Source organism: Pseudophryne corroboree, chromosome 1, assembly GCF_028390025.1.
Source record: "Pseudophryne corroboree isolate aPseCor3 chromosome 1, aPseCor3.hap2, whole genome shotgun sequence".
Classification (NCBI taxonomy): Eukaryota; Metazoa; Chordata; class Amphibia; order Anura; family Myobatrachidae; genus Pseudophryne; species Pseudophryne corroboree.
The window spans coordinates 974,454,914-975,031,629 of record NC_086444.1 but is presented as its reverse complement, the minus strand read 5'-3'; the positions used below and the strand labels follow the sequence as shown (position 1 = coordinate 975,031,629).

The 576,716-nt window shown below is 44.5% G+C and overlaps 1 protein-coding gene, 1 long non-coding RNA gene and 1 pseudogene across 2 annotated transcripts; 1 reads left to right on the top strand and 2 right to left on the bottom strand.

Annotated features, from left to right (window-relative positions):
* Positions 1–136,106: 136,106 nt before the first annotated feature.
* DCHS2 (dachsous cadherin-related 2) lies at positions 136,107–538,964 on the bottom strand. The gene is made up of 20 exons (XM_063920517.1): positions 536,055–538,964; positions 335,982–336,173; positions 313,052–313,283; positions 232,870–233,106; positions 219,007–220,011; positions 214,177–214,364; positions 207,450–207,549; positions 202,486–202,643; positions 191,346–192,186; positions 188,652–188,891; positions 180,311–180,445; positions 174,271–174,480; positions 170,677–171,537; positions 167,625–167,735; positions 165,984–166,195; positions 164,621–164,772; positions 158,449–158,579; positions 151,133–151,419; positions 143,264–143,402; positions 136,107–140,622 (listed from the first exon to the last, which is right to left on the bottom strand). Exons 1-20 carry the CDS (start codon positions 538,368–538,370, stop codon positions 138,014–138,016), a joined length of 10,356 nt encoding a protein of 3,451 aa, XP_063776587.1. The 5' UTR covers positions 538,371–538,964; the 3' UTR covers positions 136,107–138,013.
* Positions 239,445–239,563, bottom strand: LOC134933316 (5S ribosomal RNA; annotated as a pseudogene).
* LOC134920408 (uncharacterized) lies at positions 447,308–455,119 on the top strand. Its single transcript, XR_010177465.1, has 4 exons — positions 447,308–447,425; positions 452,628–452,685; positions 453,258–453,316; positions 453,917–455,119. It is a non-coding gene; the product is annotated as an uncharacterized LOC134920408 (long non-coding RNA).
* Positions 538,965–576,716: the final 37,752 nt, after the last annotated feature.

Here is a 576,716-nt window from a genome sequence, read left to right as displayed (position 1 = left end):
ACAGCAGGCTACCCCGCCACGAAGATTATCGTCCGTATGTTCTGTCCCCCACTCCAAATTTTGGACACACCTCCAAGACGTCATCCACACTTCCCTCATCTTGATTGTGAGTATCAAACTGAAATAAATGTGAAAAATTTCAGAACGTAATCAAAATATTTCATAACCGCATTAAGTCAAAACACATCAAAAACTTAAATACTTACCGCAGTAAGTAAAAGCTGAAATGGAATCCAAGCTAAATGGCCTTGTCCACATCCAGTAAAGATATGTATGTCCACTTGAGCCATACAGTATGACATTGTGTGTAAGATGCTGCAACAAAAAAGCATGTTGTTTGTAATGCAAAAAGTAAGGTTGTTTTTCCAAATTTCACATGTGTGTTTGAGGTAACATTGCAAAATACGTTATAAAAAAATTACTATGTTTGTTTGAACAAAGCTATAAGGTAACACATTATGTATTCCAATGTGTTTTTATGGTGGAGTATGTGTGAGCTACAATAAAACTAAAGTGTTTGCTTTCACAATTAAGTAACCAGACACATTTGCCACAAACAGGCATATGTATGTATTTAAGCTATGAGTGATGATGTTGCTAGGCAGAATAGTTGAAAGCAACAGTGAATGACATGTGTTCCATGTGTAGTGATTTGTTTACATTTCTCAAACATATGGATAGCTAACGAAGATTTGTTTAACATTTCAGCTTCTAGTCCTGGGAACAGCATCCCTCCGCAACAACACCAACACAGTGACACGGAGGAGACAAACATCTTAGAAATGCAGCCATTAATGCAAGGAATGAGCCCCCCAGCACCTGTGAGTACACCACCACAGCAAAGCACACCACCACCACAACACAGCCCAACAACACCAGGAACACAAGGCCCTGATCAGGTGTTTTGGTCCATTTGGGCTAGACAGCAGGCCACTAATGAAGATTGCCTGCGTAAGCAGACACAAATGTTTGCAAGCCTACCATCTCACCTCAGAAGAATATCAAGAAATCTGAGTAGACAAAATGAACAAACAACCAGAATAGGCAATACCATGGAACTCATGCGTACAGACATTACACAGGTCATGGGCAACTTACAGCGCATAATGGAAGAACAGCACAGACAACAGCAAAGTTATATGAGCATTTTTCAAAACAATCAAAAGATTAATGAAAGTTTATTCCGAAATAGTAGACAATCAAAATGCTGCTACACGTGAACTCAATGCCACCCTCACTAACCTGAATGAAACACTCAGATGCATGCACCAACAGCAAACAAGCAGCAGTTCTGGTACGACTACTCCAAATATCATGCCAGTCTCATCACCACCAAGACGCTCCACCAGAGCACGACAACATGACAGTGCTAAAGGCAAAGGGCAGGACAAGCAGCGACCAAAAAACACTTGAAAAAAATACAAGTTAGACATTTGTGATAAGTAACTCAAAATAGTTAGTAAGTGTATTTTTGGCAAAAAATATATAACACTTAGCTCCTTGAAATTTTTTTCAACATCATTAATTATAAGTGGTACAAACAATAACATAAAATTTGTACGCACATTTATTCTTTACCATTTTTTTGTATTGGAGGAGTGAAATGTTGATGGAGCCACACATACATGTTAGCAGGAAGTAAACTGACCACTTGATTTTTTTCTAATCATTACTCTTTCTAGATTCCAATCATTCTCTTTTCCTGCAGACACAATAATTGCCAGCCAGACAGAATGTCTTTAGCAGGAAGTAAGCTGACCACTTGATTTTTTTCTAATCATTACTCTTTCTAGATTCCAATCATTCTCTTTTCCTGCAGACAATCCAAATTACAATGTTATTGATACATATTTTAGCTTTCTTCTCTATACACCATTACAAGAAGAACACAATTGAGTTGCATAAAAAGTTTGTAATATGTTTGCTTTGTTTTGTTTTAAAAACATTGACAAAATGAATGTCAGTATTGTTGGAACATGTTTGTGTATGTTAAAAATTAGTAAGAATGTTTTTACACATGATGTTGAAACAAACAAATATGTACTTTTACAACAAAAATCAAAGCATGTGTATAATAATGTATATGTGTGGCAAACTGTGTATTTACTTACACATCATCAAGTTTACAGCATCAAACATTAGGAAATAAATTATTCCTGATTACAGTAAGTTTGTGTGTCTTAAATATGATGGTGCATCACACATAGGGGCACATGTATTCCTCAAGGCTAACATATTATATGTTGAGGAGTGTTTTTTGGGAACACAGGTTCTCAAACTCGGCCCTCAGGAACCCACACAGTGCATGTTTTGCAGGTTTCCTCACAGAATCACAAGTGACATAATTAGCTCCACCTGTGAACCTTTTAACATATGTCTGTGAGTAATTCATACACCTGTGCTTCTACTGGTATACGTGAAAAACATGCACTGTGTGTGGTCCTGAGGGCCGAGTTTGTGAACCTGTGCATTAGGACGTTACACACAATGATAAAGTGAAATACTAAATGGATTATGTGGGCTTGTAAGAAATTAGCACTGCAAGTTTACGATCACTTATCCAGACTTAATGCATGCCACTCATAATCTGTTGTTTTGAGTATAAAAATACACACAATACACATGCGACATTTGTTTTTCATAAAGCGAGGGTATGTTTGTTTGTGTCAAGGAGACAGACACATTCTGAGTAATGGTTTTGGGAAAAAAAAGGCAAAACATCAATTTATGATTACACAACAAATGAAATAAGCAAAACAAACTTACCTTAGAAATAGCGATTGATGATCTCTTGCCTAACCTGCCTCCCTACATCTGTACTCCAAGTATCACCAGATGTCTCCAATTCCTCTGTTTGCTGGCTGCTTTCTTCCTCCTCCTTCTTAACATGTGGCAGATGTTGTTGCAAACACATGTTATGAAGAAAGCAGCAGCAGAACACAATTTGAGTCACCTTGGAGGGACTATACAACAAAAGGCCACCAGACTTATCCAGACACCGAAACCTAGATTTCAGCACACCAAAACATCTTTCTTTCACATTCTGCGTGGACTTATGTGCATGATTGTAATTGTGTTCAGCAGGGGTATCAGGTCGGGACAATGGAGTTAGAAGCCAAGAGAAACAGCCATATCCTCCATCACCTAAAAGACAGATATAGTAACGTGATTCATGTTAAGATACAGCAACACATAAGTAACACACTGTGGGGCAGATGTATTAACCTGTAGAAGGCATAAGGAAGTGAAAAACCAGTGATATGTGCAAGGTAATAAAGGCAGCAGACAATCTGTTCCTAAATGTTCATTTACATATTGGAGCTGATTGGCTGGTGCCTTTATCACCTTGCACAGATCACTGGTTTCTCACTTCCTTATGCCTTCTACAGGTTAATACATCTGCACCTGTATTTGGAAAAAGTATATGCAGGCCTACACATATCAAATAACATACCCAGCAGCCATCCATCTGGCATCCGTCCTCAAACTTATCAAAGAGGGATGACTGACTGAGGATGAAGGAGTCATGGCAGCCCCCATCACAAACCACCTGCACATTTGTGGAGTGTTCGAAATGGCGATTTGTATATATGTGCTGCCTGCCCCTAGGTGGTCTCAGCTGAATGTGTGTGCAATCTATGGCTCCAAGCACATTGGGCATGCCAGCCAGCTCATAGAAATCTACCCTGACGACATGCCACTGAGACTCCTGGGTAGAGAAGCAGATTGAGGCCTCGATGTGGGGCTGCAAAACAGACAACACCTGTGTGAACATTTTAAAGAACAATAAACATGAGATTTTAGGACAGAACTGGCCACCGAGAAATTAAAACAAACACAAAACAGAAGAGGTCGTTAGGTATACATCACCTGTGTTAAGATTCTTGAAAATGAGGGCTGTGAGATTCCTATGACATCCCCAGACACAGCCTGAAAGCTGCCAGTAGCCATAAAGTGCAACACAGCCAGGAGTTTGTGCAGGCCTGAGACAGGGCGAGAGCGTGCTGTCTCAGGGTCTAGGCCCAGTTTGACAAGGTCATACAGACGGAAAATGTTGTTATGATTTAGATGGAACATCTGTATGACCTTATCATTGGACAATGCGTTCAAGTTTAAACGCCCCCTAAAAAAACGAGGCCTGCGCAGCCTCCGCGGAACCTGTACAACCTGCTGACCATGTTCAGTTTCTTGGCCCTGGGTACTTACAGGCTGATGTCTGAGTCTAAGGAATCCCACAGCACACAAAAGATCACTGGCCCACAGTCCTGCTGCCATTTCTGAGTGTAGGTGTATTGAAATGGGCCTAACATCCTTTTATTCAGGTGTGAGTGATTTTTTATTTGCAACACATGTAAACACGACTGAAAAAAGCAGGTCTATTTTTTTTGCACTCAGAGACTAACACCCAAATACGAATGAATAGTGAATTCCCGTATTCTATGTAATAACAGCCGCGTTTGACCGATGGTCTATTCATTCGTATTTGTGAACGTTGTCATTCAAACCATTACGAATAGTCCAAACACTGCCGAGATTGGTGCTTGGTGAATTCCCGGATTGGGACTTAGAAAAAAAAACACAAATTGGACAAACTCGGATTCTTAGTAAATACTGGCCATGGTAGGGTCAATTTTTGTTGGGAGCCAATTAACCTACCAGCATTTATTTGGAGTGTGGGAGGAAACTGGAGTACCCGGTGGAAACCCACACAAGCATGGGGAGACTATACAAACTCTGCACAGATAAGGCCATGGTGGGAATCAGACCAATGACCCCAGTGCTTTGAGGCAGTAATGCTAACCATTATACCATCCGTGTTGCCATATATATAACTTTTAAGAATAAAATTAAAACAGTATGTAGAGATAAGTCTCTTTATTAAATCACAATAATAATGTCAGAAATTCTTTTATTATGGTAACAAACCATGCCCCCAAAGAAACCATCAGGTGCAGAATGTAAAAAGATGAGGCAAGAGAGAGAGAGAGCAGGAAGCACGAAAGCTTTCCCAAAATTTTCAGAAATGGCTCGCAAAGTCAGATAGCAGTGCCGGTGATGTTGCAAGAACCTCTAGAGCAGAGTCACCACTGCCAGAGATTTCTGATTTAGGAGAAGATGTTCAGGAAGAATTTGATACAATAATTGTAACTGCTGACAAGGGTCACAATTTAGATATCGACACTGATAGCACAACCATTAGTGAAACGGCTGAAATACGTCCACTTAATTTTAATGATCCACATTCATGGCCTAATATAACAGATAAAGTGAGGTGCGATTTAGTAAAACATGGACCAGAGCAACGGAAAGATGCAGATTTCACCCTCTCGACCACTAGTGATGGAAGGCGATTTACTCGTGACTGGTTCTTTAATACTCTACCTAACGGTGAAATAGTAGAGCGATCATGGCTAATGTATTCTGAGATGCAGAGAGCTGTCTTTTGTTTTCCATGTATACTTTTTGGAAAAAGATCCCAGTCCACTTCAAGTATTGCAAATCCTCAGAAAGGCTTTTCTGATTGGAGGCATTTGAATCCCAGAATAGAAAACCATGAAAACTTGCCTGATCACCGTCAGAATGTCTTAAATTGGAGAGCCTTACAGATAAATTTGAAGATAGGTCATGGAGTTGACAATGAACTTCTAACTGCTATTGCGTCCGAAAAACAGAAGTGGCGAGAAGTTTTAAAAATAATTCTTCATGCAGTAATCTTCTGTGCCACAAACAATAGAGCTCTTCGTGGTTCATGTGAGACATTTGGCCAACCCAACTCGGGAGTATTCCTTAACTTCCTCAATGCCATTAGCCAATACAATTCTGAGCTAGCAGGTCATATTAAAAAACATAAGAAAGGCAGTGTTAACTATTTTTCACCAGCCATCCAAAATGAATGCATTAACCTCCTTGGTAACACAGTGAGACAAGAAATTATCAAAAGAATAAAAGAGGCTAAATATTATTCGATTATCTTTGACTGCACCCCAGACACTGCACACAAGGAACAACTGTGTGAAATAATAAGGTATGTTAGGATTTCAGATGGAAAATTCAGCGTGGAAGAGAGCTTCATAGACTTTATTGAAACTACTGAGAAAACAGGCAGTGGGCTTGCTGCTGAAATAGAACAGAAGCTTTGCAAGGATTGTTTAGATACAAGTAATATTCGTGGGCAGGGTTATGACAACGGAGCAAATATGGCAGGAAAATATAATGGTGTGCAAGCACGACTGGCCGAAGTGAACAATCTGGCTAGATTTGTTCCATGTGCTGCACATTCGCTCAATCTAGTTGGAGTTCATGCTGCAAGTTCCTCTGTGGAAATGGTGTCATTCTTTGCAACTGTTCAAAAAATCTTTACTTTTTTTGTGAGTTCAACAGCTAGATGGGACACAATGACCAAAATTCTCAAAGTAACACTCAAAGGTCATAGTACCACCAGATGGTCATCAAAAGCTCGTGCTGTGAAATCATTAAGTACCCAGTTGCCAGGGGTTCTGCAGGCACTGCACCAAATAAGCTATACCACATGTCTAGAAACACATTTCACAGCCAATAGCCTGATACACCGTATTGATTTTAAATTCATTTGCCTTCTTATTATGTGGGGTAAAATTTTAAATAATATAGACTTCGTCAACCAAGCATTGCAAAAGAAGGGATTATCAATTGACCGAGCTGCAACACTGACAGGTGGACTTTTGAATCAACTACAGAATATGCGTGAAGAAGGGGTTGATACAGTAGTGAAAGAAGCAGACGTCATTGCTCAGTCAATAGATCTTTCTCCAGAATTTCCTATGAAGAGGCAAAGCAAGAGAAGAAGGCTTGATGATGATGAAGCTCCAGATGAAGGTTTCAACATGACCACTGAGCAGGTTTTCCAAAGACTTTTCTTTAAAGTAATTGATACTTTGATTGCACAACTGAAGTGGCGTAATGAAACCATGATGGAAATCTCTACTGATTTTGAATTCCTTACTGGGCCTGCCCTCTCAAACATGCCACTAAATAACATGAAAAAATGTGCTGCTGACTTGGCAATGAAGTACTCTAATGATCTGAGTGTATCACACATTGTGTTAGAGATAGAGAGTTTTAGCTTTCAAGCTGTTTCTATCCTCCCAGATTGTAGCAAAGCAACACCAGAGGAAATTTTGAACCTTATACATGACTGGAATCTAAGTTCTACATACCCCAATATCGATATAGCTCTGCGAATCTTCCTGAGTATTCCTGTAACCGTAGCATCTTGTGGACGGAAATTAAAATTAGTAAAGAACTACTTGAGGTCTTCAATAGGACAACAACATCTTTCAAATTTGGCTATTCTCTCCATTGAACATAAAATTACAAGTGTCATTAACTTCGATAGTGTGATAGATGAGTTTGCAGGTATGAAGGCTCGGAGGGCACCTCTATAAAGCCAACTTTGCTAACTAAAAGAGATAATTCCACTGTTTAGTATGCATGCTATTAATATATGTTATAACTGCATATTTTTTTAATTTGTTTTATAACTTCATTATGATCAATTTACTGGTCATATTTTCAGTTGTCTTCATTTCTATTTCTGAGATTTAAAGATTCACAGTTACACGATTACCATAATTGATAAAACCATTTACAGACATTACCCACTGTTAGCCATGCATTATACCAAGATTTATCTGGACATTGCTTTACTAAACGTGCCAAGTGGCTTATCCCCTTTACGTGTTAATGTGAGTGTTTCTGCAAGTGTTTCTTTTTCTAGGGAGTGACTTGACCTTATTTTAAGAATAAAACAAGGAAAAAGATAAGATGAGTGTGAACACTGCCACAATATCAGTGGTCATGGTCCCCTCCAGTATTAAAAGCAGTAATTTTAAAAAATCACTTGTGGGGGGGGGGGGGGGGGGGCGCCGATGCCATTTCTTGCACATAGCGCCAAAATGTCTAGTTACGGCACTGGCTGGAGCTGCAGCTTCACCCGCCCCATTGTTAATCCAGCCCTGGGTGGGGTGTTTTCAATCTGAAATCTAAATTGCAGTGTAAAAATAAAGCATCCAGTATTTACCCTGCACAGAAACAAAATAACCCACCCAAATCTAACTCTTACCCCAAACTGCCCTTCTCGACTTCCAGACACAGAACTTCTTTTCTTACGGGAACCTTTCCTGCCATCTCAACGCAGCGATCCGGCCTTGTTGTCCAGACCAGCTAGGGGAAGAGAAACACTAGTCACCGAGTATCACTCTTTCCGCAGGGAGGAAAAAGGACACAACGGGGGTGGTGGGGACTTTCACTGGTTAGGTGAAAATCATCACTGGCCCTGAGGTCTCAGCCACCCAATGGTCACCTATTGGCACTTGCGCACCAGGTGAGGGCGGACCTCACTAGGCCTAGTGAGGTCCTGCAAACCAGTGTTCAATGTGGACCAACACGCAAACTCAGAGGGGAATACTCACACAGCCACTCTTGTCACCTTGCCTGTCTCTGCTCCTGGAGAGAAATGGACAGCAGCCTCCCTACAAACTAGCAAATAGGCTAACCAACTAAACTGGCCTATTTTACTACAAAACTCTGAACAAATCTAACTTTGGTAAACGGCTGCAACTGTCTTCAGCTAACAGAGCATACACATTCAAGGGGACAACAGTAGGACATACAACACTGGGAGTTACCTTTAAACTGGTTTGATGAAGGATCCTGCCCGTTCGTGCCGACTAACAAATGCCTGTACTATACCCCCGGGCGTATGTGCGAATTGGGCTTCCTGACGTGAACAGCCATCCACCTCAGGTTTACAGGATGGTAGGGTCTGTTGGGCGGGAACGTCTCTCCACAACCTTCCCGATCCCAAATGGAGTACAGAACGTGAGGGCTAGTCAGCCCTTCACACCCAACCAGCAACTGGCCTCGAGCGAGCTACCTCACAGCCCACTCGCTGTGGGGACCAAGCCAGAGGGGCTCTGTACTATAGGCCCGTTCCCAACTGCAAGGGCCTTGCTGTGCATGCTAGAGCGAGGTGATTCTGACCCTGCGCACAGGCTTAATGCCTACCCAACAATGGAAGTGTTATCTTGGCCTAATGCCAAGATTACTAATTCAGATTTAGCCCCCTTTTGCTTCTAACTGTCCCTCAGGCCTAATGCCCGTTTGTGCCCACAGGCCTAGTGCCTGCCTAACAATGGAAATGTAATATTGGCCTAATGCCAAGATTACAAATTCAGATCTGCCCTCCCCCTTTTACTCCTATCTGCACCACAGACCTAATGCCTGCCTAACAGGGAAACAGCAATCTTGGCCTAATGCCAAGATTACTAATTACAATGTGGTGGCCCCTTACTCCTAGCTAACACTCAGGCCTATTGCATGTCTATGCCCAAAGGCCTAATGCCTGACAACCCGTTGGTCTAGGGGGATCTGAGATAAGTGGTAGCGGTCCAAGGGCCCTTACCCTGACCATTGGGAGAGGCTGCAACGGGGTGCTTCGTCAGCTCTTTTGCATCCCACACACTGCAGCACTCTTCGCCGGTCTTCTCCCGCTCGCGGCTCTTCTCCTGCTGCTGGATCTTCTTCCGCCACTTCTGGAGCTCTTCTCTGCTCCTACTCTGACGCTGGACTGAGCTCCGCCGCTGCTCAGCGTCTAATATAAGACGTTGGGAGGAGGTGGAGCTATGACGCGACAGACTCCCATTGGTCCATCGCGGCAAGCACTGATTGGCCCGCGACGGCTTCCTATTGGACGCCAATCCGCGGGCCAGGATTGGCTCACGGTTGGCGCCAGATTCAAAATCCTGGGCGCTGACTGGAGAACCCTGAATCCTCTCGGATACAAGCCCCTCCATAGCCATGCCCTGTCACCGTCTCGCCATCCACCGTGAACAATCGCCGGGATCAGCCGCCTGCCTCACACATGCACCTAAACTAAAAGTGCGAGGAGGAGAAAATTGGGTCCACCCTCCTCGAAAACACTAAGCTGATCTCTGCATGTGCTCTGCTATAAGGTGAGTGGACAGGGCTATGTTGGGGGGGTCAAGTAGAAACGGCGGTCATCTCTTGGCACTGGGGGTGGGTAGGGGGTGGGATTGCTGCCCAACAAAAAGGTATTTCTGACTGTGGGAGGGGTGGATATATTTAAAATAATACATTAAATGTATTGTGACACACGGGGAGGGGGACCACTAAACAGTGGGGGCCCATTAACACGGGGTGAGGGTGGTGGCTAGGACATTAGGTTCTATTATCACTAGGGGGTGGGGCTTGATAATGCTGGTAATCTTTTTACACCGGGGGAGCTATCTTTGATGGGGGGGGGGGGGGGTGGAAAGTAATTTTTTTTATAATAGAGGCATATGGCAAAACACCCCCTAGTTGTATTTTTTTTTAAATAATATATTTAAATATATAATTAAAAATACTTTTTAAACTTTATTGAATAAAAATAGAATATTACAATTTCTAAGCTGTTTTGGAAGAAAAAAAAAGTCAGTTAAATGGTCAATAAGTACATTGCTGCTAATCTAACCAAATGATCAGAAAACCAGAAAGATACAGTAGGTATTTATTGCTGCTTTTTTAAATTATGTCTCACAAGCAGAATAATTGCCTTCTCCTGCAGTCATATTGTGAATCTCTGTGGTGCACAGTGTAAACAGCGTGCAATGATAGAACATATTTTCTTAGGTTTTAACTAGGCTGTGGATGGAACAAACCTGACCAGACGACTCCAAAAACTCGGAAAGTTTGTAGGAAGTGTTATTGGTAGATCCTATAGGCATTGATATATGTGCCAGCAGTATGTGATGGAGGTCAGTCCACATGATAAATAACTTTACCAGGTTTTTAGTTTATTACAAGGGCAGAACAGATTTGCAGGATGACACAGGGTTTAATAGGGTAGGTAACATAGTATCTGAGGTTGAAAAAAGACAATTGTCCATCGAGTTCAACCTATTTGTGGTCTCCTATGCATGATGATTTTACTAAAATTTCTGACTGATGCTGCTGTCAGCCGTTACATTTTATCCCTACTTATAGTAACTATAATGCATGACTATGCACCATACCCCTGGATATCCTTATCCATTAGGAATTTATCTAACCCATTCTTAAAGGTGTTGACAGATTCCGCCATTACAACTCCGTCGGGCAGGGAATTCCAAACATGTGTTGTCCAAACAGGTATGTACAACAGGTACACAATGCACATAAACAATGGATGTACCAGATACAGTCAGTAATGTATAGGGTGTGCAGACATGGGAGCACACACCTGTGTGTATAAATACAGTGGTGGCAATAGAGTATGCACACACTGGCACATAATTTATTTGTAGCAGTATAGCAGTGCTGATATAATGGAAAAGACAGTTACTGGCCTGAGTAATGCCATCTCTCCATTATGGAGACTCTCAGGTCCTTTCTCGATGGCTGCACAGTAATGCATAAAGGTCGGAGGTCACACCTCTGGCAGTGCTTGTGCTTAGGGCAGTCAGGTAAGGAGACAGTGGTGTGTGCACTCCCTTATCACACACACCCTCACTTACGGCTGGTCTCAGGTTACATCAGTAGTACAAGACATTCCAAATTTTTAATGCTTCATCTGTAACCAAAAACATAACAGGATATAAACAAACAAACAAATATAACGCATCCACATTTTAAATATATTCCTGCCTAAATTTTTGTAAAAAGGTATTCAGCACATGTGACGTCAAGCTTTGGTTAACATATCAGCAAAATTCTCCTGCCATGTACTCCGCTTCAGTAGTAGACAAGGCAACAGTAGTTTTGCTGTTGTAGCTAGTAGTTTTGCTAGCTGGTAGTCATACTATGGAGTCTATGGTATGTAGTCATACCAGTTATTAGCGAAGAGGGAAGATCACCTTTGTCTTCTATCAGTAGATCTACTAGTTGGAACAAAAGTATACAACCAAAGCAGTTATCTTATCTTGCTCGGACTTCACCACAACCTGAGCCAGAATCCTTGAAATGTTGGTAATGTGTGTGCAGTTTTGAGGGTGAGCAGAGTACTGTAAACTCTAGTGGTTATTGTGTAGGCAATGACCAGTCCAGTAGCTTAAGCAGGCTCTATGGTTTATTGTGGCACAAGTTAATGTACAGCTGTACTCACTGTTACAATGGTTGGATTAGTAATGTAGCGGAGCAGGGGTGTAGGCAGCTCACCTTCTGGCGTCTGTCTTCTCCCAAGGTAGTGGTGCAGGGCTCTGGAAAAAGCGGTTATAGTGTGGTGAGATCACAGGGCTCAGGAGCTAAGAGGAGGGCAATTGTCATGCCACCATGTCGCTCATACTCAGTGGCAAGATTGTGCCGCATATGCGCAGATACACTATCAGTGGTCATCTGGATTAGGGAATGAGGATAGGAGGTTACAGACCTCCATTCTGCTCTCACTAAGCCTCCCCAAAGCCTGGTTGCGGGTAATGGGGCCTCTCTTCTCCTGTCCCTAACAGCAGCCACTGAGAGCTATGAAAGGGGGCAGGACCTCCGCTCTCCCTGTCTGCACAACCATGCAAAAAGATATCTAAAGAGATTATAATAAAGATAGTTGCAAGGATGGGAATGCTTAAGTTAGGCTGTGGAAAGACTAGGCTAATTTTTCAATTTAAATCATAATTTTAGGTATTGTTCTCAGAAATATGGTAAACCTTCCACAGAATGAATTGTCAAGTATTGTCAGAAGACACCTCTGTGGGCCTGTCTAGGACCTGAACCTGCAAGGCATGTGCACTCAAGCCTGCAAATGGTACAGCCAAATGGTTCAGCCATGCATTCACCAATGCCAAGCTGCCCCTAAGCAACACACATGCCACGTTCTCCTAGTAGTGCGGCCTGAAAGATCTCCTGGAGGCCCTGATTCTGAGTTATATACCCCACACCAGAACAAGTATTACAGAAGGTGTTATAGAACAGTTACCACAAAAGGAACAATTATTTTAGGAAAATGTTTTCTCTTGTGCCCTATGTTTTTATAAGTGATGGGCCTACAAATCATCCAGCATATGTGTTACGTTTATTAAATCCTGATCAAAAGAATACATTTGAGAATTTTTGTGGAATGATAATTTGTTTTAAAAGCACCTGAAATTAGTTATGATTTTAAAGTCCAATGAAAGATGCAAGTTACTTATTGCCAAAATAGGAAAGAAAAATAGCTCAATTTGCTACATGTCCATCATACGTAATGCACTATTGTTTTATTGCTACATACAGAGTGGACAGAAAAACATTTATATTTAAAACAGTCTATAGTTATATCACTTCAATGTGCAGTAAAATAAACAGTTTTAAACCATGTGTCCTAAGACAGAATGTCAGCCTTGCCAAAAGCGCATTCTCAGTGTCTGTTCCATAAATGTGCTGTTTAATTTGAAGTCAATTTTAAATGCAAAAGTAAACAACTAGAGAAAAAATTGCAGCTGAACTGTACTACTTTAATAAAGGCAATAAGCATGAAAATTGTTCAGTACACAAAGAAAAATGTTCATGGACAGTGGAAATTAAAACAGCCTAAATACACACATTTTAATTTATTAAAAATGCTTTTAATGTCTCCAAATAGTCTATTTTTAATAACATCTCTTGTAGACAAACCGATTTTACTGCTTTGTATAGATTTTCAAAACTAGTTCAAGAACAAGCACTCTGTCACAAAAAAGTACCTCAAACCCGGCATCAAAGTATATTGCATGACTTGTAGTTTACACAGCGGTGTGGCTAGGTTGGGGGGCATGTGTGGCATTTGCCCTAAGTGACAGAGGGAAGGAACCACAGCAGCTGCATTCCCATGGAGGGTGGGGATAGAGAGCTGCATGTTCATTGGTTTCTCTATAATGGGTACAATGTGTGTGCTGCACATGGGTCCCTGGATCCAGGGGGACCCACACTGCACACACTATAATGTTTTATTACTTACCTTTACCGAGTCCTGCATCGGAGCTGGAGCTGCGCTAAAAAAAATCACCGGCAAAATTTGTGCCGCACATGGGCAGTAGGAATTTAGGCTTTGGAACATGGCATGCGCCATGTTTCCGGAGACCTGCGCATGTGTAGTAGACTCTGGCACAATGCCAGAGTCTGTTATACAGTGAAGAGGAGAAGGCCCAACCAGAGTCTGCACGCAGGCCCCCTCCTCTGTTAAAACGTCCCTGAGCATGTTGTTATATACTCAGAGGAGCCGTGCTTCTTCTGCATGGTCCCTGTCTCCCCTGTCTATCTCTTCAAGGGCCCCAATGCCTCACTCATAGCAGCAGCCTGTTGGGACCACTTGAGAGACTGCCGCTGATGATGATGCTCTTGATCACAGTGGCTGCGACAGAAGAGAGTGAGAAGAGAGATCTGCAACAGGTAAGTGGTGCGCATGTCCCTTTAAGAAAATACTTACAGGTCCGCATCAGCACACAGGGAGAGTGCGGCACAGCAAGAGTTAAAGCAGGGACCCTAGTCCGATCACATGGTCTTGATGCGGACCGCTGATTGGGCTGGGGCAACCTGGGTGGAGAAGAGCCTTATGGAAAGAAGAAGGAAGTGTGTGTAAGACAGGAGGTGCACTAGGAGCAAAGCGGAAGCTGAAGACAAGTGCCAGCCATGGGATGCTGGGCGGTGAGAGCAGCGCTGCAGGAGTGCTGGGTGAGCAGATGTTGAGATGCCGCAGCCAGAGACCGGGCACCACCAGGCCTTAGGAGAGGCGTGGACACCGTGGGCATCTTGTGACTGTGAGGAATCATTAAGGACTGGCACAACAAGTGAAACCTTCGCTTAGAAGGGTCTGAGTGAGTACATGAGTGACTAAGTAAAGCCCCGGGCAATTTTGATGCCCAGTTTAAGACACCATTATCACCAGCTGTGCAGTCAAAAAGGCATGGACAGCATAGCGCCACATTCCATTAGCTAAACACCTCAATGCCACATTCCACAAGCTGAACTCTGCAAAGAGATTAATAAAGCAACTCTCCCCCTCCCACATTGAGACTGTGAGAATATTTAAGACTGAGTGGTGTTACAAGTGCAATGCAGACATTCATTATGGAAGACTGGGTTTGTGGCAAGTTTAAATAAAGCCCTGTAAACAGGAAAGAGACAGAGTTTGTTCCACTATAAAGACCCTTATTGCTGATTGAGTTGAATCTGTCAAGAGACACTAGCATCCTTTTGCTTGCTATAGTACATCCTTTTTGGATAGAACTGTGGACATACATTTGTGTGCCAATCTCCCATTGACACATTGTGGCACTGCAGAAGTATAATAGAGCTCCAACATTTATTGCCAATGAAGACTGTCACACATTGGCTAGGTAAAACTAGAAAATTAGTGTTTGCTATTGATAAATGTGTTTTTCATTACTTTTCTCATCACCATATTATAGAATGAGATTACAATTATCTTATGCCAATTTTTGTGATTCTAATTAATATGTTCAACTGTGATTCCAATGATATTCTGACATTCTTATGTGATTTAAATTAATTGTCTTTTGCATATTAAGTGCTCCTTTGTGGTGTGAACTGTATCCAATTGTCTACTCTTTGCTCATCTCTTATGCCCCAATTCTTCTTTTTGTATTATTATTCAAGTTTCATGCCAGTTAACCAATCTTTGATCCAGAGTTCATTGCAGCACAATAAAAAGACATCCTGTTTGAATTGCTGACTCACTCCTGTTTCGTATCAATCTCTCTTACCTTTCTGAAAACAGTACTACAGGACAAGGTACTGGGAGAAAGATTGCAGGGGAGAGGTCCGTCACATAGCCGCCCAACACCTGTGATACCTCTCTCTCAACCACTTAGACATACCCGCCAACCCCGGGATCTTACAATTATGGTAGATAATAGTAATTATAATGGGATAAGGGGTTCCTAAGATAAAGGGATGTTTGTGAGACTAGGGGTGAGAGGATCCTTACTACAATTTCTATGGATTTACATAAAGAGATCCAATATTTGCTGTGGTCCTACAATATGCCCAAATGCAGAAAGCTTTACTTTAAGGAGCTTTTGCCTAATAGGCAATGCCTTCTATAGACGGCAATGCCCATGGCAAAAACTCCCCAGAAAGTGACCTGAAGGACCCTTTACTGGTACCTGTGGTCTACACTGGAAAAGCTGTTCAGACAGGTGTTCATCTACAATTTATTTATTAAATGAATGTAGCGATCACGTCTGCGAATAGTCACAGCCTAGCATGCCATGCAGGAAGCCATGTTGCAGCATCCTGCATGGCAATAAAGATGAGCATGGCTACATCTGTATACTGGTGTTAAAAGATGCCAGTATTCATATGAATAGGGGCTGGATGTATTGCTACTTGATATATCTCACCCTGAGGGAGATAATTAGTGGTTTAATGTACATACTGTATAAGGAATTCTTAGATGATGTTGGAGCTAATTTATAATGGAGAATATGTATGTAATTATTGTAGAGGGGTAAATTATATTACATTGGATGGGCTTGTTATGATGATGTTAAATTAGGTAATACTATACTTCTTAAAAAATTATTGTTTAGGGAATACTGTAAGGTGATCTCTCTCTGTATTGTATGACAGTGACACTCCTTTGTATTATGGTGGTCATTGATGGTTTAAATTTTGTATGGTAACCCCTGACTGATGCTCTTGGCATTATATGGCAGCCAATGATGACTTCAGTATTATATTGTGGTCTCCATGATGTTCTCTGCATTATATTGCTGTCACTAACATTCTCACTGCGATGCACTATACCAGCATTTTTCAACCGTGTGCCACCAGAGTCAGAGATGCACGCTCTAGTGTAGAGCTACTGCTGTAAATTCATCTATTAATTTTGGGTAGCACTGGTCTCTTCCTGGTGGCCCTGACCTATGCAGACATGGTGGTGTGACATCATAGGTCATACAAACCGTGTTGCTGGCCCTCAGTGCTGTGACTGAGGCTCAGAATATTGGCTATTGCCAGGTGCTGCAGCAACTCCCAGTGCTGAGGAGTTGATACAGAGTCCAGGGAAGACTGAGTTACTGAAAGGTAGGGGAAAATGTGTTTTAGTTTTTTCATGTGGGGGCCAATGTGTTTGGGTTTTTTCCTCTTGGGCAATGTTTGTGTTTTTTTCCCATGGGGGACTTATTGTGTGATGCGGCAAAATTTTTAATCTTGTTCGGTTTGCTGAAAAAGGTTGAGAATCAGTGCTCTTTACTGTATATTTCATGGCAGTCACTGTGATGTTCTCTGTATTATTTTATGATCATTTAGGAGGAAGTGGGGGGCGGGGTCGAGCTGAGTCTATGCAGCGGGTTTCAGAATGCCTAGCTCCTCACCTAAGGCTGTATCAGCAAGTGCATACACATTTGCATGATGCAGGGGATGACAGCACGATCTAACATGCCAAGTTGCATTCAGCAGCATGGCATCATTAGAAGAGATGAGCGGTATCGGATCCCCGGGAACCAAACCTACCCGAACATTGCAATCTGAGGTGGGAACCGAGTTCAGCTCAGGACTTCCCATCTTATTTGGATCCCAAAGCGAGGCCAAACATCATCTTCCCGCTGTCAGATTCTTGCAGGTTTTGGATTCTGTATAAGTCCATCTGCACCATACTCACTCCGGCTGTGGAGAGTGTACTGGATGGATGTGTCCGTCTCCAGTACTGTGTTGTCTGGCATGGCATGGGACAGGTGCGCTCTCTGTTTACTGAGTCTGAAAAAGAGGTGCTCTCTCTTTCTGCTGTGTCTGAAAAAGGGGTGCTTTGCTCTATCTGAAAAAGGGGTGCTTTCTCTGCCTGCTGTACCTGAAATGGGGATCTGTCCATCCAACCAGGGGCTCTTCCCCAGTGTATAATTTAAATAATAAAAATTAAAAACGAAAAGCCTAAAATTCTAATTATAAAATAAAAAAAAAATTTGTTTAGGCTGTACGCCAGTGTACTATACATTTTTTATTTTAAGTACTGTGACACTGCTGGTCAGACCACAGTATATTATTTACTACTCATACACGTATTTCAATGGTGAGACCGTCTACAGATGCCCCACCTGCATTCCAGCGTTTACAGATGCTGACAGTAGACGTCTCAGTCCTTGCACATCTGATGCAGAGATACAAACTAGGGAGAACTTTGTAGCGGCATTTGCCAAAAGTCGCAAATGGAAGACCAATAAAAGATGCAGATAAAGATGCTGCAGTGCCCGACTCAGAAGCAAGTCCTATATATTGTTGCAAATTAAGTAGTTTTGGAGGTAACTAAGTAAAACACATTCAGTACAGTAGGTTTGTATGTATACTATATTTTACCAAGTATTTGATTTAGTAAATTAGAGTGAAACATTTTCCCTTTATTTAAAAGTAACGGTTGGGATTATTGTGATTTAATTTCCTTTTTTTTAACCTTTGTTCCAAACAACATTAGTGATTTCAGTAGCCCATGCCAGACTTTTTGGACTTCAATAAATACATCTTAATATTTTTGTTGCAAACACTTTCAATACTTCTCTGTTTGGTTGAAGAAGCCTTGCTTCTCTGCTGGGGCATGGTCTAGTTGGCAGTCTCAGAAAATAAAGCCACGAGAAGGTTACTTCAGCTTGCATCCACTCCAACCATCTCACACATCCTCACCTTCAGGGTATTACATTTCCATAAACTAGACTTAACAAAACTAGACTGATGTAAAAGAAGACAATTTAGGGTACGCGCAGCTCAGTGTGTGTTTTTGTCACTTTAGGGGAGATGTATCAAGCCTTGGAGAGCGATAAAGTGGAGTAGTTGCGCAAAGCAACCGATCAGTGTCTAACTGTCATTTCAAATAATGTGCTACATAAGAAGGTGAATGGTTGCTTTGCACAACTTCTTTACTTTATCTCAAGGCTTGGTACGGCTCTGCCTATGTCTCCCATTCTATGTTATTGGCAAATACAGCATTGTTTCCAGTTGACCACAAACTCCCCTAGACAATGGTTCAGATCATGACTGCAATAGCAGAAGTCTGCCCAGTGACATCAGCCTTTCCTACCAAGTGTGTGTGAATCTGAGTGCACACTGTATCAGATAGCAGCTACCAGCAAGAAAAGACAGGCGTCTTAATATGCCGTGGGAAAATGTGTGTGCTTAGAAAGCTCAGATCTGTCTTCTACTGTTTATATTATCTATATGTATATTTTTTTTATGGGATGTTTAACTTTTTCCTTAACGATTATGGTATTTATTTGATATAAATATGTTTGATACAGAAACCTTATTCAGCTTTTCCCAAACTTGGTTTTCAGGAAAACCTAACCTAGCATGTTTAGAGATCTCCTCAATATCACAAGTGAAATAACTAGCACCACCTGTGGATCTTTAAAATGTGTCCACCAGTAATAAATAAACCTGTGCACCAATTAAGAGATCTGGAAAATGTGCACTGATAGGGGTCCCTAGGGACTGAAATATTTCCATAAACTATAGTATGTATAGTGTAATTATTAATACCATAATAAATACTATACCTTGTTTAGTAAGTAGGGATTCCAATGTGTACATATATGTCCAGGGTCAGTGCTAGATTCTTCTGTTGCTCCTCTAGATTACAATGTTCCACAGGGGATGCAGTTAATTTGCCAGCTGTCGGGATCCCAGCAGCCAGGATACCAACACCGGAATCCCGACAGCCGACAATCCCAACAACCGGAATCCCATCTCACAGGGGCTATTCCCATTTGTGGGTGTCCACGACACCCACAGAGTTGGAATAGAACCTGTGGCGAGCACAACGAGCCACCGAGCCTGCAGCATGGTGAGCGCAGTGAGCTTGCAAGGGGACTCTTTGCGATCGCCCCGCTGCTGGCATACTGGCGGCTGGGATGCCGTTGACAGTATACTGACGGCTGGCTGCTGGTAATTCATACAAATCCCTTCCACAGAGCAGGGAACTTGAATTGCGGAATGGTGAACACATCTAGGGAAAAAGAACATCTTAACAGAGGCTTTGGCGCTAATGCAGTTGAAAGCAAGTCAGTTTTGTGAGTAGGTCTTGCCTGTTTCTGCACTGCGCATGCTTCTTAGTAGAGCATATGCCTCTTCAGATAATACAGAGTTGCAAGCAGTGGTGCCGAGAGAGGGGAGGAGAGTGTACAAGTTACCCGGACCCAGTTCTGATGGAGGGGCCCAGTGAGGGTCCAGTAGGGGCCCAGGCCCCCTCCTCCTTACCTGCAAGCAGCAGCTGCAGCTCTTCTCCTGGCAGTGTGGTCATGGAGGTGCTTAAAATACTATTTTTATCAGTATTTTTTTCTAAGGGTACATAACCACAACTCCTGTTATTAGGCCACGCCCCTTGGAAAGTACCTGGGCCCAGCCCGGCTCTTAACTTCCCTGGTTACAAGTGACTCTGTCATAACTCCACTTACGGCTGAAGGGGGTTACACTCTGTGGTAAAGTTTAGTGAGAGCATGCTGATTGTGTGTCAGCAGAAAAAAAGAGTTGTGCGAATTCAGTGATCTTACTGTTTTCAGGTAGATCTCTTACACCACAGGTAGGGTTGATAATTATGGCATCTAATTAACCAAGCCCCCATTACTACCCATCCCCCTACAATCCATTCATTACTATTGGGAAGTAGGTACCAGTGAGGGTGAGGTACAGATGTGTCCTCATACATCTTGCCTCAATACGCCACGCAGCAAAGCCTGGGGCAAGTGAGCTGACAGGTCCTGTGCAACTCCGTTAGCGTAGGGCATCTTTTATTGCAGAAGATGCTTCTTATTCATATTGCAATGTGAATAAGACGCAAAAGCAAACTCTGCTTAACAAAATGACTTGCGGCATGCCTATATTCTCCGTGCATCTGCGGTTGCATCTGCATAAGAAATGGTGCATTACAGTGCTTTCTAAGAAAACTCTGTAGCATATAATTTCATATACAGATACAGCCACCGTCGCACACAGAATATAGGCATGCCGCATATCACTTTAATTAGCATAAGCTGCTTGTGCATCTTATTTACATAGTTTTGCAAATAAGACGCACTGTAATGAAAAAAGACACTCGGCATAACCAAGTCCCGCCATGGTATGGCGTGTATAGAAGGGCTGTTTAACGTGCAGGGAGGATAGATTTAAGTGAACACAACTGTAGTATTCCCAAAATTGAAACCAAAGATCGGAGGTACAGAGTGGAGCGGTACTGATTGCCTGTGCCAGGGCTTGTTTTTGTGGCCTTGGACATCCATGGAGGCAGGGGAGTGCCCTGCAAGTGTTCACTTACTGTATGCCAGCAATCATGTTTTGAAGTAAAGTTATTTGTTAAACTCTGTTTATAATCCTTGTATTCCTGCAAATAATCAAAAACAAATGAGAATTTCATAATGGAGCATCTGACTATGGCCCTCATTCCGAGTTGTTCGCTCGCAAGCGGATTTTAGCAGCATTGCACACGCTAAGCCGCCGCCTACTGGGAGTGAATCTTAGCATCTTAAAATTGCGAACGATGTATTCGCAATATTGCGATTACACACCTCGTAGCAGTTTCTGAGTTGCTCCAGACTTACTCGGCATCTGCGATCAGTTCAGTGCTTGGCGTTCCTGGTTTGACGTCACAAACACAGCCAGTGTTCGCCCAGACACTCCTCCGTTTCTCCGGCCACTCCTGCGTTTTTTCCGGAAACGGTAGCGTTTTTTCCCACACGCCCATAAAACGGCCTATTTCCGCCCAGTAACACCCATTTCCTGTCAATCACATTACGATCGCCAGAACGATGAAAAAGCCGTGAGTAAAATTCCTAACTACATAGCAAATTTACTTGGCGCAGTCGCAGTGCGGACATTGCGCATGCGCATTAAGCGGAATATCGCTGCAATGCGAAGATTTTTTACGAGCGAACAACTCGGAATGAGGGCCTATGTTTTGGGGTCATTTTAAACATGAGGTCAAAATACTTTGTATGTTTTCAGTACCTTTAAAAATTCCATTCATTGTCAGAATAACAATTAAACATCTATGAAGTTGCAATAACTCGAGCATAAAGCACATGACACAAAAATATGTGAAAATTAGCAGAACTGAAATGTTGGATTTTTTTGGCATATTACTCAGGGTTCTGCCAAATACTAACAAAAGGTCATGCAGAGGCAGTTAGAGAGAAAAAATATTTCTATATAATATCAATATATTGATGAATAACGTAAAAGTATTCCTTTTCATAAGAAGTTATATTTAAGACACGGGACACATTTTAAATCAAAAACATACAGTAGTCTCAAAATGCGCCCAAATACATCTAAAATGGAGATTAGATCCAATTAAGCAAATTAATTCAACTTAATTTGCTTTGAAGTGGATTTTATCATTTTATCAATATTGTATTAACACCAAATAGGATTTTGGTACTCCTAACTAATGAGAGTCACCCTGTTTACAGAGAAGTCAGCAGTCTTGTTATTATGCCACATATTCTAGCAGAGCGTAAACTGGTAGAACAAGTTGTATGGGATAGATGTTTATATTTTGTATAAAAAGGTCTTTATTAAGCATTACTTTTTATTTCTACCGTATATATACTGCTCAAAAAAAATAAAGGGAACACTTAAACAACACAATGTAACTCCAAGTCAATCACACTTCTGTGAAATCAAACTGTCCACTTAGGAAGCAACACTGATTGACAATCAATTTCACATGCTGTTGTGCAAATGGAATAGACAACAGGTGGGAATTATTGGCAATTAGCAAGACACCCCCAATAAAGGAGTTGTTCTGCAGCTCCTATGCTTTCTGGCTGATGTTTTGGTCACTTTTGAAAGCTGGCAGTGCTTTCACTCTATTGATAGCATGAGACGGAGTCTACAACCCACACAAGTGGCTCAGGTAGTGCAGCTCATCCAGGATGGCACATCAATGCGAGCTGTGGCAAGAAGGTTTGCTGTGTCTGTCAGAGTAGTGTCCAGAGCATGGAGGCGCTACCAGGAGACAGGCCAGTACATCAGGAGACGTGGAGGAGGTCGTAGGAGGGCAACAACCCAACAGCAGGACCGCTACCTCCGCCTTTGTGCAAGGAGGAACAGGAGGAGCACTGACAGAGCCCTGCAAAATGACCTCCAGCAAGCCACAAATGTGCATGTGTCTACTCAAACGATCAGAAACAGACTCCATGAAGGTGGTATGAGGGCCCAACGTCCACAGGTGGAGGTTGTGCTTACAGCCCAACACCGTGCAGGACGTTTGGCATTTGCCAGAGAACACCAAGATTGGCAAATTCACCACTGGCGCCCTGTGCTCTTCACAGATGAAAGCATGTTCTCACTGAGCACATGTGACAGACGTGACAGAGTCTGGAGACGCAAATGAGAACGTTCTGCTGCCTGCAACATCCTCCAGCATGACCGGTTTGGCAGTGGGTCAGTAAGGGTGTGGGGTGGCATTTCTTTGGGGGGCCGCACAGCCCTCCATTTGCTCGCCAGAGGAAGCCTGACTGCCATTAGGTACCGAGATGAGATCCTCAAACCCCTTGTGAGACCATATGCTGGTGCGGTTGGACCTGGGTTCCTCCTAATGCAAGACAATGCTAGACCTCATGTGGCTGGAGTGTGTCAGCAGTTCCTGCAAGATGAAGGCATTGATGCTATGGACTGGCCCACCCATTCCCCAGACCTGAATCCAATTGAGCACATCTGGGACATCATGTCTCACTCCATCCACCAATGCCACGTTGCACCACAGACTGTACAGGAGTTGGCGGATGCTTTAGTCCAGGTCTGGGAGGAGATCACTCAGGAGACCATCCGCCACCTCATCAGGAGCATGCCCAGGCGTCGTAGGGAGGTCATACAGGCACGTGGAGGCCACACACACTACTGAGCCTCATTTTGACTTGTTTTAAGGACATTACATCAAAGTTGGATCAGCACATTCAGCTATGTAAAGAACAAAGTATTTAATAAGAATATTTCATTCATTCAGATCTAGGATGTGTTATTTTAGTGTTCCCTTTATTTTTTTGAGCAGTGTATGTATATATATATATATATATATATATATATTGGTCAGGCACACCACCCTCTCACAACCACTGTGGGGGTATATTAACACCAATGTCCAATCCTGCTGTTTAGAACCGCAGGTCCTCACACCATCAGCCACCTTATGGAAGCTGCAGCACGCTGGGGCCGCGTCCGCCCTGTAGGAGCAGAGGGGCTAGCCGGATCACCAACAAACAGCGTCGCCTGGCCATACCCTAATGCATTTCATCATTGGAGTTCATCAGAGGGCATGGCTTCAGTGATGCTGTGACCAGTATTAATCATTAGTCCAGTAGAGGCTCTTGCCTTGGGCAAGCAGGCTTTTTGCCCGGGGCGCCGCTATCACGAGGGCGCCGCCGCCGCCGTGGCAAGAGCCGCTTCTAATCTACCCTCCATCTCCACTCCCCAGCTGCAGCGAGTGCCGAGTGCGTCCGCTGCAGCCAGCGTCGCTGACTGATGCTAGAGGTCAAAATTGACCCCTAGTGTCAGTGCGGCTCTGCTATGGAAGAGACGTCATAGCGTCTCTCCCATGGAGAGGAGCCGGCGCCCGGAGACAGCAGAGGCAGCGCTCCAGAAGCAGGAGCGAGGCTGGTAAGTGTTTTTTTTTAGGGATTCAAAGCGCCGCTACTACAGGGGGCACATACTGGGGGCACAGCTACAGCGGGTACATACTGGGGGCACTGCTACTGGGGGCAAATCAACTGGGGGCACAGCTACAGGGGGCACTGCTACAAGGGGCACTGCTACAAGGGGCACAGCTACAGGGGGCACAACTGCTAGTGGCACAACTACAGGGGGCACTACTACAGGGGGCACTACTACAGGGGGCATTGCTACAGGGGGGACAGCTACTGGGGGAAAATTAACTGGGGGCACAGCTGCTGGGGGCAAATCTACAGGGGGCACAACTACTGGGGGCACTACTACAGGGGCACTGCTACAGGGTGCAAATCAACTGGGGGCACAGCTACAAGGGGCATTGCTACTGTGGGCACAGTTACAAGTGGCACAACTACAGGGGGCTCTATTAAAGGGTGCACTGCTACAGGGGGAACAGCTACTGGGGGGAAATTAACTGGGGGTACAACTACTGGGGGCACAACTACTGGGGGCACAGCTACAGGGGGGCACAAGTACAGGGGGATAACTGTGGGCATGCCCCTTCCCTATGAAGAAGTTACGTCCCTTCCCTCTGAAGAAGCCATGCCCCTGTTTTGGGGTACGCGCACCAACTGTATTTTATCTTTGGGGGAACAGGAAACGTTCGCCCTTGGCGCCACAAGGTCTAGAACCGGCCCTGCATTAGTCCATAGCCAATTACTGAGTATCAGCCCTACCGATTAGCATGCATAAACAAACTAGTGCTTAGCTCTAGCCCATTCACAAATGAATACTGAAGTGTAAATACTTCACATTAAAAACAACGGATGTAACATACAGTAGTAGAGCACTTGGCTCACAATCTCGTCACTGGAAAGTGTCAGTTGCATCACCAATTTAGGATATGAATAGCTGGACACTAGCAATATAATAATAAATATGCAAAGCTTGCGAGCAGGGCCTTCCTACCTCTGTCTGTCTGTTTTTACCCAGTTTTGTTCTATTACTGTTGTTCTAATTGTAAAGCGCAACGGAATATGCTGCGCTATATAAGAAACTGTTAATAAATAAATAAATAAATAAATAATAAAATAACATAAATTGATTAAATTGATTAAATCTATTACGTCAATCTAATGGGGTCACCTAACTGCACCACCGGATTGGCTCACAGACTCCCATACCTATTACAATGTTGCTGATGACATAAAATGTAATATAACAAAATGTATTTACTCTAGTATAATTTCATTTACTGTAATATAATTGACCCTACCTATACCACATACTTTAAATGGCACGCACATTGTTTGACTGACTCAGCTCCTCACATGAAGCAGCAACTCTCCATTTGTGACTAGTTAGATCTATTTTAATTCTCTATAAAGGGTTTAGGGGGACATTTACTAAGCAATGATAAGAGTGGAGAAGTAAGCCAGTGGAGAAGTTGCCCATGGCAACCAATCAGCACTGAAGTAACATCTATAATTTGCATACTATAAAATTATACAGAGCTGCTGACTGGTTGATGGAGCAACTTCTCCCCTGGCTCACTTCTTCGCTCTTATCACTGCTTAGTAAATGTTCCCCTTAATCTCATATCCTTCGTTTAACCATCTAGGGTATAGGGTATTAAATGTTAGTATCCAAAAGGTCTTTCTTTTCATAAAGTGATTTATCTCTAACTCTGCCCCCCCCCCCCCCCCCCCCCTTTATTCTGCAGAATTACCTCTATTCCCTAAAAATTCAGCCCATCTGGATTAGCACAATAAAAAAGCTTGAAGTGTCTTGGCAAACTATGATTCATGACTCCATTCTGATATTGCACAGAGGTGGAACTAGTGCCAGTGCAGCCTGTTCATTGCATCGGGGCCCACCACAGTGAAGGCAGCAGGCATTACAATAAGTCTCGCTGACTCATTAAATGCTGCCACCAGCAATGAGCCCATCCGCCCTCTCAGCTCCTCCCCCTGCACCACTTGAGGAGCCTGTGCAAATTCCGATAAAAATGTTTTTGTCTCCATAGTTCATATACAGCAAATATAAGTATGTATGTCCCAAGAAAAAGTATATTTATATACAGTACATATAGTAATTTTTGGCTTGAGGAGCCTGCACACTGTACGCGCCGAGTGTCAAGTATCTTTCTGTTTTGTTTATTGCTCCTCTCCCTGATGTCACATCGAGATAACCTATACCTCAGTTTCTTTCCAGGCCGCTAAGATATCCAATAGTGTAAATGTGATACAAATTCATCCAGTAGGTTTTGCGTGATGTCGGAACAAACAGATAAACAGAGACAAAAACTCAGAAAAATTTTTTTTGTCTCCATAGTCTATACACAGTCCCAAGGAGTATATTATAAACACGTACTGTACATCAGATAAAGCATGTAAACAAGCCATTACCAAATCATTTGTTGCTTGGCAATTATTATTAGTATTATTTTTATTATCCTTTATTAATATGGGGCCACAAGGGATCCGCAGCACCTAATTACAGAGGACATAAACAAGTAACACTCGACCTGGCTCACTGGGTGTTCTCTATTTAGGTAAGTGGTTTTACATTGTTAGATTGTTCTGACGAAAGTTTAAATTAAAACCGAAACGTTAACCTGCTTCATTGGTGCTAGTCGCCTGAGTAATTTCACCTTTAAGAGACCCGTGAGTGCCGCCGCAGAACCTCTTTGTATATATATATATATGTGTGTGTGTGTGTGTGTAAAAAAAAAAATATATGGCCTCCATAGACCGACAGTGCAGGCACCAAGATCCCCCCCCCCCCCACACACACACACACATACATATTTAGACAGCACAAAGGCACCAATCCCCTCTCCCCTCCAAGAACTGATAGCGCACAGGCACCACGACCACCGCCTAACTACTCCGCCACATACCAAGTACACAGGCTGGCACCATGATCGTTCCTCACTATCCCCCCTCACCCACCTCGGTCCCCGCGCTCATGCTGGTCAAGGAGAGGTTGATTCATTATTAAATACCGGCACCCACCCCCAGCATAGACACATCCCTTTGCTGCTCTGAAGCCAGTGCTAAGGCAGGGAGTCTAGATAAGGAAGACTGCTCCGCCACCATGCACCTGCCTCTCACCTCTCAAGCTCCACCATGGGAGATCAGCTTGAGAAGAGCTGCTTGGAGTCCCCCTAATGCCAGCAGCCAGCCTCTCAGTGTGTAGATGAGACAGCTGCTGCAGCCACATGGGGAGCGTCACACTGCCTGAGGCTCTGAGCTCCGGCATGCGCAAAGTATAAAAAAAGAATAATAAGCAGTATGCTGCTGCACAATGATCGGCAGCCAGTGGAGGTTTCTAGGTACAGTACTCAGAAACCCACCCTGCGTGCGCGTATGCTCTCTCTCCCTAACACTCTCTCTCACCTTGCTCCTCACTCCCTGACACTCTCTCTCTCTTGCTCCTCTCTCTCTCTCTCTCTCTCTCTCTCTCTCTCTCTCTCTCTCTCTCTCTCTCTCCCTCTTCCTAATACTTTCTTTCAAACACACTCTTTGTTTCTCTCTCACTCCTGCTCCCCTAAGGGGAATTGTAGTGGCAGTGCATGGGGGGATGTTTGGGTATGGGGTCGAGGTGGGGGAAGGAGGGCAAAGATATATGTGTAATGGGCCCCTATATTTTTGTTGCCAGGCCTGCCTGCTTCCCAGAGGTCCCAGGGGCCAGCCTCACCTACACGATGGTGCTTGCTGGTGCAATGCTGCAGTCCCAGGCTCCTCCTTCCTCCATCCCCATCACAGCACCTCTGTCAGTGGGACTCCCGGCCTCCATCTTCATGGTGCGACCTCCTCCCCACCGTGGTGCTGCCTCCTTTTAGTCCACATAGTATCGCCTCCTCCTCCCTGGTCGCCCCACACCGAGAGGCGCCAAAATGAGGATCTGTCTTGCCCCCCCCCCCCCAACTTATAAATGTTCTGACGCTCTTGTGTGTATGGAGGGCCCAGCAATCACAGCACACTCAGCGGCCAGTCTCCTTTGTCGGCTCACAGAAGGCAACTACCCTGAATAAAGGACTGGCAGAGAGAGGGTTGCTGTGGAACTCAGGAGGAGGTGACTGCCAGCAGCTTAGTGCCCAGACTGTAGAACAGTCTCTCGATAAGTCAGTAGCAACGCAGGAACCATACTGAATTTTCGGCCTGCTTCTCTGCCCACAGACAAGTCACCCACCTATCAAGAAGAGGAGAGGGTCTGCATGCCCAGCCACTGACGTCTGGGGAACTTTGCTCTTCCAGGTACTGAGTCTCGCTGCGATGATTAGTTGCAGACAGGCACCGTTGGAGCAGGCAAGGGTCAGCTTGCTTAACTAGATGCAGGGGGAGGGCCTGGCTCTGGATTCAGCCAAAGCACTGTAGCAGCCGCCTTCCCCCCTTCACCTTGTACAACTACGCCCTTGATTTTCATCCTGCCCACTCCCCATAGATAAGCATATCGAAGCATTATGACATGGGGGTGTATAATGGTGGAGAGTGCTTGGCTCCTCCCCCATCAACAACCTCCTGCAGCATCTCTTGCTCACAAAGTAAGTACAAGTATGTGTGTGTGTCACACCCTCCTGTAATTCCACCTCAGTGTCCCTGCCCGTATCCTCCCTCGTAATTCCCTCTCAGTGTCCCTGCCCGCACACTCCTGTAATTCCCCCTCAGTGTCCCTGTCAGCACCCTCCCTGTAATTGCCCCCAAAGTGTTCCTGATCTCAGCCTTCCTGTAAGCCCTCCACCTCATTGTCCCTACCCGCACCCTCCCTGTAATTCTCCCTCAGTGTCCCTGACCTCAGCCTATCTGTAACTCTCCCCTCAGTGTCCCTGTCAGCACCCTCCCTGTAATTGCCCCTAAGTGTTCCTGACCTCAGCCCTCCACCTCATTGTCCCTACCTGTACCCTCCCTGTAAGTCTCCCTCAGTGTCCCTGACCTCAGCCTACCTGTAACTCTTCCCTCTGTGTCCCTGGGTGGGGGAGGTGAGGGCGCCAGTTCCTTACTTTGCCAGGGGCACTCAGACCCCTAGATACACCCCTGCATGTGTCCTATAATATAAATATATTTATATGTACCTATACTGTACATGCATCCAAGGAAAAACCCCACCCTTACGAATCCTGTGTTTTCTCTTGTTTTCTTGCTTACAATCTTATTGAAATGTATTGATATCTTATATTTGAACACTAAAAATTTATTTTCAAATGGAGCATACTGTACAAATGTCTGAAGGACGGTAGGTCAACTATAAGTAGCTCCAAACCCATTTGCGTAGTGTACAAATATAATTTCTCAGCTATTGAACCAAAAGTTATTCTTGCTTGTAGAAAAGAAGATACAATTTGTTTTCGTAGCTAAAAAGTTAATACTGAAAAACTGATGGAGCCTACATCGGACTGCCTCACCGGTGATGTGCTTCCAGTCCATTTATGCCAAACTGAGGTGTAGCTAGGCGCCACGGTGCCCGGAGCAAGTGTGTGTTTCAGCACCCCCCCCCCCCTGTACTGACCACTCCACAGAGATGAACTCCCCCAAACTCTCAATGAAAATAACATACCAAAATTTGCCCCCCCCCCCCCCCGACTTGATATTCCCCCCAGTGCCTCAATGAAAATAATACCCTAGAACTGCCATGCTAGACCTGATAATCTCACTATGTTACAATCCCTCAGGCTGCTTCGGCATAGCTCTCTCTGCCTCTCAGGCAATTCTGGGACATTATTTTCATGTTTCAATGAAAATAATGTCCTAGAATTGCCTGAGGGGCAGAGACTGCTGTCCCACAGCAGCCTGAGGGGCAGAGAGCAGTGCTTCAGCAGCTTAAGGGGCATAGAGAAGTGCTGCAGCAGCCTGAGAGGCAGGGCCGTAACTATGTGTGTGCCAGGTGTGCCTGGCACACAGCGCAGTCACCCTGAGGGCGTACTTGCCCGCATCCCCATTAAGGGGGTCCAAAGCCTGCGGCATTGTAATGAGTCAGACTGACTCATTACAAGCCGCCAGTGTGTGCTGCCGCCAGAGCGACCATTGAAAGGGATCCTGATTCTCGCTGCCCGGCTGCCGGCTCCCCCCTCCTGACCCCCGCTGCCCGACTCCTGCATGCAGAGGCAGGCTGTCCGGCTCTCCTCTCCTAACCCCCGACTGCCACATGCAGAGGCAGGCTACCTGCCTCCTAACCTCCACTGCCCGGCTCCCGCATGCTGAGGCACCGCACGCTGAGGCACCGCACGCCGAGGCAGCTGAGAGGCAGAAAGAAATGCTGCAGCAGCAGCTGGGGCAGCAAGTGGTGATGCAGCCAGGGCAGAAAGAGGTGCTACAGTAGCAAGGGCAGAGAGAGGTCCTGCAGAAGCCGGGACAGAAAGAGGCGCTGCAGCAGCTAGGGAAGAGAGAGCTGTTTCAGCATCTGACGTAGAGACATTTGCTGCAGCTTCCAAGAAAGAGAGAGGTGCTGCAGCAATGGGGGCAGAGAGTGTTATAGCAGGACAGAAGTAACCCTGCTGCACAGCTACAAGCAGACAGTGAGACATATAAAGAGGGCAAGCATTGCTCTGGCATATCGGCTGTCAGTGTCTCCTGCTGTCACCCCTGGCCTGCCCTGTTCCCTACTTAGTCTCTGAGTCCGAGTCAGTGCTCCTCCTCTACCTGCTATGCGACTACCAGTACAGTGGCCCGTGGAAATGGGGGGTGACAGGCGGCAGCGCGCCCTCTACCTTTTTCAGCGCCCGGAGCTCGCGCTCCACCGGAGCCACCCTCGCTACACCCCTGATGCCAACACAGTGTTTAGAGGCATCTGGTTCTCTACACTCGCACCTGCCAGGTGCTTCTAAACATTGTCCCAGCATAAATGAACCAGATGACGGTCCCCGGTGAGCAGAGGCGGATTGGCCATAGGGATTACAGGGAAGATCCCCGGTGGGCCGACGTACCCGTGGGGCCTGTTTTGTTTGAGGACATGTGGTCCTTTTTATAGACATAATGAATAAGATGCAAAATAATTTGCATATATGAAAATGACTTTGCCACTTAGCCTGTGATTGCAGATGATCTAGTGTATGCTCTGCCTGCCTGCTTGACTGACATATAAGATTGAGTGAATAGTGATTGGGATACGGTTGGTGTAATAAACAAGAAAATATATCTTTCTAAATAATTATATAGTTTCCTAAATTCTAAAGGTGTATCATATAATGTGTTCATAATATTTAATTTTATTTCTTTTTAACTTCCCCCTTGATGCTGGACAAGCCCACTATCTGGAAAGTCTTGGGGGGAGGGTGCTGCTGCCATGGCCCATGGCTAGACCTTACACCTCTGGTGCTGCCCATGTGGGGCCACTAGTACAAATTTTTCCAGGGCCGCTTTTTGTTCCCAATCCGCCCCTGCCGGTGAGTCAGTCTGATTCTGGATGCATCATGCAGCACTGACATATTAAGACAATGTTACTGCACAAAGTGTAAAATCAGCAGCTACGACGGGGCGTGGCTTGGCACAGCATGGGGTAGGCAGCAGGCTGCTGTAGCTCCCTATTCTTCATCCTTGAACCCATCCTTAACCCCGGTGTTTTGGGAATTCACACTCATCTGCTGCTGTGTGAACCTCTTCTGCACCCCCTGAGACGTCTGGCGCCGCTGTGCGCCTTTTATCTGCAGAGATTTGGACATTGTGGAGGGACCTGCCCGGCCCGCAGCAGCGCCTTCTGCCCTGCTTGTGACGTCTCCCTGCACAAGGTACTCTCCACTCCCCTCTCTGTGGTGCTGGGACACATGCTCCATTATTAACTGCTGCTGGCAATTACAGAGGCCCGCTGCTTCCCACCCAGTGTGCTGCAGTATATATGTTTATGCCTGGGCCCTGCATTGGGCTGGTTGCCTGAGTCTCTCTCAACATATTTGGATTACAATTCTAATGTGCTGCACTGCCTTCTATGAATACTGACTGTGCCCTGTTTATCTTGGATCCTGTTTGATCACACTCAGGGGTGCATTTTGTGTTTCTTAATTCCCTGAAGCAGCTACTGTACTCCAAGCTTCACTATATAAGACTTTGCCACTCTCTTTGTGCTTATTTACTCTTTTTTTCCTGGAGCGATTATTCCTCCTGCAGTAGTATGGGAAAAACCGGCAATGCTGCTGCCACTGCTGCGCGCTTGGAAAGATTTGCTAGAAATCCACGCGGGCCGACACCCCCGCGTACCCAGGCTACACCGCCTCCCTCACCGCAGCACGCTTCGGAGGAAACCTCTGTTACTGATGTTATGCAATCCACACAGCAAATTCTGCAAGCCATCAATACGTCTGAGACGAGGGTGATGGACAAGATCGGCCATTTAAAGCCTCTATCCGTGGCTCCCTTATTAAAAGGGTGGCTGCTATTAAAAGGTCTAGTAGGGAAGAGGAATCCCGCCTTGAAAAAAATGTGTTGTCAATTAGAAGCCGAATATATTTTGCACAAATCCCCCTCCTTGCATGCTAGCTGGGAGATGGCCAGATGGGAGTGGACGACGTTTCTTTTAGATAAATCCAAGCGTCGGTTATTGTTCTCCAAGCATTCTCTATACTCACAGGCGGAGATTGGGGGTAGTTATCTCGCCTTCCTATCTAGGGAAGAGAAGGGTAGTTTTTCTGTCCAACAGGTGTGTGATCCCCAGGGTGTTATGAAGTACCCGTGCCCTGATATTACTGAAGTATTTTTTGATTACTACTCTTCGCTGTACGGGTCTAAAGTGTCTTATACAATGGATCAACTGAGAGACTATCTCTCCCATATACAATTGCCCCAACTATCTCCGGAATCTGTTGAATATTTGGATTCCCCATTCACCACTGAGGAATTAGATGCTGCTATAGCATCGTTACCCAATAATAGGGCTCCCGGGTGACGGAATACCCATTGAATTGTACAAACGCTTTAAAGAATTCTATACACCTTATTTGGTTGAACTATTTAACACTTTGTTTGACTACGATTCTTTGCCCCCCTCGATGTCTGAGGCTATAATAATAGTAATTCTTAAGCCAGGTAAGGACCCCACCTCCCCGGACTCCTATCGCCCTATCTCCCTATTATCTACAGATGTAAGAATTTTGGCTAAAATTTTAGCTGTTTGTTTAAATAAAGTTGTTACATCTATTGTCCACTGTGACCAAACGGGTTTTATGCCGGGGAAGTCTACGGCACAGAACCTCCGAAGACTCTTTTGCCATCTGCAGAGAGGGGACAGGTCCGAGGCGGGGGCAGTGGTGGTGTCCCTGGATGCTGCCAAGGCCTTTGACTCTGTAGAATAGGGGTACCTGTGGGAAGTGCTTCATAAATTTGCGTTCGGTCCTAAATTTGTTCGGAGGGTCCAGTTGCTCTATTCTTCCCCGGCTGCTCGTGTTTCAGTCAATGGTCATGTGTCACGACCCTTTTCACTGGAGAGGGGTACGAGGCAGGGCTGCCCACTCTCTCCGGCCCTATTTGCCCTTGCCATTGAACTGCTAGCTAGTTGCATACGTATGTCCCCGGACATTGTAGGCATTAAGGTTGGGAGCCATGTTGATACTATCGCACTATATGCTGACGATATGCTTTTATTTCTTAATGATTCTGAGAATTTGTTACTCACTATGTTGCAGTTAGTTAGTTTTGGAACTTATTCTGGTTTACAGATAAATTAAAACAAGTCCAATATCTACCCCATATCTGGTGTTCTCCCTGATGTGACGAACTCCTCTTGCCCGCTGCAGTGGCACCAGTTTAAATATTTGGGGATTTGGGTCTCTCCTTGTCCGCAGGACTATGTTGCATTAAATGTGGAGCCTGTGACACGTAATTTTAAAAAGAAGGCTCACCTGTGGAAGAAGCTTCCTCTCACTGTGATGGGCCGTATTAATTTATTTAAAATGTCTATCCAACCCAGGTATCTGTATGTGCTGCAACATTCTCCTGTGTACATACCTAAAAAAGTTTTTTCCTCTATTGACAGCGTATTGAACTCTTTTGTTTGGGAAGGCGGGGTGCCTAGGGTGGATATGAAGGCCCTGGTTAAGTCAAAGTTAGATGGAGGTCTTGGCCTCTCTAATTTGAGACTATACTACTTGGCCTCTCAGCTGGTTTACCTTTCTTGTTGGCTCCTGGATGCAGGTGGGGACACATTGTTGGGGTTCTATGCCGAGTGGGTGGAGTCTCCTCTCTCTCTACTTCATTTTTTGCTATCTGGCTCTACTCTCTCTGGTCTTCCCCCTATTCTTAGACAGGCTCTTCTGGTCTGGCGATTGGCGCACACCTTTTTTGACTGGCAAGACATTGATACTGATATACCCCTGTGGTTTAATGCCTCTTATAGGGAGCTACTGCTCCTATCCTCGGATACTTTATGGCCGGATGGGAGTTACAACATTTGCTCAGCTTTATGATAATGGTATTCTTAAATCATTTGAGTGGCTACGTGGCGACTATGCTGTTGCTAATACTGCTTTTTTTCACTACCTCCAGCTGCGTCATGCACTGCAGGCGCAGCTGGGTACGGCCCCCTTAACTATATCGGTGTCTCCAGTCAAGAAATTGCTCCTTTCGTTGGGGTCCAGGGGACACATATCTCTGATTTATGCCGCATTGAATGTGCAGGTTAATTCTCATCTGTTTGACTCCTTGAAATTTAAATGGGAAGGTAATATTGGCGATCTCTCCAATGAACAATGGATACAGATTTTGGGATCCATTCGTTATACCACCCCGTGTGTTCGATATCAGCAGGTATATTTTTATACCTTACATAGAACATATCGTACCCCAGTAATGTTGTATAGTGCACATCTTCGCTCTGATACCTGCTGTCTGAAGTGCAATGGGGAGGGTGCTGACTTTTGGCACCTATTATGGTCATGCCCAAGGTTGGCACCATTTTGGGCTGCAGTTTGGAATGATATTGTCCTTACAGAACCATCATTGCCAGTAATGAACTCTAGATTGTGCCTGTTCGGGTTAGACCTTGAAGAGACGCATTCTCTGGTCATATATCGTTATGTACTATGCTTAACCACTCTGGCAAAAGTCTTAATAGCCCGAAAATGGTTTTCCCCTGAATTACCCAATATATCTCATTGGCGGGCTCTGGTCAATGTGGTTTCTGGCCATGAACGAGCAATGTTTAGATCTAGTGACATGCTGGTTAAATACTCTAATAAATGGGATAGATGAAATACGTCAGCCCTTGGAGTGGGTGGGACGTGATGGAAAGGGGAAGGTATCCTGTGTAATGCATACTGTAGCTAATATGGAATGTGATATTATGCCTGTTTGCTCTGGGGCGGTGCGGGAAGCATGGGGGCTTTAGAAATGACTCCTTATTGTTGTATTGACTTTATATATGCGATATGTTGCCTGCTACATGTCATATCTTGTTTAACAGATATACTGTAAATCCAATGTCATTGATGTTTTTGATATACTATTTTTTGTACTTGACCGGTTTGTTGAGCTAGGTTTAGCTGCTGTATGTTTTTTTTTTTTTTGTATATGTAAAACACTATCAATAAAAAAATTACTGAATTTAAAAGAAAAAAATCAGCAGCTACAGTATGTCTAGAAGCAAAATGGTTAGTATGATTAGCTGGCGCTTGTAATACAGATGCCGGGATCCTGATTGTTAATAAGCCGACAGGGGTGAGTAAGGTTAGTTCCCCCCTCTCCCCAACCCCATAACCCTCCTTCCCCACAGCCTAACCCTTACCTTCCCCCTTGGTGCCTAACCCTCACCTCCCATAGATGCCTAAACCTAACCCCCCATACCCGCTGACTAAACTTAACCCTACCCCCCCCCCCCCCGCAGCCTAACCCTAACCCTCCGAGGGTGGTGCCCAAACTTAACCCCCTTCCCCGCAGCCTAACCCTAACCCCCCGGGACACAGCCTAACCCTAACCCTCCCCCCACAGCCGTAACCTAACCTTCCCCCCCTGCATCTTACCTGGCTTGCGGGATCCCGACTGTCGGCATTCCAGCGCCGGGAAGTTGTACGCTTCTGGATGCCAGTGTCGGCATTCAGAAGGGGGTTGGTATTCCGGCGTCAGTATTCTGACTGCCGAGATCCTGACTGCTTCCTCTCCTTTGCATTGAATGCCAGCATAAAAAAGTAATATGGTAAATGGTAAGAGAGATATGTTATATGTATATTAAATAATGTTAAGGAAAGTTTGGGTACGTGAATTAAATGGAGAGGGATGGTGACACGGGGAAAAGGTCGCATGTGGCAGTATTAGCTGTATCACCAGCCCTGATTACCATAGATTCAGATGATCATTTCACTCCCATGTGACCAACTTTCTCTGTACCATGTGGACCCCTGATGAAACTGTGCTTCTATTCAGTATTATAAGCTTCTATGAAAACTCATCTGTGTAGTAACAAATACTACATTTAAATCTGTACTATTGGATGTATAAATAAAATCACTGAACCCAATTGTGTTTTATCAAATCCACAACATGACATTTTGAAAATGTTTCCATTCACAATTACAGATATGTATATCAACAGATGTTTCGAATATATAGTGTATGTGTATATCACCAATTGCAGCTAAGTCATCTGTTGGAAGTCAGCGTTGACGCAATTGGTGAAATTATGCAGTTTAAGTTATATATCTGCTTTTTGTAAACATATGTTTTTCCTTGTTAGTTATTACGTTTCTTAGACACTGTCATCAGCCTCTGCAAGGAAATAAATTGGAAAGTTGATCATTATGGTAAATATATTTACTTCAATTTTATACTGTGGTCAGAGATATATACATAAGAGGCTCCATTTCAAGTACAATCTCTAATATGTTCATTTTAAGACAAATTCCTTTAATTAAGTTGTCATGAAGCTAATGTGTGCAATAAATCCTTTTGTTATCTGTAATCCTGTACTGTAGAATATAAATCTCTTAGATCTTGTTGAAATTATTCTCAGAAATCAGCTTTACTTAGAAATGAATCTCTGGAAAAACAAAACCTCACACGTTTTTGATATTCAAATCTAAATTCACTGGGGTGCAAAATGGCTGACTGAAAATAAGTGTCCCTGGCGCAGTTTAATAAGCTTGGAGAAGTGATAAAGTGGAAGGTGATAACGCACCAGCCAGTCAGCTCCTAACTGTCATTTTTTCAAACCCCGTCTGTAACTTGACAGTTAGGAGCTGATTTGCTGGTGTGTTATCACCTTCCACTTTATCACTTCTCTAGGCTTAGTACATCTTTGATACTACTAAGCACAGGAGCCTAATATACAGACGGGTCCTCCGTTATCTTGACTGTTTCTGCACCTAGATGGAGGTTTAGTCACGCCTAGGTGATAGCTTAGCTTGCTGAGTTTAATCACGGATAGGTGCGTTGAGGCGATACTAGATACTCAGAATGCATTACACATCTCCACCACTGGGTGGCTAATGCTCCACTAATCCAGTACTTTAGATCGAATAGTGGCGGATTGATTTACAGCTCTGGCAAATGGTCAGTGACGACTGTAATGTTAATAGATGGTGACCAATGGTCAGACGGAGAGAGTTAAAAAAAAAAAGTTTATACAGACACAAACGAACATGTTAAAACACTTGTGTATGCAGACGCAAGATTGTGTATGCAAACGCAACTAATGTGTGAAAGGAAGTATGTACAGTGCATAAATACCGTGCTTTTGAAATACTTATATGAGCGTCTGAGTCCCCTAAGGCATAAACCAACACCAGTGGGAAGGGGTCACTCTTTGCAGTACTTTTACACATGAACTTGTGAATCTCTCATGAAGCATCGTGGGCTAGCGATGAAGGCTCCCACCTTCCACGTTGAGAGTCCCGGGTTCGAGTCCTAAAGGGCCAACTTTTTTTTATGTGTTCCCATGACATTCACTTTATTATTATTTTTTTTCTCTGTTATACATTCAATGGAAGGGTGCACACAGGTTTCACATGAATCAGAGTAAATCTGCAGGAGCGATTCTTTACGCTATATACAAATACACAGCGGTAATGAGTATAAATTAGTGTATTCTGACGCAACTAACTGAGCAACACAGTACTGTAGATCGTCTGCGTTTGTGTATTGTACATGACCTGAACTCCCTCCCTGTCTACTGCATGACCTTTGCAGGCTCCCATGTGCATAGACCTCACTTATCCCTATCGCCCCTGTGTATTTTAGCTAGGGGATTGTGACGCTCCTTCAGCATTGCCCTGTGGCCTGTATAACTTATGCCGTTGCTTGCTCCAAAGCCAAGTGGTGCCAAGAGGTGGGGGTTCATGGGCGGTGGCCATTTTTTCAGTTTGCTATGCGATCGAGTTCAGTGTATCATTATGTGCATAGACCTCGCTTATCCCTATCGCCCCTGTGTATTGTAGCTAGGGGATTGTGACGCTCCTTCAGCATTGCCCCGTGGCCTGTATAACTTATGCCATCGCTTGTTCCAAAGCCAAGTGGTGCCACGAGGTGGGAGTTCATGGGCAGCGGCCATTTTGTCAGTTTGATATGCGATCGAGTCCGGTGTATCGTTATGTGCATAGACCTCGCTTATCCCTATCATCCCTGTGTATTTTAGCTAGGGGATTGTGACGCTCCTTAAGCATTGCCCCGTAGCCTGCAAAATTTGTGCTGTTACTTGCTCGATAGTCGAGTGCCTCCATGGGACAAGGAGTCACAGGCGGTAGCCCTGCTACAGAATTGTATGTGTACCGTACGGTGCATAGAACCTTAACAGTAGAAACGCTCCTGCAGCTTTGCCCTGTTTTATGTAAAACTTGTGTGCACACTTGTATTGAATGTGAAAGTATACTACAGTACGATAGGTATAAAAATAAAAAAAATAATCAAGTGTCTGGAAGAAACTAACATGCATTCGTACTTTAGGAATCGAACCCAGGACACTAAGTATAGGAAGCGGAACACTTCACCACTCACACACTTCGCCACCGACAGATGAATAAATCCATTGGTTTTGATTATGCTATAATGGCTACGGGATTAGGACACTAACATACAATATCCCTAACATCAATAGGCAACAATGTACTTGTAACATGTCCATTTGCGTCTGTGTACACTATGGGTTTTATGTTGCTTTGTCTGCGGGACTTGGACGCTCACATATTCCTAAAGTACTATAAATGGACCATATATGCTGTACTATTTGCGTCTGTACTGTATATACTGTATTTAATAATGTAGCGTAATGAGATGCTGTACATACGGTATGCAGCGTAATGAGACGTACTAGTAAAGTAGTTCTCACTATGTATTTCAGTATTGTATTTTACGGGAGACCACACGCATGCGCAGTGGTGATTGTAAAAAGCGACATATGGTGGATGATCGTAGGTATTACACGTAAAGGTAACGTCAGATGCTCTGTGTGCCTCTGTGCGATTAGGCACACCTCTCTGTGACTAGGCGCACCTCCCTGCGCCCTGGTACGCTGTGTATGCCTGATCGTGACTAACGCCTCAGCCAGTCAAGATAACGGAGGACCCATCTGTAGGAGTTAGCTCCCCCAATACTTGTGCTGCCACTATCCATGTCTATGAAAGCCATTTTGCCATAATAATGTAGTGGTACATTCACCAACACTGATATCGCCTGCGCACAGTGCAGTCCAAATGCATCTTGTGTCCTCATACACTAGTATTGTGAAAATTGATTGCATAAGCATTTAGTTTACTCTTTTATTGTATTGTATTAATGGGTTGGGTACGAAATACCAGCAGGCAGGATCCCGATAGTCAGGAGACTGACAGCGGAATCCCAAGAGCCAGAATTCCAGCACAACCCAGTAAGCATTTTTTATCCTATCCCTAATCCTAATCCTACCACTAACAATAACCCACCACTCCCGCGGCCTAACTATACTCCCCCTTCTGCAACCAAACCCTAACCGCCTTCTGCAGCCTAAACCTAACCGCCCCCCGCTGCCTAACCCTAACCACCCCCTCTGCACCTGAACCCTAATCGTAACTTCCCCCACCCGTGCTGCCTTAACCTTCCCCCCCCCCCCCCCCCCATTCTCCCCAGTGCCTAAGCCTAACCATGACCCCTGTACTTACCTTCCGGGATGTGTCGGTATTCTGGCTATTGGAGTCCCGCTGCCGGTCTTCTGACTGTTGGAATCCCAACTGCCAGCATTAATACCTGCTAAAAGTACTATAGCTGAGATTACAGATATGAGTCTATTTTAGTAAATCTGTGCCAGCTCTGCACAATTAGACACTACAATATTTGCACTTTCTAGCTTGCAACATTGCTTGAGTTGCATCAGTTAGTATCAGGCCATTGGGGAACAGCAAATTGCAAATGAGTCCTCAAGTTGTCAAAGGCATTGAGGTCTAGGCTAGTATATTTTAAAGTTTTTTTTAATGTGTTTAAACTAGAGATGAGCGGGTTCGGTTTTACTCGGTTCTCAAAACGGCATCTAATTGGCTCACGGATGTCACGTGTTTTGGATAGCCAATAAGATTCGGTTTTGAGAACCGAGTAAAACCGAGTAAAACCGAATCCGCTCATCTCTAGTTAAACTGCTGCAACGTGGTTTATTCTGTAGGCTTTGGAATATTGTCCTGTTGATGTTAATCTTCTCCCAATTCCACAGTAGCTCAGTTTTCCTTGTCTAAATCTTGCTCCATGCATTTTGGTCTTCCAGTACTTCACTTGCCCACCCACCAATTATGATGGTCTCCTTGATGTATATCAAATGTATCTTTAGCACAGTGCATCTTCATCATTTAGCAGTTTGCTTGTTGCATAGACCAAAGAATTAATCTCAGGCACCAAATAGTTCAAACAGTATATACTATACATCTTTATTTGACTTGCACAAGTCTCATCTTTATGCAATGTCATACTTAGCAGCAGCTGATCAGATTAGAACAACATCTGTAATATATATTACCCACTATGCGTTTATCAAGTGGAAAAATCAAAGCAGTGGTACTGTATTACAAGACTGACTGAACAGAGTGGACCGCTAGAACAGGAAACAGGGTGAATGGAAGATATTAGCAAAGACTTGCTTTAGTTAAACTAACTTGCTGAGAATCGCCCAAGGCAATTAACTGCTTTGCCAAGGGGTCTAAGATTTACAATTGCATTACCTTACAGTTTTGTGGTTTTTTGGAGCTTTGATGTTTTTGAAGAAGACAAAAACAACACTATGGGGTAAATTTACTAAGATGGGAGTTCTTTTTAAGATGGGATGTTGCCCGTAACAAACAATCAGATTCTACTTCTCATTTACAGTATCTAGCACCTTCTAGAATATAATATCTGGAATCTGATTGGCTGCTATGGGCAACATCCCATTTTATATAGAACTCCCATCTTAGTAAATTTATCACATATATGTCCCAGAATGCAGCTTCCTGTATATTGCCTACATGGAATATCAGATTGTGTTGTTCTTTTAACAGAGCCCTGTTTTCCTGATGCTGCAAGAATACATCCTTAGTCAAGAAGAAATTTAAAAGGGTGGTGGGAGGAGGCGGGGGGAGCTCGACATAAGTAAAAAAATACAAACTGAGATACAGGTGCACTACATACCCGAAACTAACTTTTTGTCTTATGTATGTACAGTATTGAGTAGAGTTCAGTAGTAGCACACAACAAGTTACTGTATAAAGAGAGTGCTACAATAAAATTCAAAAAGGGCTCTGCAGTCTTAAGATTGTCCTTTACCGCTAACTAGAAGCAAAATATTGTGGCTTTATTCTATTATTTATACAATATTCAGTATATACACAAAGTAGTGTGGAAATATGCACCATATATTGAACTAAATATCCTGAAATAATAATAGTGTCACTATACTAAAAATAAATAAGGGTACGCTCAACTGAGAAACTTGTCTTTCAGTCTTCTGTATGAAAATGCATCATCAGTATGATAGTTTGTACTTTATATAAAAGAAGAGACATGTATTGCATTATGCCATATTGTCCAGAATGTAATGGGAGACGATAACGGCAAAATGTCCAATGTTTGCGCTATAGCGCAGCGCTGTCTATTTGTCACCCTGCTGGATTGTAGATTGTAAACAGTACTGTACATCCACAGGCATCTGGTATGATTCTACTCTTCAAGCTCCTCTGCCAGCAGCAGCTCTTCCAGAAGCTGCTGCTGGTTGTGGAGCCTGGAGACAGGCAGAATCTTCCCTGGTCCTGAACAATAGCTCTGGTCGTGGGACCCCTGAAGTCAGGGAGGTCCGGGGGTACTTATTTCCCGTGGTAAATACAAAGGACTATGGGCCCTCAAACAGTCTATCCCAATTGTACAGGTTAAGTGACACAAACTACAACACAGTTAGTTTGGTCTCCCCCTATTCTAGCAATCAATAAAAGTTATAACATAACCTTAGAGATGTATTATATTTCTCAAAGATTGGGTTCTGGAGCATATGTGAAATATCGTAGACTAATAAAGAAATACTTTATTTTTTTACAAAACTATTACAATATTTAGTTACAGAAAAAGAAACAAGAGTTACAAATTACATAGGCAAGCGTGTTGTAATTTCAAACAAAAAAGAAAACCTTTACATGATATAAATCAGGGCTTATTCTGTTTGGGAGGAACAGCAGGAAATGCAGATACAGGCTGAGATTTTGTAGTCACATTCCAACTCGCACCTTCTCGCACTTTGAGAAGGTGCAAATTGGCACCGCAATTCGCAAATGTAATGCAGTACGAGTTTTTTGTTAAAAACTCTACCTGCTTGTGAGGTCTGGCGAAAATACAGATCTGAAACCTAGTGGTTAAATTTGCACCTTGTAATGGAAGACCTCAATTAACCCTGTGGTCTACTATAGACCGCAAGGTTCCCACCATAGACTGCAAGGTTCCCACCGTAGAGTCTACTACAGACCGCAAGGTTCCCACCATGCGATCCTCCATTATAGCCTATGCGCCCCGCCTGATTGACAGGCCGGGAGCACATAGCCAATCAGGAGAGCACTATGACGTGTTATCTACTGCTCTTTAACACTTTACTTGCTGTGGTTTGGTTGGGCTGGCTTGGGGGTGTCTCACACCCTAGACTTGAACCTCTAGAATGTTAGTACTTACCTGATGATGAGGTTACTTGGACGCGGTTGATAAGCCCAAAATTATGCAAAGAACCTCTCATTTAGTTGCTAAATTTATTAATCTTTCTGTGTGCAACCATTTCTTGTTTATATATTTTTTTTAAATAAGCATTCTTCATTTTTGGTAAATAAAGTGTTTCTTTGTTTAGTTAAGTAATATAAGCTCGGGTAACACAATTTGTAGAGGTTGTGAGGCCGCTTGAAAATGCTACAAATTATAATTAGTTGCTGAAACAATCAGAGCTGGATTAAGGCTCCGGGAGGCCAGGGGCACTAAAGAGCAGGAGGCCCCCATGGACTAAAATAAAAGTTTTTTTAATATATATATATATATATATATATATATATAGTATATCCAGGTCCGGCACTCCGCCTGTATAGCTGGGATACTTTGCCTGGGTGCCTTCTATGAGAGGACAGCACCTCTCCGATATACACACCAATAGTAGCAGCACTCCAGGACAGCAGAACAATTTCAGAATAACTGTGTTGTTTTATTGCATATTATCAACGTTTCGGGGTGTTACCCCCGTCTTCAGGATAATATAACACATTAAACAAGTGAAATTTATATCTTACCGTCCTCGGTCTTGCCCGCTGCGACTCCCGCCCGTCCACTAGGCCGTCATCTTACGCACTTCCGGTCACGTCACCCGCTACTTCCGGAAGTCGCGTCGCTCGTAACCCGTGGCGACAGGAAGTCCAGGGGAGACGCAAGGAGCAGTTTCCATGCCAACATAAACAACTGTGTGAAAAAAACGTAAACAATTAAGAGATGTACATCAAGACATCATATTAGTGCCCAACAAAACAAATCAAATTTATGTGCAGTCATTTGAACCGTTCCTCCTTATCTCTCCTATTTTGTGTTGCTCTGTGCTGTATAAACCATTATATATAAAAGTTATAGTGGCTCGTGAACCATTCCAATAACAATAAAATATTAATAAAATATCTACTTTATGTAGGTGAATACATTGCTTTGCTTTACTTTACCAGTATATCTACATAAACCTAAATGTATATTTATTATGCAATCCAGAATTACAGTCATCTTAAGTAACTTCATCCAATCAGACCCTATTTGTACCATCCTATTATAGCTATTGTTTGTAGTCCTACTTTAAATCCTACTCCTCCTTAGATTGTTAGATGTATTATATTAAGTTTAGTTTATCTTTTTATAAAAAGCAGGACAACCCCATGGATTCATTGAGACCCCTGGGTACCATCGTGTCCAACCTATGGATCCATTGGGCCTCAATTTGTAATAATTTTCTTTGTCTGTTTCCTCCCCTAATGGATACAGGGACATGGTCCACCACTATATACTTCAGTGATGCCACTCCATGTTTCTGCATTGCAAAATGCCGGGCCACCGGCTGCTCACTTTTACCTGACTGTATGGCAGCTCTAATGGCCGTGCGGTGCTGTGCCATCCTCTCTTTAAACTGCCGTGTGGTTTTACCTACGTATTGTAAGCCACATGGGCAAAACAATACATAAACCACAAATCTGCTGGTGCATGTTAGTGGCCAACGAATTTTACATTTTTTACCTGTGTATGCATGGGTTACATACGTCCCCACCTGCATATATCCACACGTGGTGCATCCTAGGCAGCGATAGCAGCCATTTTTACGTCCTAAGAAAGTTGTTTCTGGTTTTTTAGATTGAAAGTTAGTAATGTCAGTTTTGACCACCATATCCCGTATATTACGGCTAAGGGTATGGCTAGGCAACAGCCGCGTCCCATGTAATTCTGTTAGATCGGGGTCAGATGTTACCATAGGCCACAGTCGCTTTACTCTGGTGACCGTTTTCTTACTCAAAGTATTATATTCATTGACCCATGGGATGATTCCGCCCATTTGTTTTTTGTCCTTAGACCTCAGTAGCTCTGTTCTCTCTATGCCCAGTGCCCTTTCTTTAGCTTTTATTAGTTCTTTAGGCTTATACCCTCTCATAATAAATTTTTCAAACATTATTTGCAATTGTTTTTCTGTCTCCTCTGGGTCATTTGTGATCCGACATACCCTCAAAAACTGAGAGTATGGCAGACCCCTAGTGGTCGCTACTGGGTGAAAACTGTCTCTTCTAAGGAGGGTATTCCTGTCTGTAGGTTTACTGTAAATGGATGTGTATATACGTTGATCTACAATTTTAATCTCCACATCCAAAAAGTTAATACATTTTTTATCCATGTTATAGATTAGCTTAACCGGACTATTAGTGGCATTGTGTGTCTCAATAATCCCTCTCAGATTTTCTTGTTCACCACTCCAGAACACCAATAAATCATCTATATAGCGATGATACACAAAAATGTTGTTAACAATATCATCATTTTCAAAAAATAACTCGTTCTCAACTTGCCACATATACGTATTGGCAAAGGCCGGGGCCACCGCCGATCCCATGGCACACCCGGTCCTTTGCCAATAAAAACTACCGTCAAACAAAAAGTAATTGTGTGACAATGTGTATCTCAGCAATTCCAAGAATATCTCTATCTTAGGTCCTGTGTATAGTGGGTTATTAATCAGCAACCTTCTGACTGAGTTGATTCCATCCTCATGCGGAATGCACGTATATAGACTGGCCACATCTAGTGTGGCCATTGATATTGTATCAGGGATGGAACCCAACTCACTCAGATGTCGCAGCAGTGCTGACGTGTCCTTAAGGTGCGTCAGTTATTCTGAAATTGTTCTGCTGTCCTGGAGTGCTGCTACTATTGGTGTGTATATATATATATATATATATATATATATATCAGGCTTGATCCAGCACTCCGCCCTCTGCTATAAATTACCTTGCTCTGTTGCCCTATATTTTGAAGTGTCACTCCATAGATATGCAGTATATGCAGGCAGCACTCAGAGACTTGTAGCATTTATAAATGCTGTGTTTACTGACGAAGGGGACTCGATCCCCGAAACGTTGAAATAAACATTTCACAGTTTTATTCACTAAATACTACATGTCTCTGCGTGCCACCTGCATTGCTATATATATATATATATATATATATATATATATATATATCACGGGGCGCCACACACACAGAGGTGCAGGAGGTGCGAAGTGTATCAATCATAGGGGAATGGGGGCACAGGGTATCATAAACACAGGGGCATGGGGCACACAATGCACCACACATGGGGGAGCACAGAATGTTATGCATACAGGAGTAGGGGGGACACAGGGTGCCACACACACACACAAAGGCAGCGGGCACAGGGGGCCACACAACAACATGAGGGGGGTAGATGGTGCCACACACACACAAGGCAGGGGGTAGAGGGACCACATATAGGGTTAGGGGGCAGGGAGGCACAAGGTGTCATACACACACACACACACACACACACACACACGGGCACAGGGGGCACTCACCAGGGTGAGGGGGTAGATGGTGCCACACACACAAAAGACAGGGGGTAGAGGGGTCACACACAGGGGGTTGGGGAGGGGGCAGGAGGGCACAAGGGGTCATACACACACACATGGGGGCACAGGGAGCCACACACCAGGCTGAGGGGGTAAAGGGTGCCACACACACACACACACACATAAGGCAGGGGGGTACATGGCACCACACACATGGGGATGGGGAGCAGGAGGGCACAGGGCTCTCTGATCACTCACCGTTAATGAGGCCCGTGGACCCAGCACAGGATGAAGAGGAGGCTGGCGGCTGGAGGATCAGAGTGCTTGAGCCAATGCAGCACTTGGCGCCGCACTGTAGTGTGAGACCGGAGTCGAGGAAACTGTCTGGTGAAGGCAGCTGCTGGAGGAGGGAGGGTGGCGGGGCCGCTGAGGAGTCAGGCATCTCAGATCACCGGAGGGAAGGAGGATGGAGAATGCTCTGTGTGGTGAGAGATCTTTGGCGCACGGGTGGGGGGTGGTTGAAGTGGAGAGGGTAAATGCTGTGTAGTTGTGTGTGTGAGGGTTTCATGCTCATTGCCAGGGTTTTCATGCTCATTGCCAGGGGTCTCATGCTCGTTCCCAGGGGGTTTCCTGCATATTGACATGGGATTCATGCTCATTGCCACAGGGTTTACATCTGGGATAAGAGTGAGATCCTGGACAGGCATGTGTGCCAGGGGTTGCCATGACCTTATCTAAGCCATTTACTTATCCATATAAACTACTAGCTGTTCTACCTGTTCTTGGCACAGGAGTTTCTGTAAAAAGTGACAAGACCATTTTTGTAGTTTATTAAATTCTACCCACCGGAGGTGCAATCCACATTTTGATCCAATTGACCATTTAGGCGTTATCGTTCAAGTAACGTAAGCCACACATCAGTAATGACGTCATTATGTCAACCCCCTGTTCATTCCCTTAGGGGAGGTTTTTTTAAATTCTAATTATGCAGTTTTCGTATTTCCCACCTGAAGAATATCTATGTTAAATTTAGGGATGAGTGGGTTCGGTTCCCCAGGAACCAAATCCCCCAGAACATTGCGATCTGAGGCAGGATCCGAGTCTGCCTTACTTAGGTATCAAAGTGAGGCCGAACGTCATCTTCTCGCTGTTGGATTCTCGCGGGTTTTGTACTCTATATAAGTCCCGTGCAACGGCGCCATCTTCACTCCGGCTGTGGAGAGTGTACTGGATGGACGTGTCCATCTCCAGTACTGTGTTGTCTGGAATTGGGTGGTATGGGGTGGGTGCTCTGTCTACTATATCTGAAAGGGGTGCTCTCTCTGTCTGCTGTATCTGACAGGGGTGCTCTTTTTGATTGCTGTATCGGAAAGGGGGCTCTCTCTGTCTGCTGTGTTTGAAAAATGAGTGCTATCTCTGTCTGCTATATCTGAAAAAGCGGTGCTCTCTCTGTCTGCTGTATCTGAAAAAGGGGTGCGCTCTCTGTCTGCTGTATCTGAAAGGGGTGCTTTGTCTGTCGGCTGTATCTGAAAGGGGTGCTCTCTCTGCCTGCTGTATCTGAAAGGGTTGATCTGTCCGTCCATTCAGGGGTTCTGCCCCAGTGTAAAATGAAAATAATAAAAGTTAAAAACAAAAAGCCTAAAATTATAATTGTGGGTCTTTTTATTATTGTGCTATACCCCAGTGTACTATACGAGTTTTATTTTATTTTCATAAGTACTGTGACACTGCTGGTCAGACCGCAGTATATTATTTCCTACCTATAAACGTATTGTGCGATGCTGACGTTGAAGTCAACCGCAGTGTGCAATTATTATATATATTTCTGACTCATTTGTGCGACACTGTAACCGCCGGTGTGTGATATAGTAACATAGTAACATAGTAACTAAGGTTGAAAAAAGACAATTGTCCATCAAGTGCAACCTATTTGTGGTATCCTATGCAATGTTATTATAGGACTAGTTGTTTTTATGTTAGGACTAGTTATATTAACTATAATGCGTGCCTACGCACCATAACCCTGAATATCTTTATCCAATAGGAATTTATCTAACCCATTCTTAAAGCTGTTGACTGAGTCCACTGTTACTACTCTCTCAGGCAGGGAATTCCAAACACGTATTGTCCTTACTGTGAAAAAACCTTTTCGCCTCAATGTGCAGAAACTCCTCTCCTCTAACCTAAGCGAGTGACCACGTGTCCTCTGTGCTGATCTTATAGAAAACAGGTCCCTTCTGAGCTCTGTGTATTGACCCTTTATATATTTGTAGATGTTGATCATGTCCCCTCTTAGTCTCCTCTTTTCCAATGTAAACATGCCTAGCCTTGCAAGCCTTTCCTCGTATTCCAGTGTCTCCATGCCCTTGATTAGTTTAAAAAATACTTCTACATATTTCTGATTCATTTGTGCAATGCTGTCAGTAAAGTCAACTGCATTGTGTAATTATTATATACTAGGTGCTTCATCGCGCCCTACAGGCGCTCTTCACACCGTTGAAAGGTGCTACGCCCCCTTAACCCCTGCACGCCTTGCTGCGGTTCAATATTTGTATGAGTGGATAGAGGGGATAGAGAGACGCGGGGCGGTAGGGAGGGGATAGATAGAAGGGGGGCGGTAGGGAGGGGATAGAGAGACGCAGGGCGGCAGGGAGGGGATAGAGAGACGCAGGGCCGTAGGGAGGGGATAGAGAGACGCAGGGCTGTAGGGAGGGGATATATAGAGACGCGGGGCGGTAGGGAGGGGATAGAAAGACGCGGGGCGGTATGGAGGGGATAGAGAGAAGCGGGTCGGCAGGGAGGGGATAGAGAGACGCGGGCGGTAGGGAGGGGATAGAGAGACCCGGGGCGATAGGGAGGGGATACAGAGAGGCGGGGCGGCTGGGAGGGGATAGAGAGACGCGGGGCGGTAGGGAGGGGATACAGAGACGAGGGGCGGTCGGAGGGGATACAGAGACATGGGGCGGTAGGGAGGTGATACAGAAACGCAGAGCGGTAGGGAGGGGATACTGAGATGCGGGCGGTAGGGAGGGGATACAGAGGCATAGGGAGGAGGGTATAGAGAGAGGCAGGGCGGTAGGGAGGGGATATAGAGACGCGGGGCGGTAGGGAGGGGATAGAGAGACGCGGGGCGGCTGGGAGGGGATATAGAGACGCGGGGCGGTAGGGAGGGGATAGAGAGACGCGGGGCGGCTGGGAGGGGATATAGAGATGCGGGGCGGTAGGGAGGGGATAGAGAGACGTGGGGCAGTAGGGAGGGGATAGAGAGACGCGGGCGGTAGGGAGGGGATAGAGAGACGCGAGGCGGTAGGGAGGGGATAGAGAGACGCGGGGCGGTAGGGAGGAGATATAGAGACGCGGGGCGGTAGGGAGGGGATAGAGAGACGCGGGGCGGTAGGGAGGGGATAGAGAGACGCGGGCGGTAGGGAGGGGATATAGAGACGCGGGCGGTAGGGAGGGGATAGAGAGACGCGAGGCGGTAGGGAGGGGATAGAGAGACGCGGGGCGGTAGGGAGGGGATAGAGAGACGCGGGGCGGTAGGGAGGGGATGCAGAGACGCGGGGCGGTAGGGAGGGGATAGAGAGACGCGGGGCGGTAGGGAGGGGATAGAGAGACGCGGGCGGTAGGGAGGGGATATAGAGACGCGGGCGGTAGGGAGGGGATAGAGAGACGCGAGGCGGTAGGGAGGGGATAGAGAGACGCGGGGCGGTAGGGAGGGGATAGAGAGACGCGGGGCGGTAGGGAGGGGATGCAGAGACGCGGGGCGGTAGGGAGGGGATAGAGAGACGCGGGGCGGTAGGGAGGGGATAGAGAGACGCGGGGCGGTAGGGAGGGGATAGAGAGACGCGGGGTGGTAGGGAGGGGATATAGAGACGCGGGTCGGCAGGGAGGGTCCCCAGTGAGGAAGCTGATGAAGAGAGGGGGGAAAGTAGTGGAGGGGGAGGGCACCAGAAGAGGAGACTTGTGTAAAGTGGCGAGCAGACATAGAAACAGTGGGTAGGATGGCCGGAGGGACTCACCGTTGGGGCTGTGGGCGGCTGCTGCAGGCTGGTAAACAGTACAGTGTCCAGAGGCGTCACTGGGTCAGCATTTCAGCATTACTGTTACACACATCCCCCCCCCTCGCGGCCGAAAAGGGGGCGTGGCCTGCCGTGAAAGGGGCGTGGCCTCGCGGGTCTGTTCTCTCTCGCTTCGGGGGTGTTTCCAGCTTGCCTGTAGATGCTGGCAGCCCCCGGAGACTGGAGTGTGTGTGCCGGCTGTGTGACAGGAGGAGAGTGCTGCAGGAGATGACGTCACTGCAGCACTCGCCTCCTGTCACAGCAGGAGAGCTGACAGCGGGATTTGTGCGGAGGAGGCGGCGGGTCTGTGTACACGGCGCAGGGAGGGCTATGAGAGCCTTCTCCTGCGCCACCCGTCCCTCCTAATGTGTATGCCGGGGGCGGCATCAGCTGATGGGTGGGGGGAGGGGAGAGAGAGAGATGGACAGGCAGCAGGAGCAGAGACTTGCTGACTCCGCCCACCGTTGTGACTCCACCCAGCGTTACGGGCACAGAGTCACAGATTTAGACAAATATATAGGAGATATTTCGGACTCATTTGTGTGACACTGTAACCACCGGTGTGATTTAAAAAATACTTCTACATATTTTTGACTCATTTGTGCAATGCTGTTGGTGAAGTCAACCACAGTATGTAATTATTATATATATTTTGACTCATTTGGCGACACTGTAACCACCAGTGTGTGATATAAAAAAGAATATGTATTTTTGACTCATTTGTGCAACACTGTAACCACAGTGTGTGATATAAAATATTATATGAATATTTTGATTTAAATTAATATTTTGTGCTGTGTCATCCAATTATACATCCAGGGACTGCAAGCTGCTCTGTCCATCTAGGGGTGTTCTGTCATTCCACCCAAAATAAAAGACATCTGTTTTTATATTTTGTGCTGTATCCTCCCAGTATACATCCAGGTGTGCTCCGTCCATTTCAGAGTACTGTGTCTGTAGCTCATATTCTTATGTTATACTTATTGTCCTATTTTCATAATTCTTCTTATCACCACATTGTGATTCTTTCAAATAAATATTATTAATAATAATTATAAATTAATTACATTTTTATTAAACTACTATAAATAAACTCTCCACACTTGTATAGTGATCCTTCTGCATATCAAATATGTCTTGAGGAACAGAAGAATTTGATCCAAAATAAATGTAATTAAATAAATTAAATCTAAAATATTGCATTTTTTTATTCTTCTTTGCCTTAATCATCTTTTTGTGAACTGAAATATTAAACCTTACCTAATACTTTTTTTTTGTAAATACATTCTTTTTTAAATATTTTGTCCTCCCAGTATGTACATCCAAGGTCTACTGCTGCTCCGTCCAGCTACCTCGGTGCAACCTTTTGGCCTAAAATGAATAAAAACAATAATAAGATGTGATGTGTTCTCAATAGACTGGAAATGAGTGGAAATTAATGTTATTGAGGTTAATAATACTGTAGGAACGAAATTTCCCCAAAATTCTGTGATTGTTACTGTTTCTATGATTTTTTTCAACAAAATACCGATACAAAACTAAAACCTACAAGGGCGGTTTTGGCAAAACCAATACAGATCCAAAACACGAAGGAGATCCAGATCAAAAACCAAAATACAAAACACAAAAAATGGCCCGGCACACACCCCTAGCTAAATTTCAGCTTCCTAACATATCAGGAAGTACGAAAATAGTGATGAGTCAGTCAGTGAGTCAGTCAGTGAGTGAGTGAGAGAGAGAGAGAGAGAGAGAGAGAGAGAGAGAGAGAGAGAGACAGTAAAAAGGGACAGGACCATTTTTGGAGTTAATGAAATGCTACACACTGGAGGTGCAATCCAAATTTTGATCAAATTGTCCGTTTGGGCGTTATCGTTCATGCAATGCAATCCACGCATCAGTAGTGACATCATTATATCAACCCCCTTTTCATCTTCTTAGGAGAGGTTTATTAACATTCTAATTCTAATTACATAGGTTTCCTATTTCCCACCTGAAGAATACCTACTTTAAATTTCAGCGTCCTAACATATCGGGAAGTAAGAGAATTAGTGATGAGTCAGTCAGTCAGTGACTGAGTGAGAGATATGGTAAAAAGTGACAGGACCATTTTTGTAGTTTATGAAATTCTACCCACTGGAGGTGCAATTCAAATTTTTATTTGATTGTCCATTTGGGCGTTATCATTACGCAATGAAAGCCCGCATTGGTAATGATGTCATTATGTCAACCTCCTTCTCATCCCCTTAGGGGAGGTTTATTAAAAGTCTAATTATGCAGTTTTCCTATTTCCCACCTGAAGAATACCTATGTTAAATTTCAGCTTCCTAACATATCGGGAATTAAGAGATTAATGATGAGTCAGTGAGTGAGTGATTGAGGACTTTCGCTTTATATATATATAGATTACAAGACATAATAAAACAACATTTGTACTGTGTGTGAGTGCATATTTTTCATAATTTACCCTTTTTGTCTACTAGTTTTTGTCTTTTCATACAGCAAATTGACAAACGTGTCTGTAATTGGTTCTTGCAACTGTTAATCCAAGTACCTAAATCAGCCATAAAAGCAGTGTATTCTTCTATAAAAAAAAATCTCCTGGTACTAAGTTAAAAGGTACCAGCAACACACCTAAACTAACCTATGGCTTGCTGAACGTCCTGTGGTTGGGTAAGTATCACCCCAATCTATTAAGTAGCAGGAGACAAGGATTCTGGGGAAACAGGTTCCAGGCAGTAGTGTAAAAACTAGGGATGAGCGGGTTCAGTTCCCTAAGAACCGAATACCCCCCCCCCCCGAACTTCATGTCCTGAGCCCGGATCCGATCCCAGCTCGGGACTTCCTGCCAGACTCGGAAACCAGAACGAGGCAAAACGTCATCATCCCGCTGTCGGATTCTCACGGGCTTTGGATCCCATATAAACAGCAGCAGATCACCACCATTTTCACCACGGACTTGGTGAGTGAGGGGGACAGACCTCTGTCTCTCTGCGGGTGGTGGCGTGGCGCTCTGTTGGGGTGCTGCTGCAGTCACTGTGGTTTATCTGTGCTGTGTTAGGGGTGCTATCCTGGCTGTCCCTGCTGTCCTGGCTGTCACTGGTGTTACTGCCTGGTGCTGTAGCTGTACATGTGTGTTGTTGTCCTGGCTGTCACTGTGTGGTACAGGGGGCAGGGGCACTGTGAAATATTGTGATGCTGATGTCTTAATAACATTACACTGGCCCTGTCTGCTAGAAAAGTTTGGGTGCAGTTAAAAATTAAAAGCACACTGCTCCTGTATGCTGTAAGAATACAGGGGCGCTGTGAAAATAAAGGGGCACTGTTCTCTGTGCTGTAATAATAAAGGGGTGCTGTCCTGTGAAATGGAGAACAACAATTTGGAGGAAAAAATTGGAAGATCAGAAATCACTTCCAGTTCATAGTGCTATAACTGAAGCTGCTGCTGCTGCCACAAGTCATGACATTGACGATGCAATTCCATCAACGTCATCTGTTAAGACCGATGCCCAATGTCATAGAGGGGGTGTAAAATCCAAGAAGCAAAAATGAATAATCAGAAAAAAAAAGAAATTATCTTATGAGAAACGTAAACTTGCCAATATGCCATTCATGACACGAAGTGACAAGGAAAGGCTAAAGCCTTGGCCTATGTTCATGACTGGTGGCTCAGCTTCTCATGAGGATGGAAGCCCTCCTCCCTCTAGAAAAATAAAAAAAATTAAGCTTGTTAAAGCACAGGAAAAATCAACTATGCGTTCAGAGATATCACAAATTCCCAAGGAGAGTCCAAGTGTGTCCACGGTTGCGATGTCTAGGCCTGACCTTCCCAACACTGGATGGGAAGAGGTGGCTCCTTCCACCATCTGCACACCCTCTGCAAGTGCTGGAAGGAGCACCCACAGTCCAGTTTCTGATATTCAAATTGAAGATGTCACTGTTGACGTACACCAGGATGAGGATATGGGTGTTGCTGGCGCTGAGGAGGAAGTTGACGATGAGGATTCTGATGGTGATGTGGTTTGTTTAAATCAGGCACCGGGGAAGACAGTTGTTGTCTGTGGGATGAGAAAGCCCATTGTCATGCATGGGCAAAATACCAAAAAAGCTACCTCTGTGGTGTGTAATTATTTCTCCACAAATCCGGATAACAGGTGTCAAGCCGTGTGTTGCCTTTGTCAATCCATAATAAGTAGGGGTAAGGACATTAACCACCAAGGAACATCCTCCCTTATACAGCACCTGCAGCACATTCATCAGAAGTCATTGTCAAATTGTGAAACTTTGGGTAAGAGCGTAAGCAGTCCACTGACACCTAAATCCCTTCTACATCTTGTACCCAAGATCCTGCAAGCCACACCACTAACTCCCTCAACGTTAAGTTCCTCCTCAGTCAGGAACATCAGTAGTCCTGCAGGCCATGTCACTGGCATGACTGACGAGTCCTCTCCTAACCAGGATTCCTCCGGAGGATCCCTGAGTGGTACGCCTACTGCTGTTGCCGCTGCTGTTGTTGCTCCTGGGAGTCAATCGTCATCATAGAGGGGGAGTCGGAAGACCACTTGTACTACTTCAACTAAGCAACTGACTGTCCAACAGTCCTTTGCGAGGAAGATGAAATACAGGTATGACAGCAGTTATCCTGTGGCAAAGTGAATAACTGAAGCCTTGACATCTATGCTAGTGTTAGACGTGCATTCGGTATCCATCATTAGTGCAGTGGGATTTAGACAATTGATGGGGGTAGGGTGTCCCTCGTACCAAATCCCATCTAGATTCCACTTTACTAGGAAAGCGATTCCCGGACCGTACAGGGACATTAAGAAAAGTGTCCTCAGTGTCCTGAAAAATGTGGTTGTACCCAGTGTCCACTTAACCATGGACATGTGGACAAGTTGAGCAGGGAAAACTAAGGACTACATGACTGTGACAGCCCACTGGGTAGATGTATTGCTTCCCGCAGCAGCAACAGCAGCGGCACCAGTAGCAGCATCTCTCAAATGCCAGCTAGTTCCTAGGCAGGCTACGCTGTGTATCACTGGTTTCCATAAGAGGCACACCGCTGACAACCTCTTACGGAAACAGAGGGACATCATCGCACAATGGCTTACCCCACTTAGACTCTCCTGGGAATTTGTGATATTGGACAATGCCACCAATTTTGTGCGTGCATTACATCTAGCCAAATTCCAGCACATCCCATGTTTTGCACATACAATTAATTTGGTGGTGCAGAATTTTTTGAAAAATGACAGGGGTGTGCAGAAGACGCTGTCGGTGGCCCGAAAAATTGTGGGCCACTTTCTGCATTCAGCCACTGCGTGCCGAAAACTGGAGCGACAGCAAACACTCCTGAACCTGCCCTGCCATCACCTGAAGCAAGAGGTGGTAACGAGGTGGAATTCAACACTCTATATGCTTCAGAGGATGGAGGAGCACCAAAAGGTCATTCAAACCTATACATCCACCTACGATATAGGTAAAGGAGGGGGAATGCACCTGACTCAAGTGCAGTGGGGAATGATTTCCGTGTTGTGCAAGGTTCTCAAACCCTTCGAACATGCCACACGTGAAGTCAGTTCAGACACTGCCAGCTTGAGTCAGGTCATTCCCCTCATCAAGCTTTTTATAGAAGCAGCTGGAGAAACTAAAGGAGGAGTTAAGATGGAGCGATTCCGCAAAGTATGTGGGACTTGTGGATGGAGCCCTTCATTTACTTTGCCAGGATTCAAGGGTGGTCAATCTGTTAAAGTCAGAGCACTACATTTTGGCCACCGTGCTCGATCCTAGGTTTAAAGCCTATGTTGTAGCTCTCTTTCCGGCAGACACAAGTATGGTGAGAAAATTGTCAACTCAAGCGAGTCTGGTGAGAAAATTGTCAACTCAAGCGGAACGTGACCCGTCAATAGCTCCTCCTTTATTTTCTGCCGCAACTGGGGCTGCAAGGAAAAGGATAACATTTCCTAGTCCACCCGCTGGCGGTGATACAGGGCAGTCAGGAGCAAGTGCTGACATCTGGACCAGACTGAAGGACCTGCCAACGATTACTGACATGTCTACTGTCACTGCATATGATGCTGTCACCATTGAAAGAATAGTGAAGAAGTATATCGGTGACAGCATCCAAGTAGGCATGTCAGACAGTCCGTATGTATACTGGCAGGATAAAGAGGCAATTTGGAGGCCCTTGCACAAACTGGCTTTATTTTACCTAAGTTGCCCCCTTCTCTCCAGTGTGTACTCCGAAAGAGTGCTTAGTGCAGCCGTTAACCTTGTCAGCGATTGCTGTAGGAGGTTACTTCCACAAAATGTGTAGAAGATGATGTTCATCAATATGAATTATAAATTCATCCAGGAAGACATTTACCAGCAATTGCCTCCAGAAAGTACACAGGGACCTGTGGTGGTGGATTCCAGTGGGGATGAATTAATACTCCGTGAAGGGGGTAAGGGATCAGAGGATGAGGATGAGGATGACATCTTGCCTCTGTAGAGTCAGTTTGTGCAAGGAGAGATTAATTGCTTTTTTGGTGGGGGGATTAATTGCTTCGTTTTTTTGGGGGGGCCCAAACAAACCAATCATTTCAGCCACAGTCGTGTGGCAGACCCTGTCTCTGAAATGATTGGTTTGTTAAAGTGTACATGTCCTGTTTATACAACATATGGGTCGGTGGGAGGGCCCAAGGACAATTCCATCTTGTACCTCTTATTTTTTTCTTTTTAAAAGTGCCATCCTGTCTGCCACTGCAGTGCCACTCCTAAGATGGGCCAGGTGTTTGTGCCGCATACATGTGTCGCTTAGCTTAGTCACCCAGCAACCTCCGTGCACCTTTTTTTTCTTTGCATGATGTGCTGTTTGGGGACTACATTTTAAAAGTGCCATCCTGTCTGCCACTGCAGTGCCACTCCTAGATGGGCCAGGTGTTTGTGTCGTCCACTTGTGTCGCTTAGCTTGGCCATCCAGCTACCTAATTGCACCTCTTTTTTTCTTTGCATTATGTGCATTTGGGGCCTAGTTTTTAAAAGTGCCATCCTCTCTGACACTGCAGTGCCACTCCTACATGGGCCAGGTGTTTGTGCCGCCCACTTCTGTCGCTTAGCTTAGTCATCCAGTGACCTTGGTGCAACCTTTTGTCCTAAAAATAATATTGTGAGGTGTTCAGAATAGACTGGAAATGAGTGGAAATTAATGTTATTGAGGTTAATAATACCGTAGGATCAAAATTGCCCCCCAAATTCTGTGATTTTAGCTGTTTTGGGGGTATATTCAATTAGGGTCGGATCCATTCCGACATGCATTTGTTGGAATGTATCCGACAACCCCTGTTCAGTCCCATCTCAATTCGACTTTAAAAAAAGTTGAAATGAGATGAGACCTGTGAGCAGAGGAGAGGGGGGAGACCAGCGGGGAGAGCCGCGGGCAGACGGAGGAGAGCAGCGCTGCAGAAGGATGTCTCACAGCCACCAGAACTCACGGCAGTTTCCACCTGGCTCCAGCAAGCGTGACCTCACTTGCTGGAGCCGGGTGGATGCTGCCGTGTGACACATCCTCCTGCAGCGCTGTACTGTCTGCCCGCGGCTCTCCCCCATCTCCCCGTGGCTCTCCCCCCTCTCCTCCTCTAAGGTCCCTCATCTCAATCCGAATTTTTTTTATTCCTGTCGAATTTGGCCCCGTTTCCCTCAAGAGTACGTGAATCGGCAGCTATACCGCCGATTCACGTACTATTCGACAAGTCGAATTCCCCGACTTGTCGAATAAAAATAGCGGGGACTGAATAGGACGAATCACGATTCGACCTTAAAAAGTCGAAAACTGACTGTCTTTATGACAGACGGCAGCTTTCGACCGTAATTAAATATACCCCTTTGTTCCTTTGTGTGTTTTTTCAAAAATCATCCAGATCCAAAACCAAAACCCGAAAGGGTGTTTTTGCCAAAACCAATCCAGATCCAAAACCATGAGCGAGGATCCAGATCCAAAACCAAAACACATAACATGAAAAGTGCCCGCTGCACATCTCTAGTTAATACACACCAGCGATGATGGTAGAAGAACCTCTTGTTTCCAGTCCAGAAAAAAAACAACAGTTGCCTGTACTGGGTACCATTGAGTTTCAATGAGTACCATCAGAAGAAAAAGCATTGCATGAAAGTAATGCATCAGGCTGAGTTCATGCAACACATAATACTTACAAAAAAATGTCAATGGCATTTGCACTGAAATCTAAAAAAGTTAAAAACATTCACCATCACATATTATGTACAGTGTTAACTGTATACATTATTATAACATTATTATACCTGGACTAACATGGAAATAACCAGCTATTTTAAATCATCTTTTGGAAACATTTGTTTTAATTTAACAGAATAAATTCTACTAACTGGTGTCCTGGAAACCTGGTATAAAAGCTATTTAAATGGTTTTCAGTTTGGGAGGCCTTCATATTAAATTCTGTTTTCCATGTATATTTCATTCACTTTGTAAATGTGCCTCATGTGTAAATGTAAAGAGATTTTAGAATTAATGCATGTTACAGTCATTTGCGGTGAATCGTTAATCCCAAACACAACAGGTCGGCCTGTAAAATATAGATTACTCCGGCACTGTTGATCTAGTCCACTAATATATTATACGACTTTGCAGTTATAATCTTGGCATGCTATCAACAATACAAAGCAGACCCAAGATTACTGATGTAGGTTTTTGCCACAGGAATGTTGGGGAAAGATTTTGAAAACAATCTACAAAAATTCTGTCTTGGTCAGGTTTAAAGACCTGGGAATCGGATTTAATTCCGTACATTTAGTTGAACTATTGTTACATTACTTGTTATAGTTGTTATAATAAGATCTGTATATTAATTGCTGTACTGTATGTGAAATGTGGGGTAGAAATAGAGCCTGTGACTGAACATTGATGTGCCAGTGGGTGTAGTGGACATGCCAACGTACATGATGTTAGGGTTAGAGTGCGGGAAGGGAGGGTTGGGATTAGGCTGCGGGGGGGATGGTTAGGGTTAGGATGCAGGGGGTTAGGGTTAAAATACGGGATAGGAGGGTTAGGGATAGGCTGTGGAAAGGGAAGGTTAGGATGCGCGGGGGGCGGGGTAATTTAGATACCCCCACCTGTCAGGGTTTTGGCAGTCGGTGTCGGTATTCTAACCGCTGGCAACCTCACTACTGGTATCCTGTAGCCAACCCATTACGTAACTTTTGATGTTTTCAACAGAAAATTATTTAAAGGCATTCTGGTAATAGTTAAGATCCAATTCATTTTGTGTATTATTATTATTTATCTTATTTTTATTTTATTTTTGCTTATGCACAAGCTTTAGGTGTAGTATTTATAGTTGGCATCAATTACCAGGTTTTAATTACTATATTTTTTTAGTATTTGTTGAATTTCACTGCACATCTGCTAACAGGTTCTCAGTTTATGGCAGTAGGATATGCAGTTATAACTTATTATAATGGTCTGGCCCAGCGTGGCCTAAGTTTTGTAGTTAAAGTTAAAAATTAAAAGGGGCCCGATAAAACAACATTACATTGATAAAACTAATTTAAAGCTTCTGCACTGTGAAATAATAGTATCATAGGACAAAATGTCAGGGTAGTGTCTTTTACCTACTATACAGAACAAAATTGCGTACAGCTCTACCCCATTATGTTTAATGGAACCAACATTCTTCTTCTAGCTTCCTACATAACATTTCCAAAACTCATGCAATTAATAATTTTTATTACTCAGACAACAGAGTTGAATAATAGGAAAATACATGACAATAAATGTATTTAGTAACCTTCATAGTCACTGCCTAGACTGAAACAAATTTCTATTTCTTTGTCTCGCACTGATGCATGCTATTCATGTGTCAAGCTTGGGGGGGGGGGGGGGGGGGAGAACATGTTTAATCTGTCCTTGATCATCCAGAAGCGATTAGATTACCCGCAGATTACTACAACTAAAGGGCCCTACACACTTGCAGATTACTGAGTGATATGAACAATCTCGTCCATATTAGCATGCAGGGCTATTGGGCCGGGTGACGTCAGGCAGTGAAGAAACTTCACTCCCCCCATCACCCCCCACCCCCTGTCGCTGGGTCGTCCGTTGGCAGTATCGGCCGGCGGGCACCTTGGCCAATGTGTAGGGCCCTTTACTGTGGCATGGAAGCAGGGGCATACTGTATGCACATGCCCGCACACATTTGCATGCACATTATTTGCAGCAACACGTTTGCTGGATGAACAAGGACACATTTGTAGATCACTAATGCCAAACTCACTGAGGGTTGAATGTAATGAAGTTCGAGTTGGCCGGGGCCCGGAGGTGCGGGTTTCTGGACGAACTGGACGTTTTTTTAAAGTGGCAATCATTTATAAGTTATAAAGGGGTAGAGCTTCATTACATCCGGCTGCGAATGTCAGGGAGCCTCCCTGAAATAGTAGCAATCTCCCTGACTCCCTGAAGAGTCTAGAAATGTTCCTGATTGCAACTTACCCCCATTATATAGCTGTTATATACTTGGGAAAAAAAGAAATCATTTATATATAAACTGAAATGGGATTATCAGTGCTATTTTCCTGCATTGATTATAAGGAACAATGATCACTATGGTAACATGCATTTTCAAATAATGTTTCTCATGGCCACTTATATGGAACCATGGGCCTGATTCAGGTCCGGTTGGCAAGAGGGTTATATGATTGACAGTCTGCAGCCATTTGGGGGCGGGAATTGGGCAGCGATAGTATCTACCTCCCAAAACAGAGGTGTGTCGCCTTCGTGTGAGTGCAGAGCCCAGATTTCTTAGCCTCAGTGACGGAGCTGCAGTTGCAGGTCTGTGTAACCTCACAATTTACTCAGCCAGCCAATGTTGTCACAGGCGGTCCTATGCTGTGTCCTCGGATGCAGCAGTCACAGGCGGTCCTATGCTGTGTCCTCAGATGCAGCAGTCACAGGCGGTCCTATGCTGTGTCCTCGGATGCAGCAGTCACAGGCGGTCCTATGCTGTGTCCTCGGATGCAGCAGTCACAGGCGGTCCTATGCTGTGTCCTCGGATGCAGCAGTCACAGACGGTCCTATGCTGTGTCCTCGGATGCAGCAGTCACAGGCGGTCCTATGCTGTGTCCTCGGATGCAGCAGTCACAGACGGTCCTATGCTGTGTCCTCAGATGCAGCAGTCACAGGCGGTCCTATGCTGTGTCCACGGATGCAGCAGAGGATCACACATGCATTCGGGAGGTGTCTACTTATACCAGATATCTGTCTCCTGCTGCATTACCATATGTTAACCGCTTCCAAGTAAGCCGCAGCAATGCTGTTTCCATCTGAACCTGAATCACTTCCCATGTGTTAAGATTAATGGCCATATTTATCAAATCTGTTTTTGTGTTAAAAATCTGTTCAGAAGGCTTTATCAGATTTTGTCTCTTTTTTTTGTATTTTATCGCATCGTTATCGCACAATTTTGTCTGCAAGTTTTATAATTATCGTAAATTGGAACATAATTAAAAAAACTAATTAGCATTTTGCGAACTTTAGTTTCTAAATAGTTCTTTTCCTCTCAAACAGTATTTCTAGAAAAACAATGATATATATTGTTTTATTTATTTGCATATTTCTAAATATATTCTAGAATACTCATAGATTTTTAGATATTTTTGTTATTTAAAAAAAACAACAACTATATATTGTGAATCCAAAGGAATCCTTAACCCATATTTTTTATATATTACAGCGGATCGATGTAAACAGAAGTAAATCAGTAGCACTCTAGGATCACGTATTAATTTTCTGCATTCTTTGCAACATTCAACTTTAACATGGTCAAAGGAGAGCTTCACGTATTTGGGAGTTAAGATACAAGATACGTTTATTCAACCTTTATTCTTTAAACTATATGCCTGTATTTAAAGAAATATTGGATGAGCTGGAGGGATGGAAAGATCTACCCTTTTTTCTGAGGCTATCCTGTATGATTAAAATGGTTTCCTTTCCTCGACTTATCTCCCTTATCCAAGCCTTCCCTTTGTTCATAACATTAAAAGACATACAAAACATAAATGGAACATTCAGAAAATTTATATTGGCATGGGAAAAGGCACAGAATAAGTCTCTTGAAATTACAGCAAAATAAATCAAATGGCACAGTTGGATTCCCTGACATACAATTGTATAATATGATGATGTTGAGATACTTGTCTGATTGGATTCATGATAGTGACGCTTACGTAAACACTTCCTGGAAAGAGGATTCTTGGAGACAGGTAACCTAATCTCTTTTCTTCATCTCCATGACCAGGAGATTACAGCACACATACTGTATGGGATAACCCGTTACAGTGGAATACAAGAAAATATGGCACATAAAGCTTGTATGAGCTCGCATAAATCCCTATTTCTACTAGTGATGTGCACCGGACCTTTTTTTGGGTTTTGGGTTTTGGTTTTAAATTCGGTTCCGCGGCCGTGTTTTGAATTCGGACGCGTTTTGGCAAAACCTCACCAAAAAATTTTTGTCGTATTCGGGTGTGTTTTGGATTCGGGTGTTTTTTTCAAAAAACCCTAAAAAACAGCTTAAATCATAGAATTTGGGGGTCATTTTGATCCCATAGTATTATTAACCTCAATAACCATAATTTCCACTCATTTCCAGTCTATTCTGAACACCTCACACCTCACAATATTATTTTTAGTCCTAAAATTTGCACCGAGGTCGCTGGATGGCTAAGCTAAGCGACACAAGTGGCCGACACAAACACCTGGCCCATCTAGGAGTGGCACTGCAGTGTCAGGCAGGATGGCACTTAAAAAAATTTGTCTCCAAACAGCACATGATGCAAAGAAAAAAAGAGGCGCACCACGGTCGCTGTGTGACTAAGCTAAGCGACACAAGTGGCCGACACAAACACCTGGCCCATCTAGGAGTGGCACTGCAGTGTCAGGCAGGATGGCACTTCAAAAAAATTGTCCCCAAACAGCACATGATGCAAAGAAAAAAAGAGGCGCACCAAGGTCGCTGTGTGACTAAGCTAAGCGACACAAGTGGCCGACACAAACACCTGGCTTATCTAGGAGTGGCACTGCAGTGTCAGGCAGGATGGCACTTCAAAAAAATTGTCCCCAAACAGCACATGATGCAAAGAAAAAAAGAGGCACACCAAGGTCGCTGTGTGACTAAGCTAAGCGACACAAGTGGCCGACACAAACACCTGGCCCATCTAGGAGTGGCACTGCAGTGTCAGGCAGGATGGCACTTCAAAAAAATAGTCCCCAAACAGCACATGATGCAAAGAAAAAAAGAGGCGCACCAAGGTCGCTGTGTGACTAAGCTAAGCGACACAAGTGGCCGACACAAACACCTGGCCCATCTAGGAGTGGCACTGCAGTGTCAGGCAGGATGGCACTTCAAAAAAATTGTTCCCAAACAGCACATGATGCAAAGAAAAAAAGAGGCGCACCAAGGTCGCTGTGTGACTAAGCTAAGCGACACAAGTGGCCGACACAAACACCTGGCCCATCTAGGAGTGGCACTGCAGTGTCAGGCAGGATGGCACTTCAAAAAAATTGTCCCCAGACAGCACATGATGCAAAGAAAAAAAGAGGCGCACCAAGGTCGCTGTATATATACTGGTGGTCACTGTCAGCAAACTGCAAAACTAAAATGCACCACAGGTATAGAATGTAGATGGATAGTATACTTGACGACACAGAGGTAGGTACAGCAGTGGCCTTCCGTACCGTACTGCTATATATACTGGTGGTCACTGTGTCAGCAAACTGCACAACTGAAATGCACCACGGATATAGAATGTAGATGGATAGTATACTTGACGACACAGAGGTAGGTACAGTAGTGGCCTTCCGTACCGTACTGCTATATATACTGGTGGTCACTGTGTCAGCAAACTGCACAACTGAAATGCACCACAGGTATAGAATGTAGATGGATAGTATACTTGATGACACAGAAGTAGGTACAGCAGTGGCCTCCCGTACCGTACTGCTATATATACTGGTGGTCACTGTGTCAGCAAACTGCACAACTGAAATGCACCACAGGTATAGAACCTAGATGGATAGTATACTTGACGACACAGAGGTAGGTACAGCAGTGGCCTTCTGTACCGTAATGCTATATATTATATACTGGTGGTCAGCAAACTGTGCAAAACTGAAATGCACCACAGGTATGGATGGATAGTATACTTGACGACACAGAGGTAGGTACAGCAGTGGCCTACTGTACCGTAATGCTATATATTATATACTGGTGGTCAGCAAACTGTGCAAAACTTAAATGCACCACAGGTATGGATGGATAGTATACTTGACGACACAGAGGTAGGTACAGCAGTGGCCTTCTGTACCGTACTCCTATATATTATATACTGGTGGTCAGCAAAATTATGCACTGTACTCCTACTATATACTACACAATGCAGCACAGATATGGAGTGTTTTTCAGGCAGACAACATATACTGGTGGTCACTGGTCAGCAAAACTCTACACTGTACTGCTCCTCCTATATAATATTATTATACTGGTGGTCCCCAGTCCCCACAATAAAGCAGTGTGAGCACAGATATATGCAGCACACTGAGCACAGATATGGAGTGTTTTTCAGGCAGACAACGTATACTGGTGGTCACTGGTCAGCAAAACTCTGCACTGTACTCCTCCTATATAATACAGCTGCTCCCCAGTCCCCACAATTAAGCAGTGTGAGCACAGATATATGCAGCACACTGAGCACAGATATGGAGTGTTTTTCAGGCAGACAACGTATACTGGTGGTCACTGGTCAGCAAAACTCTGCACTGTACTCCTCCTATATAATACAGCTGCTCCCCAGTCCCCACAATTAAGCAGTGTGAGCACAGATATATGCAGCACACTGAGCACATATATGGAGTGTTTTTCAGGCAGACAAGGTATACTGGTGGTCACTGGTCAGCAAAACTCTGCACTGTACTCCTCCTATATAATACAGCTGCTCCCCAGTCCCCACAATTAAGCAGTGTGAGCACAGATATATGCAGCACACTGAGCACAGGTATGGAGTGTTTTTCAGGCAGACAACGTATGCTGGTGGTCACTGGTCAGCAAAACTCTGCACTGTACTCCTCCTATATAATACAGCTGCTCCCCAGTCCCCACAATTAAGCAATAAGCACTGCAGTAGCACAAATATTATTAATAAACGGAGAGGACGCCAGCCACGTCCTCTACCTAACATTTCCAATGCACGAGTGAAAATGGCGGCGACGCGCGGCTGCTTATATAGAATCCGAATCTCGCGAGAATCCGACAGCGGGATGATGACGTTCGGGCGCGCTCGGATTAACCGAGCCATACGGGAGAATCCGAGTATGCCTCTGACCCGTGAAAAATGGGTGAAGTTTGGGGGGGTTCGGTTCCGAGGAACCGAACCCGCTCATCACTAGTTAGGAGCCGATTGGCTGGTGCTTTATCACAGTGATATTTATCACTTTTCAGGCTTAGTACATCTCCCCCTCTGTAATGTGTATGCCCCCACTGTTTATAAAAAACAGTTCTTTATGAACGTGCTCACTGAGCTCATACCTTATATGAACGAAAATTTGATGGTCTGCAGGGATTTTAATCTTGTCTCTGATAAGTTTTTAAATAGATCTTCACCTCCCAAACCTTCCTTTTCACTGCCTAAATATGGCATACCTCAGCTCACTTCTCAATTATTGTTAGTGGACATATGGAGGGCTGCCAACCCTACTGTTAAAGAATTTACCTGTCTGTCCGCTGCTTATGGGACCCTATCCAGAATAGATTATTTGCTGGTGTCACAGTCTCTGTTCACGAGAGTTTCCTCGGTTGAGATAGAACCGATTTCTATATCTGACCATGCAATGCAATGGTTTCTTCTGCATATTTCTGATGAGCACCCCTCGCAATTCTCTTGGCGCTTCCCCTCCCATCTTTTGACTTCCCCTGAAATTAAAAGTATGGGGGTAATTCCAAGTTGATCGCAGCAGGATTTTTTTTAGCAGTTGGGCAAAACCATGTGCACTGCAGGGGAGGCAGATATAACATGTGCAGAAAGAGTTAGATTTGGGTAGGTTATTTTATTTCTGTGCAGGGTAAATACTGGCTGCTTTATTTTTACACTGCAAATTAGATTGCAGATTGAACACACCACACCCAAATCTAACTCTCTCTGCACATGTTATACCTGCCTCCCCTGCAGTGCACATGGTTTTGCCCAACTGCTAAAAAAAATCCTGCTGCGATCAACATGGACTTACCCCATATGTTAGTGGAAAGTTGGAAGGATTATTGCTCTCACAACCAATCGCAGGCTACTCTTAACCCTCCACTATTCTGGCAAACGGCGAAAGCGGTAATACGTGGGGATATTATATCATATGTCTTTCTAAGTTAATACTCCCTAAATCTAAAGGAGGTCTCAACCTCCCAGATTTTAAATGTTGTTCTATTTCAGTATTTTTTAGATATGCCAGCGACTGGCTTCTGGAGAAATCCACTTATACAGATGCTTTATTGGATAAGGCCATTTTTGCCCCATATTCCCCTTCGGCAATGCTTCATCTTAAAGCTTCTGATATCCCTAAGCAATTTTATTCACATGTCATCTTTCACGATACATATATTAACTGGGTAAGCCTACATAAAAAACTAAAAAGGGACTTCAGATTTTCCCCATATCTCCCCCTATGGGGTAATCCGAACTTTATCCCATCTCTTCACAATCCTTCTTTTCAAATTTGGGAACAGAAAGGTATTGCTCTCGTGAACAGAGTCTTTGACCCAGGGGGATATGTTCTGCCCTTCCAGGACCTTCAGCACCAATTCTCTCTACCTAATAACCATTTTTACCTATACCTCCAGGTAAGACACTACATACACTCCCTCCCTATCACTGTCCCTCTAACTATTGAACCACATATTATTCTCCAAGTTTTACACTATAGCTCTACTACTACGTTTAGATTAAAACATCTTTACTCACATTTGATTGAAAGCAAGGTACATATTCCTCAATATTCTCAACGTCTTCTGACTAACTGGTACACTGTCATTCCGTATCTCATAACCCCACAGGAGAACATACTACAAAAATACTGTGATTATTCCAGACATTTACAATCAGCTTACCTTCTGGAAACTCATTTCAGATATTTACACAGGGCATATATTTCTCCTGCCCAGAGGAAATATATGGTTCCTCAGGAAACTGTGAATTGTCCTAAATGCTCGATGTTAAATGCACACTTATTTCACTGTATCTGGGAATGTTCTAAAGTCAGGCAATTTTGGTCCAAAACGATTTGTTATTTGAATACGTTACTGGATGTATCCTTATCACCTATACCAGAAGCTTGCCTTTTACTCTGTTTTTGACAATTGGGGTTTGGATACTAAGGCCCCTAGTTGCATTCCATTTCTTGTAACTTTATTCACTTTGGCTAAAAAGTTGATCCTGATCCACTGGATCAAGAAGTCTGCTCCTACAATTCATGAACTGAAGTCTCGACTCCTCCTCCTACTTTCTTTTGATATGCGAACTTTGATGATAAACCCAACTCTGCCTTTGCCTACATTTCATAGACGCTGGGACTTCTTCATAAGATCCTTGGACGAGGACTCGAGAAGTACAATCTCGGGTTTCTTTGGGCTTCAGGAATGGACGAGAGTCAAATCTTATCTGTCCTTAGATGCTTAAATAATGAACCCTCAATGCACTAACACTTTCCTTCTTTTATAATCTCCATATTTACTCCTTTGTGTAGGAGTTGGTATGATAAAAATTGATACAGACATCTTTTGACATTTACAAAAAGGTTTATAAACTAATTGTTTGGGTGCTCCCCAAATTATGTGGTATTCATATATTTACTGTGCTTCTCTTTCTATTCTATTTCTTCCTAGATCTTTATCTTTTTCCCTGTAATTTCTATCCCTTCTGTGTACGTCCTGTCTGGTCTTGTTGGTTTAGTTTGGTTTATTTGAATGTGTGACCATAATCTGCTATTTGGGGTTATTCATCTTGTTCTTAGGATGTGATAACTGGATATGTACTGTATCTGAACCCTGCTTATGCATCCATGTATTATCTTGTTATAATAACATCCAATAAAATTGTGTTAAAAAAAAGTCCATTTTGCATAAAATCATACACATAGGAAATGTGGTATCACAGTCTCCACAATTTGACAGATAAATCCTTCTCCCGACTTCTTGTTAGGAAGGTCAGGGATCACAAATATAAGAAAAACTGAATGCATTTCATCTCACGGTAAGACTTCATCAGGGGTATAGCTTCAAATGGGAAGGAAGTGAACATCAACTCATGTGTGCGCTATAAGCACTTAGGAACGGTCTGTGAAACCTGGGATTCATTATCCATATTAATAAATCCTGATTTCACAAATTAGTGAAAAAATAGCAACACATAGATCACATTAGTTAGAAGGGAGTCCAAAAAGTGAATTTCCACCCCTTCTTATGGTGATAGTGTTCCTCCTGTATCTCCTACTGTTCTGATGTGTCAGATGTGGATACATCTTGGCTAACCATTGGCACGTTCCACCACGGCTACACATGATACATACATGCACCAAAATTCAACTTTTTCTTCACCAAGTTTAATGTTAATGCCAAAACTTTGTTTTCCATCATAATAATCACTGAATGAAATCCACTGTTTTCATTCATGTTTATTTACCCACTTTTTATTACACTGTATTTGCACTGAGGTGTCAAATTATCAGCATCCCAACCAGGGTCGTCTTTTCATATGGGCCCAATGGGCACTTGCCCAAGGGCCCCAGGAGTCTAAGGGCCCTAGGCTTATAGCTGATGGTCCCCTTTTTCCAGGAGTACCAGATTTTTTAAAATCGACAGCGGGGAACCGGAGATATATGACTTCAAAGCAGTGGTCCCCATCCAAGCCTGTTAATTGCTCTTCCCAGCCAGATATCTCAGGTTCTGTCTGACATTTTTCTGAGGGTATACTCCAAAAGTGGACACTGGCAGCTTGTTTCTACTATGCCCAAAATCAGAGATATCAGGCTTTCAGCAGATTGTACCTGCTCCAGCTCCACATGCCTGGTATGCAGTTTTATATTTTCGTCGGTGGATTGCTCTGGCTCCTGAACTTTGATCCCCAAGTCCCCAGTACCTCCTGAAAACTGAAACTGACTAGTTGTTTACCCATTAAAAGCTAAGAAATCTATTTCCAGAAACTGGAGATATCTGCAGTCAAGCAAGCTACCCTCCCACCGGAAAATGATGAATATTAAGCCACTATCCACCCCTCCTTTGCGTATTAAACACCCCCTACCATAATGGAAGTCATACACCGGGGCCCCATTATTCAGCCCAATGTCCCCTCCTACAGTTTAGTGTTCTCCCTCCCGCCCCATCTTCCACCATCTGTGCAGTAAAGGAGTAAATCAGAAGTAACTGCTCCAGATCCTACATGCTGAGTGGAAGATAGAACACCCCCTACCACCTGCGGGACATCAAAGCTGCCGCTGATAGCACCCCCCCACCCATACCGCTGGAGGATGGATAGGGGCCCCAATGCATTGCTTTGCCCAGGGGCCTACACTGCTCTTAAGATGGCCCTGATCCCAACAGATCTTGAGAAGTATTTCAACCTTCCTGCAGCCTAACCCTAACCATTCCCTTCCCGCAGCCTTACCCTAACAGTCTTCCCCAGCAGCCTAACCCAGACCATCCCCCTAGTGCCTAACCCTAACCCCAGTACTTACTGTCGGGATTCTGACCATCTGGATGTTGCTGTCGGTATTCTGACCATCTGTATTCTGTGTGCCGGGATATTAACTACATTCCTTGTGGCCTATGTCCGCCAAACATGGATGGAACTGCATGTGTCCACTGATTCTTTCCTGGGGTTTAATCGCATACTGTAATTTTGGGTGCTAATATTGTGCCCAGATCGCAGTGTAAATATGATTATTGATAAATTAGCCCCTGTCTGTATACTGTGTTGTGTATCTGCCTCAACAATTTTATGTATTTACATGAATCCGGACCAACTCTCTCTCTCTTTCAATATATTTATATATATATATATATATATATATATACTGTATAGATAGATAGATATATATATATATATATATATATATATATATATATATATATATAGACAAATTGGAGAGCGCACTGGTCAGTAGTATAAAATACAAATTGACGAAGTCCCGTGGTTGGACGAAACACGTAGGGGCATGGTTTAGACGTGGACGCTGTGACATCATCGGCCAAGACCAGGGCGGACACTGAGCAGATACCGCTGTGCAAACGGAGCGACTAAGTTACAGCTACACATCTATGCTGTTCATTTTAAACTTCAATGTATGTAAGCTGATTTTACAAGTAAAATTTGTATTTTATACTACTGACCAGTGCGCTCTCCAATTTGTCTAATAGTTCTTTTACTACTCCGTTGGCTTGGAAGGGATTGAGGCGGCACTTGGGCAAAGTTTTCAATACTCTGGATTCCTGAGGCATTCATGCGCAAGGACTGATTTGTTTGTATATGTAAATATATATATATATATATATATATAGAGATATATAGATAGATAGATATACAGTATATAGATATATATATATAGATATATAGATATATATATACTGTATATACATATAAATAAGGCAATTGGACCTGCACTTACCATTCCCCTCTGTTGGTTTGCCATGGTGTCATCTGGAACAAGTGCTGATACTGCAATATATTCCAACAAGCAGCGGCACTCAGAGACAATATTATTAAAAAAATGCTGAAAAGCGTGCTTAATACATCATACAAAAGGCCAACGTTTCGGGGCTGTGGCGCCCCTTTGTCAAGGTGATAAAACAAAGGGGTGCCACAGCCCCGACATGTTATGTCTCAAACACTTTTCAGCATTGTTTGATAATATAGTCTCCGAGTGCCACTGCTTGTTGGAATATATTGAAAGTATATATATATATATATATATATATATATATATATATATATATTTATTTATTTATTTTTATTTTTATTTTTTTGTAGCAGTATGAATGTAAATTGCACTACTGACACAAGGATTTGGTGTGGAGTTGGAGGGATCCACCCACTCAGGGAACAAATTGAATTTATTAATTCAATTTGTCAATTAATAAGACGTAAAGTATACAATGTATATGATATAAACCATCCATGGCTTAAATAACACAAATCATGAAAACGTTATTCTCAACAGATTGTATAATAAAATCGTCCGACAATAATAAAACATGATAAATTGGACCTATTTATTTTATATATATTTTTTTATTGCTTTAGATCAATACTGTATAATGCAGTGGTTACAAAAAAAATTTGAGTCACGGTACTCTATAGTATCATAAAAAAAAATTACGGAACCTCTAGGCCAAAAGTTTCTTATTGAAAAATTCAGAAAAAATATAAAATTAAGTAAATTGTGTTTATATTGTATGTCATCCTTAAGGGCCCCACCCACTATGTGATCTGCCGCCAAGCTGCCCGACGGCGGATACGGCCGACGGGCAACCCGGCGGCGGGGGGGCAGTGACGGGGGGGAGTGAAGTTTCTTCACTCCCCTCGTCACCCGACTCCATAGCAGTACATGCAAATATGGACGAGATCGTCCATATTGGCCTGCATGCACAAGCGACGGGGCACCAACGATGAACGAGTGCGGGGCCGCGCATCGTTCATCACTGGTGCCTCCACACTGAAAGATATGAACGGTATCTCGTTCATTAATGAACGAGATTGTTCATATCTTTCAGTAATATCACCCACTGTGTAGGGCCTATTAGGTTCAGTAGTATGGTGAGGGACAGGATTCACTTTTGTTTTTCCACATATTTTATGAATGTAAGTCAAAAGCACTGGTTTTGTCTATAACATTGACCGTAAATAATTTGAGTAGGCCCTGGACCACCAACACATACGCATCATAGCCCCTGTAGTAGCGCCGGTTATACGCATAATAGCCCCTGTAGTAGCGCCAGTTATATGCATATTAGCCCCTGTAGTAGCGCCATTTATACGCATAATAGCCCCTGTAGTAGTACCGGTTATATGAATAATAGCCCCTGTAGTAGAGCCGGTTATATATAATACCCTCAGAAGTGCCCTTTATACAAATTATGCCCCCCCTCCCACACACAAACACATATACACACATACACATAGATACACACACATACATACATACACATAGATACACATACACACAGATACACACCCATACTTTCTCACACACTCTCCTTCAACATACCATCTGGCTGGCAGGATCTTTAGCAGTTTCTATCCTCCTCCTGCAGCCTGGTCCTGTGTAGCTCTGCCCCTCTGCGCTGTGTAGCCCCACCCCCTTTTTGGCCAGGACATGAATGGACACTGCAGGGGGGTAGGGGGAAGCTTCAAGCTGCCGGCGCCGCGGCCTGTCAAACTGTGTGACAGGCACAGCAGCCGGCAGCAGCAGCAAGGGGCCCAGGAGCAACACAGGGATGCAGAGCAGGGCGAGCACCTCTTCAGCCTGGCACCTATCTGCTTTGCATCCCTTTGCTGAGCGGGTAGCGCCGAGCCTGGCTACAGATATGATAATGCAGCAGGAGGCGTCTGATGTAAATAGACACAACCTGCATGCATTTGTGATCTATGCTACATCATAGAATGCAGCACTGGATCACTTGCGACATCATCAGCTGGATGAGTGACCCATGAGGTCACGCAAGCCGGCCACAGCAGCTCCTTCCAAGAGGCCTGGAAATTTCAATTGGATATGGAGATCCTGGCCTTGGCACTCCCACAAAATGGAGGCATCACCTACATTTTGTGAAATGGCTGCTGTCAATTTCTTGATGTCTGCAACTGTAGTGTTACCGACGACGCAGGACCAATATGGCACATGTGAAGCTTAGAAAATCTTTTCATAATATTTGTTTACAAAACATCCAGTTAATTTGAAAAGCACACAGAGGGACAGGGAGGCCAATTTATTTTTACATTTTTAAATATGTCCTGCATATTTCCAGTACACACTAATTTTGGTGGGATAATATCAAATTTGAATTATTAGTCTAAAGTATTAAGGACAGACAGCATTAGTTTTCTCCAAGATCTCCTATGGTCCCTCTATTTTCTACAGTAGATGCCGCCCTTATAGCTTTATATGGCCGGAAGCAATCGTGTCAACAGAGATGGACTGGGGTTGTGAAACAGCCCAGGCACATATCTACAAGCGGTCGTGGCCATGGCTTATGGGGGCCTGGCTACAGTTCATGGGGGCATGGTCACAGCTTATGGTGGGAATAAGTCACAGAGGCCTGTCCTCACAGCACAGCCCCATCTCTCTGTATGCTCAGTGTCCAATTAGATCACCAGGAGAATGCACTGCTCAACCAGTCCCTGTCTAAACTGGCCCATCAGTCAATCAGGCCTTCTGGCATTTGCCAGAAGTGAAAGATTGACAGTCCAGCCCTGCATGTCAGTTTTAGTTTGGCCCTTGCACCTTTTGCCATTCGGAGATGGTTAAAGAGACTGCCAATGTGGTTTCTTTTCTCTGAGCATATCTCAGACATTTGCTCCTTTTTTGAGCCCTGTCCCTGTGTGTGTTGTTAGATACATTGCAAGGGTATAATTGCAAACTGCAATGCTGTTTTGGGAGATAATATTGTACCCTGATTGAAAAATTTGTCCTCGCCCCCCCCCCCCCCCCTGCCCCACACACACACAATTAGAGACTTACAGAAATGTAATATCCATGTCCCTCCCTCCCATACTTTATAAAGGACAGCATGTGCTTAAGGCGGGCAACGCAAAATAGGGGTGTGATCTCACAAGGAAGGGGCAGGGACAGACAATAGTACTTCCAATTCAAATTAAGACACATAGTAGCACCATTTTATTCACATTACAAAGCACATAGTCCCTGATTAACATTACACCACATACAGTAGTAGTGTCCCTTATTCACGTTATGGCACACAGTAGTGGCCCTTATACACATAATGCCATAATAATAGTGCCCCTTATACACATTATGTCACATTAGTAGTGCCTCTTACACACATAATTCTTGTGCCCCCAATGCTGCCACAGTGTACTCACAGGAAGCAGCGTCAGGCACTCAGCAGCGCAGAGACACAGCCCTAGAATGAGTCTCTCCAAAAAGGCTGCTGCTGATCTCCAGGGAACAGAGGAACAAGTGATGGGCTTCTCCAATTAGAGCTCAGCACATGTTCTTCTCGCCCCTCGGCACAGTCTCATCTGAATTATTTTCCCGTGGTGCATTGCCCCAGTCCTTCCCCGAGAATTAGCAACAGCAGCAGTGGACTGAGACTAAAGAACCGCACATGAGGGGGCCTGCTGCCTGCGCTACTGCCTGTCATACAGTTTTACAGGTGCAGCAGCAGCAACAATGGACAGCAGGCTAGAATGGGGAGAGTGCCTTTTTTGCCTGCCACCTCCCTGCTTTGCATACTTTGCTGAGATGGTTGCACTGGCCCTGGGGTCCCCCCCCCCCTCTCTCATTCCTCCCTGCTAGGTACAAGACAGTTGCCCCTCAAATTTGGGGCATGTACCCCCAGGATCGCCCTAGTTGAGACCCTGATCCTACCTTTAAATCTCATTTGCCATGAGCTCTAAACTGTAGAATGCTTAACAATCTGGAGAGTCGTTAATTTAACAGCAGCACATCTACCATTGACTACTATGAGTGATGTGGTTAATCTTAAAAATGAGCTCATAGCTAATCTATGGCTACTCCTTTATACACTTTCAATTTTTTTACATAATCCCAAAAGGTTTATTTTTGGGGACTGTATTCTAAATAGTCAAGTGAAACAGACCATGATAAATATGACTAGAATTGAAATGTAATGCACTGCACTCAGTGGCGGAACTGTGGGAGGCAGTGGAGTCGGCTGCCGCCGGGCTCCTGGCCGCAAGGGGGCACATCTCCTCCACTGTCTCCCGCTGCCTGAGGACCGCGCTGCTATTGCAGACGGAGGAGCTGTGTCAGTGACACGGAAGCTGCCTCCTGTATTTACAGAGAGCTGGCACTGGCTGCAGCTAGGGGGAGCTCCAGAGCACAGCTCCTCCCGGGCCCTTCTAGTTAAGTAAGCCAGCCGAGGGAAGCTCTCTGCTCCTCCGTGCTCCTTGAGCCTGATGATAGACAAAGGTAGGCACTGTGTGGGGGGTGGGGGAGAGGTGGATTTGGGGGGAAGCACTGTGTTTTGTGTGTGCTTGTTTTTAAGTGAGGTGTGTGTGTGTGTGTGTGTTTTTAAGGAAAGTTGTGCATTCAAGTAAAAAAGGCGTGTGTGTGTGTGTGTGTGTGTGTGTGTGTGTGTGTGTGTGTGTGAGTGTGGGAGTGGCATGTGTGTGAGAGGCATGTATGTGTGTGTGTAAGTGAGAGGCATGTATGTGTGTGTGTAAGTGAGAGGCATGTGTGTGTGTGTGTGTGTGAGAGGCATGTATGTGTGTGTAAGTGGGAGGCATGTGTGTGTAAGTGAGAGGCGTGTGTGTGTAAGTGAGAGGCATGTGTGTGTGTGTGTGTGTGTGTGTGTGTGTGTGTGTGTGTGTAAGTGAGAGGCATGTGTGTATGTAAGTGAGAGACATGTGTAAGTGAGAGGCATGTGTGTGTGAGAGGCATGTGTATGTAAGTGAGAGGCACGTGTGTGAGAGGTGTGTGTCTGTGTAAGTGAGAGGCACGTGTGTGAGAGGTGTGTGTCTGTGTAAGTGAGAGGCATGTGTGTGAGAGGTGTGTGTGTGTAAGTGAGAGGCGTGTGTGAGAGGTGTATTTGTGTGTAAGTGAGAGGTATGTGTGTGAGAGGAAAGGATTAAAGGAGGCATTTGAGCATTTCTACAGGACTATGTACAGAGCACACACCTGGTCTGGGTACACACTACTTTATAAATATATGGAGGGGTGTTCGTTCTGAGTGTGTGTGTGTGTGTGTGTGTGTGTGTGTGTGTGTGTGTGTGTGTGTGTGTGTGTGTGTAAGTGAAAGGCATGTGTGGGTGTTTAAGTGAAAGCGGCATGTGTGTGTGTTTTTAAGTAAAGGAGGTGTGTGTGTGAAAGCGGCGTGTGTGTTTAAGTGAAAGAGACGTGTGTGTGTTTAAGTGAATGAGGCGTTTGTGTGTTTTTTTATATATATATAGTGTTCACGCTAGGTGTCTTTCACAGGGCGCTGCGCCCTGCCCCTTAGACAGCTGAATCCCGCCCTGCCCGCTTTTTGTGCGCCCTGCCGTTTGCTGCCTGCCGGACCCCGCCACGCCGCCGGACCCAACCGTGCGCCGCCGGACCCGGTAAGCACATGAGAGTCCCCCTGGGCTAAATTAACCTTGTAAGTATTTTGCAGCTGTAAAATTCAATCTCAGTGCTCTCTACCTGGTGCAGTGTGCCTCAGTGCTCTCTACCTGGTGCAGTGTGCCTCAGTGCTCTTTACCTGGTGCAGTGTGCCTCAGTGCTCGCTACTTGGTGCAGTGTGCCTCAGTGTTCTCTGCCTGGTGCAGTGTGCCTCAGTGCTCTCTACCTGGTGCAGTGTGCCTCAGTGCTCTCTACCTGGTGCAGTGTGCCTCAGTGCTCTCTACCTGGTGCGGTGTGCCTCAGTGCTGTCTACCTGGTGCAGTGTGCCTCAGTGCTCTCTACCTGGTGCAGTGTGTATAATGTGCTCTATCTGGCGCAATATGTATAACGTGCTCTACCTGGCGCAGTGTGTATAGGAGGTTCTACCTGGTGCAATGTGTATTAGGTGCACTACTGTGTGGTGTAATGTGAATTGCCACTATTATGTGGCCACGCCCCTTCCCCACAAAACAACGCCCCTAGATTTTTGCTGCGCGCCTTCGGCGCGCACTGTCCATATTTTGGCCTATAGGAGTGGGAGCACCAAGCATTATAGTATGTACCTAAGTTTGGCCATCTAACTTAAAAATGTGCCCTCCCGAATAGAAAAATGTGCCCTCCCCGTGATCAGCACCCTGCCCTAAAAAAATCCTAGAGTGAACACTAGTTATATCGGCACACCGCTGCGCCAAAGCATCTCCATCGAGACCCGCTGGCGGGTGAGGGAGCACTGTAGGTATACTATAATGGTATGCTGGTGTCTGATTTATTGTAATGACTGACTTGGTGTGCGTCCACTTTCTATGTGTATCTATATTACTATTGGGAAAGGTACCTGAGCACGCTGCTACTGTTCACCCTTAGTGCCGGATAGCTACATATGGTATGTGTGTGTGTATACAGAGCCGGCCCTAACCAATATGATGCCCTAGGCAAGATTTTGTCTGGTGCCCCCTAGCACCACGCTAGTTCCGCCTCTGACCCTGCACCCCTATCCCAGCACCATCACCCCCCACCCATAGCAGTCCTTTTTTTGTTTTCCTACCCTCTGTAATTTAAATAAGAACAGTGTGCACATTCGGCGCACAGCCCAAAAAGGTATGTGTTTTTGCTGGCAAGGGGCATGGCCACACAATAGTACCCCCAATTCAAATTATGCCTCACAGTAGTGCAACTTTATTCACAATTTATCATACGATAGTGTCCCTTATTCACATTACATAACACAGTAGTACCAATTTACCTTATATACGTTACTTCTCACAGTAGTGCCCTTCATTAACATAACATCATGCTGAATTGCTCTTTATTCACATTACACCACACCATATTGCTCTTTATTCTCATTACACCACACCATATTGCTACTTATTCACATTACACCACACCATATTGCTCTTTATTCACATTAGACTACACAGTAGTGCCTTTTTTATACGTTACGCCACACAGTAGAGCACCTTATATACATAATACCACACATTGGTAATGCATTTATACACATAATACCACACAGTAATGCCCCTTACACATATTACACACATTATTAATGTCCTTATAAACATAGTGCGCCTTACACATTATGCCAACCCTTATACACATCATTTCCCTTACACATATGCCGCACATTGTTAATGCCCTTATACACATAATGACACACATAATGTCCCTTACACATATGCCGCACCTTATTAGTGCCCTTATACACATAATGACACACATAGTGCCCCTTACACATATGTTACACATTATTAATGCCCTTATACAAATAATGACACATATAGTTCCTGGCGTGAGTCAACTGGCAGCTCTGCTAACGTTGGGTGCCTATTTTTTATGAAAATGCATCTTATTTGCATTGCTATGTGGCTATGATGCACAAGCAGCTTCTGCTGATTAAAATGATATGCAGCATGCCTATATATTGTGTGCGACTGTGGCTGTATCTGCATACGAAATGCTGCACACAGAATATAGGCATGCCGCATATCATTTTAATCAGCAGAAGCTGCTTGTGCCCCTAGGCATACCAGATGCCCTAGGCAATTGCCTAGTTTGCCTATGCCTAAGGCCGGCTCTGTGTGTATATGTAGGGGGCACCAACATTTATCATGCCTGGGCGACTGAGACGAACTTACGCCACTGACTGCACTATAATAATAGACATACCTGTAACTCTTGTAGTGTCTTCAAGTTCTAAATCACAGATGGCTCCATATGGAGATAAATTTAATAATTAATTTCACAATCTTTAAGCTTCATTAAATATTATCAAGAGTCAAAACACAAATTTCTGAAGACTGTGTATCTTCATGGAGCTTTAACATTTTGACATTTTTAGCTACTTTGTTTGTGCTTTTCTCAGTAGTAGTTTCTGAATTTTTTGGGACAATAGTTTAAACTCCATAATCATTTTTCTGTTGCTTGGGGGTATCAAATATGTTTTGTTTAGTCAAAACAGCGAGCATTCCTTGTTGAGTCAATAAAATGTCTCTTTGTGTTTAATTGATGTTTTTGAAAATATCAATTAAAACATCATATAAGTTACAAAACTTGGTAAATATATCTGATTATTTTTTAAGTCTGATAAAGTGACATTAATCGAATTCAGTGAGCTTCCAATTTTTTTTTGCTATTAAAAAAAAAAGTATGATAAGCATTTGGTTGTGATTCTCAGGAGTGACTTTATAGTAGCCAAAATACTGTGCAGGTCTAAAGACCATGGGGTATATTTACTAAGATTCGTAATTTCCGAAAATAGGTCAAAGTTCAATCACGAATGACATCGAGAGTGTAAAACTGCAACTTTTTGAATTTATTACGATGGATTTACTAAGCTGTCGTATTCGTGTTTTTCTTTTCTTCCGATGTCGATGTCATTCGTTTTTTTTTTCCTAATTTTACGGCAGTGATTAGCAAAACACTGCCGTTTTTTTTTACAATCAATCTCGGCCGGATCTGTGTGATCCGTGCTGGGGTTCTTTTTATTTTTTATTTTTAATTAAACAATGTAAAATCCCCCCAAAAAATGCGTGGGGTCCCCCCTCCTAAGCATAACCAGCCTCGGGCTCTTTGAGCCGATCCTGGTTGCAGAAATATGGGAAAAAAATGACAGGGGTTCCCCCATATTTAAGCAACCAGCATCGGGCTCTGCGCCTGGTCCTGGTCCCAAAAATACGGGGGACAAAAAGAGTAGGGGTCCCCCGTATTTTTAAAACCAGCACCGGGCTCCACTAGCTGGACAGATAATGCCACAGCCGGGGGTCACTTTTATACAGCGCCCTGCGGCCGTGGCATCAAAAATCCAACTAGTCACCCCTGGCCGGGGTACCCTGGGGGAGTGGGAACCCCTTCAATCAAGGGGTCCCCCCCCCCAGCCACCCAAGGGCCAGGGGTGAAGCCCGAGGCTGTCCCCCCCCATCCAATGGGCTGCGGATGGGAGGGCTGATAGCCTTTGTTGTAAAATAAAAGATATTGTTTTTAGTAGCAGTACTACAAGTCCCAGCAAGCCTCCCCCGCATGCTGGTACTTGGAGAACCACAAGTACCAGCATGCGGCGGAAAAACGGGCCCGCTGGTACCTGTAGTACTACCACTAAAAAAATACCCAAAAAAACACAAGACACACACACCGTGAAAGTATAATTTTATTACATACATACACACATACATACATACTTACCTTATGTTCCCACGCAGGTCGGTCCTCTTCTCCAGTAGAATCCAAGGGGTACCTGTTGAATAAATTCTACTCACGAGATCCAGGGGTCCAGGCTCCTCGGCAAATCCAGGGATAATCCACGTACTTGAATAAAACAAAAAAACGGTTGCCCGACCACGAACTGAAAGGTGACCCATGTTTGCACATGGGTCACCTTCCCACGAATGCCAGAAACCCACTTTGCCTTCTGGCTAAGTGGGTTTCTTCAGCCAATCAGGGAGTGCCACGTTGTAGCACTCTCCTGATCAGCTGTGTGCTGCTGTCCTCACTGACAGGCAGCACGCGGCAGTGTTACAATGTAGCGCCTATGCGCTACATTGTAACCAATGCTGGGAACTTTCTGCTCAGCGGTGACGTCACTTTAGGTCAACCGCAGGGCAGAAAGTTCCCACCATTGGTTACAATGTAGCGCATAGGCGCTACATTGTAACACTGCCGTGTGCTGCCTGTCAGTGAGGACAAGAGCACACAGCCGATCAGGAGGGTGCTACAACGTGGCACTCCCTGATTGGCTGAAGAAACCCACTTAGCCAGAAGGCAAAGTGGGTTTCTGGCATTCGTGGGAAGGTGACCCATGTGCAAACATGGGTCACCTTTCAGTTCGTGGTCGGGCAACCGTTTTTTTGTTTTATTCAAGTACGTGGATTATCCCTGGATTTGCCGAGGAGCCTGGACCCCTGGATCTCGTGAGTAGAATTTATTCAACAGGTACCCCTTGGATTCTACTGGAGAAGAGGACCGACCTGCGTGGGAACATAAGGTAAGTATGTATGTATGTGTGTATGTATGTAATAAAATTATACTTTCACGGTGTGTGTGTCTTGTGTTTTTTTGGGTATTTTTTTAGTGGTAGTACTACAGGTACCAGCGGGCCCGTTTTTCCGCCGCATGCTGGTACTTGTGGTTCTCCAAGTACCAGCATGCGGGGGAGGCTTGCTGGGACTTGTAGTACTGCTACTAAAAACAATATCTTTTATTTTACAACAAAGGCTATCAGCCCTCCCATCCGCAGCCCATTGGATGGGGGGGGACAGCCTCGGGCTTCACCCCTGGCCCTTGGGTGGCTGGGGGGGGGGGACCCCTTGATTGAAGGGGTTCCCACTCCCCCAGGGTACCCCGGCCAGGGGTGACTAGTTGGATTTTTGATGCCACGGCCGCAGGGCGCTGTATAAAAGTGACCCCCGGCTGTGGCATTATCTGTCCAGCTAGTGGAGCCCGGTGCTGGTTTTAAAAATACGGGGGACCCCTACTCTTTTTTCCCCCCGTATTTTTGGGACCAGGACCAGGCGCAGAGCCCGATGCTGGTTGCTTAAATATGGGGGAACCCCTGTCATTTTTTTCCCCATATTTCTGCAACCAGGATCGGCTCAAAGAGCCCGAGGCTGGTTATGCTTAGGAGGGGGGACCCCACGCAATTTTTTTTGAAAAAATAAGCACTTTCCCACCCCTTCCCACTGATATACATGCACGGATCTCATGGATCCGTGCATGCCTATCCAATCACGAATAAAAAAAAAAGGTCTGGTTTTTTTTAGCACTTTTTTACGAGTTGTAATTTTTCACGGCAGTGTTTGTTCTTTTTTGGCTTTGCACTTCTTAGTAAATGACCGAGATTCATACTTAAACAGCCGCGTTTTGACCGATGGTGTATTCATTCGTAATTTTTTACCTGAACTTGCAAAAAATTACGAATGCCCTCATCACTGCCGTGATTAGTGTTTAGTAAATTACCGAGATTAACCGAGATGACACTTTGAAGAAAAAACGGCATCTCGGTCAAAATCGGGAGCTTAGTAAATATACCCCCATGAGCCAAAAACCCAGGTCACGTATGTGCTTCACATCCTTTATCCTCTGGCAAGTGTACTCCTGTTTCTGTGCTCAGATAAAATAAAGATAAAGATTATACAATGCCATAGCTTACACCTGATAAGAAACTATACAGTGTCAATGGACTTGGGGCCTAATTCAGATCTGATCGCAGCAGCAAATTTGTTAGCTAGTGGGCAAATCCATGTGCACTGCAGGGGAGGGGGAGGCAGATGTAACATGTGCAGAGAGAGTTAGATTTGGGTGGGGTGTGTTCAAACTGAAATCTAAATTGCAGTGTAAAAATAAAGCAGCCAGTATTTACCCTGCACAGGAACAAAATAACCCACCCAAATCTAACTCTTTCTGCACGTTATATCTGCCCCACCTGCAGTGCACATGGTTTTGCCCATTAGCTAACAAGTTTGCTGCTGCGATCAGATCTGAATTAGGCCCTTGATCAGCTTATGGGAAAATATGTGATAAGCAGTAGAATAATTATAGATCAAATGCATTGTTTTGTAAATTATTTCACTAGACACAAACTTCAATATAGTTTGCAAAAGCTTAATTCTAAGACCATGAAAAACATGATAAAGTGTATCATCATTATAATAAGAATTTTTGAACTTTCAAATTTGTTTGCTTCTGCATAATCGCCTGAAACTTTTTTATTTATTTAAATTTAAAGTTTCTCGGATTTATTGCAGGTAAGAAAGATCCAGACATAAAGAGCAAAATAGAAATTGAAGGCATGATCAAAGGTCTTAAAGACCATACAGGTCAGTACTGAAACACGGAAGGACTGATGCATGATGAGTACTTCACTAGTTTACTTAGGGGAATAAATGTATTGGAATCCAATTTTGCAGAGGTCCGGGATTTTCGGAAGAGATTGACAGTATTTTTAAAGCATCAATCATTTACCAGGTTGGTTTTGCCCTGTAAATGATTGCCGCTTTAAAAATACTGGCAATCTCGGCCAAAATCCCAGACCTTGACAAACTCTTAACTATTATATTTCTCCCTGAGGTATCTTGCATGATTTTGCTTTGCTTATGTTGAAGAAGCAGGCTTGCACAATTCTGTCACTTATGCACCTGGTGAGGTGAGATGGGGTAAGGAAGGGGCAATCTAACATAGGGAGTTAGAGTCAAATTATAGATTTTATAGATTATATACCTTATTTTGTGAAAGCAAGTCCAGACAGCTAACAAGAAATGTATTTCCGTCTATTGCCAGTGGGTGACCATGGAAGGCTTGATATTTCCATGTCATCAGAAAACCCTAGATACCTCGGTTGAATAGCCTGTATCAGCGAGTCCATACTATAATATTTCCAAACGTTTTAGACGGTGCTTTAATAGGCTATTATAGGTATTAGAAAATTCGTTTTGATAAAGCTAATGTCAGAAATCAAAGTCACTGTTGATAATGTCACCTAGAAGAGTATACGTGGCCTGATATACAATGTCAACATATTTGGTTAAATAAATGATTAAATGTTTTGTCTGACCAGATTACCACTTAGTATCTGTTATAATTATTAACAGGTTGCAAATTGAGAGCAGGATATCATCTGTGTGTAGAGTTATTTTACAATTGTATGCGCCTGCAGGGATACCGCAATATCTGGGTTAAGTGAAATCCTTTTGGTAAGCGGCTTAATCGCAAAGCAAAAATAAATTGAGAGAGACCAAAAATGTATCCAGTTTGGGATCTAGTATCATATTGAAGTCATCTGCTTAGATTATGTGACCCTAACAGGGATGTTTTAGCAGTATTGGTGATAGTTGAAAACTGCTGGCCAGCATGTTATTTTATTTATCTATATATTTTTAATAGTGAAATTACAATTGGTAAAATTGTTATTGAATAAATCGTTTTTAATTATTTACCGGCTCTGTATAGATTCATCAGGTATCTATCATGAACACATGAGCGCTCCTCTCCCTTTTCTTTTGTCTAGCGATTGCAATTTCTAGGGGTATATACAGCCCTTTGAGTGAAGCGAACGTGAGTTCTGATGGATACTCTATTTTTATAATTGGTCAAATACAGACACAGGCGCTTCATTTTTCTCTTTTTTGGTTTTTACAATTGTATGCGCCTGCAGGGATACCGCAATATCTGGGTTAAGTGAAATCCTTTTGGTAAGCGGCTTAATCGCAAAGCAAAAATAAATTGAGAGAGACCAAAAATGTATCCAGTTTGGGATCTAGTATCATGTTGAAGTCATCTGCTTAGATTATGTGACCTTGTGTATTTGTCAATAGAAATAGATACTGTATGTGAGGACGAAGAAGTAGGCAGCCTATCTATAACAGCAAGAGTCAAAAGAGTCGAAAGCTGGGTACACACTTTGTGATGTGTACCCAGATGATGCGACGGGCGGCAGGAGCCGACATACACACTTGCCGATGCCAGGGGCGTTCAAGTGACAGCGGTGGCCATAGTTAGCGATGTCTTCTGTTGGCCCTGCAGCAGGGCTGACCAGAAGACATACTGTAGCTGACGAACACGAGGGCGCTAAAATTGAAGATACACACTCACTGATGTGGCTAATTATATCGTTCCTATCTGTAGCGGAATGATATATCAGCTGATATATTGCTAAGTGTGTACCCATCTTAAAGTAATTATAAATTATGGCAGTGTACTCACAACTATGTTGAATCTCCCCTAAGATTGTCCTTGCAGGGTAGAATATGGTAGTGTGAAGTGAGCCTTCTGAGAAAGCAATGCCATACCGTAATATCATTTTTTAAGTGCTGAATAGAGGCTTAAGCATTTTTAAGGTAAATTTAACCCATTCACATTTAGAGCTATTAATGTACATCACATTGAGGGTATGGGGACTGGAAATCTCTATTAGACGGTTCCATTGGTGGCAGCAGAATCAGCATAAGATTGAATAGACCAAAGGCAAATTGTCTGAGAGAGGGCATCATATTGCTGTGGGTGAAGTATGTTGGTCAAATAAGTAAAATTTGGAGGGATAGAGAGAAAATGCTGTTTAGTTTTGAGGCTAAATACATGTATAAAGGATAGGTGACAAGAAATTATAACTGGTGTTCAGGTGGAGAAGATTGAGAAGGGAACAGTCCCAGCAAATACTGATCACCAACAACTTCCGCCAGGGGCGGATTGGGAACAAAAAGCGGCCCTGGAAAAATTTGTACTAGTGGCCCCACATGGGCAGCACCAGAGGTGTAAGGTCTAGCCATAGGCAGCAGCACTCTCCCCCAAGACTTTCCAGATAGTGGGCATGTCCAGCATCAAGGGGGAAGTTAAAAAGAAATAAAATTAAATGTTATGAGCACATTATATGATGCACCTTTAGAATTTAGGAAACTATATAATTCTTTAGAATCACTATTCACTCAATCTTATATGTCAGCCAAGCAGGCAGACAGAGCATACACTAGATCATCTGCAATCACAGGCAAAGTGGCAAAGTCATTTTCATATATGCAAATTGTTTGGCTCTTATTCATTATATCTATAAATAGGACCACATGTCCTCAAACAAAACAGGCCCCGTGGGTGCGTCGGCCCACCGGGAATCTTCCCTGTAGAACCTATGGCCAATCCACCTCTGACTTCTGCAATAAACAGGAAACCTACTTGGAGTTATATAAAACTTGGTTAGATAAATCCTTAATAAAAGCAGCTTACTTAAAGATATCTCAATAAGAAATGTGGTAGACAGAAGGATGAGTCTGAGGCAACACAATTATGAGATTTAATTATAAACAAGACGGTGGAAGGACAGATGTCAGATGTCAGAATCGACCAATTTTAAAGGGTGACTGTGCTTTTAGACAATTGAGGGGGACGGCATGAAGCTGCGTTATGGGTATTAGTGGTATCAGTGTTATGTGCTGCTGATACCACTTCTCTCCCATGTATTAATGAGGAGATGTGTTGGCAATGACTATGTGCCCTTGTCTTTATTGCCGCTGCTATCTAACAGATAGCACACAGATGTATGAACGGTCAGTGCCCCACCTCAGCACTGGAGATCTTGTGATGCTTGCGAGATCTCGCTCATACCCAGTGGAGTCGGACAGGAAGCGAGGCACAGTGCATCAGTACTATGCTGATGTGCTGTGGGGTCTTGCAGGCATCACCAAAGGGAGGAGTTTCATTCCCCCACTCTGGCAGATGAGATGTTAATACAAGGGGGTACCCAGAAGAAACAGGAATCATGTTCTAGAGGGCAAGGCACTTGTAGTATGGGCTTTCGCCGCTAGTTGAATGTTTGCAAAACCTTTCTGAGCCAGTATCTCCGCTGAAGTTGCGGGGGAAGGTAGCGTTTGACTGCAGTGATATTTTTCCAACAAGTTTTTCACTCTATTGCCTATTTTTAGTGAAGTCAAATGGGAAAACAATGCTCATATGTTTCTTTAATGTGAGAGGGATTGTGCACTCCCAGGGTCAAACTGTCAACCAAAGTTTTTATTTGGAAGTTTCCAAAAGTTTGCGTCACGATTTGAGGAAAAAATATCCCGATGTGTGGCGAACAGGTGACTGGTTTTCCATCATGAGAATGCACTTGCCCACAAAGCAATTTTGAACCAAAAACGTCATGACACCTTTGCCTCACCCACCGTATTCACCCGATCTCACCCCATGCAACTTTTTTATTTCTTCAGATGAAGAAAAATGTTTTGCTGATATTGAAGAGGTGAAACACAAAACGTCAAAAGTACTAAAAGGCATCAACGAAATTGAGTTTAAAAATTTTTTTTGAACAATGGAAAAAACACTTGGACAAATGTATTGATTCAAGTGGAGAGTACTTTGAGGATGACTGAAGTTTAAAAATGTACAAATAATTAATTAATAAATCATTAATACCTGTTGCTTTTGGGTACCCTCTCATACAAATCATCAGTGCTGCTTCATGCTTCACCTCAGCACATCTCCTCCAGGGTAGTTAAGCAAGGTAGACTATAGGAGGAAAGAATATGCAGTTTATAAAACAGTCAGAGGATAACTTAAAGGAGTATGAGTATGGCACCAACTTCATATCTGCAATTACAAAAAAAATACTGTAATCAAACAGATTTTAGCCATGGGACTCATAGTAATCAAAGAAGAATATAAAGTTAACAAGGTGGTCACAGCTCCATATGGCTTCTGTAACATGTAAAGGAAGGTATGACTTTACACAAGTATACAAACTTTTGACTTAAAGCTGCTGTCAGGGTAGGGTTTTTGAGAACTTTGCAAAGCCAAAGAGTAGTGAACGTATTCTATTTGAATAATGGGGCTTTTAACATGCAGTACTAGCAGGTGCTGGATCTTGAGATGGTCTACCCGGATTTGATGCTATTAGTCTAGCGGGATGGACTTCTTTGCCAGGACCCAAAAGTCTCTGCCTTCTGTGTTAGCACAGCGTAAGGCTGATTAGGAAAGAAATATGAACTAGAAGGCAAGCTGCTGAACAATTTAGGAATAAACTGAACAAGGGTCTTTAAATGGTAAAGTATAGGCACAAGGTAGGAAGCACAGGCAATCTGAGGATGTAACACTGGAGCGAAGAAATGACAAAAACTCTGCCTTGGAAGTATAGCTGTTTGAAGCTCATGAGGCATGTACAGTAGCACTAAGAATCAGTGACATACAGGAGGTAGCCTAGTGGATTCCCAAACAGTAAACAGATAGACTGTATGAACAGCACCAGTTAATAGAACACACAGGCAATCCAGAAGCTACAGTAAAGATCAGATTCCAACCATGAACATGAAGAATTTCCAGTGAAATAGGAGAACAGTTAGCCTGTCTGTGCTGAGGTACTGCATGGTAGTTAAAGCTTGGTCAGCTCACCAGAGCATGCAAGACTGTCATTTGCTGTGGGTATGTTTCCAAGATGGCATTCCTCACGTTCTCAAGTTGCAAGTAGAGTGTGGGGAAACACAGGTGTCTATGTCTGACCGGATCCAGGAAGAAGCTCTGCTATGGGAGAATATTGCAGAAGACAATTGCTTATGATTGGAAATTCCCATTCCAGATATTTTCACAACTTATCATACTGTACCTCCCAACTTTTGGAAAGCAAAGGAAATGGTCTGGCCCTCCTAATTGCCACAGTATATCACTGAAAGCATCTGAAGAAATGTAGGGAAAAGAGGAAATGGTGGGTAACAGAATTTTAGGCAAACATCAATGTCAGACAGTTATGCCCCTGTACCTTTTCCACAATTAGCAGAAGGTTTGTCCATTAACTGTTCTGCCATCGATGGCCAAAGACTTTTTACCTTTGATGGAAAGCCATTGATGGACCACACAAGCACAATGCATGCATATGCACAGACCATGAAAGTTTAGGGAACTTACCACAGCTTCAAAACTCACAAATCAGCACTTAACCATCCAAAACCCTATTCAAGCTCTAATGGCATAGACTAATTTGCACTACAGTAAATTAATATAATAAGCTACAGGCTTTCACCCAAGGACCAAGAGCATGGTTAGGGGATGTCAGTTGCTCTAGCTAGTGCTATCACTAAAAGTGAGTATGGAAATGGATACTGTACTGTAGATCAGGTGAAGACAACATGTGTCATTACCGGTACTGTGGAGCTGCAATGAGCTCTTGACATTTTGCCAGTTTACAGGCCTTTGAATGTCAGTGAGGCAAAACTTTGTGATACTTCTTCCAAGGTTTCAGTGCAAAAAAGACTAAATGAAGATGTTAAATATATTATTATGATAAGTAGGTTTTTATAGTAGTGGTGAGTTGTATCTGAATTTCTATTTCTTCCAGATACAGTACTGTATGTGTTAAATGAACCTATATTTAGAGCCAAATATAATAGACTACAATTTGTGATAGACAGCGCAATTCTGGCGAACAGCTGGTGAGGGAGCCCACTCGTAAAGATGCAATATTAGACTTAGTACTTACAAATAGTGACAGAATATCTAATGTAAATGTGGGTGAAATGCTGGGATCCAGTTACTATCATGCAGTGTGGTTTAGAATAAAGACAGAGGGCCAAATGTAATAGGGTTTGTGTACACAAAGAGCTCTTCTTCATGAATGCTGAGACCCACGTGAGTCCTGTCATTAGGAGAGCTGTAATCCAATTGGCTGTGGACAGGCAGACTGTCAATCAGCGCTTCCACTATTGACTTCAATGGTGGCAACCGCTAGGTTATTAGGGGTCAGCCTAGTGGTTCTGCATTGAAGTCAGTCTGGCCACTCTCAGCCAATCAGTGTACTGCTTCTATAGAAGTGGCCGCTGATTGGCTGGTGGCTCTCTTAATGACAGGACTTACATGGGTCTCGGCATTCGCAAAGATGAGTTCTATGTGTATACACATAGTGCTCCATGTGTCCGGCATGGATGCGATTTGTTTGTTTTTAACCCCTTGGATGTCTACAAGAACCAAAGAGGACCTATATACACCGAGGATAGGCGAGTATGGATTTTTCCCCCCCTCCATGTAGCTCGATTCTACTGGAGAAGAAGGTTGAACATTCCAGGGACTAGGTGAGTATACAGTATGTAAGTGTGAATGCATGTGCATGTATGTATTAAAGTTATACTCTCACAGTCTGTGTCTGTCTTATTATTTTATTATTTCTTTTACAAGGGGACTATAGGTACATGTAGGCCCTTCAATGCCCCACATGCTGGTACCTGTAGTTCTCCAAGTAGCAGCATGTGGGGAAAGTAGTCCTCCTGTATAAAACAATATTATTTTCAAAATCAAACTGAATGCTATCAACTCGGCACCCACAGCCCAGGGGTGCCGGGGATATCCCCGGGTTTCAGCCTAGACATTGTCCTCTCTGGGGGGGCCAGGCTGTACTGACTAGTTAGGAGGGGGTTAATGCTTCAGTCACATGACCCCATCAAGTGTGTCCCATGTCTGTGACATTACCGCCCCTGCTAGTGGAGCCTGCTGCTGGTTCTAAAAGTACGAAGGACCCCTACTCATTTTGTTCCTCATATTTTTAGAACAAGGACTGGTTCAAGAGACGGTGTTGGTTCTTAAGATACAGGGAAACCACACATTTTTTCACCGGTATTTTTGAACCAAGACTAGCTAAAAGAGCAAGGGCTGGTTATGCTTTTGGGGGGGACCCCACACCGAATTTTGTCTGTTTTTTTTAATTCTCATTCACACAGAAGTATGCACAAATCTCACTGATCTGTGCATGTTTCTGTCAAACTCTTACCTTTGAATAACACTTGCTTTAAAGGTGCGAGTTTACACACAAAAACTTGCATGGACTCGCATATATAATAGCCTCTTACTCTGTAATTTGCAGGCTATTACATTTGCAAGTTGCAGGACAAACTCACCCCTTCAAACTGTTTGAGAAAGTGTGAGTCTGATCCTGCAAAAAAAATTGCACCCGATTACATTTGGCCCAGAGACCTACTCATCTTACACAAAAACAAAGGTGTTAGATTTTAGGAAGGCTTAATTTCTAGAGATGGAAAAATGTGTAAGCGATTCTTTGGCAGAGGAACTTGAAAGGAGTGCAGAGAGGTGTAAATATTAAAAAGAGCAATACATTTTGCACTTTTTAATAATAAACCTTTGTGTCAAAAGGGTTAGAAAAAGCACAGTGGAAAAGGAAGCCAGTGTGGTTTGCGAAAGAAGTAGCAACTAGCAAGTATTGTGAAAACAAAAAGATGGCCTTTCAGAAATATAAGAAGACATACTGTACAGTAAAATAATGAAAATAAAGAGGTGTATCAGAAGAAGGATAAAAGGTAGTCAGATGTGCAAATGCATAGGCTGAGAAGAAAATGGCCCAGTCAGTAGGTAAAAGGGGCAAAAAAAATTCTGGGTATATAAGTGAAAGAGAACAATAAAAGGAGGGATAATAAGACTAAAGACAGAGAGTGGGAATCTTGTTGCGAGAGACAATGTCATAGCACATCATCTGAATAATTATTGTTGCTCAGAATTTACTACTGAAAGAGAGGGGAAGGGGACACAATTAAGTTGCAAGTATTTTCTTAAAAATTAGTTAGATACAAGTACATTTATAGGGGAGAAAGTCTTAACAGAACTCTCAAAACTGAAAGTGGATAAATCAATGGGGTCAGATGGGATACATCCAAGGATACTAAAAGAGCTTAAAGGAGTGTCGGAAGCACCATTAACAGAATTATTCAACCAGTCACTAACTACAGAAGTAATTCCAGAGGACTCGAAAATAGTGACTGTAGTTCCACAGCACAGAAGTGGAAGCAAGGAAGAGGCAAGTAACAACCAAGACAGTGAGTATTACATCAATAGTAGGGAAATTGACGGAAACTCTTAAAAGAAAGAGTTGCAGAATATCTCAAATCTAGCAACTTACAGGATTCCAAACAGCATGGATTTACTGGGAGGAAATCATGTCAAACATATCTTATTGATATTCATGATTTGGTGACTAAAGTAATATATCAAGAGAAGACCATAGATCTAGCTTATCTAGACCTTTATAAGGCTTTTGACACTGCCCCACATTGCAGACTGTTAAATAAACTTGAAAGCCTGGAATTGGATTCTAAGATGGTAGAATGGATAAGATCTTTTTTGCAGGATAGAAAACAGAGATTTGTAGTAAATGGAGTGCATTCTCAAGAGGGAAAGGTTACCAGTGGAGTACTCCAGGAATCTATACTTGGACCAGTGCTTTTTAAAATCTTTATTCATGACATTGCAGATGGTATTGAAGGGAAAGTATGCCATAGTGCAGATGGCACAAAGGTATGCAACAGGGTAGACACACGAGGAGGGGTAAAACATATGATTGATAGACTAGCTAGACTGGAGGTAAGGTCAAGAGCGTGGCAACACAGTTCAATGCCAAAAAATGCAAAATCATGCACTTGGGCTTCAAAAATCCAAAGTCTAAATATAGTATTAATGTCACTGTAATGGAAACTGCTGAGGAGGAAAGGGATATTGGTGTCACGATTTCAAGTGACTTAAAAGCAGGGAAGCAATGTAACAAAGCAATGAGGGAGGCAAGTCAGATGCTTGGTTGCATAAGAAGAGGAATCAGTAACAGAAAAATGAAGTGCATGGTCTACACCTCAAAACTTACCAGGAAATACTAAAAGATCTTAACATGTATAATTTGGAGTAGATAAGGTAAAGGGGGACATGATAGAAACTTTCACATTTAACAAGGGCTTTAACAAGGTACAGGAGGGAGACATTCTTCAAAGGAGAACACAAGGACATGTGTTGAGACCAGAAGGAGGTAGTTCAGGGGAAATATAAGGAAAAATTACTTCACAGAATGGGTAGTGGACAAGTGGAATAGCCTTCCATCAGAGGTGGTAGAGGCAGAGTAAAACAATTTAAACATGCATAGGATAGACATAAGGATATCCTTACAAAGAACTAAGGGTCTAACAGGTTTTGAGGTAACGATAAGAATAAAAATGGGGCACACTAGTTGGGACAAGTGGTTCTTATCTGTCATAAAATTCTATGGGGGGAGATTCAAATGTTTGAAAAGTCAGTTGGGAGTCTGTTTTTCCTATCTAATAGACAGGAAAAAACAGACACCCAACCGACTTTTCAAACATTTGAATTTCCCCCTATGTTTCTATTAGATTTAAAGGGCCAATAGTTTGAAGGCAAAACAAGACTTTAAACCAATTGCTGCTTAAATCTAATAACTACCTCGTGGGCTTTAGACATCTGGTCCTAAGCGTTATTCTAAGTGCACTTGAAGCAATTTAATGGATATTGGAGTTCTATTCTATTTTTTATTTTTCCCTCAATACTGTATGTCGAATGCTTAAAAGACAAAACATGTAAAGCTAAAACAACAGTACATAACAATAAATGCACTCAATGTTTTTTTTATTGCTGAACATTTACATTTTAGGCATAATTATAATTTTTAATACAAATTTTTATTTGCAAATGGTACCAGTATCTTTGTTGAACTTATTGTATGTATCCTATATGGTATATACAGTCATTTTTATATCCAGTTTTCAGAGAACTGTTTACTGCAAATACAGTAGTTCAGAAAGGATCATGGCTAGCTTAATATTTCAGATGCAATTGATACACTAGTAATCTGCACTGTGTTGTTCTTGGTAGAACAAGCACTATTCATAAGTTTACAGCACATTTAACAGTACTGAAAGAACCAGACACGATGTGCTGAGTTTGCCTTTGTGGCCAAAGGATGATGCAGAGGGCCACACAGAGTTTATAATGTTTGCAAACACATAGCTTGTAGTCTCAGCTGTTGGTCACTTCTTTTCTTTAAAGTGTCCAGAAGTATAGATGGGGAAAATCTGACAAAGAGAAAACTGTCAATTGCTTAGTTAGTAACTGTAAGTACTTGGAACATACTGAAAAGCTGCAAGCATACAATATAACAAGACCAGAGGTTTTATATATATATATATATATATATAGTACATAGAACAAAGCAAGGACTGGCACTCCTATAATCCATCCGGTATATGATGCCCAGGTGCCAGTAAATGATGAAACAGTCCAAAAAGAAAGATACGGCACTCCAAGACTGGTATAACATACCCTCAGGCAGCAGAAGACAAAAGCTGACAGCGCAGCATAGTAATGTCAACGTTTCATTTAATTACTTACATTTCGTCAGGACAGAATCAATATATATATATTATTATATACACTGCTCAAAAAAAAGGGAACACTTAAACAACACAATGTAACTCCAAGTCAATCACACTTCTGTGAAATCAAACTGTCCACTGATTGACAATCAATTTCACATGCTGTTGTGCAAATGGAATAGACAACAGGTGGAAATTATAGGCAATTAGCAAGACACCCCCCAATAAAGGAGTTGTTCTGCAGGTGGTAACCACAGACCACTTCTCAGCTCCTATGCTTTCTGGCTGATGTTTTGGTCACTTTTGAAAGCTGGCGGTGCTTTCACTCTATTGGTAGCATGAGACGGAGTCTACAACCCACACAAGTGGCTTAGGTAGTGCAGCTCATCCAGGATGGCACATCAATGCGAGCTGTGGCAAGAAGGTTTGCTGTGTCTGTCAGCGTAGTGTCCAGAGCATGAAGGCGCTACCAGGAGGCAGGCCAGTACATCAGGAAACGTGGAGGAGGCCATAGGAGGGCAACAACCCAGCAGCAGGACCGCTACCTCCGCCTTTGTGCAAGGAGGAACAGGAGGAGCACTGCCAGAGCCCTGCAAAATGACCTCCAGCAAGCCACAAATGTGCATGTGTCTACTCAAATGATCAGAAACAGACTCCATGAGGGTGGTATGAGGGCCCGACGTCCACAGGTGGGGGTTGTGCTTACAGCCCAACACCGTGCAGGACGTTTGGCATTTGCCAGAGAACACCAAGATTGGCAAATTCGCCACTGGCGCCCTGTGCTTTTCACAGATGAAAGCAGGTTCTCACTGAGCACATGTGACAGACGTGACAGAGTCTGGAGACACTAAGGAGAACGTTCTGCTGCCTGCATCATCCTCCAGCATGACCGGTTTAGCAGTGGGTCAGTGATGGTGTGGGGTGGCATTTCTTTGGGGGGGCCGCACAGCCCTCCATGTGCTTGCCAGAGGTAGCCTGACTGCCATTAGGTACCGAGATGAGATCCTCCGACCCCTTGTGAGACCATATGCTGGTGCGGTTGGCCTTGGGTTCCTCCTAATGCAAGACAATGCTAGACCTCATGTGGCTGGAGTGTGTCAGCAGTTCCTGCAAGACGAAGGCATTGATGCTATGGACTGGCCCACCCGTTCCCCAGACCTGAATCCAATTGAGCACATCTGGGACATCATGTCTCGCTCCATCCACCAACGCCACGTTGCACTACAGACTGTCCAGGAGTTGGCGGATGCTTTAGTCCAGGTCTGGGAGGAGATCCCTCAGGAGACCATCTGCCACCTCATCAGGAGCATGCCCAGGCATTGTAGGGAGTTCAAAAAGGCACGTGGAGGCCACACACACTACTGAGCCTCATTTTGTCTTGTTTTAAGGACATTACATCAAAGTTGGATCAGCCTGTAGTGTGTTTTTCCACTTTAATTTTGTGTGACTCCAAATCCAGACCTCCATGGGTTAATAAATTTGATTTCCATTGATAATTTTTGTGTGATTTTGTTGTCAGCACATTCAACTATGTACAAAGTATTTAATAAGAATATTTCATTCATTCAGATCTAGGATGTGTTATTTTAGTGTTCCCTTTTTTTTTTTGAGCAGTGTACATACCTGTAGATATAAAATATATGCACAAAAATATTTATCTGTATCTATCTATCTCTCTATCTATCTCGCACCCCTTCCATGTGCAGTGTGGTGCAAGGTGCATTTGTGGTGATACACCTTCCAAACTGTCGAAGTCGAAAAATATTTCAGTACACACATCACGTACAAACTACACACAGATGGCCTCCGTCCGCGTACTAGTTCTGCCGTGCGTGCACATATTCACAAGTTGTATGAGTAATTACGGTAGTATTTGTGATAGCATGGAAAAGCCATAAAAACACATTACAGATTTAATACACATAGTGCACGATTTACACATAGTCAGCATGCAACACACCAGCGAGTTACACTTGCTTAAAGGGTATAATAACAAAGGGATTCACCTTTATAGGATATGAAGGGACAGAATAAGGTTAGGAGGTGGTGTTTGGTATCCAGCTGTAGGGTATTTTTAGAGCAATATTCTGGTTTTGGTTTGCGGAAGATCGCAGGCTCCTGTGCATAGTTATGTGCAGGAGCAGAATATTAATATCAACTGTATTTACTGTACTCCTGATATTCGGCGGGAACCCAGTGGAGACCAACTGCAAGTGCACCTGGACCAGACATCACCCACCTATTCAAACCGACCTATGACCTCTCCTGTACTGTAAATGACCATCCCAGTGACCAATAGATGAAGAGATTACAGTTTCCATTGTGTTAGGTTTTGGACAAATGTATAAAAAGCCAGCTGCAGGCCCGGTCACACACAATCTCTGAAGGTCATCTACCTTGATGACTGAGGACCGAACCGAGAAGCGCAGGCAAACAAACGTATGTACCATTGACTGTAGCCTTTTTCTTTTATTGTATTGTGTTATTGTTGTAACCCCCTGCTAAGTAAAATAACTGTTGGTGGGTTGGACCCCAACATAGTTTTGAAATACAATTGGTGTCGTGTCTCTACAGAAAAACACTGTGTATTTGTGTGAGCTGAAAGTAAGAGTGAGTCTATTGAACCCCGTGAATTCGGGATCCCGTCGTTGGTACACCAAGTAAGTGGAGGCTTGGCGACTTGAGGTGGCTGACTCACGCTGAATACAGATAGTGAAGTACGCAAATCGTGAGGAGATTTGCAGAGGAGCGTAATAGGGAATTGTGCATTGTGAAATATTGAAGTAAAGGTTTTTTAGTTATGCTCCGGCTGAGGAGCGCAGCTTGTATATTCGACTCCAGTGGTCGTAGAGCGGATAGGTAACAAGTACCTATATGCTGTGCGATTGGACCGTGCGTTTGTGGGTGCGATAAATTATGCAACTTGATACCCTAGTGCAAACTTTTTGCACAAAACCATGGTATCATTAGCACCGCATAAAGCATACGCAAGCGTAATTTGTGTATAAGTGTATAGGGAGTTTTCGCTGGTCTCTCTCAGGAAAATCTCCAACGGTAGATATTCACGGGAAAAGGTAAGTCACTCCTAAAAACATACTGTGAATAGAAGCCAGTTAGGCGCCCTAAGTTGGGTACATTGCCTTACACTATCAACAGTGTATCGTAGTACTGGCCAAAGTGGGCAAGAGCGGGTGAAAAGCGCTCAGAGAACTTTCACCATCTGCTTGCATTGTGTATTTTGGTGGTGTTCGTGGGAAAGGACTCACAATGGGAGCCAGTTGCTCAAGTAAGAGACGTATGGTAGCCGGGGTTCAGGCTGAAGAGCCGCGGCCCAAGGGGTCAGCAAGGTTTATTATGTGTGGGAAATATGGTCCACACGCTGAAGCTTATTGTGATGAATGGGTACGTATGACTGACAAAGATAGGACATCATTCCCTAGGATGGGCAGCTTTGAACCAGAGGTACTGCAGCATGTAGGTATTAGAATATGTCTGATCAAATCTAGAAAACAAAGGATCAGACATAACGATTGTTTAAATCTGTGGCAACAAGAGGGGAAGGTGCAGAGGGAATTGGCTCGCACAGCAAGTTCCAGACCTAGCAGGAATGTGGACATGAGCACACCATTACCGACACAAGTCGAAGGGGAGGAAATGGCTACAATCAATGATAGAAAAGTGCAGAATCAATGTGTTAAACTTAACCCTTGCAAGTTATATCTTGTTTTGAATTCTCTCCAAGGTTATAGGTCAAAGAAAAATGATGCATCCATCCCACTCTCAGCCCTCATCCAGGCAGTCGCCTTACAGGAAATTCAGGTGGGCCCTGTCCAACCAGTAAGAGCAGTAACAGTATCCCCCACTGAAAGGACTGGTGAGATCACAGACATCGGTTGCCTCATAGACAGGTGGGAAGGACCGTACCAATTCTTGTTAACCAGCACAACAGCATTAAAGGTCGCCAAAAGAGAGACTTGGGTCCACTCGTCCCACTGCAAGAAGGTTGCTGACCCGGAGAAAACTCATGACAAAGAGCAAGGTGAAGAGAACCTCGTATCACTAGAGTGTTTGTTCCGGGAAACCTGAGAGGCAGGACTGTTGAACGGCACCTGAGTGCGGAGAGCAACAAGATCAAGGACGGTTGTCGCACCATTTTCTTTTTTCACCCCCCCCCCCCCCCACTGCATTTTCCTTTCTTTTCTCCTCCTTATTTTCCTTCTTTCCTCTAAAAAAAATGGATCTATCACAAGAGACTGCATTTCGGGTTCTGCTAGTAATACTGTTTTTGCTCAGGACAATTTGTTTTGGTAAGGGTCCCAGAGAGGTCGAGCAAGGATCTGAAATGGGTTCTGATGGCGAGTACGAATTTGTAGGATCTCAGGAGCAGCACATCACTCAAGTAAATGCTAGTATCAGTAATCTGGTAGTCATGGAGCTCGGAGGCAATGTAAGGGGTTATTGTCTGATGAATATTGTATTTGTAGATATTGCGAGAACATAGACGAAGATGAGTGCATCCAGAGATGTCAGTCCAACATTAATATCGATATGGACCGACATCCGTTGAGTGATTACCATTCATTAGTGGGTAAGGTCTTAAACCAGACAGAATGCTGGGTGTGCTCACAGGTACCTCAAGGACAGAGTAAGTCGGGATTAGTGCAATATCCTTTAATGTTAGATGAGGTACTCGAATTACGGGGTGGGAGACCGGTGGACAAGAAATTCAATATATCTAGGCCCCCTAGCTTGAAGCTCCACCAGTAGATAGATCACTAATATGCTTTAATGTCTCCAATTTCCGAAAAACCCGGAAATTGGGAAGTAACCTGGAATAACGAGACAATTATTATTATTATTATTATTATCCTTTACTTATATGGCGCCACAAGGGTTCCGCAGCGCCCAATTACAGAGTACATAAATAATCAAACAGGAAAACAGCAACTTACAGTTGATGACAGTATAGGACAAGTACAGGGTAAATAAACATAGTTACATCCGCAGATGACACTGGAATAAGTATCAGGTGGCAGAAGACTGATGGATTTGGTGCAGTTGAAGGTTATTAAAGTAAGAAAGGATAAGCACATGAGGGAAGAGGGCCCTGCTCGTGAGAGCTTACATTCAAAAGGGGAGGGGTAGACAGACAGGGGTGACACAGATGGGGTACATAGAGAGCGTAGAACAGAGGGTTAGGATGAGATTTGGCTGGGTTTGGTGAAGAAGTGGGTCTTGAGAGCCCGTTTGAAGTTTTGTAGAGAGGTGGAGAGTCTGAGGGGGAGAGGTGGGGAATTCCAGAGAAGTGGTGCAGCACGTGAAAAATCTTGGAGGTGGGAGTGCGAGGAAGTAATCCGTAGACAGGAGAGTCGGCGTGCATTAGCAGAGCGAAGAGGACGGGTGGGAGTGTAAAGGGAGATAAGGTCAGAGATGTAGATGGGAGAGAAGTGGGTGAGGGCTTTGTAAGCAAGTGTGAGAAGCTTGAAATGGATTCTGAAAGGGAAGGGGAGCCAGTGAAGGTCTAGTAAGAGAGGAGAGGTGGACGTAGTGCGTTTGGTGAGGAAAATGAGCCGGGCAGCAGCATTGAGGATAGATTGGAGTGGAGAGAGGTATCTGTCAGGAATGCCAATCAGGAGCAGATTACAGTAGTCCAGTCTGGAAATGACCAGTAAGTGGATAAGAGTCTTAGTAGCATCCTGGCTCAGAAAGGGTCTGATCCTGGAAATATTTTTTAGATGAAAATGGCAGGTTTGTGAGAGGTGCTGAATGTGTGGTTTGAAGGAGAGGGAGGAGTCAAGGATTACTCCAATACAGCGCACTTGGGGGCTAGGGGAGATAGTAGTGCCATCAATAGATAATGAGATTGTAGGAGGTGAGGTTATGCGGGAGGGAAGATGATCAGCTCGGTCTTAGACATGTTAAGTTTAAGAAAGCACTGGGACATCCAGGAAGAGGTAGCAGAGAGACAGTTGGAGATACGAGTGAGGAGAGCAGGGGAGAGGTCTGGAGAGGAAAGATAGATTTGGGTGTCATCAGCATAGAGATGATATTGGAAACCAAAAGAACTAATGAGCTTACCTAGTGAGGACGTATAGAGAGAGAAGAGAAGAGGACCAAGGACAGAACCTTGGGGTACCCCTACAGTTAGTGGAAGTGAGGGGGAGGTGGAGTCATGAGAGGAGACAGAGAAAGAACGGTCAGAAAGGTAGGAGGACAGCCAAGAGAGGGCAGTGGAGAGAGGTATCTGTCAGGAATGCCAATCCAATGGAGTGAAGAATTTGCAGTAGGAGAGGATGGTCCACAGTGTCAAAAGCAGCAGAGAGATCAAGTAGAATAAGTATAGAGTAGTGTCCCTTAGATTTAGCAGCATGGAGGTCATTGCATACTTTTGTAAGGGCAGTTTCAGTGGAGTGGAGAGGACGGAAGCCAGACTGGAATGGGTCAAGCAGTGAGTATGAGGAAAGAAAAGAAGAAAGGCGGTTGTAGACAATACGCTCAAGGAGTTTGGAGGCAAAAGGGAGGAGAGAGATGGGTCGGTAGTTGGAGAGAGTGTTTGGATCAAGGGTAGGTTTTTTAAGAATAGGAGAGATGAGTGCATGCTTGAAGGCAGAGGGGACAGTGCCTGATGGGATAGATTGAGAAGGTGGGAAAGATGGGAACAAGCAGAAGGAGAGAGGTAGCGGAAGAGGTGGGAGGGGATAGGGTCAAGTGGGGAGGTGGGGAGGGGACAGGAACGAATGAGGGCCATGACTTCCTCTCCAGATGCATTGAAGAAAGATGTCAGAGTAGGTGCGAGGGATGGGGAGGGTTGGTAAGGGATGGGAGAAAGCTGGTTACTGATGGTCTGGTGTGATGTGATGTCCTGACGTATGGAGTCAATTTTGGATGTGAAGTAAGTGGCAAAGTCAAGAGCAGAGAGTGAGGAAGGGAGAATAGGTGAAGGTGGGCAGAGGAGTGAGTTGAGAGTGGCAAAGAGGCGCCAGGGGTTGGAAGACTGGGAGGAGATGATGCTCTTGAAGTATGACTGTTTAGCAAGAGAAAGGGCAGCACTGAAGGATGAGAGCATAAGTTTGAAATGGAGGAAGTCTGCCTTAGAGCGTGATTTCCTCCAGTGTCGCTCAGCAGTACGTGAGCATTTTTGCAGATATCTGGTGCATTTGGTGTGCCAGGGTTGAGGTGTTAATTTGCGAGGGTGAATAGTGGTTGGTGGAGCAACAGAGTCAAGAATAGAAGTAAGGGATGCATTGTATGTGGAAATGGCTTGTTCAGGGCATGAGAGAGAGAGAATAGGAGAGAGAAGTGAGTCAAACAGGGAGGAAAGGAATGTGGTGTCAATAGCTTCAATGTTACGCTTAGTGATGGTATCCTTAGGAGGTAGAGATGGGAAGTCGAGAGAGATAGGTTAAAAGAGAGCAGGTGGTGGTCAGAGAGGGGAAATGGGGAGTTGGAAAAATCAGAAATATCACAGCGGTGAGTGAAGACCAGATCCAGTGAGCTCCCATTAACATGGGAGGGTGAGGAGGTCCACTGGGAGAGACCAAGTGAAGAGGTGAGGTTAAGGAGTTTAGAGGCAGGGGATTGTGTGGGGATGTCAATAGGGATGTTGAAATCACCTAGGATAATGGAGGGAATGTCAGAAGAGAGGAAGTGAGGAAGCCAGGAAGCAAAGTTGTCAAAGAATTTGGAAGCAGTGCCGGGGGGGGGGGGGGGGGGGGCGGTAAATGACAGCTACTCTAAGATGGACTGGTTGGAAGAGGCGTATGGCATGGACCTCATATGTAGAGAATGTAAGGGATGGTTCTGGTGGTATTAGTTAGTAGGAGTAACTAGAAGGTAAAAGGACCCCAACACCACCCCCATGGCGACCCCCAGGTCGGGGTGTGTGTGTGAATGTGAGGCCCCCAGCAGAGAGAGCAGCAGGAGAAGTAGTGTCAGAGGGTGTAATCCAAGTTTCAGTAATGGCTAGTAGGTGTAGGGAGTTGGAAATGAAAAGGTCATGAGTGGGGACCAGTTTGTTACAAACAGATCTGGCATTCCAGAGGGCACAGGATAGGGGGTATGAGTTTGTGGGAAAGATGTGAATGAGATTATCAGGGTTGCTGTAGCGATGAGGTGAGATTAACTTTGAGGGCAGGGATGATGAGAGAGTAGTGATGGTACGGGTGCCTGAGCTAGGAGGGGAAACTGCTGGAGGTGGGCAGGGAGGGAGGTCAGTGTGATGTGGATGGGGGTATGGGGAGGTGACAGGGAAGGGAGAGAGGGAGCAGGGCTGAGTTGTGGGGTAGCAGGACCATGGGGCAGAGGTAAATGAAAGTGGGATAACAGGAAAGGAGGTGGAAGGAATCAGAGGGATGAAGGGGAGACAGAGGAGGAGGTGTAGGAGACTAGGGTGGAAGGATAAAGATACATTATTAGGTAGACACTGAGTGATGTGGGGAGTATAAGAAAGCCTTGACATAGTGTTAAGTAGGTAAATAGGTTGAGGGAAAGTGGAAGTAGGAGAGGAGACTGTAAGGGAACCCGAGCAGAAGGATTTCAGAAATGCAGGTGAGAAAAGCAGTGTAGGCTCAATGGGTGTAGATTTAGTATGAAATGAGTCAAAAGCGTAGATAAAGTGGGTGCAGAAATGTATTTGGGCTGTAAGAAATGAAAGGATTGTGAGAGGGTTAAGAAGCAATGGTAATTCTGTTAGATTTTTTAAGTGTTTGTAGATGAGAAGATTAACTCACAGTTGTCCCAAAGAAGATCTTTGTGATCCTGATTATGGATGGAAACTTGATCTTACATATGTTCATTTATAATGACCTTCTCACACAGAGCTGATAGGATACCTATTGACTCTGAACTTGTACGCAAGATAACCAACAGTGGGAGGTATTTTCGGTATAGGTATACACGTGGGAGCAAGACCATGTGGGTTGGAAAAGTATCACCAGGGTATTGTGCCCACATCATCCAGCCTGATACTTGTACTGAGCAGATGAGAGAATTAGGGATTGGTTTCTTTACCTGGAAAATTTGCAATATGGTGTTGTTACATTTTGTCCACTATGTTCTCCCAGATGATGCCTATTTCATATGTGGGAGGAAAGTGCACAAGTGGCTCACTCCGAGCTCTGAGGGATTGTGTTACATTGGAAGGGTACTACCAGAGGTCATGACCTTAGAGCACAATAAAATTAAAGACATTCACCGCAACGCTCAGACTCCTTATGCTCATACCCACTATGAACACATCATCAAGAGACACCTCATAGATAGGGCAGAGCACGCAGCCTCCGATTTGATCCACGAATCCACCGGGATTCAGTTCCTACTCACATTAGATATCACCCGTACTGCCAGAGGAACTATAAATTTTAGGTACATCCATGCGCTTGCGAACTTGATAGATAATATCACTGAGATGTATGATGACACCTTTAGGTATACGTGCAGGGAGTTACAAGCCTACAAGATGGAGTTGGTCCAGCACAGGATGGTCCTTAATTATATCACGGCTGTGACGGGTGGGTACTGTGTCACTTTGGCAACTCAATATGGTGTGAAGTGCTGTACATACATTACGAACAGCACTGACGACCCCACAGAGATCATCGATCAAAGGATGGATGAGATCTTGCAGTTGAAGGGGGAGTTCCGGAGGAGACACAATCTTACCTTAACGGCTGTGGGTAATGAATTGACCGGCTGGGTCTCATGGCTAAACCCACTCAAATGGTTTTCTGGATTAGGCGAGTGGGTGCAGAATGTAATTGCAAGTGTAGGAAAGTTTCTCCTGTGTATCCTGGGTGTCGTCATAATTATTGGTTTGATATTTAGGTGTGTTCGAATTCTGATTCGGCGCAAGCACAGCACAAATATGATGAGTCTAAGGAGTGAGGGCGTTGTTACAGCAGCAGATTTGATTTATGATCCATCCATAGAGACAGTGTTATGATAAGGATTGCAAATGAATTCCATGGCCTGTTTCACCATTTTTCTCTGTTTCCCCCTTTACCCAGAAACATCCAACCGGAAAAGATGTCAGCCCTACCCAATGTTTATGTGAATGCATTTTTATATATGTGTCTTATCTTCATCTCAACAACCTCCAGTTAATGGCACACATAGTCGACAGGTGATATCCACATATAATAGCACTCACATATGTTCCCCCTCCATGTATCATCAACTAAATGTGCTCCCCATTTGTTGGTATTAGAAGACGAAGAGGCGAGGGATTAAAAGCCTTTGCCCGAACGAAGCTCGGTAGTGTTTGTTTGCCCAAGTACAGACCCTTAATACGGAATAAGAAGGATTTTAATGTATACTTCGCAATACCTCAAAGCTTATTTAGAACATATACGGCACGATGATACATGCCCCTCAGACATTGATTCATACATACATGCTTTTTACTATCCCAGTAGGCTATACATTTCCCACCTACAACTCTCCCTCGATCATCCACAGTTGTATATATTGTGTAGATAATATTTTCTGTTTAGTAGTAAAGTGTAGCAGTTATTGATGACTGCCAAAGGGTGGACTGTCGAAGTCGAAAATATTTGAGTACACACATCACGTACAAACTACACACAGATGGCCTCCGTGCGCGTACTTGTTCTGCCGTGCGTGCACATATTCGCAAGTTGCGTATGACCACTCAAGCGGTCCTGCGTATTAGCGCGTGGTATGAGTAATTATGTCAGTATTTGTGATCGCATGGAAAAGCCATAAAAACACATTACATATTTAATACACATAGTGCACGATTTACACATAGTCAGCATGCAACATACCAGCGAGTTACACTTGCTTAAAGGGTATAATAACAAAGGGATTCACCTTTACAGGATATGAGGGGACAGAATTAGGTTAGGAGGTGGTGTTTGGTATCCAGCTGTAGGGTATTTTTAGAGCAATAGTCCGGTGTTGGTTTGCGGAAGATAACACGCTCCTGCGAATAGTTATGCGCAGGAGCAGAATATTAATATCAACTGTATTTACTGTACTCCTGATATTCGGCGGGAACCCAGTGGAGACCAGCTGCAAGTGCACCTGGACCAGACATCGCCCACCTATTCAAACCGACCTATGACCTCTCCTGTACTGTAAATGACCATCCCAGTGACCAATAGATGAAGAGATTACAGTTTCCATTGTGTTAGGTTTTGGACAAATGTATAAAAAGCCAGCTGCAGGTCCGGTCACACACAATCTCTGAAGGTCATCTACCTTGATGACTGAGGACCGGACCGGGAAGTGCAGGCGAACAAACGTATGTACCATTGACTGTAGTTTTTTTCTCTTATTGTATTGTGTTACTGTTGTAACCCCCTGCTAAGTAAAATAACCGTTGGTGGGTTGGACGCCAACATTGTTTTGAAATACAATTGCTGTTGTGTCCCATTTCCTGCTATGGTTTAAGGTGTATTTCTATCACACATGTAGCTGCATTGTGTTCTCAGCGTGTCCGTGTGTGTGTGTATGCACTGCGTGTACTTTGTACGTCCGTTGCGGCATGAGTACGCAAAGTGCGTACAGGGTACGGGCCTTTGTACGCTAACTGTGTAAAAAGTACGTAGGGTAAGGATTACATACAGCGGCCGCAGCGGCTCGAATTTAAGTGTATTAGGGTATTGCTTTCGTCCTGTAAAATAATCAACATTCACAAAACATAACACAAAACTACAGTATAAGCATACATTAACATATAACATAGGGGTTATGAGGACAGGACTATATACAGTACATGCAGCAATAGTTCTTGGTTGTCAGACAATCTCTTTTAAAAATAACTCTTTATTTCCCTGACCAGCACATCACTTTTAGTACAATACAAATATGGTAACAGTCAGTGGTGGTTCTTTACTTGATTGGTTTGTAAATAGGTGCATGTGAGGGATCACAATACTGGGCATATGCCCAAATTAACAAGCATCCGTCTTCTATGGACTACATCAGCTTTAGCCCCTAGATGCGAGGTAGAGTTGCCTTGACAGCAGGGGAGTGGCTTCACATTTGACGCTCTCTCTGCTATCACAGTCAGGACTGGCAGCCCCAGGGGCGAAAACACCTTCTCCCGGGACTGCCTGTCTGGTTGTGATCAGCAGAAAGCATTTCCAATGGGCAGCCCTGCAGTCCCTAGGTATAATCTGCCACTGACTACAGCACACTTTCATTACTCCTACTCCATTTTAATATTACATTTTCTACGTAAGCACATAAGGCTCCCTATAGCCATGCACAATGCTGCCTTGTTTTGTGGCATTTCCTCTGCACTGTGAGGTTTAATCCTACTCTCCTGTTAGCACAATGCTGCACAGTGACTCCACATCCCCCCCCAGGGGCAAAGGATTTACAAGGGGGAGTTTCCATGTGTGTGTGTAAATTTAGAGAGAGAGAGAGAGAAACAAAGAATTCTTATGGGAGCTAAACCACCACAAATATCATAGAATATAATAAAAAATTATTTATTCATAAAATTAACAATAAATACTATAGCATTATCATAAAAACGTCCATGACATAGATAGATAGAAATTCTTACTGAAGGTCATATACACCAATTGAACAATAGTACATTAATTTGCAATGATCTGGTGAGTTGAAATTTGATGATATCTGCTATTAAGTAAGATATTAATTCTTCAACCAGAAAGTTCAGATGTATGATCTATTCCACAAACTCGTAGAAATCCAACGCGTTTCATCCGTTAGGACTTCATCAGGGGTTATAATCAAATATCTATATTTGCAAATTTAAATGTCCCATCCAGACAATGCCGTGGAAATAAGCAATATTCAAATGGGTAAGATATCAATTTGGCTTCACCAATATATATCAATATACACAATGAATTGGATTGCTGTGAATATTTCCTTTTTAATACATCAGATTAAGATTCACAAATCTAAGTGAGAGTGCGAACCAAAATGATTCAGAGGCAAGACAGTGTTCTCCCTTAGAAATAGCTCAGGATTCACCTCACAGCTATCAATCGGGTTCACTGCCACTTTGTTAGCAGGAGGATGTCTTTATGCACTTATGACCACCCTGGCATGATGAGTGTACATTTATCTACATGATCCTCTGCTTTGTACCTTTTTTTGAATGGACATTTTACACAATATGGAATTCTGAATGTTTTAATACTAAACACGTTTTCTGCAAGCAAACAGGAGGTGCTGGCTCCATTATTTCCTTTATTTATATATATATATATATATATATATATATATACACACACATGTGTATTTGGGATGTAGTCGGGATCCCGGTGGTCGAAATCCCGGAGGACAAAATCCCGACACCGGAATAATGACCACCAGAATGTCGGCAGTGGCACCACAGCTATTCCCTCTCCTGGAAGGGGAATAGAACCTGTGGCAAGCGCAGCAAGCCACCGAACCCGCAAGGGGCTTCGTTGTGCTCGCCCCACCATCTGCATTCTGGCGGACGGGATTCCGGCATCGGAATTTTGACCACCGTGACTTCGTCCGCCGGGATCATTTACCCAACGCTCACGCATGTGTGTATATATATATATATATAGAAGGTGGTCGAAGTGGAAATTTTGAAGTGGGGGTATGCAAAAGTCAAGGACGCAAGTATGCGCGCCAAACAGAAAAGTGGGTGTGGTCACCCAAAAGGGGGCGTGGTCAACCAAAAGGGGCGTGTTCAGTGTAGTAGAACCCCTTATCCTATCTAGTACTGGTGCCCCTTTCACCTTATAGCACATGGTACGAGCCGAAATTCACATTATAGCACATGGTACGAGCCGGAATTCACATTACAGCACACTTAATGAGCCGAAATTCACATTGTAACACACTGAATGAGCCGAAATTCACATTACAGCACACTTAATAAGCCGAAATTCACATTGTAGCACACTGAATAAGCCGACATTCACATTGTAGCACACTGAATGAGCCGAAATTCACATTGTAGCACACTGAATGAGCCAAAATTCACATTATAGCACACTGAATGAGCCAAAATTGTGACAGCAGAGACAGCCAGAGTGACAACAGGGAGAGAGAGTGACGACAGGGAGAGAGAGTGACGACAGTGACAGCAGGGAGAGAGAGAGTGACGACAGTGACAGCAGGGAGAGAGAGAGTGACAGCAGGGAGAGAGAGACTGATGACAGGGAGAGAGAGTGACGACAGGGAGAGAGAGTGACGACAGTGACAGCAGGGAGAGAGAGAGTGACAGGGACAGTAACGAGAGAGAGAGAGGGTGAGAGCAGGGAAACATTACCTAACTTATTTGTTGCGGCTGGTGGCTGGCGGCGGTGAGCGGTGGACGGCTGGCGGCGGTGAGCGGCATGCGGCGGGCGGGGGTGAGCGGCAGGCGGCGGGCGGCAGGCGGCTGGCGGTGGCGGGGCGGCTGGTGGAGGTGAGCGGCTGTAAGCGAGTACAGCGCTCTACACAGCCGCCGGCCGCCGCGCAGGGACGGGAGGATAATGTGCAGCAGGATGGCCACTTCCCTCGCCTCCTGCTGCACTTCATTTCCGGGTCAGTGGAAGAAGTGGCGGTATACCATACCATCGTATACCGCCCACTTCGACCACTGTATATAGATACATATATTGCATACATTATTAATACCACATAAAATATAGTAGAAGAACTCTTACATGGTTTAGGTGGCTGTACTAAAGTCAGAATATTGAAATAGCTTCTGTTGTGAGGCTTTTGTAGAAAAGATACTAATATCACCACCAAAATGGCGCTGCCCATACATTTATATGGACTACATGAAAATGGCCACCGCTGTTTTCCTCATTTAAGTAGTCTATAGAAATGTCCTATAGTGAGATATATATAACAGGGGAAGTACAGTACCATTCAGAACTCCTTCCCACAGGTCCGAGAATCACGGCAAAATGCAGCGAGTGGGCGTGGCCTAATTTCGGGAGGGGGCAGAGCTACGATCGTGGGCTTCAGGAACACGGTAAGCACACACAAAAAAACACATTTAGTCCATCAGGGGGGGTTCTGGGTACTCGGAAACCCTCCATGCGTGCGCCTCTGCGCCCCCCCCCCCCCCCTCCCCGCTTCTTTTAATGGCAAATATTCCTCTATCTAGGTACTGTACTCTAACTGGGTAGCTATGTATCCAAACATACTGGTGGCTGTAATTGCAGCAAAATGTAGCTCTACAAAGTATTAAGTCACGGGTCTGATCACTTACACCATTATTTTAATTTTTCATTTTTTTTAATTAATTTTCTAAATTGTTGCCTTATATTCAGATTTTTCATTAGTTGAATGTTGTAAGACAAAGGGGTATATTTACTAAGCTCCCAATTTTGACCGAGATGCCGTTTTTTCTTCAAAGTGTCATCTCGGTTAATCTCGGTCATTTACTAAACACTAATCACGGCAGTGATGAGGGCATTCGTAATTTTTTGCTAGTTCAGGTAAAAAATTACAATGAATACACCATCGGTCAAATTACGCCTGTTTAGATATGAATCTCGGTCATTTACTAAGAAGTGCAAAGCAAAAAAACACAAAACACTGCCGTGAAAAATTACAACTCGTAAAAAAGTCCTAAAAAAAACAGACCTGCTTTTTTTTTCCGTGATTTGAGATGCATGCAGGGATCCATGAGATCCGTGCATGTATATCAGTGGGAAGGGGTGGGAAAGTGCTTATTTTTGCCAAAAAAATTGCGTGGGGTCCCCCCTCCTAAGCATAACCAGCCTCGGGCTCTTTGAGCCGATCCTGGTTGCAGAAATATGGGGAAAAAAATGACAGGGGTTCCCCCATATTTAAGCAACCAGCATCGGGCTCTGCGCCTGGTCCTGGTCCCAAAAATACGGGGGACAAAAAGAGTAGGGGTCCCCCGTATTTTTAAAACCAGCACCGGGCTCCACTAGCTGGACAGATAATGCCACAGCCGGGGGTCACTTTTATACAGCGCCCTGCGGCCGTGGCATCAAAAATCCAACTAGTCACCCCTGGCCGGGGTACCCTGGGGGAGTGGGAACCCCTTCAATCAAGGGGTCCCCCCCCCCAGCCACCCAAGGGCCAGGGGTGAAGCCCGAGGCTGTCCCCCCCCATCCAATGGGCTGCGGATGGGAGGGCTGATAGCCTTTGTTGTAAAATAAAAGATATTGTTTTTAGTAGCAGTACTACAAGTCCCAGCAAGCCTCCCCCGCATGCTGGTACTTGGAGAACCACAAGTACCAGCATGCGGCGGAAAAACGGGCCCGCTGGTACCTGTAGTACTACCACTAAAAAAATACCCAAAAAAACACAAGACACACACACCGTGAAAGTATAATTTTATTACATACATACACACATACATACATACTTACCTTATGTTCTCACGCAGGTCGGTCCTCTTCTCCAGTAGAATCCAAGGGCTACCTGTTGAAGAAATTCTACTCACCAGATCCATGGGTCCAGGCTCCTCGGCAAATCCAGGGTTAATCCACGTACTTGAATAAAAAAAAAAACGGTGTCCCGACCACGAACTGAAAGGGGACCCATGTTTGCACATGGGTCACCTTCCCACGAATGCCAGAAACCCACTTTGACTTCTGTCTAAGTGGGTTTCTTCAGCCAATCAGGGAGTGCCACGTTGTAGCACTCTCCTGATCAGCTGTGTGCTGCTGTCCTCACTGACAGGCGGCACACGGCAGTGTTACAATGTAGCGCCTATGCGCTCCATTGTAACCAATGCTGGGAACTTTCTGCTCAGCGGTGACGTCACTTTAGGTCAACCGCAGGGCAGAAAGTTCCCATCATTGGTTACAATGTAGCGCATAGGCGCTACATTGTAACACTGCCGCGTGCTGCCTGTCAGTGAGGACAGCAGCACACAGCTGATCAGGAGAGTGCTACAACGTGGCACTCCCTGATTGGCTGAAGAAACCCACTTAGACAGAAGTCAAAGTGGGTTTCTGGCATTCGTGGGAAGGTGACCCATGTGCAAACATGGGTCCCCTTTCAGTTCGTGGTCGGGACACCGTTTTTTTTTATTTATTCAAGTACGTGGATTAACCCTGGATTTGCCGAGGAGCCTGGACCCATGGATCTGGTGAGTAGAATTTCTTCAACAGGTAGCCCTTGGATTCTACTGGAGAAGAGGACCGACCTGCGTGAGAACATAAGGTAAGTATGTATGTATGTGTGTATGTATGTAATAAAATTATACTTTCACGGTGTGTGTGTCTTGTGTTTTTTTGGGTATTTTTTTAGTGGTAGTACTACAGGTACCAGCGGGCCCGTTTTTCCGCCGCATGCTGGTACTTGTGGTTCTCCAAGTACCAGCATGCGGGGGAGGCTTGCTGGGACTTGTAGTACTGCTACTAAAAACAATATCTTTTCATTATCACAAATGGCTATCAGCCTCCCCATCCGCAGCCCATTGGATGGGGGGGGACAGCCTCGGGCTTCACCCCTGGCCCTTGGGTGGCTGGGGGGGGGGCCCCTTGATTGAAGGGGTCCCCACTCCCCCAGGGTACCCCGGCCAGGGGTGACTAGTTGGATTTTTGATGCCACGGCCGCAGGGCACTGTATAAAAGTGACCCCCGGCTGTGGCATTATCTGTCCAGCTAGTGGAGCCCGGTGCTGGTTTTAAAAATACGGGGGACCCCTACTCTTTTTGTCCCCCGTATTTTTGGAACCAGGACCAAGCGCAGAGCCCGATGCTGGTTGCTTAAATATGGGGGAACCCCTGTCAATTTTTTCCCCATATTTCTGCAACCAGGATCGGCTCAAAGAGCCCGAGGCTGGTTATGCTTAGGAGGGGGGACCCCACGCAATTTTTTTTAGGATTTTACTTTGTTTAATTTAAAAAAAAAAAAAAAAATACGAACCCCAGCACGGATCACACAGATCCGGCCGAGATTGATTGTAAAAAAAAACGGCAGTGTTTTGCTAATCACTGCCGTCAAATTAGGTAAAAAAACACGAATGACATCGACATCGGAAGCAAAGAAAAATACGAATACGACAGCTTAGTAAATTAGTCGTAATCAATTCAAAAAGTTGCAGTTTTACACTGCCGATGTCATTCGTGATTGAACTTTGACCTATTTTCGGAAATTACGAATCTTAGTAAATATACCCCAAAGTATGTAAATAAGTTCGATTTAATTTTCTAGGGTATAATATGACAGAATGTAAGGATGTTGATTTTCTATAGGCACAGTACCGCATTGCTGGCCAGTCAGGGCTCCTTCTGCTCATGTATAACCCAGGTCACACAGGGCGGGGCACTGCATCAGGAACCCCAGTCTTCCAGGTGCATATTCATTCAAAATAAAAACTATAAATGAAAAAATAAAAACAACTGCTGTTACCCTGGTGATAGGATTGGGGGTCCTGCAGCACAGGCACAGACTATCCCCTTGATAAGTTTGCAGTAATCAGCTTCCCAGGGAGACCTCAGGAGATCTCACTTCATACCATGCTAGACCCAGGGGGGTAGCCAAAACTTTGTGGGCCCCATAGCAACATTTTGAAGGGGCCCCCGTCCCAATGCTTCTAGAGAGACACTTCTCTGCAGCAGTTGTTAATTTTATGCCCTATAATAGTGCTCTAGTTTATTTTCTGTACCATAGTAGAGCCTTATTTAATGTTATGCCCCATAGTAGTGGCCTAGTTTCTTTTATGAATCGCAGTAGTGCTTAAGTTCACCCTATGTCACATTTCAGAGCTGCCAGTACACATTATGCCGCACAGTACCGCCAATTCACATTATGATAATATATAGTGCTCCCCGCTGATATTGTGCCTCATTGCAGTGCCCCGGTTCATATTATATGACATTAAAATGCCCTAAAGTTCACTACAATGAGCAGGTCCAGGGGCATACCTAGATATATTGCAAAATCACTGGAATTATACATCCAAATCACTGGAATTAAATGGAAAAATCTCGGTGTCGCCTGCCTAGTGAAGTGGAATCTAGATGGGATTTGGTACTGGGGACACAATATCTACATCAATTGTCTAAATCACACTGCACTAATGGCGGATACCGGACGCACGTCTAACACCAACATAAGTGTCAAGGCCTCAGTTATCAGGGCTTCCATCGTCATGTGAAGCTGAACCACTAGCCATGAACATAGGCCAGGGCCTCAGCCATTCCTTGCCACTACGTGTCGCAAATGGCATATTGGCAAGTTTACGTTTCTCCTCAGACCATTTAAATTTCTTTTTTTGGGGTATTTTTACTGAACTTTGGCTTTTTGGATTTTACATGCCCTCTACTATCACATTAGGCATCGGCCTTGGCAGATGACGTTGATGGCACTTCATCATCTATGTCATGGCTAGTGGCAGCAGCTTCAGCACTAGGAGGAAGTGGTTCTTGATCTTTCCCTGTTTTATCCTCCAAATTTTTGTTCTCCATTATTTTTTTGGCGTTAGATAATACAATATGCTGCACAGGAATGACTTATGGCTGATGGCCAGGACACTACCACTGGTCTGATGCAGCACAACACAGCAACATTGTAAGGGACTTGTTGTTGTTGTAATTACCACACTACCACTGGTCTGATGCAGCAAAACACAGCAACACTGTGAGGGACTTGTTGTTGTTGTTGTTGTTGTTGTTGTTGTTGTTGTTGTTGTTGTTGTTGTTGTTGTTGTTGTTGTTGTTGTTGTTATTATTATTATTATTATTATTATTATTATTATTATTATACTGTAGCAGTGGACATATAGCAGCAGCGTATACCACTGTGACTGCCTGGTCACTGGAATGACTGATGGCCAGGACACTACTACTGGTCTGATGCAGCATAACACAGCAACACTGTAAGGAACTTGCTGTTGTTGTTATTATTATTATTACACGGCAGCAGTGGACATATAGCAGCAGCGTATACCACTGCAACTGCCTAGTCACTGAAATGGCTGATGGCCAGGAAACTACCACTGGTCTGATGCAGCACAAAACAGCAACACTGTGAGGGACTTGTTGTTGTTGTTGTTGTTGCTGTTGTTGTTGTTATTATTATTATAATACTGTAGCAGTGGACATATAGCAGCAGTGTATACCACTGTGACTGCCTGGTCATTGGAATGACTGATGGCCAGGACACTACCACTGGTCTGATGCAGCACAACACAGCAACACTGTAAGGGACTTATTATACAGCAGCACTGGACATATGGCAGCAGGGAACATCACCACTGTGAATGATCACTGGACTGACTGATGCACAGGACACTAGCACTGGTCTGATGCAGGACAACACAGATAATTATACAGCAGCACTGGGCATATGGCAGCAGATGATACCACCACTGTGAATGGTCACTGGACTGACTGATGCCCAGGACACTACCACTGGTCTGATGCAGGACAACACAGCAACACTGTAAGGGGCCTCTTATACAGCAGCACTGGACATATGGCAGCAAAGGACACCACCACTGTGACTGATGCAGCACAACACACCACCACTGAACTGATGCAGCACAACACAGCACCACTGGACAGCACTGGACATATGGCAGCAGAGGACACCACCACTGTGACTGATGCAGCACAACACACCACCACTGAACTGATGCAGCATAACACAGCACCACTGGACAGCACTGAACATATGGCAGCAGAGGACACAAGCACTGTGACTGGACAGATTCAGCACAAGCCACGGACTGAGAGAAGGAGACACGTCCTCTCTGTACACTCTACAATGCCAGAGTGAAAATGGCGGGGACGCGCGGCTCCTTATATGGAAACCAAACCCCGCGAGAATCCGACAGCAAGATGATGAAGTTTTGCCTCGTTCTGGTTTCCGAGTCAGAAGGGAAAACCCGAGCCTGGCTCGGAACCGGACTCGAATGGTGAAGTTCGGTACGGTTCGGTTCTCTGAGAACCGAACCCGCTCATCCCTAGCAGAAAGGCATGTGAAGGAAAAGCTGGTGGGCAGGGAGGCATGTGAGGGAAAAACTTGTGGGCAGAGGGGCATGTGAAGGAAAAAGCTGATAGACAGGGAATCATGTGGGGGAAAAGCTGATAGGCAAGGAGGCATGTGAGGGAAGGGAAAAGCTGGTGGGCAGAGAAGAATTCAAGGGAAAGCTGATTTAGAATACGCACTATATGTATTGTGCATGCATACCCATACAACACAGTGCCTTTGAATAAGTGTCTAAAACATACAGTATTTGAAACAAATTATTAAATTTTTAAATATTAATTTTGGATCCTCCCCACCTCCAGATACCCTGTGTTAGCCTCTGGGCAGCAACAGAGTGTGGACAGAATTCTCTGTCATTTGGGCTGCAGCCATTCCAGCGAGGAACAGGTAAGAGTAATTATTGTATATAAGCGTATATGAGTCTTGAGCGGTGGAGGGGTACTAGACTGAAGCTTTGCCTAGGGCATCAAGAAACCTTGAACCTGCCTTAATTAAGGTGCTTGCACTATGGAAACAGATTGGTATAGTCACACACTGAAAAATCAGCTTAGACCAGTGGTTCTCAAACTGTGTGCCATGGCACCAGGGCCGGCTCCAGGCCTACTAGCATCTTGAGCGAGAAAATTTTGAAGTGCCCCCCCCCTCCCCCATGCATGCGCGCTCCTGGATAAGTGGGCATGGCCTTGCAACTTCATATTATCAAACTATAGATAAATATATTTTCACACCCCCTCTACACACACACAATTAGCAGCCTTACACATAACAGTCACAGTAGTGTTCCTTACACATATTGGGGTATATGCAATTGCGGTCGAATTGCCGCAAATGTCGAAAAACGGGGCATTTTCGACACAAAAAAATGATTCGACAATGCAATACAGTACTTTTTCGACAAAAAAACGGCCGTTTCAAATTCGACTTTTTGCAATTCGACAGTTGGCAAATTTGACATGTCTGCAATGGTAAAAATGCGGCTTTTCGACAAAAGTATATTCATTTGAAGAATGTCGATTCGACAACAGTGCTTTTCGTCAGTCATTCCGTCAATTTCAGTCCGCCTCATTTTGCTGGCGGGATCTAATAAAAAAAATTAAAAACATGTTTTGTTTTGTTTTTGTTTTTTATTGCTAATAGCATATCTATTTATATTATAAGGTATTATCTACTTGGTTTGTCTATTAGGAGCCACAAGTATTATTTATATATTTTTTAAAAGAATATTTTTTTTTTTTTTACTGACTAAAATAATATGGAGAGATCAGAGCATGGTTTTCAGTGGGAAGGGGTGGGAATGGGTTAAAAATCATGAAAAAAAATGCGTGGGGTCCCCCCCTCCTAATCATAACCAGCATCGGGCTCTTTGAGCCGGTCCTGGTTGTAAAAATACGGGGGGGGGGGGGGGGAATGACAGGGGATCCCCCGTATTTTCACAACCAGCACCGAGCTCTGCATCCGGTCCTGGTGCAAAAAATACGGGGGACAAAAAATGTAGTGGTCCCCCGTATTTTTAACACCAGCACCGGGCACCACTAGTCAGAGAGATAATGCCACAGCCGGGGGACACTTTTATATTGGTCCCTGCGGCCGTGGCATTAAATCACTAACTAGTCACCCCTGGCCGGGGTACCCTGGAGGAGTGGGGACCCCTTAAATCAAGGGGTCCCCCCCTCCAGCCACCCAAGGGCCAGAGGTGAAGCCCGAGGCTGTCCCCCCCATCCGAGGGCTGCGGATGGGAGGCTGATAGCAAAGTGACAAAATAAAGAATATTGTTTTTTGTAGCAGAACTACAAGTCCCAGCAAGCCTCCCCCGCAAGCTGTTACTTTGAGAACCACAAGTACCAGCATGCAGGGGGGAAACGGGCCCGCTTATACCTGTAGTTCTACTGCAAAAAAATACCCAAATAAAAACAGTACACAGACACCGTGAAAGTAAAACTTTATTACATACATGCACACCGACACACACATACTTACCTATGTTGACACGCCGACTCGGTCCCCTTCACCAGTAGAATCCATGGGTTACCTGTAAATAAAATGATACTCACAAAAATCCAGTGTAGATCTGTCCTCTACTTGTTTGTAATCCACGTACTTGGCAAAATAATAAAACGCAAAACCCGGACCACGCACTGAAAGGGGTCCCATGTTTACACATGGGACCCCTTTCCCCGACTGCTGGGACCCCCCGAGACTCCTGTCACAGAGGGTCCCTTCATCCAATCAGGAAGCGCCAAGTCGTGGCACTCTCCCGATTAGCTGTGCGCGTCTGAGCTGTCAGGCGGCGCATATCACTATGCCGCTCCATTATAGTCAACGGTGGGAACTTTGCGGTCAGCGGTTGACCGCGAGTAACCTCAACCGCTGACCATTGAATATAATGGAGCGGCATAGTGCTATGCGCCGCCTGACAGCTCAGACGCGCACAGCCAATCAGGAGAGTGCCACAACGTGGTGCTCCCTGATTGGCTGAAGGGACCCTCTGTGACAAGTACGTGGATTACAAACAAGAAGAGGACAGATCTACACTGGATTTTTGTGAGTATAATTTTATTTACAGGTAACCCGTGGATTCTACTGGTGAAGGGGACCGAGTCGGCGTGTCAACATAGGTAAGTATATGTGTGTCGGTGTGCATGTATGTAATAAAGTTTTACTTTCACGGTGTCTGTGTATTGTTTTTATTTGGGTATTTTTTTTGCAGTAGAACTACAGGTACCAGCAGGCCCATTTCCCCCCCACATGCTGGTACTTGTGGTTCTCCAAGTACCAGCTTGCGGGGGAGGCTTGCTGGGACTTGTAGTTCTGCTACAAAATACAATATTCTTTATTTTGTCACTTGGCTATCAGCCTCCCATCTGCAGCCCTTGGATGGGGGGGACAGCTTCGGGCTTCACCCCTGGCCCTTGGGTGGCTGGTGGGGGGTACCCCTTGATTTAAGGGGTCCCCACTCCTCCAGGGTACCCCGGCCAGGAGTGACTAGTTAGTGATTTAATGCCACGGCCGCAGGGACCGATATAAAAGTGTCCCCTGGCTGTGGCATTATCTCTCTGACTAGTGGAGCCCGGTGCTGGTGTTAAAAATACGGGGGACCCCTACGTTTTTTGTCCCCCGTATTTTTTGCACCAGGACCGGATGCAGAGCCCGTTGCTGGTTGTGAAAATACTGGGGATCCCCTGTCATTTTTTTTACCGTATTTTTACAACCAGGACCGGCTCAAAGAGCCCGAGGCTGGTTATGCTTAGGAGGGGGGACCCCACGCATTTTTTTTCTTGATTTTTTAAACACTTTTGTGCTGTCCATGAAGTCGAATCCAGGACGCACACTATCGTCAATTGGTCCGTTTTTCGACACGGGGACTGTCGAATCCGTTTTTTATTGAATATGTCGAATTCGGGTCCCGGCGGGAGGGTGTCTGACTGTCGAATTGTGTCGAATTAAAAAACGGTCGAATTCCAGCCGGAAATCGACCGCAATTGCATATACCCCATTGTCTCCAGTATAGTGCCAGATACACATAATGACCCCAGTAGTGCAGTGCCAGATAGACATGATATGCCCCCCAGCAGTGCCAGATAGACATGATATGCCCCCCAGCGGTGCCAGATAGACATGATATGCCGTGCAGCAGTGCCAGATACACATATGCCCCCCTAGTAGTGCCAGGTACACATGAATTGCCCCCCGCCCCCAGCAGTGCCAGATACACATGATATGCCCTGCAGCAGTGCCAGATAGACATGATATGCCCCCCAGCAGTGCCAGATACACTTGATATGCCCCCCAGCAGTGCCAGATACACATAATATGCCCCCCAGTAGTGCCAGATACACATGATATGCCCCCCAGCAGTGCCAGATACACATGATATGCCCCCCAACAGTGCCAGATACAAATGATATGCCCCCCAGCAGTGCCAGATACACATGAAATGCCCCGTAGCAGTGCCAGATACACATGATATGGCCGCAACAGTGCCAGATACACATGATATTCCCCACAGCAGTGCCAGATACATGTATGACCCCAGTGCCAGATACATATATGCCCCCTGTGCAAGATACATATATGCACCCACACAGTGCCAGATACATATATGCCCCCACAGTGCCAGTTAAATATATACCCCCAGTGCCAGATACATATATGCCCCCAGTGTCAGATACACATGTCCCCACAGTGCCAGATATGCCCCCAGTGCCAGATACATATGTCTCCACAGTGCCAGATATGCCCCCAATTCCAGATACACATGTCCCCACAGTGCCAGATATGCCCCCAATGCAGTGCCAGATGTGCCCCCAATGCCAGATACACATGTCCCCACACAGTGCCAGATAGGCCCGCAATGCAGTGCCAGATATGCCCCCAATGCCAGATTCCCATGTCCCCACAGTGTCAGATATGCCCCCAATGACAGATACACATGTCCCCACACAGTGCCAGATATGCCCCCTATACAGTGTCAGATATGCCCCCAATGCAGTTCCAGATATGCCCCCAATGCCAGATACACATGTCCCCACACAGTGCCAGATATTCCCCCAATGTAGTGCCAAATATGCTCCCAATGCCAGATACACATGTCCACTCCCCACACAGTGCCAGATATGCCCCCAATGCAGTGCCAGATATGCCCCCAATGCCAGATACCGTACACATGATATGCCCCCCCTCCAAGTGCTGCTGCCTGTTCTTGAGGGTGGGGAGGAGAGTTCAGCGTGCGCCTATCCTGCCCCTCAGTCTCCGGCGACCGCTGCAGTGTCTAGCTGCAACTAGGCACCGGTCCACGAGCCAATCAAAGCTCGCAGTCCAGCAGCCAATCAGGAGCCTCAGCTGCAGGACCGCAAGCTCTGATTGGCTCACGGGCCAGCGTTGGTTAGTGGCGAGGGTGGTTACTTACATGGAGGACTGTGATACAGTGCACGTCTCTGCTAGGAGCAGGGCTGCCAAGAGAAATTTTGGGCCCCGGTACAACAACTTCCTGGGGCCCCCTGCCCCCACTGGAGGGGCGTGACCACAGCATGCTGAGGGCATGGTTACTCCCTTTTTTGTGGGGGTGTCTAGCACATCAGAAGTACCCACTGACAGGAGCATGGCATGCCTCCTAGCCAGGGTAGTAGAGAGCCTGGCTGGGCCCAAATACTTTTCAGGGGGCTTGGCCTAATCAAAGAAGGCATGGACCTGGCCCCCCACTGGGCCAATAAATCAGACCTGGGCCCACTGGTTAGGAGGTGGACGCTGCTGCTGCTGTAGGGATGGCTCCAGGCTCCAATATGGCAGCGAGAGCTAGCGGCGCCCATTAAGTGTGGCGCCCTATTCGGCCGCTCTATTCGAATGTGCTTGGAGCCGGCCCTGCGTGGCACCCTGGGGTGCCCCGGGACACTTGAAGGGGTGCCCTGGGTTGGTGGCTCAGGACAAATTAAAATTATTTCTGGTCAATGTAATAGGCAAAACCAGTGCTGGTGGCTGCCAGTCATAACATAGGTGGACAAGCAGAAGCATATGCAACGTCGTGTTGTACGGGTACAAAGCGGATCGTTGCTGAGCGATGGATTTTATGAAGAATCCATTCGCACAGCCGATTGCAAGGAGATTGACAGGAAGAAGGCGTTTATGGGTGTCAACTGACCGTTTTCTGGAAGTGTTTGGAAAAACGCAGGCGTGTCCAAGCGTTTGCAGGGCGGGTGTCTGACGTCAATTCCAGCCCCGGACAGGCTGAAGTGATCGCAGCGGCTGAGTAAGTTCAGACCTATTTAGAAACTGCACAAACTGTTTTTGTACTGCTCGGCTGCACAAGCGATCGCATACTTGCAAAGCGAAAATACACTCCCAATAGACGGCGACTATCTGATCGCAGCGCTGCAAAAAATAGCTAGCGAGTGATCAACTCGGAATGACCCTCTCAGTACAAAACTTTTGGCCTAAGGGTGCCATGAAAAAAATTCTAATTCTCTAGGGTGCCGTGATTCCAAAAAGTTTGGGAACCACTGGCTTAGACCAATAATGACTATAAAAATGGCCATCACCTGCATTGCATTAACAACTCAAGATCCAGAAATAAAGGTGAGATCACTATGGGGGTCATTCCGAGTTGTTCGCTCGTTGACGACTTTCGCAACGGAGGGATTAAGGCAAAAATGCGCATGCTCATGTGCTAAGTATTTTAGCACAAAACTTAGTAGATTTACTCACGTCCGAACGAAGAATTTTCATCGTTGAAGTGTTCGGAGTGTGATTGACAGGAAGTGGGTGTTTCTGGGCGGAAACTGACCGTTTTCTGGGAGTGTGCGGAAAAATGCAGGCGTGCCAGGATAAAAACGCGGAAGGGTCAGGAGAAACAGGGGAGTGGCTGGCCGAACGCTAGGCCGCCGCCCTCTGGGAGTGTATCTTAGCTTAGCAGAATAGCGAACGAAAGATTAGCAGAATTGCGAATAGAAAATTCTTAGCAGTTTCTAAATAGCTCCAGACCTACTCACAAATTGCGATCAGCTCAGGCCGTTTCGTTCCTGGTTTGACGTCACAAACACACCCTGCGTTCGGCCAGCCACTCCCTTATTTCTGCAGACACTCCCGCTTTTTTTCCTGGCACGCCTGCGTTTTTCCGCACACTCCCAGAAAACGGCCAGTTTCCGCCCAGAAACACCCACTTCCTGTCAATCACACTCCGATCACTTCAACGATGAAAATTCTTCGTTCGGACGTGAGTAAATCTACTAAGTTTTGTGCTAAAATACTTACCGCATGCGCACTGCGTACCATGCGCATGCAAATTTTTGCCTTAATTGCTCCGTTGCGAAAATCGGCAGCGAGCAAACAACTCGGAATGACCCCCAATATTCACTTGGGATGGTGCCTTTCGTGTTCTCTAAATATTTACCAATTCAGTATTTACAATCCTCCAAAAACTCAAAATTTTTGAGGTCCATGGTAGTATTGTAGTAACTTTTCCATGAATAACAGTCATTAAAGTTCTTAATAGAATGAATGAACTGCAATAAGCCACAAATCTTGAATGATGATAGTGGTGACCTTATGTATACCATTGCTTGATGGGTTTCAGTCTGAGGGCCAGATTCAGGGATGGATGCAGAAGAGACAGCAGCTCTGACTGGCATGTGCTCTCCATGAACATTGGTCATCTGCTTCCCACTGTCTTCGGTGCACCCAGAAAAGAGGCCAACACACTGACTTTTTTTGTAATGCTGCCCGTCAGGGCCGGCTCGAGGCATGTTCGACTCGAGCGGCCGAGCAGGGCGCCACCCTTAAAGGGCGCCGCGCGCTGGCGCCGCCGTGTCGGAGCCAGGAGCCGGCCCTGATCTCCCCTGCTGTCCTCCCGCTGTGTGCGCTATGCGGCGCCGGCGTCTGATGTCAGACACCGGCGCCGCACAGCGCGCACAGTTCTGTGTCAGACAGCGGTGCGCACAGCAGCACTCCCCCTCCCTCGGCACAGCAGGTACTGGGGGGCCTGGGGGCATATGTGGCACTGTGGGGGGCATTTATCTGGCACTGTGGGGGGGGCATTTATCTGGCACTGTGGGGGCATTTATCTGTGCACTGTGAGGGGGCATTAATGTATCTGGCACTGTGGGGGAATTTCTGGCACTGTGGGGTCATGTATTTATCTGGGACTGTGGGGGCATATCTGGCACTGGGGGGAGGCATTAATATATCTGGCACTGTGGGGGACATTTATCTGGCACTGTGGGGGCATTTATCTGTGCACTGTGAGGGGGCATTAATGTATCTGGCACTGTGGGGGCATTTCTGGCACTGTGGGGTCATGTATCTATCTGGGACTGTGGGGGCATTTCTGGCACTGTGGGGTCATGTATATATCTAGCACTGGGGGGGCATTCATGTATCTGGCACTGTGGGGGGCATTCATTTATCTGGCACTGTGGGGGGGGCATTAATGTATCTGGCACTGTGGGGGGCATTCATTTATCTGGCACTGTGGGGGGGCATTAATGTATCTGGCACTGTGGGGGGGCATTTATCTGGCACTGTGGGGGCATTTATCTGTGCACTGTGAGGGGGCATTAATGTATCTGGCACTGTGGGGTCATGTATCTATCTGGGTCTGTGGGGGCATATCTGGCACTGGGGGGGGGGCATTGATGTATCTGGCACTGTGGGGGCATTTATCTGGCACTGTGAGGGGGCATTAATGTATCTGGCACTGTGGGGTCATTTATCTATCTGGGACTGTGGGGGCATATCTGGCACTGTGGGGGGCATTTATATATCTGGCACTGTGGGGGGTATTTATGTATCTGGCACTGTGGGGGGCATTTATGTATCTGGCACTGTGGGGGGCATTTATGTATCTGGCACTGTGGGGGGCATTTATATATCTGGCACTGTGGGGGGCATTTATGTATCTGGCACTGTGGGGGCAATTATGTTTCTCGCACTGCTGGGGGGGCATGTCATGTGCATTTGGCACTGCTGGGGGGGCATGTCATGTGCATTTGGCACTGCTGGGGGGCATGTCATGTGCATCTGGCACGGCTGGGGGGCATGTCGTGTCTAGCTGGCACGGCTGGGGGGCATATCATGTAGTGTTCCCATGTCTCAGTGCAATACCTGGTGCAAAGTGTCTAACGTGCTCTGCCTGGCGCAAAGTGTCTAACGTGCTCTGCCTGGTGCAAAGTGTCTAACGTGCTCTGCCTGGCACAAAGTGTCTTAACGTGCTCTACCTGTCGCAGTGTGTATAGGAGGTTCTACCTGGTGCAATGTGTATAAGCTGCACTACTGTGTGGTGTAATGCGAATTGCCACTATTATGTGGCCGCGCCCCTTCCCCACGAAGCAACGCCCCTACATTTTTGATGCGCGCCTTCGGCGTGCAAGGTCCATGATTTTGAACGGGGCAACAAGCATTACAGTATGTACATAATTTTTCCCTTCTAACTTAAATATGTGCCCTCCCAAATGCAAATTGTGCCCTCCCCGTGATCAGCACCCCTGCCCTAAAAAAATCCTAGAGTGAACACTATCATGTGTAGCTGGCACTGCTGGGGGGCATATCATGTGTAGCTGGCACTGCAGCAGGGCATGTCCTGTCTATCTGGCACTGCTGGGGGGTATATCATGTCTATCTGGCACTGCTGGGGGGCATGTCGTGTAGCTGGCACTGCTGGGGGCATGTCATGTGTAGCTGGCACTGCTGCGGGGCATGTCATGTCTATCTGGCACTGCACTACTGTAGATATTATGTGTAGCTGGCACTATACTGGAGACATTGTGTGTAAGGAACACTACTGTAGCTGTTATGTGTAATGCTGCTAATTGTGTGCGTAGAGGGGGTGTGAAAATATATTTATTTCTCTGACGTCCTAGTGGATGCTGGGAACTCCGAAAGGACCATGGGGAATAGCGGCTCCGCAGGAGACTGGGCACAACTAAAGAAAGCTTTTAGGTCACCTGGTGTGCACTTGCTCCTCCCACTATGACCCTCCTCCAAACCTCAGTTAGATTTTGTGCCCGGCCGAGGTTGGATGCACACTAGGGGCTCTCCTGAGCTTCTAAAAAGAAAGTATATAATTAGGTTTTTTATTTTACAGTGAGACCTGCTGGCAACAGGCTCACTGCAGCGAGGGAGAAGAAGCGAACCTACCTGCTTGCAGCTAGCTTGGGCTTCTTAGGCTACTGGACACCATTAGCTCCAGAGGGATCGACCGCATGGAACTGGCCTTGGTGTTCGGTCCCGGAGCCGCGCCGCCGTCCCCCTTACAGAGCCAGAAGCAAGAAGAGGTCCGGAAAATCGGCGGCAGAAGACATCAGTCTTCACCAAGGTAGCGCACAGCACTGCAGCTGTGCGCCATTGCTCCTCATACACACTTCACACTCCGGTCACTGAGGGTGCAGGGCGCTAGGGGGGGGCGCCCTGAGCAGCAATAAAAACACCTTGGCTGGCAAAAATACCACAATATATAGCCCCAGAGGCTATATATGTGATAATTACCCCTGCCAGAATCCATAAAAAAGCGGGAGAATAGTCAGCGAAAAAGGGGCGGAGCTATCTCCTTCAGCACACTGGCGCCATTTCTCCCTCACAGCTCCGCTGGAAGGAAGCTCCCTGGCTCTCCCCTGCAGTCTACACTACAGAAAAGGGTAAAAAAGAGAGGGGGGGGCACTAAATTTAGGCGCAGTATATATAACAGCAGCTATAGGGGACATAATTCAGTTAGTCCCTGCATTATATAGCGCTCTGGTGTGTGCTGGCATACTCTCACTCTGTCTCCCCAAAGGGCTTTTGTGGGTCCTGTCCTCTGTTAGAGCATTCCCTGTGTGTGTGCGGTGTGTCGGTACGGCTGTGTCGACATGTTTGATGAGGATAATGATGTGGAGGCAGAGCAGATGCCTATAGAAGGGATGTCACCCCCTGCGGGGCAGACACCTGAGTGGATGGACTTATGGAAGGAATTGCGTGCACGTGTCGACTCCTTACACAAAAAATTTGACGACATGCCAAATGCGGGACAGCCGGCTTCTCAGCTCGTGCCTGTCCAGGCGTCTCAAAGGCCATCGGGGGCTCTAAAACGCCCGCTACCTCAGATGGCAGACGCGGATGTCGACACGGATATTGACACCAGTGTCGACGACGATGAGTCTAGTCTAATGTCCACTAAGGCCATTTGTTGCATGATTGAAGCAATGAAAGAGGTGTTACAAATTTCTGATATAAACCCAGGTACCACTAAAAAGGGTATTATGTTTGGGGAGAAAAAACTACCCGAAGTTTTTCCCCCATCAGAAGAATTAAATGAAGTGTGTGAAGAAGCGTGGGCTTTCCCTGATAAAAGATTGGTAATCTCTAAGAAGTTACTAATGGCGTTCTCTTTCCCGCCAGAGGATAGGTCACGTTGGGAGACACCCCCTAGGGTGGATAAAGCGCTCACACGTTTGTCTAAAAAGGTGGCACTACCGTCTCCGGATACGGCCGCCCTCAAGGAACCTGCTGATAGAAAGCAGGAGGCGATCCTGAAGTCTGTATATACACACACTCAGGCATTATACTTAGACCAGCTATTGCGTCAGCATGGATGTGCAGTGCTGCCGCTGCGTGGTCAGATTCCCTGTCAGAAAATATTGACAAGAGGCTTATGGACTCGCCAGTGGACAGGGGATGCAGATTCAAAAAGGCACATGGAAGTTTTGCCTTATAAGGGTGAGGAGTTATTTGGGGATGGTCTCTCGGACCTAGTTTCCACAGCAACTGCTGGGAAGTCAGCATTTTTACCCCATGTTCCCTCACAGCCTAAAAAGGCGCCGTTTTATCGGGTACAGTCCTTTCGGACTCAGAAAAACAGGCGTGAAAAGGCGGGTCCTTTCTGTCCAGAGGCAGAGGTAGGGGAAAAAGGCTGCAACAAACAGCAGGTTCCCAGGAGCAAAAGTCCTCCCCCGCTTCTTCCAAGTCCGCCGCATGACGGTGGGGCTCCACAGGCGGAGCCAGGTACGGTGGGGGGCCGCCTCAAAAATTTCAGCGATCAGTGGGCTCGCTCACAGGTGGATCCCTGGATCCTGCAAATAGTATCTCAAGGGTACAAACTGGAATTCGAGGCGTCTCCACCCCACCGGTTCCTAAAATCTGCCTTGCCGATTACTCCTTCAGACAGGGAGGCTGTGCTAGCGGCAATTCACAAGCTGTATTCCCAGCAGGTGATAATCAAGGTGCCCCTACTTCAACAAGGACGGGGTTACTATTCCACACTGTTTGTGGTACCGAAACCGGACGGTTCGGTGAGACCCATTTTAAATTTGAAATCCTTGAACACATACATAAAAAAATTCAAGTTCAAGATGGAATCGCTCAGGGCGGTTATTGCAAGCCTGGACGAGGGGGATTACATGGTATCCCTGGACATCAAGGATGCTTACCTGCATGTCCCCATTTACTATCCTCACCAGGAGTACCTCAGATTTGTGGTACAGGATTGCCATTACCAATTCCATACGCTGCCGTTTGGACTCTCCACGGCACCGAGGGTGTTTACCAAGGTAATGGCGGAAATGATTATACTCCTTCGAAGAAAGGGAGTTTTAATTATCCCGTACTTGGACGATCTCCTAATAAAGGCGAGGTCCAAGGAGCAGTTGTTGGTGGGAGTAGCACTATCTCAGGAGGTGCTACACCAGCACGGTTGGATTCTGAATATTCCAAAATCACAGCTGGTTCCGACGACACGTCTACTGTTCCTGGGTATGATTCTGGATACAGTCCAGAAAAAAGTGTTTCTCCCGGAGGAGAAAGCCAAGGAGCTGTCATCTCTAGTCAGAGACCTCCTGAAACCAAAACAGGTATCGGTGCATCACTGCACGCGGGTCCTGGGAAAGATGGTGGCTTCTTACGAAGCAATTCCTTTCGGCAGGTTCCATTCCAGAATCTTTCAGTGGGACCTGTTGAACCAATGGTCCGGATCGCATCTTCAGATGCATCGCCTAATAACCCTGTCTCCAAGAACCAGGGTGTCTCTGCTGTGGTGGCTGCAGAGTGCTCATCTTCTAGAGGGCCGCAGATTCGGCATACAGGACTGGGTCCTGGTGACCACGGATGCCAGCCTTCGAGGCTGGGGGGCAGTCACACAGGGAAGAAACTTCCAAGGACTATGGTCGAGTCAGGAGACTTCCCTACACATAAATATTCTAGAACTAAGGGCCATTTACAATGCCCTAAGTCAGGCAAAATCCCTTCTACACCAGCCGGTACTGATCCAGTCAGACAACATCACGGCAGTCGCCCATGTAAATCGACAGGGCGGCACAAGAAGCAGGATGGCAATGGCAGAAGCCACAAGGATTCTCCGATGGGCGGAAAATCACGTACTAGCACTGTCAGCAGTGTTCATTCCGGGAGTGGACAACTGGGAAGCAGACTTTCTCAGCAGGCACGACCTTCAATCGGGAGAGTGGGGACTTCATCCAGAAGTCTTCACGCTGATTGTAAATCGATGGGAACGGCCACAGGTGGACATGATGGCGTCCCGCCTAAACAAAAAACTAGAGAGATATTGCGCCAGGTCAAGGGACCCTCAGGCGATAGCTGTGGACGCTCTAGTGGCACCGTGGGTGTACCAGTCAGTTTATGTGTTCCCTCCTCTGCCTCTCATAATAAGGGTACTGAGAATAATAAGAAAATGAGGAGTAAGAACAATACTCGTGGTTCCGGATTGGCCAAGACGAACGTGGTACCCGGAACTTCAAGAGATGATCTCAGAGGACCCATGGCCTCTGCCGCTCAGACAGGACCTGCTGCAGCAGGGGCCCTGTCTGTTCCAAGACTTACCGCGGCTGCGTTTGACGGCATGGCGGTTGAACGCCGGATCCTGAAGGAAAAGGGCATTCCGGAGGAAGTCATTCCTACGCTGATTAAAGCCAGGAAAGATGTAACTGCAAAGCATTATCACCGCATATGGCTGAAATATGTTGCTTGGTGTGAGGCCAAAAAGGCCCCAACAGAGGAATTTCAACTAGGTCGATTTCTGCATTTCCTACAAGCAGGAGTGACTATGGGCCTGAAATTAGGCTCCATTAAGGTACAGATCTCGGCTCTGTCGATTTTCTTCCAGAAAGAACTAGCTTCACTACCTGAAGTTCAGACGTTTGTGAAAGGAGTGCTGCATATTCAGCCCCCGTTTGTGCCTCCAGTGGCACCTTGGGATCTCAACGTGGTGTTGAGTTTCTTAAAATCACATTGGTTTGAGCCACTTAAAACCGTGGATCTAAAATATCTCACGTGGAAAGTGGTCATGTTATTGGCCTTGGCTTCAGCCAGGCGAGTGTCAGAATTGGCGGCTTTGTCATGTAAAAGCCCTTATCTGATTTTCCATATGGATAGGGCGGAATTGAGGACTCGTCCCCAGTTTCTCCCTAAGGTGGTATCAGCTTTTCACTTGAACCAACCTATTGTGGTGCCTGCGGCTACTAGGGACTTGGAGGATTCCAAGTTACTGGACGTAGTCAGGGCCTTGAAAATTTATGTTTCCAGGACGGCTAGAGTCAGGAAAACTGACTCGCTATTTATCCTGTATGCACCCAACAAACTGGGTGCTCCTGCTTCTAAGCAGACTATTGCTCGCTGGATTTGTAGCACAATTCAGCTGGCGCATTCTGCGGCTGGACTGCCGCATCCTAAATCAGTAAAAGCCCATTCCACAAGGAAGGTGGGCTCATCTTGGGCGGCTGCCCGAGGGGTCTCGGCTTTACAACTTTGCCGAGCTGCTACTTGGTCAGGGGCAAACACGTTTGCAAAATTCTACAAATTTGATACCCTGGCTGAGGAGGACCTTGAGTTCTCTCATTCGGTGCTGCAGAGTCATCCGCACTCTCCCGCCCGTTTGGGAGCTTTGGTATAATCCCCATGGTCCTTTCGGAGTTCCCAGCATCCACTAGGACGTCAGAGAAAATAAGATTTTACTCACCAGTAAATCTATTTCTCGTAGTCCGTAGTGGATGCTGGGCGCCCATCCCAAGTGCGGATTGTCTGCAATACTTGTACATAGTTATTGTTTACTAAAGGGTTATTGTTGAGCCATCTGTTGAGAGGCTCAGTTGTTTTCATACTGTTAAACTGGGTATAGTATCACGAGTTATACGGTGTGATTGGTGTGGCTGGTAGGAGTCTTACCCGGGATTCAAAATCCTTCCTTATTATGTCAGCTCGTCCGGGCACAGTGTCCAGGCTGAGGCTTGAAGGAGGGTCATAGTGGGAGGAGCCAGTGCACACCAGGTGACCTAAAAGCTTTCTTTAGTTGTGCCCAGTCTCCTGCGGAGCCGCTATTCCCCATGGTCCTTTCGGAGTTCCCAGCATCCACTACGGACTACGAGAAATAGATTTACCGGTGAGTAAAATCTTATTTTATTTATGGTGTGATAATATGAAGTTGTGGGGCCCCTCACACTTTTTCAGAGGCCACGCCCACTTTTCCGGGAGCGCGCATAGAGTATGGGAGGGGGCGCTTTTACATTTTCTCGCACAGGGTGCTAGCAGGCCTGGAGCCGGCCCTGCTGCCCGTTGCCATGCCTTCCAAATGGCTGCAGCATGTCAATCATGGCTTAGGTGGCAATGCAACTGTCTTCACAGATGAAAACATCGGCGATGTACATAATCCATCGGGTTTGAGTACATCACTGAATCTGGCCCTGAGTGTGATGATCACAACATGGTCATACCCTGGTGAAATACTTAACAGATCATGTGCCCACTGTTTAACTTATGCACCTGTGACCTGACTGATACAGTACTTGAGAAAGGCTTATCACGTGACATTTGGAGGTATGAGGGGTCATCTCCAATCTCAGTTAGTAGGACCTCAAGCATGAATTATAGTTACTCAAGAACATAAAAGGTATAAAAAAGCAGTCTTACAGTTATTGTGCATTAAAATTTCATATAAAAAAGAGTAAAACCAATACTGTCTAATGTTTACCTGTGTGATGATATGAGTCACAATATGATTCTTCCTTCTCACTGAAGATCCAGGATAGAGGCAAAAGCACCAGTGCCAGCAGCACAATGAGAAAACAGCAGCACTCCTCGCTGTACACACAGATAGTATACGTGGCTAAGAAGTGCATACTTTACATAATATCTACCTGGCTAGAATTTTCTGCTCTCTGAAATAGGATAGTGACCTGTTGGTGAGCCCTACATTTGCACTAGCCATCTGCACTACTACTGGCACAAGGTAATATCTAAGCACTGTGTCCCTAAAACCCATACCCACTTTAGATTACTTTTCCCAAATCAGTCCTGTCCTATACCTATAGCAAATAGCACCCCTCTTTCCATACCTATTACATAAAGCAGAGAGCCCTGGGAGGTTAAGCCTCAGTTATTATTGTTGTGATACACAGGGCAAATACAATTATCCTTATTTCATGCAGGAACATACTGCCGCTTCTGCATGTAGCACATAAAACCTTTGTTTGCGATTTAGAATTGAGCCACAACATGTATCCCTTCCAGCTCTAAGGGGCAGATTCAATAAGCAACAGAATAACTTGTGCTGTCTGTTTCCATGAGTAGAGTACCTAGAGCTATTCAATTTTAGACTCACGATCTGGGCCGTAACTAGCCAGTGCAAGAGCGATGCCATCCCAGAGGATGAAGGGCTCTGGGGGGTGGCACCATCGCTGCCCCATGGTCCTTGTATCTGGCTAGCAGGGAGCTTGGAATGGCACCCTGCACCCACTATCACTCCAAACATGTACGCTGCAGCCTGTAAGCTCCCTGGAGTATTCTGAGGATGCTCCAGGCAGTGTTTTTCATCCTGGTCGGCTGGCGACCCCACTCCTTTGGCATGACATCATGTGTTCCATAAACCATGTTATTGCACTACGTGTGTCAAAACGCAAACAGCCCCAAGTCAGCAGTTAACGCTTATTTTTTTTACTCACACCCCCCAGAGGTTCTATCCATTGTTGGCAATCTAAACTTTGGAATTATATTTTTTTCCAGTGTTCAGCTGTATATCAAGTGCTTGGGAGTTCCATGGAGTGTATATGGATTCATAGAGAAGACACATTACAACTATCCTAGACTGGGTGTGGAAAACACATATTGAAATTCTCTGCACATCTGTTCACATGAAGGGCACACGTCTAAATTTACACCATCAACTAATTATCGGTTCTGTACTGTGTGATGTAAGACTGTGGAAATTTGAACAAATGCTTTGGATGCCACATAAAATGAGGATTTACTGCAGTGAAAAACGGGTGCCTGGAAAAACATTAGAACTAATCCCTTTGTTACTGTACATTATGTAGGAGAGTGTCTCTGTGGCAGGGATTCAGCATCTACTGTATGAATGCTGTGCTTTATTACCAGGAAAGCAGTCCAGAGTTCAGTTGGTAAAGTGTGTCTCTATCCTTTACTGTGTGCAATGCAGCCAGGCAGGGCTGTTTCTAGACAATTTGGCTCCTGGTGCGAACAGTAAAAAAAATGTGACCCCCTAGACATTTTAAAATGCGCAGGAAAAGACTACCTTACACCCGAGTTTTTGACCCTGCACCAACAGACCGCGGCCACCACAGGAAAAAAAGGGGGTGTTTAATGCTCATTGCCAGGGGTTTCATGCTCTGGGTGTCATGCTTGTTGCCAGGAGTGTTTAGTGCTCATTGCCAGGGGTGTTTAATGCTCGTTTCAAGGTTTGTGTAATGCTCATTGCCAGGGGTTTCATGTTCTGGCTCATGCTCGTTGCCAGGGGCATGTAATGCTCATTGCCAGGGGTGTTTAGTGTTTGTTGCAAGGGGTGTGTAATGCTCATTGCCAGGGGTGGAGCTCGCTGGCACCAAAGGACAGTCCCTGCAATTACCAGCTCTCCCTCCTCCCAGCCATAGTTGCTGGGTGGAGTATTGTGAAATGACGCGGTTGCATTGTGAGATCACTATGCAACCACGTCATTTCTCGAAACTGCACCCAGTGAGTGAAGTACTATGGCTGAGTGGAGGGGGAGCCGAGAACAGCAGCATTCAAGTGCTGCGGCGGGTGCCATGTGCAATCGCACGTCTCACCCGCTACTAGAAACAGCATTGCAGCTGGGGACCACTCTCTCCTTCCCAAGGCATAAGGAGCAGACATGTCACTAATCTATATCCATCCATGATGCTCAGTCATTCTCTAGAGTTTTAATATAGTTACAGAACCTTGTTTTAGTAGTATGTGTATCTCTTTACTGTATGTCATTCCATGACATGAGCCATGCTACAGTGCCTCACCAAAAATAATAAACAATATAAGCTAATTCAGAGGTGGACGCACAATGTCTTACCTCTGTGCACATGTTCAAGACACTGTGCATTTGTTCTGATGTTTTCCACAGGGAGACGCAGCTTACAGTTGCATTGAGCTTCATGGAAGATACCATTTCTGGGTAGTAACTGGGGGGTTAATAGTCACAGGCAGTCAGGCAGTCTGAAGACGCAGCTATACTGACACCAGTGGCCATAGTCACTCAGACATAGGCAGGTCCAGTGGTGCGCCGGTAGTGCAGATTCATGGTGCAGTTGACGGGTGTCTCCTCAGGATGCCCAGTGGCTGCAGCTGCGACTATCTATGAATCACCCCTTATACAGTATGTTCTTTTATAATAATAATAATAATAATAATAATAATGATAAGAAATAACAAAAATAATAATTATACAAGTTTTATAAAAAGTGTTTATTTTGGCTTAAAATGAAAATCGCTTTGGAAACATGTTATTTTAATACATTTATTTCGATCTGAAAAAATAGTTTTCTTTTTTTTTTAATTTCTTCATTTTAGAGTTTCCTAAATGCAGTGTAACTATCAAATATAAAACAATAACACAAGTAAATGCCATTACATTTACAGCCTGTAAAAATGCCCCACCCAACATCACAAAAAAGAGTCCATGGTGGAATTCTGCAATTGATTTTTAGAAAATTATAGGCATCAGATCTGGATTGGGCACCTTTGCCACCCAGGTGGTGCTGAGCTACTGTACCAAACTCAGCCAGTTAGTAGGTGAGGTTTAGTGAGCAGTAGGGAGATGTGTCAGCAACAGCTGGGGTGCTGAGTGCTGCCCGTTCCTGGATTACTGTACATTAAGCACCAATAAAACAAACAAGTTGGATCTAGTCACTGTATCTGAAAAGGGTACAATTAATACTAATAAGAGGTAACTTCATACTGTACAATCATGTAGATTTGAAAATTATATGGTATTTCCATTTTATCTCTCCATCCAATATATCCTGCTAAGACATGCATTACTGTATTTTCCTTCAATAACATTGATTAAAATTGGACACTTTTAAAATGATCTTGTTCTGTTTTATATTTGAAAAATTATATTTTCCATCTTTAGTTTTGCTGCTTAGCTTCTTTTTACATGTCCAACTTTGAAAGTTTTCAGGGATTTGGAGTACAGACAGACTTATGTAATAATGCACATACTGTATGGAGAAAGTCTTACAGATGTGATTCATGGGTAAAGGATGGTTCTTGGCGTCTTTATTTTATATATTTTTTTTAAACAATTACTATTTTGTATAGTCTGTTAAAACTATTCAAATAGGTGTAAAGTTTTGGTTTCCAGTAAGTAAGTTTTATAAAATAAGTCTTACAGATGTGATTCAAGGGTAAAGGATGGTTCTTAGTGTCTTTATTTTATTTTTTATTTTTTAAACAATTACTATTTTGTATAGTCTGTTAAAACTATTCAAATAGGTGTAAAGTTTTGGTTTCCAGTAAGTTTTATAAAATATGTCGATATGTCTGAGAAATTGTAGTCATGTATCCACAGGGATATGTTTATAATGTGCTATATACTGAGTCATATCCCTAAAGAAGCGTGTTTTGGGAAACGAGCAGGGTACAAGACGGTTTCTGCTGTACAAGTCTTCATTAGTGTTTTGCACCATGGTAGATTACAAAGAAAAATTTGGTGTTGACATTATTTGTGTTTTATAGCGTACATCATTACAACTGTGATGAATTAAGAAAATGGACAAGAAGGATATCCTCGCTGCCTAAGGTAGAACGCCTAGCCTATGTAATATATTTATGCCTCAAAAGCAATTTTTAAACACTGGTAATATTGGGTTATCCCCTTCATCTAACACAGGGGTTCTCAAACAGTATTAGATAAAGGGGTGCCCTGGGTTTGTAGTCCAGGACCAATTCAAATTATTTATTGTCAATGTAATAGGCAAAAACCAGTGCTGGTGGTTGCGAATCATAACATATGTGGACAAACAAAAGCAAATCTTGTCCCTCACCACACAATTGAACCCAAGAATAATATATACATTTACTTAATTTAATTTAATATTTCTTTCTAAATTTTTCAGAAAGTTTTGGCCTAAGGGTGCCGTGAAAAAAATTCTGATCCTCTAGGGTGCTGTGATTCAGAGAAGCTTGAGAACCACTGATCTAATAGGTACTGCATCCAATCTATTCCCCTTAATAGTTTTTGTTGGGATTTGGGGCCCTCACCAATCAGAGTGTATTTAGAAGCGTATATCCTCTGTTTTCTGCAATTACCATAAAGCCTGGTTCTCTGCAGATCACCATCGGTGCTGTTTGGCTCACTATAAAAGGGGAGGGGAAAGCCTTGTATGTGAGCGCTGGAGCCCAGCAAAATATTATCATTGGTGGAACATCCTTGGGAGGGACCAGTGGCGTAAGTTTGTCACAGTCGCCCGGAGGCAAGATAAATATTGGTGCCCCCCTATTTCCTATATTGAGATAAATATATGTATGTATGTGCGCATGTGTGTATGTGTGTGTGTGTGTGTGTGTGTGTGTGTGTGTGTGTGTGTGTGTGTATATGGAGTGTTCTAAAAAAAAATTATATACTGTATTTATACATTTAATTGTCTTTTATTTTAAATCACACATTTCTTAGCAGTCATACCCAGGATTAGAACCCATGATCTGTTACACTGACAGCAGACACTTTACTGATGGAGCTATTTACTCCTGTAGAGGAAGCATGAGAATTCTAACTAAATGAAGATACGTGTAATTGTCAGAGAAGTATCTTCATATAGTTAAAATTCTCATATTTCCTATACAGGAGCAAACAGCTTCATCAGTAAGGTGTCTGCTTCCAGTGTAATAGATTGTGGTTTCTAATCCTGGGTATGACACTTGTAAAATGAGTATATTCCGTATAATAAAGAGGGTGTGATTTGTAAAGTGCAGGGACCAGTGAGGAAGTCGGCCACTGAAAAGACAGCAACAGCTGTCAATTAACTTAATTCAATGGTGTCACAGAATGGGAGGAGAGGTGCCCCCCTTCAGAGCAGGAGCCCGGCGGCAGATGACTCCGTTGCCTCCCAGAGTTCTTCCTCTGGGAGGGACCCATTATTGTTTTTACTACTATTATTGGGAAGGGAGGGGATTCAGGGGAAAAAAACAACCCAACTAATATTTAAGAAAACGGCAGAGATACTCCGATTTTTTCACAGTTATTATGTATCTCTTCCAACCATGCCACATGGTATGCGTAATACATGTAATAAATCATTTGCATGTTGTGCACAATAAAAAAAATATTAGAATTTCCTGGTGTAATGGTGTAAGAACTTCTCCATCAGCATAAGACCCATTTCCACAGGGTGAGCACCATTCCCAGCTGCATTTAACCTGGGCCAGATTTACATTGTTTGCCCCCTTTTACTGTTATTCATTGCCAAACTTCCAGCTTCCTACCCAACGTAGATTCACAGGGTCATCAAGTTTCATTTTCCTGTTTCTAAAAAATTAATTTATTGTATTAGTAATTAAGCTTTTTATATACAAGCTGCTAGGCCTACTTAGGTAAAAAAAGAATAAGACCAGATGATGAAACAGTAGCTATCGCTGCAAATCTGGTACTGTAGGCCCCTATGAGACCTTACCACAAATCAGGCTTGAGTATAAAGATATCACATTAGTGCCAGGGATGGCTAAAGAAAGGAGAGAGCCTATGTGCAGGCTCTGTACGGGCCCCCTCCTCTCTGGCAGCAATCACAACACTGTAGACTCTGGCTTTGTGCCAGAGTCTACTGCGCATGCACAGGTTTCCTGGAACATGGTGCCCGCACCTTGTTCCCAGGGACATATCTACTGCACATGCACAAATCACCATGAAAATGTCCGCCACACCATTTTCCCAGTGTTTTATGTCTGCAGTTTCAGCTGCTGCAGGACTTCGGGAGGGGTAATATAATTATGTGGGTACAGGGTGTGCAGTGTAGGCCCCCTGGACCCAGGGGCCTGTGTGCACCACACATCCTGCACCCATTATAGATAAGCCAATGGCTAGTGCTGTGGAGTGTGACATTTCTTATTACAAACCACCCAGTAACAATGCTGTCTATGGGGTAGATTTACTAAAGCTTTTAACAATGAAAAGTGGTGGTGTTACCCATTGCAACCAATCACATTCTAGCTATCATTTCTCTATTGCATTCTAGAAAATGACAGAATCTGATTGCTTACTATGAGCAACACCTCCACTTGTCTGTTGTAGAAGCTTTAGTAAATCTATCTACCCCATGTCTAATGACCATTCTCTGAGTTATTGATTTAGTTAAAGAGATTTATAATTAATGCAGAATTACTTGATAATGTCAGTTATACTTATGGATGAAATTATGTATCATCTACACTATGTACACAATACTGTAAGGGAGTTCATAAATAAAATATTGTTACATTCTAGTATCAGTATATAACTATATGCTGGTAAGTACTGGCCTGTAATTGAACTTACTGATTGCACAACATGTCCATGCATGGTAAGAGCTTGATATTTAGGGAATCATCAGTACTAAAAAGTAATTTGTAACTACAAAACAAAATGTCTTCTTGCAACCAAACACAAAAGCAGAGCAGTCACCGAGTTCAGTGTTTTTGATTGGCTTAAATGTACTGTGTACCAATGTAGGTAGCAGATATGTTACAACCGAAACACAATGAAGAGTCTTTATTAGGTTAGACATGCCTTATTTGGTCCACACAAATGCTTGTAGTTGGAACTATCTCATGTTTCATACCTGAAACTCTTGTTGTACTAGCAGTTCTTCAGACAGAGCAGGCACTGATGATCCATTAACTCCTGTGTCTGAACGCACAGGTGAGGTTGAAGGAGTGTGGACCGTGAGCATAGACAGAGAAGGTGAAAATGTTGGGGTCATAGTTGAGGGCTGACATGCCAGATTAGAGAAAAAAGGGGAGCGGGGATATTTTACAAATGTTTGTCTTGACATTATAGTTGGCATTCGAGGTGGAACGGCCCTAATCCCGGGCTGTGCCACAGATGTGATTAGTGGGGGAGGGAAAACAAATGGCTTCTTCTTAGGAACATGCCTGTGCATCTTTTCATCTTTAAGTCTTCCAATATCACAGAAAACAGAGGAAAGAGTCTGAAACCTGGGCTCCCAACTAAGCAGGTAATCCCAATTATAACTTCCTCTCAAGTCCTCGTCAGAGGCTACTAAAGATGCCAAAGACCCATATCTGGATTGGTATGTCATGGGAACATAGATGTAGTCCTGACTGCTGTCAGGCAGTGTGTTTTTGTCCTTTGGATTGTTTTGCTGTATTGGTGGTGCTTCCTTTTTGCAGTTATAATACGCATGATGCTCTCCTTCTCCATTTTCCTCCTTGAGGATCACTACACTCTCTGTGCTTTCTGACCCGATCACCACATCTGTTTCATCTGATTCACATGAGAGCAGATCAGAGTCTCTTGGAATTCCAGAGTCTGGAACTCTTGAGGCTCTTTCACTCAGAACAGAGCCAGATTCTTTTCTAATAGGGTATTCATTGATCATCTTTATTTCTTCATCTTCAGCAGTTTCCCCTTCTGTCGAGCCGTGGCCACTCGAGTCTGAATTCCTGCATTTGTTCCCAGTGTCTTTCTTTTCTCTAATGCCAACTAAGCCCAGCCACTCTGATGTATCTGGAGCTAAACTGCTCTTGATATTTTCATATTTTGGACATTCATCAGACATGCAGTTTTTAACATTTGAATTGGGAAGTGCAGGAATGGCAGCCTCTTTTATCCCACAAGTATTTACAACATCTTTTCGTTTAAATCTTAAAATAATTCCAATAAGGCTTATGGCCAGTAGTAAGAAAACCACAAAGCAAATGCTGAAACTGATGGAAAGTATGTTTGCTGACATTCCATAATAACCTTCTAATGCTGTTGAAATGTTAACTTGAACAGTACAGGTTGATGACCTTGAGTCTAACCTTGGGCTTTGAGCTTTTACCACTAACTCAATAATGTCAGAATTTTTATTAGTGCCACTTCGTATCTTATAAACACTTCGAATTAAGCGTATAATCCCACTTGTTGTATTGATAGAAAAGAACGGTGAGGGCTTTTCAAATAAATAATGGATGACTCCGTCAAGGCCTTCATCATTGTCTGAAGCTACCACTGTGCCAACAGTTTGTCCAGGTTTGTTTTCTTGTGGCAAATCAAAAAGATATTGAGACTCATGAAATACAGGTGAAAACTCATCCTGCCCTTTAATGTCCACATACACTAGAACACAGGCTGTGGATTCACTTCTGTCTTTCACCTGAACGACAAGGCAATATCTTTTTTGTGTCTCATAATCGATTTTGTGCTTGGTATAAATATCCCCAGTCAACGAATCTATAAAGAATCGATCTTGATGTTTGGGCTCATTTAGGCACACAGATTGAATTGAGTAACTCAAGACACCAAACAGCCCTGAATCTAAGTCAATGGCACTAGCTGTGCATACTGGTGAGAAGGGAGGCACATTCTCATGGAGACTGCAACTAAGACTGTTAAAGAGGAACATTGGTGCAAAGTCATTTTCATCCAGGACAGTGATGAAGAGTTTTGAAAATGACTCATGTTTTTTACTTCCCAGACCATCAGTAGCCTTTAAAATTAATGTATGTGTAATAACATTTTCATAATTCAGAGGCTGTGCTAACATGACAGTGCCATTTTGTGAATCAATTGTGAAAATGCCTTCGGGATTCCCTGAAACGATACTGTACATAATATCCGCATTCTCTCCACTGTCACAGTCAGTGGCTAATACATTGATAACTTCACTATTTATCGGATGATGTTCTCTCACGCTAACATGGTATTCCGTGTTTTCAAATATTGGTGGATTGTCATTGCAATCAAGAACAGATATCCAAACAGTGGCACTGGAATTTAAAGGAGGGGACCCTCGGTCAGAGCCTGCTAAACGTAAGATGTGGGTGGTGTTTGTCTCATAGTCCAAAATGCCATTTAGAACTAGTTTTCCAATTACTATAAAAGGAGGCTGAGAAAGAATTCCAATGCTTTGTACACTGAACAGATTGTGTGAATTTCCACTGACAATAGAAAAGTCAATAAATGCATTTTCACGTGTCCAATCCATATCTGTAGCTGTGAAGATTAGAATGGTCTCCCCAACTGCAGTATCTTCGCTTATGCTGATCCGGTATATATCCTCTGAAAATGTGGGTGCATGATTATTCACATCATGAATCTCTAGCTCAAGAATGGTAGAAGAGGACAAAGCTGGAATGCCGTTATCCTTGGCTTCTATCAAAATGGGAATCACTGTACTCTTCTCCTTCGTTCCCACTGGCACTTCAGTATGCACTGAACCTGGTAGAATCACAAGAGAAGTAATTATTGCTACTATAGTCATATTATTATTAGTACCAGTTATTAATATAGCACACACAGCCCCAGTGGAGCTTACAATCTATATTCCCCATGTACACGCACACACATTCATACTAGGGTTAATTTTGTTGGGAGCCAATTAACCTACCAGTATATAACCGGAGTACCCAGAGGAAACCCACGCAAGCACAGGGAGAATATACAAACTCCAAATAGTTAGGGCCGGGTGGCAATCAAACACATGATCTCAGTGCTGTGAGGCAGTAATGCTAACCATTACACCATCCGTGCTGCCATACTGCACATGTTATGATGCAGGTGGAATAGAAAAATGTTACATTTCACAGGTTGTGTAGTTTAATGCAAAATACGGCCAGCTCATGTTTTGCTGCAGCTCAGTAAATTTTCACCTACAGTACTATTAGCCCCAGCAGTTTAGTATAGGGTTCTGTGTGTGATGTTCTTTAATAAACTGTAAACAGCAAAATACAAGTATAAATGTGATTCAGAAAAAAAACTTTTTTGTAGTGTTCACAAGTTTATATTCTGTATTGTAAACACTGCATACAGCTACTATTACATTTGGATCTTTGTAATTGAAATAGAAATTGTCATACATACTCTTATCCACTATTATCTGGCTATTACTTGGTAAAAATCAAATATTACTTGCATTGCACAGGTGCTACAATATGTCTAAAAGGACTTCTGTACTCTACTCAGGATGTAGTTACATTGCCAGCAGTCGGGATCCCGGCAGTCAGGATACCGACGCCGGAATCACGACCCCCGACAATACCGCCAACCGGAATCCCAGCTAACAGGGGCTATTCCCACTCGTGTGTCCATGACACCCATAGAGTGGGAATAGAACCTGTGGTGAGCACAACGAGCCACCGAACCCACAGCGTGGTGAGCGCAGTAAGCCCGCAAGGGACTCTGTTATGCTCGCGCCCCCTCTGCCGGCATCGGTATGCTGACCACCGGGATCCCGGCTTCTGGTATCCCGTACTCAATGCCTCCACTCTCAGGTGGTGCTGGAGTTGGATTTGGCGCACTTAGGGGGCCGTTTTAGTTTGACGGGATGGAAGGGATGGGCTGCTTGCAGAGACGCAGAAGTCTGTATAGTAGCTGGTGTGTAGTGCACGTGTGCTGCTGCCCTACTGGCCACTGCTTTCACTATACACACTCTGTAACACACATTTACACAAATGTCTGTATTCTATATTTTAATATAAGATACAGGAGTCACTTATGCCAAAATGTGTCTATATATCCTAATCTAAACTGTTAAAAAATACAGCTCAAATTGTTGCAGATTAGATATACATAATGTACATATATCTTACCTATTTATTGTTATCCCCTACAGCAGCGTCTGACTGGGGCATGAAGGGCCCACCAGGGGATGTAAGATAGGGGCCCATGCTTAGGGGTGTGGCCATCCACCACAGAGGCTTGGCTAATAGTGATTGTATGAGTTGGGATTTATACATAAATATAGTAAATCATGCTAGTGCATGCATGATAATGTTGCAGATTAATAACAGCAATACACTGTAATGAATACACTATAGTCATGTGAAGTGTAATTCAAGAGTACAGTCTAAAACCTGATCCACAGAGGAGAGTGTCTGCTGCAGAGGACATGCAGGTGGCCAGTTCGTGGAAGAATTGCTGCATCGAGCAGAGGGACAGGGACCATGGGCCTAATTCAGTAAGAGTAGCAGATTCTGCATTTTAGGAGAATCTGCTACTCGTGCAATCACATGCTGGCGGATGCCCATCGCAGGGCAAGGCCGCCAAGCATTCTACCCGTCACCCACCAACTGTGATCAAGCTCTAATTGCGATCGCGCCATAATAGAGCATGGTCGCAGAAACTATGGAAGCCTCCTGCCAGCGCAGCCAGGCTGCCCCCAGCATGTGATTGTACGAGTAGCAGATTCTGCTAAAAAGCCGCCATTTTTTAGATCAGAATGGATGCATCTGATGACATGCAGCCACCTCGAAAACACCACCAACACGCCCCCGTTTCCCCCGCACCTCCCCGAAAACGCTCCACCCTCGGCCCGCAAAAGCCTTTGCCTGTCAACCAGGCAGAGGCGTTCGCAGTTAATGCAGGCCGACCGCATTAACTGCATGAGCACGCACAGTATGGGACCTGCACATGCACACATGGGTCCCGTCACTTGAATTGCGGTCACATTGCGTTTGGGTGTTTTTTGTTTTTTTATAACCAATAAGGTTCAAATTCTTTGATACAGTTTTTTGCAAGCATTTCGGAATTCAAGTCTTAGCACTATGGCTATGCCAAACGATTTTTTGTGTTAACTGTAATAAGGTGCCGGTTGTACAATTCAACATAAATCTATTAGCACTGGACTGTTTTATTAAACATATACAACTGTACATCATTGATAAAAAAAATATTTTTAACTTAGCCATAAATATGGCAAAGTCTCCATTATGCAGCAATTTCACTAAGCAAAGTTCACTATATAGGACTGATTACTTGAAGCAGCCTTACACTAGTGAAGCAGCCTTACACTAGTGAAATTCTAGAACTTATTTAATGCAAATATGTTCCACATTGAATAGAAGTAAACATATTTACATACCAGTGGTTGGATTAATTATAAATCCTTTAATTGGTGAAATAATTCTGTAAGAAACAGGTCCGTACTTCCCAGAGTCTCTGTCTGTAGCAGATATGCTAATGATAAATGTATCAGATGCAGTCAGCTCAGGTACTGTTACCTTCAAGAAAGGAAGAACAAAGTCAAGTAAGATTTTAGCATGTGTCATCATTCACTCATTGTCTGAAGGTCCCAACAAATAACTAAAACAAGGCACACAGTTCCTCCAGTGTTTTTGTTGCAGATCTATGCATGGGTTTAAAATATTATATTAGCAATATCGTAATGCTGAGTGCCTAAGTGAAATCTTACACTAATAAAAGCAAGGCTTCAAACACTATCCCTCTGTCTATATTGGCTTCGTGTAAAGCCGCAGTTGATATGCCATTGTAAATATACCAAGTGTTCCACATACCTTCATCTGTTTGATTGACCCTTGTAGTTTTTAGAACAATTTTTGCTGCATTAATAAAATATATATACTGTATATATAAACTGTACCGCAGGTGGTGGTGTGCTGGTCTTCCGTTGTTTGTCCTATGCGGACCTCCTGCGGTACAGTTTATAAATTAATTTCTTAACCTGGCACCCTCTGCTCATTTATATATATATATATGTATATATAAATAAAAAATATAGTGCATGAATCGGCACTCACCCCAAATGTTGCAACATGCCCAGGTGCCACCGACACTTATTTTCCCTCGTGGGGGTCCACGACCCCCATAGAGGGAGAATAAAATAGTGTGGCGCGCGTAGCGCGCCACCGAGCCCGTAGCGTGGCGAGCGCAGCGAGCCCGCAAGGGGCTCATTTGCGCTCGCCAAGCTGTCGGTAAGCCGGCGGTCGGGCTCCCGGCGCCGGGATGCTGGTCGCCGGGAGCCCGACCGCCGGCCACCCGTAGTGAACCCTTCCCAGCATGCGGCGGCACTCAAGGACTTCTCTCAGCAGGCAGACCTACCCGCTGAGAGAAGTCCTTGAGTGCTGCCGCATGCTGGGAATATGGTTCATATATATATATATATATATATATATATATATATATAAATACACCATCTCCTTTGTCAACATTTCAATGCCTAAATGCCTAACAATTTCAAATAACGTTGAAACGCTGACAAAGGAGATGGTGTTTGTGTACTGCTTATGTCCCTGAATGCCGGCACTTCTTTTGAATTACATGACTGCCAGGATTACTATGCTGCCAGGGGGGGGGGGGGGGGGGCAAGGAGGCACCAAGTTTTTATCTTTCCTTATCTACATTGCACCATACAGTAGTGTCCCCCCTTATTCACATTACACCACACCATATTACTCCTTATTCACATTACACCACACAGTAGTGCCCTCTATATACGTTATGCCACATAGTAGTGCATCTTATTCCCATTACACCACACCGTATTGCTCCTTATTCACATTACACCACACAGTAGTGTCCCCCTTCATTCACATTACACCACACCATATTGCTTCTTATTCACATTACACCACACAGTAGTGCCCCTTATTCACATTACACCATACCAGATTGCTCCTTATTCACATTACAACACACAGTAGTGCTCCTTATACAGAACATGTTATGCCACACAGTAGTGCATCTTATACACATAATGCCTTACAGTAATGCCTCTTAGACATTAAGAAACACTTTAGTAATACCCACATAGACATAATACCATACAGTAATGCCCCTTAACATTATGCCACTTATTAGCGATGCCCTTATACACATATTGCCACACAGTAGTGCCCCTTACACAATATGCCACACATTAGTAATGCCCTTATACACATAGTGCCACACAGTATTGTCCCTACACATATCCATATATTATTGCACCCCAACCAGTTTGTCTATGCCTAGTTTGTCTATGCCTAGGGTCGGCTCTTAACAAGCCTCAATGAGCCATAAAATATTTGTCTGTGCCTGCATATGCTAACTATGAATAATAGAACTCATAGCAAACAAAAGGTGCAGAAAGTGTTATTTGCATATGTTTAACTTTAACATGATAATTCAATAGGCTAATATAGTAAAATTCAAATGCTATTTACATTAATCATGTATCATCTTAAATGATTATTATAATCATCTAAAATGATTATTATTAGTAAACTGAAATGCAAGTAAGAAAATAGCATTAGTACTTTATTAAAACACTAAGGGCTATTTGCAATGCTAAAAATGTGGCAATGCAGCAATTTGTTATGCACCTATTTTAAATCATGACACATAAATAGTTTCACTCCCTAAAGAGCAATTTCATGGTCCATCTGTGAAAACACATTTCCACAATCGTTGCAGAAGTTTTACTCTGATTCCAATGTGCATGGTTTGCAAAAGTAAAAAATGTCACATGAACGCATCGCCAACTACGCAGATTGGAGCTCGTCCATCATTAAATGGAACTTCCCTTTTATCTACTAAAACTTTTCTCACTTGAATCTCTTCTGTGACACTCAAGGACATGGATAACCTTTATTTTTAGTCTCATATTTTCATTTTTGAGTAGACTACAGCAATCCAGACCAGGGAGTTATGATCATGAAAGTACAGATATGTATAAGCACTGTTACAATGGAAGGAGACTGGTAATGGAAATATATGTGTTTTACACTTTGTGGAAGTACACACATGTGAGATGGAGAATGGAGTGGTCCTGCCTACAGCCATAGATCTTAGTGCATATTTTCCACATGGAGCAGCACAAATGACCATAACAAAAATCGTCAATTTGAATCCTATGTTTATGTAAGCTCTAAAGCGGTGACTGTTTTTGTAACTTTTAAACCTCATTACATTGGCGCACTGAATGTGTGGCATAACATTGTAGATAATGGACCTCACAGTGCATGCTACTGAAGCCAGCTTTGCAGATTGGGTGGCATGTTGCTTTATGGGTTCTCCTGGCACAAAGGCAGGTAGTACCAAGGCTGGAAGCAGGCTCCAGTTCTAGAGCTTGCGGCGCCCTACGCAAACGTTTCCTCCCATTCTAAACAGGGACAGTGCGTGCCAAAGGCACACGTCAACAATGTAGTGGCGTAGCCACAGAATAGTACCAATTCACATTACACTGCACGGTAGTGTCCGTCAGTGATATTACACCACATAGTAATACCCCTTATACACGCCAGGTAGAGCCCCTTATACACATTGCACCAGGCAGAGCCCATTATATACATGTTACACCAGGTGGAGCCCCTTTTATACACATTACTCAAGGTTAGCCCCTTATACACATTACACCAGGTAGAGCCCCTTATACACATTGTGCCAGTTAAAGCCCCTTATACACGTTACAAAAGGTATAGCCCCTTATACACGTTGCCCCAGGTAGAGCATCTTTACACATTGCACCACGTAGAGCCTCTTATACACGTTATACCAGGTAGAGCCCCTTTTATACACATTACACCAGGTAGAGCCCCTTATACACATTGCGCCAGTTAGAGCCCCTTATAACGTTACGCCTGGTAGGGCCCCTTATTCACATTGTGCCAGGTAGAGCCCCTTATACACGTTACGAAAGGTATAGCCCCTTATACATGTTGCCCCAGGTAAAGTGCATCATACATATTGCGCAAGGTAGAGCCCCTTGTACACATTATGCCAGGTAGAGCCCCTTGTACACATTATGCCAGGTAGAGCCCCTTGTACACATTATGCCAGGTAGAGCTTCTTATACAGATTGCACCAGGTAGCCCCTTATACATATTGAGAGCTTCTCTCTCTGTATGTATATCTATATCTAGAGAGAAAAAGAGAGAGAGTGTGTGTGTGTGTGTGTGTGTGTGTGTATGTATGTATATATATATATATATGTGTGTGTGTGCATTTGTGTGCTGTCCGCCCTACTGCCTGTGTCCCCGTCACTCACCATCTGGCCATGGCAGTAGGTCCCCCCCACTCTTGCGTCACTTCGTCCCAGTGGAAGTGAGTAGCAGGGGGGGGGGGGTTGAAGGGTGGCCAGAAGGGGAAGGTGTGCAGGGGATGGGCAGTGGGAGTCAAGGTGCGGGCAGCAGGAGGTAGCAATCGTGGTGCAGACTTCGGGCAGGTGCATGCAATTCAGATGGCGCTGGCAGGGGGATTGCGGCCGTGCCCTCAGGCTGCAGCACCCCGGGTGCCTGCCCTGCTAGGCCGGAACCTAAATTGCCTGGAAGTCTCACTTTACAAGGCAAAAGGAAATGAGCAATTCATATTCAAAATGGACATATCCATGAAAAGAATTACCATTTCAAACAGACCTAACATCTAATATTATTAAAATAAAACTATACTAATTACATATACTATGGGGTACATCTATTACTAATTATTATAAAATGTGATGGTGTCCGGGTCATTTATGATTCCTTATAGCCACGTACGGCATCAATAAGAAATCCTTCTTCAATTCTATCAATGAGCTCATATTTTGATAGCAGCTCTGATAAAGACTGTCAAAGCAAAGAGCAGAACATTGAAGTTATAGCTAGCCTATCGTTATCACTTAACTATACAGAGGCTCCCGGAGAGGGATTGGAAGATCCTCTAGGGATCCCCTATAGGGAGGTGTTATGCCTCTATAGGGAGGATATAGTGTTAGGTACTGCAGCAGAGTGGAGTCCCTTGCCTTGGGACTGCATGCATTAATCAATACATAACCAAACTCCACTATTTATTATATGCTAAGCTGTATGATATCAGTAATGCTAGAGATAGTGCACCTACAACACCCCCCTTTTCTCTATAGGGACAAAGTAGCTGAAGGCAACAGGGCAAATCTCCGGAAAAAGTAATCAGAATAATGAGGACTGCAATCTGCTCCATTAGTCATCCTAATGCAGGGAATGGGCCAGATGCATCATTGCTTGGAAAGTGATAAAATGGAGAGTGAAAAAGCAGCAGCCAATCAGCTCCTAACTACCATTTTTCAAACACAGCCTGTGACATGGCAATTAGGACCTGATTGGCTGGTGCTTTGTCTTTCTCCATTTTATCACTCTCTAAGTGATGATGCATCTAGCTAAATATCTTTAAAAACTCTTGCATTAGGCTCTTGTGGAATAGCCAAATACCTGATTTTTAGGTAAAAGAAATAAATAGGCCCCTTTATCTTTTGCCAGTATCAACAGGGATTCAACTGTCACATCCAAAACAGGGGAGAACATATGCTAATGTACTGTAGAACAAGCTCCCACCATATTACTCCAAATTTAACCTGTTTATGGGAAAAGAAGCAACACCAGTGATCAGAATAGGCAAACAAAAGTCAACATTATACTAAAATGTTTCAGTAAGTGTTCTTATTGATCATCTGTAATTCAGATGGACAGTGTATCCATGAAGAAGCAAAGACATTACTAATATTTCATTATTTTGGTTATACTATATTTTTGCTTTAACACTGCAATATAGCAATATAGCTGGATACACACCTAGTCGATCCCTGGCTGATTGCGTTAAGCGTTCCCAATCAGCCGAGCAGTATGTATCCAGCCTTTACCCCTGTAATCCCTTATGACATGGATGGGGAACCTTTGGCACTCCAGCTGTTGTTGAACTACACATACCAGCATGCCCTGCTGCAGTTTTGCTTGGCCATGCTAAAACTGTTGCAGGGCATGATGGGATGTGTAGTTCAACAACAGCTGGAGGGCCACAGGTTCCCCACCCCTGCCTTATGCGGTGACAGCAGCATCAGGGAGATAAGCAGCTTCTCTATGGGGATTGGGAGGTCGGCTGTGCTGTACATAAGATGTGAACTCTTGGCCCCAACCATTGCATGAGCGTTATAATCCATTTAACAGTTAACCCTCCTGCATCGGTACGGAAAACTCTCCTATACAATCATCGACCATTCACCCAATATCAGGAAAACAGGACAATGATTGTATAGGTGTCAACCCAGCTTAAGATAGGTTCAACATTACTAGTAATAGATCTAATTCAACGTTTTTGGGACAGTTTATTAGCTCCTAAGGACGTTGTTAGTTAATATTCATGACTGTATCTGCTCATAAGCTCAAGTCACAAATTAAACTTTGGAAACAAAGCCAAACATATACAGTATATAAACAGAATGTCCACCTTCAGTGGTTTCTTAAACAAGCCTCCCACTTACCTTATCACTGGACAGCAGTGACCAATCCTCTATTGTACCCTGAAATATAGTATCAGTCCCAGGTACTATATTCTAAAGGCATCAATGAAATAATCATTGAAATAGGATGGAATTATTGAAGTGTGAACTGCCCCTAATTGGACACAGTCTTGTTTTGTTCTCCAATTATATAGGTTTCACATTCTGGAGATTGAGGAATGGGTGGTAGGATGTCGTGTTGTAACTGTGAGGAACCCAGGAAATTAACCCCTGCCATCCTTGTAGTCAGCAGGTGGGAGAGGTTTTTAATACAAAACCCAAGTTTCCCATTACATTTCTATGCTGCTGCACATTAAAAAGTTATTGCGGTTGGCTTTTTATTCTAATTGAAAGAAATATCAATTGTAATTGAACTTCTGCATCTGTTTCATTATTTTACAAATGTAGGAAGAACAAGTATAATGAATGTACCATTTAAAATGTTTCTTTTTCATAAGTACAAAACTCACGGTTCATTAAAAAATTTTCATTGCACTTACAAACTTCTGTATGCAATTAAGTCATCAGAAGAGTACATGTAAGGAAAGTTCTCGCATGACCCATTAGTCAAAGTATGGGGTCCATATGAGGCAGAACATGTGGGTCAGCAGCCCAGTAATGAGACAGTCAAAACTTGACATTATACACAATTAAAAAGCAGTATTGATGGTCATAACATTTATATTTAAATTGGCCTCTCATGTAACATTAAAACATCCTGTACAAATTAATTGAAAAAAAAAACTATAATCAAAATGTTTTAACAGATACTCCACAAGGATGCAGTTTCACTTTGCATTTTTGTAATACACTTGTACAGTATGTGCTTGACTGAAAGGTTACATATTGGATCTTGAGTAGTTTTAGACTTCTTATATAATCTGTTTTAAGAGAAAATACAAAAACATAAAGAGGCCTATTTATCAAGGCCTTCAGCTACGGTAATCAAGCCTCTACATTATTACCACCAAACTAAGTAAAAATACTCTTTATTAAGTCTTTAAGTATTGGAGAGCACTGCAATGAGTTTGTTAATGTGCTATTTATCAAGCTCCAAAATCTAAAGATTTTCAGTGATTGACTGTGGGTGTTAATTCCATCTTCAGATGGTGTTAGCTTGTTCTTTCCTATTGATAGAGCTCGTAGACATACACACATGTCCATTAACACAATAACCGGAGGAACTGGCAGCATACACTTTCATAGCTTCCATTAGTGGCAAAAGCAAAGGCTTTAGGATTCTTTTGAACTTCTGCTTATTTCAAACACAGCCTGTGTCATGGCAGTTAGGAGCTGATTGGCTGGTACTTTATCGCCGTCGACTTTATCTCCATCCAAGGCTAAGTAAATAGAACCCATAGTCTAAGAAAATGTACGTGTTGCCTGCTATAGGCCAGTATGCTGTATGATTTGGACTTGTGCTATGAATTTATATTGGGTTATGACCTGCTTAAATTCTGATTGATTTTCAAGTCTAGGAACTCAGTTGATTACAGATAATTACACTAGACTGCCAGGGCCTATCAGTGTTCCAGTCAGGTGATGAACAAAGGAACCTTTGTCTACTCAGAAACTGTTAAAAATGCAATCAATCTTATTGTATCTACTAAACATGATCACTTTTTTATTATTCTCTGACTCACATACTTTGGCCTATTGGAGGTAAGCCTGGTCCTGTTACACCTTTTATGCATTGTTTTACTTTATAGCTTTTCCTATGCTTACCTTATATGATTCTTTAGTAAATAAAGGTGGATTATCATTTATGTCTAAAACCACAATACTGAGCTCTGCTTCAGTCAGGTGTAAGGAATCAGAGGCCTGAATCCACAGGTGATGTTGAGATGTCTCCTCATAATCCAAGAAGCCAATGAGAGTTAGAACTCCAGAGTATTTGTCAATTGCAAATTTCTCCCCAGGGTTTCCATCTTTAGTAAAACTGTATGAAACATTTGGCATCAGATCCACATCATTGGCTGATACACAAACTATAGTGTAACCAGGAGAAGAATCTGAAATGCCATAGACAACCGTTAGTTCATTTATCTGTGAGATTCAGGAGAATACAGAAAGCATCAAGGGGGAGATTCAGTTCTCTGCCTTTTGCCAGTATGATATAATGTTGCATACATGACAGTAGATTATAGTACAGTAACATCACAAATTATCAGCCATTTTAAGGGAATACATACGTGTGACCAGTGGCAGGAATCCTGGCTGTCATGATCCTGACAGCGGGAGCACAGGCCACCAGTATGCCGGCAGTGGGGTAAGCGCTAGAAAGACCATTGAGGGCTCGCTGCGCTCACCACGCTGCGGGCACGGTGACTCACAGCGCTCATTATAGAGGAAAAAAAGTCTGTGGCCCCAGTATTCCGGCGGTGGAATTTTACCGCCTGTCAGGATTCTGGCATCGGCATTGTGACTGCCGGTATCCCGGCAGGTAGTTTCGTGACTGCCTCCCATTTTAAAGGATGCAAAGTGCCTGCGTCCCACTTTTCTGGTGCCATCAGCTTTGGTCATTACTAAGAATACAAAACATGCTTGTAATAGAAAGCAGCTGAGGCACTAATAGCTTGTTGGCAGCATACAGAGCTGTCCTTATCTACATCAATGCATATCCCTCATCGTATTAAAGGTGCAGGCTGAATTCTTCTTTACATGCAGTAACATAAATAAATGTCAGATTTTTGGGCATATTATGAGTATGTGTACTGTGTTCAATTAAAGTTTTTTTAAGCATGCTTATAATCACTTTTCACCAAATGTGTTTTTTAATAGAGATGAGCGGGTTCGGTTATCTGAGAACAGAACCCTACCGAACATCACTTCCCGGGCATGGATCCAAGCCCGGCTCGAGTTTTCCCGCCTGACTCAGAAATCAGAACGAGGCAAAACATCATCATCCCGCTATTGGATTCTCACGGGTTTTGGATTTCCATATAAGGAGCCGCGCGTCGCCGCCATTTTCACTCCAGTCCTGGAGAGTGTAGCGAGAGGACGTGTCTCTCCCCTCAGTGTCTGTCTGCGCGGGAAAGTGGTGTGGCGACCAGCTCTGTCTTATATGTGTCATTCCAGTGCTGTCTTGTGCTGCATCAGTCCAGTGGTGGTGTCTTTTGCTGCATCAGTCCAGTCACATTGGTGGTGTCCTCTGCTGCCATATGTCCAGTGCTGCTGTATAAGTCCAGTCCATTGCAGTGGTGCTGTGTTGTCCTACATCAGTCCAGTGGTGGTGTCTTGTGCTGCATCAGTCCATCAGTCCAGTCACAGTGGTGGTGTCCTCTGCTGCCATTTGTCCGGTGCTGCTGTATAAGTCCAGTCCATTGCAGTGGTGCTGTGTTGTCCTGCATCAGTCCAGTGGTGGTGTCTCTGTGCTGCTGTATAAGTCCAGTGGTACTGCCATATAAGTCCAGTGACACTGCCGTATATGTCCAGTGATACTGCCGCATATGTACAGTGATACTGCCGTATAAGTCCAGTGATAATGCCATATAAATCCAGTCCAGTGGTACTGGCGTATAAGTCCAGTGATACTGCCGTATATGTCCAGTGGTACTGCTATATAAATCCAGTGGTAATGCCATATATGTCCAGTGATGCTGCCATATAATATATATAATTCCAGTGATACTGCCATATATGTTCCAGTGATACTGCCATATATGTCCAGTGGTACTGCCCTATAAATCCAGTGGTACTGCCCTATAAATCCAGCCCAGTGATACTGCCGTATATGTCCAGTGATACTGCCATATAATTCCAGTGATACTGCCATATATGTCCAGTGGTACTGCAGTATAAATACAGTGGCACTGCCGTATAAATCCAGTCCAGTGGTACAGCCGTATATGTCCAGTGATACTGCCATATATGTCCCGTGGTACTTCCATATAAAGCCAGTGATACTGCCGTATATGTCCAGTGGTACTGCCATATAATTCAAGTAATACTGCCGTATAAATCCAGTAGTACTGCCGTATAAATCCAGTCCAGTGGTACTGCTGAATATGTCCAGTGATACTGCCGTATATGTCCAGTGGTACTGCCATATAATTCCAGTGATACTGTCGTATAAGTCCAGTGGTACTGCCGTATTAGTCCAGTGATACTGCCGTATATGTCCAGTGATACTGCTGTGTAAGTCCAGTGATACTGCCATATAAATCCAGTCCAGTGGTACTGCTGTATATGTCCAGTGGTACTGCCATATAAATCCAGTGGTACTCCCGTATAAATCCAGTCTAGTGGTACTGCCATATATGTCCAGTTATACTGCCATATATGTCCAGTGGTACTGCCATATAAATCCAGTGATACTGCCGTATATGTCCAGTGGTACTGCCATATAATTCCAGTGATACTGCCGGATATGTCCAGTGGTACTGCTGTATAAATCCAGTCCAGTGGTACTGCCGTATATGTCCAGTGATACTGCCGTATATGTCCAGTGGTACTGCCATATAATTGCAGCGATACTGCCGTATATGTCCAGTGATACTGCCGTATACATCCAGTGATACTGCCGTATAAATCCAGTCCAATGATTCTGCCGTATAAGTCCAGTGATACTGCTGTATATGTCCAGTGGTACTGCCATATAAGTCCAGTGATACTGCCATATAAATCCAGTCCAGTGGTACTGCAATATAAGTCCAGTGATACTGCCGTATATATGTCAAGTGGTAATGCCATATAAATACAGTGGTCCTGCTGTATAAATTCAGACCAGTGGTGCTGCCGTATATGTCCAGTGGTACTGCCATATAATACCAGTGATACTGCCGTATATGTCCATGGTACTACCGTATAAATCCAGTGGTACTGCCGTATAAATCCAGTCCAGTGGTACTGCTGTATATGTCCAGTGATACTGCCGTATATGCCCAGTAATACTGCCATATAAATCCAGTGATACTGCCGTATATGTCCAGTGGTACTGCCATATAATTCCAGTGATACTGCCGGATATGTCCAGTGGTACTGCTGTATAAATCCAGTCCAGTGGTACTGCCGTATATGTCCAGTGATACTGCCGTATATGTCCAGTGGTACTGCCATATAATTGCAGCGATACTGCCGTATATGTCCAGTGATACTGCCGTATACATCCAGTGATACTGCCGTATAAATCCAGTCCAATGATTCTGCCGTATAAGTCCAGTGATACTGCTGTATATGTCCAGTGGTACTGCCATATAAGTCCAGTGATACTGCCATATAAATCCAGTCCAGTGGTACTGCAATATAAGTCCAGTGATACTGCCGTATATATGTCAAGTGGTAATGCCATATAAATACAGTGGTCCTGCTGTATAAATTCAGACCAGTGGTGCTGCCGTATATGTCCAGTGGTACTGCCATATAATACCAGTGATACTGCCGTATATGTCCATGGTACTACCGTATAAATCCAGTGGTACTGCCGTATAAATCCAGTCCAGTGGTACTGCTGTATATGTCCAGTGATACTGCCGTATATGCCCAGTAATACTGCCATATAATTCCAGTGATACTGCCTATATGTCCAGTGGCACTGCCGTATAAATCCAGTGGTACTGCCGTATAAATCAAGTCCAGTGGTACTGCCGTATATGTCCAGTGAATCTGCCATATATGTCCAGTGGTACTGCCATATAATTGCAGTGATACTGCCGTATATGTCCAGTGATACTGCTGTATACATCCAGTGATACTGCCGTATAAATCCAGTCCAGTGATACTGCCATATAAGTCCAGTGATACTGCTGTATATGTCCAGTGGTACTGCCATATAAGTCCAGTGATACTGCCATATAAATCCAGTCCAGTGGTACTGCAATATAAGTCCAGTGATACTGCCATATATGTCCAGTGGTACTGCCATATAAATACAGTGGTCCTGCCGTATAAATACAGTCCAGTGGTGCTGCCATATAAATACAGTGGTCCTGCCGTATAAATACAGTCCAGTGGTGCTGCCGTATATGTCCAGTGGTACTGCCATATAATTCCAGTGATACTGCTGTATATGCACTAAAAATGGTAAAGTGACTCCTCCCACTTTGGCGCTAATCCAATGCTACACTTTTTGCAGGAACTTCTATTTTCTCAATAAAATGTAATGTACCGGCTTGATGTGAATAAAATATAAATTTAATACTACACAATTATTAAAAGTGAGACAAAAACAGAACCCAACATGGGAAACAGAGTCCTACCAAGATGATAATCGGAGCTGCAGGTGTTATGAATGCAAGGTATTTCCCGGGAACAATACCCTGCATGTGGCTCCGTCAGGCGTGTTCCCCAGTGGTCCCTTTCACAGTCAAGGATGTCCAGAAGCACAGGAAAGTACTGGAAAGCAGGTGCCGACGCGTTTCGGGACATCAAAGATACAGCCTTGAAAAAGGGACTTTGATGTTCCCGGGAAATACCTTGCATTCATAACACCTGCGGCTCCGATTATCATCTTGGTAGGACTCTGTTTCCCATGTTGGGTTCTGTTTTTGTCTCACTTTTAATCATTGTGTAGTATTAAATTTATATTTTATTCACATCAAGCCGGTACATTACATTTTATTGAGAAAATAGAAGTTCCTGCAAAAAGTGTAGCATTGGATTAGCGCCAAAGTGGGAGGAGTCACTTTACCATTTTTAGTGCATTTTTACCGTTTGGAGTTTGTAGGGAACTCCCAGACTACCCCCAGGCCTGCACAAATCCTTACAGCGCAACCATCCACCTCTATTATTCCTTTTTTATACTGCTGTATATGTCCAGTGGTACTACAGTATAAATCCAGTGGTACTGCCGTATAAATCCATTCCAGTGGTACTGCTGTATATGTCCAGTGATACTGCCATATATGTCCAGTGGTTCTGCCTTATAATTCCAGTGATACTGCTTATATGTTCAGTGATACTTCCGTATAAATCCAGTCCAGTGGTACTGCCGTATAAATCCAGCTTAGTCATACAGCTACCTCATTGCACCTCTTTTACTTCTTTGCATGTTGTGCTGTTTGGGGTCTAGTTTTTGAAAAGTGCCATCCCGTCTGACACTGCAGTGCCACTCCTATATGGGCCAGGTGTTTGTACCGCACACTTGTGTCGCTTAGCTTAGTCATACAGCTACACCATTGCACCTCTTTTACGTCTTTGCACGATGTGCTGTTTGGGGACTATTTTTTTAAGTGCCATACTGTCTGCCACTACAGTGCCACTCCCAGATGGGGCAGGTGTTTGTGCCACACACTTGGGTCATTTAGCTGAGTCATATAGCTACCTCATTGCACCTCTATTACTTCTTTGCATGAAGTGCTGTTTGGGGCTTAGTTTTTGAAAAGTGCCATCCTGTCTGCCACTGCAGTGCTACTCCTAGATGGCCCAGGTGTTTGTGCCGCACACTTGTGTCGCTTAGCTTAGTCATACAGCTACCTCATTACACCTCTTTTACTTTTTTGCATGATGTTCTGTTTGGGGCCTAGTTTTTGAAAAGTGCCATCCTGTCTGCCACTGCAGTGCTACTGCTAGATGGGCCAGGTGTGTTTGTGCCGCACACTTGTGTCGCTTAGCTTAGTCATCCAGCGACCTTGGTGCAACTTTTAGGCCTAAAAACAATATTGTGAGGTATGAGGTGTTCAGAATAGACTGGAAATGAGTGGAAATTAATGTAATTGAGGTTAATAATACCGTAGGATCAAAATTACACCCAAATTCTGTGATTTTAGCTGTTTTTATGTGTTTTTTTAAATCATCCAGATCCAAAACCAAAACCCGAAAGGGTGGTTTTGGCAAAACCAATCCAGATCCAAAACATGAGCGGGGATCCAGATTCAAAACACAAAAAGTGCCTGCCGCACATCTCTATTTTTTTACTTTTGCTTTTTAAGGCACAATTAGTAATGTGAACTTAGAAAGACTGTGAGAGATCATTGTGGAAAGTACATGCTACTATGGGGGTCATTCCGAGTTGATCGCTAGCTGAAAATGTTCGCTGCACTGCGATAATGAAAAAAAAGGTACTTCTGCGCATGCGTATGCGGCGCAATGCGCACGCGCGATGTACTTTCACAACGACCAATGTAGTTTTACACAAGGTCTAGCAAAGCTTTTCAGTCGCACTGGTGGCCGCAGATTGATTAACATGAAGTGGGCGTTTCTGGGTGTCAACTGCCCGTTTTCAGGGAGTGTTCGAAAAAACGCAGGCGTGCCAGGAAAAACGCAGGCGTGGCTGGGAGAACGCAGGGAGTGTTCGTGACGTCAAAACAGGAACTGAATAGTCTGAAGTGATCACAAGCGCTGAGTAGGTTTTGAGTTACTCTGAAACTGCACAAAATTATTTTGTAGCCGCTGTGCGATCTTTTCGTTCGCACTTCTGCTAAGCTAAAATACACTCCCAGTGGGAGGCGGCATAGTGTTTGCATGGCTGCTAAAAACAGCTAGCGAGCGAACAACTTGGAATGACCCCCCGTATCTCTTGTAAGGAAGAGGATGTAAGAATATCTTACACACAGGGCTGTTAAGGGGTGTGGCCAAAACCAGGGAGGTGTGACCATGCCTCCTCAACAAAAAATTTAGGAAAAATAGCATGTGCGGTGGCTGCACAAGGAGACATTTGTCCCCCTTAACAGCTGACCCAGGCCCCTCCATCAAGCCTGGGCCTGGGTAATTAGTACCCGCTCCTTCCCTCTATCAGTAACTCTACTTATAAGTTGTAAATTATCTGAATTTATTGGATGTAGTTGGCATTCAGATATACGTGTTCTCGGCGGTCAGAATACCATCGGTGGAATCCTGAACTTAAGTATGCCGGGGAGGGTTAGGGGTAGGCTGCGGGGGTAGGGGGAGGGTTAAAGTTAGGCGGCAGGGGGAGGAAGTGGCTGCGGGGGTGGGATGGTGGCTGAGGAAGGGCTAGTTTAGTACAACTCCCCTGTCAGGATTTTAGGCAGTTAGGATACCAGTGTCGGTATTCTGACCGCCGGCATCCTGACTGCTGGTATCCCGTACCCAACCCGTATTTATAGCACTGTGCAACAATACACATTGTTTGTCCAGAAACTTACCTTCAGGAATGAACACTGCTTCCAAGGGAGGTATAGTAGGTGCATTGTCATTGATATCCACAACTGATACTGTGACTAAAGTTGTTGCAGAAAGACTAGGAGATCCCCTGTCAGTGGCCTGAAGGACCAGTCTGGAATTGCAAATACATGGTCATTGGAAATAATCCTAAACAACACCAGTCAGACAGGTCATTTACAATGCACTGTACAATAATTTGACAAACTTCAAAGGAATAATCCACACCACTTTTTTATTAAGAATTTTTGGTACATTGTACAAACTGGCCCAGGAAAGGAAATCATTTTGCAAAGTATAACTTTAAAAAAAAAGTGTTTTGGAGAAAAAAAAAGTGTTTTGGAGGAAGGTTGGTAACATCTTTAGAAGAATCCATTTTTTTGATTGCACACTAATTGTAGGATTGAAGGATGTATATCTGGACCAAAGTATGACCTACTGTGCAAGCAGTTCTGGACTGCAGAGGCCAATAAGCAACAATATGTAACAATAAGAATTTATTATACTTACCATGCCTATTTGAAGAGAAAATTGGGCAATTTCCTGAGAAAATTTGTTCCATATGTATCAAAAGAAAAGTGTTCCATAAAAATGGGTGGAATAATGTTTCTGTACCACGCTTGGTGCAAAAATACTGTTCAGATGCTTGCCTAGTTTTGTATTGCTATTTAATGAAACCCTTCATTTGGTCTTGACTACAAACGGTACTTGTACTTAAGCGTGCCACTGAAAAGCTTAGATGATTAAAGCAACACAAGGAAGGTCTACAAATAAATGTACACATATATTACCATTGGAAACAAAATGTTATATGTGCACTAGATAAATGCTTCTCAAATTTATACTGAACACATGGGATCTTTTTAGTTTTGCTTTGTCCTGTTAAATTTTATTGACTGCTTTGTAAAAACCAAAAAATGTAAAATATGTTAACAAAATACGGTTCATTTAACATTATTTTGCCAATCACTTCATTTGGAGGAGTTCTAATACAAAACATCTCTTCTTATTGTCAAGGGATCTGATTTTCTGGGAAGCGGTATCAATACCTGACAGCTTCACACAACTGGGGGTGAGAGGTCAGTTTCTAACTAGCGATCAACACTAATGCACCCACCACTGGATATCGCAATGAAGCAGCTCTTTGCCAGCATTTATTAACACCAGTTCTTTCCTCTACCCACTGTCCACCCTGAAATAAAGATCTGTGTTTGATTTCATAGTAAAAATGAGAATTGTGAGGAGTGAAAAAGCATTTATACATCCTATATTCAGCAAAGCTCAAACTAACTGTTAACACTATTGCTGCCAAATGTTTAAATCTCACAGGCAATCAATGATGGTTCATGGAATCTGATCAACAGAAAAGAGAACTTTTGAAAAGCTGGTGCGAACTGCGAAGTTTTTAATTTTAAGACCAGGTTTAGAGAGAATGGGCCTGATTCAAAAGTGGACACAACTGAGCAATTATTTGCTACTGCACATGCACAAAAAGCCCTGATAGCTCCTATGGTGCATGCATTCCCCTGACTCTACGCAGAGACTACTGTTGCATATAGAGTTGCTGGTATTAGAACTGGTGGCACAAAACCATGGCCATTTCTGGGTGGTGACTGGGAGATGGCCTAAAGTGAAGGCATAAAAGGCAGTCTCATAGGTAGGTATGTGTGTCAGTGACATGGCTGCATTCCCAAATGCAGATACGCAGCCACAGAGGCCATGTTTAGAGGAATGTCAGAATGAGACACTGTACCTACCATAGGCTGGTGAAAGTGGTGATGATGTGCCAATGGTAGAGTGTCCAGAACCACCAACGGGGATGCACTGTCCAAGTGCAATGAAAGTGGACGTCTCAGGGCTGACACAGTTGGTGCATGCTAGTACACAAGGGAAAGGCTAAAACATATGAACGCAGCTAGGACTACGCAGAAAGTCGCAATCCGTCATGTATTAGATCCACCTCAATCAGTATCTCATTGTCTAAATCCATAATATGTTTTCTTTGGTAAGATTTTGGATATGACTTATTGTGATAGGATGGAGGGAATGTGGACAGAGGCCAGAAAGAAGAATCATAACCTCTCTATAGTGTTTTCTGAGCACAATAATTAATGACTTGTTATTTCTAAAATACCACCTCGGGGTTTCAAACATATATGAAAGTATTCTAAATGTTGGACAAATATGTAAAAGGGAGACTAAAGGTCCATACACACTTAACGATATAATGAGCGACGTCGCTCATTTCCCCCCTCCTTGAGCGACGTCGCTCATTATATGGTTAAGTGTGTATGCCGCCAGCGACGATCGATGCGCGGCCCCGCGGGTCGGCAACGATCGTCGCTGTCGGTAGGGCATGCATGAAGGATGTGGACTGTCGTCCACGACCTTCATGCAGGGCTGGCGGGGGCGTGACGTCACTGAGCGATATGAGCGGTCATATCGCTCAGTGCGTACAGCCGGCCGCCGACTGGCCGGCCCGGGAGGGGGAGACGTTAGACAATGTCGCTCACAGAGCGACATCGTCTAATGTGTATGGGCCTTAATAGACTATTTCACGTCTTGTAAAGTGCTCATTTTCCAATATTATAAATGTCTTCCTATTCCCTTGCTGTTTTATCTGTTAGGTTTAACAGTTGTTGTTGTTGTTGTTGTTGTTGTTGTTGTTGTTGTTGTTGTTGCATTATTAAACCTTAGCACTCAAGATTCATTTTAAATAGTATTTTGTCTCCAAACAAGTGATAGAATGTTGGAAGTGGAATCCTGGAGCTGACACTGCTCACATCTTCGCAACAGGATGGATGGCTATTTATGAACTGCGACTTTGATGACAGTACAAAATACAAATTATTAATGCTTTGCAATATTTCTTTTACTTCTGGCATTTTCAAGAGAATGGCCATCTAAACTCAAGGTGGGTGGAACAGGTGGCACGTTAGTTTAGCTGTGTATACTGCATATGAATATGTCCAAACTGAAAGCAGAATTTAATTTGGTGCAATCAGCATTTGCGTCAACTTATAGCAACAAATCAACATTGTTTTTGATTGCTTCGCAAGTAAAATGAATGTTTTATTAGTAAGCAGGTTAGAAATAAACTGTTTTATAAAAACATTAACATTTTATATATCTTTATGATTGACAGTAACCAGTTATTCTATGATCTTAAGACCAAATGGCATGATTTCTGCTTTCATCAGACAAAACTGTAGATAAATGACTATCATTCGAGTGCAAAAAGGTTATCCAAAAATAACCATACCAATACGAATATTTAATCAAAATTATTTTTACTAAAATAGTATGAAAAAGAGTGTTTTCATACCATTTCCACATTATTTTAGTATCTGCTGATGTATTAAAGGGTTCTTGGAGCAGTTTTCTTGAAAAACGATTCCAATCACCGTAATTCACATATTTTAAGTAAGCAGATCGCATTTCCTGAATGCAAGGTCTGTGTGTGTGTGTGTGTGTGTGTGGGGGGGGGGGGGGTTTATTCAGGCGCTTCTCTGAGCGTAAGCAGGCCTCAAATGACACTAGGCTTCCCCGTGGAAAAAATGGATGTGGTTGTGTCATAAGAATGGCGCTACTCAGTGAAAACCAAGATGGTGACGGGATGGTGCACATATTATTAGAATATGACATCAGATGTATTAAAATATCTTATTCAGTGGACAAATGGTCATATATATGATAGCAATGTTACACAGAAGGGGAGTTTAAGCCTTCAAAAAGAGAAGACGTACTCCACCTGTGTTAACAAGAAGATGGGCGGATGGACACATTTGCTACTCGTAGAAGCCTAGGAGTCAGATGCAGGGTATGCGGTTACTCTGCATGCACCACAGCATCACCTGTAGCTCCTCCACACCGGTTGCGGTATGCTCCACCTCCCTAAGAGTACTATTTCTTGTAATTAGTTTTAAAGAGTGCCATCTCTTTTAAAAAATGTTTTAACTGTCATTCTCTGGGGGTGGGGGGGGGGGGGAGGGGGTGTTGCTCTGACCCCAGCTTTGTGGCCTAAATAGACCACTACCTGATCACTGTAAAAAAATTGTAAAAAAAAATACTTACAGTACCTGCACCCAAGGATCCAGTGATCACTGAGTCTCTCCTCCGGTCAGCTGCTTGCTGGGCTCCTGCTGTGTGACCCCCGACCAGCTGCTCTATGCTGTAAACTTAGCTGCCGGCGCTGACCGGAGGAGAGACTCCCTGATCATCGATCACCAGGCTGGTAAGTATAAGCGGAGGAGAAAAGGGGGGGCGGATTGTGCTAGCCATCAGCTCATGCATGGACACCTTCTAACTGCGGATTCGCAGGAACAGAGCTTTCTCACAAGTTCTGTTCCTGCATGCGATAACTGATAACATCCTTGTGATGTATTCAATTATCTGCATCTGAAATGTGGATGATAAATATGCCCCTAAAATTTAAAAAAATGTACTCTATAACAGTGGAAAGCTGCCATATTAACTGTCTGGCTTATCTTTATAAAATTCAATTAATTATTTTAGAAAATAACAGTAAGTCAAATCCATATAATTTGTCGTATGGATCAATTAAAGAAAATTTCTAACTATTAGCACTTTGGCTGTATGGAACATGTGTGTCTTATAGATATACTGTACAACACTTTGGCAGGGCCATTGACTAATGGCCACAAACTGTACAATTACTGCAGCACACATTGTGAGTGGTCCTAAAACTATGCTCAGGAGCATAACATTCACCGTCGTGCCAACAGCAAAATTTGGTGCCATAGGGGCAATGGTTCTCCATCTGCATCGGAGGGCCCCAAACTGCCCATGCCTGATAATCATCCAAGCAATATAAATGAGATCATTACGAGACACGCTGGTCATTGCAGTTGGAAGATGGCAGCAGATGGCCACAGTCGCCTGTATGTGAAGTCTGTAAGCCCTATTGACCCGGGAAGTGGTCCAGCTTATTGGCCCAAATAAACAGAATACCATTATTATAGCAAATATATATTACTGTACATGCCTCACTATTGTAAAGATGCCAGGGTGCTTAGGCTGGGTACACACTTGGACAACAGTGCCTCTGTCTGACGGAACTAACAACCATGTGACCGATTTTGGCAAGCATACACACTTAGTCACATGATATGTCTGGCCAGATATCACACCTACTACGTAAGTTGGCTTTTAAATTTCCAATTGTGATGTCATTGTCAGCGGTACCTGCCGCCAGAATAACGGGTCGGTCAGTTGCTGATACACAGAGGCAGATGTGCTGTTATATCAGCATCTGCCGTTCTACAGGGCTGTGAGCAATGCCGTTCACAGACATATCAAGTTTACAAATGAGCTAATGCACTTAATGAGATAGCGTTCATCAGCTGAAAGAATGATATATTGCATAGTGGGGCTAATACAGACCTGACTGCTGCTGTACGTTGTCGCACAGCAGGCGATCAGGTCTGAACAGTGCATGCGCAGGTGCCACAGTGCGCCGTTGCATGCTAGAGATGCGATCGGCATCTCAGCCCAGCGAATGTCTCTGCCTGATTGACAGGCAGAGGCATTCGCTGGGCGCGAGGGGGCGGGCCGGCGGCATTGTGCTGCCGTTTTGGGGGCACGGTCCAGGCAATGCAGGTGTGCCCGGACCGTGGGGGGGGCCTGCCGCGGCGGCTGCGTGACGTCAACACTTAGCCGCTGCGTCCCAGAGAGCGGAGCGACGGTTGGTAGCTCGCTGCTACCCTGGGAGCTACTCTTCAGGGGAAGGAGGGGGGGCAGAGCCAGACATGCGGGGAGGACTAGCCCTGTGCTGGGCGTCCCACCGCATGTCTGTGAAAGTGATCGTAGATGTGCTAAATTTAGCACATCTACGATCAAGTCTGAATCACCCCCAGTGTGAAGCCAGCATTACCCTAAAGAAAATATCAAGCTCCAATTATCTAACCACATTTTTACAATACTGTAGCACATACACTGCATTCTTTTAAAATTAAAATGGAAAAGGTTTAGAGCATCAGAGAAAAGTCTACAAAAACATTAATATTGAATATAAAATGTTGCTGTTGTACAAGTACATAATAAGCCGTTTTAATAATCTACATTAATAAATATAAAAATATTTATTCTACCAATTAGCACAATCTTAACATGTTGCAATAATACTGTTTAACAAACCTGTAGGAGGCTTTTATTTCCCGATCCAGGATAGCATTTGTGGAAATAATGCCCCATCTGGAATCAATTGAAAACGCTTTATTTTCATTGCCATCCACAATAGTGTAATCTACCTGACCATTTAGCCCACTGTCTGCGTCTGTGGCAAAAACCTGTAAAACAAATGAATATAAGGCTGTAAGTTGGAAGTCTGGAAATTACAGTGTATTAAATATATGGAAGCAGTGGGAAGCATATTTACAGTTCTTTCATGTAGCAGGTGAGGGACGTTTCCACTCAGTATAATCTTTTACTATTTTATTCAGGACTGTTTAATTAGAGCTAATATACCAAATAATGCCATCATTTATTGGTATCTGAACAGCACCTTCTACACCCTCGTTAGTAATTAACATACATATTTACATGCACTGCAAACAGGATGTAGTTATGTGACCGTCACAATACCGGCACCTACATCCCACCCACCCACAATCCACATCACCCATAGAGTGAGAATAGAACCTGTGGCGAGTGCAGCTTGCCACTGAGCCCGCAACGTGGTGAGGGCAGCGTCCCTGCAATGGGCTTCATTGCGCTCGCCCCTCCACCCCCACTCCGCCGGGCATCTCGGTATGGTGACCAGCGGTCGGTCACGCGTTACACACCCCTGCAAACATACTGAACACACTGGCTGCTCCAAAACCCAGAGAGCACACTGCAATAAAATACACTCCTATCATTTAGATTCCACACACACACCAGGCAGGTCTGTTTTGCAAAAAGGTAACTGTAATTATTCACTTTCAGGATATGGTAGGAAAATGGTTTTGGCTTTTTGAAATACAACCGCTGGATTTATATGTTTTAAATAATCTACCAAGTCTTTAAAATGTAAGTGGCAACCGCCAGCAGAAAATTAATAAATTTGTGGCATGGTTTTATGCCCAGAATATTAATAATCTCATATTGTTTCCTTCAGTTTTAATGCTATAAATCAAAAATGTCTGAATATCAGTAGGAAAAACTATTTCACATCGGGGGAAAAATCCATGTAATAAGCCATGGTTATCAGACAGTTCCATGGTTATCAAAAACAGTTAATAAAAAGTGTAACCAGCACGCATTTCCACATGTAGCCATGCTCATCCAGCCTGCGGCTTGCATCGACTGCGACTAGCTTGGCCTGATGTGTGCGCCCGCCGCTTTGCGCATGCATCTAGATGCAGCTTGGCATGCTAAATCGCACCTGCAGCAAGAGTGCCCGTGCGGCCATGTCGCAGGGTGGATGAGCATGGCTACATCTGTAACTTCCCTTTAGCGCCCATATTTGCAGTGCCACAAGCCTGTCTGTGAGAAGGATGCCTTTCCAAAGTTACTTTACCTGGATAACAAACAGATTGTAGCCCTGACCTTCCAGAACCGAAGTCATGTGATTGTCTTGGTCAAATACTGGGGAGTTATCATTCTCATCTTGGATTATCATGGACACTCTGCAGTATGCCACAGAAACGCTGATTTCAGCAGAAATTATGAGATTCATTTTATTTGTGAATTCAAAGTCAAGCAGTGATGGCTCTTGTACTGTGAGTTCTCCTGTAAGGTGAAAAGTATCATACTGTACAGTATTCAAACACAAAATAAAATAGACATTGATAACAACAGCAGAAGCCTTTATCCCCAAACCCTTTTACACCAGCCCAGTTGTGGTATTTGCATGACTGGGTTAGGTAAATTTATAATTGCTGGGTAAGTTTGTAGCTACCATAGGTGCAGAGAGTACAGCTGCTATGAGGACCAGAGCTGGGAGGGGCCCACCTTCCCTGTGAAAGCTATATGCGCTACAATATATACATTTTTTACCATTGGGTAGTACATAGGAGCCCTTACAAACTTTTTTCCTAGGGGCCTGCAATATATCTAGGTATGCCCCTGAACCTGCTCATTGTAATGTGGTATAAAATGAACTGGAGGGCATTGTGATGTTACATAATATGAACTTGGGCACACTGTAATGTGGCACAATATGAAGTGGAGGCACTATAGTGTGGCATAATATTAACTGGGTGCACTGTAATGGGACATAATATGAACTGGGGGCACTGTATGTCATAAATTCATAATGTGAATTGGGGGTACTGATGTTGCATAATGTGTACTGGTAACCCTACAATGTGACATAATGACCATTAATGCACTACTATGGTTCATAAAATAAATTAGGCACTACTATGGGACATAAAATGAACAACTGCTGTGGAAAGGTGTGACAGGGGCTCCTTCAAAATGTTGCTATGGGGCCCCACACTAGGCTCTGCCCTCTCCTCAAGCACCTCAGGATTCCATATATTAACCTCCCCATGGTAGGGACAGCCATCAGTGGACTGTCCATTGATGGTTGCCATCAGTGATAACCATCGATGGCACATGAATCATATATGGTAGACCATCAATGGTTTACACCACTCAATGTCCACAGCTGGCAGCTGCTGGCTGGGTAGAACTTGGCAGGCTGCCGGTGGCAGGGCTAAGTGTCGTGACCAGGAGGGAGGGATTAAAATATATGGTTCCATTCAGCCATCGATGGCAGAGAAACACTGTCTCATTGTCATCGATGGCAAAACCATTGGTAGCTAGCCACTGATGTTTTGCAACTATCGATGGTCGATGGCCTTCCCTACCACATGCTACCCACCTTACTAGGAAGTGGGCGGGATGAGGAAGGGGTGCCAGCTCTTCCAAGGCTTCAGGGTACTACCAAAAATCGTGTGTCTCCCACAAGGTCCGGGAGAGTAGGCAGGTATGGGTATATTCATAAGGTTTCAATAATTAGATGACAACAAAGAAAAATCTATTTGTGGTACAGTACATTGTTACATATGTAATCCAGTTGAACTAAAATAATGTCTCTTTATACTGTGTATTCCAAAAACAACTCTCTGTAACAATTATTTTTCAGAAATGAACAGCATGGCATAAATGAATCCAAACAAATCCTTTTACTTCCTTTCCAATAAACATTTACCTGTTTCAGAATTTAATATAAAGGCCTCTGTATCTCCACTGATTAACCTGTAGACTACGGTTCCTTTGTTTGGCTTCCGCTGTTCGGCTTTTACAGTTACCACTGCCGTTCCTATTTTTGAAAACAGATAATATTTAATGTAGTAAGATACACTGACACATTCTAGAATTTTAATGCAAATGTAGCAAAGTGATTGTAGTGTATGTCCAAGGAAGCTAGATCTGTGATGTCAACACTTGTCTGTGATTTAGAAAGTTACAGATAACATAAGTATGTAGACAAATAAACATATAACATACTGTATAGACAAATAAAACAGGTAACAAAACAGCTAATGTAGAAAGAAAAAAATAAATCTTTACTGCATAATGAAATATTGGCCCCATGTGTAAACCATGAAATGTAGTGACACATCAATGCCATCATAAACAGACACAAGTTTTGTCATACAGCAACACAATATTTCACATGGCTTTTTTGTCACAGCAGTTATGAAGTACAGCCATAAGCTCTGAAGACATAAATAGATAATGATGTGTATATGTCATTGCATTCCACAATTTATTTGTTTTTTTTTAAAGATCAAGCATTTTGCAATAACAATAGCTGCAACTTTCTTCAGTGTTGTTTTATAATTTTATATTTATTTTTGTTGTAGCCATATAAATCACTGCCTCAAGTTGTCCATGTGTTTACCGAAACAATGCTTCATGGGATGTAGTTACAATGCCGCCGGATGGGATCCTGGCAGATGACATACCGATGTAGGAATCCCAACCGGCGGCATAATGCCGGCATCAAAATACCAATGGAGAGTGGGATCCCGGCATCAAAATAACGATGCCAGGAATCCCAAATGCTCTTTTAGTGGGATGCGCTTGCGTCCTGAAGTGGGAATGGGATGTTAGGTTCAGGCATTATAAGGGGGATTAAGGTTAGGGTTCAGGGACAGGAAGGGGGAGGTTAGGTACTGGGGAGGGGGGGTTAGGCACTTACAAGGGAAGGTTAGGGTTAGGCAACAAGTGGGGAGGGTTAGGTTTAGGCAGCAGGGAAAGGAGTGTTAGGGTTAGGCACCCACACTGGAGGGTTAGGGTAGGGGCAAGGGAGGGTTAGGGTACTTTTTGGGGGGCTGTCAGTAGTCTGAGGGTCAGGATGCCACTGTTGGTATTCTGACCGCCAGCATCCCATCCATCTGTATATCATACCAAATCCTACTACATCTCATGTAACATAGAGCCGGATTAAGGACCTCATGTACCTGGATCTGAATAATGTCAAAGGGGACGTCGGAATCCTGACACCCAACATTATACCAGCAGCCAGAATCCAGACTTCCGCCCAGATTCCCACTCGGTTGGAAGGTCCATGCCACCAACCAAGTGGTTATAGAACATGTGGCGAGTTAAGTCTACCACCTGGCTTGAGGCACAGCGAGCCCGCCAGGGGACTTGCGGCCTCGCTGACGGGATTCTGGGAGACAGGATGCCATTGCCGCAATACTGACAACCGGCATCCCGTCTGCCTGTATTTCATACCGGATCCAACCAAAGGCCTACTGTCAGGGCTATAGAGAGCAATAATGGGACTGTGTGAAGGAGGTGGCATGGGTAAATCTCAAGGGCAAGGTCATGCACACCTCCCAAATTAGAATGAAGTGTGTGACAATAAGGAGGGGGGTATTCTTCCCCCTGCACAGTTGGTAGAACCATACCCAATGGAGCCAAGGGGTGCAGGTACTAATTATCTGGGCCCAAGCTTGTTGGATCTGTACACCCTCCCCCTACTTCTTACTTCCAGCCTGCAGCACTGCAGCCTTTCTTGCTAACCCAGCACATGTTCCTGTGTCTCATTGCATGGGCAAATACAGGATTTCAAAAGGGGGGATTTCCAAATACATTCCTCAGTTTTCTACTCTGCTGAGCATTGGAGCAAGTGCAGGAGTCTGGGGAAGTGGTAGAAGAACCTGGTACCAACCCTAGACATATATGTACACACTGGTCTTTTATACAATGAAGATAAAGATGGTCTATAGATAGACTGTATCAAACATATTTAATACAAACAACGTAAAGTGGTCAGAAAAAGGTTAAACATCCCATAAGATATAAATACACATACATAATAGAACCTGTAGGAGCTGCACTTTGTAAACACATATTCTCTCTTCTTCTTCGCAGCTACTCTCTGGTCTGATGCACTGACACACTGTATGTGTGGATCTGGTCCTGAGCGCTCATATCCACACACAGCAAACTTGGCAGAAGAAGTTGCTACCACGGGCATATGCAGTAGCTCCACTCTGTCCCTCAAACTGCATGTTGTGTTTTATAATATTGTTATTGTGGTCATAATTTGAGCTGCTGGCCAAGAAGAGGGGTGTTTCCAGGCAACTTTTACCCCCCCCCCTGCATTTATCTGTGCAGTAGTCACCGCCCCTGCCCCCATCAGGCTCTGTTCCTGGCTGACAGATGCACAGCGTTCCCCCTGTGCTATAGGTTTTTCACGTTTTTAAATGGGGAGTGACCTGTTTTAGGCCACCCTGCAATACCGTGGCTGGACAGGCTGTCTACAGCCCTGCCTGTACCAGGCCCTTTAAACAAGCCAGGCCTGGATAAATACCTGCTACCTACTCCCAGCACTCCTGCCTCTTGTGAGAAGAAAATATCCATACCAGTGCTGTGTGGGTGCAGCCTGTGACATGTCTCCCTAAATACATAAAACTAGAAAAATTGCATATTGCTAGAAAAATCGAGGTAAAATTTTAATACTCCACGACTCATGACCAATCATGTGCTCAGCTGGACTTCTGGTCATCATCATGCTGCCATGATGATGGGCCTATTTTTAGGTGGAGGTTTGGAGTTGCAGTCCTCTCTGCTCCATTGTTAATCTGTCAAAGGTAACAAGTTTTTACAAACCATGAAAATGATACAAATTTTATTGGTCTATTTACAGTTAATTAGAATGCACTACTAATACTAGAATGTATACTCATGTGATGAGGAAAATGTGTGCCTTGCTATAGTGTCCTTATACAAAATCTGAAATTTACCTGTTTCACTGTTTTCCAAAATGATAACTTCATAGACAGCTTGCACAAAGGAAATGTCTTTTTCCAGGCCTTCTAGGTCAACTGTCACAAGACCTGTTGATGTCCTGACTGGGTCTCCGAGATCTGAAGCCTCCACTCTGAGAACTCCACCCCTGAAGTAATCAGACGACAACGGCATCTGAAGTTGGATCTCTCCTGTTTCCCGATTAATATGGAAGAGTGGGTCAGGTGTAACCAGACTATACACCACTGTTCCGTTCAAGCCTAGATCCAAATCATTTGCATGTACAGTAGTAATAGAGGTATTAACCAAGGTTTGAGGAGAAATGAGGACTTGAACAGGATCCTCTAAAAAAGATGGCACATTATCATTGATGTCTTCAATATGCACCACAACTTTGGCGGTGGAACTTTTTGGGCCATAAATGCTACAGTCAGTAGCCATTGCTCTGAACACATATTGGTATTTGCTTTCTCTGTCTAAAGCTTTTGCAGTCACAATGCTTCCATTTGTTTTGTCTATAGTGAAAACGCCTTGCATGTCATCGATCAATGAGTACTTCACTTCACCATTTAGGCCTTCATCTATATCAAAAGCCTGAAGGCTCAAAACTGTTGATCCAACGTGTAAGTCTTCTCTCATAGATGTGCGGTACTGGCTCTTGGGGAATGTAGGTGGATTGTCATTTACATCTAAAACCTTAATGTGCAGTTTGGCTGAGGTTCTTTTGCGGGGACTGCCCAAGTCATGGCATTCAACGATAATGGTAAAGCTGCTGACATCCTCTCTATCTAAGGTGCGGGTGGTCCAGAGCTCCCCTGACGTGTTATTGATGGCAAAGTATCCGCCCGTGTTTCCACCTTCAGAAGGAAAGAGACATAAAGCAAAAACTGACACTAAACTACAGGCAAGTGGAAATATATATTATGGTAACACCATGCAAAATGTGTTCATTCAGTAATAACATGAAGCGTTTCTGCTTGTACAGCCAATGTTTAGTGTCTCTGGCATATGACTGCTTTCTGATTGAATTTAGCCTGTCTTTAATTTAAATCAGTGGGTGGCACTGACAGTAAATACAGAATGCCTTATCCATTACAGAAAAATAACTTTGCCAGATGTGAGTACTTCTTTGAATCTGACACACCTTATAAAATATATAACTTAATGCAGTGGCACTGAAAAATTCCAAGCGGCTCTTTGTTACACACACCAAAAGCAACAACTGGTGCATTGTTTTTTGGCTGCAACACTTGTCATGATATCAAAAATGCAATTCCACTACTTTAAGGGTACATTCCCTTAACTAAAGTTAACAGATTATTTAGTAAATATGGGCCTAAACTATTATATTCCGCAAAGCTGATTTAATTTATTAATATGGTGAACATACCATGAGAATGATGGTTGTTTTTTTAATATATTACAAAGGTATAATTGAAAATCACTCTACAATGTACAGTAAACTCTTGCAAGCAGGACACTCTCTCCCACAGTGCTTTCTATGTATGTAGATTATACTTACAGTATGTCATTATGTACAAGGGTGGATCAGTAAGTAAGGTAACAAGACCTCTCACATGTGTAATGTTCTCTATTTCAGTCTAATTATCCACCAGGCCAGAGCAGGTAGACCACTGCGTCCCCTCACGGCCATTAGACTGCACCTCATATCAGTCATACTTTCCCAAAATCAGATGTAAGATGGCGGGGCTGGCGGAAACATGGTCACACATAGAGGTGCATAGTGTGGTCAGGTTTCTGCGTCTAAATGGCACATCAACAGCTGGAACTCAAGTTGGCACAGTATGAGTGATATGAGACGCAGTCTAAAGGCAGTGAGGGGAAGCAGTGGTCTACCTGCTCTAGCCTGGTGGGAAATTAGAATGAAGTAGAAACATTACACAGGTGAGAGGTCGTGCTACCTTACTTATTGAATCACCCTCATATATTGATATATTTATACATTTCTGAATGTGTCTATAACTCTCCTTTTTGAGGAGTCCTGTATATTACATCCACTATGTACAGATTTATCATCCGGCATCTTTGTCACGATCTGTTCGCAGGGCCGGTTCCAGGACTTCTGACACCCCGGGCGGCATTAGGGGGCGTGGCTTCATACAGGGGGCGTGGTCAGTTACGCCACCTGTACTGTTGTAGGATGTGCGGTGCGCGATGACGTCATCGTGCACCGCACAGCAAAGGTCTAAGCTAAGCGTCTAGTTCCCTTCGTGGAGAGGACCTTTGCTGTGCGGTGCGCGATGACGTCAACGCGCACCGCACATCATTACAGTGAAGGTCCTCTCCAGGAAGGGAAATTAGACGCGTAGCGTCTAGTTTCCCTTCAGAGCGGGCAGCCCACGAAGGGAAACTAGACGCGTAGCATCTAGTTTCCCTTCACAATGGACAGCGGGACAGCGGGCCGCGGCAGCGGGGGGCACCACAGCAGCAGCGGATCTTGCCATGTTGCGGCGCCCTCCGGAAGTCGGCGCCCCGGGCAAAAGTCCTGCTTGCCCGTGGCAAGATCCGCTACTGTCTGTTCGCATGTGCAAATGGATCATGGCAGCGACTAGTCGCACCTGGCTGCGTTTGCACGGTGCTTTCCTATGGAAGTGGGTGTGTACACCAGTTCCTGCGCACAGCTGCGGGTACACTATTCGCCGCAATCAAGTCGTGTTTGCCACGAATAGGCACACAGATGAGCTAGGACTCCTCTGTACAGCACTAGGGAACCCTTGCCGTGCTTTATATAGATATCAATAATCTCAGTAGCATAGAGGCTAGAAGCTGCACCTATGTCACTGTTGCAAGCTGTACTGGCTGTGTGAGCTGCTACGGTGGACTGGTCGGGTGAGCTGCAAACGGTTCCTTTCTGTGGAATAGTCCGGATCTGTTCCATTTAGAGGGCTTTCGTGTTAGCTGCGGTGTCCCCAGGCTAAGAATTACGTCCACCATTTATATAGTTATATGCTGTTACTTGTTTTATTTATTGTGAGTGTATAGTTGGAATAAACACCTTGATTTTATTCTTTGGCAATATTGCACTATGATCTTTCTTTCTATTTGAGATCCATCATCTTCTCCAAACGGCTGTGGCATTATAAGGAACTATTACTGCCTGAAAGGTTCTTCATATATTGAAGCTAAACCGTGGTGTCATCTTTTCCTCCATTGAAGAAGGATAAAAGACTATTAGGATATGTATGTGTTTGCGCTTATTTGAGAAAATATTTTCCTACTTTAAGCTGTACTATTGACAAGCAAGAAAAATAATGCTAATACAGTAGTTTCAAATATAATGTTCTAACACCAAAGAATGAAACATTAAGAACAGCATTTCTGAAAAGGCATTTACTGCATAAAAGTGTATTACTGTATAAGATCTTGCTAGTTAGTTTTTAACTTTTCAAATATAAAACTTTAAAAGTGGTAAAATTTGTTTTTATAATAAAGTATACTTTAATACAAAATGTAACGTGCAACGGTCCTGTAACGCTAACTATATACTAAACAGATCAGTACTGGCAAAATCCTGCGTGCAATGTTTATTTAACATCTGCTCAGACAGTTTAGCAAGTATCATTAATTACCAATTATTTGGAAATGTACTCTGCCATTGTTGCTAGCATCCTTGTCTACAGCCAATACTTTGTGAATTATTCCCAGATCCTGGTTTTCTGGGACATGAATCTCAGCCACAGGAAGTAAAAGCTCAGGAGCATTATCATTCTCATCCAGGACTTTGCAGACAATGGTTGTTGAACTGGAGAATGAGGGGGATCCACCATCTGTCACTAGTACTAATGATGAAGAAATGACAGTAAATGCTCAGTCAGCTTAGCTGTGAGGCACAGTATGTAACCAAGCACTAAAACATAATATAAAGCATTGACTGTAAGCATGCATGCCAAATACATTGTACAACTGGAACACTTCAAATATTGGGCCTAATTTAGATCTGATCGCAGCAGCAAATTTGTTAGCTAATGGGCAAAACCATGTGCACTGCAGGGGGGGCAGATATAACATGTGAGAGAGTTAGATTTGGGTGGGGTGTGTTCAAACTGAAATCTAAATTGCAGTGTAAAAATAAAGTTTGTGCAGTTTCTGAGTAGCTCTGGACTTACTCTGCCACTGCGATCACTTCAGCCTGTATGGTCCCGGAATTGACGTCAGACACCCGCCCTGCAAACGCTTTGACATGCCTGCGTTTTTCCAAACACTCCCAGAGAACGGTCAGTTGACACCCATAAATGCCCTCTTTCTGTCAATCACCTTGCAATCGGCTGTGCGAATGGATTCTTCATAAACCCCATCGCACAGCAACAATCCTCTTTGTACCCGTACAACGTGCCTGTGCATTGCGGTGCATATGCATGCGCAGTTTTGCAGAGTTTTAACCTGATTGCAGCGCTGCAAAAAGTTGCTAGTGAGCGATCAACTCGGAATGACCCCATGGACAGATCACATGGATATCTGTAAGCATTATTCTTGCAGTACCATGCATACACACATGGACGCATTGCTCTGTCCATCGACGGAGAACTGTTTCCGAGAAATGGGTATTTCTGAGTGGCGACCATTCAATCACACAGAATTGATCCATCTCATGTCATGGGCATACTGTATCTAGAGCGTGTAGGCTACCTTCTGTGCTCATTTGTAGTGTGCCCACACACATGGCAACTTTCACACCTAGCATGGGATGGGTCAGGGGTGTATCTAGGGGACTGAGCGCCCCTGGCAAAGTAAGGAACTGGCGCCCCCGCCCCATGGACACAGAGTGGGAGCTGCAGGGAGGGTGAGCAAGCAGGGACACTTAGGGGGCATTTTCACATAGGGTGAGGGAAAGGACACTTAAGGGGAGATGCAATGAGGGGGAGAGTTACAGGGAGGGCGAGGGCAGGGACACTGAGAGGGAGTTACAAGAGGCGGCGAGGGTTGGGACCCTGAGGGGGAGTTACAGGAGGGGGTGAGGGCTGGGATGCTGAGGGGGAGTTACAGGAGGGGGTGAGGGCTGGGATGCTGAGGGGGAGTTACAGGAGGGGGTGAGGGCTGGGATGCTGAGGGGGAGTTACAGGAGGGGGTGAGGGCTGGGATGCTGAGGGGAAGCTACAGAAGGCAGTGAGGGCAGGGATGATGAAGGCAAATATGCTGAGGGGGAATTACAGGTAGGCTGAGGGCAGGGACATTTAGGGGGAGTTATAGGGAGGGTGAGGGTAGGAATACTGAGGGTATATTGACTAAAGTAGACAAAACACACTTATCAGGACCTCTCTAGCTGTGATGACACTACAATTCTCAGCACATCTAGTTGACAAAGTGTGCTGGGACTTGTAGTCTCAACACAGCTGGACAGGCAGTCAGCGATGTAGTTGCCCATATGGCCCTCAGACTTCTCCATACAGAGGGCCACCAGATTACAGTATGTAGTAACCTGTGTGTGATCTGAACTGTCAGGTGACACCATGAAGTGCAGCTACCGCAGGGATCAAACATTGTATAGCTGACACTGTGGCTTGCATTTGGCAGACTGTGTGGGACTGCTGGGAAGGGGATCAGAGGAGGACGAGGAGGTGCTTCCCTATCTACCCATACTCTGAAACTCTACGGATAAATCCGCCATCGTGACTGTGGTCACCCACAGTGCAGATCTAGACACAACTTTATTGCCCCCCCGCACAAAAACAAAACTATTTTTGTGCTGACCCATAATATAGAATATAATGTGCTCTCCCTGCCACCGTCCTGACTTCCTGCATTTTACTTCATCCAGCCCCATGGCATTTCCCTCCTCAAGCAATCCCTGGATCTCCTGGCTTCCCACCTGAGCATTACAGGGGAGGGGAGGGAGGGTTTCGGTGCTGAGAAGACTTGGTACCACTGGTTAAAGGCTGCAAGGTTCCACCCCCCCTTGTTTGGAAGATTTGTCAGTAGATTTCTGAATGTTGAGAGGACTAGTGTGGATAAAACGAGGGAGAGCGAACTGTGCTGGGGTAGGAACTGATTCTCAATAAAGGAAGGGGGGGGGGGTGGACTAGGCCCCACAAGTATAATGGCCCATGTACAAAAATAGGGGATAGCAAAAACCAGAACACCCAGGGGATGCAGGGCCGACCAATTAGTGGGCCATCAGAGAAGGGGGTGTTGGGGTGTAGTCCTCAAAAAGGAGATCCAGAGAAAATGGGTAAGCAGACCCATTGGGGCTTGAAGGGGAGAACAATAATGGTTATAGATGGAGCAGGGAGTCACAGGTAAGGGACACAGAAAGGTGCAGTGTGTTGTGGAGGTGAGACAGGGTAGAGAGCAGCAGGAGCTGGGAAGGATCGTATAACTCAGGGAGCAGCTGACAGATAGCACCTCACCCCACTGCAGGACTGCTTGGCCGGATGAAGCAGAATCACCTCCAAGAGTCACAACGTGGATGGCGGCGGCAGCTCTTCTGAAAACACTGGGCACGGACAAACCTGCAGCTACAGTGTCCAGGAGCCAGTCCGAGCGTGGAGCAAGCGAAGGTACAGTAGGGACCGGTGGTCACATGCAGCGGGTGGGTGGGCAGACGTACTCTAGGTCCTAGTTGGTCACATCCACGGGAGGACCAGGGGCCGTCTCCAGAGCCGCAACAAACGGGGAGATGAATGGAGCCACTGATGCAAAAAGCAGCATTCGCTCTAGTTGATTGGTAGACCACGCCCCCTCTATCTCACCTGAGCATTACAGTCGCTCCTCTCCCTAGCCCCTAGTGGGAAATCCACTACTGCAGTCACGGAGAGTTTTACACTTGAGTCCTGGCTGCCGGAGCATGCGGCATGAGAGCTACTGTTTGATTCTACCCCTTGGCCGCGGGTGGCACCGCCAGGTGGCGCCCCCTTCTCGACTGGCGCCCCTGGTGAGTGCCATCCTGGCCAATGGGTAGATACACCCCTGGGATGGGTATAAGTCCCAACACTAATTGTGACAGCTGTGACCGCGAATGAAAATCAGTTAGCAGGCCGGTCATCCACATGCAGATTGATGGATGTTTGCCATAGATGGGCAGATACTCACATTATCACATTAACAAGCAAACTGCTGTCACCAGAGGGGAATGTGGCCACAGGTGCATCAGACGCAGTATCAGGCCCATAGTGCACCTGCTGATTAGGTTTCTAGTGTGACAAGTGTATTTGTAACTATAAACCAATTGATAAAGCATGTTTTATATACACAGAAGTACAGATGACTCCTCTTACATCTTTACTCTGTGCGCTACAAGTCGCGTTACACATAATGTAATAGGGCGCACAGCCAACTTCTGCTGATTAAAATGATATGCAACATGAGTATATCCTGTGTGTGACTGTATCTGCATACAAAATGCTATGCTACAATGTTTTTGTGGCATTTTGGATGCAGATAGAGCTGCAATTACAAACAGGATATAGGCATGCTGCATATCATTGTAATCAGCAGGCGCTGCTTGTGCATCCTATTACATTACTTTGCATTTAAGACACATTTTTGCAGAAAAACGCAAAAAGACACTCTGCACTACTGAGTCCCACCACGGTATGGCGCGACTTCATGGGCTGTTTAGCGTGACAACAACAAGGATGTAAGAGGACACATCTGTACACCACCATACACATTCAGCTGCAGTGGCAAAGTGGCTATATACTGTATGCCTTTATATGGAAGTAAGGCAAATTGGCAATATACTGTATGCCTTTATACAGAATTTACGGAAAGTGACTATATACTGTATGCCTTTATATGGAAGTAAGGCAAATTGGCAATGTACTGTATACCGTTTTATGGAAATAAGTCAAAGTGGCAATATACTGTATGCCTTTACATTGAAGTAAGGCAAATTGGCAATATACTGTATGCCTTTATATTGAAGTAAGGCAAATTGGCAATATACTGTATGCCTTTATATTGAAGTAAGGCAAATTGGCAATATACTGTATGCCTTTATATTGAAGTAAGGCAAATTGGCAATATACTGTATGCCTTTATATTGAAGTAAGGCAAATTGGCAATATACTGTATGCCTTTATATTGAAGTAAGGCAAATTGGCAATATACTGTATGCCTTTATATTGAAGTAAGGCAAATTGGCAATATACTGTATGCCTTTACATTGAAGTAAGGCAAATTGGCAATATACTGTATGCCTTTATATTGAAGTAAGGCAAATTGGCAATATACTATATGCCTTTATATTGAAGTAAGGCAAATTGGCAATATACTGTATGCCTTTATATTGAAGTAAGGCAAATTGGCAATATACTATATGCCTTTATATTGAAGTAAGGCAAATTGGCAATATACTGTATGCCTTTATATTGAAGTAAGGCAAATTGGCAATATACTGTATGCCTTTATGTGGAAGTAAGGCAAATTTGCAATATCCTGTATGCCTTTTTTATGGAAGAAAGGCAAAGTGGAAATATACTGTATGCCTTTATATTGAAGTAAGACAAAGTGACTATATATTGTATGCCTTTATATGGAAGTAACGCAAAGTTGGCTATATACTGTATGCCTATATATTGAAGTACCGCACATTGGCTATATACTGTATGCCTTTATACTGAAGTAAGGCAAAGTGATAATATACTGTATGTCTTTATATGGAAGTAAGGCAAAATAGTATATACTGCATGTCTTTATATGGAAGGTTTAGAACAATTTTTTCTGCTGTACAAAGATTCTGAGAACATTTGTTTGTTTCAGTTCTAGCTTCTCTACCTGGATCTGCTTCCCTTGTTCTGTATCCTATCTTTCTTTCTGCTTTTATCCTGGATTTTTTTTCTGCCAATCACTATTGCATAAGAACTGACTACAGTATACAGTATCTGACAATTCTAACTGTCTGTGTAGAGATTACAACATAGGGGGAGATGTAGCAAGCCTTGGAGAGAGATAAAGTGGAGAAGTTGCCTAAAGCAACCAATCAGCTCTACTGTCATTTATCTGGCACAGTCTTTGAAATGACAGAAGCTGATTGATTGATTGATTGATTGATTGATTGATTGATTTGGGCAACTTTTCCACTTCATCTCTCTCCTAGGCTTGCTACATTTCCCACATAGCCACAAATGAACCTGCCTTCAAGCATTCTGTTCTCTAGAACTAATGGGCCCTACACACTGGCCGATATTTTGAAAGATATGAACGATCTCGTTCATAAATGAACGAGATCTCGTTCATATCTTTCAGTGTGGAGACTTAAGCGATGAACGATGCGCGTCCCCGCCTGTGCATGCAGGCCAATATGGACGATCTCGTCCATATTTGCCTGCACGTCTATGGAGCCGGGTGACGGGGGGAGTGAAGAAGCTTCACTCCCCCCGTCACTGCCCCCCCCCGCCGCCGGGTCGCTCGTCGGCCGTATCGGCCGTCGGGCACCTCGGCCAGTGAGTAGGGCCCATAAGAAAGTGAATCACCACTAAAATAAATGTCTGTGGGGGAGTGGGGGCGGGGTGTTAGGAGCCTGGATGGGCCTGTAGCTGTGTAGCAGCCATAACCTGCAGCCTTTCATATTATAATACTGTATTGTGAAATGCCTATTGTTTAAAAATAGCTTTCCTACAGTTAGAGCAAATGGTCATTAACAGCTGTACAGGTGGTCAGTAGAGTTCTTACCTTTAATGGTAAAATGATCCTGTTTCTCTCTGTCAAATGTAGCTGCTGAAATTAACTCTCCAGTCTCAGGGTTAATCCTGAAAAGCTCCTGTGCTGGGCCTGGCATGATGTGATAAGTAAGCATAGAGTTGATTCCTGAAAAAGAAAACAATACACATGCAAGTTGTCCTGCGGCAAACTGTAGTTTCTGGATATTACAATTTATCTGTGGTGGAGAAGTTGCAGAAAAGCACATAGAAATCTTATAGGCCCTACACACATGCCGATTTGTTTGAAAGATATGAACAATCTCGTTCATAAATGAATGAGAACTCGTTCATATCTTTCAGTGTGGAGGCCCCGCGCTCATTCATCGCTGGTGCCCCGTCGTCTGTGCATGCAGGCCAATATGGACGATCTCGTCCATATTTGCCTGCACTTCGATGGAGCCGCGTGACGGGGGGAGTGAAGAAACTTCACTCCCCCGTCACTGCCCCCCCCCCCCGCCGCCGGGTCGCCCGTATCGGCCGTCGGGCACCTCGGTGGCGGATCGGCATGTCTTTAGGGCCCATTAGGGGCTAATGTATAAAGCAGTGAAAAGAGTGGGCCAGTGGAGAAGTTGTCAATAGCAACCAATCAGCTTTGAGGTAGCACTTGTCCATTATACGGTATAAAATGATAGGTAGAAGCTGATTGGTTCTATTTTGTTTACTTAATAGATGCTTTCTAAATTAATCTATGGTTTAATATAAAAAAATTTTTTTTTAATTATTTCAGGAAGAGACCTGATTGGTCCTACTTTTGAGAAGGACTATTTTTTTTTTCTTTCGTCTTATTCCCGCAATTTACGTAGTTTCAAAATAATATTTGAATACATATCTAATAAACATTATTGTTTTAATATATCTTAATATTAAAGCATGCATCTAAAAAGAGGTTTCTTTGTTTTTGCGCTCTTGGAAAAACTCTTCCATTGTGGGCCTGTTGCCAAGTTTGTGGCTACAAATGAAATAATGCTGCCAACCTGAATACAGTAAACCTTATCTACAACAGCCACATTCTCTTGGAAACATTATGCAAATTGACTTGCTCAATAATTACAACTAATTATAAGATGAACAGACTTGATTATTCAGGCCGTATTAAAACTTTAACAATGTTTATAGCGCAAATAAATTAATTTTAATTGGCTACATAATTATCATACATGTTTATTAAAAACCTGGTAATAAAAAATGCTGACCACATTTATTTTGTTTTCTACAGAGGATGAAACGGACATTGCGCTATATTAAAAAAACTGCAATTTTTCCTCACATACAACAATTCACAGGATGACCAATTAACATAAATATAAATATTTTTATTTAAATGGCCTTTTCTATAGAAGTCCCCCTTGTTTACTCTGCCATCCCATTTTTTGTCAGTCGGGCAAATATATGGTTGCATATCTGATGTGCAGATGACCTCTGTGTTTGGATCAGCAAAGGAGTCTACTTGTTCTTGATTTGAGACTTATCCCTAATGACTTATATTTGCAATATTTGTAGATAAAAGATAATATTAATGTGTTATTTGAGTTGTGATCAGTTTTTTTTGGACAACATCGGAAATGTTCATGATACAATTGTGATCTTGTGGGATGGTTTGCTTTTGGGTATATGGTTCAAAATTTGAGCTTGAGCAGGACACATTCAAATAAAGGACACGTGTTGCCTGGTCAAACCTAAATGTACACAAATAATAGTATTTTCAAATATCAACAGATAAGATTATTCTGTTCAGGGTTGGAACAGTGGGGGACACGTACTAAGCAGTGATAAAAGTGGAGAAATGAGCCAGTGGAGAAGTTGCCCATGGCAACCAATCATCTGCTCTGTATATTTTTAAAGTATGCAAATATAAATGTTATGTCAATGGTGATTGGTTACCATAGGCAACTTTTCCGCTGGCTCACTTCTCCGCTTTTTTCACTGCTTAGTACATGTCCCCCAGTGTCACAATTACTATACTGTACAATAAAGCAATCAAACATGATTGGTCCCGCTCTAAAGGCACAATTTCTAATGATTTTATTTAGGAACAGTGTTCTAGGGGATTGAGTTCGGGTGACCAGCATTTGGGATCCCGGCTGTCACCATACTGCCACCGGGATACCGATGCCGACTGTCGGTCTCTGAATAGTCCGGTATCCTGGCGTTGGTATAGTTACCATCGTTCTCCCGACCGCCGGTCACATAACTACATCCCGTTCCAGGATGCTTCCTCCTGTAATTTCCCTCTGTCTAATACAGTTCAGACCGTCCCTCCACAGTGACTGTGTGCTAAACCAGCCTCCTCTCAGAGAATGTGTGCTAAGTAATATCACAACATAATTGTTAAGTGAATTTTCTACATACTTATCTACATTGAGGGGTATATGCAATTGCGGTCGAATTCCTGAAAATGTCGAAAAACGGGACATTTTCGCCCAAAAAAAAATCGACAATGCAATTCAGTACTTTTCGTCAAAAAAACGGCCATTCCAAATTCGACTTTTTTAAATTCGACATTTGTCAAATTCGACATTTGTCAAATTCGACATTTCTGCAATGGCACAAATGTGGCATTTTGACAAAAGTATATTCAATTGAAGATTGTAAATTCGACAACAGTGCTTTTAGACAGTAAATTCGTAATTTTCAATCCGCCACACTGTGCTGGCGGAATCTAATAAAAAAATGTAAAAACATGTTTTTTTTGTGTTTTTTTTTTTATTGGTAATAGCATATCTATTTATATTAGAAGGGATTAGGTACTTGGTTTGTCTATTTAGGAGGCACAAGTATTATTTATATATTTTTAAAAATATATATATATATTTTTTTAATGGAATGGGGTAAAAATCAGAAAAAAAAAATGCGTGGGGTCCCCCCTCCTAAGCATAACCAGCCTCGGGCTCTTTGAGCTGGTCCTGGTTGCCAAAATACGGGAAAAAAATGACAGGGGATCCCCAGTATTTTAACAACCAGCACCGGGCTCTGCGCCTGGTCCTGGTGCAAAAAATACGGGGGACAAAAAGAGTAGGGGTCCTCCGTATTTTTTTACCAGCACCGGGCTCCACTAGCTGGACAGATAATGCCACAGCCGGGGGTCACTTTTATACAGCGCCCTGTGGCCGTGGCATTAAATACCCAACTAGTCACCCCTGGCTGGGGTACCCTGGAGGAGTGGGGACCCCTTCAATCAAGGGGTCCCCCCCCCAAGCCACCCAAGGGCCAGGGGTGAAGCCCGAGGCTGTCCCCCCCATCCATGGGCTGCGGATGGGGGGCTGATAGCCTTGTTGAAAATGTATGAATATTGGTTTTTGCAGAAGAACTACAAGTCCCAGCAAGCCTCCCCCGCAAGCCGGTACTTGGAGAACCACAAGTACCAGCATGTGGGGGGGAAACGGGCCCGATGGTACCTGTAGTTCTACTGCAAAAAAAATACCCACATAAAAACAGGACACAGACACCGTGAAAGTATAACTTTATTACATACATGCCAACACACATACATACCTATGTTGACACGCCGACTCTGGCCACGTCTCCAATGTCGACGTCCGGGGTACCTGAAAATAAAATTATACTCACCTGATCCAGTGTTCAGTTCTTTTATTGTAATCCACGTACTTGGCAAAACAAAAAAACGCATTTACCCGAACCAGACGGATTGAAAGGGGTCCCATGTTTACACATGGGACCCCTTTCCCCGAATGCAGAGACCCCCCGTGACTCCTGTCACAGAAGGTCCCTTCAGCCAATCAGGAAGCGCCACTTCGTGGCACTACCCACAGCCCCAAACACTAACCCCCCCCCCCAAATACCAGGACCTGACAGATCTCTGTGCAGTTCATGCACTGCACCACCCTTGCACTTAATAGCTGTATGAGCCCCTCCTATTGGGTCACAGCACACACTCCTCTGATCCTTAGCCTTAGTCAGGTGACTTAAGAGTGCATGCTGAACCTCGGTTGACAGAGCTCAACATTATTAGTTGATGAGTACAGGATGGTGCAGTGCATGTAACACCGCAGTCAAGAGCGTGGCTACCATAGGTGCAAAGACTGCAGTTGTTATGGGGCCCAGAACTGAGAGGGGAGAGCTAAGAGCTCCTTCAAAATGTTGCTATGGGACCCATAAAGTTCTAGCTACACCCCTGACCCCAGATGAACTGTAGCAGACTGGCGGGTCTGTGGGAGGGACCAGTCACTAGAAAGTAGAACCGATCAATTAGTGTTGAATGAACAGAATACATACCATTTACCAGCGGACGGGATGTCGGCTGTCAACATCCCAACTGCCGGCAGCGAGGAGAGCGCTAGGAGTCCCCTTGCAGGCTCACTGCGCTCGGCACGCTACAGGCCCGGTGGCTCGCTGCGCTCACCACAGGATTTATTCCCACTCTATGAGTGTCGTCAACACCCACGAGTGGGAATAGCCCTGGTGGGTCAGTAATCCGTCTGTCGGTATTGCCGGCCTTCGAGATTTTGGCGTTGTTATCCTGAAGGATCCCAACAGCTGTCACTTTAACTGCAACCCGAATAAACAATAGACCTTGCTGGCATTGAAAAATGTGTGTGTGTGTGTGTGTGGGGGGGGCGGGGGGAAGGGTCTTCATGTCAAGGTGCCATCAGGTTACCACATAATCCGACCCTGTTTGCGAAAATGTAAGCACAATTCTTACAAAAAAGCAGGTGCAAATTTAATGGACCATAGGCAAATGGAGGGGGGTTTCCATTTGGCTAGAAACTCCCCATCCCCACAGCCTGGCTAGCGAATCTGAGAGACATGCTGCATGATCCAGCATGCCCGGCTGATCGATATTTGCGGATCGGTAGCCCGCATACACGCTGCAATTATCAGGCGGCCGCGGATTGGCCAGATAATTGTAGCACGCATGCCCAGCAAAACAATTTACAATAAGCTACATTTCACTAACATATTGACAAAATACTGCTGATAAAATAGTAATATGTGGCCAATGCATGCTTGTTTAACATTACCTTAAATCCAAAAAACACTGTTTGGAACTAACTATCACCTCACTTTGCCACAAACAAAAATGACACAGATATTGTAATTTGTAACCAATAATTATATGCGGCATAAATTTTTTTAAATCGTAATTTTATTTTCAATGATTATTCTCAAACCCTGTGAAGTGCTAAAACTGAGCTTTGCCATCAGTGTAATTACACATTTATTGACTGATAGCATCAAACAGTGCTGGCTGTCCGAAAAAGATCTTGATAATAATATTATATTAGTTTTCTTTATAATTGCTAAGATATTAATTATGTTTGTCTTAATACAAGTTAATTATTCAGATATAGTACTGTAGTTATACCTGTTAAGATAATTGGTTCATAAACCAACTAAATACAGTATATGATGTTAAAATGAATGAGTTAATTAAGACATAAATAGGCAAATAAAATCTTATACTCAAGCTTATAGTACAATTATGTACGTTGCAAATGTCTAAAATATGTGTGTTATAATATACAGTAAATTATAATGCAAGCAGTGATAATGGCACATAGTAAAACACAACCATGTTTGCACTGCACTGCTTGTTGTAAAAAGACCCAACTGTGCTTTAAGCAGTGTTTTTACATCTCATAAGTGTTATTAATTAGAATTACTGTGAGGTTCCTGTTTTATAGTTAGTGGTTTGGTTTCACAGAAATGTATTTTTTGGAGAAGTGTATTGTAAGACTGGACAACAGTGCCACTGTGTGGACAAAAATAATATAGCCACAACAATGCAAAGGAATCCAGTTTTCTTAATTACTGTAACATAAAATTTGCCTTGTTCAATTATGATCAATGTAAAAATAATTTCATCTACCAAACAACATTATTTTTTAATTCATATAATATTTACAGTGAGTTTAGTGATAGGTGAATAATGAGTGGTGACATAAGCAAAAAGTAATGAAAATGCAGACATTTCAGATTGCAATGAGTGAATGTCTATCCAGAACCATCCAACCCCCAAAATGTGACATTATGATGTAGTGAAAACCGGGAAGGGCCAACAGGGCCAGAAAGAGCTGAGCTGAGCACTAAGAACATCCAAGCATCTTTGTGATGGCTCTCTAGGCTGCAGGGTTCCACCCTAACCATCCTTCATATCAAATACATGGGTCACAGGGTAGAGAAAGAGCTGCTAGGCCCTGGGTGGTGGTACCACTTGCACCCCCTTAGATATGGACCTGTTTCCATCAGTACATTTCTTAGCTGTTACTTATGCACAGAGTTGTTGAGATTTGTGGACTCTGAAGAAAAAAAAACGTCTTGTCCAGTTGCAGTGTAGTTGTGAAAGTGAAGAGCTCATGAAATTACAGTGACTATATATAATAAGATTATAGTGATCGTGATAATCAAAGCATATATCTGGTCATGTCAGCTTATACAGCCTATAAAAGGGGCAGACTAGTTGGGCCAAGTGGTTCTTATCTGCCGTCACATTCATGTTTCTATGTTTATACATGGCACTGTCAAAAAAGTACATATGTGCACGTGCAGCTCCGATTGCTCAGTAACTTGTACAGGGTAAGCAGCAATGCATTTGCCAGTGGGGAGGGAGATAAAGGCAGTCCCTGAGTATCCTTATCCAGCTCATTACAAATGAATTGTTGTCAGGAACGTGACTGTTTTGTGCAGTGCATAGTAGATCTGGTGACATAGCCTCACACAAGGAAATAACACGAGACAACTTATTCTGGTAATGAGCCACACATTTAGATGCATCTACAGAAATTTGCACGCACTCACTGGCACACACAAACCAATAAGGCAAAAACGTCAGTGCTCTCCAGTAGTTCTCCAACACCTACAACCTTCCACACAAGCACTAATAAGAGTCATACTTTAAATAAGAGTCAGACTATAAGTCAAATTCCAGCCATAATTTGTTGCCAGAAATTGTCCTGGGGAAAATGTTTAGGGTGGCAGTAATAACATGGTAATGGTTATGTATGCATTATGTGCACAAATGGATAGTTGGGATCACCTAGCAACAAAGCTCGGTTACACCGTCATCCCTAATCCGATATATGTAAAGTCATTATACTAGTTTCCTTTGGGATAAAATAACACCTGACAAACAACATGGCAGTTCCAAAAATAAAATAATAACATACTAATTACACATCAGCGTTGTTGGATTTGCTGACAGTGGTGAACATGGTGTTCATTGTAACTGTTCTAGGACTAAAGATATGTCTGATTACAGTTGTTAAGTATAAACTGTAATTTCCCACCGGCTACTGTACAGTACACTCATTTTTTTTTTTTTTATAACACCAAACCATTGTTGTCAGCCATCACTGCTGCAGTAATAGGCAGAATGAAAAGTACAGTAGGAATCATCCTAGAGCACTGTCCATAAACCTGCACTTATCAAAAAGATAGCTCTAGAAATGATGATCTTAAAGTTTGTGGAATGTGTCCTATCAGGAACTGATTATTTGTGCTGAAAACCCTAACATTTAGCTCCATATCCTCCAGTCACTGTGTGGTGTGGTGCAGCCTGCCACTCCCATAGAGACTGACAGTTCATGTGCAGAGAGGGAAACAGGATCCCACATAGCAGAGTGAATAATAATATGAAAGCAGATTTTTATTAAATAGATGTTGTGCCATGACTTGCAAATTTTGAGCCAAAGCTCACAGGATTGTGGCAAACAGAGTTTGTGGGGCTTCACATATACTTGCAACTATGTATCTGTGCTCATGCCATTCCACAGATTTGTTGTTTTTGTACAAAGTTTTTAGAACAGTTTCATCAAAGACCTGAGTGGACAGAGCACGCCAAGCTCAGAGGGTAAGAATGCCAGGAAGTGTGTGACAAATGAGGTGGCATGGATCACATTACTGTTCTTAAACTTTGGTACTCTCTGTGTCTTTAAACATGTTTTGAACTGCACAAAAGTACACTCTACAGCCGTGATTCCCTACCTCGGTCCTCAAGGAACAATAACTGTCCAGGTTTTACTGATATCCATGCTTGAACACAGATGGTTAAATCAAAATAACTGTGGTACTAATTAAGTGTGTACAAGTATGGCTATCCTTAAAACCTGGACTGTTAGTGTGCCTTGAGGACGTAGTTGGGAAGCTTTATTGTTTTCATTTGCAGAGTACATCAATTGCATTTATAGGGTGGAATTCAATTGTTTGAAAAGTCGGTTGGGTGTCTGTTTTTTCCTGTCTGACTTTTCAAACAATTGAATGCCCCCCATAGTGTTGAATTTAAGAATCCCTATAACAACCGTACTCCCTCCCACAGTCTTCATTATAGATTGCATAAGAAAACTGAGGTACTGTACCTGAATCACTGTCCTCTGCTTCCAATGTCATGATATGTTGCCCAGGCTCTTGGTTCTCAGGAACTGCAGTTTCATACAACATTTGCTTAAATATTGGTGTAGCATCATTTACATCGATGACTCTGACTGTCAAGGTCTGCGTTGCTGAGAGAACTGGAGTCCCGTTGTCTGTGGCCAATATGGTCAAAATATAAATTTCCTGAATCTCCCGGTCTACTATAGACGATAAGGTTATCCATCCTGAAGAATTCAAGTACATAAAAAATATCGCATAAATGTGTTAATTGTCATTTGTTGCACAACCTGAGAAAGTAAAAATGTATGGGAGCAAAGATTATTTTCCTTATAAACCTATAGATTACATACAAGTAGCACCTGATTCAGAGGTGTCGGCAATGTCAATGTCAGACGCAGTAAAGTGATTTTCTGCTAACGTGCATCTAAGTTGCACTGCGCGCGCGTTTTGGTGGTGTCCACTCAGGGTCACAGCTGCCATTTTAGATGTACACGCGGTGAAGTGTATATAAAATGTAGTGGGTGTTCCTGGGCTGTGACTGGGAGGTGACTTAGCACACACGCAGAGACGGTCCATCATATGGGCATGGTAGGGGAGTGTTGGTGAAAGTGGGACAGTACACAGATACTACACTGCTCACACAGGAGGACACACTCAGATGGTGCTGGGCCACTTCATTTGGAATTGGGGCTTTCCGGGACAATTCCATTTTAAATGACACTGTGTAATACAGCTACACTTTGTATTGTATGCAAGCCAACACCTATGGTACTCACTGACTGGTGGAGCTAGCAATGATAATATATTGCAAATGCAATGTGTATTTTTAACCTGCAATATTGTATATGACAGTGGTATGTGACTGTGGTTATTGTCAAGAGTAGGGATTTCTAGAGTTAAAGGGATTGCTATGTGGAGTTTAGAGAGTCATTTGTGCAAAACGTGTGTCAGCTGTTGCTACAATTCCTTTCACTAACGTGATATTTATATTATCAAACATGGATCTTCACCAATGTTTATCGATATTTTCACGTCTTGACAATTTTCTATTCTTCTATGTTCTATCTAGTACTGAGATTATTTTAGTTCAAACACTGGGGTCTATGTACAAAAGCCTTGGAGAGAGATAAAGTAGATAGAGATAAAGTACCAGCCAATCAGCTCCCAACTATCATTTTTTTCAAACACAGTCTGTAACATGGCAGTTAGGAGCTGATTGGCTGGTACAGTACTTTAACTCCAACCACTGTCTCTCCAAGGCTTAGTGGATAGATTCCTTAGTACATAGACCCCTCTGTTCCTGTTTTATTGCAATTTGAAGTAATTGTGTAAAGGCTACTTTCCTACATTTGTAGCTGCTACTCTTTGTTATTCTTTTTATAGTTCAAAGGGCGCCAGTAATTTTTCTATATTTAGTAGAAAAATACCATACACAAACATTGTGTGGCTAATACTAGCTGAGGATAAAAGACTAGAGGTGTTGGGGTGAGGGTTCCTGAATCAATCTCTGGTGGACGGAAGACCGGGCCCTTGCCCTGAGGCCCATACATATTCAGGAGGAGGCTGTGTCGGTATGTAACAGAGAGACTGTGAGAGGGAAGTCGCCACATGGGCATCACTTGTACTCCGCCCACACAAAATATGTGCACCAAAAGGGGTCTTACACTTGTATACATAAGACATAAACATCCAGAGCAAAGTATGCTCTCTGCATAGGAAGTACAGCTTTGCTGACATTGACAAACACTATAAAAGCCCCCAGACAAACAAAAGTATTGTTATAGTATTTTTACAATAGACAACACTTAAATAGTAAACAGTACTTATACGGGTACCACCCACTTGTCATTTTGGATTAAGGATGACTAGGAAGGTAAGTGCCCTCCTGCCTGTTTTGGGGCTGATGCAGAGTTGTGAGAAAAATAGGTGTGTGTTACACATAAGAAACGTACTCTGATAAATAGCATAATGTAGAACTGTGTCATTTCCTGCTGCATACACCTCTGTATCAGTAGCATATGTCTCTGGTGTACCACTAGTCATCATCATCACATGAGCTTGCCCCATACTAGATGAAATAGATACTTTGCCTACATGAGGACAACCTGTCAGAACCCTGTGCTGACTCTCCAATCATAACTGTAGATGCAGTTGGAAGGTTGGAATTTGTATTCTCGTATCTGTGAGTGCTAACTTTCTGAGCATGTGCAGTGAGAATGTGTGCCATATATGCAATGCAAACAGGTGTTCCGCATCAGCCTGTTTGTCTGTATGTTGGATATCCTGGGTATGAGTACCCCAGGCCACAGGGTAGGAGCTCCCCCACTGTCTGGCATTTCTCTTCCCTTAATATAAATGTATTCAACCAGTAAAATACTGTACAGTCAGAAAACAGGTTGGTAAACCGTGATACTGCCTAGCCATTCACACCACATCTAGTATCATTATTTGATTATAATACTGTATTTCCATAAATTAAACCCAGATGTGTTAAGTTTTACCATAGCCAAGGCTTGGTCTTGGCAGATGTAGGATCAGTTATAAGTGGGAACATGGATCATCTTAAAAACTGTCTTCAAAAACACATTTTCCTTTTTCAACTACCAATTTGCAAGTGTATTCACTGCCATATTCCTTTCCAAAGAAAATGATCTCTCTTGAAAAATTAAGTATAATACCTGTTGCTTCGTCCAGCAAAAAAACTTCCTTTGTATTCCCATCCATGATTTGAAATGTTATTTTTCCATTCCTTCCCTCATCCGGATCCTTAGCCACTACACGATGGACGGGTGAGCCAATTTCTGCATCCTCCATTACCGAAGCATCAGGCAGTGATAGAAAACTTGGACTGTTGTCGTTGACGTCTTGAAGGATAATCCGAGCAGTCAGTGAACAGTGTCGGCGATGTGTTATGTTAGCTGCCTGGTCAGTTGCAATCACTGTCAGAGTAAATGATTCTACTGTTTCTCTGTCCAGCTCTTTGTCTGTAGTCAAGAATCCATCCCATTCATGAATTAAAAAAGTATTTTCATTTGTACCATCTGTATTTAATGAATATTTAATCTTGCTGTTTGCTATATTCCCATCTCCATCTTTGGCCTTAAATGTATACAAGACAGTCCCAATAGGTACATTTTCTTCAATGCCTATGACAACAATGTGGTCAAGAAAAACAGGATAGTGATCATTTCCATCTTCTACCTCAATCTTTAGGATGATAGAGTGGTTTTGAGGACGTCGCTCATTATAGTCTTGTATACTGAGGTGTAACATGTATTGGGTGTTTGTTTCATAATCTAGTGGCCTGGATAGGTATATATCTCCAGTAGAACTGTCAATGGCAAAATGGCTGCTGTGCTCTTCTTCAGATATGCGGTAATGGAGATTCGTACTGGACAACAACCTATCTCCATGTGACTTCACTGAGCCAATCACTTGTGCAGGTTTCACTTCCTCTGGAACCTTCAAGGTCTTTACTTCTATATTGTCTTTAAGTTTCTCTTTAAAAGTTGAAATGACCTAAAAACAAATGCATCACATTATAACTTATAATGGAATTATTCAAATATTAATGCTACATCAACATCATACATTTAGAATTGTATTTAGCCCTGTAGCACACCATTCTCAGCTGATAAAACCCCATGTAACATAACACCTGTGACACATTAGTTGGGGGCATTTTGCCAGAGGATTTAAGCAGAGAATGTACAAAAGGAGCACATTTTTACACTACTGATAGGGCAGGCCTGCCCAGATCAGGACATTCCATATGGATTATGTGCATACAGGAATAATGCTCATTATGAATCACCTGAGGCACTATAGACATACCTCCCAACTTCGTTGTCTTCTAAAAGAAGGCACAGCCTCGGAGGGTATGGGCATGGTCTCATTTGAAGGGCGTGCCCAGCGCTCTCCGAGCAGTTGGGCAGCCTCCAACTCCCCTCCCCATTGTCTGCTTTGCAGAGCAGAGCAGCAGGTGATCAAAGTAAAAAGCACTCTATGGGGCATATTTACCAATGTGCAGGTTTTTTAGAAGTGGAGATGTTGCCCATAGAAACCAATCCGATTCTAGCTATTATATTCTTGAAGCAGCTAGATAAATGTTAAGTAGAATCTGATTGGTTGCTATAGGCAACATCTCCTCTTCAAAAAAAATGCACCTTAGTAAATATACCCCTCTATCTGGAAGATTGTTTGTTATAAAGAGTTAGTTTACTGTGGACCCAATGACTGCATCCCGTTATGAAAGGTTCTCTTTGATATATAATGAAGGCAAGCTCTCTGCACTTTCTATTGGAAAACAAGGCCTCTGGGAGCTTTGTTAACTGTCTATAGGAAAATTCACCTTACCAGATCCCACTCCGACAATGCCAGCATGTTTCCTCCGCTAAGTTGTATCTTTTCATAAATACTGCCCCATGTGTGGCTAAATATTTAGGGGAAAAGATAAATCATACCGTGTGCAACTATTTAGAGTTCATTATTCTTTTAATGCAAATCTTAAATGATGTCTAATAAAAACATTCTATTTCTCACTTCTATACAATTTACACCGCAATAGCTCATTTCTTCTCATTTGTGTTATTGTTATGTTAATAAAAATGTAAGTTGTGTAACTGCTGTATACTGTATTGTGCTGCTTGCTCTGTACAGCATTGCAGGAGATGCTGCCATCTCATATACTTGTCATAATTATAAGAAAAACTATTTAAAACTAACTATAAATCTAGGTTAATTTTGCCTTTGACTGAGTGTGTTTTGACTGATTAAAGTGTAAAACTGCAATTTTTCAATGATAATGATAATGGTTACATAAATGATATATAACCACATAAATAACTATGTGTTACTTTCGCTGTTTCAATAAAAAGTGACATTGAGTTTGATGCCTCAGCAGCGTCTGTGTCCTGTCATCCTTTAAGAGAAGTGAAGAATAAAAGCTGTCAGCAGACAACCACTTGCAGTCACGCAGCAAGGTCATCTTAATCCTGCCACATTGGCTTTATGCAGGCATCTCATTGATACTCTGTATGAGGCTATGAGCAGCTATTAGGCAAATGATATGCATTTCCCTGCATGATACTAACCTAAGTGGCATGGCAACAATACAGTGTGCTGTGTCTCTATGGTAGTCTATTTTGTAACAAACATAACATATTTAGGCTCTGTTACAAATTCAGTTTATTGATCTCTGCCAAATAAGTCAACAGCTTCCCCTTTGCACAATTCATTTCTTGCTATTTATTAAATCCCACAATGTTAATTTAATACACTGAGGAAGTTACACTGCAACAAATAAATGACCTCTATGCCTTAGGAGTAAAGCATTATAAACATAGATGGATCACCGAGAAGATGAATATGTTTTATACAACACGATTGGGTCACAGAGTGGCATAGTGGCACAGTGGTTAGCAGTACTGACCCATAGCACTGAGATATTGGCTTCCATTCTCTCCAAGACCCTAACTGTGTGAAGTTTTCATGTTCTCCCTGTGCTTGCATGGGTTTCCTCCAGGTACTGTGTATGTGTGTGTTTGTGCATTTATGTGTGCGTGCTTATCTGTGCATGTTATAGGGAATATAGGGGGGAATTCAGACTTGATCGCAGATGTGCTAAATTTGGCTTGCGGTCATTAGGTCGACAAGACTTAGGCCGACAGTCATTAGGTCGACCACTATTGGCCGACATGCAGTAGGTCGACATGGTCACTATGTCGACATGGTCATTAGGTCGACATGTAATAGGTCAACATGGAAAAGGGTAGACATGAGTTTTTAAAAAAAAAATTATAATTATGAACTCTTTCATACTTTACGATCCACGTGGACTACGATTGGGAATAGTAACCTGTGCCGCGCGCAGCGGTAGTAGAGCGAGGCACCTTGCCGAAGCATGGCGAGCAAAGCGAGCCATGCGAGGGGACACGGTGCACTAAATGGGGTTCCCCATCACTTTACGAAGAGAACGACACCAACAAAAGTAAAAAAACTCATGTCCACTTAGTACATGTCGACCTAATGACCATGTCGACCTAGTGCATGTCGAACATTGACCTAATGACTGTCGACCTAAGTCTTGTCGGCGGCAATACTTTTGTACCTGAAGAGTAGCACCCTACCAGCGCAACTCTTGCGCGCTGGCAGGGAGCTACCCATCGCTCTCTGGGTCACGCTGCCGCGGCCCGCCCCCTGCACAGTCTAGGCACACCTGCGTTGCTTGGACCGCACCCCAAAAACGGCGGCCCAACGCCACCGGTCCGCCCCCTCCCATCCAGCGAACGCCTCTGCCTGTCAATCAGGCAGAGGTGATCGCTGGGCTGAGATGCCGATCGCATCTCTGGCATGCGCAGTTCAGACCTGATCGCCTGCTGTGCGAAAACGCACAGCAGCAATCAGGTCTGAATTAGCCCCATAGACTGTAAGCGCCATTGGGTCAGGTGTGAAAGACCAATTGTTCTCTGAAAAGCAATGCAGAATAATAAGAATTTACTTACCGATAATTCTATTTCTCATAGTCCGTAGTGGATGCTGGGACTCCGTCAGGACCATGGGGAATAGCGGGCTCCGCAGGAGACAGGGCACATCTAAAAAAGCTTTTAGGTCACATGGTGCGTACTGGCTCCTCCCCCTATGACCCTCCTCCAAGCCTCAGTTAGGTACTGTGCCCGGACGAGCGTACACAATAAGGAAGGATCTTGAATCCCGGGTAAGACTCATACCAGCCACACCAATCACACCGTACAACTTGTGATCTGAACCCAGTTAACAGTATGATAACACAAACGAAGTAGCCTCTGAACAGATGGCTCACAACAACAGTAATAACCCGATTTTTGTAACAATAACTATGTACAAGCATTGCAGACAATCCGCACTTGGGATGGGCGCCCAGCATCCACTACGGACTATGAGAAATAGAATTATCGGTAAGTAAATTCTTATTTTCTCTAACGTCCTAGTGGATGCTGGGACTCCGTCACGACCATGGGGATTATACCAAAGCTCCCAAACGGGCGGGAGAGTGCGGATGACTCTGCAGCACCGAATGAGAGAACTCCAGGTCCTCTTTAGCCAGAGTATCAAATTTGTAAAATTTTACAAACGTGTTCTCCCCTGACCACGTAGCTGCTCGGCAAAGTTGTAATGCCGAGACTCCTCGGGCAGCCGCCCAGGATGAGCCCACTTTCCTTGTGGAATGGGCCTTTACAGATTTAGGCTGTGGCAGGCCTGCCACAGAATGTGCAAGTTGGATTGTACTACATATCCAACGTGCAATCGTCTGTTTAGACGCAGGAGCACCCAACTTGTTGGGTGCATACAATGTAAACAACGAGTCAGATTTTCTGACTCCAGCTGTCCTTGAAATATATATTTTTAATGCTCTGACAACGTCCAGTAACTTGGAGTCCTCCAAGTCGCTAGTAGCCGCAGGCACCACAATAGGCTGGTTCAAGTGAAATGCCGAAACCACCTTAGGGAGAAATTGAGGACGTGTCCTCAATTCTGCCCTGTCCGAATGGAATATCAGATATGGGCTTTTGTATGACAAAGCTGCCAACTCCGAAACTCTCCTGGCTGAAGCCAGGGCCAACAGCATGGTTACCTTCCATGTAAGGTATTTTAAATCTACCGATTTTAAAGGCTCAAACCAATGAGATTTGAGAAAATTTAGAACCACGTTCAAATCCCACGGTGCCACTGGAGGCACTATTGGGGGTTGTATATGTAGTACACCTTTGACAAAAGTTTGTACTTCAGGCACTGACGCCAATTCCTTCTGGAAGAAAATTGATAAGGCCGAAATTTGAACTTTAATGGACCCCAATTTGAGGCCCATAGACAATCCTGCTTGCAGGAAATGTAAGAATCGACCCAATTGAAATTCTTCCGTTGGAGCCTTCTTGGCCTCACACCACGCAACATATTTTCTCCAAATGCGGTGATAATGTTGTGCGGTCACTTCTTTCCTGGCTTTAATTAAAGTAGGAATAACTTCCTCAGGAATGCCCTTCTCTTTTAGAATCCGGCGTTCAACCGCCATGCCGTCAAACGCAGCCGCGGTAAGTCTTGGAACATACAAGGTCCCTGCTGAAGCAGATCCCTTCTTAAAGGTAGAGGCCACGGATCCTCCGTGAGCATCTCTTGAAGTTCCGGATACCAAGTTCTTCTTGGCCAGTCCGGAGCTACCAGTATTGTTCTTACTCCTCTTTTCCGTATAATTCTCAGTACCTTTGGTATGAGAGGCAGAGGAGGGAACACATACACTGACTGGTACACCCACGGTGTTCCCAGAGCGTCCACAGCTATTGCCTGAGGGTCTCTTGACCTGGCGCAATACCTGTCCAATTTTTTGTTGAGGCGAGACGCCATCATGTCCACCTTTGGTTTTTCCCAACGGTTCACAATCATGTGGAAAACTTCTGGATGAAGTCCCCACTCTCCCGGGTGAAGGTCGTGTCTGCTGAGGAAATCTGCTTCCCAGTTGTCCACTCCCGGGATGAACACTGCTGACAGTGCTACGACATGATTCTCCGCCCAGCGCAGAATCCTTGCAGCTTCTGCCATTGCACTCCTGCTTCTCGTGCCGCCTTGTCGGTTTACGTGGGCGACTGCCGTGATGTTGTCGGACTGGATCAACACCGGCTGACCCTGAAGCAGCGATTTTGCCAGGCTTAGAGCATTGTAGATCGCTCTTAGCTCCAGTATATTTATGTGAAGAGACGTCTCCAGGTTTGACCACACGCCCTGGAAGTTTCTTCCCTTTGTGACTGCTCCCCAACCTCGTAGGCTGGCATCCGTAGTCACCAGGACCCAGTCCTGTATGCCGAATCTGCGGCCCACTAACAGATGGGCAGTCTGCAACCACCACAGGAGAGACAACCTTGTTCTCGGTGACAGTGTTATCCGCTGATGCATGTGCAGATGCGATCCGGACCATTTGTCCAGCAGATCCCACTGAAATGTTCGTGCATGGAATCTGCCGAATGGAATCGCTTCGTACGAAGCCACCATCTTTCCCAGGACTCTTGTGCATTGATGTACTGACACAGTTCCTGGTTTTAGGAGGTTCTTGACAAGTTCGGATAACTCCCTTGCTTTCTCTTCCGGGAGAAATACCTTTTTCTGAACCGTGTCCAGAATCATGCCCAGGAACAGCAGATGTGTTGTCGGGGTCAATTGAGATTTTGGAAGATTTAGAATCCACCCGTGTTGCTGAAGCACTACTTGTGTTAGCGCTACACCGACTTCCAGCTGTTCTCTGGACTTTGCCCTTATCAGGAGATCGTCCAAGTAAGGGATAATTAATACGCCTTTTCTTCGTAGAAGAACCATCATTTCGGTCATTACCTTGGTAAAGACCCGAGGGGCCGTGGACAACCCAAACGGCAGCGTTTGAAACTGATAATGACAGTCTTGTATCACGAACCTGAGATACCCTTGGTGTGAGGGGTAAATCGGGACATGTAGATAAGCATCTTTTATGTCCAAGGACACCATGAAGTCTCCTTCTTCCAGATTCGCTATCACTGCTCTGAGTGACTCCATCTTGAACTTGAATTTCTTTATGTACAGGTTCAAGGATTTCAGATTTAGAATAGGCCTTACCGAACCGTCCGGTTTCGGTACCACAAATAGTGTGGAATAATACCCCTTTCCCTGTTGTAGGAGGGGTACCTTGACTATCACCTGCTGAGAATACAGCTTGTGAATGGCTTCCAAAACCGACGTCCTTTCTGAGGGAGACGTTGGTAAAGCAGACTTTAGGAACCGGCGAGGGGGAGACCTTTCGAACTCCAGCATGTAACCCTGAGATACTATCTGCAGGACCCACGGGTCCACTTGTGAGTGAACCCATTGATTGCTGAAAATCTTGAGTCGACCCCCCACCGTTCCTGAGTCCGCTTGTAAAGCCCCAGCGTCATGCTGATGGCTTTGTAGAAGCCGGGGCGGGCTTCTGTTCCTGGGCAGGGGCTGCTTGCTGCCCTTTCTTACCCTTTCCTCTGCCTCGCGGCAGATAAGACTGTCCTTTTGGTCGCTTTTTATAGGAGCGAAAGGACTGCGGCTGAAAAGACGGTGTCTTTTTCTGTTGGGAGGGGGTCTGAGGTAAAAAAGTGGATTTGCCGGCAGTTGCCGTGGCCACCAGGTCCGAAAGACCGACCCCAAACAATTCCTCTCCTTTATATGGCAATACTTCCATATGCCTCTTGGAATCCGCATCACCTGACCACTGTCGCGTCCATAAACTTCTTCTGGCAGATATGGACATCGCGCTTACTCTTGATGCTAGAGTACAAACATCCCTCTGAGCATCTCGCATATAAAGGAAAGCATCCTTTAATTGCTCTAGAGTCAATAAAATACTGTCCCTATCCAGGGTATCAATATTTTCAGTCAGAGAATCCAACCACACTACCCCAGCACTGCACATCCAGGCTGAGGCTATTGCCGGTCGCAGTATAACACCAGTATGTGTGTATATACTCTTCAGTGTAGTTTCCAGCCTCCTATCTGCTGGATCCTTGAGGGCGGCCGTATCAGGAGACGGCAACGCCACTTGCTTTGATAAACGTGTGAGCGCCTTATCCACCCTAGGGGGTGTTTCCCAGCGCGCCCTAACCTCTGGTGGGAAAGGGTATAATGCCAATAACTTCTTGGAAATTAGCAGTTTTCTATCGGGGTTAACCCACGCTTCATCACACACGTCATTCAATTCCTCTGATTCTGGAAAAAATACAGGTAGTTTTTTCACCCCCCACATAATACCCCTTTTTGAGGTACCAGCAGTATCAGAGATCTGCAAAGCCTCCTTCATTGCCGTGATCATATAACGTGTGGCCCTATTGGAAAATACGTTTGTTTCTTCACCGTCGACACTAGATTCATCTGTGTCGGTACCCGTGTCGACTGACTGAGGTAAAGGACGTTTTACAGCCCCTGACGGTGTCTGAGACGCCTGAACCGGTACTAACTGGTTTGCCGGGCGTCTTATTTCGTCAACTGACTTTTGTAATGTGCTGACATTATCACGTAATTCCATAACTAAAGCCATCCATTCCGGTGTCGACTCCCTAGGGGGTGACATTACCATCATCGGCAATTGCTCTGCCTCCACACCAACATCGTCCTCATACATGTCGACACACACGTACCGACACACAGCAGCCACACAGGGAATGCTCTAATCGAAGACAGGACCCCCTAGCCCTTTGGGGAGACAGAGGGAGAGTTTGCCAGCACACACCAAAAGCGCTATAAATGTATATAAACAACCCTAGAAGGTGTTGTTTACTATATATGCGCTCTTAATATATAAATATCGCCAATTTATGCCCCCCTTCTCTTTGTTACCCTGTTTCTGTAGTGCAGTGCAGGGGAGAGACCTGGGAGCCTTCCTCACCAGCGGAGCTGAGCAGGAAAATGGCGCTGAGTGCTGAGGAGAATAAGCTCCGCCCCTTTTTCGGCGGGCTTTTCCCCGGTTTTTAAGAAACTGGCCTGGGTTAAAATACATACATATAGCCTTAATGGCTATATGTGATGTATTTATTTTGCCACTAAAGGTAATTATATTGCTGCCCAGGGCGCCCCCAGCAGCGCCCTGCACCCTCCGTGACTGAGTCAGTGAGCCGTGTGACAACAATGGCGCACAGCTGCCGTGCTGTGCGCTACCTTCAAGAAGACTGAAGAGTCTTCTGCCGCCTGCTTTCCGGACCTCCGTTCTGCCGTCTCTTCAGCGTCTGTAAGGGGGATCGGCGGCGCGGCTCCGGGACGAACCCCAGGCTGACCTGTGTTCCGACTCCCTCTGGAGCTAAGTGTCCAGTAGCCTAAGACTCCAATCCATCCTGCACGCAGGTGAGTTGGAAATCTCTCCCCTAAGTCCCTCGATGCAGTGATCCTGTTGCCAGCAGGAATCACTGAGATTGAAACCTAAAAAAAAACTTTTCTAAACAGCTCTTTAGGAGAGCCACCTAGATTGCACCCTCTCGGACGGGCACAAAAACCTAACAGAGGCTTGGAGGAGGGTCATAGGGGGAGGAGCCAGTACGCACCATGTGACCTAAAAGCTTTTTTAGATGTGCCCTGTCTCCTGCGGAGCCCGCTATTCCCCATGGTCCTGACGGAGTCCCAGCATCCACTAGGACGTTAGAGAAATGGGTATGCTATAGAAATAACGGTTAATACATACAATGTCTACAGAGTTTGAAGAGGGAGGGGGGATAGTGCTCTAAACCTCTGTTAATGCCCCTTGCAAACTGTCTGAGCCTTCCCATGGTGCAACGTGACATGCATGCTTTTCTTAGAGCAGGGAGGAGGGGGTTGCTGAGCACATTCCCGGTCTGATTCTGAGTTGCATGCAGTCTGAATGCTGATGTTAAAGGACTGCAAATAGAAAGCTAATGCAACTATACACAAATCCTAAAGGTATGCATCAATGCTAACACACCGCTCAACTTTTGTCCCACATAGGAGAGCAGCCATCAGCTAGTGTTCCCCCCAGGCATTTTGCATGACAGGGTGCAGGTGTGCTAAGGGCAGAAGGTGCGTGCATGAAAAGCAGATGCGGGAGGCCAGGGAGGTGCATAGCCCTGTCATCACTAATGGGAGCAGGCCGCCCCCCTCAACGCCACTAATGGGGGCATGCCGGCCCTCTCAACGTCACTGATGGGGCATGCTCCACCATGCGGCGTCACTGATAGGGGTGATCTTGGCTTCCCCCATCCTCTACCTACAGAACAGATGTGTAGCTGCGGCATCCTGTTAAAACAGCATAGTGTGAACACTAATCATCATCCACACTTACACTTATTCCATGCTAGATGTAGCCTGAATTTGGCGTCCAGAATGCATGCGCATGCGTAACTCAGGCCCATGACACACTCCAACACTTCCACAAGATGATTCTCTAGTGTGCATTCACACTGTTTCCACCCCGATACCACCCAGAAGCGCTCATTTAATGCATCATGGTATTTTGCAGCAAGGGGGTGGGGCCTAATCATACCAATAGTCCAGCCCTGCCCCCATCAACATCCACCTGCATATCCCCTCTGGGCTTTTCCTGGAGAGGAAACGTCAAAAGAAAGAAAATATAAAGAGAGATAAAGTGGGGAAAGATAAAGTACCAACTAGGGTGGCCAATCCTGGGATCAGGATGGAAGGGATTCCGGGATTAAGGCCAAAAATCATCCGGAATTCAATTCCCGGGATTGAAAGCTCCAATCCCCGGGATTGTGGGATCAAAACCGGGCAGCTTGAGCGTCCTCAGGACGCTCAGACGCTGCCCGGCTCCTTCTATCTGGCTCCCCCTGCGCAGCGTGACGTGCAGTCACAGGTCACGCTGCGCAGTCAGCCGACCCCCGCTGACCCGACGCTGATCCTCCGCTGACCTGCCGCTGATCACGTATGTGGGAGGGGCGGGGCAGACAAATAGGAAAAAAACAATCCCGGGAATCCCGGGAATCCCGGCATTGACCATTTTTCAGTCCCGATACCCGGGATTGAGAAAATGGGCTGGGATTGCCCTCCATAGTACCAACCAACCAGCGCCTGTCATTTCTTCAATCACAACCTGTAAACTGATAGATTGGTACTTTATCTCTCGCCTCTTTATCGTTCTCCAAGATTTGATAAATCTCCCCCTTATTTACAAACAATGGTTAAATGTGCAAAACTGAGCTAAACCATAGCAGACAGCAATTGCCATTTATCTGTCCATAGCACAATGGAATCAAACATCTTACTGATTGCTATGTGTTTAGTGTAGATTTGCACCTGCGTGCAGTGTTAGTAAACACCCCTCCTTGTCCGTACCTGAACATTAACAATGACATATTCCTGCAGAGGAGGGACTCCTTGGTCAGTTGCTGTGACAGATAAACGGTACTGTGATCTTTGGGTTGCTGACAGAGTCTTAGTTGTCCATATTTCCCCACTACTAATGTCAATAAAGAAATGATCCAGATTATCATCTGCAAAGAGAGTAAATATTACTGGAAATGCGGTAAACAATTATTGGCTAAAATTTCTGGTATGTACCTAAACAATGTAAATAAAATGCAGAAATAGTATAATAAACTTTTAAGTTGGAACTAAACTAAAGAGGAGCACATAACACAAAATGAAAGAAGCTCCAGTGTGACTGGCTAGTTAACAGCAGGATATCCAATGAGGAGGTGACTCTTACACACAACGCCATCACACAGCAATTTTCCAAACATGTGATGTCACACCACGGGGGCATGGCCTCCTGCACCAGGAAGCAGGTACGTGCAGTGAGGTAAATGGCTGAGGAGGTACTGGCTAGTACCAGAGCCATATTTGCACACACTCGTATATGAGCCAAAGGGTTCATGTGGGCATTATACATAGGTGCAGCAGTATATACATGTGGGCATTATACACAGGTGCAGCAGTATACACATGTGGGCATTATATACAGGTGCAGCAGTATATACATGTGGGCATTATTCACAGGTGCAGCAGTATATACAGTATTGCTGGAAATTTGGTGAGTTTTGATCAGAGATGTGCAGAAAAGGTAGGCAGCAGTGGCACTGCTTCCCCTGTCATAGAAATATTACCCCAGAGTTTTGACTATAAAAATGATTAAAATAATAATACAAAGATATTTCAAATATATTTTTTAATTTTTCATGTACTTTATATAGTTCAAACTCTTGTGTATGCGTTAGTATGACAGGAAAGGCTCTGCCTCACCTTACCACACGTCACTGCCAGGAAAATTACTGACTGGGGCATCCTAAGAACGCTCCAGGTGACTTGCAGCAGCTCTACTGTCTGCAGATTGCCAGGTGCTGCCTGTAGCACAGTAGCAGTAACATCCCCAGGGCCCTGTACCTGGCCATGGCACCACTTGCACCCCTCCAGTTACAGCCCTGCTAGCACAGCAGATGCATATGCACTACAAAACACTGGGGAGATTTATACCCTGCACCCGTCACATTTCTATCACTTAGAATGCAGGGCATGATATGAATAAACACTCACTGTTTCTTTGAGAAGATATAAGACACAGCTAATACAGAGCAATACATTACTATCCAATAATGTATTGGTTCCGGGATGGTCACCTGGAGCCCCCGAGGTGGCCCTTTGTGGTGCGCCCGTGAGAGAGTCGCCGGTGATGCCCTCAAGCATGGAGCCCCGGCGAGCACCTCAGGAAGCGGGCGCAGAGGAGAAAGAGTGCCCCTCAGCCTGCGACCTGGAGACCCAGCTCCTAGAAAGGTCGGGCAGCTCCCACGGGACAGCCAATGGAGAAGGCAGCGTGGAAGCCCCTGCCCCGGTGAGTACTAGCAGCGGCCCCCAGCCTAGTGATTGCCCATCCCACAACTCCAGCTCCTGTAGTCGGGGTGCGGCAGCGGCCCCTGGGAGCTGCGGTGCGAAGCTGGCCCCCTGTGGCACTACCAGGAGATACAACGGAGCAGAAAAGGCCCACGTGGCATGGGACAATGACCGGCGGGTGTCCCGCAACCAAACTCCCAGAAGTGGAGCAGCGACAACCCAGGATGGCATGCTGGCCCACCCAGGATGGACTGGGCATGCCCCAACAGATGCGGCCAGAACAGCTGACAGGGTGCCCGAGTGGGACCCCCAGCGGACTTAAGGGCAGAACAGAGCACACAAGAGGTGTGGTACCCACAAGAGGGGCTGCCGTGCTGGGGCCCTAGTCAGGTGGAGATGCAGAGGCCACCATTCTGCTCTTCCAGCAATCCTACTTTCAAACACTCAATCCCTTGCGAACAAGATGGATGAGCTATCCCTGCTCATGAGCGACGCAAGGTCAGGCACTGCTGGGTCATCCATCCTATGCTTCACTGAGACATGGCTGGACGACCTAATTGCAGACTCCACACTGTCACTGCCGGGCTACAGCCTCTTCAGGGCCAACCGTGATAAGGACCTGATCGGAAAAACCAGAGGCGGTGGCATCTGCTTATACATAAATGAAGGGTGATGCTCCAACGTTACGATCCTAAGTAAATCAAGCAGCCCACAATTGGAGACGTTCATCATTAACTGCAACCTGTTATACTCCCACCAGGAATTTGCCTCAACAGTACTGGTGGGAGTGTATACCACCCAAGCAAGCGCAAACGATACAGCAAGTCAAGTGCCATACCAGGGAGGGGCGAACCCTGGACCACTGCTATACCTCCATCAAGACAGCTTACCAGTCCATCCCCCATGCAGCCCTAGGCCTCTCCGACCACTGCATAGTCCATCTGCTCCCCACATACATCCACAAGCTGAGGACGGAAAAGCCTGTGGTCAGGTCCGTCAAACGCTGGACAAGCAAAGCTAGGCTGATGCTTCAGGCATGTTTTGACTGCAGAGATTGGAGGGTTTTTTAAACTTCTGCTACCGACCTGGATGACCTGGCTGATACAGTGACATCCTACATCAGCTTCTGCGAGGACACATGTGTGCCAACAAAAACAGTCCGCACCTTCAATAACAACAAGCCTTGGTTCAACTCCCAGCTCAGGAAGCTTCGTCGGGCCAAGGAGGAGGCATACAGCAGCGGGGACAGGGTCCTGTACAAACAGGCCAAGAACTCCCTGACACGCAAATTCAGGCTGGCTAAAAGCCGATTCTCCAACACGGTGACTAACAACCTTTCGGCCAACGACCCTGTGTCAGTTTGGAGAGGTATGCAAGCAGGGCCGGTTCTAGGGCTTTTTGCGGCCTGGGCGGGAAATAGGGGGCGTGGCTTCATACAGGGGGCGTGGTCAGTTACGGCCCCTGTACAGTAGTAGCGCCGCTGAAATGCAATGCGGTGCGCGATGACGTCATCGCGCACCGCACAGTAAAGGTCCTCTCCACGAAGGGAGTCTAGTTCCCGACACAGCAGGCAGCGGGCAGCACAGCAGTACCGGATCTTGCCATGGTGCGGCGCCCTACGGATGGCAAAAGTCCTGCTTGCCCGTGGCAAGATCCGCTACTGTATGCAAGCCATAACCAGCTACAAGAAAACCCGAAAACCCTCTGTCATGCAACAGGAACTGGCGGATGAACTGAACAACTTTTACTGCAGATTTGAGAAGTAGGCCTCCTGTCCCAGTCCTACCCCTGTCCCGGGCAAAGCTGACCACCCACTCCGCTGTCCTGGTCTCCACTCCCAGGCACTGCGGGTGGATCAGAAAGAGGTAGAAGGAATGTTTAGAAGGGTCAAACCTAGGAAAGCCACAGGCCCAGACGGAGTATCGCCATCTGCCCTGAAGAACTGTGCTGTTCAGCTCGCCCCCATCTTCTCCAAGATCTTCAACACCTCACTGGAGACGTGCAAGGTTCCCATCAGCTTCAAATGTTCAACTATCGTCCCGGTTCCAAAGAGCGCAGCTGCAAAATACCTAAACGTCTACAGGCCGATCACACTAACATCTGTGGCAATGAAAGTGTTTGAACGGCTGGTTCTGAACCACCTGAGAGAAGCAACTAACACCCACCTAGACTCCTTGCAGTTCGCATACCGAGCGAACAGGAGTGTCGAGGACGCAGTTAACTTGGGGCTGCAGACACTGTCTGCCGTAATGTGTAAAAAGGGTACGCTGTCTGCCGTAATGTGTAAAAAGGGGACGCTGTCTGCCGTAATGTGTAAGAAGCGGACGCTGTCTGCCGTAATATGTAAAAAGCAGACGCTGTCTGCCATAATGTGTAAAAAGGGGACGCTGTCTGCCGTAATGTGTAAAAAGGGGGACTGGCTGCCGTAATGTGTAAAAGGGGGCTCTGCCTGGTGTAGTGGCACTACTGTGCGGCGTAATTTGAATAATGGAGACTACTGTACACCGTAGTATGAATTGGTATTATTTTGTGGCCACACCCATTCCCCATGAAGCCATGCCCCTATATCTATCTTGCATGGGGCGGGGGGGGGGGGGGGCGCTAATGCCGTTTCTTGCACATAGCGCTAAAATGCCTAGTTACGGCACTGTGGCTAACGCAGTGGTGAGGCAGGAACAACCTTGACCTAAATCCCCTCAAAACAGTTGAGATGGAGGTGGCTTCAGAAGGAAACCCAATGCCATGCTACCACTCGTAATAGCCAACAGCGTGGTTTCATGGGTCGACTCCTTCAAATTCCTAGGGTCAAAAATTTCCTGAGACCTCAAATGGGGACCCAACATAAGAACTGTCGTAAAGAGGTTCGTGCAGCGGATGTTCTTTCTGAGACAACTCAGGAAATTCAACATCCCGCAGAAGCTGCTGCTCATCTTCTACACAGCGGTCATAGAATCGGTCCTATGTTCCTCGATCACAGTCTGGTATGGAGCTGCCAATGAGAGTGACAGACAGAGGCTGCAAAGGGTGGTGAGGACAGCTGAAAAGATTGTTGGGGCTGACCTCCCTCACGTCCAGAAATTATAGCAGTCAAGGGTCAGGGCAGACACTACAGGTCCATTCCTGCGAAGTCGACCAGATACATTAAAAGCTTTTTCCCACTAGCTGTACACCAGCTGAACAACATATAAGAAGTCTAACATGTATGTCTAATATGCTGAGTCTATCATACAGAAGCAATGTGCAGTATGAACTCATACGTGTAATGTTTGTAATGTATGCTACGTTTTCCCCCCCACTTATGCTATGTATTCCCCCTTCATGTTGCGGCTTGGCAATGCACTGTACCGCAAAAAATTCCTAGTGTGTGTGAGTACACCTGGCCAATAAAGTTGATTCTGATAAGAAATCACTGAGAACTTTTTCAACAAAACAATATGGAATACAGTAACAAAACTTTTTTTTTTTGTGTTTACCGGAGGTCAATGAATACAAAACTGAGCCATTATTGGCAGCATCAGGATCCTTTGCATACACCGTAGTCACCAACATATGTCCTGGCTGGCCATCCGGAACCTTAGCACAAAGACAACACAAGTTTAAGTGAAGGACACAAAAATAAGAACATTCTGTATAAACAATGGCAAAAGCTAACCTAGAACAAAGTATATGAACTTGTAAATAATTATGAACACTGAGGTAAAATGGAGGTAGTAATACACATTATAGACAATGACTTGCACACTCTAGTGTTTACTGAACTAGAACCTTTCTGTTTATCAGGTTATACACACTTGTTCGGTCATTTTAGAAACACGTAAAAATAAACCACAGGACACAGTATTTAAAAATGACTGCTCTCTTTTCAGAATTAGAAGAATCCCTGGTCAGATGTGGTTCTTGCTCATTGTAATAGGATGAGTCAAAACAATTATCAGTTGAACTCTGTTGTCCAGAGTTATGTTGTCAAAACAACAAAGTTTCATTAATTGTGATACACTAAAATATTATCTTATATCAAATTAAGATTGAATTAAAGAACTTTATATTACATTATAGTTGACTGACCTAACATTACTGTATAAACTGTCGTTAGTGTGGTGGCATTGACAACGTCTAGCTATCTTAATTTATAGGAAAGTAGAAGATACTGTTAAAGATATAGCAGACTAATTCATTACACACAAGTATAGCAAGATTTAAATTGAAGAAGACTTTTGAAGACTGATTTGCACTCTCTATTTTGGGCAAAAATCATGCATAACTGAATGCCAGGTGCTGTCAAGCACAGGCACATAGCACTGTCATGACTGCTGCCTGGCGGGAGCTGTGCCCAGGAGAAGCAGAAGAGAAGAAGCCATATGAAAGGTGTCGTGATCCATCACATTATCTGTTCTTAAAATATGGTATTGTTAAGGTTGTATGTTATATGTTGTATCAATATATATTCTGTATGGAAAATTGTATTTTTCAAACTGTATGTCAAATTTTAATTTTGTAATTAACAAAGTAATTGAACTGAGTCCCATCTCGCCTCTGCTAGGAAGTGTATATTTACTATACACAGCAGGAGGTCATGTGTATCTTCCTAACCATCCCCAATGAGGACACATGATGTCAAATTCTTTTGATGAAAAGTCACAGAGATTTCTTGAGAAATGCATCTGGTCAGACAAATCTCTTTCCTGACCAAGTCCATAAAACGTCCCACAATCTTGATCAATCACAGATCTTAAGGGGGGAACTCACTGAGCGATAATCTAAGCAATCTGACTAGATTGCTTAGATTTTAAGCATGATCGCTCCGTGTATAACCCCACAGCGATAGCGCGCGTCGCTATCGCTGGTGCTAGATTGGCCTGCATGCAGGCTCAATCTAGCAGATCGCTCATTTCACCCGCTGGGTGAAATGAGCGGCCCCCTCATCCCCGTCCCCCCGCACGCTCAGCACACATCTCTCCCCAGATCTGCCCGTGAATACGGGCCTTAAGTCTTCATATAAAATGAAGCAAGGAATTAAATTGTCCTGCGCTTATAGCAGAGAAACCCAGTGTTACCAGAACAAAGAAGCCTATTATACACACACAGGCCACAATCCAATTTGTTATCGAAGGAGATAAAAAAAGGTGAGGGTCAAGATGCAGGATTTGAGAGATAAATATGTCTCTGTAGCTGAATTCAGGGTGAGTTTTTTTGGAGGACAGCCACACGTTGAGAATGCCCCTAACTTTTTGCCTTTGCAAAACCTCCTGCAACAGAAACCTAAGGTTTTTGTAGTATGTTCTGAGACGTTATTCCTATTTTAATTTTCTGAAATTATCGCTACTGTAACCTGTATGTTATTCTTATTAAATCTTTTATTAACTATAAACTCTGGGGGAAAAAATGGATTAAAATCCATTAAATCTAGTGTATTCTCGGTGTTGTCATTGAACTTTCATATCTGTGTGGCTCATGTTACCTGTTTCGTTGACATATTAATAATTGTGTATATAAGTAGAAGCAAAGGGCTACCTAGTGTCATATCACTGAATGTTTCCCTTTTGCTGGTGGCAATTACCGTGTCCAATTAACCGTAAATTCTGAAGGAACCATAAATCACTGAGGGTGATTTTCAGATTGACGTATCTGGAGAATCGGCCAGCCAGTTGTGACAAAAGATTTGAGTCATGGCAGACAGAGCCGATCAAGAGAAGCCTTGAGTGCGCAAACGAGGAAAGTGAAATAGCGCAGGGATTCAACAGAACATGTGTGCAAGGATGAGAGAGGAACTAATGGGGAGGCGATGATAACAATACATAAAATATGGGGGTGGTATAATAAAGGTGACAATATTAAAAAGTAAAATAAAAGTGGTACATAATATACTTTATAGATATAATATAACATTTTATACTATTTATATTATATTCTTTTTATATCTCATTCAAATAACATATTGGGTCATATTGAATTAGCTGTGGTCAAGGGCGTAGCTACCATAGGTGCAGCCAGTGCAGGTGCTATGGGGCCCAGAGCTGAGAGGGGCCCAACTTCCCTGTCACAGTTACATGTGTTATATACATTTTTCGCCATTGGGTTGTATGTAGGGGTCCTTTCACACTTTTTCCTTGTTGCAATATATCTAGGTATGCCCCTGGACCTGCTCATTGTAGTGTGGTATAAAATTAACTGGGGGGCATTTGAATTTTATATAATATGAACCGGGGCACTATAATGAGGCACAATATCAACGGGGAGCACTATATATCATAGGGCTAGATGCATCATTGCTTGGAGAGTGATAAAATGGAGAAAGAAAAAGCGCCAGCCAATCAGGGCCTAACTGCCATGTCAAAGGCTGTGTTTGAAAAATGGCAGTTAGGAGCTGATTGGCTGGTACTTTTTCACTGTCCATTTTATCACTTTCCAAGCGATGATGCATCTGGCCCACAATGTGAATTGGGGGTACTGTGCGGCATAATGTGTACTGGCAGCTCTGAAATGTGACATAGGGTGAACTTAAGCACTACTGCGATTCATAAAAGAAACTAGGGCACTACTATGGGGACTAACATTAAATAAGGCTCTAATATGGTTCAGAAAATGAACTAGGGCACTATTATAGGGCATAAAATTAACAATTGCTGCAGAGAAGTGTCTCTCTAGAAGCATTGGGACGTGGGCCCCTTCAAAATGTTGATATGGGGCCCACAAAGTTCTGGCTATGCCCCTGGCTGTGGGGATGACGCCGCAAATAATTGTTAGTGCTGACTTATTGAATTAGCTGCAGGAACCCCACAAGCTAATTAAAAGAGGCAGGCTTTTTCCTTGCACTTTTAGAAGCTGCAAGGAAAAATCAGCATTAAAGTGCAAATTTTGCAGTATTATACAGGTTGAGTATCCCATATCCAAATATTCCGAAATACGGAATATTCCGAAATACGGAATTTTTTGAGTGAGACTGAGATAGTGAAATCTTTGTTTTTTGATGGCTCAATGTACAAACTTTGTTTAATACACAAAGTTGTTAAAAATATTGTATTAAATGACCTTCAGGCTGTGTGTATAAGGTGTATATGAAACATAAATGAATTGTGTGAATGTACACACACTTTGTTTAATGCACAAAGTTATAAAAAATATTGGCTAAAATTACCATCAGGCTGTGTGTATAATGTGTATATGAAACATAAATGCATTCTGTGCTTAGATTTAGGTCCCATCGCCATGATATCTCATTATATACCATAATGAGATATCATGGCGATGGGACCTAAATCTAAGCACAGAATTATTCCAAAATACGGAAAAATCCGATATCCAAAATACGTCTGGTCCCAAGCATTTTGGATAAGGGATACTCAACCTGTACTAAATGGGGGTTTATTATATTTGTTACACTAAAAGTGGCATAGATTGTTATCATAATCTGTAATTATTATTATTATTATTATTATTATAATAATAGGTGAATATTATAATTCTACTTAAACTACTGCAACACAGATGATGATGATGATGATGATGATGATGATGATTATGATGATGATGATTGGACTAAAGGGGACAGATAAAATGTTTTAGGCAGGGACGTGCAGTCAGGGGAGGCAGGGGAGGCAGTGCCTCCCCTGTGATTAATTATTAAAATAATACAAAGAAGATACTTATGACACAGATTCTGTGTCATAAGTATTTTATTTATATTATCTTAATAATTTTTCCATTTAAATGGCTGATGAAATGTATTTTGCGGCACCGAGAACGGTGCCTCCCGCTCTCCATTGTGATCGGCCGGAAGCAGGGGGCGGGCAGGGGGCGGGGACAAGCAGAGGGCTGTAAAAGCCCATTGAAAAAACTAATGGAAGCGGCACCTGTCCAAGTGCCGCTAAACAGCAGGGGCGTGCTTTCAGCGTATCTGAAAGCACGCCCATCACTGTGACACCACCTACTAGCTCGAAGCTCCTCCCCTCTCCCATGTCCCATTCCCGCTCCACTCCTCACCTGCCCCCGGCTCCCACGGCTCACAACCGCCCGGCTCCCGTATGAAAAGCCGCAGCTCACAGCGGCCCAGCCGCCCGCCGCCGCCAGCCCGACTCCCGCCCCCCGCCCCACTGACAGCTAACCACCGCCCGGCTCCCCCATGAAACGCCGCAGCTCACAGCGGCCCAGCCGCCCGCCGCTGCCAGCCCGGCTCCCGTCCCCCGCCGCACTGACAGCTCACCACCGCCCGACTTTCAAATGAAAGGCCGCGGCTCACAGCCGCCCAGCCGCCTGCTAGCCCGGCTCCTGCCCCACTGACAGCTCAGTCTGGAACAAACGGAGGAGAGTGTCAGTGTGGGGACATGTGTGTGTGTAAATGTGGCTGCGTGTGTGTGACTGTGAGTATGTAGATATGTGGCTATACATGTGTGGCTATTTGTGTATAAGTGGTATAACGTGTGTGTGTGTGTGTGTGTGTGTGTGTGTGTGTGTGTGTGTGTGTCTATTTGTAAATGTGGCTGGTTGTGTATTTTTATATATGTAAGTGTGTGTATGCGTGTATATGTGTCTTTGTGTGTATACCTGAACTGGGCTGAGTGGGGGGGGGGGGGGGGGCAATATGATCTTTTTCGCCTCCGGGCGTCTGGTATTAACTTACGCCCCTGGCCAGCCGCTCACCGCCGCCAGCCGCCCGCTGCTCACCGCCGTCAGCCACCAGCCGCATCAAATGGCGGTCAGAAGGACCTTATCGCACCAAAGGACTCCTTATCACCGCTGCTGCCCATGGGTGCCTCCGCCGACCACATTCAGGTAATGTTCCCCTGCCGTCACCCTCTCTCCCTGTCGTTACTGTCCCTACTGTCACTCTCTCTCTCCCTGCTGTCACTGTCGTCACACTCTCTCTCCTCCTGTCGTCACTCTCTCCCTGCCGTCACTCTCTCTCTCCCTGCCGTCACTCTCTCTCTCCCTGCCGTCACTCTCTCTCTCCCTGTCTCTGCTGTCACTCTGGCTGTCCCTGCTGTCACAATTTTAGCTCATTCAGTGTGCTATAATGTGAATTTCGGCTCATTCAGTGTGCTATAATGTGAATTTCGGCTCATTCAGTGTGCTATAATGTGACTGTTGGCTCATTCAGTGTGCTACAATGTGAATTTCGGCTCATTCAGTGTGCTACAATGTGAATTTCAGATCATTCAGTGTGCTACAATGTGAATTTTGGCTCATTCAGTGTGCTACAATGTGAATTTCGGCTCATTCAGTGTGCTACAATGTGAATTTCAGCTCATTCAGTGTGCTACAATGTGAATTTCGGCTCATTCAGTGTGCTATAATGTGAATTTCGGCTCATTCAATGTGCTACAATGTGAATTTTGGCTCATTCAGTGTGATACAATGTGAATTTTGGCTCATTCAGTGTGCTACAATGTGAATTTTGGCTCATTCAGTGTGCTACAATGTGAATTTCGGCTCATTCAGTGTGCTACAATGTGAATTTCGGCTCATTCAGTGTGGCATAATGTGACTGTTGGCTCATTCAGTGTGCTACAATGTGAATTTCGGCTCATTCAGTGTGGCATAATGTGACTGTTGGCTCATTCAGTGTGCTACAATGTGAATTTCGGCTCATTCAGTGTGCTACAATGTGAATATCGGCTCATTCAGTGTGTTACAATGTGAATTTCAGCTCATTCAGTGTGCTACAATGTGAATTTCGGCTCATTCAGTGTGCTACAATGTGAATTTCGGCTCATTCAGTGTGCTACAATGTGAATTTAGGCTCGTACCGTGTGCTACAATGTGAATATAGTACATAGATCAGGCACTATAGTTCTAATAAAATGAGGGAAAAAACACAACGACCAACTTTAGCAACAGTTAAAATTAGTCCTGAAAATAATACAGTGTAGGAGAATACAAACAGGTTGAACTCGATGGACATATTGTCTTTTTTCAACCTCAGAAACGATGTAACTATGTAATTTGAAATTACGACTCTCCAGTTGATTACCACACCTACCCAATGGCTGATCACGCGGCTCCTGCCATTGAATTTCCCTAGAGGGGTGTTTATGAACCAGTCTGACACATGTTTTGTACACTACACTACAATACACTACAACTGTTATTCCTAATGTATACTTGTGTTCCCAAGTGCATATACATGTTCTGGCCACTAGATGGTGGTCAGCAATCATGCACTGAATCATGTACTTGCTGTTTGCTGTTCAGTAATCAACAAACCTTGACATGTAGCTGCTTTCCTGGTGGCAGCTGTGGGAAGTATGGCTTGTTGTCATTAAGGTCAGCGACTGTGATGTAAATTGCGGTTGTAGCATTACGACGAGGCGTACCATGGTCTGTCACTTGCACAGTAAGCTGGTGGTGTGTTTTCTGTTCACGATCTAAAGCTGCAGCATTTATCAGTTCTCCTGCGCAGTGTATAGAAAGTCACAATGTTAGAACATTTCACATTTGGACATCTTATGATTCATATTCACTTTACCTTACAATTTTAGCTCCTTGTAGCAAATAGATGACACAGATTAATCAATACATGTAAGGTATATGTTTAATTTGTCAGCTGGCGGGATCCTGGCGGGTTACCGACGCCGGAATCCCGACAGCTGGCAATGCCGACAGCCAAAATCCTGGCGCACAGGGTCTATTGTCACTCGTCGTGGGTGTCCACGGCACCCATAGAGTGGTAATAGAACCTGTGGCAAGTGCAGAGATCCACAAAACCCGCATAGGGACTCTTTGAGCTTGCACTGCTACCGGCATACTGGCGGCCGGGATGCCATTGCCAGTATAGTGACGACCGGCATTCTGGCCGCTGGAGAATCATACTGAACCCGAAAGTAATAGTAATATCAACGCCGAGTGTCTGAATTGAAATTTGAGCAAAAGAGCAGACACAATACTAGTAGCAATATATACATATAAAGCCAGAGAAGCTCATTCTCACTGCCAATCTGGGTGTAGTATGTTATGCCGGCTGTCGGGATCACGGTGCCCATCCCGACCGTCGGCATGCCGGCAGCAGGGCGAGCTAAAAAGAGCACCTTGCGGGCTACACGCGCCACGCTATTTATTCTCCCTCCAGGGGGGTCGTGGACTCCCCAAGAGGGAGAATAGTTGTCGGTATGCCAGCTGTCAGGATTCCGGCGCTGGTATGCTGAGCGCCGGGATCCCGACAGCCGGCATATCAAGTGCCACCTGCAAATCCTGAGCAAGGTTTTACTATGCAGTCCCTCTTATCATCCTCACTTTGTTTTACTTTTATCCAGCTTCAACTGTATGTGCATTATTTGTTACAACTATATAACCGAACATACACAATGATGTCATTTTCTGACATTGACATTGAAAGCTGAAATGCTTTTCTTTGTGCTTGAAAAGTCAATCAATATAAGTTTATACAAATAAACATTATCAGGATAATTAACATATGATAAAAAGCACTTGTGAATACTTAAGTATGTTAATTAGTTTTGTATTAGTACAGTATGGTTCAATAAGGATGGCTACAGCCAGGATTGGCCTGGAGATTAAAGATGCCGTTTGTGGGTTCCAGTAATGACAACTACTCAATAATAAACAAATGAACAGGAAATAAAGTAACTGGAATACAAAGATAATTTGTAAAGAATAGCTATACATATAGTAAATGATCAGATAACTAAACCATGGCCGAGTTATGGCATGGTTATGCCTTGTAAATGACTGCCCTTTAAAAAAAGTCTGAGTTCAGCCGGCATCCTGCACGTCAGCCGAAAACTCGGACTCCCTTACATCCAACCCATAGTATTTAATCTAGAAGTTTTATCCCTTGTGCTTTTACGTCTCTTACTTACTTCTTTTCAATACGCCCTTTGACGGCACCAAATCCATTGGTTTTCTGTCACCCTGATACTTATATCAGTGCTGTTTACTGATGCAGCTATGTTTATATACCCTGTACTTGTCCTATATTGTATTGAACTGTAAGTCACTGTCTTCATGTTTTCCTTATTTGTTTACTCTGTAATTGAGCGCTGCGGATCCCATGTGGCACCATATACAGATTGAGTCACACTCATTGAGCGTGGCTGCATCGCAGGTGTGGGCGAGCGGCAATGAGCGTGGCTGCATCGCAGGCGGGAGCAAGTGACAATGAGCGTGGCTGCATCGCAGGCGGGGGCGAGCGGCGTGCCTTGGCCCGTCTGCGCCTCAGACTGCCGCCAAGTGTACACAGATGCTCCCATTCAAAGTGAATAGGGAACGTGCGCGTCTACGATGCACACGCGTCCCATTTATTCCCGGAGGTGGGCCCCGTCGTAGACAGAGCCACTATTAGCGTGGGTATATCTGAAAATAAATGATAATAATAATCATTTAAAAAAAAAGTTTCTCACTTGTGAGTACATCACTTGGCATCAGAAACCTGATCAAGTTTCTTCTGAGTGCTAGATTAAAATAATGCTAACTTTTAAAATATTAAATTTTACATGTATTTTCCAGCTTACAATCATCAAATACATATTTACATTCAAATATTATTTTCAAATCCTAATTGCCCCACTGAGAAAAGCCAGAAGACCATCATTATATTCATTATTTCTATTTATTTTTCATGTTTGATACTGTACATTGTTTTACGTTATGTGACTAGAGGTTATTTTGGTTGAATCTGCTCATGCAGATATCCCCGGTTTTGAAGTCGGTGGGTTTTGGAAATACTATAGAATAATAGATCATGAGAAATCACACAAGTGTACAGAATATGTCAGGACAATGCAACCTGTACTTGTTCCTGATTATATTAGTGAGAACAGGGCTACATGTGATGGGCAGTGTCATAGTGGAAGGCAGAGGTCAGAAACATACAGTCACAGACTGACAATGAAAGTAGCAGGGTCCCTCGCCTGCTGAGATTAGTGACATAAGACTTCTCTCAAACAAATGCAAACTTATTCAGCAAAATCGTGTTATTAAAATTAGTATATATAATCACTTTGATGCATTTAATATATTTGTTGTTCTGTTATTATTTCATAGCTAATTTTGAGAATTAAAATCAGAATTAATTTTTTCTACTTTTTGACCATATTTCTCATAAAGGGGGAGATGTACTAAGCCTTGAAGAGTGATAAAGTACAAGTCAGCATCTAACTACCATGTTACAGACTATGGGGTCTATGTACTAAGCCTTGGAGAATGATAAAGTACAAATCAACCAGCTCCTAACTGTCATTTTTCAAATACATCCTATAACATGGCAGCTAGGAGCTGATTGGCTGGTACTATCTCTCCATTTTATCTCTCTTTAAAACTTAGTACATAGACCCATGTATTTGAAAAATGACAGTTAGGAGCTGATTGATTGGTAGTTTACCCCTCTCCACGTTATGGAGAGGCTTAGTACATCTGCACTTATGTGTTTCAGGAAGGAAAAATACACGGTTTCTAAGGAGCATATTCATCATGAAAAAATTGTGAAATGAGTTACTGTACTTTAGTTTTCAGTTCTCATTCTATCATTTCACAATTCTTTTGAGATTCACTATGCCCCCATCATATAATTATCACTTCCGAAATACTGTACTTCTTAAGAAGACAGATTTTCAGAAGTGTAAGACTTTTCTCCTGCTTGTCCATTACAATGAACAGCGCTGATCTGCTGTCCATCCCACCATCCCCCCACCCGATGTTTGCTTCCTCCGGAATCCTCACAAGCGGCTGCTCCGGTCACAAGCAGTTTCCAGTGCAGCCTCTCCTACCCCACATCCCATACGCCCTCCGGCATCCTCACCAGCCTCTTCCCCCCGCCCACGGCAGTTCCAGTCACAGCAAATTCACAGAGGTTCTGAAAATAAAGCATTTTCGGAACTTGATGAATATCACAATTTCTACACCCCCATACTTAAGTATGGGGAGTGTGGAAATGATCGTGGTATGACTGTAACAAGGAGATATTAGTGATATATCTTTTGTTACAGCCTTGATAAATGAGGCTGACACTTAAAACTGAGAAATAGCAATTAAATAATTGCAAAAAAAATCTGCCCCTAATATGTCCCTAAGTAATAATTCAAAAATGTAAACTATGAAATACTGAAATATAGTGAGGTCATCCTACATAGGAAGCTGACATGTCTGATACTCTATCCAGTACTTTGACGTCACTCTCTCAGGATTCTCAGAAGTCCCAGAAGTGTAAGGGTCACATTCAGGGGTATGAAGCAGCCCAGGTAATGTACAGATGGGTTCTTATTCACCTAGCAGTTTTACTCCATACAGCCAACATGCTTGGTATGACTTTTCCAACTAGTAGCATTTTGTACTGTTTCCTACAATTTGCATTGTAGCGGCATTCAAAGCCACTCACACTGCACCAGGCACACCAGGTTATTCCTTTTATCGCAAAGGAATTGGTATAAAGCTTAACCATAACAATATGTGGCACAAGGCATGACGCGGTCGTTGATATCGGAAGTCTATCTTTTGCCTTTTATACCCAGATGAGTGACTTTGTTGCATAGAGAGGCCACATAAAGTGCCAGTGCCAGTGTACCCTTACATTGTACTGTTGTCACATTAATGATGCAAATAAGATGCATATTTTCAGAAAAAGTTGCTCGAGTCTAATGCTGCCCATACATCTAAAGATTTATTGTCAGATCTGGCTGGTTGGAATGAAAACCTGGTAATGGATGAGAGCAAATGACAACATTCGATCTCATCCACAACCAGGTTTTCATTCCAACCAGCCAGATCTGACAATAAGTCTTGAGGTGTATGGGCAGCTTTAGTCGCAAAGTCTGCGGCATGCAAAACAGGTGCAATTTGGGAAAAGGTGTATGTGGGCACATCTGTATAATGTTTGCTTGTATTGCAAAAAAACCTGGGTGTCTGCAGAGGTAGGTTTATTCCAATTCTTAATTGTGTAATAATGGAAAAGGCACAGCCCAGGTTAACTCTTGAAAACATATGTTAATGTCAGATGCTTGTGGGTGCAGATAAATTATCTAGAGAAGCTTTTAGCACATCAGATAACGTAGTAACAGAAATGTACAGTATGTAGAACATTACCTGTCCCGGCGTTTATTTGGAAATAATTTTCTTCAGACAGGAGAAAGAATGACAGCTGTCCATTTATCCCAGAGTCCCTGTCCAATGCTGTAATTATGCCAATCACACCATGAGGAGTAGGACTTTCTACAACAGTGAAGAAATGGGCGTGCTGATTGAAAGTCGGGTAATTGTCATTTATGTCCACAATGTTCACAAATACTGAAGTGGTGGCAGTTTGTTCCTCTCCATGATCACTGCTAATTGCCACCACAACCAGATTGTATATATTCGTTTTTTCATAATCCAAAGAACGACGCAAGAAAATCCACCCGGTATTAGGGTGGATTCCAAATGTGAGAGACTCAACAGACAGCAAAGAATAATATATTCTAGACTGCTGATGTGAGCCCTCATTATATGCTTTCACCTGAAGGATTTCCGAATTTATAGATAAATCTTCACTGACTTCAACTTGATGCACCAAATTTCCAAAAGTCAAATTATTACCCATTTCTTGCTTGGTGACACTAATAGTTAATGTAAGAAGGGAACTTAAGATAGGATGTCCATTATCCTCAGCCATTATAAGAAGAATATGTTCACAAACCATTGTTAAAGTCTTATTGAGATACAAAATGCCAAGGTTAGGGTCAATGAGAAACATGTCTTGCTTTTCACTTGCAATGCTATAGGAGATGAGTCCATTGTATCCGTTGTCAATGTCTTCTGCTTTAGCAATATATAAAGCACTGTCAGGGCGGGTGGTCTGATATATGCTTATTCTTTCATCTTCCCTTGTAAAAACAGGCGGATTGTCATTAACATCAGTTACGGTAATGGTGACCTGAGTGCTGCTGAAGACTGGAAAGCTACCTAGCTGCGATTGAACAGTGAGGATAAAAACGGGTTGAGACTCATGATCCAGCTGTTTTTTTGTTGTAAGGATCCCGAACTGGGAGTTTATGGAGAACATCTCATGCAGATCACCAGATAATATCCTGTATGAAATGGGCTCCACCGAATCTTTAAAAACAAAGTACAACAGATGTAATTAAAATAATATACATTTTAAAAAAAGCTATTAAAATTTAAATAATCTGCAAAATATCAGATACCAACAGTGGATTCAGTCTAAAGTTGTTAAAATATAAATTTCTCCGGTGAATGAGTATACAGTATGGTAGAAATATGGATCATTGTATCTCATGGGACAGCTAAACACTTATTTGTATTTTACCACATTGAAGGTATACTGCAGCAGAAGACTTTATGGCCATGCTATAAAAATGATTTATACAGAATCAATTCCAATCACAGAAACCTATGTTTTTGCCACTGATTGAAATCCGTATGGTAATTGCTAATTATGTATGATTTACAATGGCAGAAATGGAAATCTTAGCAAATAAAAAGATGTGTACTATGGTGTAATATTTGTCCTTGGAAGTTCATTGAAACATGGATAGGATCCTGTATAATCATCTGTTGTAATCATTACAAAACAGTGTTCCTTATGGTATTCAAATTGGAGATGGGACATAGTAATATCTTCCAGCTATGTTATAGTTTCCAAATGAAAACAATCATTAATACAAGTCTGGAAAGCATAAGCTGGTAATGTTCTATATGTACAGACTCCTACCAGAGTAACTGGAAAAAATACTTCTTGCTTTGATAGATGGAGATTATAAATCTTGAAAAACTGCTAAACTGACACTACAATAAATACACTATTATTACACTATATATGCAGTATGGGCTCATTAGAGTGGAACTGCATAAGCACAGCAGAAATGCATACAAAATATGTTTGTATATAGTTGTTTACACATCAATGAATTATGTCTCCTTATGCCTGGAGAGGCAAAAAGGGGGCTGCAGAGAGAGATAATAGTAGAATGAGTACAGCAGGGGTGTGTTATCATAACTGAGGCACCATAAGAAGAGGATGCTTGAGATCCGTCCAAATAAATGAATATAGGTATATAAGTATGCTTATGTGGACCTTCATCAGGGTGTAGCCAGGGGATGTGGTTAAGATGCCAGCTGTTGGGAAACCTGACACTCGTCAGAACGGGTTCACTACGATATGCCGGCGGTCGGGCTCCCGGCGACCAGCATACCGGCGCCGGGAGCCCGACCGCCGGCTTACCGACAGTGTGGCGAGCACAAATGAGCCCCTTGCGGGCTCGCTGCGCTCGCCACACTACGCGCGCCACACTATTTTATTCTCCCTCCAGGGGGGTCGTGGACCCCCACGAGGGAGAATAAGTGTCGGTATGCTGGCTGTCGGGCTCCCAGCGCCGGTATGCTGGTCGCCGGGAGCCCAACCGCCGGCATACTGAAGACCACCCGTCAGAACATCGATGCTATGTATAGCTGGTAGGTTAGGGTTAGGGTCAGTGGGGCGGGTGGGATTAGGTTTAGGCGCCACCAGGCAGGATTAAGTGTTAGGCTACTGGGAGGTGGTAGGGTTAGGGTTAGGCACTATCAGGGGGAGGTTAGGTTTAGGCACTAGGCTGCGGGGAAGGGGTGTTAGGGTTAGACACCACCAGGGGAAAGTTAGAGTTAAGCATTAAGGGGAAGGTTAGGGTTAGGCTGTGGGAAGGGAGGGCTAGGGTTAGGGGATAGGGGACAGGGAGGAACATACTTACCTCGCCCCTATCAGGATTTCAAACATCGGGATGTCGGCGTCTGTATTGTGACCTTCAAAAAGCCGCTATAAGGCCCACAAAGATCTTGCTATGTGTTCAGTATGTTTGACCTCCAGACAGGATGCCGGCGGTCACAATACAGACGCCGACATCCCGATGTTTGAAATCCTGATAGGGGCGAGGTAAGTATGTTCCTCCCTGTCCCCTACCCCCTAACCCTAGCCCTCCCTTCCCAGATCGTAGTGAACCCTATAAAATTATAATATTTGCTTAGTTGATAACACTCATTTTATTTTCTTTACTCTTTAAACATATTTCATTGTACTGTATTTCTCTGTGTTCTTTTAGCTTTTACATTTTACTGAGCACTGGGCCTAATTCAGACCTGATCGCAGCAGCAAAATTTGTCTCTAATGTGCAAAACCATGTGCAGTGCAGGTGGGGCAGATATAACATGTGCAGAGAGAGTTAGATTTGAGTGGGCTGTGTTCAAACTGAAATCTAAATTGCAGTGTAAAATTAAGCAGCCAGTATTTACCCTGCATAGAAACAATATAACCCACCCAACTCTCTCTGCACATGTTACATCTACCACACCTGCAGTGCACATAGGGGGTCATTCCGAGTTGATCGCTCGCTAGCTAGTTTTAGCAGCCGTGCAAACGCTATGTCGCCGCCCACTGGGGAGTGTATTTTAGCTTAGCAGAAGTGCGAACGCATGTGCAGCCGAGCTCTGCAAAAAAAGTTTGTGCAGTTTCAGAGTAGCTCTGAACCTGCTCAGCGCTTGCAATCACTTCAGCCTATTCGTGTCCGGATTTGACGTCATACACCCGCCCAGTGAACGCCCAGCCACACCTGCATTTTTTCAGACACGCCTGCGTTTATGCAAACACTCCCTGAAAACGGTCAGTTGACACCCAGAAACACCCCCTTCCTGTCAATCTTCTTGCGCCCGTCAGTGCGACTGAAAACTTTGCTACAACCTGTGCACAACCACAACGGGCTTTGTACCCGTACGACGCGCGTGTGCATTGCGGCCAATACGCATGCGCAGAAATGCTAATTTTTAGCCTGATCGCTGCGCTGCGAACAATGGCAGCTAGCGATCAACTCGGAATGACTCCCATGGTTTTGGCCATTAGAGAAAAATGTAGATGCTGCGATCAGGTTTTAATTAGGCCCACGATGCGTTATATGCACCAACCAATAAAGAGCTAATGATGCTACCCACATAAGATCTCATTAGTTACCACTCGGGGACACAGCACAGTGTGTACTGTAGAGATGAGCAATGTTGATCCACAATTTCACGCAAATCGAATTTTGCTGTGAAACAGATCATTTCAGCAAAATGTAGAGTTACAACTATATGCTTTTATTTTGTAATTTCACATGTACACAGCCATAAATACAGAATTATAAAACAGCCAATTTTTCTTCCCTCTAATGCTGGCCATACACTAGGATGACCAGCAGCATCCGATCCGATTCTGGTCACAATTTCCATTCAATTCCCCTGAGAGCTCTGGACACACAAATTGGGGTTTTTGGACACAGAATGTGCATATGATGAAGCATACGATCTATTGAGGGATCGAATGCCTCACAAAAAGCATGTGACTACCTTGAAAAAAAAGCCACTCAAAATGATGCTGATCAAACGATCCATCGAGCGATCCATCGTATGTGTATAAAACAAGGTATGATGTGCATACGTATTCGATTGATAATATGGGCTGCATGTATGATTGTTTGATGCGACATTCGACCTGGGGGTCGCGCATGTCATCGTAATTGTACACAAAACATGCGCGATGTGCACACTATTACATTTGTACGTGATATCGTCCTAGTGTATGGTCAGCATAAGCTCTCAACTTGCCCAACCACTAAAAATCTTCACCGGTTTTCCACTAAGAGCAGGCTTGGTGCCTCTATGGTGGTTGGGCTGATGATGACAAGGCTAAAAAGGTGCCATCCCCAACCAAAGATTCTAGCCATGTGCTAAACTATGCAGGGGGGGCTTCCTGGTCCCTTGTGCTGTAGTGAATGGGGTGCTTAAAAAGATCGGGACACCTAGTAGGAACATTGGTGGTCAATACGAGTTGTTCACTCGTTAGCAGTTTTTAGCAGCCGTGCAAACGCTATGCCGCCTCCCACTGGGAGTGTATTTTAGCTTAGCAGAAGGATCGCAGAGCGGCTACAAAATATTTTTGTGCAACTTCAGAGTAGCTTCAGACCTACTCAGCGTTTGCGATGACTTCAGACTATTCAGTTCCTGTTTTGACATCATGAACACGCCCTGCGTTCGCCCAACCACGCCTGCGTTTTTCTTGGCACTCCTGCATTTTTTCGAACACTCCCTGAAAACGGTAATTTGACACCCAGAAATGCCCTCTTCCTGTCAATCACTCTGCGGCCAGCAGTGCGACTGAAATGCTTCGCTAGACCTTGTGTGAAACTACATTGTGCCGTTTTTTTGCCTGAACGCTGCGCAGCGAACGAAAGCAGCTAGCAATCAACTTGGAATGACCCCATTGTCACCACAAAAGACCACATGGCCTGAGTCCACTATATCATAGTATAAAAATACACAAATTATCCTGAATAACTTTCATTGACAGTTATAATGGCATGAATGACATAGGCGAATAGGAACAGCACTCCAAGCAGGAAAATATGCATAAAAATATAGAAGTTTATTTGCACATAAATAGTAACATTTCCGATCTGTATTAGACTCTATAGCAAGCTGTGTATATAGATATTTAATTTATTCAAATAATATTGTGGTAAGCCTTCTCATGTTTCTAATTTAGAACAATGGAATTAGATTGTCATTTAAATTATACTGTAGATATAGTTATTGTGGACAACATTGCGGAAATGCAAACATCTGCAGGATATGTGGGAACCTTGTAGCTAAATTCCAAACATTACAATTCTTTTCAGAGTACAGCATACAGTTTGTTAACTCTGGGGTGTAATTGTGCACTCATCTTTTTGTATAGAGTCATTTCTATCCTGTGCTTGGTTTTTGTAAAATTAAATGTTTCATGCATTCATAAACTTATATGAAATATTTAAATAGCTTGGGGGTGGACTAGCATGGACTGTTTCACCATGTAAAGCGCAAGGAACTATTCAATGACAGACTCAGAAACAACCCGCCCAGGGCCGGCTCGAGGCATGTTCGACTCGAGCGGCCACGCAGGGCGCCACCCTTAAAGGGCGCCGCGCGCTGGCGCCGCCATGTCGGAGCCTGGAGCCGGCCCTGATCTCCCCTGCTGTCCTCCGGCTGTGTGCGCTATGCGGCGCCGGCGTCTGATGTCAGACGCCGGCGCCGCACAGCGCGCACAGTCAGACAGCGGCGCGCACAGCAGCACTCCACCTCCCTCGGCACAGCAGGTACAGGGGGGCCTGGGGGCATATGTGGCACTGTGGGGGGCATTTATCTGGCACTGTGGGGGCATTTATCTGTGCACTGTGAGGGGGCATTAATGTATCTGGCACTGTAGGGGCATTTCTGGCACTGTGGGGTCATGTATCTATCTGGGACTGTGGGGGCATATCTGGCACTGGGGGTGGCATTAATGTATCTGGCACTGTGGGGGACATTTATCTGGCACTGTGGGGGCATTTATCTGTGCACTGTGAGGGGGCATTAATGTATCTGGCACTGTGGGGGCATTTCTGGCACTGTGGGGTCATGTATCTATCTGGGACTGTGGGGGCATATCTAGCACTGGGGGGGCATTAATGTATCTGGCACTGTGGGGGACATTTATCTGGCACTGTGGGGGGCATTCATTTATCTGGCACTGTGGGGGGGCATTAATGTATCTGGCACTGTGGGGGGGCATTTATCTGACACTGTGGGGGCATTTATCTGTGCACTGTGAGGGGGCATTAATGTATCTGGCACTGTGGGGTCATGTATCTATCTGGGTCTGTGGGGGCATATCTGGCACTGGGGGGGGGGCATTGATGTATCTGGCACTGTGGCGGCATTTATCTGGCACTGTGAGGGGGCATTAATGTATCTGGCACTGTGGGGTCATTTATCTATCTGGGACTGTGGGGGCATATCTGGCACTGTGGGGGGCATTTATATATCTGGCACTGTGGGGAGTATTTATGTATCTGGCACTGTGGGGGGCATTTATGTATCTGGCACTGTGGGGGGGGCATTTATGTATCTGGCACTGTGGGGGGCATTTATGTATCTGGCACTGTGGGGGACAGTTATATATCTGGCACTGTGGGGGGCATTTATGTATCTGGCACTGTGGGGGCAATTATGTTTCTCGCACTGCTGGGGGGGCATGTCATGTGCATTTGGCACTGCTGGGGGGGCATGTCATGTGCATTTGGCACTGCTGGGGGGCATGTCATGTGCATCTGGCACGGCTGGGGGGCATGTCGTGTCTAGCTGGCACGGCTGGGGGGCATATCATGTAGTGCTCCCATGTCTCAGTGCAATACCTGGCGCAAAGTGTCTAACGTGCTCTGCCTGGCGCAAAGTGTCTAACGTGCTCTGCCTGGCGCAAAGTGTCTAACGTGCTCTGCCTGGCGCAACGTGCTCTGCCTGGCGCAAAGTGTCTAACGTGCTCTGCCTGGCGCAAAGTGTCTAACGTGCTCTGCCTGGCGCAAAGTGTCTAACGTGCTCTGCCTGGCGCAAAGTGTCTAACATGCTCTGCCTGGCACAAAGTGTCTTAACGTGCTCTACCTGTCGCAGTGTGTATAGGAGGTTCTACCTGGTGCAATGTGTATTAGCTGCACTACTGTGTGGTGTAATGCGAATTGCCACTATTATGTGGCCGCGCCCCTTCCCCACGAAGCAACGCCCCTAAATTTTTGATGCGCGCCTTCGGCGCGCAAGGTCCATGATTTTGAACGGGGCAACAAGCATTACAGTATGTACATATTTTTTCCCTTCTAACTTAAATATGTGCCCTCCCAAATGCAAAATGTGCCCTCCCCGTGATCAGCACCCCTGCCCTAAAAAAATCCTAGAGTTAACACTATCATGTGTAGCTGGCACTGCTGGGGGGCATGTCATGTGTAGCTGGCACTGCAGCAGGGCATGTCCTGTCTATCTGGCACTGCTGGGGGTATATCATGTCTATCTGGCACTGCTGGGGGGCATGTCGTGTAGCTGGCACTGCTGGGGGCATGTCATGTGTAGCTGGCACTGCTGCGGGCATGTCATGTCTATCTGGCACTGCACTACTGTAGACATTATGTGTAGCTGGCACTATACCGGAGACATTGTGTGTAAGGAACACTACTGTAGCTGTTATGTGTAATGCTGCTAATTGTGTGCGTAGAGGGGGTGTGAAAATATATTTATTTATTTATAGTGTGATAATATGAAGTTGTGAGGCCCCGCCCACTTTTTCAGAGGCCATGCCCACTTTTCCGGGAGCTGTAGAGTATGGGAGGGGGCGCTTTTACATTTTCTCGCACAGGGTGCTAGTAGGCCTGGAGCCGGCCCTGAACCCGCCAACAGCTCTGACACAGCAGTTAATGTGCATCTCTGCTGGATCCCTCTGGAAGTGTGAGCTATCTCAGTTATCTCAGTGTTAACTGCTATCTCAGGGTTGACTGCAGGTCTCTAATACCCATTTAACACAGCAAAAATAACCCAATATAGACCCGGTATACTGCCGAGTCAACACGGGTAGCTATGCGGTGTAAAAGGAGCCATGACGAATTCCTGAGTCGCCTGTCCCGGTAATTCAACCCGGGAATAAAGCAGTGTTATTCCTGAGTTAAAAAACGGGTCAGGTGTAGTGTGAACAGGTTGGCGCAGAGATGATCTCATCTCCAAGCGCCGCCCCCAATGACGCTACGGTCCCCACCCCCGATGGAAATTGGAAACCCGACCAGGCATATTGCCGGGTCATGGAAGCCAGTGTTAGGGTCCAATGCCGGGTCGCACACAGGAACCTGTTTCCAATTCCCAGGTGCAGTCCAGCATTTGCGATGTGAAAGGGGTATAATTGACAAGCCCCAGGCACTTTATATGGGGGAGCAGGCTGCACAAACAGGGGCATAGCCATAATTTCAAGGGCCCCATAGCCACATTTTGAGGCCCCTCCCCTTTTTACTTCTAGCAAGACACCTATCTTTATAGTGGTTGTTGATTTTATGAACCATAGTTTTTCAGAATATGCCACATTGTAGTGCTGCCAGGACACATTATGCCTCAGAGTGCCCCTATTCACATTATGCCATACAGCATCCCCAGAACATATTATGCCACACTTAAGTGTCCCTAGCTTATAATATGCCACACTGTAGTGCCCCTAGAACTTAATATGCAACATTGTAGTGGCCTCGGTTCGTATTATGCCACACTGTAGTGCCCCTTCAGTAGTTCTTAAAAAGCAACATTCTAGTGGCCCCAGTTCATAGTATACCACATTCTCTTGCACCCAGTTCATATTGTGCCATACTGTAGTAGCTACCAGTTAATACTGTGCAACATTACAGTGCCCCCTACATGCACCGAAAGCGTGTGGCTGAAAGGGGTGTAGCTTCCCAAGAAGAGGCATGGCCGACTTCATTACTCCAGGGGCATGCCAAGCATTTTCAGAGATGCCGGGATGCCCCAGAGAGTCTGTCTGCACTGCAATCTCTTCCTCAGTGACAGGAGATGGGTGCTTCAGATAACATCACAGTACAGCACCTGGCTCACTGTCACTGCAGAGGAGCTGGCATTTCGATATCACCCCTTCCAAGGGTGACACCCAGGTGCAGTCCGCACCCCCTACACCCCCATAATGACACCTGTGCCCCTTGTTCATGTTATGCCATTCAAGCCAGGCACCAGGCCGGACCAAAATGTTTAGCAGGTACTTCTGGGAACTTGGTATATAACTAAATGCCCTGGTCCAGAGTCTTCTAAACCTCTGGTCCCCAAAGCAATGGCATCCCCTTGTGTGGGCACTATAGCACAAGTCAACAGGCAAATAACTGTATATGCCCCATATATTTTGAATATTTTGTTTTCCTTTGAATTAGATGGACTTTTTTGCTTTCCAGAATATTTACAATTTAATTTTACATGTAGGTAAAGTAAATTCTTATACTGAAGAATTGAATCTATTTCATACTGACGTTGAAGATACAGGTTAATACAGGAGATATGGTGAGACTGTGAGTGTGAGGGGTAAGGAGGTTGTGGCGTGGGTTCAGGAAGGATTAGTTGGAGAAACTGGAGATGGAACAGAAACATGAGAACATGAGATTCAGGTAGTGTCCATCACTATGTTGGGAGACGTCCTGTGGGACAACCCAAAAGATGATGTAAGTCAGAGACGTTAAAAGCAGTAGTGTCAGTAGGGTTGATGGCCTCAAGTATGAGAAGGTAGGTCAGTATATAGGAAGTAAGAGTGCCAGACAGTAAAGCTGACAAGGAATTAGGAGACTGAGGGGTCTATGTACTAAGCCATGGAGAGAACTAAAGTGGATGGGATAAAGTACCAGTCAATCACCTTCTGCCATTTTACAGGGTGTGGGGCAGATGTGCTAAGCCTTGGAGGGTGATAAAGGGGAGAGAGATAAAGGGACAGATGTATTAAGCTGGAGAAGTGATAAAGAAGTGATAAGTGGAAGGTGGTAATGCACCAGCCAAGCTGATTGGCTGGTGCATTGTCACCTTTCACTTATCACTGCTTTATCACTTCTCCAAACCCAATCCATCTGCCCCAGTGTACCATCAAACACAGCCTGTAACATGGCAGTTAGGAGCTGAGTAGCTCGTACTTTATCTCTGTCCACTTTATCTCTTGCCAAGGCTTAAGCTGGGTACACACTGAGTGATATGGTGTCTGATCCAGCAGATAGGACAGACATATAGCTCACATTGGCACATATCATATCACTGTGTACGCCCGATATGCGAGTGTCTGCGATTACTAGCGAAGTCGTCAGGTATGATGTGCTAACAATATTGCTAGTGGCAACATATATTCTAATGAAGGATGTAACAGTGATCTTTCCGTCCTTCGTTAACATCGCTCTATGGGGGTCATTCCGAGTTGATCGCTCGCTAGCAACTTTTTGCAGCGCTGCAATCAGATAGTCGCCGCCTATGTGGGAGTGTATTTTAGCTTTGCAAGTGTGCGAACACAAAAAAGATTCTTTGGCAGTTTCTGAGTAGCTCTGGACTTACTCAGCTGCTGCGATCACTTCAGTCTTTTTGGTCCCGGAATTGACGTCAGACACCCGCCCTGCAAACGATTGGACACGCCTATGTTTTTGCAAACACTCCCAGAAAACGGTCAGTTGACACCCACAAACGCCCTCTTTCTGTCAATCACCTTGCGATCGTTTGTGCGTATGGATACTTCGTTAAAGCCATCGCCTAGCACCGATCCTCTTTGTACCCGTACGACGTGCCTGCGCAATTTTGCAGAGAATTAACCTGATCACAGCGCTGCAGAAAGTTGCTAGCGAGCGATCAACTCAGAATGACCCCCTATGTGTGTACTCAGATTCCGACGGTCCATCCATCCCATTTCTATCTATTTTCAATCTATTTATGTAATATCTATCTATCTATCTATCTATCTATCTATCTATCTATCTATCTATCTATCTATCTATCTGTCTATTTATATCTGCTTTATATTATTCTACCATTAATTTGTCATTTACATATTTTCATTACATGCAGCTGATGATTACAATTCGCACACTGCACCTGCACTATAAATAATCCACAACAGGACAGTTTCTTACTACTCACAATTTATTTTGCAGACTGCGCATTTGGAAAGAGCAGCTGAGCATTCATTCCAGTTAAACTATGCAAGCACAGAGTTCTAGTTCTGACCTTTTTTTAAAGTAAAAACCTTGTCAAAATAAGTAAAAACTCACAGCTGCTTATGTAAGGAGGCTACTTCATTAATCATTGAATGCTTTCTAAAACAAAGCAAAAAAACAACAACCAACCCCCTCCAAAAAAAACCCAACATAAAATAAAACAACAACAACAACAGTAATAATAATAATAATAATAATAGTAATAGTAATAGTAGTAATAATAATAACTTGGAAAGGAGAGGAAATAGTTGATAACAGATACTTCATTACAAATTTTGGATTCAGGAGAAGGATTTAAGGATTTTATCCACTTTGTAACACAAATCAAAACCACCTCACTACATTGAGCATAGCAACGCAGAATCAGTACTAGTGAATTCAGCTAAATGGAAGTTCTGCTCACAATGGTTTAGTAAGAGAAGAGAGTATACATTAATAGGTCTCAGTATGACTATACGGCTGAACATGTGTAGCGCCTATGGGGGTCATTCTGAGTTGATTGCTCGCTGCCAATTTTCACAGCGCAGCGATCAGGTGAAAAACGGCATTTCTGCGCATGCGTATTCCCCGCAATGCGCACGCGCGACGTACGGGTACAAAGCTCTTTGTGGTTGTGCTCAGATTCTAGCTAAGTTTTCCTTCGCACTGGCGGCTGCAAGAAGATTGACAGGAAGGGGGTGTTACTGGGTGTCAACTGACCGTTTTCAGGGAGTGTTTGCAAAAACGCAGGCATGTCTGAAAAAACGCATGCGTGGCTGGGCGTACACTGGGTGGGTGTATGACGTCAAATCCGGACACGAATAGGCTGAAGTGATCGCAAGCGCTGAGTAGGTTCAGAGCTACTCTGAAACTGCACAAACTGTTTTTGTAGAGCTCCGCTGCACATGCGTTTGCACTTCTGCTAAGCTAAAATACACTCCCCAGTGGGCGGCGGCATAGCGTTTGCACGGCTGCTAAAAGTAGCTAGCGAGCGATCAACTCGGAATGACCCCCCATGTGCGGTGTAAAAGGCAAAGGGTAATTACTCCAACTAAAGAATATTCAAGTATGGAAATTAAAAAGGTTGAGATCAAAATAAACCAGGTCACTGCAGAAAACCTATGATGTATGCTGATCAGGACCTAAGACATGTACTGTCTCTATTCTGTTGTTTTGTAACTTCAGTACATGTATTAAGAGAAGCTTCACAATTGTGTTGGACGTTCCCTATGAGGTTGGGATTTACAAGTGTGATGAAGAGGTGATCGCACCATTAATGCACCTTGAGGCAATGAGCAGAATTTCTGACTGTGGAGTGAAATGCCTTTCCTTAAGCCAGTGGTTCTCAAACTGTGTCCTAAGCACCTTGGGGTATTTGAAAGTGAGGTCCCCATAACAGATAGCAGACTTGTGTCCTTATAATTTCCTAATCTTAAGGGGGGTACACACAGAGAGATCCGTTCTTAAAATCTAAGCAATCTTGCTAGATTGCTTAGATTTTAAGCACGGATCTGCCGTGTGCATGCCCTCCAGTGATAGCGATGCGCGGCCCCGCGCATCGCTATCGCCGATGCTAGATTGAGCCTGCATGCAGGCTCAATCTAGCGGGTCGCTCACTTCACCGTTGTGTGAAGTGAGCGGCCCCCCGTCGGCTTTCCCCCTCGCTCAGCACATCGCGCTGTGCTGAGCGGGGTGAGAGATGTGTGCTGAGCGGTCTGTGTTAAGATCGCTCAGCACACTTCTCTCCCGTGAGTACTCCCCTTAACATCTAGAGCAGGGGTGCAGCTTCCGTGCAGTATCAGTGATCTCTGCTGCAGATTTAAAGTGGCAGTAATTTAAAAGGTAAAACCAACTGGTTTCGTCTCTTATTTTTTTGCAATCTGTTTTTTATTAGAAATAACACATTGACATATTTGTATACAAGAAAAGGTGGTATAAAGGTTTCCTTTTTTTATTTTAAAGTACAAAGCCAAACAAAAAAGAATTCTAAAGAACACATAGAAAAAGGAAGAAGAATAACAAAATAGCGTGGATTAATGTTCTCGGACAAAAATGTAACCACAGGTCAAATGCTATGTACAGAGATCAGTAGGACAAAGGTTATTCAGATTACCATGCAAAGTATGTATAGTATTGAAGTATTAAAAACACTGAACCAATGAACCACAGGGAAATATATGGAAATTGTCCTTATGACTCTTCTCTAATCCTGAAAGAAATTACATAAGAAAGGATCGCAGCACTATAAACACACAACATTCGATGCAGTTATTATTATATTATATATTTACACTATTGTCCTCATTTTTTTATTTATATGAACATGTAAAAATCAAGCACTACACTTAAATTTCTATATTTAACACGTCTACTGCAGTCACATTGCTGATTGTTGAGAACTGTAGATACTTACTTAAAGGTTCCCTGGCCTTCACTGTACCAACGGTACTTCCCTGCGGAGCATCCTCAGCAATAACAAACGTGTAGCGTGATTTCTCAAAAATTGCCGGTGCCACAGCGGTCTTTAAAATGTTTACAGTGACAGATGCATTCACAGCAGATGTAAGACCACCTTTATCCCGAGCACATACAAAGATGATCACTTGCGAATCTTCCAAATGATTCAGAGCGGAGATCAAATAGATGATTCCTAAACATGAAAAACACACTTATAAATAACACATTATTATACATAACATAAGAAACCATGTCTGAGCATTTATAGGAAATCTTGCTCAACCTATCACATTTTCTGTCCATTTTGGACTAGTAAACCGAAAGTGCAAGTTGTTTCAAGTAGAAGTGAGTCAAGAAAAAGACACAATAATGGGGGTAATTCCAAGTTGATCGCAGCAGGAATTTAGTTAGCAATTGGGCAAAACCATGTGCACTGCAGGGGAGGCAGATTTAACATGTGCAGAGAGAGTTAGATTTGGGTGGGGTCTGTTCAATCTGCAATCTAATTTGCAGTGTAAAAATAAAGCAGCCAGCATTTACCCTACACAGAAACAAAATAACCCTCCCAAATCTAACTCTCTCTGCATATGTTAAATCTGCCTCCCCTGCAGTGCACATGGTTTTGGCCAATTGCTAACTAAATTCCTGCTGCGATCGACTTGGAATTACCCCCAATATAAGGAACTGCGCTGATGTTCTGTACAAGATGTCATTCAGCGCCAATTATATTAACTTTTCTAAGTGTAAAGAAACGTTTACAAATATATTTGTTCATGTCCCAAAATACTTTTTTCATTTTGAGCCAACTGGTATTTTAGGTTTAAAATAGAATGTTCACATTTGAATTTATTGCAGTATATTTTAAAGGAATTATTTAAAATGTCTATGTTCTAAAAATGGTAAAAATATTCCAACTGTCATGACGGGATTGGAGATGATTTAGTAAAGTGCAGTAATTGTCCAATTAACCTTTTAGATATATTTTAGCTATCTCTCCTTTGGGCCTAATTCCAATGTGTCAAGCTTTGCAAATTGAACCATAAAATATGTTTCCAAAGCAAGTGTAAATTCACATTATTATGATTTATAAGTATATTTCCATTGGATCTAATGAAATACAATTACTATAAGATGCACTTTATTTTTTTTTATTAGAAAAAGACATCATTTCATGGTGTATTGAAAAAGTCTTTTAGACACTGAATACTAAACGTTGTTTTGAAGATCAGGCCACTTACAGCCAAGATTCTATCAGACAGGAGGCAGATGGCCAAATGAGACCAACAGTTTGTCACCCAAACTAACCTTAAAATCTAGTAGACAAATTATTTAACAATCTTTAAGATGCAGCTGAACTGAACAGGATTAGTAAAGATCCCTATGAGCCCTATTCCTAATACTGTTTCCATCAGCACCGACAATAACATAACATAAAACGGAATTACTGTGCAATAAGCTGAACACAAAAGTTAATGACAATGAGGTACGTATTAGGACAAGTGCATGGGACATTCTATTTTTAAGGATTAAATAGGTTTGAGGATACCAAAAGGTAAAAAAGTGGCAGACTAGATGGGCCAAATGCAGGATTCGTAATGGTGGGTTTCCTTCTGCGTGTGTATGTGTATATATACATATACATATACACACACACACATCACATATACTGTACATATACACACACTTAGAACAAATACACAAATAAATATACACGCACTTAGAACATATACACACAAACACACATACATAACCACAGCAACACACACACATAGAATACATACATACACCCAAACACACACCATGGAACACATACACGCACATAGAACACATACATATACACACAAAAACACACATACATACACAGACATAGAACACAATAAACACACAGTTACACTTACTATTGCTGCCTGAGGGTTCCAGGAGCAGGAGGATGTTGATGGGGGACAAGCAGGGTCACACTTTTTCATTAGACCCCTCTCCCACTGCGTAATACCGCTATTCGCGGGTCAGCGGAAGGGGGCAGAGCCAATACGATGCAATTCTAGGAGAATTACATCATATTGGCTCCGCCCCCTCCCACTGAACCCGCAAATCGCGACATATCGCCACAAGGGGGCAAAATTGAAAAACAAAAACCGTTTTTGTCCATTGGGGGTGGGTGGATTCTGAGTACTCAGTGCACTATTGGGGCTAAGTGGTTCTTATCTGCCGTCAAATTCTATGTGTCAATTAAACATTAAAATATTCTTACAAAGAGTTATGTATACTGTATTGAACTGTAATATGGTTCTGAACTATTTGTAAAAGTATTCTATTTGGGGAATTCAATTGTTGCTCTGTTCGGGTGCACACAGCTGCTAGCACTGGCAGGGACGTATTAAGCCGTGTGGGGGCTCTAGCACTTAAGACAAGGGGAACCTGGGGGGAAGGGGGGTATATATTAGATTGTCATGTATATTACATTTAAACCAATAGTGTATATTTAAATAGTTTAATAATGCCTACGTACATAGGCGGATCCAGGAAGGGGCACTTGGGCCCATGCCCCCCCCCCCCCCCCCGTCGTTTCTGACTTCTTCTTTTTTCAAAAGGAGAACATCAGCAGCACTACTGCTATTTCCGTCAGAAAGATTTGCTAAAAGAGCAGGCAGGCACTAGGACCCACTGCTGCTCTAACAGCAAATCCGTGTGGTAACCAATGGGGATGCTGGAGCTGCCCCTATCTCCCCCACTGCCAGCCAGCCAGAGTCCAGCCCAGGCGCGGGGTTCAAATGCCAGCATCGAGTAAGACTGTTACTTATGACGGCGCAGAAGGCTTCATTAGCCCTCACTGCACTGCACAGTTTCCCAGCGCTTCCTCCTCCACTTCATTTACCACCATGCTAGGTGCAGTCAAACTCAGCTCAGCTTTGAGAAGGCGGCCCGTGGGATTGTGACAGAGCTGTCCTGCTAATGTCTTATGCTGCTTGTTGGAAATCCAGCTGGCTGCTTCTGCTAATCAAAGATGGGCAGTTCGTGTCCTGCAGTCTAAGTCTCACTGCAGTGCCCAAAACAAGGTATGCTGCACCTGCCACCACCAACTAAAAACTATAATAATTATATTGTGCTGGGGTGACTTCCAGGCTCCCATACCTAATGTAACAGGTGACCAACATTTCAAGGCCCAATCAGCCTTTTCATCATGGTGAAACACTGGCAATAAACCATGATGCGCTCCTACAGCCAATCATTACCTGATGGCGTATTCTGTGAGGCCACGCCCCCTGTGATACCACTCCTCTTATCTGGGAGCACACGTGCCTTAGGTGTATGTAAATATAACTATTACTGTTCCCCTATCACGGTGCCCCCCCTTTCATTTTCTTCTGGATCCGTCCTTGCCTGCGTATTGTTTACATTTCTACCTAATTGAGAGACAACTATTTTACAAAGTTTTCTTGTAGTGGAAAAAAAGACAACTTAGACAACTTAAACAACCTTAAAATACACCTAGAAAAATAAAATCTAGCAAAAATACAGTAGCAGCAGCCTCTGTACTACTTACACACTGGGACAGGACTCAGAATGACTCTGTGTGTGTCTCTCTCTGTAGACCAGAATGTTCTATTAGAGAACGGGTTACACAGGACCCAGACACCCAGACAGGGAAGAGGAAAAGTTTGTATCCCTGGGTCACTTACAGCTCTCTCCCCTCTCTTATCTCTTCTCTGGTCGGAAGCTCCATTTGTAGCTCATGAAAACTGATACTCCCGTGTCTCTGCCTGCATACTTTCTGTCTCGCATTTTGGCTGCCTGGTTCTGCTGCTGCACAAGAGGGAGACCTAGTGATGTCAGTGTGCTCTGGCCAGGGGGCCCCCTGACAGTGGGGGGCCTGGGGTACAGTGTCCACTACGCTTCCCCCAGGGACTTGCAGTGAGGCAAATAGCTGAGGAGCCAGTGGTTAGTACCAGAGCCAGATTTACACACAATATATGAGCCCAAGGGTTCATGTGGGAATTATACACAGGTGCAGCAGTAGCTATATACTGCTGAAAATTTGGTAAGTTTTGATCAAAGATGTGTAGAAAAGATAGGTGGGAGGGGGGGGGGGGCTGCTTCAACTGTCATATACTTTTTACTGCAGAGTTTTGGCTATAAAAATTATTAGAATTATACAGAGGATATTTCTGATATATTCTTTGTATTTTTCATATACTTTATATGGTCAAAACTCTGGCTTATACTGGAGTATCAAAAGGAAAAGCGACCAGGCACTGGTGTATGATAGATTACAAAAGAATTGTGAGAAACCAAAAGTGGACAATTATAATTGCTGGAAAGGGAAATTAAAGCCTTTCAATTGTAGTCCCTATTGGTGGTGCGCCCAGAGCTAGAAAGTACGAGTACCGACAAGGGGAGAGAGAGAAAGCTCTTGTGTGGGCGCACTCTTATGAAAAGAAGAATTATCATTCAATTATGAAAGGAAAATTAAAACGTATGTTTATTAATCAAAATTAAAAAGTTACCCCTCTGCGATCCAAAGAAAAGTGTGAACATAAGAAAAATGTGAGAAAATATTAAAATGTTCTGGTCTGTTTAATCACACGAGAAGGATTAGAAAGGCTGCAGACACCTGATAGTCTGACACCCGTTTCTCCTGACCAGGGCCGGCAACAGAAATCTTGGGGCCTGGTACACTGATATCTATGGGGGCCCCCCATAACCGCCCTCGAGCTCCCCCCTTCCTCATCATCCCCTCCTCCAAACATCCCACCCCTGCATGTGCATATAAGGTAGCATAAATATAAGAGGTAGAAGATCATGTATAAAATCTGTATTTAAGATGTATATAAATGTGTATATATATATATATATATAAAAATGTATAATTGTGTATAAAATGTGTACCAATTAAGTGAAAATATTAAAATACGTATAAATGTACTAACAATGTTTAGGCTCTTAACACAAAAATTTGGACTGCAGCCCCCATGTAATGTGGCAAACTTTCCCTATCTTACCCTACAGACGTCTTCTCGTACCCCATGGAGAGATGGTTCAGCGTTGCAGATCTCACTTTGTGCGCTCTCTGTGTGACAGTCTGACTGCCCTCAGTTAGATGTGCTCACTCCAGAGGCTCCCCCCAGAAATGAACTGTGCCCGATGAAATGCGGGGTCCGCTGTGTTGGTATTCTGCTGCAATACAGGTGTTGGTGCCGTCACTATAGTGGCTCCCTCCAGCAGTAGTTGTACACAGTTCCCATGCTGTATGGGGTCCGCTGTGCCTGGTTCCTGTTACCAGACAGGTGGAAGTGCCGTAACTGCTGTGACTCCTTTCAACAGTGCGGATCCTCAGCGGCACCGAGCAGTACTAGTACAGATCAGGATGACACGGCAGGGCATGATGTACAGTATACATAATAAAACTGTAATAGAAGGGGCATTATTTTTTGGCAGGCAGGTTGCTGTGTCGGTTGTGGTGCTCCTACATGTGGGTATAACATGGTGCACACTATGACCCGGGATGGTACTGAGTTATATCATCCACTGTAATGGAAGGGGCATTATTACTATTAATATTATTACCAGGCAGGTTTCTGTGTGGCTTCTGGTGCTGCTACATGTGGGTATAACTTGGTGCATAGTGTGCACCAAGTTATACCCACATGTACAGTAGCTGCACCAAAAGACACACAGCAATTTGCTTGGTAATAATAATAGTAATAATGCCCCTTCCATTACAGTGATCTGATATAACCCAGTGCCATCCCGGGTCATAGTGTGCACTAAGTTATACCCACATGTAGCAGCACCACAAGCCACACAGCAACCTGCCTGCCAAAAATAATGCCCCTTCTATTACAATGTTATTATGTATACTGCACATCATGCCCTGCCGTGTCATCCTGATCTGTACTAGTACTGCTCGGTGCCGCTGAGGATCCGCACTGTTGAAAGGAGTATGTACAGCTCAGGATAACACTGTATGGCATACAGCAACAGCAAGAGACAGGGGATGGGCAGGGCCTGGGCCACAGCGCAGCGCCCCGACGCCTGACGTCAGCACCACAACGGGCCTGGACCAAGTGACAGGGTAAGGGGGGCCGGGGGAGAATGTTGGTGCGGCCGACAGCATTAATTAATTTTTTTAGTTAATTAGCGGCCGAGAGGAGTGGGTAGTTTAGACAGCATTAACAGGTGCTGCGGCTCGTTTTTTTTGCGCCTCTGACCCTTGGGGCCCCTCTGACCCTTGGGGCCCGGGACGAGTGTCCCCTTTGACCCCCCCTGTCGCCGGGCCTGCTCCTGACCAGTACAGATATTCTGTATTAATGAGACCAACCAAGGAGGTCAGTATTGTGTCTTAGAGGACCACTTAGATTGGGTTAATACTAAGCAATTAGCTATTCACCCGTTAATCCATTTTACACAAATTGGAAATGTCTATGTTGGCGTGACCTGAACGCTGGTAAAGGTAAAGAAAATGTTAGAAAGAACAAATAGTGGTGATACTGCTGTTGGTGTTCACCCTTCAAAAGAAGGGGAATAGTCCCTACTCTACAACACCGGGTATTCCCAGGGAGTCTCCTCTCAAGGTACTGACCCGGCCCGACGCTGTTTGGCTTCCAAGATCGGACGAGATCGGGCATTAGCAGCGTGGTATGATAGTAGAGAGGCTATCTACCAATGAGAGTGCACCTATATAGGAATGGTAAGAAGAAGACATTTTAGAAAAGATGAGGCTATTTAGTGTGTGGATCCGCTTTCCACGTTAGGCAGGGTAAAACAATTGCCACTCAGTGGCGTAGTAAACCCTGGATCGTGGATGAGAGTCCACAGAAAAATAGTGAGCAATGGAAAAGAGAAGAAAGAAATATAAGAAGGATTTTATGCTGATTCGGATTCAGCTATTGGGAGGTGTCCCTGGGGAGAGACCAAATCGCAAAATATGAAGCGTCAGGTGAGTTTGTGAACCCAAACATAAATCACATATACATTCCTGTTGTGCAAAAGACACTCATGAGTACAGTGGCAGAAAATCATTACTTTGGGTAAGGGATGACACCAACCTATCAAGTGTACCACACTAAAAAAATTGAACAGTGTGCAACGAATAGGTCTAACCTGCAATCTATAGGATTAATAGGCTGTAATATGCACAGAAAATCCCAACTGCATAGTGTGCAGTATTGTTTGGTGTGCCCAGGGCGATAGGCACATATAGCAGAGGTAATTCAAACCTAAAGAAATATATATATGAAAAAATGATACTCAAAGTGTCAGGTTCAGGAGACAGGTGGCAGTAAACAATCCTCCAAGGAAGGGTCTCATTGTAAAGTCCGTGGAAAACGGATCCCGGAAGTGAACAAGCCCGGACGGGCGAAACGCGTTTTCCACGGACTTTACAATGAGACCCTTCCCCCTGAGAATCTGTTATCATTAAACAAATGTCCTATTCATTATAGCAGCAAAGTTAACACTAAAAGCAAATAAAACATAATTTACTAACTACTGTTAAAATCAATAGTAAAATATGTCCAGTTGCAGGTTTACTAATTGCATTGAATCATGTTGGGGGAGATGTATCATATATTGTAGAGAGATAACGTGGAGAGAGATAAAGTACCATTTTTCAAACATAGCCTGTAACACTTCAGTTAGAAGCTTATTGGTTGGCAATTCATCTCTCGCCTCTTTATCTCTCTCCAATTAAAACATACTGCCTGTGCATAGCATATATAAGCCAACCATCCTTTATAATGCATACATTTCAATATTTAACAAAATTAAATAAATAATGCATGCTGTATTTGGTACAGGACTGTTACATACTGTTACTATAGATTAGATAATACAAATAACGGGCCCGATTCAGTAAGGATTGCAAATTCTGCTAATTAACAGAATTTGCAATCCTTTGGATCAAAAGCTGGGGGCTGCCCATCGCAGGGCAAGTCCGCCCAGCGTGCTGACGGCTTACTCCCCCCCCCCCCCCCGTGATGAAGCAGAAATTGTGATCGCATCGCAATTTTCTGCTTCATTGCACAAATTAGGGATGCCTTAGCTGCCATGATCCCGATCTCGACGGCTGCGTGTGACGTTGTGCAGCCACCGCGATCACGCCCCCGCCACACCCCCGTTCACGCTGCACCACCGCCCCCTGTTTGGTCGCCTCCACCCCCGCAACGTTCTGTCTCCTCCCTGGAAATGGAGCGTTGCCCGCCCACCCTGCCCCATGGCCGCCTCTGCTGATTGACAGGCAGAGGCGATCACATTTCCTGCACCCCCCCACCCCCCCTCCCCAGCAGAAAATGCAGGCACATGCACAGGTCAGGCGCTACACATGTACCTGCATCTTTTTCTCATTTTTTGCAGTTGGATCGCACACTGCGATCAAAACTGAATCAACTCCAATGTCTTTAAGTTAATTATTTGCAAATAATTATTAATTCCCACTAAAGAATACAATCAAAACATTTTGTTATTTTGTAGCTAGCGTTGGGAATCACTATCCTCTTATTTGTACAATAATTGTAGTGAGAATTGAATGCTTAACCTGAAAACTAAGGATTTCATTCAGGATTTGCTATTCAGTGTAACTCAGAATAAGGGATTCATTATTATAAATTTCAGTTTTCACATTTATTTAAAAAATAAAAATAAAAAATAAATAAAAAACAGGATAAAGGGAATGCTGAGACAAATACATTTATTACCTTGCCATTATATGAATGCTAGGACTTTGCTCAGAAAGCAATCTACAGTAGATGTTGGTTACTGCATTCTGCTGTAATTACATTAAAGTGATTCCCTCATTAAGTTAATCACTTGGATCAATAACTTGTCCTTCAACTTCTTCCCCACTCTCCCCTCTCCCCCTCCCAATCAGATCCTCTCCTCCTAATCCAGCATAACATCAGTTACCATAACTAGCACCAGAGCAGTTTCTATTTTTCCATTGTCCTAAACCCTAAATCTTTACCTTGGCAGAGTAATTGTCACTGGAACACTACAATTACATATACTACTGTAGTTGTTTGTTTGAGGGTTGTTATTTATGTTATAGATACATACAGAACTGCATACTACAGCCCACCCTTCTGGCCACAGCTCTGCTCTCAGAAGAATAGTGCTGGGTACTTTTCTGAGAACACCAGAGTCCAACACAGGGAAGATCAGATTGGGCTGTTATATACTGTTCTACGTGGTCAGTTCAATTAGATACGCATCTGCAAAAAGCACACTCACATCACAAAACTTTGCATACATCGCGTAAAGCACACACCTGCACAATGAGAGATTCAATTAGAAATGGTGTTTTGCAAGACTTAAACCGGGTACACACTAGAGCAGGCATGTCCAAACTGCGGCTCTCCAGCTGTTGTGAAACTACATATCCCAGCATGCCCTGACACAGTTTTGCTGTCAGAGAATGCTAAAGCTGTGTCAGGGCATGCTGGGATGTGTAGTTTCTCAATAGCTGGAGGGCCACAGTTTGGACATGCCTGCTCTAGAGTGATGTGGGTACAATATGCAGTTTCCTAATGACATATTGCCTACATCGCTTAGTGCACAGGTTCTCAAACTCGGTCCTCAGGACCCCACATAGTCCATGTTTTGCACGTCACCTGTAGATTTTTATAATGTGACAGTTGGTGATACACAGTGCAGCTGCTGGGTGACATAGAAAACATGAACCGTGTGGGGTCCTGAGGACCGAGTTTGAGAACCACTGGCTTAGTGTGTACGGGAGATTGCTCGTTCCCACGGACGCTAGCGATGGACGCTTGGTTGTATGTTATGCACATAACACTAAGCATTGAAAAAGTTTCTCCCATCAATACATCTCTACAAAACTGACCAACATTACATACCCCATTTCTGAGCTTTTTAGCTAAATTCACCTGAAAACTGACAAATTTCTACTATTTAAACCCCCAAGTGCACAATTATTAATTAGGAGGGGTGCACCAGAGGTTCTGTACTGTGTCCCAACATTTTTACCATAAAATAAAGATTATCCCAAACTTGTCAGCTGCTCAGTGTGCACAACAAAACTGTGAATTTGCTGTGAAAACATTGCAATAGCACATTTGGAATTAAATTGCAAAGGCAATTCCTTGTTTGAAATTGCTGTGATAAGGTCTTGCAGTTCCCAACTTGCAGCTGAGACGAGTGAAACTTTGGCTTTGTAATTGGTGTGTACAGTATACAGTATCTCAATTTCTGCAAGTCTAAATGATGCATTGTGGAATATGTTGCATACAGGTGTTGGTGGACAGATTGCTACTGTAATATTACCTCAAGATGGTATTAACTCCTTTGCTGCTGAGGGCTCTCTTACCCTTGTGCTGAGGTCATTTTCCAACACTATTGCTCATCACGTTCCAACAGCTACATCACTGATTTATTAATGCAGCACACAAACAAATTATTCCTATTTATTTTTCAGAAGACTTTGTATGACTATTAAGGTTTTTACTTATTCTAACATGTATAGTCATTTTTTTTAAACAAATGGACAAAGAAGTGTATTTTATTAATAAATGAGGCCAATTGCGTATCTAGAGAGGAGGGGACCCGTGTGCTGTCTCCGTGTGTGGGCCCCCTCCTCTCCCGTAGCCAGCAGCGATGTTAGTGCTCTGAGTGCTAGAGACTCTAACACAGTGCCAGAGACTACAGCATTTGCACAGGTCTCTGGAAAAATGGCGCGGCGGACATTTTCTCAGAGACCTGCGTATGTGCTGTAGACTCTGGCTCTGTGCCAGAGTCTTTAGTCTTTCTTACCGCTAACAAGAACAGTGAGTGCTTCCGGCTACGGGAGAGGAAGGGGCCCACACACAGAGACCGATGGACACGAGAAAGGTAAGTATAGAAGAAATGGGTGCAGTGTGTGCGGTGTGGGCCCTCTCTGGACCCAGGGGCCCATATGCACCGCACACACTGCTCCCATTACAGATATGCCACTGAATGAGGCCTAAAAGATGCAATGTGTTTAGAAGGGTAACTTCAGTAGAGACTGCATGGGAAGGGAAGGAGAACTGCAGGAGAGGGTGGTAGGAGGTGTGATCAACGTTACAACCAGAATGGCACGATCGTTCACGTGACTGCCGGCATCCTGGCCGTCGGGATATCATATCACACACAAAGTACTAACCAATTAGTTCCTGTCATTTTACAGGCTGTGTTTGAAAAATGACAGAAGCTGTCTGGTTGGTATTTATCTACAACCTTTGCTAAATCCACCCCCTCCAAGAAAAAAAATTATTTTCAAATAGAGGACCTAGGGGGACATTTACTAAGCAGTGATAAGAGCGGAGAAGTGAGCCAGTGGAGAAGTTGCCCATGGCAACCAATCAGCACTGAAGTAACATCTATCATTTGCATACTATGAAATGATACAGAGCTGCTGATTGGTTGATGGGGCAACTTCTCCACTTGCTCACTTCTTAGTAAATGTCCCCACTAGAATCTTAGCTAACACATGAAAAAAAACTCACTCCATTTCAAGTTTTATGCTTAATGACAAATATTCGTATGTGAGACTGAAAACGATTCAAACTGTATATTAAAATATACTCTGTATCAAAAAAAACATGTACATGTAAAGCTGATCAATTCTGGGCACCACACTTTATAAGCACTTTTGATACTATTCACTACATGCATGTAAAATAATAGTGAAAACTCTCAAAATAAGCCTATTTCCTTTTTGAGCAACATTTTAATTGTGTGTCAAAACTTAACAACAAAGCAAATAAACATCTGTTTTTGTTTTAGTAGAAAAAAGTTTTGTATGTCTAACTTTGTCACTATAAAATATTAATTGTAATATTCAGAATGCAGATGAAATTAATGCTCATAATATTTTGAAGTTCTCATTAAAGCTTTTTTTTTAATTGTGATAAACTGCTAGCAGCAATACTAGTATCATCATTGCAGTGTTGTTGCTTTTTGAACCTAAGTTAATTAAACGGTATAATTGTCATGCTTTTTAATCAGACATACACATGCATGCTGAATCCTTTGCCTAATTGACAATCAGCTTTCCATAGATTATGTTAAGGAAGGATGCGGGAATAAGTGTTTTGACGTTTCTAAGTACTATGTTTTGCTTGTGTTTTATTCCATAATTCTTCTTTCCAATCACACTGCAATAAAAATGTATCCAGGTAAACAAGTCGGGATATTTTTTTCCCTCAGACGTAATGTGCCATTTTTGTGACAGTGAAAAAACAGTGGGTTGGTTTTAGAAGCATGCCCAAGGTCAGGAGCTTATTTGTACCTTTGATGAAATAATACAAAACAGCATGTTTTTTGGCGTACTGAACTGTAACCAAAGTCGTGTAGCTATCATCTAACGTCTTCAGCTGTTTCTTATTAAATACATCATATTTTTGCCTAATGGAAAAACAAGCAGGATCAAGCACTCAAGTTTTGAGTTAAGTTTAGCTTCAAAACATATCCACCGCAAAGGTTTATATATAACTCAAATATTTAAACGAGTCATGCTGTGCCAAGTGATCTTATTATAGAACGCCATTAACAAAAGTAAAATATAAATAAGCCAATGTGTTTGTTTCAAACTTTTTATGCATCAAAAGCCCAACACACATTGAATAAGCCAATTGTTCGGAAATGACTCTCAAAGGAACAAGATCCCCGAAGGAGTACAGCAGTCCTTCTACTAGAGAACATGTTATCCTGCATTACGTTCATAGGGGGTAATTCAGAGTTGATCGCAGCAGCAAATTTGTTAGCAGTTGGGCAAAACCATGTGCACTGCAGGGGAGGCAGATATAAAATGTGCAGAAAGAGATAGATTTGGGTATGGTGTGTTCAAACTGAAATCTAAATTGCAATGTAAAAATAAAGCAGCCAGTATTTACCCTGCACAGAAACAAAATAACCCACCCAAATCTAACTCTCTCTGCAAATGCTATATCTGCCTCCCCTGCAGTGCACATTGTTTTGCCCAACTGCTAACAAATTTGCTGCTGCGATCAACTCTGAATTACCCCCATAGTCCTCTACTAACGTCTAAGGAGAGATATCAATGCTTGTGCATTTAAAATACCATTGTTCCTAGCAATATGACATATGCCTACAACAGCATACATTTAGCTACATTTGGGGCAGATTTATTAATGGGTGATATCCTTGCTATCATTGATAAATGATAAATCAATGATAAATGGTGCTCAATCAGCTCATAAGTTTGATTTTTCAAACACGTGACAGGAACTGATTGGCTGGAGCATCATTTATCATTTGTAATGATGACTGTTAACAAGAATATCACTTGCTGATAAATCTGCCCACTGTTGTGTTTTATGAATATGGTTTATTCACCAGAATATGGTTTATTATTGTTAGCTGGAAAGGGATAGTGATCTCCCTACAACTGTTCCATCTGAGCTGAATGTTGTGGATATTATATTATTTAAATGTATGCATGATAGGAAGATTCATTGCATGGGGTTACACTGCCCAGAAGGGTAAACCTCGGTGAATAGCAATGAGCTATTGGTGTATAGGTGGCCAATGTCACAGATAGGTATTCTGTGATAGATGCTTTTCCAAAATGTCTTCAAAATGCAATATCTACTTTAAATAAACACAAATAATAATGTTAAGAAGTGTAGGCGAGCTCTTAAATTCTAGTACTTATTTGTCAGGTAGTGTGGTTGACTTGACATTTTCCATTGGGTCTACATATGTGGCCCCCTAGGTTCCACCTTTATCTTTGAGAAACTCCTATTCACACTATAAGATTGGAGAACCAATATTGAGATTTCATGCAGACTCTGCCTGTTCCACTGCAAATCTCACCGCAATTTTTCTTACCTCTGTTTATAAGGTGACTTCTTGTAAAGAATCAACTTGTGCAGCTTTAACTTTATATTTTGCTTAACCTTTATATTTTATGTTCAAATTTAATTAAAAGGCTGAAGGCTTAATGGGTTTTCCATAACAAACATACTGTATTTCCTTTTTTGATAATCATGCTTATGTCTGTATCCTGTTTATTCTATCAATTGTACTATTTACCATTCCCATGATGTAACGTTTCTGCATAAACCATCAGACCATCACATGAAATTATCAAACATATTCAGTCAAGCCATTCCCACGGATATACCTATGCCGTTTTCTGTGCAATTGTCTCTCTATCACAATTTAGAGAACGGTATCAAGCAAGTGCTTGCTGATATTTGTAATTTGTATAAAAATATCTAAGGAATTAAGCAATATCTCATTTCAATTTTAACCACATGTTTTAAAACTTTCCTTAAACCACATGTTATATATGGTCGTGACAAATGACAGCGATCCATTAATAAATCACATACATAAACAGTTATGCATATGTCACAGATAGTGATTCCTACAAGCATACACTGTCTAAACTTGATATGAACAAATGTCTAACGCTTACAAAGTTTTCAAAATGTTAGCAATGTGCCTAAAGAGGAAACTCAGAGTAAAGTCACTTGTTTAAGATGACCTATGAACATAACGAGATGCAGTTAAATTGCCGGCAGTCGGGATCCCGGCGGTCAGGGTACTGACACTGGTTTCCTGATTGCTGACAATGCCGCCAGCTGGAATCCCGTCTTACAGGGACTATTTCCACTCATGTCCACGACAACCATAGAGTGGGAATAGAACCTGTGGCAAGCGCAGTGAGCCCCGCAAGGGGCTTTCTAGCGCTCACTCCGCTGCCGGCATACTGACGGTTGAGATTCCGATGTCTGTATACTTATGGCCGGCATCCCGACCATTGGTAATTCATACCGATCCCAACAGAACCGATATCCCATTATTAAAGTAATGTAAGCAAAGATGGGCGGTATGTAATGCCGCCCGAGTTCGGCGGCCGTCCGGTATGCTGGCCGAACTCGGATGTTTTTTTAAAGGGGCAATCGTTTACAAGGCAATACCATGCCTTGTAAGTGATTCTCCTTTAAAAAAATGTTCGAGTTCAGCCGGCATCCCGCATGGTCGCAGAACTCAGTCAGCATTCCATCCCGCCTGATGATGTATTTTTCATGTAGTTGGTATAAACAATAGTTCCAAAATCGAATACGCTTTCCTTTTTCCTTGACGTATTCTTTGAAATGTTAGGCAGCTGGCAAAAGAAAATGAACTGCATCTTTATGGGCATAGGGGTCATTTTGCAAAAATAGCATTTCAACCTGATCAAAACAAAAGCCACAATAGTGGTTCCATTCTTTGATTGTATGTCTACTGGCTATCCCCATTACCGAGACACTCATGCACACTTCACCTGGAGTCTGGTATTAGTAGAAGAGGAGAAGAATGTCAAACCTGTTATGTTAAACAGTGGCATTATTATACGTTGGCTGCAGAAAACTTCCTATTTTTCCATCAGAATTTGGCCTTAAGAGTTCCATGTGGAATTCCCTTTTTTGGTTTTTATATATATATATATATTTGGAAAACATTTCATGTGAGAACACTAGAAGCCATTTTGTGTGGGTTCCAAAATAGTGGATTTCAGGACAAGGCAACTTGCAGCAATATAACAGGAAAAACATTGTTTTATACTCAAAATGTTTTTCTGTGAATTGTCTTTCAGATTGGATTAGAAGTAACTGACCTTAAAATAAACCCAGTCATCTGGTCAGACCACTACTCCCTTTGGTTCTCAGTTGCGACCCCTCAAATAAGATCTCTGCCCGTGGCGTTGACCAGGTATTGTCCAAGGAGGGGTATGACTCCCCAGGTTCTTGCAGCAAATCTGGATCTCTCTGCTATACTGGGTGCCTGTGAAGATCCCTGTTCCTTAGTCCGTTATTATAATAGGGATATTATGGCTGCAATTGATATTATCGCCCCTGTGCGTATAAGACCTCGTTAACCACAACGTCGAGCTCCCTGTTTCGACAACAGTGTTAGTAAGCTCAAGTAAAGGGGGCGTAGACTGGAAAGACAATGGAGGAAGACTAACCTAGTGGATGACAAAATAAAACTAATAAAGCATAACAAAGAATATCAATCGACAATCACCCGTAAGAAATCACAGTTCCTGTGAAATGAGATCACGGCAGCAAACTATAGGCCAGCTCAACTTTTCCGCACAGTGGAGATGCTTTGCAAGCCATCATGCCTGCAGACTGATGAAACTCTCTACCAGGCAAGATGCAACGAGTTTGCAAACTTCTTTGCAGATAAAATATCCACCATCCGGGCTGGAACCTCCACAGTGCCATCAAAGGAGTGCCAAACTACAAAGCCTGCCAATTTAAGCCACCTGCCTACATGGACCAGCTTTGACCCAGTGGATGTAAAGGACATTGCTGAGATTGCTCGGATTTTGCGTCCCACCACCTGTGATCTGGACCCTGCCTCAACCAAGCTTCTAATAGGTTGTATGGATATAATTGATCCTGTCTTTTCAAAAATTGTTCAATGCTCTTTACAGACAGGCATTTTTCCTGGACCCCTAAAGGAAGCAATTGTTAGACCTCTTCTTAAAAAACCTAATTTAGATCCCGACTGAATGACCAACTACAGACCGGTATCAAACCTTCCTTTTCTAGGAAAGGTTATTGAGAAAGTGGTTGCAAATCAACTGGAAACCCGCCTGACAACCCATGATATTTATGATCCATTCCAATCAGGATTCAGGAGAAGACATAGCACTGAAACAGCCCTGGTATGTGTGTTAAAACTTAAATGATCTTCTGATAGCAAGAGACAGAGGTGACCGTTTAATATTAATCCTTCTGGATCTCTCTGCAGCATTTGATACCGTGGACCATGGGTTTCTGATTAAGCGATTGATACATTTTTGTGGACTGGATGGCACAGTCCTGAGCTGGTTCAAATCATTTCTCACAGGCAGGTTACAGAGAGTATCGTCTGGAGTATACTCATCACCATCAGTGCCATTGCCATGTGGTGTCCCACAAGGTTCTATACTATCTCCCATGCTTTTTGCAGTATACATGCTCCCGCTGTGTGAAATAATCAGGCGCCATGGCCTGGTCTACCACTCCTATGCAGATGATACACAACTGTACTTGTCCTTTGCTCCGGTCACTGATAACCCAATAGCAACCCTAAATGGCTGTCTAGCTGAGCTCCAGGAGTGGATGAGTGCCAGTTGGCTGCGACTGAACCCGGATAAAACAGAGGTCCTTATGATAGGACTGCAACATCAAAGGACAAGAGTGCAGCATAGCCAACCAACTGGACTTACACTCGGGGATTCAGAATTACAAACCACTGATCGTGTGCGAAATCTTGGCGTTGTCCTGGATGGTGCTTGACACTAAAACATCAGATATCAGCCGCAATCAAATCCTCATTCTTTCACCAGAGGAACATAGCCAGAATCAAGCACTTAATTCCCTCAGATTATCTGTCAAAAGTCATACATGCATTTGTATCATCTCGATTAGACTACTGTAATGCCCTCTACCTTGGTCTCCCAGCAAAAGAATTGCACTTACAGCTGGTGCAAAACACAGCTGCCAGGCTGTTAACCAACCAGCCCCACTCTAGCCACATAACACCCATCCTCTACTCCCTTCACTGGCTGCCTGTAAGATGGCGAATCATCTTCAAGATTGGCTTACTGAGTTTCAAAGCACTACATGACCAGGGCCCAAGGTACCTGAAGCAGCTTCTGATTCCATACTGCCCCATTCGATTACTGCAATCTATAGATGAAGGACTTTTAGCAGTACCTAGAATCTCCCGTAATTCATCTGGGGGTCGAGCTTTTAGTCATGTGGCACCGACTCTATGGGACTCACTGCCCCGCACAGTGCGAGAGGCCCCAACTAAAGAATCCTTCAAAAGTAGACTCAATACTTTCCTGTTTACTCAAGCATTTTCATAATGTCCCTTTAGTATCTACATGCTCTGTATTTTATGAAAAGCTGTTCTGTACTTCATTACTTTCTGTACTATATTATGCTATGTATCTGTTAAGCGCCTTGAGTCCTACTGGAGAAAGAGCGCTATAAAATAAAATTATTATTATTACATGTACAGTAGAAAGTGTTGTTTATTCGCATAGTATACAGCAAGTTGTTATCTAATACAATGGACATTACAGTGCTCCACACATTCATGCAAACATATAACATCACCTAACATTTTTAGCACTTTTTCTCCACCAAGGACACTTTCCGCCACTCCCCCTCCTCCAATCCATTTCTCCGCTCAGCTCTCCTTTTTCCACCCAGCTCTATCATTTGTTCTATATGCTCTCACTCCCTTATTTTTATCTCCTTCACAGCACTCTCTGGTATATATTTACTAAAGTGTGTGTTTATAGAAGCACATGTGTTGCCGATAGCAACCAATTATATTCTAGCTATTAACTTCTAGAAAGTGCTAGATAAATAAGTAGAATCTGTTTGGTTGCTATTGGCAATATCTCCACTTCAATAGACCTGCTCTTTAGTAAATATACCCCTCTGTCTCTATCTCTAAAATCTCTTTTGACCAAATTATGGGGGTAATTCCAAGTTGATCGCAGCAGGATTTTTTTTAGCAATTGGGCAAAACCATGTGCACTGCAGGGGGGGGGGCAGATATAACATGTGCAGAAAGAGTTAGATTTGGGTGGGTTATTTTGTTTCTGTGCAGGGTAAATACTGGCTACTTTATTTTTACACTGCAAATTAGATTGCAGATGAACACACCCCACCCAATCTAACTCTCTCTGCACATGTTATATCTGCCTCCCCTGCAGTGCACATGGTTTTGCCCAATTGCTAACAAAAATCCTGCTGCAATCAACTTGGAATTACCCCCTTTGAGTCTACTTGCATCATGAAGATAAGCAAGAAAACTAAAGTGTAGTGTCCCTAAAACACAGACAATTTTGCCATCGCACTCATTGCAATATTTGACTCAATTATTCCTCTAATAGCGCCAATAGGGCTTTATTTAGTTTCCTACGGACCTGCGGCGCAAAGCGCAAAGTACCAGTGTCCAACGGTCTGCAACAGTGGATGCTAGGCAGCATTGCACTGTCAGTGATTGACAGTCTGATACTGTTTGGGGAAAGCATCAGCCTCCGTTTAAAAAAAAAAGGGGGCATGTTGTCGCTGTTGCGGGGAAAGAACGAGGCCAGGATCTTTGTCGGAGGACAATGATTTCTTGGCCTCTTGGTAGCACTTGTGGCGGACAGCTTGCGTGACTCCTTGGATCACGCAGCTGGTCGATGGTGTTGCATATGATCCGATACTGCATCCTTAGATGCAGCTCAGATCAATAATGTATCAGGAGGCGTGACGCCCCCTGCTTCATTACCATATTAGTGATGTCACTGCCGCTTCCATGTAAGCAGCAGCGACAGCAACTCCAAATACATCTGAATCAGGCCCATAATTCTTGCAGATTCACATCCGTTTTTCATGAAAGATGGGGAACATTGGATTAATGTTTAAGACAAAGATATGAAAAAGTAAAGTCTTACTGTGTGCAGATTCTTTTTATGGTCTCTGCCAATGGGATATGCAGAAATACTGATAACCAATCTTCAGGGCCGGAGCAAGATCTCTCTGCACCCTAGGCAAACCTTCAGCCTAGTGCCCCCTAACCTGCTAGTCCCACACACACCACCTGAATGGGAGATAGCAGGTGGCCACTAAGGGGGCTGTGGTGAATTGCATCATTATACATACATACACGGACAGAATACCGACAGTGGCATCCCGAGCACCATAATAACGTAATTTTACATTAAATGAATTAACCTTACTCCTTATCCTATCCCTCCCTCCCTGTAGCCTAAATACTAACTTTCAGGATCCTGGCTTTCGGGATTCTGGCATCGGTGTCAGGATTCTGGAGCCAGTATTTTAAAACACCAGCATCTGGACCACCGGGATGCCATCTACATCCTGTAAAATTGTATGTGTTTAGATGTGTATACGCACAGACATACATATATTTGTATGCTCCTTATTGTGTTCAATCCCCCCATCTTTAAGTTCATTACTGACCGCATACAGAGACATCCTTCAGTTTTTTGCTAGATGAATTGAGTGGTGCCCTCCAGTGGACGGCGCCCCTAGGTAGCCGCCCAAAGCTGCCTAATGGTAGAGCCGGCCATGCCAATCTTTCAAAAACATAATATTCCCAGCAGCCAATAATAGCTACCGAGTTGACTTCTCTGTTTCTGCTGCTATCACAACAATAGCTGTACACCTCAACCTGCTGCCTAGATTTCCTTGACTCTGAACTGTCCTTTGTTCCCCACATTCAGTCTGTATCCAAATCTGGTTTAATACATCTAAGAAATAAATGCAAAATATGCCCATATCTCACACAATACCCTGCAAAAACTCTAATTCATTCTGTCATTATTTCTCACTTAGATTATTGCAAAAGTCTCCTTACTGGTCTTACCCTAAACAAGTTTCACCCTACAATCTATTTTTAAATGCAGCAGCTAGACAGATATTCTTTGCTAAATAATCTACTGCTGCTCCGCTCTGTCAGTACATACATTGGTTTCCTGTTTTGCATTTAATACAATATAAAATACTTACACATAAGACTATCAACCAATCTACAACAACATACGTCGCTTTGTTTATCTCAAAATATCTCCCAGTTTGACATCTCTGCTTTTTGCAAAATGTTTGTCTCTCATCCACACTCATCACCGTCTCACATCGATGGTTGCAAGGCTTTTTGAGAAATGCCCTTCCATGCACAAGACTTTCTACTAGTCTCCAAACCTTCAATGACTGCCTGAAAATTCACCTCTTCAGACAAGCTAATCAAATTCCCAGAAACACCTACAGTACATAACCTCCAAAAGCTGTCCTACCCAATTACTTACTCTCCACACTGTTCACACATAGTGTTCTCTTTATACACTTACACATCCCGCTGACCAATACTGCTGTGTGTCTGGTTCATACTGTACAACCAACCAGGAACCTCCGTCTGGAACAATATGCAGTATGTAGCACTTATGTATCTTTAGATTAAAACCTTGCGAGCAAGGCCCTCTTACCTCTTTCTCTGCATGTTATTTCTCTTGCCTGTTTTATTACCGTTTTGTTCCCAATTGTAATATCATTGTACTGGGCTTGATTCAGAAGTGGACAGAGATGCACATAGCACAAAGTGTCGATATTAGGTACTATGCGCACATGCAGGATCTGTACTGCACATTAGCAGTACGGGTCTGCAACGTCTGTAGCAGATCGGCTGAAGACTGCCAATGATTTACAGTCTGTTGTCATTCGGGTGTTAGAGTGGGCATCTAATTGGAGCCATTTCCCAAAACAGAGTGTCATCTCCATTTTGGGGAATTGACAAAGCTAGCATCTTTGCTGAAAGATACACTGTTCTCTCTGTTGTATCTGCGATGGCTGTCTTACGTAACTCTATGGGGGTCCGAAGATGCAGCACATGGAAGAAGGAGGCATCAAACACCTCCTGTTGCATGAACATATCAGTGATCCCTGCAGCTTCCATGAAAGCAGCAGCAATTTCACCTCCGTCCAAATCTGAATCAGGCCCAATAGAATATGCTACTGCTATATAAGTAACTGTTATTAAATAAATCACCAAACTCTGCGGGGTCCATACGGAGTGTACCCTCTTGAGCCCTAGAAAGAACCATGGGAGGAGCTACTGTGATTGGCATGTATAGCACTGTTTCGGCCATTTTGTTTTGCACTGCAGCCATGATTTTACATCCACGGTACTCTATTATTGCTCATGGGGACAACTGGAAACTCCCACTAAGTGCACACTTAAATCAAGGCATATAATACTAGCACATAGGATTTTACTCTTCATCTGTTTAGAGCTTCATAAATGAGGCGCTGCCTGTGTAGACTTCATTTCAATAATCCCTCTTTTAGCTCACTTAGAACTCTGTTCAGCACACAGTAAATCTAGGAGTGTGATGGATACACTTTAAAGAAGTTGCTGAAAACTAAAGCAATTTGTTATTAAACTATGCGAGTTGTCCAATTCTAAGTACAAAACCCCCCTCACATCTGGCCGCCCAAACCAACACTCCACGTTCCATTACTCTTTGTTGTTTTGCCTTTTTTCGACTCTACATTTTGTGAGCATCTTTTTATATTCAAACAACTATTTCAAAGTGACAGTCCTGTTTCTTCTTTTCTAGCTGTATGGAATTGTAACAAATGTGACCATGTCTACTACAAGTCATGCAACATAACAATTTATCACTTGTAATTAACATTCCTTTACTTATTGCAGTTCAATGTGCTAGTAATTAAATATGAAATAGTGTGTTTTAAATCATCACAATGGTAATATAAATAGCATAATGTTGCATGAAATGTTACTCGTTAGAAATTGCACAATGAAAAGTTATTTTCCAAATGTGTTTATTGGTGAATATATTTGGGAAAACTCACAATTCAGCACTGAGTATTATTATATATTTTATTAGGGAGACCTTGGTTTTCTTTCATCTGTGACAAAATATATTTTGTTTTAGACAGCTGGTACTATATTTGTAATTGTATGTCCCTATGTACCAGGGTTGCACTGGTCCACAGGGGTACAGGTGATATATATTAGAGATGAGCGGGTTCGGTTCCTCTGAATCCGAACCCGCCCGAACTTCAGGTTTTTTACACGGGTCCGAGCAGGCTCGGATCTTCCCGCCTTGCTCGGCTAACCCGAGCGCGCCCGAACGTCATCATCACGCTGTCGGATTCTCGCGAGGCTCGGATTCTATCGCGAGACTCGGATTCTATATAAGGAGCCGCGCGTCGCCGCCATTTTCACACGTGCATTGAGAGTCATAGGGAGAGGACGTGGCTGGAGTCCTCTCCGTTTAGAGAAGAGAGAGACACAGTATTTTCGGGGAGCATTATTAGGAGGAGTACTACTGTATACTACTATACTACTTGCTGAAGTGATATATAGATTAGATAGTGTGACTGTAAGTGTATTATCTGACTTGTGGGGGAGACACTGACAGTGGGGAGCAGTTAGAGTCTGAGAGCAGGACTCAGGAGTACATATAACGTACAGTGCACACTTTTGCTGCCAGAGTCAGTGCCACACTGCCATTGTTGTGACCACACTGACCACCAGTATAATAATATATTTTGTGATTGTCTGCTTAGGCCTCGGAGTACTAGTTGCAAGTTGCAACGTGACCTGTCCTGAAGTGACCACCAGTTTAATAATCAATCACCACCAGTTTAATATATATATATATATATATAATTGTATATAATATATATATATATATATAATATTGTATACCACCTACCCGTGGTTTTTTTTTTTTTCATTCTTCTTTATACATACTACTATAGTAGCTTACTGTAGCAGTCTGCGGTGCTGTGCTGACCTGACAGTGTCCAGCAGGTCCGTCATCAGTCATTACATAATAAATATATATAGTACCTGTCCGGCTGCAGTACTAGTGATATTATATTGATTTCATCTCATTATCAATAATTTATCATCCAGTCTAGACTCTATATTAGCAGCAGACACAGTACGTTAGTCCACGGCTGTAGCTACCTCTGTGTCGGCACTCGGCAGTCCATCCATAATTGTATACCACCTACCCGTGGTTTTTTTTCTTTCTTTCTTCTTTGTACATACTACTATAGAGTATAGTAGCTTACTGTAGCAGTCTGCGGTGCTGCTGAGCTGACAGTGTCCAGCAGGTCCGTCATCAGTCATCATTACCTAATAAATATATTATCTACCTGTCCGGCTCCAGTACTAGTGATATTATATATACATATATATATTGATTTCATCTCATTATCAATCATCCAGTCTATATTAGCAGCAGACACAGTACGTTAGTCCACGGCTGTAGCTACCTCTGTGTCGGCACTCAGCAGTCCATCCATAATTGTATACCACCTACCCGTGGTTTTTTTTTTTTCGTTCTTCTTTGTACATACTACTATAGTATAGTAGCTTACTGTAGCAGTCTGCGGTGCTGCTGAGCTGACAGTGTCCAGCAGGTCCATCATCAGTCATCATTACCTAATAAATATATTATCTACCTGTCCGGCTGCAGTACTAGTGATATTATATATACATACATATATATATTGATTTCATCTCATTATCAATCATCCAGTCTATATTAGCAGCAGACACAGTACGTTAGTCCACGGCTGTAGCTACCTCTGTGTCGGCACTCGGCAGTCCATCCATAATTGTATACCACCTACCCGTGGTTTTTTTTTTTCTTTCTTCTTTGTACATACTACTATAGAGTATAGTAGCTTACTGTAGCAGTCTGCGGTGCTGCTGAGCTGACAGTGTCCAGCAGGTCCGTCATCAGTCATCATTACCTAATAAATATATTATCTACCTGTCCGGCTGCAGTACTAGTGATATTATATATACATACATATATATATTGATTTCATCTCATTATCAATCATCCAGTCTATATTAGCAGCAGACACAGTACGTTAGTCCACGGCTGTAGCTACCTCTGTGTCGGCACTCAGCAGTCCATCCATAATTGTATACCATCTACCCGTGGTTTTTTTTTTTCGTTCTTCTTTGTACATACTACTATAGTATAGTAGCTTACTGTAGCAGTCTGCGGTGCTGCTGAGCTGACAGTGTCCAGCAGGTCCGTCATCAGTCATCATTACCTAATAAATATATTATCTACCTGTCCGGCTGCAGTACTAGTGATATTATATATACATACATATATATATTGATTTCATCTCATTATCAATCATCCAGTCTATATTAGCAGCAGACACAGTACGTTAGTCCACGGCTGTAGCTACCTCTGTGTCGGCACTCGGCAGTCCATCCATAATTGTATACCACCTACCAGTGGTTTTTTTTTTTTCTTTCTTCTTTGTACATACTACTATAGAGTATAGTAGCTTACTGTAGCAGTCTGCGGTGCTGCTGAGCTGACAGTGTCCAGCAGGTCCGTCATCAGTCATCATTACCTAATAAATATATTATCTACCTGTCCGGCTGCAGTACTAGTGATATTATATATACATACATATATATATTGATTTCATCTCATTATCAATCATCCAGTCTATATTAGCAGCAGACACAGTACGTTAGTCCACGGCTGTAGCTACCTCTGTGTCGGCACTCGGCAGTCCATCCATAATTGTATACCACCTACCCGTGGTTTTTTTTTTTCTTTCTTCTTTGTACATACTACTATAGAGTATAGTAGCTTACTGTAGCAGTCTGCGGTGCTGCTAAGCTGACAGTGTCCAGCAGGTCCGTCATCAGTCATCATTACCTAATAAATATATTATCTACCTGTCCGGCTGCAGTACTAGTGATATTATATATACATACATATATATATTGATTTCATCTCATTATCAATCATCCAGTCTATATTAGCAGCAGACACAGTACGTTAGTCCACAGCTGTAGCTACCTCTGTGTCGGCACTCAGCAGTCCATCCATAATTGTATACCACCTACCCGTGGTTTTTTTTTTTTCGTTCTTCTTTGTACATACTACTATAGTATAGTAGCTTACTGTAGCAGTCTGCGGTGCTGCTGAGCTGACAGTGTCCAGCAGGTCCGTCATCAGTCATCATTACCTAATAAATATATTATCTACCTGTCCGGCTGCAGTACTAGTGATATTATATATACATACATATATATATTGATTTCATCTCATTATCAATCATCCAGTCTATATTAGCAGCAGACAAAGTACGTTAGTCCACGGCTGTAGCTACCTCTGTGTCGGCACTCGGCAGTCCATCCATAATTGTATACCACCTACCCGTGGTTTTTTTTTTTTCTTCTTTGTACATACTACTATAGAGTATAGTAGCTTACTGTAGCAGTCTGCGGTGCTGCTGAGCTGACAGTGTACAGCAGGTCCGTCATCAGTCATCATTACCTAATAAATATATTATCTACCTGTCCGGCTGCAGTACTAGTGATATTATATATACATACATATATATATTGATTTCATCTCATTATCAATCATCCAGTCTATATTAGCAGCAGACACAGTACGTTAGTCCACGGCTGTAGCTACCTCTGTGTCGCCACTCGGCAGTCCATCCATAAGTATACTAGTATCCATCCATCTCCATTGTTTACCTGAGGTGCCTTTTAGTTGTGCCTATTAAAATATGGAGAACAAAAATGTTGAGGTTCCAAAATTAGGGAAAGATCAAGATCCACTTCCACCTCGTGCTGAAGCTGCTGCCACTAGTCATGGCCGAGACGATGAAATGCCAGCAACGTCGTCTGCCAAGGCCGATGCCCAATGTCATAGTACAGAGCATGTCAAATCCAAAACACCAAATATCAGTAAAAAAAGGACTCCAAAACCTAAAATAAAATTGTCGGAGGAGAAGCGTAAACTTGCCAATATGCCATTTACCACACGGAGTGGCAAGGAACGGCTGAGGCCCTGGCCTATGTTCATGGCTAGTGGTTCAGCTTCACATGAGGATGGAAGCACTCAGCCTCTCGCTAGAAAACTGAAAAGACTCAAGCTGGCAAAAGCACCGCAAAGAACTGTGCGTTCTTCGAAATCCCAAATCCACAAGGAGAGTCCAATTGTGTCGGTTGCGATGCCTGACCTTCCCAACACTGGACGTGAAGAGCATGCGCCTTCCACCATTTGCACGCCCCCTGCAAGTGCTGGAAGGAGCACCCGCAGTCCAGTTCCTGATAGTCAGATTGAAGATGTCAGTGTTGAAGTACACCAGGATGAGGAGGATATGGGTGTTGCTGGCGCTGGGGAGGAAATTGACCAGGAGGATTCTGATTGTGAGGTGGTTTGTTTAAGTCAGGCACCCGGGGAGACACCTGTTGTCCGTGGGAGGAATATGGCCACTGACATGCCTGGTAAAAATACCAAAAAAATCAGCTCTTCGGTGTGGAAGTATTTCAACAGAAATGCGGACAACAGGTGTCAAGCCGTGTGTTGCCTTTGTCAAGCTGTAATAAGTAGGGGTAAGGACGTTAACCACCTCGGAACATCCTCCCTTATACGTCACCTGCAGCGCATTCATAATAAGTCAGTGACAAGTTCAAAAACTTTGGGTGACAGCGGAAGCAGTCCACTGACCAGTAAATCCCTTCCTCTTGTAACCAAGCTCACGCAAACCACCCCACCAACTCCCTCAGTGTCAATTTCCTCCTTCCCCAGGAATGCCAATAGTCCTGCAGGCCATGTCACTGGCAATTCTGACGATTCCTCTCCTGCCTGGGATTCCTCCGATGCATCCTTGCGTGTAACGCCTACTGCTGCTGGCGCTGCTGTTGTTGCTGCTGGGAGTCGATGGTCATCCCAGAGGGGAAGTCGTAAGACGACTTTTACTACTTCCACCAAGCAATTGACTGTCCAACAGTCCTTTGCGAGGAAGATGAAATATCACAGCAGTCATCCTACTGCAAAGCGGATAACTGAGGCCTTGGCATCCTGGGTGGTGAGAAACGTGGTTCCGGTATCCATCATTACTGCAGAGCCAACTAGAGACTTGTTGGAGGTACTGTGTCCCCGGTACCAAATACCATCTAGGTTCCATTTCTCTAGGCAGGCGATACCAAAAATGTACACAGACCTCAGAAAAAGAGTCACCAGTGTCCTAAAAAATGCAGCTGTACCCAATGTCCACTTAACCACGGACATGTGGACAAGTGGAGCAGGGCAGGGTCAGGACTATATGACTGTGACAGCCCACTGGGTAGATGTATGGACTCCCGCCGCAAGAACAGCAGCGGCGGCACCAGTAGCAGCATCTCGCAAACGCCAACTCTTTCCTAGGCAGGCTACGCTTTGTATCACCGGTTTCCAGAATACGCACACAGCTGAAAACCTCTTACGGCAACTGAGGAAGATCATCGCGGAATGGCTTACCCCAATTGGACTCTCCTGTGGATTTGTAGCATCGGACAACGCCAGCAATATTGTGTGTGCATTAAATATGGGCAAATTCCAGCACGTCCCATGTTTTGCACATACCTTGAATTTGGTGGTGCAGAATTATTTAAAAAACGACAGGGGCGTGCAAGAGATGCTGTCGGTGGCCAGAAGAATTGCGGGACACTTTCGGCGTACAGGCACCAAGTACAGAAGACTGGAGCACCACCAAAAACGACTGAACCTGCCCTGCCATCATCTGAAGCAAGAAGTGGTAACGAGGTGGAATTCAACCCTCTATATGCTTCAGAGGTTGGAGGAGCAGCAAAAGGCCATTCAAGCCTATACAATTGAGCACGATATAGGAGGTGGAATGCACCTGTCTCAAGCGCAGTGGAGAATGATTTCAACGTTGTGCAAGGTTCTGATGCCCTTTGAACTTGCCACACGTGAAGTCAGTTCAGACACTGCCAGCCTGAGTCAGGTCATTCCCCTCATCAGGCTTTTGCAGAAGAAGCTGGAGACATTGAAGGAGGAGCTAACACGGAGCGATTCCGCTAGGCATGTGGGACTTGTGGATGGAGCCCTTAATTCGCTTAACAAGGATTCACGGGTGGTCAATCTGTTGAAATCAGAGCACTACATTTTGGCCACCGTGCTCGATCCTAGATTTAAAGCCTACCTTGGATCTCTCTTTCCGGCAGACACAAGTCTGCTGGGGTTGAAAGACCTGCTGGTGAGAAAATTGTCAAGTCAAGTGGAACGCGACCTGTCAACATCTCCTCCTTCACATTCTCCCGCAACTGGGGGTGCGAGGAAAAGGCTCAGAATTCCGAGCCCACCCGCTGGCGGTGATGCAGGGCAGTCTGGAGCGACTGCTGATGCTGACATCTGGTCCGGACTGAAGGACCTGACAACGATTACGGACATGTCGTCTACTGTCACTGCATATGATTCTCTCAACATTGAAAGAATGGTGGAGGATTATATGAGTGACCGCATCCAAGTAGGCACGTCACACAGTCCGTACTTATACTGGCAGGAAAAAGAGGCAATTTGGAGGCCCTTGCACAAACTGGCTTTATTCTACCTAAGTTGCCCTCCCACAAGTGTGTACTCCGAAAGAGTGTTTAGTGCCGCCGCTCACCTTGTCAGCAATCGGCGTACGAGGTTACATACAGAAAATGTGGAGAAGATGATGTTCATTAAAATGAATTATAATCAATTCCTCCGTGGAGACATTGACCAGCAGCAATTGCCTCCACAAAGTACACAGGGAGCTGAGATGGTGGATTCCAGTGGGGACGAATTGATAATCTGTGAGGAGGGGGATGTACACGGTGATATATCGGAGGATGATGATGAGGTGGACATCTTGCCTCTGTAGAGCCAGTTTGTGCAAGGAGAGATTAATTGCTTCTTTTTTGGTGGGGGTCCAAACCAACCCGTCATTTCAGTCACAGTCGTGTGGCAGACCCTGTCACTGAAATGATGGGTTGGTTAAAGTGTGCATGTCCTGTTTATACAACATAAGGGTGGGTGGGAGGGCCCAAGGACAATTCCATCTTGCACCTCTTTTTTCTTTAATTTTTCTTTGCGTCATGTGCTGTTTGGGGAGGGTTTTTTGGAAGGGACATCCTGCGTGACACTGCAGTGCCACTCCTAGATGGGCCCGGTGTTTGTGTCGGCCACTAGGGTCGCTTATCTTACTCACACAGCTACCTCATTGCGCCTCTTTTTTTCTTTGCGTCATGTGCTGTTTGGGGAGGGTTTTTTGGAAGGGACATCCTGCGTGACACTGCAGTGCCACTCCTAGATGGGCCCGGTGTTTGTGTCGGCCACTAGGGTCGCTTATCTTACTCACACAGCTACCTCATTGCGCCTCTTTTTTTCTTTGCGTCATGTGCTGTTTGGGGAGGGTTTTTTGGAAGGGACATCCTGCGTGACACTGCAGTGCCACTCCTAGATGGGCCCGGTGTTTGTGTCGGCCACTAGGGTCGCTTATCTTACTCACACAGCTACCTCATTGCGCCTCTTTTTTTCTTTGCGTCATGTGCTGTTTGGGGAGGGTTTTTTGGAAGGGACATCCTGCGTGACACTGCAGTGCCACTCCTAGATGGGCCCGGTGTTTGTGTCGGCCACTAGGGTCGCTTATCTTACTCACACAGCTACCTCATTGCGCCTCTTTTTTTCTTTGCGTCATGTGCTGTTTGGGGAGGGTTTTTTGGAAGGGCATCCTGCGTGACACTGCAGTGCCACTCCTAGATGGGCCCGGTGTTTGTGTCGGCCACTAGGGTCGCTTATCTTACTCACACAGCTACCTCATTGCGCCTCTTTTTTTCTTTGCGTCATGTGCTGTTTGGGGAGGGTTTTTTGGAAGGGACATCCTGCGTGACACTGCAGTGCCACTCCTAGATGGGCCCGGTGTTTGTGTCGGCCACTAGGGTCGCTTATCTTACTCACACAGCTACCTCATTGCGCCTCTTTTTTTCTTTGCGTCATGTGCTGTTTGGGGAGGGTTTTTTGGAAGGGACATCCTGCGTGACACTGCAGTGCCACTCCTAGATGGGCCCGGTGTTTGTGTCGGCCACTAGGGTCGCTTATCTTACTCACACAGCTACCTCATTGCGCCTCTTTTTTTCTTTGCGTCATGTGCTGTTTGGGGAGGGTTTTTTGGAAGGGACATCCTGCGTGACACTGCAGTGCCACTCCTAGATGGGCCCGGTGTTTGTGTCGGCCACTAGGGTCGCTTATCTTACTCACACAGCTACCTCATTGCGCCTCTTTTTTTCTTTGCGTCATGTGCTGTTTGGGGAGGGTTTTTTGGAAGGGACATCCTGCGTGACACTGCAGTGCCACTCCTAGATGGGCCCGGTGTTTGTGTCGGCCACTAGGGTCGCTTATCTTACTCACACAGCTACCTCATTGCGCCTCTTTTTTTCTTTGCGTCATGTGCTGTTTGGGGAGGGTTTTTTGGAAGGGACATCCTGCGTGACACTGCAGTGACACTCCTAGATGGGCCCGGTGTTTGTGTCGGCCACTAGGGTCGCTTAGCTTAGTCATCCAGCGACCTAGGTGCAAATTTTAGGACTAAAAATAATATTGTGAGGTGTGAGGTATTCAGAATAGACTGAAAATGAGTGTAAATTATGGTTTTTGAGGTTAATAATACTTTGGGATCAAAATGACCCCCAAATTCTATGATTTAAGCTGTTTTTTAGTGTTTTTTGAAAAAAACACCCGAATCCAAAACACACCCGAATCCGACAAAAAAAATTCGGTGAGGTTTTGCCAAAACGCGGTCGAACCCAAAACACGGCCGCGGAACCGAACCCAAAACCAAAACACAAAACCCGAAAAATTTCCGGCGCTCATCTCTAATATATATATATATATATATATATATATTATTTTTTTTCAAGGGGCCCAGCCTATGCACTCTCTAATGGTCAGACAAACCAATGTGCTGGCTGGCCACACCCCCTCTGGAGACTGGCCACACCCATAAACATGGGCCCCTACCACTGTATTTCCCTCAGTGGGCCCTTCATGCCCCAGTCCGACACTGCTATGTACTACAACTCGGTTATTCAAAAATGTACTGTAAACAACATTAGTTTCATACAGTCTGTTTATCAAATAGAAATAGGAGTTGTGTCGCCACCTGATTCCTTATAATCATCCTTTTTGGGGATGGTATCGGGATCCCGGCGCTTGGGATGCTGGCAGTCAAAATACAGACACGGCATCCCGCCGCTCAATATCCCGACACGAAGGGGATTAGTAGACTAGCCCTTATCCCCAACCCCCCTAATCCTCCTTACCCTCAGCCTGACCCTAACCCTCCCACCCCTGCAGCCTAACCCAAACCCTCCCTGGTGGTGCCTAAGCCTACTCTGTTGGGATGCTGCCGTTAGGATTCTGACTACCGGGATCCCCAACAGGATTCCATTTCTTGATGTAGTGTTCTGGATAATGGCCCTCATTCCGAGTTGATCGGTCGCAAGGCGAATTTAGCAGAGTTACACACGCTAAGCCGCCGCCTACTGGGAGTGAATCTTAGCTTCTTAAAATTGCGACCGATGTATTCGCAATATTGCGATTACTAACTACTTAGCAGTTTCAGAGTAGCTCCAGACTTACTCTGCCTGTGCGATCAGTTCAGTGCTTGTCGTTCCTGGTTGACGTCACAAACACACCCAGCGTTCGCCCAGGCACTCCCACCGTTTCTCCGGCCACTCCTGCGTTTTTTCCGGAAACGGTAGCGTTTTCAGCCACACGCCCCTGAAACGCCGTGTTTCCGCCCAGTAACACCCATTTCCTGTCAATCACATTACGATCGCCGGAGCGAAGAAAAAGCCGTGAGTAAAAATACTTTCTTCATAGTAAAGTTACTTGGCGCAGTCGCAGTGCGAACATTGCGCATGCGTACTAAGCGGATTTTCACTGCGATGCGATGAAAAATACCGAGCGAACAACTCGGAATGAGGGCCAATGTGTCTGACATTGGGATATTTGTGCCTGGTTTATTATTGCGCAGTTAAGTTGTGTTATTGGAAACAACATCATTACTACGATCAGATATTGGTGCGCTATGTGTACCATTAGCTTGGGGTCTATTTTTACATCATTGCTTTGTGGCCATAACTGTAATTATGGAATTTCTCATATCCCATGGCTATAGCCAACATTTCTTTCACAATTTATGCATAATTAACCTGTGGTGATATTAATTTTGGGCTTCACCCTTCTGTGGAATTCTATCCCCTCACTCAGGGGTATATCTACCCATTGGCCAGGATGGCACTCGCCAGGGGCGCCAGCCAAGGAGGGGGCGCCACCTGGCAGTGCGACCCTCGGTCAATGGGAGGAATCACTTAGTAGTGGCATCTACTGTGCTGGAGGATCGCACAGTATTCAGGAACAAGCGCCGGTGTTCGGCACCGCAATGCACTAGTGAAGAAAGTGAAAATAAACTACAGTTACCAGCAGCCCTTGCTATCGGGAGCTCCTGCAAGCAAGGGTTGCTGGGAGCTGTAGTTTACTTTCACTTTCTTCAGAAAGTGTGGTGCGGTGCGGGAGTGTGGTGTTCCTGTCTACTGTGCGACCCTTCAGCCCAGGTGATGCCCAGCTCATCACACTAGGTATACATATTACGGATATGTTCTTTGAGGGGAGAGGACTATATGCAGGGGGGGAGACTATGGATAAGTGCAGGGAGGGGGGAGACTATGCCTATGTGCAGGAGGGGAGACAATGGCTATGTGCAGAGAGTGGGGAGACTATGCCTATATGCAGGAGGGGTAGACTATGGATATGTGCAGGGAGGGGGGAGACTATGCCTATGTGCTGGGAGAAGAGACTATGGATATGTGCAGGGAGGGGGGAGACTATGCCTATGTGCAGGAGGGGAGACAATGGCTATGAGCAGAGAGTGGGGAGACTATGCCTATATGCAGGAGGGGTAGACTATGGATATGTGCAGGGAGGGGGGGGACTATGCCTATGTGCAGGGAGGGGAGACTATGGATATGTGCAGGGAGGGGGGAGACTATGCCTATGTGCAGGAGGGGTAGACTATGGATATGTGCAGGGAGGGGGGAGACTATGCCTATGTGCTGGGAGGGGAGACTATGGATATGTGCAGGGAGGAGGGAGACTATGCCTATGTGCAGGAGGGGTAGACTATGGATATGTGCAGGGAGGGGGGAGACTATGCCTATGTGCTGGGAGGGGAGACTATGGATATGTGCAGGGAGGGGGGAGACTATGCCTATGTGCAGGGAGGGGAGACTATGGATATGTGCAGGGAGTGGGGAGACTATGCCTATGTGCAGGAGGGGAGACTATGGCTATGTGCAGGGAGGGGGGAGACTATGTCTATGTGCAGGGAGGGGGGAGACTATTTATATGTGCAGGGGGGAGACTATTCTTATGTGAAGGGAGGGGGAGACTATGCCTATGTGCAGGGATGGGGGAGACTATGGCTATGTGCTGGAATGGGGGCTATGGCTATGTGCTGGGGGAGACTATGGCTATGTGCTGAGAGAGGGATGGAGACTACGGCTATGTGCTGTGAGGGGTATGGAGACTACGGCTATGTGCTGGAAGGGGGATGGGGACTACGGCTATGTGCAGGGAGGATGGAGACTATGGCTATGTGCAGTGATGGGGGAGACTATGCCTATGTGCAGGGAGGGGGATGGGGGCTATGGCTATGTGCTGTAATGGGGGATATGGCTATGTGCTGTGGGGAGACTATGGGCTAGATGCATCATTGCTTGAAAAGTGATAAAATGGAGAGTGAAATAGTACCAGCCAATCAGGTCCTAACTACCATGTCACAGGCTGTGTTTGAAAAATGGCAGTTAGGAGCTGATTTGCTGGTACTTTTTCACTCTCCATTTTATCACTTTCCAAGCGATGATGCATCTGGCCCTATGGCTATGTGCTGAGAGAGGGATGGAGACTACGGCTATGTGCTGGGAGGGGGATGGAGACTACGGCTATGTGCTGGGAGGGGGATGGAGACTACGGCTATGTGCTGGAAGGGGGATGGGGACTACTTCTGTGTGCTGGGAACAGAATGGAGACTACGGCCATGTGCTGGGAGGGGAATGGGGACTACTTCTATGCTGGAAGGATGTGGGGACTACGGCTATGTGCTCGGGACAGGAGGTTATCTACAGTACCCATTGGCCAGGATGGCACTCACCAGGTGCAATGGCCGAGGAAGGGGCGCTTTCTGGTGTTGCCACCCTTGGCCAGGGGGTGGAATCACTTAGTAGTGGCAGTGCCAGGGCAGGTGGCTCACACAGCAGCCAGGAGCTGGCACCAGTGTTCGGCACTGCAATGCACCACAGTGAAGAAACTCAAAATAAACTACTAGAATACTATCCTTAATATATCACTACATTACCACTACTAGGTAGTGAGCAGAGATACCTTTTCATTGCCATTAATATTTGATTATACCCCCTGGCTTCGGGTGGCATCGCCGGGTGGTGCCCCTCCTTGGCCGCGCCAGGCACTGCTGATTTCTCCACAGTGTGACAAGGATTACTACTGTGAAACATAATTTTAATTGGGAGTACTATTGTGTGGTCATGTCCCTTTCCCACAAGATCATGCCCCTTTTTTGCACATGAGCCTTCCCTATTTCAAATATGGGAGCGCCAGTCTCTTATTTTGCCAGGGGCGCCCGGACCCCTAGATACACCTCTGCGCCTCACTCACCAAGACTTTCCTCTAGCCTCTAAATTTTCAAGTATTCCGTGACAACTTACCTCTTCACGTAAGCTTGTTGTATTCCCAAACTACCCTTTTATCTTCCCTAGGATAGTCTATGAGAGCACCACCTACACAGTTCTATGCATTTTCTTTCTGTATAAAAATAACCTTGCAAACCCTAAACTGACATAACAGTGTGGCTGGATTCCATACCACCTAGCGCTCTTTCCCAATGCAGTCTGGCTGGACCAATATGCAATATGTAGTACATTACCTCATGAATCAAACTACTACATCCCTATGAACTATAAGCTTGAGAGCAGAGCCCATTCAACTCTCTGATTGGCTGTTATTACCCAATCTCATTTTATTACTACGACTGTTCACAATTTTAAACACTATGATATATGATGGCTCTAAATAGCTAAAAGTTAATAAATAAAACTGACTTGCCTTCTGTAGTGAACAACATTGCCAGTACTCTTTGTAATCTATCCAGTTGTGCCACTGTTTACCTGGGTTTGTTGGAGGGACCCTGCGGGGGCCTGGGACAGTTGCTGAGAGGGGTACTATTCCCCCCTGAGGCATGTAATGCTCTCCTTAGCAGTGCACAAAGTAATTTCCAGCTTTTTTAAAGGGGCAAAGCCACAACTGCCATATCTGGTCACGCCCCCAGTACCCAGGCCCTGTATATTATTCACTTGAAGCACACAAAAAAAAAAAAAATATCAAAGACCATTCATATTACTTATGATTGCTTGGTTGTAACTTGACAGTATCAAAAAGTATTATCCCGTGATGTTTTACGCCTTCACTATAACCTGTTTCATATTAATTAAATGCTTATCGTATAGCATTAAATAGCTATAACAAAATTCTAAAACATTATAGAAACACCACACACTTATCAGTTAACAAGCTTTAGGTCATATGATGATCTGTTCTGTTTGGTAATAACTTAGAGGCCTATTTATTAACATTATTTTTACAAAAAAAATGTGAAAGTATCACTGAAATATATTAAAGGGCTTTTGGAGCAGTTTTTGGGAAAAATTGCTCCAAATCCTTTAATTCTCTCCTTTTTTTTTTTTTAGTAACCCACATCACATTCCTCATACTTATAATGTGGCTGAATTTACTAAAACAATAAAAAAAAAAATACCGCAGTGTGCTCTGTGATAATTACGCCAGCTCAGGCTGGCAAAATCACAGGGCAGCAGAGGCGTAACTAGGGCAGGGCGAGTGGGACACGTGCCCTGGGCGCCTTGGCAGGCCCAGCAGAGGGGGGCACCACCGGCGGCCAGGGCATCATGCCCCACTCGCCCCCCTCACGCTGCAATGTGAGGGGAGGAGAGCGCAGCGTCTCTCCTGCCCCTCAATGTCCTCACTGCCTCGCGGCGCTGCGTGTGTCCGGTCTCCGCCCGCGTTAGCCAATCAGAGCTTGTGGACCGGCTCCTGATTAGTTGCTGGTCCGCGAGCTCTGATTGGCTAACGAACCGGCGCCACATAGCCGCCGCCGGAGACCTGGAGCGTTGAGGGGCAGGAGAGGCGCTGCGCTCTCCTCCCCTCACATAGCAGAGGCAAGGAAGCGGTGAGTGACCGGAGGGGGGGGGAGGGTCTTATATCTGGTACTGTGGGGCATGTAACTGGCACTGTGGGGCATTGTTACTGGCACTGTGGGGCAATGTAACTGGCACTGTGGGGCATGTATCTGGCACTGTGGGGCATGTATCTGGCACTGTGGGGCATGTATCTGGCACAGTGGGGCATGTAACTGGCACAGTGGGGCATGTATCTGGCACTGTGGGGCATTGTAACTGGCACTGTGGGGCAATGTAACTGGCACTGTGGGGCATGTATCTGGCACTGTGGGGCATGTATCTGGCACTGTGGGGCATGTATCTGGCACTGTGGGGCATTGTAACTGGCACTGTGGGGCATTGTATCTGGCACTGTGGGGCTTTGTATCTGGCACTGTGGGGCATTGTATCTGGCACTGTGGGGCGCTGTATCTGTCACTGTGGATCTGGCACTGTGGGGCAATTGTGTATCTGGCACTGTGTAAAAAGGGGACTCTGCATGCGTACTGTGCAAAAATTGAATGAAGCTGTGCTAAGAGACGACACAAGGGGTAGGTGATAGTGTGCTGAGAGGTGACACAGGGGGTAGGTTATAGCCCTGTTGGCACGCCCCATTTTCAGTGGCCACACCCCTTTTCGTGTGTGGCCACGCCCATTTTTCAGCACGCGCACATGCTTCTCTTAGGGTTTGGGGGGGGGGGGGGGACGCCACTCTTCATCTTGTCCTGGGCTCCGAAAACCCTAGTTACGCCTCTGCGAGATACCTACTTTTGCACAGCTTTCTCTGCCCCCTCGCAGAGAAAGCTGTGCGGGGATCGGCCAGTATGATCAGCTATGTGTGTCCGATGGACACACCAACTGATCACTTGTTAAAAAAACAAACAAAGAAGTTTAAAAAAAATAAAATAAATTAACAGTCCAGGGAACCGGTGATCGGTGCTCCTGTGCAGGCTGCCAGGCACTGGGTCCTCCATGTGCTGCACTGTGACCCCGGTGCAGTAAAGTGACGCTGCAAAACTGCAGATCACTTTACAGCACCGGGGGTCACAGCAGCGCACAAGATCCGGTGCCCGGCAGCCCTGCAGGAGCAGCGATCGCCAGCTCCCTGGACTAATAAGTATACCTGGGAGGGAGGGGGGTCCGCGGCACGTGGGGGTAGTCACAACGAAGGGGTTGACCCGACGGCGGTTGTAGCGGCGATGTTGGCGGTGGCAGTGCAAGCACAGCAGCACATAAGGGTATTTTTACCAAAAAAATACCCCGATGATGCTGCGGATTGTCATCGCAGGGACAGAGCTTGCTTGCAAGCTCTGTCCCTGCATGCGATAATTGATACATCCGTACAATGTGATCAATTATCGCAGTGTGGATTCGGGCAATTTAATCACACCACGTCCGCATCCTTGGAAAAATAGGCCCCACTGTCTTTTTATATTTCTGTGTTTGTTCCCAATTGCTGTGGAGTATTCTGGTGACATATAAATACATGATATAAATAAATGATGCATCTGCTATACCATATGCATCGTGTTGCCTGTTGTGTCAGACTTCATACTGTAGGCATTTCTATGCTGTGCAAGCTAACCTTCTGGAGTGAATAAACATCTGGTCCTGCAGTAAGGTCATGAATTCACATTGTTTTTCAGATTGCTTTGTGTTACACAGCACAGGGGCATGTTACATACTGTAAAACATATAGGGGGACATTCCGAGTTGTTCGCTTGCAAGCTGCTTTTAGCAGCTTTGCACACGCTAAGCCGCCGCCTACTGGGAGTGAATCTTAGCTTATCAAAATTGCGAACGAATGATTAGCAGAATTGCGAATAGACACTTCTTAGCAGTTTCTGAGTAGCTCCAGACTTACTCGGCATCTGCGATCAGTTCAGTCAGTTTCGTTCCTGGTTTGACGTCACAAACACACCGAGCGTTCGCCCAGACACTCCTCCGTTTCTCAAGCCACTCCCGCGTTTTTCCCAGAAACGGAAGCGTTTTTTCGCACACACCCATAAAACGGCCAGTTTCCGCCCAGAAACACCCACTTCCTGTCAATCACATTACGATCACCAGAACGAAGAAAAAACCTCGTAATGCCGTGAGTAAAATTCCTAACTGCATAGCAAATTTACTTGGCTCAGTCGCACTGCGGACATTGCGAATGCGCATTAGCGACTAATCGCTCCGTTGCGAGAAAAAAATAACGAGCGAACAACTCGGAATGACCCCCATAATACATTTAGAAATTAAATTAGTTTTACTCATATCTTCCGTTTCACTGCACTTCAGGCCACCACCCTGCAACAGTCCTTCTGGTAGCCACAATGAGCATTATGGGGTCTATTTACTAAGCATTAAATGGAGATAAAGTGGACGGAGATAAATGACCAGCTAATCAGCTCCTAACTGCCATGTCATAGGCTGAGTTTGAAAAATGACAGTTGGTAGTTGATTGGCTGGTACTTTATCTCCGTCCAATTTATCTCCATCCAAGGCTTAGTAAATAGACCCCTAAGTCTAGTTTTCCTACAGGCAAATGTATTTAACCAATAAGTGCCTGGATAATACCTTGTTATATCAAACACAGGAGAAATTCCAATGGTAAAGTTAAACAACAATTGGTCCAGCAATTACGCAACAATTGATCCACATTTTCCAATCCTGAAATGGCAATTATTTTGAAGACTTAGCAGTTAGCACCTCTATTACCTGGGCGGCTGGGCCCATTGTTGGCAAAGAGTGGCAAATTACTACACAGTTGTGTTTGTTGTTTGTAAGGGCCATGCCAGCCTGTTGCGTAACTATGATATGGTGGCTTTTGCAAATATTACTATTGGATAGAATTACAGCTGGTGAATGTCTGTTTTGAGAAAAACACAATAGGAAAACAATGTGGGAAATCTCAAAAGCTTATAGAGACAGCACAGCTGGTTGGAGCACTTCAGACACTGTTAGTGCCTTGCCAAAACAGAGAAGAAATCTCTGAGCTATTCTTATTCATGATAGGGATGCCTTGTGACAGTTGGAGATAATTCTAATAATATTAGCCTATTGTTGCCATGCTGCTGAGTAAACAGCAAATTAAGTTAGTTGTTGGTTTTTATTTTTTTATTTTAAATAGAAGTATAGTAATTTCAAAACATCAAATGGTTTGTGCTTTGTAGGTTCACAAACGTATTTGATGATTTATTTAACTGTTGAGTGCCTCTAATTGGATACCATCTGTGTGTGAGTGTGGCTGTATCTGCATATGAAATGCTACGTTACAGGGATTTCCTTGAAAACAATGTAACATAGAATTTCGTAAGCAGATAAATCTGCATTCTTACACAGGATATAGGCATGCCGCATATCATTTTAGTCAGCAGAAGCTTGTGCATCCTATCCACATAGCGATGTGTTTAAGATGCATTTACGGCAAAAAGACGCCCAACGTTAGGAGAGCTGGCCTGGAACTGACTGCTCACTCATGCCAGGCATCTTTTGATCTCTCGGTGCATGCACAATGCTATCATGTCATACAAATGAACATGCCTTCTGGGTTCTCTTCCCCCAACCAAAGCCAGCATGAGCAAATTAATTTACATACAGTAGTGTACCAGCTGTGTTGTGTTTGTCATTTACTGAGCAGTATACCCAGTTTGTGAAATCAAAAGCCTCACTGGGAGTGGGATCAGGGGTAGGGAAGGCTGCCTATTAAAGCAAGAGGGAGGTCTGTGAAGAACTACAGTAAATGCAGTATCATAAAGATAACACTCTCATAATTTGAAAAGCCACACCTGCATTGTATATCTGTGTAAAAAGTAGCATTTACGGCTTTTTTTAAATTTCCCAAAAACAGTTCTGTCATGCTTCATATACAGACTCAGACAGGCACACATATATACAGTCAAAATTAGAAAAAGCTTTGAATGCTAATGAGGCAATACGGATGGTGTAATGGTTAGCATTACTGCCTCACAGCACTGAGGTCATAGGTTCTATTCCCACCATGGCCCTATCTGTGTGGAGTTTGTATATTCTCCCCGTACTTGTGTGGGTTTCTATCGGGTACTCCGGTTTCCTCCCACAATCCAAAAATATTTTGGTAGGTTAACTGGCTTCCAAGAAAATTAACCCTAGTGTGAATGTGAGTTATGAGATAGGGAATATAGATTGTAAGCTCCACTGGGGCAGGGACTGATGTGAATGGCCAAGTATTCTCTGTGAAGCGCTGCAGAATATGTGTGCGCTATATAAATAACTGGTAATAATAATGCTAATTTTTACACAGATATAGTCACAGTGTGACTTTTCAAATTACAAGAGTCTTATCTTTATGAGTCTGAGTTTACTGTACTTCTTCCCAGTCCTCCCCATTGCTTTAAAAGGCAGCCTACTCCCTCCCTTTCCCTGTGAGACTTGGGATTTCACTTACTGAGTGTAATGCTTAGTAAATGACAAACACAGCATTGCCAGTCCACTACTATATGAATGACTCGTGTTGTCATTTACTAGGCAGTTCATGAAATCATAAGTGTCATGGGAGTTGGGGAGACTGTCTATTAAAGCAATAGGGAGGCCGGGAAAAAGCACAGTTAACTCAGTCTCATGAAGATAAGTCTTTCATAATTTGAAAAGCCACACTTGTATATCTGTGTAAAAAGTAGCATTCACAGCTTTTTTTCTAATTTTGACTATAAATCTGTGTGCTTGTCTGAGTCTGTATCTGAAGCATGACAGAGCTTGTTTTGGGAATATTTGAAAAAAAAAATGTGAATGCTAATTTTTATACAGATATACAAGTGTGTCCTTTGTGAAAATTAAACCCTAGCTCACGGGCCATTGGTGATACCACTATGTCAAGATAGCCACGGAGACAGATGACTGACACCTGCAATTACATATTGATGTTGCTTTTTGCAATTTATTTTATAGAGCTGTGTTTCCCAACTCCATTGCTCATTGTAATGATAGTTTTCTGTTAGAGAGCTGTGTAGAACTCTGAACTGTGCTTTTCTTTGTGTGCATCGGAGATGCTGCACAAATCTTTTTCTGAGTTCACATTTCTACTGTAGGGATCATCTAAAAAAAGTAGTTCTAAAACTACAAGCATCATTTGACTTTACAATGGAGACTTCACACATGCGCAATGGTGGTTTTCAAAAGCGATACCTGGTGGACGAAAACCAGTATTGCACCTGCCAGAGACTAAATTCATTACACTGTGACCTTGACAAGGTGCAGGCAGATGTAATGCGACTAGTTTTACGTACTACACGCCACATGGAGGATATATGAGCATGGATACTGATTAATTTAGACTTTTCTTTTTTCCCTAAATATACAATACTGCTAGTTCACTCTCCTTTTACCATTATATTTAAAGTGTCAAGTCATAATTATTATTTATTTATTTATTTATTATGCTTTGTTTGTAGAGCACCACAATATTACAAAGCATTGTAAAGAGAATATTTAATTATTTCTTTCAGTCATTCTGTATTTTAATCACATTGGTATACTGTATGTGGAGTTATGCTCATGAATGAAAAGGTACAGAATGATATTTGTAATGTGTAAACCTTTTGTGTACCTAGAAAGCCCTGCATCCCCCTATTAAATCAGGAATAATTGAATTTATGACTTTTCATCACATTTTATCAATTCCCTTACTTAATCTTGTGAATAACTGTACATACTATGGCTGTCTACAGGATGTATGCAGGAAAAAACATGTAAAGAAGAGTGCATTTACATGAATATGTTCATCTGGATGCAACACAAGATGCATTTAGCTGTACAACTTTAGCATTTGCACCAAATGAATATCAGTCATGCAAATGTGTATACTCACAATAGCGTAGCGATAGCATAGACTAGAGGGGCGGGATGTAGTAAAGTCTGAGTTCGGCGGGCATGTGGGATTTTTTAAAGGAGCTATCATGCACAAGGTATGGTTTATCCTTGTACATGAAATAAGTCAGAGTTTGGCCAGCATCCCGCATGGCTGCCAAACTCGATTTACACTTTAAAAAACCGTCCGAGTTCATCCGGCATCCTGCATGGCTGCCGAACTCGGAGTTCATTACAGCCCGCCCGAGATGTGCTTTGGAAGTGTTAACAGTAAATGCCGGAATTACATTATTTGTACACAATAATTATGTATCATAAGAGAAAATTTTGTCTAGACAGTTATAATATGTGCAAAGGTCATATTTTCAATATAAAATCTAATTAAATATAAACACAACTACAAAATATACGGTAAGTACAAATTAAATTAAATGCAAAACATATTTTCTTTTCCTCTTAAAAAACCCCAAATGGAAAACTTCTTTAATACAGAAATCCAAATGTCTCAATCAGGATTGTATCTAGAGAGGAGGGGACCCGTGTGCAGTCTCCATTTGTGGGTCCCCTCCTCTCCCTTAGCTGACAGCGCCGCTGTTAGCGCTCTGAGCACTAGAGACTTTGGCACGGTGCCAGAGTCTACAGTGCATGCGAAGGTCTCTGTAAAAATGGCGCAGCGGCCATTTTTTCGGAGACCTGCGCATGCGCTGTAGACTCTGGCACTATGCCAGGGTCTCTAGTGCTCATAGCGCTAACAGCAGCGCTGCCGGCTACGGGGAAGGAGGGGGCCCACACACGGACACCGAAGGACACCAGAAAGGTAAGTATAGAAGATATGAGTGCAGGGTGGGCCCCCTCTGGACCCAGGGGCCCCGTGTGCACCGCACACACTGCACCCATTATAGATACACCACTGGTCTCAATTTAGTAATACATAGCCTATAAATGGTGCAACTTCATATAATTCAGCACAGCACTAATGATTTTTAGGTGTTGTCATTCGAGGGGTAATTATGATGATAGCTATCATCATTGTATTTATTTGTGCCAAACCACTGACACCAGCAAGAGATATGACTCTTAATAGATGCATCTGTTGATGAAGATGACATTACTGTATGTGGTATGCTTCCTTGTCCCTTCCTCATGTTCCACCTCTGAAGCTATAAGAAGATGTAAATGTAAGATGTACAAATATCTTGGTACGGATATATATACACTGCTCAAAAAAACAAAGGGAACACTAAAATAACACATCCTAGATCTGAATGAATGAAATATTCTTATTAAATACTTTGTTCTTTACATAGTTGAATGTGCAGACAACAAAATCACACAAAAATGATCAATGGAAATCAAATTTATTAACCCATGGAGGTCTGGATTTGGAGTCACACTCAAAATTAAAGTGGAAAAACACATTACAGGCTGATCCAACTTTGATGTAATGTTCTTAAAACAAGTCAAAATGAGGCTCAGTAGTGTGTGTGGCCTCCACGTGCCTGTATGACCTCCCTACAATGCCTGGGCATGCTCCTGATGAGGTGGCGGATGGTCTCCTGAGGGATCTCCTCCCAGACCTGGACTAAAGCATCCGCCAACTCTTGGACAGTCTGTGGATGGAGTGAGACATGATGTCCCAGATGTGCTCAATTGGATTCAGGCCTGGGGAACGGGCGGGCCAGTCCATAGCATCAATGCCTTCGTCTTGCAGGAACTGCTGACACACTCCAGCCACATGAGGTCTAGCATTGTCTTGCATTAGGAGGAACCCAGGGCCAACCGCACCAGCATATGGTCTCACAAGGGGTCTAAGGATCTCATCTCGGTACCTAATGGCAGTCAGGCTACCTCTGGTGAGCACATGGAGGGCTGTGCGGCCCCCCAATGAAATGCCACCCCACACCATTACTGACCCACTGCCAAACCGGTCATACTGGAGGATGTTGCAGGCAGCAGAACGTTCTCCTTGGCGTCTCCAGACTCTGTCACGTCTGTCACATGTGCTCAGTTAGAATCTGCTTTCATCTGTGAAGAGCACAGGGCGCCAGTGGCGAATTTGCCAATCTCTGTGTTCTCTGGCAAATGCCAAAAGCCCTGCATGGTGTTGGGCTGTAAGCACAACCCCCACCTGTGGACGTCGGGCCCTCATACCACCCTCACGGAGTCTGTTTCTAATCGTTTGAGTAGACACATGCACATTTGTGGCTTGCTGGAGGTCATTTTGCAGTGCTCTGGTAGTGCTCCTCCTGTTCCTCCTTGCACAAAGGCAAAGGTAGCGGTCCTGCTGCTGGGTTGTTGCCCTCCTACGGCCTCCTCCACGTCTCTTGATGTACTGGCCTGTCTCCTGGTAGCGCCTCCATGCTCTGGACACTACGCTGACAGACACAGCAAACCTTCTTGCCACAGCTCGCATTGATGTGCCATCCTGGATGAGCTGCACTATCTGAGCCACTTGTGTGGGTTGTAGACTCCGTCTCATGCTACCACTAGAGTGAAAGCACCGCCAGCTTTCAAAAGTGACCAAAACATCAGCCAGAAAGCATAGGAGCTGAGAAGTGGTCTGTGGTCACCACCTGCAGAACAACTCCTTTATTGGGGGTGTCTTGCTAATTGCCTATAATTTCCACCTGTTGTCTGTTCCATTTGCACAACAGCATGTGAAATTGATTGTCAATCAGTGTTGCTTCCTAAGTGGACAGTTTGATTTCACAGAAGTGTGATTGACCTGGAGTTACAGTACATTGTGTTGTTTAAGTGTTCCCTTTATTTTTTTGAGCAGTGTATATATATATATATATATATATATATATATACACATTCTGTTTCTGCAAAAATGTGTATGTAATGCAATTAAAACAGATGTACTGTACATGTAACTGTACAATGGTCCACAGAAAATTGCTAGCTACAACTCACTTTGCCCAGATCTTTCTGTAATGCAAAACAAAAATTACGGTTTGAAAATAAACAACTTTTTGCAACGCAAACCTGTACAGTATGTGTTTAAGCAAGAGAAGCAAAAACAGGTGTGTTACCTCAAGTGTGATATGATGGTCTTTTGCACTGTGTTTCGTAAATAAATCTTAAATGTGAAGGGGTTTTCTAGGTTCAAACCATATTAGCCAGAAAGCTGGCAAATGTGGCTCAAACTGATAAAATATACAATAAAGTAATTGCTCATTACACTTGTACAAATTATACAGTAGATGGATATAAAATGCAGGATACCAGAGATCATTTATATAATTAGTCATTATCAACTTTATGGGCCTGATATACAGTAGAATAAATGCATATTTTCAGGGCCGTAACTAGGGATTCAGTATGATATCCCGGCTGTCGGGATCCTGGCGGTCTGGAGGCCAACGCAGGGATCCCGACAGCCAGACTACTGGCGGTGAGCGCAGTGTGTTCCCTCGTGGGCTCGCTGCGCTCTGGGCCCGGTAGCGACCTCCGGTCACCACAGGGTTATACTTCCGCTCAGGGGGTGGCGCAGATCACCACCCGAGTGGGAATTCTGGGTGGGGGTCAGGATTGCGACCGCTGGTATTTCACTGGTGTCAGCATTCCAGTGTCAGTATCCTGACTGCCAGGATCTTGGCAGCCGGCAACCTGAATGCCTGCCGTAACTAGAGTAGTGCAGACGGTTCCTTGCACACCGCACATTTGGTATACGGGCACACTGTCAGCACTGACCCTGAATGGCCGTATGTGGAAGTGCCAACAGCGGCAGCAATGAGAGGTCAGCGTGTGTTCCTGGAGTGGTCCACCCCCTGTCCTCCTTCCGGGTACAGGAGGTGGCTAGTGCTAGTGTTAAGGAGAATGTAGCTATTATGTGGGTAGATTGGTGTTTAGGGGAGGGATGGACACACACACACTAACGATGGCCATCGGTGGGAGCAATCGATAGCACCATTAATGGCTAACATTGATGGTATGAAACCATCTGCTAGGGAACATCAATGGTTTCACCCACCGATTTTCATCCCTTCTTTACTAGGGAGTAGGATACTGGCCAATCAGTGACTGGGGTGGGGCTTCATGTGCGTCAGAAATGGAGCTATATGCTCTTTGTCCCGACACAATGTAGAGGGGAAAAAAACATCAATGGCAGGAAACCATCTGGTTCTGCCCCATCAATGGCTAAAGTATTCAACATCAGCTATAGACCATCAATGGTTTTGAATCATTGATGGTTGATGGCCATCCCTAACACACACACACACACACACACACACACACACACACACACACACACACACACACACAGATCAGTGGTTAGGGGCTGGGACGGAGGGACATGTACAGACACATACATACAGACACACACACACACACACACACACACCCACACACTCACACCATTTGTGGGGGAGAGAAATAATGAAAAGGAATGAGTTATAGAGGCTCTACCTGGCATAATGTGTATAAAGGGATCTTCTATGGTGTAACATGTATAAGGTGCTCTTCTGTGGTGTAACTTACAGTATATAAAGGGCTCTTCTGTGGTGTAACGTGTATAAGGGGCTCATCTGTGGTGTAACTTACAGTATATAAGGGGCTCTTCTGTGGTGTAACTTACAGTATATAAGGGGCTCTTCTGTGGTGTAACGTGTATAAGGGGCTCATCTGTGGTGTAATGTGTATAATGGGACTGCTGTGCAGTGTAATGTAAATTGGTACCTTTCTGTGTCCATGCCCCTATATTTTTGAAGAGCATGCACTGTCTCTATTTTAACTATGGGGAGGGGAGGCACCAACTCTCTTTCTGGCAGTGCACCAAAATGTCTAGTTAAGGCTCTGCATATTTTATTAAAATATATCACATATACCAAAAATTAGAGGGGAGAACGCACCCCTCAGTATTTGCACTCCGCGAGATTTATTTACTGTATATCTTTCCGAGGCCCCAATTGTATTATTTGCACGTTCTGTAGTCAGTACAGTGCGTTTTACTGTTAATTAGTGGCACTAACGGTCCCAGTGGCTCAGTGCTACCAGGCATTTTGGCACCCATAGTATTACAAGTGACAGCATGCCTAAATAGGTAAGGGCTGCCAGGATTACCTGGGACCTGTAATATCACACACTGGAGCACTATTACCTACTGTTTTACTTATTACCCTAACCTCCAATGACATCAGCAAGGTTGAGAATAACCTAGGGTCATGGGGATGGTTTTCACTAGGATGGGGGAAACATTTATTATTTATGGGCTCCCTAACGCATGGGAATTTATCCCTGTGCTGGCAAAGTTGAGACTGGTTCACACTTTTACACAGGCACACTATGCTGCAGGCCTTTCTGTTATAGTGGGACCATCTCAGCCTGGTATGGCTGTTGTTCCCCTGTATTTACTCTAACCAGTCCAGGATGTGAGCACTTGGTGAGACTTTTTTTTTGCAGAGAACACTTCGGACCCCCCACCTCCCATTATTTATTTGTTCATTTTTATATTTATTTTTCTTGACAGTCATCATCAAGTTAATACCCTTCAATCGTATCTCCACACAGTCACATTCTTATACAGTATTCTGAGCTTTATGTATCTTAGGGGTACATTTACTAAGCAGTGATAAGAGCAGAGAAGTGAGCCATTGGAGAAGTTGCCCATGGCAACCAATCAGCACTGAAGTAACATCTATAATTTGCATACTATAAAATGATACAGAGCTGCTGATTGGTTGATTGGGAAATTTCTTCACTGGCTTACTTCTCCATTCTTATCACTGCTTAGTAAATGTACCCCTTAAGATACAATACAAAACACAATTTTGCAACCTGTAATTTATGTGTATGTTTATGCCACAAAACTGTGTGCAACTGTAAACGAGGCGCTTATTGTATAAGTCTTGTTTTAACAGCATGCAAAACATCACTGATCTCTGCACTACCACTTTATCAAATTATGACACATTATTTTAATGGTATACAATGCTCACTGTGCTTAGTAAGTAAGATGAATCATATAGTAAGAAATACAGGGGGAATTAAATTGTTTTTAAAGCAACAAAAAGTGTATGGTCTCCCATTGTTCAAATTCAACTGTTTTGTGCACCCTTTAATTATCACAATTATCACTGCCAACAAGACTGGGTTTTACAGTGTAACGCGGCAAAACCCGACTAAACTAATGGGCGCGATGGGAAAAGTGTGTATAGGTGCCCAAACAGTTGACTTTTCACACATTTCAGCTCACCACATCCAGGGGGTATGAGCTGAAATGTGTCTACCGTGGATAATGGGAGTCTGATCAGAGCAACAACTGAATAGCTCTGATAGACACCCAATAGTTTAGATGCCCATTAAAACAAATGAATTTACCCTATAGAACGTGTTTCTAAATTACAACCAGCAGAGAAACACGGTTGTACTTTGCACATTGGGGGTAATTCCAAGTTGATCGCAGCAGGAATTTTTTTAGCAATTGGGCAAAACCATGTGCACTGCAGGGGGGGCAGATATAACATTTGCAGAGAGAGTTAGATTTGGGTGGGCTGTGCAGAGCCGGCCCTAACCAATATGATGCCCTAGGCAAGATTTTGGCTGGTGCCCCCTAGCACAACTGCTGGTTCAGCCTCTGACCTTGCACCTCTTTCCCAGCACCATCACCCCTCTCCCATAGCAGTCCTTATTTTGGTGTTTGTACCCCCTATATATTAAATAGGAACAGTTCTCACATTTGGCACACAGCCCAAAAATGGGTGTGTTTTTGCTGGCAAGGGGCATGGCCACACAATAGTAACCCCAATTCCAATTACGCCACACAGTACTGCAACTTTATTCACATTTGATCATGCGATAGTGTCCATAATTCATATTACATCCCACAGTAGTATCACTTTACCTTATAAACGTTACTCCTCACAGTAGAGCCCCTTATTCACATTACATCACACTGAATTGCTCCTTATTCACATTACACCACACCCTATTGCTCTTTATTCACATTAGACCACACAGCAGTGCCCTTTCTATACGTTACGCCACATAGTAGAGCACCTTATACACATAATGACACACATTAGTAATGCATTTATACACATAATACCACACAGTAATGCCCCTTACACATATGACACACATTATTAATGTCCTTATAAACATAATGCGCCGTATACATTATGACAACCTTTATTAATGCCCTTTTACACATAATGTACCTTACACATATGGCGCACATTATTAATGCCCTTATACACATAATGACACACACACAGTGCCCCCTACACATTTGCTGCACATTATTAGTGCGCCTATACACATAATGACACACATACAGTAGTACCCTGTTACACATATGCCGCACATTATTAATGCTCTTATACACATGACACACACAGTGCCCCTTACACATATGTTGCACATTAATGCATTTTTACATGAAACACATAATGCTTCTTACACATATTCTGAACACTACTGCACAATCAACCCACTCACATGCATACAGCACTCAAACTGCCACTAACACTGTTACCTCTGCTTGGATACAGATGTGTCCTCATAAATCTTGCCTCAATGCTAACGTCTGGCACCTTTTTTTTATGAAAATGCATCTTATTTGCATTGCTATGTGTTTAGGATGCACAAGTAGCTTCTGCTGATTAAAATGATATGCAGCATGCCTATATACTGTGTGAGACTGTGGCTGTATCTGCATATGAAATGCTGCACACAGAATATAGGCATCCCACATATCATTTTAATCAGCAGAAGCTGCTGATGCCCCTAGGCATATCAAATGCCCTAGGCAATTGCCTAGTTTGCCTATGCCTATGGCCGCTCTGGGGGTGTGTTCAATCTGCAATCTAATTTGCAGTGTAAAAATAAAGCAGCCAGTATTTACCCTGCACAGAAATAAAATAACCCACCCAAATCTAACTCTCTCTGCACATGTTATATCTGCCTCCCCTGCAGTGCACATGGTTTTGCCCAATTGCTAACTTTCTTGCTGCTGCGATCAACTTGGAATTACCCCCATTGTCAGCTGTATATAGCAGGAAACATTTTTTTACCAGGAACAAATTTTCAAAACCTATTTTTTCTATTGCCTTACTAAATGATATACTACTGTATACACTGGTGTATCTATAATGGGTGCAGTGTGTGCTGTGCACACGGGCCCCTGGGTCCAGAGGGGGCCCACACCACACACACTGCACCCATTTCATCTATACTTACCTTTCCGGCGTCCATCGGCGACTGTGTGTGGGCCCCCTCCTCTCCTGTAGCCATAACAGCTGCTGCTAGCGCACTGAGTGCTAGAGACTCTGGCACAGTGCCAGAGTCTACAGCGCATGCGCAGGACTCCGGAAAAATGGCACGGCGGCCATTTTTCTGAGTCCTGCGCATGCGCTGTAGACTCTGGCACTGTGCCAGAGTCTCAGCACTGAGAGCGCTAGCAGCAGTGGTGACGGCTACAGGAGAGGAGGGGGCCCACACACGGAGTCTGCACACGGGTCCCCTCCTCTCTAGAAACGCTGCTGACTGTATATATACACAATGCACAGCTATGTCCGGATTGATACATTTAATTTTAAAAAGCTTTTTATTAGAGTCAATTTTAATTTCCAAAAATAGGCATGTGAGTAATGTTGCTGGACCTATTCCTACCTTTCAAAATGTATGCTCGTCACTAAAATATTTCCTGATAGACAATCGTAACTCTAGAAATTTTAAATGCTCACAATTGAAGTAGTGATGTGCACCGGACATTTTTCGGGTTTTGTGTTTTGGTTTTGGATTCGGTTCCGCGGCCGTGTTTTGGATTCGGACGCGTTTTGGCAAAACCTCACCGAAATTTTTTTGTCGGATTCGGGTGTGTTTTGGATTCGGGTGTTTTTTTTCAAAAAACTAAAAAACAGCTTAAATCATAGAATTTGGGGGTCATTTTGATCCCATAGTATTATTAACCTCAATTACCATAATTTCCACTCATTTCCAGTCTATTCTGAACACCTCACACCTCACAATATTATTTTTAGTCCTACAATTTGCACCGAGGTCGCTTGATGGCTAAGCTAAGCGACACAAGTGGCCGACACAAACACCTGGCCCATCTAGGAGTGGCACTGCAGGGTCAAGACAGGATGGCACTTCAAAAAAATTGTCCCCAAACAGCACATGATGCAAAGAAAAAAAGAGGCGCACCAAGGTCACTGTGTGACTAAGCTAAGCGACACAAGTGGCCGACACAAACACCTGGCCCATCTAGGAGTGGCACTGCAGTGTCAGGCAGGATGGCACTTCAAAAAAATTGTCCCCAAACAGCACATGATGCAAAGAAAAAAAGAGGCGCACCAAGGTCGCTGTGTGACTAAGCTAAGCGACACAAACACCTGGCCCATCTAGGAGTGGCACTGCAGTGTCAGGCAGGATGGCACTTCAAAAAAATTGTCCCCAAACAGCACATGATGCAAAGAAAAATGAAAGAAAAAAGAGGTGCAAGATGGAATTGTCCTTGGGCCCTCCCACCCACCCTTATGTTGTATAAACAGGACATGCACAATTTAACGAACCCATCATTTCAGCGACAGGGTCTGCCACACGACTGTGACTGAAATGACTGGTTGGTTTGGGCCCCCACCAAAAAAGAAGCAATCAATCTCTCCTTGCACAAACTGGCTCTACAGAGGCAAGATGTCCACCTCATCATCATCCTCCGATTCCTCACCCCTTTCACTGTGTACATCCCCCTCCTCACAGATTATTAATTCGTCCCCACTGGAATCCACCATCTCAGGTCCCCGTGTACTTTCTGGAGGCAATTGCTGCTGGTGAATGTCTCCACGGAGGAATTGATTATAATTCATTTTGATGAACATCATCTTCTCCACATTTTCTGGAAGTAACCTCATACGCCGATTGCTGACAAGGTGAGCGGCTGCACTAAACACTCTTTCGGAGTACACACTGGAGGGAGGGCAACTTAGGTAGAATAAAGCCAGTTTGTGCAAGGGCCTCCAAATTGCCTCTTTTTCCTGCCAGTATACGTACGGACTGTCTGACGTGCCTACTTGGATGCGGTCACTCATATAATCCTCCACCATTCTTTCAATGGTGAGAGAATCATATGCAGTGACAGTAGACGACATGTCAGTAATCGTTGGCAGGTCCTTCAGTCCGGACCAGATGTCAGCACTCGCTCCAGACTGCCCTGCATCACCGCCAGCGGGTGGGCTCGGAATTCTTAGCCTTTTCCTCGCACCCCCAGTTGCGGGAGAATGTGAAGGAGGAGCTGTTGACGGGTCACGTTCCGCTTGACTTGACAATTTTCTCACCAGCAGGTCTTTGAACCTCTGCAGACTTGTGTCTGCCGGAAAGAGAGATACAACGTAGGTTTTAAATCTAGGATCGAGCACGGTGGCCAAAATGAAGTGCTCTGATTTCAACAGATTGACCACCCGTGAATCCTGGTTAAGCGAATTAAGGGCTCCATCCACAAGTCCCACATGCCTAGCGGAATCGCTCTGTTTTAGCTCCTCCTTCAATGTCTCCAGCTTCTTCTGCAAAAGCCTGATGAGGGGAATGACCGGACTCAGGCTGGCAGTGTCTGAACTGACTTCACGTGTGGCAAGTTCAAAGGGTTGCAGAACCTTGCACAACGTTGAAATCATTCTCCACTGCGCTTGAGTCAGGTGCATTCCCCCTCCTTTGCCTATATCGTGGGCAGATGTATAGGCTTGAATGGCCTTTTGCTGCTTCTCCATCCTCTGAAGCATATAGAGGGTTGAATTCCACCTCGTTACCACCTCTTGCTTCAGATGATGGCAGGGCAGGTTCAGGAATGTTTGGTGGTGCTCCAGTCTTCTGTACGCGGTGCCTGAATGCCGAAAGTGGCCCGCAATTCTTCGGGCCACCGACAGCATCTCTTGCACGCCCCTATCGTTTTTTAAATAATTCTGCACCACCAAATTCAATGTATGTGCAAAACATGGGACGTGCTTGTTTTTGCCCAGATGTAATGCACGCACAATATTGCTGGCGTTGTCCGATGTCACAAATCCCCAGAAGAGTCCAATTGGGGTAAGCCATTCTGCGATGATCTTCCTCAGTTGCCATAAGAGGTTGTCAGCTGTGTGCCTATTCTGGAAAGCGGTGATACAAAGCGTAGCCTGCCTAGGAACGAGTTGGCGTTTGCGAGATGCTGCTACTGGTGCCGCCGCTGCTGTTCTTGCTGCGGGAGGCAATACATCTACCCAGTGGGCTGTCACAGTCATATAGTCCTGAGTCTACCCTGCTCCACTTGTCCACATGTCCGTGGTTAAGTGGACATTGGGTACAACTGCATTTTTTAGGACACTGGTGAGTCTTTTTCTGAGGTCTGTGTACATTTTCGGTATCGCCTGCCTAGAGAAATGGAACCTAGATGGTATTTGGTACCGGGGACACAGTACCTCAATCAAGTCTATAGTTGCCTCTGAATTAACGATGGATACCGGAACCACGTTTCTCACCGCCCAGGCTGCCAAGGCCTGAGCTATCTGCTTTGCAGCAGGATGACTGCTGTGATATTTCATCTTCCTCGCAAAGGACTGTTGGACAGTCAATTGCTTACTGGAAGTAGTACAAGTGGTCTTCCGACTTCCCCTCTGGGATGACGATCGACTCCCAGCAGCAACAACAGCAGCGCCAGCAGCAGTAGGCGTTACACTCAAGGATGCATCGGAGGAATCCCAGGCAGGAGAGGACTCGTCAGACTTGACAGTGACATGGCCTGCAGGACTATTGGCTTTCCTGGGTAAGGAGGAAATTGACACTGAGGGAGTTGGTGGTGTGGTTTGCAGGAGCTTGGTTACAAGAGGAAGGGATTTAGTGGTCAGTGGACTGCTTCCGCTGTCACCCAAAGTTTTTGAACTTGTCACTGACTTATGATGAATGCGCTGCAGGTGACGTATAAGGGAGGATGTTCCGAGGTGGTTAACGTCCTTACCCCTACTTATTACAGCTTGACAAAGGCAACACACGGCTTGACACCTGTTGTCCGCATTTGTGTTGAAATAATTCCACACCGAAGAGCTGATTTTTTTTGTATTTTGACCAGGCATGTCAATGGCCATATTCGTCCCACGGACAACAGGTGTCTCCCCGGGTGCCTGACTTAAACAAACCACCTCACCATCAGAATCCTCCTTGTCAATTTCCTCCCCAGCGCCAGCAACACCCATATCCTCATCCTGGTGTACTTCAACAGTGACATCTTCAATTTGACTATCAGGAACTGGACTGCGGGTGCTCCTTCCAGCACTTGCAGGGGGCGTGCAAATGGTGGAAGGCGCAAGCTCTTCCCGTCCAGGGTTGGGAAGGTCAGGCATCGCAACCGACACAATTGGACTCTCCTTGGGGATTTGTGATTTAGAAGAACGCACAGTTCTTTGCTGTGCTTTTGCCAGCTTAAGTCTTTTCATTTTTCTAGCGAGTGGATGAGTGCTTCCATCCTCATGTGAAGCTGAACCACTAGCCATGAACATAGGCCAGGGCCTCAGCCGTTCCTTGCCACTCCGTGTCGTAAATGGCATATTGGCAAGTTTACGCTTCTCCTCAGACGATTTTAATTTTGATTTTTGGGTCATTTTACTGAACTTTTGTTTTTTGGATTTTACATGCTCTCTACTATGACATTGGGCATCGGCCTTGGCAGACGACGTTGATGGCATTTCATCGTCTCGGCTATGACTAGTGGCAGCAGCTTCAGCACGAGGTGGAAGTGGATCTTGATCTTTCCCTATTTTATTTTTAACCTCCACATTTTTGTTCTCCATTTTTTAATGTGTGGAATTATATGCCAGTTTCAATAGCAATGGCCTACTACTATATTTACTGCGCACAACTGAAATGCACCACATATATGGATGGATAGTATACTTGATGACACAGAGGTAGGTACAGCAGTGGGCTACCGTACTGCTATATATAGTATACTGGTGGTCACTGTGTCAGCAAACTGCAAAACTAAAATGCACCACAGGTATAGAATGTAGATGGATAGTATACTTAATGGATGACGACACAGAGGTAGGTACAGCAGTGGCCTACCGTACTGCTATATATAGTATACTGGTGGTCACTGTGTCAGCAAACTGCAAAACTAAAATGCACCACAGGTATAGAATGTAGATGGATAGTATACTTAATGGATGACGACACAGAGGTAGGTACAGCAGTGGCCTACCGTACTGCTATATATAGTATACTGGTGGTCACTGTGTCAGCAAACTGCAAAACTAAAATGCACCACAGGTATAGAATGTAGATGGATAGTATACTTAATGGATGACGACACAGAGGTAGGTACAGCAGTGCACTCTGAACTGTACTCCTCCTATATAATATTAATTATACTGGTGGTCCCCAGTCCCCACAATAAAGCAGCACACTGAGCACAGATATGGAGTGTTTTTCAGGCAGACAACGTATACTGGTGGTCACTGTCAGCAAAACTCTGCACTGTACTCCTGCTATATGCTGCTCCCCAGTCCCCACAATTAAGCAGTGTGAGCACTCAGCACAGATATATTATGCATCACACTGAGCACAGATATGGTATGGAGCGTTTCTTTCAGGCAGAGAACGGATAAAAACTGGTGGTCACTTATCAGCAAAACTCTGCACTGTACTCCTCCTAACAGCTGCTCCCCAGTCCTCCCCACAATTAAGCAATAAAGCAATCAACTTCAACAATAAACGGAGAGGACGCCAGCCACGTCCTCTCCCTATCATCTTCAATGCACGAGTGAAAATGGCGGCGACGCGCGGCTGCTTATATAGAATCCGAATCTCGCGAGAATCCGACAGCGGGATGATTACGTTCGGGCGCGCTCGGGTTAGCCGAGCAAGGCGGGAAGGTTCGAACCTGCCTCGGACCCGTCTAAAAAGGGTGAAGTTCGGGGGGGTTCGGTTTCCGAGAAACCGAACCCGCTCATCACTAAATTGAAGTCACAGCTGCAGGGCCGGCTCTACCATTAGGCAGCTTTAGGCAGCTGGCTAAAGCTAGAGGGCACCACTGAATTCATCTAGCAAATAACTGAAGGATGTCTCCAAAACCAAAACCACGCTTTCGTGTTTTGGTTTTGGTTTTGGATCTGGATGATTTTTGTTTTAAAACATAAAAACAGCTAAAATCACAGAATTTGGGGGTAATTCTGCTCCTACGGTATTATTAACCTCAATAACATTCATTTCCACTCATTTCTAGTCTATTCTGAACACTGAACACCGAGGTGGCTGTATGACCAAGCTAAGCGACACAAGTGTGTGGCACAAACACCTGGCTCATCTAGGAGTGGCACTGCAGTTGAAGACAGGATGGCAGATTTAAAAAATAGGCCCCAAATAGCACATTATGCAAAAAAGAAAAAGAGGTGCAATTAGGTAGCTGGATGGCTAAGCTGTGCGGCACAAACACCTGGCCCATCTAAGAGTGGCACTGTAGTGGCAGACAGGATGGCATTTAAAAAAAACTAGTCCCCAAACAGCACATCATGCAAAGAAGTAAAAGAGGTGCAATGAGGTAGCTGTATGACTAAGCTAAGCGACACAAGTGTGCAGCACAAATACCTGGCCCATCTAGGAGTGGCACTGCAGTGTCAGACAGGATAGCACTTTTCAAAATCTAGGCCCCAAACAGCACCTCATGCAAAGATGTAGAAGAGGTGCAATGAGGTAGTTAAGCGACACAAACAATTGGCCCATCTAGGAGTGGCACTGCAGTGGCACACAGGAGGGCAGATATCAAAAAAAGGCCCCAAACAGCACATGATGCAAAGAAGAAAAAAAGGTGCACCGAGGTTGTTGTATGACTAAGCTAAGCGACACAACCACCTGGCCCATCTAGTAGTGTCACGCAGAGGCTGAATGTCGAGAGTGGGCCGCAATTGTTCTTCAGCACGCCCCTGTCATTTTAAAAAAATTCTGCAATTGGTGGACTTATATGGCAGTACCCCAGGACTAATACAGCAGTACCCCTGGACTCATATGGCAGTGTCAGACAGGATGGCACTTTTCAAAAACTAGGCCCCAAACAGCACCTCATGCAAAGATGTCGTAGAGGTGCAATGAGGTAGCTGTATGACTAAGCCAGCAACACAAACAATTCCAACTGAAATTATACGTCCAAATCACTGGAATTATACATCCAAATCACTGGAATTAATTGGCAAAATCACTGGAATTAATAATTATACGTCCAAAACACTGGAATTATACTGCAAAATCACAGTAATTATCCGTCCAAATCACTGGAATTAATTGGCAAAATCACTGTAATTAATAATTATACGTCCAAATCACTGGAATTAAATGGCAAAATCTCGGTATCGCCTGCCTAGTGAAGTGGAATCTAGATGGGATTTGGTACCGGGGACACAATATCTCCATCAATTGTCTAAATCCCACTGCACTAATGGTGGATACCGGACGCACGTCTAACACCAACATAAGAGTCAAGGCCTCAGTTATGAGGGCTTCCATCGTCATGTGAAGCAGAACCACTAGTCATGAACATAGGCCAGGGCCTCAGCCGTTCCTTGCCACTCCGTGTCGTAAATGGCATATTGGCAAGTTTACGTTTCTCCACAGACCATTTAAATTTCTTTTTTTGGGTATTTTACTGAACTTTGGCTTTTTGGATTTTACATGCCCTCTACTATCACAGTGGGCATCGGCCTTGGCAGATGACGCTGATGACATTTCATCGTCTATGTCATGGCTAGTGGCAGCAGCTTCAGCAATAGGAGGAAGTGGTTCTTGATCTTTCCCTATTTTATCCTCCAAATGTTTGTTCTTCATTATTTTTCTGGAGTTATATAACACAATATGCGGCACAAGAGAGCGTACCTCTACACCTCACAGGGCAAACCCTGTAAAAATTATTTGGATTAAATATTAATAACCCCTTTATTTGGAGTAAATAATATACAGCACAGGACAGCACCATGGCAGTACCCCTGGACTGGATTTATACAGAATTATATGGATTTATATGGAATTATACGGCAGGATTACTGGAATTATACGGCAGTGTCACAGGAATTATATGGCAATATCACAGGAATTATACGACAGTATCACGGGAATTATACGCCAGTATTCAGAGAATTATATGGCAATTTCACAGGAATTATACAGCAATATCACAGGAATTATACGCCAGTATCCCGAGAATTATATGGCAGTATCACAGGAATTATACGGCAATATCACAGGAATTATATGCCAGTATCACGGAAATTATACGACAGTATTCCAAGAATTATACGGCAATGTCACAAGGATTATACGCCAGTATCACGGGAATTATACGCCAATATCACGGGAATTATACACCAGTATCACGGGAATTATACGGCAGTAACACTGGATATATGTCAGCAGAGGACACCACCTGGTGTCTGGTCACTGGACTGATGCTGCACAAGACACTGACTACAATGGACTGGACAGCACAACACAGCACCACTTTATACAGCTACACTGGATACATGGCAGCAGAGAACACCAACACTGTGACTGGCTGGACTGATGCAGCACAATACACTGACTACACTGTACTGGTCTGCACAACACAGCACCACTTTATACAGCTACACTGGATACATGGCAGCAGAGAACACCAACACTGTGACTGGCTGGACTGATGCAGCACAATATACTGACTACACTGGACTGGACAGCAAAATACAGCACGTCTGGGATGTCTAGTCTAACATGTCAGACATGTGGGGAAATCAGCCACCAAACCAAATACAGGATTCTAGACAATAAAAATCTATATTTCGAAACTGATTTTTATTTTTTTTACATTTTTGATGTGTTTTAATAAAATGCATCAAATAAAGAGTCCTGTGGACATTGTTGCCCGGATGGGATAAATCTAGGCCTTAAAGCACCCATGTGCCTAGTGATGCTACCTGAAGAGGGGAGGCACAACAGGTTGTCTGACCCTGTCCCCCTGCATCACAGATGCTGATCCATTTATTATGTAGCACCAGTGGGGGAGAGGGGGGTCATGGGAATGAGCTGTGGGAGAGGTTGGGTCTACCTGCTGGAAGGCTTTGGCTTTTGGACCAGCCAGGTCCAGCTTTCATGAAGGGGATGAAGTCTGAGCCTCTCCTGTCACTCCTTGCTGGGTAAATCTGCAGCTATGCTCAACTGCCAGTGACCGTGGAGGTTGAGGGCAGTTGTGAAAGGGGCAGCCAATAATGTGGTGATTAGGGGTGACTTGACCCCTAAATCAGCCTTTACAAGTAACAAATTCATAGTGACACTAGCTGCCTTCCAGAATTATTCAGTGAAGAGACTTTGAACATTGTTGGACTGATTGGTTATCAGTCATCTGCAGTTCATTTTCACAGATGGAAGAATGAACTCTTGCGATGCTGATGAAATATTTGTTCAGAACGGGATTATCATCATTAGCACTCAAATACACCAGTGGTGCAAAAGATGTGTTGGAGATATGTTTCAAGAATAACTTCAAAGCATACAGTTACAAAAAAGAATTGCAAAGAGTATATGATTATTTAAAAGGACACACAGATTATAGACAATTTCAGAGGAAATAATAAGGATAAAACAAAGTTCAGCTTTCACTTGCGAATTGAACAATGTCCGGGTAAGGTTTCCCCTGAAAGTAGTTTGACTTTTGAGCCATCTGGCTTCCTTAAGCAAATGACACATGGGGGTATATTTACTAAGCTCCCGATTTTGACCGAGATGCCGTTTTTTCATCAAAGTGTCATCTCGGTAAATCTCGGTCATTTACTAAACACTAATCACGGCAGTGATGAGGGCATTCGTAATTTTTTGCTAGTTCAGGTAAAAAATTACGAATGAATACACCATCGGTCAAAACGCGGCTGTTTAAGTATGAATCTCGGTCATTTACTAAGAAGTGCAAAGCAAAAAAACACAAAACACTGCCGTGAAAAATTACAACTCGTAAAAAAGTCCTAAAAAAAACCAGACCTGCTTTTTTTATCCGTGATTTGAGATGCATGCAGGGATCCATGAGATCCGTGCATGTATATCAGTGGGAAGGGGTGTGAAAGTGCTTATTTTTGCTAAATAAATTGCGTGGGGTCCCCCCTCCTAAGCATAACCAGCCTCGGGCTCTTTGAGCCGATCCTGGTTGCAGAAATATGGGGGAAAAAATGACAGGGGTTCCCCCATATTTAAGCAACCAGCATCGGGCTCTGCGCCTGGTCCTGGTCCCAAAAATACGGGGGACAAAAAGAGTAGGGGTCCCCCGTATTTTTAAAACCAGCACCGGGCTCCACTAGCTGGACAGATAATGCCACAGCCGGGGGTCACTTTTATACAGCGCCCTGCGGCCGTGGCATCAAAAATCCAACTAGTCACCCCTGGCCGGGGTACCCTGGGGGAGTGGGGACCCCTTCAATCAAGGGGTCCCCCCCCCCCAGCCACCCAAGGGCCAGGGGTGAAGCCCGAGGCTGTCCCCCCCCATCCAATGGGCTGCGGATGGGAGGGCTGATAGCCTTTGTTGTAAAATAAAAGATATTGTTTTTAGTAGCAGTACTACAAGTCCCAGCAAGCCTCCCCCGCATGCTGGTACTTGGAGAACCACAAGTACCAGCATGCGGCGGAAAAACGGGCCCGCTGGTACCTGTAGTACTACCACTAAAAAAATACCCAAAAAAAGACAAGACACACACACCGTGAAAGTATAATTTTATTACATACATACACACATACATACATACTTACCTATGGCCCCACGCAGGTCGGTCCTCTTGTCCAGTAGAATCCAAGGGTACCTGTTGAATAAATTATACTCACGAGATCCAGGGGTCCAGGCTCCTCGGCAAATCCAGGGTTAATCCACGTACTTGCCAAAAATAAAAAAACGGTGTCCCGACCACGAACTGAAAGGGGACCCATGTTTGCACATGGGTCACCTTTCCCCGAATGCAAGAAACCCACTTTGCCTTCTGGCTAAGTGGGTTTCTTCAGCCAATCAGGGAGCGCCACGTTGTAGCACTCTCCTGATCAGCTGTGTGCTCCTGTCTTCACTGACAGGCAGCACACGGCAGTGTTACAATGTAGCGCCTATGCGCTACATTGTAACCAATGATGGGAACTTTCAGCTCAGCGGTGACGTCACTTTAGGTCAACCGCAGGGCAGAAAGTTCCCATCATTGGTTACAATGTAGCGCATAGGCGCTACATTGTAACACTGCCGTGTGCCGCCTGTCAGTGAGGACAAGAGCACACAGCCGATCAGGAGAGTGCTACAACGTGGCACTCCCTGATTGGCTGAAGAAACACACTTAGACATCAGTCAGAGTGGGTTTCTGGCATTCGTGGAAAGGAGTCCCATGTGAAAACATGGGGCCCCTTTCAGTTCGTGGCTCGGCTTTCCGTTTTCTTATTTTATGCAAGTACGTGGATTACCCCTGGATTTCCCGAGGAGCCTGGACCCCTGGATCTCGTGAGTATAATTTCTTCAACAGGTACCCCTTGGATTCTACTGGAGAAGAGGACCGACCTGCGTGTGAACATAAGGTAAGTATGTATGTATGTTTGTGTGGATGTATGTAATAAATCTTTACTTTCACGGTGTGTGTGTCTTGTCTTTTTTTGGGTATTTTTTAGTAGTAGTACTACAGGTACCAGCGGGCCCGTTTTTCCGTCGCATGCTGGTACTTGTGGTTCTCCAAGTACCAGCATGCGGGGGAGGCTTGCTGGGCCTTGTAGTACTGCTACTAAAAACAATATCTTTTCTTTTACAACAAAGGCTATCAGCCTCCCCATCCGCAGCCCATTGGATGGGGGGGGACAGCCTCGGGCTTCACCCCTGGCCCTTGGGTGGCTGGGGGGGGGGACCCCTTGATTGAAGGGGTCCCCACTCCCCCAGGGTACCCCGGCCAGGGGTGACTAGTTGGATTTTTGATGCCACGGCCGCAGGGCACTATATAAAAGTGACCCCCGGCTGTGGCATTATCTGTCCAGCTAGTGGAGCCCGGTGCTGGTTTTAAAAATACGGGGGACCCCTACTCTTTTTGTCCCCCGTATTTTTGGGACCAGGACCAGGCGCAGAGCCCGATGCTGGTTGCTTAAATATGGGGGAACCCCTGTCATTTTTTTCACCATATTTTTGCAACCAGGATCGCCTCAAAGAGCCCGAGGCTGGTTATGCTTAGGAGGGGGGACCCCACGCATTTTTTTTTATTATTTTACAGTGTTTAATTAAAAAAAAAAAAAAAATAAACCCCAGCACGGATCACACAGATCCGGCCGAGATTGATTGTAAAAAAAGTCGGCAGTGTTTTGCTAATCACTGCCGTAAAAATAGGTAAAAAACCACGAATGACATCGACATCGGAAGAAATGAAAAACCCGAATACGACAGCTTAGTAAATCCATCGTAATCAATTCAAAAAGTTGCAGTTTTACACTGTCGATGTCATTCGTGATTGAACTTTGACCTTTTTTCGGAAATTACGAATCTTAGTAAATTTACCCCATGCTGTACAGTTTGCCTGGTTAATATACCCCTTCTGTCATGCTTCCTATTTCACAGAAAATGGATGCTTCCTCTTCAGGTATGATTGCTTGACCTTTTATCAAAATAGTGTTCTTATCAACAAATGGGGATGACACTGTGGGCAGCCTGAAATATGACATAGTCACAGGGTCTCATCTTCTGCTTCCTGCTCTAGAATACTGTATAAACCGTTTTAGATTTTAGATCACCTACAAGTGTGAATTTCTATTTTCCATTCAGCCCCCTGCTAGTCACACCACTTACAGACATCCGGAAAGTATTCACAGTGCTTCACTTTTTCCACATTTTGTTATGTTACAGCCTTATTCCAAACTGGAAGAAATAATTTTTTTCCCTCAAAATTCTACACACAATACCCCATAATGACATGAAAAAGTTTTTTTTGCAAATTTAAGAATGACGTCACACGCAGTCACTGCGATCTGGGATGTGGCGGGTAGCCGCCTGCCAAGGGCAGCTAGGCTGCGCAGGCAGGGAGCTACTCGCCGGTGCAAAAGTATCGCCGCTGTGCAATGCTTTTGCACCCGTGCGGGGGGAGGGGCAATGCCAGACATGGGGGCGGACTAGCCCTGTGCTGAGTGCCACCCCTCCCCCCCCCCCGCATGTCTGAGAAACTGATCGTAGATGTGCTAAATTTAGCACACCTATGATCAGATCTGGATTACCCCCCATATGCCATCCTGAATGTAGTGTAAATGGGTAAGACATGCCCATACTGCCCCTTTAAGCTGTCCTACTTAGTAAATAAGTATACAGAATTAAAAATAAAAAAAGTCATAGGGTGGGATGCAAGTTCGGCAAGTTTGGCAGCCATGCGGAATGCCAGCCAAATTTGGACTTTTTTTAAAGGGGCAATCACTTGCAAGGCAAAACCATGCCTTGTAAGTGATTGCCCTTTTAAAAAATGTCTGAGTTCGGCCGGCATTCCGCACGACTGCTGAACTCGGGTGGCATTACATCCCGTCCATAGTGGGTTTCTTTTATTATTCTACTAAGTTGACTTTCATCAAATGAGAGCTTATAGCCAATCAATGAAAATAATAAAATTAGGTGGATGGCGGCTGCTACCGTTGTGCCTTGGGGCACCCTTACCCCTAAATTTGCCCCTGGCTACAGAACATTGGGGGTCATTCCGAGTTGATCGCACTGTAGCAATTTTTTGCAGCTGTGCGATCAGATAGTCGCCGCCTATTTTAGTGTATTTTAGTGTATTTAGTATATTTATAGTTTTTGTGCGGTTTCCGAGTAGCTCTGAACTTACTCACTCAGTCACTGCGATCACTTCAGCCTGTCAGGTCCTGGAATTGACGTCAGACACCCGCCCTGCAAACGCCTGGACACGCCTGCGTTTTCCACAGCACTCCCAGAAAAGGTCAGTTGCCACCCAGAAACACCTTCTTGCTTTCAATCACCCTGCGATCGCCGCTGCAATCGTTTTTTTCGTAAGGTCCCACGCTGCCCGGCGTTTCCCGTTGCCAGGCAGAGACGTTCCTGCGTATTGCGGTTGCGGCGCATGCGCAGTTCAGACCCAATTGCACCACTCCAAAAAAAATGCAGCGTGCAATCGGGTCGGAATGACCCCCATAATGTCTTGGCAATATTATGTCTGATTTTTGTGAATAGCCTTTGGTAGCAAGCCATGCTTTGCAGTTTGTACCATTCACTGCTGCTATCTGTGTTACATTTCACTTTAAAAGTCCATATGCAGCCTATGGCTGTTTTCCTGGCTGCTAAGTCTGGAAGAGCCTGGGTATGGTTATCATGCATGAACCTTACTTCTGCTACAGCTACCTTTATCCATATGTTTTCCTCCACTTCTGAAAGCTTAGGTATGTCTGTCCAGGGTTACGTTCGCGTATTTAGTACTTGCTTTGTATGAAATACATATAGGCCCTCATTCCGAGTTGTTCGCTCGCTAGCTGCTTTTAGCAGCATTGCACACGCTAAGCCGCCGCCCTCTGGGAGTGTATCTTAGCATAGCAGAATTGCGAAAGAAAGATTAGCAGATTTGCGAATAGAAATTTCTTAGCAGTTTCTGAGTAGCTCCAGACTTACTCAGCCATTGCGATCAGTTCAATCAGTTTCGTTCCTGGTTTGACGTCACAAACACACCCAGCGTTCGCCCAGACATTCCCCCGTTTCTTCAGACACTCCCGCGTTTTTCCCAGAAACGCCAGCGTTTTTTCGCACACTCCCATAAAACGGCCAGTTTCCGCCCAGAAACACCCACTTCCTGTCAATCACACTCCGATCACCAGAACGATGAAAAATCCTCGTTATGCCGTGAGTAAAATACCTAACTCTTAAGTAAAATAACTAAGCGCATGCGCTCTGCGAACCTTGCGCATGCGCAGTAAGCGACTAATCACAATATAGCGAAACTCGGCAACGAGCGAACAACTCGGAATGAGGGCCATAGTACAAGCAATGTATCTTTTTTCTACAATGCTTAATGCCTTTGTTCAGCATCTGGTGTTGACTGTATCTTGCTTTGCACTTCACGGCAACTTCAACCATTTATTGAGAAGGTGTATGGTTGGATTATTCCATGGCAGTTTTTTTTCTTTTATTTATTTTAATGTAATCATGACACAATTTTCATGTCTTCAACAAACATTATTCTGTTTCTTATGGCTGCTTACAGTACTATCTTTGGATTCAGCATTCTTTGGACCCTTATACAATATTTGCTGAATTCATTAAGCATCCCTTCTGTGGCCCAATTTTAGCAACTGAGTTCCTCTTCTGGAATTAAAAGGAATGCTTTATAATAAAACATCTAAGGCTAAATGTAATAGGGTGTGATTTTGGAAAACGGGCGATTTTTGCAGCAAAATCGCACGTTTTCTGAAAATCGCAAATGTAATAGCTTGCGATTTTGCTAAAGATCACAAGTTTTGAACATATACCAAAAATTGCAAATGAAAATTCACATCCAGATGTTTTTCATTGAAAACAATGAAAATCACAAATGTTATAGGATGCGATGGTTTGCATATATATATATATATATATATATATATATATATATATAAAAAATGAAAAATTATTAATTCAGCCTACTAGATAAAGAGCTTTGTTTCCTTATAAAATATTAAGAGTGATTTAGTCTAGAAATGCCTTTCACTTCTGTTTTTCTGTTTTCCCTTTACCTACATACTGTATTGAGGCACTCTGTACAACATTGATGTATAGTTAATTTTCTACACTAGTCTTGTTTTTTTATTAAACTAGAAATTCATGTAAATCCAGTTATAATTGATGTATAAAATGTATATGTAAGAAAGCTGTAACTTAGTAGCTTTGCTGCTGGTTACTTTGACATCACACCTAGCCTGTGACATCACTAGCCTGTGACATCACAATGCTTCTTCCTGTAACATTCTATCTACAGCTGCAGAAGTTTCCAGTTACAATGCAGGGTGACAGGTAGGAGGAGGTGAGTCCTACATAGCAGGTTATGATGGAGGGGGGTAAGGAAGACAGAGTGCAGTATAGTCAGCTGAAAGGCAAGACAAGATAGTCAGAACAGGGAATATAGGTACAAACACACATTAGGAGAAGCGCAAGAAGGAATTACATATTTAAGAATACAAATGTAGCATTAGAGAAATAAAGAGGGCAGTGGATGCAGATAAGTCTCTATGAGGCAAGATCTTGCTTTGGGATGAAAAAGTAAATAAAATAGATAAATGGCAAATTGATACATTTGAAAGTATGTTGTTTGGTTTAAGGAAGATTGGGAAAGTGGTTGACTCATGGACATTTTATTGTACTTAAAACTAGTACGAGGCTTAAGGATAGTCTTGTGTTTTTTAGAAGATCATCATCTGGCAATGTTCTGGCAAAAAGATTTGCAGAGTGTCTGGTGACCGGCAAAGAGATCTGCAAAGTGTCAGTTGAAGACGACGTGAGGGGTTGCAGTGTCAGCAAGGACTGGAGGATAACATGTAGGAGGTAAGTTCCCATACTTATGTAATTGTGTGTGTGGTAGGGGGTATTGGGAGCACAGTACAAAACAGAGACTATGGTGGGGGAGAGCAGACAATACAAGACAGGCAGATGGAGTCAGCTGAGTATAGGACATAGGCAGATGGAGGCAGCTCAGTATGGTGTGGGGGCAGAGGCGGTGCTAGGGTGTTCGCCGCCCCCTTGCAAACTATAAATTTGAGCCCTCCCATACTTTGTAAAGTGACAGCAAGCAGCTTAAAAGGGGTGTGGCCTCCTAAATAAGGGATGTGGCCACACAATAGTACTACCAATTAAAATTACACCACACAAAAGCACAATCTTATTCACATTATACAGCAGTAGTGCCCCTGATACATAGTACGCCACATAGTAGTATCCCTTATTGGCAGTACATCACACAGTAGCACCCTCTAGTCAGATTAGGCTACATAGTAGTGCCCATTATACACATAATGCCCACAGTAGTACTGCCCCTTACAAAAAATGCCCACAGTAATAGTGCTGTTTATAAACATTATGCCCACAGTTGTGCCCCTTATATGCATGTCAACAGCAGTAATGCCCCTTATACACATGATGCACTTAGTAGTTGTGCCATTTATACACGTAATGCCCTCAGTAGTAGTGTCACTTATATGCATAATGTCCACAGTAGTAGTGCCCCTTATATACATAATACCCACAGTAGTAGTGTTCCCTATACACATTATGCACACAGTAGTAGTGCCCCTATACACATAATGCCCACAGTAGTAGTGCCCCTATACACATAATGCCCACAGTAGTAGTGCCCCTATACACATAATGCCCACAGTAGTAGTGCCCCTATACAAATAATGTCCAAGTAGTGGCCCTTGTACACCTAATGACACACAGTAGTGTCCTATATACATAATGCTTTATACACAATACCCATAGTAGTGCCCCTTAACCATAATGACCAAAGTAGTGCCGCTTATACACATAATGCCCACAGTAGTAGTGCCCTTTACACATAATGCCCACAGTAGTAGTGCCCCTTACACACATACTGGCCACAGTAGTAGTGTCCCTTACACTTAAAGCCCACAGAAGTAGTGCCCCTTATACATATAATGTCATTTCTAGTATAAAGGATAGTTATAGTAGCTCTATAATTATGACTGTAACCTGCACACTGTGGGTATTGTATGATACTAACATGGTCCTAGTACTAGGGAAGATAAAACCTGGAGCCGATAACTTGGGTCTCTATGAGACAGGATCTTGGTTTTGAATGAAAAAGTCAATAAAATAGATAAATTGAAAATAAATAAAATTGAAAGTACATAACAAAATGTAGTAGTACAATTATACACATAGTATGTCTGACCAAGAAATTATGGTTGTTTAGATCATCATCTGGCAAAGTTCTAGCAAAGAGATTTGCAGAGTTTCGGGTGACCGGCAAAGAGATCTGCAAAGTGTCAGTTGAAGACAACGGGAGGGGTCGCAGAAGCAGTAAGAACTGGAGGATAACATGCAGGAGGTAAGTTACCATACTTATGTAATTGTGTGTGTGGTGGGGGGTATTGAGAGCACAGTACAAAACAGAGACTATGGTGGGGAAGATTGGACAATACAGATCATGCAGAAGGGGGCAATTCAGTATGGGACATACAGATGGTGTGGCGGCAGGAGCGGTGCTAAGGTGTTTGGTGCCCCCCTGCAAATTATAAATTTGAGCCCTCCCATAAAGTGACAGCTAGCTGGCTGAAAAAAAGCAGTGTGGTCTCACAAAGAAGGGGCGTCACCACACAATAGCACTCCAAATTCAAATTACGTCACACAAAATCACAATCTTATTTACATTACACTGCACGTAGTGCCCCTGCTTCATAGTACGTCACATAGTAGTGTCCCTTATTCACATTACATCACACAGTAGTGCCCGCTAATCATGTTATGCTACACAGTAGTTCCCATTATACACATAATGCGCACAGTAGTAATGCCCCTTACAAATAATGCATACAGTAGTAGTGCTGCTTATACACATTATGCCCACAGTACTGCCCCTTATATGCATAATGTCAACAGTAGTAATGCCCCTTATACACATGATGCGCACAGTAGTAGTGCCACTTATACACATAATGCCCACAGTAGTAGTGCTGCTTATACGCCAACTGTCCACAGTAGTAAAGCCCCTTTTATGCATAATTCCCACAGTAATGGTCCCCCTTATATAAACATAATGCCCACAGCAGTAGTGCCCCCTATACATATAATGTCCACAGTTGTAATGTCCCTTACAAATAATGCACACAGTAGTAGTACTGCTTATACACATCATGTCCACAGTAGTGCCCTATTATATGTATAATGTCAACAGTAGTAATGACTCTTATACACATGATGCGCACAATAGTAGTGCCACTTATACACATAATGCCCACAGTACTAGTGGGGAACCTATTTTTTTCTGCTCGTTTCCCCTAATGTCAAAACTTGAAGAGCTGTACCGCTGGAGATAGCAAACTGGGTGACCTTTTTTTATCAATGAACTGGGGGCAGATATATTAACTCACATAGAGGATCCCATTTCAAAGTGACTGACAGGAAGTTGGCATTTGGGGTGGTAACACAGGTGGCTAACTCTACACAGGCATGTCATTTTTTTTCAAACACCTTTCCGTGCATATGTATAAATTACCCATTGCGACCTGTGTTGATGCTGGAGAGCCCTCAGTGTCTAGGAGACTTGCTCAGCCTACAACTGCTCAGACTCACTCAGGGTGGACTGCAATGCAATGTTTTTTCATCTTTTCCCCTTAGTCTACACAGCAGTTGACCTTTGGCAAGTATAGGCAGGTATAGGTAAGTAGTCTACCCCTCCCATTAGCCATAGCTCCCATTGGCGTTCGGTTTAGGCTGCGGGTGGGGAGAGGTTGGGGTTAGGCTGCAGGTAGGGTGGGTTAGGATTAGGCAGTGGGGACAGAGGTTAGGATTAGGCATCTCCGTGGGAGGGTTAGAGTTAGGCACAAATGGGGAGGTCCGTTTTAGGCTGCGGACAGGGAGGGTTAAGGGGGTGAGGAGAGTGGATAACACCCCTTACTCACCCCTGTTGGTGTTTTTTGCACCGCGATTCCGGCATCAGTATTACGACCAATAGGATCTCGTGCGCCGGGATATCATACTGATCTCCCTATTAGTACACCTCTTAATGCCCAGAGGGAAGGGCAATTCTGAGGCTATGGTTCCCCAGAGGTTTCACCCCAAGGGGGATTTTCCTCTCCTGCGTGCTGAAGGATGACTCTTTGTGAGTCCAGAGGTGTAGCTTTTATGTCATAATGAGTATCAATCTCATGCCCGTCCCTGCAATGTATAAGAAGTAAAATAATCGCTAATGCAGTCACTTTATTTCTGTGTTTAGACCCCAGCTGCGCTACTTCACATGTGCATTCGTCAGACTGCGTATGTGAGAGCAGAAAGTAATGCAGAGGGATCCCAAGGATCCTTCTCCTGGGAAAAATTGCTTAATGAAGCCCACAGGATACAAACGTCATTTAGAAATGGCATTAGCTGCCGGGCCAAGCTCAGAAATGCTTCACATTCTGGAGTTTGCTGAGTTTCGCAGTTTACCAACTTCCGTAGAAACTTTTGGTGGCTGCTTTGCAATCACATTAGGAGGAATGCAGCAGGTATCTTCAATATCTATTGCAGCCCCCAATACATACATTCAGGGGCTGTTTAATATTTGTGGGCAGCCTCTAAAATCGACTGTTTTCTGAGATGTCGCGCAAATATTATTTGTTAAATATTCTTCATAATAAATTTATATTTTAGCATATACTAAAAAAAATGTATGCATTAATTGACTGAGTTTCTGTTCTTTATTGCATGGTAATTTCACAGCGTCTGCAAATTATTACTGATATGACTGTTACTCTACTGTCCTGCTGGTGCTCCTGACCTGCTGTATAGCAGCTATACATACTGTATATTTTATATACAGCACTCTTGGGCAGATGTATCAAGCCTTGGAGACAGAGAAAGTGGAAATGTCCAAAGCACCCAATCATCTTCTGTCACTTATCCAGCACAGTGCATGAAATTATACCTGTAGTTTGAAGCACCATTTGCTTTGGGAAAATACCCAACTTTATCTCTCTATGTGGCTTGAGATGTCTCCTGGAAAATATCATGTCTCCCTTTCAATTAATTAACAAGTTAACTTAATAATTGACAATGTCTTTGTCTTGGAAACAGGGTAAGAAATTCATAGTATAAGATAATGTTAAAAAGGGTTTCCATCTTCCGATAACTTTCTAATGGCTTGTCAATACCCTCCTGGTACATTTCTTTGATTTATCATTCACGTTTCTTCTATGCCAGACAAGGGTGTATTGGGAACTTAAAATGGCCCTGGCAAAAATATGAAAAGTGGTCTCATGTAGTGGCCTCAGCAGAAAGATTGTGTCACAGTGGGTGATCAGACCAGTAGGTGAGGCATTGTACTGGTAGGCAGAGTCAGCACACCAGGGTGACAAGTAGACACATTAAATGATTATTACTACTAAAATGGCTCATTCTGACTGGAGTCTCATCCATTACATAGAAACATAGAATTTGACGGCAGATAAGAACCACTTGGCCCTTCTAGTCTGCCCCTTTTTATCCTTTAGGTAATCTGAACCCTTTTTGAACCTTAATTCTTTGTAAGGATATTCATATGCCTATCCCAAGCATTTTTAAATTGCTCTACAGTCTTATCCTTTACCACCTCTGATGGGAGGCTATTCCACTTGTCCACTACCCTTTCTGTGAAGTTTTCCTTAAATTTATCCCTGAACCTGCCTCCCTGCAGTTTCAGTGTATGTCCTCGAGTTCTAATATTCCTCTTCCTTTGAAGAATGTTTCCCTCTTGAACTTTGTTAAAACCCTTGGTATATTTTAAAGTTTCCATCATGTCCCCCCTTTCCCTTCTCTCCTCCAAACTATACATGTTAAGATCTTTTAGCCTTTCCGGGTACGTTTTGTGATGTAGGCCATGCACCATTTTAGTTGCCCTTCTTTGTACACTCTCTAATGTATTTATATCCTTCTGGAGATATGGTCTCCAGAACTGGACACAGTATTTTAGATGAGGCCGTACCAATGACCTATACAGTGGCATTATTACTTCTTTTTTCCTACTACTGATTCCTCTGGCTATGTAACCAAACATCTGACTTGCCTTTCTCATTGCTTTGTTGCATTGCTTTCCTGCCTTTAAGTCACTTGAAATAGTAACTCCTAAATCCCTTTCCTCCTCAGTAGTTTCCATTATAGTACCCTTGATACTATATTTAGCCTTTGAGTTTTTAAGACTCAAGTGCATGATTTTGCATTTTTTAGCATTAAACTGTAGTTGCCACATTCTTGACCATTTCTCAAGCCTAGCTAGGTCATCAATCATTTGTTTTACCCCTCCCGGTGTGTCTACCCTGTTGCAAATCTTTGTATCATCTGCAAAAAGGCATACTTTCCCTTTAATACCATTTGCAATGTCACCAACAAAGATATTAAAGAGAACTGGTCCAAGTACAGATCCCTGGGGTACTCCACTGGTAACATTTCCTTCCAAAGATTGCACTCCATTTACTACAACTGTCTGTTTTCTATCCTGCAACCAGGTTCTTATCCATTTAACTGTTTTGTAATCCACCTCCACGCTTTCAAGTTTATTTAGCAGTCTGCGATGTGGGACTGTGTCAAATGCCTTACTAAAGTCTAGATATGCTACATCTACAGCTCCCCCTTGATCTATTATTTTCATCACAGAGTCAAAAAAGTCAATAAGATTTGTTTGGCATGATCTCCCACCAGTAAATCCATGCTGTTTTGGATCCTGTAAGTTGTTTGATTTAAGATATTCCACTACTCTTTCTTTTAATAATTTTTCCATTACTTTCTCTACTACTGATGTAAGGCTTACTGGTCTGTAGTTACTTGCTTCTTCCTTGCTTCCACTTTTGTACAGTGGAACTACATTTGCTCTTTTCCAGTCCTCTGGAATGGCACCTGTATTTAGTGACTGGTTAAATAATTCTGTTAATGGTGCCACCAGCACATCTTTTAGCTCTTTTAGTATCCTTGGGTGTATTCCATCTGGCCCGATTGCTTTTTCCACTTTTAGTTTTGAAAGTTCTGTTAGGACCTTCTCTTCTGTAAATGTAGTTTCATCTACCTTATTTTTCTGAATGTCCTTGCAGCTTAACTGTGGCCCCTTCCCTTCTCCTTCTGTAGTAAATACGGAGCATAAATAATGATTTAGGTGATCTGCTATTGCCTTGTCTCCCTCCACCAAATTTTCACTCTCTGTCTTAAATCTTATTATTCCTCTATTTGATTTTTTCCTTTCATTTATATACTTAAAAAAAGTTCTGCCCCTTTATCTACTGACTGGGCCATTTCTCCTCAGCTTCTACCTTTGCACATCTGATTACTTTCTTAGCATCCTGCCGTCTGTCAAGATACACCTCTTTGTCGTTATTATTTTGAGTCTGTTAGTGTTTCCTAAAAGCCATCTTTTTCACACTAGTTGATACTTCTTTTGTGAACCACATTGGCTTCCTTTTCCTGGTGCTTTTCCTAACCCTTTTGATACAAAGGTCTGTTGCCCTTAGTATTGCACTTTTCAGGTTTTCCCCATCTCTCCTGCACTCCTTCTAAGTCCCTCCAGCCCGCCAATTAATCACTTAAACATCTCCCCATTTTTGCAAAGTCAGCATTCCTAAAATCCAACACCTTTGTTTATGTGTGACAGGAGTTGGATCCTGTCTTTATACTAAACCATACTGCTTGATGATCACTGGATCCCAGGTGCTCACCCACATATGTGTCTGATATGCTGTCACCATTTGTAAGAATTAAATCTAATATTGAGTCTTTGCGAGTGGGATCCCTCACCAATTACATAGTAACATAGTATTTGAGGTTGAATAGAGGCAAATTGCCCATCGTGTTCAACCTGTAGAGGTGCTCCCTGTAAGGAATTTAGAAATTTGCCACTTGTAGCTGAACTAGCAAAAGACCCCTCCCAATTTACATCAGGTGAATTAAAGTCTCCCATGATTATGACTTCTCCCTTTAAAGCAATTTTAGTGATGTCCAACAATAAGTTCCTGTCCAAATCCTGCTCCTGGCCTGGTGGTCTATAGATCACCCCAGTGCGAATAATATCCTTCTCCCCGGTTTCTATGGTGACCCAAAGGGCCTCAGTTTTGTCTTCAATATTTTGTATTAAAGTAGAATTTATGCTTTTTTTCACATACATTGCTACCCCTCCTCTGATTCTTCCCATTGTTAAACACCCACTGGTCTCGCATTTTTCCTAGCGGTGTAGAAGAAAAAAGAAATCACAATGTCTCTGTCTACCATTCCAGTGAGAGATACTGTATTCAATACAAGGAGCATCCCAGTGACCACCATACAATGCTCATAGCAACCAACCAGGTGATAGCTAGAAGCTCATTCATTGCAATGGACAACAAACTCTTTAGAAGGTTTGCTACATCTCTCCCTTGCCCAGCTGAGCACATATCTCGCACTTATGGTAGTGCCCAAATCTCAGGTTTTCTCTCGCACCTCCATGTTGTAATGAAGGTAGGACACGATGTGACGTTGGAGTTCCTGAACTGGCATGGTTCAGATTAGGCCAAAGATAAAAGAAAAAAGTCATGTTACAGAACAGTGTTATTAGCTAATAGGGGAAGATATTTGGTTACACATATAGAGCCTGATTCTGAGATTTACATAAATCGCTGCTGTTTAATGATCTGCACATGAGCAGGCACCGCACTGCAAATGTGACGATCTGGTCTTGCAACATCATGAGTAACCTCAGGGTTACTAGATGTCCTATGTGCACGCAGATGATCCCATGCTGCCCCTTCAGATGCAGCAGCGCATCACAGAATCCTGGGTTACTTTTTTACTTAATACACCTCCTGTAGCTTTTGCATAATTCTGCAGAGGTGCCATTAGCGTTCACCTCTGAATCGGCACCATATTTATATAGAGGCAGGGGCGTGATTAGAACTTTGTGGGTCCCATAGCAACATTTTTTAGGGGACCCCACCTCAGATCTCCAGAGGGAGAATGGCAGCGGGGACATAGAGACAGAGAGAGTGGCAGCAGGGACAGAGAGAGAGTGCCTGCAAAGATATAGGTACATAGTTAGGCAGCAGGGAATTAGGGGCAGAAAGAGGCCGCAGGGGCATAGAAAGAGAGAGAGAGGCAAAAGGGACGTAGAGACAGGAAGAGGCAGCAGGGGCATAGAAACAGAGAGGCAGCAGGAACGTAGGGACAGATAGAGAGGCAGCAGGGACATAGAGACAGATAGAGGGTCAGCAGGGATTTGTTGAGATACAGTTGGGACAAAGTGAGAGGCAGCAGGAATGTAGGAACAAATAGAGGCAACAGGAACATAGAGACAGAGAGTGGCAGCAGGAACACAGACAGAATGAGTGGCAGTAGTGACACAGAGAGAGAGTGCCAGCAAAGACATAGGGACAGAGATAGGCAGCAGAGATGTAGGGACATAAAGGGAAAGCAGGGGCACAGAAACAGAGAGAGAGGCAGCAGGGACATAGGGACAGATAGAGAGGCAGCAGGGATGTATGGACAGAGAGAGGCAGCAGGGATGTAGGGACAGATAGAGAGGCAGCAGGGACCTAGGGACTAATAGAGAGGCAGAAGGGACGTAGGGACAGATAGAGGCAGCAGCGACGTAGGGACAGATAGAGATGTAATTGGGCCCCAAGCTGCGATAAGCCTGAAATACAGCTGTAATATACCAGAGTACCACACAATAGAACAGCACCTGACAAGTGTCCCCTATGTGCAGCCCAGGAACTTGATTGGGAACCTCCTGATTCCGCAGCCACCCCCAATTCCCCCATCACCTTGAGCATGTGCCCCTTTTTACCATTTAGAGCCTCCCACCCCTGGCTTTACCACTGATGCATGTCTATTTGCATGTACATGTCCATGCACTTGTTCATTTGTGCTGAGTTTCACCTGCTCCATTACTGTTTTTAGGCAATTTACTGTATGTGTTGCATCTTATCAGCTTGATGTTTAATGGGATTCCATTTGTAGCAATATAATTTACAGACCAAAGTCCACCTTCCGTACTAGGCACATACAGCACTATCAGTGGTGGAACTCATGAGTGGTGGGCTCAGGTGCCAAACTATAATTTAGTCCCCCCCCCTCCTCCACCCAAACCCAAGTTCACAATATGCCACAAGGCATTTGGTGACTGTAGAGGCAGAGGGTGACAGCATAAGGAAGGGGGAGGCAGAGGATGACAGGGAGAGACAGTGGGTGAAGGGTACAAGCACATTGTTCTGCTCAGTGCAGAGAATAGGAAACCTGTTCCTTTGGTGGGAGGAGGGGGTGCACCCCCCACCCCTTGTACTTTACTATGTTTGGCACTCAGTCAGGAAGACTCTGACAGTGCCAGTTACACTAGTTGTGGACTGCTTTAATTCATAGACAGCAGTGAATCAGAAATAATGTACAGCTGCTTGTAAATTAGGCCAAATGGCACTTCTGGTAAATGCCAGAAGGGCCGATGGGCAGGTGGGCCGATCCGCTCACAAAGAGAGCCGGGAAGGCCACTCCCAGCTCTCTGTTTTCGCCCCCCTGCCGCCCAAAGTACCTGTTCTAACTAAAATGGGGCATGCCGTGAATCCTCACCCCAAGACTCATGGCACGCCCTCGTGCACCGTGTCTGTGTGCCCCCTGCCCCCCTCCCGTAGTGTGCATATCAACAAAATGGGGGTGTGCCATGAGTCCACGCCTCCCTGACTCGCAGCATGCCCCCTGCACCATGCCCATGCACCCCCTCCACCGAGCACAGACCCACCCACCCTCCATGCTGAGCTCGAGCGCACTTGAGAATGCCAGGCCCCAGTCCATCCCTGGCTGTGATCATCTGCACTGATAGGTGGCAGGGCTCCTCTGTCAGTCTAGCACACATAAGGTCAGCCCTGTCTTCCTAAGGTAAGGGGCAGGTCACTCGGGCAGTGGGGCCCACTCTGCTCTCTGCACTGGGCCATTCATCCGACATTGCTCAAAATTGTCTGCGGGGTGAACAGGGGATAACTCATTGCTGGTCTGTGCAGCAGTGGGCCCCTTACTCCTTAGGGCCCCCAGTGCAATGCACCTGCTGCACTAATGGTAGTTCTGCCTCTGAGCACTATACAAAACCTATAACATACACCAGTAGTAATTATACATTTAGGACAGACACAATATCCAGTAGAATTCTAATATATCCGGCTCCTCTATTGGAAACTTTTGGCTAAAATCTCTTGGTATCCAAAGTACTGTAAAATCAATGCTATTGCAATCTAGCATTAAATTATATGTTTATGTATATGAACCACAATTACATCACCATCAGTCTGGATAATATAAATGGTAATTAGGAAGAATGACGGAAATATGGCTAAAGAAGAGTAAATTATGAGAATTATGCTTAAATGATGAAAATGAAATAAGAGTATGGATGTGCTCCTGGGCATCAGTCCATTTGTGTATTACTCATTCATATGATCAGATAATAACATGTCCAAGATTATCTCTCCATGTCAAATCACTTTTACATTATAAAGCCATGTAGACTGATCACTTCTAATTATATTTAAGGAGGTTTCACATCAAATTGACTTTTTGAATTTTTTGTCTTGCACATGTTCTGCTGAAACATTTACTAAATGCATTTTTTTATCCTTCTAGCTTCTTCCAGTGCTTTTCAGCCATGCGTTTATATCACCTAGCAGAAGTGTTATTTCAGGAGGCCTAGGATACAAAATAGCTCTGATGCACTTTCTGCATAGCATACAGCTGTATCCAAAAAGCCACTTTGGGCCAGATTCAGTGGCATTCGCAAGCCATAATCTATTTTGTTGCTCACATAGTTGAGCAATTGCAAGTTGGTACTACACATGCGCAAAAAATTCAGCAAACTCCTATGGCACATGTGTTACCCCGAGCGTATGCACAAAGGCGCTATTGTGTGTGGGTCCAATGGTATCAGAAGTCGATCAGTAAAGTGACCGGCATTCCTGATGGTGACTAGGAGGTGAACTGAACTGAGCGTAAAAAAGAATCCATCTCCATATCTGGGTGTGTCATGGTAGTGTCATGATATTACAACTCACATTCCTATCAATTTTATATTTCTTTATTGTTTGTCATCTCACTTATTGCTCACTTTCAAGTTTTAGTTTTGTTTATTTTCTAAATATGTTTTAAGTAATTTCAGTTACGTTTTATCAGTGAAAAATCTGTATGTTGTGTATTAGTACAGCCATTAAAGACATAAACAATAGTCTATAATAAAATCAAGTGCTGTTAAAATCGTGTTAATATGCAATGACAGTTGGTGCGAATGTGACCTCTGACCCCTCCAGTGCTGAAAGTAGGGTGGTACGGAGTACCATTAAGAAATATGGTGGTGGTACCACCAGCCCACCACTGGGGCATAATTTATAAGGGCCATTTTTGTGTGCGGTACATAAAATAGTGTCAGTGGCATAACTGAGTGTGGCATAATATGCAATAGGCATTACGGTGTGTGGTATAATATGCAAGGCATTACGGTGTGTGGCACAATGTGTAATGGGCATTATGGTTGTGTGGCATAATGTGTAATGGGTGTTACGGTGTCTGGCATAATGTGTAATGGACATTATGGTGTGTGTGGCATAATGTGTAGTAAGCATTACTGTGTGTGGCATAATGTGTAATGGGCATAATGGTGTTTGGCATAATGTGTAAGGGGCATTACGGTGTGTGGCATAATGTGGCCATGCCCCTATTGTCATGTAGCCACTCCCCTAGTTTCGTGTGACCATGCCCCCTCATGGGACGCCCATTTTTACTATCAGTACCGCTAAGGAAAAATTTCTACTTGCACCACTGGACCCCTCCCACCTGTGTCAGTGATTTTACTTCCAGAGAGTTCCAGCATAACAGGCATTTCTCTGTATGGAGGGTATCCAATTAGCCGTGATATCACGGTTTTGAGATAAATTATAGCAAATGCAATAATTTGGTATGCTAAGAGATAAGTCTCCATAGGGAGGCTAAAAATGTCGGGATTTGATTATCCCGGGATACCCCCCTGAATGACTAATTAGGCACTTAGAGGTTTTTAATTATTTTTAATTAGCCAATAATGACATGTCATTTTTGGGGTCAAAAAAAATGCAAAGTGAAATTGGGGTACATGGTATGGGGCAGGTTTATTGGGGTGCTTTATGAGAGAGACAAGTGTTTTTAGACTTGCAGGTGGAAGTAATCTATCTGTTTCTATTTTTTTTAAAGTACCCTAAAATAAATGACCCAAATTTACACTTATACCCATTTTTATGTACCCCAAATGTAATGAAATTTTTTTCCCTTTAAAAAAAATGCATATTTGACCCAATTTAATGACACCAAATACTTTTATTATGGCCACTATTTAATGTCTATGTTTTTGTATGCTAGTTTGGCTGTTTTGGGGGTACAGGCAGATTTCCCCACATTTTCCTATACTTATCTCAGCTTTGCCATCTAGAATTATCGCCCGAATCCTGTTATCGCCGTTCTGGAAGAGGATAGGTGCGATAAACAGGAAAGTGCATGCTGCGATAACCCAATTTTTCGGGTGATAGGTGTGATAACATTAGCTGCTATTGCAAATAGCATTATCGTGGCTAACTGGATGCCCCCCCTATATAGGGAGAGGAGTGGAGGAAAGAGAGAGGGGATGTAGTTAATATCCCGGCAGTTGGGATCCCGGTGTCCGGGATACCTACGCCGAAATACCGATAGCTGAAATGCCGACAGCGCTCGCCACTGCTATTTCCACTAATGGGTGAGCCACCGAGCCCGCAGCATGGCGGGCGCAGTAAGCCCGCAGCGCGGCAAGCGCAGCAAGCCCGCAAGCAGACTAGTAGCGCTCGCCCCGCTGCTGGAATACTGGCGGGTGCAATGCCGGTGTCGGGATATTGACACTCGGCATCACATCCGCCGGGATTTCATACCCAACCCAGAGAGAGAGAGAGAGAGAGAAGAAAAAAAACAAAAAAAACAAGCAACTTTGGGGAGAACAGCTTTGAAAATAAATAATCAAGTTAATGTTAATTACCTGCAGATGAGTCAATAGTAAACATTGATGTTTTATCTCCAGGTATAAGTTCATACAACACTTCTCCAAATATCCCTCCATCTCTGTCAGTGGCTATGACATTAGCAATCTCCGTGCCTGGCTGTGTGTGACTGCTGATGCTTGCCACATAAGTTGTAGTTTCAAAAACTGGTGCATTGTCATTTATGTCTTCTATATCGACTCGAACAAAAGCCTGAGCGCTTAGGCCACCCTGTTAGAGAAGAAATGAAAGGACAAAGTGAAAAAAAAACCCACAAACCTGTGTTGTCTTTCATTTAAAACAAAATGTATGATGTAAAGCAATGATAGACAAAGATTTGCATTATTTAGAGATACGTTCAAATGGTTGGTAATCTGTAAAAATGAAGACCATTCAAAATAAGTTTTTGTTCTTCCTCCTCTGAGTATAATACTCTACTTTCTCACACACTGGCAGATTTGTACACAGCTACAGCAAGCTGCTATTGTCTCATTAACACCACTTATGTAGCAGCACTAACCTTACTGGCAGGGGTGAAACAATGCTGGGTCACCCCTATCTCTGAGGACCTTGCTGCCTCCCTCCTGGCGTCATCTCTACACTCAGTGAAAGAGCAGTGGCCTTTTTTAAATAAATGCTCAGAAAAGGATCCTGCACTCATCTATTGTGCGTAGAGAGGAGGGAACGGGACTGGAGAATTACATAGCCAAGCAGGGCCAGATGCCCATCGGGCTCTTCTGGCAAATGCCAGAATGGCGGATGGTCTGATGGGCCGGTCTGGCCAGTGACTGGCTGGGGCCTGGTCATGCACTGGTCCTCCTCTGCTCACTGGCAATAACTACTTGCTGTGTGGTCTCTCAACCAACAGGGTATGAATGTGTCGTTGATGCTCATTTGTTTACAGATAGCGCAGCAATCATAGGAAGTCTTCAATTAGCCTGATACAATACAGTTATATTTAGATCAAGTGCTAATGCGAATGTCTTTTGTCAAAGGGGCCTACTCATCATATGGTGCCACTTGGCCCCAGATACTTAAGTGTCCAACTCACTGTGAGTAGTGCTAATAAATACATTACCGGAACAATTCAGTATTGCTCCGGTGTGGGGACAGCTGCGCCGATAAGCAGCTGTCACTAAAATCCCTTAACAATGCTACTACAGTAGAAGTGTTACTTATCGGACTGTGCCAGTTTCTCTGCATGGGTGACCTATGGTCACGCATGCGCACAGCTAAAGGTTGTGCTTTGTGGCAGCAGCAGATGGATCACTCTTTGCAACCACAGAAATCCCATAGGAAGGAGCGTGGCGCTGGGAATCAATGTTATTCGAAGAAGCAAATCCTCAATCATTGGTCAACAGGTGAAATGTGTCTTCAAAACAGACAATTTATGGAAGAAGAAGATCTAGTAAAAACATTCAGATATCTTTTTACATTTTTAAGTACATACATACACAACAAAATGTAATGGCTGTATTGCTGAACTATATGTTTTTAACATTTGCATAATAAACAGGTTTGGTTTGTAATAAGTTGGTGAGACAATGGTCATATGTGCCAATCTAAAGAAGAGTAAACTTGATATATCACTTATAAAAATAATTCATTAGTTATTTAATTCTAGTGGTTTTCCAATGAATGTCAAAGGGCATTCCTCTACTATCCACAAATATATTTGTTGTGCTGCTGAACTAAAGTTGCCAAAAATCACTGACCAGGATACACAAGGAAGGATCTCAATTTATTCTCTTTACATTAACCGCATCTATCACTTCGAGGATGCCAGCACGTTCTCCTTCTTTACATTCTGCTCACCAACTGCATTTGCACGGTTGTCCTCAGATATTATTATTTGCAAAATTAGTTACTTGTTTCTGCAGTTAACTGATATGTCTACAGATACAGTATGTCTGATTGATCAACAGGCATAAGCTACACATCAGTAATCTGAAAATATTATCAATATCTATATAAGACTTGATTTTAAAGGACTTTGGAAATGCCAATCCATTCCAGTACAAACACATGTAATGTTTATATTGTCTGCAGAATGCCTTTACACTTCATTAAGAGATTTAATACAGTTACAAATATGTTCTCAAAAAATAAAATATAATTTTTTTTCAACTACTGTGGTTATCCTTAGTAAGGCAAAGGACGTCTTTAATCAAAATCCAATTAGGAGAATGATATGATAATGATACTTGAAACCTAAAATACACATAACATTTTAGTTAACCTTTAAAATAAATAAATGCTTGGACTTCTCTAAGGGGGTAATTCAGACCTGATCGTAGCAGCAAATTTTGTTAGCAGTTGGGCAAAACCATGGGGGTAATTCCAAGTTGATCGCAGCAGGAATTTTTTTAGCAATTGGGCAAAACCATGTGCACTGCAGGGGAGGGAGGGGGGGGGGCAGATATAACATGTGCAGAGAGAGTTAGATTTGGGTGTGGTGAGTTCAATATGCAATCTAATTTGCAGTGTAAAAATAAAGCAGCCAGTATTTACCCTGCACAGAAATAAAATAACCCACCCAAATCTAACTCTTTCTGCACATGTTATATCTGCCTCCCCTGCAGTGCACATGGTTTTGCCCAACTGCTAAAAAATTTCCTGCTGCGATCAACTTGGAATTACCCCCCATGTGCACTGCAGGTGTGGCAGATATAACATTTGCAGAGAGAGTTATGGGCCCTACATACATGACGATCCGCTGCCGAGCTGCCCGACGGTGGATACGGCCGACAAGCGACCCGGCGGCGGGGGGGCAGTGACGGGGGGAGTGAAGTTTCTTCACTCCCCCCGTCACGCGGCTCCATTGAAGTGCAGGCAAATATGGACGAGATCGTCCATATTGGCCTGCATGCACAGCCGACGGGGGACCAGCGATGAACGAGCGCAGGGCCGCGCATCGTTCATCGCTGGAGCCTCCACACTGAAAGATATGAACGAGTTCTCGTTCATTTATGAACGAGATCGTTCATATCTTTCAAAAAATCGGCATGTGTGTAGGGCCTATTAGATTTGGGTGAGTTAAATTGTTTCTGTGCAGGTTAAATACTGGCTGCTTTATTTTTACACTGCAATTTAGATTTCAGTTTGAACACACCCCACCCAAATCTAACTATCTCTGCACATGTTATTTCTGCCCTCCCTGCAGTGCATATGGGCCCTCATTCCGAGTTGATCGCACCAAGCAACTTTTTGCTGCTGGTGCGATCAACTAATCTCCGCCTATGGGGGAGTGTATTTTAGCATAGCAGGGCTGCGAACGCTTGTGCAGCCCTGCTATGCTAAAAAAAAGTTTCACACAAAACAAGACTAGCCTGGACATTCTTACCCTGTGCGACAGATCCAGCGATGCAGGTCCTGGCTTTGACGTCAGACATCCACCCTCCGTTCGCCTGGACATGCCTGCGTTTTTCTTACCACTCCCGAAAACGTCTGGAAACGGTAAGCATCCACCCCGGAACGCCTCCCGCCTGTCCATCTTCTTGCTATCGCCGCTGCAATCAGATTTGTCGCTGGCGGCATCGTTGCCCGGCGATGATCGTCACCAGGCAATGACACACGTGTGCAATGCGTCCGCCACGCATGCGCATTTCTGACCCGTTCGCACCGCAGCGAAGAACCGCTGCGTGCGAACGGGTCGTAATGACCCCCATGGTTTTGCCAACTGCTAACAAATTTGCTGCTGCAATCAGCTCTAAATTACTCCCTATGTACTGTACGTTGGAAACCTAACTGTAAGGATCAATTGCATTCTTGCATTGTGTGTCTTGCATGTTGTATACTATGATTCATGTTTGTCCTACTATAAGCCAGTTTACAAATGTTGTCTGATTTCTTGTATTATTTCTTATTTTATTGCTTATTCTTATTTTTCTGTATTTTGCTTATTGGACCACTGCATTACATGTGTTTTCATTGAGACTTTATTTACCCACTGTATGGCACTGTGGAACTTTGTGGTGCCTTAAGAATAAAAAGTCTAATAAAAACATATCAAAATATCTGCCATGCCACATTTTGTGAAGCAAGATTGCTACACCCTCAAATGTGTATTTTTTTAAAAATGAGTCAGTTGAATTTAAGTCAACATGAAAATACTGTAATTAAGAGTAAGGGAATGGTTTTTAGTAAAACTTATTGATGTACTTCACCCTTAATTTTCAACTAATTTATATTACCAGCTGTTGTGAAGTCCAAATAAATAATGGATATTAAAAATAATGCCAGCTATAAACTCCAGCACATAGGTCTGTCAATCAGTTATTTCCCATGTAGATGTTCTTTTAGCTCTCTTCTAGTAAAACCAGAATTAACAGAAAGTTGATTAATCTCAAATACATCACTTCAGTTTGAGTGTCACGATGAGCAAGAGTCATCAACGCTTATTACGCTCCTGTCCCTAACTAGCCATGTTCAAGTGGTCAAAAGACCTGCTTAACCAATCTGTGTCAATTGCCCATATAGCCACAGGCCTGAATTAATTTATCTCTAATAAGCAAAGATTGAATTAAAAGGGAGATGCCCAGTTAAGTTTCAAAACAAGAAGTGCATAAAGATTATGAATTAAAACTAACTGAAATGTAGGGAACATTGTGTAATCACATATTTTCCATAATAAAGTGTATAAATTAGAGATGTGTGGTTCGGTTCTTCAGAAATCTGAATCCACTGGAATTTTGTGGATCCGTACTGAACCAAAACCCAGTACGAATCACCCAAGGAAGTCCATTACGAAACGAGTCCCAGTTCGGATCTTCCCGTAGTTCGGAATTCAGATTTTAAATATGGATTTCAGGTTTTCAATTGCAAAAACTACATGATTTTAGCAGTCTTATCACTTTTTAGCAATTATTAATTATTGATTTTTTACTGAACAAAAAAACGAATCCGAACCAAAACACTTGAGGGTGATCTAGCCAAAACCAAAACACAATGATGAATTAGAACCAAAACCTAAACATGGAGTTCCATGCACACCTCTAGTACAAATGGCTTAAAAGCGAAAAAAAAAAATTATATACAAATGTGCAGGAGGTTATACTAGTGTGTCTCTGTGAAGTATCAGAGGAAAGTTATATAATGGAAAAGAATTTGGATTAATATTTGACCCAACGGCACCTTTTATAAGCTCCCAGGGACCTGGGAGTTTTTACTGCTACATACAGCCTCCTCAAGCCTGTTTTTTACTCTGCATACCCTGGCCAGCTATATTTGTTAGTGGTGCTGGCAGTGAATAGGTGCTGCGGAGTCGGTGAGCCGGTTTCCTGGCTCCCATGGATTGCGGCCTACTCACAGCCCTGAAGCCGGGGCCTCAATTTCGGATCCCCCCGCCTACGCGGTTAGCTCCCCCGGGACGTCGGAGGAGTCTTCTTGAACCTTGGCCCCTGCCAGGGGCCCCTCCAGCCAGCACTGTAGATCCTACCTGACAGTGGAGGTGACCCGGGACCTGACTGCGGCCGGCCCGGGTGCTCCGGTTCTCTGGCGGCGGCCATCTTTGTTTCTGGAAAGCAGAGAGGGATCCGACAGGAGCCCGGCGGAGGTGTCCAGTGGCGTTCAGGTGCGCTCGGCCCAGCGCCCCAGCCTGCCTGAAGTGACCACCCCTCCCCTCTTCCCCTCCTCACGAGCTGTGTATGGGCGGCCGCTCCCTGCTGCTGCGGGAGCTCCGCCAGCTCAGCTGCAGCCCCCCCTGTCTGTGTTCGGCGGCTCTTTAGGGTTGCCCCCCCCCATGCCCCTGGAGTCTCCCCCCGCTGCCCTGCACCCCACACAGCACCTCCTCCCCGTGCGAATATTGTTGGCTTGGCCGCGCCCCCCCCAGTCTACATTCAGCGACTCTCTGGGGCTACCCCACGTGTCCCTGTGGTCTCCCCCCGCTGCCCCGCTGATCTCACTGCACCCTGCACAGCCTTTGCCCGCCACCTGTGGCGAATACTGTCTGGGTGGGGGCCTTTCAGCTACGGCTCTCTGTCTATCTGAACCACATCTCACTACTCAGGGCATTGATAGGGTACCATCCGGATCTGTATAAGCCGGATTTGCGGGGGTCCTTCTGCTTTACCCCGTCCAGGGCTGGTCACATGGGGCTTTGCAGACAGGATTTGCTTGCCACCCACCCTTGCGCCCCTTGTTTAACGAGGCCTCCTGCCGCCTCCATTTCCCCCCCCTAAACTGATTGGCGTACCGTCCCCTTTCGGGGCCCCCTGATATTTTGTCACAACCGGCCAGCGCTGCTACCTCATGTGGTGATGCTCCGCTTTGAACTCTTGTTCTCTACTATCTTGCTAGGAGCCATCTGATGGCCGTTTGAGACCAGGTCGCGGGGAGTTACTGCTCCCCAGGAGCCATGCTGTTATATGTATCTCACTGATCCTGACAAATCCTCAGCTAATTGCAAACATCCTCTTGCTGTCCCCCCCCCCCCCCCCGGAGTATGGGGCGAACCTCGAAATCCTCTAGACGGAGCAATAACAACCAACCTCAAAAAGTCACGAGGTCTCAAACGGACCTGAGGCCTTTTCTACATCCTACGACCTCCCCACAGATGGAAACCATTGATCTCCCCGCCCTCCGACATCTCCTTCTGCCTCCTCGATCTCAAATCCGGCTGATGATATGGCAGACTCTGCGTCACCGGGCGGCCGTGATCTCCGGGAAATCCTGACCTTCATGAGGTCCCTTCCTACCAAGCAAGACCTTCAAGACACTATTAGGACTGAGCTTGCCTCCATTAAAAGCGAAATCTCACACCTGTCTGATCGCTTGGTGAATCTGGAAGAAGACCAGGAGGCTAACGTTTCCTGTATGTCCTTGATGAGAGACTCCATTCTCGCTCAATCCAAGGAAATCCGTGCCTTACAGTCCGGAATGACGGAAATCGATAACAGGGGCAGAAGGAATAACATCTGCATCCGTGGTCTTCCGGAGGACGTCCCCCAGTCCGGATTAGTGGACGCTCTGACCAAGATATTTAATAAACTCTTGAATAAGGATCCAGACAACGTTATTACTTTTGACAGAGCCCTCAGGCCGAGAGGCCCCTCCACTGACCGACCCCGTGACGTTATTTGCCGGCTCCATTATTTCGCCCAGAAAGAGGAAATTATGTCCAATGCCCGTCAATTGGACGGTATCGACTTCAATGGCTCTGACATAAGCCTCTTCCTGGTACACGCTCCAGCAACGGAAATCCTTGAAACCCCTAACGGACGAACTATGAAAACACCAGCTACGTTACCGTTGGGGTTTCCCTTTTTAACCTCCAACAAGCCTGTTCCTCTGGAAAATGGTACGCCCTGTCTTCCCACGCGGACCTCCCCTCGTTCTGCTATTCACTGGGTCTGCCTCCGATGGTCATTCCGGACTGGGAGTTCCCTCTCCCTGATGTTCCTCTCCCTAAATGAGCTCCCAACTCACAACCATGGCACGAGGTTCGGGGCGCCAAGAAAAGAGCTCAGTCGACTGCTTCTTCCTCCAAGACTGACTTGCTGTGAAGGACCCTTCTGTGTGATTTTGTTGTCCCTGCTTGTTCTACATTTCTAGGGACTCATGCTGCTAACGCAGTGTTGGAGGGTATTTTTTCCCTTTTCTGAAGAGTTTTCTCATATACCTTGTGTTAAATTTCTAGCTGCTGACGGATGTTTTTGAAAACTGTTTCATCTGTTTACTTATGCAGGCCGCCGGGTGGTGAGGGTTGTGGATCCTCTGCTGCCCTTTCCGCCCGCCGGCTATTCTTCTTATTGCAGGTTTTGTCTCCTTTCTTTTGTGTCAGTTCCAGACTTGTTTTTCACCGTGGTTCCTTATGCGGTTCACTCCCGCTCCCCCCCCATTAAACCCACCTTTGGCTACATGCCGGTAGGGAGGCTGACATTGTTACGGCTCAGTCTCTCTCCTGCGGGTCTTTTGCTGATGTTATTACATTGTTATTGTATTTTTTTCTTCTTTGTCTCTTTTTCCATGCTTGTTCTTCCTTCTCCCCCTCCTTTTTCTGTCCACTTACGGTTTTATAGGGATTCATTTTACTTCACGCTACCATGAGTTCATCGGGGAAGATTAAAGTGCTGTCCCTCAACGCACGTGGTCTCAACACAGCAGAGAAGAGATCTAGCCTTCTACGTCTGCTGAGATCTGAAAGAGCGGATGTTGCACTAATACAGGAGACCCATTTTAAGGTTGGAACTCGTAACCCTACTCTTACGAATCGCTATTTCCCCACAACATACTATAGTAACACCCCAGGCAGCAAATCCAAGGGAGTGGCTATTGTCTTTTCTAGAGACTTGCACGTTTCTGACGTCTCCGTGCACAGGGTGGTACCGGGTAGGCTCCTCCGCTTGACTTGTACAATCTTTGAGCGTATGTTCACTTTTGCAGTGATTTATGCCCCAAACCAAGCCCAATCGTCTTTCTTCAATTCCCATCTCCTGAGGTTAGACTCATTATTCCAGGGTGTCACTGTTTTGGGTGGGGACTTCAACTGGACATTAGACCCTAGCATGGACACGTCATCCCAAACCTCTAGATTTATTGCATCCAAGTATCGCCGTGTCAAACATTTACTCCACACGCAACAGTTGGCTGACTCTTGGAGGACCCTTAACCCCTCAGAACGTGACTACTACTTTTATTCGCACCCCCACCGGGTTTACTCCCGTATTGACTAATCGTTCCTTAGCCATAGACACCTCCCGCTTCTCATAGATGCCAGCATTGGCTCTATCACATGGTCGGACCACGCCCCGGTGACTTTGACTTTGGACCTCCCTCACGGTCCCCATAAACAATGGACCTGGAGACTTAACGAGTCTCTTCTTTACGATGCACTTTGTAGAGATGCCTTAGATAGGACTTTGGACGAATACATTGCCACAAATGTTACAGATGATGTCTCCCACCTAACTGTGTGGGAAGCACATAAATGTGTACTCCGCGGCAAATTGATATAACTGGGCACTTACAAAAAGAAACAGAGGCAAGCCCTGATCTCTGGTCTTCTACTTAAGATCCATGACCTCGAGACCTCCCACAAGGCATCAATGTCGGATGAGACCCTTGTGGAGTTACTAGAAGCCCGCACACAGGTGAACAAACTCCTCTCTGATAATATAGTCCATTCCATCCGTAAATGCAAACAGAAATATTATCAATGGGGTAATAAACCTGGCTGAGTCCTGGCTCATGTGTTACGTACCCAATACTCGGCTTCGTTCATTAGCTCAGTGAAGGACGACAGAGGAATCCCCAAATTCAAATCACCTGAGATTGGGGCTTGCTTTGCACGATTTTATGCCTTGCTATACAACCTAGAGAAAGCTCCCTCAGATGCAGACCCCCATTCTTCACTCCAAAACATAAGGGACTATCTGAAATTCATAGATTATCCCGTTCTCCCGCCCTCGAAGCTCGGTTTACTAGAAGCCCCTTTCACTGCCCATGAACTAGATCAGGCCTTCTCCTCTATGCCTTCCGGAAGGAGTCCGGGCCCTGACGGATTCACTATAGCATATTACAAGGTGTTTAAGGATAAGCTGATCCCCTTACTCTTTCGAGCGTTTAACTCAATTGCATCTGGTTCCCATTTCTCTCGCGACTCTCTGGAGGCCCATGTTTCGGTGATACCGAAGCAGGGCAAAGACCCTTCGGTCTGCTCTAGCTACAGACCCATTTCCCTCCTAAATGTGAATCTCAAACTCTATGCTAAGGTTTTGGCAAATAGATTAAGTGCGCTGGTCCCCCTCTTAGTTCACAACGACGAGGTAGGATTTGTTGTTGGCCGAGAGGCTAAAGATAACACAACCAAAATCCTCAACCTCATCCATTTAGCATCCCACAGTTCTACCCCTACTATGTTACTATCCACCGATGCTGAAAAGGCATTTGATAGGGTCAGTTGGAAATTTATGAAATCACTGTTGGAGCATATAGGCCTGGATCCCAATGCACTTACTTGGATACTGGCCCCTTATGACTCTCCGACAGCGAGGGTGCGCGTAAATGACACCTTATCTGTCCCATTTGCCATAAGCAACGGCACTAGGCAAGGCTGCCCACTATCTCCATTGATCTTTGTGCTATGTATTGAAGCGCTGGCCAGAGCTAATCGAGCCAACCGCGCTATCAGGGGTTTTGCCGTGGGAGATGGTGAATATAAGCTAGCCCTATTTGCCGATGACCTCTTAGCCATAATTTCCCATCCCACTGACTCTTTACCGCACTTAATGAAGGAACTTGACCTCTTTGGACAGCTTTCTCATTTCAAAATTAATTATTCTAAATCCAGCGCTCTTAATATTTCCACCCCTGCAGAATCCGTCACGGCCCTTAAACGTTCTTTCCCTTTCTCATGGCAATCTTCCCACATAACTTATCTTGGTGTTTAGCTGTCCGCTAATGAGTCCCAGCTGTTCTTGTGGAATTATTTACCTCTTCTACAAACTATTCGGAATGACTACTCTAGATGGAATATGAAATATCTTTCTTGGTTTGGGAGGATAAATATAGTTAAGATGAATACCCTCCCTAGATTGCTGTATGTAATGCAGGCCCTCCCGATCCGCATCCCAGAATCCTGGTTCCGCTCTATTTCACTTTTGATCCAGCAGTTTGTCTGGCAGAGGAAGAGACACAGGCTTAAACGCTCCCAATTAACTAACTCAATTGAAAATGGCGGTCTCCAACTTCCTGATATAAAATGTTATTACCATGCCATTCTTTTGAGTAGAATTATAGACTGGACAAGAAACAGCAAACATAAGCAATGGGTGGAGCTAGAGGGCCTGTACGTGCAGCAGTTCCCGGAGATATTCCCCTGGCTCCTCTCCTTCCCAAAATTGTCTCTCCCCCATCCTACTATATCTCCCACGCTAGCCGCCTGGAAATCGCTAAGGGAACTTCCTTATATCTCTTCCAAATTCGGCCCTTTGACCTCCTTTCTGGCCAACCCTGATTTTGTTCCGGGTGTTAACCCCGCCCACTTCTCATGTTGGGCTGTGGCGGGACTGTTCAGGGTCAGTCAGATGGTTTCACCGACTGGAGTCAAACAATTTTCAGATTTGAGGGACTTTTGGAAGTTCCTACAAATACGATATTTATTGGTGACTTCGGAGCGCCGTTAGAGAATTGACTCTATTTGAGAAACTTTGTGTTGCTGCCCTTGACCCGACCCACGCCATATCCACCCTGTACAAAATTGTTTGCCATACCTGACCTATCGCTACTCCATCCTTTGCTGTGGCCTGGGAGAGGGACTTGGGCATTTCGCTGTCGTCTAGGGACTGGGAAAACATTTTCTTGAAAACCCACACGAGTTCTGTTTGTGTCCAGATCAGGGAGACTCAATATAAAGTGGTGACACGGTGGTACAGACATCCCTCCCTCCTTCATGCTATGTTTCCCTCCTCATCAGGCCACTGCTGGCGCTGCTCTTCCACATCAGGCACCCTTCTACACATTTGGTGGACATGCCCCCTGATCCAACCCTTTTGGCAGGAGGTTATACACATTTCACAGGTTATTCTTAAGACTCAAATCCCGCAAGACCCAGCATTCTGGCTTATTAATCACTCCAATATTCCAGTGTCCCGACATAAACACTCCTTGCTAAAACACTTAAGTAATGCAGCGCGTGCTATAATCCCGGCCATGTGGAGGTCCCACCTCCCTCCTACGAGTCGTGCATGGTTGACTAAACTAGACTACTTCATGAGAATGGAGGACCTACTCCTCTCATCGATAGGTAAATTTCGTGAATTTAATTCCACGTGGTCCCCCTGGCTAGAATACAAGGCTTCTCGAGCCTACTTGGCCACTCCCTTGGTTAATAATTAGCTTTCCTATCTCTCTGTTTCACATTGCTTTCTAAGTGGTTCCTCTTATTTCTCTCACTCCCCCCCCCCGTTTCTTCTCTTTTCTCTTTTTTTCTTCCTTCCTACTGCCTCTAGCCTCTATCCCTGATACCTGTCGGCTTTCCGGTTTTGCTTTTCTTCTAGATTTTTATGTTTCACATATTTGAAAACACCTTTTATTGCTGCTGCACATTGCAGCCTCCACGCAGACATAGTAAGACCCCCCTGCATTATCTCATTGGAGCACTTCTTGCTCCTCGGATGTTCTGCTCTAATTGCCTGCCCACAGGATATATATTGCCTTTGAAGGTCTTATTCTTTTCTGCTGGTTTGTTATCTTTTCGCCAGACATCTGTACAATCAGATTTGTGTGTTGTAACTTTATTCGTGTAGGTGTTTCTATATTTGTAATTATATTTTTGTCTTTCTTTCTTTCTTTGTTCATGTCTTCTTAAAATACTTAATAAAAATTGATTATACTAAAAAAAAAAAAATTTGACCCAACAGAGTTCCCACCTAGTAGATGTTTACTCCTCTGTATTAGTATCTACACTGCCCCCTGGGTTAATTTGGTAATTTATCAGCTCTAGGAGGTGTGTGGCGTCGTGGGGAACACTCTTTGCATGTAAAGGTTGATGTGTAATCAGTGGGGAAGGGTGCCAACGTAGGAGTAGCAGAAAGAATGTATATTTCAGCCATTGTGGTTAACAGGTAGACTGTGGTTTGCTGAATATTCACTTGTAGCCCCCAGACCTGTGCCTCACTCTTTCTCCTAAAGGAAGGTCAGCACACATGTAACAGCCACTACCCGAGGATCCCCGTAAAATACAGGTATTGAGTTAGTGTCTGCATATTGAAGGATATTTGGTATATTAAAGTAAACCTGTCTCCAGACTTGTTACGCTTCATGTAATAATAGCATAAATGTGATAAATTAAAACATAACTGAATATTTATTTTAGTGACATCTACTAACCTTCTGTCAGCCCTAGTAGACCATTAATACTGCAATTATGCATACCTAATCCTCAGTGGTATTACCATGAAGCCTTACTATACTGTGCTATATTACAGAGGGCACCACGCCAACACTCAACCACAGCAATGTCTAGCACTATGATACTTCTAGGTACCGATAGACAGGACCAGATGGCAAGGGATGGAGATAGAGAGAGGTGCAGGAGGTAAGTAAGGGAGAGAGCGGTAACAGGACACATGAGGAAGGAGAGAGGAATTACCTGGGATGGACAGAGGCACATGGTAAAAAAATGTATCTAAAATTAATTTCAAAAGCTTCTGGGGTCTAGCGGATATTCAGGTATGAGCGAGTCATATCAAAGCAAATGAATATATAAATATATATATATATATATATATACATATATATATATATATATATATATATATGTATATATATATATATATAAAAGAAGTAAATGGGCATCAGCGACCAATGGTGTCAGATGTAAAGGAAAATATGATATAAAAAAATTCAAATGTGAGTTTATTCTAGATAAAACCAATATTAATGATAAAAATTACAATAAAAAGATGCAAACCAGACTGTTTGGATCTAACAAAATATTATAAACACATTATATAAATGGTAGTTCAAAAAGGTATTTTCTAAAAGTAAGAAATAAAGTATATAAAGTGCATAAAGTAAGCTCTTAGCTTGAGTATGGAGGTCAGTCTAGGGAATGATCATGGATTGATCATGGACTGATCATGAATGATCAGGTTACCTCCATGATCATTCCCAGCCTAAGATTTCAATTTTAATGGTAGCAGCAGGGAGAAGAAAAATCTTATAAAAAGCCAGCCTGATAGGCCCTACACACTGGCGGGGGAGGGGGGGTGCAGTGACGGGGGGAGTGAAGTTTCTTCACTCCACCCGTCACCCGGCTGCATTGAAGTGCAGGCAAATATGGACGAGATTGTCCATATTGGCTTGCATGTACAGCCGACGGGGGACCAGCGATGAACGAGCGCGGGGCCGCACATCGTTCATCGCTGGAGCCTCCACACTGCACGATATGAACGGTATCTCGTTCATTAACGAATGAGATCGTTCATATCGTGCAGTCATGTCGGCCAGTGTGTAGGGCCCTTTACTGTTTGCAGACAGGCTGCTGAGACACAGGGCTCCACATGCCGCCCGGGATCAACCCTCCTCCTTCTTCTCTCTGCTGTGCAGCCTGCACGCCCAGCCAATGACTGAGCCGCAGGCTGCTGTTTCACTGCTGTCCTGTAGCACTATAAGGCGCCGGCTCAGTCTGTATGTACAGTGGACAGCAGGGACCGCAGCACCGTAGATCAGATCGGATCTGCGGTGGGCAGCAGGGGGGCATTTTGGAAAGGGTTCCCGGTGTACTTACCCCCTGGGTCCCTGCCTTATTCCGGCTCTGGGAGTACCAGAGGGACACGGCAACTGAGGACAGAGGCAGAGGCTCCCAACTAGTTGGGTGATAAGTGGCGGCTGCTGCCCCTGGGCTGTAGCTCCGACCACACATGAGGGGAGCCTATCAGCACAAATAAACATACACGTGATGTTGTATGTAATATATGTGCTGGCTTGTCTTACCCAGGGTCAGCATCTGACGATGTGTGTATCACTGACCTGCCAGCTGCCAAATAACAGGAGACATCAATCTGCTTGTCTATCGTCTTCTATAAGCGTGCCCACCGACTCCTGTGAGCCATAGGGAGTCAGGGGCGGGTTTACAGAAGCTGATAGACAAGCACAGTGATGTTTCCCATGCATCAGCAGCCAACAGGTCAGTCACAGTGATACACACAGCAGTGGCTCTGTTCTTTGGGTAAGGCAAGCCAGCAAATTTATTACATACAACATCACATGTATGTGTATATGTGCTGACTGACTACTCTCTGCAATGTGTGGTTGGAGTTGTAGCCCAGGGGCAGCAGCCACCACTGGCGATAATTGTTACAGTGTAAAAAGGTTTCATAATTTCCCCCAATTGAATTACTGCCACACTTTTCTCCAGTGAAATGGGCGAATCTGCCCTCATTTTTGAATCCTCAAATTTGCGATGATGTGATTCCTGGGGACACAACCTTTGCACTCCCCACCTCTCTTGGGATCTCCTAGGCGGATAGTCTCCAAAGTTGGTAAGTATGGACCTTAACTGAATCACTCCCACTGCAGTTCTTCTATATGCACACAGTAGCTGTATTCATGGTATCACAAGCAGCTATTGATTGCGCCACTGAGGACTGGTAGTGTTAGTAACCATTGTCATATAACAATAATATCCTCACAATGTACTGTACACTTCAATGCTAAGAATAGTGCAGTGTAAATTATTACAAATTAGCTTCAAGCGAACAACATTTATTTATTGTACAGAAAAGCTTTGTGTATAAAATACACATTGAAAAAAAAAACATAATTTGCAGAAAACAAATTAAGAATATATATCATGTGAGCCATTAATTTCAGAATTTTTTTTTTCCATTTGAAATGAAGCAAGGATAAAATCCTCTTAAATGGTACCAATCAGCTGCCAGACAAGGGCATTGTGGCTTAAATTAAAATATGTACAAAATTGATGCTGTTGCGGTGTTAATGCATTTTGTGGTAGTGATCCAAATTCTTAGTAAAATGGATTAAATCTGTCAAGTTTTTGGGTTTTGACATAGTGAGTTTGCATTGCAGGACACTGATTTATTATGTTTTACAGCAGTGTTTGTTCACTCCTCCATTGTTTAGACAGCTGTTTGTAGAAGATAATAATTTTACCAGCAAGGCCAGCATGAAAAGTGCCAACCAGTAATTGGTAATTCTGTGTCATATAAAGAGGGTATGACAATACTGGAAGGCAGTTCAGAAATGTACCTACAAACATAAATATGGCACTTTACTGTAATGCGGGTGAGATGTACTAAGCTTTCAAGAGTGATATAGTGGAGAGAGATAAAGTACCAGCCTGGGACTGATGTGTGATATGTAGAACTTTGTGAGCCACATAGCAAAATGTATATATGGCTCCTCAGCCCAGGTCTCTCTAGTGCCAGAGGAGGGGGATACATGTCAGCTCAGCAGTTGGTGGGTGATGTTATGTCAGTAGAGTGGGTGGGGGGAAAACATGTCAGCAGAGTGGTCCGTGGGACTGGGGTTGACAATTTCAACAGAGGGGGTAAGGTGTACTGGGAAGACTTTATATCATCAAATGGAGGGATGGGGAGTATGGTACTGGGGAGAGCCGGGGTCAGCAGAGAAAGGGAGAAAAGTGGTAGCCTGGGGAGACCCAATGTCATCAGGGAGGTAGGGGGGCAGGGGAGATATATATCAGTAGATGGGTGGGGGACAAGCAGGAGTATGCATGTCAGCAGGGGGAGCAGGGTTATTGAGGAGATATCTCAGTATGAGGGGGGCTGGTGAGAATGCTGGGGTATTGGAGCCATCTTCCAGTGATGACAAAAATGAGATATAAAGTACCAGCCAATCAGTGTCTAACTGCCATGTTACAGGCTGTTTTAGAAAAGTGACAGGAGCTGCTTGGTACTTTATCTCTCTCCACCTTATTTCTCTCCAAGTCTTAGTACATAGACCCCTATGTCTCTCTTCAAGGCTTAGAACATCTGCCCCTGTATCTGGTACCCTTATTGTAACAAAAAAATTTGCAGTCCCCAAGAATGTTGCACCCTTCATTTAAAAAATGGACAATGGCCCATAATTGTGGAACGGCACCTGTTCAACACATTCAGCAAGAGGCTACAATGCTTTAACATGTGTGACACAAGGAAGAAATTAATGTAAGGGCGATGAATGTGTATGTGGAGATTGTAGAGAGCATTCTAACACCATTAAGTTTAATAACTTTTTTCAAGCCATCTAGAGACAATAGATACTGATTTGTGTCCAAGCACTCAGTGTAACATTTTAGTGGGGTTCACTATGGTATGCCGGCGGTATGGCGAGCGCAAATGAGCCCCTTGCGGGCTCGCTGCGCTCGCCACCCTACGCGCGCCACGCTATTTTATTCTCCCTGCAGGGGGGTCGTGGACCCCCACGAGGGAGAATAAGTGTCGGTATGCCGGCTGTCGGGATCCCGGCGCCGGTATACTATGCGCCGGGATCCCGTCAGTCGGCATACTGAAGACCACCCATTTTAGTAGATCCTAGTATCCTGTTGCCAAACATGAGGGGTACCTTGTAAATTTAACACAAAAGTAGAGTGTACTGAGTATATGCAATAAGAGATACAAAGATGTATATTTTTCTATTTTGTTTTATTTCTGATATAAATTATGTTGTGTGAGGGTGTCTTATATTTGTGGAATTTTGGAAGAAACCTTTAAGCAGTTTTGTTATTAAAGCTTAAAGTTAAGTCTAGGATTCCATTTTGGTGGAGGCTGATTATCAGGACCTGGGTTAACGCTACAATTCCAATTATTTAAGAGTTAATTTGTGGTGTGCCATCCAAAAATATGAATCCTTATTGCTGCATATCATGGCAATAAGGTTCCATCTTTGATGGAATGTATTAATCTAAATTGGCAGAACATTGGCGCTGAAAAGAGCCCATTTGGGTGACTAGTAAGAAGTAAAGTGCTCACATATATACTTTCAAGTTTAGACCTCGATCAAGTTACTGCGCATACGTGGCTTTCCACCTGTGCAATGCAAGGATGATGCAATGCACATCGGGATTACCTTCAGCCCACTGGAGAGGGATCGCAAGAAGGTAATGGGCTAATGTTATCTGAAGATGGTGTTAACACACAAGATTTGCAAACCACTTAACTGGCTAATATGTTTTTTTATTGAATTAGGTCTAAGACTTATCCAACACGATTTTATTGAAAAAAAAAAATTAAACATAACATTAAAATCAAGGTTTTTTTTTTTTTAAAAGGTGATATCTTGATAAATCGATAATCAGACATCGCAACTCGCAACTTTACATTTCCCAGAAAGAAGCATTATATACACTGAGTGCTGCATAATTTACATTTCCCCTGTGGCTGCATGGCGGGAAGATACAAGGAAGGGGCCGGAACCGCCTTCTGGGATTGGTAGCTGCTGGAAGATATCTTCCAGAAACCATCCACTGGCCATTTCTGACTGGTCATATTAGATGCGACCATGTCAGGGAAAGCCCAGCCTGGTGTGGTTGCATCGTTCGTATGCCTCTCAGCACTCCTCGTGGCATATGTGTCATATGCAGACGCACTCCCGGGTCACAAACCCTGAAGTCCCCAAACCACAAAGGACAGCACTCATTGGAAGAGGAGAGGAACACACTTGCATGCAGGAGGCATCTATTTATACCAGATGCCTCCTGCTGCATTACCGTAAGGATCACTGCTGTTCCATGGAAAAAGCAGCATTGCTTAATACAGGCCCACTATTCTTAACTGTGTTTATTATACATGCAGACGCATGGTTGTGGATTTTCTGGCTGCCCCCACTGGGAGGGAGTAGTCTGGTAGGCATAGCTGGGGCAATTCAGGGTGTGTGTCTTGGTTTAGGAAATGGAGGTGGGGCAAGATACTGAAAGGACGCATGACCACATCATTGTGGACACGCCCCTGCTATACATTGCCGAGATTACTGGCACTGTACAGCTGGGGTGAGGCTAAAATTATGTGATTCAGCGTGAATCGAGTAATTGGCCACCCACTTCAGTCGGTAATTGGCCGACTGGGTGGTGGTTGTTGATGAATCTAGAGGTTAAATGCACAGACCTTAATATTAACCACCAATACAGCACTACATTTACTTTCCCTACTGTGTTCACTCTGCTCATCTTACTGACGTGGTAGTTATTGCCATCAGGATTGGTAGAAGACAGAAGACTGCAGCATAAAGTACAATTAAGGCTCCCATAAATCTGCGGCAGATTGTTGCAATTTTTCGGTCCCTGATGCCTGGGTCGGGAGATTGAGAATATTAAACGTGTTGAATTGTCTGAATAGCCAATCCCAACCAAAAATCAGAATCAGCAAATCAGGTAATTTCGGCATTTAGAATTTCCCAGATTCCCCTACTGATCACGATCCTCAATGGCCGATCCTTTTTTGATAGGTGGATCGAGTTGGCTCTGGTAAGTAGGGAAATGGTTGCCTAATGTATGCCTGTTTAGCTGTATTCTACAGTAATTTATATATGAAAAATCCAAAAAGGTATATGCATCTGTGATCAAAACAGAAAAGTGATGACAGTAAATACTGAATTACCCCTCTGGCCAGATGTTGGTCAGTATTTGGTCGCTTAGTTCTACTCTTTGGTGTAGGTGTTATTATAAGCATGACATTACTCGTACACTATATAAATGTGCATTTTGTGGTAGCTAGACACTGCTACTGATGATCGAAATGATAAAATATTCAGTATTCCTAGTTTTGATTTATCTGTTAAAAAGTCTTCTGGCACTGTACCAGAATACCAGCGCAATGGGATATGGATTTTGTGTCATCTGAATTCCTAAAGCATTATTGAGCAGTGATAGGTTCAAGGATCTGCTCTCAGGAAACAAACAGCGGGAGGTTAAGAGGCTATGGTTCAGAATCAGATCACTGCAATGAGAGAAAGAGTAAATGTGGCTCATTTTCCATGCTGCTGAGCACAGAATGTAAATCACATTGTTTCAAATGAAAATATCTTAAATTACACATTTCACATTGTTATTTACAGATTATTACATGTTCTACCTGTATATTGGTTAACAAACACAACAAGTTTCCGTGGAAACACTGTTAGAAAAGAAAATGCAACAATTTGTGGGTGGGGATAAATAATAGCTATGGAGAGCAACTGTCCTAATTAGCAGGCCTACAATGGGGTGGGCTTTCATCCCAAAGTGGGTATTTCTGTAAAGATACCGCCAGGTTTGGGGCAGATCACAATGGAGTTTGGCCCAGCCAGTGGCAGAGTTTATTTGATCCCAATTTCAAGAGTCTACATTTTCAGAGATATGATAAAGTGCAGCTTAGTTGTATGGAATGGTAATAGACAATACGGTGGCCAAATTGCAGAGAAGCCAGTTGAACAATAGAGTGACGTACTGTAGGCCAGGCTAAATATTAAAGGCTTTCCTTCATGCCAGACAATATAGATTCCTGAGGATCCAAGTATTCACAAAGCATAAATTCAATTGCTAAGTCTGTGGGGTAGATGTCTCTTTGCACTACAAAGGCTTTCTTATGCATTTACATGATGGTGATGTCTAAGAAGTATGGCAGCCGTACACGTACTGTCACAATGGGGCTAATTAAGACCTGATCGCTGCTGTGCGTGTTTGCACAGCAGCGATCAGGTCTGAACTGCGTATGTGCCGGAGCCGGGTAAGGGTTAGGTACTAGGCAGTGGTTAGGGTTAGGCTACAGGGGCTGGGGTTAGGGTAGGCACTAGAAAGAGAGTTAGGGGTTGGGATTATGGTTAGTGATGGGGGGCTGTATCTACCAGAATGCTAGCACATCTGACGACTCTACGGGAACTGACAGTCACATGACTGCAGGGACTTGGACACGGTCACATGACTATGACTGCCGGGACAGTTGGACACGCTGCTGCCGACGGGAACAGATAAGTTATCTTTGGGCCACCAGGGATGATATGGTGACATTACATCAGTCTCTGCATACAGTAATAGAATTCAACTTTATGAATGTTGACATATCATACCGAACAACTAAAAAAAAAAAGCATATGATGGGCTAAATTGTGGCACAGAGGTCAGCACTGTTGATTGCAGCTCTGGAGCCAAGGGTTAATTTCCTACCGGGCAGTCTGTGTAGTGTGTTTACAGGGGTCTCCTCTGGGAGCTCTTGTTTTCTGCCACACAAAATATATCTGTAATTTAATTTGCTTTGGATGATATTATCCCTAGAGAGTGTGGAATATAGATAGATGTTGGGGAATATAGCTTCCATCTCCACTGTGGACAGGAACGCATATGAATGGTTACTTGTATTCTCTGTGTAGCAAATCATGATACATTGACGCTATATAAATATACAAATCAAGCATGATCTGCACTCACAAAGTTAAGCTACAGTAAGTTATATTGTGTATACTGTACACTCAGGGAATGTTAGCTCCTGGTATTGTAATATAAATAAATCTGACCATTTATACCAGTCAAACATGGTCAGATCCCTCTTGCACTACAATATGAGTCCAAAAATGTAATTGCTCTGGGGGCTCAATGACAGTGGGACACATGTCAGTTTTATGACTGATAGAGCAGTACATGTCCTCTTCAGTACAGTGCTCATTTACCTTTATCTAGCACCCCCAGCAGCCACACCCAAATACGCATTGGAAACCCCACAATAACCAGTGAAAATGTAATAAGTTCAGAGAGGTAAAATATATAAAAAAAAATGAGATGCAAAAAACAGGTATTGATGCACGCAAGAACATATCTGGTAGGTATAAGCGCTGACAAATACTTGGCATCTAAATTGTTTTCCTATAGGAGATTATATTGCCATACAGCTGATATGTTGGAAACTCTGGTGTAACCCTGCACTGGAATAAAATTAAACAATGTTATATGATTTCTGATGTCTGCATATGATGTGTTCCATTATGTAAAATGAAGTTCTGCATTTTGCCTACGGTTCTATTTACATTGTGTTATTGTTAAACGTGTGTGAAAACTGGCACTTACTGTACATTTACAATATAATGTTTTTCCCATCACCAGAAGTCACTTGTAACCATGTTACAGTGACTGATATATCACATTTATATTTCTTGAAAATATGATTTCAGATGTTCCAATATATAAAAAATGCACATATGTACATGAATCATATGGATATATACTGTTTCTAGACAATTTGGCTACCGGTGCGAACAGTAAAAAAATGCAAGGGCACGTCAAAGGCGCGCATGCCCAAAAAGGGGGCATGGCCTCTCTGAAATGGGCATAGCCTTGGTGCAAGGGGCATAGCCTCGCAAGAAAAAACTACCTTACACCCCAGTTTTGTACCCGGCACACTCAGACGTTGGCCACCACAGGAAAAAAAAATCCTGATTCATGCCCCTTACATTATTTGTAATTTGTCCTCCTTATAGTAATGCCCCTTACACATTATGCCACACACCACAATGCCCCTTACACATTATGCACTACATTGTAATGCCCATTACACATTATACCACACACCGTAATGCCCGCTACACATTATGCACTACACCGTAATGCTCCTTACACATTATGCCTCACACCATAGTGCCCATAACACATTATACCACAAACCGTAATGCCAATTATACATTAATCTATACATTGTAATGCCCCTTATAACATTATGTGCCCCTTACACCTTATTAGCTGCTGATTCTAAACAATGCAATGAGGAGACATGTGCATGTGTGTATAATAGGCAGCAGAAACATGTCAGACTCTTACTCATCACAGTGTGTTCCAGCAGAGCAAATATACACTGTGCATCCTAAATAATGTATGCTCTGTATCATCAGCTGTTACTATATTACACAGGGCTGCCACTAATTTCATTTTATACCCATTGCTGCACCCAGCTAACTCCGCTCCTCACCATATTTCCCATGTAGGATGGACTTTGCTGCTAACCACACAGGCAGTTCATTTGGTTTTTTTCCTCCTGCTCTCTCTCATTGCACAATGGGGAGGAAATCCAGTCTGTACTCAGTCTGTACTGTTACTAGAGGTACAGTACAACATTGTTAAATGGGGCCCATAGTACCAACCAATCAGCCTCTGTTATTTTACAGGCTGTGCTAAAAAAGTGACAGTTAGAAGCTGTTGTGTACCTTATCTCTCTCCAGTTTATCTATCTCAAACATTTAATAAATCTCCTCCTAATGGAGAGACATATCAAACCTTTGAGAGAGATCAAATGAAGACGTTGCACATAACATCAGCTTCTAACGGCCATTTCATAGGTTGTGCTTGATAAATGAAGGTTAAAACCAAGGCTAGATACAGCTGCCCTTGAAGCTTTTACTGCATTATCAACTTATAGCACTTTGTTGGAGACACACAGAAAACATCTCCACAAGTCCTGAAGAGTAGTATGAAAACATGGTTAGTGTAATCAGCAGTGACAAATTTACCTCATCCTGTGCTTTTACAAGAAGATCATAGCTCCCAGGCTCTCCCTCCCTGTCAATATCTTGTGATACACAAATACGTCCAGAATCATGTTCAATCCAGAACTTCTGAGACTCTTTGGAGTAGTGAATTCTATTATATAGGGAGTAGTGAACTTGTCCAAAAGAACCAGAGTCTGCATCTGTTGCTTTCACCTTGAATGAAAGAAAAATCATTAGTACACATTGTTACATAAATTATATATATTGTTCCCTATGTATTAAATCACATATAATATGTGTGAAGCACTATCCATTAAGTATGTTGCAAAGTAACATGCTTGTTGTACTGTAATGAATTGTTATATAACCTGTTAAACTGCCTGCAGGTGGTGCTATATTCTTTGTAACCTACATTTATTTAAAGAGACGAGCAATAAATAGACAAGCAAACGTATTCAAGCATAGGACATTGGCCCTCATTCCGAGTTGTTCGCTCGCTAGCTGCTTTTAGCAGCATTGCACATGCTAAGCCGCCGCCCTCTGGGAGTGTATCTTAGTATAGCAGAATTGCGAACGAAAGATTAGCAGAATTGCGAATAGAAAATTCTTAGCACTTTCTGAGTAGCTCCAGACTTACTCCTACATTGCGATCAGTTCAGTCAGTTTCGTTCCTGGTTTGACGTCACAAACACACCCAGCGTTCAGCCAGACACTCCCCCGTTTCTCCAGCCACTCCCGCATTTTTCCCTGAAACGCCTGCGTTTTTCCGCACACTCCCAGAAAACGGTCAGTTTCCGCCCAGAAACACCCACTTCCTGTCAATCACTCACCGATCAGCAGAACAATGAAAAAGCTTCGTTATGCCGTGAGTAAAATACCTAACTTTTGTGTAAAATAACTAAGCGCATGAGCTCTGCGAACTTTGCGCAGGCGCAGTAAGCGACTAATCGCAGTATAGCGAAAATCGGCAATGAGCGAACAACTCGGAATGACCCCCTTTATGTCTAGAAAGCTATCATTTCCTCTTTTTTTTCTTTTTTTTTACTTTGCTAACTGTATTTTTTGAATTTATGTGAACAATGGAACAAACTGATGCATGTCTAAAAGCTGTTTTTATCTACATACGAAGGACTGTTCTTTGAAGTATATTTGTTCAGTATAATAAATGATAGCAATGGGTACTTGGCAGGGCCGTATTAACTTATCATACCCATATCAATAGTCACACCCCCTGCGGAGGCGTACAATAGGTCCTTCATAAATTTCAGCTCCAGGCCCATCAGGACCTTAATCTGGGATTGGGACTTGGAAGTATAGCAGTACAGTTATTGATTATGTAAAAACGTTGTCCATGCTTTGCCGTGGCATTGTAGTAAACATTCAGGGGCTGATGTAAAGCTGAACGTACAGCCAGGGCCGGCTCTACCATTAGGCAGCTTTAGGCGGCTGCCTAGGGGTGCCAGCCCCTGGAGGGCGCCACTAATTTCATCTAGCAAAAAACTGAAGGATGTCTCTGTATGCGGCCTCTTCCTCTTACACAGCTGGCTGCTGCTGCGGGTCTAATCAGAAGCAGCCGCTGCTATCAGGCTGTACCACATAGTTTCTCAGCACTTCCTCCGTGCTGACACATGTAACATCAAGTCATGTGACGGCACATAGGAGGTGAATGTAACTATGGCTCCTGAGGGGCGCCCCCACAGCCGCACCTCCTAGCCTGATGCATACCTCCCAACATGACCCTCTCCAGGAGGGACACAATGCTCTGCTTCTGGACTTTTCTCTTAATTTAAGATTGCCGGCACCTATTTTGAACAGGTTAATGGATAAGAAAGGTGTTTCAGCACAGGTGATGGCAATCATAAATGAAGAGGGAAGTCCAGGACCATAGCATTCTGTCCCTCCTGGAGAGGGTCATGTTGGGAGGTATGCTGATGCACCTCCTCTAGGCCCCTGGATCCTGGCACTCCAGCAGCAAGCAGCACCTGTCTACATGTCTGCACCCAGCAGCATCACTGTAATCATTGGCGTTTCTATAATGGGTGCAGTGTGTGCGGTGTACACGGGCCCCTGGGTCCAGGGGGGGGCCACACTGCACACACTGCACCCATACATTATACTTACCCTCCGGAGTCCCGCAACGGTGTTACTGCTATGCGGGCGCAAATCACTCCGAAAATGGCCGCCGCGGCCATTTACGAGTGATTTACGCATGCGCACTGGAGGTGGCAACGAGGCGCGGCTGCCATGATACCGGAGACCTGCGCATGCGCAGTAGACTCTGGCATTATGGCAGAGTCTACTACTGCCAGAGAGGAGGGGGCCCGCGACGGAGGCTGCACATGGGCCCCCTCCTCTCTTAAAGTGCCCCTGGCTGTAATGCTGCTGCCGCTTGTAAGAGGAACCATGTCAATTACAAGGGAAAACAAGGAAACAACTTTTAGGTAAGCAACCCATGGGGTTTTCTGCGGGACCACAGACAGTGCAGATCTTACAGCCTGATGTAAAGAGCATAATAGGGAAAGCAGAGGCACTGGGGCACAATGCAGTACATAAGGAGGAGGAAGGGGGGGTAAGTAATAAACTTACATCTCTTCTCCGAGAGGTGGTGATGACGGTGGTGGTGGTGGTGGTGGTGGTGATGTTGGGGGTTTGCAGGTTAGGGGGCGCTAGGGTGCAGAGAGACCTTGCACGGGCCCTGCGTACAACTGTTTTTTGGAGGGAATTTTCCATTCATTTATTTGCACTACACGTGCCTTAGATTGGAAAACAATAAGGAGCATACAGATATATGTATGTATGTACTTTTGTATTTATACACATACAATTAAATATCCCCAGCAGACCCCCATAAGCAGATGCAGTGTGTGTATATATATATATATATATATATATATATATATAATATTATTATTTTTATTTTTTATCCCGGCTCTCAGCAAAAATGGGAAATTGGTCTCAGTGTTCTGTGCAATTCAAAACATGCCAGCTGGCGTGTATAAATAGGCAGAAAGAAGGATCGTCACTCAAGGATTTGAAAGTGAAAGTTTATTGTGAACGAAGTGACAAACTTTTGTGACCTTTTTTACTTTAAAAGTCCCTTAGTATTGTCCTTTTTCTCTGTATATGTATAATGATGCAATTCACCCCTGCCCACCTAGTAGCCACCTGCATCTCCCCTCCGAGAGGTTCTGGTGACGGTGATGGTGGTGGTGATTGTGGGGGTTTGCCGGTTAGGGGCACTGGGCTGAAGCTTTGGCTAGGGTGCAGAGAGACTTTGCACTGGCTCTGCGTACAGCTGTTTCTGGAGTGAATTTTCTATCCATTTATTTGCACTACACGTGCCTTAGATTAGATTTCAACCGGAAATAGCGGACAATCTTTGCAATTTTAGGCCCAGATTTATGAAGCCTTGGAGAGTGCTAAATTGCACTGTGATAAAGTACCAACCAAGCAGCTCCTAACTGCCTTGTCACAGACTTTGAAAACTAGCAGTTAGAAGCTGATTGGTTGGTACTTTATACTGTGCAATTTATCACTCTCCAAGGCTTCATAAATCTGGGCCTTAGCTTTTTGTCCTATTTTAGCAATCTTCTAGTCACTGAAAATTGTGTGATCTGCTTTTATTATGTGTATGCATGGGGATCTAAATATGTTATACAGGTTGAGTCTCCCTTATCCAAAATGCTTGGGACCATAGGTACTTTGGATATGGGATTTTTCCGTATTTTGGAATAATTGCATACCATAGTGAGATATCATGGTGATGGGACCTAAATCTAAGCACAGAATACATTTATGTTACATATACACTTTATACACACAGCCTGAAGGTCATTTTAGCCAATATTTTTTATAACTTTGTGCATTAAACAAAGGGTGTCTACATTCACACAATTCATTTATGTTTCATATACACCTTATACACACAGCCTGAAGGTCATTTAATACAATATTTTTAATAACTTTGTGTATTAAACAAAGTTTGTGTACATTGAGACATCAAAAAACAAAGGTTTTCACTATCTCACTCTCACTCAAAAAAGTCCGTATTTCGGAATATTCCGTATTTCGGAATATATGGATATGGGATACTCAACCTGTATTATTAATTAAGACTACAGAAGCTACTCAGGGTAAGGCACAACAAAACAGTGTATTTAACCTCTGTGTTTCATAGCTGAAAATTTACTATATCATTTGCTTCAGCACAACACACAACATAGAACACTATTTGGTTTTAATCACCATACTTATGTAGATAAGACTGTTTCTATCATACAAAAGATATACAACAGTCTGTATCCAATGTTGTTCTTGTATCCTGAGTTGCACAGTAGGCAATGTAGATTTATTATACAACCACATGTACATCAAGCTTTTGCACATATGGCAATTATAAGCTCTTGTTATCCTTCTATCTTTGTTCCTGTTATTAGAATCCTTATCCTTTAAATACATCAGTTCTTAGGGGATCTTAGCATCTGTGGAGTTGAAACAAATATTGCAAATAGCATAAAACTGTCAATAAAAGATTAAGCAACAGGCACTTTGAGTCTGTTCTTCCCACCCAACTGCTAAAATGGCAAAAGGTTTAAAGGGGAGTGTGAGGTAACACAATGTCGTTTTGAAACCTAAGGTATTATTTAATGATTAAAGGTTGGAGGTTTTATACCAGCAGTGCTGGGTAGAAATCTACAGTAGCTAAGGGATACAATGCAATATGTAGGTTTAACTTGGTAAAGAAGAAAACTAGCAATGTATTAAAACAAAGATAATATTCTATATTTTGGAGACTTTTTGTGTATCGTTGTATTTAAATAATATCTTTAATGGTAACGCTATATGGTTGCATGTTACAACATACTTTCATACTGTGTATATTCCAGGGTGTGTTGTGAGCTTTAGCCCTCTGTGCTGTATCTGGTATAAAAGACCTGTGACAGATCATTGCTGCACTGCATGGCGTGATGTGGATAATATAAAGCCACGGGGCTGTAGTATTGGCATAGGAAAATATATACTGACATAGAGACTATTAAGGTACTATGGCACGAGTAGGAATGGCATGATATCATTATGCTAGCATGGGGTTGTAAAGAAATACAACTGAAGTCGTATAATTGATGACTTCAGTGGTGAAAACAGGTTGTTTTCGCGATTTTTGCAGATGTTGTTTATCGGGCAATTCAATTGCAGCCTGTTTTTCTCCCGTAAAAATTGACCTGTTTTCACGCAAAAACACAGGGATCCAGGGTAAGTTTCCAGTTGTAAAGCACAACGGAAGTTGTTGCGCTATTAACTGTTAAGAAAAAAGAGAAAAAGAATGTCTGTTTGTTGATGCACAAGAGATAATTAAAAATTAACCATTAAAAATGTAAAAAAAAAAAATAATTATCTCTTGTACGCCAACAAAGAGACATTCTTTTTCTCTTTTTTCTGTACAATTCAATTTGTCTCTGGTGGCACCCCCGAATATCCAGTAGGAGATAAATGATTTACTGAAGGATATTAGTCGGGGTTTCTCTCTAAATTAATACAATTTACATTCAAAGCTGGTGCAGAGCATTATTCCATTTTCCCCATCCCTACTATGATAAGAAACTGTTAATAAATAAATAATAAGTTTACAGATTCATGTGTTTCCGGGCCGGTGCAAACAAATCCCCAATAGTGCCGGCCTATACTGAAATCTACTGTAGTTACCTGTACTTGCCTGTCAGGGGATCATTGTTATAAAAAATAAAGGTCACTCTCCTTTCGTAATGAGAATCTTCAAAGTATATTTACTAGTGATGATCGGGTTCGGATCCTCGGGATCCGAACCCGCCCGAACTTCACCTTTTTTTGCACGGGTCCGAGCAACTCGGATCCTCCCGCCTTGCTCGGTTAACCCGAGCGCGCCCGAACGTCATCATCCCGCGGTCGGATTCTCGCGAGATTTGTATTAAATATAAGGAGCCGCGCGTCGCCACCATTTTTCACTCGTGCATTGGAGATGATCGTGAGAGGACGTGGCTGGCGTCCTCTCAGTTTCTATGTTCAGTGGGCTGCAAATATCTGTGCTCAGTGTGCTGCAAATATCTGTGCTCAGTGTGCTGCAAATATCTGTGCTCAGTGTGCTGCAAGTGCAAATATCTACGTTCTCTGCCTGAAAAACGCTCCATATCTGTGCTCAGTGTGCTGCAAATATCTGTGCTCAGTGTGCTAATTGCTTTATTGTGGGGACTGGGGACCAGCAGTATTATATAGTAGGAGAACAGTGCAGAGTTTTGCTGACCAGTGACCAGTGACCACCAGTATATACGTTCTCTGCCTGAAAAACGCTCCATATCTGTGCTGCATTGTAGTATATAGTAGGAGGACAGTGCAGAATTTTGCTGACCACCAGTATAACTATATATATAGCAGTACGGTACAGTAGTCCACTGCTCTACCTCTGTGTCGTCAAGAATACTATACCATCCATACCTGTGTTGCATTTCAGTTTTGCACAGTTTGCTGACCACCAGTATATAATATATAGCAGTACGGTACAATAGACCACTGCTCTACCTACCTCTGTGTCATCAAGTATACTATTCATCCATACCTGTGGTGCATTTTAGTTTTGCACAGTTTGCTGACCACCAGTATATATATAATATATAGCAGTACGGTACAGAAGGTCACTGCTCTACCTACCTCTGTGTCGTCAAGTATACTATCCATCCATACCTGTGATGCATTTCAGTTTTGCACAGTTTGCTGACCACCAGTATATAATATATAGCAGTACGGTACAGTAGGCCACTGCTCTACCTACCTCTGTGTCGTCAAGTATACTATCCATCCATACCTGTGGTGCATTTCAGTTTTGCACAGTTTGCTGACCACCAGTATATAATATATAGCAGTACGGTACAGAAGGCCACTGCTCTACCTACCTCTGTGTCGTCAAGTATACTATCCATCCATACCTGTGGTGCATTTCAGTTTTGCACAGTTTGCTGACCACCAGTATATAATATATAGCAGTACAGTACAGTACAGAGGCGGAACTACCGCCAGTGCAAACAGTGCGTTGCACTGGGGCCCGCCTCTGTCCAGGGGCCCAAAGCATGTAATGAGTCAAACTGACTCATTATATGCCGCTGTGCGTTGCGGGCAACCGCTGCCCGCAGCGCACAGCCGACCGGAGAGAGGAGAGGAGCAGCGGTACGGGGGAAGGAGGAGGAGGGAGGTGGAGGGCGGAGCCGCAGCAGTTCTTCCGAGAACAGCCTATAGTGAAGCAGAGGGGCAGCAGCAGCAGCGCCTCCACCAATAACACAGCGCTGCTGCGGCTCCCTCCTCCACCTCCCTCCTCCTCCTTCTCTCCTGCCCGGGAATCGTCAAGCTGCACCGAGGAGCCTGAGCCTGCGGAGAGGGTAAGTATAATTCTGCTTTCTTTCTTTCTGTCTGTCTGTCTCTTTCTTTCTTTCTTTCTTTCGTTCTTTCTTTCTTTCTTTCTTTCTTTCTTTCTTTCTTTCTTTCTTTCTTTCTTTCTTTCTTTCTTTCTGTCTTTGTTGGGACTGCCTGCCACAATGTGTAAAAATGGGGGACTGCCTGCCGCAATGTGTAAAAAGGGGGAATCTGCCTGCTGCAATGTGTAAAAAGGGGGAATCTGCCTGCCGCAATGTGTAAAAAGGGGGAATCTGCTTGCCGCTATGTGTAAAAATGGGGAACTGCCTGCCGCTATGTGTAAAAATGGGGAATCTGCCTGCCGCAATGTGTAAAAATGGGGAATCTGCCTGCCGCAATGTGAAAAAGGGGGAATCTGCCTGCCGCAATGTGTAATAATGGGGTCTGCCTGCCACTATGTGTAAAAATGGGGAATCTGCCTGCCGCTATGTGTAAAAAGGGGGAATCTGCCTGCCGTAATGTGTAAAAAGGGGGACGCTGTCTGCCGTAATGTGTAAAAAGTGTGCGCTGTCTGTCGCTATGTTTAACAAGGGCACGCTGTCTGCCGTTATGTGTAAATAGTGTACGCTGTCTGCCGCTATGTGTAACAAGGGCACGCTGTCTGCCGTTATCAGGGCTGTTTCTAGCCAATTTGGCTCCCAGTGCGAGATTTAAAAATGCGCCCCCCCATGACATAAAAAAATGTGCCCCCCCCCACACACACACACACCTAGATGGAAAAAAAAACGTGAGCGTGCACTCGGCAAGGGGGCATGGCCTCATCTAAATGGGTGTGGCCTAATTTAAATGGGCATGTCCTCGTCTGAAAAGACTACCTCACAATCCAGTTTTTGACCCTGCTCCAACAGATCACGACCACCACAGGAAAAGAAAAATTCTACCATATTAAGCCCCACACAGTAATGCCCCCTGCACAATGTTTTGTCACACACCGCAATGCCCTTGATACATTAAATCCCCACACTACGGCAGGCAAGAGTCCCCATTTCACACATTACGGCAGGTGTCCCCATTTTACACATTGAGAGAGAGAGAATACTTACAGAGGCGATTACCGCTCTTCGGCCCGCCTCACCAGTCGCTCCTCGCGCCGGCCTTTCCCTCTTCCTAACTTGGATCCCCTTCTGTACTCCTCTCGGGGGGGGGGGGGGGGGAGTTTCGCGGAGTGACGGGGTTGCGTCGTGACGTAACGACGCAACCGCGTCATTCCGTGAAACTCCGCCCCCCGAGCGGGTTACTCGGGGAGAAATAGGAGGGGGAAGCAGGGAGCCACAGTTAGTGCCGCGGCGGGCGCCCAGTGCGGTTGCACTGCTTGCCTGCCCCAAGAAACGGCCCTGGCTGTTATGTGTAAAAAGGATACGCTGTCTGCCGTTATGTGTAAAAAGTGCACGCTGTCTGCCGCAATGTGTAAAAAGGGGTACGCTGTCTGCCGTAATGTGTAAAAAGGGGACGCTGTCTGCCGTAATGTGTAAAAAGAGGAATCTGTCCGCTGTAAGGTGTAAAGGGGTCTCTACCTGGTGTAGTGGTGCTACTGTGCTGCGTAATTTGAACAATGGAGACTACTGTGCACCGTTTTATGAATTGGTATTCTTTTGTGGCCACACCCCATCCCCACGAAGCCATGCCACTATGTATTTTTGCGCGCGCCTGCGGCGCGCACTGCCCCTTTTTTCCATGCAGGGGTGGGGCTCCGATGACGTTTTTTGCACACAGTGCTAAAATGTCTAGTTACGGCACTGTTGCTAGGTATCCATTTCTCTGGCCCTGAGCAGGTCCCCCTCACCAGATCCTCTCCAGGGGTGAGGGGGTGGACTTGGATGGGATGTGGGGGGGGGGGCAAAGCATTTTGTCGCACCTGGGCCCACCTCTCGCTAGTTCCGCCACTGGTACAGTAGGCCACTGCTCTACCTACCTCTGTGTCGTCAAGTATACTATCCATCCATACCTGTGGTGCATTTCAGTTTTGCACAGTTTGCTGACCACCAGTATATAATATATAGCAGTACGGTACAGAAGGCCACTGCTCTACCTAACTCTGTGTCGTCAAGTATACTATCCATCCATACCTGTGGTGCATTTCAGTTTTGCACAGTTTGCTGACCACCAGTATATAATATATAGCAGTATGGTACAGTAGGCCACTGCTCTACCTACCTCTGTGTCGTCAAGTATACTATCCATCCATACCTGTGGTGCATTTCAGTTTTGCATAGTTTGCTGACCACCAGTAAATAATATATAGCAGTACGGTACAGTAGGCCACTGCTCTACCTACCTCTGTGTCGTCAAGTATACTATCCATCCATTCCATTCATGTGGCAGACCCTGTCGCTGAAATGATGGGTTTGTTAAAGTGTGCATGTCCTGTTTATACAACATAAGGGTGGGTGGGAGGGCCCAAGGATAATTCCATCTTGCACCTCTTTTTTCTTTAATTTTTCTTTGCATCATGTGCTGTTTGGGGACTATTTTTTGAAGTGCCATCCTGTCTGACACTGCAGTGCCACTCCTAGATGGGCCAGGTGTTTGTGTCGGCCACTTGGGTCGCTTAGCTTAGTCACACAGCTACCTCATTGTGCCTCTTTTTTTCTTTGCATCATGTGCTGTTTGGGGACTATTTTTTGAAGTGCCATCCTGTCTGACACTGCAGTGCCACTCCTAGATGTCCCAGGTGTTTGTGTCGGCCACTTGGGTCGCTTAGCTTAGTCACACAGCTACCTCATTGCGCCTCTTTTTCTCTTTGCATCATGTGCTGTTTGGGGACTATTTTTTTAATCTGCCATCCTGTTTGACACTGCAGTGCCACTCCTAGATGTGCCAGGTGTTTGTGTCGGCCACTTGGGTCGCTTAGCTTAGTCACACAGCTACCTCATTGCGCCTCTTTTATTCTTTGAATCATGTGCTGTTTGGGGACTATTTTTTTAATCTGCCATCCTGTCTGACACTGCAGTGCCACTCCTAGATGGGCCAGGTGTTTGTGTCAGCCACTTGGGTCGCTTAGCTTAGTCACACAGCTACCTCATTGCGCCTCTTTTTTTCTTTGCATCATGTGCTGTTTGGGGACTATTTTTTTAATCTGCCATCCTGTCTGACACTGCAGTGCCAGTCCTAGATCGGCAAGGTGTTTGTGTCGGCCACTTGGGTCGCTTAGCTTAGTCACACAGCTACCTCATTGCGCCTCTTTTTTCTTTGCATCATGTGCTGTTTGGGGACTATTTTTTTTAATCTGCCATCCTGTCTGACACTGCAGTGCCACTCCTAGATGGGCCAGGTGTTTGTGTCGGCCACTTGGGTCGCTTAGCTTAGTCACACAGCTACCTCATTGCGCCTCTTTTTTCTTTGCATCATGTGCTGTTTGGGGACTATTTTTTTAATCTGCCATAAACTGACACTGCAGTGCCACTCCTAGATGGGCCAGGTGTTTGTGTCGGCCACTTGGGTCGCTTAGCTTAGTCACACAGCTACCTCATTGCGCCTCTTTTTTCTTTGCATCATGTGCTGTTTGGGGACTATTTTTTTAATCTGCCATCCTGTCTGACACTGCAGTGCCACTCCTAGATGGGCCAGGTGTTTGTGTCGGCCACTTGGGTCGCTTAGCTTAGTCACACAGCTACCTCATTGCGCCTCTTTTATTCTTTGAATCATGTGCTGTTTGGGGACTATTTTTTTAATCTGCCATCCTGTCTGACACTGCAGTGCCACTCCTAGATGGGCCAGGTGTTTGTGTCAGCCACTTGGGTCGCTTAGCTTAGTCACACAGCTACCTCATTGCGCCTCTTTTTTTCTTTACATCATGTGCTGTTTGGGGACTATTTTTTTAATCTGCCATCCTGTCTGACACTGCAGTGCTACTCCTAGATGGGCCAGGTGTTTGTGTCGGCCACTTGGGTCGCTTAGCTTAGTCACACAGCTACCTCATTGCGCCTCTTTTTTTCTTTGCATCATGTGCTGTTTGGGGACTATTTTTTTAATCTGCCATAAACTGACACTGCAGTGCCACTCCTAGATGGGCCAGGTGTTTGTGTCGGCCACTTGGGTCGCTTAGCTTAGTCACACAGCTACCTCATTGCGCCTTTTTTCTTTGCATCATGTGCTGTTTGGGGACTATTTTTTTAATCTGCCATCCTGTCTGTCACTGCAGTGCCACTCCTAGATGGGCCAGGTGTTTGTGTCGGCCACTTGGGTCGCTTAGCTTAGTCACACAGCTACCTCATTGCGCCTCTTTTATTCTTTGAATCATGTGCTGTTTGGGGACTATTTTTTTAATCTGCCATCCTGTCTGACACTGCAGTGCCACTCCTAGATGGGCCAGGTGTTTGTGTCAGCCACTTGGGTCGCTTAGCTTAGTCACACAGCTACCTCATTGCGCCTCTTTTTTTCTTTACATCATGTGCTGTTTGGGGACTATTTTTTTTATCTGCCATCCTGTCTGACACTGCAGTGCTACTCCTAGATGGGCCAGGTGTTTGTGTCGGCCACTTGGGTCGCTTAGCTTAGTCACACAGCTACCTCATTGCGCCTCTTTTTTTCTTCGCATCATGTGCTGTTTGGGGACTATTTTTTTAATCTGCCATCCTGTCTGACACTGCAGTGCCACTCCTAGATGGGCCAGGTGTTTGTGTCGGCCACTTGGGTCGCTTAGCTTAGTCACACAGCTACCTCATTGCACCTCTTTTTTCTTTACATCATGTGCTGTTTGGGGACTATTTTTTGAAATGCCATCCTGTCTGACACTGCAGTGCCACTCCTAAATGGTCCAGGTGTTTGTGTCGGCCACTTGGGTTGCTTAGCTTAGTCACACAGCTACCTCATTGCGCCTCTTTTTTCTTTGCATCATGTGCTGTTTGGGGACTATTTTTTTTAATCTGCCATCCTGTCTGACACTGCAGTGCCACTCCTAGATGGGCCAGATGTTTGTGTCGGCCACTTGGGTCGCTTAGCTTAGTCACACATCTACCTCATTGCGCCTCTTTTTTTCTTTGCATCATGTGTTGTTTGGGGACTATTTTTTTGAAATGCCATCCTGCCTGACACTGCAGTGCCACTCCTAGATGGGCCAGGTGTTTGTGTCGCCACTTGGGTCGCTTAGCTTAGTCACACAGCTAACTCATTGCGCCTCTTTTTTCTAATGCCATCCTGCCTGACACTGCAGTGCCACTCCTAGATGGGCCAGGTGTTTGTGTCGGCCACTTGGGTCGCTTAGCTTAGTCACACAGCTAACTCATTGCGCCTCTTTTTTCTTTGCATCATGTGCTGTTTGGGGACTATTTTTTTTAATCTGCCATCCTGTCTGACACTGCAGTGCCACTCCTAGATGGGCCAGGTGTTTGTGTCGGCCACTTGGGTCGCTTAGCTTAGTCACACAGCTACCTCATTGCGCCTCTTTTTTTCTTTGCATCATGTGCTGTTTGGGGACTATTTTTTTAATCTGCCATCCTGTCTGACACTGCAGTGCCACTCCTAGATGGGCCAGGTGTTTGTGTCGGCCACTTGGGTCGCTTAGCTTAGTCACACAGCTACCTCATTGCGCCTCTTTTTTCTTTGCATCATGTGCTGTTTGGGGACTATTTTTTTTTAATTTGCTATCCTGTCTGACACTGCAGTGCCACTCCTAGATGGGCCAGGTGTTTGTGTCGGCCACTTGGGTCGCTTAGCTTAGTCACACAGCTACCTCATTGCGCCTCTTTTTTCTTTGCATCATGTGCTGTTTGGGGACTATTTTTTTTAATCTGTCATCCTGTCTGACACTGCAGTGCCACTCCTAGATGGGCCAGGTGTTTGTGTCGGCCACTTGGGTCGCTTAGCTTAGTCACACAGCTACCTCATTGCGCCTCTTTTTTCTTTGCATCATGTGCTGTTTGGGGACTATTTTTTTTAATTTGCCATCCTGTCTGACACTGCAGTGCCACTCCTAGATGGGCCAGGTGTTTGTGTCGGCAACTTGGGTCGCTTAGCTTAGTCACACAGCTACCTCATTGCGCCTCTTTTTTTCTTTGCATCATGTGCTGTTTGGGGACTATTTTTTTGAAATGCCATCCTGCCTGACACTGCAGTGCCACTCCTAGATGGGCCAGGTGTTTGTGTCGGCCACTTGGGTCGCTTAGCTTAGTCACACAGCTAACTCATTGCGCCTCTTTTTTCTTTGCATCATGTGCTGTTTGGGGACTATTTTTTTTAATCTGCCATCCTGTCTGACACTGCAGTGCCACTCCTAGATGGGCCAGGTGTTTGTGTCGGCCACTTGGGTCGCTTAGCTTAGTCACACAGCTACCTCATTGCGCCTCTTTTTTTCTTTGCATCATGTGCTGTTTGGGGACTATTTTTTTAATCTGCCATCCTGTCTGACACTGCAGTGCCACTCCTAGATGGGACAGGTGTTTGTGTCGGCCACTTGGGTCGCTTAGATTAGTCACACAGCTACCTCATTGCGCCTCTTTTTTCTTTGCATCATGTGCTGTTTGGGGACTATTTTTTTTAATCTGCCATCCTGTCTGACACTGCAGTGCCACTCCTAGATGGGCCAGGTGTTTGTGTCGGCCACTTGGGTCGCTTAGCTTAGTCACACAGCTACCTCATTGCGCCTCTTTTTTCTTTGCATCATGTGCTGTTTGGGGACTATTTTTTTAATCTGCCACAAACTGACACTGCAGTGCCACTCCTAGATGGGCCAGGTGTTTGTGTCGGCCACTTGGGTCGCTTAGCTTAGTCACACAGCTACCTCATTGCGCCTCTTTTTTCTTTGCATCATGTGCTGTTTGGGGACTATTTTTTTTAATCTGCCATCCTGTCTGACACTGCAGTGCCACTCCTAGATGGGCCAGGTGTTTGTGTCGGCCACTTGGGTCGCTTAGCTTAGTCACACAGCTACCTCATTGCGCCTCTTTTTTTCTTTGCATCATGTGCTGTTTGGGGACTATGGCCCTCATTCCGAGTTGATCGGTCGCAAGGCGATTTTAGCAGAGTTACACACGCTAAGCCGCCGCCTACTGGGAGTGAATCTTAGCTTCATAAAATTGCGACCGATGTATTCGCAATAATGCGATTACTAACTACTTAGCAGTTTCTGAGTAGCTCCAGACTTACTCTGCCTGTGCGATCATTTCAGTGCTTGTCGTTCCTGGTTGACGTCACAAACACACCCAGCGTTCGCCCAGGCACTCCCACCGTTTCCCCGGCCACTCCTGCGTTTTTTCCGGAAACGGTAGCGTTTTCAGCCACACGCCCCTGAAACGCCGTGTTTCCGCCCAGTAACACCCATTTCCTGTCAATCACATTACGTTCGCCGGAGCGAAGAAAAAGCCGTGAGTAAAAATACTTTCTTCATAGTAAAGTTACTTGGCGCAGTCGCAGTGCGAACATTGCGCATGCGTACTAAGCGGATTTTCACTGCGATGCGAAGAAAAATACCGAGCGAACAACTCGGAATGAGGGCCCATTTTTTTAAATGCCATGCTGTCTGACACTGCAGTGCCACTCCTAGATGGGCCAGGTGTTTGTGTCGGCCACTTGGGTCGCTTAGCTTAGTCACACAGCTACCTCATTGCGCCTCTTTTTTTCTTTGCATCATGTGCTGTTTGGGGACTATTTTTTTAATCTGCCATCCTGTCTGACACTGCAGTGCCACTCCTAGATGGGCCAGGTGTTTGTGTCGGCCACTTGGGTCGCTTAGCTTAGTCACACATCTACCTCATTGTGCCTCTTTTTTCTTTGCATCATGTGCTGTTTGGGGACTATTTTTTTGAAATGCCATCCTGCCTGACACTGCAGTGCCACTCCTAGATGGGCCAGGTGTTTGTGTCGGCCACTTGGGTCGCTTAGCTTAGTCACACAGCTACCTCATTGCGCCTCTTTTATTCTTTGAATCATGTGCTGTTTGGGGACTATTTTTTTAATCTGCCACCCTGTCTGACACTGCAGTGCCACTCCTAGATGGGCCAGGTGTTTGTGTCAGCCACTTGGGTCGCTTAGCTTAGTCACACAGCTACCTCATTGCGCCTCTTTTTTTCTTTGCATCATGTGCTGTTTGGGGACTATTTTTTTAATCTGCCATCCTGTCTGACACTGCAGTGCCACTCCTAGATGGGCCAGGTGTTTGTGTCGGCCACTTGGGTCGCTTAGCTTAGTCACACAGCTACCTCATTGCGCCTCTTTTTTCTTTGCATCATGTGCTGTTTGGGGACTATTTTTTTTAATCTGCCATCCTGTCTGACACTGCAGTGCCACTCCTAGATGGGCCAGGTGTTTGTGTCGGCCACTTGGGTCGCTTAGCTTAGTCACACAGCTACCTCATTGCGCCTCTTTTTTTCTTTGCATCATGTGCTGTTTGGGGACTATTTTTTTAATCTGCCATAAACTGACACTGCAGTGCCACTCCTAGATGGGCCAGGTGTTTGTGTCGGCCACTTGGGTCGCTTAGCTTAGTCACACAGCTACCTCATTGCGCCTCTTTTTTCTTTGCATCATGTGCTGTTTGGGGACTATTGTTTTAATCTGCCATCCTGTCTGACACTGCAGTGCCACTCCTAGATGGGCCAGGGGTTTGTGTCGGCCACTTGGGTCGCTTAGCTTAGTCACACAGCTACCTCATTGCGCCTCTTTTATTCTTTGAATCATGTGCTGTTTGGGGACTATTTTTTTAATCTGCCATCCTGTCTGACACTGCAGTGCCACTCCTAGATGGGCCAGGTGTTTGTGTCAGCCACTTGGGTCGCTTAGCTTAGTCACACAGCTACCTCATTGTGCCTCTTTTTTTCTTTACATCATGTGCTGTTTGGGGACTATTTTTTTAATCTGCCATCCTGTCTGACACTGCAGTGCTACTCCTAGATGGGCCAGGTGTTTGTGTCGGCCACTTGGGTCGCTTAGCTTAGTCACACAGCTACCTCATTGCGCCTCTTTTTTTCTTTGCATCATGTGCTGTTTGGGGACTATTTTTTTAATCTGCCATAAACTGACACTGCAGTGCCACTCCTAGATGGGCCAGGTGTTTGTGTCGGCCACTTGGGTCGCTTAGCTTAGTCACACAGCTACCTCATTGCGCCTCTTTTTTCTTTGCATCATGTGCTGTTTGGGGACTATTTTATTAATCTGCCATCCTGTCTGTCACTGCAGTGCCACTCCTAGATGGGCCAGGTGTTTGTGTCGGCCACTTGGGTCGCTTAGCTTAGTCACACAGCTACCTCATTGCGCCTCTTTTATTCTTTGAATCATGTGCTGTTTGGGGACTATTTTTTTAATCTGCCATCCTGTCTGACACTGCAGTGCCACTCCTAGATGGGCCAGGTGTTTGTGTCAGCCACTTGGGTCGCTTAGCTTAGTCACACAGCTACCTCATTGCGCCTCTTTTTTTCTTTACATCATGTGCTGTTTGGGGACTATTTTTTTAATCTGCCATCCTGTCTGACACTGCAGTGCTACTCCTAGATGGGCCTGGTGTTTGTGTCGGCCACTTGGGTCGCTTAGCTTAGTCACACAGCTACCTCATTGCGCCTCTTTTTTTCTTTGCATCATGTGCTGTTTGGGGACTATTTTTTTAATCTGCCATCCTGTCTGACACTGCAGTGCCACTCCTAGATGGGCCAGGTGTTTGTGTCGGCCACTTGGGTCGCTTAGCTTAGTCACACAGCTACCTCATTGCGCCTCTTTTTTCTTTGCATCATGTGCTGTTTGGGGACTATTTTTTGAAATGCCATCCTGTCTGACACTGCAGTGAAACTCCTAGATGGGCCAGGTGTTTGTGTCGGCCACTAGGGTCGCTTAGCTTAGTCACACAGCTACCTCATTGCGCCTCTTTTTTTCTTTGCATCATGTGCTGCTTGGGGACTATTTTTTGAAATGCCATCCTGTCTGACACTGCAGTGCCACTCCTAAATGGGCCAGGTGTTTGTGTCGGCCACTTGGGTTGCTTAGCTTAGTCACACAGCTACCTCATTGCGCCTCTTTTTTCTTTGCATCATGTGCTGTTTGGGGACTATTTTTTTTAATCTGCCATCCTGTCTGACACTGCAGTGCCACTCCTAGATGGGCCAGATGTTTGTGTCGGCCACTTGGGTCGCTTAGCTTAGTCACACATCTACCTCATTGCGCCTCTTTTTTTCTTTGCATCATGTGCTGTTTGGGGACTATTTTTTTGAAATGCCATCCTGCCTGACACTGCAGTGCCACTCCTAGATGGGCCAGGTGTTTGTGTCGCCACTTGGGTCGCTTAGCTTAGTCACACAGCTAACTCATTGCGCCTCTTTTTTCTAATGCCATCCTGCCTGACACTGCAGTGCCACTCCTAGATGGGCCAGGTGTTTGTGTCGGCCACTTGGGTCGCTTAGCTTAGTCACACAGCTAACTCATTGTGCCTCTTTTTTCTTTGCATCATGTGCTGTTTGGGGACTATTTTTTTTAATCTGCCATCCTGTCTGACACTGCAGTGCCACTCCTAGATGGGCCAGGTGTTTGTGTCGGCCACTTGGGTCGCTTAGCTTAGTCACACAGCTACCTCATTGCGCCTCTTTTTTTCTTTGCATCATGTGCTGTTTGGGGACTATTTTTTTAATCTGCCATCCTGTCTGACACTGCAGTGCCACTCCTAGATGGGCCAGGTGTTTGTGTCGGCCACTTGGGTCGCTTAGCTTAGTCACACAGCTACCTCATTGCGCCTCTTTTTTTCTTTGCATCATGTGCTGTTTGGGGACTATTTTTTTAATCTGCCATCCTGTCTGACACTGCAGTGCCACTCCTAGATGGGCCAGGTGTTTGTGTCGGCCACTTGGGTCGCTTAGCTTAGTCACACAGCTACCTCATTGCGCCTCTTTTTTCTTTGCATCATGTGCTGTTTGGGGACTATTTTTTTTAATCTGCCATCCTGTCTGAAACTGCAGTGCCACTCCTAGATGGGCCAGGTGTTTGTGTCGGCCACTTGGGTCGCTTAGCTTAGTCACACAGCTACCTCATTGCGCCTCTTTTTTTCTTTGCATCATGTGCTGTTTGGGGACTATTTTTTTAATCTGCCATCCTGTCTGACACTGCAGTGCCACTCCTAGATGGGCCAGGTGTTTGTGTCGGCCACTTGGGTCGCTTAGCTTAGTCACACAGCTACCTCATTGCGCCTCTTTTTTCTTTGCATCATGTGCTGTTTGGGGACTATTTTTTTAAATTTGCTATCCTGTCTGACACTGCAGTGCCACTCCTAGATGGGCCAGGTGTTTGTGTCGGCCACTTGGGTCGCTTAGCTTAGTCACACAGCTACCTCATTGCGCCTCTTTTTTCTTTGCATCATGTGCTGTTTGGGGACTATTTTTTTTAATCTGTCATCCTGTCTGACACTGCAGTGCCACTCCTAGATGGGCCAGGTGTTTGTGTCGGCCACTTGGGTCGCTTAGCTTAGTCACACAGCTACCTCATTGCGCCTCTTTTTTCTTTGCATCATGTGCTGTTTGGGGACTATTTTTTTTAATCTGCCATCCTGTCTGACACTGCAGTGCCACTCCTAGATGGGCCAGGTGTTTGTGTCGGCCACCTGGGTCGCTTAGCTTAGTCACACATCTACCTCATTGCGCCTCTTTTTTTCTTTGCATCATGTGCTGTTTGGGGACTATTTTTTTGAAATGCCATCCTGCCTGACACTGCAGTGCCACTCCTAGATGGGCCAGGTGTTTGTGTCGGCCACTTAGGTCGCTTAGCTTAGTCACACAGCTAACTCATTGCGCCTCTTTTTTCTTTGCATCATGTGCTGTTTGGGGACTATTTTTTTTAATCTGCCATCCTGTCTGACACTGCAGTGCCACTCCTAGATGGGCCAGGTGTTTGTGTCGGCCACTTGGGTCGCTTAGCTTAGTCACACAGCTACCTCATTGCGCCTCTTTTTTTCTTTGCATCATGTGCTGTTTGGGGACTATTTTTTTTAATCTGTCATCCTGTCTGACACTGCAGTGCCACTCCTAGATGGGCCAGGTGTTTGTGTCGGCCACTTGGGTCGCTTAGCTTAGTCACACAGCTACCTCATTGCGCCTCTTTTTTCTTTGCATCATGTGCTGTTTGGGGACTATTTTTTTTAATCTGTCATCCTGTCTGACACTGCAGTGCCACTCCTAGATGGGCCAGGTGTTTGTGTCGGCCACTTGGGTCGCTTAGCTTAGTCACACAGCTACCTCATTGCGCCTCTTTTTTCTTTGCATCATGTGCTGTTTGGGGACTATTTTTTTTAATCTGCCATCCTGTCTGACACTGCAGTGCCACTCCTAGATGGGCCAGGTGTTTGTGTCGGCCACTTGGGTCGCTTAGCTTAGTCACACATCTACCTCATTGCGCCTCTTTTTTTCTTTGCATCATGTGCTGTTTGGGGACTATTTTTTTGAAATGCCATCCTGCCTGACACTGCAGTGCCACTCCTAGATGGGCCCGGTGTTTGTGTCGGCCACTTGGGTCGCTTAGCTTAGTCACACAGCTAACTCATTGCGCCTCTTTTTTCTTTGCATCATGTGCTGTTTGGGGACTATTTTTTTTAATCTGCCATCCTGTCTGACACTGCAGTGCCACTCCTAGATGGGCCAGGTGTTTGTGTCGGCCACTTGGGTCGCTTAGCTTAGTCACACAGCTACCTCATTGCGCCTCTTTTTTTCTTTGCATCATGTGCTGTTTGGGGACTATTTTTTTAATCTGCCATCCTGTCTGACACTGCAGTGCCACTCCTAGATGGGACAGGTGTTTGTGTCGGCCACTTGGGTCGCTTAGCTTAGTCACACAGCTACCTCATTGCGCCTCTTTTTTCTTTGCATCATGTGCTGTTTGGGGACTATTTTTTTTAATCTGCCATCCTGTCTGACACTGCAGTGCCACTCCTAGATGGGCCAGGTGTTTGTGTCGGCCACTTGGGTCGCTTAGCTTAGTCACACAGCTACCTCATTGCGCCTCTTTTTTCTTTGCATCATGTGCTGTTTGGGGACTATTTTTTTAATCTGCCACAAACTGACACTGCAGTGCCACTCCTAGATGGGCCAGGTGTTTGTGTCGGCCACTTGGGTCGCTTAGCTTAGTCACACAGCTACCTCATTGCGCCTCTTTTTTCTTTGCATCATGTGCTGTTTGGGGACTATTTTTTTTAATCTGCCATCCTGTCTGACACTGCAGTGCCACTCCTAGATGGGCCAGGTGTTTGTGTCGGCCACTTGGGTCGCTTAGCTTAGTCACACAGCTACCTCATTGCGCCTCTTTTTTTCTTTGCATCATGTGCTGTTTGGGGACTATTTTTTTAAATGCCATGCTGTCTGACACTGCAGTGCCACTCCTAGATGGGCCAGGTGTTTGTGTCGGCCACTTGGGTCGCTTAGCTTAGTCACACAGCTACCTCATTGCGCCTCTTTTTTCTTTGCATCATGTGCTGTTTGGGGACTATTTTTTTTAATCTGTCATCCTGTCTGACACTGCAGTGCCACTCCTAGATGGGCCAGGTGTTTGTGTCGGCCACTTGGGTCGCTTAGCTTAGTCACACAGCTACCTCATTGCGCCTCTTTTTTCTTTGCATCATGTGCTGTTTGGGGACTATTTTTTTTAATCTGCCATCCTGTCTGACACTGCAGTGCCACTCCTAGATGGGCCAGGTGTTTGTGTCGGCCACTTGGGTCGCTTAGCTTAGTCACACATCTACCTCATTGCGCCTCTTTTTTTCTTTGCATCATGTGCTGTTTGGGGACTATTTTTTTGAAATGCCATCCTGCCTGACACTGCAGTGCCACTCCTAGATGGGCCCGGTGTTTGTGTCGGCCACTTGGGTCGCTTAGCTTAGTCACACAGCTAACTCATTGCGCCTCTTTTTTCTTTGCATCATGTGCTGTTTGGGGACTATTTTTTTTAATCTGCCATCCTGTCTGACACTGCAGTGCCACTCCTAGATGGGCCAGGTGTTTGTGTCTGCCACTTGGGTCGCTTAGCTTAGTCACACAGCTACCTCATTGCGCCTCTTTTTTTCTTTGCATCATGTGCTGTTTGGGGACTATTTTTTTAATCTGCCATCCTGTCTGACACTGCAGTGCCACTCCTAGATGGGACAGGTGTTTGTGTCGGCCACTTGGGTCGCTTAGCTTAGTCACACAGCTACCTCATTGCGCCTCTTTTTTCTTTGCATCATGTGCTGTTTGGGGACTATTTTTTTTAATCTGCCATCCTGTCTGACACTGCAGTGCCACTCCTAGATGGGCCAGGTGTTTGTGTCGGCCACTTGGGTCGCTTAGCTTAGTCACACAGCTACCTCATTGCGCCTCTTTTTTCTTTGCATCATGTGCTGTTTGGGGACTATTTTTTTAATCTGCCACAAACTGACACTGCAGTGCCACTCCTAGATGGGCCAGGTGTTTGTGTCGGCCACTTGGGTCGCTTAGCTTAGTCACACAGCTACCTCATTGCGCCTCTTTTTTCTTTGCATCATGTGCTGTTTGGGGACTATTTTTTTTAATCTGCCATCCTGTCTGACACTGCAGTGCCACTCCTAGATGGGCCAGGTGTTTGTGTCGGCCACTTGGGTCGCTTAGCTTAGTCACACAGCTACCTCATTGCGCCTCTTTTTTTCTTTGCATCATGTGCTGTTTGGGGACTATTTTTTTAAATGCCATGCTGTCTGACACTGCAGTGCCACTCCTAGATGGGCCAGGTGTTTGTGTCGGCCACTTGGGTCGCTTAGCTTAGTCACACAGCTACCTCATTGCGCCTCTTTTTTTCTTTGCATCATGTGCTGTTTGGGGACTATTTTTTTAATCTGCCATCCTGTCTGACACTGCAGTGCCACTCCTAGATGGGCCAGGTGTTTGTGTTGGCCACTTGGGTCGCTTAGCTTAGTCACACAGCTACCTCATTGCGCCTTTTTTTTCTTTGCATCATGTGCTGTTTGGGGACTATTTTTTTTAATCTGCCATCCTGTCTGACACTGCAGTGCCAGTCCTAGATGGGCCAGGTGTTTGTGTCGGCCACTTGGGTCGCTTAGCTTAGTCACACATCTACCTCATTGCGCCTCTTTTTTCTTTGCATCATGTGCTGTTTGGGGACTATTTTTTTGAAATGCCATCCTGCCTGACACTGCAGTGCCACTCCTAGATGGGCCAGGTGTTTGTGTCGGCCACTTGGGTCGCTTAGCTTAGTCACACAGCTACCTCATTGCGCCTCTTTTATTCTTTGAATCATGTGCTGTTTGGGGACTATTTTTTTAATCTGCCATCCTGTCTGACACTGCAGTGCCACTCCTAGATGGGCCAGGTGTTTGTGTCAGCCACTTGGGTCGCTTAGCTTAGTCACACAGCTACCTCATTGCGCCTCTTTTTTTCTTTGCATCATGTGCTGTTTGGGGACTATTTTTTTAATCTGCCATCCTGTCTGACACTGCAGTGCCACTCCTAGATGGGCCAGGTGTTTGTGTCGGCCACTTGGGTCGCTTAGCTTAGTCACACAGCTACCTCATTGCGCCTCTTTTTTCTTTGCATCATGTGCTGTTTGGGGACTATTTTTTTTAATCTGCCATCCTGTCTGACACTGCAGTGCCACTCCTAGATGGGCCAGGTGTTTGTGTCGGCCACTTGGGTCGCTTAACTTAGTCACACAGCTACCTCATTGCGCCTCTTTTTTTCTTTGCATCATGTGCTGTTTGGGGACTATTTTTTTAATCTGCCATAAACTGACACTGCAGTGCCACTCCTAGATGGGCCAGGTGTTTGTGTCGGCCACTTGGGTCGCTTAGCTTAGTCACACAGCTACCTCATTGCGCCTCTTTTTTCTTTGCATCATGTGCTGTTTGGGGACTATTTTTTTAATCTGCCATCCTGTCTGACACTGCAGTGCCACTCCTAGATGGGCCAGGTGTTTGTGTCGGCCACTTGGGTCGCTTAGCTTAGTCACACAGCTACCTCATTGCGCCTCTTTTATTCTTTGAATCATGTGCTGTTTGGGGACTATTTTTTTAATCTGCAATCCTGTCTGACACTGCAGTGCCACTCCTAGATGGGCCAGGTGTTTGTGTCAGCCACTTGGGTCGCTAAGCTTAGTCACACAGCTACCTCATTGTGCCTCTTTTTTTCTTTACATCATGTGCTGTTTGGGGACCATTTTTTTAATCTGCCATCCTGTCTGACACTGCAGTGCTACTCCTAGATGGGCCAGGTGTTTGTGTCGGCCACTTGGGTCGCTTAGCTTAGTCACACAGCTACCTCATTGCGCCTCTTTTTTTCTTTGCATCATGTGCTGTTTGGGGACTATTTTTTTAATCTGCCATAAACTGACACTGCAGTGCCACTCCTAGATGGGCCAGGTGTTTGTGTCGGCCACTTGGGTCGCTTAGCTTAGTCACACAGCTACCTCATTGCGCCTCTTTTTTCTTTGCATCATGTGCTGTTTGGGGACTATTTTTTTAATCTGCCATCCTGTCTGTCACTGCAGTGCCACTCCTAGATGGGCCAGGTGTTTGTGTCGGCCACTTGGGTCGCTTAGCTTAGTCACACAGCTACCTCATTGCGCCTCTTTTTTTCTTTGCATCATGTGCTGTTTGGGGACTATTTTTTTAATCTGCCATAAACTGACACTGCAGTGCCACTCCTAGATGGGCCAGGTGTTTGTGTCGGCCACTTGGGTCGCTTAGCTTAGTCACACAGCTACCTCATTGCGCCTCTTTTTTCTTTGCATCATGTGCTGTTTGGGGACTATTTTTTTAATCTGCCATCCTGTCTGTCACTGCAGTGCCACTCCTAGATGGGCCAGGTGTTTGTGTCGGCCACTTGGGTCGCTTAGCTTAGTCACACAGCTACCTCATTGCGCCTCTTTTATTCTTTGAATCATGTGCTGTTTGGAGACTATTTTTTTAATCTGCCATCCTGTCTGACACTGCAGTGCCACTCCTAGATGGGCCAGGTGTTTGTGTCAGCCACTTGGGTCGCTTAGCTTAGTCACACAGCTACCTCATTGCGCCTCTTTTTTTCTTTGCATCATGTGCTGTTTGGGGACTATTTTTTTAATCTGCCATCCTGTCTGACACTGCAGTGCTACTCCTAGATGGGCCTGGTGTTTGTGTCGGCCACTTGGGTCGCTTAGCTTAGTCACACAGCTACCTCATTGCGCCTCTTTTTTTCTTTGCATCATGTGCTGTTTGGGGACTATTTTTTTAATCTGCCATCCTGTCTGACACTGCAGTGCAACTCCTAGATGGGCCAGGTGTTTGTGTCGGCCACTTGGGTCGCTTAGCTTAGTCACACAGCTACCTCATTGCGCCTCTTTTTTCTTTGCATCATGTGCTGTTTGGGGACTATTTTTTGAAATGCCATCCTGTCTTACACTGCAGTGAAACTCCTAGATGGGCCAGGTGTTTGTGTCGGCCACTAGGGTCGCTTAGCTTAGTCACACAGCTACCTCATTGCGCCTCTTTTTTTCTTTGCATCATGTGCTGCTTGGGGACTATTTTTTTAATCTGCCATCCTGTCTGACACTGCAGTGCCACTCCTAAATGGGCCAGGTGTTTGTGTCGGCCACTTAGGTTGCTTAGCTTAGTCACACAGCTACCTCATTGCGCCTCTTTTTTCTTTGCATCATGTGCTGTTTGGGGACTTTTTTTTTTAATCTGCCATCCTGTCTGACACTGCAGTGCCACTCCTAGATGGGCCAGATGTTTGTGTCGGCCACTTGGGTCGCTTAGCTTAGTCACACATCTACCTCATTGCGCCTCTTTTTTTCTTTGCATCATGTGCTGTTTGGGGACTATTTTTTTGAAATGCCATCCTGCCTGACACTGCAGTGCCACTCCTAGATGGGCCAGGTGTTTGTGTCGCCACTTGGGTCGCTTAGCTTAGTCACACAGCTAACTCATTGCGCCTCTTTTTTCTAATGCCATCCTGCCTGACACTGCAGTGCCACTCCTAGATGGGCCAGGTGTTTGTGTCGGCCACTTGGGTCGCTTAGCTTAGTCACACAGCTAACTCATTGTGCCTCTTTTTTCTTTGCATCATGTGCTGTTTGGGGACTATTTTTTTTAATCTGCCATCCTGTCTGACACTGCAGTGCTACTCCTAGATGGGCCAGGTGTTTGTGTCGGCCACTTGGGTCGCTTAGCTTAGTCACACAGCTACCTCATTGCGCCTCTTTTTTTCTTTGCATCATGTGCTGTTTGGGGACTATTTTTTTAATCTGCCATAAACTGACACTGCAGTGCCACTCCTAGATGGGCCAGGTGTTTGTGTCGGCCACTTGGGTCGCTTAGCTTAGTCACACAGCTACCTCATTGCGCCTCTTTTTTCTTTGCATCATGTGCTGTTTGGGGACTATTTTTTTAATCTGCCATCCTGTCTGTCACTGCAGTGCCACTCCTAGATGGGCCAGGTGTTTGTGTCGGCCACTTGGGACGCTTAGCTTAGTCACACAGCTACCTCATTGCGCCTCTTTTATTCTTTGAATCATGTGCTGTTTGGGGACTATTTTTTTAATCTGCCATCCTGTCTGACACTGCAGTGCCACTCCTAGATGGGCCAGGTGTTTGTGTCAGCCACTTGGGTCGCTTAGCTTAGTCACACAGCTACCTCATTGCGCCTCTTTTTTTCTTTGCATCATGTGCTGTTTGGGGACTATTTTTTTAATCTGCCATCCTGTCTGACACTGCATAGCTACTCCTAGATGGGCCTGGTGTTTGTGTCAGCCACTTGGGTCGCTTAGCTTAGTCACACAGCTACCTCATTGCGCCTCTTTTTTTCTTTGCATCATGTGCTGTTTGGGGACTATTTTTTTAATCTGCCATCCTGTCTGACACTGCAGTGCCACTCCTAGATGGGCCAGGTGTTTGTGTCGGCCACTTGGGTCGCTTAGCTTAGTCACACAGCTACCTCATTGCGCCTCTTTTTTCTTTGCATCATGTGCTGTTTGGGGACTATTTTTTGAAATGCCATCCTGTCTGACACTGCAGTGAAACTCCTAGATGGGCCTGGTGTTTGTGTCGGCCACTAGGGTCGCTTAGCTTAGTCACACAGCTACCTCATTGCGCCTCTTTTTTTCTTTGCATCATGTGCTGCTTGGGGACTATTTTTTTAATCTGCCATCCTGTCTGACACTGCAGTGCCACTCCTAAATGGGCCAGGTGTTTGTGTCGGCCACTTGGGTTGCTTAGCTTAGTCACACAGCTACCTCATTGCGCCTCTTTTTTCTTTGCATCATGTGCTGTTTGGGGACTATTTTTTTTAATCTGCCATCCTGTCTGACACTGCAGTGCCACTCCTAGATGGGCCAGATGTTTGTGTCGGCCACTTGGGTCGCTTAGCTTAGTCACACATCTACCTCATTGCGCCTCCTTTTTTCTTTGCATCATGTGCTGTTTGGGGACTATTTTTTTGAAATGCCATCCTGCCTGACACTGCAGTGCCACTCCTAGATGGGCCAGGTGTTTGTGTCGCCACTTGGGTCGCTTAGCTTAGTCACACAGCTAACTCATTGCGCCTCTTTTTTCTAATGCCTTCCTGCCTGACACTGCAGTGCCACTCCTAGATGGGCCAGGTGTTTGTGTCGGCCACTTGGGTCGCTTAGCTTAGTCACACAGCTAACTCATTGTGCCTCTTTTTTCTTTGCATCATGTGCTGTTTGGGGACTATTTTTTTTAATCTGCCATCCTGTCTGACACTGCAGTGCCACTCCTAGATGGGCCAGGTGTTTGTGTCGGCCACTTGGGTCGCTTAGCTTAGTCACACAGCTACCTCATTGCGCCTCTTTTTTTCTTTGCATCATGTGCTGTTTGGGGACTATTTTTTTAATCTGCCATCCTGTCTGACACTGCAGTGCCACTCCTAGATGGGCCAGGTGTTTGTGTCGGCCACTTGGGTCGCTTAGCTTAGTCACACAGCTACCTCATTGCGCCTCTTTTTTCTTTGCATCATGTGCTGTTTGGGGACTATTTTTTTTAATCTGCTATCCTGTCTGACACTGCAGTGCCACTCCTAGATGGGCCAGGTGTTTGTGTCGGCCACTTGGGTCGCTTAGCTTAGTCACACAGCTACCTCATTGTGCCTCTTTTTTCTTTGCATCATGTGCTGTTTGGGGACTATTTTTTTTAATCTGTCATCCTGTCTGACACTGCAGTGCCACTCCTAGATGGGCCAGGTGTTTGTGTCGGCCACTTGGGTCGCTTAGCTTAGTCACACAGCTACCTCATTGCGCCTCTTTTTTCTTTGCATCATGTGCTGTTTGGGGACTATTTTTTTTAATCTGCCATCCTGTCTGACACTGCAGTGCCACTCCTAGATGGGCCAGGTGTTTGTGTTGGCCACTTGGGTCGCTTAGCTTAGTCACACATCTACCTCATTGCGCCTCTTTTTTTCTTTGCATCATGTGCTGTTTGGGGACTATTTTTTTGAAATGCCATCCTGCCTGACACTGCAGTGCCACTCCTAGATGGGCCAGGTGTTTGTGTCGGCCACTTGGGTCACTTAGCTTAGTCACACAGCTAACTCATTGCGCCTCTTTTTTCTTTGCATCATGTGCTGTTTGGGGACTATTTTTTTTAATCTGCCATCCTGTCTGACACTGCAGTGCCACTCCTAGATGGGCCAGGTGTTTGTGTCGGCCACTTGGGTCGCTTAGCTTAGTCACACAGCTAACTCATTGCGCCTCTTTTTTTCTTTGCATCATGTGCTGTTTGGGGACTATTTTTTTAATCTGCCATCCTGTCTGACACTGCAGTGCCACTCCTAGATGGGCCAGGTGTTTGTGTCGGCCACTTGGGTCGCTTAGCTTAGTCACACAGCTACCTCATTGCGCCTCTTTTTTCTTTGCATCATGTGCTGTTTGGGGACTATTTTTTTTAATCTGCCATCCTGTCTGATACTGCAGTGCCACTCCTAGATGGGCCAGGTGTTTGTGTCGGCCACTTGGGTTGCTTAGCTTAGTCACACAGCTACCTCATTGCGCCTCTTTTTTCTTTGCATCATGTGCTGTTTGGGGACTATTTTTTTTAATCTGCCATCCTGTCTGACACTGCAGTGCCACTCCTAGATGGGCCAGATGTTTGTGTCGGCCACTTGGGTCGCTTAGCTTAGTCACACATCTACCTCATTGCGCCTCTTTTTTTCTTTGCATCATGTGCTGTTTGGGGACTATTTTTTTGAAATGCCATCCTGCCTGACACTGCAGTGCCACTCCTAGATGGGCCAGGTGTTTGTGTCGCCACTTGGGTCGCTTAGCTTAGTCACACAGCTAACTCATTGCGCCTCTTTTTTCTAATGCCATCCTGCCTGACACTGCAGTGCCACTCCTAGATGGGCCAGGTGTTTGTGTCGGCCACTTGGGTCGCTTAGCTTAGTCACACAGCTAACTCATTGTGCCTCTTTTTTCTTTGCATCATGTGCTGTTTGGGGACTATTTTTTTTAATCTGCCATCCTGTCTGACACTGCAGTGCCACTCCTAGATGGGCCAGGTGTTTGTGACGGCCACTTGGGTCGCTTAGCTTAGTCACACAGCTACCTCATTGCGCCTCTTTTTTTCTTTGCATCATGTGCTGTTTGGGGACTATTTTTTTAATCTGCCATCCTGTCTGACACTGCAGTGCCACTCCTAGATGGGCCAGGTGTTTGTGTCGGCCACTTGGGTCGCTTAGCTTAGTCACACAGCTACCTCATTGCGCCTCTTTTTTCTTTGCATCATGTGCTGTTTGGGGACTATTTTTTTTAATCTGCTATCCTGTCTGACACTGCAGTGCCACTCCTAGATGGGCCAGGTGTTTGTGTCGGCCACTTGGGTCGCTTAGCTTAGTCACACAGCTACCTCATTGTGCCTCTTTTTTCTTTGCATCATGTGCTGTTTGGGGACTATTTTTTTTAATCTGTCATCCTGTCTGACACTGCAGTGCCACTCCTAGATGGGCCAGGTGTTTGTGTCGGCCACTTTGGTCGCTTAGCTTAGTCACACAGCTACCTCATTGCGCCTCTTTTTTCTTTGCATCATGTGCTGTTTGGGGACTATTTTTTTTAATCTGCCATCCTGTCTGACACTGCAGTGCCACTCCTAGATGGGCCAGGTGTTTGTGTTGGCCACTTGGGTCGCTTAGCTTAGTCACACATCTACCTCATTGCGCCTCTTTTTTTCTTTGCATCATGTGCTGTTTGGGGACTATTTTTTTGAAATGCCATCCTGCCTGACACTGCAGTGCCACTCCTAGATGGGCCAGGTGTTTGTGTCGGCCACTTGGGTCACTTAGCTTAGTCACACAGCTAACTCATTGCGCCTCTTTTTTCTTTGCATCATGTGCTGTTTGGGGACTATTTTTTTTAATCTGCCATCCTGTCTGACACTGCAGTGCCACTCCTAGATGGGCCAGGTGTTTGTGTCGGCCACTTGGGTCGCTTAGCTTAGTCACACAGCTACCTCATTGCGCCTCTTTTTTTCTTTGCATCATGTGCTGTTTGGGGACTATTTTTTTAATCTGCCATCCTGTCTGACACTGCAGTGCCACTCCTAGATGGGCCAGGTGTTTGTGTCGGCCACTTGGGTCGCTTAGCTTAGTCACACAGCTACCTCATTGCGCCTCTTTTTTCTTTGCATCATGTGCTGTTTGGGGACTATTTTTTTTAATCTGCCATCCTGTCTGACACTGCAGTGCCACTCCTAGATGGGCCAGGTGTTTGTGTCGGCCACTTGGGTCGCTTAGCTTAGTCACACAGCTACCTCATTGCGCCTCTTTTTTCTTTGCATCATGTGCTGTTTGGGGACTATTTTTTTTAATCTGTCATCCTGTCTGACACTGCAGTGCCACTCCTAGATGGGCCAGGTGTTTGTGTCGGCCACTTGGGTCGCTTAGCTTAGTCACACAGCTACCTCATTGCGCCTCTTTTTTTCTTTGCATCATGTGCTGTTTGGGGACTATTTTTTTAATCTGCCACAAACTGACACTGCAGTGCCACTCCTAGATGGGCCAGGTGTTTGTGTCGGCCACTTGGGTCGCTTAGCTTAGTCACACAGCTACCTCATTGCGCCTCTTTTTTTCTTTGCATCATGTGCTGTTTGGGGACTATTTATTGAAATGCCATCCTGTCTGACACTGCAGTGCCACTCCTAGATGGGCCAGGTGTTTGTGTCGGCCACTTGGGTCGCTTAGCTTAGTCACACAGCTACCTCATTGCGCCTCTTTTTTTCTTTGCATCATGTGCTGTTTGGGGACTATTTTTTTAATCTGCCATCCTGTCTGACACTGCAGTGCCACTCCTAGATGGGCCAGGTGTTTGTGTCGGCCACTTGGGTCGCTTAGCTTAGTCACACAGCTACCTCATTGCGCCTTTTTTTTCTTTGCATCATGTGCTGTTTGGGGACTATTTTTTTTAATCTGCCATCCTGTCTGACACTGCAGTGCCACTCCTAGATGGGCCAGGTGTTTGTGTCGGCCACTTGGGTCGCTTAGCTTAGTCACACATCTACCTCATTGCGCCTCTTTTTTTCTTTGCATCATGTGCTGTTTGGGGACTATTTTTTTGAAATGCTATCCTGCCTGACACTGCAGTGCCACTCCTAGATGGGCCAGGTGTTTGTGTCGGCCACTTGGGTCGCTTAGCTTAGTCACACAGCTACCTCATTGCGCCTCTTTTTTTCTTTGCATCATGTGCTGTTTGGGGACTATTTTTTGAAGTGCCATCCTGTCTGACACTGCAGTGCCACTCCTAGATGGGCCAGGTGTTTGTGTCGGCCACTTGGGTCGCTTAGCTTAGTCACACAGCTACCTCATTGCGCCTCTTTTTTTCTTTGCATCATGTGCTGTTTGGGGACTATTTTTTTAATCTGCCATCCTGTCTGACACTGCAGTGCCACTCCTAGATGGGCCAGGTGTTTGTGTCGGCCACTTGGGTCGCTTAGCTTAGTCACACAGCTACCTCATTGTGCCTCATTTTTCTTTGCATCATGTGCTGTTTGGGGACTATTTTTTTAATCTGCCATCCTGTCTGACACTGCAGTGCCACTCCTAGATGGGCCAGGTGTTTGTGTCGGCCACTTGGGTCGCTTAGCTTAGTTACACAGCTACCTCATTGCGCCTCTTTTATTCTTTGAATCATGTGCTGTTTGGGGACTATTTTTTTAATCTGCCATCCTGTCTGACACTGCAGTGCCACTCCTAGATGGGCCAGGTGTTTGTGTCAGCCACTTGGGTCGCTTAGCTTAGTCACACAGCTACCTCATTGCGCCTCTTTTTTTCTTTACATCATGTGCTGTTTGGGGACTATTTTTTTAATCTGTCATCCTGTCTGACACTGCAGTGCTACTCCTAGATGGGCCAGGTGTTTGTGTCGGCCACTTGGGTCGCTTAGCTTAGTCACACAGCTACCTCATTGCGCCTCTTTTTTTCTTTGCATCATGTGCTGTTTGGGGACTATTTTTTTAATCTGCCATCCTGTCTGACACTGCAGTGCCACTCCTAGATGGGCCAGGTGTTTGTGTCGGCCACTTGGGTCGCTTAGCTTAGTCATCCAGCGACCTCGGTGCAAATTTTAGGACTAAAAATAATATTGTGAGGTGTGAGGTGTTCAGAATAGACTGGAAATGAGTGGAAATTATGGTTATTGAGGTTAATAATACTATGGGATCAAAATGACCACCAAATTCTATTATTTAAGCTGTTTTTGAGGGGTTTTTGTAAAAAAACACCCGAATCCAAAACACAACCGAATCCGACAAAAAAATTTCAGGGAGGTTTTGCCAAAACGCGTCCGAATCCAAAACACGGCCGTGGAACCGAATCCAAAACCAAAACACAAAACCCGAAAAATGTCCGGTGCACATCACTAATATTTACAGGATGTGTCCTCTATCTAGAGCTCTGTGTGGAACCAGCGTTGTAACTAGGGTAGTGCAATATGTGCCACCACACAGGGCATCAGAAGGCAGAGGGCGCTGTTTTGCAGCACCTGTCAATTTTCTGTTTTAATCAGTCTTACTTGCAACTTCCTTCACTTTAATCCCCAGCGTCACCTGTAACCACCATCCCCCCTCACCTCACGTCCCTAAGCACGTTCCTAAGCACCTTGAGTCACACACTCCTTTATTTAAGGCATAGCTCCATGAGTAAGGTGTCTGACTGCAATATGGAAGGCCATGGGTTTGAATCCTGAATATTACAGTATTTTGAAATGCGTGCTTTAAATAAAGAAGGATGTGACTGAAGGTCGTGGGTTTGACTTCTAAGAAATGTTTTATTTAAAATAAAGGATAATGTAACTAAACAACAAAGATCACTCAAATTAAGTGCATAAATGATGGTATTAGATGATTGGCATTGAAATCCATTTTCTTGGGAGTGTTCTGTAAGTGTAGGTGTTCTATATATATATATATATATATATATATATATAGATAGATATAATGTTGCAAGGGTCATAATAGCAAGTGCTTTCACTGAGTGCCAGGGCTCGTCTTATGTCCCTGTTTGAAAAATCTGTGGGGGGGGGGGGGGGGGGGGGACAATGATTTTTCTGGTTACGGCTCTGTGTGGAACATTCCAACCAAAACTTTAGTATGTTGTAAAGAAATGAGAATGGTATGAGCAACAATTATAGTTGCCTCAAGTCATTATTTTTTATACGTGACTTGTAGAGTGACTGTAAAAGCTGTCCAAAATTACTTTAACCATATGGTGTTAATGGTATATATGCCAGTAGGTTTAAGTACAATAAAGGCTTTATAGTTCAACCACAGGAAAGTAACTTGAACCACAGTATTACTAGCAACAGAGCTCTCATTAATAGTTACCACCCACTTTTACTTTAATTCCACTGATCTGTTTAATGACACAACCTTTTCTATGGTAAATTAAGCACGGTTTATAGAATTAAAAATAATAAAAACACCACAGATGCTTATTCTGGAATAAAGATGTAGTTGAACTGGTTTCTATATTTGAAACTGACATTAGAGCTAAATCTTTTGGTTAACATGAACTAAAAAGGTCTTTAATCATGCAGCTGTGCTATAATTATTAGGCTTGAAAGAATATTGTGTAATGTAAGTGTTACTGGTTTGTTTTTTTACTACAGATGACTATATTTTCACAACTGTATTGTGTGCCTGGTTCTACAAGTGAAAGCAAAATTATACACATTTCGGCACTGGAAATTGGCTTCAAGTGACCCAAGTCAAACCAGCCCCAACACATAGTGGAACCAATTGACATACTAGTCCACTCTCTTCTCATACAAACACTACAATCCCTAGGTCTTAAAGTCACAGCCCTTTCTTGGTTCTTATCCTACAGTACCTATCTAATTGCTCCTTCAGTGTTTGCTTCTCTGAATCCACCTCCTCTTCGATACCTCTTTCAGAGTACCGCAATTCTCAGTCTTGGGTCCTTTTTGCTTTTCTCTATCTATACCTCATCTCTTTGTAAACTAATCAGTTCTTTTGGATTTCAGTATCATCTGTACGCAGATGATACTCAAATCTACCTATCCTCCCCAGATTTGTCTCTATCTGTACTGGCTGTGTCACTGAATGCCTTTCTGCCATTTCAGTTTGGATGACATCTCACCACCTCAAACTTAATATTTCAAAAACAGAGATAATTATATTTCCACCTGCCAATAGTAGTTACCAACCTGATATCTCTACCACTGTTTAAAACTCGACAAGTAACCCTACCCCACAAGCTCGCTGCCTAGGTTTCATCCTTGACTGTGATATGTCCTTTGTTCCCCACATTCAATCTGTCTCAAAATCATGTTACATGCATCTAAAAAACATATCCAAAATACAACCATACCTTACACAAGACACTGCTAAAACTCTAATCCACGCTCTCATTATCTCCCGCATTGATTATAGCAATAGTCTCCTAACTGGTCTTCCCAAAATGAGACTCTCATCACTACAATCCATTCTGAATGCAGCTGCGAGGCTAATCTTCCTTGCTAGACGTTCATCGTCTGCAGATCCACTCTGTCACTCCCTCCATTGGTAACCTGTATTCTACCGCATTCAATATAAAATACTTTTACTCACACACAAGGCCATTAACCAAACTACACCACAGTACATCACTTCGCTTATCTCAAAATATCCCCCAACCCGACCTCTTTGCTCTTCACAAGATTTGCATCTCTCATCCACACTCATTACTCGCTCCCACTCATGATTTCACGATCTTCATTGGGCTGCACCCACTCAGTGGAATGCCCTACCACGCACAATAAGACTTTCCTCTAGTCTCCAAACCTTCAAGCGTTCCCTGAAACTCACCTCTTCAGGCAAGCGTATCAAATTCAATAAACCGCCTTCTTAACTTTCATAAATTTTCCTATCAAATTGCATCCACTCTGCACAGTCCACACATATCCTCACATGTCTTCTCATTCTTCACTTTCCCTTCCTCTCGAACCCGGTTCATCATTGCTGTGTGACCATATCATACAGCCCACCAAGAACCTTAACAATTTTGTGGACAACTATGCAATGGATAGCACCTATCCTTGTGTGTCCATGCCTATTTCCCTATAGATTGTAAGCTTGACTGCTTGTTATTACCCAGTTTTGTTATATCATTGTTATTTCCAATTGTAAACTCAACGAAATTTGCTGCACTATATAAGAAACTGTTAATAAATAATAAATAGTATTCTCAGTTCTTTCTGTAGACTATAAATCATTCCAAATTCAGTTTGAAATGACAACACAAATAATGACACAAAAGCAGATCTCAAAGACTATATAGTTGAAAATTCGTACCCTTGACTGTTCTGCAAAAATTCTGTTTTTGTTTTTAGACACTTTGTATAACTACACTTTTGTTTACTTGACTATAATTTTAGTAATTTGGCTGGTAAGCAGTTAGAATAATGAAATCCTTAAAAGCTACAGCAATACATACTTGTTTATTTCATGCCTTGTTTAGTAAGCAGGTTATTTATAAAAGCAGATAATTTTCACATTCAACTAAATTGGCAAAAATGAGATTGTTAATTCAGACTACATTAGAATTTCTTTACACTATTATTATTATTATTATTATTTATACTATTATTGAAGAAGCGATTGCACGTTGAATCCTTTTTCATATTAAGGGGTCTATTCATTAAGCAGTGGAAACAGTGAAGAGAGCAAGTGGAGAAGCTGCCCATGGCACCCAATCAGTGATGAGGTAAAATCTATAAAGCACATTCTATAAAATTATACGTAGCAGCTGATTGGTTGCCATGGGCAACTTCTCCACTGGCTCACTACTCCACTTTTTTCACTGCTTCATGAATAGAACCCTAAGTATCTTTTTTTTACGCATGCATCTGATCAGTATATTCTTTTCAATGGCTTTTTGGATGGTAAATAAGTATGGGGCTGCCACTGGGTCACAGTGCTCAGCATGGATAAAAGCTGTCTCTCTGCTCACTATTCTATTTGCCAGGTGATTGAAGTTGTCATGGTAATCTATGCAACTCAGGGCAAGTTGGGCATGAGTTAAAGGTCTCTCTTCCTACCCCAAAATTCCCAACACAAACCGGGGAGCTGCTTCTTGGTGAAGAGGAATAATGTGTATGTGTATGTGTGTGTGTGTGTGTGTGTGTGTGTGTGTGTGTGTGTGTGTGTGTATGTATATATGTGTGTGTGTGTGTGTGTGTGTGTGTGTGTGTGTGTGTGTGTGTGTGTGTGTGTGTGTGTATGTGGGGGGTAATGAGTGGTGACAGGGTGAATTAATGTGTTAATGGGTGTTTGCAGTGAGGAATGATTAATGATTGGGTTAATCAGTGCTTGGTGGGCGAGGCTAATAGATGCTGAGTGGGGGTGCTAATGATGAGTACTGCAGGTGAAGAAGTTGATGGGTGCTGTGTGGGAAGATCTTTATGGGAGCTGATAGAGTGGATACAAGTGGTAATGGGCATTGGGAGGGTATGCGGGAGAGAGAAATGGAGATTATTAGGTGAATGGTTTAATAGGGTGTTAACTGATTCATGGTGTGTGTATGGTGTGACACGAGCTTGCTCTGGGTACCATGGCTCCACGCTACAAAGAAATAAAATACAAATAAAATATTAAAACTCAAGATTCTTATTATAGGTGTGGCTCATAGGGTCGACCATACTTAGATCAACAGTGTCTAGGTCAACCACTATTGGTCGACAGTAACTATCTCAACACCCAAAATAGGTTGATACAAGCATTAGGCCGACATGAACAAAGGGTCGACATGAGTTTTTAAAAAAATATTGGTGTCGTTTTCTCCGTACAGAGACCGGAAACCCCAAATAGTTCACTGTGTACCCTCGCATGGCTCGCCGTGCTTCAGGGAAGGTGCCTGCTCTGCTACCGCGGCGCTTGGCACATGTTACATCTACCGCACCTGCAATGTGACATGGTTAAGGCCCTATGAACAAAAGTATTTTAATGATTGAGTTTTTCATTTTTTCTTAATTCCTGAGTATGCAATAATTAATATTGTTATACTGTACAATGATCATGATATTAGTATTACCCACACAAACACACTGTGATCATACAGACATCACAATTGCAGCATTCAGAAGCAAAGCATTCACAGTGAAATGTTGTTTCTCCATCATATGATAGCACTTGAAAAAGCTGGATGACATTTTCTCACAGCTGACGTCTGCTGATGTACTGGGATAAGGCAACTGTGTCCCTCACTGAGTATGTGTTACTAAAAGAAATGAGCTTCTTAACACTGCATGTTTTAGCTGGAATGCTGCTACATTGAGAAAGCCGATATTACGGATTTGGTAGTACAGTCATGTCTGTTACAATGCAGAATAGTTCTTTCATCACTTTGTTTGATAATGTTTGCGCGTGACCTGTCATACATTAGTATAGTACAGAAAGTAGCTCAGTGGATACAGTACAATGCAAATAATAGGCTTGATAAAGGCAGCGGTTTGAATCTCTTGTGACTGGGGGCGAAATGTATCAATGTTTGGAGAGAGATACAGTGGGGAGAAATAAAGTATCAACCAATCAGTTCCTGTCATTTTTCAAACATAGGGTTATATGTACTATAGCGGCTCTTCCTGCTTTGCTTCTTACAGAGCAAGACCGACATGAGTACTAGGGGGCACAGACTCTATTGTGCATGCATAAATCTCCAGGGAAATGGTGTGGCAACCATTCACCCAGAGTTTGCTTTACTGTGCATGCGCAAAATGCCGGGTAAATGGCCACCGCGCAATTTTAGCAGTGATTTGTGGAGAGGAGCTGCCGCCGACGGGAGCCTCTGAAGAGGTGAGTTTTGAAAAAACGGGGGCAGTGTGAGCGGTTTGGGCCCCCCTGGACTCGGGGGCCCATGTGCACACTGCACCCATTATAAATATACCACTGCATGATAATTTACCAGATTATTAACAGCAGTGTACTGTAGTGAATACACTATTATCCTGGGAATACAGTATAATGTAACATCATTTATGTATAATAATGAAGTGCATGATAACACATTAACACAACACACTGTACTTGGTGTACTTGTGATAGGGGAGTATGACCAGTGAGAACTGCATTAGGCATGCTTACCGACTTGGCTGCCCCCTTCTACGAGAGGGGGCAGCTCGGTCAGCACATAGAGGGGGTGGCCAGCATGGAGGTGGGCTTTCCAGGACGTTGCAGCACGTTCTCATCATTGTAGCCCCGCCCCCTGTCCTACAGTGCCGAGAAATATGAGGAATCGCGTCATCAGGTCACCTCTGCCCACCCACTTGCACCCTATTGTGGGCGGCTGAGGGTGGAAGTGTGGGGTTGTGGCAGTGTGCAGGAGCCTTGCCTGCCTTTCCGGGGGGCCGGGCGCACCACAGGATTTTCAAGTGCCTCCCGGCCATTCCGGGAGGGTAGGCAAGTATGGCATTACATCTAGTACAGGTGAAATTCATACCATTGTACAAAAAATAAAATTCAACCATCTAAGCTTTTACCAGTGGAATGACTTCATTACAGGTTAGTGCAGTGGTTTCCAAACTTTTTTGAATCACAGCGCCCTAGAATATCAGAATTTTTTTCACGGCACCCCAAGGCCAAAAATTTCTTATTGAGAAATTTAGAAAGAAATATTACATTAAGTAGATCACATTTATATGTCATCCTTAGGGTCAGTTGTGTGGTGAGGGACAAAATTGGCTTCTGTTTGGCCACATATTTTATGACTGGCAGCCACCAGCACTGGTTTTGCCTATTATATTGACCATGAATAATTTGAATTGGTCCTGGACCACCAACCCAGGGCACCCCTGCAAGTGTTCCGAGGCACCCCAGGGAGCCACGGCACACAGTTTGGGAACCTCTGGGTTAGTGAATGAATACAAAGCTACAATGCAATTCTAATCACTGTCAGGAACTGTGTATATTATGTTAAAGCCCACAGCCAGCAGGAGGACACAGGGGTGTGTTGTGATTGCCCACTTTGATTGTCAGAAGGGCGAATCTTGGTGTAGTTTCTATATTAGCAAACCAAGCACCCATGTCCATCTGTGGTCCTGCTGCACCAGGTAACTGACCTTCTTATAGAGTAACTATGTATAATGCAAGTCACAGTCTAGGACCTGAACCCTGAAGGAAAGGGTGGTCCTTCAGCAGTGGCACCCACTGGGGATTTTCCCTGTACTCCTGTGGGCCAGTCCGGCCCTAGACATGACAAGAACAGAAACATGGGTGCGATAGCCTGTGATCCACAGGCAGTCACAAGTTTTCAGTGATTTAGCTGCTCCATTAAAAGTGGCAACCTATTAAAGAAAAAAAACAAATGAGAACCAAAGTGTTTATCTGAGATGGGAAAGTATCGCTACCGGGGAGCAGACTGAGCACAGCTTAGAGTACAGAGGACTGTGGGCATAATTCAGCATGAGTTGCAGTTTTGCAAAAGAATCACAAAACTACAACTCTTTTCTCTAGCATGCGGGGGGCTGCCCAGCACAGGGCAAGGCCGCCACGCATGCCAGATCCCCCCCCCCCCCGCTGACATGCAAGCGCATCGCTAAACAGCGATGCGCTTGCATCTTAAGGGCAGCCCCCTGCCTTCGCAACCTATCTGCAAAGGCAGTCACTGGGCCACCATGTTTTGGGTAGCAGTGGCTGCGTCTGGCATAAAGCAGCCATAGCGACCCACCCTGCAAACTGTCCGAACACAAACCTGTTGTCCAGACTGCGCCCCCCAAAAGTCGCCACGACAAGGCCCGGTACCGCCCCCATCAGATCTAAGTCCTCGCGCATGAGTGCAGTAATCGCCGAATAGCAATTTCCGCACTTCAGTGATCAAAGCTGAATTGGGCCCTTTGTGCCTAAATGGTGTAATTATTTAAATAAAAACTACAAACTACTAGTCCAGTTCAGGCTACCATCTAAGTGCAGTCTGACCAGGCTTTTTGATGTTAATCTGTATTGTTGAGCATAATTTAACTAAGACATCTAGATAATATATGTGAGACTATTTCTAGATAATATATATTTCCTAATTTGGATAATCTATACTTCTACACCTTAACGGAACAGTGGTTAATTTATAATCAAGACATTTGCTCTGTATGTTACTTTAAAGGAACATTTAGCACTGTCCACAGGTCCAATATATGGTGCTAATAAGTGACTTTATAATTAGTTAGGAATGCATTCAGCCTTGGTTTTATAATAGTAATTACATTTATTGTGAAAATGTCACTTATCTATTGGTTTTTTTTTTTTGCTCTGCTACATTATTATACAGATTTTCCCTATACAAACTGTTGCAGTACGGAACACACATAACACAGACAAAGAAGACAGATTACAACCTGAGTAACAAAGCAGCATCAACAATGTACCACCACCATGACATGCATGTTGTTCCCTATGGTTACCCAGACAGACACGTAATATAATGGCACATGTCAGAAGACTGTAAAAATAAAAATGAAGTAACAGAATGAAGATCTAGTTGCCAAGTCCTTACAAGCAAAAGCTTTGCGATTGTTTGCTGTTTGGATTCACGAGTACAAAGGCAAGAGTTGCCAACTGAATTTCTACGCACATTGGTTAAGTCAATGTGAAACAGGCAAAATACAGTATAAGCAATCTTATATACAGTATGGCAGAGATAAGAATACATCAGAGGCAGGCTATTATTTATGTAAGAATACAGTATATCTGTCTAGGGGGGCCAAAGTTCATTTGGCTGCTGCTTTGTGTCCTAAATCAGTGTATAATTTGTAATTAGCCAGAGTCCCTTTGGTCACAATGACACAGGCGTAAGGCATGGCTGTTTGCCTGTGCAACAGACGCACAACAAAAGGGTTTCATTATGATTATGAAACAAACAAAAGTCTTATTGGCTAGGCGTAAGTCTCACAGATGGGAATCAGAGCCTCTGACATTTCACAAAAGACAGAATGTTTTCATGAGCTGAAATAATAGACATTTTGGACTGGTCCAATTAATTAGGTTTTTCTATATAACAATAGTAAATTACAGTATGTGTGCTATGTTTACATAATTTATCAAGTCACGTCGTTCTGCACATTTTCAAGAGCTGTTTATTCCTACAGGTATTCACCTAGCTGTAGAATTTAGTCAAATTCCAGAACTGGTTTGTTAAATGATCAGGTTTTGCTTGTGGAATTTAATCCTAATGTCCCCAGTTCTACTTCAGTCCAACCACACCACAACAGACTGGCCAGTTGGGGGTACTGTAAAATATCTTCTGGCCCTTGCCCTCATGGGACTAATTGCCAAAATGATCAATACATGTGTGCCATGGCCCCTTCTGCCCAGTGGCGGAACAAGCAAGCGGTGGGCCCAGGTGCGACAAAATGCTTTGGGCCCCCCCCCCCCATCCAAGTCCACCCCGGGGGCAGTGTGCGCCGTAGGCGCGCGCAAAAATACATAGTGGCGTGGCTTCGTGGGGAAGGGGTGTGGCCACAAAATAATACCAACACAGTAGTCTCCATTATTCAAATTACGCCGCACAGTAGCACCACTACACCAGGTAGAGACCCTTTTACACCTTACAGCGAACAGATTCCTCTTTTTACACATTACAGCAGACAGCGTGCCCTTTTTACACATAACGGCAGACAGCGTGCCCTTTTTACACATAACGGCAGACCGCGTGCCCTTGTTACACATTACGGCAGACAGCGTGCCCTTTTTACACATTACGGTAGACAGCGTGCCCTTGTTACACATTACGGCAGACAGCGTGCCCTTGTTACACATTACGGCAGACAGCGTCCCCATTTTTACACATTACGGTAGGCAGATTCCTCCTTTTTACACATAGCAGCAGGCAGATTCCCCATTTTTACACATAGCGTCAGGCAGCCCCCCTTTTTTACACATTACGGCAGGCAGATTCCCCATTTTTACACATAGCGTCGGGCAGATTACCCCTTTTTACACATAACGGCAGACCGCGTGCCCTTGTTACACATTACGGCAGACAGCGTGCCCTTTTTACACATTACGGCAGACAGCGTGCCCTTGTTACACATTACGGCAGACAGCGTCCCCATTTTTACACATTACGGCAGGCAGATTCCCCTTTTTACACATAGTGGCAGGCAGTCCCCCATTTTTACACATTGCGTCGGGCAGATTACCCCTTTTTACACATAGCGGCAGGCAGTCCCCCATTTTTACACATTGCGGCAGGTAGTCCCCCCTTTTTACACATTGCGGCAGGCAGTCCCCCCTTTTTACACATTGCGGCAGGCAGTCCCCCCTTTTTACACATTGCGGCAGGTAGTCCCCCCTTTTTACACAGTGCGGCAGGCAGTCCCCCCTTTTTACACATTGCGGCAGGTAGTCCCCCCTTTTTACACATTGCGGCAGGCAGTCCCCCCTTTTTACACAGTGCGGCAGGCAGTCCCCCCTTTTTACACAGTGCGGCAGGCAGTCCCCCCTTTTTACACATTGCGGCAGGCAGTCCCCCCTTTTTACACATTGCGGCAGGCAGTCCCCCCTTTTTACACATTGCGGCAGGCAGTCCCCCCTTTTTACACATTGCGGCAGGTAGTCCCCCCTTTTTACACATTGCGGCAGGCAGTCCCCCCTTTTTACACAGTGCGGCAGGCAGTCCCCCCTTTTTACACATTGCGGCAGGTAGTCCCCCCTTTTTACACATTGCGGCAGGCAGGCACAAGAAAGAAAGAAGGAAAGAAAAGAAAGAAAGAAAGAAAGAAAGAAAGAAAGAAAGAAAGAAAGAAAGAAAGAAAGAAGAATTATACTTACCCTCAGGCTCCTCGGTGCAGCTGCGTCAGACGACGATTCCCGGGCAGTAGAGAATGAGGAGGAGGGAGCCGGAGGACGGAGCCGCAGCAGCGCTTTGTTACTGGTGGAGGCGCTGCTGCTGCTGCCCCTCTGCTTCCCTATAGGCTGTTCTCGGAAGACAGCCTATAGGGAAGCAGAGGAGCAGCAGCAGCAGCGCCTCCACCAGTAACAAAGCGCTGCTGCGGCTCCGTCCTCCGGCTCCCTCCTCCTTCCCCCGTCTGTACCGCTGCTCAGCTCCTATCTCCGGGCGGCTGTGCGCTGCGGGCAGCGGTTGCCTGCAGCGCACAGCGGCATGTAATGAGTCAGTTTGACTCATTACATGCTTGGGCCCCTGGACAGAGGCGGGCCCCAGTGCAGTGCACTGCCTGCACTGCCGGTAGTTCCGCCTCTGCTTCTGCAACTACATAAATGGCTAAGTGTATTGTACTGCAGAATTGCCTCCACCAATGGCAAACTCAAGCTGGGCTGCCACAGTGAGCACTGCACATCCAAAGATTGTTACATGATAATATCTGACAATTGCTTTTGTCGGTAACTGTCATTAAAAAAAAAGTTCAAAAAAGGAAGAAGAAAAAATGTGAAAAACTCATGTCGACCTTTTCATGTGTTGACATTTGCTATGTTGACCCATTGACCTTGTTGACCTTATGCATGGTAAACCTAATGAGTGTCGACCTAAGTGACCGGATCCCCCTTAAATAGTGCAACAATGCAACAGATAGAGTGTGACAGCAGTGCTGTAATCTAGTTATGTACCAGTGGAAATATTGACATATGTCAAAAAAATCTGCAGTAGAATTGTTATACAGGTTGAGTATCCCATATCCAAATATTCTGAAATATGGAATATTCCAAAATACGGACTTTTTTGAGTGAGAGTGAAATAGTGAAACCTTTGTTTTTGATGGTTCAATGTACACAAACTTTGTTTAATACACAAAGTTATTAAAAATATTGTATTAAATGACCTTTAGGCTGTGTGTATAAGGTGTATATGAAAAATAAATGAATTGTGTGAGGGTACACACATTTTGTTTAATGCACAAAGTTATAAAAAATATTGTCTAAAATTACCTTCAGGCTGTGTGTATAAGGTGTATATGAGACATAAATGCATTCTGTGCTTATATTTAGGTCCCATCACCATGATATCTCATTATGGTATGCAATTATTCCAAAATACGGAAAAATCCGATATCCAAAATACCTCTGGTCCCAAGAATTTTGGATAAGGTATACTCAACCTGTATATGAATCTCTTAATGGCACAGTGACATGCATTCTGGAAATGACACTGCTCACTAGAAGGGGGCAAGGGAAGCTGGTATCTTGCCTAGCACTCCAGGAGGTCTCATCCCAACTCTGACAGTCCGAAGCAGGATAGGACAAATTCATAGCATTAGAATACAGAAACAGATTCATGTTTAAGAGGGTTGTGGGCTGGAGCCTGTGCTCCAGTCTATTATGGTAATGAATAGAAGTGCATGTACCATCAGGAATATTAAAAATTATATATGATTAGCCGTTAGATTGCAACTTCTTCTTGATGTCCCTATTTTATGTATAACCTGTTTTTCTACTGCCCGTAGGTCTCAATATATTCAAAGAGTAAGGGCCTGATTCTGAGTTGCAGGCACTGCTGATGCCGGGTGCAGTGGAACTTTTTTATCTTGCGTCAGTGTTGCACTGTGCATGCGTCCAGAAAGCATGCGCTCACAGTGATATTTGTGGTAGAGGCACAAGGGAGACATCTCAGAAATGTCTTGAAAATGTATTGGATGTTCCTGGGTGGTGACTGGCAGGTGGCTTATGCATCGAGATCGGAGTGTTATGGGAGTGTCAGGGGCATGTTGCTGAAGGAAATACAAATGCATTCATATGCTCACATACTGTAGGAGGCCATACTCAGATGGAGAAACGGCACCTGCCATAGGGCTGCTGCAAGTTTCCATGGTGCACTAATCAGTATTTCAGCACCTATAGACACAGCAAGTGAACATCTCAGCGCTTGCACATTCGGACACACGGATGTACACCAGGGAAGGGCTTTGTAGCTGCATCTGCATAAAGTCACAGATGGGTGAGCGTGGCTGCGTCTGACTCAGTGTCGGCTCCTAAAAGGAAATATGCAGCTGATAGTGCTAATACTAATATCGATATGCAGAGTGTAAAGGATAAGTGTTTCGGCAATAAGTTTTTGCTCCAGCCAGTGCATTCTACATCAGTATAACTGCTGTGAATGCCCACATGCACTTGGAGAAATGTATTATCAAGTGTCTCATGAATGTGGGTCCCTATAACTGCAGTCCACTGATGGACCCTTCATACCCCAGTCCAACACTTATGAGGACGTTGATAGAGTATTTGACTACCCTTAAAATGTTTTAACTATTTTTAACTGATATTCTAAAAAAAAAAAAAAAAATCTACAGTGTATGCACAAGCTCAAGCATATGCACACTATGGAAATTGTAGGTACCATAAAATAAGTTAACACTTATCCCACAGGGGCAGAATCCAGCATACTTCAGCTTTATTTTTTTAAAGTGATTTATTATTGCTGTAATAAGCTGCAAGGAAACAATACATGGACCTAGGCCCCTCATTGCACACCACAAATGACCTTGGTTTTGCACTGGTGCGCATAATTTAACTAGCAATATCGAAGGAGAGTCAGAGGGTTGTTTGCGTATGGAAAGTGCACACTATACACTTACTGCGGGATGTAATGGAGTCCGAGATCCCCGGAGATGCGGGATGCCGGCCAATCTCAGACTTTCTTTAATAGGGCAAACACTTACAAGGCAAAACCATGCCTAGTAAGTGTTTGCCCCTTTAAAAATGCATCCGAGATCAACCAGCATCCCGCATCTCCAGGGATCTCGGAATCCATTGCATCCCACCGTTTGTTTGAGCTGTATAGATAGGAGGTAATTCCGTAGAATAGCTTTGGGGATTTAAATTAGTTACTCTGGAATTTGATAATCTTACCTGAAGGGGAGTAGTATAGAAGATCTACCATGAGTGTGGATGAAAGACATGGGCCCTCATTCCGAGTTGATCGGTCGCAAGGCGAATTTAGCAGAGTTACACACGCTAAGCCGCCGCCTACTGGGAGTGAATCTTAGCTTCTTAAAATTGCGACCGATGTATTCGCAATATTGCGATTACTAACTACTTAGCAGTTTCAGAGTAGCTTCAGACTTACTCTGCCTGTGCGATCATTTCAGTGCTTGTCGTTCCTGGTTGACGTCACAAACACACCCAGCGTTCGCCCAGGCACTCCCACCGTTTCCCCGGCCACTCCTGCGTTTTTTCCGGAAACGGTAGCGTTTTCAGCCACACGCCCCTGAAACGCCGTGTTTCCGCCCAGTAACACCCATTTCCTGTCAATCACATTACGATCGCCGGAGCGATGAAAAAGCCGTGAGTAAAATTACTTTCTTCATAGTAAAGTTACTTGGCGCAGTCGCAGTGCGAACATTGCGCATGCGTACTAAGCGGATTTTCACTGCGATGCGATGAAAAATACCGAGCGAACAACTCGGAATGAGGGCCATAGATCTTGTGCAAAGCGGAGTGGGTGAGTTTGGGGATATTTTAAGATACCGTAAGTGAAGAGATGTAAAGTATGTTGATGGGATCTTAATTATGGGGGTATATTTACTAAGCTCCCGATTTTGACCGATTTTATGTTTTTTCATCAAAGTGTCACCTCGGGAATTTACTAAACTGAAATCTCGGCAGTGATGAGGGCATTCGTATTTTTTTGAAAGTCAAAGATAAAAAAATACGTATGAATACACTATCGGTCAAACGCAGCTGTTTAGGTATAGAACTCGGTAATTTACTAAAAATTCAAATTCACAAACACTGCCGGCAATAGCCAAACACTGCCGTGAAAAAATACAAATCGTAAAAAAAAAAGCAGTTTTAAAACAGACCTACTTTTTTTTACCGTGTTCTGATAGTCATGCACGGATCCATGAGATCCGTGCATGTTTATCAGTGGGAAGGGGTGGGAAAGTATTAAAAAGTTGAAAATTTTTTTGCGTGGGGTCTCCCCTCCTAAGCATAACCAGCCTCGGGCTCTTTGAGCCGGTTCTGGTTGTAAAAATATGGGGAAAAAATTGACAGGGGTTCCCCCATATTTTAACAACCAGCACCGGGCTCTGCGCCGGGTCCTGGTGCAAAAAATACGGGGGATAGAAAGCGTAGGGGTCCCCCGTATTTTTTTTTACCAGCACCGGGCTCCACTAGTCAGAGAGATAATGCCACAGCCGGGGGACACTTTTATCTTGGTCCCTGCGGCCCTGGCATTAAATCACTAACTAGTCACCCCTGGCCGGGGTACCCTGGAGGAGTGGGAACCCCTTAAATCAAGGGGTCACCCCCCCTCCAGCCACCCAAGGGCCAGGGGTGAAGCCTGAGGCTGTCCCCCCCATGCAAGGGCGGCGGATGGGGGGCTGATAGCCGTAGTGTAAAAAAAAGAATATTGCTTTTTGTAGCAGTACTACAAGTCCCAGCAAGCCTCCCCGCAAGCTGGTACTTGGAGAACCACAAGTACCAGCATGCGGGGGGAAACAGTAGTTCTACTAAAAAAAAAAATACTCCCAAAAAAACAATACACAGACACCGTGAAAGTATAACTTTATTACATAAATGCACACTTACATTCATACATACTTACCTATGTTGACACGAAGAGTCGGTCCCCTTCTCCACGTAGAATCCCGGGGTACCTGTAAATAAAATTATACTTATAAAAAATCCTGTGTAGATCGGTCCTCTTCTTATAAATTATAATCCAGGGACTTGGCAAAACAACAAAACGCATTACCCGAACCACGCACTGAAAGGGGATCCATGTTTACACATGGATGACCCCCCGTGACTCCTGTCAAAGAGGGTCCCTTCAGCCAATCAGGGAGCGCCACGTCATGGCACTGTCCTGATTGGCTGTGCGCTCCTGAGCTGTCAGTCAGGCAGCGCAAGGTAGAGATACAATGTAGCGCATAGGCGCTACATTGTATCCAATGGTGGGAACTTTGCGGTCAGCTGTAGACCACAAAAGTGACCTCACATAACCTTGCGGTCTACCGCTGACCGCAAAGTTTCCACCACTATGCGCTACATTGTATCTCTGCCGTGCGCTGCCTGACTGACAGCTCAGGAGCGCACAGCCAATCAGGAGAGTGCCATGACGTGGTGCTCCCTGATTGGCTGAAGTGACCCTCTTTGACAGGAGTCACGGGGGATCCCGGCAGTCGGGGAAAGGGGATTCATGTGTAAACATGGATCCCTTTTCAGTGCGTGGTTCGGGTAATGCGTTTTGTTGTTTTGCCAAGTCCCTGGATTATAATTTATAAAAAGAGGACCGATCTACACAGGATTTTTTGTAAGTATAATTTTATTTACAGGTACCCCGGGATTCTAGTTATACTTTCATGGTGTCTGTGTATTGTTTTTTGGGGGTATTTTTTTTGTAGTAGAACTACAGGTACCAGAGGGCCAGTTCCCCCCCGCATGCTGGTACTTGTGGTTCTCCAAGTACCAGTTTACGGGGAGGCTTGCTGGGACTTGTAGTACTGCTACAAAAAACAATATTCTTTTTTTTTACACTATGGCTATCAGCCCCCCCATCCGCCGCCCTTGGATGGGGGGGGACAGCCTCGGGCTTCACCTCTGGCCCTTGGGTGGCTGGAGGGGGGACCCCTTGATTTAAGGGGTTCACACTCCTCCAGGGTACCCCGGCCAGGGGTGACTAGTTAGTGATTTAATGCCAGGGCCGCAGGGACCAAGATAAAAGTGTCCCCCAGCTGTGGCATTATCTCTCTGACTAGTGGAGCCCGGTGCTGGTTCAAAAAATATGGGGGACCCCTACGCTTTTTGTCCCCCCATATTTTTTGCACCAGGACCAGGCGCAGAGCCCAGTGCTGGTTGTTAAAATATGGGGGAACCCCTGTCAATTTTTTCCCCATATTTTTACAACCAGGACCGTCTCAAAGAGCCCGAGGCTGGTTATGCTTAGGAGGGGGGACCCCACGCAAATTTGTTCTTGATTTTTAATACTTTAATTTTTGTTTTAAAGGTGCACAATGAAGCCCTGCACGGATCTCACAGATCCGGCCGAGATTCATTGTGTTAATTTCGGCAGTGTTTTACTATTCACTCCCGTAAAACACTGGCCGAAAATACGAATGACATCGACGTTGGAAAAAACGAAATGCAGAATACAACAGTATAGTAAATGAGGCGTACAAAATTCAAAAAGTTGCAAATTCACACATTTGATGTCATTCGTGTTTGAACTTTAACCTAATTCAGAAAAATATGAATTTTAGTAAATATACCCCATGGCCTTGTATCTTAGTAGAACAATTATATATTGGATTCTGTAAAATACAGGCAATCAATTTATGGACTGAGCAAGCCAAGCAGCACTAGTAGAACTTCTTGTGAGAAAACTCAGTTTAGCTGCTGCATTTAAACTACATTATAGTGAGAGGTAAAAAAAATTGACCTTTTCTTCTGTCCCCTCCAGAATATGGAACAAGGAGTTTGCTGCAGTGGAATGAATTGTATGGCTCCAATCCCTACTGTATGTCACATTCATGTCATCATGCCCACTCATCCCACCATTTCAGTAGGCTGCAGGCTAGATGCTGATGGTGTCCGGAGGACTCCCCAAAATTTGTGGGTCTTTCAAAGAGTAGGCAAGAATGCTTTTGCTGCTTTATAATTTGGCCTTTGCAAGAAAATTACCACCCTTCAATCCTTGTTCTGATTTCATAGAAATGACATTGGTTAAAGTAAAAAAAATATAGGCAGCAGGCATCTCATCCCAAAACAGCAGTCGATGCCAATGCCTGGGATGGTTTCCACTATATAGAAACAACAAAAGGGTGACTTATGCCAAGGATTTGGACATAACAGGAATAAATACTGTATGTATATCAAATCAGTCAATTCACAAAGAATGAATTATCGCAGACTGCAAATGGAGAATCAGTGCTGTGGGTGCTATCTAGAGGCAATAGCACAGTACTAGCGACAAATAGACACAGAACTCTAAGTGATGGGCACACTTTCGATTGGTAAATTCAATTGTTAAAACATAACTTGTAATAGTAGAACATTAATAAAATGTGTAGCACAAACAAATAACATGTTCCTGATAAAATAAAAGAGCCTGAAAATCAATATAAAAATACTGTATGAAAAATTTAGGCCACCTTAAGGGACAAGTGGCTGGGTGTGTTCATACAGTGGTGTCGTAAGGTGCCATAGGGAAATAATCAAGAGTTGAATAAAGCTGAAAGAGACACTCAGATTACAGTCCAGAATGTATAATCATAATTTATTTCATTAATGGAAAGAGGTCTTCCTAAATGGTAATGCATATGTATCTTTTATAAATATATAATAGCTGTGTAATCTAAATCTGAAGGATACATAGCACTTGGCTGTAAATGCGGGTCTGTTTCTGCTATCTACCATGCAGGGCCGGATTAAGCCTTGGGGCAGGGTTCCGGTATGAAAGATAGATAGTGTCTAGTTAGACAGTCAATAGATAGACACCATATGTTAGATGGACATTAGGTCAACAGGGTCAAAAGGTCGACAGGATCAAAAGGTCGACATGGAAAAGGTCGACAGGTCAAAAGGTCAACAGGGTCAAAGGGTCGACAGGGTCAAAAGGTCGACATGAAAATGGTCGGCATGAAAAAGGTAGACACCATGTTTTTTGCATTTTTGTGGTTTGTGTGGATAGTTTTGTCATCTGGGACCCCCAAATGTAGAAAGGTATACCCTCGCGGGGCTCGCTTCGCTCGCCACGCTTCGGGCACGGTGGCTCGCTGCGCTCGCCACAAGGTTTATAACCAACTCTATGCCGACATGGATAGAGAAAGTATGAAATAATCCAAAAACGTTACATTAAAAAAAAACATTTGTCTATCTTTTTTATGTAGACCATTTTCATGTCGACCTTTTGACCATGTCCACCTTTTGACCCGTCGACCTTTTGACCCTGTCGACCTAATGTCTGTCTAATATATGGTGTCTATCTATTGACTGTCTAACTAGACACTGTCTATCTATCAAACGGATAGGCCTTAAAATACACATAGAAAAATACAATCTACAGTTTATCTTGCAAAAAATGCAATAGCAGCAGCCTCTGTACTACTTACACACTGGGACAGGACTCAGGAAGACTATGTGCGTCTCTCTCTCTCTAAAACCGAATGCTCTCATTAGATAACAGGCTACACAGAACACAGACACCAGGGTGGGGAGGTGGGAAAGCTGGGATCCCTGGGTCACATACAGCTCTCTCCCCCATCCTATCTATCCTATGGTTGGAAAGCTCAGTTGGTAAGTCATGAAACCTGATACTCCTGTGTCTCTGCCGACACTGTATGCTGTCCTGCTCACAATCTGGCTGCCTTGTTCTGTTGCTGCAAACGAGGGAGAACTAGTGACATCAGTGTGCTCCAGCTGGGGGTTACCCCTGACAGAGGGGGGGGGGGGGGCAGGGTACATTTTGCCCCAGGCCCCCCTCAGGGGCCACTTTAATCTGGCTATGCTGCCATGTGCAGAGTTTGTAGTGAGCGAACGGTATATGTATGTGTCTAAGTGTGTGACTGTACAGTATGTATGTGTATAAGTGTGTGACTGTGCGTATGTATATATGTGTGGTCTGCAGTGTCCTGGAGGGAGGAAAAATATGGATGCAAGGTGCAGCATCTGGGGAAGTGATGTACAGTACATGCACCCTGCATGACATGCAATGGGGCATGATGTGTGACCACGTTCCCTATTCACGTATGCACCAAAGGCTTGCACATAACATCCCAATCCCCATGTCTCAAATGTTGCTCTTTAGGACCACCCAGTCTTAAGCACCCTGGGTCTCCAAAGCCTTATTACTGCCCTGGATATTGGTAACTAGACCCAGGCTAGTCAGTGCAAGTAGGTATGTGGGGAATAAAAATGCAATGTACATTTGTTGAGAGAGAAATAGAGAGAGAGAATTAGACAGTTAGAGAGCGTTTCATTAGCATATGGTACAACTTGTTTGTATATGCTGGAATATATGCCTGAAACAGATTGTAATTACTATATAATTGTGTATACACATTCTGCCTGCAGACTTTTCATCATCATCATCATCATCATCATCATCATCATCATCTTCATCATCATCAGGATTACCCTTTCTGTTTCATTTCTGAAAGAAGTTTTTTTATTCTGCCCTGCTTTGTGTCGCAAATATATTCACTACTCAAATGTGCATACAATATACATAAAAAAACAAACAAAATAAATGGTCATTTCTACCATGGAATCAAATGATAAACTGATTTTTTTCCAGTGTAGTGTGCCATTGATCAGCACCACAACAGCGTCAACTGATTTAACATAAATTTACACTGACTTCGGAATTGGACAATCATATATGACAGCTGCATAGAAGTGACTCTAGATGGAAATTACAGACAGCAAAGTCTGGTATAAATAAGTTAATTAGCATGCTTCTGAAACTTTCACAAAACAAATAAAATATGTTTACATTTGTCCAACATCTGTGCCAGACTGATTGAGTAACCATTATAAAAAAACCTCTCTTATAAAAAAAACAACCAACAAAAACACTCAAACACTAAAACCTTAACTAACCTAGCACATGGGACAATAAGGACCACACATCTACCCAAAAAGTTCAAACAAAACCTTCCTTAATCATTAATATCCTGTCTACATCATTAATTCAAATAGCAGTTTTAGAACATTTCAATTGCAACAGATTTATTTTTTTCTTCTGAAATGCAGCACTCTGTTTTCCACTCCTGAAACTAATTGTGCACATGAAAGTCGATGTATCTAAAGAATGTGTGTAAAATTGACAATGCTAAAATAAACGAGTGTGTGCTTTATTAGAACAGTTCAACAGATTGCTCATTTATTGCAACGCTGTAACATCGTTCAGAGCAAGTTGATAAATGTATATTAACAGCTGCCCAAATGTAACTTTTCTAGGCTTGGCTGTAAATCGATGATCAGGAATTTATAACAGCTGTCAGAGAGTTTTATTTTATGCAATTCATTTACATTTCAAATGTATTGATAGGCCTACAAGAAAGTAAAAAACAACTTTGACAGCTGTAACATCCTTCTTTCTTAGGATAGGTGAATGGCCTTTTTGTACTATTAAAAAATGCATGTTAAAACAGTCTTTTTCTTCCTGATCATTTTATACCCTTTTCACACCGAGTGGGGAACCTGGGTTATTAGCAGGGCAAGCAGGCACAACCTGAAAGGATTGAGCCGGGTCGTGCATCCCAGGTATGCTTCCCAGGTCGCACCTAGGGTTGCAGACCCAGGTCATGCGTAAAAGGTTGCTGATTGCCAAGCATCCAGTGTAAACGGCAACGACCAGTGATCACTTGGCGGTGTGAAGCGGGATACGTCTGAAAACCGGCTTCAACCCGTGTTCAGTATTCTGGGTTGGACACGTGATTGAAGCCGAGTTTCACTTTGAAAGTGGCATTGCTTATATCTTGTTTATAAAAAAAAAAAAAAAAAAAACAGTACTGTGATTTTATTGCTTTTTTAAAGAATTATGTGGGTTTTTTTAATGCATTTTTGTGTATTTATACCTTTTCTTATGCTTATTTCCCCATTCTTTATAAAAAAAAAGAAAAACTTTTTTTTTCTCAACACACTTTTTATTTCTGCATATTATAAAATGATTGGAAAGTAATATAATGATTTTTTGGGGGGATTATTATTTTTTTTTTTTTTTACATTATTCCTGTGAGACTCAATGCTAATGAAATAAGCTGATCAAAAATATAAGTAATTGTTGGAAGGGGAGTGGTGTGTGCGCTATCCCAAGTTGCACACTACCTGCATTAAGCTCCAGGCTGGATCTGTCTGTTCCTGTATTAACCCTTAAGCCTGGTCAAGTTACCTGTCGTATGGACTGACCTCCATTGCACACCGCTAACAACTATCAACACCATACTGTAGGTTCTGCCACTAAAACTGCATTTGTGAACTGGCCAGACAAAAGAGAAAAAGCAAACTAAAACATTCCATGTGCATTATTACTTTGATCATAGGATAACATTATCTGCTTTTGTATCTGTTTTTTTATTTTTTATTTATGTATCAATTAAAGGTGCCAGAAGAAAAATACACGGGTCTTGATGTCCTTGGACTTTTTAGGATGTACTTAAGTTTTAAAACCAATTTGATATTTTTAGACCTCATACACAAATGTGCTTTAAGGGTAACCACAGTGGATCAGCCTAACCTGGTAAAGACATACCGGTATTACAGACACTTGGAGTTGCCAATTAAATAGAATATAATAATAATTCTGGAGTCTGAACACAGAGAAAATGATGTTACATTAATCCTGTGCTAAATCTCTGTGTATGCATGAGCACTCACTGTGAATGTGGAAGTCTTTAGATGTAAGGCAATGCTATAGTCACTGGTGTATTTATAATGGGTGCAGTGTGTACCTGCACCTACTGTATTTCTTTAATACCACTCCAGAGTCCCCCGTCAGCAGTAGAAAGTGCACAAATCATCGCCGGGAATTTTGCGCATGTACAGTAGAGAAATGGCCGGGGAAATATCCTATCACCAATATTTACTAGCAGTGCAAGCTTACAATGCCATGCAGTGTAAGGTCACATGACTGAGCTGAGTTCCTAACACCATTCATTGATAGCGCTGTAAGGGCCTGATGAGACAGGCACAATGTCCATTTTGTACGCAGTGCAGCAATTTTACTCAGCCATGCATGTGACTGCTGCATTGCACATGTGCCGTGATGGTCTCGGGGTGGTTGCAGTGAAGATTTATTTGCTAGTCAGGGGCCAATTGTGGGGGTAACATGGGGTTGGTGACTCAAATGCAGCATGTAGCAACCATTTCTGGGGCATGATTCTACTTGTGACTGCACACACGTACCCAGAACAAATGGCTCCTGCGTCTTTCTTCCAGCGGCCATGCTGCGCGACTGCAGAGATACTTAGAAGCTAATGTTTGTCTGATGTGCGTCCAATGGCTGAGTCTCATACACTAGCGGGGGATCTCAGATGACTCCAGTGGGTCTCAATACAAATCCTGGCATCTGTAACATTTGCATACAGAATCGCTTCTGTGATGGGATTTGCGTACGCCTCTGAACAGGGACGGACTGGGACCTGCAGCGCCTGCATGCACAAGGGGGGGGAGCGTGGCCATGGCTCACCGATGCATGCCAAGAGTCAGCGGGGCCTGGCCTTGCAGTATGCCCCCATCTATCAGTTAGGACGAACAGAGAGCCAGGAAGCTGTGCTGCTCGGCCAGACAGGCTCAACAGGCCATCGGCCCTTCTAGCATTTGCCAGAAGTGTGAGGATGGCCAGTCAAGCCCTGTCTTTGAATCAGGCCCTAAGTCACTATCTGCGTTTCAAGGTTATCAAGTATGATCTAGAGAACCCTGAAACATAAATAATAACACTGTTGAGGTGTACTCATTTAATTTATTACATATATAAGCAGTGGCGTAAGTTTATCCCAGTTGCCCGGAGGCAAGGAAAATATTGGTGCCCCCCTGTATGTATATATATATATACACACACACACACACACACACATTTGCTCCTGCATAGCAAGCCTGCAGATTCTAACTATATGAAGCTACTACAAAACCGTTGCAACTAGGCTGATCTTTGTAGGGGTCCAGCCACACACTACATAGATCTGCTCAGTCACTCACAATGCTGATTATTTCTCTGACAATTAATTTGCAAGTGTCATACCCAGGATTAGAACCCACAACCTTTTACACTGGTAGCATGCACCTTACTGATGGAGATATCTGCTCTTGCATAGGAAGTATGAGAATTCTAACTATATGAAGTTACTTGTAATTGTCAGAGAAATAACTTCATATAGTTAGAATTCTCATGCTTCCTTTATAGGAGCAAATAGCTTCATCAGTAAGGTATCTGCTTCCAGTGTATCTATAATAAAGAGGGTGTGATTTGTAAGGTGTAGTGACTAGTGGGGAAGTCGGCTACGGAAGAGATACCGGCTGCTGTCAATTAACTTAATTGATTAATGTCGCTAAACACATGGAGGTGCCCCCCTTCAAAGCAGGAGCCCGGCGGCAGCTGACTCCGTTGCCTCCCAGAGTTCTGCCTCTGTATATAAGCAGCGACGGTTCCAGAGGTCAGGCTGCAGCGCATTCCAAACTAAAAATAGAGGATCCACCAACTGCCAGTGAGTCCCAGCTGGCAGTGTTTGGCAGTGTTTGGGGTGGCAGTTGGTGTGGCTATTGTAGTTTGGACTATGCTGCAGCCCCACCTCTGGAGCTGCCACTGTACATATTATAGAAAGACTATATTATATACCCTGGTGTAACCTTTATATCACTGTCCCTCCCGACATGCATATTTAAAGTTACAGTATAGGTATTTTTATATCCAAAAGTGTAAAAATTCCACTTTTACAAGGAACTGTGTTATAAACTTCCCTGCATTTTACATCACATTGCTGTGTCAGATGCACATACAACCTAGCAGGTAAAACAAATATATATCATATATGCATGGCTTGTGCTTACATAGAAAATACACATTTGTATGCACCTAAAAGGGATCAAAGTTTCCATCCTTCCCCTTCTGATAAAGAATATTATAGACATGAAGTAACAAAACAATATTGATACATTTGACATTACAGAAACTTAAGGCCCCTACACACGGCATGACGTGTCCACAAACGACCCAGTGGGGGGCCAGCATCAGCAAGTGCACACATACATGCCAATGCTGGCAGTGACGGCGGGGGTGGGAGCGGGGCCATACTGCGTTCGGCAGCATGGCATCGTTCTCCACCTCCTCAGATCTTTCTGCATGTTCAAAGATCTGAGGAGACTACCAACGACCCGTGGGTATGCGCATCGGCAGTGTTATCGTCTGTACATACCGCACTTTTTAGACAATGTGAAGTACCGATTGGTGGGAAACGCCCAGATCATTTAAAATATCGTGCCACGTGTAGGGGCCTTTAGTGAGACATTGTATCCCACTGAAATTAGACTATCATAGGCTATAGACAGCAGATATGATCTTAGCGTACCCAATGTGTGTTTGGGAAAGGGGTGCATTTTGCCTAAAATCAACTACAAAGTTCTTAAAATAAATACGTTCCATATCAATAAAATATGTTCCACATAACAGCCACATATAAGTAAGGGTTAGGTGTGTCCAACTTTTCCCATGATCCTCACTTTGCTGACAGACTGTGGGACAATTTTGTACAGTTAATATTTTAAGATGTAATTGTTTTGCTATACTGTGAACACGAAATGAACATCTGTGTATATGTTTTTCTCATGTCTAACACAGATTTCAGACAAGCTTGTTATAAAGAAGCTTAACAAAATATAAGGAAAAATATTTCATGAAAATGCTTATACCAGTGCTTTTTTTTTTTTTTTTTACAGAGTCTTACTTACATATCTGCACACTTTTGAGTAAATAACCTTAGCAGTATTTGTCTTGGAGTAAGAAACGGCGTAGGAAATGTTATTTGGTGTTACTGGGACAAAGTAGAAAATCTATCATGGAAAATTCAAGAATGGTTATAGCTTTTACAGAACTCACCAACCCGCTACCATTATCAGATGGACAAAACAAGTGTTAGTAGTGAAATATATTAAATATTGAAAAACAACATAATTAGAAATACACAATAATTTTAAAGTAAATCCATAACACTCATTGGAGGCAGCCATTTTGTGGTCAGCACTAAAATTCATATGAATGCAGCTAACCAATTCAATTAGAGTCACAGAATTAGTGAGTTAATTGGCTTGATGGGATTCGGTCAGGATCCCAGCAGTCGAAATGCCGATGACGGAATGCCAGCACAGGCATAAAACCCACATGGATTTCCACACAAATAGTCCTTAATATATATCTTCATAAATCAATTGCTCATGTAAAAAAAAATCTATTCTTTTCTCCTTGTGAGCAGAAAATAATTGTAAATACTTGATTTTGAAGTTACTATATACATACTAGCAAACCACATTTCCCAGAATACTTTTCACTACCTCTTCTTATGACTATGGGGCAGTTGTACCAATCCTTGAAAAGTGATAAAGTGAAGAGATATAAAGTACCAGCCAATCAGCTCTAACTGCCATGTTACAGGCTGTGTTTGAAAAATAACAGCAGGAGCTGATTGGCTGGAACTTTATCACTCTCCACGTTATCACTTTTCAAGGCTTAGTACATCTGCCCCTACAGTAAGTAAAGACATGCTGACAAATTGTTTTCAATCAGTTTTCAGATTGTTCTGCTGTGGAGAGATACACGAGGCGATACAGGAGACACAGGAGGCCGGCACTACAGAGAAAGTAAGTTAGATCATTCTGAAATCACTACCAAATAGATGACAACAGTGATCACCTGACTGGAGAAACAAAGGTTGGCTCCATATACATACATTAAGACCATACCGTGCCTAAGCTAGGCAATTTGACTGAAACAGTATAGATATGTAATTACAACTCCTAAAGGTGCATACCGCCCGTCGGCATCCAGGTGGTCGCAATGCCCACGCCGAAATACCAACAGTGGTACAATGCCCCCGCCAAAATACTGGTGAGGTAGGTGATTCTCCCTCAGTGGGTGTCCACGACACCCATATAGGGAGAATACAATATGTGGCGATCGAAGAGAGCCACCGCGCAAGCACAGTGGTGAGCGCACCGAACCCGCAAGGGGCCCCGATGTGCTCGCCCGGCTGCCGGCATTCTGATGGACGGGATGCCGCTGTCAGTATATCCCCTCCTAAAATGATAATAGTAAGCCTTAACAATTCATTACAGCCAACTAGAATTAGATCTCTCAATTACTGTCATTCAATTTCAGCAATAATTACCCAAAAGTTATAATAATATAATGGAAGAAAATGAACTAAAGTTGGGTGTTGTGATCAATTCCGTTTGAGTTGAAACGAAAAAATCAGTGTGTATTTTTATTTTAAGATTTCATGTTATCCATATGGCAATGGGGTTTGCGAAAAATGAGTCACAAGAGTGCTAGAACTGTCTAATTGCAAAATATCCTGAAGGCAAGTCTGTAATGTTAAATATGGATCCGTAGACCCAGTAATCCGATTACTTTTGCAAACAACGACTGCAGGATGTGTTAGCTAAGCCATAGCATGTAAGTGCAAACAATGATTAGGATGAAACTTGCTGCCAATCTGCATAATACAGTATATTCAATATTGTTAGAAACTGTGCTGTCAATATGCTTTACATAGCCAGTAGTACAGTCTAACAATCACTTTATACAGGATAACACAAAATAACACATTTACTACAGTATAACACATTTAATTAAATCCAATTAATTAACAAAAGGTTTTGTTATCTTGAACCTCCATATGAATACTGAGCTTTTGATTTACTGGTTTAAAGTTTTTGCTTTTCATTATCTGTGATTCATTTTTCCCCCCAGAATGCTTCCATAGGAAAGCTAGGCTAAATAATAATACCAATACTAACACTAACTTTTAAGAGCTGATATGAAATGATGCTATCACACCATAAGCATAAATTCTAAATAAATAACTAAATAGATATGGGTGCTCCCAAATGTAACAGACAAACACAACTTCTGTTATCTAACACATACAATGTATATATCAAGAGTATCAGTACAATATTCCATAAAATAAAGTCCAAATGGAGAAAGGGGATCCACAATCACCCGCAGTGAATAGCTAAAATATCTTCATCAGTGAATTCCAGAGACAACTCACAAAATACAACCACATGTATGCAGAAAGCCACCTAAGTGTCTATTTTCTGAGCGTGTACATCAACCTTTCCCTCCTCCATTGCGCCGCACTGAAGCCTCTTTTTGTCCCTGCTGTTTGTCAACATCTCTTACTAGGAAGCAATTTCCACTGCAAATGCTCTTAAACATCAGGGGTCTATTTACTAAGCCTTGAATGGAGATAAAGTGGACGGAGATAAAGTCCCAATTAACCAGCTCCTAACTTCCATTTTTCAAACACAGCCTGTGACATGGCAGTTAGGAGCTGATTGGCTGGTACTTTATCTCCATCTAAGGCTTAGCAAATAGACCCCTCAGTCTCATAACATATATAGCCAAAATATGTAAGCTAATAGTACATTATCGTTTAATCAACCACACACATTTTATTTATAAAAACACATAAGGAAAATACACAAAACAACATCTTACTTTCTCAATGGACCTCCACACCTACTCACAATCTCGGCCACTCCCTCGACCTTGTCTTCACCCACCGATGTGATCTCTCTAATTTCTCAAACTCTTCCTTCCCTCTCTCTGACCACCATCTGCTTTCTTTCACCCTCTCATCCTCCTTCCTCCTCTCCACGCCCAGACCCACCACCACCAAACGCAATCTCGGGTCTCTCAACCCCACTTTCATGTCCTCCCTCGAGACTTTCCTCTCTCCTCTTTCCACTATGACTTGTCCCAACCAGGCAGCCTCCTTCTATAACTCTTCCCAACCTGCTGCTCTCGACTCTGTGGCCCCCCTCTCCTCTGTCCCGCTCTGCCGCTCCAAACCCCAACCCTGGCACACCAAACTAACACATTTCTTACAAAAATGCTCACGCTCCGCTGAACGCTCCTGGAGGAAATCTCGCTCTCTGCCGGACTTCCTCCATTTCAAGTTTATTCTCTCCTCCTACAGCTCTGCTCTTTCCCTCGCCAAGCAATCCTTTTTCCAAGCACTCATCTCTTCTCAGTCCTCCTGTCCACGCCGTCTCTTTGAAACGTTCAACACTCTCCTTCGCCCCCTCCACCTCCCCTCCCATCCTCCCTCACTGCCACTGACTTTGACACCTTCTTCATCTCCAAAATTGAGGTCATCCAACACGACATCTCCTGCCGTCACCCCTCTGCTACCCCCTGTCCCCTCCATCTATCCCACCCTGTCCTCCTTCCGTCCCACTTCATAAAAGGAAGTCCACTCCCTCATCTTATCCTCCCCCCCTCCACCTGCCCCCTGGACTCCCTTCCCTCCCGTCTTCTCCGCTCCCTCTCCCCCACTTCCTGCTCCCACCTTGCTCACCTCTTTAACCTGTCTCTCTCTACCGGCATCTTCCCCTCGCCATTCAAACATGCTCTGGTCTCACCTATTTTCAAAAAACCTAACCTCGACCCCTCATCACCCACTAACTACTGCCCCATCTCTCTTCTCCCCTTCGCCTCCAAATTACTTGAACGACTGGTCTACAGCCGTCTCACAAGCTACCTCTCTGACAACTCCATCCTCGATCCACTACAATCTGGCTTTCGCCCACTCCACTCAACTGAGACTGACCTGGTGAAAGTCACTAATGACCTGCTTTCGGCCAAATCCAGGGGCCACTTCTCTCCGCTCATCCTTCTGGGCCTCTCTGCTGCCTTTGACACCGTAGATCATCCTCTCCTCCTCCGCACACTCCAAAACGCTGGCCTCTCTAGCACTGTCCTTGACTGGTTTTCTTCTTACCTCACTAACTGCTCCTTCTCTGTGTCTGCCTCCAGCACCACCTCACACCCTTCCATCCTTCCTGTTGGTGTCCCTCAGGGTTCTGTCCTTGGACCCCTTCAGTTCTCCCTGTACACCTCTTCCCTGGGTGCGCTCATTAACTCCTTTGGCCTTCAATATCACCTCTATGCTGATGACCTCCTCTGTCCTCTGTCAGGTTTCCAGCTGCCTCTCCGCAATCTCCTCCTGGATGTCTGAGCGCTCTCTGAAGCTCAACATGGACAAAACTGAACTCATCATCTTCCCCCCATCCAGGGCAACACCCCCGACCAATATCTCTATCATTGTTGACAACACCACCATCTCCCCTGTTCCCCAACTCAGCTGCTTGGGCGTCACTCTTGACTCCTCCCTCTCCTTTGCACCCCACATCCAAGCTCTGGCACATTCCTGTCATTTCCAGCTACGCAACATTGCTCGTATCAGGCCATATCTCTCCCAGAGTGCAACTAAACTCATCATCCACTCACTGGTCATCTCACGACTTGACTACTGCAATGTTCTCCTCACTGGCCTCGCTTGCTCCCATATTGCTCCCCTCCAATCTGTCCTGAACTCCGCAGCTAGGCTTATCTTCCTCTCCCGCTGCACCACATCTGCCACTCCCCTTCGACAAAATCTACACTGGCTCCCATTCCCCTACAGAATCCTCTTCAAAATCCTTACTCTCACATACAAGGCCATCTCTAATTCCACTGCTCCCTACATCTCCAACCTCCTCTCCCTTCATACTCCCTCCCGCCCCCTACGTTCGACCAATGACCGTCGCCTCTCCACCGCCCTGGTCACTGCTTCCCATGCTCGTGTTCAAGACTATGCCCGTGCTGCTCCCCTTCAGTGGAACGCACTCCCCGCTCCATTAGACTCTCCCCAATCTTGCAAAGCTTCAAACGGGCACTAAAAACCCACCTATTCATCAAAGCACACCCTCCCGATGCATAACCCAGTCCTGAAGCCGCGTCTCCACCCCCCTGCCTCATGCTGTGAACATCTCAGCTTTGCTTGCATACTGCCATCAGGCTACCTCCCGCTTGCCTGCACCTCTTGTCATCTGTCTGTTGCCCCTCCCCACTAGATTGTTAGCTCTTCAGAGCAGGGCCCTCTTTCCTCTTGTTATCTAAGCCCTCGTCTCGACACATTCCACTCGCAGCTCTCCCCTACTCAACGACCATCTTTACTCTGCTAGTAAAGGCTCATCTCCATCTATGGCCACCAGCCCCTAGTAGTACGATGATCACTCCCTCAATACTTACATCTTAGCTGTATTATGTCTTTAGAATTGTGGTGCTCTATGTTACCTGTACTCTATTTATGTTATTTATTTACTGTAATGCTATGTTTTGTTTCCCTGTACTGTCCTTTGTACGGCGCTGCAAAACACATGTGGCACCTTATAAATAAAATGTAATAATAATAATAGATACACTGGTGCTTAAGGGACTTCGTTATCATAAGTATCAATAGTCAGTTCTAATTAAATGATACCAGGGGGATTTGCAGTAGTAACTTTGGTTCGGACTATACTGAGGTTTTTGACTTGATGCCTATTTGTTTCTGTATTGAAACTTATATAAAGTCTCCTTCCATACATCATGAATTATGGAAAACGAATGTGAAACATAAGCATTTAAGGCAAAATCCTCATACATAGGTGTTAGAAAGGTACAAGCAGTCAGTCCAAACCAGATACCCTCAAATGATATGGTCCGATTGATCTTCAGTGTTTCTCAAGGAGTGAAAAGATGTCCTTCATTTATACTGGAAAGGACAATACAGGAATTATGTGGGGTCAATTTCTAGTTACATATACAGTGCCATCTACTTTCTGGGTTGGGTACGATATCCCGGAACTCAGTATGTCAGAATCCTGGCAGCGAAATGCTGACATTCAAAATCCAGTTGGATTTTGGTAAGTAATGTAACCGTAACACTAACCATCCCCTCCTACAGCCTTACCCTAACCATCCCCTCCAGAATCCAAACATTAACCCTCCCCCTAGTGTCCAACCCCAATACTAACCATCGGGATCTGTCAGGATTCTGAGCATCGGGGATTGTGCTGCTGGGATTCTGACCGCCGGCATGCTGAGTGCCGGGATATTGACTACATGCCCTATCTCTATGTTAGGTTTTACAATATGCTTATTGTTTAATGATCTGCATCTATAGCAGTGTTTCCCAACCTCAGTCATCAAGGCACACCAACAGTCCAGGTTTTAAGGACAGCTGCACTTGAGCACAGGTAACTTAATTAGTACCTCAGTTATTTTGATTTAACCATCTGTGCTCAAGCCTAGATATCATGAAAACCTGGACTGTTAGTGTGCCTTGAGGACCGAGGATGAGAAACACTGATCTCTAGTTTGTATCTGGTTGTGCTATGAACCACTACAATTGTAGTATGGCAATCCGTGGATGCAAAAGAAGAATTAGAAGATTGTCCATCAAGAACTTTGCACTTTTATGGAATGGTCAGTTCTACAACGTAGTGTGATCCGTGTGACTTTTCTCTGCAACTCCGCTCATCTCTAATAGCATGTAAACACAAAGAACATATTTTAATGATACACTAATATCCTGGACAAATCCCACATTCTTTCCTTAGTTTACTGCTAGCAACACATTAAAGTCTAATGAAAAACAGCATTTCCTTAATGTTTTATATTAATATACTGTATTTTTTTGAGGCTTTAATGTTTATACACAAAAAAGCTTCAAAATAAAAACGGCTGTTCAAAGAAGGCAGATGTCACGCTAAAAGCAACATTTGTAGGTTCAAAAGCTGTCTGGTTTTGGATTCTCATAAAGTTTAATTAATAATTATTACTGCATCTAGCATATAAGCCTTACATACTTTATGGAATATAAAATGCACCGATGGGGGAAGACAACAACTGTCAATCCCTATTCACATAGTATTTCTCTGGTTACATTTGTTGAGAAAATGCTACCACTCAGAGCAGAGAGGGGAAGGAATCTGCCTGTGTTTGGCTGCATCTGCACTTTAAGGGTGTACATCTGTATAGCAATAAAAAAAATAACTTAATGACATAAAAAAGCTAATTATCCACTCAAGAAGTTACAATGATGTTAATCTGGTCCAAAAGCTTAGGGGTCTGGATGAGTCCAAGTCTTACTTGATGACTCTTCTGGAATTTCCGGGACACTCCCAACTTTGGGGGAGGTCTCCCGGCTGTTGAGAGAGTAGACACCTTCCCAAATCACCGTGAGTTGCGCTATCAGGTCAAGTAAGGCAGGGACACAATGATACAATTATGTGATTTTTGGCAACATGCCCCCACCTCTCCCACCTGGACAACCTCAATGCCTAGATCTTCCAGTACGCAATAGGAAATATGTAGGCACTTGCCCACTCTCCCTGATTATCAGGGAGACTCTGTGAAATAGCAGCAATCTCCCTGACCTACTGAAGAGCCTAGAAATCTCCCTGATTGCACTGTACCACCACTATGTAGCTGGCTAGCTGCTACAGTATATACTTGCAAAAAAAAAAATAACAGAGCAATATACCGTACAAATGTACATTTAAATGGAATTATCAGTGCCATGTCCCTGCTTTAGTTACAAAGCATAATTATCAATAATGTTATATGCATTTTCAAATAAGGTTTTTCATGGCCACTTATATGGAACGGGTTTGGTATGGAATTCTGGCAGTCGGGATCCCGGAGGTCAGAATTCCGACCCCGGCATCCCGGCCGCCAGAATGCCGGCAGCAGGGCGAATGCTAAATGCCCCTTGTGGGCTTGCTGCACTGTGGGCTTGGTGGCTCACTGCGCTCGCCACAGGTTCTATTCCCGCTCTATGGGTGTCGTGGACACCCATGAGTGGAAATAGCTTTGGTGCAGCTGTCAGCATTCTTGGCGGTTGGGATCCCGGTGTCGTTATTCTGACCACCATGATAGTAACTACATCCCATATGGAACTACTTGTGAATAAAACACAATGGGTGGGATGTATTAACATACATCGCCACCCATCGCCGCACCTCGCCGCCCATCGCAGTGATGTTGATCGCATATGTACTAACATAAGCGATCAACATCGCAATGCGGTGACAAAGGCCTTCCCCCCCAATACCTGTGAGGTGGTGTGCGGGGGGGGTCTCCGTCACCTCCCTGGGCTCTCCAGATTTCTCCCCCGCCGGGAAGCAGCAGCAGGCTGTCCCCGGCGCCTCCTCTTCCTCCCTACAGCCGGAAAGACCTCTGGCTGCATTGCTAGGGGGAGGAGGAGTTTACCTTCCGGGTCCAGGCTTCCTGGAGGAAGGTATGCTGGGGGGGGGGTATTAGCGGTGGGGGGGGGGCGTCAGCAGTGGGTTGCAGTGGCCAGCGATAAGAAGCCCATCGGCTTCTATAGGGTATCGTCATCCAAAACGTGGGCAAAAATGTGGCGGCCGAGTGTTAGTACATATGAAATTGCGATAAAACCCCCGAAAATGGGGGTTTTATCGCATTTTCCCTTTAGTACATCCCGCCCAATACATGAACAAGCCCTGAAAAGTATAAGTGTGTTTTCATCACCAAAAGTTGTTTGAGCAAAACTGCAACATATAAATAAAGTACCAACCTAAGGGGGATATTTATTAAAGCTTGGAGAGATAAAGGGGAAAGAGCTAAAATAGAAACACAGCCCTTAACATGATAGTTTTACCTCTTTCACACCAAAGCCCTGGCTCTGAACCGTGATACTGAACAAGGGTCAGAGCAGCAGCTTGAGATTACTTACCCTTTTGACACTGCCTTGATGGACCCAGGTTATTCCAATGTCATCGCTATTAATACAGGACACTTGGAGATGATGTCATTACCAAGCATCCCGAGCCCGCCAATCAGGAGCCTTTTAGGCATGACCCAGGTCAACCTTTCACACTGCAGCCAACATGGGTCAGACCCTGGAATAACCCTGTATGTGACCTGGTTCACAGACCCTTTCACACTGAGCCAAGACTGGGGTTTTCCCCGGCAATAACCAGGATCAGGGGCTCAGTGTGAAAGGGGTATTACAAGAGGATTGTTGGGTACTTTATTTCTTTCCAACATTTAACAAATCTCCCTCTTTGGGGCTCGTTTACATTTGGATGTAAACAATGGCGTCAAGAGGGGGAGTGGGGGGTGGTACTAATTACCTGGAGACTGGGAGTGGGACTGGATCCATGACCCCCTTATCTGTCATGCTGCAGAACTGCAGCCTTTCTTCCCAGCCCAGCACACACTGCTGTGTGCTGGGCTACAGTGGGTCCGGGCCAGGGAGACTGCTGCCGTTGAGTGCAGCAGTCTCCTCTGTCTGCTGTGGGGTTAGCAATCACACTGATCATGACCACACCTGAATTTCTCACTGGCTGAGGAATGCATGGTGCCCCTGTGCAGGTTGGCAACCCCTGAATTACTGGGGCCTGGGCAGGCTGTCTACAGCCTGGATGCAAGTCAGTTTTATGATACGCATCTAAGACAGAGCAGTACATGTCCACTTTAACATCACCACCTCAAAGGTATTGCTTTTAAAAGTGCTGATGTATTATTATGTGCATTTGATAATTATTATGCTCAGGAAATGTATAAAGAATAACATTATCTTGTGGAGATGTAGACAGGATACCGACACTGGAATCCTGATGTTGACAATAGTGATGGATCCTACAGGGGTGTATTAGGTTTAGGGTTAGGCACTAGGGGTAGGGTTAGGCTGCAGGAGATGGTGGTTAGCTTTAGGCTGCGGGAGGGGTGGGTTATGCACTAGGGGGAGGGTTAGGGTTAGGCAATGGGAGGGGACAGTTAGGGATAGGCTGCAGGAGATGGTGGTTAGGTTTAGACTGCGGGAGGGGTGGGTTAGGCAATGGGAGGGGACAGTTAGGGATAGGCTGCAGGAAGGGGGCGGTTAGGTTTAGACTGTGGGAGGGGTGGGTTAGGCAATGGGAGGGGACAGGTAGGGATAGGCTGCAGGAAGGGGGCAGTTAGGTTTAGGCTGCGGGAGGGGTGGGTTAGGCAATGGGAGGGGACAGTTAGGGATAGGCTGCAGGGAGGGGGCGGTTAGGTTTAGACTGCGGGGGGGGGGGGTTAGGCAATGGGAGGGGACAGTTAGCGATAGGCTGCAGGAAGGGGATGGTTAGGTTTAGGCTGCGGGAGGGGTGGGTTAGGCAATGAAAAGGGACAGTTAGGGATAGGCTGCAGGAAGGGGGCGGTTAGTTTTAGGCTGAGGGAGGGGTGGGTTAGGCAATGGGAGGGGACAGTTAGGGATAGGCTGCAGGAAGGGGGCGGTTAGCTTTAGGCTGCGGGAGGGGTGGGCTAGGCAATGGGAGGGGACAGTTAGGGATAGGCTGCAGGAAGGGGGCGGTTAGGTTTAGACTGCGGGAGGGGTGGGTTAGGTAATGGGAGGGGACAGTTGGGGATAGGCTGCAGGAAGGGGGTGGTTAAGTTTAGGCTGCGGGAGGGGTGGGTTAAGCAATGGGAGGTGACAGTTAGGGATAGGCTGCAGGAAGGGGGCGGTTATGTTTAGGCTGTGGGAGGGGTGGGTTAGGCAATGGGAGGGGCAGTTAGGGATAGGTTGCAGGAGACGGTGGTTAGGTTTAGGCTGCGGGAGGGGTGGGTTAGGCAATGAGAGGGGACAGTTAGGGATAGGATGCAGGAAGGGGGCGGCTAGTTTTAGACTGCGGGAGGGATGGGTTAGGGTTAGGGATAAAATACTCACCAGGATCCGTTGGCATGCTGTTGGGACTCTGACCATCAGGATTCCGAATGCCAGGATTTCATAACCAACCATTTTGTGAAACACTTGTTTTTATCATTCCTATCAATCATATTTGTATGGATTCATATTATTACTTGACTGTTTTGCAAAAAATATTTGTTCCCTTTATCTTCCTTCTGGTCTACATACTGTAAGCTAAGTGGTCACACATTGCTGTCTTTTTCTCATTATTAGGAGACAGGCAAAATATCATGGACAATTATACAAGTCTGCACCCCAATAGATCTTTAGCTGAGCTGTTATTAATCATCTGACTACTCTTACATATTCATCCTCATATACTTAATGTCTTTGTGCAATATGGCGTGAGACGTCCGGCACGATTGACACACTCTAAGACGAATAGTGTACTGACTTTGTTTCCATTGTGTGTCTCACATTGCAGATGCAGTGATAAGCTGCTCACAGTGGGTCTAATTCAGACCTGATCGCTCCTCTCTCAGATAGTTGCTGCCCTGAGAGAGTGAAAACCCGCCCCGTGCAAGTGTTCGAATGCATGTGTACGCTGTGCGAAAACTTTGCCTGACAGCGGATAGTTGCAAATCCATTCGCAACTCACCATCGAATGATTTTTCCATACTGTGCAGTCTGTGCCTAGCCCAGGACTTACTTCTACAGTGTGATAGAATGAGGCTTTTCAGGTCCGGAGCTGAAGTCACACACCCTCCCAAAAAACGCTTGGGAAAATGCTTGGGAACATTGCGGTGCATACGCAGGCGCAGTCATTCGATAATCGCCCGCTGTGCGATTTTGCACAACATCGAAATTAGGCTCAGTGTACCAGACATGCTAGGCTGCGACTGTACGCGCACAAAAATTAGTATAACACACGTACAAAATCACACATGAAGCCTAATGGTGTGATGAGATCAACAGTGTATAAGGACACATCTGTTCTTACGTGCTCCATCCTGATTACACTTTCTGTTGCTCAGATTGCCTAGGATCTTTCACTTCTTTATTTAATGAATTAGCTCATATTTAAGTTTTTTTTATAAGATGCGTTATGATATAAAAATTTATCTAACTATATCAAATATATTTGCAATATATTTAAACTTACAATACTGGACCAATAAAAATAAATTATATATTTATTTAATACAATACTAGTGGTAAAACATAATTAAGTTTAATATAATATTTTCTTTACAGGATGTGATCCACTCAATCTGCCCCATTAAATAGGGGCAGGTAAGTATGCATTTAAAACGGCTTTTAAATACTGTGGTTGTATGTAAAAATAAATCTTAACCTAATGAATTTGCTACTACTAAAATAATTTCCTTATTGTTAATGACAGTTTTATAAGACACATGTAAGTACCTACATTAAAACGTACATTTCTAGAAATAGACCTATAAATTCCTTTTATACAAGTACTACATGGAGAAATTATTTCCGGCATTACTGCTTATAGAAGTTTACTGCTAAGACTTTGTAGGACTTTACTATAAGAGCTAAAGGATTAGTAGCATATTTAAAAGAACTTTGGGCCTAATTCAGACCTGATCGCAGCAGTAAATTTGTTCTCTAATGGGCAAAACCATGTGCACTGCAGGGGGGCAGATATAACGTGCAGAGACAGTTACATTTGGGTGGGTTATATTGTTTCTGTGCAGGGTAAATACTGGCTGCTTTATTTTTACACTGTAATTTAGATTTCAGTTTGAACACACTCCATCCAAATCTAACTCTCTCTGCACGTGTTATATCTGCCCCCACCCCCTCCCTGCAGTGCACATGGGCCCTCATTCCGAGTTGTTCGCTCGCAAGGCGATTTTAGCAGTATTGCACACGCTAAGCCGCCGCCTACTGGGAGTGAATCTTAGCTTCTTAAAATTGCGAACGAAAGATTCGCAATATTGCGATTACACATCTCGTAGCAGTTTCAGAGTAGCTTCAGACTTACTCGGCATCTGCGATCAGTTCAGTGCTTATCGTTCCTGGTTTGACGTCACAAACACACCCAGCGTTCGCCCAGACACTCCTCCGTTTCTCCAGCCACTCCCGCGTTTTTTCCGGAAACGGTAGCGTTTTTTCCCACACGCCCATAAAACGGCCTGTTTCCGCCCAGAAACACCCATTTCCTGTCAATCACACTACGATCGCCTGAGCGAAGAAAAAGCCGTGAGTAAAAATCCAAACTTCATAGCAAATTTACTTGGCGCAGTCGCAGTGCGGACATTGCGCATGCGCACTAAGCGGAAAAACGCTGCGATGCGAATAAATTTTCCGAGCGAACGACTCGGAATGACCTCCATGGTTTTGCCCAACTGCTAACAAATTTGCTGCTGCGATCAACTGTGAATTAGGCCCATGGTTTTGCCCATTAGAGAACAAATTTGCTGCTGTGATCAGGTCTGAATTAGGCCATTTGTCCGTGAATGTCATAATTACAAAAAAATATATATATATATTTAAAGAATATCATTATTATACAGAGAAATTTTCATGTAATATTTTGTAGTACTAAACTAATATCAACAACAAATATCACTTTTTCTATTTTAAGAAATTAGTTTAAAAATGATTAAAGAAAATGATCGATAGTCAATTTACAGTGTATTGATGGCATTTTATTGTGCACTTTCAGGCTGTTAGAAATACTTGATGCTTCTTTTTTTTTATTCTTGTTAAATTCGCCCAAATATTTGTCGCTGAGGTGGTAGGTTGTAGGCAGAATTACCACTTAATGGCGACAACAACAAACCTAGGGGGAGATGTATCAAAGCTTGGAGAGAGATAAAATGGAGAAAGATAAAGTACCAACTAATCGGCTCCTGACAATTTTCAAACAGCCTGTATCATAACAGTTAGGAGATGATTTGCTGGTACTTTATCTCTCTCCAAGTTGTGATACATGTCTCCCCTGTCTCCTGTTTAATGTATTTGCACATGTATTAAAGTGGACTCTGTTGTCATACTGTCCCAGTATATCAAACACAGTATTTCCTGGCTCTGCATAAATAACATTTTTAATACCTGTCACTAGGATAACTATATCCTTCAGCAGTTCATCTGCCCACTGCACCCCGTATGTCCAATGAATTAACCATATAACCTGGAACAGCATAAACCCCTGAGACCTCCCCTTCTACATAGTGTTACCCCTACTCTCCCAATCATTTCTCCATGGCAACCAGCCTATGGGTAATTCTGAAAACTTTGATGAATTGACTACATACACACATTACACGGTCACTGTAACAGAACAGCATTGGGGGACGAATATAAAGCATATAAAAGGGAAGCAAGCATTGCATCACAAAAAATGCTGGAAGGAAAATTCACCTAAAATAGCTATCGCACAGTTATTGTACATTACTCAAAATCACATACTAGAAGTACTGTCACTGTCATTAAACACAAATCCCCATAGAAAACTACATGCCATCAGTTCTGTATTCTCAAAAAAAAAGGGAAATGGGTGGACCAAGGTATATGTTTCAATTTTCCAATCATAAATCTTGGCAGGAATGCAGAAGTTATATCATTTCTGTAGAGAGATAATTCATTTGATTATTCCACCATTAGCCTTTTTGTTATTATTATTATTATTACTATTGCCATCATCTTCTTTAATTTATATGGAACCTTAGAGGTTCAGCAGTGCCATTCATAGGGTTAAAATAGGTATGCGGTCAGCATACCGATGGACGGGATCCCAGCTGCCACAATTACCGCCGCAGGAATCCCACCAGGGGCACCATACCGCCGCCAGAATACTGGTGAGATAGGTGATTCCCCCTCTGTGGGTGTCCGCAACACCTGTAGGGGGTGAATAGAACTTGACAGCTCACCACCGAGCTCACAAGGGGCTTCATTGCTTTCACCCCCCGCCGGCATTCTAAAGACCGGCATCCCGACGTCGGTATAATGACCACCGGGATCCCGATCGCCAGGATCACATACTGATACTGTTAAAATATATATTAAAGTGTATAAGTGCAAAATAGTTAAAACAACTTTATGTACTGTATACAGTGTACAAAACAGCAGTGCCAGACTCATTAGTTGCTTCAGAATATAGAGGGGAGCGGGCCCTCTGATATGGTGGAGCACACTTTCTCATTGAAGACAAGCCTTTTCTCTAGACTCTACCTAATACATGAATGGGCCCAGAGCCGGATTAACGGCGAGGAGGAAGGGGCGGTCGTCCCGGGGCCCCCACACACTGTCCTCACAACTGCAAAAAAACATCGGAGCAGGAGTACAGCATTTACCTGTTTCCTCTCCGTCCTCCTCGGCAGCTGAGACGTTCAATTACAGCTGCGGCCTCCGAGGAGCTTCAATCACTGCAGTGTGAAGTCTCGCGAGATTTGACATTATCTTGCGAGACTTCACACTGCTGTGAGTGAAGCGCCTCGGCGGCAGCACCAGTAAGGGAACAGCTCAGCTGCTGAGGAGGACGGGGAGGAGACAGGTAAATGCTGTACTCCTACTCCGATGTTTTTTTTTGCAGTTGTGAGGACAGTGCGTGGGTGCCCCACAAATTTGTTGCCCAGGGGCCCCCACAGACCTTAATCCGGCCCTGAATGGGCCAGATGCATCATTGCTTGTAAAGTGATAAAATGGAGAGTGAAAAAGAACCATCCAATCAGCTCCTAACTACCATTTTTCAAAAACAGCTTGTAACATGGCAGTTAGAAGCTGATTGGCTGGCACTTTCTCTCTCTCCATTTTATCACTCTCAAAGGGATGATGCACCTAGCCCAAAATTCTTTGTGATATGTATCTGGTACTTGTAGGAGAACAGCAAACTGGCATCATGACTCTCTGTTTTTCTAATAAATGCTGACGTTGTGTAGAGATAAATCAGATTACTACAATGCCTTACATCCAAAGGTTGTTACAGTCACTGACAAAACATCAGCTTCCTGGTTTGTACCACAGATGTATTCATTTCAATGATGTATTTAATGGAATAATAATAGGTGCAGGGTGTGTAGTGCTTTGTTCAAGGGAGCCCACATCACAAACCCACCTGCACCCATTGATGGCTGCCCACACTATATTCCTGAAGAAATTACCAAATATATGATGCTGACGCCATATTTCAGAAGATATAGCCAGAAATACTATATGAGTTGGTGACATTTTTTCAGGAGGAAGGGGTCAAACACCCTTGTACAGATGCCATGACTCATTAGACTTTGCAACTTAATTTACGGACATTTATTTATTTATTTATTTATTTTATATAGCACCAGCAACTTTTTCTACACTCTATATTGTATCTGTGCATCTTGTTGACCCCGACTTTCTGACTCTCTGGCAGCCCCCTCCTGGAGGAGGCAGCTAGGTCAGCTCAACAGGGGGCGGGGCATTGGCATTGGCGGACAGATGTACAATCGCGTTATAGCGGCCCTGTCCCCTGCTACACATTTCCCACAATTGGGAACCACAGGAGGTGTAAACAAATTAGAAAAAAGGGGAAGCATTGAACACCTATATAAAACCACAATCAAGCACTATACAGACACAATTCTCCCGGAGGATGGCCCTATAGGGCAGAAATGCGTTGGAGTACTACATTATACACTGCAAGCTGAAAGACCTGCAACTGCTACAAGTCCGATACTGCAACCACGAGACGCAGGACGCATAGGAAACTTCAGGAATGGAGGAGGTAAGCCGGTGGTGAGACGGAGCGCACGGTGATCAGGTGATCTCTGTACGGGAGGGAGATACATGGTGTAAGGCTCAGCAAAGCCGGCAGCCACAGTTATTTCCCTTCTAGACTAGACACTGGCCCGCACGCAGACTGTGTCCCGGGGCAGCATCTGATCACGGACGCATCTCTGGGAGGCAGCGCTTAGGGTCAGCAGTCCGGTCTTGAGATCCCATTCCCACTCATCCAGCCAAGCGCATCTGAATCGCACATCCCTGTGGAGACACCATGAAGCAGTAAGATCACAGATACGGGACCGTATCAAAGAGACGTGCGGGACGCCGCAGTCATTAATAGACAGTCTACAATAGACTTTTTTATTTATCCATCTAACAGTTTTCTTCAGTATATGGACAAATCTAGCACACATCAGCTGGTTTAGAACTTTAAAACTTTTGCATCCCAGCATTGACTTTTTTGCATTGAGCGCTAGAAACGTGTTTGCTTACATTTCCCAGATTACCAGCATTGTAAAGTGGGGGAAGGTCTATGATGACGCGATTCATTGCCAACTTTCGCTCTGCAAGTGGGTGGATGAGAGAGGGAGCGGAGGGTGTGCGGTGGGCTGGCCTTTTTTTTTTACGGATGTCTGGGAGTGACACCCAATTTTTTGGGAGATTAGGCAGCTATGCAAAACAGTCTCTGGATTGTACTGATGTATGTTTCAAAATAATTCCATTTGTAGTAATATACAGTACATTATGGTATTTTACTGGAAAAAGAAAATTGTCCCCAAATGTTTCTGTCAAAAATACAGAAAACTTTAATAACATATAGTTAAATATATATATATATATATATATATATATATATATATATTCTATGTAACAGGTAATCAGTCCCTATTTAAACAGTTTTACTATAGTGGAATAATTGCAAGTCTCATGTATTTGTCCAAGAGATGTTTGTAGCTAGACATTCTGCAGCTGCTATCTACTGTAGTTGAGTAAGTGCATATTTATGCAGAGTATAGCAGATAATATCCTGCTTAGTTCACTGATACGGTACATAAAGCTGTCTTTTCCGTGTGACTTTTAAGATCATGGTGACAATCTACTTGTAAATCCTATCTTTAATTTACAACACGATATGTAGCTTTACTTCTTGGAGAAGAAGAGAGTCTCCAGTTCTGAGATAAATGTGATTATCTGTGTTCCATTTAATCACTCAGGTTACTTCCTTTGATGACTGTAGGAGTGTTAGTAATGTATTTTAGCAAATAAACCTCAATGTCATTGTATACTTGTTTAATTGACTTTTCATTATACAGTATAAAGAACCAGAGAGATCAAAATAATGTATCTACCAACCTTAGGACTCAACATCTATACTATAAACCTCACTCAAGTATGGGAATAAATTGGTCCCGCAGTTGCTGCAAAATCAAAGTTCCCATAGTCTCTGTCTGATGCAGGAAAATTGTGCAGCCTTATATAAAATAAACTACATATTTCCAACTTGGATTTCACATTAGCATACCTCCCAAATGTCCCGATTTTGTCGTGACAGTCACGTTTTTCACCGCCTGTCCCGCTGTCCCACCCGCAGGTCGCAGTGTCCCGCGGTGTGTGTGTATGTGGGGGGGGGGCAGTTAGGATATCACCCTGTTACTCGCTGCTCTGCGCACAGCGTCTATTCCCCAGCAGAGAGGGACAGGGGGCATGGCCTGCAGATCACTGAGTGCTGTCCATGCCCCCATAGTGACGAAATGGGTTAGAGATCACAACGCTTGCTGTGAGGCCACACCCCTAACCATGAGGTCACGCCACCTGGTCAGAGGCCACACCCCCTAATATTGCCCGCGTGCCACCTCTTCAAGGGACAAAGAAGTTAGGAGGTATGCACTAGGGTGTGAATCATTCCTTATAATGGGCGGGATGTACTAAGCGGAAAATGCGGTAAACCCCCTGTTTACCGCATTTTTATGGACTTCTCTCCGCGGCGCTGTGTGAGGGATCCGATCGGATCCCTCCCAGCATGCCTTGCGGCCACCCCCGTCACCCTGCGCATGCGCAGACTGACTCCTGGGGCCGAATCCCGGAAGTCAGGCTGCCGCGGTGCATCGCGGAGGACAGCTCTTATCGGAAGAGTTGCCCTCCGCAATGCTGATCGCATATGTAAGTACATATGCGATCAGCATCGTGACGATGGGCGGCGATGTACATTAGTACATCCCGCCCTACAGATGAACAGTATTTTTGACAAAAAGTTAAAAGAATAGTATATTATTTTGGTATGTTAACATTTTTATTTAATTAAATAATATTGTTTCTATGATGGAAAGGAAAGCAATTTAACAGGACTCTTCAGTGCTGGGCTGCATGGATGAAGGGACAGGGCAAAATTGGGTACAATTATTGTATTATATGTAATGTCAAGCTGGAGAAAATGACATATGGGGGGAATTCAAATGTTTGAAAAGTCGGTTGGGTGTCTGTTTTTCTCTGTCTATTACATAGGAAAAAAACAGACACCCAACTGACTTTTCAAACAATTGAATATACCCCATGGTGTATAAAGTAGAGAAGTAGTGTTTAAATACACCTAGGGATAAATTTACTAAGATGGGAGTTCTATTTAATATGGGATGTTGCCCATAGCAACCAATCAGATTCCAGGTATTATCTTCTAGAAGGTGCTGGATAAATGAGAAGTAGAAGCTGATTGGTTGCTATGGGCAACATCCCATTTTAAATAGAACTCCCATCTTAGTAAATTTACCCCTTAATGTAGACATATGACCACTGCACTGTGTATTTTCTATTTGATGACAACTGACGTGAGAATAACAATGATAACAATATCTTTCACAGTTGGTCATACAAGTATTCATAACACAAGCAGTATGTATTACATTGACCTTAACAAGACAAATAAGTGAATAGACATAGTGGAAATAATTTTGCTAATGTCAGACCGTGGCTACACATATGGCTCTACAGTCATTTAGACAGTAAATGGTTAATCAACACATTTCATAAAGCTGTAAAGTTATCTTTGGCAGTGAAATGCCTAATCAAAACATAAGAAGGTGTAAGTTAGAGCAAAAGCAGTCATTTAGCAGCTATCCAACAATACCACACTATGTCATATACTCAGCTGAGTAATGGTAGAGTGTTTTCAGCTCTGGTATATTAATTGATGTGCAGTAATCTCATTTTCATTGAATTTTAATAATCCTTCTTTTCCTTTTCCTTTTTTCTATAAATAGAGCCTTACTCCCACTGATTGGCACAGAGAGACATTCCAAACGTGTCCATTTCAACAGGATATACATTTGGACACTAGACCTGGATACTGCACTGTGTCTTACTCTAATTAAACAGCCTGATATCTGGAATTTCCATATTTTAAGAAAACATTACAATTTTCCAAGATATGAATTTGATATTTCCTAATAATGATGGGTAATATGTATTCTCCAGGAACATGGGCCAGTATGTGTTTCCTGAAAAAGTCAAAAGTCGTAGTATGAGAAATTTCTGCTGTAAGTAGGAACAGTAAGATGTACTTAAACAATGCATTCGCTATACAGTATGTAGCATAGAAAATAACAGATTAGCAAGCATTAAATCATTTAATACATAATAAATTGGGCGGTATTCAATTACTTTCACCCCCTTTCACACCCGTTCTGTTTCTCCTAACGGGCGTGGTATAATCATTTCAGCTCGCTACACCCGGGGTAGCGAGGGCACCCAACCCTTTATGCAGCTAAACCTGATTACCATGGGCGCGATATGTGCGATAACGGGGATCACTTTAGAAAGGAGATTGGGCGTGATATATCATTTGAATACTGCCCAATGTGTTTTATTGAGTTAATGTGGTTAAAATGCAGTTTTGTTGCCTATGCTCAGAAAATGTCGAAAAAGTCCAGAGGTCTCCAAAACTCTGAGAGAGTAGGCAACCAAATAGTTAGCAAATCGGCTTTTTTTGTCTGCTATATATATATATATATTTTAAATTGAGTCGAAAATTATAGAGGGCTGCTTCATATCTGGGAACAAAGGCTCTTCAGAATTATATTATTTATGATGTTGTTATATATAATCAACATTATATAGTTAAAGCTTAAGGCTTAAAATACACACTAGATAATACAAATTTGTATAATTTTAATTGCCTTTCCCAGAATTCAGTATTAAACTTCAGAAATACTAAAATGAGTCAGACTGACACAGAATCTTCAAACAGAAGGTCAGAAAATTGCTGCCAAAAAATTCAACCTTCATCATTCCAGCTAAGGAGTTGGAGCGGTAGAAATAAAAACACCGTAAACTATGTTACACATTTAGGGAAATTTAACGAGGCTGTGTAAGGAAAATTCCACGTTCAAGGTGTCCTTTTTCTAGTTTGGCGATTGCAAATTGTGTAAAATATCAGACGGTGATAAAAACAAACAAGATTTTTTCAAAAAGTTGCACAACGGAAGAATGCTGCAAGGAGTGATGCAGTTAACATTATGGACAATTCCAAGTGAAGCAATGAAATCTTCAATTCAAGTTGGCATTTTGAAACCTGAATACAAGTGCCGAAGAAATCTAGTATATGCCACCCCAGGTGTTTGCAGGACAGGGCAACAGTTCGGGTGGCTCGGGCTAAGGCGACCTGGGTTTAGGGCTGGACCAAGAGGAAGCCCAGGGAGGTGTTGGGACACAGCAGGTTGTCTCTTTAATGTTGTGTCAAAGATTATCTGGCAGTTGGAAATTATAGTATTGTAATGCTGTTGATACACAGACATACCCTGCAATTTCATACATTAGATCCCATCCATGCAGTTCCGGTCCAGGTATTGGAGCAAGCACTCCCAGCAATCAGGCACACCTGTGCCACACTTTTATAATGCTCGTTAGGGCAAGGGCTCAGGGCTCCTGATGCCAACAAGTGGCCAGGCGATAGAGGGCAGGCCAGTGGGTTAGAGACGGGGAGCCTGAGACTGTGTACATGCTGTTTGCGAACTTGCTGTGAAAAGTCTGTTTACTATGCTGTGGAAGTGAACGGACGGCATTTCTTTCATACAACTGTGTCAGCGTCTTGTCTGGTGGAAGGTTGCTTGTTACAATATGTATATATATATATATATATATATATACTGCTTCTGCAATTGGTTTGTTGTATTGTGCTAGCTGCTAAGATCAAAGAAATACAGAAAAATATATGTCTTCACAGTGCACAAACAAGGCATTTTCCGCACCCCCCCACCCCAAAATAAATAAATAAATAATAATAATGTATATATATAATGTTGATCTGTGCATAAATAATCATTATGGAGAAAAGTGTAAAACTCAGCTGTGTTATTGCTGCCAATACTGACACTCTCTGCTCCTCTCCTAGTTGTCAGAGCTCCACTGACGGTGAGCACAGTCTGGCAATGGTGTTTAATATAAGTAACTACATCAGCATTATTTAGGGTGCTCTGGTATTTGCCTATGCCCAGAGAGGACATTCATGTGTGTTTACAGAAAGAGCCCATACTGGAATATAGCAGCTCAAATGAACTACATCTGTCACTGAGTAATATACTTTATATTCAGCTGAAAAGCTTCAGGCTTTGCAATCATTGATCCCTTATAATAATATGAATATGGAAAAATATTACATCAAACAGAAGTAAAATGTTCCCGGCTAAATTGGTGAAAACATATCTATTGGCTGAGCATTGCAAGCATTGGCGTTTTTATAATAGGTGCAATGTGTGCAATGCACATGGGCCCCTGCGTCCATGGGGGGCCCACACCACACAAACTCTACCTATATTTTAATTCTTACCTTCCGGGGTCCCATGTTGGGCGCTGCAGTCAATGCGAATATCACATAAAATGGCCGCTGCGCGTGTGCAGTAGTGAAATTGGTCTCCGGAACATGGCAAGCACCATGTTTCCGGAGACCTGCACAGGCACAGTAGAATCCAGAACAATGTCGGAGACTACTGCGCCGTACAGAGGAGGGGGCCCACACGGAGTCTGCACAGGGGCCCCTTCCTCTGTTAAAACGCCCCTGATTGCAAGTAATTTAGTCATACTTTTCTACTCTCTCGGAATGGACCAGGAACTCTCTGGTTCTTTCATGAGTGCCTCCCGGAAGCCTGGAGAGGTGCATGCATTGCTCAGGGGTGCTTGGTGACACTATTAATGGTGATTCGCCTCATTGTGGACTTGTCCTGAGCTGCTTATTGCAAATAGCAGCATTCCAAAGGTTGGGTACCAGACTGCAATGACATAATTCTCTGTACTATGCGACCCAGAGAGAATAATTTAAAAGTAGGCAAAAATACAGTAAGTTTGTAAATATGAAGTTAGCAAACCAAAATCATGATTTTCACACTTTATAGCGAGTTGGGGAGCGGATGTGTAAAGGACATAAACATTCATGTATGATTATGCACAATCTACTAAAGAATATATCAAATCCTAAATGTAAATTAGGCAGGGCTTGTAATAGCAAACTGACTATATGGGTCTAGTAAATCTAATTCAGGGAACAAATATATATCACTTTACCATCTGGATCAATGCAACTTTTTTGCTTTATATACATAATTAAAGAAACGTTTCAAAGGTTGTACTTTTTAAATATATTTGATCTGACGTGTACAAACTGTATCTCACTGTGGTCTTTTTGGTGCTTGCTTACCGAAAAGCCATGACATTTCTCCTTGACTGGAATAGCACATGTAAAACCAAACATAAACCTATTATTTAAAGAGTGCAATGATTAAGTGAACTTATTTATAGAATAAAGTATGAAATGAGATAACTGGACTAAACAAAAGTTAAACAAATATAGAAAATTAGATCAACTGCACTTTTTTTAAGTGTAGGCTAACCTCCAATATCACATTATGTATATTCTGCATAATTATTTGGTTTAAAAACTGTGAGCATATGAGAGACTATATAAACTTTTAAAATTGTTCCATAACCAGTTTCACCCAGTTTTAACATAAGTTATGCATTTATTGGAACATTATTAAAGTGTTTTAAAAGTGTTTTCAATTAAACAGCTTTTTTAAAAATATGTATTATAATTTTTTCTGGGAATCTCACACTTTGTCATCCCCACATTCCTTTGTGTTTAGCAGCAACATGTGCGAGCTTTGCCTGTCTGTGACACAGTCCCAGAAATCCTTGTACTTTATGCCCAAGACATGGGCATCATGTGGTTCTAACACAGAGGAAGTGGGCAAAAAATACAAAAGTGTTTAATTTTTCACAAGTGTTCTAACATCCTACTGACCAGCTCATTTGTGTAAGTTGTATACTAAGTACCAGCTTGACTAAACTTCAGAACCACATAAGTAATCCTGAAGACAGTAAAAGATGAAAGGACTTGTTTCATCAAGATGTTTGAAGTTACAGAGGTATCCGATGTCTAGATATCATGATTAAAATGTTCTGAAAGAATTGCAGGCAAAGGGATCATTGAGCGTTGTGTCTACAAACTCTGGTTATCCATATGATATTCATGGAACCAAAAATCATTCATGTGTTTTTCCCAGCTGATTCTGCACTATTTTCACTTTATTTTGTTTCTTCTGTTCTAAATGGCAAAATAAAATTCTCAGAATATTAGTGATGGTTGCTGTAGGAATCTAAGATCCAGCTACAGCAGGATTATGTGAGGTACCAAGACGAACTGCCAGTGGTCTTGGTATGTGTTTAGGGGCAGCAATTGTTGGGGGGCAGCACTTGGATATATGTGTTGTTACGGTCAGCCAAAAAAGTACCAGCAACTGCTAAATATTTCCACTGTACTGTACCACATGCCATCTTGAATGGAGTGTAAACGAGTAAGACATGCACATACTGCTCCAGTAAACTGTCCTACTTAGTAAATATGTGTACATAATAAAAAAAAGTCATAGTTAGTGGCTTTTTCATTTTTCTATGAATTGGTTTAAAATTGAATAAGGGCTTATAACCAATCAAACAATAACATTAGGTGGGGGCTGTTACGGTTGCGCCTAGGGGTGCCCTCACCCATAAATCTGCCCCTGTCAACTGCAGGCAGAGAGGATTATTGGCATTAGGGTGGTGGTAAATGTAGAAAAACTATGAGAGATCCAAAGGCCAGGGCTTGCTGCAGATAGGGATATTCAACTAAAAAAAGACATAGGTCAAGGCAGGCAACAGACAAAGTAATCCAGAAGAAGAGCCAAAGATAAGGGTGGGCAGCAGACAAAGAGAGTCCAGTAACAAGCCATGAGTCAGAATTAGCTGAGAGCAGCAGAAACAAAGTAAATTACAGTGTGCAGTTGAAATTGAAATGGTACAGAATTAATCAAATTGCTCACTAGGAGCGAGACCGCTGGTAGGATGTCACAGAACTTGATGAAGAAGAACTAGCATCATGGTTGCTAAGCAAAAGGCAGCCAGGATGTAAGATACATAATGGTGGCTATCTGTATAAGAGCAGCCATTTATTGGGACTGCTGGCCCGGAACAAAATTAGGTTGTTTTAAGTACATGGTTTCAGAGGCCCTAATTCGAAAATAAAAATCCCTATAGCCACATAGTTTACAGATAGTAAAATATACCTTAACATTTCAACATCTCTCTACACATATTTAAAACTTTTAATTTGCTCTGAATTTCTTAATCTGTCTTGGCTCATCATGTTTCTGTGAGGCATACATTCAGACAGTGTGAACTAAATTCCAGAAGGGGATATATTTTGCTTTTGGAAGAACTTGGATGAACTTTAAAAATCTGTCTGAATAACACAGATGTGCTCTGAGTTAGTTCATTCTTATTTGGAGGCCATTTGCAGTTTCGGAAACTGTTCGTGACATTTATTAAATTGAAATGTCATCCTTACAACTTCAGGGACATGTCTGAGGGATTTTTGGTTGCCAGAAGAACCTTAACCAAGCTCTTTGCAGCCAAAACCATTCCTCCATAGTTTTACCGCAGGAAGTCATAAAGTTTACAAAATAGTTAACTCTACTGCAGCTTGTGTTACTATTCTATCTGCCAGCATGTGGGTGAACAAAATAACACCTTGTTAATAACCAGATATATTATTTACCCAAATGGATAGAAATTGTTTATGTTCTGAGTGCAAAGACCAAAGCATTCACACATAACTGTCGCTAAATTCTAGGGAGAATCCAAGGTTCCACATGCTTTTCCATAACATCCAATCATGGCCAACATAACAGGATAGCTTTATTCCAAATATTGGTAAACAATGGTTGTCGAGTTTCAGTATAAATATACAGCTTTTGAAAAATGTAAAATAAATGTATTATTGCCTGTTTATTGGATATATTAGGGACCCATAATTAGCTGGTCGGAATTTTGGCCGAATCACAAGCGCAAAATACACCCAAACAAAAGGTGTATTTTACTTAAGAAAGTAGTGCTCATCCTGTTTTGACCCCTCTCAGTGCCGGTAGTCATAAGTGAAATATGTGTCAGTTTCATAAGAAATACACAGTTGAAAGGAACACAATGTTCATGAAAATTATGGTGCAATTTTTATTTCCACCCAACTCTACAAAAGCCCCATGTTCATTAGAGATACCTGAGAGAAAATAGTAGGTAAAATAAATCATATGTAACTTGTAATAAAATCATGTACAAAGTGGCTAACTGTACAGAGAAATAATTTTCTAATGTTGGCTACTGTGAATATGTACATATTTATTAAAGGGCAAAAATAGCGAATAGTCAACTGTGTAGCCTCCTCCATTTATAAGTATTGATGGCCTTCACTGGTGATCACGCCACCTACAGCTCAGTTGGGTCCTGGTATTGGTCGGGGGGGTGTCTAAGGGTTAGGGTGTGGTTACAGTCTATCACATGCACTGCTTAAGATGAGTGCTACTGTAGAGAGATATCATGCACTAAGGGGGACATGTCCACACTACTTTAGGAGTGTTTTTACACCACCCTGGCAAGCTGGGCCTCCAAAGAGACCAAGGTTCTTTATACAATACCCCATCCCTTCTAAGTGATTTTTGATGCAAAGTAAAGGGAAGCCTATCTAACAAGTACCAATGGATAACCAGTGCCAGATTAAGGGGGACATTTACTAAGCAGTGATAAGAGCGGAGAAGTGAGCCAGTGGAAAAATTTCCCATCAACCAATCAGCAGCTCTGTATAATTTTATAGTATGCAAATTATAGATGTTACTTCAGTGCTGATTGGTTGCTATGGGCACATCTCCACTGGCTCACTTCTCCGCTCTTATCACTGCTTAGTAAACGTCCCCCTATACCCTGTGGAGGCTCCTAGGAAGTAAAAAATCTCAGGGCCCCCCTTGCAAATTATCTCCTAATACTTTTTTAATTTTACTATCCAGCAGTCTACGATCTGGAACTGTAATGTGAATCTGATGTCTATGATTTATGTACTGTAAGTTGTTATACATTTTTTAATGCAAAGTTTTCATTTGAGTTGGTTAAATTTGTCTATGTTTTGGAAACAATTTAAGAAATCTGGATTGTAATTTTGACGGTGCCTACTCTGCTTATTTTGTAATATGGCACTTGCTATAACAGAAATAAAATAATTAATATATGGTTTAGTTGTTCAATAAAGTATCTTTCAATTGTTAATAGCTTTATAAAATATTTATATAAATTTTTCCTACGTTTTAGAATTTCTCTTTGTTAGCGAAACTGAAAGCCCAAGTCTGCATATGCGCAAGGCTACACTCCTGATCATGTATGTGTATATTTCCTGAGACTGGCCTGGCAAGGCAGTTAGTTATGCCAGAATCAGTATAATATACCAGCGGCCGGGATGCCGGCCGTCAGGATACCGACAGCGGCATCCCGGCCACCAGTATGCTGGCAGCGGGAAGAGCGCTAGAAAGCTCCTTGCTCGATGTACTCACCACAGATTATATTTTCCCTCTATAGGTGTTGTGAATACTACCGATATTGCTAGCAGATGACATTCCGCCCAACTAAGGATTTTTGATACTTCCAGCATTGCCATGCGGCTTCAAGCGCCACCTTGATGATTTATGTATGCCACTGTGGTGGCGTTGTCTGATTGTACTTGAACATGCCTGTTCTGTACCAGAGCCAGGAGCAGTGTCAATGCATTGAACACCGCCTGCAATTCCAGAATGTTTATCGGGAGGAGAGACCAGGGGCATAGGGAGGGTGGAACAAGTGGAGCTCGAGCTCCAGGCGCCGCTGGGGACAGAAGGCGCCGGCTCACTACACAGCTGAGAGCCGAGATATCGGAGTAGGAGGAGATGACGAGAAGAGAGGGAAGGGGTGGCCACCACACTGCCTGCATGTTCCATGTCACTGATTGCACAGTGCAGAGAACCCAGTGCAGAGCAGTGCAGTGTGGTGTGTTGTTAGGGAAGTGGGGAGGTTTGGAGACTTGTCAGAAGAACTTTCCTGGCTGTCAGGGATCTGCATACAGTGATCTGGAACATGCAGGCAGTGTGGTGCCCCCCCCCCCCCCCCTTCCCTTTCCTCAGTCTTTCCTCCTACCCATGGAGGCCCAGCTGGTCAATCACATAGAAGCTCCGCCCCTCCAGGCAGGAATTAGGAGCTGCTCTGCTGCTGCCCTCTAGGTGAGAGTTACTGTGCGTATACTGTGTGTATATGTCTGTGTATACTGTGTGTTTATGTCTGTGTATACTGTGGGTTTTATGTCTGTGTATACTGTGTGTTTATGTGTATATGTCTGAATTTGTGTGTAAATGTGTGTGTATGTCTGTATGCTAATGTGTATACATGTATGTGTGTGTGTGTTTATATATCTTTGTATACAGTATGTGTTAGTATATGTGTGTGTTTATGTATGTCTGTGTGTATATGTGTAGTTCTGTAAATAACTGTGGGTGTATATTTGTGTGTTTATGTGTGTGTGTGTGTGTGTGTATATATATCTGTGTATACTGTATTTGTGTGTTTATGTATGTCCGTGCCTAAATGTGTGTGAATCTATGTATGTATGTATGTATGTATGTATGTATGTGTGGTGGTGGGTGGGGGTGCCATGACATGACCCTGCTCCAGGTGTCATTTCTCCACGCTACGCCCCTGGGAGAGACTCCTCCCTGGTCCACCAACCCTGGAGAGAGTGTTACTCCAACACCGCACCCGAACCCCGCAGACTGACTTCCATTGTCAGGAGGACCCAGTTGGAGATCCAGAAGGGACGGCCCCTGCTCAACTGTTGGTCCTGTAGCCACCAGCTCAGAGACAGACGGACCTCCGGAGTCAAGGAGATAATTTGAGACCTGATCTGATGAGGCAGTCCATCCCAATTTGAAAGGATTAACCTCTGCAGAGGGCGGGAATGAAATTGAGCATACTCTACCATGTCGAAAGCCGACACCATGAGGCCTAGTACTTGCATCGCCAAGTGTATCAACACTTTTGGGCAAAAGAGGAAATATCTGATCTTGTCCTGAAGTTTCAGGACTTTCTCTGGAGACAAAAACAATTGTTGGCTGTGTGTGTGTCCAGTAGTGCACCAAGCTCCGAACAGAGACCAGCGAGAACTTTTTCCAGTTGATGAGCCACACATGCTTGTAGGAATTGGACCGTCAGTTCCAGATGAGTGAGGAGAACTTTTTGGGGGTTCGCCAGGATCAGCAAGTCGTCCAGATATGGCAGGATCCTGATTCCCTGACGGCGGAGAAGAGCCGTCATAATGGCCATGACCGTGGTGAAGATCCAAAGGGCCATGGCCAATCCAAAAGGCAGGGCCTGGAATTGATAATGTAGGTTGCCAATAGCAAACCGCAGATACTGCTGATGAGACATGGCAATAGGTATGTGCAGGTAAGTATCCTGTATATCTAGGGATACCATATAGTCTTCGGGTTCCATGGCCAGCACTTTAGAGTGTAGAGTGCAGAGTTTCCATACAGACTTTTGGATACTGTCACAAACTTGTTCAATGATTTGAGGTTGAGTACAGGCCGGAAGGACCCATTTGGCTTTGGAACTAGAAGCAGGGTCGAATAGTATCCCCTGCCTCTCTGAGACAGAGGTACCGGCACTACCATTCCTGTATCCAGGAGGGATTGCACAACCAAGTGTAGAGCTTGTGCTTTTAACGGATCCACAGGGATAACCATTGTGCAAAACTGGCGAGGGTACGTCTCTTGAAAGAGATTGTGTATCCGTGAGAGACAACTTCCCATACTCAGGTGTCTGAAGTGGTCTTTAACCAGGCCTGGGCGAACTGCAGATGTCGTCCTCCCGCCCAGGAGATTGTTTAGATTTAGGTTTAGTGGTTTTGGAAGTACGAGCCTGTCACGGATACGCCTGACCCTTTGCTTTCCCTGGCGGTCGAAAGGAATGAAAGGTGGTACTCTTAGCTTTCGGAGCAGAAGGATTAGTATTTGGGAGACACGCAGTCTTGGCAGTAGCCAAGTCAGTTACAATCTTGTTCAGATCCTCCCCAAATAGGATGTCTCCCTTAAAAGGGAGCACCTCCAAGGCCTTTTTGGAGTCCAGGTCCACCTTCCAGGACCTCAACCACATAATTTGATGAGCCATGTCAAAGTCAGAAAAATATCTCTATGCACACTACCACATTTGCACCTCACACAGGTCCGTGCTGCGCATGCGTACGCTCTCCCGTACGTGCGCATACTCACAGTCGCGGGCACCCGCAGGCGCATGGTATGCGTATTTACGGTAGAGTTTATGTGGTTGTAGCGTGCGACTCAATCGTAACATATTTTCAGTAATAATGTATTTTGTAGATCATGGTCCCTTTGATAGATTCTGAAAGTTTGGTTAATATAGAATGTTTATGAACAGAGGAATCCCTCTTTGTTTGATACGAAGGGTCAGACAGGAGTAATACAGTGGTGTTTAGTATCCATCGGAAGAATATTTAATTAGAAATATTCCGGTGTTGGCTTGAAGCAGATCAATCGCTCGTGCGAATAGTTATGGACATAAGAAGTTTATGAACATTTACTTTATTTGCACTTTATTACCCATGCGGCGGGAAACCCAGTTTCCCTCCCACCTGAGCAGTTGGAAATCGTCACAGCCCACCTGTATGAATTAACCTATGACCTTTTGTTATAATGCGAAGCCGAATTCCTGTGTCCAATGGACACTCAGATTGTAGGGACCATTAGATTGCATTGTGTGTGGGGCATAAATAGGCAGGCCGACCACATCCAGCTCTCACTCTTCAACGGTTCTCATTGCTGAGAATCGGGTGCTGGATGTCCAGGCGCATGCGATCGTTTCCCCTTGTGCGTAAGTTTTTCTCCGTAATCATATTGTCTTACTGTGAGCCATTTCTCTCATCTCTCTCTCTCTCTCTCTACTCTTTCTCTCGTATTTTCCCTTGATTAGATTGTATTGTATTGTATTTATAGTGTAGTTATTTGGTTAGGAAGTCTCTGTTATATTGTAGTGTATCATTTGTACTGTGATTCCTTTTTACAAGTATATTAGTTATAATACATTTAATAGGCTTTGGACCCTAAACAAGTATCTGTGTATTTTCTCATAGCGTTAAGAATTCTCTGAGTGTCGGTGACGCTCAAACAGCTTTGTAGTTAATCAGGTTACACAAGGTTGCACTTACACTTTGTCTCTACATACAGGTTTACTGTGTATTTCATTGTTAAGGGTATAGATATAAAGGTTTTGCGTTGTGAGCGTCTGCGCCGCTGGTGATCTCCTCGTGGTCTCGAGCGTCCGTTACGCCATAGCGAATCATTACGTTAGTCATAGCCAATAGCGTGCTTGTCTGTGATCTCTGGGCCGTGAGCGAACGTGACGCTTGAGCGTCTCGCCTACGGCTGAGCGATCGTTACGCAACTTGCGTACCCTTACGGTACTTCTTAAGTAAACAGCGTACAGTGTTCTTAGACCTCATAAAGGGTTATATATACGATAAATATTTAGCTTTATCAATTGGCGGCTCGTCCTGTCCTTCACATATCTGCACTAGGTAGATCAGCAGACATTATCCCTCAGCAAAGGGCGGGAGGTTGTCTCGTAGTGCTGACGGGATAAGCGTCTGCTTCGCTTAGATAACGAGTGCTGAAGGAATCCGGGAACCGGAGGTAAGAACAAAACGCTTGTGTTTTTGTTTTTTTTAAACTGTTTATTTTTCTTCTGTCTTGCGTATATACGCACGCATACATATATATATCTGCATTTCTTTTCCATCTGTGTATTTCATTTGTCGTATATCACCATCCTGTCTGCCAGTTTTATAGTTGATAGAAAAGTGCTAAAAGAGACTTGCTGTTATTTCATAGTTTAAGAATAGAGGTAATAGTTAAAAGTGTAGACAAACACACAGGTTTGCCTGGGAGATAAGGCAAAGCCAGTGGGGTACGCGGTAGATGATCAGGGATCGTTTACATTGATAAAAGTATATTGTGTTACGGTGGATCTTTGTTTTGCGTACACGTGTCTCTAACAAAGACTAGCGTACGCAATCCAAAGGCCGACGCACGCAGCGTTCATTACGCAACGTAGCGTCCGGTTACGCTCACGTAGCTCAAGTCACGATAAGTTGATTTTTAACGCAAAGCGGTAAATAGCGCAACAGGCGGTAAATAACGCAAGTCTATTTTTGGAAATCCAAAAAAATTTAAATTAACAGATCCTGCTCCTAATTGGTAACACAGCTGGGCTAAAGAAAATTTTCTGCGCAGAAATAGAAATAGAAACAAAAGTGTACATGTGATGAGTGAGTGTTTTTACAATTTTTAAAGGTTGAACCACAAGAAAAGTCGAGTACTCGTGAGGTACATGCGTGTAAGTGACGTGCACGGTGGCTAGGGAGGCATCTCTGGTTAAATACAATTTTGAGCATTAGAGTATAGCGGACCAGGAGGTCATACTGTAACAAGACCAGGAGGTCACACTGTAACAAGACCAGGAGGTCATAACAGACCAGGAGGTCCAGGTACAGCCGACAAGGAAGTCCGCTATACAGTTCACAGGCACAACACCGAAAAGGGTTGGTGCAACACCCATATAGGCCATATAAGCTCTGGCTGAAGGAATTCGCAGTCGTAAGTTTCGATTCCATTGGTCTTTCCGTACATAAGCTTAGTTGTTTGTGTACTGAACGACTGGACCGCACGTAAGTGTGTGCAGTAGTTAGTAATCTGACCTAATACCATTAGAGTAAAGGGGTCACAAACGCTATCTGTACACTCTAACGTGATTTGTGTAATTTTTTTTATTTTAAGGGAAGTTCGCTGCTCACTCAGGAACTATCCAGCAACCAATAGTTACTGGAAAGAGTAAGTGTTCTTCGGATAACCCTCACAGGTTCCAGTAAATAGAGGTTCAGGTCGCAGGGGCCCTAGGTCGAGTACGCCAGCACCATATCGGTGTGATCAGGTCGTATAGGTCGGCGTGGGCGAGTGAGTGGGGTACTCGGTAAACCGCCACCGTCAGCCTATTGTTGGCATTTGGTTTTTCGTAAAGGGTTGGCTAAATAAAGCAACACTTTCGAACTATGGGGGCCACTTGTTCAGGTAGGGGGCGATCAACCTCGGTTCGGGTTGATTCAGTGGTCCGGCCAATTGGGTCGGCCAGGTATATCATGTGTGAGAAATATGGAAGTCACACAGAAACTTTATGTGATGAATGGGAGAGAATGACTGTGCATGACGGGGAGAAATTCCCAAGAATAGGGAGCTTCAGCTCAGAGGTGTTACAAAATTTAAGGAGGAGGATATGTCTCATAAAATCAACAAAGAGACGAATTCAGCATTATGATTATTTACAGTTGTGGCAACAGGAAGGTGAGATACAGAGAGGTTTGGCTCAGGCGGCGGGATCTGGCTCTGACAGAAAATTAATTGCCACGGCCCCGCCGCCACCATATATATCAGGAGAGAAGTTGATTACGGAGAAAGACGCACTAAGGTGTAACAAAAAATCACTTAGTAACTGTGTAAATGTTAATGATAATGTTAACCCATTAACCCATGCAAGTATTAACCCGTGCAAGTTGTACCCTGTTTTGAACTTTCCTCAGGAGTGTGATCAAGAGGACGAATCGGCAACGATTTCAGCGCTCTCTCTAGCAGCCACCATAGCAGAGACCACAGTAGGCACAGCTCCACCCACGAGATTAGTAAAGGCCCCTAGCGGAGGGATAGGTGAGGTCGTATCAACTGGTAAGTACGGCACCATGCATTATGCTGAAACTGTTTCACCACAGCCTGTAGAATCTACACAGAATGAGGTTGTTAGAATTACACCTGTTAGAGTAATAGCAGTGCCAAATGGGAAAACAGACGCATCAGGAGCCACTCCCATTAGGAACATTGCCATGTATACTCCATTTTCCCGAATGGAATTAAGGACCATAGTGTCTGAATTTCCTGACCCTAGAAAAGACTTAGTTGCCAGTCAAAAATACATCAGAGACTTAGGTAACACTGTAGAGCCCAACAATAAAGACTGGCAGATATTGCTGAGAGCATGTTTACCCTCAAATGTCGACGCAACTCAATTTTTAGCTGATTGCGGACTAGAACATGATGTACCTCTTACAGATGTGTACAACCAAGATAATGTGAAAAGAATAAACTTGCAGCTAAAAGAGTATTTCCCAGCAGTAGCTAAATGGAATAAGATATTCTCCATTAAACAGAAGGAGTCAGAGACAGCTGCAGAGTATTTTCACAGAGCATTATTAGAAATGGCAAAATACACAGGTATAGAGGACATTAAAACAGACACAAACCATCGGGAAGTAGCAGTATCGGTACTGATGGATGGTTTAAAAGAGTCATTAAAGACTAGGGTACAGACCACGCAACCATGTTGGCGAGGTCTGTCTGTGGCTACTTTGAGAGAGGCTGCTATTGATCACGACAGAAACATCACCAGACACAGGGAACAACAAGGTGACAAATTAATGTCAGTAAGTATACAGGCTCTGACCACAAGGCAGCCTTTGTTTGTATCACCAAATCCTGTGGGTAAGTCAAGTATGGTTACTTGTTATTCTTGTCACAAACAGGGACACATGGCACGAGATTGTAGATTAAAGAATCCACGAAACTCATACCAAACCCCTAGACAACGACACGACACACGACATTGGGAGCAAGGTCCGCAGAAACGGAGTTATGAGCCACATACAGGGGAAACAAAAAGATATCCCCCAAACAGAGACTGGCATGCCTCTGGTAGTTCCCAACTATCTCCCTCACAAGTAGTTGCTGCCAGCGGGATTCAGGGAGGTCACCATACCCAATAGGGGTGTGGCCATACCTGTAATCTGCAGCCAGTAAAATTGATTGCCAACCTTGAAAGTGAACCCGAGGTCGCAATCAATGTAGCTGGTAAAACTTTAAACTTTCTTGTAGACACAGGGGCGGCCAAGTCAGTGATAAATTCGACAGTGGGCATGAGAACCACTGGTAGGACAATTCCAGCCATGGGAGTAACAGGAGTAGTCCAGCACTACCCTGTTAGCAAACCAGCCGAGATTACAATAGGGCCTTTGCATACCAAGCATTCCTTTTTGCTGGCTGCATCGGCACCAACCAATCTCCTGGGAAGAGACTTACTGTGTAAAATGGGGTGCGTCATTTATTGTACTCCTGAAGGTGTATTCTTGGACATACCTGAGAAACACGCTCAGGAAGTGCGAGACATGTTAGACTCCCCATCAAAATTAATGTCACATACCATTATGACAAATAGGAATCCATCCCAAATAGAAGAGATGACATCTCAGATACCAGAGTCACTTTGGACAAAAGACGGACAGGACACTGGATTAATGGCAAACGTAGCTCCAGTAGTGGTACAAGTAAAAGATGGTAGGATAGCTCCAAAAATCCCACAATATCCTCTGAAGCCAGAGGTGGAGTTAGGAGTTTACCCAGTAATAGAGCGCTTGCTACAACAGGGCATTCTGGTAAGAACGTCCAGCACTGCCAATAGTCCCATCTTCCCTGTTAAGAAGAGTGGGGGGAGGGGTTACAGGCTAGTGCAGGATCTAAGGGGGATTAACAAAATAGTTGAGAGTCAGTTCCCCGTAGTGCCAAATCCAGCTGTCATCCTAATGCAAATCCCTCCCACTGCCAAATTTTTCACTGTTATTGACCTCTGCTCCGCTTTCTTTTCGGTACCTCTGCACCCTGACAGCCAATATTTGTTTGCATTCACATACAGAGGAGTCCAATACACGTGGACTCGATTGCCCCAAGGTTTCATAGATAGTCCAAGTATATTTTCTCAGGCTTTGCATGATTGTTTACAGTCTTTCCAACCAGACAGTGGATCAGTATTGATACAGTATGTGGACGATTTATTACTGTGTTCAGATTCACTGGAAGCATCTCTGAAGGATACGAAACAGCTCCTGTTTCATCTTTCAGACACCGGACACAAGGTGTCCAAAGACAAGTTGCAATTATGCCAAACTAAGGTAAAATATTTGGGACACTGTCTAACACAAGGACTGAGACACCTGACCGCTGATAGAATCCAAGCAATTAGAGACATGACTCTACCACAAACCCAGCAACAGATCAGAACGTTTTTAGGAATGTGTGGGTATTGCCGTAATTGGATCCCAGGGTTTTCCATATTGGCGCTACCTTTGCAGGAAATGGTCTCCTCAAACAAACCTGATAGGATTTTGCATACAGACGAATCCGAAACAGCATTTGAGAGACTCAAACAGTGCCTAACGCAGGCGCCAGCGCTAGGTATGCCAGACTATGGGAAACCCTTTGAACTATACGGTACAGAAAGTGCAGGTTGCGCAGCAGGTGTACTAACCCAAAAACACGGTGATGCCAGCAGGCCAGTTGCATACTACAGCGCTCAGCTAGACACGGTAGCGCGATCCCTCCCCACATGCTTGCGAAGCGTTGCTGCAATAGCATTGCTAGTAACAAAAAGCGAAGATGTCGTGCTAGGCCACAACCTCACAATCCATACGCCACATGCAGTATCAGCCTTATTGAATTCTGCCCAAACCATACACGTCTCATCAGCGAGGTTTACAAGATGGGAATTGGCACTAATGGCCCCCGTAAACATCACCATAAGGAGATGCAGTGCATTAAATCCTGCAACATATCTCCCAGGTGTGCCTGGTCAGGCACAAAGGGTGGAAGGTGAGAGTGCTGGGGAAGGAGGATTCAATACAAAGGAAGATACACATGATTGTATGGAATATTTGACCCAAAATTTTACCGCAAGGCCTGACATCAGTGACAACCCACTGGAAGATGCAGAACTCACGTTCTACACGGACGGTAGTTGTCACAGACAGTCAGACTCGGGAGACTTGTGTACTGGATACGCAGTCGTAGATGACCAAGACACCATAGAAGCGGAACCGCTATGCCCACCTCACTCAGCCCAGGTTGCTGAACTGGTCGCCCTAACCAGAGCATGTGAATTGGCTAAGGGTAAGTCAGCCAATATCTACACCGATTCTAGATACGCATTCGGGGTAGTCCATGATTTCGGAGCCCTATGGCGCCTCAGAAATTTCATGACGGCAGCTGGTACACCGGTAGCGCATGCAGCTCACATAAAAAGGCTTCTAACAGCGATACAGGAACCCGACAGAGTGGCTGTTATCAAGTGTAAAGCACACACATATAGCCAAGACCCGGTATCACTTGGTAACAGCCGAGCAGACGAAGCTGCTAAGTTAGCAGCTGCTACCCCCATACAGACAGACACCACACAATTGATGGTATTTAATACCATTAACACACAGAAGTTGTGTAAAATGCAAAATTTGTGTTCTACACAGGAAAAGGCAGTCTGGAAGGCAAAGTGATGTAGCCAAGAGTCCTCAGGACTCTGGACGGATGGACATGGTAAACCAGTGGCCCCCAGAGCATATCTTCCATGTCTGGCTGAAGCAGCTCACGGGCTGACTCATCTAGGCAAGGAAGGGATGTGCAAATTGGTAAGAGCCTATTGGTGCGCCCCAGGATTCTCCTCTCATGCGAGTAAAAGAGCAATGTCATGCCTTACCTGTCTGAGAAAGAATATTGGAAAGGCAATACCTACAGAACCATCCCATATCCCACCTGCCGGCGGCCCTTTCCAGGTAATACAAATTGACTTCATTCAATTACCCCCTTGTCGGAATTTGAAATATGTACTTGTTTGTATAGATGTTTTCTCAAATTGGGTCGAAGCATTTCCTGCAGCTACAAATACCGCTATGTTTACAGCTAAGAAAATTGTGCAGGAATTTGTATGTAGATATGGTATCCCTAGAATAATCGAAAGTGATAGGGGTACCCATTTTACAGGTGATGTCTTTCAAGGAATGTGTAAGTTGATGGGAATTGATAGCAAGCTGCACACTCCGTACCGTCCACAGGCGAGTGCGAAGGTCGAAAGAGTGAACAGCACTATTAAAAATAAATTGAGTAAAGTGATGGCAGAGACAGGATTGACATGGCCAGAAGCTTTACCCATTGTATTGTACAGTATCAGAACCACTCCCAGGTCCCCTCTTAATCTGTCCCCTTTTGAAATCTTGTTTGGTCGACAGCCGCATGTCATGATTAACCCTCAGGATGATTTGAAATGTAACAATGAAGTGACTGTAAAGTACTTGATTAACATGAGTAAACAGTTAAGGAATCAAAATGATAATCTGAAGTTGGTGATTCCTGATCTACCTGATAGTAATTGTCATGACATTGAACCTGGGGATTATGTAATGATACGAAATTTTCTACGCTCAGGTTGCCTTATTGACAGATGGGAAGGACCATACCAGGTCTTATTGACTAGCACTACAGCATTGAAGGTTGCTGAGAGAGAGACTTGGGTCCATTCATCCCACTGCAAGAAGGTTGCTGATCCAGAGAAGTCCCGTGATAAGGAACAGACGGTAGAGGTTGTATCACTGGAGTGTCTGTTCCAGGAGGACTGAGGCGGCACCTGAGCCTTGAAGACCGAGAGCTGTTGTCGACTCCCCACTCCCTTTTATTGTTTTTCTCCACTTCCCATCCCCTCTCCCTCAAATGTATTTTTCCTCCTTCTCATTCTTCTTCATCTCCTCCTCAAAGATGGACTTGCCCCAAGAGACTGTGATCCGGATTTTCCTGTTGACCATGATGTTAACCAGAGCAGTCTGTTCCGGCGAGAGTACCATGGAGGTCGATAGAGGTTCTGGAATGGGTTCTGATGATAAAGATGGAGGCGCAGTTTTCCAAGATCAACCTAACCAACAAGCAAAGGCGAGTATCAGAAAACGATCCGATAGCATTGATCATAGAAGAAATTGTGACGGATTGTTAGCTGAAGAAAACTGTATCTGTAGGCTCTGTAACAATGTCATTGAGGATGGGTGCATAAAGAAATGCCAATCCAGTTTTAATATCCATATGGACCGGCATCCATTGAGTGACTATCACTCCTTAGTGGGTAACGTATTAAACAAAACAGATTGTTGGGTATGCTCTCAAGTACCTCAGGGTCATAGCAAATCAGGGCTAGTACCATTTCCTTTAACGATAGGGGAGGTATTTGAGTTAAATGGTGGGAGACCGGTGGACCGGAGGTTTAATATCTCCAGCCCTCCTAGTTTGAAGCTCCACCAATACCACGTGGATAGGTCCCTATTATGTTTCAACATCTCCAATCCCAGAAAGCCGGGAAATTGGGAAGTGTCATGGAGTAACCACACCATGACCTTTTCACATAGAGCAGATAAAATGCCTACAGATACAGAGCTTGTACGCCACATAGCCAGTAGAGGAAAATCTTTCCGGTATAGATACACCTTAGGAAATAGGATTACTAGAGTTGGAGAAGTATCACCAGGATACTGTGCACATATCGTACAACCTGATACGTGCATTAAGCAGATGGAAGAATTAGGGCTAGGAGATTTCACCTGGAAGGTGTGTAATATGGTAATGTCTTTCTCCGTCCCATATGTTCTCCCCGATGATGCATATTTCATATGCGGGAGAAAGGCGTACAAGTGGCTTGCCCCAAACTCTGAGGGATTGTGTTATATTGGAAAAGTATTGCCTGAAGTGATGACTGTAACACATGACAAAATGAAAGACATACACCGTGGTGCCCAAGCTCCTTATACTCACACTCATTACGAGCACCGAGTTAAAAGACAACTGTCAGAAAGGTTAGAGCATCCGGCCTCTGATCTGATCCATGAATCCACCGGGATTCAGGTTCTGGTGGCGTTAGATTTCACTCGCACCGCTCGAGGAGTGATGAATTATAGATACATTTCCGCACTCGCCAATTTGTTAGATAATATCACTGAAATGTATGATGACACGTTTAGATACACTGGAAGAGAACTTCAAGCTTATAAAACAGAACTGGTACAGCATAGAATGGTTCTTAATTACCTCACAGCAGTGACAGGCGGATGTTGTGTTACATTGGCAACACAGTACGGCGTGAAGTGTTGCACGTATATCACGAATAGCACCGAGGATCCGGTAGAGGTCATAGACCAAAAGATGGACGATATTCTCCAATTAAAGTGGGAATTTCGCCGAAAACACAACCTCACTCTTGCTGCTGTAGGTAATGAGCTGACTGGTTGGGTGTCATGGTTGAACCCGCGAAATTGGTTCTCCGGTTTGGGAGACTGGGATCAAGGAGTCATAATGGATGTTGGAAAGTTTCTCCTATGTATTTTTGGTGTTGTTATATCTATTGGATTGATATTTAGATGCGGGCAGGCTTTAATGAGGTGCAAACAAAGTAAAAGAGTGATGAGTTTGAGGAGTGAGGAAACTGTAATTAACCTGGATTTGATTTACGACCCAATGATAGAAACAATGATGTGATGAAAATGCGATTTCTACGGTCCGTTTCTTTCACCTGTTTTTCTGGTTTTTCTCCAAGATAACAAGACCCCCTTGGACGAGGAAGTTGATGAGACGCTATACAGACAACGGATAGACCAAAGACGAAGTTTTGACCACTTGAGATATGGACACTTGATGAACTTTGCCATGGATCCCCAGTTTCCCTAGAATTCTTAAAATTACGCTAGCCCAACATTTTTTGTAAATCTAATGGCATTGACAAAGCTTATTGCTCACGCTTAATGAGCAAAACAGCGCAAAGAAGACGACTTTCAACTGATACCGAACAAAACTTCGACGACAGATGTACATTTACCTGACATAGAATATCATTGCATTTTCCATAAGTATTCTTCATCTTCATCTCTACAACCCTCAGGTAATAACACACATAGTATAGGGAATACAGGCACAGATATCAGCAATCACATATCCCCCCATTCATGTATCATCAACTAAAATGTGCTCCTCATTTTGTTCAAAATCCGAAAAGAGCTCGGTAAAGTTTGACAGCCCATCCACAGACCTGTACCACAGGATAAGAAGGAATTCAAATGTATACTTCGCAATACCTCGAAGCTTGATTTACAACACGTACGGCACGATGATACATGACCCCCCCAAACATGGACTCATACACACATGCTACTGCTATCACACTAGGTCATACCCTCTTCACACCTACTCCTCTCTCCTCCCTCACCCAACCATGGAAATGAATTAACCCCTGACATATATTTTTCTCCTTTTGAAATGTTTTCAGGAAGTGGCAGTTATTATTGACTGCCAAAGGGTGGACTGTCAAAGTCAGAAAAATATCTCTATGCACACTACCACATTTGCACCTCACACAGGTCCGTGCTGCGCATGCGTACGCTCTCCCGTACGTGCGCATACTCACAGTCGCGGGCACCCGCAGGCGCATGGTATGCGTATTTACGGTAGAGTTTATGTGGTTGTAGCGTGCGACTCAATCGTAACATATTTTCAGTAATAATGTATTTTGTAGATCATGGTCCCTTTGATAGATTCTGAAAGTTTGGTTAATATAGAATGTTTATGAACAGAGGAATCCCTCTTTGTTTGATACGAAGGGTCAGACAGGAGTAATACAGTGGTGTTTAGTATCCATCGGAAGAATATTTAATTAGAAATATTCCGGTGTTGGCTTGAAGCAGATCAATCGCTCGTGCGAATAGTTATGGACATAAGAAGTTTATGAACATTTACTTTATTTGCACTTTATTACCCATGCGGCGGGAAACCCAGTTTCCCTCCCACCTGAGCAGTTGGAAATCGTCACAGCCCACCTGTATGAATTAACCTATGACCTTTTGTTATAATGCGAAGCCGAATTCCTGTGTCCAATGGACACTCAGATTGTAGGGACCATTAGATTGCATTGTGTGTGGGGCATAAATAGGCAGGCCGACCACATCCAGCTCTCACTCTTCAACGGTTCTCATTGCTGAGAATCGGGTGCTGGATGTCCAGGCGCATGCGATCGTTTCCCCTTGTGCGTAAGTTTTTCTCCGTAATCATATTGTCTTACTGTGAGCCATTTCTCTCATCTCTCTCTCTCTCTCTCTCTACTCTTTCTCTCGTATTTTCCCTTGATTAGATTGTATTGTATTGTATTTATAGTGTAGTTATTTGGTTAGGAAGTCTCTGTTATATTGTAGTGTATCATTTGTACTGTGATTCCTTTTTACAAGTATATTAGTTATAATACATTTAATAGGCTTTGGACCCTAAACAAGTATCTGTGTATTTTCTCATAGTGTTAAGAATTCTCTGAGCGTCGGTGACGCTCAAACAGCTTTGTAGTTAATCAGGTTACACAAGGTTGCACTTACACTTTGTCTCTACATACAGGTTTACTGTGTATTTCATTGTTAAGGGTATAGATATAAAGGTTTTGCGTTGTGAGCGTCTGCGCCGCTGGTGATCTCCTCGTGGTCTCGAGCGTCCGTTACGCCATAGCGAATCATTACGTTAGTCATAGCCAATAGCGTGCTTGTCTGTGATCTCTGGGCCGTGAGCGAACGTGACGCTTGAGCGTCTCGCCTACGGCTGAGCGATCGTTACGCAACTTGCGTACCCTTACGGTACTTCTTAAGTAAACAGCGTACAGTGTTCTTAGACCTCATAAAGGGTTATATATACGATAAATATTTAGCTTTATCAGCCAGTATAGACATAGCCTTGGCCACCATTACACCTGCATCAGAGGCCACCTCCTGAATATAGTGGGAGGCTGTGGTAATATAAGACAGACATTGTCTGGCAGTGTCTGGCAGTGAAAAATCCTGAGGCAGCTCATCCTCAATTGCCTGAACCCATGCTTCAATTCCTTTCGCAGCCCAGGAGGCTGCCATAGTGGGTCTGTGTACCGCACCAGTAAGAGAGTAAATAGACTTCAGGCATCCCTCCACGCGCTTATCCATCATTTCCTTCAGAGAGGTGACAATGGTGACAGGGAGAGTAGATGACACCACAAGAGAGGCGACATGAGAGTCCACCGGCGGTGGAGTTTCCCACTTGAAACTCAACTCAGCAGGGATATGATAACAAAATAGCATCTTTTTAGACAGGGAAAATTTCTTTCCTGGTAACGACCAGGATTCCTGATGTATGTCAATTAAGTGGTCAGAATGCGGTAAGACTACTTTAGCAACCTTCTGACGTTTGAACTTATCAGGTTTCTCAGACACAGTAGTAGGCTCAATGTCATCATCTATTTGAAGAATTAGCTTACTAGCCTCCACTAGGTCAGGAACATCAACCTGGATTGTAGATTCCTCATCAGAAGCAACTGTATCAGTGTCTGATGGATCAGTATATTCCCCATCCTCATCTGAAGAATTATTCGAAATATTAGTGGATTGTGAGGAAGAAATGTCCCTTTTAGATGACCCCTTGGCCCCAGGATTGATTTAATTGTTGTAATTGGGTAGACAGAGTATACACCAAGGGCGGATTAACTACAGGGACAATATGTGGCTGCAATGGCACTGAAGGTCCCACAGGGGGGGCAAGACGTATCGCAAGTGTACTCAGCATACTTGAGAACGCTGCCCAAGGTTGGTCCTGATTGGTCACAGGTGCTGCAGGTTGACTGGGTGTATGGCACTCAGCGCCTGAGCCAGCAGCTAAAACGTCCCCCTCAGGTAAATCCGTGGCGCCAGTACTGCAGGATGCTGAAGCATCCGTGGATTTCCCGCCCTGCGTGGCAGACATTATAAGGAATGTAGCCTTAGGGCGTAACAGTACAATTTAGCCAGACAAATACAATACCGGCAAAAAAACCTATGTTCTGTGACAGTAAATACAGGACACAAAACAGAGGATTTAAGCGGTGTGAGGTGACTGAAACACACAGTAAAAATACCAAATTGTATATTCTGTGTAACACTATATACTGTATATATATATATATATATATATATATATACTGTCCATAGCAGCCGGCACTCCTATTCTAAGGTCACAACAGGTCCCCATGCCAGTGTAATCCAACATACACCTCTTCACAAATCACGGCACTGGAGACAGGTTCAATGCAAAAAAGGCTTGTATTGCAGCTACCTGCAATACAAGCCTTTTTTACATTGAACCTGTCTCCAGTGCCGTGATTTGTGAAGAGGTATATATATATATATATATCTCAACAAATATAAAACCACAGCACTCACCACCCCAGAAGCAGGGTGCAGTGTCTGCACTCACCACTCATAGGGTGGGGTGCATGTAGCCCATGGCCACCTACTTAAAAATATACAAACAGAAAGTTCAGCACTCACCAAAGCAAGCTCACTCATTTTCACAACATCAATGAATGATGGGGGTTTAGTTAGTGAATTGGCCAATGCACGGAAGCCTGCAAACCGCTCGCCAAGGTACCCCATCTTCATGCAGGTCCTACACTATCACAGAGTCTCAAAAATTAAAACCTGACAACTGTATCACACATAATATAACTGCAAATATTGTAGGGCTAATCTTTGGTTAACTCATATTAACTGTGGCCACAAGCTTTGTTCGTGGACCCCTATGCAAGCCCAATTATCTAAAACCTGAGTCAGCTGTTCTTTAGTAATTTATCAGCCAGTGTCAGGTGACTAGTGTACCTTTAAGAGCCATGGAGTATTTGGCAGGTACACATTAAACCAAGTAGGCATATTTGCAGTTGTATTATGTGTGATACAGTTGCCAGGTTTTAATTTTTGAGACTGTGATAGTGTGATATAGGCATATCTTGCTTCTCTGACGCACTTCGTGTAGTGGCCGGACCGCTTTTTTGTCCCCCAAGGGACCCTACTCTTCCCACTATACAACTCTCAGTCTGTGGCTTATTGCTGCCTCCATTCCCCTCCTGACATCATGTCAGTGACCCTGTGTAATGATCAATTTTTACAGTTTCTTATATAGCGCATCACATTATGTATCACCTGATATACTCTGTGCTGCTGGGGGTCCATGCTACTTCCACTATATAACTCTCAGTGTGTGGGTTTGCGCTACCTCCATTCCCCTCCTCACATCATGTCACTGGCCCTGTCACATGCAGCCCTGTCATCACTGACAGATCATGCATGTCCTGATATACTCTGTGCTGGTGGCCCACCCCTAGGGGTGCTAGTGGTGTGTTACCCTCACAGTGTTTGTTCCCAGAGTGTACTGTAAGTCATATGTGTAGCACTTACACTGGCGTTTCTATAATGGGTGCAGTGTGTGCGGTGCACACGGGCCCCTGAGTCCAGAGGGGGCCCACACGACACATGCTGCACCCATTTTGTGAATACTCACCCCTCTGGAGTCCCGCGGCGAATTCCACGGCGGTGTTAAAACTCCGTGAAAATGGCCCAGCGCCCATTTTCATGGAATTCTGCGCATGCGCAGCAGAGAAATCTCAGGGAAAATGGCTGCCGCGCCAATTTCCCGGGGATCTGTGCATGCGCAGTCAGCGCTGCCGGCAGAGAGGAGGGGGCCTGAACGGAGGAGGCTGCACCCGGGCCTCCTCCTCTCTTCAAATGCTGCTGAGCACTTAGCAAGCTTGGTGTAAATTGCTCCAAGCATTACAGAGTTATGCTATCTGCTGAAAAACTCTGTGCTTCTGCCTCACCCCTAGGGGTGCTAGGGGTGTCTTACCCCCACAGTGTTTGTTGCCAGCTTGTAAATCATATGTGTACCAAGCTTGTTGTAAATTGGTCCTGGCATTCGGGAGATATGCTGTCTCCTGAAATACTCTGTGCTGCTGCCTCACCCCTAGGGGTGCTAGGGGTGTCTAACCCCCAAAGTGTCTCAGATTATAAGTCAGATGTGTATCAAGCTTTGTGTAAACTGCTCCTGTCCTTTCACAGTTTTGCTGTTTGCTGACATACTCTGTGCTGCTGTCCAACCCCTAGGGATGCTAGGGGCGCCTGACCCCCACAGAGCTTGTTCCCAGAGTGTAAGTGATATGTGTACCAAGTTTGTTGTAAATTGTTGCAGGCATTCCAGAGTTTTGCTGTCTGCTGAAATACTCAGTGCTGCTGCCTCATCCCTAGGGGTGCCAGAGGTGTCTTCCCCCACAGTGTCTGTTCCCAGATTTGTAAGGCATATATGCACCAATTTTTGCTCAAGCAATCCCAGAGATATGCTGTCTCCGGAAATATTCTGTGCCGCTGTCCCACCCCTAGGGGTGCTAGGAGTGTCTAACCCCCACAGAGTTTGTTCCCCGACTGTAAGTCAGATGTGTACCAAGTTTGTTGTAAATTGCTGCTGGCATTCCAAAGTTATGCTGTCTGCTGAAATACTCAGTGCTGCTGCCTCACCCCTAGGGGTGCCAGGGGTGCCTTCCCCCCACAGTGTTTGTTCCCAGATTGTAAGGCATATGTGTACCAATTTTTGAGAACATTGCTCCAGCAATTCCGGAGTTATGCTGTCTTCTGATATACTCTGTGCTGCTGCAACCCCCCCCCCCCCCCCCCAGGGGTGCTAGGTATTTCTACTTTTTTTAGTTGCCCACACCGTGTTGTAATACGCTTGTAGGTCAAATTGCACGATTTTCGCTTGTAAACTGTTGATCTGTATAGAAAGACAGACCAAAGAACACATTTTCAGTTTTATATAGTAGATATATATATATATATATATATATATATGTAAAGAAGTAGTTGACCGGCACTCCAACATTCAGTATACTATAATATCACCCTTGGTGCCTTCAGCCTTGATGTCAAATTGATAGCGGACAAGTGGTTGCGACACTCACAGTACTTTGTTATTCAAGTGATTTTCATCCACTTCCTCGCAGTACACTCCATGGTGTGGTGTTGCAATTTGTCAACGTTTTATTTTAATATTTTAAATCGATGAAAATTGCTTGAATAACAAAGTCCTGTGAGTGCTGCAGGCACCCAAGCATAATTTGTGATAAGCGGCTGTTGGAGACTAATCCCCAATCCCATGTGTTTTTGCTTGATCGTGGGTCCGTTTTCGGGCACTGAAAATGGCTTGTAATAGGATTTCGCTATAGTGACCATCAGTCATTAATCGCAATATCCGTCCGTTTTCACCTGCCGAAAACAGATCGCCTAAGTCAGCACCAATGTGAGTAGCTTAATCTCACTACCTATCTGCAGCTCCCTCCCGTACACTGGGGGTCATTCCGAGTTGATCGTAGCTGTGCTAAATTTAGCACAGCTACGATCATCTTCCCAGACATGCGGGGGGACGCCCAGCACAGGGCTAGTCCATCCCACATGTCAGTCCGCCCCCCCCCACACACACACACACTCACAAGTACAAAAGCTTCGTACAGTGGCGATGCTTTTGTACTTGAAGAGTAACTCCCGGCCAGCACATCTCCTGTGGCTGGCCAGGAGTAACTCGTCGATGCCCTGGGTCGCAGCGGCTGCGTGTGACGTCACACAGCCACTGCCGCCCACCCCCCACGCGGTCTGGCGACGCCTGCATTGGCCGGACCGTGCCCCGAAAACGGCGGCCAAACACCGCCGTGCCGCCCCCTCCCACCCAGCGACCGCCTCTGCCTGTCAATCAGGCAGAGGCGATCGCTAGGTAACGATGGCCTTCAGCCGTCTGGCACGCGCTGGCGCGCTGCTGTGCCGGTGCATACGCAGTCCTTACCCGATCGCTGCGCTGCAAACAACTGCAGCGTGCGATCGGGTCAGAATGACTTTTACATATATATATATATATATATGGGTGGTCTTCTGTTTGCCGGCGGTCGGGCTCCCGGCGCTCAGTATACCGGCGCCGGGAGCCCGACAGCCGGCATACCGACACTTATTTTCCATCGTGGGGGTCCACGACCCCCATAGAGGGAGAATAAAATAGTGTGGCGCGCGTAGCGCGCCACCGTGCCCGTAGCGTGGCGAGCGCAGTGAGCCCGCAAGGGGCTCATTTGCGCTCGCCAAGCTGTCGGTAAGCCGGCGGTCGGACTCCCGGCGCCGGGATGCTGGTCGCCGGGAGCCCGACCGCCGGCCAGCCGTAGTGAACCCATATATATATATATATATATATATATATATGTTTTTTTATGTATACTTCTCTCCCTACCTGCCTTCCCATGTGTGCCTCCACCCATTTCCAGTGTTTGCCTCTGCCCATTCCCCATATGAGTCTCTGCCCCTCTTCCCCCCAGTACGTGCTCCTGACAATCTTTATCTTGCCTCTGTGTGACGGTTATGAAGCTACACCTCAGAGAAATACATATCAAACATCAAATGCATTCAGGAAACTGACACTTGGAATTTTAGTGTAAGGACCTTTGTGCACCAGTCTTAGAATTCGGGGTCTTGCACTTAGCTTTTGAATGTGGGATGTTGTTATGTGTTGCAGCCAAGGGCTCTTATGAAAGGAGCGGGTTTTATTGTGCTATGTGATATTGAGTTATGTTTGATGTGTACCAGCAAATTGCCTCTCAGCAACCAGTCCATGCTTGCTTAATGTGCTTATGCACATGTTTTTAAGTACAAAGCACTGCGCTAATAAAGAAACCTGGGAGCACTTAATTGCAGAGAAACATTCTCTGTTACATGTACTGCATTTAACTGCGTGCTTTAGCAATAGAAATACCCCCCAAGTATTACATATTACACACAGGCCAACACTCAAAACAAGACCACTGGATATTCCAGACTTCCCTGAAACTGTTTTATAAGCTGTTTTACTAGTGAATCTGTACCTTTAATTCTACCTGTTACGAATGAAACAATTACTACTGAAACATTTAACGATAACTGTATATTGAGCCAGACTATAGCACTAACTAATGCGTGCTTCTCTTGGCTAGAACAGAGAGCAGAACACATTCTATATTCAGTATTGTTGAGACTGAGAGGATAACACCAAGTAAATCACATTAATATATATAGATTTTTATCTAAGCTACTCATCACACTTATTTTAACTTGTGAAACATGAAAAACAAATAAAAATTTTAAATAATAACTCCTGTACGTAGGAAATGACGGTGAATAAATTGGAGTTATTTTTAAGCCCGATGAAATTTGTGGACCTTACTTGGCCCTTTATATCTTTACAATGTAAATTGAATAAAACTTTTCACCTATAAAATAGGTGCAGTGCTAAGATTCACAGCTGTTTTTAAAGATGAGACCTAAGAAGAACATTGGCTGATTATTGCTCCCATGGGCCCCGGGTGGGACTGCAACAATGTGTCACCGTCATCCCATTTTTCTTGCCTGATAACCCACTAAAAAGTCATAATCCTCAAATATACCTACTGTAGTGTAGTAGCAATAGCCAGGGGTCCAGACCAATATCCTCTCCTACCAAGGAGTAAACTCTTTACAAAATTGTACTATGACAGAAAACATGAAAAAAACAAACCCTTTGCAATTCCTCATATCCTGCACTTCACGTTAACCAGAGGATGAGCAATATGGATGGCCGTCCTCCTTAGGCTGGTCACACCCACACTTATAGGGCTCTGGCTCTGGATTGTGGCCAGGTAGAGGGGTGTGGATTATTAGATCTACACCAAAAAGGTCTACAGTCAATAGGGAGACCACTAGATGTACAAAATGCATTAGGTCAAAAGGATCAAAAGGTCAACAGGGCCAAAAGGTCAACATGGAATAGACAGTAGAAAAGGTCAACAGGGTCAAAAGGTCGACAAGTTTTTTTCTCTCCATTTTTGTTTTTTTTTGGCACTTTGCTGCCACAAACAAGCCCCATTAGTATACCACGTCCCCCTAGAATGGCTCGCTTCGCTCGCCCTGCTCCGAAACCGCTGCACTCGGCACTGGTTACTGTTTTCAAACGTAGTCCACGTGGATAGTAAAGTATGAAAAAGCTGAATAAAATGAAAAATAATAAAAAAGTGTGTTGACCATTGTCCTGTCAACCTTTTGAACTGTCTACCTTTTACATGTCGACCTTTTGACCCTGACAACTTTTAGTGGTCTACCTACTGACTATAGACCTTTTTAGTGTAGATCTATAGACCTGATACCATTTAGAGCACTATTAGGAAACTAGTTTTTGCTATTCAGAGACACATGATCTTGTATATAAAATTGCAATAAATGTTTCCACTTTTGAAAAAAATCTCTCTGAATCAGAGTAGACAGCAGCCAGTGACAAAAAGCATGTGTGCCAACTGAATATAGACTGCTGTTTGGGACATGAACCTACTTATGGGTAAATTGAACGTAAAAAATGTTCCGGACTGGACAATGTTTTAGTCACAAATAACCTCATGACCGGGATCTGGCAGTGTCATGTAAAAGTGTTCGGTAACTGTAAAATGGGATGCTACTAGCAGTTTGAAGCAGAGGTTCCCCACTAGCAAAATGATATAAGGCACCCGCCTTGTCTGCATCTATGGGCTATACCTTCTGTCAGTGGTGGATCGCCTCCTGTGTGCTGCTTTCTGCACTTCTCTCGCTCTGACTCCAAAAAAATCTAAGACAAATTCTACTATTCAACATGATGTGTTCATTTTTGCTGATGGAGAATCAGACTATTCCACTGTATGCAGGGTTACAGCAATATAGATATACTGTACATATAGGGGGAATTCAATTGTTTGAAAAGTCAGTTGGGTGTCTATCTAATAGACAGGAAAAAACAAATATCCAACTGACTTTTCAAACAATTCAATATCCCCCACAATAGAGTTATATACATGTGGTCTGCATCAGCACCGTTCAGAGTTACTATCATGAGACAAAGTTACACATAAGAACTTACAAATACATGCATGCAAAACTGAATTAGCTGGATGTAATAGATATGCAAGTTTTATTTTTAGACCTTAACTGCATCTAAAAATAAATGTTTGGTTTTTTCCCCAACGTAGATTATGAATGAATGTGTGTAAACCCAAAATAACTTCTATTGCGTAGATGCTTGTTAGTGCAGTGTTTTCATTTTTTTATTGTGTACTTTATATTGAAGAAGAAAAGCTGCATTGACTGAATCCTTTATCTATAAATTAGTGTCAGATTGTTTGCAATTCGTACTTTTAATTCAGGATTGTTTTTGGATTGGTTCCCAGACCTTGCTAAGAAAAGAAGCATACCATATGCATTAACAAGCATAGTCAAAATATAGACTTTAATTGACTGGTCTCACGAATACCTCTTCCTAATCAGATATGTCCGACTTTCTTGATACGAGAGTCACATGGACACAAGATACAACAGTCATATCCATACATTTTTTTAAACAGATGCTAGAGGTGATCCAGAAATAGATTTGCATCTCCATCATGCACCAGAAGCATACCAAAGCAAGTTTTATTTTATAATGCAGGTTTTAGGTGGCATTTCCATAACATTCTGAGCTCATATGCTTTGGGAACTTGTACAAAATATGCCTAGTCTCTTCAAAAGGTACCCATTGAAAGTGTTCTTATAATTACCTTCCCCAAATGACTTAATGGGGTGAGAACTTACATCTACCAGCACTCTGGACTTGCAGGGACGTGCAGTGTGGTAAATGGCTCAAGAGGCACTGGCTAGTACCAGAGCCAGATTTATACATAATATATGAGCCAAAGGGTTCATGTGGGCTTTATACACAGGTGCAGAGGTATATACATACCCTCCAACTGTACCTTTTTAGCAGGTACAGTACCTTTCTCATACGTCCTAGAGGATGCTGGGGACACTTCAAGAACCATGGGGTATAGACGGGTTGAGCGCCAGATCCTAGCCCGAAAGGGCATTCCCTAGGATGTCATCCCCACTCTTGTTCAGGCCAGGAATGGAGTAACGTCTGAACATTACCACAGTTTTTTTGGAGAAAATATGTGTCTTGGTGTGAATCCAAGAAGGCTCCAACGGAAGAATTTCGATTAGGGCGTTTCTCCATTTCCTACAGGCAGGAGTAAGGCAGCCTGAAATTGGATCCCATCAGGTTCCAGATTTCAGCATTGGCGATTTTCTTTCTGAAAAAATTGGCTTCTCTTCCGGAAGTTCAGGCTTTCGTGAAAGGCTTGTTGCGCATCCAACCTCCATTGTACCTCCAGTGGCACCATGGGTTTTTAATGTGGTGTGGCATTTCCTTTAATCAAGTTGGTTTAGACCTTTGGTTGGCCTTGGCATCTGCAAGGCGGGTGTCTGAGTTAGGGACCTTGTCCCATGCAAGCCCTTATTTGATCTTCTATGAAGATAGAGCTGACTTGAGGACGTCAGCGTTTTCACCCACAGGTGGTTTCTTCTTTCTACAGTAAGCAACCTATTGTGGTGACTGCGGCTACTGACGCCTGCGCTAAGTCACAGTCTTTGAATGTGGTTAGAGATTTGAAGGTTATGTCGCCTGAAAGGCTCAGATTGGGAAAACAGAGGCTCTGTTTTGTCCTGTGTGCTCCCAACAAGATTGGGTGTCCTGTTTCCAAGCAGACCATTGCGCACTGGATCTATGGTGCGATTCAGCATGCTCCTTCCACGGCTGGATTGCCGTTACCGAAATTGGTGAATGCCCATTCTACTAGAAAGGTGGGCTCGTCCAGGGCGGTTGACCGGGGAGTCTCGGGATTGCAACTTTGCCGAGCAGCTAGTTAACAAACAATTTGGCTAAGTTTTACAGTTTTAATACCTTGGCCATGGTTGACCTCACATTTGGTCATTTGGTGCTGCAGAGTCATCCGCACTTTCCCGCCCATTATAGAGCTTTGGTATAAACCCCATGGTTCTTGAAGTGTCCCCAGCATCCTCTAGGACGTATGAGAAAATAGGATTTTAATACCTACCGGTAAAAATTTTTCTCTTAGTCCGTAGAGGATGCTGGGTGCCCGTCCCAGTGCGGACTCTGTCTGCAGTTATTGGTTGTGGTTACACACAGGTTGTGTTATGGTTTTTTGTCAGCGTATTGCTGCAAATTTGTCATGCCGTTGGCTTGTGTTCTACTGAATGCCACGTTCTGCGGTATGCTTGCGGTGTGAGCTGGTGAGATTGCTCACTGTGGTTTAACGATAAATCCTTTCCTCGAAATGTCCGTCTCCCTGGGCACAGTTCCTTAAACTGGAGTCTGGAGGAGAGACATAGAGGGAGGAGCCAGGTCACACCCCCTTTTCGAATTTGTACCGATTTTTATGTGTAAAATGTTGGAGGGTATGTATATACTGCTGGAAATGTGATGAGGTTTAATTAGAGATGTGCGGAAAAGGTAGGCACACCAGTCATAGACTTTTTACTTTAGAGTTTTGACTAGAAAAAATATTAGAATAATACAAAGAAGATATTACTAATATATTTTTGTATTCTTCATATACTTTATATAGTCAAAACTCTGGTGCATACATTAGTATGACAGGAAAGGCTCTGCCTCACCCCACCGCATGTCACTGCTCTGGGGGTAATTTGCTTCAAAGCAATGTGCCGCCAGGCATCGCCACAAGGCTGTACACTTATCTTGTACTTAAAATGATGCTGGCATTGCAGATTTTGCCTCGCACTTTTATGGGTTGTGAAGGAAAATGTGATGTTGGCAGGTATAATGTGTAATTCTGGGAGGTGTGTCATAAAATTGACTTACATCCAAATGTAAATGAGCCCTAAAGCAGTTAGTAAGATCTACTTGTTGATGAAAAGACACTGGGGGTAATTCAGAGTTGATGGCTGCAGCAAATTTGTTAGCAGTTGGGCAAAACCATGGGGGTCATTCAGACCCGAATGCACGCTGTCTTTTTTTGCAGCCGTGCGATCGGGTCTGAACAGCGCATGCGTGCGGGCCGCAATGCGCAGGCGCGTCGATGGTCGGCAACGGGGGTCACCGAACAGCGACAGATTCTACGAAAAAAGAAGATTGACAGGAAGAATGTGTTCATGGGCAGCAACTCACCGTTTTCAGGGAGTGTCCAGGAAAACGCAGGCATGCCCGGCTGTTTCCAGGGAGGATTCCTGACGTCAGCTCCATCCAGGATCATCGCAGCGGCTGAGTAAGTCCTGAGCTGTGCAGAGAATTCACAAACTTTAGTTTGTGCAGCTCTCTGCACAAGCGTTAGTAACACTGCACAGCGATTACCCCCTCACCTGTAGGCGGCGACTACCTGATCGCTGCAGTGCAAAAAATAGCCTGCTAGCGATCAGGTCTGAATCACCCCCTATGTGCACTGCAGGTGTGGCAGATATAACATTTGCAAAGAGAGTTAGATTTGGGTGGGTTATATTGTTTCTGTGCAGGGTAAATACTGGCTGCTTTATTTTTACACTGCAATTTAGATTTCAGTTTGAACACACCCAGTGGCGGATCCAGGGGGGGGGCACCCAGGCACGTGCCCCCCCTGTCATTTTTTTTTTTTTTTTTTTACCGACGAGAAGCTTTTTAAGCTCCTTACACTGTCCGAGTGACAGTGTGAACCTGGCTGCTGCTGCTGCTGCTGCCGCTGGTGGCTGCCTGTAGGGGGAGCTGCAGCGGAAGCGCAGCTCCTCTCAGGCAGTTCAAGGGGCCATGAGACAGAGCTACGTGAGGCAGTGGCTGCTGTCTTCGGCTCCCACAGTAATGTAAGGTGAGGAGGGGGTTCAGTTTACTATTAATGAGTGTGTGTATTGCTGTGTAAATGTATAGAATGTGTGTGTAACTATGTATATATGCTGTATGCATGTGTACTGTGTGTGCATATATGCTCTGTGTGTATGTATGTACAGTATGCTGTGTGCATGTATAGTGTGTGTGCATGCTGTGTGCATATATACTGTGTATATGTATGTACAGTGTGTGTATGTATAATATGCTGTGTGCATGTATACTATGTATGTGCATGCATACTATGTATGTATGTTTGCATGTATACCGTGTTAGTATGTATGTATGTATGTATACTGTGTGCATGTATACTGTGTGTGTGTGTATGATGTGTGCATGTAAACTGTGTACGCATGTATGCTGTGTACAGTATGTGTGTGTATGTCGATGTACAGATGTTCTGTGTGCGTATATATATATATATATATATATATATATACCCATACAATAGGCACGGCACTCCAGGGACTCGTTGCAGAAAAACTTTAATTAAGGTGCTGTGATATATATATACATACACACACACACACCTTGTGCACGTACGGACCCCCCCCCCCATGAAAATCCTGCGTTTGCCACTGATACCATACAGTAACAGGGTGCGTAGTCAGCTGTGTTAGCGTGCATTGCCTCCGTGTCCCTTACAGCAGCGCCAGTCCCGGCTCCCGGCAGCGTCGCACATCTGCTGTAATTAGGATGCGACACTGCCACAGCCTGACAGGGGATCTGGGAGAAGAAAGCAGGCTTTGCTGCTGTGAGGTGGGTAGACGTAAGGGGACAGGTAGATGCTGGAAACAGGACGGGGGACAGAGGGCATAGGCGTAGGAACGGGGGGGGGGGCAGCTTGACCCCCCCCCCCCCACACACACACACACAAACATGATGCGTCGCCCCTTTCTGTACTAGCCGTCTGTCTCTCAATTGGTGATGTATTACTGGAGGAGGCATGGCTGTGGGCCACGCCTTCTCCCAGTAATGTATCACCATTGAGGAGACAGCTGGGTATTACAGAAGAGGGGACACCGCCCACGGGGATGCAGAGGTAAGCGCCCCCCCGCACTGAAGGAGAGCGACCAGCACCACAGCGGAAGCGGAGGGGAGGGAGGGGGGGGGGGGTGTTTGAAGGAGAGGAGATCGGCACCACAGCAGGGGCGCCAGAATGAAATTCAAACTTGCCCCCCCAGTGTGAAATCATTCTGACGCCCCTGACAGAGGGCACTATATTAAAAACACACTGGACCACTCCAACAAAAATGGGGACTATAAAAAAAATAATTACAGAAAGGGACGCTGTAACTAAAAACACACTTGCCCTGTCCCCTACCAGGCCTGTCCCCGCACACTTGCCCTGTCCCCGCACACTCACCCTGTCCCGTACCAGGCCTGTCCCCGCACACTTGCCCTATCCCCGCACACTCACCCTGTCCCCGCACATCGCCTTGTCCCCTACCAGGCCTGTCCCTGCTCACTTACCGTCCCCGCACTCTCATCCTGTCACCCACTGCCCTAGTACTCCATGCCCCCAGCGTGATGAAAACGAGGGCGTGACGCATGGGTATGGCATTCTCTGTGAGGCCAAACCCCTTGTTACAATGCCACACTCTTCACAGGAGCATGTGCCGAACCCCCCCCCCCTTCCTTCCCCTATTGTGGTGCCCCCCCTGTCATTTTGTTCTGGATCCGCCCCTGAACACACCCCACCCAAATCTAAAGGGCCCTACAGACTGGGCGACCCATTGCTGAGCTGCCCGACCGCCGATACGGCAGACAGGTGACCTGGCGGCAGGGGGGGGGGGGAGGTGGCGGGGGAAGTGAAGTTTCTTCACTCCCCCCATCACCCGGCTCCATAGCAATGTATGCTAATGTGGACAATCTCATCCATATTGCCCTGCATGCATAAGCGACGGGGCACCAACGATTATCGATCGCAGGGACGCGCATCGTTAATCGTTTGTATCTAAACACTCTGCACAAAATGAACAAGTGAACGAGAACGTTAATATCGTGTAGTGAGATCTGCCAGTGTGTAGGGCCCTTAACTCTCTCTGCCCGTTATATTCCCCCCCCCCCCCCCCGCAATGCACATGGTTTTGCCCAACTGCTAACAAATTTGCTGCTACGATCAACTCTGAATTAGTCCCACTGATACTTTTCAGGGCTTGTTTGTGTATTGTGGTTTACAAATTAATCCATGTGAGTGTCCACAAGAAACCTTATTTAAAAACGCATGTAGCCATAGGGATAATTGTGTCTTCTAGCCAATGAATGGAATGGCTCTGATGATCCCATTTAAATGTATATATGTAGCTAACATTACTGAACAAAAAGTATTATTTCAAAAATACCATTAAGACTGCAGTGACAAACTCTTACAAACTCCTATTTCTACTGCTTACAGACTGCAATGCTGATTACAATTTCATAAAGTGACCTCTACAACAATACAATGATAGATAATCTCTAAGTAAGATGCTCTTTACAATTAAGCTCTGCAACATAATCATATTACTGCTACTTGTGTTCACACCATTGTAAATATGTACAGCTAAAAATAGAATAAGCAGTATAAATAACTTCTTTGAATTAAGAATTTGCTCAAGTAATCCTGCAGATTACAGGTGAGAGACCGCAAGACGTATCTGTAATCATTTCAGTTAATATCTCTTAATCAAGTAGCAACATGTAAGATTGCTGGTGGAAATTACAACAGTGCTTATTTAAATAACACAAGCTGAGGCAAGCGACATAATACTGTCACAGTAAGATAGTTTTGGGGGAAATTGTCCAACTCCTAAAATGTGCATAATCACAGATTTGCTAGAAGCTATTTGCAATCTATAGCAAAACACTTTCCCACTGACACACCTATACAGCCAATATAGAATCATTTTAGAAGAACTAACTAAATGATTAGGTATATCAGCACTGTCACCAGTGTTTCCTGTCTCTTTAGAGGTAAGTGCAATATGAATGGAAATTAAGAGTAGAAATATTTAGTTTCATTGCATATTCATCGGATACTAATTCTATAGCACATTCAAGTGTTTCAATAATTTACTTAGCAGTTTTAAAGACCCAGCCAGTATGGCAGATTAAGCCTTGGGGGGTGCCCAGGGAATTTAAGACAGGGGTGTCCGGTGCAAGGGGTGTGTATATTATATTGTGCATACCTCCCAACATGATCCACTCCAGGAGGGACAAAATGCTCTCTCTACCTGGACTTCCCTCTTACTTTATGATTGCCATCACCTGTGTTGAACTATTTAATTGATAAGAAAGGTTTTTCAACAGAAATAATTACAATCATAAATGAAGAGAAAAGTCCAGGCAGAGAGTATTTTGTCCCTCCTGGAATGGGTCATGGTGGCAGGTATGGAGGTATGGATATCCCACATAAATACATTGAATCTTTAGAATGTTCCCCTAAAGCTACTGTACAGTACTGATGTAGATGATTATACATACTGGCACAAAACTGTTACTGAAACACTACATTACTTACTTGTGCTAATTAAAACATGGTGGGTGTGAAAATGTGCATTTTAGGCACATACAGTATTAGTACTCGACTTACTCAGAGCCATATGCTACTCTGGATGCATCTGCATGGTCAGCATATGTGCCTAGTCTGCATCAAGCCATCATCAGCAGTGTTTACTGTACTGGGCCTGTATCAGGTGTAAAAGAATAGGCAAATATGCACATAATAATGACCATGCCATTACACTCTTTACACCCCCGCTTTATCTCTCCTAATGTAAGTCTCATTAGGGCCGATTCAAATGGGTGTGTTTTTTTTCGCGGATGCCACTTTCTGAGCGTGTGCAGCTTGAAAATATGCCCTATAGACTATACAGACTAGGGCTGGCCATCGACCATCGATGATTCAAACTCATCAATGGTCTGTGACCGATGCTGCATACTTTTACCATCGATGGGGGAGAACCAGGTGGTTTCCCTCCATCGATATGGCTAGAACTAAACGAATATTTTTATTTTTTACAAGATTCCGGGATATAGAGCATAGCTCCGCCCCTGACACCCACAAAGACCCGCCCCAGGCTGTGATTGGCCAGCGGATCTTTCACAGAAATAAGAGGGATGGCCATCGATGATAGAAACCATCGATAGTCTCCCATAACATAGTTAGTGACCATCGATGGCCACTCTCAGTTTTGCCATCGATGGCTATCATTGATGGCGAACACACCAATGTCCATCCCTAATACAGATAGGTGTACTGTATGTCACGCATCATCCCCTTTGCATCTATTGGAAGAAGAATGGTAGCACAAACAATGCATAGAGAAGTCACATTTATTATCATTGTTACTTGATTACTATTTTTGGAAAATTACTATTTTTTAAGGAAAAACAAATGTCAAGTTTTAAAGGATATATCCTACCTGATGAACTAAATGTGAAAAATTTACTCTGAAAGTCTATTTTGCAAATACTGTATGTATAAACCCTATACTATTACTAAGCAATGATGTCCACAGCCTCAAATAAAGTAATACTAATTAGTACAGTATCTTTTTGGGCTCTGGGTGGTGTCATCAGCCGCACACCCTTCATTATGGCCCTGTGTCTTCTGCAGGAACGGAACCAACTAAACAATATTGGGAAGACTGTGGACACAGCAATTCCAGCCCATCCTTTTTTGAGATTCCTGTCCCACCCTGTGTATGTACAGTATACACTGCTGAAAAAATGGTTTTCAGAGCCATTGCCAGGCCTCCCTCACTTACAGTATATACAGTATACTGGATAACAGCCTCACCCTCTCGTTCACTGCATATGTCCAGACCCCTCCACATCAACTGGTATGGGCTGACTAACACAAATTATATTTTTGCTGGACAGATAAGATCAGGCAGCAGACATCTGCATATAACCTGAAGACCTAAGGGGCATACACAAGGTGCGATATCAGCTATCTATATGGCCTATATAATCCATATTGGTAGAAAACATAGTACATATTGCACCGTGTAAACAGCTTGCGATGCTGATGTATGGAAAAAATAGACTGTGCTTGCAGCTCAATTTTGACTAGAAAGTGTGCAATCTAGTGCATATCGGTACATGTGTACAGTAGTGACCAATAATAGCCTGCGATACTGATATACGTCATCAGAGCCACTCCCAGGGCACTCACTAGCCACCCTTTTGTTTACTACAGGCGGAGAGGAAAGAAGCAAGCAGTGACCACACGGAGCAGCAAATTCCTTAAAAATTTGGTAAGTATAGTGCCATTGACCACCAATGTACATTTTACACTCAGGGGAGGTGGGTCATGTGGGGAAGTGGTCACTGAGGGCATATGTGATGGCACTAAGGGGGCATATGTGATGGCACTATGGGGCCATTTGTAATGGCTCTAATAAGGAAAGGAAGACCCCTTAGCTGCTGTACAACTCTACCAATGTAACCCAGTATTTAAATGAGATATTTCTAGTATAGCCAAAATTGGCCATAGCCAAAATCGCAACATGTGTATACACCTCTAGATTCTTTCCTGAAAGAGAATATTTAGGTATACGCTGCTGACAGGGGCGAATTTAGGGGTCAGGTGGTCAGTGGCCTATCACGGCTATCATGCAAGGGAACATGTTGTGCTGCCCACCAGCAGGTGGGTATCCGGATGCTAGGTCGACACTACTAAGGTTGACAGTCAATACTGGACATGCATTAGGTTGGTATTGACAAAATGTTGACATTGTAAAAAGGTTAACATGAATTTTTTTACAATTTTTATTAATTTTCATCTTTTTCATACTTTACCTTCCACGTGGACTATGATTGGGAATAGTAACCTTGCCCGCAGCTCGCTCGCCATGCAAAGGGGACGTGCACTAATTGTGGTTTTTGGTAAGTTTCAGTATTAAATAACCCCCCACGCGCATGTCGACCTTTTCCTGTATCAACCTTTTCAGTGGCGACCATTTTACCATGTCGACCTTTATCACTTGTCAATCTGTTGTGTGTCGACTATTTGGGGTTGACATAGTGACTGTTGACCATTTTTCAGGTCGACCCTATGATCCATACTCCAGCTAGTAGCCCCCATAAGCATGTGCCTCATGTGCCTAGTGGGAAATCCACCACTGACTGCTGCTTGTTGTATATATATACTGGTTAGACATAGGATCAGGTTTATATTCTAATTACACATTTACCCCCTAAGCCTAAGAAAATGAATTACTCTGGTGTTCTTTTTGCCCTTGCAACTAACTCTGTATAATAACTACTACCAGGCTCAGGTTATGCAAAGCATCAGTCCTGACAGAGGGCTGTATCTGACCTTTGCCCATCACTTCCTCTCATAAACAGGGACAGAGGAAACACCAATATTAAGTGACAGTGATGTGTGACAGAATGCATGCAGGGTTCTCCTAGTATAGCCGATTACGGCTTCAGTAGTGGTTATGAGTAAAACAATTATCAGTATATTATTGTTTTGTCTTCTAGCCCAAGAAGAGTGCTATAAAAAGCAAAGCAAAAGAGCAGCAAAATAGAAACTACCGTCTTTACACGTTCTCATGAAAATCCAGCAATTACTCTGAGGACCTGAGGATGTTGCTTGAATTGGAATTAATCTCTCTGTCTCTCTCTGTCGGCTTCTTTCCAGCCTGTGCTGCAGCTTTCCAACAAAAATGAGTAATAAGAGCCATACACAGTATATACAGTATTGTAAATAGTTATTCCATTACTGTTACTTTTAAATGTGTGGAGATTTCCATTCAAAGTTAAATAAGCTTTATAACCAAAGCAATAGGACATTGTGTATCTCCTGTACTAGCAGAATGACAGACTGTGGACTTACAGTCTTACAGGGCACAAAATAATCGGTGTCTTAGAGAGTACACAGTGGTTGAATCATTTTCAATTAATAGCTACACACATTGTATCATCATCCAGACAAGTATAACTATTTATGGGCACGCCGAGACTGGAGAGAGCTGTGTTATTCCTATTCTTGTTAACATACTGTATTGAATTGCACTGTAGCACAACTAGCCTGTCACAATATGTTTCCGTTTGATGTTTAAGTACTTAAACATGATATTCCGATGTTCTCTCATGGACATTTACCAAGAGAGGTAAAAGTGCCAGCAAAAATACACATTTCTCCAACACCTCTTAACAAACAGTCCTTCTGCGATTGTTATGGTTTCCGCTGACCGCTAGATGAATCCCCAGAATCAGACCAATTGAGACCTTCGCCTATAGAAAGCCACCTTTCTCGTAGCGCTCCATATGCTCACAGGTACTCGGCTGCCTCAGGACTTCAGGCACAGTGTAGGAGGGCCTGAGTTCCAGGAATACGGAGATATCTCAGTAAAGCTAGTTAGAGGTCAGGATAGGTAGCACACAGCATTCCAAGGAAGGTAAACAAGGTCAAGACAGGTAGCAGACAGTGTAATTTCAAAAACATTTCTAAGGATTAGGTGGTTTAGAAGACAGAGACAGGAACTGAGTGGGAGAACTGCACACCTGCCATTTATAGTACTGAGGATCAAAGGGGAGCCATTTGAATAATGTCCAGACTGTGTTCTTATTCCCCATTATCTCTTCTAGGCAGCGTGCAGCTGGGAAGCAAAAAGGGGTGGCTCCATGCTTGCAAGCTGCATCTATGACTTTGAACCACAATAATAAATGTATTATGCATTCCCTTATGTGTATGTATATGTGTATTAAGAATTATGAGTGTTAGAGATTGTTGCGGTAATATAGTCAACTTTCATTGGTTAGAAATGTGTGAAAAATGTTTACTATGAGAATAATAATGCCCTAGAATTTTTTTCACAGCACCCTCAGGCCAAGCGTTTCTTACTGAGAAATTTAGAAAGAAATATAAAATTAAGTAAATTGGGTTTATATGTTATCCTTAGGTTCAATTGTGTAGTGAGGGATTTGCTTCTGTTTATCCACGTGTTATGATTCACAGCCACCAGCAGTGGTTTTTTGCCTATTACATTACCCAAAATATATACAGTGCATCTAGAAAGTATTCACAGCGCTTCATTTTTTCCACATAATGTTTTGTTACAGCCTTATACCAAAATGGAATAAACTCATTTTTCTTTCAACATTTCTTTCAACATTCTACACACAATACCCCATAATGACAACTTGAAAATATTTTTTTGAGATTTTTGCAAATGTATTAAAAATAAAAAACTAAGAAATCACATGTACATAAGTATTCACAGCCTTTGCCATGAAGCTCAAAATTGAGCTTAGGTGCATCCTGTTTCCACTGATCATCCTTGAGATGTTCCTACAGCTAAATTGGAGTCCACCAGTGGTAAATTCAGTTGATTGGACATGATTTGGAAAGGCACACCCCTATCTATATAAGGTCCCACACTTGACAGAGCAAAAACTAAGCATGAAGTCAAAGGAATTGTCTGTAGACCTTCGAAACAGGATTGTCTGGAATCAGGGGAAGCGTACAGGAAAATATCTGCTGCTTTGAAGGTCCCAAATGAACACAGTGGCCTCCATCATCCGTAAATGGAAGAAGTTCAGAACCACCAGGACTCTTCCTAGAGCTGGCCAGCTGTCTAAACTGAGCGATTGGGAGAGAAGGGCCCTAGTCAGGGAGGTGACCAAGAACCGATGGTCACTCTGTCAGAGCTACAGCATTCCTCTGTGGTGAGAGTAGAACCTTGCAGAAGGACAACCATTTCTGCAGCAATCCACCAATCAGGCCTGCATGGTAGAGTGGCCAGACGGAAGCCACTCCTTAGTAAAAAGAACATGGCAGGCAGCCCGCCTGGAGTTTGCCAAAATGCACCTGAAGGACTCTCAGACCATGAGAAACAAAATTCTCTGGTTTGATGAGACAAAGATTGAACTCTTTTGCATGAATGCAGACATCATGTTTGGAGGAAACCAGGCACCACTCATCACCATGCCAATACCAGCCCTACAGTGAAGCATGGTGGTGGCAGCATCATGCTGTGGGGATGTTTTTCAATGGCAGGAACTGGGATACTAGTCAAGATAGAGGGAAAGATGAATGTAGCAATGTACAGAGACATCCTGGATGAAAACCTGCTCCAGAGCGCTCCTGACCTCAGTCTGGGGTGATGGTTTATCTTTCAGCAGGACAACGACCCTAAGCACACAGCCAAGATATCAAAGGAGTGGCTTTAGGACAACTCTGTGAAAGTCCTTGAGCGGTCCAGCCAGAGCCCAGACTTGAATCCGATTGCATATCTCTGGAGAGATCTGAAAAAGGCTGTGCACCAACGCTTCCCATCCAACCTGATGGAGCTTGAAAGGTGCTGCAAAGAGGAATGGCCAAAACTGGCCAAAGATAGGTGTGCAAAGCTTGTGGCATCATATTCAAAAAGACTTGAAGTTGTAATTGCTGCCAAAGGTGCATCAACAAAGTATTGAGCAAAAGGCTGTGAATACTTACGTACATGTGATTTCTTAGTTTTTTATTTTTAATACATTTGCAAAAATCTCAAAAACACTTTTTTCACGTTGTCATTATGGGGTACTCTGTGTAGAATTTAGAGAGAAAAAATGAATTTATTCCAGTTTGGAATAAGATTATAACGTAACAAAATGTAGAAAAAGTGAAGCACTGTGAATACTTTCCGGATGCACTGTTGCACTGTCGGAGGAGTATTGATGTGAGCAGGTGAAACTGTTGGAATTAATTTTGATTTCTAGGCTCACTCTTTTCTACTAATGAACTGCCCAAACATTCTTGCCTTCGCCAGGCAACAGCTAACGTGAATTTTAACTGTTTCTGTTTTTATGCTAATTTTATTTTCATTGAACTGTGTTGCATTTAGATTTCTGCATTCAATTTTGTTATCCTTTTTAATACAATAAGAATTGAAACTGTCTTTGTTATTTAAGATTAATTTAATAAAATTCTGTCTTTGTATTATTATATAATCCAGGATACAGGTAACCTTGGGTGCTAGCAGATACTTTTTATATTTTACAATAAGAATGCTTAAATTATGTTTATATTGTTTTTTGAGATAATATATGGAGTAGCTAAAGACTTCCTCAGAGTGTCAGTTCTGAATCTAAATCCTTCTTGTGGCAGAACCGTGTAGTGAGTGTGTGATACAATATGGGGGAGTTTGTCATTTTTAGACCAACTAGATGTTTTTGTTTTGATTAATCCTTTCAAACTTACAAACTTACATGCAATGAGTGATCAGGTAAGACTTGCCATGATACTACCAAAATAAATAATCTAATTTTTGATTTACAGCAAAACAGATTGTGCTTCCTAACTTTCTGACAGGCAAATATTTGAATTACATCTTTAAAAATCTAGCAGGTGCAGCATTTATTTCCAATATAAATTAATGAGAAGCATGAAAGAGAACTTGGATTCATCTTCATCTTGGAAAAAGACAACTACAACACCATCAAAACCATGAATTTCAACCTCTGGATTTCTTAACAATTATCTCTATAAGAACACTTTATTTCTGAATACAACAGCATCCCACTCTAACCCAGCTACTCATCCACCTATCCCACTACAAGGCACGCTGGGAGTAATTCAGAACTGATCGCTGCTGTCCGTTTTCACACAGGAGGCGATCAGGTGTATACTGCGCATGCGTATGCATCGCAATGCGCTGGCACGTCGGAGGACTGTACCGGGCATCGGTGCATAGCGACGGGATGGTGCGAAAAAAGCGATCGCACAGGCGATCGCAAAGTGACTGACAGAAAGAGGCCATTTGTGGGTGGCAACTGACCGCTTTGTAGGAGTGTCCGGGAAAACGCAGGAGGGACCAGGCGTTTGGAGGGACAGTTTATGACGTCAGCTCCGGCCCCGATCATCGCAGTGGCTGAGGAAGTCCTGGGCTGAGCAGAGACTGCACAAACTCATGTTTATGCAGCTCTCCAACAAATGCGATCGCGCACCTGCACTCAGCAAAAACCTTCTTCATTTAGGCGGCCACAAGCTGATCGCAGGGATGCAAAAAATGCACTCTAGCGATCACCCCTTCTGTCCCATGGATAACTACTTGCCCTGAGACACTTGTATCCCCTTCTGTTCGTGCATGGAATGGGCACTTTTAGGGAGCAAGGGTGCTATAAATAGAATTCTTCTGAAGCACTGGGTATCCCCAATAGGGCCTAGCATACTTCAAAATGACGTGACTAATCCCTCTGTATTATAGGCATGCCCCCTTCTCACGCACGCATACCCAGTCCGGAGCTGGCACAACCAAAGTTGGGGGGTATGAGTTATCTTTTGATAAACTGGTGGATTTTTTTTAAATGGAAAAAAAAACAGACAGGCAGCTGTAGGCACATGGAGATAAGTATATATACACAGATGTATCATTCATTGTATAAAAAGAGAGGGAGATGTTTATTTAATCATATCTTCTCAAAGTGTCCTGTTTAAACTAGAGATGAGCGCCTGAAATTTTTCGGGTTTTGTGTTTTGGTTTTGGGTTCGGTTCCGCGGCCGTGTTTTGGGTTCGAACGCGTTTTGGCAAAACCTCACCGAATTATTTTTGTCGGATTCGGGTGTGTTTTGGATTCGGGTGTTTTTTTCCAAAAACACTAAAAAACAGCTTAAATCATAGAATTTGGGGGTCATTTTGATCCCAAAGTATTATTAACCTCAAAAACCATAATTTACACTCATTTTCAGTCTATTCTGAATACCTCACACCTCACAATATTATTTTTAGTCCTAAAATTTGCACCGAGGTCGCTGTGTGAGTAAGATAAGCGACCCTAGTGGCCGACACAAACACCGGGCCCATCTAGGAGTGGCACTGCAGTGTCACGCAGGATGTCCCTTCCAAAAAACCCTCCCCAAACAGCACATGACGCAAAGAAAAAAAGAGGCGCAATGAGGTAGCTGTGTGAGTAAGATTAGCGACCCTAGTGGCCGACACAAACACCGGGCCCATCTAGGAGTGGCACTGCAGTGTCACGCAGGATGGCCCTTCCAAAAAACCCTCCCCAAACAGCACATGACGCAAAGAAAAAAAGAGGCGCAATGAGGTAGCTGACTGTGTGAGTAAGATTAGCGACCCTAGTGGCCGACACAAACACCGGGCCCATCTAGGAGTGGCACTGCAGTGTCACGCAGGATGGCCCTTCCAAAAAACCCTCCCCAAACAGCACATGACGCAAAGAAAAAAAGAGGCGCAATGAGGTAGCTGACTGTGTGAGTAAGATTAGCGACCCTAGTGGCCGACACAAACACCGGGCCCATCTAGGAGTGGCACTGCAGTGTCACGCAGGATGTCCCTTCCAAAAAACCCTCCCCAAACAGCACATGACGCAAAGAAAAAAAGAGGCGCAATGAGGTAGCTGTGTGAGTAAGATTAGCGACCCTAGTGGCCGACACAAACACCGGGCCCATCTAGGAGTGGCACTGCAGTGTCACGCAGGATGTCCCTTCCAAAAAACCCTCCCCAAACAGCACATGACGCAAAGAAAAAAAGGCGCAATGAGGTAGCTGACTGTGTGAGTAAGATTAGCGACCCTAGTGGCCGACACAAACACCGGGCCCATTTAGGAGTGGCACTGCAGTGTCACGCAGGATGTCCCTTCCAAAAAACCCTCCCCAATCAGCACATGATGCAAAGAAAAAGAAAAGAAAAAAGAGGTGCAAGATGGAATTATCCTTGGGCCCTCCCACCCACCCTTATGTTGTATAAACAAAACAGGACATGCACACTTTAACCAACCCATCATTTCAGTGACAGGGTCTGCCACACGACTGTGACTGATATGACGGGTTGGTTTGGACCCCCCCCAAAAAAGAAGCAATTAATCTCTCCTTGCACAAACTGGCTCTACAGAGGCAAGATGTCCACCTCATCTTCACCCTCCGATATATCACCGTGTACATCCCCCTCCTCACAGATTATCAATTCGTCCCCACTGGAATCCACCATCTCAGCTCCCTGTGTACTTTGTGGAGGCAATTGCTGCTGGTCAATGTCTCCGCGGAGGAATTGATTATAATTCATTTTAATGAACATCATCTTCTCCACATTTTCTGGATGTAACCTCGTACGCCGATTGCTGACAAGGTGAGCGGCGGCACTAAACACTCTTTCGGAGTACACACTTGTGGGAGGGCAACTTAGGTAGAATAAAGCCAGTTTGTGCAAGGGCCTCCAAATTGCCTCTTTTTCCTGCCAGTATAAGTACGGACTGTGTGACGTGCCTACTTGGATGCGGTCACTCATATAATCCTCCACCATTCTATCAATGTTGAGAGAATCATATGCAGTGACAGTAGACGACATGTCCGTAATCGTTGTCAGGTCCTTCAGTCCGGACCAGATGTCAGCATCAGCAGTCGCTCCAGACTGCCCTGCATCACCGCCAGCGGGTGGGCTCGGAATTCTGAGCCTTTTCCTCGCACCCCCAGTTGCGGGAGAATGTGAAGGAGGAGATGTTGACAGGTCGCGTTCCGCTTGACTTGACAATTTTGTCACCAGCAGGTCTTTCAACCCCAGCAGACCTGTGTCTGCCGGAAAGAGAGATCCAAGGTAGGCTTTAAATCTAGGATCGAGCACGGTGGCCAAAATGTAGTGCTCTGATTTCAACAGATTGACCACCCGTGAATCCTTGTTAAGCGAATTAAGGGCTGCATCCACAAGTCCCACATGCCTAGCGGAATCGCTCCCTTTTAGCTCCTTCTTCAATGCCTCCAGCTTCTTCTGCAAAAGCCTGATGAGGGGAATGACCTGACTCAGGCTGGCAGTGTCTGAACTGACTTCACGTGTGGCAAGTTCAAAGGGCATCAGAACCTTGCACAACGTTGAAATCATTCTCCACTGCACTTGAGACAGGTGCATTCCATCTCCTATATCGTGCTCAATTGTATAGGCTTGAATGGCCTTTTGCTGCTCCTCCAACCTCTGAAGCATATAGAGGGTTGAATTCCACCTCGTTACCACTTCTTGCTTCAGATGATGGCAGGGCAGGTTCAGTAGTTTTTGGTGGTGCTCCAGTCTTCTGTACGTGGTGCCTGTACGCCGAAAGTGTCCCGCAATTTTTCTGGCCACCGACAGCATCTCTTGCACGCCCCTGTCGTTTTTTAAAAAATTCTGCACCACCAAATTCAAGGTATGTGCAAAACATGGGACGTGCTGGAATTTGCCCATATTTAATGCACACACAATATTGCTGGCGTTGTCCGATGCCACAAATCCACAGGAGAGTCCAATTGGGGTAAGCCATTCCGCGATGATCTTCCTCAGTTGCCGTAAGAGGTTTTCAGCTGTGTGCGTATTCTGGAAAGCGGTGATACAAAGCGTAGCCTGCCTAGGAAAGAGTTGGCGTTTGCGAGATGCTGCTACTGGTGCCGCCGCTGCTGTTCTTGCGGCGGGAGTCCATACATCTACCCAGTGGGCTGTCACAGTCATATAGTCCTGACCCTGCCCTGCTCCACTTGTCCACATGTCCGTGGTTAAGTGGACATTGGGTACAACTGCATTTTTTAGGAGACTGGTGAGTCTTTTTCTGACGTCCGTGTACATTCTCGGTATCGCCTGCCTAGAGAAGTGGAACCTAGATGGTATTTGGTAACGGGGGCACACTGCCTCAATAAATTGTCTAGTTCCCTGTGAACTAACGGCGGATACCGGACGCACGTCTAACACCAACATAGTTGTCAAGGACTCAGTTACCCGCTTTGCAGTAGGATGACTGCTGTGATATTTCATCTTCCTCGCAAAGGACTGTTGAACAGTCAATTGCTTACTGGAAGTAGTACAAGTGGGCTTACGACTTCCCCTCTGGGATGACCATCGACTCCCAGCGGCAACAACAGCAGCGCCAGCAGCAGTAGGCGTTACACGCAAGGATGCATCGGAGGAATCCCAGGCAGGAGAGGACTCGTCAGACTTGCCAGTGACATGGCCTGCAGGACTATTGGCATTCCTGGGGAAGGAGGAAATTGACACTGAGGGAGTTGGTGGGGTGGTTTGCGTGAGCTTGGTTACAAGAGGAAGGGATTTACTGGTCAGTGGACTGCTTCCGCTGTCACCCAAAGTTTTTGAACTTGTCACTGACTTATTATGAATGCGCTGCAGGTGACGTATAAGGGAGGATGTTCCGAGGTGGTTAACGTCCTTACCCCTACTTATTACAGCTTGACAAAGGGAACACACGGCTTGACACCTGTTGTCCGCATTTCTGGTGAAATACCTCCACACCGAAGAGCTGATTTTTTTGGTATTTTCACCTGGCATGTCAACGGCCATATTCCTCCCACGGACAACAGGTGTCTCCCCGGGTGCCTGACTTAAACAAACCACCTCACCATCAGAATCCTCCTGGTCAATTTCCTCCCCAGCGCCAGCAACACCCATATCCTCCTCATCCTGGTGTACTTCAACACTGACATCTTCAATCTGACTATCAGGAACTGGACTGCGGGTGCTCCTTCCAGCACTTGCAGGGGGCGTGCAAATGGTGGAAGGCGCATGCTCTTCACGTCCAGTGTTGGGAAGGTCAGGCATCGCAACCGACACAATTGGACTCTCCTTGTGGATTTGGGATTTCAAAGAACGCACAGTTCTTTGCGGTGCTTTTGCCAGCTTGAGTCTTTTCAGTTTTCTAGCGAGAGGCTGAGTGCTTCCATCCTCATGTGAAGCTGAACCACTAGCCATGAACATAGGCCAGGGCCTCAGCCGTTCCTTGCCACTCCGTGTGGTAAATGGCATATTGGCAAGTTTACGCTTCTCCTCCGACAATTTTATTTTAGGTTTTGGAGTCCTTTTTTTACTGATATTTGGTGTTTTGGTTTTGACATGCTCTGTACTATGCCATTGGGCATCGGCCTTGGCAGACGACGTTGCTGGCATTTCATCGTCTCGGCCATGACTAGTGGCAGCAGCTTCAGCACGAGGTGGAAGTGGATCTTGATCTTTCCCTAATTTTGGAACCTCAACATTTTTGTTCTCCATATTTTAATAGGCACAACTAAAAGGCACCTCAGGTAAACAATGCAGATGGATGGATTGGATACTAGTATACAATTATGGACGGGCTGCCGAGTGCCGACACAGAGGTAGCCACAGCCGTGAACTACCGCACTGTACTGTGTCTGCTGCTAATATATAGACTGGTTGATAAAGAGATAGTATACTCGTAACTAGTATGTATGTATAAAGAAAGAAAAAAAAACCACGGTTAGGTCACTGGTATATACAATTATGGACGGGCTGCCGAGTGCCGACACAGAGGTAGCCACAGCCGTGAACTACCGCACTGTACTGTGTCTGCTGCTAATATATAGACTGGTTGATAAAGAGATAGTATACTCGTAACTAGTATGTATGTATAAAGAAAGAAAAAAAAACCACGGTTAGGTCACTGGTATATACAATTATGGACGGGCTGCCGAGTGCCGACACAGAGGTAGCCACAGCCGTGAACTACCGCACTGTACTGTGTCTGCTGCTAATATATAGACTGGTTGATAAAGAGATAGTATACTCGTAACTAGTATGTATGTATAAAGAAAGAAAAAAAAACCACGGTTAGGTCACTGGTATATACAATTATGGACGGGCTGCGGAGTGCCGACACAGAGGTAGCCACAGCCGTGAACTACCGCACTGTACTGTGTCTGCTGCTAATATATAGACTGGTTGATAAAGAGATAGTATACTCGTAACTAGTGTGTATGTATAAAGAAAGAAAAAAAAACCACGGTTAGGTGGTATATACAATTATGGACGGGCTGCCGAGTGCCGACACAGAGGTAGCCACAGCCGTGAACTACCGCACTGTACTGTGTCTGCTGCTAATATATAGACTGGTTGATAAAGAGATAGTATACTCGTAACTAGTATGTATGTATAAAGAAAGAAAAAAAAACCACGGTTAGGTCACTGGTATATACAATTATGGACGGGCTGCCGAGTGCCGACACAGAGGTAGCCACAGCCGTGAACTACCGCACTGTACACTGGTTGATAAAGAGATAGTAGTATACTCGTAACAACTAGTATGACGACGGTATAAAGAATGAAAAAAAAACCACGGTTAGGTGGTATATAATACAATTATGGTTGGACGGACTGCCTGCCGAGTGCCGACACAGAGGTAGCCACAGCCGTGAACTACCGCACTGTACACTGGTTGATAAAGAGATAGTAGTATACTCGTAACAACTAGTATGACGACGGTATAAAGAATGAAAAAAAAACCACGGTTAGGTGGTATATAATACAATTATGGTTGGACGGACTGCCTGCCGAGTGCCGACACAGAGGTAGCCACAGCCGTGAACTACCGCACTGTACACTGGTTGATAAAGAGATAGTAGTATACTCGTAACAACTAGTATGACGACGGTATAAAGAACGAAAAAAAAACCACGGTTAGGTGGTATATATTATAATACAATTATGGATGGACGGACTGCCTGCCGAGTTCCGACACAGAGGTAGCCACAGCCGTGAACTACCGCACTGTACACTGGTTGATAAAGAGATAGTAGTATACTCGTAACAACTAGTATGACGACGGTATAAAGAACGAAAAAAAAACCACGGTTAGGTGGTATATATTATAATACAATTATGGATGGACGGACTGCCTGCCGAGTTCCGACACAGAGGTAGCCACAGCCGTGAACTACCGCACTGTACACTGGTTGATAAAGAGATAGTAGTATACTCGTAACAACTAGTATGACTATGACGACGGTATAAAGAAAGAAAAAAAAAAAACCACGGTTAGGTGGTATATAATACAATTATGGATGGACGGACTGCCTGCCGAGTGCCGACACAGAGGTAGCCACAGCCGTGAACTACCGCACTGTACTGTGTCTGCTGCTAATATAGACTGGTTGATAAAGAGATAGTATACAATACTACTAATATACTGGTGGTCAGGCACTGGTCACCACTAGTCACACTGGCAGTGGCACTCCTGCAGCAAAAGTGTGCACTGTTTAATTTTAATATAATATTATTTATCATGTACTCCTGGCTCCTGCTATAACAACCTGCAGTGCTCCCCAGTCTCCCCCACAATTATAAGCTTTATATACAATACATTGATGTGCAGCACACTGGGCTGAGCAGTGCACACAGACTGAGTCACTGTGTGACTGTGTATCGTTTTTTTCAGGCAGAGAACGGATATATTAAATAAAACAAACAACTGCACTGTCTCTGGTGGTCACTGGTCACTGTGGTCGTCAGTCACTAAACTCTGTCTGCACTCTGCACTCTCTTCTAATCTACAGTATCACAGCAATCTCTCTCTCTCTCTCTCTCTTCTAAATCTAATCTAAATGGAGAGGACGCCAGCCACGTCCTCTCCCTATCAATCTCAATGCACGTGTGAAAATGGCGGCGACGCGCGGCTCCTTATATAGAATCCGAGTCTCGCGAGAATCCGACAGCGTCATGATGACGTTCGGGCGCGCTCGGGTTAACCGAGCAAGGCGGGAAGATCCGAGTCGCTCGGACCCGTGAAAAAAAAAGTGAAGTTCGTGCGGGTTCGGATTCAAAGAAACCGAACCCGCTCATCTCTAACGGGGTTCGGATTCAAAGAAACCGAACCCGCTCATCTCTAGTTTAAACTTGGTTGTATTAATTGTATTAAAAATGTATTTCATTTGAATGCATGCCTCTTTTCCTGATTGCACGGAGTCTCCGAGCACTGCTCTGTATTGCAGCTCTGCTCCTGGAATACTGGAAATTGAGAAGCAGATGTGTGGTTCAGTTAATCAGCTAGGGCTGATGAATGGGGAATAAAAATTGCAGTATAAATGAAATGTTTTGATTAAGCGAACTAGTGAAAAGTAGGGGGTAGAACTACTACACATACTCATTGAATTAACCGTGTTCTTGTTTACAGATGGTTCTGTCTTTTAAACAGAACATTTTCAGTGCAATTCTCACAGTATAGAATTTAATTTGCTGTATGTTGCCATGTAAACGTGCAAAATAAAAAGAAATCTGTCCTTGAAGATGGAAGGAGATCACAATCCCAACTGGATACATCACACCAAAGTGTGAAAGCAGCAACAGAGTGTTGTTAGGAGCAGAAGACAGCTCTCACTGCCAGGGTTTTTAGTTTGCAAGGGCTACAGTATGTGTGGCATTGTCACTCAACAGAAAAAAGCATGATTAATACAGGTTCACTAGCAAGCAGCCTTCTAAAGAATCGCTAATTGATTACACCAATGCTCTGTACACACTCTTTCACATATACACACACATGCATACACACACACAAACGCACACACATATATACTGGATATGCTCTCTCATTAAATGTACAGTAAAGAGAGATGCTCTTGTTTGAAATAAAATATAATTAAAGTTAATATTACATCTAAAACAACCCTCCTCCCCACCTTTACGTTTCAAGCAAGAAGTATCAATATATACAGCAAATGATAACATGTTATGGGTTAATAAGTTAAATTACAAGTTATATCATGGAGAGTAAGTGGCAGGTATTATAACAGCCTAAGCCAGGGTTCCTTCCTGGTAATCACCATCTATCTACTATATAAAAGTGAAAATGTGTCCTTCACAGTGGCGGAACTACCGCCAGTGCAAGCTGGGCCTTGCACTGGGGCCCGCCACTGTCAAGAGGCCCAAAGCCAGCGCGGCATGTAATGAGTCAAACTGACTCATTACATGCCGCTGTGTGCTGCGGGCCACCGCCGCCCGCCGAGGAGAGGAGCGCAGCGTCCACGGGGGGGAGGGGGGGATGGGGTTGGAGGAGGAGGAGGAAGGAGGTGGAGGAGGGAGCCGCAACAGCGCTATGTAATTGGTGGACGCGCTGCTGCAGCTGTCCCTCTCCTTCACCATAGGCTGTCCTCCGCCTCTGTGAATGCTGGGATACGCTTCCCTCATCACAGCGGCGGAGGACAGCCTATGGTGAAGGAAAGGGACAGCTGCAGCGGCGCCTCCACCAATTACATAGCGCTGCTGCGACTCCCGAGTCCCCCTCCCTCCTCCTTCTTCTCCCCTGCCCGGGATCTGCAAGCACCGAGGAGCCTGACTGCCAGCGAAGAGAGTAAGTATATCAATTCTTTCTTTCTTTCTTTCTTTCTTTCTTTCTTTCTTTCTTTCTTTCTTTCTTTCTTTCTTTCTTTCTTTCTTTCTTTCTGTCTTTCTTTCTTTCTAGCTATCTATTCTGTCTGTCTGCCGTTATGTATAAAAAGGTGACGCTGTCTGCCGTTATGTGTAAAAAGGGGATGCTGTCTGCCGTAATGTGTAAAAAGGGGAATCTGTCTGCCGTAATGTGTAAAAAGGGGACGCTGTCTGCCGTAATGTGTAAAAAGGGGAATCTGTCTGCCGTAATGTGTAAAAAGGGGACGCTGTCTGCCATAATGTGTAAAAAGAGGAATCTGTCTGCCGTAATGTGTAAAAGGGGTATCTGTCTGCCGTTATGTGTAAAAAGGGCACGTTGTCTGCCGTTATGTGTAAAAACGGGACGCTGTCTGCTGTAATGTGTAAAAAGGGGACGCTGTCTGCCGTAATGTGTAAAAACGGGACGCTGTCTGCCGTAATGTGTAAAAAGGGGACGCTGTCTGCCGTAATGTGTAAAAGGTGGACGCTGTCTGCCATAATGTGTAAAAACGGGAATCTGTCCGCCGTAATGTGTAAAAAGGGGGACGCTGTCTGCCGTAATGTGTAAAAAGGGGAATCTGTCTGTCGTAAGGTGTAAAAGGGGCTGGTGTAGTGGTGCTACTGTGCGGCGGAATTTGAAAAATGGAGACTACTGTGCACCGTTATATGAATTGGTATTATTTTGTGGCCACACCCCTTCCCCATGAAGCCATGCCCCCATATTTTTTGCGTGCGCCACTGTCCCTGTTTTGCATAGGGGGGGCCTTCGATGCTGTTTCTTGCACACAGCGCTAAAATGTCTAGTTACGGCACTGTTGCTAGGTATCCATTTCCCTGGCCCTGAGCAGGTCTCCCTCACCAGATCCTCTCCAGGGGTGAGGGGGTGTACTTGGATGGGATGGGGGGGGGGGCATTTTGTCGCACCTGGGCCCACCGCTCGCTAGTTCTGCCACTGGTCCTTCTGTCTGTCTTTCTATACAAATCCACAGTTTACAAGCGAAGATCGTGAAATTTGACATATGAGCATATTAAAACACGGTGGAGGCAACTAAAAAAAGTTGAAATCCCTAGCATTCCTAGGGGGGGGGGGAGACAGCAGCATAGAGTATATCAGGAGACAGCATAACTCCGCTACATTGCTGGGGCAATGTACTCAAAAATTGGTACACATATGCCTTACAATCTGGGAACAAACACTGTGGGGGGAAGACACAAGGGGTGAGGCAGCAGCACAGAGTTTTTCAGCAGACAGCATAACTCTGGAATGCCAGCAGCAATTTACAACAAACATGGTACACATCTGACTTACACTCTGGGAACAAGCACTGTGGGGGTCAGACACCCCTAGCACCCCTAGGGGTGGGACAGCAGCACAGAGTATGTCCGAAGACAGCAAAACTGTGAAAGGGCTGGAGCACAAATGTCTTACAAATCTGGGAACAAATACTGTGGGGGAAGACACCCCTAGCACCCCTAGGGGTGAGGCAGCAGCACTGAGTATTTCAGCAGACAGCATAACTCTGGAATGCCTGCAGCAATTTACAACAAACTTGGTACACATCTGACTTACACTCTGCAAACAAACACTGTGGGTCAGACACCCCTAGGGGTGGGACAGCAGCACAGAGTATGTCAGCAGACAGCAAAACTGTGAAAGGGCTGGAGCAATTTAGACACCCCTAGCACCCCTAGGGGCGTGGCAGCAACACAGTGTATTTCAGTACACAGCATAACTCTGGAGTGCCTGGAGCAATTTACACCAAACTTGGTACACATATGACTTACAATCGGGGAACAAACACTGTGCAGGTAAGACATCCCTAGCACCCCTAGGGGTGAGGCAGCAGCACAGAATATTTCAGCAGACAGCATAACTCTGGAATGCCTTGTGCAATTTACACCAAATTTGGTTTACATATGACTTACAATCTAGGAACAAACACTGTGGGGTAACACATCCCTAGCACTCAGAGTGGTGGTCCAGCAGCACTATATCAGGACATGCATGATATGTCAGTGACGACAGGGCTTCATGTGACAGTGGCAGTGACATGATGTGAGGAGGGGAATGGAGGTAGCAGGAAGCCACACGCTGAGAGTCATATAGTGGGATAAGCAGGGACCCCAGCAGCACAGAGTATATTTGGAAATGTATGATATGTCAGGCAGGACAGGGCTGCATGTGACAGGGGCTGTGACATGATGTCAGGAGGGGGATGGAGGTAGCACGAACCCACACACTGAGAGTTATATAATGGAAATAGCAGGGTCCCCCAGAGTATATCAGGAGATACATAATCTGCTACGCTATATAAGAAACTGTAAATAAATTGATCATTTCACAGGGGCACTGACATGATGTGAGGAGGGGAATGGAGGCAGCAGGTAGCCACAGACTCAGAGTTGTATAGTGGGAAGAGCAGAGTACCTTGGGGGACCAAAAAGGGGTCCGGCCACTACACAAAGTGTTTCAGGGAAGCAAGATATGCCTATATACTAAATCTACAACTAATGTCAATTAACGAACAACTATAATTCTAATTTATCATCCTAATCCCGTAGTGAAGCACGGGTATTCAGCTAGTAGTTCATAAGCATCACACCCATACTGGACAGTTATGTAAGAGCCAACACAAAACACTACTTTTATTTATTATTTATTACCAGTTATTTATATAGCGCACACATAGAGAATAATTGGCTATTCACATCAGTCCCTGCCCCAGTGGAGCTTACAATCTATATTGCCTACCACATGTACACACACACACGCACTAGGGTTAATTTTGTTGGGATCCAATTAACCTACCAGTATATTTTTGGATTGTGGGAGGAAACCGGAGTACCTGGAGGAAACCCACGCAAGTACAGGGAGAATATACAAACTCCACACAATTAGGGCCATGGTGGGAATTGAACCCATGACCTCAGTGCTGTGAGGCAGTAATGCTAACCATTACACCATCCGCACATATTACCAGATGGGAACTGAAACTGTCATCTTCAATCGCTATGTGCACTGTCAGCTTGAATCACTTGATGATATTCAGCAAGAGACTTGAAGATCACCTATTTTGTCAGAGACGCTACCTCTCCACAGCAGGTGTTCAATTTATTACCCATATTATTGCCCTAGTTTATTTTCTGTACCTTAGTGCCTTAGTTAATGTTATGCCACATAGTGGTGCTCTAGTTTATTTTATAAATCATAGTAGTACCCTAGTTCACGTTACAGATGAAGCCACGCTCATCTGAGGCGGCTCCATCGCAAATGAGCACTCCCGGCGTGACTAGGCGATCCATCCACCTAGTCACATCGGGAGTGCACAGAGATGTTCCCATTCAGATCGTCTCTATCAGGCTCGTGGACGGAGGATGCTCTCCATACAAGTGAATGGGGTGCGCACGCCCAAGCGGACGGGGGCGCTCTCGGCGTTAGGCACGCCCACGTGGCTCCATCTATATGTCACATTGTAAGGCTGCCAGTACACATTATGCCACACAGTACCCCCAATTCACATTATTACAGAGCCAAGAGTTCATATTATGGGGGGTATTCAATTAGTGCCAAATTTTCCAAATTGGAAAATCTGCACTAACCGGTAAGCTACCCGGGTAGGATTCCCGGATCACTTGATCCTGGTTGACCCTTTTCCACTAGCAAAAAACACGGGTTTGAGCTAGTTGAAAAGGGGTATAACAGTCATTGTACTGCATGATAATCCTGTAAAAGGAAAATTGGGACAGGGTCTAGGACACAACGGTGCCAAAGAGCACACTGTTTAGAGCAAATTCTTAAGAACTAATTTATCTATATACAAAAATCTTATTGTTTGAAAGTGAAAACTAACCCTGTCACTAAAGTTTATTTCTCTGAAAACATAAGAGAGAACTGTGACAAAAATGTTATTTAAACATGCATTTCATTTAGACAGTGATGGTGTAAAATTAAACAGTCTTAAAAGCATATTCTCTCTTCTGACAAAAATCAAAGCAGGATGGTTGGCGTGCATAGTAAGGTTAATCAGGGCATCAAAACAATCGTGTGAAAACAAGAGTGCACACTATTTAGCTTTCTCTTCTTACATATAAGGACATAATTACCAATCAAAGAGTCCTCACAATATAAAAAAAATTGCTAAATCAAAGTTAATGTAAAAAAATATATAATACAAAACAGATTTAGTTTTTTTATTAATTATTCAATAAAATAGTCCATACCTCTCTCCACTCCAATTTATCCTCAATGCTGCTGCCCGGCTCATTTTCCTCACCAAACGCACAATGTACACCTCCCCTCTCCTACAAGCCCTTCATTGGCTCCCCTTCCCTTTCAGAATCCATTTCAAGCTTCTCATACTCACTTACAAAGCCCTCACCCACTCCTCTACCATTTACATCTCTGACCTTATCTCCCCCTACACTCCCACCCATCCTCTTCGCTCTGCTAATGCACGCCAACTTCCCTGCCTACTGATTTCTTCCTCCCACTCCTACCTCCAAGATTTTTCACGTGCTGCTCCAGTTCTCTGGAATTCCCTACCTCTCCCCCTCAGACTCTCCACCTCTCTACAAAACTTCAAACGGGCTCTCAAGACCCACTTCTTCACCAAACCCAGCCAAATCTCATCCTAACCCTCTGTTCCACACTCTCTATGTACCCCGTTTGTGTCACCCCTGTCTATCTACCCCTCACCTTTAGAATGTAAGCTCTCACAAGTAGGGCCCTCTTCCCTCATGTGCTTATCCTTTCTTTTACTTTAATAATCTTCAACTGCACCAACTCCCGCAGTCCTCTGCCACCTGATACTTACTTCAGTGTTATCTGCTGATGTAGCTATGTTTATTTACCCTGTACTTGTCCTATATTGTCTTCAACTGTAAGTCACTGTTTTCCTGTTTTGATTATTTGTTTATGTACTCTGTAATTGGGCGCTGCGGAACCCTTGTGGTGCCATATAAATAAAGAATAATAATAATAATGTGAAGCTATGTATGTACACTCCATGAGTCTGTAGTTTATAGAGTATGTAGTTGGCTTGTCGGAAATCATAATGTCTAGAAACTCTATATGGACCCCAGAACGCAGGCACCAGGAGATTGACAATCTCATTAAACCATCATGTTACCAATTGTCTTGAATACATGCATGAAATGCTATAAGTAGTACCCCACATTTGTTGATCTCATGGTGCCTGCTTCTGGGAACCACATAGTGCTTGTCTGCATTATGATTCTCTACGAGAGCTACAGTATGTGCCCCACTAAAAGAACTTCCCTAAGTAGCAATAACTTGACGTTATCTATTTGTTTATGAGTTACTGTGTCTCTTAATTCATGTTTGAGAAATGTTGGCCTACTCTTCTTTACAACACTACATCAGTTCATGGATGTTTGAGTTCATCCACTTACACTCTTAGGGACTCACAAAAGTATCTCAATTGGGTTCTCAACTGGAGTTTAACTTTGTCATTCCAAAACTTTGATTCTTTGCTCTATTAGCTATTTTACTGTAGTTCTTTGCTCTATTAGCCATTTTACTGTAGTTCTTTGCTCTATTAGCCATTTTACTGTAAATATGATGTGCTTAGGATCATTGTCCTGTTAAATAATCCAAGTGTGGCCAAAATTCTGTAATCTAGTATAAATTGGAGTTATGGTGGAACAAATTATGTGATATCCCCATTTCATGACTGCAAATAAACTACAAATAATAATCTCTTCCCCATTATACATGACGATTGGTATGATATTATTGTGGTGATATTGGCTTGAATTTAGGCACATTAACACCAAGCAACTCCACTTTGAGCTCCTATTTCCATACAACATTGTCTTATATTTTGTTCAAATACAACTTTGGAGATCTATGTTGTAGCATGTTTTTGTACTGTAAAGACAAGGGTCTTTATCATGGATAACAGTCCATCAAAGCCTAACTTGTTAATTTTTTGCCTCGTTGATAAAACTGGACTTTTCACTATTTTTAGGGTGAATTCAACAGCAGGGCCGTTTTTTCAGTTAGGCGAAAAATTCAACTAGAGCGAAAATCATGTGGATCAGTGGATCCACGTTTTCTCACCTGCGCAGGCGAAAACGTGCTGTTTTTGCCGATTTTGAGGTATTTTTCGGCAATGCCTTTTCACTAAAAAATAAAAAGGTGAAAAGGCATTGGCAAAAATGCCTTAAAAATGGTCCACAATTGAATAGGCAGGGGGGCGAATTCAACAACTCCGAGATTACCGGAGCTATTTGAATACACCACTTAAACTACAATGTGTACAATGCTGAAAGAAGCCTGTTGATACCTGAATGTAGCATCTCAGCTATTTCTGATTTCTAGGGGTACCCTATTGTCTCTCAGTGAATTTGCTGGGATGCCAAAGCCTCGACAAATTAGCAACTGTTTGTTCACTTCATTTATTACGATCTGTTTTGGATCAATATGAATATTTTATATGATTATTATTAAATATTGAATGCAATTTTCAAAAGAAAATGAAATTGCATTTTAACAGATAGTTTTTCTATAAATAATTCTCCTAAAATGTAACATTAACTGCCGTTAAGATATAATTGTTAGGAAATTCTGTATTTATCATTTCACGATCAAGATTTATGATTTAACATTTAAAAATCTATGAAAAAGTAGAAATTGCAACATTAAATAGTAGAACTGCATGAGGGAGAGTTCAAAAACTTCCTGACCAAACTTTTAACAATTCAGAAATGGAAATAGCCGAAAGCAGTAATGTCCCTCGGCTCACTGCTCCTAACAAATTTTATGGCTAATTGCCACTCAAAGGAAATAACCGCAGGCTATTAGCCAGAAACACGTCCGGGGCAGTCAGCTCAGGGATGTTACTGCCTTCAGCTTTTATGCTATAAGAGAAGTTCTGATTTATTAGTTATTGACTGATGTTTTTAGAATTAAAACCAAAGGAGCCAAATTATTCTCAAATCATGTAGGAGAATAGGGATTCCAGGAAAAAAATGTTTATATACATATATATATATATATATATATATATAGAGACAGAGAGAGAGAGAGAGTTCACTTTGAAGCTACAGTATTTCAAAAACTGGCATTATGCGCGGACAAGCAGAGCTAGGCAGTCACTGACCCATTTGCCTTGAGGTTCTACATCTGGGACAAAGGTTGATTTTATTTGTAGCTGCCTAGGTAAATAACTTGGGGCTGAATGCAGCCTTCTACTTTATTTTTCAACATGACCACATATTTGAAAAGTTAGCCATTGGATACAATAAATATAATTTTAGGTCTAATATGCACAACCTACAACCGGCGTGCCACATGCTTCCCATGACCTTATTATTGGCGGCCATAGAGAGGGATAAAATAACATTTTCTAAAGTTTTTAGAAGACACTATAAGTGAATGATCTGACCATCAAATAATTGTGGAGTGCAAACAATACATTTCCTATTTTAGTTATTGAGGTACAACGTGTTTTATATATGTTGTAACATTGTACTTTTTTGTCTATAAAAACATTGAAGGTGAGTAAAAAGTGTGACGTATTTGAGGAAGGAGTAGAACGTGAAGAGATATTACGATACAATATGACATGCTGACATGTACAACAAAGGAATTGGAGAAATTTGATTTTTCCAAGTATGACAGTTATGCACACCAGTGCCTGCAGGAATGTACTGGTGTCAGAACTGTTATGCACTCCAGTGCCTGCAGGAATGTACTGGTGTTTGAACTGTTATGCACACCAGTGCTTGCAGAAATGTACTGGTGTCTGAACGGATAGGTATGTAAAACAAATGAACTCACAGACAGACTGGGGAATATGACATTACGTACACAGAAGGTGATAGGGTAACAAAATACACACAAAGTGAACAGAGAAGCCCAGAGGCTAAGGAACTGGGTGTCTCCCTAGTATTAGTAATGCTCAGATGGGAAAAGCAAGATGTTGTGTTTTAATACGTAGAGAACCCGAAATGCTGTTGCTAAGGGCAACAGCAAAACCCTAAAGGGTTACCAACGGGTGTGGCAGTAAACTCCTTGGTCAGAGATGGAATGATAGACACAAGGAGAGTCTCCACAATCCTAATTCTCACTTGCAGTGCACAGGTTCAGCTTACTGCCACTAAACTGACACCTGACACCTTGCACAGTGAGACAGGATTTAGGCAGGCAAGTCTTAGAATACAGCCGCAAACTTGCTAAGTTCACAGAGTAGTAAAAGAACCCCAGCAAGCTAAACGACTGACTCCAGTCTTACTGCTAGGTCTGGATTGGCAGAGTGTAGTACCAAATCCCCAGGCCTATTTACAGTAAGCAACAACAAATACAAAGCTACACAGTACTGGCTAACTTTCAGGAACTGACTAACCAACAAAGATTCAGCAGCATCTGCTTAACCTGAGAAGAGGCCTTATAAAGCAGGTGCTGTCCACGCCCCACTCAGACCTCACAGACTGTGAGCACAAAAACCAGCACCGGATCCCCTGCCGTGCACAGAGCCTGTAACCACTGCACAGCAAAAGACCCGAACCGGAGTATCAGCTGCGCTCAGGTTACTCCGCTAGCACTTGTCTCCCGGTTGCCATGACGACGTGGCAGCACAGGGCAGGAGACCCTAACAGTACCCCCCCTCTGACGAGGGGTCAAAGAACCCCTACCACCGGGTTTATCGGGGAACTGCGAGAAGAAAGAGCGTATCAGTCTGGGGGCATGAAGATCACAACTGCGCACCCACGACCGCTCCTCCGGGCCATACCCCTTCCAGTGCACCAAAAATGACAGCCGACCCCGAACCATCTTGGAGTCAAGAATCCTTTCAACAACAAACTCCCTCTGGCCACGTATCAGAAGAGGGGAAGGTCTTCCACTGGAAGAAGGATTACTAATCGCCCGTTTTAAAAGGGAACAATGAAATGTTTTATTGATACCCAAAGAACGGGGCAGATCTAACTGAAATGCCACTGGATTGATAACCCTGGTGATCTTATAAGGGCCGATGAACCGGGGGCCTAACTTATGAGATGGCTGTCTCAACTTCAAATTCTTGGTAGACAACCAGACGAAGTCTCCTAATTTGAAGCTGCAGGGTCTTTTCCGCCTATCAAAAACCCTTTTGGTCACTAATGACACAGACACAAGGGCTTTCTTCACTTTCCGCCAAATACCTCTAAGGACCGAAACCACAGAGGAACCACCAGGCGTGGAGTCCAGGGGGTCAAAAGAATTGGCCTTAGGATGATGCCCATACACACAAAGGAAGGGAGAGATCCCTGTAGCAGAGTGAGCCGCGTTGTTATAGGCAAACTCCGCCATGGACAGATGAGCAACCCAGTCAGTCTGACACTTGGAGACATAACACCTGAGGAACTGCTCCAAGGACCGGTTCACCCTTTCAGTCTGCCCATTAGACTGCGGATGGTAGCCTGACGACAAGCTGACAGAAATCTGGAGATCGGAACAAAATGCCCTCCAGAATTTGGCCACAAACTGGGATCCGCGGTCAGAGACCACATCAAGTGGCAACCCGTGGAGACGCACAACATGCAGCATAAATAATTCAGACAGGCGTCTGGCCGATGGCAGCCCAACCAGTGGAACGAAGTGCGCCATCTTCGAAAACCTGTCAACGACAACCCAGATGGCTGTCATCCCCGAGGATTTGGGCAAGTCCACCACAAAATCCATTGAAATGTGGGTCCATGGCTTAGATGGAATAGAGAGTGGATGTAATGGGCCAACAGGAACCCCTCTAGGAGTCTTATTTCGGGCACAGATGTCACATGCCCGAACCCACTGATCCACATCCTTAGCCACCGAGGGCCACCACACCGCCCTAGATAGCAACTCCCGAGTTCTGGCAATACCCGGGTGACCTGCCGACTTCTTGGCATGGAATTCCAGGAACACTCGCTGTCTTAACCTAGGAGGCACAAACAAAAGACCTACCGGAAGGTCTGGAGGAGCCTGCTCCTGTGCTCTAAGGACTAATGATAAGAGGTCCTGGGTAATGCCCACTTTAATACATGATGGGGACACAATGGGCAACGGCTCCTCGGTGGTCTCCTGGATTGGAGCAAAACTCCGCGAGAGCGCATCAGCCTTGATGTTTTTTGACCCAGGGCGATATGTTATCAAATAATTAAAGCGAGCAAAAAACAAAGCCCATCGTGCCTGCCTGGCATTGAGACGCTTCGCTGACTCTAAATATGCCAGATTCTTATGGTCGGTGAGAATTGAGACCACAAACTTAGCCCCCTCAAGCCAGTGTCTCCACTCCTCGAGTGCATCCTTAATAGCCAACAATTCCCGGTTACCCACGTCATAATTCATCTCGGCAGGCGAAAATTTACGGGAAAAGTAAGCACAGGGATGAAGGCGATTATCAGACACTCCCATCTGAGAAAGCACTGCCCCAATACCCATCTCAGAGGCATCCACCTCCACCACAAAAGGACGCTCTGGATCTGGGTGTCGCAGCACCTTGGCCGATACAAATGCCCTTTTGAGACGGGCAAAAGCCGCTTTAGCCTCACAAGACCAGTGAGCAACATCCGCCCCTTTCTTAGTGAGTGCCACCAAGGGCGCCACTATAGACGAAAATCCAGCGATAAATCGTCTATAAAAATTCGCAAAGCCCAGGAAACGCTGAAGCGCCTTCAAACTAGTGGGCTGCACCCAATCCAGGACTGCCTGTATCTTGGAACCCTCCATTTGGAAACCTTCTGGGGAGATAATATATCCTAGAAATGCGATTTGCTGAACTTCAAATTCGCACTTCTCCAGCTTCGCCCCAAGCCGGTGGTCTCTGAGTTTCTGGAGGACTAAGCGTACATGCTTCCGATGTTCCTCCAGGGAATGGGAGAAGATTAGGATGTCATCTAAGTATACAACTAAGAATCTATCCAAATATTCCCTGAGCACATCATTCATGAAATCCTGGAAGACTGCCGGGGCATTACAGAGCCCAAAAGGCATCACCAAATATTCATAATGCCCTGAGTGGGTATTAAAGGCAGTCTTCCATTCATCCCCCTCTCTTATTCGGATTAGATTGTACGCACCGCGTAGGTCAATCTTAGAAAAAATGGTGGCAGTACGAAGCTGGTCAAACAAGACCGAAATGAGAGGCAGTGGGTATGAGTTTTTAATCGTGATACGGTTCAATTCCCTGAAGTCGATGCAGGGTCGCAACGAACCGTCCTTTTTACCCACGAAGAAGAACCCCGACCCAACTGGAGACTGTGAAGGTCTGATAAATCCCTTAGCCAAGTTCTCCTGAATGTACTCTGCCATAGCCTGAGTCTCAGGACGTGACAGGGAGTACAACCTGCTCTTGGGAAGCTTAGCATTTGGCAACAAATCAATGGCACAGTCATAGGGGCGATGGGGAGGTAGTACCTCTGCAATTTTTTTGGAGAACACGTCCGCAAAATCTGCATAACACCCTGGCAATCCTGGCAAACTTAGCTGCGAGAGCCTGACTGGAAGGCTCAAGCAACTCCTGAAACAATCAGTACCCCAACTAAGAATCTCCCCAGAGACCCAGTCAAATTGAGGATTGTGGGCCCTTAACCAGGGTAACCCCAACACCAATGGGGCAAAAGTACAGACAGTCACATAAAAGGACAATTTTTCAGAGTGTGTGGCTCCAATAAACAAAGAAATCTGGCTAGTGCAAGAGGTAATTTTACCTTGGGATAATGGTTCCCCGTTTAACCCACAAATCTCAATTTCCGATGCAAAGGGTACTAAGGGAACAGAGTGTTTCAGGGCGAATTGGCGGTCCATAAAAACCCCGTCGGCCCCACTGTCCACAAAGGCCTCAGTCTTGACAATTTGACCGAAGATCTTCAAGGTCACCGGAATGATAAAAGTCTTCTTGGGAAATTCTGACTTCTGGCCTGACAGGATATTTCCCATCACCCTCAGGCCCTGAAGTTTTCCGGCTTTTCTGGGCATGATACTACCACATGACCTTTATTCCCACAGTACAAACACAACCCCTGCTGTCTCCTCCGCATCTTCTCACGCGAGGAGAGGCAGGTAGTCCCAATCTGCATAGGCTCCTCTGAAAATTCCTCAGAGTCTGAGGTTCCCTTGGGAAAGAAGGAAACCTCAGTCTCCCTTTCAAGCCTACGCTCTCTCAGCCGTCTATCCACCCGGATGGATAACTGCATGAGCTGATCCAAGCTATCAGGCAAGGGATATTGTACCAGTTGGTCCTTTATCTGGTTAGAAAGACCTCTTCGGTACTGGTGTCTCAGGGCTGGGTCATTCCACTGGGTATCATGGGCCAACCTCTGAAACTCCGTACAGTAAACCTCAACTGGCCTTCGCCCTTGCTTAAGGATCGAAATCTGAGCCTCGGCTGAGGCCGTCTTGTCAGGGTCATCATACAACATGCCCAGTGCCGTAAAAAAAGCATCAACACTTTTAAGCGACGGACAGTCAGGCTGCAACCCATATGCCCAGACCTGTGGATCTCCTTGTAGCAAGGAAATCACTATGCCCACCCGCTGAATCTCCGACCCAGAAGACTGAGGCCTAAGCCGGAAGTATAGCTTGCAGCTCTCCTTGAAACAAAAGAACTGCGAGCGATCTCCAGAAAAACGATCCGGGAGATTTACTTTCGGCTCCCTATCCCCTGAAGGTGCTGCTGCTGCGGGAGCTCCGCCAGCGGCCTGGGAGGTGTGCATTTTAATGGACAAATCATTAAATTGTCGAGTCAGGACCTGCACCTGATCGACCACCTGTTGCAACTTATTTTGAGGGGTATGCTCCATATTCCCACAAAATTTCAACAGGAGTATTAGGCTGCTGAATATGTTATGCACACCAGTGCCTGCAGGAATGTACTGGTGTCAGAACTGTTATGCACTCCAGTGCCTGCAGGAATGTACTGGTGTTTGAACTGTTATGCACACCAGTGCCTGCAGAAATGTACTGGTGTCTGAACGGATAGGTATGTAAAACAAATGAACTCACAGACAGACTGGGGAATATGACATTACGTACACAGAAGGTGATAGGGTAACAAAATACACACAAAGTGAACAGAGAAGCCCAGAGGCTAAGGAACTGGGTGTCTCCCTAGTATTAGTAGTGCTCAGATTGGAAAAGCAAGATGTTGTGTTTTAATACGTAGAGAACCCGAAATGCTGTTGCTAAGGGCAACAGCAAAACCCTAAAGGGTTACCAACGGGTGTGGCAGTAAACTCCTTGGTCAGAGATGGAATGATAGACACAAGGAGAGTCTCCACAATCCTAATTCTCACTTGCAGTGCACAGGTTCAGCTTACTGCCACTAAACTGACACCTGACACCTTGCACAGTGAGACAGGATTTAGGCAGGCAAGTCTTAGAATACAGCCGCAAACTTGCTAAGTTCACAGAGTAGTAAAAGAACCCCAGCAAGCTAAACGACTGACTCCAGTCTTACTGCTAGGTCTGGATTGGCAGAGTGTAGTACCAAATCCCCAGGCCTATTTGCAGTAAGCAACAACAAATACAAAGCTACACAGTACTGGCTAACTTTCAGGAACTGACTAACCAACAAAGATTCAGCAGCATCTGCTTAACCTGAGAAGAGGCCTTATAAAGCAGGTGCTGTCCACGCCCCACTCAGACCTCACAGACTGTGAGCACAAAAACCAGCACCGGATCCCCTGCCGTGCACAGAGCCTGTAACCACTGCACAGCAAAAGACCCGAACCGGAGTATCAGCTGCGCTCAGGTTACTCCGCTAGCACTTGTCTCCCGGTTGCCATGACGACGTGGCAGCACAGGGCAGGAGACCCTAACAATGACTTTATTGTATTTTGTTGATTGCCTAGATATAGTTTAAAAATAGTTGTGTAAGTTTATATTATTTCTCATAAGTTGGTGAAAAATTATGTAGGTTGAGGGGTAGGGAATTACCCTGAGAGCTGTCTTTATTCAGGTAAAGTAAAACTGTCCTCAAGTGCTATGTACTGTACACCCAATCTCCATCCAGATCTGTATTAGGTCCAGTTTTAACACAAATGCTAACTCCACATTAGGTGGGAAAAAATTGTTGATATTAAGGATTAAGGGCCCGATTCAAGGTTCCTGATTACTGATCTACTGCGCATGCGTCAAAGAAGCACGGCACGTGACGGTACTTTAAGCATGAAATAACAAAAATGTGCCATTCGCAGTTTCAGATGCAAGTGATTGACAGAAAGCGTCCATTTGTCGGTGGTAACTTGGCATTTACTGGGGGTGGCTGGAAAAACGATGGAGTGTCTGGTGAAAACAGAGGAGTGTCAGGAGTGTTTTATGGGAGTGCCAGAAGCCATAACAGAGATCTATGGAGACGGAGTCTACAGGCAGGGTCAGAGCTACTCAGCATAGGGTGAGTCCATCGATGGTGCCGATACTTGCCGCATAGCACATGGAATAGCAAAATACGCAACATTGTGTCTACAGACACAGTTCGGGAATGGGTGTTTTAAACAGCAGCTCGGGGAGTGGTATTCTGAGCGAAGCAGTGCGATTCCGTCGGCTGTTGCGCTCAGCCATGAATCGGGCCCTAAATGTGTGCGACAGACCTTGAATGTATATAATAATATTTACCTGTCCTGAAGCCATTGCCATCTTTGGCCAGGTGGCTACCTAACCACTTCAGCCATTTGGGGAGGTCAGAGTGGCATGTGGGGGGTACATTGGAACATGAGGGATCAGAGGCCTAGTTGGTGGCCTTAGTGGCATTTAGAGGAATTTTTGGAAATGTTGGCGGGGGGAAGGGGGGGGGTTGGGGTGAGGAGAAGCGGGATTTCATTTCTGCTGGGCCCCACAATGTCTGATTGCGTTCTTCTGCGCAGTGCAAATTTCTGCAATATGTACTATGCAAACTAGTTTAATGCAGCATTGGGCCCTCAGTGTTTCTTTTACACGTCTAACAAATATTGAGTTAACATTTAGACATGTTTTTAAACTGTTTTTAAAACGTGCTTTATGTGTGTAGGGATGCAGTTGGCATCCCGATGGACGGGATCCTGGTGGTCAGAATACCGAACCCAGAATCCCATCAGCTGTCAGAATGCCGATGCTGGAATCCCAACAGCCGGAATCCCAAACGTAAGTATGCCAGGGAGGTTAGAGTTAGGCTATGGGGGAGGGTAAGGGTGCATGGGGGGGGTAGGGTTTAGAGTCATAGGCCCTACACAGGTGACTCGTGGCAGGACGGGGGAGCTGACAATCCCCCCATCACCCGGCTCCATAGCACTGCATGCTAATATGGACGAGATTGTCCATATTAGCTTGCATGTTTAAACGAGCTGGCACCAACGATGAACGAGTGTGGGGCCGCGCATCGTTCATCGTTGGTGCATACACACTGAAAGATATGAACGATATCTCGTTCATTAATGAATGAGATTGTTCATATCTTTCAGTGTTTCGGCCGATGCGTAGGGCCCATCAGGCTACACGGGGGTTAGGTTAGGCTGTGAGGCGTTAGGGTTAGTTTAGTTAATATTAGGCAGTCGGGATGCCGGTGTCTGTATTCTGACTGCCAGGATCACGACTGCTGGTATCCCATACACAACCCTGTGTGTGTAATCATTTCCAAATATTTCATATAGTAACAATTTGTGTTTTAACCATATTTGTACTTCAGCAAGACAATACTGATGGCCATCAACAACAACTTAGCATCAAAGAAGTGTGTCATTCTGTGTTCTACCCTCCTTTCCGCAGAAAGGAAGCTCACTGGAGAGAGAGCGAGAGAGAGAGAGGGATACTGTTTATTAAATGAAACCATAACTAAATCAGATACAGACTAACCAAGTGCTGTTGCAAACTATAGGCTCAATCTTCAAAAATCCTTCTTAACCTTGGTGTTATTATTTCTGTAGATCACATTTACTTTCTATATCAGTTTCTGTTTGATGACAACCTTTAAATGTCACACACTGAGCAGGATAACATCTATAAAGAGCAGCCACTGATGTTTGTAAATTATATACAGTAGAGATCATTGGCCATGCTTTCAGAAGCTTCTTTTTCAGTTTGGTAATGTGATCTTAAGTAGATAAACATACAGAATGTTGTCTGGAATCCTTTGCTCTGTACTGTTTATGCTTTTCAGTTACTTTGTTTCATTGTACTGTAGATTAGTGCTGTTGAATATTCTTCCTATATTTATTTTGTTAAGATTTTTGCTGTGTGAAGGATAAGTACAAAACAATATTTTTGTGTATAAGCCTCAGAAGTTCCCTCTCCCTGGGAGTGCCTATTTGATTTATTATTGTTTTTATTGCTTTACTATTGATTTATAAATTGTATAGAGTTGTATAAAATACTTCAAAGACGTTTAATAACTATATCAGTATACTACTGTGTCCTCATTTTAATAAAAAAAAGGCACACCAAAAAAAAAAAGAAGGCACCAAAATTATCTTGTTATTAAGGGTTATGTTCCAAAATCTAGGGGAACAAGCCAACACTCTGGAATGTGCCTCTGGACCGATTTGTGAAGGTACTCCTTGAACCCCATGGAGGTGTGCTGAAAATAATTAAAGATTCCTTACCGTAATATTTGGCAATGTGCACAGTTGGACATAGTGGTGGCACATTGCGGAGAAATGAATTATTCCCTAGGAGTCCATTTATGATGTAAAAAATATCCACTCTCTGAACACAATTAGCCCAAGGATGAAGACAGCAATGCCGTAGTAAATTTCGAGGCCTTGGAAATGGTGGTCCACCCTACTGAGGCCCACATTCTCAACAGTGACATGCAATTTTTACACATAATTTATTTTATTTGTCCTTTTACTTACATTTTTTACTTTCATATTTAGATTTTTATTTTATATTATTAATGATACTTGTACACACACATACATTGTAGTGTATGATCAAAAAAATGTTTATGGGGTCTCTTCATAAAGCAGAGAAAAGCCATGTTTTGTGGAAAACGAGGCCATTCTCTGCTTTTAGCTATCCACAGAGCGGGTTACCGTGCTGAAGTCCCTGAGATCTCCAGCGCACCCCCACTCCATGCCTTTATCGCATCACCAGAGTTTAGTATGGTGAGTGCGATTCATGAAGGAACAGAAAGCTTTGCTTTATGCTTCTCCATGGAGTTCAGATTCTCCATCTCAGGGTGGAGTAATCTTATCATAAACGTGGAAATGATAGGGAAGCTTAATGCCTCCCTGCTCTCTGCCTGGCGTTAGCTCTGCCGCCTGACCTCCCAGTAGCCCATGCAGCCTCCCGGACCTCAGGCGGTGGCACATGGGCAGATGGGACCCGCCGGCTGACTCCAAGCACCGCAGAAGGAACCACAGGAGAAGACAGCACTGCTGGAGCCCAGAACTCTGGTTTGCACTGCTGGAAAGGTGAGTATACTGTACATGAATTGTTACTTATCATAGCATCGAACTGATGCAATGTATAGTGATACATAACAATTCATTTTTTGTTTTGTACATGAGTAGACCCCATAATCTGTTACACCGCACTCTGCATATCTGTTCCACCTACAACACCACAATCCTGGAGGAACATAAAGTGCTTACTAACACTATACATTGTCATAAGGTTCACTATCTGTAAAACTTATAGTTCTTAAATGTCGTTATTAAGGTGGGTGGAATTCTTATTCTTTCAGCTCTTTTTGCCTTTTAGTGGTAGAATTGCAGTTCTTTAATCTGTTCTATACCTCGTTTACTTTCCTTTAGCTTTGTTTCTTTTTTCAGCATGACAGTTTATTATGGGATTTGCCAGTCTCCGCTGTTTTTCTTCTACCAGATTCTTTCCCCGTTTGGACTCTCATTGTCTGTACAAATTGACCTACTCGTGCGCTCAGCTGCAGCTTCAAATTTGTGTTCAACATACACCTATTACTCTTACAGTTTCTAAATATGTTTCTGTGTGTCATGTATTTTAAGAAGCGAAGGGGAAGTGGAAACAAAGGATAGCAGCAAGACTAATTGCTGCCTTTTTCCATAGCACACCTCAAAAAATAAAGGTACAATACAACTATGTGTGCCTCAATTAGCTGAGGAAACACACGTGAAAGCAGCTACAGTATATTAATGTGACATAGGAAAACAATGAAACATTCTTTCTTTGAAATGATTAATTGGTTTAAGATTGAAGCTACATCTGCCGCACAGCACATTAATGTCTGCGTCTAATGCATGTAGTTTGAGAACGGAAGAGAAGTCTGATACGCACATTTTCCAGCTCTATAATAATAAACCTTTCTTTGCTGTGTCACTTAACTTATCACACAGCACTAAACGCACTTGCTTTCTCACTTTAATTAAAGTAAATTTAAACTGTTTAAAGCTTTTAAATGTGTTCTTCATTATAGTAGTCAGCTACTCTTTTTGTAATTAAGGGTCCTGTCTTAAAGGTCTGGCTTTGTACTCTGGACATTATTTATATGGTTTCTCTAAAAGGCTGTATTTTATGAAATGTACTCCCAATATGCCATATTTATCAATTATCAGGAGTCAGACCCGATATTATATTTACGTTTTTAACACCGTAATTAGAAATTAAGTTTCAGCCAGATGTATCAATAGTCATTTAAAGGCCCTGAAAGTAGCAAATCTCTGCGATGTGTTTGGAGTGAAGTGACTGCATCACTGGTCTCTTCACTCATCTATCTACTGACTATGTATATGCACGGTGGCCATTGCCAAGGAGGGTTCTAGTAACTTTTGAGAAATTTAGTCCATAGGCTTCTTTAGATGGCGTTAGCTGCAAGGTCAAACACCGGAATGCTTTACATTACAGAGCCTGGTAAATCTGACAGCTTCGCAGCCACCATAGAGACCTTGGACATGGAGGGAACAGGCAGATAGAGAAATATCTGCTATGGTTCCTCCATGGTACATTCAGGCGAGTGTCCCTCAAAATGGATGTTTTCGGGCAATACCTCACAAATATTATTTGATAAATAAGCTCATACAGCTTGTATCACATACATTGAATGCTTATATTACTTCTGTGCATTATGTATATAATCAGAACCAGATTATGGGGGTACGGCGGGGCATGAGGCCAAAGCCCCCCTCTCTTAGGTTGCCCCACATTTGCAAGTTGTATCACTCACTGCCTACGCCTATGCACATGGCTGGAGCATACTGTTGCACTGTGCAGTACTGTACATTTTCTAATGGTTGGATGAGTAGGGATGGGCTGGATAGCAAGTGGGGCCAGACAAGACGATGAGTGAAGGCAGGCCGGATGACAAGTGGAGGCAGATTAGATGACGAGCAGGGGTGGTGCTGGCAAGAGGAGTTGGCTGGACCCTGTCTTAAGTGTCCTGGGCCTCCCGAAAGCTTAATCAGGCCCTGTATATGTTTATGGTTATTATAAAAACTCCTAAATGTTAACAATACATAAAAATTTCTCTGATATAAAAAAAATTTAAGTATCTAATATATATTAATTGTTTTAATCATAATTCGCAAATAAATTTGCATTTCATTGAGCCAGCTGTCTGCCCATAGGTAGTTAATAAACAAGTCATACTCACGTGGCTAAGGCATGTGAACTACAAATGATACCCACATCATGAAAAAATAAATTTTAGCCCATCCTTAATTATTATTGCCCCCAAAAAAATATTATTGTAACCATTTTCTGCAGGGACGTGCAGTGAGGTAAATTTCTTAGGAGACACTGGTTAGTACCAGAGCCAGATTTACACACAATATATGAGCCAAAGGGTTCATGTGGGCATTATACACAGGTGTAGCAGTATAAACTCCTGGAAATTTGGTGAGTTTTGATCAGAGATGGGCGGAAAAGATAAGCAAGTGAGGCACTGCCTCACCTGCCATAGACTTTTTACTCCAGAGATTTGACTATAAAAATGATTAGAATGATACAAAGAAGATATTTTGAACATATTCTTTGTATTTTTTATATACTTCGTAAAAACTCTGGCACAAACGTTAGTATGACAGGAAAGGCTCTGCCTCACCTGCTTCACCCCACCGCACGTCACTGATTTTCTGTCACTTTTCTTGGGATTTGACTTTCCCAGTGAGTTTGCTGTTTTCAAACCCCCACACTTCACCACACATTGCCGCTGAATGTTAAGCCTCCAAAAACCATTGTATAATAAATCTGACATTTTGTGGGACAAAGTACACAGCGATTTTAAACCCACTGGAAAAATGTTGTGTTTTTGTCAATTTCCCCACGGACACTATTCCCTTCCACATGATAACATAATGTACAACTTATATCTACATAGGACAGAGATTTTACAGCTGATAATACTTGACAGCAGTTGTTTTAAGAGATCTTATTGTAAATATTGAAATTAAATAGCATTACCACATGATAGTGATATTGACAGGGGTGGATTAGGCTGGAAAACCAGCCCGGGAAATGTATGGAAGCAGCCCTAATGAGGGTGTTGTCTGATGAGGTGGTGGAGTCTGGTGAAGGGGGTGGGATCACTCCTTATAGGGCCTAATAGTGGCCTTCCTTGCCTCTTTTGCTGCAAACCAGTTGTGGATTGGGAACTAAGGCCCTCATTCCGAGTTGTTCGCTCGCAAGCTGCTTTGCACACGCTAAGCCGCCGCCTACTGGGAGTGAATCTTAGCTTAGCAAAATTGCGAACGATAGATTCTCAAAATTGCGAATAGAAATTTCTAAGCAGTTTCTGAGTAGCTCGAGACTTACTCTGCCACTGCGATCAGTTCAGTCAGTTTCGTTCCTGGTTTGACGTCACAAACACACCCAGCGTTCGCCCAGACACTCCCCCGTTTCTTCTCCAGCCACTACCGTGTTTTTCCCAGAAACGGCAGCGTTTTTTCACACACTCCCATAAAACGGCCAGTTTCCGCCCAGAAACACCCACTTCCTGTCAATCACACAACGATCACCAGAACGAAGAAAAAACCTCGTAATGCCGTGAGTAAAATACCAAACTTCTTAGCAAATTTACTTGGAGCAGTCGCAGTGCGAACATTGCGCATGTGCAGTTTGCGGAAAATCGCTGCGATGCGATGAAAAAGAACGAGCGAACAACTCGGAATGAGGGCCTAAATGTGGCTCTGTAAAAATTCTGTAGAAGTGGCCCGACATGGGCAGCACAAGAGGTGTAACATATTGTGTAGCCATGGTAACATCAGTGGAGGGCAGAGTTGCTGTACTGCATAGATGGAATAACAGAATGAATGGGGACAATGCAGTGTACTGAGTGCTGTGGGCTGCCTGTCATGTGGGAGTTGGGGCCACATGGCAACACACAAAACAGGCCCAACAGACATGTCGGCCTACCAGGAATCTTCCCATTGAGCCCAATGGCCAATCCGCCCCTGGATATTGAGGTAAGGGAGGTCATTCCGAGTCGTTCGCTCGGAAAATTTCTTCGCATCGCAGCGTTTTTCCGCTTAGTGCGCATGCGCAATGTCCGCACTGCGACTGCGCCAAGTAAATTTGCTATGAAGTTTGGATTTTTACTCACCGCTTTTTCTTCGCTCAGGCGATCGTAGTGTGGTTGACAGGAAATGGGTGTTACTGGGCGGAAACAGGCCGTTTTATGGGCGTGTGGGAAAAAACGCTACCGTTTCCGGAAAAAACGCGGGAGTGGCTGGAGAAACGGAGGAGTGTCTGGGCGAACGCTGGGTGTGTTTGTGACGTCAAACCAGGAACGATAAGCACTGAACTGATCGCAGATGCCGAGTAAGTCTGGAGCTACTCAGAAACTGCTACGAGGTGTGTAATCGCAATATTGCGAATCTTTCGTTCGCAATTTTAAGAAGCTAAGATTCACTCCCAGTAGGCGGCGGCTTAGCGTGTGCAATACTGCTAAAATCGCCTTGCGAGCGAACAACTCGGAATGAGGGCCAATATTTTTACTTTCAATTAAATTTTGTTTACTGTTTTAAACCAACAAAATTAATTTTGAAGGTATAAAACAGATATAACAAATGTAGTCTATCTGTTCAATGTGTTAATTATATTTTTATGGAAATTATAACAGAAAACAAACAAATGTAATACCCTGAAGCTATTGCACCATGGAGATCCCCTTGTGATTTTTTTTTTTTTAGTATTTACATTGTGGAACTACAAGTCCCAGAGTAGATCGTGGGCTGAACTTTATGTGACCCTGTCAGATTGGGACAGGGATTTTGCCGCCAATTCTCTGGTCCTGTCACTTCTTACCCAGCAACATAAAAAGTCTGGGAAACAGGTCCCCAGCTGATTGGGTCCCCTGGGTTGTAGGGCAGAGTGACCAGGGGGTGGTCTGTTGCTGGGGCCCCGGGAGCCAGTCATCATAGAGGAGAGGGGAGGTGGAGGAGCACCAGTACCCTTAAAAGAAGCCTCACAGCACAGGAGAGGGAGAGCCCCTGGAGGAATGGGAATATGTACCTGGGGAAGTGGAGCCATGTAGTGTCCAGAGCCTGAAGACTGGAGTATGCAGCGCTGGGAGGATCGCTGCCAGAGGAGCCCTGGAGGAATGGGAAGATTACCTGGGGAAGGTGTCGCCATGTAGCCCCAGGAGCCGCATGCCAGTGTGTGAGGACCGTCTGCGCAGAGAAGAAGCCGAGGGGAGAACCAGCGACCGGAGCACCAGTGCCAGAAGAATGCCGGAGACCCTGCCTGAGGAGAAGAGCTGGCCGCGTCAGTGCCAGCGGGGATGGAGTGCGGAGAAGAGCCGCCGCTGCTGAGAGACTGGAGCGCTGGGCCGGAGGAACCGCAGCCCGTCCAGCAGAGCAGTGATGACATCCGTCCCCTGGATTCCAAGGAGCGGCAGATGAGAAGCGCGCAGGCACCGCGAAGGACGACCCCGGGAAGAAGACCCCAGCGAGGACCCCTGGCGGCTGGAGTACGGCGAGGACCCGAGAAGACCCCAGCGTAGAGATGACGGCGCGGACCGGAGTCTGCTGCACAAGAGGAGTGAAGACCCGGAGACGGCGCGGCGGCAGCTGAAGAGGAGAAGACCGGACCGGAGACTGAGGAGGGAGACTCCAGACAGCCACGCTGAAGATGCGGAGGATCGGAGGTGGCAGAAGCGCCGCAGCGATGGGTGAGAATTTGCAAACAACCCTTCCGCTGCCAGAAACTCTGCCCCTGTTGAGCCCTTCCGCTGCTTGAACTCTGCAAAGAGGGGACATAGTATTAGTAAAGGGTGTAGACACCCCTAAGATCCCCTGTGTCCGGTATTTAACCCCTTCCGCTGCATAAACTCTGCAATTGGGAACATCTTATGTAATAAAAGGGGTGTGCTCCCCTCATGATAGTACCCCCACAAAGTTTAGATAATTAGGGGTTGCGCTCCCCTCATTTGTATGTGCCCGGCTTAACCCCTTCTGCTGCAAAGACTCTGTAATCTGGGGGCAATATATTGTATTCCAGGGGAAGAGGCTCCCCACTAGTGCTGTGCCCCGCATATTTGTTTTGGAATGTTGTAAAAGGGGGTAGACTGCCCTTATATATTTGTGAATGTATTTATCTGCTATTAAGGATTGCTGATACTGATAGTTCTCTTTTTATGCAAGCTCCGCCCAGCAGTGTAAAAGCTAATGTTAATGCATTTATCTGCTATTAAGGAATGCTGGTACTGATAGTTCTTTTTATGCAAGCTCCGCCCAGCAGTGTGAAAGCTAATGTTAATGCATTTATCTGCTATTAAGGAATGCTGGTACTGATAGTTCTTTTTATGCAAGCTCCGCCCAGCAGTGTGAAAGCTAATGTTAATGCATTTATCTGCTATTAAGGAATGCTGGTACTGATAGTTCTTTTTGTGCAAGCTCCGCCCAGCAGTGTGAAAGCTAATGTTAATACATTTATCTGCTATTAAGAAATGCTGGTACTGATAGTTCTTTTATGCAAGCTCCGCCCAGCAGTGTGAAAGTTAATGTTAATGCATTTATCTGCTACTAAGGAATGCTGGTACTGATAGTTCTTTTATGCAAGCTCCGCCCAGCAGTGTGAAAGTTAATGTTAATACATTTATCTGCTATTAAGGAATGCTGGTACTGATAGTTCTTTTTATGCAAGCTCCGCCCAGCAGTGTGAAAGCTAATGTTAATGCATTTATCTGCTATTAAGGAATGCTGGTACTGATAGTTCTTTTTATGCAAGCTCCGCCCAGCAGTGTGAAAGCTAATGTTAATGCATTTATCTGCTATTAAGGAATGCTGGTACTGATAGTTCTTTTTGTGCAAGCTCCGCCCAGCAGTGTGAAAGCTAATGTTAATACATTTATCTGCTATTAAGAAATGCTGGTACTGATAGTTCTTTTATGCAAGCTCCGCCCAGCAGTGTGAAAGTTAATGTTAATGCATTTATCTGCTACTAAGGAATGCTGGTACTGATAGTTCTTTTATGCAAGCTCCGCCCAGCAGTGTGAAAGTTAATGTTAATACATTTATCTGCTATTAAGGAATGCTGGTACTGATAGTTCTTTTATGCAAGCTCCGCCCAGCAGTGTGAAAGTTAATGTTAATGCATTTGTCTGCTATTAAGGAATGCTGGTACTGATAGTTCTTTTTATGCAAGCTCCGCCCAGCAGTGTGAAAGCTAATGTTAATGCATTTATCTGCTATTAAGGATTGCTGATACTGATAGTTCTTTTTATGCAAGCTCCGCCCAGCAGTGTGAAAGCTAATGTTAATGCATTTATCCGCTACTAAGGAACGCTGGTTACCTGAGACTGTTGTTAACAAGCCATAACCAGCCTGCTTTAATTGTGCACAAGTTCCTGCTTACCTCCTACCTGTATTGCTGACGCTGGTTACCTGAGACTGTTGTTTAGTAGCCATAACCAGCCTGCTTTATTTGTGCACAAGTTCCTGCTTACCTGCTACCTGTATTGCTGACGCTGGTTACCTGAGACTGTTGTTTAATAGCCATAACCAGCCTGCTTTAATTGTGCACAAGTTACCTGCTTACCTGCTACTTGTATTGATAACGCTGGTTACCTGAGACTGTCGTTTGATAGCCATAACCAGCCTGCTTTAATCGTGCACAAGTTCCTGCTTACCTGCTACCTGTATTGCTGACGCTGGTTACCTGAGACTGTCGTTTAATAGCCATAACCAGCCTGCTTTAATCGTGCACAAGTTCCTGCTTACCTGCTACCTGTATTGCTGACGCTGGTTACCTGAGACTGTTGTTTAGTAGCCATAACCAGCCTGCTTTAATCGTGCACAAGTTCCTGCTTACCTGCTACTTGTATTGCTAACGCTGGTTACCTGAGACTGTCGTTTAATAGCCATAACCAGCCTGCTTTAATCGTGCACAAGTTCCTGCTTACCTGCTACCTGTATTGCTGACGCTGGTTACCTGAGACTGTCGTTTAATAGCCATAACCAGCCTGCTTTAATCGTGCACAAATTCCTGCTTACCTGCTACTTGTATTGCTAACGCTGGTTACCTGAGACTGTCGTTTAATAGCCATAACCAGCCTGCTTTAATCGTGCACAAGTTCCTGCTTACCTGCTACCTGTATTGCTGACGCTGGTTACCTGAGACTGTCGTTTAATAGCCATAACCAGCCTGCTTTAATCGTGCACAAGTTCCTGCTTACCTGCTACTTGTATTGCTAACGCTGGTTACCTGAGACTGTCGTTTAATAGCCATAACCAGCCTGCTTTAATCGTGCACAAGTTCCTGCTTACCTGCTACCTGTATTGCTGACGCTGGTTACCTGAGACTGTTGTTTAGTAGCCATAACCAGCCTGCTTTAATTGTGCACAAGTTACCTGCTTACCTGCTACTTGTATTGCTAACGCTGGTTACCTGAGACTGTCGTTTAATAGCCATAACCAGCCTGCTTTAATCGTGCACATGTTCCTGCTTACCTGCTACTTGTATTGCTAACGCTGGTTACCTGAGACTGTCGTTTAATAGCCATAACCAGCCTGCTTTAATCGTGCACAAGTTCCTGCTTACCTGCTACCTGTATTGCTGACGCTGGTTACCTGAGACTGTCGTTTAATAGCCATAACCAGCCTGCTTTAATCGTGCACAAGTTCCTGCTTACCTGCTACTTGTATTGCTAACGCTGGTTACCTGAGACTGTCGTTTAATAGCCATAACCAGCCTGCTTTAATCGTGCACAAGTTCCTGCTTACCTGCTACCTGTATTGCTAACACTGGTTACCTGAGACTGTCGTTTAATAGCCATAACCAGCCTGCTTTAATCGTGCACAAGTTCCTGCTTACCTGCTACCTGTATTTCTGACGCTGGTTACCTGAGACTATTATTTAGAAGCCATAACCAGCCTGCTTCAATTGTGCACCAGTTACTTGCTTACCTGCTACCTGTATTGCTAACGCTGGTTACCTGAGACTGTTATTTAGAAGCCATAACCAGCCTGCTTCAATTGTGCGCCAGTTCCTTGTTTACCTGCCTCTTGTAAATTTTGTTAGGATAATAAAATGGAGTTGGATACTATATTATGTTTGTGTTGTCATTGTGTCTGAGAGGTAAAGCAGGTCTGCCGCTCTGATCACCCGAACCTGATTTACATCAGCACCCCACAATTTAGTTTAAGTTTTCGGCACCGTAAATGTTATGTGTTTGTGGGCGTTACACAAATAAAAAAGAACTAATACAAATACAGTTTTGTTTGTTTTTTCAGTTCAAGCATTTTTGTGAGGAAGTGTATCTGAAGTAGGGAATCTGATTTGCCAGCTCTACAACTCTGAAATTCACAGGAAGTCATTATTCATTAATTGTGTCCTTAATATCCACTCATTCTCCTACCTAGACCACATGCAGAGTCACTGGCTAGATGGTATTCCTGAAAGCTGCTCCTGTAAGTGAGGTTATAGATCTCATATGTAGAAGATGTGAATAGTAATAATTTATGCACTGTATGGTGCCCTGAAAACGTTTTATTCAGGGAATTTGATACTTTAAATAATAGTGTTCTAGACATCCATGGCATGATTTTGTAATTGTAACACACTGTACAAATGAACCAGCTTATGAAAGAAATGGGCATTATTTACAACCAAAATCAATTGTTATATGTGTTATCTTTTGAAAAAGTTACATTGACACATATGAGAATGAGGGAAAGAGGCAGGGCCGCCATCAGAGTGGTGCTGCGGGTACAGCTGTCCCGGGCCTAACCTCTCTGACAGAGAAGGGAAGGCCCGGGCTACTCATTCCGCTGCCCGCCCACCACGGCCATCCCCCTCTGTCTGCCTGCCGCTGTCTGCAGTGCTGTATTGAAAATGTCCCTTCCAAAATGGCCACCGCCTCCATGGAGACAGTTATTAAAGATACTAGAGGAGGCACCTCTAGTATCTTTAATAACTGTCTCCTCTGAGGTGGCAGACATTTGAGAGAGATGTTTTTTGTAGTTTTAATTTGAAGCAGACAGGCGCGAACAACTGGGGTGGGGTGGGGGGGAATCCCCTGACAATGAGCAGAACCTGTTAGGAAACGAGTATCTGGAGCTCAGGTAATAAGGGAAATGTGCTTCCAACTCTGGCAGGACAGAACACACAGGATTCAGACTGGACTGGGAATTCCAAACCATGCAGTGGCACTAACTGTAGAAGTTCAAGATAACATTCCATAGGACAGGGACCAGGTACAAGTACATACTGGATATGAAGCTATCATCATCTCCAGCTGAAGGGCAGGCTGGGTAATAAAGGAAGCACGCCCCAATCACGATTGCTGGAAGCTAGACAAAAGGCCTAATTAACTGACAGATGAGACAGCACAGGCCACATACAAGAGACAGACTGCAGTTACACAGACTCACCACATAATGATCTAATAATCTGACAGGTGAGGCTGCACAGGCCATACACATAGGAAACAGGCTGCAGTTACACAGACTCACCACATAATGACCTACAACAGTACTCTAAACAAGTACATAAGAAACCCTGGCATTCAAACAGAAATATAACATAAAATACATAAACAGAATGTAAACATTCATGCAAACATATACCTGCTCATTGTCAAAACAGAACAATGAGCAGGTACTAGTATAATTAATGTATGGGGCATAATATGATGACATTGGTATTAATGTGGGGACATAATATGGTGTCAGAGGCATTACTGTGTGGGGCATAATATGGTGACAGACATAACATGATGTCAGCGGCATTACCGCGTGGGGCATAATATGGTGAAAGGGGCATAACTGTGGGGGCAGGGGCATTGAGCTGTGGCTTATGACAGTACCCCCCCCCCCCTTGTGGGTGGACTCTGGACACCCCATAAAAGCCAAGGGGTCTGAAACAACAGAAATATAACATAAAATACATAAACATAGGAGGTCATTCCGAGTCGTTCGCTTGGAAAATTTCTTCGCATCGCAGCGTTTTTCCGCTTAGTGCGCATGCGCAATGTCCGCACTGCGACTGCGCCAAGTAATTTTGCTATGAAGTTTGGATTTTTACTCACGGCTTTTTCTTCGCTCAGGCGATCGTAGTGTGATTGACAGGAAATGGGTGTTACTGGGCGGAAACAGGCCGTTTTATGGGCGTGTGGGAAAAAACGCTACCGTTTCCGGAAAAAACGCGGGAGTGGCTGGAGAAACGGAGGAGTGTCTGGGCGAACGCTGGGTGTGTTTGTGACGTCAAACCAGGAACGATAAGCACTGAACTGATCGCAGATGCCGAGTAAGTCTGAAGCTACTCTGAAACTGCTACGAGATGTGTAAGCGTAATATTGCGAATCTTTCGTTCGCAATTTTAAGAAGCTAAGATTCACTCCCAGTAGGCGGCGGCTTAGCGTGTGCAATACTGCTAAAATCGCCTTGCGAGCGAACAACTCGGAATGAGGGCCATAATGCAAAAAGGAATGATCCACTGCAGTGGCTCATAACAGTACTCCCCCCCCCTTGAGGAGGGGTCAAAGGACCCCAATATCCAGGTTTTCCAAAACAAGGGACACATTGACAAAAACCTGACATGCTGGTACAAACAGACTATGGCAAGAAGACAGAAACAAGCTGTGGCTACAGCTTGTAACAGCGCTCCCCCTTGACGGTGGCCACTGGACACAACAAGACAAGAAACATTCTCCTTTTTTTTCTCCTTTTTTTTTAACAAACAAGGCAAGAGTCAGCAATTCATTCTTTTTATTTTTCTTCTTTTTGCCCTGTGCTCGCTTGGAGACACCAGGAAAGGAAGAAATCTGTGGCTCAAAAGAGTCTTCAAAAAATATAGGTCAAGCAACCAGATGATTCTTCCCTTTCCTACTAGAATGTCCAGACATATAAGGGACCTCATCAGTTTCAGTATCTGAGAACAGACCATAGATTGGTTCCATTCCCCTAGGTATTGAAGCTTTAGGAGAATTCCTATAGGGAGAAGACAGGATAGCCCATCCATCAGCAATGGCTATAGGCTCTGATTTTTGTGCTGACTGGCTGGAGAACTTCGCTGGGACAAAGTTACTAAAGACCTCACTAGAGGCTGCGACTTTCTAAACCCCACCAGGGGCTATGGCTTTCGGGACCCCCTCTGGGGCAGTGGCCTTCGGGACCCCCTCTGGGGCAGTTGCCTTTGGGACCCCCTCTGTGGCAGTGGCCTTTGGGAACCCCTCTGGGGCAGTGGTCCTCGAGACCCTCTCTGGGACTATGGCCCTTGAGACCCCCTCTGGGACTATGGCCCTCGATACCCCCTCTGGGACTATGGCTCTCGAGTCTCTTCCCGGGGATATGGTTTTCAGATCCCCTTTTGGGGCTGTGCCTCTCGAGTCCCCTACTGGGGTCAGCACATTGGACTCCCTTGCTAGGCACGGCTCATCAGACACCCTAGATGGGACCAGGTTGTCAGGCTCTCTCCCTGGGACTGGATCATTGGACTCTCTCTCTGGGACCGGAACATCGGACTTCCTCATAGAGACCGGAACATCGGACTTCCTCACAGAGACCGAAACATCAGACTTCCTCACAGGGACCGGAACATCGGACTCTCCCTCAGACACCGGAACATCGGATTCTCTCACAGAGACCTGAACATCGGACTCTCTCACAGAGACCGGAACATCGGACTCTCTCACAAAGACCGGAACATCGGACTCTCTCACAGAGAATGGAACATCGGACTCTCTCACAGAGAATGGAACATCGGACTCTCTCCCTGAGTCTATGGTTATCAAGTTCCCTTCTGGGGTCATGACCTTCACTACTTCTTCTGGGGTTATAGCCTCTGAGACCCCTACTGGGGCTGTGCCTCTTGAGTCCCCTCCAGGGGAAACGGCTTCTAGAACCCCTCCTGTGGCTGTGAATTTTGAGACCCCACCTAGTGATACTGCTTCAAAAATCCCTTCCGGGGTTGTGCTTCTCGAGTTCCCTCCTGGAGCTATGGTTTTAGATAACCTTTTTGGGGTTGTGCCTTTCAAGTCCCCACCAGGGGTAACAGCTTCTGAGACCCCCTCTGGGACTGACACCTGAGCCTTTATATCCGATGCCCCTCCTGGACCCTGAGCATCGGGCACCACTCCTAGACCCTGAGCATCGAGCACCACACCTAATTCACTGACAGGTGACCAGCACAGGCCACATACAAGAGACAGACTGCAGTTACACAGACTCACCACATAATGACCTAATAATCTGACAGGTGCGGCTGCACAGGCCACACACATAGGAAACAAGCTGCAATTACACAGACTCACCACATAATGACCTATAACAGTACTCTAAACAAGTATATGAGAAGCCCTGGCATGCAAACAGAAATATAACATAAAATACATAAACAGAATGCAAACAGGAGTTAGCCACCTGATAATGAGCAGGTACTATTATAATTAATGTATGGGGCATAATATGATGACAAGGGTATTAATGTGGGAACATAATATGGTGTCAGAGGCATTACTGTGTGGGGCATAATATGGTGATAGACATAACATGGTGTCAGGGGCATTACCGTGTGGGGCATAATATGGCGAAAGGGGCATAATATAGTAGAAGGGGCATTACTGTGGGGACTTAATATGGTGCAAGGGGAATAATATGGTGTCAGGGGCATTTGGTGTTGCTCCTTATGAGCATAGGAATGTAATTTTTTATTTTTTAAATATATATATATATATATATATATATATACTTTTTTTTTCAAGGAGGGGGGCCCTGCCTATTTTGTCAGTCCCAGGCCCCAGAATGGCAGCCTTGGAAAGAGGAATGCTGTAGGGGCAAAGTGACAGTGCCCTATGGGCCAACTCTGAGTCGCACACAATAGTTACCAAATGGTTAATGTTTTTCACCTGCACCTGCATCTTACTCACTGTGTCACCCAGCTCATGTGTTCCGTGGTGTGCAGTAGTTACTGAGACGCACGGCCTCAGACATGTACTGAGTGCTCCTGGGTAGTGACTGAGAGGTGGCAGGTCAGACACATGAAGGTGCACTGACCTACAGTATGGGCGTGTTATGAGATTGTTGCAGGCCTGTCGCATAACTGATTGTGAACTCAGATGCTTAGTCACTTACAATGGAGGCCATACTACCAAGTGGGATTGCTGTATCCATAGACGTACAAAGTGTGCATCTCAGCCCTTGCACATTCAGACACACGCTTATATACCAGGGTGACACTACCATTAGCATAAAGACGTAGAAGCCACTACGGCAAAATACTCTTGCAGCAGGGGTGGGACTCTGGTGCTGTAACACTGCCTTGTTACTCCTGAAGCACTGCTGTACTACTGCTGCTGCTGCTATTACTTAACAAAGTGCCAGAGTTTTTATTTACACCTGTGTCAAGACTACCTCTCTCTCTCTCTCTCTCTCTCTCTCTCTCTCTCTCTCTCCCTCTCTCTCTCTCTCTCTCACTCTCTCCTACCCTCTCTATTCCTCTCTCTCCCAATCCAACGCATGAAATCAGCCCTGGCTTTATGAATGGGGTTTTCAGAAACAGACATTAAAAACCAATAGCATACAGATTTCTAAAACGGGATACGGTCGCTAGGTCGACACAGCTTAGGTCGACAGTCATTAGGTCGACCACTGAAGATCAACATGCATTAGGTCGACATGGTCAATAGGCCGACAGGTAAAAAGGTCGACATGAGTTTTTCTTTTTCTTTTGGATTTTTCCATACTTGACGATCCAAGTGGACTACGATTGGAACGGTAACCTGTGACGAGCGAAGCGAGGCACCTTGTCCAAAGCATTTCAAGCGAAGCGAGCCATGCAAGGGGACACGGTGCACTAATTGGGGTTCCCCGTCACTTTATGAAGAAAACGACACCCAAAAAAGTCCAAAATCTCATGTCGACTTTTTCACCTGTCGACCTACTACATGTCGACCTAATGCCCATGACGACCTAGTGCCCATGTCGACCTTCAGTGGTCAGCCTAATGACTGTCGACCTAAGTTGAGTCGACCCAACGACCCATACCCGCTAAAACAACCTGCTGCAATCCAGCTAACAAAAAGACACAATCACACAGGATAGGTGAGAGCCTGATCTTGTGACTGCCCTGTCATTATTCTCTGCCACTGAAAGTGACTAGGGAGGTGACAATATTTTGGTGGGGCAGCGGCCTAAATGATAATCCATTTCCTATGTCATTTTGGGAGGTTATCTGACCACACAGCCCAGTCACTGCTGACCTACATGTGTTACCAAATTGGATGCAAATCCCACTCAGGCTGAGCATCAGGATCAACCTAAGTGAGAATCAGAGGCGGATTGGCCATAGGGTTTACAGGGAAGATTCCCGGTGGGCCGACGCACCCGTGGGGCCTGTTTTGTTTGAGGACATATGGTCCTTTTTATAGACATAATGAATAAGATGCAAAATAATTTGCATATATGAAAATTACTTTGCCACTTAGCCTGTGATTGCAGATGATCTAGTGCAGGCATGTCCAAACTGCGGCCCTCCAGCTGTTGAGAAACTACACATCCCAGCATGCCCTGGCACAGCTTTAGCATTCTCTGACAGCAAAACTGTGTCAGGGCATGCTGGGATATGTAGTTTCACAACAGCTGGAGGGCCGCAGTTTGGACATGCCTGATCTAGTGTATGCTCTGTCTGCCTGCTTGGCTGATATATAAGATTGAGTGAATAGTGATTTGGATACGGTTGGTGTAATAAGCAAGAAAATATCTTTCTAAAGAATTATATAGTTTCCTAAATTCTGAAGGTGTATCATATAATGTGCTCATAATATTTAATTGTATTTCTTTTTAACTTCCCCCTTGATGCTGGACATGCCCACTATCTGGAAAGTCTTGGGGGGAGGGTGCTGCTGCCATGGCCCATGGCTAGACCTTACACCTCTGGTGCTGCCCATGTGGGGCCACTAGTACAAATTTTTCCAGGGCCGCTTTTTGTTCCCAATCCGCCCCTGGTGAGAATGGTATCATAATGGCAAGCTAGGGGCACACATAGGGCAGTACACTTTAGATGCAGTAAGGCACAGCTTTATACTCATTTTATATGCTTCATTCCTTTCTTCCACCTCTGTGCATGCCCAGAAAAACGAATGGAGGAGAATGTGTTGGACCTTCAATGTACTTGACAAAATATGGTCTATAATTGGGGACACATTGGGTGGAATTCAAATGTTTGAAAAGTCAGTTGGATGTCTGTTTTTTCCTGTCTATTAGGTAGGAAAAAACAGACTCCCAACTGACTTTTCAAACATTTGAATCTCCCCCATAGTCTGACTGAGGGGAATTCAAATGATTGAAAAGTCGGTTGGGTGTCTGGTTTTTCTGTCTATTAGAGAGGAAAAAACAGACACCCAACTGGCTTTTCAAACAATTGAATATCCCGCACAGAGTCTAAGGTGCATATTTACTAAAGTGCAGAAGTGGAGATGTTGCCCGTAGCAACCAATCACATTCTCGCTATTGTCTTCTAAATGGTGCTAGATAAATGATAAGTAGAATCTGATTGGTTGCTATGGGCAACTTCTCCACTTCTAAAAACCTGCACTTTGGTAAATATACCCCTAAGACACCAAGAACACTAAATAAAGCCATGCAGCTGGGTGCACAGTCCTCTACAATTACAGGAAAATGCATCTATTTGCAGCAATTATATTTATTGCAAATGATAGTTGTGAAAAGTTTTGTAGCAGGTATGAAACAGCAAGACTATGAAATACAGGTTTCTGTAATTTCCTTTGTTTCTTAACTTTTAATGTGGGCCATTATTGACACAGTTTCAACACATGAAAGATACCAGTCATAATCGAAGAGGATCAAATCCTGCCCTCCTGCTGGCTGAATCTTTAGATTACATCCTATTTATGTCATGCTGTTTTATAATAATGAAGCCTTTTCTATGGTATATCCCAAAGGGAATGAGGTTTGAGACAAAGCATCTTTCATCTTGTGCCACTCTTTGCATAAAGAAGAGAAATTGAAAGAGTCTATTCCAAACATTGACATGAAAGTAACATTGGACGTCATGGGCCCGATCATTTTAGAAAAACCCAGAAATAATTATCCGGATCATGTTACACTATTTCTATTCTGCTTCCCAGGATCATTACAAATGTCTACTAATTATATCCCCTGTTCCCAAAATGTTAAACTGATAGAATAACTAAAATATAAGAGGATTATGTATAGAAAATTAAATACATTAGATTTATAGATATATATATTTTTTTAGCTGCATACATATGTATTGTGATCGGTATGAAATACCTACAATCAAAATCCCGACGGTCGAAATCCGACAGCAATTGACCAACGGTCAAAATCCCGACAAGGTCAAAATCCCGACATGGACAAAATACCGACATTTAAATACCGACAAAGTCAAAATACCGACATGTAAAATGTCGACAGGTCAAAATGCCGACATGAGTTTTCTTTCTTTTTTTGTGTATGTCGATATAAGTCAACATGGACACCATATAAGTGTACCGCGTACCTCGCATGGCTCGCGCACTTCGGGCACGGTGCCTCGCTGCGCTCAGCACACTATTATATTCCCCCTCCAGGTCCACTGGGATGGCAAAGTATGAACAAGTCGGTTTCGATGAAAAAATCATGAAAATCTCATGTTGGCATTTTGACCTGTCGACATTTTACATGTCGGTATTTTGACTTTGTCGGTATTTTAAATGACAGTATTTTGTCCATGTCGGAATTTTGATCGTCGGTCAATTGCTGTCGGTATTTCGACCGTCGGGATTTTGATTGTCGGTAAATTGACTGCATCCCTATGTATTTAGTGACTGTTATAACATAAATGACCAGCATGTAGACACAGTAATGCAGAATTTAATGCCATTAACCAGATCTGTAGCAGGACTCTACTGTGCCCTGCTACAGATGATACCCTGCACATTTGAGGTCACGCTGTAATGGAAGAGAGTGGCAGAGAGCAAAGAGTTGGGTGCTGGGCATGTCCTAAAGTAATGCTGTGCGCCTCTCCAAGCACATGGGGACTCCAGAAGGGCAGCATTAATGCCATGCTCTCAGCCTTGCACCCTGAGTAGCAGCAATGGTCGAGCACCCCAATTTACGGCTCTGCCATTGACAGTAATTAAGGGGCATATGTACGAAGCCTTGTAGAGAGATAAACTGGACGGAGATAAAGTACAATCCAATTAAACAAGGGAAGAAAGCAGAATAGGTTCAGCTAGAATTCACACTGACATCTCAGTGGTACTAATCGCATATGCACGAACATATGCGAATAGTACTGCAAAGGACCGCTCTTCCGTTAAGAGCTGTCCTTTGTGATGTCCTTCCATCAATGGACTTCCGGGTTATGGCCTCGGGAGTCCAACTGAGCATGCGCAGAGTGATGCGACAGCCATGGGATCCCTTACACAGCCTGTTGCGGAAACAAGCCCATTGGCTTCTATAGGATAATGCCACTCTCCGCACCAAAGCGGGGCTTAGTGCCTGAAAATTGGGTTTTTACCACATTTTTATTTTATTGCATCTTGCCCACAGCCTGTAACATGGCAGTTAGGAGCTAATTGGCTGGTACTTGATTGGTTGCTATGAGCAACATCACCAGTTCTAAAAGGCTCCCACCTTAGTAACTTTACCCCTAGGATCCGGCCTGGGATCGGCCATTACTCACCACAGCGCCAACTTCCTCTTATTGGTCATGCGATCAGATGCCAGGTGCGATGTTGGGTGGCCCCACTGGCTACTCCCTCCGAAGATTAGTGGGAACTCTGCAGAGTGCTCTGTGGCAAGGTTCCATGTGGATGCGGGCAGGGGGGCAGCCATGTTGCTCTGTAAGCTGACCGAACTGTCCACCATGAGATTCCTGATGTATCTCAGCTCAGTGAAGGAACTAGTGAGCGGCGGGGCCCAGGTGCAACAAAATGCTTTGCCCCCCCCCCTCATCCCATCCAAGTCCACCCCCTCACCCCCAACTCCAAATAAGGGATTCTTTGCATGCTCCCACGTGCTTTCAAAGCATTTAAATCTAATGGAACGGAGGAGTCATTTCAGTACTACAAGGAATGCAATAAAAAATTCAAAAAAGCAATAAGAGCAGCTAAAACTTAAATGAAAAGCAAATCGCTATAGAGAGCAAAACCAATCCTAAGAAGTTTTTTAAATACATAAACAGTAAAAGGTTAAGAAAGGAGAATGTAGGTCCAATAAAAGATGAATTTGGAGTATTGATAAATGATGACAAAACAAAAGTGGAAATACTGAACACATTTTTTTCCATAGGTGTTCACCAGAGAAGAAGTGATGGTGGGAGTAGTGCATAACGATAGTGAAAGCAATTATTCCTGGCTAGATACTTGATTAAGTGAGGAAGTAGTCCAGGAGAGACTAAGCAAAATTAAGATTAATAAATAACCTGGACCAGATGGACTTCACCCGAGGGTTCTTATGGAGCTTAGGTCACAAGTAGCAAGACCCCTATACTTGATTTTCAATAGTTCTATTAGATCAGGCATGGTACCAATGGATTGGCGTATAGCTGAGGTAGTGCCATTATTTAAAAAGGATCTAAAAATCATCCAGGAAATTACAGACCAGTGAGTTTGACATCTATAGTGGGGAAATTATTGGAGCGAATTTCAAGGGATAGCATATAGGAGTATCTGTGTGCCGCTAAGTTAGCAAGAACCAGCATGGGTTTGTAAAGGACAGATCATGTCAAACTAACTTAGTTAGCTTCTATGAGGAAGTGAGCGACAATCTTGATCAAGGAAAAGCAGTGGATGTGGTATACTTAGATTTTGCAAAAGCCTTCGATACAGTGCCTCACAGGAGACTGATCATCAAATTAAAGGAGCTTGGCCTAGGAAAAACTATTTGTACATGGATAAGTAATTGCCTGGACAACAGGGTACAGCTAGTGGTCAATGGGATGTCCTCCAGCTGGGCACCAGTAGTCAGCGGAATACCACAAGGGTCCGTGTTTGGGCCACTACTGTTCAACATATTTATAAACGACCTGGAATTAGGCCTGGAAAGCACAGTGTCAAACTTTGCAGATGATACTAAATTGTGTAAAGTAATTAATTCAGAAATAGATGTGGAGTCCCTACAGAATGACGTATCTAAACTTGAAATCTGGGCGTCTAAATGGAAAATGGGGTTCAATATAGAAAAATGCAAAGATATGCACTTAGGGACTAAAAACAAACTTGCAACCTACATATTAAATGGGGAAAATCTAGGGGTAACAGTATTGGAAAAAGATTTGGGGGTACTCATTGATAATAGGCTAAGCAACCATACACAATGTCAAAGTGCAGCAAAGAAGGCAAGTAAGGTGCTAGCGTGCATAAAACGGGGAATTGAGACAAGGGACGAGAGTGTAATCATGCCGCTGTACAAATCATTGGTACGTCCGCACCTGAAATATTGTGTTACATTTTGGGCACCACATTATAAAAAAGATATCTGTGAACTCGAAAAGGATCCAAAGGCGTGCTACTAAATTGATTAAAGGGCTAGAGGGACTGGAGTATGAGGAAAGGCTCGCTAGGTTAAAACTGTATACACTAGAAAAGAGGCGTCTAAGAGGAGACATTATCAATATCTTCAAATATATAAAGGGAAATTACAAAGAGTTATCAGAGGAATTGTTTATTAAAAGAACTCTGTATAAGACGCGAGGTCACTCGCTGAGCCTAGAGGAGAGAAAATTCCATACGCTACGTAGGAAAGGGTTCTTCACTATTAGGGCAATAAGGATCTGGAATTCCCTGCCAGTGAAGGTGGAAATGGAGGACACTCTGGGGTATGTGCAATTACGGTCGAATTCCGGCTGTAATTCAACCATTTTTTAATTCAACACAATTCAACAGACACCCTCCTGCCGGGACCCGAATTCGACATATTCAATAAAAAATGGATTCGACAGTCCCGCTGTCGAAAAACGGACCAATTGACGGATAGTGTGCATTCTGGATTCAATTTCATGGACGGCACAAAAGTGTTTATAAAACCCTGAAAAAAAATGCGTGGGGTCCCCCCTCCTAAGCATAACCAGCCTCGGGCTCTTTGAGCCGGTCCTGGTTGTAAAAATCCGGGGGGAAAATTGACAGGGGATCCCCCGTATTTTAACAACCAGCAACGGGCTCTGCGTCCAGTCCTGGTGCAAAAAATATGGGGAACAAAAGACATAGGGGTCCCCCGTATTTTCCACACCAGCACCGGGCTCCACTAGCTGGAGAGAAAATGCCACAGCCGGGGGACACTTTTATACCGGTCCCTGCGGCCGTGGCATTAAATCCCCAACTAGTCACCCCTGGCCGGGGTACCCTGGAGGAGTGGGGACCGCTTAAATCAAGGGGTCCCCCCCCCTCCAGCCACCCAAGGGCCAGGGGTGAAGCCCGAGGCTGTCCCCCCATCCAAGGGCGGCGGATGGGAGGCTGATAGCCAAGTGACAAAATAAAGAATATTGTTTTTTGTAGCAGAACTACAAGTCCCAGCAAGCCCCCCCCCCCCCCCCCGCAAGCTGGTACTTGGAGAACCACAAGTACCAGCATGCGGGGGGAAACGGGCACTCTGGTACCTGTAGTTCTACTGCAAAAAAAATACCCAAATAAAAACAGTACACACACACCGTGATAGTAAAAGTTTATTACATACATGCACACCGACACACACATACTTACCTATGTTGACACGAAGAGTCGGTCCCCTTCTCCACGTAGAATCCACGGGGTACCTGTAAACAAAAATTATACTCACACAAATCCTGTGTAGATCTGTCCTCTTCTTAGTTTGTAATCAACGTACTTGGAAAAATAATAAAACGCAAAACCCGATCCACGCACTGAAAGGGGTCCCATGTTTACACATGGGACCCCTTTCCCCGACTGCTGGGACCCCCCATGACTCCTGTCAAAGAGTGTCCCTTGAGTCAATCAGGGAGCACCACGTCGGTAACCTCAACCGCTGACGCAAAGTTCCCACCATTGGATACAATGGAGCGCCTATGTGCTACATTGTATCTCGAGTGCGCCGCCTGACAGCTCAGACGCGCACAGCCAATCATGAGAGTGCCACGACGTGGTGGTCCCTGATTGGCTCAAGGGACCCTCTTTGATAGGAGTCACGGGGGGTCCCAGCAGTCGGGGAAAGGGGTAAGTAGGGGAAAATAGGTAAGTATGTGTGTGTCGGTGTACATGTATGTAATAAAGTTTTACTATCACGGTGTGTGTGTACTGGTTTTATTTGGGTATTTTTTTTGCAGTAGAACTACAGGTACCAGCAGGCCCGTTTCCCCCCCACATGCTGGTACTTGTGGTTCTCCAAGTACCAGCTTGCGGGGAGGCTTGCTGGGACTTGTAGTTCTGCTACAAAAAACAATATTCTTTATTTTGTCACTTGGCTATCAGCCTCCCATCCGCCGCCCTTGGATCGGGGAGACAACCCTTGATTTAAGGGGTCCCCACTCCTCCAGGGTACCCCGGCCAGGGGTGACTAGTTGGGGATTTAATGCCACGGCCGCAGGGACCGGTATAAAAGTGTCCCCCGGCTGTGGCATTGTCTCTCCAGCTAGTGGAGCCTGGTGCTGGTGTGAAAAATACGGGGGACCCCTACGTCTTTTGTCCCCCGTATTTTTTGCACCAGGACTGGACGCAGAGCCCGGTGCTGGTTGTTAAAATACGGGGGATCCCCTGTCAATTTTTCCCCCGTATTTTTACAACCAGGACCGGCTCAAAGAGCCCGAGGCTGGTTATGCTTAGGAGGGGGGACCCCACGCATTTTTTTCAGGGTTTTTAACCCATTCCCACCCCATCCCACTGAAAAACATGCTCTGATCTCTCCGTATTATTTTAGTCAGTAAAAAAAAAATATTAAATAATACTTGTGGCTCCTAATAGACAAACCAAGTAGATAATCCCTTCTAATATAAATAGATATGCTATTAGCAACAAAAAAAAAACATGTTTGTAAAAAATGTTATTAGATCCCGCCAGCAAAATGAGGCGGACTGAAATTGACGAAATGACTGTCGAAAAGCACTGTTGTCGAATCGACATTCTTCAATTGAATATACTTTTGTCGAAAAGCTGCATTTTTACCATTGCAGACATGTCGAATTTGACAACTGTCGAATTGCAAAAAGTCGAATCTGAAACTGCCGTTTTTTTGTCGAAAAGTATTGTATTGTCGAATCATTTTTTTTGTCGAAAATGCCCCGTTTTTCGACATTTGTGGCAATTCGACCGCAATTGCATATGGCCCTCTATATGCATTTAAAAATGGATTAGATAAATTTCTGACTGAAAAAGATATCCAAGGTTATAACATTTAAAATAATGTCATTTTTTTATCTGGGAGGAACATGATTTACAGTTGATAACTAAACATAAAACATTACTTTAATTGGGACATTATAATGAACTCAGCTTAAGACAGATCACAGGCGGAACCCGATGGGCATTTTGCCTCTTTTCAACCTCATTAACTATGTAACTATGTAACTATATATATATATATATATATATATATATACATATAAATAAAGGGAACACTTAAACAACACATCCTAGATCTGAATGAATGAAATATTATTAAATACTTTGTTCTTTACATAGTTGAATGTGCTGACAACAAAATCACACAAAAATTATCATAGCAAATTTATTAACCCATGAAGGTCTGGATTTGGAGTCACTCTCAAAATTAAAGTGGAAAAACACACTACAGGCTCATCCAACTTTGATGTAATGTCCTTAAAACAAGTCAAAATGAGGCTCAGTAGTGTGTGTGGCCTCCACGTGCCTGTTTGACCTCCCTACAACGCCTGGGCATGCTCCTGATGAGGTGGCAGATGGTCTCCTGAGGGATCTCCTCCCAGACCTGGACTAAAGCATCCGCCAACTCCTGGACAACTGTGGTGCAACATGGCGGTGGTGGATGTCCCAGATGTGCTCAATTGAATTGAGGTCTGGGGAACGGGCAGGCCAGTTCATAGCATCAATGCCTTCGTCTTGCAGGAACTGCTGACACACTCCAGCCACATGAGTTCTAGCATTGTCTAGCATGCCCTCATACCACCCTCATGGAGTCTGTTTCTGATCATTTGAGTAGACACATGCGCATTTGTGGCTTGCTGGAGGTCATTTTGCAGGGATCTGGCAGTGCTTCTCCTGTTCCTCCTTGCACAAAGGCGGTGGTAGCTGTCCTGCTGCTGGGTTGTTGCCCTCCTACGGCCTCCTCCACGTCTCCTGATGTACTGGCCTGTCTCCTGGTGGTGCCTCCATGCTCTGGACACTACGCTGACAGACACAGCAAACCTTCTTGCCACAGCTTGCATTGATGTGCCATCCTGGATGAGCTGCACTACCTGAGCCACTTGTGTGGGTTGTAGACTCCGTCTCATGCTACCACTAGAGTGAAAGCACCGCCAGATTTCAAAAGTGACCAAAACATCAGCCAGAAAGCATAGGAGCTGAGAAGTGGCCACCACCTGCAGAACAACTCCTTTATTGTGGGGGTCTTGCTAATTGCCTATAATTTCCACCTGTTGTCTATTCCATTTGCACAACAGCATGTGAAATTGATTGTCAATCAGTGTTGCTTCCTAAGTGGACAGATTGATTTCACAGAAGTGTGACTGACTTGGAGTTACATTGTGTTGTTTAAGTGTTCCCTTTATTTTTTTGAGCAGTGTATATATATATATATATATATATATAATGTATAGATATTGATAATAGGATTTTGGTTACCTGCCGGTAAATCCTTTTCTCTTAGTCCGTAGAGGATGCTGGGGTCCACATTAGTACCACGGGGTATAGACGGGTCCACCAGGAGCCATTGGCACTTTAAGAGTTTGAGAGTGTGGGCCAAAGTATCGAACTTGTAGAACTTTGCAAACGTGGTGGACCCAGACCAAGTATCCGCTCGGCAAAGCTGTAAAGCCGAGACACCCCGGGCAGCCGCCCAGGAAGAACCCACCTTACGAGTAGAGTGGGCCTTAAAAGATGTAGGACACGGCAATCCTGCCGTAGAATACGCATACTGGATAGTGAACCTGATCCAGCGAGAGATTGTCTGCTTAGAAGCAGGACACCCAAGTTTCTTGGGATCATACAGGACAAACAGAGAGTCTGATTTTCTGGGATGAGCAGTCCTCTTCACATAGATTTTCAGAGCCCTTACAACATCCAGGGACTTTGATGAAATTGAGGAGTCAGTAGCCACTGGCACCACAATAGGTTGCTTGATATGAAATACTGACACAACCTTTGGATGGAACTGCTGACGTGTCCGAAGCTCAGCCCTATCTTCATGGAAGATCAAGTATGGGCTTCTACAGGACAAAGCCCCCAACTCCGACACATGTCTAGCAGAAACTAAGGCCAACAAAGTGAGTACCACGTGAGAAACTTGACCTCAACCTCCTGTAGAGGCTCAAATCAGTCCGACTGGAGGAACTGCAACACCACGTTAAGATACGGCACAAAGGGAGATTGGATGTGCAAAACTCCCTTCAAAAAAGTCTGAACCTAAGGGAGGGAAGCCAATTGTTTCTGGAAGAAAATGGATAGGGCCGAAATCTGGACCTTTACAGATCCCAATCTTAGGCCCACATTCACAACTGCTTGCACGGAGAGGAGAAACCGTCCAGTAGGTAACTTTTTGGACTCACACCAAGATACATATTTTTTCCAAATACGATGGTAATGTTTAGACGTAACTCCTTTCCTAGCCTGTATCAGGGTACGACTAACCTTGTTCGGAATGCCCTTCTGAGCTAGTATCTGGCGTTCAACCTCCATGCCGTCAAATGCAGCCGCGGTAAGTCTTGATAGGCGAACGGCCCCAGCAGGTCCTCCCGAAGAGGAAGAGGACTTGGCTCTTCTAGCAGTAGATCCAGAAGATCTGCGTACGAAGACCTTCTTGGACTGTCTGGAGCAATGAGGATCGCTTGAACCCTTGTTCTCCTTATGAGCTTTAGCACTCTTGGAATGAGTGGAAGTGGAGGAAACACATACACCAACTAGAACAACCATGGAGTCACTAGGGCGTCCACCGCCATGGCTTGCGGGTAGAGATGAGCGGGTTCGGTTTCTCTGAAACCGAACCCGCACGAACTTCATGTTTTTTTCACGGGTCCGAGCAGACTCGGATCCTCCCGCCTTGCTCGGTTAACCCGAGCGCGCCCGAACGTCATCATGACGCTGTCGGATTCTCGCGAGACTCGGATTCTATATAAGGAGCCGCGCGTCGCCGCCATTTTCACACGTGCATTGAGATTGATAGGGAGAGGACGTGGCTGGCGTCCTCTCCATTAGAAATTAGATTAGAAGAGAGAGAGAGATTGTGCAGAGTCAGACAGAGTTTACCACAGTGACCAGTGCAGTTGTTGTTAGTTAACTTTTATTTATTTTAATATATATCCGTTCTCTGCTATATCCGTTCTCTGCCTGAAAAAAAACGATACACAGCAGCAGCCAGTCACACAGTGTGACTCAGTCTGTGTGCACTCAGCTCAGCCCAGTGTGCTGCACATCAATGTATAAAAGGCAAAGCTTATAATAATTGTGGGGGAGACTGGGGAGCACTGCAGGTTGTTATAGCAGGAGCCCCCAGGAGTACATAATATTATATTAATTTAAAATTAAACAGTGCACACTTTTGCTGCAGGAGTGCCACTGCCAGTGTGACTAGTGGTGACCAGTGCCTGACCACCAGTATAGTAGTATATTCATTGTTGTATGTATTGTATACTATCTCTTTATCAACCAGTCTATATTAGCAGCAGACACAGTACAGTGCGGTAGTTCACGGCTGTGGCTACCTCTGTGTCGGCAGTCGGAACTCGGCAGGCAGTCCGTCCATCCATAATTGTATTACAATATATACCACCTAACCGTGGTATTTTTTTTTCTTTCTTTATACCGTCATAGTGTCATACTAGTTGTTACGAGTATACTACTATCTCTTTATCAACCAGTGTACAGTGCGGTAGTTCACGGCTGTGGCTACCTCTGTGTCGGCAGTCGGCAGGCAGTCCGTCCATCCATAATTGTATTATTATTATAATAATATATACCACCTAACCGTGGTTTTTTTTCCATTCTTTATACCGTCGTCATAGTGTCATACTAGTTGTTACGAGTATACTACTATCTCTTTATCAACCAGTGTACAGTGCGGTAGTTCACGGCTGTGGCTACCTCTGTGTCGGCAGTCGGCAGGCAGTCCGTCCATCCATAATTGTATTATTATTATAATATATACCACCTAACCGTGGTTTTTTTTCCATTCTTTATACCGTCGTCATAGTGTCATACTAGTTGTTACGAGTATACTACTATCTCTTTATCAACCAGTGTACAGTGCGGTAGTTCACGGCTGTGGCTATCTCTGTGTCGGCAGTCGGCAGGCAGTCCGTCCATCCATAATTGTATTATTATTATAATATATACCACCTAACCGTGGTTTTTTTTCCATTCTTTATACCGTCGTCATAGTGTCATACTAGTTGTTACGAGTATACTACTATCTCTTTATCAACCAGTGTACAGTGCGGTAGTTCACGGCTGTGGCTACCTCTGTGTCGGCAGTCGGCAGGCAGTCCGTCCATCCATAATTGTATTATTATTATAATATATACCACCTAACCGTGGTTTTTTTTTCATTCTTTATACCGTCGTCATAGTGTCATACTAGTTGTTACGAGTATACTACTATCTCTTTATCAACCAGTGTACAGTGCGGTAGTTCACGGCTGTGGCTACCTCTGTGTCGGCAGTCGGCAGGCAGTCCGTCCATCCATAATTGTATTATTATTATAATATATACCACCTAACCGTGGTTTTTTTTCCATTCTTTATACCGTCGTCATAGTGTCATACTAGTTGTTACGAGTATACTACTATCTCTTTATCAACCAGTGTACAGTGCGGTAGTTCACGGCTGTGGCTACCTCTGTGTCGGCAGTCGGCAGGCAGTCCGTCCATCCATAATTGTATTATTATTATAATATATACCACCTAACCGTGGTTTTTTTATACCACCTAACCGTGGCAGTCCGTCCATAATTGTATACTAGTAAACTATCCAATCCATCCATCTCCATTGTTTACCTGAGGTGCCTTTTAGTTCTGCCTATAAAATATGGAGAACAAAAAAGTTGAGGTTCCAAAATTAGGGAAAGATCAAGATCCACTTCCACCTCGTGCTGAAGCTGCTGCCACTAGTCATGGCCGAGACGATGAAATGCCAGCAACGTCGTCTGCCAAGGCCGATGCCCAATGTCATAGTACAGAGCATGTCAAATCCAAAACACCAAATATCAGAAAAAAAAGGACTCCAAAACCTAAAATAAAATTGTCGGAGGAGAAGCGTAAACTTGCCAATATGCCATTTACCACACGGAGTGGCAAGGAACGGCTGAGGCCCTGGCCTATGTTCATGGCTAGTGGTTCAGCTTCACATGAGGATGGAAGCACTCAGCCTCTCGCTAGAAAACTGAAAAGACTCAAGCTGGCAAAAGCACCGCAAAGAACTGTGCGTTCTTTGAAATCCCAAATCCACAAGGAGAGTCCAATTGTGTCGTTTGCGATGCCTGACCTTCCCAACACTGGACGTGAAGAGCATGCGCCTTCCACTATTTGCATGCCCCCTGCAAGTGCTGGAAGGAGCACCCGCAGTCCAGTTCCTGATAGTCAGATTGAAGATGTCAGTGTTGAAGTACACCAGGATGAGGAGGATATGGGTGTTGCTGGCGCTGGGGAGGAAATTGACCAGGAGGATTCTGATGGTGAGGTGGTTTGTTTAAGTCAGGCACCCGGGGAGACACCTGTTGTCCGTGGGAGGAATATGGCCGTTGACATGCCAGGTGAAAATACCAAAAAAATCAGCTCTTCGGTGTGGAGGTATTTCACCAGAAATGCGGACAACAGGTGTCAAGCCGTGTGTTCCCTTTGTCAAGCTGTAATAAGTAGGGGTAAGGACGTTAACCACCTCGGAACATCCTCCCTTATACGTCACCTGCAGCGCATTCATAATAAGTCAGTGACAAGTTCAAAAACTTTGGGTGACAGCGGAAGCAGTCCACTGACCAGTAAATCCCTTCCTCTTGTAACCAAGCTCACGCAAACCACCCCACCAACTCCCTCAGTGTCAATTTCCTCCTTCCCCAGGAATGCCAATAGTCCTGCAGGCCATGTCACTGGCAAGTCTGACGAGTCCTTTCCTGCCTGGGATTCCTCCGATGCATCCTTGCGTGTAACGCCTACTGCTGCTGGCGCTGCTGTTGTTGCCGCTGGGAGTCGATGGTCATCCCAGAGGGGAAGTCGTAAGCCCACTTGTACTACTTCCAGTAAGCAATTGACTGTTCAACAGTCCTTTGCGAGGAAGATGAAATATCACAGCAGTCATCCTACTGCAAAGCGGATAACTGAGTCCTTGACAACTATGTTGGTGTTAGACGTGCGTCCGGTATCCGCCGTTAGTTCACAGGGAACTAGACAATTTATTGAGGCAGTGTGCCCCCGTTACCAAATACCATCTAGGTTCCACTTCTCTAGGCAGGCGATACCGAGAATGTACACGGACGTCAGAAAAAGACTCACCAGTGTCCTAAAAAATGCAGTTGTACCCAATGTCCACTTAACCACGGACATGTGGACAAGTGGAGCAGGGCAGGGTCAGGACTATATGACTGTGACAGCCCACTGGGTAGATGTATGGACTCCCGCCGCAAGAACAGCAGCGGCGGCACCAGTAGCAGCATCTCGCAAACGCCAACTCTTTCCTAGGCAGGCTACGCTTTGTATCACCGCTTTCCAGAATACGCACACAGCTGAAAACCTCTTACGGCAACTGAGGAAGATCATCGCGGAATGGCTTACCCCAATTGGACTCTCCTGTGGATTTGTGGCATCGGACAACGCCAGCAATATTGTGTGTGCATTAAATATGGGCAAATTCCAGCACGTCCCATGTTTTGCACATACCTTGAATTTGGTGGTGCAGAATTTTTTAAAAAACGACAGGGGCGTGCAAGAGATGCTGTCGGTGGCCAGAAAAATTGCGGGACACTTTCGGCGTACAGGCACCACGTACAGAAGACTGGAGCACCACCAAAAACTACTGAACCTGCCCTGCCATCATCTGAAGCAAGAAGTGGTAACGAGGTGGAATTCAACCCTCTATATGCTTCAGAGGTTGGAGGAGCAACAAAAGGCCATTCAAGCCTATACAATTGAGCACGATATAGGAGATGGAATGCACCTGTCTCAAGTGCAGTGGAGAATGATTTCAACGTTGTGCAAGGTTCTGATGCCCTTTAAACTTGCCACACGTGAAGTCAGTTCAGACACTGCCAGCCTGAGTCAGGTCATTCCCCTCATCAGGCTTTTGCAGAAGAAGCTGGAGGCATTGAAGAAGGAGCTAACACGGAGCGATTCCGCTAGGCATGTGGGACTTGTGGATGCAGCCCTTAATTCGCTTAACAAGGATTCACGGGTGGTCAATCTGTTGAAATCAGAGCACTACATTTTGGCCACCGTGCTCGATCCTAGATTTAAAGCCTACCTTGGATCTCTCTTTCCGGCAGACACAGGTCTGCTGGGGTTGAAAGACCTGCTGGTGACAAAATTGTCAAGTCAAGCGGAACGCGACCTGTCAACATCTCCTCCTTCACATTCTCCCGCAACTGGGGGTGCGAGGAAAAGGCTCAGAATTCCGAGCCCACCCGCTGGCGGTGATGCAGGGCAGTCTGGAGCGACTGCTGATGCTGACATCTGGTCCGGACTGAAGGACCTGACAACGATTACGGACATGTCGTCTACTGTCACTGCATATGATTCTCTCAACATTGATAGAATGGTGGAGGATTATATGAGTGACCGCATCCAAGTAGGCACGTCACACAGTCCGTACTTATACTGGCAGGAAAAAGAGGCAATTTGGAGGCCCTTGCACAAACTGGCTTTATTCTACCTAAGTTGCCCTCCCACAAGTGTGTACTCCGAAAGAGTGTTTAGTGCCGCCGCTCACCTTGTCAGCAATCGGCGTACGAGGTTACATCCAGAAAATGTGGAGAAGATGATGTTCATTAAAATGAATTATAATCAATTCCTCCGCGGAGACATTGACCAGCAGCAATTGCCTCCACAAAGTACACAGGGAGCTGAGATGGTGGATTCCAGTGGGGACGAATTGATAATCTGTGAGGAGGGGGATGTACACGGTGATATATCGGAGGGTGAAGATGAGGTGGACATCTTGCCTCTGTAGAGCCAGTTTGTGCAAGGAGAGATTAATTGCTTCTTTTTTGGGGGGGGTCCAAACCAACCCGTCATATCAGTCACAGTCGTGTGGCAGACCCTGTCACTGAAATGATGGGTTGGTTAAAGTGTGCATGTCCTGTTTTGTTTATACAACATAAGGGTGGGTGGGAGGGCCCAAGGATAATTCCATCTTGCACCTCTTTTTTCTTTTCTTTTTCTTTGCATCATGTGCTGATTGGGGAGGGTTTTTTGGAAGGGACATCCTGCGTGACACTGCAGTGCCACTCCTAGATGGGCCCGGTGTTTGTGTCGGCCACTAGGGTCGCTAATCTTACTCACACAGCTACCTCATTGCGCCTCTTTTTTTCTTTGCGTCATGTGCTGTTTGGGGAGGGTTTTTTGGAAGGGACATCCTGCGTGACACTGCAGTGCCACTCCTAGATGTGCCCGGTGTTTGTGTCGGCCACTAGGGTCGCTAATCTTACTCACACAGTCAGCTACCTCATTGCGCCTCTTTTTTTCTTTGCGTCATGTGCTGTTTGGGGAGGGTTTTTTGGAAGGGCCATCCTGCGTGACACTGCAGTGCCACTCCTAGATGGGCCCGGTGTTTGTGTCGGCCACTAGGGTCGCTAATCTTACTCACACAGCTACCTCATTGCGCCTCTTTTTTTCTTTGCGTCATGTGCTGTTTGGGGAGGGTTTTTTGGAAGGGCCATCCTGCGTGACACTGCAGTGCCACTCCTAGATGGGCCCGGTGTTTGTGTCGGCCACTAGGGTCGCTAATCTTACTCACACAGCTACCTCATTGCGCCTCTTTTTTTCTTTGCGTCATGTGCTGTTTGGGGAGGGTTTTTTGGAAGGGACATCCTGCGTGACACTGCAGTGCCACTCCTAGATGGGCCCGGTGTTTGTGTCGGCCACTAGGGTCGCTTATCTTACTCACACAGCGACCTCGGTGCAAATTTTAGGACTAAAAATAATATTGTGAGGTGTGATGTGTTCAGAATAGGCTGAAAATGAGTGTAAATTATGTTTTTTGAGGTTAATAATACTTTGGGATCAAAATTACCCCCAAATTCTATGATTTAAGCTGTTTTTTAGGGTTTTTTGAAAAAAACACCCGAATCCAAAACACACCCGAATCCGACAAAAATAATTCGGTGAGGTTTTGCCAAAACGCGTTCGAACCCAAAACACGGCCGCGGAACCGAACCCAAAACCAAAACACAAAACCCGAAAAATTTCAGGCGCTCATCTCTACTTGCGGGTCCCTCGACCTGGAACAATACCACCGAAGCTTCTTGTTGAGACGAGAGGCCATCATGTCTATTTGAGGTATACCCCAAAGATTTGTCACCTCCATGAATACCTCTGGATGGAGACCCCACTCTCCTGGATGGAGATCGTTTCTGCTGAGGAAGTCCGCTTCCCAGTTGTCTACTCCCAGAATGAAGATTGCTGACAGCACCAACGGGTGTTTTTCTGCCCAGAGGATGATTCTTGTTACCTCTGACATTGCAGCTCCACCAATCTTCTGGCTCTGTAAGGGGGTGGCGGCATGCTGCTGGGGTGAGCGATCCCCTGTGGCGGGTAAGGATCGATCCCCTCAGGAGTTCAGTGTCCTGTCAGCGGAGATAGTGGCTCAGACCCCGCAGGGCGGACACTACTCCCCCCCCTTAGTCCCACGAAGCAGGGAGGCTGTTGCCAGCAGCCTCCCTGTAAAATAACAAACTCTAAAAAAACCTTTTTCTAAAGAACTCTGTAGAGCTCCCCTAGCTGTGACCTGCTCCTCCGGTCACATTTTCTAAACTGAGTCTGGTAGGAGGGGCATAGAGGGAGGAGCCAGCCTACATTCTCAAACTCTTAAAGTGCCAATGGCTCCTGGTGGACCCGTCTATACCCCACGGTACTAATGTGGACCCCAGCATCCGCTAGGGCGTAAGAGAAATATTATTTAAAAAAGGGATTGCTGGCCACACAGGTGTATGTATATATATATATATATATATATATATATATATATATATATATACAATATTCAGCGCACTCAGGGATGCAAAGTACAGTATGACATAACAGGGTAGAGATACACATACAGATGGGAACCGTTCCGGTTTAGGATGTGGATGTGTCCTAGATTTAGGATGTGGAGAGGGGGGTGATTATTTGGATGCAATGGGGGTACTGTGCTGGAGAGAATCTGGTGAGGGGACCTGCTCAGGGCCGGGATCCGGTCTCTAGGTAGACAGTAACTAGGTCGACAGTGTCTAGGTCGACCACTATTGGTCAACAGTAACTAGGCCGACAGGGTTTCTAGGTCGACAGGGTCTCTAGGTCGACATGTTCTAGGTTGACAGGTCAAAAGGTCGACATGAGTTTTTCACAATTTTTTTCTTTTCCCTTCTTACACATTACGGTAGACAGCGTCCATATTTTACACATTATGGCAGACAGCGTCCCCTTTTTACACATTACAGCAGACAGTCCCCCTTCTTACACATTACGGCAGACAGCGTCCATATTTTACACATTACGGCAGACAGCGTCCCCTTTTTACACATTACAGCACTCAGGCAGATTTTGGGCAGAGGAGAAGGAGGAGGAGGGAGGACGAGGAGGAGGGAGCACAGCAGCACACTGTAATTGGTGGCGGCGCCACTGCAGCTGTAACTCTCCTTCCACATAGGCTGGCCACTGCCGCTGTGATGAGGAAAGCGCATCCCAGCATTTACAGCGGCGGCGGCAAGCCTATGTGGAAGGAGAAGCACAGCTGCAGCGGCGCCGCCACCAATTTCAGTGCATTGCTGTGGCTCCCCAGTCCCTCTCCCTCCTACTCCTTCTCCCCATAGCTGCGTCCCTGCGCTCTGCTCCTCTCCTCTTCATTGGCCCGCAGCACACTGCGGCAGGCGGCATGTAATGAGTCAGTTTGACTCATTACATGCCGCTGGCTTTGGGCCCCTTGACAGCGGTGGGCCCCAGTGCAGGCACCGCTTGCCAGTGCCGTAACTAGGCATTTTAGCGCTGTGTGCAAGAAACTGCATTGGTGCCCTCACCCCATGCAGATAGGGGCAGTGCGCGCCATAGGCGTGCAAAAAATATATTGGGGTGTGGCTTCATGGGGAAGGGGCGTGGCCACAAAATAATACCAATTCATACTACGGTGCACAGTAGTCTCCATTATTCAAATGACGCTGCACAGTAGCGCCACTACACCAGGTAGAGCCACTTTTACACATTACAGCAGACAGTCCCCCTTTTTACACATTACGGCAGACAGCGTCCCCCTTTTTACACATTACGGCAGACAGCGTCCCCCTTATTACACATTACGGCAGACAGATTCCCCTTTTTACACATTACGGCAGACAGCGTCCCCCTTATTACACATTACGGCAGACAGAGTCCCCTTTTTTACACATTACAGCAGACAGCGTCCCCCTTTTTCAACATTACGGCAGACAGATTCCCCTTTTTACACATTACGGCAGACAGCGTCCCCCTTATTACACATTACGGCAGACAGCGTCCCCTTTTTACACATTACGGCAGACAGTGTCCCTTTTTTACACATTACGGCAGACAGCGTTCCCCTATTTACACATTACGGCAGACAGCGTCTCCCTTTTTACACATTACGGCAGACAAAGTCCCATTTTTTACATATTACGGCAGACAGCATCCCCCTTCAACATTACGGCAGACAGATTCCCCTTTTTACACATTACGGCAGACAGCGTCCCCCTTATTACACATTACGGCAGACAGCGTCCCCTTTTTACACATTACGGCAGACAGCGTCCCCTTTTTACACATTACGGCAGACAGCATCTCCCTTTTTACACATTACGGCAGACAGTGTCCCCCTTTTTACACATTACGGCAGACAGCATCCCCTTTTTTACACATTAAGGCAGACAGCATCCCCCTTATTACACATTACGGCAGACAGCGTCCCCCTTATTAAACATTACGGCAGACAGTGTCCCCTTTTTACACATTATGGCAGACAGTGTCCCCTTTCACACTTGGTGATATAATATACATAATATGTGGCTAAATATACAGTGCTGCTACTCACAAGTCAGGGGATGGAAAACTGCAGCCTGCCCGAGTGCGTTCTCCTCCTCTCAAAGCTCCTCGCAGCGCTTGGTGGGGCACAGGGAGACTGAGTAAGCCAGGACAGGCTCCCGAGTTGCGGGGGTGGCGATCCGGCATCCAGGGCAGAGTTTGAAGGGAGAGAACCGGGAGCTGGCGGCTGCGCTCCCGAGTCCCCTGCAGAGGCAGCGGCGTAGGCGGGAGACAGGCACCGGCGGAGACCTGACAGCGCATTGTGCTGGGGGAGGGGAGGAGGGATGAGGAGGAGAGGCGCTCAGGGACCCGTTCAGAGAGACGGCGCTGGACTCTATAGCGAATGCTGCTGCCAGTGTGGCGGCCGGCGGGCGGGTGGGGGTGTGCTGCCGATGGTGCGCCTTCTGTGCATGTGCGCTGTGGGCAAGGCACCATCAGCACACACCTAGTTACAGCACTGCTGCTTGCGCTGGTGGTAGTTCCACCACTGTCTCAGCTGACTCTCTCCATCAATGGAAAGTTACCTGAGGGTATATAAGCAGGATCCTGGGAACAGGAAGTTACCCGAACAACTTCTTCCTCTAGTGACTGCAAGCTCCTGTTTGATGTTCCCAGACTCGTACTGTGTCCCTACTAGGATCTCCAGTGCATCCCAACATTGATTAACCTCGATGGTCTTTAAGTATTCTCCAGTACCAATTGTCATCGGTTATCTTCAATGATCTTCAACCTCGATTAACACTGATTGTTTTCAAGTATTCTCGAGTACTGAATGCCATTGGTTATCTTCAGTGATCTACAAACATTGATTAACATCGATTGTCTTCAAGTGTTCCCCAGTACCGATTGCCATCGGTTATCTTAACTGATCTCCAACATCGTTTAACATTGATTGTCTTGAAGTATTCTCCAGTACCGATTGCCATCAGTTATCTTCACTGATCTCCAACATCGATTATTTCTTTATTTTATTTACAGTTTCTTATATAGCACAACATAGTCCGTTGAGCTTTACAATTGGAACATCAATGGCCTTTGAATATTCATCAATACCGTCTGTATCATTGATTGTCTTCAAGCACTCTCTAGCACCTACTGTATCAAATATGATCTCTTGCCTTTCTACTAACTACCAGATACCCGACTAGATGCCGCGAAATGCTTGCTGGGCGCCGCAAAGCCCATATCCCCTGGGAGGGGGGGGGGGTCACTGGTGAAAATCTCTAGCAGGTTAGTAGGTTAGTGCCCGCGCCTCTTGTTAGGTATTGCCAACATCCCGGGTTGGCTAGTGTATAAAGAAGTCCTACATATGTCCACCTCGTCTGCTGTTGCCTTCCCACTCAGTAACTCCTCCTCTCAGCACACCATCTGAGACCATCAGGGACCAGGTCGTGACACTAGGTATGTGGTTAACCATAGCTGCCATCCCCCAAGGGTTAAGGTTAGGGTAGATGGCAGGAGAGGGGTAAAATACTTACCCTTATCTGATGTCGGAATCCTCATTGTCGGGATGCCGTGGTAGGTAATGTGATACAGGGGGTGATGGAGCTAAAGACAGGGGATGTTCTGAAGACACACACAGGATAATGGAGATAAGAGAAACAGGGTGGTGGTGATGCCGGTGGTGGTGGGGTGATGCTGAAAGACACAGAGGGGATAGGTTGAGAAACGTGGGGGGTGAGGCTGAGAGACACAGGAGGAGAATGAAATTGAGAGACACAGGGGGTGGGTTAAGGCTGAAAGACACGTTGGGGTGGCTGAGATACAGTACACTGGGTAGGAAATCAGAGAGACAAAGGGCAGATAAGGCACAGAGACACAGGGTTTATGAGCTGATTTCAGGAGATGGATAGACTCATGTGAATAAGTCTAAAGGAACACATTGGGGAATGAAACTAAGAAACACAAGCGGGGATAAAGCTGGAGAGATGGGGGATGAGGCTTGGGAAACACAGGAGGGATGAGCCAACCGTCTGACCAACCTGAACCTACCAGGGAAGGATGGACTGCCCGAAAAACATAAGTGTGCCGGGCCCCAAGATTTCTGTTGCCAGCCCTGTTATCTTCATTGCGCCCGAACGGAGCTACATTTGAATAGCTCTGTTCGACGCCATCTAGTGGCTGCCGGCAGGAATAACATTTGAATACCGCCAATTGTATCTTACCTAAATTTAAAAGATGTATTACTAAAAAAAAAGTTAAAAAAGTGGACCCATCATTCTAATATACATAATAAAGTGGTGTCATTAAAGCATTAAACACAGATTTACTAAAACGACTGTTTTAAAAATATAAATTTTGGAAGCACCCATTTCTATCATGTTCATTATGAACTATTCAAAGCCACTTTAATTCTTACAATATTATATTACCACTTAATCTGCCAGGAGAGAGTGGGTAACAAAAAAGAAAGTATTTGTGAACAATGACAGCAGGAAAGTTTTACTTTATTTTGATAAATTATTGAAAGAAAAATTCATTATGAAAGTCGGTCTAATAATGCATGATATTTCCAGAATACTTTGTTGGATATTATGATGAAAAGTAACAACTTTTACGGATGAGTGCACCTGAATATATACCCCATTTAAATGTACTGTAATCAGGGTTTTTTTTTAGAAATATGCAAAATATGTCAAGTAACCGCATACAAATGAAGCTTCTTGTGTACATTTATAAACTAGTAGAAATAAAAATGATTTATGGATACACTGAGTATGGACAGTGAAGTCGGTTGAAAGGAATGACTTGATTCTTAGAGTATTGTAAATAGAAGGGGCAGTAGGAACTAGGAACATAACTTCAGTTCTTTAGCATTCTTTTGAACATTGAGGTATTAGGTAGAGTGCAATGGGGTATAGTAGTCACAGTTCAGCTCTTCTATACTATAATACAGACAGTCTTAAGGAAAGGTGATCAGGGAATAATCAAAAGATCATGAACAGCGAGTGAGAGGAGGAAGGTAGAATTACTGGCGGTTACACTTTATTAGCCACGGTTCAGCCTTCTGAAAATATCGTACTAAACAGATATACTGTGGTTTATGCTGTAAGGAGTTTGTCAAACATGTGTCATATACACATGTGCCTCAAATACCAGCAAAAACACATAATGTACAGTATGTCAACACAGCATAGGTACTGATTCTGAGTCGCATGCAATAGCAAATGCAGTAGCGTGCACTGAAGGTTGCCCACCTGTGAGTTTATGCAGATACCTACACACTACTTCCCTTACATCTGTGCGGAAGAAAGTGCAAAGACTGAGATGTCCAATTTCAGAGCCTGTGCAGGCTGTAATGCCAATTGGTGCATCCTTATACCCCACCCTCAGGCCCATATACTTTAGTATGATGTGGATTCAGAATATAATAGGGACTATGTAACACAGTGAGTCCAATGGCCAGTCTCCACCTAAAGTACACACATACATAAACATAGGGGAGCCTATTTAATATGTAACACCTTGTTGCCTGGTCTGGCCACTCCATCTTAATACAAAAAAGCATTTCTTAAATATAGTCATGTTTTAATAATATTAATTTTATGATTGAAATAAACATTTACAAATGTATGTAAAAAATGAATGATATAATGTATGTAATATTTGATATAAATATGGGGGGGTCATTCCGAGTTGTTCGCTTGGTAATTTTCTTCGCATCGCAGCGATTTTCCGCTAATTGCGCATGCGCAATGTTCGCACTGCGACTGAGCCAAGTAAATTTGCTATGCAGTTAGGAATTTTACTCACGGCATTACGAGGTTTTTTCTTCGTTCTGGTGATCGTAGTGTGATTGACAGGAAGTGGGTGTTTCTGGGCGGAAACTGGCCGTTTTATGGGAGTGTGTGAAAAAACGCTGCCGTTTCTGGGAAAAACGCGGGAGTGGCTGGAGAAACGGGGGAGTGTCTGGGCGAACGCTGGGTGTGTTTGTGACGTCAAACCAGGAACGAAACTGACTGAACTGATCGCAGTTGCCGAGTAAGTTTGGAGCTACTCAGAAACTGCTAAGAAGTGTCTATTCGCAATTCTGCTAATCTTTCGCTCGCAATTTTACTATGCTAAGATTCACTCCCAGTAGGCGGCGGCTTAGCGTGTGCAAAACTGCTAAAAGCAGCTTGCGAGCGAACAACTCGGAATGAGGGCCATTGTGTGCTTGCTTTGTTTTACACCTGTTTTATTTTTTTGTCCGATGACAGAGACTGGCTCGGTGAAGCGGTAAGTAACTATTATCCCTCTGTGATAGTACTACCGAGTACTGTGATAGTAGTACCTAGCACTGTGATAGTAATGCTGAGTACTGTGATAGTACTGCCTAGCATTGTGATAGTACTGCTGAGTACTGTGATAGTACTACCTAGTACTGTGATAGTACTGCCTAGCACTGTGATAGTACTGCTGAGTACTGTGATAGTACTGCTGAGTACTGTGATAGTACTGCCTAGCACTGTGATAGTACTGCCAAGTACTGTTATAGTACTGCCTAGTACTTTCTAGCACTGTAATAGAACTGTTGAGTACTGTGATAGTCCTGACGAGTACTTGATAGTACTGCCTAGCACTGTGATAGTACTGCTGAGTACTGTGATAGCAATACCGAGTACTGTGATAGTACAGGTTGAGTCTCCATTATCCAAAATGCTTGGGACCAGAGGTATTTTGGATATCAGATTTTTCCGTATTTTGGAATAATTGCATACCACAATGAGATATCATGGTGATGGGACCTAAAGCTAAGCACAGGATGCATTTATGTTACATATACACCTTATACACACAGCCTGAAGGTAATTTTAGCCAATATTTTTTATAACTTTGTGCATTAAACAAAGTGTGTGTACATTCACACAATTCATTTATGTTTCATATACACCTTATACACAAAGCCTGAAGGTCATTTAATACAATATTTTAATAACTTTGTGTATTAAACAAAGTTTGTGTACATTGAGCCATCAAAAAACAAAGGTTTCACTATCTCACTCTCACTCAAAAAAGTCCGTATTTCGGAATATTCCGTATTTCGGAATATTTGGATATGGGATACTCAACCTGTACTGCCAAATACTGTGATAGTACAGCCTAGTACTGTGATGTACAGCATAGCACTGTAATAGTACTGCTGAGTACTGTGATAGTACTGCAGAGTACTGTGATAGTACTGCCGAGTACTGTGATAGTACTGCCTAGCACTGTGATAGTACTGCATAGTACTGTGATAGTACTGCCTAGCACTGTGATAGTACTGCTGAGTCCTCTGAGAGTACTGCCTAGCACTGTGATAGTACTGCCGAGTACTGTTATAGTACTGCCTAGTACTGCAATGGTACTGCCTAGCACTGTGATAGTACTGATGAGTACTGTGATAGTACTGCCTTGTACTACTATAAATCCAGGTAATATGTTGTATAAAAAATGACACTTGACTAAAATGTAATAAACTGACCCTATAAGGACAATTAACATATAGCCATGCACAATACGTATCTAGTAAGCCCAATACGTCTTTCTTATATGGAAATTCATACTTTACATCTGCATGTATTACTGGATAGGCCATAGGTTCATACAAGATGTCTCCACAGTCCCCGATAAGGTCCCCGTGTCACTATTAATCAACTGTCCAGTTCTTACTATTCTTCTATTACACTCTATGTAAGATGCCATTTTTACAGACTTTTCATTGTCTCTGTGGTTTATATGTAGCAGGACACGGACATTCCCAGCTTTATGGTCAACATGTAGAAATATGTTATATTGTACATACAGCTCTTTATGATTGAATATTGAGCAAATGCTTATGCTTGCCTGCAGTCATGTACAGATATATTTACATGACCATAAGTAAAGACAGACGCGTGATAAAATATTCCTTTTTCCCTCTGATGATATGCTTTACTCATGGAGGGAATGTTTTCCGTTACATGGCTCTCAAAGAAGTATGCATAGGCTGTTAGATCAAAGTAGATGCACCTTGTCTGCCTGGAATCAGTCTACTATGGTGACGTTACGTACAGTAAGAGAGTTATCACAAAGAATCAGCAAGCATTGCTGACTGTGTTTCCACGGACAGGCTTTACCAGCTTTCACGCTCCATGCTTCCTGACATTGCTTATGATATAAACACTGTATCAGTTAAGAATGAGGCACTAGAGCATGAAAGAGTCCCTTCAAGCAAGTTAAGTACTGCAAAATGGCCTTGTCCGGTATCTATCATGTATCATTGTTCATAGATCTCATAATACCTTTTGAAGGCAGCGCCTTATGACCTCAGCACTTCATTGATCAAAGACACTTTGAGAAATAGTTGTATTTTTATTTTAACCTTTTTCCTTTTAGCCAAGAATTATTATAAACAGCAGGTATTAATGGGAAAATTAGGAGTGGGAGCGTTTCGAGGAAATATATGGGAAGAAATGCTATGATTCATCCATTCACATTAGGTGAGCTAGAAAGTATGTTATTGGAAGAGAGCTATGATTTGGTAGATAGATCTGAGACTTGGCTGGGTGAAAGACGAGACTGGTCAGTAAATTTGGAAGTACATAGCATGGAAAGGCATGATAGAGTAGGGATTTGTCTATATGTAAAAATGTGGAAAGAAATGGGTAAACAGGACCCTCTTCCCTTTTCCCCCCAAGCATAAATACGCTAGCTTGACACATTATATTATATACAGTACTTAATAGTACTTTGAACCTGTCATTCCGCAGGTTGTTAGCTATTGTGCTGGGCACTGCAGGGGTTTCTTTATTCCTGTCTCTTCCCACATATTACTGTCTACTGTACCTCCCCCATATCTCTCTCCCTCAGCAGCTCTCTTTCTTCCTCCCCATTTCTTTCTCCCTCCCCATCTTTCTCCCTCCCGTCTCTCTCTCTGTCCCTTTAATATCTCTTTCTCTATCTCCTACCAGGGGTTGGGGCCTCACTCCATCTGTCCCTAGCAGCCACTGAGAGCTGTACCCCATCACAGCTCTCAGTGGCTGCTAGGGACAGATGAGATGAGGCCTCACCCCCTTGGCTTTAGAGCACAATCGCTAGACAAGGAGATTATATTATCATTTATTTGTTTTAGTCTGTATTCATGTAGCATAATGTCAGTTTTATTCCCCTTTTTCAGAGTAAGGGAACTTTTGAGGCACATATAAAATAAATACATAATAATAATAATAATAATAATAATAATAATAATAATAATTGTATATTATTATTATTATTATTATTAAAAGTTTAACCAGCACAGATGACCATTGATTCTCAGAGACAGGAAAATTGCACCCTTAAGAAAAAGTATGGAGAACATATGAAAGATATTATAAAACTTTAAGAAAAAATAAATACTGTTGCAAGTACATGCAGCAACATTTCTGGGCACACAAAGTTATCAATCTGGTTAAATGTAAAGCCCCATACACAATATCAGAGCCCGTCGATGCCGGTAAGTGCATACACAATTGCCGCTGCCAGTGGGGAAGGGAGCGACGGCGGAGGGAACGACAACCATGCTGCATTGCTGTCATTAACGAGGACCTCCCTCGTCTGTACATGTTCAGACGAGGGAGGGGGTCATCAACGACGCGCGGGAGTACGCATCATTAATGATAATGAGTGTACACACTAGGCGATATTGTGAACAAGGAGGGTCATTCAGACCTGATCGCATGATAGGATTTTTCGCTGCGCTGCAATCAGGTCAGAACTGAGCATGCATATGCACTGCAATGCGCAGGCGCGTCGTACAGCTACAAAGCGGATCGTTGCTGGGCGATGGATTGTATGAAGAATTCATTCGGACAGCCGATCGCAAGGAGATTGACAGGAAGAAGGCGTTTGTGGGTGTCAACTGACCGTTTTGTGGGAGTGGTAGGAAAAACGCAGGCGTGTCCAAGCGTTTGCAGGGAGGGTGTCTGACGTCATATCCGGTCCCAGACAGGCTGAAGTGATCGCAGCAGCTGAGTAAGTCCTGGGCTACTCAAAGCTGCACAAAACTTTTTTGTACTGGTTAGCTGCACATGCGTTTGCACACATGCAAAGCGAAAATACACTCCCCTATGGGCGGCGACTATCTGCTTGCAGCAGTGCAAAAAAAAACCTACCGAGCGAGTAGGTCTGAATGACCCCCAATATCACTCAGAAAGCCAAGATTGTATAAAAGTATTAGATGTGATATGAAAAAAATAAAGCATTAAACTCTTAGAAGGGACTGAAAAGTAATTATTAAATAATAAGGAATGTACAAAACTATGTAAAAAGAAAAACAACTTAGTAAAGGATGAAGCTGAAAAACAGATCACTAAGGTAAGCAAAACAAATCCCAAAACGTTTTTCAAGTATATAAACAGCAAGTAATATAAGACTGGTAATAGAGGGTTACAGAATGAAAAACTAGGAACAATAACTCTAGAAGAGAGAAAGAGTATAAAGAGTTTTATATGGAAACAAAGTGGCAGGAAATATGTTGTGCAAATTATCAACCGTCACATTGGAAGTATTGTTTTGTGTTTCTCTGGAGCAACACAATGTCAATACATTCTGGTATGTGATGTTGCTGGCTTAGTACTGGAAACTAGAGATGTGCTGATTCAGATTTACTTTTTGCAAAATATAGCGCAAGTTTGGATTTTTCCGGATTTATCTTATTGGCTATCCAAAACGTGTGAGAGCCAAAAGCCAATAAGATGCTGTTTTTGAGATCCGAGTAAAACCGAGTAAATCCGAACCCGCACATCTCTACTGGAATCTCATAGGGGCAGAATTATTAAAGCTTGGAGAGAGATAAGGTACCAACCAATCAACTCCTAACTAGTGCGGCGGGATGGGGGGGACTTAGCACATATAAACATACATGTTATGCTGTATGTAATATATGTGCTGACTGGTTATCCCTGGGATCGGCAGCATTGTGTGATGCTGTGCTAAGAGGTCCTTTCCCCCGCCCCCTGCACTGTAAGGTCTGAGATACAACCGCCTCTGCTCCTAACTGCCATATTATAGGATGTGTTTAAAAAACAGGAGCTGATTGGCTGGCACTTTATCTCTCCCCAAGCTTTAATAAATCTGCCCGAAATTCTGGTAGTTATACATAAACAAATCTACACTAAGGGGGGAAGCTAGGTAAATATTTTGAGTATCTTTAGTACCAGCATGTTCACCCTCGATAAGCTACAACAGGATCACTATGACCATAAAAGTGTGTTCAACATGTTAAGAAAAAATAGACTTTTGTCATTTCTATATTGCTGTAAAAATTAAAATAGATCCATAAACTAAAAGTCACAGGTAAACAGGTAAACACATTCATGTTACATAGTGGGCCTAATGTCTGTCTAGACAAGCCCCCTGCTTGTTAAAGGGGCCCAGGTCATTTGCTGAGGGGCAAACTGACTCCTTTTCCAGCACTGCTGAGGGGGATAACTGTGACCTTGTCATCCCCACCGCACAATATACACTGGGCATAGCCACCGATGCTCAATGTGTCCTGTCACATGACTCCTGTATGAATCTGCCCCAGCCTGCTCCTGATTGGCTGCAGTGGGGAGCACTGGGGCCCTGCTGGCTGTAAAGAGCCCTGGAATCATCATCACCCCCGGGACATACACACACAGCCTGAACAGAGCTCAGTTTGGCGGTGGCATTACTGATCCGGAAGGTCTCCAGCCAGGATCCCAGCCCCCACCTGTGTGACCCCTCCTGCTCTCAGCAGTGTTTCTTCCCAGCACCCATCAAATGCAGAACTAGGCATCCAAGGACCTGTAGATCCTGGTCAACTAGAGATCCCCAGAGTGATTACCTGCATACTCTATGCACTGGAACCCTACTCAGCAGTCAGGGGCCCAAAGAGGGACCCTGGTCAGTTGCTGAGAGGGACATAAGTGACTCTCTGCCAGGACACAACCACCTGCCCTCTTCCCTCATAGCTCTTACTAGCTATCTGCCAGGACACAGCCACCTGCCCTTACAGCTGGACACATCTGATCAGTGCCGATATTTCTGCTTGCAGCCGCCTGAGGTGGTGAGCAGAAATGTGTAAAAACTAAAGTGACCCTTTTGGACTCCCAAATGGATCTTTTTGTATTGCGGGGACTACTGTAGATGGGATTAGCCGATATTCGCGGCTAAACCCCGTCTTAAAAAATAATTGGTGCCCGATCAGAGCAAAAACTGAGTTGCTTTGATGGGCATCTATTACGCTGGACACCCAGAAAAAACAATTGTATTGACCACTAGATAGATAGATAGATAGATAGATAGATAGATAGATAGATAGATAGATAGATAGATAGAAAGAGAGAGAGAGAGAGAGAGAGAGAGAGAGAACATGCACAACTAAGAAAGGGAGAAAGTGTTGTAAAACATATAAATTGTAATTTCATTTTTCACAATTATAACAGATTTTTTAGATGCTTTATTAGGAGACAAGTCATCCATTCCGTGTCTCTAGCACTTTGCCATATGCCACAAAACTGAACAGAAGTTCAGAATTATAGCACACAGAGGGAAGAATCTGCTGCTCCCTTTAGACTGTGACATTTGATAGCTTTCAGAATTTTAACATATTGATTGAGAAGTCATAATAACTGAAGAGCAATGGAACTTCTGAAAGCTGATTGTGATTGTACTTAGAGACCTTTTATGTGCTCTGTTTGCACACTGCCAGTGATGTAACTAACTATAAAGTAATTCACACACCAGCATAACGTCATACCCACCACAATGTCTGCTCCAGTCCCAGTCAGTATCCAATAGGTCAGAGTGTTAATTGCATTAGTAGCAATCTGTTACTTAAGTCTGAATGAAATACACAGTCATTTTCTCCTCTTTATTTTTATATCATATGCCTGGATACATTTATTATGAAGCTATATTTACGGCAAATTTTGTCCTCTGGAACATGGACTGCTATGGGTATAGACAACACCCTTGCACACTGCATTTATACATATTTTCCTGGAATACAAAAAAATAGACATTAAATGGACAGTGTTTGATTTAGCCAGTCGGCAACTCTGGCTGCAGCAAGGGCAAATGGATTTTTAGGGTGCCTAGAGATTGATTTGTAGTAATCGTCCATTCCATATATGTAATAAGTACCAGTAAGTATGTGATCTGGGCTAGCATTATGCAGGATTTGGACTGTGAGTGATAAGGGAGGAGGTGTCTATGAGTCTCCTCCCCCTCCTCCTTCACTGGAAGCCTTTTATTTGTCTTGGCATGGCAAGTCTGGGGCTCCTCCTCCCTGCTGCGGGTACTGGGGAGAAGAGTAGGTGAATACCAGATTGCTGATCACTATCATGCGCCAGATATACAGTATGTCATTACTGGTGGTGAGAGCATGATTTAAATTTGGGAGGGATCAGAGCTCTGTGGTGAAGGTGATACAGACACTGGAGGGTTGATTTAATAAAGGAGGGTACACACCGGGAGATTTCTCCCAGAGATATGTGCTGAACAATATAGCACAGATCACTCAGCACACAACTCAGGACACTCGGCACACAGAGCAATGTGTGCTGAGCGAGGGGAAAAAAATCTAGAGCCGGTGATAGCGACACGCGGAGCCACGCAGCGCTGTCGCTGGCACCACTACTCATGATGCAATGTGGGCTTAATTTCTAAGCAATCTAGTCAGATTGCTTGGAATTTAAGCACACATCTCTATATGTGTACCACCCTTAACTCATCTAAAAATGAAAAGTGGTTATCGGTATACACAGACACTGTTTTACAGTGTTCACAGTAGTTCTAGAATCATTTAATTTACTTTCTATATTTTGGAGGCAATTAATCTATATTGTATTGTTTTATTTTTACTCAGTATACACCTCACAAATTATTTCTAGTTTTAATGTAATTATAAAGAATAAGGAGCTCAAGGTAATGAAGGATCTAACGTAGGGGAGGAGGATAGTTAGGGAAATAAAGAGGAAATTAAGATAGCTCACTGAATTATATTGTACTCTAAAAGACATTTCAAATCTTCCTTCAAGGTGCATCTGGGAGATAATTGATAACGTGTATTTATAAAGTTGTTTTTTTTTTTTATGTATGTATGCATGGGAAATGTATGGTATAAGCTGTTCTTGTATCGAGAATGTGATGTCTTTTGTAAGTGTTTAAAATCTGACATTTAATAAAGAATGACTCAATAAAAAAAATGAAAAGTGGTGGTGTTAACTGTGGCAAACAGATTCTATTATTTATTGCACAACAGAAAATGATAGACAAAATCTGATTGGTTGAATGCAGCATGGCCCCTGCCATCGCTCCGTCGCTGCTGCATCGGCAAGTGTGCATGCACTTGCCGATGCCAGCTCCCCTTCCAAGTCGCTGCCGATGTTGGGCTGGGTACACATCGTATAGTCTGCAACTTGTTGCCGAGTCCGGGTATGGCAAGTAACCTGGGGTTGCAGCACAGTATATGGAGGAGGGAGTGCAGAGTATGCGGTATATGGTGGGAGCAGTATATGGAGGAGGGGGTACCTTGTATATAGGGAGCACTATATGGAGGGTATGGGGATGCAGTGTGTATATTGGGCAGTATATGGTGGGTGGTACAGAATATGGAAGAGGATGGGGGTGCACTGTATATAGGGACAGTATATGGTGGGGTTGCATTGTATATAGGGACAGTATATGGTCGGGGTGCAGTGTACATAGGGTGTTTGTGTGTGTCTCCATGTCCCGAATGGAGCTCCGATAAGAGCTGTCATTTGTGCCAGAAGAGCAATCTTTTGCAGTGTCGGCACTTCCGGGTTTCGGTCAAGCAGTTCCTGCATGTGCAGAGAGACCCGGCGGCCCGTGGGGTGCTGGGCGGGATCAGATTAGCGCCCCTGAGAGCACAATGTCAAAAATAGACCATAGGCTTCCATAGGATAACTCCACCCAAAGAAGGCATTACACACCGCGCCAAAGCCTGGCATTGCAGGGCTTTGTCCATATAGGAAATACAGACAAAATCTATTTCCCTTTAGAACATCCCACCCCTAAGTGAGATGCCTCAATTGTGTGCTAAAACCTGGTCTCACTAATTAGTGCAATATAGTTTCTGACTGTATCTGTAGACTATCAGGATTATGGCACAGAGGCCTCAAAAATATCTATTGACATAATACTCAATTATTTTTCTTGCCCTGGGGATGGCGCGCTGAAATGAGTGAAAAGTGACTTTTCACTTTTCGGAACCTTTCACTTTTCGCCCATTAGTTTGGTTGGGTTTAGCCAATTTATGCAGCTCAACCTGACCTCTCTGGGCGCAACAAGTGTGATAAAAAGAAACAATTGAATATCGCCCACTCGATCTCCCACCACTTTAGACAGGAGATCGGGAGCAATAAACAATTGAATATCGCCCACAGAAAGTAAGTTGATGCATTGTGCAGGGGCACTGTAGAAGGGTGCAAGGTACAAAGTGTCCGGGCTTGTCTTAGGCCTGACTCTGGAGAGGTAGGCCTGACGATGACCTTCAGAGGTCCCCGGTATTCACAACCCCATTCACTTTGCACCTCTCTCTGTTACCGAAAGCCCAACAGATTTCATAACAGCCCTGACCATGCTTTTGATAAGTTATACTGCGCAGTACATGATAACGATGAAATATAACATGATGTTGTAATAGAAATAATCATTATGAACTTTATCAAACCTTTTAAAAAGGAAAAGTGGAGTAGGTTGAAAAATCTGAACAGATGCAATTGCAGCTTTCCAATGAGCATAGTAGACCTTACACTTTACAGTTTTATTTTAGTATAAGGAACTTGCTCAGCGATTTTGAATCCATAGACTGAGAAAACCAAATACTTTTGCCTCTGGAAAAGACAATTCATAGAACATACTGTGGTTGGGACACCTGTTTTGCTTCCTCAAGTAACATGCATAGCATATATAAATCATGCGAGCCAGCTAAGTGGAAATAAAAACTGATCTCTTATTGATACAGAAATGTAAATAGTAATGTGGTAAAACACATACATCTGCTAATAAAATAATTCATAGCTTTCAACAAGCACAATTTTACTAGAGTGCACCTGTTTATCCCACATATTTTTCTCTTGCAATAACCTGTCCTTGAATTGAATAATTGAGGTTAAAAAAGGACCTGTCATCCAAACGATCAACTATGAGCTGCGCGGCCCAATAGTGTGTTATTGCCAAATGGCCTGCTCTCAGAGCTGGGGAGTCGGCTGGAGTGAGCTCTCACTCTGCTTCCAGATGTCGCGTGTCTCAAATGAGAGAGTCAGCTGGAAAGTTGTCTCTTTCTGCCTGCAGATGTCAGATAGTCAGATATCTCAGAACAGGAAAGTCTGCTGGAGTGCTCTCTTATTCTGCTTATACTGAAGATGATGTATGTCTCGGAGCAGAATAAGTCTGAGATTTTACTTGCACTAACTGTAGGGGGTAGATTTACTAAAGTTTCTAAAATACGAAAAGTGGTGTTGTTGCTCATAGCTAGCAACCAATCAGATTTTAACTTCCATTTCTCTTCATTCTAGAAAATTAGAGACTGAATCTGATTGGTTGCTATGGGCAACACCTCCACATATCTGTTGTAAATGCTTTAGTAAATATACCCTTAGATCAGGACTGGCCAACAACTGATGTCACCACAGATAAGGAGGAATCTACTTGAACAGTGTTTTAAATATTAATTATTTATTTCAGCAGAAGTTATTAATACCCCTTCTGCACCGCACAAATAACCCGGTATCGACCCTGTATATTGTTGGGTCGACATGGGTAGCTGTGCGGTGTGAAAGGGGTCACTGACGAATTCCCGGGTCGCCTGACCCGGTAATTTAACCTGGGAATAAAGAAGGGTTACACTCAGCATAGCAGAGGCGGCCTGGAGATGATCTCATCTCTCAGCCCTGCCTCTGCGCGCACCCCCGATGCCAGCTCTGCCCCCCGTCCACGATGGCAACCCGACCTGGCATATTGCCGTGTGGGAAGCCAATGTGAAAGGGTCCAATGCCAAGTCGCACCTGGGAAGGACCCGTTTCCAATTCCCGGGTGCGATCCGGCATTGCGATGTGAAAGCGGCATAAGTGTGACAAACTGGTACAAATCTTTATCATGATGAAATAGTTTATGTTGGAAGATAACATCCCGGGAGATATCATCCCAGCATATTCCCTCAAGTCCTCTTACTTTTAACAACTTTTTGCATTTAACTTTGCTGTTTTTCTGATGTTTATTTATTTATTTATTTACTTTTCTTTGTATACAATTAATGACTGAATACATAAAACCCTAATACACACATACCCAAACTCCCGAACAGAGGGAAAGTAGAATAATTTGAAAATAACAAATCATTTTGCAATAAAACGACTACAGAATTATTTGTTAGTCAGGAATGAGATATTTGAAGAACACATATTTGGGCAAAGGGAATATACAGAGGTTTTAGGAAACTTAAAGCCCACCTGGAAAGATACTGTATTATCTATATAAAATAAACCTTAATGAGAGGTTGTTGTGGAATTCATGAGCTGTACCTGCAGCCAGAAGTCATCCCTAAATAAAACAATATGTAGATATCAAGGAGGCTTTAAGGTACAACAGCTCTTTCTGCAGCTCAGGGCCAATGTGGGAGGACACCTACTCCACTACTGTTGTAATACAAGTAGAAGGCAAGATAAAAACAAGCATGAGAAGCTGTGATCAATGAGCTCTGTGTAATGATAACTAAAAAGGAAAATTGCATAATTATAAAGAGCAATGGAAGGAGGTTGCTGCTGTATATGGAAATTAAATATGACATTTTATCCAAATGGGTTTTGCAAGGAAAATTAGAAAAAAAAATATTAAAATATTCTAATTTGCATTTCATACCTGAAGGAAGCAGTGCCCGATTGTAGAATGCTCATGCAACGTTACATTGTAGAACTGCTGCAAGAAGACCGGTTCATTGTCATTGACATCCTCAACCATTATGGTCACTTGGCAACTGGTGGACAGTTGAGGGTTTCCATGGTCAGTAGCTATAACAACCAAGTTCATTACAGTTTCTGACTCATGATCAAGTGGTTTAAAAATGCTTAGGATCCCTGTATGTGGATCTAACACAAAAGCTGACGAAGCAGTGCTCTTCTGGAGAGTGTAGGTTATTCTTGAGTTTGGGCCATCTTCGTCTAAGTCCTGTGCATTAACAGTAAGCACAGCAATGCCAAGAGATGCCGCTTCTGATACTGTGGCTTGGTAGCCATCAGGGTCATTAAAAATAGGGGGCTGATCATTTAAATCAGTGATTTTCAAAAGTAGTGTTTTAACAGTCTGTAAAGGAGGAGAGCCAGAATCTGTAGCAAACACCCGCAGCTCATATAAATCTTTTAGTTCTCGGTCAAGAGAAGCGACAACACATAGAAAATATATCTGAGATCCAGCAGGACGAAGAGAAAAGAATCCATCAGCACCTTCCAAAGACACAGAAACACGTTGAATTGTCCCAAAGTGTCCAGGTTCCACCATTTTTCTTATGTTCTCAGATGTTTTGCTGTGTCCCTCATTATAGTTGGGTGTTACGTTTAACAGGGAATATCCTGTTATGCCATCACTTTCTCTCAAGTGTCCTCTATATTGACCTTTTCCTGCATGTTCTACTATGTCCTTACCTTCGGTAGCCTCTGAAGGTAGCTCCTCCAGCTCTAAGTCAGGGTCAGAGACAGAAATACGTGCTACATACTCTCCAACTTCTGCTCCCTCTGAGATTTCTGGCCGTCCACTGTCAGTGAGTAATGTGACTTCAATTTTGGGTTTGTTATCATTAACATCAAGGACTTTTATCATAACAAGGACACTAGATACCTCAGGCTGCATTCCTCCATCCTTAGCTTGGACCACTAGCTGGTGCAGGGCCTTTTGTTCTCTATCCAAGGGACGACTGACCCTTACTACCCCGCTAGTTTCTTCAACACTGAAATAACCCTCATCAGACCATAGACTGTAGCTGACTTCACCGTTGCTACCTAAATCGGGGTCAGTTGCATGCACAGTGCAAATTGGGGTACCTGCTGGTGCACTTTCCCACACCCACCCATTATATTTTGGCTGGTCAAAGCTTGGTGGGTTGTCATTTGCATCCAGAACTGTGATATCTATATAAAGTCTCCCAGTTCTACGAGGGTGGCCACCATCAAAAGCCTCCACTTCTAGCTGATACCCATCTTGCTCTTCCCTGTCTAGCCAGTGTACCAGTACAAGATCTAAGGGGTGCAGGGATGAATATGGCCTTTCTACCTGTAACTCTTCATGTGAGCCTGATCTGTCACCATTTCCCTCTGTATATGAGTCATAGAGATAGCCATCAGAATGTGTATCAGAATTCTCTTCTGCAGAAAATTCCTGCTTTTCACCCCCATAGGATTGACCCTCTGTATACTCCAAATCCCTCAGTCCCTGCCCCTCAGCACCTGACTCCTTACCGTGTTCCTTAGTTTTAGGGAACGTGGCCAAGTCACCAGAAGACACTGCTACCCAAGGCCCATGGTCATGTTCTTCTGACTCTTCGCTTATTGGCCCATCCTTCCCAGAGCCCACGCTGAATGTGCCATCTCCATACCTAATGATGAAGGCTGCCTCTCTGCTGCCCCGGAGCAGAGTGTAGCCCATCAGCCCATAGTGGCCAGTGTCCGGATCCCGGGCAGCAGGCAGCCTGAAGGTGGTGCCAGGGGGAGTCAGCTCAGACACCTGTAGCCGGAGCGCTGGCACAGGGAATGTGGGCGAGTGGTCATTAACATCCCGCACCCGGATTTCCACCTGCACCACGTCTCCCTGCAGGGTGGCAGCCACAAAGCTGTAGCGCTCCCTCCTCTCCCTGTCCAGCAGCCGCAGTGTCCGCACGATGCCGGTCTCTGTGTCCACCTGGAAGTCCCGCAGTACCGGGGACTCGCCTCCTTCCTCCGACAAGAAGAATCCTTCACCTGGGCTCCCCTCTGGCAGTCCCGCACGGATGTCCCCCACTAAGGTGCCCGCTGGCAGCCCCTCGTCCACGGCTAGGCTGAGGTTGTACACCTGAGCTCTGCAGCAGCGCAGGCAGAGCAGCATCAGCAGTAGTACAGGGTGCAGAGGAGGCAATAGCTGGCAGCAGCATCCCATCACTCTGGCACGTCTACCTCTGCACCCCAGCTCCCGTCTACCCATTCCAGCCATCACTCACTGCAGCTGCACCAATTACTCCAGCAGGCTATGGCACATCAGTGGTCTCCCCTTGCCATGCCCAAGCATAGGTGCTTCCTTTGCCAGACAGTGTGGACAAGACTTTTCTCCTTTATAAGAAGGGCACGCACATCACCAGGCGCTGCCTATGTCCTCCTGTGTCTGCTGTCCATATTTCAATTCATGGTCTGGTCCTTTTTTTTTTTTTTTTAAGGTCCAGATGACCTGGCAGACTCTGTTAGTTTAAAGCTGAGATCCAGAAAAATAACTCCCTCCTTCCTTGAAGCAATGCTGTATCCTGTCTCTTGTAGTGTCCTACAGTATGTGCAAAGGGAGGGGGGAGACCTTTAATATTTCCATTCACATCTGGTTTTCTTCTGCTGGATTTCTGTCCTTTCCCACCGAATCAGGTGCATGCTCTGCATTATTGGATGCTGTTATTTTTTCTTCTTTGAATAGGAAAATCATATAATCCTCTGGAGCACAGATAAGAGAAGGAAGAAAAAGCAGCAGAGAAAAGTTGATGGGAATAACAAGTGTGAGTGAGTGTGTGTGGCAGCAGCAGCAGCAGACCAGTCCCTGCAGTGCTCCCTCCTCCTAGTACAGACAAGCAGTGCCTCTCCTCTGCCTGTCTACAGCTGTGCCTGGTCCTAAGCACGTCATCCTCAGGCAAGGGCAAAGCCTGCTCCTTGTATTGCACTGCAGTAAGCATCTGCTGCCTCCCAGTACTACTGTGTATCACTACTCTGGCACTGGCTGCACAGTGCACACACAGTCACACATCCCTTTCTTATCCCACACAGTCACACATCTCTTTCTTATCCTGATGTAGGGACAGAAAACTACACAGCTCAGCCTGCAGCAAAATAATACACACAAACTTTCATGTGTCACTTTCATATGTATAACAATATAAGAACAGGATAGTATAAGAATAATTGTAATGTCATACTTTCGTCTGAGTGTTTTTTTTTTTTTTTCAAATGGATGCTTAATAAAATAGTATTACAAGTTACATAATAATCGGGGTAATTCTGAGTTGACTGCAGCAGCAAGTTTGTTAGCAATTGGGCAAAACCATGTGCACTGCAGGGGGGGGGGGGCAGATATAACATGTGCAGAGTGAGTTAGATTTGGGTGGGTTATTTTCTGTGCAGGGTAAATACTGGCTGCTTTATTCTTACACTGCAATCTAGATTCCAGTTTGAACACACCCCACCCAAATCTAACTCTCTCAGCACATGTTATATCTGCCCCCCCTACAGTGCACATGGGCCCTCATTCCGAGTCGTTCGCTCGGTAATTTTCATCGCATCGCAGTGAAATTCCGCTTAGTACGCATGCGCAATAATCGCACTGCGATTGCGCCAAGTAATTTTACAATGAAGATAGTATTTTTACTCACGGCTTTTTCCTCGCTCCGGCGATCGTAGTGTGATTGACAGGAAATGGGTGTTACTGGGCGGAAACACGGCGTTTTTGGGGCGTGTGGATAAAAACGCTACCGTTTCCGGAAAAAACGCAGGAGTGGCCGGAGAAACGGGGGAGTGTCTGGGCGAACGCTGGGTGTGTTTATGACGTCAAACCAGGAACGACAAGCACTGAACTGATCGCAGATGCCGAGTAAGTCTGAAGCTACTCTGAAACTGCTAAGTAGTTTGTAATCGCAATATTGCGAATACATCGGTCGCAATTTTAAGAAGCTAAGATACACTCCCAGTAGGCGTAGGCTTAGCCTGAGCAACTCTGCTAAATTCGCCTTGCGAGCGATCAACTTGGAATGAGGGCCATGGTTTTGCCCAACTGCTAACAAAATTGCTGCTGCGATCAACTTGGAATGACCACTACTGTCAATTAGTTTGCTAACCCCAGTGTAAGGGATTGATCCACAGGCAACAACGTTTTCAGTACAACCTATAATATGATGACTTGTAAATCACATTTTATGCACAGTTATTTAAGTTGGGATTGTTACGCTTATTGTCCTTTTTTTTAAACTTTTTTTTAAATTAATTTATTTTCTATTTCGTTGAATGCTCTGTGGCTGGAAGGTTATCCCCCTCGATAACCTAGTCACTTTCCATGTTTTTCATAATTCTGATTGGTTCCTTTTGTTAGTACATTGGAATAAAAGTGTTTTTGTTTTCTGTGATACTACAGTATAAGGAAAAATTGGAGGTGGCGGAGCCACATTTCTTCCCCTTGTTATTGCTACACAATTAGGGGGTCTATGTACTAAGCCTTGGATGGAGATAAAGTGAACGGAGATAAAGTACAAGCCAACCAGCTCATACCTGTCATTTTTCAAACCCAGCCTGTGACATGGCAGTTAGGAGCTGATTGGCTGGTACTTTATCTCCATCCAAGGCTTAGTAAATAGACCCCTCAGTGTGATTACCAATATGTACCCCAAAAAGATGAAGATCTTTATAATACAAGATAACTTAGTTTTATTTATTGTAATTGTAACCCCCATGCCCATGCTGTTGAATTTAACTGCAATTAAAAATGGATGGAAGTTGATATAGGGATGACCAATGAAGAGTGAATTTAGGGCCTAGTTCAGCATGGGCCACTGACGTGCTAAAATCGCTATTTGCCGATTGTAGCATTTCTGCGCATGTGTGCATGCCACTGCGCGCATGCGCGAGGACTTAAACTGCATTCCATGCAGTCGCAGTCTAAGTCTAGACAGGGAGGCGGTGACAGGGTGTCAACACCGCATTTTGTGGTTGATGCATCGCTCAGGTGGCAATGGAGGCGTGTCTGAACGTTTGTGGGGCAGGCTGTGGAGGCTGCGTGATGTCACATACAGCCACTGTGACTCAAATCATGGCGGCCCGCCATCGGCAGCTGCGTAGGCAGGGGGCTATCCTTATCATGCAAACGCTTCACTGCTGTGTGAAGTGCTCACATGTTAGGGGGGAAGTTAGCTTTGGACCCGACATGTGTGGTGGACTTGCCATGTGCTGGGCGTCCTCCTGCATGCTAGTGAAGTGAGTTGTAGTTGTGCAAATAGTCGCACAACTACAACTCATGCTGAATGAGGTCCTTAGCACCAATTGGGAAAGTTACTGATGACCTTACATTTTTTATTTAATTTCTATTAACTTTTTTTATTTGTTGTATTCATTTTTAATTACTTTAAAAATGTATTTATTTTTAATTGAAAGGGAAGGGGCTGATGAATCCCTCTGGCACACTAAGTGGCTGTTTCTTAGTAACATGGATCTCTCTTCATGGATGCAAACGGTAAGAATTTGCGTACAGCGCAAGCACAAATGTGGCTTTGTGCATGTTTGCATATGTCTGTTCTATTCTGAGCTGGACACAACTTGGCCAGATCTTTTTTTTCCATGATATAGGGCGTTTCAGGTCATAAACAGGGCAGGCAGCGTACTCATCCTGTGGCAAAGCGATTGCACGGAACGACCGTGACTTGTAGTGTCATGGGAGTGTAGTTGGCAAAAGCAAAGCTTGTTGTGGGATTCTGAGTCCTGTGTACAGGGACAGGAAGCCTGTTTCTGAAAGATCTCTTGCACCTACTGTAGCATGGGGCTGGTGCAAGTGCCAATACTAATGGTGACTATTGTGGCAGCTGGTAGACCAATCGGCGGCACTGGTTACCACTCACAGATGCACAATCCTGTGCATTAGCTGAACATATAGTGGCATACAGTATACAGTTGCCCACAAATGCAGCCACTTTACGTGTGGCTCAGAACCAGCCCTCAACTCTATTATCTAATTGCACTACATGTATGAGTTTGCACTGAATAACCTGCCAGACAGCATCTCCAAATTCACATTAAAAGTGTATATATGGTTATGGAAAATTTGGGCTTTAATTCTCTCAAAACAGAAATACGCATTTAATTTTTTTATGACGCAGTGAATCTATTTTCCTATACCTTGTGACTGTTCTCATTTTCTCACTATGAAATACAATCAATGTCTGACCAGACCACATCTAAAATACAGATAAAACATGATGTGTACAGTGACCAAAGTGCCATCCACTATGTCCCTATCACTTTTGGCATGGGCCCTATATAACCTTTCCACATGTAAATGAGAAGTTCAGTGGAGGGGACTTTGACAACCTAAAGCAAGGTCTGTGTGAGCAGGAACAGATAACGCAATAAGCAACCAAGAAGTAAGTACAGGATCACAAAAATGGTGCACCTAAACTGGATATTGAAAATACTATAGCTGCAAACTCCAAATTAACAAAAAGATGGTCACGTGTCATGAGGGGGTATGTTTACACAAAAGTAGGGGAGTGGCTACATGACAATAGGGGCATGGCCACATTATGCCACACAATTTAATGCTCCTTACACATTATGCCAAACACCGTAATGCCCGTTACACATTATGCCACACACCATAATGCTTGTTGCACATTATGCCACACACCATAATGCCCATTACACATTATACCAGACACCGTAACACCCATTACACATTATGCCACACACCGTAATGCCCATTACACATTGTGGCACACACCGTAATGCCTATTACATATTATACCACACACCGTAATGCCTATTATATATTATGCCACACGCAGTTATGCCACTGACACCATTTTACAAAAATGCCCCTTATAAATTATGCCCCTGCATACCACCACCATATTTCTTAATGGTACTCCGTACCACCCTGAACCACCCTACTTCAGCACTGCCACTAGTGCAAATGTGCTTATACTGATATGGCTGAACAAATCCAGACACATCAAAAGAATTAGATATTGAAAATATCTTTATATAAAAAAACAATTGTGGCCATTATTCAATTACCCGGACTTGCAGTTCCTCATTTTTTATTCATTAATTTACTGTACTACTGTCAGTGCTACATTTGCCATTTCAGTTCTATATACTGTACTGTAGGTGTAAATTCTATCCTGGGACCTGTAGTCTGTCAAAACAATTTTATGCTTGCATTGCAGTTTTTTACTCTTTATATTTGAAGGAACTACAGTATATCCACTAGATATTCATACTTGAGCTGGCCTGGTACATCAGACCAAGTTGGTATATTCACAACTGATTGCTATTGATTTCTATGTGCTTAACTATTGTGTATAAAATGTTATATTTTTTTATATACAGATAAATCTATATCTTTCTGTGTGAGCAGGAGGCAGAATCTCCTGCTTGGACCAAAACACTAAACAAGGTTGTTTTTTTCCCCCTATTCTATTTCGCACATGTGCAGTGAATAAGGACCAGACCACTTGCCACTGATGAGGTGTTAGGCTGCAGCCTGAGCATCTTTCCCCGCAGAGCTGTGTATAAGTAGATTTTTGCTGGGACATATAGTTTTGTGGAATCAGATGGTAGAACTTAGGGGTATATTCAGTTAGGGTCGAAAACTGGCGTCTGTCGAAAAGACAGCAGTTTTCGACTTTTTAAGGTCGAATAGTGATTCGACCTATTCAATCCCAGCAGTTTTTATTCGACAAGTCGTGGAATTTGACTTGTCGAATAGTACGTGAATCGGCGGTATAGCTGCCAATTCACATACTTTTGAGTGAAACGGGGCCAAATTCGACAGGATTTGGCGCCGTTTCCGACCATCTCAGTCCGACATAAAAAAAATGTCGGACTGAGATGTGGGACCCAGAGGAGGAGAGGGGGGGAGCCGCAGGGAGACAGCCGCGGGCATACAGGGGAGAGCAGCGCTACAGCACAGCGCTGCAGCAGGATGTCTCACAGCCGCGCTGCTCACGGCAGCGTCCACCCGGCTCCAGCAAGTGAGGTCACGCTTGCTGGAGCCGGGTGGACACTGCCATGAGGTCGGGCGTCTGTGTGACATCCTCCTGCAGTGCTACTGTAGCGCTGATCTCCGTCTGCCCGCGGCTGTCCCCTCCGGTCTCCCCGCGGCTTTCCCCCCCCCCCTCCTCTTCTGGGTCCCTCATCTCAATTCAACTTTTTAAAAGTCGAACTGAGATGAGATTGAATAGGGGTTGTCGGATCCATTCCGACAAATGTATGTCGGAATGGATCCGACCCTAATTGAATATACCCCTTAGAGGTTTGTTTATCATTAATTACATATTCAATGCGATCTGGGCACGATATTAGCACCAAGAATTGCATTGCAATACAGGTTGAGTATCCCTTATCCAAAATGCTTGGGACCAGAGGTATTTTGGATATCAGATTTTTCCGTATTTTGGAATAATTGCATACCATAATGAGATATCATAGTGACGGGACCTAAGTCTAAGCACAGAATGCATTTATGTTTCATATACACATTATACACACAGCCTGAAGGTAATTTTAGCCAATATTTTTTATAACTTTGTGCATTAAACAAAGTGTGTCTACATTCACACAATTCATTTATATTTCATATACACCTTATACACACAGCCTGAAGGTCATTTAATACAATATTTTTAATAACTTTGTGTATTAAACAAAGTTTGTGTACATTGAGCCATCAAAAAACAAAGGTTTCACTATCTCGCTCTCACTCAAAAAAGTCCGTATTTCGGAATATTCCGTATTTCGGAATATTTGGATATGGGATACTCAACCTGTATATTATTGGATAAGTGCCATGTATTAGCACTTGCAGGGAGCCCGTCCCTGCGATGTGCTCTGAGTGCTGCCAGGGCTCCAGTGCATGTGCAGTCTTGCTGACTGCGCATACTGTAATACCACATACATTGCCAGGGATGGTTTCAGGGGAACAGTGTTTTCTGGGATTAAGCCACAAATATTTAGTGATGGATGGAGCCCTTAGGGAGCAGTCCTGGCAGTGTATAATAGCAAGGACATCAGTGCACTACTGCATTTGATTTAGCACTACAAAAATAAAACTTAATAATACAATTACATAAAAAGACACTGGGCAGGAGAGACACGTGCCATGGGGCGGCACTTGCTGGGGGAGGGGGGGGGGGGCAACACGCCATGCTGATAGGGGCCAGGTAATTCTTTTGTTTTAGTCATTGCAACTTATTTGTTATATATTTTATTTAGCAAATGATCGGGGTGGGATAATGGCCAGCAAATTGTGGTCCAGGAACTGGCAGTAGGGCAAGGCTGGGGCCGCTTTGGTGGTCTCGAAGGCTTCCAGACTTTTAAGGGGGCAATGACATAATTTGGGTTGGGGGGGGCATCCAATATTGTGCCTATGGGCGGTCTGACCCCTAAATCCACCCCTGGGCACAGATAACTAATATTCAGATCCATTTGTTACCACGGCACATCAGTTCCCCATCCACAAAAAGATAATAAGCAATACTGAGACTATTGGAGTGGCAGATTAAATGACAGTGGACCCTAATATCATTGGCCAGTATACCAAATAAGTAAAAAGAAAGCCCGGACACAAACATGGTTTCCAAACAACGGCTAAGTGAACAGAAGACTCCCCAAAACCCTTGTTACAACTTAATTTACAAACATCCAGTTTTCTAGCATGTTTATTCTTAAAAACTACTTGGAAATAAAATAATTCTCTTTGGGGAAATCATAATTTTCACTTTGCAGCATGTGCGCCATATACTATTGTATCAAGCAACTCGTTCCATATTCCATGCTCACCCACAATGTTTATTCTGTCTTCAGTGTACTGGATGCTGAGTAGATGTGTGGAGAACATGCCTAAGCAGATGGTTTTTGTACTGTTTTGCTGCACTCAACAAAATAAACTAAAGCTACAAGTGGAAATGAACGCTAAACGTCGTTAAGCACTTTGGTTTTAGGTTGTTGTTTTTTTTTATGTACCCACAGTTAATTTCAACCAGGTGCAATTCCTACTAGAATGTTACAAGTACTCTTTTTCTTGTGAAAACTTGTGGCATTCAAAATCTGTGTGCTTTATGATTCCTGGGGGTTTTGCATATAAATGCATAGAAGCTGAGAGTCATTTATGAACTGGCAGCACGACCCAAGAGGCCCACAAGGTCAGCTGTGAGATAAAAACTGAATTTAAGGACAGTTGGGGTATTTTTACGAGGCCTCATATAAGATGTATGGTTAAATGGAGTTTATTGTGGAGCAACCTTGTGCAAACTGATGGGCAAGTCAGCTGAATGGGAGGGACTAGGGAGGGTTACTTATCACTGTTGTTTGCTTGCTGTAACGTTATGCACAAAAGTAGTTCAACTTCATGTTAGATTTTGTGTTATGGATGGAGGGGTAGAGACTGCGAAGAAAAGGTGCCCCTGATTTTTCATTGCACTTGTGTGGGTTTTAAGTCATGCAAATACAGTAGATATGTAACTTACAAACATTATAATTAAAGTTCCCCTATTTAGAGCACCTGTAGATCAATCTAACAACCAGAATGTCTCCAACTTTGTTATACCCCTTTTACACTGCCTGAAATATCCTGGGATTGTACACGGGAGCAGGATTGCAGGTGGTGTAAAAGGGTCCTTCTCCAATACCCTGGGTCAGTTTTTCCGTGAATCCAACGCAGCTTGCATGCAGGGTAAGACCTGAGGTAGGAGGTGGTGTAAATGGGTAAGTCGGGGCAATCTGACCTGGTAGACATTATGAGCATGGCAGACATCCCGAACCGCAGTGTCCGAGGGGCGGTCGGGAGGCTGGGGTTCGCGGCGCATGCTGTCTATGCAGACAGCAGCCCCGTGCTGGCTTCCATGCAGCGCCGGAGACTGGGGACACAGTGCATGCTGTCTATGCACACCGCAGCGCTGTATCAGATGCTCAGCAGCACTGGAGACTGGGGGCAGCCAGGTTTCCCGGCGCTTGATGATGATGTCATCTCTAAGTGCCGGCCCCAAAGACACTGCAGCCGCATGCAGTGTAACCGGTGCCGATACAGGACCAGGGGGCAGAGAAAGCTGTGCTGAAGTAGGGATCTCGCAGTGGGCACTGTGATAACGTCAACTGGAGCTGCCGTTATTATCACGGGGCTCATTGTGGTTTATTTTAACAATTTTTTTTTAGTACATTTGCTCAGATCGCATTTTCCATTATACGTATGGGGAATGTGATCTGATTACTGAAACAAAGTGAATTAAAGGGTTTGGAGCTCCAAAAGCCCTTTAATACATTTGATTGCTACTAAAACAAGGTGAAACAATTTAAAAAAATAGAAAATAATGTTAATAAATAGGCCCCTAAATCTTGTGACTTGAATATTGAGTGGACAATGCAGTTTCATGAAACTCCGAGCACCTTAATCTGAACAACTAAAATGTGTGCTGCTAGAGATGATGACATGAGCAATCAAAGAGCACCCAAAGGAAAAAATTAAATTTTTAAAAGAAACTTGTGCTGTGATGGTGCCAAATGAAATTCTCGAAAATGCAAACGTATATTTAGGTAGTTTAGAGAATGGTTTGTAGGAAGCTATTTTTAAGGTGGACATACTGGGGGTCATTCCGAGTTGATAGCTCGCTAGCTAGTTTTAGCAGCCGTGCAAACGCTATGCCGCCGCCCACTGGGGAGTGTAATTTAGCTTAGCAGAAGTGCGAACGCATGTGCAGGCAAGCTCTGCAAAAACTGTTTGTGTGGTTTCAGAGTAGCTCTGAACCTGCTCAGCGCTTGCGATCACTTCAGCCTATTTGTGTCAGGATTTGACGTCATACACCCGCCCAGCGAACGCCCAGCCACGCCTGCGTTTTTTCAGACACGCCTGCGTTTTTCAGTTGACACCCAGAAACGCCCCCTTCCTGTCAATCTTCTTGCGGCCGTCAGAGCGACTGAAAACTTTGCTAGAACCTGTGCTAAACCACAAATGCCTTTGTACACGTACGTCACGCGTGCACTTTGCGGGGCATACGCATGCGCAGAAATGCCAATTTTTAGCCTGATCGCTGCGCTGCGGACAACGGCAGCTAGCGATCAACTCGGAATGACCCCCCACAGTTCATATGCATACATAATGTATGTACTGTAGCTTCATCCAAGAGGAATTTCCACATTCTATAACATGGAACATGGAACTGTTAGTTGGGAAAAGGAAATGCTATCAGCAGACTCAGACGTTAGGAGGGTCATGTAGTTTGCTAAGATTACCAGTTTTTCTTGTTGCTTCACTAATCTCTACCTGAACCATTCACTGATCTCACTTTTTTTTTTTGTTAATGGAAACCAGCTGGTGATTATGTATCTATAACTCATTGCATGGCTTCCATAACAATGCTTGGACCATAATGCTATACACCATCATATAAATAATTGCCCTGTATGGCCAACATATAAACATACTTGCCCATAAAATTGTTAGCATATTCTAGCAGGTGTGGAAAACGTTGCACAGCTTACCACCTCATCTAACTGTGTATGTTTGCAAAGTATGCCACTATTATATACAAAGAAACTAAGCAAACTGTTTATCTTATGTCAGCTAAATCAGTATATTACATGACGCAAGCTCTGGATGTGAGCAGTAACTTGTGCCAGTTTATAGAAAAAATATTTTCATTGTTGATTTATTTCACTATGCACATTTATTCTTTTATATACAAATGTAGTCTCAAATGTATGCACTGCCTAGCAGAGTAGAGAGAGAAGGAGGGGTGAGGACTCTGTTTAACCCTGCTTGGTCCTATGGTAGTGTGTCTTCAGTAGGGCAGGCTCTCAAAAATATATACAGTACCTGTTTATCAGAGGTCTGTTACTTCATCTTCCCCCTCTATGTGGTGCACTCTCGAAGAGCTCAGGGAAGATCAAAGGTGTTCCAAATACCTTGAAGTGGGACACAGAAGTGCACTACACATAGACAGAAGCATTGCTCTATGCTCTTTGTGCTTCGTGAGTGACCCTTGGAGAGCTGGAAATAATTTTTGGAGATTTTATTGTTCACATAGGTGTCCACAGGACAATTAATTGGCATGGGCACCCAGGGAATATGTATGTGTAGAACCAGGGCCGGCTCCATGCATGTTCCAATAGAGCGGCCGAACAGGGCTCCACACTTAATGGGCGCTGCTAGCTCTAGCCGCCATATTGGAGCCTGGAGCCGGTCCCTACAGCAGCAGCATCCGGCCCATCTCCTAGCTGTGGCTGTGTGACAAGGGGGCGTGCTGTAGGCGGGTCAAAGGTAAACTATGTGCGCGCTGTGCTGTGCCGGCATCTGACGTCAGATGCCGGTGCCGCACAGCGCGCACATAGATTACCTTTGACCCATCCACTGCACTTCTCCTCGTCGTCACAGCCATGATGGGGACGCGGGATCACTTCCCCCATTGCGGCTTAGATGCGCCAACCTTCTCCTACACTGGGTGTCCTGGGGATGGCAGCCGGGCTGCGTGATAGCCTGCGTTTGCTCAGTGCATCACAATAGCCAAGCCAACTGGAGTGAAGAAGGGGGCAGGGTCATCTGGAGTTCCGTGCAGCTTGGCCAGTTCCCCAGACTACCCACAGTGCTCAGATGCCGCCAGCCACGGCAAGCTGTATTGCTGGACACCCGCTGCTATGCATAAGCTAGCAGTGTGTCTGGCTATGGAAAGAACCCCCATGCAGCTTTGGTAGCCACCTAGAGAGCCACCTCCCTCCGGCAACTGATACCTGGGAGCAGCAGGACTGGACACTGATGGGGAGGCAGCCACTTCCACATGAAAAAGGACATCCAGGTCAGTGGCTAATGGGTTGACTGAGCCAGCAGAGGTAGGGCACAGTAACATGGGTAATGACAGACGCTGTGCATGACCCATTTCCACCCCATGTGCCAGTCCCACCATCACCCTGTGTGCCTGTCCCACCGTCACCCCATGTATGACCAAATGTAACCATGTATATAATCGCAGTGTCCAGACCACATGCAGCAGATAATGTGTATCTGACACTGTGGGGGCATATAATGTGTATTTGGCACTGCTGCAGGGAATATCATGTGTATCTGACACTGTAGGGGCATATAATGTGTATCGGGCACTGCTGGGGGCATATAATGTGTATCTGGCATTGCTGGGGGGCATATAATGTGTATCTGGCACTGCTGGTAGCATATCATGTGTATCTGGCACTGCTAGGGGGCATATCATGTGTATCTGGCACTGCTGGTGGGCATATCATGTGTATCTGGCATTGCTGGGGGGCATATCATGTCTATCTGACACTGTAAAAGGAAAAGAAGGCTGCGCTGTCAGAGGAAAGAACAGTACCATTCACTAAGTGTGTAAATTTTAAAACAATTTATTACAAAACAATAACTCTTTTTAAAAAAACTGTATTTTGTGCAAAATAAGCCAATTATAAGCAAGAAGTGATTTTGCCAATGGTATAAGAAGGATGAAGTTTACCCCAGGTCCTGAATCATTACCTGGGGTAAACTTCATCCTTCTTATACCATTGGCAAAATCACTTCTTGCTTATAATTGGCTTATTTTGCACAAAATACTGTTTTTTTTAAAAAGAGTTATTGTTTTTTAATAAATTGTTTTAAAATGTACACACTTAGTGAATGGTACTGTTCTTTCCTCTGACAGCGCAGCCTTCTTTTCCTTTTCCTTGTTATTCCATAGGGAGTGATTCCCCTAAAAACTGGCTGCTGCTTAGCCAAGCACCTCGCCTCATAGCGCCCGAATACCTCCGGGTATTTTTTACCTTATTCTTGCACTATCTGACACTGTGGAGTCATTTCATGTGTATCTGGCACTATGCGGTGGGTATATCATGTGCATCTGACACTATCCTGGGGGCATATCATGTGTATCTGACACTATCCTGGGGGCATATCATGTGTATCTGACACTATCCTGGGGGCATATCATGTGTATCTGACACTATCCTGGAGGCATACAATGTGTATCTGACACTGTCCCGGAGGCATATAATGTGTATCTGGCACTATGCTGGAGGCATATAATGTGTATCTGGAACTATCCTTGAGGCATCATATGTATGGCTGCTAATTGTGTGTGTAGAGGGGGTGTGAGAGATATATTTATTTATAGTTTTATAATATAAAATTGTGAGGCCATGCCCACTTTACTAGGAGCGCGTGCTCCAAAGGTACACATGGAGGGGGACGCTTAGAAATTTTCTCGCTCAGGGCGCTAGTAGGCCTGGAGCCAGCCCTATGTAGAACATTCCATTAGGGTCCCCCCCCCAGGTAAATCTAGAGATGGATACTCCACCAGATGGGCATGGCTAGCTCCACCCAGGGGCATGTCTAGCACTATTTTTATTTAATCAATCCCCCTCTATTTATCATAAACCCCCAATCTCCTTGTATATTATGTCCCTCCCAATCTCATTATATCATTATATCTGCCAGGCGCTCTCTCACCTCTCCCACTCCAGTGTGGCTTGGCTGCGTGTCTCCACTTGCGGCCAGAGGCCATGGTTCATCTCCTCTCTCAGCGACTGTGGTGATAGGCATCCCACGTGGAGCCGGCACTGGGAGCTGCCATCTGAGTTCTTGTCACCTGTCTGCGGTGGACCAATGGAGTATAGCAGGAAGCTGCATCACCTGGGAGCAGCTATAACATAACAGACCAGCTGACTGCTTAAGGATCCAATCGGGAGTCAGGCAGCAGCCAGATGATTCCTCTTATCAATCACCATGGACCCAGAGATACAGTATAGAGATCCTGCAAAAGCACTTCCTGGTTGTCTGTGGTTTGATGATGTCTACAGACAGGACACCACTATGTTAATAGGTATGGTGAGTCTCCGAGTAACTCACTCACTAACATTGTCAGCTCATCAGAATGCACAGGTAATATTGCTGAGAGAACCTCCAATGCTAGGGTGTGCCTGGGCACATCTGACACCCCAGAATATGCTCACCTCTATGTTTCCACATGAATTTCTTTCAATTTATTACAACTGTAATACAGTAGATATCATCATGGGCATATCTATAGTGGGTGCAAGGGATGGCATTGCTATGGGGTCAAGAGGCTTAGGGGCGCCCTGAACTCAGCTCATATAGTTGTCTACTAAGTTCCTGAAATTGCCTGCTAAGAAATTGGTTCTGGCCATTTGCCTGGGCATGAAAAGGAGGACTCATCACACTGATATAATCCATCTACCATAATCCTGTGTTCTGCTCAGACACAGCTGAGCCCAATCAGAAAGTCCAGCACTGTTGGAGAGTAGGCTTCTCATTTTTACAGCCTCTACGATGCTGAGGGTTGGGCTGGGGGCTCCAAAATTAGGACTATCCCAGAATTAAGAAGATCCCCACTTAAAATGGAATGTCCTGCATTAGGAAGAATCCTCTCCAAGTAAGCTGGTTCATCCCCATCCCCATGCTATAATGTGTACTGGCAGCGCTCACTACAATGTGGCATTGTTAACTGGGGGGAATTCAGTGATAATTTTATGAACTGGTGGAGCTTTGTGGTATAATGTGAGCTAGTGCACTTCTATGGGGCTTAACATTAACTAGCCCACTACTATGGGGCATAAAATGAAATAGGGCACTATTACTGTATATTGCATAACATTAACTAAGGCAATATTATGGGGCATAAAATCAACAACCACTGCAGAGAGAGGTCTTTCTCTAGAGGCAATGGGGGAAGGGGGCCTTCAGAATGCTGCTATGGAAGCCACACATTTCTGGTTATGCCCCGGGATATCATTGCTATTTAAGAACCACAGAACACATACAGTATACACCCGAATGGACATTGTTGCCTCTTGGCTTCCTATTCCTTACATTTTGCTGAGGAGCAATCTTCATTTATCTCTATACTTGCACATGCAAGTGTCTGCATATGCACAGTAGGTAGCAATGTCACCCTTTGCCAATATTGGCTATTATCCAAGCTACTTTCCCTGCAAGATGACATCGATAAATTGCCACTTAAAGTTATGGTCAGTTGGTCACACACGTCGTTTACAGTGCCTCACTGCCACCAATGATAAATCAGGGCCCAAGTTTTTTATTTTAGCTCTTTTGAAGTGTATGTTTTTATCATGCTAGAAAAGGAGTGTGGTTTCCTTATTAATAGATTTTCCCATATATGGGTGTGGTTTAGGTGGATCTGTGAATGGGATAAGCTGGGGGATGTGACCTATTTGTCCCAAATTTCCAATTGGGAATGTTGACAGATTCATACAGCGGATCTAATCTCGGGTTCTATTTTCACATGCGAGCAAATATAAATAATCACTTACTAGTACTGTCTTCTATTACTGATGATCAGTCATTTAAACTTTTGATTTTTCCCCCTGTAACAGTGATTCTCAAACTTTGTGCCTATGCACCCTGAGGTGCCTTGGGACTCATGCAGTGGTGCCTTGAATTGGTGGTCCAGGTCCAATTCAAATTATTTATGGTCAATGTAATAGGCTAAACCAGTGCTGGTGGATGTCAGTCATAAAATAGGTAGACAAACAGAAGCCAATCTTGTCCCTAACCCAGAGGCGGCTTTAGACCTCATGGGGCCCTAAGCAAGACACAGATTTGTGGCCCCCCAATCAGTGTATGAAGCTGTGTACCCCCCTCGGTCAGTATATGTGCATGCAGCTGCCTGTTTAGCTATCTGTCCACGAACGCCCACAGTGGCAACCCAAACACAGACACACACAGCCATTACATGCCATCCCACTCACCCACCCTGACCCATAGGTGAATTTAGGAGTGCCGGGTCATGGCACAGTGGTGGATCGCAGGGATAAATCAACTCGGACGGCAGCTCACCTCACCAAGTCAGGAGGCAGTGGAAGTGCACGATGTTCTCCTAACCTCAGCCTCACTTCATTCATAACATTCTGCTTGGCTGTCGGCTCTTTTCGCTCTGCATGCAGCAGTTGAGAGCAGCATAGTAGCATGTGGCTGGAGGTGGAGCAGGCACCCAGCAGCTGTCACACACTGCAAACAATCCACTGACAGTCTGCCGGGGCCTCTATTAAACAACCCTGTTGGCTCGACGCGGGCTCTTCTGGGACCTTCTGGGCCCAAAGTGGCCACTTGGCCACATAGCGGCAAAACCTAAGGATGACATAAACACAACTGAATTCATTTAAAACATTTTTTTAAATTTCTCAATAAGAAATTTTGGGCCTAGAGGTGCCGTGAAAAAAATTCTGATTCTATAGGGAGCCGTAACTGAAAAGAGATCCTGAATCACTGTCCTATAATATTGCTGATTAGAGTTGTATTTATCTATTCAATATATAATTACAGCAATGGGGACTGTCCTTATACAGTTTCTTGGGTCACTTTTGTGTGTAATTAAATCTATTATTACATCGAGATTTGTGCCATAAAAAATACTCTTTTCCATATTAAATGGGCTCTGAATATGCAAAAGGTGTCCTATTAAAAGTACAAGATGACTTCCAATCAATGTCACCTCTAGAGCACTTGAATAGAGGACATTGTGAAAGGAAACTGAAAATAATATAACCATCTGGGGGGTATATTTACTAACATTTGATTTTCAGTTTTGTGGGATTTGCCATTCAATTTCCATTCAATTTGCATTAGATTTTGACTTTGGAGATTTACTAAAGGAAAATCGAATGTCAAATTGAACATAAAACTGAGTTCAACTCAAAATCAAAATTCCAAAAAACATTGATGTTTTCCCATAGTCATATATAGGCTCCCCACATTTACTAAAATTCTATTTGCAAATCGATTTCAAATCGAACTCTAATCCCCAAATGAATAAAGACAGACATTCAATTTTAGCTTCTAAACACCATTCTATTGCTTGAAAATTGATGACTGTAGAAGTTCCCAAAAAGCATGTGGGGCAGTATGGCTGTAGGAATAATGGCTTCTCAAGGTTATGCTATGCTGTGCACCTACCTGCAAATCACCATCTGACTGAGAGAACCCAGGAGCATGAATCAGAGAAACATACTGCATATGTGTATACAAATAGACATCATACTCATTCCATAAATGAGTAGGTGGTCCTTGATGCAAAACTAAAAATCATGACTGTTGTGACTGGCTATCCTGGTTTGTGCCATGATGCCTACATCCTCAGAAATTCATCCTCGCCTGCAAAATTTCAGGTAGGTCAAATGCCATAGGGATGGTTGTCGGGTAAGTTGCCAGTATGTGTTAATGAAGTAGCTAATAGTACTTGTTACTATATTGTTTTAATTTGTCCCCACCCCCTCCACAAGTGATTTAGGCTAGGGCTGTTGCTCCTGGCTTCTGACTCAATTGTCAGATCAGTAAACTCATGCTAAGCATAAGTATAACAAGGCACATATAGCCACCCAAACCATGACAAAATGCACCTTTGGGCAATTAAGAAAAGGTTGATAAATCGTGAGGCATCTTATTATATCATCTGTCAAAAGTGTCCGATATTGTGTTGTGCAGCTGTCTATTGCATAATCACGCCTGAAATAAACCACTGCCCCCAGATTATGCAATAAACAGTGAGCAGGTACAGGTTTTGTTACCAACAACTGACTATATGAGCACTAAAAGTAGAAGACAGGCAGAAAGGCAGATTAGGGATATCCTTATTGCCAACTATTTCAGCTGTATTGTTTTTATTAAATACCACAAAATTAAATTCTTCAGTTATGTGTTCATGTATAAAACAGTGTAAAAAGAGAGTTTCCCCTTTAATAAGTGTCCATGTAATACATTTGGCCCAATTGGAAGGAATGAGGAAGTTCTGTTCGATTTTGCATTTTAAAGGGATTTCATAAACTGAACACAAAATTGAACACAATAAATTGACCAAAATCAAATTTGATTTGAAAATCGAATGCAAAATCGATTATTAAAATATGAGGGATTTTGAAGGGATTTTGCAATTCGATTAGAATTAATTTTAGTTGATTTTTTGGATTCATAAAAATTAATCCGAAATCGCACTGCAGTCAGGTACCTGCAGTGTATGCTAATGTTAATAATAATAATAATAATAATAATAATAATATTTAATAATAATACTTTGTGCAAAGTAATTGTATGACATCAGTAACCAGTGTGTGCTATGTGGGGCCGAAATTGTAGTTTTCTGCAGCAGGGTACACTGTGTTCCACAGGGAATACATCAGGGTGTAGAGGTGGATCTTGATCCAGGCACCAACAGGTTAAAGCTTTAGCTGTCCAAGGATTCATTGCATCCTCTATAACCCCACCACTAGGCACTATGAGTTCAGTTTCGAGTTGGTGCCTGCAGAGCAGGGTAGTCAACAGGGGGGCTGCGCTGGGCAGCTCTGACGAAAGCTTTCTAAGAAGACTTATACCGGACTTATTTGCTGGTGTCGTGTACTGGGGACTCAGTTGCATAATACCGGATTTATTCGCAGGTGTTGTGTACAGGATACTTGGTCACATACTAGAGGATTTATTCGCAGGTATTGTACTCTGTCTGGCTTTATTGTACTCATATGCTCTATTGTTGCATTTACTTAAATGTCTAACAAAAAGGGCAGTAAGTCCGGGGATGCTCCCACATCATGCAGGGCATGCACCAAGGATTTAATTGAGGGGGAAGTGTTGTAGGATGGTCTGTGTAATGTGTGCCATACCTCTCCCAGTGAGTCCGCAGCTCCTGCAACCAATCAGAAGCCACCCTGGGCTAAGTTCTCAACTTTTTTGGGTACTCTGGGGGACCGTCTTACGCCTACTATGGGATCACCTGTGCCACTACAGCCACAAATTGTCCCTATAGGTTAATCCGCCTTGGGTGGATAATTAGTCTAACCAGTTGCAGCAATTAAACCAATTTTTGGTTAGACATAAATCTGCTATAGGTCACACTCGTGTCCCTGAGTCATCTAAGCGGGCTGCTACCTCCTCACAATCCACGCATCTCTCAGAAGTTTCTTCTGATAAGCAAGGGGAACTAACTGTCCTGTCAGACACTGAATCGGATGCTTCTGGTGAGGAATTTTCTTTACAGGTTGATGTCCCTGACTTGGTGGTTGCTATTAGACAGATCCTCCAAATCTATAATGATGATGAGGATTCCACTACGGTGTCTAAGAAACCTGACCAGTTTAAACGTCAGAAGGTAACTAAAACTCTGTCACCACATTCTGACCATTTAGTGGACATACGCTGGGAAGAAATTCCCCTTACCTAAATGGGCCTCAGCTCGATATCCTCTCCCTGCAGAGTTATGTAACAAGTGGGAAAACCCTCCGCCGGTGGATTCCCATGTCACCCGTCTAGTGGTATCTTCTACTCTGCCTGTCAGTACTGTCAGCTCACAAAAGGAACCAACAGATAAACGTGTGGAGGGATGCCTGAAATCTATTTACTCCCTAACAGGTGCTGTACATAGACCCACTATTGCAGCCTCCTGGGCTGCAAAAGGTATTGAAGCATGGATACAGGCATTGGAGGAAGGCCAGACAATATCTGTCTCACATTACCACTGCTGCCTATTATATTCAGGAGGCATCCTCTGCGGCAGGTGTGTTGGCGGCTAAGGCGTCGACAACGTCTGTCCTAGCTCGCCGTATTCTGTGTTTGAGGTCATGGAAGGTGGACCTGGACTCCATAAAGACCTTGGAGGTACTCCATTTTAAGGGAGATATTTTGTTTGGGGAAGACCTAAATAAAATCCTACTCCCTCTGTACAGAGGGCAAAAGGTACCACTATTTGTTCCTTTCGGTCTCATGGAAAAGCAAAAGGTCAGGCATACCGAGACAGTCTCGTGCTACCAAAACCACAAAGCTCAAGACAAAACAGTCCTGGGCAGTCCGTCAGCCTGCTTCTAAACAAGTGGTTAAAGACCACTTCAGATGCATGGGTGCGGGAAGTTGTCTCTCACGGGTATGCAGTCTCCCCTTCGCCAGTTTTGCACCACGGTTATCCCTTCGGATCCATTAAAAGCGCAAGCTCTACAAATGGTTGTGAGGTCCCTCCTGGATACAGGAGTGGTGGAGCCTGTTCCTTTGTCCCAGAGAGGCAAAGGATACTACTCGACCCTATTTCTAGTTCCGAAATTCAATGGGTCTTTCCGGCCTATACTCAACCTCAAATCATTGAACAAGTTTGTGAGAGTGTCCAAGTTTCGTATGGAAACTCTGCGCTCAATTGTACTGGCCATGGAACCCAGAGACTATATGGTATCCCTGGATATACAAGATGCATACCTGCATATACCTATTGCCATGTCGCATCAGCAATATCTGCGGTTTGCTATTGGCAACATCCAGTATCAGTTTCAGGCTCTTCCATTTGGACTGGCTACAGTACCTCGGATCTTCACCAAGGTTATGGCCATGATGACGGATCATCTCTGTCGCCATGGAATCAGGATCCTACTGTATCTGGACAACTTGCTGATCCTGGCAAACTCCCACAATGTCCTTCTCAGTCATCTACAACTGACAGTAAGCTTCCTACAAGCCCACGGGTGGCTCATCAATTGGAAGAAGTCCTCGCTGATCCCAGCTCAGAGCATGGTGCACCTGGGGGCACTGCTGGAAACCCACAGTCAACGGCTGTTTCTGTCTCCAGAGAAGGTTCTGAAGCTTAAGGACAGGATAAGATGCTTCCTTTGTCATCCCAGAGTGTCGATACACTCGGCGATGCAAGTATTTGGTCTGATGGTGTCGGCGTTCGACATGGTGGAGTATGCTCAATTTCATTCCTGCCCTCTGCAGTGGTTAATACTTTCCAAATGGGATGGCCTACCTCATCGGATCAGGTCTCATATGATCACTTTGACTCCGGAGGTTTGTCTGTCCCTGACCTGTTGGCTTCAAGACCAGCAATTAAGCAGGGGCCATCCCTTCTTGATCCCTGACTGGGTCCTGCTGACAACGGATGCCAGTCTGAGAGGATAGGGTGCGGTGTTGGAGCAACACACTTTTTGGGGTCGGTAGACCAAGGAGGAATCACTCCTCCCGATAAACATTCTGGAGTTGCGGGCAGTGTTCACAATGCGTTGTCTCTTGCCCTGCCCCTAGTACAGAACAGGCCTGTTCAAGTACGATAAGACAACGCCACCACGGTAGCATACATAAACCATCAAGGTGGCACTCAAAGCTGCATGGCAATGTTGGAAGTGTCAAAGATCCTTCAATGGGCGGAACGCCATCTGCCAGCAATATCGGCAGTGTTAATTCCGGGTGTCCTCAACTGGGAAGCAGACTTCCTCAGTCGTCAGGATGTACACACTGGAGAGCGGAGTCTTCATTCGAAAGTCTTTCAAATCCTAGTGGACACGTGGGGCCTATCAGATGTAGACCTGATGGCGTCTAGACACAATCACAAAGCTCCAGTCAAGGACCAGAGATCCTCAAGCAGCATTCGTGGACACCACTAGCCATTCCATGGAACTTTTGGCTGCCTAACGTGTTCTCTCCAGTCAGTGCCGTAACTAGACATTTCAGCGCTGTGTGCAAGAAACAGCATTGGCGCCCCCCCAAAAAAAACAACAACAACCCAGGGTTGGCTTAGCCTCACAGAGCAGCGTATGCAGCAGAAGGGCATAAGAAAAAAAGAAAAAAAAACTATGTTTCTCACCACTCTGCGTTGCAGCTCTTCTGCCACCTCCGAACTCCTGAGCAGGCCCAGGATGTAAAACACTGCACGGTGCTGCTCCTGCCGTGCTGAAGGTCCTTGCCGATCCTGTCTGGCAGCTGGCTTGACTCCTCCTGTTCTGACTCCCACTGCAGTGCTCCTGTCACCCTCTCTACAGGGGTCCTCTGTAAGGGGTTCTTCAGGTCGAATCCTCACTGTAGGGGTTCTTCCGCGGGTCCTGATGGGTCTTGAAGCCGGTGGAGGTTGTCTTCTGCGGTACCTGCACGCCCTTGGCCGGTTGCTTCCCCTAGAGGCGGCCCTAAGCAGTTTGATGCCCTAGGCAAGATTTTGACTGGTGTTCCCCAGCATTGACGCTAGTTCTGCATCTGACCCAGCGCCGTTCACCAAGCAGTACAGATCAAAACAGCAGCCAGCAACACCCATTAACTCTCTGAAAGGGGGAGAGAGGGATAGAAGGAGAGCAGGGTGAGAAAGAGAGAGGGGGTAGAAAGAGAGAGACAGACAGATAGCAGAGTAGCTAAAGCAAGGTGAGAGAGAGGAGAGAGAGAGAGAAAGAAAGAGAGAGAAAGAGAGAGAAAGGAGGAGAGAGAGAGAAAGAGGGGGAGTGAGAGAGAAGAAGCAGGATGTAAGAGAGAGAGAGAGGAGAGGGATGGGGGAAAGAGAGAGAGAATGAAAGAAGTGAGACAGAGTGGAAGGATGGAGAGAGAGAGAAAGAGAAAGAGAGGTGAGACTTGTGTGAGAGAAAGAGTTGAAAGAGGGAGAGGGGTCGGGGAAGAGTGAGCGGGAAAGAGAGATAAAGCATGAGAGAGAGACAGAGAGAGAGAGAGAAAGAGTAAGCAAGAAAGAGAGAGAGAAAGGGAAAAAGAAAGAGGTAAAAGAGGGGGTGAGAGTGAGGGAGCTGGGGGAGAGCGGGCAGGAGAGATAGAGATAGAAAGAGAGAGGGAGAGAAGTGAGACAAAAGCAGGGGTGTGAGAGAGAGGGATCAGGAGGAAGAGAGAGAACAGGAAAGAAAGAAAGAAGGAAAGAAAGAAAGAGAAAGAAAGAAAAGGGGGTGAGAGGGCTGACAGAGAGGGGGCGGGCAGGGGGGTGAGAGAGAGGGAGAGAGAAAAAAGAGAAAAAGATAGAGGTGAGACAGAGTGGGGTGAGAGTAAAAGTGAAAGGAGAGAGATAAGGGGAGAGAGAGAAAGGGGAGGGAGATAGAGAGTGTGAGAGAAGTGAGACAGACAGCAAGGAAGAGAAAGTACTATGAGAGGAGAGAGGCACAAGGGGGAGAAAGATAGAGAGAGGAGGAGAGAGAAAAAAAAAGAAACAGAGGGGGGAGTGAGACAAAGGGTTGATAGAGTGGGGGACAGAGTGAGGGAGATGAGAGAGAGAGAGGGAAAGAGAATGAAACAGAGAGTGCAAAAGAAAAAGGGAGATACGGGGGAGAAAGGGTTCGAAAGAGAAAGAAAGAGAGAGAGGTGAGTTACAGAGTGAGGGTGAGAGAGTTGAGAGAGAGAGAGAGAGAGAATGAGAGAGAGGTGAGACAGGGAGGATGAGAGATAAGGTTAAGTGAGAGAGAGAGTTGAAAGACGGAGAGGGGGCAAGGGGGGGAAGAGATAGATAGAGAAAGAGGGGAGACAGATGGGGGGGTGAGAGAGAGAGGGGGCTGGGGGAGAGAAATGGGGAGAGAGGTGAAAAAGAGGAGTGTGAGAGAGAGAGAGACGGGGTAGAGTGAGTGGGGGGGGGGTACATGTGGGACTGTGTACTTCGCTCTGTCTTCCTACCCCTGATACTAGTGTCACTTTGTGCACCCCACCCTAAGTACAAGTGGCACTGTGTACCTCAGGCAGTGGCGGGTCCCTCTTCTCATCAGTGCCGGTAGCAGCTGGTCCTCCTTTCAGCGCCGACAGCAGCAGGTCCCCTCTTCTGGTTTTCTTGGGATCATGATGTTGGGCAACAGAGGTAGAGAGAGGAAGAAAAGGTGAGAGGGGGGGCTGGATTTGCTGGACCGCCTCCTCCTGCTAGTACTGCGCTGACAGTACTGCTGCATGCCCCTTCATTGCACCACACTGCCGCAGATCCCTGTTTAAAAAAAAAAAAAAAGTGGCAGAAACAACATGGGGTGGAGACGTGCCTGTGTGCCAAAACCCCCCCTTCCTGTTCCGACACTGCCTCCAGTCACCACACACACAGCCTGATCCCCCCATTCAAAACATACACACACACAACCTGTCGTCTCCAATCACTATACATACACCAGAGGCGGATCTAGACATTTCTTATAGGTGGGGCAGTTTAAAAATTATGCCTGACTCCTCCTCTTCCTATTTATTTCTCCTCCCCCTTCCAGTCCTCCGCTTGGTATATAATATATTGGGGAACTGTCATTATTCTGTTCTATTCTTCGGTGAGGAACACCTGTCATAACAGCGGTGCCTTACCTGTGTGTAGCAATAACTCAGCAGCAGTGTCCTGGGGAGGCGTCTTGGTACTGGGCTCAGCTGCAAGGTGGAGGGCAACCCTGAGCTAGGATCGCTAGCTGTACTGGTATCAGGCTGAGCAGACTGGTCTCCCCGGCTAGTCTCTGTAGTGGGTGATCAGACACACTGACACTGTCTGTGACTAGCAGTAATTGCATATAATAATCCAGCAGCAGTGTCAGTGTGACTCTTCAGAGAGAGTTTGGGATGGGAAGGAGAGGTTCATATGTTCCACCATGCCCACTGTCCCCTTGTCTGGTCCCTCATGCAGGCTGCTGTCACACACAGGCCATATGTGTTAGTTTCCCGACACTTTGCTAGTGACAAGACCGGCGTGGGCTCCCATGAGGCATTGTGGGTGGCCAGAGATGATGTGCCCGCTGTGGGTGTGAATATCGCTACGGGCTAATATACAGGGACGCCGGACAATGAGTGACACACTGCCTCAGCACCTTGCACTCAGATTCTCAACGGCGGCTGCGGGTGGAGACGGTCTCACATTGGCGGTCTGAATTTGACACTTGTCAGACTCAGACTGTCAGTCAGTGCTGCTGCAGATAATCACTGTCACGGTTGCGACGCGTTGCGGCGGGCGGAAGTAAGGTACGGGAGTGGACCCTAGCTTCTCAAATCTGCGAGGCAGGTGTCGGGGGGGGGGGGCCATCGCCCTTTCCTCACCCCTTTAAATCCGCCACTGACATACACACAGCCTGTTACCCCCGATTACCACACACACACACAGCATGTTCCCTACAGTCACCACACACACACAGCCTGTTACCCCCCAGTCACCACACACAAACACACACACACACACACACACACACCATGTCTCTACAGTCACCACACACACAGCATGGTCCCTACAGTCACCACACACACACACACACACACACACACACACACACAGCCTGTTACCCCCCCCCCAGTCACCACACACACAGCATGTCCCTACAGTCACCACACACACACACACACACACACACACACACACACACAGCCTGTTACCCCACCCACAGTCACCACACACACACAGCATGTCCCTTCAGTCACCACACACACACCATGGGGGTCATTCCGAGTTGTTCGCACGCAAGCGGATTTTAGCAGATTTGCACGCGCTAAGCCGCCGCCTACTGGGAGTGAATCTTAGCATCTTAAAATTGCGAACGATGTATTCGCAATATTGCGATTACACACCTCGTAGCAGTTTCTGAGTAGCTTCAAACTTACTCGGCATCTGCGATCAGTTCAGTGCTTGTCGTTCCTGGTTTGACGTCACAAACACACCCAGCGTTCGCCCAGACACTCCCCCGTTTCTCCGGCCACTCCTGCGTTTTTTCCGGAAACGGTAGCGTTTTTTCCCACACGCCCATAAAACGGCCCCAGTAACACCCATTTCCTGTCAATCACATTACGATCGCCAGAACGATGAAAAAGCCGTGAGTAAAATTCCTAAGTGCATAGCAAATTTACTTGGCGCAGTCGCAGTGCGGACATTGCGCATGCGCATTAAGCGGAAAATCGCTGCGATGCGAAGATTTTTACCGAGCGAACAACTCGGAATGACCCCCCATGTTCCCTACAGTCCCCCACCCCCCAAACACACACACATGCATTCATGTTACCTCCAGGTCCTGCAGAGGTAGCAGGCAGGGCTGAGCCACACAGACACCCACCGAGGCCCAGGCAAAGTCGGAGGCGGGGCCTAACCACGGACCTCCATGACCACGCCCCTTTCATAAAAAATAATAATGAAAGCTGTCTTGGGAGAGGAGGAGGAGGCACTAGAGTCGGGATCTGCTTCCCTGCAAACGCGGCCTCTGCCCCCAAGCTCCGCTGCTGTGGTGCTGCTGCTGCCTGTCTGGTTGGCTGTGAGTACGGACGGCTCGGGTGCAGAACGAGGAGGGACCAGATAGTTGCTGCAGCCCGGAGGCGGGGATGTTGCGCGATACAGTGAAGTCTGTGGCCGCAGTCCTGCTTTGCATCCTGCCTCTGTATCCCGGCCGTTACCCTGATGTGCGTGACTGCATGTGTGAGTCAACATAACCGCGCACATCACAAACGCCGCGTGGGAGAATAGTAATTAGAAAGTCACGCACCACAGCGCCTGCACGGCGGAACAGCTCTAGATCTGCCAGAGCGGCCAATCGGGAGCACACAACGCAAGGTGCGCTCCCACCGCAAGTGCGCTGTGTGCCAGGCACACTCAGCACACACCTAGTTACGGCACTGTCTCCAGTGTCACTCCTGCCCAGGGTACTGCAGAAGTTCAAGAAAGAAGGATGAATATTACTTCTAGTCGCTCTAGCGTGGCCAAGATGGCATTGGTTCTCAGACCTGCAGGGTCTATCGATAGAGCATCCTCTTCTACTTGCTCAACGACCAGACCTCCTCGTACAGGGCCCTTGTCTCTACCCAGACCTGGCCAGGCTGACTTTGATGGCATGGCTCTTGAAGCTTCACTCCTAAGGGCAAAAGGATTTTCCAAACTATGTTGAAGGCCCGCAAACCGGCATCTGCCCGAATCTATTACAGAGTCTGGAATTCTTATTTCACCTGGTGTGCTGATAAGAACTATGTTGTTCACAGATTCAAGACATCCAGAATCCTGACTTTCCTGCAACAAGGCCTGGACTTTGGCCTTTGTCTGGCCTCCCTCAAGGTTCACATATCTGCCTTGTCGGTATGGTTTTAGAGAAAAATTGCATCTATACCTGACGTTCATACATTCACTCAGGGCGTATTGCGGATTTAACCTCCCTATGTACCTCCTGTGGCTCCATGGGATTTGTCTGTTGTCCTGAATGCCCTGCAAGAGTCTCCATTTGAACCTCTTGAGTCAGTGGACCTTAAATGGCTTACGGCTAAGGTCCTGTTCTTGCTGGATATTGCCTATGCCAAAAGCGTGTCGGACCTAGGAGCTTTGTCCTGTCAACCACCCTTTCTAATATTTTATTGTGACCGAGCAGTTTCTTCGAACTCGCCCTGGTTATTTGCCTAAGGTAGTTTCATCTTTTCAGCTTAATCAAGAGATTGTGGTTCTGGCCTTCATCTCTTCTGAATTGTCCTCCAAAGAACGGTCTTTGGATGTGGTACGGGCTCTCCGCATATATGTGGAGAGAACTGCCTCTATTAGGTTGTGGCTGGTCTGCGAATAAGCAAACCTTGGCCAGATGAATTAGAATGGTGATTGCAGAAGATTATGCGCAGGCTGGTCTTCCAGCTCATGCTGCTATTAAAGCCCATTGTACTCGATCCGTTGGGCCTTCTTGGGCGGCCCACCGGGGCGCATCCGCTGAATGATTGTGCAAGGCGGCTACGTGGTCCTCAGTGAACATGTTCATTAGGTTTTATGCCTTTGATACTTCCGCCTCCCAGGATGCTTCCTTTAGACGCTGGGTTCTCATACCCGCTAAGGTGCGTCCCCTCCCTTGACGAACTGCTTTAGGACATCCCCGATGTATTCCCTGTGGAACACAGTGTACCCTGCTGCAGAAAAGGAGATTTATGGTAGACTTACCATTGTTAAATCTCTGTCTGCGAGGTACACTGGGTTCCACAGGGCACCCACCCTGACGCAGTTAGCTTCTATGGGTTTGTGTGGCATTAGCCGCTGGTCCCTTCTCCTGTCATGAGAATGTGGTTCTATGTGACTAACATCTGCCTTCTCTTTTACCTGCTCCTGCATTGGACTGGTTAACGAAACTGAGCTCACAGTGCCTGGAGGCCGGGGTTATAGAGGAGACCCTAATGCATCCTGGGACAGCTAAAGCTTTAACCTGTTGGTGCCTGGATCAAGATCCATCTCTACACCCCAAAGTATTCCCTGTGGAACCCAGTGTACTTCGCACAAAGAGATTTAACAATGGTAAGTCTATCATAAATCTCCTTTTTTTATGGGTGAATTAGGTGAAAAACAAGAATTTAACCCTACCCAAAATGATTTTAGTAAAAAAAAAAATATATATTATTTTTTTTAAATATATATTTTCAAACATAGAAACATGGATCGGGAACATCGGAAACAGTGTGACCATCGCGTATTTCTTTTTGAAAGCCGGGATAGCCTCCAGGTATACAGGGGGGGTCTGAGGGTGGTTTGGGGGGGTTAATTTACACTTCCCAGTGGCTGCTATTGTCTGCAGCCACTGCAGGGGGGGTCCTGCCGTGCTGACCAATCAGGTGATCGGCAGCACGGCAGACACAGGGGGAGGGTGCAGGGAGGCAGAGGGACTTTCCGGTCCCTCTAACAGCAGCAGCGGAGGGAACTTTCCCTTCCCTGCCGTTGCTAACACTGTTTATCTGACTGGTCACATCCTGTACGACCAGGTAAGATAAAGCACTTGTAGTCTTGGCCGCATCTGATGTGACCATGGCAGGCAAGTGGTTAAACTGCATGATATGGTGGCGGCTCAAGTAATTTTATTATAGACTGTACAATTGCTACTGTTGTTATAATTTGAGCTACTTGCCAAATTGGACAGTGCCCGAAAAGCAGGACAGTCCCCCCAAAAGGACAATTGGGTGTTATGCTAATGCCAAATCTGATGGCAACACTGACTTTATGCAATAGAACATCTGATAACCATTGATGGTTTATTCACTAGTGGAATAGAAACCCTGGATTTAATGAGCTTGTAGAAACGGAGCAAAATTTGATGGCAAACCCGAACAAATAATAGACCTGCCTTTAGCAGGCAAGTTGATGTGAAGCACTGCACAGATCAGCAGTAGACCTTATAGAAAAAGAAAACCATTGCATGATTCTATACCATTGATGACAGGAAACCATTTGGCAAAGTATTTTACATCGGGCATAAACCATCAATGATTTTGGATCATCTATGGCCATTGCTAGTCCGCTTCCCCCTATGTAGTGCTGCTCCTGGAGAATGGAAATCATCAAGCAGAGGTGAGCAGGCTGGGGTCTACATGTCTGAGGGTGTCCTGAATGGGTTCAGTATGATTTTCCGGCGGACGGGATGCTGGCGGTCACAGTACCGATGCGGGCATCCCAATATTTGAAATCCTGACAGGGGGGAGGTAAATATGTTTCCCCCTCACCCCTACCCTCAAACCCTAACTCTCCCTTCCCGCAGCCTAAACCTAATCTCCTCCCTAGGCGCCTAACCCTAACCTTCCCCCGGTGATGCCTAAACCTAACCCCACCTCCTCATAGCCTAATTCTAACACTCCCCTTAGTGCCTAAATCTAACCTCCCCCCGGTGGTGTCTAACTCTAACTCCACCTCCCTGCAGGCTAACCCAACCCAAACCCCCCACCCCCTCACAACCTAACCCTAACGGCCGTGGGTGGTGCATAAACCTACCCATCACCCCCGAGACTAACCTTAAACCACCCATTATACTTACGGTTGGGATGCCAGCTGTCGGGATTCTGGCACTGGTCCCCTGACCCTGTTGGGATTTCGGCATCAATATTCTGACTGCCGGGATTCCGACATCCGGCATCTTAACCGTATCCCATCCTGAATAACTCTAAATAACTAGGAGTCTACATGTGTTTGTCCCACCATGCCTTATCAGCTGACTGTGCTGGGTCTTGTAGTGCCACTGCAGCAAACATAGAGCAAAATTGAGGTGCTTGGCATACTTTTGTGGCCAAAAAATACCTGCCCACCAACCATCGTCCAGGTGGCATCATCTCTGGTGGGTCCCTAACACTTTGTTTAAGTCCCACCAAGCCAGCAAAGGCCAGCCACTCCACGGCAGCACACTAGCGAAAGGCTAAGGTGATAGTGTTAATAAGAAAGAAGCAGCTATGTGTTAAAGAGTGTAACATAGGTAAAAGGTTCAAAAGTGTTGTACAGTATTTGTAAAAACATTTTAAAGTGCTAAAGTGTTATAATGTGCCACCTGAAACAATAAATCTCAACATGATTGTACCTCTCATTATACTGTATTTGTAATTAAGGTGTGCAGTCCAAGATCCCCCTCCCCATATGATCAAATTACACCAATGTTTACAAAGTTTTAGTTATCTCTAGTGTCACGCTTCCTGAATTTTTTTCTTTTTGTCTTAGTACTGTATATTGGATATGTATTTGTCATTTATTTATGTTTATTTGTTATGGCATTAATTGACATTTTGGGCCTGATTGTGAGTCACACGCAGTCCGCACTCATAACAAATGTTCACTTAGTTGAGCTATGTTTTGTATTTCTGAAGTCTACGGTGCATGAGTTACATAGAGTGTACGTAAAAAGGTTCTAAGAATCAGATGGTATGAGAAATGGGGAGCAAAAATGATGGAAGTTCCTGGGTGGTGACTGGGAGGTGGGTAGAAGTGCACGCAAAAATTGTCTATCTCATGGGTGTGTAATGGGAATGTCGCCAGTATGTCAGTGAAAGTGGCTGCTTTCACAGATGCAAAGCTGCTGCAATAGGAGGCCAGAGTTGGATGGAGAAACTGCACCTCCTGGTGATTGGCTCTAGACTTCACAGGGAAGATCCCCTCTGGGCGGATGCACCGGTTGGGCCAGTGCCGTAACTAGACATTTTAGCGCTGTGTGCAAGAAACAGCATCGCCTCCCTCATATTTTAAATCGGGCCAGTGTGCTTCGTAGGCGTTCAACAAAGATATAGGGGTGTGGCATTATTTGGAAGAGGCATGGCCACAAAATAACACCAGTAGGCTGAACAGTAGTCTCCATTATTCAAATTACGACGCACAGTAGTGCCACTTACACACGTTACACCTGGTAGAGCTCCCTTTTACTCGTTACGGCAGGTAGAGTCCCCTTTTACACAGTACAGCAGATAGAGCTCCCTTTTACACATTACGGCAGCAGAGTCCCCCATTTTACACATCACGGCAGGCAGAGTCTCCTTTTTATATATTACAGCAGCAGAGTCCCCCTTTTTACACATTAAGACAGCAGAGTCCCCCTTTTTACATATTATGCAGGCAGAGTCCCCTTTTTACACATTATGACTGGCAGAGTCCCCTTTTTACACATTACGCAAGCAGAGTCCCCTGTTTACACATTACGGCAGGCAGTCCCCTTGTACAAAGGGAGGGAGGGAGGGAGGGAGAGAGTGAAACAGAAAGTGATGCAGGGACGTGCAGTCAGGGGAGGCAGGGGAGGCAGTGCCTCCCCTGTCATTAATGATTAAAATAATACAAAGAAGATACTTCTGACACATATTCTGTGTCATTAGTATCTTCTTTATCCTTTATATTATTTTAATCATTTTTATTGTGTTAAAAAAAAGTTTTCAACTTGTTTCGGAGGCACCGCTCTTGGTGCCTCCTGCTGTCAGTGTAAAAGAGGCGGAAGCGGGGGGAGGGGACAAGCATCGGGCAGTAAAAGCCCATTGAAAAAATCCCTGTAAGCGGCACACACTGGAAGTGCCGCTTTGACAGGGGCGTGCTTTCAGCCCATATGAAAGCACGCCCGTATCACTAATGTTGCTGTGATTAGACAGTGGGCAGGGCTGGTGTGGCAACCCGTCCCCAAACCACCTCCCTTCCTGGGCCGGCTACCGCTCACGCCCCCCCACCCCGCCGAGCCGAGGTTACACCAGTGAGAGTCCACCCCACCCCCCGCGCGCGCCGGAGTACACAACCGCGGCCATACCTGTTGTATGGCCGCATCACATGCAGGGCTGCAGAGGAGGAACTGCCCCACTCCCAGGGCAGCCCAGTGACAACCGCGCTCAGGGGCTTGTATGCTGCAGTCAGAGCCAATCATGGCTGGTGCGGAGGGGGGGATTGCTCTCCACTACTCTCTCTCCGTCCTCTGTTTGTGGTGCCCTTATCAACAAGCTCCCAGCACAGGAAGATCAGCGCTGCAGCAGGTCAGATTTGTAAAAAAAATATTTATTTGCTCTTACCTTGGGAGTGGGGGTGAAAAAGTAGCGCTTTATCGCAGGGTGTCATGCGATGGGGGATACAGCGCACCTCAGATGTAGAGAAAGGGGGAAACTGGAGGTGGGGGAGAGTGAAGGACTAAACTAAACTAACAGCACAAAAGCACAATGAGCAGAATGGATAGAGGTGTAGAAAAAGAGGGAAGACAGAGGAGTGTTTGGGGGGGGAGGGAGTAGGATGGGGGTATGAGGAGTCAGGGAGGTGAATAGGGATGGCATGATGAGTATGAAAATATATATGTGTATTGGACAAGTGTGTACAGGATTTTCCCCTACCTCCAGTCTCCCTCTTCCTCTGAGCTGCGCTGTATCCCATCGCGCGCTGCAGCAGGTTCAACAGAACCCGGCAGGTGACAAGATGCAGGTCACCTGTGTTGTGCAGAGCACATGAAGTGATGACCTGCAGGGCTGGTAACTGTGCTGTGCTTTCTGATGAGCTGCAGATCTTATTCGCCTGCTAGTAGCGGCTTGCTGATTAGCAGGCCTGGCAACCTCCCTGCATCTCACAGATGTGCTGCTTTTCTGTCCCCAGCCTTTCACACCCCTACTCCCTTGTCCCCTCACTGATACCTTTTCCCCAGCCACTCACACCCCTTACTCCATGTCCCCTCACTGATACTAGTCTTCAGCCACTCACATCCACATCCCCTTACCCCGTGTTCCCTCACTGATACCTGTCCCCAGCCACTCACCTCCGCACCCCCTCCCACCATGTCCCCTCATTAATACCTGTAGGCGGCTCACAGCAGCAATGTACCTCATTCAACACCATTTGTGGGTCTCCAACGTCCCTCAGCAACAGAACCAACCATTCACTCACTCACTCACTCACAACATCACCCAACTGCCGGAACTCTTACAGTATAGATTAAAAGAGAGCAGGGTGACTTTATAGATGAAGAACCACAAGGGCCAGCATGCCCTCAAAGTCAGGGATGTATGAGGAGGAGGTGGAGGAATGAGATGGAGGTGCTCTGCATGGCATAATGTGTATATGGGGCACTACTGTGCAGTGTAATGTGAACAAAATACACTACTGTGCGGCACAATGTGAATAATAGACACTTCTGTGTGGTATGATGTGATTTACGTACACTACTGTGTGGTGTAATGTGTATAAGGAGTACTACTGTATGGTGTAATGTAACTTTTGGACACTAATGTGTGGTGTAAAGTGACGTGCAGACACTACTGTGTGGTGTAACTTGTATAAGGAGTACTACTGTATGGTGTAATGTGACTTTCGGACACTAGCGCATGGAGTAATGTGAATTGGAACTATTCTGTGGCCACACCCTGCCACCATATTTATGGTGCACGCTGTCCCTTTTTTGCATTTGCCCGTGGGGCCCCAATTCTCTTTCTGGCACACAAAATGTCTAGTTACGGCACTGGTCTACCCCTTTGTCCTAGCCCCGCTGGATAGTGCAAGAAAGAGACGGGTGTGAGCTGCCAGAGGAGCGGGACCTATCACTTCCACTCTGGCTGTCCGAGTGTGAGCTGTAAAGAGGTGAGATCCTTGTTCATCTTATACTAACTTATACTCGCTGAGTCCCCTCTACACCTATCCTGCTTACTTCTTCCCACCACTACTCCCATCCTGCCACCCCTTCTATTAGTCCCTGCCTGCCCCCTACTCTGCACGGGATGCAGTTAAGTTCCCGACGGACGGGATCCCGGCGGGCGATATACTGACGCCGAAATCCCGAAAGACACCACAAGCCCGGCGTCTAAATACCGACGCCGCTCGGGATACCGGTATCAAAATACCAACAGCCGGATTCCCAAATGTCCTTTTAGTGGGACGCGCCGGTGTCCTGCCGCAGGGGGTCAGGTTTAGGCAGGAGAAGGAGGGTTAGGCTTAGGGTGCAGGAATGGGAAGGTTAGCGTTAAGTACCGGGGATGGAGGGTTAGATTTAGGCACATAGAAGGGGAGGTTAGGCACCAAGTGGGGAGAGTTTGGTTTAGGCATTGGGGAGGGTTAGCTTTAGGCACCCACAAGAGACGGTTAGGGTAGGGTGCATGGGAGGGTTAGGGTACTTTACAGGGACCTGTCGGCATTCTGATGGTTGGGATGCCACTGTCGGTATTCTGACCGCTGGGATCCCATCTGTATTTAAATCATACTAAACCCCTCTGCACTACTATTAGCAGTAGCGGGCATTGGCTCTGCGGTGGTAGGAATCTTTGGTGGGACTCGACGATCATTATGGCTGCAGTGCCTCACCAGCCACTGACCTCACCGCACGCCACTGGAGTGATGTGTTTGCTCCAGGGCAGCAGCATTCACCGGTAATCCTCTTGTCCTTACCTATGCTGCTGCTCTTCGCAGAACAGGGCACTGTGGGTGGGCTGGGTGCAAGCTTAGAGAGAAGTAATCTCTCCCAGAAGACAGGAGGGTGAGGACGGGGAGTAAGGAAGCGGGGTGGACAAGCTTCAGCACTACCCATCTATATGTGAGAGAGGTAGCTGCAGCTGAGTGGCGGTGTGACATGGCGTGGGTGATATATATGGCAGGCGGATGGCCGGGTGGACCCCATACAGTGTGGCAGTTGCGCAGGCCAGCGGGTGTTGCCAGTGGTGTGTGCCCATAGTGCATATGTGGTATGTGCCAGTCACCATTGGCACACATCTAGTAACGGCCCTGCCTAGTCTCTACACACATACACACACCTTGTCCCCTCCAGTCACTACACACACAGCCTGTCCCCTACACACACAGCCTGCTCCCTGGTCCCTACACTACACACTTATACACACACATATACACACACACAGCCTGTCTTCTCCAGTCACTACGCACACAACCTGTCCCCTACACACACAGTCTGTTCCTCCTTTACACACACTCACTCACTCACTCTCCCCACCCTCCCCTGTTCCCACTGTGTTGGCTCACCTGTAGTCATGGAGGTGAGAGGGACACAGACAGACCATACAGGCAAAGTTGGGAGGGGGCGTGGCCTAATCATGGACCCGTGGCCACACGTCCCCTTTGAGAAAAACTCGATACAGCAAGCAAGCACTGATAGGCGGCCTAGCAGAGGAGGCACAGGACTGGACAAATGGCAAGCTCACCCGGCATCCTGATCTGCTGCTGACGGGTGCTGCAGCTACTGAAACTTCCGCAGACAGACCAAGCAGCACGGACCGCACGAACCTGCAGGTGTTACCGGTGGTCCTGCACCCTCAGTGCACCGCCGGCACACACCTTGTTACGGCCCTGGCATTTTGGTGCCCTGTGCCAGAAAGGGAATTGGTGCCCCCCCTCCCGCTCAAAATAAGGACAGTGCGTGGCAAATGCGCACATAAAAATTGTAGTGGTGTGGCTTAGTGGGGAAGGGGCATGGCCACAAAATACTTCTAATTCACATTACACTGCACAGTAGTGTCTGTTAGTCACATTACACCACACAGTAGAGCCCCTTATACAGATTACACCACACAGTAGAGCTTCTTATACACTTTACAAAACAGTATAGTCCCTTATAGACATTACACCACAGTACACGCCCTTATACACATTACACCACAGAAAAGCCCCTTATGCCAGATAGATCACCTATACCTATTTTCTCCACACAAGCAGAGGGCGTTGTACCGTGCATACCGGGTGTCACTGTGGAACACAGAGTGTGAACACAGTGATGCGAGTGACGTACTCAGCACTCAGCCAATTCGCTGGCAGCGGCGGGAGGTGACGTCAAGAGGGCTGGGTTTCAGCTGACACACACATAGAGTGGTGGCTGCTGCTTGGAGCATTCAGAGTAGCAGATACAAAGTTGGCCGGCTAATCAGGGTGGATGCAGATGGTGCATCCACAGGACAAATGTGCTGTGGGCAAAGCACCATCTGCTCACACCTAGTTACGGCCCTGATATTGTGTAAAGCTAAGCTCTGACTGCTTCTGCACATGTAACCATCGATGGTTATAGCACTGAATGGGTTTGATACAATGGCCCAGAGTTCCGGCAAACAAGCAAGTTGGCTTAAAATGTGTGTGTTTCCTGTGGGCAGGGCGATTAATGCCAGACCAGCTGGACTCTGTTTTAGCTACATCAGTGCTCATGATAGTCAAGAAGGAATCATTTTTATTCATGTGCAAATTGTCTGCCATCCTCACAAATGAATCCAACTTACAGCCAAAGTTAGTGAGCGTCATCCTGAAGGTGTGTCACAATACCGATATACACATGATAAATCAGTGTGTTCTTTTCTATGGGAACATCTTGTCTTCCAGCTATAACCGTTTTTAACAAAATCACTGCAGTCACCAAAACTCAACTCATTTCCTTGAGGAACAAAATACAATATAATTTGGCTCAACTACATATGTAGCAAATGGTTTATGTCAGTTAAATAGCTTTACAGTGCATGTGGTATATTTGACATAACTGAGAAATGCACTTCATTGCACATCTAACCAATCACATAAAATGAATTTGCTGTGAAATGTTTTGGTAAGTTACATTTTTGTTAACTTAAATATGTAGGTTAGGTCAAACACTAAAATGTATACATTTGATCAACATTGCACGCAAAGTGGCTGCGGATGCCTGACTTACTACGTTACGCTAATGCGAGTATCCAGTCATCTATTTGGGGGTTCATGGGTGCGCAAGCAGAACAGAAGAGAAATATGCGCATGCTCAGTGTTACGCACATTGGCCCTCATTCCGAGTTGTTCGCTCGCAAGCTGCTTGTTAGGCGCGGCGGTCTTCGGCCGTGCCCTGACTGAGCAGCGGTCACGGCCGCCGTGCCTCTCTTCTTCCCTGTCCCCCGCACGGCGCCTAGCAACGCCAGGACGCCGTGCGCACGATAGCCGCCGGGTCCCTGGCAACGCAGGACGCTGTGCGTGCAAGGCCGCCGGGTGCATAGCAACGGGGACGCCACAGGTGGACCGCGTTCCCCGTTGCTAAGAATAGTTAATTAGGTTGCTCGTGCAGCAGGGCAGCTGCACGGCAACTAGTAATTAGGGTCTGGGGGCTGGTCCTGCTGGCCCTCCTGTTATTGGCCAGCAGGGCCTTTTTATGTGAGCCAGCACACTGCAGCCCCGCCGGTGATAGCTTCTTGTATGCTGTTCCTGCCTTGCAGATCTCTGTTCATGTCAGCCGTGTTTGGTGGATCTTGCTCCCTGCCCTTTGGTACTTTGGAGGTCCGAAGCCGGTCCTGGGAATCCTTCTAGTCCTTGCGAACCTGTTTGTCATCTGGGGTTCTCGCCCGGTTTCGTGAGTAGCGGCTTCTGCCGCGTGTTGCGGCCTATGCCGCTTAGTGTTTACTTTACTGTGAATTGGTGCATTTGCGGAGGTTTCCGCTTTCACTGTCCTCCCCGGAACTCGGCGGTGCCGTGTAGGGGAGTGGACAGTGGTTTCTTTGTAGTTCTTTTTCCTTTGGCGGCGTGCCGCACATACGTTTAGTTTTTAGGTAGTTTATAGCCCCTAGCGTGGTTGTTTCAGTTAGAGGTCCCCTTGTTATTACCCTGTCTCAGTTCACGCCTTGTCTCTCTTTAAGACCTGAGGGGGCATCGGAGTTGGGCAGACCTAATCCGCCCTTCAAACGCGGCTGCCATGGGCCCAAGAAACCATAGTTGTTCAGGCGTGAATTGATAACACGGGTAAGACAACGGAGGTAGGGTGCTAGGGGCTATTTCCTTCCCATTTCCCAATCCCAGCATTCCATCTTGGTGCTCAGGACTTACTACATAAGATCTCCCCTGTCCTGAGCATCAGGATCGTAACATTATCACCGGCCAACATAAAAAAAAAAAAGGGGTTTAATTTTTTCCGTTGTATTGGTGGGCCTAGAAATTCGGCCTCATGAATCCGGCAGGTTTAGGGCCAAACCCCAGTCAGCTTTTGGTTAACCAAATACAGGAATTAACTCAGATGGTTCAGGACCTTACTCTTCGGGTGAGATCGCAGGAAGATCTTTTGCGAGCCTCCCCGAGTATGGTTCCAGAACCAAAGATGCATTTACCTGACCGTTTTTCGGGTAACCGAAAGGATTTTTTTAATTTTAAGGAAGCTTGTAAGCTTTATTTTCGTTTAAGGCCCCGTTCCTTTGGTACTGAGTCTCAGCGGGTCGGGATTGTGATGTCTCTACTTCAGGGTGATCCACAGACCTGGGCGTTTGGGCTAAGAGCGGATGATGCTGCTTTGTTATCAGTAGACGCCTTTTTTAAATCCTTAGGCCTCTTATATGACGACCCAGATAGAGAAGCATCAGCTGAGAGTCACCTGCGTGCCCTTAAGCAAGGCAAAAATCCAGCAGAGGTGTATTGTACCGAATTCCGCCGTTGGTCGAACGACTGTGGCTGGAATGACCCGGCCCTGCGCAGTCAGTTTCGCCTCGGACTGTCGGAAGTGATTAAAGACAGTCTCCTTCAGTACCCCGCTCCTGAGACTCTAGACAAACTCATGGAGCTCGCTATTAAAATTGATCGTCGTCTCCGAGAGCGGAGGGCTGAAAGAGGAACAACTTTTAGGCCTAATCCATGTGTATATACTTTTCCTGAGGACGTCGAGGAGCCCATGCAAATGGGTCTCTCCCGGCTGTCCCCAGAGGAAAGAACCAGAAGGTTAAGTTCTGGTCTTT

Bases quoted from the DNA above. Each gene is read 5' to 3' on its own strand.
- DCHS2 (XM_063920517.1), bottom strand. From the start codon at position 538,370: ATGGCTGGAATGGGTAGACGGGAGCTGGGGTGCAGAGGTAGACGTGCC. The intron at 171,538-174,270 runs GTAATTAATGAT...TTCCTTCTGAAG, and splicing joins AGTACATTTCCAAATAATTG to GTGGAAACACGGGCGGATAC. The intron at 151,420-158,448 runs GTAAGTTTCTGG...ATGGCATTTCAG, and splicing joins AGCAGTGTTCATTCCTGAAG to ATTCTTCTCCTGGTTACACT.